At 46.4% G+C, this 521,886-nt stretch overlaps 3 protein-coding genes and 1 pseudogene across 15 annotated transcripts; 2 read left to right on the plus strand and 2 right to left on the minus strand.

Moving 5' to 3' along the window:
• The first annotated feature begins 15,742 nt into the window (after positions 1–15,742).
• On the plus strand, positions 15,743–81,792 carry esd (esterase D/formylglutathione hydrolase). 3 transcript variants are annotated; one of them, XM_038802647.1, is made up of 9 exons: positions 15,743–15,889; positions 29,487–29,562; positions 44,825–44,913; positions 69,425–69,523; positions 70,836–70,960; positions 73,195–73,314; positions 78,991–79,089; positions 81,120–81,287; positions 81,370–81,792. In XM_038802647.1, the coding sequence occupies exons 1-9, from the start codon at positions 15,826–15,828 to the stop codon at positions 81,397–81,399; spliced, it is 870 nt and encodes a 289-aa protein (XP_038658575.1). In that variant the 5' UTR covers positions 15,743–15,825; the 3' UTR covers positions 81,400–81,792. The 3 variants fall into 3 exon arrangements, with proteins under 3 accessions (XP_038658575.1, XP_038658574.1, XP_038658576.1); XM_038802646.1 differs by having other exon boundaries at positions 15,744–15,889; positions 81,392–81,792; XM_038802648.1 differs by lacking the exon at positions 15,743–15,889 and adding an exon at positions 18,304–18,361 and having other exon boundaries at positions 81,392–81,792.
• A 3,569-nt stretch (positions 81,793–85,361) lies between these two features.
• On the minus strand, positions 85,362–320,243 carry lrch1 (leucine-rich repeats and calponin homology (CH) domain containing 1). Of its 6 annotated transcripts, XR_005461324.1 has the most exons (23): positions 319,916–320,242; positions 219,314–219,458; positions 196,635–196,761; positions 191,783–191,888; positions 191,547–191,683; positions 184,566–184,696; positions 181,290–181,377; positions 175,435–175,540; positions 165,666–165,775; positions 163,090–163,157; positions 149,372–149,458; positions 143,811–143,909; positions 141,723–141,771; positions 140,464–140,505; positions 133,072–133,188; positions 131,386–131,427; positions 125,756–125,840; positions 116,600–116,716; positions 111,358–111,467; positions 110,149–110,286; positions 107,733–107,810; positions 91,105–91,358; positions 85,362–89,606 (listed from the first exon to the last, which is right to left on the minus strand). XR_005461324.1 is itself a non-coding variant. In XM_038802649.1 (22 exons), exons 1-22 carry the CDS (start codon positions 320,112–320,114, stop codon positions 91,155–91,157), a joined length of 2,385 nt encoding a protein of 794 aa, XP_038658577.1. In that variant the 5' UTR covers positions 320,115–320,242; the 3' UTR covers positions 85,362–91,154. The 6 variants fall into 6 exon arrangements, 5 of the variants coding, with proteins under 5 accessions (XP_038658577.1, XP_038658579.1, XP_038658578.1 ...); XM_038802649.1 differs by having other exon boundaries at positions 85,362–91,358; XM_038802651.1 differs by lacking the exon at positions 91,105–91,358 and having other exon boundaries at positions 319,916–320,241.
• Positions 286,057–292,056, minus strand: LOC119968617 (annotated as a pseudogene).
• Positions 320,244–345,701: 25,458 nt separating the features above from the next.
• Positions 345,702–489,143, plus strand: rubcnl (rubicon like autophagy enhancer). 6 transcript variants are annotated; one of them, XM_038802656.1, is made up of 17 exons: positions 345,708–345,838; positions 345,944–346,024; positions 369,419–369,502; positions 420,845–420,959; positions 435,548–436,024; positions 443,419–443,516; positions 448,180–448,375; positions 454,173–454,295; positions 455,220–455,271; positions 459,040–459,157; positions 460,904–461,049; positions 467,593–467,657; positions 474,088–474,326; positions 474,946–475,007; positions 477,363–477,516; positions 479,599–479,689; positions 485,073–489,143. In XM_038802656.1, the coding sequence occupies exons 3-17, from the start codon at positions 369,476–369,478 to the stop codon at positions 485,183–485,185; spliced, it is 2,076 nt and encodes a 691-aa protein (XP_038658584.1). In that variant the 5' UTR covers positions 345,708–345,838; positions 345,944–346,024; positions 369,419–369,475; the 3' UTR covers positions 485,186–489,143. The 6 variants fall into 6 exon arrangements, with proteins under 6 accessions (XP_038658583.1, XP_038658587.1, XP_038658584.1 ...); XM_038802657.1 differs by lacking the exon at positions 345,944–346,024 and adding an exon at positions 381,000–381,044; XM_038802658.1 differs by lacking the exon at positions 345,708–345,838 and adding an exon at positions 381,000–381,044 and having other exon boundaries at positions 345,942–346,024.
• The last annotated feature ends 32,743 nt before the right edge of the window (positions 489,144–521,886 follow it).

Consider the following 521,886-nt stretch of genomic DNA (forward strand, 5'->3'; position numbering starts at 1 on the left):
TTCTTACCTTATGATCTACTCCAGGCAGCTATTACCAGTGGCCCAGAAATTCTGGAGCAGGATATCTCATCAGGTGTTCTCTTATCATAGAATTTACAGTGCAGCAGGAGGCCATTAGCCCATTGAGTCTGCACCGGCCTTTGGAAAGAGCACCATACTTTCGCTCAAATTTCCACCCTACCTCTTAGTTAGCCTTTATCCCACACCTTTCAGCATGAATTATTTTTGCAACACAAATTATTGGAAGTGAGAGCTGATAGTGAGGGTAATAGGATAATAGTGAGGGCAGGGTTTAAACTAATATGCCAGGGGGATGGGAACCAATGCAAGGAGTCAGAAAGAGGAAGCAAGGACAAAAGCAAAAGGTAGAAAAGTGAAGAAGAAAAGTGATAGGTGGAGAAACCAAGGGCAACATTCTAACAGGACAATTGGGAAAAATATTGGGAGCAAGACAAACATTGTGAAAAAGGCAAACTTAAAGGCTCTGTACCTAAATGCACGGAGCATTTGCAATAAAGTGGAGGAACTAATCTCACAGATAGATATAAATGGGTATGATATAATTGGGATTACGGAGACATAGCTGCAGGGTGAACAGGGATGGGAACTGAATGTCCCAGGGTTTTCAGTATTTCGGAAGGACAGGCATGAAAGAAAAGGTGGTGGTGTGGCACTGCTGGTTAAAGAGGAAATTAACACAGTAGTGAGAAACGATATTAGCTCTGACAATGTGGAATCTGTATGGGTAGAGTTGAGAAATACCAAGGGACAAAAAACATTAGTGGGTGTCATATATAGACCCCCAAACTGCAGTGGTGAGATTGGGAATGGCATTAAATAAGAAATTAGAGATGCATATGATAAGGGAATATTGGTGATCATGGGTGATTTTAATCTTCACATAAATTGAGCAAATTAAATTAGCCACAATGCTGTAGAGGAGGAATTCCTGGAATGTATACAGGATGGTTTTCATGACCAATATGTGGAGGAATCAATTAGAGAGCAGGCCATCTTAGACTGGGTACTGTGCAATGAGAAGGGAGTCATTGCCAATCTGGCTGTACAAGACCCCTTGGAGATAGGCGACCATAACATGATCGAATTTTTTTATCAAGATGGAGAATTAAGTAGTTGATTCGGAGACTAGTGTGCTGAATCTCAATAAAGGGAACTGTGAAGTAATGAGGTGTGAGTTGGCTTGATGGATTGGGGAGAGTTACTTAAAGGAATGACAGGGGATAGACAATGGCAAACATTGAAAGAACACATGGGAAACTACAGCAACTGTTCATTTGTTTCTGGCACAAAGGCAAAGGGGGTAAGAGGGCCAATCCATGGCTTACTAAGGAAATTAGAAATAGTATCCAATACAAGGAAGAAGCATAGAAATTGGCCAAGAAAAATAATAGGTCTGAGGATTGGGAGCAGTTTAGAATTCAGCAAAGTAGGACGAAGGGATTGATTAAGAAGGAGAAAGTATAGTTCGAAAGGAAGCTTGCAGGGAACATAAATGTAGAAATGTAGACCCCCTACAGACGGAAACAGGGGAATGCATAATAAGGGACAAAGAAATGGCTGAGCATTTGAATATATACTTTGGTTCTGTCTTCACAAAAGAGGAACCAAATCAGATACCAGAAATGTTGGAGATGAAAGGTTTAGTGAGAGGGAAGAAATGAGGGTGATCAAAATTAGTAGAGAAATGGTGCTGGGAAAATTGATGGGATTGAAGGCGGCTAATCCCCAGGGCCTGAGATTCTGCATCCCAGAGTGCTTAAGGAGGTGGTTCTGGAAATAGTGGATGCATTGGTGGTCATCTTTCTGGATTCTATAGACTCTGGTACTGTCCCTGCAGATTGGAGGGTAGCTCATTCCGATATTCAAAAAGGGAGGTAGAGAGAAAGCAAGGAATTATAGATCAGTAAGCCCAACATCGGTAGTGGGGAAAATGCTTGAATCCATTATCAAGGACTTTATAGCGGAACATTTAGAAAGCAGTGGCAGGGTCAGTCAGAGTCAGTATGGATTTAGGAAGGGAAAATCATGCTTGACAAATCTTTTGGAATTCTTTGAAGATGTAACCAGTACAGACAAGGGGAAGCCAGTCGATGTGGTATATTTGGACTTTCAGAAGGCGTTTGACAAAGTTCCGCAGAAGAGATTCTTATGCAAAATTAATGCTCATGGGATTGGTGAAAGATATTGAGGTGGATAGAAAATTGGTTGGCAGAGAAGAAACAAAGAGTAGGAATTAATGGGTCCTTTTCAAATTGGCAGGCAGTAACTAGTGGGTACCACAGGGATCGTGCTGGGACCCCAGCTATTTACAATACATGTTAATGATTTGGATGAGGGGACTTCCGGTTGCGGCAATGAGTGAGTGAGCCGCACATTCGGGGGCTCTCACTCCGGCGGGACTTAAGGACCTGGTTCCCCGGTATTGCGGGACTGTGGAGCGGTGAAAGGACGGCCACAGAGGTGTGGGGGAGCGGGCAGCGCTGCATGGAACTGCGGGAGAGCAGGAAGCAGCAAAAACGGGAGAGGAAGGGACAAAGACAAGGTGCAGGGGAAGGTGACCCGGGACCCAAGGCGGACCTGCGGACCTCGGATCCAGCAAACCAGCAAGCGCTGGAAAACATGCTGCAGGTTATTAAAAGCAGCTTTGAGTCATTGAAGCAGGATAACTTGGACCCACTTCAGAGGCAGTGGATCAGCTGAACAAGAGGCTGGATGCCCAGGATGAAAAAGTTAAGGAGCTGGGAGAGGCTGTGGAGGAGCAAGCGGATGCGCAGACGAGTGCGGCACCAGAAATCGACGGGTTGAAGGAGAGGCAGAGAGGACTGCTGGACAGAGTAGAGGAGCTGGAAAATAGAGCCCGCAGACAAAATCTGAAGATCATCGGCCTCCCAGAGGGGGCGGAGGGAGCTGATGCCACAGCTGTGGTGATTGTGTATCAGTGTAGATGCAATACAACTGAGCAAGCGTTAGAGGGAGCACGGGAGAGCTATAAATACAGAGGGACAGGAAGTGAGGACACACTTCACAGAAGGGGGACTTGGCAGCAGGACAGACAGACAGACAGACAGGCAGGCAGCATTTGAGGTAGCTGTAAGTTAAGCTCTGAAGACAGAACAAATTCACAATAAAACATCTTCTCCAACTTTGAGACTACGAGCTTTATTAAGACACAAGGAACAACACATGGTTACCAGGAGTGACTTCAGACAAGACAACTCAGCTGCAGACACAGAAAGGCCAAAATGGCAAGAAAAACTCCTACCGGGCATTGGACTTGGGAAGACCTCGCTTATTCGATGAAGTGGGCTGGAACCCCACCTCAGCTGGACCTAACCGGTAATGAAAGTAATGTCTGGAAAAGATTTAAACAAGTGTTCGATATATATATCGTAGCTAATGATTTAGCAGCAGCCTCAGGCGAAATGAAAATAGCACTGCTCATCGCAGGACATGAAGCTAGAAAAGTATATAATGGATTTAAATACTCAAAAGCTGAAGACTGCAACAACTTACAAATAATACTAAAAAAATTTGAAGAGTACTGTATGAAATTTGAACAGCACTGTATGCTCAGAGGCCAAACTGCACAGAGACTGAGTGATGCAAAACTCAGATAATCACTATCAGAGCAGAAAGGGTTCAGTCTAGAAATCGCGAGTGAAAAGTACAGATCAAAAGGAAACAGTAACTTGAATTTTTCAAAGAGACAAAACGCTGAGGTCCAGTTCAGATCAAAAGGAAACAGTAACTTGAACTTCTCACATAGACAAAACGCTGAAATCCAGTTGAGATCAAAAGGAAGAAGTAACTTGAATTTTTCACAAAGACAAAATGCTGAAATCCAGTCCAGATCGAAAGGAGAAGGTAACTTACACTTTTCAAAAAGAAACGCTGAAATCCGCTGTAAAATGGCGTTGGAGCACATTTTACAGTCTCGGGGCGACAAAGAACGAAAATCTGCATCTGCGCATGCGCAGGAAACAGAAGCCGCGCAGGCGCAGTTACAATCACCCGTTTTGCATTCTGCGCATGCGCAGTTTAAAAAAGTTCTTGTTGCTGATCGTTATGCGCATGTGCACGCTGTGGATGCGCAGTCTAAAAAGGTTTTGGTCGCGGATCGTTATGCTTGCGCATGCGCAGTGGACACAAAACCGCACAGTAAAGGAAGGCCAATTTGCGCATGCGCAATCGATTCCTACGCATGACGTCTGAGGATCCGGACCACGCCCACTTAAAAGGGAAATGCCCGAAAATTGAAAACAAGATACTTAAAGCTGTAAAACCAAATTTTCTTGCCTCAGAACACAGAAAAACGCCTGAACTTAAACCAGCAGTTGAAAATAACTCTCACAACACCCTGGAAAAAGCAGTCTGCACCACCCAAAGTGAAGAGAACAAAAAAAAAATCCGAAACTGAAAAAGATGATTTGTTTTTCGAACAATACTACTCAGACATGGCTGAGTTATTCGGATATACAAGAAATGATGAAGACAACGATACCAAATCCGAAGTAAAAAAAAGATGATTTGTTTTTCGAACAATACTACTCAGACATGGCTGAGTTATTCGGATATGCTGATCACAGCATCAGCGACATGATCGCAAAGCTCAACACGAATCTACTCGTGGTTGCTGAATCCAACACCATGGTGCCATGGCAGATCGTCGATACATTGGATGACAGCAATACCCAAGACGAAGACGACGCCACACATAGAACACAGAAAGACTCCACAGAGAGAGCGATGACAGGCTCCACAGTGAGAGTGATGAAAGTCTCCACAAAGAGAGTGACGCGAGCCTCCACAGACAGTTCTTTGCAAGACTCCAAATGGAAGCAAGCAAACACTCCCTAGCGAACACCATGCATGAACAAGACCATGAAGGTCAACCCACCGTATCTGAGCAACCGCAAACAGACAATGAAAGTCTACCAAGCTCACATAATCAAGAAGAAGACAATGTAAATCTACCCACTGCATGCGAAAACGGTGACAAGGTGATCACACTCGACATACAGGAGGTGCAGGATCACAGCGAGACTGACAGTTCTCAGCTCGTCTGTACAGAAGCACAGAGTAGGGCCACCCAAGAGTCCAGAGGGACCACGCCAATAGAAACCATGCAGATTTTGACTCCAGAAGAGGAGCACCAAGAGTCCAGAGAGACCACGTCAATAGAAACCATGACGATTTTGACTCCAGAAGAGAAGCACCAAGACCAACAAGAAAATGAAATTGTGAAGAACTTGACTCCAGAAGATGAGCACCAAGAAAGCAAAGGAGATGAATTAAATCCACCACAAATTACTCCAGAAGAGGAGCACCAAGGAAGCAAGGAAGAGGAAGCAATCCACCACAAATGACTCATGTCACCAGCATCAATGCAACATCAGATCATTCTCACCATTCTCTAGACGAAACGTTCCATGTAACAGACACCACAAAGGACACTCGCACCAATAACTGTGACAATGACTCAAGTTATCCACACGGGACACTCATTGAGCATAACAAGAAAAACAAAAGCCACAAGAAGCACAGCAGAAACGAGAACAACAACAGCAAGAACGAAAGCGACATGAAGCGCGATAAGAACAAAAAAAATCGCAAGAACCACTGCAGAAACAAGAACAACAACAGCAACAACAAAAACTACAAGCACAATGACAAAAACTACAAGAAGAACAACAAAACCACCAAGAAGCATAACAAAGATAGCGACAACAACAAAGACAGAAACGACAAAAACAGCAACAAGAACGACAATGAAAACAACAAAGACAGGAATGACAGAAAAAACAGCAATGAAACAACGACTTGTACAAAATGGTACAACTCTGCACATGAAGGACAATGCCACAGCATACTGCAAAACAATGATAAGACTACAAACATGCCATGGGATGACAACGAATCGCACAAACTCACATCTGCTCCAGAACAAGCAAGCACACCAGCTTTCAAGGCAGATGACATACTAAATCGATACCACAAGCACAGAAAAAAGTCCATGTCAGTCAGCATCAGTGGTTCGACTATGCAAACACCTCGGGATGACGTATTGGTTACTTAAAATAACAAGAACACCGACAACATTCACAACGGAGCTGCAATATCAATATCACCACATCAACAACGAAAAATAAAAAAACTCAATGAACAAATTCATTGAATTTGGACTCATAAATGTTTTTATTACGATTGGACTCATAAATATAAATTGGCTTTGTAAAATATGCAATAGCACCATCACTTGTATAGATACACATTTCGTAAGTAATCTAACTGTTTTGTACAATTTTCTTTAACGATGTAAGAAAATATGTAAAGAAAAAAGGGGGGATGTGGTGATTGTGTATCAGTGTAGATGCAATACAACTGAGCAAGCACTAGAGGGAGCATGGGAGAGCTATAAATACAGAGGGACAGGAAGTGAGGACACACTTCACGGAAAGGGGACTTGGCAGCAGGACAGACAGACAGGCAGGCAGCATTTGAGGTAGCTGTAAGTTAAGCTCTGAAGACAGAACAAATTCACAATAAAGCATCTTCTCCAACTTTGAGACTATGAGCTTTATTAAGACAAAATCTGAGGATCATCGGCCTCCCGGAGGGGGCGGAGGGAGCTGATGCCACAGCATTTGTGGCGGACCTGTTGATGCAGCTGCTGGGGGCTGAAGCCTTTCCGCGACCGCCAGAGCTGGAGGGGGCACACAGAGTGCAGGCGAGACAGGTGCATCCGGAGCCCCCCCCCCAGCCCCCCCGTCCGATGGTGATTAGGTTCCACAGGTTTGTGGAAAAGGAGCGGGTGCTGTGGTGGGCAAAGAGCACCAAGAGCAGCACGTGGAATAACAGTGTTCTTCGCATCTACCAGGACCTAAGCCAGGAGGTGGCTAGGCGGCGAGCAGCCTTTAAACAAGTTAAGGAGGTGTTGTTCAAGAAGCATGTGAAGTTTGGTCTGCTCTTCCCGGCCTGTCTTTGGGTTACACATCAGGATCAACACCATTACTTCTCCGAGCCCGAAGAAGCGGTGGACTTTGCGAGGGATCATCTGGTCCCACGGACGCAAGCTAGGGCCCGAGAACTACCGTTTGAAGGGACGCCGACTGTGCCTGGACTGTTGGTTGACTGTTTACTGTTTTAAAGGTGCCATGTGGGGTATTTTTTTTTGTGGGCAGTTTTTGCCTGGGGGTGGGGGGGGGGGGGGATTTCCCCCCCCCTCTCGTATGGTCTTTTTCCTGTTTTTGTTGCTTTTATTTTCTTTTTCTTGGTCTTTCTGCTGTGGTGGGTGCTTTTGGTGGGCTGTTGAGTGCACTGGAGCCGGTATTGCAACAAAGTGGGGGCTGGTCAGCAATGGGGGTTAAAGACGTGGGTTGGGGGCTTTCGTTTTATTTATGTTTATGGTTTGTTTTGTTTGTTTCGGGTGGGTGTTGTTTAGGTACTGGGGTATTGCAAGGTTATTTTAGTAATGCTCGGAAAGGGACGTGGGTTAACGCTTTTCTGTGTACGCGGCCGGAACTGTATTGTATCCGGAGCAGCCTCGCGGGGCTGTTTGAGGTTTACATTTTGTTTGACCTTCCTGTGTTAGTGAGATTGCTCCAGTGGGTTGGAGGGGGGGATGGTGTGCTGGGGAGTGGGGATGAGGTCGGGGAAACAATGGGAATGGGACAAGTGGGCGCCGGAGGGATGAGTCACCGGGCTAGCAGATTGACTAGTCAAGGGAGTCAGGTGGAGGAGGGAGAATACAGCCAATGGATGGCAGGGGTGGGGTTACCAGGGGATGTTGCTGGGGGGGGGGAGGGGGGTGTTATTCTGCTGACGTGGGGGGGATCTGAAGTAGGTAATGGAAAGGAGGTCGGGGGTGGAGGCGGCCAAGAGGCGAGCCAAGAATGGCGGGCCCGTGAAAGGTTATGGCTGACCGGCGTGGGGGGTGGTGGTGGGGGGGGGGGGGGGGGGTTGTGCCCTCCAACCAGGCTGATCACCTGGAATGTCAGGGGACTAAATGGGCCAGTTAAAAGGGCACGTGTGTTCGCGCATTTGCGGGCACTGAAGGCAGACGTAATTATGTTGCAGGAGACACATCTGAAAGTGTCTGACCAGACTAGGCTAAGGAAGGGCTGGATTCGCCAGGTCTTCCACTCGGACTTGGATTCTAAGTCCAGGGGGGTAGCAATTATGATCAATAAGTGGGTTCAATTTGAGGCGGAAGGCGTAGTCGCAGACAAGGGGGGACAGATTCATGATGGTAAGGGGCAAACTGGAGGGGAGAAGAGTGATGCTGGTGAACATATATGCTCCGAACTGGGACGACGTGGACTTTATCAAAAGCGTGCTGGGGAAGATCCCGGACCTAGACTTACGTAGGTTGATAATGAGGGGGGGACTTTAATACGGTCATTGACCCGGGGCTGGACCGGTCGTGTCCCGGAACGGGCAGACTCTCAGCAATGGCAAGGGAGCTGAAAGGGTTCATGGAGCAAATGGGGGCAGTGGGCCCATGGAGAGCCAGACAGCCAACGGGAAGGGGCTACTCGTTTTACTCACATGTTCATAAAGTATACTCTAGGATTAATTTCTTTATCTTGAGCAGGGACTGTGTAGGGGAGGTAAAGAATACGGAATACTATCTCGGACCATGCCCCACACTGGGTGGACCTGCAGGTCAGGGGGTCGAATTACCAACGCCCGCAATGTAGGTTAGACGTAGGATTGTTGTCGGAGGAGGGGATATGTGAGAGACTTCGGAAGTGTATGCAAAACTACTTGCAGGTGAACGATACGGGGGAGGTCTCAGCAGCGACCCTGTGGGAGGCGCTGAAGGCAGTAGTGAGGGGGGAGCTGATCTCAATTCGGGCTCACAGGGTCAGGGCGGACAGAGCAGAAATGGACAGATTGGTTAGGGAAATTTATCGGATAGACGAGGAGCATGCGGGGTCGCCGGGGGAGGACCTACTCAGGGAGAGACGGAGATTACAGGCGGAACTGGGGGTGCTATCCACGAGTAGGGCCGTGGAACAACTTAGGAAGGCGAGGGGAGTGGTGTATGAGCATGGGGAGAAGGCCAGCAGATTGCTAGCGCAGCAACTCAGGAAGAGGGAGGCGGCCAAGGAAATAAGTAGAGTGATTGATGGGGAGGGGAGCAGAGTGGAGGACCCGGCAGGACTGAATAAGGTATTCTGGGACTTCTATAGTAGGCTGTATACTTCAGAACCCCCGGAAGAGCCGGAGGAGATGAAAAGGTTCCTGGACGGGCTAACATTCCCAAAAGTAGGCGGGGGACTAGTGGATGGGCTGGGGGCCCCGATTAGAGTGGAGGAGGTATTGGGGGGCCTAAAGGCCATACAGTCGGGGAATGCCCCATGGCCGGATGGATACCCAGTAAAGTTTTACAAGAAGTTCTCGGAGTTAGTGGGACCGGTCTTGACTAGGGTTTTTAATGAGGCAAGAGACAGAGGGACCCTGCCGCCGCCGATGTCACAAGCCACCACCTCGCTGATACTGAAGCGGGACAAGGACCCGGAATCCTGCGGGTCATACAGGCCAATCTCCCTGATCAATGGGGATGCCAAGCTCCTGGCAAAGGTCCTGGCGATTAGAATTGAGGACTGCGTACCGGAGGTGATTGGGGACAATCAGACAGGGTTTGTGAAAGGCAGACAGCTGACAGCTAACTTGAGAAGATTGCTTAATGTGATCATGATGCCCCCGACGGGCAAGGAGGTGGAGGTAGTGGTGGCAATGGACGCTGAGAAGGCCTTCGACAGGGTGGAGTGGGGCTATCTGTGGGAGGTGCTCGGATGGTTTGGGTTTGGGGAGGGACTGGTGAATTGGGTCAGACTACTGTACCAGGCCCCAAAAGCTAGCGTTAGGATGGACAGGGTAGTGTCAGATTATTTCAGACTACATCCCAGGACCAGACAGGGCTGCCCACTCTCCCCGTTGCTGTTTGCACTAGCCATAGAGCCGTTGGCGATTGCGTTGAGAGCTGCGAAGGGATGGAAGGGAATGACCAGGAGGGGGATGGAACATAGGGTCTCTCTCTATGCAGATGACCTGCTCCTGTACGTGTCGGACCCACTGGCCGGGATGGAAAATATACTGGAAACATTGAGGGAATTCGGCCAGTTTTCAGGGTACAAATTAAATATGGCCAAGAGTGAGATGTTTGTGGTGCAGGCAAGGGGCCAGGAGAATAGACTGAAGGAGCTGCCATTTAGGCTGGTTGAGGAAAGTTTCCGGTACTTGGGGATACAGGTGGCACGAGACTGGGGCAGGTTGCACAAGTTAAATTTGACCAGGGTAGTGGAACAAATGAAGAGGGAGTTTCGGAGATGGGATGCACTCCCGCTGTCACTGGTGGGGAGGGTGCAGACTGTAAAGATGACAATCCTCCCTAGATTCCTGTTCATCTTCCAGTGCCTCCCGATCTTTATCCCACAGTCCTTCTTCAAAAGGACTGGCAAAATCATCATGAGCTTTGTCTGGGAGGGAAAATCCCTGCAGGTGAAGAAGGCGATGCTTGAAAGGAGCTGCAGCGAGGGAGGGCTGGCATTGCCGATTTTGATCAACTACTACTGGGCGGCTAACATAGCCATGATAAGGAAGTGGATGGTGGGTACGGGGTCTATCTGGGAGCGGGTGGAGGCAGCTTCGTGCAGGGGCACCAGTTTGGCAGCCCTGGTCACGGCTCCCCTACTGCTGTCGCCGGCCAGGTACTCCACCAGCCGGGTAGTGGGGGCAGCCCTGCGGCTATGGGGCCAGTGGAGGAGGCATGTAGGGGAGGTGGGTGCGTCTGTCTGGGCTCCAATATGTGATAACCATCGATTTGCCCCCGGGAACATGGATGGAGGGTTTCGAACATGGCGGCGGGCGGGGGTGAGGAAGGTGGGCGATATGTTCCTGGAGGGGAGCTTTGCGAGTTTGAGGGGCTTGGAGGAGAAATTTGGGCTGGTAAGGGGAAATGACTTTAGGTACTTCCAGATGCGGGACTTTGTCCCCAGACAGGTCCCATCCTTCCCACGCCTCCCGCCAACAGGGATCCAGGACAGAATAGTCTCTAGAGGAGAAGGAGGAGAGGGTAGAGTCTCAGATATTTATAAGGTGCTCATGAAGGGGGAAGAGTCCCAGACGGAGGAACTGAAACTCAAATAGGAGGAGGAGCTTGGCGGGGAGATAGAGGACGGGCTGTGGGAAGAAGCCCTGAGTAGGGTAAACTCAACCGCAATATGTGCCAGGCTCGGCCTGCTTCAATTTAAGGTCGTTCACCGGGCCCACATGACGGTATCTCGGATGAGAAAATTCTTTGGGGTAGAGGATAAGTGCGCTTGATGCGCGGGAGGACCAGCAAACCATGTTCACAAGTTTTGGGCATGTCCTAAGCTTAGGGGGTACTGGGAGGGATTAGCGGGGATCATGTCCCGGTTGCTAAAAACAAGGGTGGTGATGAGTCCAGGGGTGGCAATTTTTGGAGTTTCGGAAGACCCAGGAGTCCAGGGCAAGAAAGAGGCCGATATTTTGGCCTTTGCTTCCCTAATAGCCCGGCGGCGAATACTGCTGGCATGGGTGGACTCAAAACCCCCGAACACCGAGCTATGGCTTTCGGACATGTCAAGTTTTCTGGGTATGGAAAAAATTAAGTTCACCTTGAGGGGATCTGTACTGGGCTTCGCCCGCAGGTGGCAACCATTCATCGACTTCTTCGCGGGAGCGTGAACGTCAACAGGGGGGGGGTGGGGGGAGAGGGGGGAGATTAGAGTAGAGTAGGATAAATAAATAGGCGGGTAGTGTCTATGGGACAGGAGCGGGCTTGTGCAGTATGGTTTGATTGAAGTATTGATTTTAAGTTGATGTTTGCACATTTTTGCCTTTTTTTTTGTTATCTGTAACTGTTTACAATGCCGAAAAATACCTCAATAAAATTGTTTGATTAAAAAAAAATGATTTGGATGAGGGAACAAAATCTAACATCTCGAAGTTTGCAGATGATACCAAGTTAGGTGTGAGGGTGAATTGTGATGAGGATGCAGGGATCCTACAGCATGATCCGGACAGGTCGGGCGAGGGGGTAAATCAGTGGCAGGTGCAGTATAATTTTGATACGTGTGAGGCTATTTACTTTGGAAGCAAAAACAGGAAGGCAGATTTCTACCTGAATGGTTGTAAATTGGGAGAGGGGAGCGTGCAACAGGACCTGGGTGTCCTTGTGCATCAGTCGCTGAAGATAAGCATGCAGGTGCAGCAGGCGGTAAAGAAGGCGAATGGTATGTTAGCCTTCATTGCGAGAGGTTTCGAGTATAGAAGCAGGGATGTGTTGCTGCAATTGTACAGGGCATTGGTGACGCCACACCTGGAGTATTGTGTGCAGTTTTGGTCTCCTTTTCTGAGGAAGGATGTTCTTGATCTCGAGGGAGTGTAGCGAAGGTTTACCAGACTGATTCCAGCGATGGCGGAACTGTCATATGAGGAGAGATTGACTAGGTTAGGATTGTTCTCGCTGGAGTTCAGAAGAATGAGGGGGGATCTCATAGAGACTTATAAAATTCTAACATGACTAAATAGGGTAGATGCAGGGAAGATGTTATCGATGATGGGTGTGTCCAGAACAAGGGGTCAAAGTCTGAAGGTTCAGGGTAAACCATTTCGGACAGAGATAAGGAGACATTTCTCCACACAAAGAGTGGTGAGCCTGTGGAATTCATTGCCACAGGAAGTGGACAGCACGACAGCATAGTGGTTAGCACAGTTGCTTCACGTCTTCAGGGTCTCAGGTTCGATTTCCGGCTTGGGTCACTGTCCGTGTGGAGTCTGCACGTTCTCCCTTTGTGTGGCTGGGTTTCCTCCGGGTGCTCCGGTTTCCTCCCACAGTCCAAAGGTGTGCAGGTTAGGTGGACTGGCCATTCTAAATTGCCCTTAGTGTCAAAAAGGTTTAGGTGGGGTTACGAAGATAAAGGGGATAGGGTGGGGGATAGAGCGGAGCTTAAGTCGGGTGCTCTATCCAAGGGCCGGTGCAGACTAGATGGGCTGAATGGCCTCCTTCTGCACTGTAAATTCTATGAAATCTATAAAAACTTTGAATATATTCAAGAGGCAGCTGGATATAGCACTTGGGGAGAATGGGATCAAAGGCTATGGGGAGAAAGCAGGAAAGCAGGACAAAAAATAAAAAGATAAAATAAATTTGCAAATATCTCTATTTACCAGCTGTGAGATGGAAATTACAAGTTAAAGTGTTCCCTTTCTGAACCAAAGAGGTTTAATGCCATTGCAGGAACATAAATGAAAGGTACTTATGCTGTTAACTACCAGCCCTAACTTTATGTGATTAGCTGAATGGATGATAAATCTGTAAATGCTACAATCTCTTGAAACTTACTGGGCAGCCAACGGCGAGTCGCTGATTTCAGAAGGCTAATGGTGGGATGACATATATGGTCCAGCAACTTGTGGTGGTTCACAATTCTTCATGGGTTATCTCTTCCATGCTGAAAATTACTACACACTATACACATCAATACCCATGTGTGCATCAAACGGTGCTATTTTGGCAGCAAAGCTGCTTCTAAAAATTACCAGGGCTCATAATCATAGAACCTTAAGAGGCCATTCAACCAGTTGTGCTTGTGTCAGTTCTTTGAACTTTTCAATTTTGTCCCAAAGCCAGCCTTTTCTCCATAACTCTGTAAATTAGATCTCTTCAAATATAGCCCAAATGCCTTTTGAAAGTTCTTGTGGAATCTGACTCTGCCAGACTTTCAATTTTTAACTATCGGTGTGAAGCCATTTCTCGTTTTCCTCTAGTTCGCCACCACTTATTTTAAATTTAGGTACTAACCCAACTGCCAGTTAAACAATCTTTTCCTTTCTTGCTCTATCCAAACTCATCATTTTGATACCTCCGTTAGATTTCCCATGAAACCACTGGATTTTTATAAGAACTCAGTTGATTCACCAAGGTCCTTTAGGGGAGGAGATTTTGCTGTTCTTACCTGGTCTGGTTTATATATGACCCCTGGCCCACAGAAATGTATTTGAACTTCGAGTGCCTCTGAAATGGCCTAGCAAGTCACTCAGTTATACTAAATCACTATGACAAAGCATAATATGCTACTCACAATGCGGTCTCCTCTACATTGGGGAGACTAAACACAGACTTGGTCAGTCAGCAAGCATGACCCCAACCTTCTTGTTGCTTGCCATTTCAATTCACCATCTTGCTCTCATGCCCACATTTTCGTCCTTGGCTTGCTATAATATTCCAATGAAGCCCAGCGCAAACTGAAGGAACATTACCTCATTTCCCAATTAGGCCCTTTTCGATCTTCTGGACTTAATATTAAGTTCAACAACTCCAGACCATAAAATTTTTCCTCCATTTCAATCTGTTTTTAATCTTATTTTTTTCTCTAACCCCCCTCCCATCATAGGGCCATTTGAAACTTGTTCTTATGTTTTGCATTCACAGAGCACTGACTCTTGTTCTGCTATCCTACATTGACGCCACTATTAGCACCTTCTTAGTCTTTAATACCACCTTTAACATTTTTTGCTTTGTCTTGTGTCCATGGCATCTTTGCCAAATCTCTCCTAGGGTCCCACCTATCCTTGACCTATTTCGCACCACCTGCTCTCTGTCCTCCTCCAACAGTATAAAAGCCATCATATTTCTACCTCTCTTCAGCTCTGAAGCAGAGTCATATAGACTCAAAACCTTAACTGTGTTTATATCTCAACAGATGCTGCAAGACTTGCTGAGTTTTTCCAGCATTTTCTATTTTTATTTAAAATTTGAAGCATCTGCAGTATTTTGCTTTTGTCATAAGCACCAGATGGACTGCAACAGTTCAAGAAGATGGTTCACCAGCACGTTAAGGACAATTAGTATGGACAATAAATGTTGGTCCTGTTATTGATGTTCACATCCCCTGACTAAATTAAAACATTCAACTAAATTGCCCCCAAGCCCAAGTCATTTATATATAACAAGAATGAGCCCCACTACATACTTATCTCCACAGAAAACATCCAATTCACTACTGCACTCTGTTTCCTCTACCACAGCTGATGTGGACTTCATTTAAATTTTGTGAATGTAAAGTTTTATGTAGAAAGTTGTCTTTTTCTCCCTTTTCTTAGATTCTGGCCAGTTGTAACACTTTAGCAACCTGCCCTATAGAGATTTTTAGCCATGGATGCGTAGACTTCTTTAATTACATTGCACTTTTTAGGAAAACGTAGACCTGAAATGGACATGTAGCCTTAACAAGGACCTTTCCAAAAATACACAGGTTGTCAAGGGTTAAATGATCCTGAGTTCCTGAAAGATTTGGTTTAATGCAGTAGAACAATATTTACACCAATGTTTTTAATGTGCTGAAATAATTGATATTGGGTTTCTGAAAGGGCTTGAAGCTAGACGACGGAGTCGTGATCGTTCCCATGGTTGGTGTATTTTCAATGAGCTCGGTCAATACTGTTGCGTTTGGGACATGTGAAAATTTCATATCGGTTTATTGATCCTCCTGAGCATTGATCCTTGGTCCCATTCAATTGTCTTGCTGCAGTTTAAATTAATTGTGCCTGTAAAACGCATCACAGCAGATGTTCATTCTAAAAGCTTTCACCAGGGTAGTGAACAATGCTACTTTTGAAATTATGATTTTAAAGCGTTTTACGTTAACATCGGTGTACGCATTGAAAACACGAATATACAATAGTTTAAAGCCCTGCCCAGTGGGAGTTTCTGCCCTTCCCCGGACACGGTCCGCCTTCCCTCGCTTCCCCCGGCGCTTACGCACACATTTTATGTTCTGTTTTCTGGGGACAAAGGCCGCAGCTGCTCGAGCCCGAGCCGTCAGCCTGATAACCGGTAGGCGCCATCAGGAGAACACGGGGTACTCGGCCCAGCTTCCAGCCGCTGAGGACTAAAGCAGGGACAGCTTTCGGCTTCGGGGGCCGAGCAGGGGAAGGGAAGAGATATATCCCGGGGGCGAAATAGGGAGGAGAGAGAGAGAGAGAGAGAGAGAGAGACATGTCCCCGTGGGGAGGGGGGCCATGAATGATGTCCCCGCTCTGAACCTGGATAAGTTACTTGGTGCCTCTAATACCGAGGAAAGGTTTCTGAGGGCCTCACGCTTAGCCACCGATCCAGGGATTTGGATTAGACAGCGTGACTTGCATTTGTGCTGAATATCAGAAAGTGCTGTAATTTATAGTTTGTATTTTTGCAGTAATGTTATTAAATCCTGGGTTAAAATGCTTACAGACAGAATATCTGCTAGAGCCACGATTAAGTGAGGGAATGAGTAATTTTTGCAGGGGAAGTATTTTGCTAATAGATATTAAAAGCTATTTTACCTGTTTGTCCAGAGTCAGCTAATGTATAGTAACAGTTTGAGCCTGACTCAACAATTCAACACACATCTTGTAAAAGAGGCGAAAGAATGCTGTGTGGTTTGAGTGCAGTGAGTAGCTAATCAGAGGGGCCAGCTCTGGTCAAAGGAGTTGCTTCCAGGGCTCTAAGATGAGCAGAAGGTTTTCAGCTTAGTCCTAACAAAAGGTTTCTCTCTTCAATATGTGTAGGTTAGTTGGATTGCTAAATTGCCCTTGGGTTAGGTGGGGTTACTGGGCTACGGGGATGTGTGGCCTTAAGTGGGGTGCTCTTTCCAAGAGCCAGTGCAGACTCAGTGGGCCGAATGGCCTCCTGCACTGTAAATTCTATGAAAACATTTTTATGATTCAAGGACTCTGGTTGTTAATCTGGTTGTTAACTTTATACATAAGTGATACTTGGAAATATGTGGATTGCTTGATTGGAATTTAGAGGCAGGTTTTAGAAAAAAAAATAGGATGTTGTACTTTTTAACTGTAAAGCTATTTCTTTGTTGCTAATGTGGTTAATGTGGTGTTCCAGTTAAAGTTTGTTTTAATATAATATAAAGCTGTCTACTGATCAGTGTTATCACTCCTATGGTGCAGTAACATTTCCTCACAGTTTTAACAAATGCAAATACTAGGGTTCTAATTTGAGATCTTGAGCAAAATTGGGGTTCTGGTTTGGTTTCATAAACCTTTATGGCGTGCCCTTCACAGCCACAGGACAGTACTTTCTGGAGTGTAGTCACTGTTGTAAAATAGAAAACACTGCTGGCAATTTGTACATCGCAAATTGCTACGAACAGCAATGTGATAATGATCATCTGTTTCTGTGTTGCCAATTGAGGAAGTAGGGAATCTGCTTTAGATCTTTGGTGTCCAACTGAGAGACAAGACGCCCTTGGTTTAATATCATGTCCAAAGAGTGCGCTTCCTCAGTACTGTGCTGAAGAGTCTAAAGTTTTTTGAGCGGGACCTAAACCCATAACTTCCTGACCCAGATAGTGTTAACAATCCTTGTGGAATTAAACAATAATCTTCTGCAAACAGCCCAGGAGAACTTATTAAAAATGTACTCTTTCAGAGGATGTGGGTGTTGTTCACTCAGCCACTATTTATTTCCTATCCCTAATTGCCGAGAAGGTGATGGTGTGCTGCCCTCTTGAATCACTGGAATTGAGATGATGCAGGAACACAAGTGCTGTTAGGAAGGGAGATCCAGGATTTTCACCTAGTGAAGATGAAGTAACAGCGATATAGTTCCATGTTAAGATGGTGTGTTGTTTGGAGAGAAACTTGTGGTTGGTGCTGTTGCCATGCATCTGCTACCCTTGTGCATTCTTGATGGTAGAGGTTGCAGGTTTGGAAGGTTCTGTCAAAGAAGCCTTGACAGGTTGCTGCATTGCGTCTTATAGGTTGTACACATTACTGCCACTGTAAGTCTGAAATCATCATCATAGAATTTACAGTACAGAAGGAGGCCATTCGGCCCATTGAGTCTGCACCAGCCCTTGGAAAGAGCACCCTACTTAAGCCCACACCTCCACCCTATCCCCGTAACCCCACCTAACCTTTTTTCTTTTGGACACTGTAAGGGCAATTTATCATGGCCAATCCACCTAACCTGCATATCTTTGGACTGTGGGAGGAAACTGGAGCACCCGGATGAAACCCACGCAGACACTGGGAGAACGTGCAGACTCTGCACAGACAGTGACCCAAGCCAGGAATCGAACCTGGGATCCTGGAGCTACGAAGCAACTGTGCTAACCACTGTGCTACCATGCTGCCCTTAAATGAGGAGGGAGTAAATATTTAAAGTGGTTGATGGGATGTCAGTCAAGGGGCTGCTTTGTTCTGGATGGCGTCGAGTGTTCTGGGAGCTGCAGCTGAGGGACTCCTGCCCGATGTCCTGGGAATCGTATGATTGACCTCCAACAACCACAATCATCTTCCTTTGTGCGAGGTATGACTAACCAGCGGAGAGCTTTCCCCCTGATTCCTATTGGTTCCAGTTTTGCTAGGTACCCATGATGCCATACTCTGTGTTATGCAGCCTTGATGTCAAGGGCAGTCACTCTCTCCTCATCTTTGGAGTTCAGCTCTTTTGTCTGTGTTTGGACCAAAGCTGTAATGAAGTCAGGAACTGAGTGGCCTTGGCAGAACCCAAACTGAGTGTCAATGTGCAGGTTATTGCTGAGTAAGCTCCAATTACTGGTAGCACTGCCGGCATCACCTTCCATCACTTTACTAATGATTGAGAGTAGAGTGATGTGACAATAATTGGCCTGGTTGGATTTGTCCTGCTTTTCGTGGACAGCCCATAACCTGGGCAATTTTCCAACTTGCCGGGTAGATGCAGTATTGTAGCTGTACTGGAAACGTTTGACTAGGGGGTTATGGCTAGTTCTGAAGCACAAATCTTGAGTACTTTTGCTGGAATATTGTCAGGGCCCATGGCAGTATCCAGCATTTGAGCCCTTTTTAATATCACATGGAATGAATCAAATTGGCTGAAGACTGGCATCTATGATGCTGGAGATTTAAGAAGAAGGCTGAAATGGACCATCTGCTCAATAGTTATGGCTGACGATTGTTGCAAATGCTTCAACCTTGACTTGTTCATGGCTAGCTGGTCTCCATCATCATTCAGGATGGAATATTTGAGGAGCCTCCTCTCTCCAGGAAATTATTTCATTGTTTACCACCATTCATGACTGGATGGAGCAGAACTCCAGAACATCGATCTTTAAAAAAAAGTAATTCACATGATGCGAGCTTGCTGACTAGACCAGCATTTCTTGCCCATCCCCAGTTGCCTTCTTGAACTGCTGCAGTCCCTGAGGTGTAGGTATGCTCACAGTGCTGTTAGAGGGGAGTTCCAGGATTGTGACCCAATGACAGTGAAGGAACGGCGATATATTTCCAAGTCAGGATGGTGCGCAGCTTGGAAGGCAACTTCCAGGTTGTGGGGTCCTCACCTATCTGTTACTCTTGTCCTTCTAGATGGTAGTGGCCGTGGGTTTGGAAAGTGTTGTCTAAGGAACCTTGGTGAGTTCCTGCAGTGCATCTTGTAGATGTTACATATGGCTGCCATTGTTCATCGGTGGTGAGGGTTTGAATGTTTGTGGAAGCCGGGCTGCTTTGTCTGGATGGTGTTGAGTTTCTGGGGTGTTGTTGGAGCTGCACTTATCCGGGCTAGTGGAGAGTATTCCATCACACTCTGATCTGTGCCTTGTGGATGGTGGACGAGCTTTGGAGAGTCTGGAGGTGAGTTATTTGTTGCAGCATTCCCAGCCTTTGACCTGCTCTTGTAGCCACATATATATATATGGCGAGACCAATTTGGTTCTGTTCAATCTAAGCCCCAGAATGTTAATAGGGGATTAATCGATGGAAATGCCATTGAATGTAATGGGGTGATTGTTAGATCCTCTCTTGTTGACCTAGCACTTCCGTGGCACGATTGTTACTTGCCACTTGTCAGCCCAAGGATGGATAATGTCCATTTGGACATAGAATGCTTCAGTATCTGAGAGAGTCGCAAATCGTACTGAACCGTGTGTAGTCATCTGTGAACATCCCCACTTCTAACCTCCTAATGGAAGGAAGGTCGGTGATGAAGCAGCTGAAGAAGGTTGGGCCTGGGACACTACCCTGAGAAATTCCTGCAGTGATGACCTGGAACTAAGATGATTGACCTACAACCACCGCAACCATCTTCCTTTGTGCCAGGCATGACTAACCAGTAGAGGGCTTTCCCCCTAATTCCCATTAATTCCTGTTTTGCTACGGCTCCTTGATGTTATATTCAGTCAAATGCAACCTGGTGTTCAGGGCAGTCACCCTCCACTCAATTCTGGCATTCAGCTCTTTTGTCCATGTTTGAAGCAAGGTTGTATTGAGGTCAGGAACTGAATGGTCCTGGCAGAACCCAAAGTACACGTTTGTGAGTAGGTTATTGATGAGTAGGTGCTGCTTTATAGCGCTGTTGATGAGTCCTTCCATCACTTGATGATCAAGAGTAGACTGCTGGGAGGGAGGGGGGTGGGGGTGTAATTGGCTTGGTTGGATTTGTCCTGTTTCCTCTGTGTAGGCCATATCTGGGCAATTATCCACATTTCTGGGTAGATTCCAGTGTTGTAGCTGTACTGGAATGGCTTGGCTAGGGACTCAGCAAGTTCTGAAGCACAAGTCTTCAGTACTATTGCTGGAATATTGTCGAGGCCCATAGTATTTGCAGTATCCAATGCCTTCTGCCATTTCTTGCTACCATATGAAGTGAAGTCATGATGTCACGTGGTGTGAATGGAATTGGCTGAAGAATGACCTCTGTGATACTGGGGGCCTCTGGAGGAGACCCGAGTTGGATCATTAACTAAGCATTTCTAGCTGAAGATTGTTGCGAATGCTTCAGCCTTAACTGGTGTGCTGGGCTCCTCCGTCATTGAGTATGGGGATATTTGTGGAACCATTCATGGCTAGATGTGGCAGAATTGCAGAGCTTAAATCTGATCCGTTGGTAGTGGGATCCCTTAGCTCTGCCAATTACTTGCTGCTTATGCGGTTTTGCTCCTGGCATGCCCTCCTGTACTCTCCATTGAACCAGGGTTGATCCCCTGGCTTTGTGGTAGAGTGGGAGAAATACCAGACCATGAGGTTACAGATTGTGGTCGAGTACAATTCTGCTGCTGCCGATGGCTCACAGTGCCTCATAGATGCCAGTCTTGAGCGCCTAGATCTTTTTGAAGTCTATCCCATTTAGCACGGTGGTAGTGCCACACAACACGATGGAGGGTATCCTCAATAGGATGACGGGACTTTGTCTCCCCAAGGACTGTACGTTGGTCACTCCTGCCAATACTGTCATGAAGCGATGCCTCTGCAGCACACGGGCTGGGGATAAAGTTAAGTATGTTTTTCCCTCTTGCTTCCGACACCACCTGCCGCTGTCCAGCCTAGCCACGATGTCCTTTAGGACTTGGCCAGCTTGGTCTGTAATGGTGCTCCCCAGCCAATCTTGGTGATGGACATTGAAGAATGCATTATGCGCCCTTGCCACCCTCATTGCTTCCTCCAAGTGGTGTTTAACATGGAGGAGTACTGATTCACCAGCTAAGGGGGGTGCAGTAGGTGGTAATCAGCAGGAGGTTTCCTTGCCCATGTTTGAATTGATGCCATGGGGTCCTGAGTTAACGTTGAGAACTCCCAGGCTACTCCCTCGCTGCTGTATACCACTGTGCCGCCACCTCTGCTGGGGCTGTCCTGTCAGTGGGACAGATATATCCAGAGGTGGTGTTGGTGATGTCTGCGCAATTGTCTGCAAGATATGATTAATAGAATTTACAGTGCAGAAGGAGGCCATTCGGTCCATCGAGTCTGCACCGGCTCTTTTGAAAGAGCACCCTACCCAAGCCCACACCTCCACCCTACCCCCATAACCCAGTAACCCCATCCAACACTAAGGGCAATTTTGGACACTAAGGACAATTTAGCATGGCCAATCCACCTAACCTGCACATCTTTGGACTGTGGGAGGAAACCGGAGCACCCGGAGGAAACCCACGCGCACACGAGGAGAATGTGCAGACTCCGCACAGTGACCCAAGCCGGGAATCGAACCTGGGACCCTGGAGCTGTGAAGCAATTGTGCTAACCACTATGCTACCGTGCTGCCCTTAGATTCTGAGAGTATGACTATGTCAGGCTGTTGCCTAACTAATCTCAGGCCAGCTCTCCCCCCCCCCCCCCCCCCCCCCCCCCCCCCCCCAAATATCTTTGGAGATTTAGCGTGGCCAATCCATCTAACCTGCACATCTTTGGATTGGAGGAAACCCACACAGACACTAGGAGTGTCTGAAAACTCCCCACAGACCGTCACCTAAGGCCGGAATTAAACTTGGGTCTCTGGTGCGGTGAGGCTGCAGTGCTAACCACTGTGCCGCCATGCCGATGTCGTTGTTATTTCAATGGCCTGACGGCCATCTAGTCTCATTTCATTTTTACCTTTCTGTAGCGATTTGTTAGGCCATCCGTTTCAGTGGGAATTTCAGAGTCAACCACATGCTGTGGGCCTAGAATGCATGGAGGCCAGACTGGGTAAGGAAAGCAGATTTCCTTCGCTAAAGACATTAGTGAACAAGATAGGGCAGCACGGTGGCCTAGTGGTTAGCACAACCGCCTCACAGCGCTGAGGTCCCAGGTTTGATCCCGGCTCTGGGTCACTGTCTGTGTGGAGTTTGCACATTCTCCCGTGTCTGCGTGGGTTTCGCCCCCACAACCCAAAAATGTGCAGAGTAGGTGGATTGGCCACGCTAAATTGCCCCTAAAATTGGAAAAAATAATTGGGTAATCTAATTTTTAAAAAAATTAGTGAACAAGATGTGTTTTTACAACAATCAATAATGTTTTCATGCTCGCCCTTATGAGACACTATTGGGGTATTATCATAACTTGCTACATTTTCATTTTCTTAACACTTTAATTTATGAGTTATAAAAATACTGATGGTGGCAGGCAATAAAGTGTGATTTGGATGATCCTTCGCTCCCACTCGGGTAATAGAGTATTTGCTTTCCAGTTGACCTGGCATGGTCGTTTCATGTACGTGTCAGGTGACCAGTAGAGGTGGGATGGTTGGTGTTAGATCATGTGACAGTTCCAGAAATATGTTCAACCAAAGTTGGTAAACTCGCCCTCCTTGTTCTGTTTGAAAAATCACCCAAGTAGCAATGCGACAAGATCGATATGTGTAGATTTAAGGTGCAGCAATTTATTCTTAAATGGGCGAGATGGTGGTAATAGTTTCTACTGTACATCAGTGGCACAAATCATTCTGTAAGTTTTGATCAACCCACCTAACCAAAATCGACTGTGAACTTTCCCCTCCATCCTGAACCATCCCCTTTTGTCTTTTGCTTCCCTTGGCTTGTCCCCAATATCTCTCCCTATTCCGTTCCAAGGTTCCCACCTGCTTCAAGAAGACCACCATTATGCCGGTGTTAAAAAAAGAACCAGACAACATGTCTCAACAACTTCCGTCTGGTGTCCTTGACATCAATTGTGAAGTGTCATGAGACACATCAACTCCATGCTCCCAGAATGTCTTGATCCGCTGCAATTCGCATACCGTCACAACCGGTCAACAGCAGATGGCATCTCCCTTGTCCTACACTCATCCCTGGAGCATCTCGACAACCAGGGCTCCTAAGTCGGACTCCTATTCATTGGCTACAGTTCCGCCTTCAACACCATAATCCCAGCCAAGCTCATATCAAAACTCCTAAACCTACGACTTGGCTCCTCCCTCTGCAACTGGATCCTCGACTTTCTGACCCATAAGACCACAATCAGTAAGAATAAAAAGCAACACCTCCACCACGATAGTCCTCAATACTGGGGCCCCGCGAAGCTACGTACTTAGCCCTCTACTATACTCCCTATACACATATGACTGTGTGGCAAACTTTGGCTCCAATTCCATTTACATATTTGCTGATGACACGACAGTAGTGTGTCGGATCTCGAACAAGGTGTGCACATCACCAACAATCTGTCCTGGTCCACCCAAGTCGATGCTGCGACCAAGAAAGCGCAACAGCGCCTATACTTCCTCAGGAAACTAAGGAAATTTGGTATGTCCACACTGACTCTTACCAATTTTTCCCGATGCACCATAGGATGCTTTCTATCTGGCTGCATCACAGTCTGTTATGGCAACTGCTCAGCTGAAGACCGTAAGAAACTAGAGAGTCGTGAACACAGCCCGGTCCATCACGTGAACCGCCTTCCATCCATTAACTGTCTACACCTCCCGCTGCCTTGGGAAAGCGTGCAGCATAATCCAAGACCCCCTCCCACCTTTTCCATCGAGCAGGAGATACAAAAGTCTGAGAACATGCACTAAAAGATTCAGAAATAGCTTCTTCCCCGCTGTTACCAGACTCCAGAATGACCTACTTTTGGACTGAACTGATCTTTCCACACATCTTCTCAACCTAGTAGTTACGTATGCATCACCCAATGTCTATGTATTTACATTGTGTATTTATTGTATGTCGTCTATTTTCCATGTATGGAATGATCTGTCTGGACTGTACGCAGAACAATACTTTTCACTGTACTTTGGTACACGTGACAAATCCAAATCCATTCTTGCCTCCTCTAAACATACCCTTTGTTCCTTTACTTGTTCTGTTACCACTCCTGTGGCCTTACACCACCAAACTCTGATGAAAGGTAATTGTTGGACACAAAAAAGTAGACAAAGATGAAATGTTGAGGGGTTTATTAAAGTTAGTAAAACAGCCGGGAGACCGAGCCTGTCTTAACCTTCAGGTAAGGAGTGAGACCAAACCTCTCTCGGCTTACAGATGCCAGGACACAAGTTATATACATTTTTAGTCCATCTTATTACTCCTATTTACTCTTCCTACTATTCTGTAGCCGAGCCTTTCCCTAACAAATAATGTTTATTCAAGATCCTGAAGATCTCCATGGTGGTGTTATTATCCTTAATATCTGAGGAGCCTCCCATGACCTTTAGAATTGGTAATAGATCACGCTTCTCGACATTTGCTAGCCAGTGACTCCTTCATCCTGTAGGGGAGGAATTTATAGCTTCCAATTCCTCTTCTCTGATAACGGCTAATGCCAGCAGCTTGGATTCCTATCTGGCCATGAGGCCCCAACTAACTTCTTACTGTGAACATAAAAGCTGCCCTGACCCATTTTATTTTTAATACAAAGGATAATATGGTCACCACTCCTAATTCACAGAATATTTTATAATGCTTAGTCTAGTTCAGGGGTGGGCAAACTACGGCCCGCGGGCCGCATGCGGCCCGCCAAAGGTCTTTATGCGGCCCACCAAGTCATTAAAAAAAAATTTTTTTTTAAATGTTTTTTTTTAATTTTAAATTATTTTTTAAGGTTAATGGGGGGGGGGGGGGCTGTTGGGTTACTTACTGGTATAGGGTGGATACGTTGACTTGAGTAGGGTGATCATTGCTCGGCACAACGTCGAGGGCCGAAGGGCCTGTTCTGTGCTGTACTGTTCTATGTTCTATATGAGGCGCCCAGAATCATAACCGGGTGAAGCACTTATTTTACTTAATATACTATGCGGCCCTTTAATATTGTGAATTTCTGAATGTGGCCCTTGCACGGAAAAGTTTGCCCACCCCTGGTCTAGTTTATTAGATTATAATACAAATTATACTTAAGGTTATACAAGATGTGTCTTTAATATGTGAGTATTCATGATCACCATTTTAATCACAGTTTATAATGTGACCTTCTACACCATTCCCTACATATGTTTTGATTTGATTTATTGTCATGTGCACTGAAGTATAGTGAAAAGTATTTTTCTGCGGCCGAGGGAACGTACACAGTGCGTACATGGTAGACAAAAGAATGCTTCCTCGTTGTGTGCGTTTTAGTTCAATACAGAGTCCAAAGTAATTACTTCTTTGTAACACTTATAAGATAGGCCAGCATACAATGGGCATCTGTGATTCTGTTTCAGGCCTCTGATATCAGTCCTCTACAATTGCTGTTTCTGCTGTTAGTAAAAGCAGAACAATCCAGTTGCCTTGACGCATTAATACTCCTATGATAATTATCTTTTCTTTGTTAGCCTGGTACTGGGCCTTGAATCAATGGGTATCATAAACCGCGTTTTGGTTTAATGAAAGCCTAGTTTAGCTAGGCCGTTCGGGTAACACTTATCCTGTAAATGCTACAGGTTCTGTTGCATCAAGTGGAGGATCCTATCTGTCGCCCTCAAACTAGACCCCCTACACGATGCCTCCTCCACCCGTCCCCAGATTGACCCCCATCTCCACCGCCCATTTCCTAACCATTGTGATGTTTGCTGCCCAGTAGTAATTCAATAGGATCGGCAACGTCAGCACCCTCCCCTCGCCAATTCCTTTCGAGAAATACCCTCCTCACCTTCCCCACCCACACGAACCTCAAAATCATCCCATCTACCGTTCTAAAAAAAGGACTTGGGAACAAAAACTGGGGGGATTCTGAAATACTAACAGAGACTTGGGCAGCACTGTCATTTTCATGGTCTGTGTATGCCCTGCAACAACGAGCACAACACATCCCACCTCTTGAGGTCCGCCTTCGTGCCCTCCACCAATCGCGGCAAGTTCAACTTGTGAAGCTTGGCCCAACTCTGCGCCTCCTGTATCCCAAGATAGCGGAAACTCACCCCTATCACCCAGAACGGGGGCTTCCAGCCTCTTGCCCCCTGGCGTTTATCGGGAAAAACTTTTTCCCATGTTCAATTTATATCCTGAAAAATGGCCAAACTGTCCAAGAATCCCCATGATCCGATCAAAACTCCCCACCGGTCGGAAATGTACAACAGGAGGTTGTCTGCTTACAAAGAGACCCGGTGTTCGACCCCTCTCCACTCAATCTCTCTCCACCTCCTCGACGCCCTGAGCATTATTGCCACGGCTCTATTGCCAAAGCAGAGCAGCGCGGGGGGGGGGGGGGGGGGGGGGCAGAGAGAGAGAGAGAGGAGAGGTTGGGGGGGGGGGCAGAGAGAGAGAGAGAGAGAGGAGAGGTGGGGGGGGCAGAGAGAGAGAGGAGAGGTTGTGTGGGGGGGGGGGGGGGTGGAGGTGAGTGGGGAGTACCCTCCCTTGCTATCGCCTCATTATAGATCCCACCGAGCAGAGGTCCCAGCTCTGACCCAACTGGTTATAAAACTTGGCTGAAACCGATTTGGACCTGGTGCCTTCCATGCCTACATCGAACCCACACTGTATGTTACCTTCCTGATCCAATGGGGCCCCCAATCCCTGCACCTTCTCTTCCTCCACTCTTGGAACTCCAGCCAGTCCAAGAACTGCTCCTACCCTACTCCCCAGTCGGAGGCTCCGATTCGTACAGCCTTCAAGAGAAGCCCTCAAATCCCCTTTCACCTCCCTGGCTCTGGACACCACCATGCCCCTCTCAAACCTCACCCTTCCAATCTCTCTTGCCGCCACCTGCTTCCTCAACTGATGCGATGACATCCTGCTTGCTTTTTCCCCACACTCATATACCGCCCCTCTGGCCCTCTGCAGCTGTCCAACGCCTTTCCTGTAGACACCAGCCCAAACTCCATCTGGAGCCTCTGGGCATGATCCAATGGCCACGCTGCTCTGGAAAAGCAGATCGCCGATAAAAGCTGGGAGACCCCGCGAGATCCAACCTGATGTCGCGAGATGTTGCGACGTAAATTCCGCCTATTGTGGGCTGGATCGCTTTTTGGTAAATCTGCATATTAGAGCGAGAATGTAGCCTCACTCTATTGTGCAGATTCAGGAGGTGCCTGAGGCTTTGGGATTCATCACCTTCGCTTCAGAGACCACGGGCGAGCGCCGTTCAGCACTGGGCCCCACAAACAAGGACCAGACGGAAAGGCATTGTGGGGATCTCCCAAGGGATCGGAGGCTCCAAGGTGCATGGCCTTTCGCCTGGTGTTTGCTGTTGCCAGTTTGGCACCCTGACAGTGCCATTGCCAGCTGGCATGGGCACTGCCAGGATGCCATGTTGGCACTGCCAAGGTTCGGGGAGTGCGGGGGCAGTGAGTATTGTGTATTCGGGTCTCGGCGGCTGGGGCGGAGGTGGGAAGAGGAGGTCTGGGATCGCTTCGGGGCCTCGAAGATCGGAATGCTACACTGGAAATTTCCGGCGAGCGGGATCCCCAGTGTACAAAACGCGCTATGTGTGGCCTGGGCTGCGCGTTCCCCGTTGAGGCCGGCATACGTAGCGGCCTGCACTCCTTCGAACCCCCTCGGGCAACCCCACAATCAGGGGATTTTGCCTCCTGGAGCGATTCTCTGAGGGTCCGCCACCATCTCGCTGTCCGCCACCAATACCATTTCTGCCTCAGCGAAGCAAGCTGGTCCTCATGCTCTCCCATCTTTTGGAGTGCCAGGCCCTGCGCCACCAGCCTCTGTTCCACTCTCTTGATAGCCGCCCTAAGTGGCTCCACCACCATTGCAGGTCCTCTTGAGGCCTCCTTCCTCTGCTGCCTGAACTTGTTGTTCAAAACATTCACGATCTGCTCTATGTATCACTGGGTGGGCAACGATGCCCCAGCGCCTTCCGCCATCTTTTACTGTGTCGCACCTGGACTATTCTGCTGCCTCTTTGCTCCACTCCTCGTCTAAGAAGCCATAAAGCGGCCCCACTAGAAGAGTATTGCATTCCTTCAGTGCTTGTGCACCATTCGCCAGCAAAACACCCCTCAAATCGGGTGGGGGAGGACCAGAAAATTCCACCTTGAGTGGGAGCCACCATATGTGCAACAGCTCATTTCATGGCAGCCACCAGAAGTCGAAGTTCACTTGAACTAACAGACAATCTGTTCTGTTCTGACCAGCACCATAATGGAGGAAAACCCACATTCTGAATCCTTCGTCACTCATTGGCTTGAGGCATTAACTCCATTTTTCTTTTGCCACAGATGCTGCTTGTCTTGCTGAGCATTTCCAGCATTTTCGGTTCGCATTTCAGATTTCCCACATCTGCAGTATTTGCCTTGTTTTTCTGAAGTCTTTTGCAACATTTTCTTTGTTTGCCAAACTCCCTGTTTCTGTGTCATCAGTATATACATGTTTGCGAATCTATTCCCGGTGTCCAAGTCCAAATCATATATTTGTTTTTAAAAATGTGGATCCAGCACAGTGGAACACTACATGCAACCCCCTCTCCAGTCTGAGCACTGTTTCAAGTGAAAGTTACATACGAACGATGAGGACTAACCAGTAACTCTGACTACTGATGGTGTTTGTTAGTGGTCTTGCATTTTACTGGCTATGAAGCGTTTGGCTTCTTGAGGTTGTGAAAAGCTTTTGTCCGTTATGGTTGAATATTACCATTAGCTATTGCTCTTATCACGTCAGATCAACACCTCCTCAATACTGCTCCCAAGTGTTACCCTAGATTATAAACTCAAAGCCCACCTGATCCAGAGCTGAAAATGCTACAGTTGAGTCTCAGCATATTGCCACTCGTAAGCTGCATTTATATTTGTGAAAAAGTTTGGCTGACTTCCTTTCAAAAAAATTTTGTTTTATTAGTGACAAAAATGGCCCTGACTCAAGTTTCAAGTGCCAAGTGCTTTGAAGGATATCAGAAGGTGTATGAACATGAAAGGTGAGTGAATATAATCAGCTACAGCAACAAGCTTTCTTTTTAGTTTTTTATTTCTGGGATTCCGTTCTGTTATATAAGGTAGCAAATATTTCAATGCTGGTTAATGTAAAGAGTGGTAATATTATAAACTGAAAAATAGAATTACATAGTCCGCCATTCTCTGGCCTCGTTTCACTTGTGTGAGAGCACAACGAGGCTGGTGAATAGTGGGAGAGGCCACAAACCGTTTGCGATGCAACCGGCCTGCTCCCGTGGGTGAAATCAGGATTACGCCGTAGGGTGGGTGAGAAACCAATTATCACCACTTTTTAAAAAAAAATAGATTTAAAGTATCCAATGATTTGTTTTCCAATCGGGGCAATTTAGCGTGGCCAATCCACCTAACCTGCACATCTTTGGGTTGTGGGGGTGAAACCCACGCAGACATGGGGAGAATGTGCAAACTGCACACGGACAGTGACCCAGGACCAGCATTCGAACCCCCAGCCCTCAGCGCCATACGCAGCAGTGCTAACCACTGGGCTGCCATGCCGCCCCCAACTATCACCACTTAAGTCCTATTTCATTACGATTAACGGGAGTAGCCCCATATCCAATGGCCTCCTGCAATCCCATGGCCTCCCCAGTAAGTGGTCACGCTGGCACCAATTTGTACTGCTTTTGGAAAACGTGAACCTGGCAGATGGGCACCTGCCATGGCACCCGAGGAGGTGAACAGCCATCTTCCCCCACAGGCGTGAGCCCGGAGGCACTGAGAATGCTGCCCCTGTGCCCGGTGTTGGGGGTAGGCAACTGGGGGGTTGCAGCCCCAGTTGGGAGGGGGGCGCAGATGGGGCGGGAGGTCGACCGTGCGCAGGTCCTCCATGCCAACCCTACGCTTGTTCCCATTCTGGAGCATCCTTCGTTCCTGCCCGTTTGCCCAACGGTCACCCATAACTCCTACTGATTGTCCCGGCCTCCAGCCTTGCAGCTGAAGGCTACTGCTAATCGGGTATTGCCAATCATTGTTAAGTGCGCACTTCACACTTCTCAAGAGGTTCCGCGTGGGTGGGGCGGCCATGTAGCCATGTGGGGTCATTGCCTAGCATCCCAATCATACCTTGATGCATGGACATTGCTTGAACACTGGCGGGATGCACCACCACAGACGCAGCGGCCAACCTTCAATCACCCAGGGGATGGCCCCCAGGCACATGTCCATGGCCGAGTGTGTGGGGGCATGGCATGTCGGGGTGGGGGGGGCTTGTGCATGGGATTGGTGGTCGGCCCACATTGGGAAACAAAGCCAGAGGCATCATACTGGTTGTGGTGAGAGTATTTTAAAATTCCTTGTACAAGTGTACACCACTACCCCACTCGCCCAATGGTGCTGCCCCAATATCTCTCCCCCCTCTCCCTCCTTACCATCTACCCCTCCCCCATGTCCTCAGTGATCCTCAAACGTGCTTGACCTTCCTTGCTCTACTGCTATATGTCCAGGTGTATCCCCAGGCTGCACATCAGAGGTGGTGGCAGCCAGCTGCTTACCCCGTCCCGTGGCCTTTGATGTCCCGGGCGGGTGTCCTCTGGGGCCGGAGGGTGCTAACGTACTTGACGACGGCACATACACAGCCGTGCCACCCTGCTCCGGGTGTTGCCTGGAGATGCGACCTCATCACAGAGGTGGAACTGGGGAGAGCTGGTGGCCACCGTCGCCTGTCCATAGGATGGGTCCGAGTTGCCACCCTGCGCCCCCTCCTCCCACTCGGTGCCCCATAGGGCCCTGGGGTTCACCTCTGGGTGGAGAGGTAGATGGATTGAGCCTGACTGCCCCTGCGTCATCTGGCTCTGCCAGACCTGGTGGCTCCCAATGTCGGCACCAAGGAGTCAACGCCATCGACGATGCTCCTCCATGATTGGGACATGCTCTGAAGTACCTTGGCAATGCCCTGCTGCGACTGTGACCAGCTCTGCAGCGCCTCGGCCATTCCCATCTGAGACCGGGACATGTCCCTCAGCTGCTCATCAATTTCAGCCTGGTACTGTTTCACGTCCCTCAGCAGGTCCTCAGCCATGGCCGTCACCAACTGCGCCACACTTTGGGACACATCTACTAATGCTGCTGGTGTTGTGCCCCAGGCTCTTAACTGCGGCCGCACCCTAGCAGTGTTGGCCTCGGTGCCATACATTGCTGGCGACATCGCCTCCACCCAAGTCTCTGGGTCTCCCCCAATCATCAACTGGAGTGTCGCTGTCATCTACCTCTGAATGTCCCGGCCGCTCTCTAACGTCTCCATCAGCTCCGAGATAGCCTGCTCCAGAGGCTCAGCATGTGGCTGGGATCCAGCTGGGTCCTTAGATCCAGCAGCTCTCCGACTGCTGTCTCGCCTGGGCGTTCCTGCCTCCACCTGATGCGTATCAGATGCTGTTTGGTGCTGACCAGATTGTGCCCCAGAAGCCTGTCCACTAACGTTGCCCACCAAGGTGTGTGTCTCTGCGCTGGTGGAGACTGAGGATGACAGCTGTGACGCATCGATTGTGGCATCCTCCGAGCTCTCCGAGGTGGTCTCATGGGAAGCAGGGGAGGGGCCCACCCAGATGGGCAGGTGATGTCGGCAGAAGCACCTGTGGGAGAATGAACACGTGGTCAGTGGGAGGGAGGGGTCAGTCAGTATGGCAATGACAGCTTACATTTGACAGGTCCTCTGGGTGGGGCCCAGTAAATCCTCACCTCTGTGGAGTGTGGCGACCTCTGTATTGATGGCCTCTCTGACACCTCCAGGTCCGTTCCTCGAAGGTCGTGAGGATGCTTATATCCAGCAACCCTCCGCCAATCTGGGCCCTCTCATGACGATTGTGGGATAGCTTTTCCTGCGGAGACAGAGAGGGCACCATTAGCTGCATGTACTGTTCACCTTGGTTGGGGCGGGGGGGGGGGGGAAGGTTTATGGGGGTTGAAGTCAACTCAACCGTGCTGCCCATTTGACATTCTTGCAGCACAGGGTGCTAGTCCTCCTGGTCACGTTTCCCGAACTGTCGGCCAATGCCACTTCATCCCAGACGGCACTGGATACCCTGTGGCTCACCCTCCGGGACACTCTGGGGGGGACAGGACATCCCTCCTGGCCTGAACGGTATCTAGCAGCCTCCCCATGTCTGCGTCACCAAACCTTGGGGCCAGTCGTCTCGGCGCCATGGCTGTGAGCTGAGTGGACCTGGTTGTGCAAGTGCTGTTTTAGTGCTTCTCAGCATTGTTAATGGGGGCCTGTCGAGCGCGGTCCCAGCAAATCAGCTGGCGAGCCTTCATTTGCAGCCTGAAGCACGTGGGGACTCGCTAAGTGGACCAATTAACATTTATTGCGATGCTGGCCTCACCGGGGTGAGCGATAGGAAGCTTGCGGCAGTTCCCACTCGCTACCACACAGAAATGTTTCCGGAGAAGCACGCCCACAGATTTTACTGCTCAGAAACAGGCTTGTTAGCTGATTTGGCTAGCTGAGTCTCCTCTTTCCTTACTTCATCTAACCCTATCATCAAATCTTATTCATTTCTCCATCTTACACTTCCATTTAAATACACCTATGATATTTGCTTTAACTACTCCCATGTGCTTGAGTGTTCCGCATTTTACTGAGATTTTTTATTGAACTTATTAGTGACTGTCTTAGTTTTGGATTCCCTACATACACACACACCAAACAGTTTTCTCTACACCTGCACTGTCAAACCCCTTCATACTTTAAAGATCCATGTTAGCTCATCACTCAGCCTTCCCTTTCTTAGGAAAGAGCCTCAGCCTATTCAGTCTTTCCTGTTAGTTTATCAGTGCCTCTATATCCTTCTTGAAATGCGGATACCAGAACTGTGCATAGTACACAAAGTGTGATCCACCAACAGTGCTATTCTCTGGCCGTGTTGCGCTCGAGCAAGAGCACAACACGGCTGGAGAATCCCGGGAGAGGCCCCCCACGGTCTCTTGGCAGGCTTCACACCTTGCGGGATTCACCCAAGTCCTGTGAAGCGTCTGAATCGAACTCCGCCCAAAAGTGGCAAGACAGAAGGATGCTTGATAAAATAGGTCTTAAACCTACTTGAGGCCGACCTACTCTGGATACACCAGCCTCCCTCGATTCACCGGCCTCCCCAGCGAGGCTGCAGCAAGGCGCCAATCAGTACTGGTCCACAAGAATTTGAACTAAGTGAACGGCACTCCGGGGGGTCTCCTGGGCCACTTGAGGCCCCTGGGTGGTCAGGGACCGTGCAGGGTGGCCCTGGCCCTCCCCCTGGAATGCTGGCACCTTGGCACTGCCAAGGGTCAGGGCCCTGAGGGGGCCATGCCGATGAAAGGAGGATTGAATTGGGTTATAAAGGTTTGGAGGTGCAGGACAGATAAATAGGGCACTCTGGGAGGTGGGGGGTAGGGTTGTAGGGTGTGCTGTAGCGGGGTTGTACTCACTTGGGACGTGGGAGAGGGGGTAGTGTTATGTGTGAAGCGGGTGACATTGCCTATGGGTATGGGGTGTCCCACATGCTCACTTAGAGATCGGGGTACCTTTTCAAAATGGCTGCTGATCTGAGTTCAGCTCCCCAGTGTGGAAAAGAAAACCGAACAGTGGAATTCTCCGTCAGCGGGTTCCATTGCCAGCAGCGGACCCACGCCCGAGGTTTTCCCGACGGTGTGGGGTGGCTACAATGGGAAATTCCATTGGCTGGCTGCCGGAATGGAGGATGCCGCAGCCAGCGGGGGCGAGCCGCGCAGGTAAACGCGGCTGACTGATAGGAGAATCCTGCCCTAAGTGTGGGCGAAACCGGTGAGAAGTGACCAAGTGTCATTGGATAGCGGCGGCGAACTTGCCAGCACAGCCAGCGGGAAACTCCCTGGGGAAAACCGCCACAAATGAACTTAGAAATGTTTCCATTGAATCGTGCCCAATACAAGTTGAACGTAACTTCTATGCTTGTCAATTTTATTCTCTGGAAATGGGCCCCAGTTTTTTATTTGCATTTTTTATTACCTGGGTAACTTGTGTTGCTACTTTGTGATTTGTTACCTCCTGTGCCTTCCTTTTCAAGACTAATTCCTCTGTATTCTTCCTACTCAAATGCACCGCCTCACATTTATCTGTATTAAAATTCATTCATCATTTACAAATTCATTTGTCATTTACACTCCCATTTATTAATATCGTCTGTCTTATGTTTTGTTCCAGTATTAACTATACTTCCTAATTTGGTGTCATTTTGGAATTTTGAAACTATACTTCCAATTTCACAAGTCCTAATCATTTATGTATTTGGCAGATACTAAATTGAAGTATGGGAAGTTGCTTAATTTTTGCTTCATATCTCAGAATGCTGAAATAGATTTTAAAACATTCTCAATGATTAGCTTAATGCCTCTATTAGAAAGGAAGGAGGCAAAAAGCAGGAAACTACAGGCCAGTTAGCTTAACACTTGTGGTCGGGAAATTGTTGGAATCTGTATTAATGAGGTTAATCAGGGCACTTGGAAAATCGCAAATCGAGCAGAGGCAACATGTTTTGTGAAAGGGAAGTCAGTCTAACTAATGTATTGGAGTTCTTTGAGAAGTATAAGTAATGTGGATAAAGGAGAACCTGTGGATGTGCTGGACTTAGATTTACAGCAGGCATTTGACAAGGTGCAACCATCAAAGGTTACTATGCAAAATAAGAGCTCCTGGTGTAGAGGGTAAAATATTAAGTCATTGGGAGGATTGGTTAGCTAATTAGAAAGCAGAGAGGGAGATATAAATGGGTGTTTTACATGTTGGCAAGATATGACGAGTGGATTGTCACAGGAATCAGTTGCCGGGGCCTTAACTATTTACAATTTATATCAATGACTTGGATGAAGTTACTAATGTGTGGTTGTTAAATTTGCAGATGATACAAATGTTAGGTAGGAAATAGTAAGTTGCGAAGAGGACGTACGGAGTCTGTAAAGTGACGCTAGATAGGTAATGAATGGGTATAAATTGGCAGATGGAATATGATATGTGGAAATTTGAACGTGTCCACTTGAGAGGAAGAATAGAAAAGCAGCATATTATTAAATGGGAGAGATATTGCAGAACTCTACCAGTTGTCCACAGGGAAAACGGGGACACCAGTTGAGAACGGTGAGGAGGATGGCTATGAGCACGGGGAGAAGGCAGGGCCTATGTTGGCCGGCCAGCTCCGGAAGGAGGCGGCGGTAATGGCGCGAGGAGATAATTCAGGTGCGGGATAAGATGGGGAATTTGGTGGTGGCCCCATGAGCAGATCAATAAGTATTTGAAAAGTTTTATAAGGAGCTATAGATCGGAGCCACCAGGGGAGGAGCAAGGGATGAGGGTGTTCCTGGATGGATTGGAGTATTCCGAGGTTGTATGAAGAGGATAGAGCAGTCTTGGAGGGGCTGGTGGGGGAGCGGAGGTGAAGGAGGCGATCAGCGAATGTAGGCAGGGAAGGTGGCAGGACCTGATCCCAGTTGATTCTATAAGAAATTTAAGGATAAGTTGGCGCCATTGATGGTGGGAATGTTCGAGGAGCGATAGCAGGGGTGTCTTGCCACAGCAATGAAGTATGGCTGCGATGTCGCTGCTGTAAGAAGGATAGAACCCAGTGGAGTGGTAGATGCCAAAATATTGGCAAAGGTTCTGGCGGTAAGGCTGGAGGGATATCGCCTGATGGCGATTGGGGGGAGACCAGACGGGGTTCGTGAAGGGGAAGAGGCAGCTGTTCTCGAATCATGAGGTGCTGAATGTGATCCTGTCTCCGATGGAGGTAAGGAGACGGAGGTGGTGTTGGCCACTGGATACAGAGAAGGCGTTTTGATTGGGTAAAGTGGGGTTACTGGGATGGTGGTATTCGAGAAATTTGGAATTGGGCCGAGGTTCGTGGTGTGGGTACACTGTTGGTACAAGGAGCCCATAGTGAGCGTTCGCACTAACCGTATGAATTTGGAGTACTTTGCACAGGAGTATGAGGCAGAGGTGCCCCTGTGCCCCCCCACCCCCCCACCCCCCCCCCCCCTGTTTGTTTTGTATTGGTATAGGGCCCTTGGCCATCGCGCACAGGAAACTCTGGCTGTGGAAGGGCTTGAGTGAGGGGAGGAGGGTGGAGTATATACGCCGATGATCTGTTGCTGTACATCTTGGAACCGAGCGTGTTGGTGGGGAGTATAACGGAGCTGCTTCAAAGATTCTGGATGTTCTCTGGTATAAATGGAACTTGGGCAACAGTGAGTATCTCATGCTTTCCCAGCTGGATTTGGGGCAGGGGTGGAGGGGCTACCATCTCTTTGGCGGCAACCCACTTTAGGTACTTAGGGGTTGCAGGGGGCTCGGGATTGGAGTGGGCTCCAAGATATAATTTACTAGTGTGATGGGAAAGGTGAAAGCCGATTTGTCAAGGTAGGACAAACCTCCCGCTGTCGTTGATGGGCCGGGGTTGCAGGCAGTTAAAATGCTTGGGGCTGGGTCAGGGGAAATGCCAATTGTAGGAATCATGGGTTCGAGCTGGGGAGGATGGGCATGCGAGGCTTCGGAGATGGGATGAGAGGGAAAATCAAGGAAATGAAGACTTGTTTCTGGGGGACGATTCACGAGTCTGGAAGGAGTGGAGAGAGAAGTATGGATTGGCGCAGTGGGGGGGAAGATTTTCGGTACCTGCAGGCTCGGGATTTCACCAAGGAAGGTGTTCCCGACCTTCCTGATGGTGCCAGCCTTCTCGTTGCTGGTAGATGGTTCTGTCAGCGGGAAGGCTGGAGAGTGGGTGTTTTGGCGATCTATGGGAGGAACCTGGAGATGGTCATGGTGCCTATGGAGGGGATTAAGCCGAAGTGGGAGGAGGAGCTGGGGATGGGCGATGGAAAAGGGATTGTAGTGTGAAGTTCTGCAAGGGTAAATGCCTCAATCTCGTGTGCGAGGCTGGGGCTGATGCAGTTGAAATTCGTGCATAGGCGCACCTCACAAACCCGAGGATGAGCCAGCTGTTTGAGGTCACAGAGGATGCCTGTGAGCGATGTGGGAGGGGCGCCGGAAACCACATTTGTATGTTTTGGTCCTGCCTGAAACTGGAAAGGTTTTGGAGGGTGGTATTTAGCACAATCCTGGGGGTCTTGCTCATGGATGTGAAGCCCGGTCCCCTACAAGCCAATTCTGGGGTGTCAGACCGGCCCAAATTGCACACGGGTGCCAGGGCATATGTCTTAGCCTTCATCTTGCTGATCACTCGTGGGCAGGTCCTCTTGGAGTGGAGGTCTGTCTCTCCACCCTGTGCCTCGGCATGGGGATGGACATACTGGAGTTTTGACCCTGGAGAAGAAGTTTGAGCTGAGGGGGGGGGGCAAAGGAGGGATTCTACAATTCTTGGGTTTGTTTATTATGTACTTTCGGGAGTTGGTTGACTGTTGAGGGAAGATGTGGTTTGGGGGGGGGACTGTTTTACATAGATAGAATTTAGAGTGCAGAAGGAGGCTATTCGGCCCATCGGGTCTGCACCAGCTCTTGGACAGAGCATCCTACCCAAGGTCAACACCTCCACCCTATCCCCATAACCCAGTAACCCCACCCAACACTAAGGGCAATTGTGGACACTAAGGGCAATTTAGCATGGCCAATCCACCTAACCCTGCACATCTTTGGACTGTGGGAGGAAAACCGGAACACCCGGAGGAAACCCACGCACACACGGGGAGGATGTGCAGACTCGCAGAGACAGTGACCCAAGCCGGGAATCAAACCTGGGACCCTGGAGCTGTGAAGCGATTGTGCTATCCACAACGCTACCGTGCTGCCCACGGCAATCTTGTTTATATGTTGGGGTGGGTTTGTTTCTGTTTCTTTAGTATGGTAAAATTCTGAAAATGTGGCGAATAAAAATATTATTAAAAAAAAGATTGCAGAACTCTTGAGGTATGGAGGGATCTAGTACATGAATCTCACACTGTTATTCTGCAGTTACAGCAAGTGAATAGGAAGGTAAATCAAATGTTGGTGTTTATTGCAAGGGCGATAGAATGTAAAAGTAGGGATGTTTTGCTACAGTTGTACAGGGTGTTGGTGAGACCATATCTTAGAGTACTGTATACATTTCTGGCCTTATTTCAGAAAGGATATAAAAATGTTAGAAGCAATTCCGAGAAGGTTGACTCAACTGATGCCTAGGATGTGGGGGTTTTCTTACAAGGAAAGGTTGGACAGGTTGGGCCTGTATCCATTAGACTTTAGAAGATAAGAGGCGATTGTATTGAAACCCCCAACAACAATCCATTTAGGAAAAGAGAAGAGTACAGAAAAATAGTACTCATTACTATTAAAACTAATTTCTTCTTGCAGGATCCAGTGGCTGTCTCGCATGTCTCTCCCAGGTAGACATTGCAAGATTATTTTCCCTCATTTGATTTTTCTATCCCTATTTCTATTCTCAGAGGATGGGTAACTTGCGCCGGTAACTTCTTGTTGTCGCCTCTCAATTGCTTATTCAGAATTGCCCATTTAAAAGGAGTAATTCTATCACACTTCAATTCCCCTAGGAGATAGTGTGTCCTGACCAGTGGGAGCCAGATTAGATAATCAGATCAGTTCAAGGTCTCTGTGTCCCGGTTAATATGCGTCCAACTCCACATATGCTAGGTTTGATTCTTTGTATACTTTAAATCTGGTATGGCGACCCCTGAGACACTGCAAAGAAATTCCTCTTCTCCTTGTCACTTTTTAAATGGCAGAATGCTGCAGCTCTTGGATGTGACCCTCTTGATCACCTCATCATGATTATAGCTTGGTATAATGGCTGGAGCCCAATTTCTTAATTCTTTCAGCCCAGTTTGACATTTCAGCATATAGTTGATCTCCGTTGGTGTTACCAACAAGCAAAATTTAGAAAACCAGGGCCGGGATTCTCCAAAATCCCGCCCAAGTGTTGATGCCAGCGTCAAAACCATCGCGAGCGACGGCGGCATCAATGGGCCATAAGGTCCAGTCATTCTCCCCTTCCTCGGGTGCTGGGATGGCGCCGGAGTGCTGTGCGCTGCTCTGGCGCCAAACCCCGGCCCGCCACGGCCAGCGCGTGTCCGCACATGCGCGCCATGGCTGGCGCGGGTCCACACATATGCGCCACGGCCGTCTCCGTGCCGGCCCGCAGGCAACATGGCGGAGCCCTCGGGCCCAGCGTGGAGGAATGTAGGCCCTCCCGGAGTTAGCGCGCCCGCCGATCGGTTGCCTGGCCACCATGGAGGCCCCCTCCCGAATCGGCTCCCACCGCCCCCCAACCAGGACGGTGTCTGCAGCCAGAACGCCCAGGTCCTGCCGGGTAGGACCATACGCAAACAACGCCAGCGGAACTCCGCTCAGCCCGTCGAGTGCGCAGAATCGCCACGGGGGCTACTTCAATGGCGGCACCGCGGCAAACCGCGCCGGCGCCAAATCTCCGGTCGCCGGAGAATCGGCCAGCCTGGCATCGGAGCGGCATGGTGGGATTCGTGTCCTCCCCCGGCGATTCTCCGACCTGGCGGGGGCTTGGAGAATTCCCGGCCCCTATATCTCGCCATCTTCTGGTCAGACCAGCAGGGCATGGCCTGCGACTGGATCGGATGAGAAGTAATACAGGGCCTGAGATTGAATTGAGGAGTGAGTATGGGAATGGAAAGTGCAGTATTTGCATCTAATGGTCCCTGGTAATCTTGTTAAAGGTATGTGATCACTGTGGGCCAATAAAATGCCTAGAAATGGGCTCATCGATGACCAAATTCCACAAGATCAGTGATTGGTACATCACTGATATCAGATAAAGTCCATGACCAAAATGTGGCTGTGGCACTGTATATGGAGAAAGAAAGAACGTGCATTTCTGTAGAACCTGTCACAGCCACAGGATGTCCCAAAATTTTTGCAGGCAATTAAATAATTTTTTGAAGTGTAATCACTGTTGTGATTAAGGGGTACCTCGCCTGACACTACCCAGAATACTGGGTATAATCGAGGATCATGTTTCCTTTGATAAATGTAGTAACACTGAGACATTTTCAGAATGGATGCTTCAGGTCTCCAGTGCATGGAGGACAAATATTTCTAAGTCTAATTGGGTGATTGAAAATCGGGTTAAACCATTTTGATTATTAAGTGGGGGCTTTTGTTTTACATATGCGATTCGACAACATTGAGGATATCTAGACAGTATATGCCTTTTCGTTCCATTTTCAGACCAAATGTTTAGGCAACCCTTGCCTGTAGAAATTTGACATACTAAATTAGTTCAATGCAGTGGAACAAATTGAATCATAGCCTTAGTTCTAATCAACCATCCAGCCTGGAGGGGCAAATGCTGGAACTTGTTCTTCTGCTGCTCTGAACTTAAAATATTTTAGAACCAGCAAAACCATATCTTGGCTTCAGATATTAGAATATTTCCTCCTTTTTCCACTTCCCTATTCCTTCCTACAAGCAAGTTATAAATCTTGCATTGTTCCTGTCCTGAGCTCCCAATCATATGAATGGACCCCGATTTAAACATTGGACTTTGACAGTACACCCTCTGAATTAGTTATTTTTCTTGGACCTGATGTTTTCCACAAAATTAAAATTGTATTTCTCTTGTGTGGCTCTGTTTCTCAGTCCACAGACTACAACATACTTAGCACCAAATATGGTTGATATATTACATGTTATTTTAATAATTGTTTAAAAAAACACTTTCAATTTTAATCTTTCATAGTCAGCTACAGGACAATGTCTTCATCATTTGTTTACAAGTTAAGTAATCGATGGACATGACACAAATGCAGTGGAGAGATCATTTTAATTTGACTACAAATCTGATGTGCTGTCTTCTCTCTGACCACTATCGCAATCTGCAGCACACTCCTAATGGTGCATGATATTGCAGTATAAATAACCTTCAGAATGACTCCTGGGCTCAAAATGAACTTGGCAGTTACAGTGGAGCAATTTCAGCATACTATGTAAGGAATATTTAACAGAATTTCAGTAAACTTTGACTGGTCTGTAAATCATTAGATTTTGCTGTAGCTAGACTGTTTTGCGGCTAAAATCTCAGCCCTCCATGTGGCATATTGGACACAAGAAAACAAGGATCAGGTGTAGACCGTACAGCCTGTCGAACCTGCTCCACCATTCAGTATGATCGTGGTTGATGTTGGATTTCAACTCCACTTTCACACCCACTCCGCATATCTCTTTATTTCCTGAAAGACCAAATATCCGTCTATCTCAACATTACATTTATTCAATAATGGCGCTTCCACAACACTCTGCAGTAGAGAATTCCAAAGGTTCACAACCCTTTGAATGAAAAATTTGTCCTCGTCTCAGTCCTAAATGATCATTCGCTTAGCCTGAGACTTTGTTCTTGTTTTAAGTTTCCCCAGCCAGCAGAAACAACCCCTGCGTCCAGCCTGTCGAGTCTCTTCACAATCTCATAGGTTTCAAGGAAGTCTCGTTCTTCTAAAATCCAGAGAATGTAGGTCCAATTTACTCAGCCTCCTATCACAGGACTACCCTCTCATCCCAGCGACCAATCTAATGAACCTTCGATGTACTGCCTCCAATACAAGTATATCCTTCTTTAAAAATGGAAACCAAAATTGCACACTATTCCAGGTGTGGTCTCATCAAGGTCCTGCACAATTATTTATATCTGTATTCCAATCCCTTTGCATTAGAGGCCAACCTGTATTTGCTGTTGTAATTTCTTGGTGTAACTACATGCGAACTTTGAGTTCCATGGACGAGCATACCCATGTCTGAACATCAACATTTACAAGTTTTACATTTTGTAGGAGTCCATGCACAGAAATCAGTGTAACTAGTGGGCATGTACAAAAATAATTTCAAGGGTGAATGGAATCTTTGCTTTATCTCACAGGAGGGCTAAAATACAAAAGGCTGGAGGTTTTGCTACTGTTATATAAAGCTTTGGTTAAGCATTTAGGGTATTATGTTCACACGTGGGCCCCACACCTCAGGAAAGTATTAGCCTTGGAGGGTGTTCAGCACAGGTTCAGCAAAATGACACCAGGGTCAAAAGAGTTCATTTGTGAGGTATTATTTGGATAGACATGGCTTGTATTCCCTTGAGTACAGTAGATTAAGGGCTGATCTAATTGAGGTGATTAGAAAGATTAAGCAATTTTATAGGGTAGATAAGAGAAAAATTATTTCCTCTAGAGGGTAGTCTAGATTTTCGAGCAAGCGGCTCAACCTTGAAAACGTGACTCGGGCCCTTCAAGGAGATGTCAGGAGGCACTTCTTCACACAAGGGTAAATGGAATCTGCAACTCCCTCTCCTCCAAATGCTGGTGAGGCTGGGGACCCATTGAAAATTGCAAATTAGAGATGGGAGAAGGCAGGAGAATGGGGATGAGCAAAATATCAGCCATGATTGAATGGCGGAGCAGACTTGAGGGACCGAGTGGCCTCATTCTGCTCCCATGTATTATGGTCTTAGTTTTTTTAAGGCAAGGGTATTAAAGTTTGTGGAACAAAGCCAAGTAAATTGAGTTAAGATACAGATGTGAAAAAAGCTAAGCTGAGGGGCTGAATGACTCACACCCGTTAGTCTTTACTTAAAGTTTAAAACAGATGCTGATTTCAACACTGAAACTTCCTGCAGCATTACGCTGACTGCTGGGCCAGAATCAACAACACTGAGCTTGTAGCTCTCGGCTGAATGAGAGTGACCATCTTCGTAACAAGCTTCCCACTGAAATACAATCCCAAATGCAGTGCCGTTCTACTGAAACAAAAAAAGTAACATAGCTCTGCATTTCTTGTAATCCTACTCGATCATCAGCCATTCCCAATCTATCAGTTACTTGGGATGCTTCCTCCACTCACAAATTATTTTCACTTCCAGGACAATGCAAAGACACATAGCAACCTGTCATTCTGAGCCAATCCAAATGAACAACACCGAAACAACAAGGTGTAACAAAATGCTTCAACGGAGAAATGGGGTCGGAATTCGTCTGGGCTGGACCATGGGGCGGGGGGGGGGGGGGGGGGGGGGGGGGGGGGATGGATGGGGTTGGTAGCACAAAACAGGCAGCAGCAAATCTGCAGCCCATTTTAAACCTCATCCCATCTTTCTCAATAAAGTCAATAGAAAATAAATTTTGGTGGAATCTTAAGCGAGCTGCTATCACCTGTTTTGTAACACAGCTTAATCATAGTCAGCCAACTTGAAAATGCCCTATTTACCTACTCCTGCTTCCTGTCCATCAGCCAGTCTTCTATCCATGCTAATATATTACCACCAAACCCCTGAGCCCTTATTTTGTCTATTAACCTTATCGAATGCATTTTGGAAATCCAGGTATACTACATCTACTAATTCCCTTTTTATCTAAACTCCTAGTGACAACCTCAAAAAAAACCTAATATATTTGTCAAACAGGATTTCCCTTGACTTTAACTGCTCGCTCTATCGTTGAGACTTCCTGAATAATAGGTCCTAGTACTTTCCTGACGGTTGATGTCAGGCTAATTGGCCTTTTTCTCTCCCTCCTTTCTTGAATAGCGGATTAACATTTGCTAATTTTCAATTGACTGGAACTGTTCCGGAATCTAGGGAATTTTAGAAAATCGCAACCAGTAAACCCCTATCTCTGTGGCCGTCTCTTTTTTACAATCTTAGGATTTAGGCATTCACATGCTGGGAATTTGTCCAATTTTAGTCCCTTAAGTTTCTCCAATACCTTTGGGAATCCTGCAGATATCACCCCTTTTTGTTTTAGACTCTGAGCAGCATAAGAATTGCAGCATTGCAGATAGAACTCAGTGGAGCCTTCTGTGTAATGAGCTGTTTTTAAATGGATTGTGGTGCACCTGAATTTACTACTCTGAACTGAGAGATCAGGTATAAGTGTGTGTATAATATACATAGAATTATTGCTGATTTTGAAACATTAAAAAAAATCTTCTTAAATGCCTCTTCACACCATACATACATCAATTCTTGGCCCACTGGATCTCTACAGCATTCTGGACTTCACCCAGTCATTCCTGTTTTTTGTGGAGCATATCCTTGAGTGGCTGATTGGAAATTTGTTGCTCATCTCTGACCACTACTCATTCAAGGTAGGTGAGAACAGTCTAGGTATTTGCTTTATTTTCCCTTTGTGGTCGAACACTTTCTTAAGTTCAGTGCTTACCGAAACAGAAACCTTGCCCAGGAGTGGTAGATTCACCATTTGTATATTGTTCACATTGATAGGTTGTGTCACTAAATTTAACAAGTATTTAATTTTTGTTTTGAATGACAGCTCAGAGTTAAAATGCAAGATGCGGTTTGGAATATATCTGCCACCAAAAGCAGAGCGTGTGAAGTGCCCTGTGTTATACTGGCTTTCAGGTAATTTGCCTTCTGTCTCAGCCTTCCTACAGTCCACAGTAACTGTAAAAAGATGCTTTTTCTTTATGGATTAGTTTGCTTTTAACAATTTGTAACTGAACCAGTAAATTGATCTCTAAAAATAAACTTCCATATCCCTTCAGTATTTCACTGGTATCTTACTCATATATTTGGAGATTCACCAGAAGAACAAGGAAATAGTTTTGAAATGAGGCTGCTGGTATGGGTTGCTGCTAGAAAGATAAGGCGAGCTTTTGAACCTTAATGCCTGGCGTTTGGTGTTTTTTGCTTGCCTTGAATATGAAACTCTATTGAATTGATATAATTTTCTGAAGCACAACACATCACATGTCACCTCTTGAGGTAGCTAGGATTCTGCAGAGTACTACAGTATCAGTGTGAGTACTGTGAGATTGACAGGGCTGAACGTATTGCTAAAAAGGGCTGAAGTGCGAAAGGTGGATATGGGGGCCCTGTTAGAGCAGGGCCATGTGATGGGATGTAGACAGGGTCTCGAGATAGGCAGTGGAGTGCCAGGGCCACCTCATTCCTCCATTTCCAAACATTCTTCAGCCTCTTCATTCCTCAGCCGTGTACATTTACAGTTTTAGAATTGTCATTTGGATTGGATGTGTTTATTGTCATGTGTACTGAGGTACAGTGAAAAGTATTGTTCTGCGTGCAGTTCAGACAGATTATTCCATACGTGAAAAGAAAATACATAATAGGGCAAACATAAAATACATAATGTAAATATATAGACACATGTGTTGTGTGAAGCATACATGAATGGAGTACTACTCGGTAGAGAAGATGTGTGAAGAGCTCAGATCAGTCCATAAGAGGGTCATTTAGGAGCCTGATAACAGTGGGGAAGAAGCTGATTTGTAATGTTTGCAGTTGTCACATTTGGTTATGCAAAGCCTATGTTACAATTTTCATTGAGTGATGAACAATTCATACGTCCTTTTATCTAAAATGGTGTGTAGTTGGGCAAAGTAGTTTAAGTCTGATCACTGATTTGCCTGGCATAGGATAACATGATCCATGAGCATATTGGTATGAAACTTGGACAGAAACCATCTGTGTTGGTGGAGGTGAACATCCATTGAACTTCAATCATTGTCTAGCCTTGTGAATAAATATTTGCCTTTCAAAAATTTCAAATGCAGTGGATGGAGAAGAGTTATTTATGGATGCAATGTGAGGCAGTTTACTGGTTTGAACAACAATAATGACTCTTGGGTGGAATTAAATGATTATGGCAGTGGGCCAATCCCTTACTGAAGAGCTGGTAGCCACGCCGCAGCCATTCTGATTGTCCTGATCCAATTTGATGGCAATCGGGCATTTATCTGGTTGGTGACGGAGCCCTCGGCGTCTTCAGGGCAGATATTCCCCCCTCCAAGAATTGCCAGCCAATCAGGCTGACCGTTCTCCAGTAGTAGAAGTGCCACTGGAAGCATGTCCACTCCTGGCACTGCAGTAGGGCTCAGGAGCAGGATCATCATTGCAGCCCTGGAGGAAGGTAGGCGAGGTGGAATTGCAGGGGACAGTCGGGGAGCCCCCAGCATGGTGGGGAGAGGACGGGGGCATCAATTTAAAGGGCAGAAGGGTGTCATCCCATGTGTGTGTCCCTTGCTGCCTGCAGGTCATGTCAGTCTCCTTATTGGGCGCAGACTGGCCAAGCAGAGAGGGAAGCCCCTGTTCACTGCACTGAAGAACCTCAATTGGCCTCCAGGTAGGAAGGCTGTCCTCAGTCCTTCCTGTCCTGGACTTAACTGGGAGATGTCAGGAAGGTGACAGGATCTCCAACCTGCATCTTCCTGCCCTGTATATGACACCCCGCCTCCAGTCTGCATCCAGGCAAATACAGAAAGACCGTGACAATATCCAGGCTTGGGCTGACAAGTGGCAAGTAAGATTCGCGCCACACAAGTGCTAGGCAAAGATCATTTCCAACAAGAGCGAATCTAGACATTCTGGCATCACCATCACTGAATCCCTCATTATTAACATCCTGGGAGTTACCATTGACCAGAAACTGAACGAAAGTGGCCATATAAATATCATGGCTATCGAACAGGTCGGAGATTACGGGCGCGATCTTCCCAAAAGGGAACAAAGTCCCCGAGCGAGAGCGTTTAGCCGCGAGTTTCCCGGCACTACACATGACTATTCGACGCGACTCACTTTGAATAAGGGGCCTGAATGGGAAACGCTCAGCTGAGGCCACACCCAGCCCTGTGTTTTTACATTGGGGAGCTCTGCTTGCCGGAACTCCCCGTTGTAGCGAGAGATCGGAGTGCCATTTTTAAAATGGCGCCCCGATCTCCAAGGCCCCGAATTGGATCCCCGACCTTCTTGTCCCCTCCCTCAGCCTGAACGCAACATGGGAAGGCTTCCCCCCCAAAACCTTCCACACCCACACCGGGTAACCCCGCACCGATCGCATGTGTTTAAAATATCACAGCTTGGCACCTTGTCAGTGCTAGGCCGGCACCCAGGTGGCACTGCCAGGTGCCAGGCTGGTACTGCCGGGGTGCCCAGGTACACTAACAGTGCCACAACAACACCCTGTCCAAAGAGCATGCAGCTGGGGGCCTCCGACCGCCTTGGAGACCCCACGAGTGCCGTTGCGTCTGGTCCCCGTTTGTGGAGACCAGCGCTGAACGGCGTCGCCCGAGGTCCCCAAGGCGAAGGGATTGTATCCCAAAGCCTCAGATACCTCGGAAATCTGCACGTTGGAGTAAAGCTTATGCCTCGCTCTAATATGCAGATTTGCGAAGATGTGATCCTGCCCATTGTGGGCAGGATTCTCCTTGCAGCGTCTCTTGAGATTGAATCTCGTGAGGCATTGCGAATCGGGTAGATCCCAGGAGCAGTGCCTTTCGGCTTTCACTGTGGCCAGAGGATTGTAGCATAGGAATTCTGTGGTGAGTAACTCACCTGCTTACTCCCTAAAGCCTGTCCACCATCTACAAGGCACAGGATCATGAGCTATTCTCCCTTTGCCTGGATAGTGCAGCTCCAACAACATTCAAGAATCTTGACACCAGCCAGGCAAAGCAGCCCTATTGATTGCACCCATCCACAAACATTCAGTGCCTTCATCACTGTTGCACATCAGCAGTGGTGTGCACCATTTACACGATGTGCTGCAGGAACTCGCCAAGTGTCCTTCGACAACATCTTCCAAACTCACAACCACTACCATGTGAACACCACCACCTGGAAATTCCCCTCCAAGCCACCCACCATCCTGACTTGGAAATATATCACTATTCATTCACTGTCACTAGGGCAAAATCCTGGAACTCCCTGCCTAACAGCACTATGAGTGGACCTGCACCACATAGACTGTAGTAGTTGAGGAAGGAAGCTCATCACCATCTTCTTAAGAGCAATTAGGAGTGGTAAATGAATGCTAGCCTAGCCGGCAAAGACCGCATCCATTGAGTGAATTTAAAAAAAAACAAAGCCTGACCGCATTGTCTAAAATACTATTTGTTTTGCCTCTAAATATTCACTATTCATCAATTTAAAAAATAATAAAAGGAGTCTATTGTACAGAGCAATCATGATCTCCATGAGATTATTTTCCTGTTTCTCTACGAAACTATAAGAAAGTCTGGATAGGAGAAAATCTCGTGACAAGGACATAACTGTTTTTTAAATTTGAACTTTTACTGACATATGACAAGGTTTCAAGACTTTTACTGTAATACACAAATAACTAAAAACAACATTGATAAAATACTATTTGAGTAGGTCACTTTTATTCATACTGAAACAATCCCCATTTAACTTGTACAATGACTGAAAATCCCTTTGCTCGTTATACTTTGTCCCAAGTGGATGCTTCATCCTCCCTGAACGTGTCAGAAGCTATTCTTAGCTCCTGAGGATTTGCTTCCTTTCCTTTCTCCCAGCGAGGTATCTCTTAATTCCAAAACTGTCTTTCAAGGTGAGGGACGAATTGGAGATTCTCCCTTTTAGCCAAATCTTCCAGATTCGCTTAAACCCTCACAAACATGGTCACTTAAATTTGAGCAGGAGCTCCCACTGCATCCTGCGTGGTGAACGGTAAAAAGTTGCCTCCTCTACCGCTCTGCTTTCCCCCTCTGTCTTTCTCGTTCTGGGATTCTTGCAGACTGACCATGTCAGTAGGAAAGCCCTGCAACCTGACCCTGAGGTTTCTTATGGTCTGATTTCTTCCCAAAGATCTTGTTGTAGTAAGTAAGGTGAGTCTTGTTTATTGTGACCCAGTGTAGTGTGTATGGGTCCTCCAAAGTATCACAATCAGTGGCTGACTAGATATAAGCTCTTCAACGAGGCAGAAGACCAGAAATACCAGCTGTGACTTTATGCAAAGCAACTTGTGGGAATCAGAGATTTATAACGTTAGGTTGGCTTGATTCGACATGGAAATCAAATTGACATCCAATTTGGTTTCTGTGATTCTCAAGGACAATTAGGAATGGCAATAAATGCTTGCCTAGCAGGCAATGCTCACATCCCTTGACTGAATAAAACAAATTGTGATATTTTGTTCACTGCCTTCATTTACTTTGTTTTCCATGTTTTGTATGTGATAATACTCTTGTGTGGTTAGTTCACCGTACAACCTTGATGTAGTCATAAAAAATGCATTTGACATGGAATAGAATGATAACCCTTTATGACAGTAATAAGTGCATCCATGTAGTTCAATAGCTACAAACTTCTCATTCCACTACCTTGCTCCCAATTTCCAGTTATAATAATCTTTATTGTCGCAAGTAGGCTTGCATTAACACTGCAATTAAGTTTCTGTGAGAAGCCCCTAGTCACCACATTCCGGCGCCTGTTCGGGTACACAGAGGGAGAATTTAGAATGTCCAAATTACCTAACCGCATGTTTTTCGGGACTTGTGGGAGGCGCATTCATGTCAAGAGCGCTAGAATACAAGACAAGGGAGGCTGTATAAGGATCAGGTCAGACCCCATTTGGAGAATTGTGAGCAGTTTTGGGCCCCGTATCTAAGGAAGGGTGTGCTGGCCTTGGAAAGGGTCCAGAGGAGGTTCACAAGAATGATCCCTGGAATGAAGAACTTGTCGTATGAGGAACGGTTGAGGACTGTGGGTCTGTACTCGTTGGAGTTTAGAAGGATGAGTTTGGATCTTATTGAAACTTACAGGATACTGTGAGGCCTGGATGGAGTGGACGTGGAGAGGATGTTTCCACTTTTTGGAAAAACTAGAACCAGAGGACACCATCTCAGACTAAAGAGATGATCTTTTAAAACCAAGATGAGGAGGAATTTCTTCAGCCAGAGGGTGGTGAATCTGTGGAACTCTTTGCTGCAGAAGGTTGTAGAGGCCAAATCACTGAGTGTCTTTAAGACCGAGATCGACAGGTTCTTGATTAATAAGGGGATCAGGGGTTTTGGGGAGAAGGCAGGAGAATGGGGATGAGAAAATATCAGCCATGATTGAATGGCAGAGCAGACTCGATGAGCCAAATGGCATAATTCTGCTCCTATGTCTTAAGGTTTAAACCGGACCACCCGGAGGAAATCCACGCAGACACAGGAAGAATGTGCGCACTCCGTACAGTGACCCAAGCCTGGATTCGAACCCGGGACCCTCCTGTTGTGAAGCAACAGTGCTAACCACTGTGCTATTGTGTTACTAAATGAGAAAATGTACTTGGCCCAGATTTTGCAGGGATAATGGTGACAAAGCTGTCAGCATTTGCTGTCAGTACCCCACTGAAACTACCAACTTCTGGAGTTGGGGCATGCACAGGATAACTTGGAGATCCAGCAGTTGCTCTCAGTGATTCCACGCTGCCCCAGAGGATGTGCTGTGGAGGCAACCAGAGTACAATCAATGGGAAATTAATTGAATTGATGGAAACTTTCAGTCTTACTATTATAAATTTCAATAAAGTTACACTCTGTTGAATGAGGTGTACCCGAGTTTTAAAAGTGTACTAACTTGTGTTATGGGCCAGAGTTTATAGAACCCCAAAGTGTATCATGGAGTTCACCTGACCCACAACTTTTAATAAATTGTGGTTATGGGGAGCACATGGCCCATTCTATAGGTGTGGTACAACAGAAATGGAAAAGTATTTTTTTAAAGTAAAACAATGTTTATTCTAGGGACTCAAGTTAACCTTTTTAAAACATACAGTGAACATCTTACCAACCATCAATTCAAAAACAACACCCAAAGAATACAACACTAAGTTATCCTTAAGCTATCCTTTTAACATCCATATGACTTAAAAACATAACCTTTAACAGAAGCACATCAGGTTAAAGTCACTATTGAGAGCAGTTATTAGTTTTAAATCACCAAAGGATCGATTTACATTTTTTAGCTTCCAGAGAGAGACTCTGACACGTTCTGGCTGTGACTGCAGCTATCCAGCTCTGAAAATGAAACTACAACACACCCTGCAGCAAACAGCCTAAAACAAAAATAAAAAGCTGAAACAGCCCAGCTCCACCCACACTCTGACATCACTGATAAACACCCATTTCTTAAAGGCACATTTCTTAAATACCCATTTATTAAAGGTACTCCCAGATGACACTTGTTAATTACTGCTGAACACCCTCACCGACTCTGAAATGCTAATTTTATATCGATTGAATGTCAAATTTCCTCATAATGATAATATTCTTTATGTTAAATTTTTTATTTATCTTTAATTTAGTTTCCATCTTAATCAAGTCATAATTATTTGTTTTGCTATCTGAGAATTTAAATTAAAAGTTAAGAGTATGAAATGTATTCACCCGTGCTAACGCCGCTGTGCGAGAATCATGGGTTTGTGCCGGGGGGATGGATAGTGTATACAGGAGGTGGAGGGAAGTGGGGCTGGTCAAGGTGAGGGATTTATATTTGGAGGAAGGGTTTGCCAGTCTGGAGGAGCTAAGGCAGAGGGTACAGCTGCTGAGGGGTAGTGAGTTCAGGTATCTACAGGTTAGGGACTTTGCACAAAAGGTCTGGAAGGGGTTCCCTGGATTGCTGGGATACACCCTTCTGGAGCGACTGCTGCTTCTGGAAGTGGAAGGGGAGGGAAGAATTGGGGATATGTATAAGTGGCTGGAGGAGCAGGGAGGCGAGCGGGTGGTGAAGATCAAAAAGAAATGGGAAGCGAAGTTGGGAATGGAGATCAATTGGGGAGTATGTAGTGAGTTACTGCAAAGGGTAAACGGGACCTCCTTGTGTGCAAGGGTAAGCCTGATACAGTTTAAGGTGGTGCACAGGGTGCATATGACTCGGGCGAGAATGAGTGTGTACTTTTAGGGGGTAGCAGATGAGTGTGAGAGGTGTGGGCGGGGGCCAGCGAATCATGCGCACATGTTTTGGGGTTGTGAAAAATTGGGAAGATTCTGGGTGGGAGTGTTTGCGGTCTTAGCCAGGATAGTGGAGGAGGGAGTGGACCCGGACCCTTTGGTGGCGATATTTGGGGTTTCAGAGAAGCCGGAATCATGGAGAGGAGGAAGGCCGATGTTTTGGCCTTCGCCTCTCTGATTGCACCGCGATGAATTTTGCTGGAGTGGCGGTCGGCATCGGCACCGGGGGTAGCAGCTTGGTTGGGTGACCTGTACGACTTCCTGTGGTTGGGGGAAGATAAAGTCTGAGTTAAGGGGCTCAGCAGGAGAGTTTGAGAAAAGGTGGGCGATGTTTGTGACCGTGTTTGAGGAGCTGTTCGTCGCAGGGGGGGGTGGGGAGGGGGTGTAAAAAAGGAGAAAAATCTGTACAAACTTTATAGTTGATTGTTGGGAAGAATGTTTCCCGGGGTGTTTATTTAGAACATAGAACATAGAACAGTACAGCACAGAACAGGCCCTTCGGCCCTCGATTTGCTGTGACCTACTTTGATACAAGTTTGAATAAAATGCGTTTAAAAAAAAATGAAATGTATTCGCCCACAACAAACATTAATCTAGCTGCTTACGGTTCAGCACGGCTACTGCACACCAAAATGTCCCCTTGACTTGACGTCCGATTTAAACTGCTGTTGAGAAATGGGTAAACTACGTCATAGGGTTTGCTGGATTTTTCTGGAATCTTCCTTTGAGGTCAGTGGTGAGATCCATTGCTTTGACACTGCCACAAAATGCAGACCACCATAGTTGCCATTCATGCATAGTAATTCAATAATACTGGGAATTAACTGAGTTCAGTACAGATACACCTGTTATTGGAATGGTGCCATGTCAGTGTGTCTGAGTCCAAACTGATGCATATTTCAGAAAATAGCATTTATTTTAGAGTTTGTAATTGACTGACTTTGAGACTAGAAAATTACTTCTTGGTTATATCCATCTCTCTGACCAAGGAAAAGTGACCTTTTGCAGCGATATGGCTGCCACATTCAGGACATTCAGAAAATGTTGAGTTCTGCTTTTCTAAACAATAATGAATTCGTTGTGGGTAGCTGCAAATCTTCATTTGAACTACGTCCACGCTGACAGCTGATGTCGCTGCAGTTTGAGATGCTACCTTTTAAAACACTTGCACGTCACCCTTTAAGGCCAGCTAACCAGCTAATAATTAATATAATAACTGCGCTATATATATGAGGAAATGAAATATCTATGTTTGTTTGCAATTGTGTGGCATTGATTTTCTTTATTGTTCTTTAGGATTTTATGTGTTGTTAGTAAGAATACAATTCGCATTTATGTGGTACCTTTAATGTACTTGTGTACCTATGGCTCATTACATTTGAGGAACAAGAGGAAGAAAACATCCGGAAGCGAAATTAAGGGGGTTATTGAATGCTTGGGAGAAAATATGAGTTTTGAGAATCAGTTTAAAAGAGGAGACCGAAGTCGCGAGGAGAGAATCCTAGACTAGCCCAGCACTGAAGGAAGCCATTCAGCCTTTCCAGCTTCTGTTTGCTCTTTTTGAAGAGTAATCCAGTTAGTACTTTTCCGCTACTGCTTTCCCAAATCCCTGAAATTCCATTGATTATTTATCCAATTTCCTTTTGAAGGCTACTATTTAATATATATCCACACCCTCACTGACAGTGCATTCTAAATCCCAACCATTTGTGGTGATTAAAAGAAAAAGCTTTTCCTCATGTCACCTCTGGTTCTTTTGCCAATCACCTTAAAGCTATACCCCATGGTTATCAATCCTTCAACTCTTTTAAATGGTTTCCTATCTAAATCCTTCATGATTTGAAACATTAAGTTGCCTGTTTGCCTTCCCGGTTCTATCAGAACAACCCTAACTTCTTCAGAATATCTACATAACTGTGTCAAGGGTTGATTTACATTCTAGTAAATCTTTTCTGTACCACCTCAAACCTTCACATCCATCCAAAATTTTATGCCTCTATTTGTAAGGGCCAGGAACCCAAACATTTTATTAGCTGCTTTGTTAACCTGTCCTGGCGTCCCAAAAGAATTGTGCGCAAACACCCCAGATCTCTCTATTCTTGCACTCCCACTAAATTGTACCAGTTAGCCTGTATTGTGTCTCATTATTTTACAAAAACTTGTCCGTGTTGACGTTTGACTGCCATGTCCACTCATTCCACCAGACTGTCTGTATCCTCCTGAAGTTTAGTGTTAACTTTCTTGCCTTCTACTACACTTCAAGTTTCACACCATCTGCAGATTTTGAAAATTGTCTATAACCCACAAGTCCAAATTCTTGATGTATATTCGAAACAGCAGTTGTCCTAGTACTAAACCTTGGGGAGCTCACTCTCTCCAGTGCGAAAACCAGAGAGCAGACTATAGTTGAAAGCTAGAGCACTACCTTTGGAAGAGTTGCTCAGGAAGCCTGTCCGAAGAGAGTGCAACTATGGAGAAGGTTTTAGAGGTAGAATGGAGCAAGACCATGCAGAGATTTGAAGATGAGGAATTTAATTTTAAATTTAATGTTTGGGGCCTGGAGATTAGTGATGGTATATAAGGACAGAACTAGTGGATAAACAGGGCTTAATGTCAGGCAGGACATGAGTAACTGCATTTTGGAAAAGTTGCAGTTTTATGGAACCATTCAGTTGGAATCAGTGCTTTTAAAAAGTAAATGAATTTTATCCTCTGGTGCTCTAATCCCTATGTAATCCCGTCGAACCGCGTTATGAATGCTCCTTCCGTGGCCAACAAGCTTGACATTGGACTTAAACCCAGTGCTTCTGGTTCAGAGGCAGGATGCTATCACTGTGCCACAAGACCTTCTACATCACGTGGTAAACTTCTGGCAATCATTATCACTATGCAGTTACTGGAGGAATTTGTCTGCCCCACTCCGTTCACAGTCACTGTTCAACAATCATTTTTTTGACAAATCATCCAGTTGTTATTTCGTTTGGCTTGGCATCCAATTCTTGGATCTCGGTGGAGTACTTGAGACATTTTACTACGTGATTATGTGGAAACCTGTTTAGCTGGACAAACTCATGTCATCCACTGGCACGGTACACCTTACTTCAGCATAGACTCTGCTACACGCTTAGTTTTTCTACTGTTGTTATTTCTAAAGCTAATTTCCATCTGACAAAATGTTCATTAATAATCACAATCTCTGGTTGCATTCAGCACTTAATCAAAGCAATGGGTGGGTGAAAAAGTGTGCCACTCTTGAAAAAACAAGGGGAACTCCAGGAAAACAACTTTGGGCAGGATGTTTTTAATACCCGCAGCCATGCTATGGTTAATAGTACCAAAGTAATCTTCATTTTGAACCAATCAGTAAATAAATCCCCTCTGCAAACTACAAAGATGCCCCACACAAATTCTTGTTGCTTGTTAATGGCCATACAAAATTAATTGATATGAAGGATAACTATACTCAAGTTTCAGATCCAGTGTCCAAGTTAGAATGAAGCCTAAGCATAAGAAACAGTTGAAGAACATCAAAAAGACTATGAAAATCTATCCACTGCATTTGCCAGTTAGGACAAAAGTGAAGAAACAGATAGTGAGCAACAAAAAGAAGACTATGACGGTCTATCCACTTTATCTGCGACTAGTGATGAGAACTAGGAGCAGGAGTAGGCCATCTGGCCCCTTGAGCCTGCTCCGCCATTCAATGAGATCATGGCTGATCTTTTGCGGACTCAGCTCCACTTTCCGGCCCGAACACCATAACCCTTAATCCCTTTATTCTTCAAAAAACTATCTATCTTTACCTTAAAAACATTTAATGAAGGAGCCTCAACTGCTTCACTGGGCAAGGAATTCCATAGATTCACAACCCTTTGGGTGAAGAAGTTCCTCCTAAACTCAGTCCTAAATCTACTTCCCCTTATTTTGAGGCTATGCCCCCTAGTTCTGCTTTCACCCACCAGTGGAAACAACCTGCCCGCATCTATCCTATCTATTCCCTTCATAATTTTATATGTTTCTATAAGATCCCCCCCCCCCCCCCCCGCATCCTTCTAAATTCCAACGACAATGATGAAGTTGTATGCTACCTGTGATCACTTCCAATGATGAAGTGATCACAGGTAGTATACAAGCTGTGCATGGCAAAAGCGAGACTGACATATCTCAGCTGGACTGTACAAAGGCTGATATTGAAAGTGCAACAATGAACAGATCAAGTGAGAGCACATCAATCGTGAACTGCTTACAAGAAAATGACATCTTGGAGAAGTTGACTCCAGATGAAAAGCACCAAGGGATCACAGATACATCAGATCATCCAACAGGAACTGATATCACAAAGCCTGAAGTGACATCAGATAATCCTAAGGACACAGATAGTAAACAAGTTAAAATTGAATCAACCAAGTGAGAAGGAACTGATCTTGAGCACACCAAGAATAGTTTTTTTTTAACAGACATTTTTATTGAGGTATTTTTGGCATTGTAAACAGTAACAATATACATTAGTGTGCAGATACCAATTACAAAAAATATAGTGCAAATAACAGTACCACTCTCGCAAATAGACCCGCCTATTCTTCCCCCCTACTCTACACTATTCTACCCCCCCCTGCTGACGATTAGTTCCCCGCGAAGAAGTCGATGAATGGTTGCCACCTCTGGGCGAACCCCGATAGTGCTCCTCGTAAGGTGAACTTGATTTTTTTCCAAGCCGAGAAAACTTGCCATGTCCGACAGCCATACTTCAGTCCTTGGGGGCTTTGAGTCCCTCCAGGCCAACAGTATTCGTCGCCGGGCTATCCGGGAAGAAAAGGCCACGACGTCGGCCTCTATCCCCTCCTAGACTCCCGGGTCTTCCGACACCCCAAAAATCGCCACCTCTGGACTCATCGCGACCCTTGTTTTCAGTACCTGGGATATGACGTCCGCAAATCCCTGCCAGTATCCCCTGAGTTTTGGACACGCCCAGAACATGTGGACATGGTTCGCTGGTCCTCCCCTACATCTAGCACACTTGTCCTCCAGCCCAAAGAATTTGCTTATCCGGGCCACCGTCATGTGGGCCCGGTGAACCACCTTGAACTGAATCAGACCGAGCCTGGCACATGTTGCGGTTGCATTTACCCTCCTCAGAGCGTCTGCCCATACGCCTCCCTCCAACTCCCCACCAAGCTCCTCCTCCCACTTGAGTTTCAGTTCCTCGGTCCCTGTGTCCTCTGCTCCCATAAGCTCCTTATAAATATCAAAGACTCTCCCCACTCCGACCTCACCCCTGGAAACTACCCTGTCCTGGATCCCCCTTGGTGGAAGGCGTGGAAAGGACGGGACCTGTCTACGTTCAAAATCCCGCACCTGCAAGTACCGAAAGTGATTCCCCCTCGCCAGTCCGAACTTCTCCTCCAGCGCCCTCATGTTCGCGAAGCTCCCTTACAGGAACAAGTCGCCCATCCTTCCCACCTCCGCCACGCTCGACACCCGCCATCCATTTTCCCCTGGGCAAATCGGTGGTTGTCACATATTGGGGACCTGTCCGACGCTCCCACTTCCCCCGCATGCTTCCTCCATTGGCCCCAAATCCGCAAAGCCGCCACCACTATAGGGCTGGTGGAGTACCTGGCCGGCGGGAGCGGCAGGGGAGCCGTGACCAGGGCTGCCAAGCTGGTGCCCCTGCATAAAGCAGCCTCCACCCGCTCCCAAACCGACCCCGTACCCACCATCCATTTCCTTATCATGGCTATGCTAGCCGCCCAGTAGTAGTTGCTGAGGTTCGGCAACGCCAGTGCCCCCTCGCTACGGTTCCGTTCCAGCATCCCCCTCTTTACCCGCGGGGACTTCCCCGCCCAAACAAATCCCAGGATTATTTTATTGATTCTTTTAAAGAAGGACCGCGGAATGAAAATAGGGAGACACTGAAAAATAAACAGTAATGTCGAGAGGATCGTCATCTTCACCGTCTGTACTCTCCCCGCTAGTGACAATGGGAGTGCCTCCCACCTCCGAAACTCGCTCCTCATTTGCTCCATCAGCCTGGACAAGTTCAACTTATGCATCTTGCCCCAGTCGCACGCCACTTGTATCCCTAGATACCTAAAACTTTCCCCAACAAGCCTAAATGGTAGCTCCCTCAGCCTATTCTCCTGACCCCTCGCCTGCACCACAAACATCTCGCTTTTTGCCATGTTCAACTTGTAGCCCGAAAACTGGCCAAATTCCCCTAGGAGTTCCATAATCCCATCCATCCCTGCCACTGGATCTGACGCATACAGAAGCAGGTCATCCGCGTAGAGCGAGACCTTGTGTTCTATCCCCCCCCCCCCCCGACCATTCCCTTCCATCCCCTTGCCGCTCTCCGAGCAATTGCCAGCGGTTCTATGGCCAACGCAAACAGCAGTGGAGAGAGGGGGCATCCCTGTCTTGTCCCGCGGTGTAGTCTAAAATATTCAGATGTCGTCCTATTCGTCCTTTCACTAGCCTCCGGGGCCTGATATAGCAGTTTAACCCAGTCCACAAAGCCCTCTCCAAACCCAAACCGTCCCAGCACCTCCCATAAATAGTCCCACTCCACCCGGTCAAAAGCCTTATCGGCATCCATTGCCACCACTACCTCCACCTCTCTGCCCTCCGGGGGCATCATAATCACATTGAGTAACCTTCTTAGATTGGCTACCAACTACCTGCCCTTAACAAACCCCGTTTGGTCCTCCACAATCACGTCCGGTACGCAGTCCTCGATTCTGGGCGCCAGGATCTTGGCCAGCAGTTTAGTGTCTACATTAATCAGGGAGGTTGGCCTATAGGACCTACAAACCTCCGGATCCTTATCCCGTTTTAATATCAGCGAGATGGTGGCTTGCGACATTGTCGGGGGTAGCACCCCCTTGTCCCTCACCTCGTTAAACACCCTAACCAGCACCGGCCCCAGTATACCCTCAAACTTTTTGTAGAACTCCACTGGATACCCGTCCGGCCCCGGGGCTTTACCCGACTGCATGGCCTTCAGGCCCCCCATTACTTCAGCTCTAATCGGGGCCCCCAGCCCATCTACCATCCCCCTGCCCACCTTTGGGAAGGTCAGCCCATCTAAGAAGCGCCTCATCCCCACCGGCCCCGTGGGGGGTTCCAAGGTATACAGCTTACTGTAAAAGTCCCTGAATACCCTGTTCAATCCTGCCGGGTCTCCCACCCGGTTCCCTGCCCCGTCCACTACCGTCCCTATCTCCCTGGCCGCCTCCCTCTTCATAAGTTGCTGTGCAAGCATTCTGCTGGCTTTCTCCCCATACTCGTACACCACGCCCCTGGCCTTTCTGAGCTGCTCTACAGCCTTCCCAGTGGAAAATGCTCCCAGCTCCGCCTGCAGTCTCCGTCATTCCCTAAGTAGCTCTGCTCGGGTGTCCGCATATTCCCTGTCCGTCCGTGTCATCTCCTGCACCGGTCTGTCCATCTCTGCCCTATCCGTTCTGTCCCTATGGGCTCGGATTGAGATCAGTTCCCCTCTCACCACCGCCTTCAGCGCCTCCCAAAGCACCCCTGCTGAGACTTCCCCTGTATCATTGACCTGCAGGTAGTGCTGCATGTATTTCCCCACTCTCTCACACACCCTCTCCTCTGCCAACAATCCCACCTCTCACCTCCATTGTGGGCGCTGGTAACTTTCTTTGCAGACCAGCAAGTCGACCCAATGGTCCGAAATCGTGATCGCCGCGTATTCTGTATCCCTCACCCCCTCCAAAAAGTCCCTACTCATAATAAAGAAGTCAATACGAGAGTAAACCTTGTGAACATGTGAATAGAACGAGAACTCCTTCCCCGTCGGCCGGCTGATTCTCCAGGGGTCTACCCCCCCCCCATTTGTTCCATGAACCCTTTCAGTTCTCTTGCCATTGCCGGGTCCCTGCCAGTTCTGGAGCACGACCGGCTCAGGTCGGGGTTGAGGACTGTATTAAAGTCCCCACCCATAATCAACTTGTGCGAATCCAAGTCGGGGATTTTCCCCAGCAGCCTTTTGATGAAATCTACATCATCCCAGTTTGGAACGTAAACATTCACAAGTACCACCTTCACCCCCTCAAGCTTGCCCCGGACCATGAGAAATCTACCACCCCCATCCTCAACTGTGCTGTCCGCCTCAAATTTAACCCGTTTGTTAATCCTGATCGAGACCCCTCTGGTCTTAGCGTCAAGCCCCGAATGGAAGACCTGGCTAACCCAACCCTTCCGTAATCTAATCTGGTCCGCCACTTTCAAATGCGTCTCCTGCAACAACATTACATCTGCCTTCAGAGCCCGTAAGTGCGCGAACACACGTGTCCTCTTGACAGGCCCGTTTAATCCTCTAACATCCAGGTGATCAGCCTGGTTTGGGGGGGGGGGGGGGGGGGGGGGCGGCACCCCCCTCCCCCAAACGCCGATCAGCCATCCCCTTTCTTGGGCCCTGCCCATGTGCCGTGCCTCCCCTGGTCCGCCTCTTGGCAGCTCCTACCCCCGACCCCTTCCCTGTTACCTGGTTCAGTTCCCTCCCTCGTCAGCAGATCATCTTTCTCCCCACCCCCTCCCCCCGCCCATCATCACCCCCTCCCCAGAACAGCCCTGTCCGAGCAATCGCTCTGGGACCGAAACAGAGAGAAAACAAACAAAGAACAAAGCTCGCCCCCACCATAGTGCAATTCAAACTGTGTAATGAGGTGGGCGCTACCACCCACCCCCCTCCCAACATTCCCAGAAGAAGAAAAAAAAAGCAAAGAGAACCCGAACAGCCCCCCAGCACCCAACAACTTTAACTATAACTTTGCAATTAACTTTAAAACTTTCAAACAGACAAACACAAGAACACCCCCCATTTTAAGTAAAAGAGCATGCCAAACGACATCGCTAACACGAAGGGCAATCTGTGAAAAAATGCAAACATCCCTTAATACACTCTAACTTGAGGCCATGGGTCCTCAGTTCGGCACCAGTCCATGCCCCTTAGCGAAGTCCATCGCTTCCTCCGGGTCGTCAAAATAATGTTGCTGTTCCCGGTATGTGACCCAAAGCCGCGCCGGGAGAAGTAGCCCGAACTTGACCTTTTTTAAACAGAATCTCTTTAATTTGTCTATAGGCTGCCCTCCTTCTGGCCACCTCCTGGCTCACATCCTGGTAGATGCGCAGGACACTGTTCCATGAGCAGCTCTTCGTGCTCTTGGCCCGCTGTAGAACCCACTCCTTGTCCACGAACCTATGGAACCTGACCACCATCTCCCCCCCCCCCCCCCCCCCCCCTCCCCCTTGACTGCCTCACCTGCACTCTATGTGCCCTGTCCAGCTCCAACGGATGCGGGAAGAAATCATCCCCCACCAGCTTCTGCAGCATGTCTGCCACATATGCCGTGGCATCCACTCCCTCGGCCTCCTCCGGGGGCCCAATGATTCTCAGATTCGGCCAGCGAGACCTGTTTTCCAGGTCCTCGAGCTTGTCTATCAGCCTTGCTTGCTGCTCCTTCAACTTACTAATTTCCACGTCTGCTACCATTTGGAAATCCGCCTGCTCTTCCACTGTCTTCTCCAGTGCCTGGATCTTCTTATCCTGAGCATCCAGCCTCTGGTCAAGTTGCTCCACCACTTTCTGGAGCGGTTCCAAATTATCCCACTTCAGTGCTGCGAAGCTCTTTTTCATGACCTGCAGCATGTTGTCCAGTGCTGTCTGGACCGTCCTTTCCGTGGTCCGTTCATCGGCCATCTTTCCTCCCACTTGAGCTTCCACACCACCTTTGTTCAGCCCCTTGTTCGCCTGTTTTCGCTCCCTTCTGCTCCTTAAGCCCTTACAACTCTGTATGGATTCAGATCTAGAGTGCTATTGTTTTTCACTCCAGCGCTCAAAAGTTCAAAAAAGTCGGGGAAAAACGTATTGAAGTCTGACCGGAGCGAGAGCCACCAAATGTGCGACTTACTCCCTCATAGCCGCCACCGGAAGTCCACACCAAGAATAGTTATGGTACTACAGTATGCACTCAAAGGTACGAATGTGATACCATAGGACAATTCAATGACACATGGCACTTGAATGACAACAAAAGTGTTGAAACTTGCAGTCATGCTTCGCAAACCATACAAGATGGGAAGCAATCTAGATGACAACCGGATAAGGGACTGCAGCACAGTGTGTGCAACACAACTACCATTCAAGGTAGAACAAACCAATGCGTGTATTGACAATGCCAAGTTCACGCATAATGGCACCAATGTCCGGAAGAACAGGTCATTGTTTGGAAAGAAACGACATTCCAATGGTCTGGAAGTGGTTGTTCTTGCTGAAAAAACAGATACCAAACAGGTTTTGAAGGCAAAGAAAACACAAAAGTAACATCACAAGCACAGAAAGACACCCGTCAGATAACGAACATGGTTCAACCATTCGAACATTTGATGGCTTATGTTGCTTGTTGTGTTCTCTCTTTAATTGGCTCTGTTTATGGCGGTTAATATGGTCACCTTCCTTAATTCTAATTACGTTTGCTCAAGAGTCGCCAGGTATCTTTCGATATCGCCACAAGGTTCAAAACCGAATACTGATCAAAGACTCGATACACCAGTTAGTAAGTTCGAAATCAATGCTCATTTATTTACACACACAATCAATTGTACTCATGCACAAACTTTACCAACTAAACTATCACTACTACTAAAGCCTATACTTAGCTTCGGATGCCCACTCAGTCAGAGGAACAATGGCCGTTCTCCGGTTCTGAGGCTGTTGGGGTCGAACTGGTACGGAATAGTAGCTAGGAGCGTCTTATCTCGTAGCGTGCATTGACTTTGGACTTACTTGTTCTGGTGCAGCTGCTAGGCAGGCCTCTCGTCGCTGAGAGCCAAGGCCAAGAAGAACAATTCTCTCTTGGGGGCTTCTTCATATATCCAAAGGGAGCTTTGCGCGCTTTTGGGTTGTCCTTGAACTTGGTCCCAATTAATTGGACCGTATCCTGATCATTGGTATCGATTTGCTCCAATAAAGGGGTGGCTGCCCTGATCGCTGGGTGGGCCCTAGATGACCGTTGGCCTGCTTTGTTCTGGTCTCCTCTGGCGCCGGGGTGTCTGCTTTGGTATCGTTTACCTAAATGTTACTCTTTTGTCCCTGGAGATGGCTCATTAGTATAGTAATGGCTTGGCAGTATCGGTCTTGTCTGGGAGCTGCAAACTCCTATCAACAGACAAACCTTGCACCTGCTTGCTTTCTCAGCATTGTCCATTTTTTCCTTCATTCTCTGCAAGTGTCCATTTTGTAATCGGGACATAGCCACCCCAGGTGGCTACACTTGGACTGATGACTTGTTGGTACTGTAACACACTGCCACAGTGAAGACCTGAGTACATACTCACATTTGTGGACTGTAATATGTTTCAAAAAAAGTTTAAAGAAAAGTTGCTAACTAGTACTCAATTGCTTGAAATTAACAGACAATAATGTTGATATATGTTTGTAGAAATCTCCAAACATCCTTAAAAAAAGAGGGATGCAATATGTATATTGACTGGGATGTAAAGAATTAACAAGTTAATGATAATGCTTGTTGCCACTAGAGGGAACCACAGAACAGTCATATTTATATCATCACACAGATATCTGCAAAGATGGCCCATTGTCACATAGAGAAAACAAGGTCAGTCCCTTGAAACCAGAAAAACATAAACTCTCTCTAGGATAGAAGGAGATAATATTGGGAAGCAGTATCCTCTCCAAAACCTGCTCTCACTTGTAAACTATTTGCATGTGTCCATTGTGAGAGAGCCTCTGAAGCTATCCCTTCATTCACGGTGACCCAGTTCAATTGTTGCTGTGAATTACTTTTTCATCTATGCTTTAACACTAATGCTATTCTTTTCTCTATCAAGATGTCTGCAACAATCAAGTGCATTGCCCACATTTTATTTTATTTATTATTATTTTTTAAATTTCAGAGTACCCAATTATTTTTTTCTCCAATTAAGGGTCAATTTACCGTGGCCAATCCACCTACCCTGCACATCTTTGGGTTGTGGGGGTGAAACCCACGCAGACATGGGAAGAATGTGCAAACTCGACACGGACAGTGACCCAGGGGCGGGATTCGAACCCAGGTCTCAGCGCCGCAGTCCCAGTGCTAACCATTGTGCCACAGTCCCAGTGCTAATCACTGCGTCACATGTCGCCTATTGCCCACACTTTTAAACATTTATATTTAAGTTAGGCAGTCCTTTAAATAGGCCAAAAGTGAAAACCTTTATCCATTCAAATTACACCATGTTAAGTTGTGTTATGCATACACCATGTTAAGTTGTATTTTACAACGTGGCTTTACCTAATTTGAGTCTGAAATACCACAGAATCTAATGCAGTCCCTGGAAAATGCTTGTCCACCAGCATTGTAGGAACTGTGATTTTTTTTTCACAATCTCAATTTTTCCACAGCTGGTTTAGTTTTCTATCAGTTTGATTAGACCTATTGCTGAATCCCAAATTATACTCCATTTGCTCATTGTTACTGAATCCCAAGCATTATGGCTGTCTTTGGTCAAGTAATGTATTTTTGTGTGGACAACGCAGATTCCTCTTTTGCCCAGGCAGTAAGTAGAACCTCTTTTGATAAATATTTCCCATTCAAGATAGGTTGCAGAAATATTAACGTATAGTAAGAAAGAAGGTTTTTCTGTTCCAAAAAAAAATTCCCATCAGAAAATATTGTTGCACCTTTAAGATATCAAGTCGTGACTGCATTATGAAACCACAGGAGGCACTTGGCCCTATACACCCATCCTGTTGTCACCTGTGTACCCGCAATCCATTTTCTGCTGCTTATCCGTTTACATTTCTTTTTATATACTTTACAAGTTCCCTTTTAAATGCTCCTGTGGTTTCTGCTTCAGCAAGCTATGATAAAGCATTCTATGTAAAATCATATCTTCCTCCTCTACTCTTCCACTGACTATTTTCAGTCTGTGGCCCCTTATTACCAATTTACGAACCCAGTAGAAATAATCACCGACCCACCCAACCCCCGCAAGTTCTACCTTGCCTTCCAGATTGGGGGGGGTCTCTTTCCCCCCCCCTCCTCATCCGCTGTAACCACCACGTGGGGAATATGTGTCCCTTGCTCCCACCAAATTCTTAGGCTCATCATCCTCCCAAAATGGCTCCCGTCCCATGAATGAGACTAAGCCTTGCCCCAGTCACCATCAACCGACTACCCTCCCCCATCCCAGAACCCCTCACCCCCTCATAACCACTTCCTCTCAAAACAGCTCCTCTCTGCATATTCCCCATTCACACCTCCTAGCCCATTGCAACCTATCCCCGCAGGCTCGGCCGGCCGGAGCCCTTCCCGCCCCCACCCCGCTCCCGTTCATTAAGTTGGCTAGCAAGGTAGCCCCAATCAGAGCCCCCTCCACTCACATACCAAACACACAAACCAACATAAAAACCCCGCCATACCCAACCCTTCTCAACAACCAAACATGTTAAAACACCAAACAAAGGGAGAAAACCCTGACCCATTATCCCACTGTCCCCAAACCATCCCCTCCCAACCATAACATAAGAAATCAAAGTCCAGGGGCAGCACACTGGCACAGTGGTTAGTACTGCTGCTTCATGATGCAAGGACCGGGTTCGATTCCATGTCCGTGTGGAGTTTGCACATTCTCCCTGTGTTTATGTGGGTGTCACCCCCACAACCCAAAGATGGATTAAATTGTCCCTGTTGCTCTGTTTACTTGCTATAAATATGGCGGTTAATAAGGTCGCCTTTCTTAATCCTAATTATGAATATGCTTTCAGAGTCGCCAGGTATCTCTCGATACCACCACAAGGTTCAACCTGAATACCGATCAAAGAGCCAATACACCAGTTAGTTAGTTCAAAGTCAATACTACTTTATTTACACACAGTAAGATCTACTCATGCACAATAATACGACAAGCTAAACTATCTCTATCACTAACACCCATACTTAACTTCGGGTGCCCACTTAGGTCAGAGGAACAATGGCCGTTGTTCGGATCTGAGGCTGTTGGGTTCGAAGAGATAACAGGAGTACAGCTAAGGTCGTCCGTCTGGTAGCAAGTGTTGACCTTGAACGTACTTGCTTCTGGTGATGCTGGTGGATGGGTGTCTCCGCTTGAGAGCCGAATCCAAGAGGCTGAATCTTTGTCGGAGCTTCCTCCTTGTACTTCATAGAATTTCATAGAATTTACAGTGCAGAAGGAGGCCATTCAGCCCATCGGGTCTGCACCGGCTCTTCGAAAGAGCACCCTACCCAAGCCCACACCTCCACCCTATCCCCATAACCCAGTAACCCCACCCAACACTAAGGACAATTTTGGACACCAAGGACAATTTATCACAGCCAATCCACCTAACCTGCGCAGCTTTGGACTGTGGGAGGAAACCGGAGCACCCGGAGGAAACCCACGCACACACTGGGAGAACGTGCAGACTCCACACAGTGACCCAGGCCGGGAATGGGACCTGGGACCCTGGAGCTGTGAAGCAATTGTGCTAACCACTATGCTACCGTGCTGCCCTAGCAGGGGCTTTGCGTGCTTTTAGGTGGGCCTTAAACTTGGTCCCAATTAATTGGGCAGCTTATTGATCTTTGCCATTGATCTAAACCAATAAAGGGGCGGGTGCCCTGATGGCTGGGTGTGTCCTAGGTGGCCGTTGGCCTTGCTTTGTTTGTGTCTTCTGTTTGGGGTAGTGGCGCCGGAATGCCTGAGACAGTATCTGCTACCTGAGCATTGGTCCTTTGTTCCTCGGAGATGGGCCATCAATATGTAAATCGACCCAGATGTTCGATTCCGTCTGCAAACTGCCTTCCAAATATACATTCAGGCTCTGTGCCTGCTTGTTGCTTTGCATTGTCCATTTTTCCCTATAGGCTCTGCGAGTGTCCATTTTATATACTGAAAGTGGCCATCCCAGATGGCTGCATCCCATAATTGGAGGAACACAAGAATTGGATACTCTTTAAAAAAAAATTTTTTTTTAAAGAAATCAAAGTCCAAACTCCGTTCAATCCCAGTCCATCGACCCTCACGAATGCCTCTGCCATCTCAAAGAAATGGTTCTTTAAAATAATCTTTATTGTCACAAGTAGGCTTACATTAACACTGCAATGAAGTTACTGTGAAAAGCCCCTAGTTGCTACACTCCGGCGCCTGTTTGGGTACATAGAATTCAGAATGTCCAATTCACCGAACAGCACGTCTTTTGGGACTTGTGGGAGTTATACGTAAGTCTCCGCTTTGCCGGGTAGACCACCACGAGCCGTGCATCACTCTTATAAAGCGCTGTCTTCGCCCTGTTAAAGGCCACCTGCCTTCTTGCCAGCTCTACCGTGATGTCCTGTATATACAAATACCCTACCTTCCCACCTAGCCTACCGAATCTGCTTGGCCCATCAAGACCTTCTCCTTCATCTGATGGCAGCGAAAACAGTCTATCACAGTTCTTGCTGGATCATTTACCTTTTGGGTTTGGCCGGAGTGACCGATCAGCCCTATCCAGCTCAAAGAGAGAGGTGTCATCGCCGAAAAATACGCCGTCGGCCTCATGGCCCTTTAGCCCCTCGGGCAGTCCCGCTGTCCGATGATTCTACAGCTGTGATCTGTTCTCCAGATTCTCCACTTTGGCTGTCAGCCCTTTATTATTTTCCTCCACAAACCGCAGCTCCTCTCCCATCGAGACAAGCCTCCTCCACCCCTTTCAACACCTCATCATGCTCCCGCACTGTCTCCAACACCTTTCCAAGAATCTCCATTTATCGGGGCCAGCGTATCCTCCACCAGCTGCTTGAGCATTCCCATCATCTCCTTTCCATGTCGCTCAAAATGCAAACTGCCATTTGAACTCCATCGCCATCACCTCGGCCAGCGTGTCCACCGTAATGGGCTCAGCCTCACCCAGAGAGCTTGGTCCCGCCATCTTTCCTCCCACAGAAAAGGACGGGCAGCACAAGTGAATAGCACTGTGGCTTCACAGCGCCAGGGTCCCAGGTTTGATTCCCTGCTGGGCGGAGCCAGTGCGGAGTCTGCACGTTCTCCCCGTGTCTGCCTGGGTTTCCTCCGGGTGCTCCGGTTTCCTCCCACAGTCCAAAGACGTGCAGGTTAGGTGGATTGGCCATGATAAATTGCATTTAGTGACCAAAAAAGGTTAGATGGGGTTATTGGGTTATGGGGATAGTGTTTAAGTGGTTCGGTGCAGACTCGATGGGCTGAAGGGCCTCCGTCTGTACTGCATGTTCTATGTTCTAGAATTCCGCACGGAACTCTGGGCCCGCAGGAGGACTAGCACTTGTTTCTCTTCGTGCCGTATTCTTTAGTTGGGATTTCGACATCTTCTAATTCCCACAATTTTACTGAAGACAGCTCATATAAAACTGGGTGAAAAACGAGAACTCTAGCGGGAACCACCCAAGGTGAGACCTTCACCACCAGAAGTCCCCAAGTTCCTGGAGAGTTAATGTGCTTTGTAGCCTGCAGAAATAAGTTGTTTTTTAGGTTGGGGAGATGAGGTTATCACTGGGTGGAGCCAAGGGCGGCAGAGAAACATTTTGAAAGCATTAGAGAGGCAGTTGGTGGAGAAACATCGATTTGCTTTCTGATCTGCCTGATGCTGAGACCACAATTCTCCCACAGCAAGATAGTTTGGGATCTGTATGTTTCTTTTGTTGTTTAATGGGAAATTAAGTAGCCGTGTTTAAAGTGTAAATAGTAAACTGGCTCTTACTGGGCGTGAAGTTAAAATGTTTAATAATGTAGTTAGAATAAAGTTTTGCTTTAAAAATAACCAAGTCACATTTCTTCATGCAATCACTCCTGGAGCGAATCATTCTTTCTGCACAGTCTTTCAAATGAACTAAAATATTGGGGTTTCAGTCCAGTATGTTGGGGTCTGGTCTGGGATTGTAATAACATGAATTTATCCTTACCCTCACATCAGAAATCCAAAATTGTATTTGCCTTTTTATGGCCTTTTCTAACCATTCTCCTGCCTTTGAAGTCCTTTGTATCTGTAGCCCAAGATCTCTGCATTCCTCCAACCGAGAATCTTGTTTTATAGGGATACTTTCTTTAACTGTATTAAGCTATTTATTTCATGTGAGAATTCGGTATTCTAAACTGAATCCTTTCTGGGTTTTTTGCAGGCTTAACTTGCACGGAACAAAACTTCATAACCAAAGCAGCAAGTCAGCAAGCAGGAGCTGAACATGGCATTGTCATTGTGGCCCCAGACACCAGTCCTCGTGAGTATTTATCTTCTAATCATTCCATTCAATTCCACTAGTTCACCCAAAATTAGAATATGCTTCAAGGTTGTAGTAAATTAAGCTGTTTTATGTAAATGACTTTCAAGTACAAAAATAAGTGACTGTGAATTTAAAAAGTGCCAGGGCAGATTACGCGTTTCTGTCAGTTATGGTAAATTGAATCAAAAACAGAAAATACTGGTTAAACTCAGCAGGTCTGACCGTATCTGTGGGGAGAGAACAGAGCTAACATTTTGAGTCTGGAATACTTTGTCAAGGCTAGAGATAACTTGAAATAGAATGTGATTCATGTTGTAGTGGTGGGGGGGGGGGGGGGGGGGGGGCAGGTGTTGTGTGAGAGCAGTGGCCTGGATAGAGGGCCAACGATAGGTGAAGGCTAGGGAGTGATTGACAAAGATGTTGTGGACAAAATGGCAAAGGGAATGCAAATGGTGTTGATCTATGCTAAGGGGAGATACTAAACAGACTTGGTGACTGCTTTGCAGAACACCTTTTGCCCATTTGCAAGCAAGACCCAGACCTTCTTGTCACTTGCCATTTCAGCACACCATCCTGCTCTCTAGCCCACATGCCTGTCCTTAGCCTGCTGCAATGTTCCAGTGAAGCCCAATGCAAACTGGAGGAATGTGCACCTCCTCTTCCAATTAGGCACTTTGCAGCCTTCCAGACGTAACAATTTATTTTCATATCTTCCATCGATTTGTTTTACCCTCCCCATCTCACTAGAATCATCTGTTCCTTGTTTCAAGTTGTCCTTTAACACACTGCTTATCTTTGTTTTGCCATGGATACATTCTGATCCCTTAATGTGCCATCCATTTTGGCCTTGATCACCACCCATTACATTCACTCCACAACACCTTTGTTAACCTCTCCCTAGCCTCCACCTATTGCTGGCCCTCTATTCTGCCCACTGCTCCACACGCTCCCCCCCCCCCCCCCCCCCCCCATTACATTAAACAGTATAAATGTCATCCTACTTCCAGTTCTCTCTAGCTTTGAAGTCATTCAGACTCAATGCGTTAGCTCTATTCTCTCTCCACAGATGCTGTCAGAACTGCTGAGATTTTCAGATGTTTTTTGTTTCGGGTTCCAACATCTGCAGTAAGTTATCATGGTAAATTGAATATCGGGAATCTCCTTTGCCAATGCAGTAGATTGGAAAAATACATAATTCTCCTGGGAATACATTGGCAGAGGTGAAGGTCTTTTATACATTTATAATGAATTTAATCCACTTTAAGCTCTGAGTGGCTTTGTGAGTCACTGATATGTATTGTCACTCCAGGTGGCTGCAATATTCCAGGTGAGGACGATAACTGGGACTTTGGTACAGGGGCTGGGTTTTACATAAATGCCACAAAGGACCCTTGGAAGACGAACTACAGGATGCACGCATACATTACAGAGGAGGTACTCTGTTCATAGTTTTTCAAAAGTGAAAATGTAATGTTTAATTTTGAAATGGGGCAAATATTTCTCAAGTTCTTTTAATTATCAAGAGCACTGTGCTGCTAACCACAGACAAGCTCCCAACCATGGTCACATACTCAGACCATATTGGATAGCTTTTCAGGGTTCTCGGATGTGCTGATGGCTGATGACCAGGCATCAAAGTGCTCACATTCTGGGAAGGAAAGGCTTTTCAAGCTGAAGCACACCTTCCTATGGTAAGTCAGAGTGGTGCTGAATCTTGAATGTTAAATATGAGGATCATAAGGACAAGCCCCATTTAGCCCCTTTCAGATTTCTTCTGCTGTTCTGTTGCACCATAGCTGATTTGTACCTGTGTTCTGTTTACCTGACTTTGCTCCATATTCCTTGATAACTGTAATAGCGGCCCCTTGAAGGGTAAGATATCGAAGAATCATGTGACCTGATTGGCTATTTGGGCCGTAGCGCATGGATATAGGGGGCTGAGTACAGGCTTTCCCGTAAAATCGATACTGGAGCTATAGAAGTCGGTAGCACATCCTAGCACTGTGTATATAATTATTCTAATAAATAGTTTGGTGGTGTTCAAACCTGGTGGTCGCCAATCACCCAGACATTACATTGGCGATGAGGAACATTCGGAAGTGCCTTTGATTTGCAGCACAGAAGAGGAAACACACCTCGTGTTCAAATAATTCAAGTCAAGCCAGTCTACAACCAGTGAGTCACCAAAATGTCTCTTTATATGGATGGTAAATTAGAGCCACAATATCCTAACTCCGAAGATTGGGTTCAATATGTTGAAGACTGCAGAACATTTTCCAGGCAAATTAAATGGGGGGAGCTGAGAAAAGAAAGATCATACTACTTACAACCGAAATTTATAATTTAATCAGGATTTTGACATCTTTGTTAAATTTGTTCTTGGGATGTGGGCATCGCTGGCTGGGAAAGCATTTGCTGCCCTTGAACTGAGTGGCTTGATAGGCCATTTCAGTGGGGTACAGTTAAGAGTTAATGGCACCTCTGTGTGGGTCTGGAGTCACATGCAGGCCAGATCGGGTTAGGATGGCAGATTTCTTTCCTTGAAGGACGTTAGTGGACCAGATGGGTTTTTACGATAATCGACAATAGTTTCATGGTCTTCATTTAGACTTTTAATTCCAAATTTTTATTGAATTCAATTTCACCATTTACCATGATTCGAACCTGGGACCCCAGAGCATTACTCTGGGTCTGGGGATTACTAGTCCAGTGACAATACCACTATGCCACCGTCTCCCCGATACAAAGACTTTCACAGAGTTGGTATATCTTGTGAAAGAGCATTACCATCCGAAGCTGGCGATAATTAAGCAAAGGTATGAATTCAATTTGACGACAAGAGCCCCTGGAGATGTGATAGCAACTTTGGTGGCCAGATTAAGGCAAATAACTCCTTCTGTTTAACATATCTCTATTCCTCACAATTTTGTATACCTCAATCATGTCACCCCTCGGCCTTCTCAGTTCCAAGGAAAACAACCCCAATCTTTCCTCGTAGCTACAATTCTCCAACCCTTTAACATTCTAGCAATTCTTCTCTGCGCTCTGTGTGTCTCTTCCTCTCTCTCTCTCTCTCTCTCTCTCACCTAGAGAGAGAGAAAGAGCAATTACATCCTTCCTGGAATGTGGTGAACAGAACGGCACACAATACTCCAGATGTGGCCTCACCAGTGTCTGAGACAGTTCCATCATTATATCCTTTAAATACTTTTGTATTCTATAACTCTGAGAATGAAAGAGAGTATTCCATATGCCTTCTTTATAACCTTATCAACCTGTATTGCTACCTTTAGGATGCTGCCAGATCACCTGAGCATTTCCAGTATTTTCTGTTTTATTTTAATTTCAATAATGTGCAACATCTTTGAAATGTATCGTTTCTTGCTGCCAATTAATGTTTTTCTCAAGATTTTATCACTGTGCCTTTATTAAAACATATAAAATGAACCTGGGATTGGGAACTGAAAGCATCTTTCCATATCCTGCATACCCTGCCTGAAACAATTTTTATATAAACAGGAGTGAAATATTAAAATATCCTAAAATAGTGGTTATGTTGTTGGTTTTCCTCCGTGATATATTTTTGTTTTTGCATATATGACCCATATTTTGATTAAGGCTAATTAATGCAATTACATTTGCTAATTACGGTTTTATTCCCTCCTCAGTTGCCTCGCCTAATAAATGCCAATTTCTCTGTTAATCCTGAGAAGATGTCCATCTTTGGCCACTCAATGGGTGGCCATGGGGCTCTAATTTGTGCTTTGGGAAACCCTGGAAAATATAAGGTACATACACTGCATGTGCGCAAGTAGCTGGGTTACAATACAATTGTCATGTAATATGTACAGCATCATAATGTCTGAAGTTTGATACAGTGGGATGTCTGCTTACTGTAGGCCTATGGCAGGGCTGCAGCTATATTATATTGTATGGGAGTAAATTTAAATATTTTCAGTCATGCTTCTGACTTCATTGCCTGTTGTATGGAAAACACAGTAAGAGTTATACTAAACTAAATGGTCCAAAATTTAAAAGATTGCTGACTTCTCTGAGTGTACCTCTCGAACCAAAGGCTGCAGCACAAAGGATGCTATTCAATCCATGATTTGTTAGTACAATCCAATACCACTGTCCTGCTTGCTTGCTACAGCTCAAACCTTTCTTTATTAGCTCTAATTTCTCTCCTCGAAGCTGCAATCATCTTTGTTCAATCATTCTCTGAAGCAAAGTATTCTGCCCTCGCATTTTTAAAAAAACTTCTCACTTAAGACCATAAGACATAGGAGCAGAATTAGGCCACTCGGCCCATCGAGTCTGCTCCGCCATTCAATCATGGCTGATATTTTTCTCCTGCCTTTCCCCATAGCCCCTGATCCCCTTATTAATCAAAAACCTATCTATCTCTGTCTGAAAGAAACTCAATGATTTGGCCTCCACAGCCTTCTGCGGCACAGAGCTCCACAGATTCACCACCCTCTGGCTGAAGAAATTCCTCCTCATCTCTGTTTTAAAGGATTGTCTCTTTAGTCTGAGATTATGCCCTCTGGTTCTAGTTTTTCCTACAAGTGGAAACATCCTCGCCATGTCCACTCTATCCAGGCTGTATCTCTCCTGTATCCCTGTCTCTCCCCTCCCTCTGTGATTACGTCAGACTTCTTTGGACTCCCCAACCAGTGGCAATGGTTCATAAATAAAAGACATTTAAATCATATCTGGCTGAGGGTGTCTGGCTGCTGGGCTCCTGCGAATGATGAATATGACCACCAAGCTGAAAAGCAGCACCTTGGACAAGAAGGTTTTTACACAATAGTTATAATTCAAATCCTTATGATTTAAGATTTTGCCTTCATTAGTGTTCCAAAAGGTCCATTCTATGTATTCATCACTCTTATGAAGAACCTCCTCCTTTCACTAGTGCCAGTTCATCCTAATGACATTTTAATTTTATGTAATATTGTGGATTTACATTTTTCAGATCAATTACTGCTTTGAGTATATATTTATCTCCAAATAGGCTGGGGCAAAAATACAAATTTTGGAACATCATTCAGGAAAATTAGAAAAGACAGAGTAACAAAAATAAATATTTAATTAAGTTGCACTTTTCCCATCTCAGGAAATGGCCTTTTTTCTTAAAGAAAAAAGCAACAGACTTGTGTAATGTTATCTTTAAAGCCTTCAGTTAGGATGTCAAGGCCTCGAGAGGGTTCAGAAGAGATTAAACAGAATGATATCAAGGATGAGGGACGTAGTTGCATTACGAGGCTGGAGAAGCATGCTTTCAGCATGCTATTTTGAGTCATCGGGAAGATTTTGCTATTTATTCATGTATAATATACTTGTGTCCATATGTCACTGTCTATTTTTCTCTCAATCTACCTGTAGATGGCTGTATAGATATATTGTGTATTGTAACTATGTATTTTACTAATCAATGTCTTGTTATTGCACATGGGATGGCAATAAGGCCCAGCTAAACAATGCCAAGGTGTCAGAGGGATATACAACGCTTTCAAAAAGATACTGATGGGTTAAATAAGTGGGCAATCAGTTGGCAAAAGGAGTATAACGTGGAAAAATATGAAGTTCATTTTGGAAGGGAGAACAAAAGAACAGAGTATTATTTAAATGGAGAAAAACTGCAGAAAGCTGCAACGCAGAGGGACTTGAATATTTAAAACACCGAAAGCTAGCACACAGGTTCAGCAAGTAATCAGGAACTGTACATGGTACTGGTGAGACCACACCTGGAATACTGTGAGCAGTTTGGTCCCCTTATTTAAGGAAAGATATTGGGCGCGATCTTCCGGCCTCGTTACACTCGCGCTCAAGCGTAACAAGGCCGGTGAATAGCGGGAAAGGCCAAAAACAGGGACCACGCCAGGCGCCAAACAGTTTCCCATAGGCGAATTCGGAATCTCACCGTACTGTGGCGAGAACGCAATTATCACCATTTGAACCCTATTTCCATATAATTTACAAGAGCCACCTGTCATCCAACGGCCTCCTGTCATTTGCTGGCCTGCCCAGCAAGCGTTCACACTGGCGCCAATTAGTACTCCTTTTTAAAAACGTGAACCTGATGGAAGGGCTTCTGTGGGGAGCCGAGGAGGTGAGTAGCCATCTCTGCTCACAGGCAAAGACACGGGGGCGCTGGCCTTGCCACTCCAGTGCTCGGCGAGGGGTGGGGGACCCTTCGCAGGGGTGGGCTGCCATGGAAGGGTGAGAGGGGGGAGGTGCTAGGGGGACGATTGCTCGTGACACCACCATGCCAACCCTTGGATCCAACCCCATGCCGGGTGCAACCCCTGTCCCTGCCCGTCTGCCCCACCGATCACTCATAACTCCCACCGACTGCTGACACCTCTGGCTGCGTGGCTGAAGGCTGTCACTAATAGGGAATTGGCAATCATGGTTAAATGAGCAGCTGACACATGCCAAGTGGGTTCCTCTGGGTAGGCGGGCCATATAGCATGTGAGTATCATTGCCCAGCATTCCGTTCACACCTTGATGCCTGGACACTGTGTGGGAGTCAGCACCACACACGCAGCAGCCAACATCCGAACACTCAGCCGGTGGGACCCAGTCCCGGGACACGACCACGACCAGAGGGTGAGTGGGTGCCACAGGTCAGGGGGGGATTGCCTGGAGAGACGAGCAAAGGGTCCCGGGGTCAGCCCGCACTGCGGAAGAAAGTGACAGAGGCATCATAATGGTTGTGTAAAAAGGTGTTTAACGTGCTGTACAGTACCCCATTCCCGATAGTGCCATCCCTCAAGGCCCCCCAATCCCAGTTCCTTCGGTGTTGCTCAATGTGCCTGGCCCTCCTAGATCTATCACTACGTCTTGGTGTTTCCCCAGTATGCACATCTGAGGCGCTGCCAGCTGCTTGCCTCGTCCCATGGCCTTTGATGCCCCTGATAGGGTCCTCTGGGAGCCCTGGGGCTGGAGGGCCCCGGTTCACTTGTCAACAGGACATGCACAGCCAAGCCGCCCTGTCCCGTGCGCTGACCCCAAGATGCGGCCTCATCAGAGGGGTGGAACTGGGGAGTGCTGGTGGCCACCGCCGCTGCCCTATGGGACGGGTCCGGGTTGGCACTCGGCGTCCCCTCCCGGTCAATACCCATGGGGCTCACCTTTGGATAGACAGCAGCTAGTTTGGGCCCTGACTGCCCCTGCATCATCTGGCTCTGCCAGCCCTGGTGGTTCCCCATGGTCCGCACCATGGTGTCGATGCCCTCGGCGATGCTCCTCAGTGACTGGGATACATCCCCCAGTGACCGGGCCATGATTGGCAGTGCCTCAGCCATGCTCACCTGCGAGTGGGAGAGGCTCCGCAGGGTCTCGGCAATTCACATCTGAGAGCAGGACGTATCCCGCAGAACCCCATTACGTCGGCCTGGTACTGGGTGACATCCCCCAGTGTGGCAGTCATACTGCCAAGACCCTCAGCCATGGCCATCACCGACTGCGCAACACCTTGGAAACCTTCATTCCTGCTGCTGCATTGTGCACCAAGCCCTCTACTCCGGTCGCCACCCTAGCAGTGTTGGTCTTGGTGCCACTCATTGCCGGCGCCATCTCCTGCGCCTGTAGCCTCCCGGGACCCCTCCAATTGGCTATGGATCTGCTGGAGTGACGCTGACATCTCCCTCTGCGCGTGCCCATTATTTCATTGGACGCAGTTCAGTGAAGGTTTATTAGGATGATCCACAGTATTGAGAGATTGTCTTATAAGCAAAGGTTAAACAAGTTGTGACTCTACTCATTGGAATTTTGAGGAATGAGAAGTGAACTCATTGAAACATACAGGATTCATATGGGACTTGACAGGGTAAATACTAAGAGGATGGTTCCCCTCGTGGGAGAGTGTAGGACAAGAGGGCATAGTCTCAGAATAAAAGGGTACCATTTTAAGACAGATGAGGAAGAATTTTGTCTCTGAGGGTTGTGAGTCTTTGGAACTCCTTGCCACAGAGAGCTGTGGGAGCAGGGTCCTTGTGTATATTTACTGCTGAGATAGATCAGTAAGGCTACGGGGAAAGGGCAGGAAAATGGACTTGAGGAATCTCAGAGCAGGCTTGAGAGACCCAACAGCCTAATTCTATTTCTTGTGGTCTTATGGCCCACTCCCCTAAATGAATACAAAAACAATGGGGAGTCAAGATCAAATGGAGTCTTGAGATGAAACAGGGAAAAGGGGTCAAGAATAATTACAGGTTAAAGTCCAACAGGTTTGTTTCGAATCTCTAGCTTTCGGAGTGCAGCTCCTTCCTCAGGCACAAACCTGTTGGACTTTAACCTGGTGTGGTAAGACTTATTACTATGCCCACCACAGTCCAATCCGACATCTCCACATCAAGAATAATTGGACCAGATGCATACATAATTTAGTATCCATTTTTAAAGTCAAACATTGTTTTTATTTGTCTGTATTTCCATTATAAATTTCAATGTCCAAATTTAGAATGGAAATTGCCTATGTAAATTAGTCGCACTGTAATTGCACCCTTTCCCGGCAGTGGCGGTACAGTTGTTGAAAGTGGACAATTTGGTGCCATTGATGATTGGGCTTTCTTTTGTTGGAGATTGGCATTACCCTGCCAGCATTTAAGTGGTATGAATATTACCAATCATTGTCGGTCCAGGCCTGGGTGTGGTCCAATCCTGCTGCAGGCAGAATGATTGGAGTGTGTTTAGGAAATTTCATTCCACAGCAGCTTTTGTTTATTTAAGAAAACATTTATTTTTGATTGCATGTAGACAATGCAAAATAAACTAAAAGCGCATTATGTAATTTTCTAATGAATTGCAATATTACCTGTTTTAAAGTATTCTTATTCCCTATTCATGCCAGCCTTGTTTAACCACTACACAGATTTAGAAATGTTTCCATGCACCTTTATTTTTGTGAAATGCTGATTTGTGTGCGAAAATGTCCAATATATGTTAATTTAGAAAGGAATAAAAAGTTGGGTCATCCAACAAGGGGCAGCACGGTAACATTGTGGATAGCACAATTGCTTCACAGCTCCAGGATCTCGGGTTCGATTCCGGCTTGGGTCACTGTCTGTGCGGAGTCTGCACATCCTCCCCGTGTGTGCGTCGGTTTCCTCCGGGTACTCCGGTTTCCTCCCACAGTCCAAAGATGTGAAGGTTAGGTGGATTGGCCATGATAAATTGCCCTTAGTGTCTAAAATTGCCCTTAGTATTGGGTGGGGTTACTGGGTTATGGGAGTAGGGTGGAGGTGTTGACCTTGGGTAGGGTGCTCTTTCCAAGAGCCGGTGCAGACTCGATGGGCCGAATGGCCTCCTTCTGCACTGTAAATTCTATGATTGACATTTGTAGATTGAATCGCAACCTGAGATGTATTCTAAGATGTACTTGCAACAATATTGAAAAGTGAGATGAAATATTAATTTGCATTTCTGCTTTCAAACCCTGATAACGTCTGGACAGTCTGCGTCAGCACTAGCTCCTATCTGCAACCCCGTACAGTGCCCTTGGGGCCAGAAAGCATTTACTGGATACCTTGGCTCTGATACAAGCAAATGGGAGGTAAGGTTATATTATTAGTAGGAAATTTATATCAATTGCAATTTTTTGTCCTGAGCAAGGTGAAGATATTTCTATACTGAGACAGTGGAACACTTTTATACCCTTTTGGCACCCCCAGTGTACGCCTTACTCTTTTTACTGCACAATTTATAATGCTAACTTTAAATCAATTCATGCGACGGCAATTTTTTTCATTTTTTGTAGCTTGTGTGAGGGAGATGCAGAGTTTGTACTGAACTGTTTCCTTCTATAGACAATAAGGGTTGGGTGATGCTATCCAAACTCAACATGTTGGACTCATTCAGCCAGTAGAGTGAGGAGCAATATAACCTACCTGGAGATGATTCAAACCCAGGACCTCTAGTGTGAAACACCTCACCCTATTCTGAACTTGTATTGATAATCTGTAGCAACTTTTCTCTTCAAAGTGCTTGAGAGTTTATGTACATTTTTAGATTCTTTGTTGAAGTTTTTGATTGGAAAGATTTTATGCTGAGACAGATCCTAAGCTGCCGAAACAGTTCTCATTGGAAGAAATCCTAATTCTGTCTTCGGGCTGACCTGACGCAAGACTGTTCCATAGCAATGTACTTTGTGGGTTCTACCAGTAATACGAGATGAGCCCTCTCCGTTCGTGATTGACTCGACTGCACCATGATATTCAGGTCTCCTGATTGTCAGAGACTGGACATACACTCCAAAATACGCATTGGGACCCTTCCGAAACCCTGATGCGTTGACTGTGGGAATTGTCCCGAAAGTTTGAACTTCCAGTGGGCAATTCCCCTGCTCTCCAGGACCCTCTGGAAAAAGTCACCAACTCTTGAATTCCCAAGTTGCAGGCTTCAAACAGTTCCAACTTAGCTGGATAGTTACCCAGGAAAAATAGATAGAAAAAAACCCAGTCTACTCCTGGATAAACACCCTTGCCCCTCCTGACCGGGCCTCGCCACCCAAACCGCTCCCCATGATCCGACCTGACCCAAACTTGCACCCGACTCCCCCTGATTGCCCCCCCCCCCTCCAAGACTGCCTGACTACGCCCCAAGCTGACCTCGCCTGACCTCATCTCCCAATATTTTCGCCCCCCCCCCCCGATTTCCTCTAATTCCTCTGCGACTAGACTTCACCACCCTGCTTGCCTGCTGCCCAGCCCCAGACTCCCTGCCACCGCACCCACTTATGTCACTTACGTATCTCACCCTCTTTTACCCGCCTACACATTCACTAATATACTCAAACTTTAACACACTGAAAAGCTTTTTAAATGTCCGAGCTTTTCAGTATGTTAGCAAACATCTCCTAGAATACAGTAGCCAATGCTGTTTTTTAAAACTGGCTTCCCTCAACAATCCAGTTCTTCGGAAAAGCAGGGATCGGAAGTCCCAGCCAGAAATGTGGAGCTCCTGAATGGTACGGGAAAGTAAGAGCAGAGTGACAATCCGACAGTGATTACCACTCCTTGAAAGATTTGGGCCTTTACTTATTTAACATGTAGAAACTACATTGCTTCTTACAGCGTTGCCTCACAGCTCCAGGGACCTGGATTCAATTCCGGCCTTGGGTCACTGGCTGTGTGGAGTTTTCACTTTCTCCCGTGTCTGCGTGAGTTTCTTCCGGGTGCTTCGGTTTCCTCCCACAGTCCAAAGATGTACAGGTTAGGTGGATTGGCCATGATAAATTGCCCCTTAGTGTCCAAAGGTTAGGTCGGATTACGGGGATAGAGAGGAGGCTTGGGCTTGAGTAGGGTGCTTTTTCCAAGCCCTGGTGCAGACTTGATGGACCGTATGGCATCCTTTTGCACTATTTCCATTATTTTAAGGTGCTGTTAGGATTTTAAGATAATCTAGAAGATAGTTTTTAGAAGTAGTTTTGCAATATGTTTGAATTCCCTCTGATTAGCAAAGTGTACCGATAAATATGTTTTCTATATTTAAAACTGTGAGCAAGTTTCAAAGATGTTTGTTAACAAATAGATGAACTACTTGCGCTTGACTGTGTAAATTGTGGAACTTCTTTATTCCCTACAGGCCTATGACGCGACTTGCCTGGCAAGAACATATTCAGGACCTCTCCTGGATATACTTATTGACCAAGGGAAGGATGATCAGTTCCTAGCCGCAGGACAATTACTCCCCGATAACTTCATCGCAGCATGTACTGACAAGAAGATACCTGTTGTTTTTCGGCTTCAGGAGGCAAGTGTGTCCAGGGTTTGGATTAATCAAAAAATATGTGGGATTTTAGTCCCATATCAATATTTCTCTATGATTTTAATAGTTTCACATTTTGCTTTCTGCAGGGGTATGATCACAGTTACTACTTCATCGCCACGTTTGTTGGAGACCATATCAAGCACCATGCAAAGTACCTGAATGCTTAAGTCACCAACAGTAATGAGCGTCTCAACTGTGCCTTTTAATCATATAGCAGTCAAAGAAAATAGTCTCCTTGTGATGAGCTCGCTATTCATGTGATGTTCCAGAATCATGAACTGTCTCTTGCACCCATGTGGTGGCTGGCAGGACTTTGAGAGTATGTTGACCTGCATTTCATCTTGGGAACTGACCTCTGCCCATCTGAAATCATTATATATACTCAAATTGTTTTTGAAATTGAAGTTATCATGATGCCCATCTGAACCCAAGGAAACCAATCTGTGAACATAACCTTAGAATAAAGTCAATTAAGCAGCAAGTTAAATAGATGTATCTTTGTTTGTAACAGCACATGAGCAGTATTCCTCCTCTCGCACCTATGGCAGCACACTATCAGGGATGGCTGAGGTTCAGAAGAGTTGACATAATAATAATCGCTTATTGTCACGAGTAGGCTTCAATGAAGTTACTGTGAAAAGCCCCCATCTTAAAGTACTTTCACTTTCTGCTGAGGAATTAACGGTTTTCCATCAAGAAATTGAACTGGAGAGGGCAGCACAGTGGCGAGGTCCCAGGTTCGATCCCGGCTCTGGGTCACTGTCTGTATGGAGTTTGCACGGGTTTCACCCCCACAACCCAAAGATGTGCAGGGTAGGTGGATTGTCCATGCTAAATTGCCCCTTAATTGGAAAAAAATAATTGGGTACTCAAAATTTATTTTTAAAAAAGAATTTGAATACTCAGAGCTGCCAAGGTGGATTCACGAGTTAGCCACGCACTTGAAATGTTGACACACCACTTGATTAGAATTGGTGAGCTGGGTCAATCGTACAGACGCAGGGTACTCTGCAAAACAATCATTTTGTTGCTACTGATACAACAGCTCTTAAGGAACTGATTATATCCTCTGGTAGAAGAGCCAATCAGTGATCAGATAATAATGGGGCGAAATGATTTCATTCTGAGAAACAAAGGCATTGTCTGTAGTTAAAAAGGAAAACTACATTCCAATTTCAGTGATAGAAAAGAACTACCTTGGCAGTTACATTTAACAAGTGAATCGTATGCTGGAGCTGGGAGGCTTGTGAGAAACGACCTTTGAACCCCAAGCATGGAACCTGACATCACAACTTTTTTTCATTCATTTACGGGATGTAGGCGTCACTGGTTTGGCCAGCAATTATTGCCCATCCCTAGTTGCCCTTCAGAAGGTGGCAGTGACCTGCCTTCTTCAACCGCTGGAGTCCCTGAGGGGTAGGTACACTCCCTGTGCTGTTGGGGAGGGAGTTCCAGAATTTTGACCGAGTGACAGTGAAGAAACGGTGATATATTTGAAAGTCAAGATGGTGAGTGACTTGGAGGGAAACCTCAAGGTGATGGCTTTCCCATGTATCTGCTGCTCTTGTCCTTCTATATGTTAGCGTTTGTGGGTTTGGAGGGTGATGCCTTCAAAACCTTGAGTTCCTGCAATGCATCTTGTACACACGGCTGCCACTGTTCTGTGGTAGTGGAGGGAGTGAATGTTTGAGGAACGGGTGCCAATCAAAGGGGCTGCTTTGTCCTGGATGATGTTGAGCTTCTTGTGTGCTGTTGGAGCTGCACTCATCCATGCAAATGGGGAGTATTCCATTACACTCCTGGCTTGTGCCTTGTAGATGGTGGACAAGCTTTGGGAAGTCAGGAGTTGAGTTACTCGCTGCAGGACTAGCCTTTTACCTGCTCTTGTAGCTACAGTATTTATATGGCTAGTCCAGTTCAGTTTCTGGTCAATGGTAACTCCCCCTTAATGTGATAGTGGGGGATTCAGTGATGTTAATGACATTGAATGTCATGGGGCAATGGTTAGATCCTCCCTTATTTGAGATGGTCATCGCTGGGCACTTGTGTGGCGCAAATGTAACTTGCTACTGTTCAGCCCAAGGATGGATATTGTCCAGGTCTTGCTGCATTTGGACATTGATTGTTTCAGTATTTGAGGATCGTGAACATTGTGCAGTCATCTGTGAACATCCCCACTTCTGACGGAAGGAATATCATTGATGAAGCAGCTGTAGATGGTTGAGCCATGGACACTCCCATGAGGAACTCCTGAAGTGATGTCCTGAAGCTGAGATGGTTGACCTCCAACCACCACAGCTATCATTCTTTGTACCAGGTATGACTCTAGTTTTAATTTCTTTAAACATTTGTTCATAGGGCAGCATGGTGGCGCAGTGGTAGCACTGCAGTCTCACGGCGCTGAGGTCCCAGGTTCGATCCCGGCTCTGGGTCACTGTCCATGTGGAGTTTGCACATTCTCCCCACAACCCAAAGATGTGCAGGTTAGGTGGACTGAACATGCTAAATTGCCCCTTAATTGGAAAAATGAATTGGGTACTCTAAATTTATATATTTAAAAAAATTTGTTCATGGGATCTGGGCATCGCAGGCTGTGCCAGCATTTACTACCCACCCCTAATTGCCTTTGAGGGAGCAGTTAAGAGTCAACCACATGTAGGCCAGAGGAGGTAAGGATGGCAGATTTCCTTCCCTAAAAGACATTCGTGAATCAGATGTTTTTTTTAAATGAGAATCGACAATGGTTTCATGATCATTAGACTTTTAATTTCACCATCTGCAGTGGTGGGATTTGAACCTGGGTCCCCAGAGCATTACTCTGGGTCTCTGATTTACAAGTCCAGTGACAATACCACTACCTGTGGAGGTGGCGGCGTAGCCTTGATGTCAAGGGCAGTCACTCACCTCACCTCAGGAGTTGAGCTTGTCTGTGTTTGAACCAAGCCTGTAATGAAGCCTGATAGTAAGTAAATGTCGCTTCATCGTTTTGTTGATGAATTGCCCCTTAATTGGAAAAAAAATTGAGTACTCCAAATTATTTTTTGAAATTTGAAATTGAAAAATTGAAAATCGCTTATTGTCACAAGTAGGCTTCAATGAAGTTACTGTGAAAAGCCCCTAGTCGCCACATTCCGGGAATCAAACCATGCTGCTGGCCTGCTTTCAAAGCCAGCGATTTATCCCAGTGTGCTAAACAGCCCCTGGACCATGTGATGCAAATAGGGCTGGTATGGCGATCCAGAAGTAGCACTTGACAGTCTGGCACCTGTTCAGGTTCACAAATTACCTAACAACACATCTTTCGGAACTTGTGAGATGAAACCCATGCAGATTCCGGACAGAGTGACCAAAACGGGAATCGAACCTGGGACCCTGTGAAGCAAGAGTGCTAGTGCCACCCAATATTTGGTTCATGTTTAACAAAGTTGGCAGCAGCCAGGGTTTAGAAACTCAAGTATATGATGAATTTGGCTAGGATGAGCACAAGAGCCTTCCCAGATACTTTAATCAAACAAGCTTTATTCTAAAAACTTAGTTAACATTTATATATAAACAAACAGCAAGAAGTTTTATCAATTACAAACAAAGACATCCCACAGCTACAGTAATCTATGCATTACCTGTAATGATTTCCCCCTCAACTGTTCCAATTCGAAAAGACTGGCTTTCCCTGAGATTCTGACCCCATTTCAGCAGGTTTTAAACTCCTACCCAAAACCAAACTATATTTTATGTAACAACTCTTTAAATTGAAAAGTGAGAGAAACAGGCCAAAACACTTCTCTGTAGTCCACAGCAGTCAAAACTGAAAGTGAAAGTAAAACAAACCTCAGCTCAGCATCACCCACAAAATGACATCACTGAAGCCATGTGATAAGATAAAACCTTTCTCAAGGGGACACTCCCTTAACACCGCTAAAGAAGTATTCGTTACTTCATGTACTTAGATTTCCTTGCACTGCAGTGTGTGGGGTACCACAGTCCAGCTACTATATCAGTCCTGTTGAGCCATTTTTGCATCTTGACAATCAAAAAAATATATACTAGAAGGCCAAGCATTGTAAATAACATGGCTTTATTATTGATGTTACAATAAAAGTGATTTCTACATAATATACATTATATACAATGGCTTTTATCCGGCCATACATGCAAAATATATTGCGCAAATTATATACAGACACCAGAAGATCTTTTGGCCATACATGTAGAACTGGATGCTCCAGAATTTGATGACTTGATAGAAACAGCAATTTTACAAAATATTAAAAGATAGAACAATACTCTTTTTTTAATATAATACATGCTGAAAGCCAGCTGTGAACAATGAAAACCTGATTGGTTACACAATATGCCATTCCAACAGCAAATACTCAAACTCTGTAAATAAAAAAGCACGGTGGTCATCTATATACATTTAAATACATCACTTTCTGTAAATTGCATTTTCACAGGAATTGTCCTCATCTACCAATTGTGCTTCGATTAGGCTTTGCATTTCTGTAGTATAAAATAGCCATACATTTTAAACAAGTTTCTCTTTCCATCCTCTATTCTATCAGGTAATAAATATCCAATTAAGTGCATAGTCCCACTGCAGTGCTGCATTTTAGTTTTAAACACACCAAAATCAATAGTAAACAATTCTTGCTCATGGCTGGCCTTGGAATCGGGAATTTTATTCCATGAATACAAAAATCGTCTCATTAGCGCATACTTGAAATAAATGCTGGAACACCATTCCCATTCTGGCTGTGCACTGTTCTTTTTATAAATACATGACTTTCTGCATATTTTAAAATACTTGTGATAATAATGAACACATAAATCTTAAGCTTGATAACATCTCAGATTTAAATGACGTGGCTAACTCACAAATGTTTGTACTTGCTTGATCTGGGATCATAAGGTTGTTTTCTGATTTCATACTTTGGGATAATTCATAGAATGTTGTTGGATATCCTTCTATTTGCAACATGCCAATCTCATTTATATCCAGTTAACCACCCCAATGTCCCATTACAATATCTAGCTAATTTATTATCTGCAAATAAAATGCTTGATCTGGACCACACCTCCCCTATGCAAAACAGGGATTCATATCCCACTGGGAAGAGATTTTCATCATGTCACAAGATCCACAATCCAACTGAGCTCAAAGACCTCACATAAGGTGAAGTTGTAGTTTCTGTTACAATACTATACAACTGAGTTTACTGAAAAATAATCCATAGTCATAATGTGACTGATTCATTTTATTCGATACCTACACACCAACATGGTTTTGGTCCTCTTACACTATTTAATTCAACAATAGATTTTAAAAAATTATTAAATATCTGAGAAGAATGAAGATAATCCAAAATCCACAGTGGTTGGCTACTTTTGCGTAAAGTTGGCAGACATAATTGGAATTAATCAAGTTAATTTCTATTACTAGATTCATATCTTACAGCACTTTTGTGACCCAGCCCCACTCTCAAAAGCTCCCTGCTTACTCTCCATTGCTCCCTCTAGCCTTGTCCTCCCTCCAGTTCCTACCAGCCCACCCCACTCTTACAGCACCTTACAAACCTGCCACACTTACCACAGCTCCAACCTGCTCTTCACTACCCCACCCTTCTCCCTGCAGCCCAGGACTGCATCTCTCCAACAAAAAGTTAAATCTTCCACAATCCATCATTATTACCAGAACCAATCTCCAAGACAAATAAAGTAACTACCGTGTTATTCTTGCTTTCAGGTTGTCTCATTCCATTGTTTGTCTGACAACAGAAGTTCAATAATTTTCTTTTCCTGACTAAACTTGATGTTTGAAAATCAATAATGTTCTTCCTATGTAATGATGCTCAGGACACTGAACTTCTCGCAGCCTGTTCCCTCCTGTGACACATTGCCCTGACAGCACCATCCCACAGCCTTCTGCACCGATATGTCTCAAAAGATGATAGAAATAACAAAACTGACAGTAAAACAATCGTATGAACTACACGTATCTGATATGAATATAATTTATCTTTCAAAATCCTATATATATATATATAAAATATATTCTGGTTGTATGTGCTTCTCTAGTGTCTTTATCGGAACAAAAATGTTAGACTTTTATCTCCTTTCTAAACTCTTTTCAGAAATGTCCAGATGAAAAAACAAAACAAAAAGTATTTTGAAAGAATCGAGTTTTGGTTCTGACACCATGTGTTCACTCTCTTGACATAGAATGGTTACTACACAGGAGGCCATTTAGCCCGTCATCTCCATGTTGACTCCCTGTAAGAGCTACTCAGCAAGTCCCACACCCCTGTCTTTTCTCCAGAGCCCTGCAATTTGCTTCTCTTCATGATCAGGCAGAGATTCTACAAGGGCAAGTTCCGTGGCTCCTGTAGCTTGACATGTACCTATACAGTTCTCTGACACCCTCTGCTCCTTCCCTTTTATTTAACAATCAAATCAGTCACTATTTCTGGCAGCTGGTACTTTACAGAAAAAATAGTTTAGTTTTGAAATGGTGCTTATTTAACTTACTCATTTATCATAAGCACCTGCCAATCCACTTCCAATTATTAAACCTAATCAATGTGGCAGCCATGGACAACACATTACCTTTAAGCAGTGTGTGAGTTTAACAAATGTTATTTGTAGCGTATTCGCCTTTGCTGCATCTTTGAGTATAAAACAATTTTAAGTCACTTTCAAAACACTGACAAAGTCCCTGTGACTTGACATCTTTTGGCGGCAATATGGCTAGGTCATGATTTCCTGGGCACTATTATGGTTTATAGTGGTCTCCATTCCAGGCAACAGGATATTATTTTGATTATAACTATTAGGTTTGGCTAATAAGTCACTAGTTGGCACTTGCTGGCCTGTCAGCGCAAACTGAGGTCCAAGCAGCACGTAATGCAGTTATATACTGCACCCACCATCAGATACACTGGGAATGCGAGACTGGTCAGTTGAATAAATTACACTGACTTGTGCATTGCAGCACAATGTTAAGGAACTAAATGTAAAGTCTAGAGACTCATCTCATACCTAGAACAAACTATAGGTTTTTTGATAATACAGAAGCTGAATTTTTGGTATCATTAGAATATTAAGTATGCTAATATTTATCTTACAATGGTGTAAAATGGCTTATTTATGTAAACATTTCAAGTGAGTAAATTAATAAATCAAACCAAGTCAATCACAAATATGAGAGCAATAAAATACACTGATTGATTATAAAACCCCTCTATTCATTCCATGCACATAGAAATCCTGTCATTGTTTCAGCATTTGCTATTTGAGGACATCAGTTTGACCAAAACCACCAATCTGATCTGTGTGTCATAGAAATTACTCTCTTAATTTTCCATATACCTTTCGAGAATCTAAATCAAGCTGGTTTCAACTCAAAACAACTAATGAGTCTAAAAGAACCAGGGATACATAATCTGGAATGTATTAACAAAATGAAGCACATGGAAGATGCCAATCATCAATTGAGAGAGACTCTTTGTAAACTGTACTGAATTCTTCACTGGTAATTTTATGGTGTTGCAGTGACCACCCTGAGACACAATCCAGATACGCTGCTTCAGATTAGTGACTTGCTCATCACTGTCAGTAAATCATTTCACATAAATAAAAATCACCAGCACATTTCAGGAAGCCTAAGGATCACTTAACAGGTGAAACTAAGCATAAACTAAAATGCACAAATTGTTACAGTACAATAAAATTGCTCCTATCATCTTTAAAAAGCAGATTCAGCTGTAAGTCTGTTAAATTTACAACTTCATCCAAATGGATGAGTAAAACATCTCCTGAATAAATAATATAAATAACTTAAGAAAATGTTCTAAACTTTCTCACATTGAGTCTTAAAAGCCATTGGGATATAGCAACTAAACAAATCGCACACCAAAAGGGAGGTTTCTTTATAAAAACATAATTAAAACCCTTGCTTTGCCTCACTGCCACAAAGCTGTAAATATCTGCAAAGTTAACATACTGATTAAATACTCTTAACATATGTAGCTTTCCATTATATTTTGAAAACAAATAATGCTAGTGTCTTAATGGACAGAAATTGTTCCACCTGTCAGCTGATGAAAAGTGTCCTTTTTCTTGGATGTCTTGTCCTTCAGGTGGTGGCACTGGTTGGGAGCTCTGGCGGCCGGCAGCAGTGAAACTCTGGATTCACGAAAATAACGGGGATTTGGTTATGGCCCAGTCTAGCAGTGCTTGAATGGTCATACTTACTTTTATCAACCCTTTTCCTTCTAGTATGTGATGGGGCAGACATAACTTTTCCTATGGAAAGGTAGCATAAAAAGGTAGAGTGTTACTAATGACTGCTATAGAAATGGTACAAGCCACAAACGTCATGTAATGAAAACATACACGCTGCTGTGGCACCCTCAGAAACCTGACCTGAATGAAACAGAAAGCTGGGTTGGCTCTGATTATCAAGTGCAGTTGCGGAGACTAAACCACTTAGCAGGTCATTCGTTCCCCCAACCTCCAAGCACACCAATACTTTGAAATGAAACGTGTTACTACTGTGGGTAGGTCACCCTGTGGAAACTACTCGAGAATAAGTAATATCATATCCGCAGTACCAGAGGTAAACTGAAACTTGAAGCTACCAGAATCCAATCAATAAATGCTCCCTAACCAGGTCATATAATTTTTTTATTTGTTCATGTGATGTGGAATCGCTGGCAAGGACAGCACTATTGGTCATCCCTAAATGAGCAGCTCAAATAACAAACAAAAAGCCTTGTGTTACTAAGAAATACAAAGATCCTGAGCTACATTTGCACAAGATCAGATTCACTTTGCATCAGGGTGATTCAACACAACTTACCTACGATCAGATTCGGATTGTGTGTTGCATAATATCAATCTACCAGCTCAAAACAAATGTCCAGCTATTTGCTGCACAAGATCATATGGTGGGATATCTGACCAGCTTGGGACAAGTTGGCAGATTGTTGCTCTGCGTTTTTTATTCAGAATAAACTGTACTTAACATCACCTGCACACTTTGTGCTTCAGTTTACTTGTGGAAAATAAGTAAGATTTTACTCAGTCTTTTACACAATAAATCTCCTCAGTGTATTTTAACCAAAACACTTTCTTCCTGGCATAAGATTCTCTTTGCATTTAATCCATTTCCAACTGGAAGGTAGGTACAAACCTACAAGCCAGTAGGGAGAATATATGAGCAGTATCGCAACCTGCCATCCGAGATCTCTTGGAGTGGTTTTTTAAGAGATGAAGAAATAAGTCATAGGATCAGACTGCATCTTACCACCAGGTGGCACTGCAAGTCAATAATTCAACGTCATAAGGAGAAATGTTCTTTCTGGAAGGGCAAAACAGAACTGGTACACTATTTCTTAAATGCTATTTGCAATGTAGACATATCCAAATGCTGTTGGGAGTGACAGAATTGTTAAGGGAAAACTGACCATTTAGTTTTTATGCTGCCGATATGTGTAGAGTTATTCACTGCAAGAAGTACATATATCTCTCAGATATATTTAAGGTATTACATGCTATGCTTCTTTAGACTTCACAGCAGCCCTCAAAATGGGTGTTAGCAACAGGCCACATGAGTAAAGTAGATGTGTAAACCCTGGCACTACTTAACTGTTCTTAGGAGAACCTAGCAGCAAACTGGATTAATCAATGAGGGATCCAGGAAACTGCACAGGTCGCTTTTCAGGGACACTGTGCTATGTGGTAAACAAGTTAGTGTAACAATAGCAAAGAAAAGAGTGGGCATGAATAAGAATACAAATACCTGGAATCATATTATACACACAGTGCAAGGATATCTGCACATGCAATGTTCTATATCAATGAACTCCAGTTGTATGTAATAAATAGCAACACTAAAAAGCAAGCGTGGAAAAGGCAAAAGCCAAATAGATCCCAAGTAAGAAAGGCTGGTGTTGGCTGTTGGACTTTCTCCCTGCGTGCCAGCAGTGCGCCAACTGTCTTTTGAATGTTCTGGACGTCCGACTGCAGGATGTCGTACGGAGAGCAGATGTCAGCCTATCCAAGGGGCAGCGACCAGGACAGAAGAACAGTGCATGATATTACAAATACAAAATTTAGCAAGAATCTGTATAAACAAGAACTAAACAGGCTGGATTAGTAGCATGCATGGGAAAACTGCTGCCTTGCATTGCCTTCTTTCTACAAAAGCAGCCAGAGGAAATTGACGTTTTATTACTATGGGAAGACGGATGCAATTGCTAAGCGGGTGTCTGAGGACAAAACAGTAAGATGGATGCTTTTCTCAATGTGTTAGTGCATGTGGGGAGAAGCGGACTTTGGAGCATTTCAAAAGCTGTTCTGCCAGGTTAAAGCCAATTCGCAAATGGCAGCTGAGAGAGAGAGAAGCAGGGAAGAAGCAATCATCCACAAACTCATTACCTACTTACTACAGGATTGCAGCTACTCAAAAGAACTGAAACTGCAGAATTATGCCAGTCTTGGTGCTGATCAGTCAAACCTCTTGATTCTCACAGAAACAGTGCAAAGAAAAGTAGTTGCCCATACCCTCACCCACCAAGCTAAAATGAGATTTGGTTTAACAGGCTGAAGCTAGGAAATGGCAAGGAAAATTATGTTCGAAACTAAGAATGAACATGGTTTAGAATTGATTTAGAGATCAAAACATCTATATTCTCTCACTTCCTTGGAGGGTGTTTGGTTTAGATTTTAAACAGAAAAGACATGCTAAATGAGCTTATAACGTCATTGTGGACCACAACATGCTAATCTGTCAATTATTTTTGGACTATCCATGAAATGGAACCATTAGCAGGTTTGGATTGCACAGCACTGGACCCACAGCAGCATCATGGGTTCAGGCCTGCATCTCCCCAGGTTCTCAGGTCCCAATCACCACTGTCTTTGAGCGAAGCAGTAGGGGATGGGACAACACTGAGTGGACATCAGGTGCTGTTTCACAGAAACATTCCAGGCAGTTCTTGTCCATCACCTGGTAGAGTGGCACTGGCTGAGGTCTGGAATAAAATAGTAATGAAATCAAAAAACCATTACATTTTACAGCAGTAGGGTCTAATATAACTTCAGTTCAGTCAATGTGTCCGAGTCCACAGATAACACAAGAACACAGATACTGAAACTGCAGAATCCTGGTTTATTTGATCTGCTGTGCTTTACACTTGAATCCAAAGATTCTGCAAAAGAATTGTAATTGAAAATGGACATTGAACATGACACATGGAAGGAAAACCAAGAGGTCTGTGGAGAAAAAATGCTTTTGTTCCAACTAGACATGAAGCTGCTGCATAGTTCTTAGAAAGATGTGAAGCCAGAGACATTGAAATATGTATAGTACATCTGGCTGCCAACATCTTAAATCATCTGCTGCTTCAGCCTTATGATGCTAAAAGGCATGTCCAAGTTACGCTGATGTAGGTGCCCCAGTATAAGCAACTATGGATGAAAGTCACTATTGTAGAAAACTACTCATCTAATGGAGTCTCGGCCAAAGGCGATTTTGAGATACTCCTTATTTCATGCATATGAAGTTTCATTCAACTTGTTGGCTGTGCAAACATGGACCCAAACTGAAACTTTGTGTTTTAAATTGATCTTCGTAGAATAATGGGTGATTGGCAGAGAATTTTAAGACTACAATTTACTCACATCTAGGGATATAAAGTATTGTCTGCCCTAACCGTACCTATGCTGACACTGCACTGTTGGTACTATGGATAAGACAATTTGTCCAATGATAATGTGTTCCTATTTAACAACAAAAGTCTGCCTAACGGAGTAATTTTTTTCTTTTAAAAAGAAAATTGATCCAGGCTACTTTACATGAAATGAAAATTATTCTGCCAGGTTTCATGTGGACTACTGCCTGGAACAGGCAAGAACTTTACAATAATGTTCAAACAACATAGAACTAGGAGGCAGTCGTTCATTCCCCTAGAGCCGGTTAAACCATTCAGTGAGATTGTGACCGGTCTGTGCCTGAACTTCACTTACTCACCTTAGCAAATTGCGTGTTTGATTTCTATACCGAACAAAACCTTTAGATCTCAGGCCAGAAAAATTCAATTCACTCAACACCCACAATTCCAGATTCCCACTACCCTGTGTGTGAAAAGATGCTTCCACAATTCATTCATAAAAGATTTAGCTCCAGTTTTAATTTGTGTTGAGCACTCCCAGCAGAGAAAGTATTTTTCCTGTATCTACCAAATTGAATCCCTTTAACAGTTTTAAGTACCTCAAATTAGTTTACCCCTCAAACGTGAAGGAAATACAAGCCAGGTTTATGCAACCTGTTAAGGTCATCCTTTATATCATAGTATAATTTTTGTGAATAGGTGAGGTACCCCCTTCCAAGGGCAATATATACTTTCTGAGGTTCAATAGTGAAAAATCAGATCTGACTACGACTATCCAACAGGGCACTTCCTCACCAAAGTGGGCATCACGGTAGCACAGTGGTTAGCACTGTGGCTTCACAGTGTTAGGGCCCCGGATTCAATTCCCGGCTTGGGTCACTGTCTGCACAGAGTCTGCACATCCTCCCAGTGTCTGCGTGGGTTTCCTCCGGGTGCTCCGGTTTCCTCCCTCAAGTCCTAAAAGATGTGTTTGTTAGATGAATTGGACATTCTGAATTCTCCCTCCGTGTACCCAAGAATGCGCCGGAGTGTGGCGACTAAGGGCTTTTCACAGTAACTTCATTGGAGTGTTAATGTAAGCCTACTTGTGACAATGAAGATTATTCTTATTATTATTAAGTATTCCAATGGCCATGAGATCATGATGCAGATGTGACCATGTAACTTCTCCCGTGTCTTTTCCCTTATGGAGGCAAGGTTGTAAAAGGAGGCCCACTGGCACAAATGTGTGTGGAGGACTGAACAACTCAATTATTCAGAAGAACCCAACAGACGCTATATGCTTTCTGCATTGCTGCATGGGATCTCTGCCTTGGATCGGAACTGGGTCACCACGTAGCCAGGTGCCAGGCTGTGTCATCTACCTACATGCGAACATACAAAATAGGAGAAGTGAGCCATTCAGCCCCTCAAGTCTGCTTCACCATTCAATAAGATCATGGCTGATCAGTTTATGTTTCGAATTCCACATTGCCATCTGCCTCCGAATAGGAATCTGTAATAAACTTACTGCTATCAGGCAAAGCCAATGACAGAACCATTCAACCTCAATTAAATCTCTCTGACCCCTTTCTGACCTGAAAATGATGATCACATGCAGACTGACAAACACAGCCACCCTCAAAACCATTCAACGTCAGCTCCACTTCAACAATAATCAAACAAGGGACCTGGGTCCAGGGGCTGCTCAGTCCTTCACTGGCATATCTGCATCTGTTCACTGGGTTTCCTTTCCCTTCATATTTGCCTGATATATCTTAATCTTTGCATCCTTTAGCCTTACCCTTTCAGCCTTTCCAGCAACTAGAAATTCCTGCTTTGGCTCTGCTCGGGTCTATGGATGATTTGAACAATCAATCAGTAAATTGGACAGACTATTCCCTATAAACTAAACAGATGAAGGATTAGAATTATTAATTTGTTTGGATAAACTGCAATTAAATTGCCTTTTGTAGTCACACTTTCAAATCAGGTAGACCAGAGCTGCCAAATTAAAATTATTGTTGGACACATTGGGTCTACATGGCAGAGTGTGCTGTAACGGAATCAGAGCTGCTATTATCTTAGATCCACAATGCCCAGAGCTGAGATTGCTGATAGATTTGATTCCTAGCCATTTTATTATAGGACATTGTAAAATATACAGCAAAGAATGGAATAGAACCCTTGCTGCCATTACTTTAATTTTTGTTTTGGAAGAGAAAATAACAGACTTAAAGTTCTATTTGAGATTTCCTCAAAACATGCCCTATGACCAATCAATTCAATTCATGTCTTAAAATACAATAAAACATGGCTTTAAAAGAATGTTACAGGGCAGCCATGTAACCTAAAACATTCTAAACTGTAACAATTAGCTCATCCAAAAACAAGGTATAGATGGTAATTCATTCACGTTTTATTTCTGTAATAGACAAGACCACAAAGACTGGAATCACTAACTGTCTCACTGGTTTAAAGCAGCTTTTAAAAAAATTAAATGGTAGAGTTCCTTTCAACAAACAGATGGAGATCAAAAGCTTTATGTGAACTCAAAACCTGAAATGAGCTGAGGATGTTACAGGGATCAGAACTAGCTTTGGTCTGAATCTTCAAAAAGTAAACCTCATAAGTTTAAATGTATGTTCTTGTGTGTTGAGTATTTACGTTGTGTGTGGAGTATTACACAAAAAGTTTTGATAAGCACAGACAAAAGACACACTGACCAATGAAACCCGGTGATACACTTGACTCATTGCAGAGCCAAAAGCTTCCCCTCACTCAGTCAGATGTAGCAAGAACAAAATAATCCTTCAACAGACATGGCGTCCATTTGGGTAAACAAAAAGGTCAGTGATAGCTACAATTTTTTGATCTTAAGTTTGGTGAATTAAAGCTTTTCATGGAATTAGGAGCAGAAGTAGGCAATTCAGCCCTTCGAGCGTTCTCTGCCATTTAATCAGATCATGGCTGATTTCTTCCTGGTCTCAGGTCCACCTCTCTGCCTGTTCCTCATATCCCTTTAACCCGTTTTTAATCAGAAATATATCTACCTCCTTCTTGAAACCATTTAATGATTCAGACACCATCGCACTATGGGGCAGCGAGTTCTACAAAATCACCACCCTCTGCGAGTAGTTCCTTCTCATCTCAGTTTTAAATCTACCGTCTCTCAACCTATATCTGTGGCCTCTCGTTCTAGATTGCCCCATAAGTGGGAACATTTGGTCTACATTTACATCATCAAAAGTATTTTATATACCTCGATCAGATTCCCTCTCATTCTTCTAAACTCCAGTGAGAAGTCCAATCTCTCCTCATACGCCAGCCCTTTCATTCCCGGAATCAATCTGGTGAACCTCCTCTGAACTGCCTCCAATGCCACCACATCCTTCCTCAAATAAGAACACAATACTCCAAATGTGGTCTCATCAACACCCGATACAATTGCAACAATATTTCTCGACTTTTATACTCCAATTGTCGTGCAATAAATGCCAAAATTCCATTTGCTTTTTTTATAAAAATATTTTATTGAAGCATTTGTAATTTTCACAATTTAACATTTCTAAAACAACCGCGCAGGTCGACACACAAAATGCCCCCTAAAATAACACACAATAAACCACGTACCCCACTTTTCCCGCCCTATCCCCAATTACCTGTATACTAAATTCCCTGTCCTTATTTAACATTACCATGCCTCCTATTTTCCTTCCCATCCCCCTTTTTCTCTCCCCCCTCCCGTACTGCTGACGTTCAGTTTTTGTTAAAGATGAACAGCTGCCAACTCCGGGTGAATCCCTGTATCGATTCTCTTAAAGCAAACTTAATTTTCTCCAGACTGAGAAACTCAACCATATCGCTGACCCACACTACTGATTTCAGGGGCTCCGAGTCCCTCCATCTCAGCAAGATCCGTCTCTGGGCCACCAGGGAAGAGAAGGCCAGGATATCTGCCTCCCTCCCTCGCCCCTTTGCCCCCGGGTCTTCCAACACCCCAAATATTGCTAATTCTGGACTCGGAGTTACCCTCCCTTCCAGGATTTCTGACATAACATCTGCCAGATCCCTGCCAGAATTCCCTCAGTTTCAGACATGCCCAAAACATATGAACCTGGTTGGCCTGGCTACCCCCACACCACCCACATCTGCCCTCCACCTCCTCGAAGAACCTACTCATCCAGGCTACCGTTATGTGGGCCCTGTGGACTATCTTGAACTGAATCAAGCAGAGTCTAGCACAGAACGAGAATGCATTTACCCTTTTCAAGGCTTTTTCCCACAGTTCAGTTTCCAGCTCCTCTTCATCTCTCTGATAGGGGCCCCTTCCCACTCTAACAATTCCATGTATATGTCTGAAACCTTCCCACCTCCAACCTCTGTTTTTGACAGCATTTTATCCTGTAGTCCCCTCAGGGGGAGGCGAGGAAAGCTTGGGACCTGTCTCTGTACAAAGACACGCACTTGAAGATACTGAAACCCGTTCCCTCCCGGCAAGTCAAACTCCTCCTCTAATGTCTCCAAGAAGTCTTACAACACCAGGTTAAAGTCCAACATGTTTGTTTCAAACAGTAGCTTTCGGAGCACTGCTCCTTCCTCAGGTGAATTCACCTGAGGAAGGAGCAGTGCTCTGAAAGCTACTGTTTGAAACAAACATGTTGGACTTTAACCTGGAGTTGTAAGACTTCTTACTGTACTCACCCCAGTCCAACGACGGCATCTCCACATAATGTCTCAAAGGTCAGGAAGCCCTCCTGGATGAATAGATCCCCAAACCTCTCAATCCCTGCCCGCTGCCATACCTTAAAGATCCCATCCAGCCCCCCCCCCCCCCCCCACCCCCCCTCCCCCAGGACAAACCTGTGATTATCACAGATCGGTGACCACACTGATGTCCCCTGCAGTCTCATATGCTGCCTCCACTGGCCCCACACCCTCAGGGCTGCCACCACCACAGTACTTGTGGAGTACCCAGCCGGCGAGAATTGTTTCTCAGATACAGTATAGAAGAGTCTTTGAAAGTGTACCATCGGAAATATGCAACTATAAGGCAATTATTATAAGCACAATCTCTCAAACTTTTCACTTTTTGGTGAAAATAGGGTATCATGTCTTGGTTCAGGAACCAATTCCCAATTTATAACATTGTTACGATGGGAAAACTGGCTCCGACTTGCAACACGGCTTTTAAGAACCGTTGTAAGTCCAAGGACTGTGTGTACTCTCCTGGTGGAGATGGGTTAGGTGGGGATCATTGGATCAGAACTGAATCTGGAATTCAATCCCCATTTTAAGTTATATATCTTGTCTTTATTTTTATATTTGCAAGATAACTTTCTATGCTCACATTTCTAATGGCATCTACCTATATAAACCTGTCGTATCATGTGGCTGCATTGTCCCACAGGCAATTGTAGTATGACAGTTTAACAGTTGCTGTTAGAAATAGAAAACCCCAGCAGGAAGTTCTTGCAAAAGACAAGATCTTAAACATATATTGGACCAATTAATTAATACTGTTTCTACATCGGACAAATATATTGCATCTGCAACATCATAGAATTTACAGTGCAGGAGGCCATTCGGCCCATCGAGTCTACACCGGCTCCTGGAAAGAGCACCCTACCCAAGGTCAACACCTCCACCCTATCCCCACAACCCAGTAAACCCACCCAACACTAAGGGCAATTTTGAACACTAAGGGCAATTTAGCACGGCCAATCCACCTAACCTGCGCATCTTTGGACTGTGGGAGGAAACCGGAGCACCCGGAGGAAACCCACGCACACACGGGGAGGATGTGCAGACTCCGCACAGACAGTGACCCAAGCCGGAATCGAACCTGGGACCCTGGAGCTGTGAAGCAATTGTGCTATCCACAATGCTACCGTGCTGCCCCAAAAAATAAAAAGGAACAATAGAAATAAGGCTATTCAGCCCTCAAGCCTGTTCCACCATTCAGTTAAATCAGGCCTAATTTGTACCTCAAATCCATCTACCTGCAACAGTTGATTCTCTAACATAGCCTTCCTTACCTAACAAAACTGCATCAAACTCTGTCTTGAATGCTCCAATTAAACAAACATCCATCTCTTTTGGGGCAGAGAATTTGAGATTTCTCCTACTTGTCTGAAACAAACTTCCTGATTTCTCTTCTAATTGGCCTTGCTCCAATTTTAAGACTATCGCCTCTTGTTTGTGATCCCAAAGTATGAAATAATGTCTGTGTCTCAATGGATCATTTTAATATTTTAAATCACCTCAATTAGATTATCCCATTTGGAGCAAAGTGAAAATACTCGACTGTCCTCAGGATGTGTATAGGATGAGGTGACCACAAAATCTCACTCACCGTGAGGCAGCACGGTTACACAGTGGTTAGCAGAGCTGCCTCACGGCGCCGTGGTCCCAGGTACAATCCCAGCTCTGGGACACTGTGTGGAGTTTGCACATTCTCCCCGTCTTTGTATGGGTTTCGCCCCCACAACCCAAAGATGTGTAGGTTAGGTGGATTGGCCACACAAAATTGCCCTTTAATTGGAAACAATGAATTGGGTAGTACTCTAAATTTATAAAAGAAAATCTAACTCACCACAAAAGTAACTTTCTAAGATGTGTTCGGGCTTACGAATACTCCTTAAATCTTAACCTACAGTAGTAAAGTCCTATAGGCATCATGGTTTACAACCTATCCTTTCATGAATTATATCACAAACAGCAGTTTGTCTCCTGTATAGTTTTGACCTCGCTTGCAGACAGAAACACCAGCTGACAAACCAAGTATATCTAGCTGAGCTACAAACTTGTCTCATTGTAAGAAATAAAATTACACAAAAAGCAAAATAAATTAGCATTAAAATTGCAATATGGCATTTAACTTGGCCTGATACTTCAAACTATTTTTGAAGGCAAAGATAGCAAATCCTTTCAGAGTTTTACTTTCTTACAAATCTATAACATGGATGAAATGAAAATGAAATGAAAATCGCTTATTGTCACAAGTAGGCTTTAAATGAAGTTACTGTGAAAAGCCCCTAGTTGCCACATTCCGGCACCTGTTCGGGGAGGCTGGCAGGGGTATTGAAGCGTGCTGCTGGCCTGCCTTGGTCTGCTTTAAAAGCCAGCTCTTTAGCCCCATGCTAAACCAGCCCCTTCCATTTCCCTCCCATTGCTTGTTTAACTAAATGCAATGGGGACTGAAGAAAATATTAAGCATATTTATCTGAAGAAACAAAGCACTTTCTCAAAAGTGCGCCGATCCCACTATATTTTTATGAAACACATATAATATATATACTAATTATATATGATCTTGGCTACTTCCTAAAATTTTAAAACTGGACAATGACTTTTTAAAAATGACTGAAGCAATGTCTCTCTGTGACCCTGACCAAAAGGAACTTTCTGGCAGAATCAGAGAAGCCAACACCTCATTATCTCTGAAGAGGCATAAACATCTCTGGGCTCCAGAGGCCACATTCAAAGGTAATCATAAAAGGGCCATCTACAATTCAGAAGCCTGGCCTGGCCACAGGAGTCTATTAGTCTGCTAGGACAAAGGGCCCTGTGACCTCCTTTGAAATTCCTAATTGTTGGAATATTAACAACCTCAGGAACCCAGACAAAGGAACACCTTTTGTCAAAGTGGAGAAGTGGGATGCATGTGACATGACCCCCCCAAGCTCGGAGAACCAGTTATACTGTCTTGCGGAACTACAAGGCATTCTGATATCTTCCATCCAGCAAGCATCAGTTCAGAAAAGGGCCCTGTTTACGTTTGATGCCTGGCTGCCATCTACACTGCCATCTACAGAGCAGTACAGGCCCTTCGGCCCTCGATGTTGCACCGACATGGGAAGTCCAAAAACTAAAGGCCATCTAACCTACACTATGCCATTATCATCCATATGCTTATCCAATAAACTTTTAAATGCCCACAATATTGGCGAGTTCACTACTGTTGCAGATAGGGCATTCCACGGCCTCACCACTCTTTGCGCAAAAAACCCACCTCTGACCTCTGTCCTATATCTATTACCCCTCAATTTAAGGCTATGTCCCCTCGTGCTAGCCACCTCCATCCGCGGGAGAAGGCTCTCACTGTCCACCCTATCTAACCCTCTGATCATTTTGTATGCCTCTATTAAGTCACCTCTTAACCTTCTTCTCTCCAACGAAAACAACCTCAAGTCCATCAGCCTTTCCTCATAAGATTTTCCCTCCATACCAGGCAACATCCTGGTAAATCTCCTCTGCACCCGCTCCAAAGCTTCCACGTCCTTCCTATAATGAGGCGACCAGAACTGTACGCAATACTCCAAATGCGGCCGTACTAGAGTTTTGTACAGCTGCAACATGACCTCATGGCTCCGGAACTCAATCCCTCTACCAATAAAGGCCATCACACCATAGGCCTTCTTCACAACCCTATCAACCTGGGTGGCAACTTTCAGGGATCTATGTACTATGTACTTCTATACCATCGCATACAAGATTAATTCATCTCTGCATGCCTATCTCATCATGGAAGTCAACTCTACTGAAAAAGTTAATTATTCAGCTTCCCTTCAGCCTGGCAACCTCTGTGAAGGAACACACCATTGGATTTTGATTCTAGACTCTGGATTCACGTGAAACAATAATCTTTTTGCACTGTGGTCTTTGCCATGTAAATCTTTCTCTATCCCTCTTTTTTGTATGAATGTATCAGGGGCTAATTAGTAGCAACCCTTCCCTCCTGTGTTTTGATTGTTTGCGAATAACTAACGCCCTGAGTTTATCCTCTTTCTCGAGTTTGCTGTGGAGTTTTTAATAAAAGTGAGGGGTTGGGAAACACAGCACGGTGTATAAAGGAGGGAAATCAAAATCAAAAATACCTTTCTGTTTATGAGTAGAGAGAGGAGAAATCAGGGCCATTTAAAATTAAATCCCCTCCTGTCCATAACACAAGCGTCCAATAATAATTATTTATTTCATCCGAGTAAATTGGAAATAGAAGCATCTCCCCTGGCTGCCCAATGGCAAGAAAGGATATTTACTTTTGTGTATTCCAATCTCTTTGTGAAACAATATCCATGAACAAACAATCACATGCAAATATTCCACAGGCTGCAGAAAATGTACAATATTCCTTCCAGCCTAGGGAATATTTACAGACGATTGAGCGGTTCACAGATGAAAGAACAGTAACTTTCACTTCTACAGTGCCTTTAACACAAAATAATTCCAAGGCACTTTACGGAGAAATAAAATAAATAGGCACAGCAATGGATTTTAAAAGTGGTGTAAGTCGAGGCAGAGTCCCAGTGAGTAAGGACAAGTCAGCTGGAGGTTCTGTCACCAACAACTGAAGGGGGGGGGGGGGGGGGGGGGGGGGGGGAGCAGGATGCACAGTAGGCCAGAATTGAGGGACCAAAATGAGGTGACAGTGATAGAGTAGATATTGGCCATGGAGGATTTCACATTGAATACATTGAGGGCTTGAAGCCAATGCAAATCAGTGAGGGTGGAGGTTGGGGCAAAATACAGGGCAGAATATGGGTGCCTGCAATTTCAGTGGTTTGGAACTTCTGGAGGGTGAAGAATGATGTGTAATCATTTCAGTGGCATAGAGAAGAGGTGAGCAATGTCTCCTCTTGGCCTCAGCTTTCCTAGGTTAGGGGGCATTTTAGCTATTTGGATCGGCAGTAGATACTTCCTCAGGTTCAGTGGCATCCGACACATGTAGCCCAGTGGTTAGGACTGTTGCTTCACAGCACGAGGGTCCCAGATTCGATTCCCGGCTTGGGTCACTGTCTGTGCGGTGTCTGCATATTCTCCTTGTGTCTGCCTGGGTTTCCCCCAGGTGTTCCGGTTTCCTCCCACAAGTCCCGAAAGACGTGCTGTTAGGTGAATTGGATATTCTGAATTCTCACTCTGTGTACCTGAACACAGGCGGAATGCGGAAAGGACCACAGTACAGGGACTGAGGAGTGTGTGAAAGGGGAGGTGGCCAATGCAGGATTGAGGGTGTTGTACCTAAATGCACGCAGTATACGGAACAAGGTAAATGAGCCGGTACGATGTTGTGAGCATCACAGAGGCATGGCTTCAAGGGAATCAGGGTTGGGATCTAAATATCCAAGGATATATATCCTATCGAAAAAGGACAGGCAGATGGGTAAAGGGGGCGGGGTTGCATTATTAGTAAGGAATTAAGTTAAATCGATAGCAAGGAACAATCAGAAGGCATAGAGTAGAGCATAGGGTAGAGTTGAGGAATCGCAAAGGTAAAAGACCCTGATGGGAGTTATGTACAGGCCCCCTAGCAGTAATCAGGATCTGGGGCAGAAAATATATCAGGAGATAGAAGAGGCATGTGAAAAAGGCAATATTACAATAATCATGGGGGACTTCAATATGCAGGTGGACTGGGAAAATCAGGTTGGTAGTGGATCCCAAGAAAGGAATTTGTGGAATGTCTAAGAGATGTTTTTTTGGAGCAGCTTGTGACAGAGCCTACCAGGAACAGGCAATTCTGGATTTGGTGATGTGTAATGAGGCAGACTTGAGTAGAGAACGTAAGGCGAAGGAACCCTTAGGGAGCAGTGATCACAATATGATAGAATTTACCCTGCAGTTTGAGAGGGAGAAGCTATAATCAGAGGTAACGGTATTACAATTAAATAAGGGTAACTACAAAGACATGAGGGAGGAACTGGCCAGAGTTGATTGGAAAAGGAGCCTAGCAGGGAAGACAGTGGAACAGCAATGGCAGGAGTTTTGGGGGGTTATTCGGGAGGCACAACAGAAATCCATCCCAAAGAGGAGGAAACATGCGAAGTGGAGGACAAGGCATCCATGGTTGACGAGGGATGTCAAGGACAGCATAAAAGCTAAAGAAAAAGCATACAAAGCGGCGAGGATTAGTGGGAAGCCAGAGGATTGGGAAGCCTTTAAAAGTGAGCAGAGGACAACTAAAAATGCAATAAGGGGGAAGAAGATGAAGTGTGAGTGCAAGTTAGCTAGCCATATAAAGGAAGATAGGAAAATACTTTTTCAATATATAAAAGGTAATTGAGGGGCAAAAATAGACATTGGACCACTGGAAAATGTGGCTGGAGAAGTAATAATAGGAAACAAAGAAATGGCAGACGAACTGAATAGTTACTTTGCAACAATCTTCACGGTGGAAGACACCAACGGGATGCCAGAGCTCCAGAAGAACCAGGGGGCAGAGGTGAGTGCAGCGACCATTACTAAGGAGAAGGTTCTGGGGAAACTGAAAGGTCTGTAGGTGGATAAGTCACCTGGACCGGATGGACTACACCCCAGGGTCCTAAAAGAGATAGCTGAGGAAATTGTGGAGGCATTGGTGATGATGTTTCAGGAATCACTGGATGCAGGAAGGATCCCAGAGGACTGGAAGGTGGCTAATGTAACACTACTTGTTTAAGAAGGAAGGGAGGCAGAAGTCGGGAAATTATACGCCGGTTAGCCTGATTTTGGTTATTGTTAAGATTTTAGAGTCTGTTATCAAAGATGAGATCGCAAAGTACTTGGAAGTGCATGGTAAAATAGGACTGAGTCAGCACGGCTTTGTCAATGGGAGGTCGTGTCTGACAAATCTGTTAAGAGTTCTTTGAGGAGGTAACAATGAAGTTAGACATAGGAGAACCAGTGGACGTGATTTATTTAGATTTCCAGAAAGCCTTTGTCAAGGTGCCACATAGGAGACTGTTAAATAAGTTAAAAGCCCATGGGGTAAGATTCTGGCAAGGATAGAGGATTGGCTGACTGGCAGAAGGCAGAGAGTGGGGATAAAGGGGTCTTTTTCAGGATGGCAGCCGGCGACTAGTGTTCCTCAGGGGCCGGTGGTGGGACCACAGCTATTCACGATATACATTAATGATCTGGAAGAAGGAACTGAAGGCACTGTTGCTAAGTTTGCAGATGATACAAAGATCGGTAGAGGGGCAAGTTATATTGAGGAAGTAAGGGGGCTGCAAAAGGATTTGGACAAGCTAGGAGAGTGGGCAATGAAGTGGCAAATGAAATACAATGTGGAAAAGTGTGAGGTTATGTACTTTGGAAGGAGGAATTTAGGCACAGACTATTTTCTAAATGGGGAAATGCTTAGGAAATCAGAAGCACAAAGGGACTTGGGAGTCCTTGTTCACGATTCTCTTAAGGTTAACGTGCAAGTTCAGTCGGCAGTTAAGAAGGCAAATGCAATGTTAGCATTCATGTCAAGAGGGCTAGAATATAAGACCAGGGATGTACTTCTGAGGCTATATAAGGCTCTGGTCAGACCCCATTTGGAGTATTGTGAGCAGTTTTGGGCCCAGTATCTAAGGAAGGCTATGCTGGCCTTGGAAAGGGTCCAGAGGAGATTCAGAAGAATGATCCCTGGAATGAAGAACTTGTAGTATGAAGAACGGTTGAGGACCCTGGGTCTGTACTCGTTGGGAGTTTAGAAGGATGAGGGGGGATCTTATTGAAACTTACAGGATACTGCGAGGCCTGCATAGAGTGGACGTGGAGAGGATGTTTCCACTTGTAGGAAAAACTAGAACCAGAGGACACCATCTCAGACTAAAGGGACGATCCTTTAAAACAGAGATGAGGAGGAATTTCTTTAAGACAGAGATAGATAGGTTTTTGATTAATAAGGGGATCAGGAATTATGGGGAGAAGGTAGGAGAATGGGGATGAGAAAATATCAGCCATGACTGAATGGCGGAGCAGACTCGATGGGCCGAGTGGCCTAATTCTGCTCCTATGCCTTATGGTCTTATGGACATGGGGCTTTTCACAGTAACTTCATTGCAGTGTTAATATTAGCCTACATGTGACAATAAAGATTATTATAAAAGTGGTCGGCGCATCTTTTTTTAACAGAAATTTGCTGGCCGATATCTCTACCTGAAGAATAACAGGAGCTGAGGATTGAACAATATCATCCCCTTGTGATAGATACTGCATATCTATTTCTCCAATTTATCCAAATGTGGGCAAACATTCACTCCATCCACAAGTCATGACTGCAGTGTGTACCATCTGTAGGATGCACAGCAGAGGATCAGCCATGATCACATTAAATGGCAGAGTAGGTTAAATGGGCTGAATGGCCTACCTCGGCTCCAATTTTTATGTTTATTTGGTATTACCTTCCAAGTCCATGGCCGCTACCATCTAGATGGCTCTGGTGCATGGGAACATCATTACATTCAAGCGTACTCCAAGTACACTTGGATATCTATCACTGTTCCTTCGTTATCATCAAAACCCAATCCTGGAACTCGCTGCCTAAGAGCAGTGTGGGAATATCTTTACCAGTGGTTCAAAATGGCAGCTCACCACCATATTCTCAAGGGTAGCTCCGGATGGCCAATAAATGCTGGCCTGGCTAAAGGTACTTGCATGCCAAGATAGAGGAGACACAGCAGAAGTGAAGTTGCAACTTCTTGTTGAAATTACTTGTAGACCTAAGTGGGAACCAAACTGAGCTTAGCTCTGTTGCCAAGTAAGTTATGGACATCTGCTGTGAAGGCTCACATCTGAATAATGATCACTTTGACAAAAGGAATAAGGGTGGCCAAAACTCATAGAGCCTTCAGGAAAGGAAAGCAAAAAACTGGTAAGAAAGATAGAGAAATAAGGAGTTATTAATTCTTCAAAATCTTTGTGCTGTGACCCAGTACTCCCATTTTGATTTTAAGTCATTTAGTAGTAGTCAAGGGTTATAGGGAACAGGCAGGAAAATGTAGCTAAGGCCACAATCAGATCAATTATGATCTTATTGAATGATGGAGCAGGCGCGATAGCCCGACTGGCCCACTCCTGTTCCTACTTCTTTTATTTTATTTTGATAATTTGAAACCAATGAATGGTTGCTACAACACCCATGATCCACTCCTCTGCTAATGAAACAGCAGCTTAACCTATTAAGGGTGGCCCATAGTTTCTTCACTCTCAGGTTCAGAAGTCCAACCTGACGGTTTCTTAGCTGTGAGGATCACCTCAGCCACAACCATTACTTTTAAATGAAAAGGGTAACAAATACAGGAAATAGTTAACATGGCAACCAGACTCAGGAATACAACTTCTCTTAGCAACACCATTTTCAACTTCATTTTATTAATGTCCAGTTGAGAGGCCGTAAGATGGTGAAAAAGGAGCAGGAAGAGGACATTTAGCTCCTCAAACCCACTATAAGATCAACACTCATCTTCGGCCTCTACCCTGTCATCTACACTCCCTGATCCTCTTCACAAAAGAACAAAATGAAAATTTAAAGAAGACACAATTGCAAATCCGATATCACAGTTCAACATATTAACAGTTTAATCCAATACTGTTTTCATTGTGGAACATGTTTGCACAGCGCTTTTATTCAACAAATCTGTGAGCTCCATATCTCACAGGTTAGCAGTTGACATGTGCCAGTGACAGCAATGTCATGACTTGTGAAATGAAACTACTGAAGAACTACGGCTCTCTCTTCAGAGTATGCGCAAAAATAAGTCAGCTTGGGCTGGAATGAAACAAGAGAGCATTTGTTCTGATTGATTCAAGAGTTTTCTATTTGGTAATACAAATAATTGCAAAGTTAATTTTCCCATTTGACTTGGTGACAATGTGAAGAGTCCCAGAGCTCCCGTGTTTCCATTGCTTTTTGTTAAAATTGGCACTGTTCAAGTTTAGTTTTCAAGACTGTTCAACACTTGCCTGCTTTCATTCCAAACCCAAATTCAAGGAAACATTTTGAATTAAAAGTAATTCATAAAATTACCTCAGCGACTCCCATTTTCCTGCAGGCGTCTAGAAAGTTTTCCACATTTCTCCTGCATTTTGCCATGCTCAGTTTAGGCTGCAAGACAAGTACGCAAACTTTTTAAAGTATACATTTTTAAAAGTATTTACTCAGATTGGACAATATACTGATTACTTCAGAAAAATAGGGTCTGGGTCCATTAATACATACAAGACGAGGGCCATGTTTTAATAAGATGGATCTTATGACCTTGCTTTATGTCCAATGCTATTGGCAGCCAAGTATCTCCCAAGGACTCTGGAAAGTTCTCTCCCTCTCGCTCTGGGCACAACGAATTGAGTCCGAGTGTCCAGAGAAACATGCTTTCTCTGATATTCCTTTTTGTAGGAGTGTACCTGATTGTGGTCATTCCCCGCACTCTGGTATTGTGAGAATACCAGAAAGAAAACATTTGGGGATAAAGTGTAGGAGGGATTGAGTCAGAGTACAGGAGGGAGATAGAGAACCTAGTGATATGGTGCATGGCATCAGATCTCTCCCACAATGTCAGCAAAACTACAGCAGGTCATTGACTTCAGGAAGCAAAGTATCATACACACCTCTGTCTGCATCAATGGTGTCGAGGTGGAGATGGTTGACAACTTCAAATGCCTACAATACCAACAATCTGTCCTGGTCCACTCACATTGCCGCTATGACCAAGAAAGCACAACAGCTCCCATACTTCCTCAGGAAACGAAGGAAATTCAGCACGTCCACATTGACTCTCAACAATTTTTACTGATGCATCATAGAAAGCATCCTATCTGGCTGCATCACAGCCTGGTATGGCAACTGCTCATCCCAAGACGGTAAAAAACTAGAGAGTCGTGAACACAGCCCAGTCCATCACACGGACCCGCCTCCCATCCATTGACTGTCTACACGTCCTGCTGCCTTGTGAAAGCGGGCAGTGTAATCAAAGACCCTTCCCAACTGTGTTATTCTCTCTTCCATTGGATAGGAATACAAAAGTCTGAGAACACGCTCTAAAAGATTCAAAAACAGCTTTTTCCCGACTGTTACCAGACTCCTGAATTACTCTCTTATGGACTGAACTAATCTCTTCACACATTTTCTCGACTGAGTAGTACTACACTCTGTATGCTCACCCGATGCCTGTGCCGATGTATTTCATTGTGTATTTATGCATGTCCTATGTTTTTCCATGTATGGAACGATCTGTCTGGACTGTATTTAGAACAATACTTTTCACTGTACCTCAGTACACGTGACAATAAATCAAATTCAAATAGATGTGACATACGGTGAGTGGAACATGCTTGACAGGAACAGGCAACTTTGGACCTATGTTTCCCAAATCTCTCCCCAACTGTCGTTTTCTTTGAATCATGTCTGAATTTCTGAGAGACGAACTGATAAGAGATTGACTCCTACGATTTGTCAACAATTCCATTATCATTGCAAACAAGATGGACTTTGATGTTTCTGGTCGAACAATTCTATGTTACCGAAAGGCCATGGGGCGAGATTCTCTGCGAATGCGGAGAATCGTAAAGGCTGCCGTGGGACAGGCCGTGACCCATGGCAGCCTTCACGCCCACTTCCGGGGCCGATTCTCCCCCCCGGGCGGGGCTAGGAGCGCGGCCCCGTGCGTCACGGCCTTGACGATGGTCGTCAAGGCCGCACGTCAAGCGTCACGCCGGCCGATGCCGTCAGCCACACATGAGCAGGTTGGACAACGCCAACCCGCGCATGCGCAGTTGCCGTCTTTTCCCTCAGCCGCCCCGCAAGACGTGGCGGCTTGATCTTGTGGGGCGGCGGAGGGAAAAGAGTGCGTCCGTCAAGGACGCACGCCCCGCGATCGGTGCCCATCGATCGCGGGCCTATGCCCCCCCCTTGGCACGACCGTGGTACTGCCCTGCCAATTGGGCCCCCAGATGCCCCAAACGGGCATCTGGCGCCCGTTTCATGACGGCAGCGAGCAGGTGTGTTTGCTGCCGTGTTGAAACGGGCATGAAGGCCCGGCCGCTCGGCCTCGGAGAATCGCCGCTCGCCGTAGAAAACGGCGAGCGGTGATTCGTGGCGTGGGTCGGGTGGGGGGGAATAGCGGGAGGGCGTGAAAAATGTCGGGTGGCCCTCCCGCTATTCTCCCACCCGGCGTGGGGGGCGGAGAATCGCGCCCCATATTATTTTGGACAATAATGCTACATTGCACAGGAAACACTGTAAAGGTGAAAAAAATGGAAATCAGTCTCTGGATCCCATTATTCCACATTACTCGATCTATGACGAAGCAGGTAGAAGCCATTAATAAGAACCAGTTTACCTGCTAGGTAGCTTTGCAGACCATGATCTAACCGATTTACATGCAACATGAAGACTTCAATCCAAAAACAGGTAGCTGTTCCCTTATTCAAAGCGAAAGACTTACCACTGCCGGTGATGGTACATGTATACTGAGTACTGATCGTGGACGGACGTGATTGACTAAATGACACAGAACCACTCCATCCATTAAAGCTGCTCCAATCTCTTCCGGCAGAGTCACCTTCAGTCTTGTTTCAATACTCTGTTGAACAATATACAGTTAGATCTGTGGGTAATCTCTGGCTTCAATTAAATGTAAGTATAAATGTGCGTCCTCTAGGGCAGCACGGTGGTGCAATAGTTAGCACTGTTGCCTCATGGCGCCGAGGTCCCAGGTTCAATCCCGGCTCTGGATCACTGTCCGTGTGGAGTTTGCACATTCTCCCAATGTTTGCGTGGGTTTTGCCCCCACAACCCAAAGATGTGCAGGGTAGATAGTTTGGCCTCACTACATTGCCTCTTAATTGGAAAAATGAATAGGGTACTCAGAATTTATAGAAAAAAATAAATGGGCATCCCATAGATTTCGCCTCCAATATCCAAACAGCCCATTCTGAAGGTACCACACTTTCACTTCATTTTGCCTGTAAGGAATTATGTTGTTGGCAGCTTCCTCATGGGTCAGTCAGCTGAGCCATAATAACTAGAGGGCCCATCTGCTCAGGGCTAAATCCCTAGTAAAGATAAAGACAAACTGTCCCAGTCTGACTGGATTACGGAAGTCGGTCAGGGTCCATTTTTCTGAATGCCACCCCTGTTGTCTGCTCACGTGGGTTAAAGCGAGATCTGGCTTAACTCCAATGCCCCACTATCAAATAACTAACACCTATTCATGAGCTCTCTGATTTCAGGCAGGAGGGAAGAAAACTTGCAGAAAAAGAACCTTTGCCCGTGCCTCGGATAATAAGAATAGATACTAAACTAATATTTTTAGTTTGCTGGACTTAATGCTTTCAATGTATCAGGTCTGACCCAAGATATGATTGTGGGTCCTCTAACTAGACATCTTGGCACATAATACATTAATGATTTATTTCCCATCAAAGTGATGCCATGGATGTATCATCCAGATAAAGTGACTAGTAAATTTATGTTGAAAGGTTTTAATCATTTTCATGTGATGATAATAGTCTACAAAGCCATTTTTATATTTCAAAGCTGGCACCTAACACAGATATGAAATAAATCAGGGTTAAGATATCAGTATCGATGTAAACCATGCCTGCATATCTTGAACCAACTCCTATTATATGCAGCCATGTCAATACCTCACCTCCCGGAGTTGTTCTACATGTTCTTTCTCCTCCCTCATTTGTTCCATTTTTCTCCGGATTGTAAACTGAGGATCCATGGACTCGAAATGCCGCACTGACCGAAAGAAAACTGTTGAAACCAGAGCAGGTAAAACTTTACAAGTTATAAAGTATCTGCCAAAATCTTCTATTCCTAACAATTCCTCTACTTCACCTTAGCTGTTCTCAGTCGAGGACAATTTACCATCAAGCATTCCTCAAAAGTGAGCTCCATATTCAACTGGGAGGAGGTTTCCTTCACGGTAGGACAACTGGCACACAATGAGGTATTTTTATTATATCCCTTCTACTTTAAAAGACTGAAAAAAATTGTCTCATCAATCAAGAAAATTGTGTCTCTGTGGGAGCACTCCCATGTTTGAAAGAAGATTTTGGGTTTAACGCCCCCTCTAGGAACGTGAGGACAAGCCAAGGCTGACCCTCCAGTGCAGGGCTGACGGAGTGTGGTGTTTCAGATGAGATGTCAAACCAAGGCTCTGTCTGCACCCAAACTGGATGTCTGCACGATTAAAAATGTGGGGATGGGGAAGGGGTTTCTGGCAAATATTTATCCCTCAACAAACACCATTAAAACAAATCCTCTGGTTACTGTCACATTCCTGTTTGTGGGACTTCGCTCAGCACAAATTGGCTGCATTTCCTACTTGTGACTATACTTTAAACATAGGGCTCTGGGATGCCCTGAGGCCATTACGGATGTTATATAACGCTGTAATTTTACTCTTTAATTCCTCAGCTGAAGCAATCATTAATAAATGTTATTTCTACGTATCAACTGTTCCACATTTTGCATGGTTCACATTTGGATCTAATGTCTTTCAAATTTGGCAGGGACCCAGATCTCAGCATTCCCGTCAGACTATCAACTTTCTGCACCCTATGGAAGATTGTGTAGCTCATCTTTGAACATCCACATAGAACATAGAACATTACAGCGCAGTACAGGCCCTTTGGCACAGGTCATGAGGCATCAGGGTCAGTGGATTAGAATTAGGCATGGTTCAATGTGGAGATGGAAAAAGGAGAAGCTCCAAACTAAAGGCCTTAATTGATTTTAGAACAAGATTAAGGTGAATAATATAATTTCTCCCTTTTAAGCCGCAAATTTGATTTTAACAGTGAGTTGTGAATTAGCATATGCATGTGCGTTGTTCTCACAAAACAGCATAAGCTGGAGTCCAACAAATCACAGAATTAGATAGAGAAAGAGGAAGAGGCTTTTCAAACTATTCTATGCCAACTTTGAGACAGCAGTCCATTTATTCCCATTCCCTGTACTTTGTTAAAGTTTTGTTTTTCAAATATTCATCCACTCATCCTTTAAAAGATGAACCAGCAATAGATATAAATACAGAGCTGTTAGTTTCCTTGAGGCTGCCGAGCCATTGCTACATTTCTTGGTTGCATGTAATCCTCGGCCCAGTTCAGACTGTCCGTTCCCAGTTCCTGACGCTGCACTTTCTGATCCCACATCCCTGCATCGGCTCCTGATTAGTCACTCTCCACAATCGTGTTTCTCTGTTTAAAGTTTTTAATCATTTCAAACTGCAGGAATTACTGAAATGGATAGTGACACACCAGAATGCAAATTTGTACAAAGGAGTGAGACACAAGATGGGGATATGACACCCATCTTCAGACTCAAAAACAAAACACTGTGCCGCACAAAGAGAACAGACTGGGCCATTCGGATAAGCCTGCATATTAGTTGTACCTCCTTTGTGGTCTTCTGACAATCTGGCTCAACTGGAAGTCAGGAAGGGTGGGGCGTGCAACAATTGAGTCAAGTGGAAGGGTACCAAAGGAAAATATTCCCAATGCTACATTCTACCTAAACACTGGATTAAAAAGGTCTATTGTGAAGAATTACTTTACACCTCTCTTTATTTAACATGTTTGAAAAAAAACAGGCTGCGCCCTACAAATTTGATAGTGTTCTTTAAGGATTGGTGGGATGATGGAAATCCAGTAGACATCATCTACCTGAGCTTTCAGAAAGCCGATGTGAAAGAACCTCGTACTCGGTTATTTCACGAGATGGAATCTGGTGGTATGAGCAGGAATTTGAAAAGCTGGATTTGAAACTGGCTTCAAATCCGGAATCAGAAAATGAAATCAAGTGGATATGGTTTAGTCTGGAGGAACAACACCCGCAGTGATCCCCAGGGATCAAACCTAGGTCTTCTACTCTTCACAGTCTTAATTAATGACCTGAAGTTGGGAGTGTGGTAAGTTAATTTGAAGATAATTCTAAAATCTGTGCAAACTTTAAGACAGTAGAGGAGTGCTATCGCATTGAAAAAGATGCATGTGTACTGGAGGAGTGGTTCAAACATTTACAAATGATCTTTGAATAAATATAGTGTCATGCCCGTTTGTAGGGTCAATACAGAATACACAGCATTGGCAGAGAACAATACTGAAAGAGGTTTAGAGAGAAAAAGAGCTGGGATCTCTGAAGCTTCAACACCAATGTCAGAGAGGAATTTTTCCAGAGAACTTGGCCCTCATTGACACTTTTTTTCTCTCACAGAGGATTGTGTGGGTGTAAGGCGAGTCAGAGAGGAAGAAATATGAAATCATGATGTTTTGGCCATCATGGTGTGAGGCAAGTTTGATAGACCAGCCGGTCTTTTCCTAACTGTCAATTTCACATGTTTGTACGCACTTATATTTTAAATAGGATACTCAAGTCATCGTAAGAAATACAACTGACAGGAAAATTCCAACTCTGGAATTCTGAAAGTAGCCTTGCCATCCTCAAGTATAAAAAGCCTACTGTTATCTGCCTCTCACCTGCTCTATTTCAGAGAGGGGAATGTGGAGGAAAATGGAAACTTAACATTACACATGATGAACTGGAATAGACGGACAGAAAGAACAACTGGTTTCCTCTAAAAGCGACTTATAACCAGTAAAACTTTAAAGGCTAGTCAAAGTGATGCAATGTGGTGAAATACTAACTTCAAGTCAGTTAAATATTCGCAAACATGAATGCTTAGGGTTGGAAAATCAATGAAGATCAGAATTTAAGGTGAAGATCATTCTTGGTCATTCTGAAACCCTATAAGCCTTAAGTGTCATAACTAGGCTTTAATAGCTGCCCTCCAAAGCATCCTATTAAATACTCAAGGTAACAGAACATATAGCTATATTTGAAACTACAAAATGGAAAGGTAATATCTATTGACTGGAGATTGGCTAGGTAATGCTGGGAACTTAGTGAAAGGGCAAAGATCTATGAAGAAGTACTCTGATTCATGCTATACACTAAAAGTGTTCAAATTTTACAATCTCAACAAACTGAAGGGCAAAAAGGCAGGAATATCAGCAACACAAGAGTACTATACAGGAGGACAAATTGACAGAAAATCTGAAGGAAAAGCTCCATCTAGAGCTAAAGAAAGAAAAATCTCTTGTAGTTTCTGACTGGAAAGAAGGTGGTGGAAGAGAATTGGACAAAGAGAAAGCAGAATCAGCAGCGACAGTGTCAAGGTTGAATTCCATTGCCACATTCCTAACTGCTCAATAGCTTCGCACTCCATTTCCCTTTCTTTTTTCCAACAAATGATTCTATTTGTAGTCTATTTTGTTCTAATTTCCTGCACTTCTTTTCTGGACTGAGTGACTGACAGTGAATGCCATTAAACGAAAACCAGCATTTCACCAAAGTAGGGCCTGTTTCATGTGAAGCTAAATAGGAATAGCTGGGCTGTAGGACCATTAGAATGTGCTATAAAATTCCTAAACTAATTCCTTTGGCCTATTCTTCTCCTGTAACCACCTATGCTTCAAATATTAACCTGCTTTTCTTTTTAAAGATGAATAGAAAAACAGAACATTTTCAATCACATTATTCACCTAGCACAAAGGCCTTTATCACATACACAAATCACACATCTTCTACGTATACATGTTATCCATTATTTTTTGACATACTGGTAATCATTTTTGAGTCATGTCAGCAAACTAATAGAAGTACAGAGTGCAAGGAAAGGTCAGTGGGATATTATGTATTCATACTGTGGATCACAGTGGAAAAGAACTAACTGGCTGAGCTCCAAATACATTCATAAACTTCAGAAACAGCCAAGCTTTTAATCACATATTCCCATCCCGTAAAAATAGCAAGTTAAAATCTCTTGCACAATATATTAAACCATGTATGAGGAACACCATCACTAACCTAAAAGAAAAAGAAAACTGAAAATGTTGGACAAACTCAAAAAGTTAGGCAGCAAGAAAACCAAAGTTAACATTTCAGGTCGATGACTTCTCTTTAGAACTGGGAAAAGTTAGAAATGTAATAACAATGTTTCCTTTCACTTAAACTTAATGTTTCCCAGTTCTAGTGAAAGGTCATCCCAATGTGAAACGGTAATAATTCTGTTTCCTCCATTGATGCTGTCTAACCTGAGTGTTTCCTGCATTGTTTTTATTTCAGATTTTCATCTTCTGCAAAATCTTGCTTTTCCAAAGGAAAATACTCTATCCGACATTTCTAAATGCTCTAAAGACACCCTATCGCAGATTTTTCTATGATCCACAATCAAGGAGACTAAAAGCTTCTCTGGATTGGAATGACAGACCACTCCCTCCCCACCCACACCCAAGGCAGAGTTCCTTGGTCGTAAAGTAAATCCACTCAATAATAATCCTATCCCAATGTAAACCTATACTTTTCTCTGGTACAACAGCAAAATAAAATGTTGCCTCCGAATGTAATCCCAAATAACGGAACTAAATGTGGCCAGAAAGTTGAAGTTACCTGGCACGTAATCAATGTTAGGAAGAGTTTCACTGTGCTCAGCTTCACAGCTATTCTTTAACACATGTTCCAATTAATGCCCAGTCCGTAAACATGCCGCGAGTCTAAAAAAAAGATTCTAAACAACTTCCCTGAAACACTGACAATGTTACTGTTGGGTGAATTTTGAAGTGAAGCTGGGTCAGTAGCTTTACTCTTCCGACTTCAATCCATCAACCAAAGGACAGATCACATCATTTAAACTCATTTTGCAACACTCATTACGCACAAACTCCAATAAATAGGAGTGAATTTAAGCCTAAATTACTTTGGAACCATTCTCAAATTGTCTAAGATTACGTTTGTGCTCAAATGTGATCAAATATATTAAAATGGAGTTAATTCATTAAGTGCGCCAATACATAAACTTAGGCATTAACTACCAACACACATACCATGACTTCTGTCTTCTTCCTTTGGGGTAGTGACGGTGTTGCGTTCCTCTATATGTATCTGTGTCAACTCTCTGAAGGAGAGAGGAGGGGAGTCCAAAGGAGGAGAGTTGGCTTGGACTGAAAGTGGCACGGACATAAAGTAGGCACAAAGCAGGTTCAAGAGGCATTAGGTAAATGCCAAGTGGACCAGGAAAGTCAAAGATCAGGATTTATGAACCAGTAGCAGCCAATGCAAGTTTAATGTGAATCGATACAAGATTGAACCGGGAAATCAAGATTAAAAAGGACAAAAAAGGTGCGAAGAAACACACAACACAAAACAGATGAAAAAAAACTGTTAGCTATTGAATACAAATCAAACCATGCAGTTAACTTTCCACCACTACTAATCTCTACATTCTCATAAAATGAAAACAGGGAACAGGTACACAAAAGCTGCTGTAAAAACTCATCAATTCTTACAATTTCTTATAGATTAACTATCAGACGCTGATCAAATAACGAGAATAAAAGTTCTAAAGTTACGGTGTAGGTTATGGTTTAGCTCACTGGGCTAAATCGGTGGCTTTTAAAGCAGGCCAGCAGCACGGTTCGATTCCCGTACCAGCCTCCCCGGACAGACGCCGGAATGTGGCGACTAGGGGCTTTTCACAGTAACTTAATTGAAGCCTAGTCATGATAATAAGCGATTTTCATTTCATTTATACTGGACAAGTACAGCCTGTCAATACACAAACGTAATTCAGCCCTGGTTGGAGGTCAGAATATGCTGAAACCCAGCATATCTGGGTTTCTGCCACAATTGTGTGTATAATGATCCTTAACCATCAATGAATTTTTGGAAGGTTTTACCAAAGGTGAGGGACTGTACTGATCTTTAAATCATTGATAATGGGAGCCATTTGCCCATCGTCTCTTGGCCACTAACCCCATCCTCTAACTTCCTCTTCAATTTCGAATATCAAGCCATTTTTCCTTTCAATCACTCCAAAAGTCTCACCACAGCAGTAAACATTTAATTGCAATTATTTTAATGAAATTGGTTAGGATTTCATAACACACTAGTTGTTCACACTACTAGCTCACAGGTACCTCCAGCAACCTGCTTACAAAATATATAATTTGCCATTTTTTTCGAAATCATCCTTTCACCTTTGGGAAAGTACCTGAACAGCTTAGGCTGCTAGGATGAGAGTTCGACATTTCACTCACTACATTTGTCCCATTTACAGCGACTACAAGAATGACTGAGTTTTTTCACTGATGCAGAAGAAGGTATTTTTCTGAGACTGGGTTTGAACACATCTTGGGGGTAGATTACTGTTGCTAGACACAATGCATAGGGAGAAAGCATATCAGGGTGGTAAGTATTCCACAGCTCCTGAACTCCCACCTTGAAGACAACAAAAGCAAAACAAACCATTTAAATTGCACCGGCAAGCAGATATGCAGTATATTGTCAGCTCGTTTCTAGTTTCTTCCTCTCTATGTTCAATACTCATCTACAGGCACCTTTCATTTGTGCAAGTGGCAGCTTTGTTGGAATGTGAATTCTGTGTATGCATGGAATCCCTACAGTACAGAAGGAGGCCATTCAACCCATCGGGTCTGCATTGACCCTCTGAAAGAGCACTTTACCTAGACCCAATCCCCGTAATTCCACCTAGGGGCAATTAAGCACAGCCAATCCACCTAACCCTTTAGTTGAATTGACTGAAACGGGTAAAAGTGCCGGAAATTTTTAATCTAACATTTCTTAAATGTTTCCTGGAAATTATGGCCAATCATTAGTAAGAAATTTCATAAAGCCAAATAATTTAACTGGTAGAAAGGTTCTGGACCGTACCTGGCTGCAATGACCATCTAATTTCTGTAATGAAGCATTGCATTTCGATAACAATATACATCATTGCGTCAATAAGGATTCTATAGCTCAGTGCACCATCTGTGAGCACTGCTAAAAATGTAAATCCGTAATTAAAGATGATTCAACAGTAGAAATAATCTCAGATATTTCACACTTCAAAATTAAACCTCCAACTCATTGGACGACAATCTCTTTGACATAGGGGACAAGCATCCTTCCCTTTCCTCACTGCCTTAAAAAGGACAATAATGAAAAATACATTTTAAATTAAATTGTGTAACCAGTGAGCAACCAAAATAAGTTATGTTATATTTCTACACAAGGAAACTTCTGCCTCAGATGTTTCCAATTAAATCATTATTTACTGGATTGGTATTTAGAAAACAACAGGCAGAGAGAGCAACCACAAACTGAAACATATTGCCAGCCTCAATTTTCTATGGATGAGATAAGATTGATCCGTGTGAACTTCCGGTGGTGCTCGCGAGCAGAGTGGCTGCGTCAAGAAGAGGCTTCCGCCTAGTTCGCGATATTTCAGACATTTTCGGGGGTTTCCCCGTTGTTCTTTCTTCCCGAGTTTCTGCGGCCTTTGGGGCCTGAGGGACGGGCGTCGAGTCGGTCCAGTTTGGAGCTGGTGAGGAGCCCCGCAGGAGGCACCCGGAGCGGGGGGCATCGACCCAGAGGTCAGATGTGTGGGCGGAGCTTGACATGAAGCAAGGCAATCGAGGTGGCAGGCCCGAGTCCAGAACGCAATGTACAGGGGGACTAGAGCACACTGGCTGGCTCCCACTGAAAATTGATTTTTGAGGAGTTTGAAGACCGGACCCCGGGGGAAGAGATTCTCAGATTTTGGAACTTTGGAAAACATTTTTGAAAATAATTATTTATTTATTTTTGGACTGAAGAAAGAAAGAAAAAATAATAAGTCGTTAGAGGATGCGAAAAGCAGCTAGGAAGAAGGAATAAAACCTGGGTTCGCCGTTGAATGAGAAGGCCAGCAAAAGCGCTGACAAGATGGCGGATGCCGGACCGCATGGTGGGGCTGCACTACCTATGGTGGAAAAGATGACCGAGGTGATGGCAGTGGAACTGGAAAAGCAGTTTGCGAGGCACATGGAGGCTTTGAGGAAGGAGACGGCGGTCGCATTGAAATCATTGGTGGAGGAGGCAATTGCCCCGGTGAGGGTAGCTGTGGCAAAGACATCAACCGAGGTGAGAGAGCAGGGCGAGAAGATGAAGGAAGTGGAGGAGGCCATGTCACGGCACAGCGACCAGCTCACCTCGATAGGGGACGAGCTGGTGGAGGTCAACAGAGGACTCCGAGCAAAGCTCGAGGACTTGGAGAACCGCCCGAGACGGCACAATCTGAGAATTGTGGGCTTGCCCGAAGGGACAGAGGGCCCAAGGCCAACAGAGAACTTCGCTAAGAAGTTGGCAGAGCTGATGGGGGAGGGTGAGAACTCCTCCCGGTACGAGGTGGACCGAGCTCATCGGTCATTAAGGCCGAAGCCCAATGTGAATGAGCCGCCAAGAGCAGTAATTATCTGCTTCCATAAGTACTGCATGAAGGAAAAGGTGTTAAACTGGGCGAAGCAGAAGCGCGAGGTGCAGTGGGATGGTGCTAGAGTTCAGATTTACCAGGACTTGACAGTGGAGTTGACAAAAAGATGATCGCCATTCGGGAGAGTGAAGGCGGCACTGTACAAAAAGGGGGTGTGATTTGGTATGGTATACCCAGCAAAGCTGAGGGTGACGTATGATGCCAAAAAAAATTTATTTCGAGAGAGTGGAGGCGGCTGAGGCGTTCGTGAGGGTGGAAGGCTTGGGACAGATGTGAAGAGCGGAGCTGGAAGAGAGACTGTGGACTGTGATTGGGGAGCTGGAAAGTGTATAAATGCTATAACTTTCTTTTTACTGACGTGTATTGTAATTTACTTCTCTTCACATTGTTAGAGTTCAAGTTATTGGTTGGGTTGATTGGCGTTCTGTGTTGCGACGGTTATATCATAGTTTAGCAAATTGTATGGGTTGGATTGTTGTTTTTTTTTCTTTCTCTGGGACTGGGTGGGAGGGGACGGTATATCTTGGCGGGGGGAGCCACCCGCGCTAGCTAACTAAAGTTGGCTGGTGAACGGAGGTGAGGTGAGATAAATGCTGCGGACATTGGAGCCTAGTTAGCAGGTTTCGATGGGCCTACGAAGTGAGTGGCGGGGGGATTGATGCTGGGAGATGTTTATTCGGGGGGAAATGTGCGGGGGGGGGGGGGGGGTTGGGAGGAGGGGAAGGGGTTCGATGTTAATAATGGATAGGGGTGGGTCAGGCTCATGTGCAGGGCCCGTTGATATGATGATGGTGGAGAAGAAGGGTGGGGGAGTTGAGAGACCCCCAGTTAGGATAGTCACGTGAAACGTGAGGGGGTTAGGAGGTCCGGTCAAGAGGTCAAGGGTGCTTGCGCATCTTAAAAGCTTGAAAGCTGATGTAGCAATGTTGCAGGAGACTCACTTGAGGGTGAAAGACCAGGTGAGATTTAAAAAGGGCTGGGTTAGTCAGGTATTTCACTCTGGACTTGACAAAAGCACTGGAGGAGTAGCAACAATGGTCAGCAAAAAAGTACGCTTCCAGGTGGAGAAGGTGGTGGCAGATCAGGGGGGTAGATATGTGATTGTGACAGAGGCGGTGGAGGGGAGGTTAGTGGCGCTGTTAAGTGTATACGGCCCCAAATGGGATGACGTGGGATTCGCAAAGAAGGTGTTTGGGGCCATCCCCGACTTGGATGCATCCCGACCTGCACCCGATCTGATAGTGGGGGGGGGGGGGGGGGGACTAGAACTTTGTGCAGGAGCCAAGGTTGGACAGGTCACGGCCGCGCTCGCTGGTTCCATCGGAGGGACGAAGGCATAAGCTGGGCTGATGGTGGAAATGGGAGGGGTGGACCCTTGGAGGTTCCTGCACCCAAGGGAACAGGAGTACTCGTTTTTCTCAGCAGTCCATAAGGTATATTCGCGGATCGACGTTTTTGTGGTGGGGAAGGCTTTGTTGGCTGGGGTTAAGGGGTCGGAATACTCGGCAATTGCAGTGTCAAATCATGCTCCACATTGGGTGGATATGGTACCGGAGAAGGGGGTAGCGCGGAGATCGGGGTGGAAATTAGATGTGGGACTTTTGGGGGACTAAGTATTCTGTAACAAAATTGAAAAGGTAATTAAGGAATATGTAGCTTTCAACTGTACGGGCGAGGTGTCGAAGGCGGTCGTCTCGGAGGCTCTAAAGGCGGTGGTGAGGGGGAGGTGATCTCGTTTAAGGCCAGTGTGGACAAAGTGGAGGTTGGAGCGGCAGAGAGTATAGACGAGATGTTGGAGTTGGATAGGAGTTATCCAGAGGATGGGGACCCAGCAAAGATGGAAAAGAGGAAGGAACTACAGGTGAGCTTTGACCGACTATCTAACAGAAGGCAGTGCGCCAACTGAGGCGAGCAAGGGGTGCAGTTTACGAACATGTATGTTAGCAGGTCAGCTCCGGAGGGAACCAGCGGCAAAGGAAATTGTACAGGTGAGGGATAGGGCAGGGAAGTTGGTGGTGGCTCCGGATCTGATTGACAAGGTTTTCGAGGAATTTTATGAGAGGTTGTACAGGTCAGAGCCACCTGGGGGAGACCGTGAGATTAAGGAATTTCTAGATGGGTTGGAGTACCCGAGGTTAGGGGAGGGGGACAGGGCGACATTAGAAGGAGCGATAGTGGAGATAAAGGATGCGATGGGAGGATGCAGTCGGGGAAGGTGGCAGGGCCCGGTTTCCGGAGTAATATTATAAAAAAATTCAAGGATAAGCTGGCACCCCTGATGGTGGGGATGTTTGAAGAGGCGATAGGGAAGGGAGTGTTGCCACAAACCTTGTGGCAGGCATCGATTTCCCTGTTGCTAAAAAAAGATAAGGATCCGACGGAGTGTGGGTCGTATAGGCCCATATCACTTCTGAATGTGGACGCAAAAGTATTGGCGAAGGTACTAGTGGTAGGCTGGAGGAGTGCCTCCCGAAGGTGATAGGTGAAGGTCAGATGGGGTTTGTGAAAGGGAGGCAGCTCTTTTCAAACATTAGAAGGGTATTGAACGTCGTTATGGCACCGGCAGAGGGGAAGGAAACAGAGGTGGTTGTAGCATTGGACGCTGAGGAGGCGTTCGACCGGGTAGAATGGGGGTACTTGATGGCAGTTCTGGAGCGGTTTGGGATTGGACCGAGATTTGTGAACTGGGTAAAGCTACTATATAAGGGGCCGAGGGCGAGTGTCCGCACAAACAACATCAGCTCGAGATACTTTTCTCTCCAACATGGGACTCAGCAGGGATGTCCTATGTCCCCCCCCTGCTGTTTGCACTCGCGATTGAGCCGTTGGCCATCGCATTAAGAAGTTCGGGGGTATGGAAAGGAATAGTGCGGGGGGTGGGGATAGAGCATAGGGTGTCCTTGTATGCAGATGACTTGCTGTTATACGTGTCGGAACCGAGTGTGTCGATAGGGGGAATATTGGAGCTGCTTCGAGTGTTTGGGTCTGTCTCAGGATACAAACTAAATCTAGACAAGAGTGAGTATTTTGTGGTGTCTCAGTCAGGGGTGGGGGCAGGGGTAGGGGGGCTGCTATTCTGTAGGGCAGGGGCTCACTTTAGGTACCATGGGGTGCAGGTTGCCCAGGAGTGGCAAGCTCCGCAGGTACAACATTTCTAGTTTGGTGGGGAGAGTGAAAGCTGATCTGGCAAGGTGGGATGGTCTCCTTCTGTCACTGGCGGGTCGGGTACAGGCTGTTAAAATGAATGTGTTGCTGCGATTTCTGTTTACTTTTCAATGCCTGCTGATTTTCCTGCCAAAGGCTTTTTTCAGAGAGACTGAGGGAAGGATTACATCATTCATACGGGGAGGGAAGGTGGCCAGAGTTAGAAAGGTGCTACTGCAGAGGGGAAGGCAGGCAGGGGTTTGGGTCTTCCGAACCTGATGTATTACTACTGGGCGGCGAATGTGGAGAAGGTGCGGAGCTGGGTCAGAGGGGTTGATTCCCAGTGGGTCAGAATGGAGGAGAGTTTGTGCAGGGGGTCAGGATTGAAAGCACAGAATCAGTGCCGCTCCCAATAGCCCCGGGGAAGTACTCAGGGAGTCCGGTAATAATAGCTTCATTAAGAATTTGGAGGCAGTTCCGCCAACACTTTGGGTTGGGTCAGGGGCAAGGGAAATGTCGATTCGGGGGAACCACAGATTTGAGCAGGGAGGTGGGATGGAAATTCTCGGAAATGGGAGGAGAAGGGGATTAAGACGCTAAAAGATTTGTTTCTTAGGGGTTGGATTGCAGGATTGAAGGAGCTAGAAGCGAAGTATGGGCTGGAGCAGGGGGAAATGTTTAGATACATGCAGGTTTGAGATTTTTCCAGAAAGAAGGTACAGAACTTCCCGGAGGTGCCGGCCTCCACATTGCTGGAGGAGGTGCTGACGACAGGGGGACTGGAGAAGGGGGTAGTGTCTGCGGTTTACGGAGCTATTTTGGACGAGGAGACGGCATCACTGGAAGGGATCAAAGCAAAGTGGGAGGAAGAGTTGGGAGAGGATATGGAGGAGGGGTTCTGGTGTGAGGTGCTCCGGAGAGTGAATGCCTCCGCCTCATGCACGAGGTTGGGGCTGATACAGCTGAAGGTGGTATACAGAGCATACCTCATGAGGGCGAAGATGAGCCGATTCTTTGAAGGAGTAGAAGATGGGTGTGAACGTTGTGGGGAGGGCCCCTCTAATCATGTTCATATGTTTTGGTCCCATCCAAAGCTAGAGGATTACTGGAAGGAGGATTTTAGGGTAATTTCTAAAGTGGGGCACGCAAAACTGGACCAGGGCTCCCGGGTGGCCATATTCGGGGTGTCGGACCAGCCGGGGTTGGAAACGGGTGCAGAGGCAGATGTTGTAGCCTTCGCTTCATTGATCACCCGAAGGCGGATCCTGATGGGATGGAGAGCAGCCGCTCCACCCTGTGCCCTGACGTGGCGGGGGGCTTGTTGGAATTCTTGACTCTTGAGAAGGTTAAGTTTGAAATGAGGGGAAGGATGGAGGGGTTCTACAATTCATGGGCATTATTCATCATGCACTTTCAAGAACTGGATATCATCAAACATTAGTTGGGAGGGGTGGGTGGGAGGGATGGGGAGAGGGGGGCGGAGCGTGTTGATGGTGACTATGGGTGATTCCTGGTTCCTTTTTGTCATTTGTTTATGTGAACATGCGGGCTAATGTTTGGGGTTTGGTGGGAGGATGGGATTGTTGTTATTGATTTGGGAATGACGTATTTGTTACTGATTATCGTTTATTGTTGGTGGGTGTAAATTTGGGAGAAAATGTGAAAAAGGAGAATAAAGAAATATTTTTTTTTAAAAGATTGATCCGTGTAAGTGGGATGGGCACACCATCATCACTTTTAGAACACAAAGCAAATCTAAAAGAAAATAATACTGATCAATGGCATTTCAGGGTGCAACCCCAGTCTAGCTGCTTTATTGTGATATGTAGCGGAGTCCCACAGGCTACTGAAGAACTTAGACAGCTGTCATAACAACTTAACCATACATCACACACCTGTTCTTCATTTACATTTTCAGGAACAGCAATTCTTGCCCGCGACAAACTTTGACCTTGATGTCAAAACAATTGCAAACAAAGATACAAATTAGGTTACTCAAGAATCTCACTATTTTGGTGCCTACAGTGGCCTGTTTCTGAGGTCACTCAATCTATTGACGAAAATCACAGCCAAAGTGACAGGGGAGCTGAACTGTCTGTGCAGGTTTACAATGACTATGTGGTGCCATTTGGTCAAAAGATGACCAAGGTTTTTGGATGCTGGGGCCCACAATGGCAATCTAACCAAAATTCGAACGTACAACTCTGAAAAATCCCTGCATAAACCCGAGCGCCCCTAGGAAATCTTTTCCAAATAATTCCAAAGCACTTTGTGCTTAATTCTGTAGCACTGCAAACAGATACCAAGCTAATAACTGAGTTAATATATTGTACAAATGGATTCCACACGAATATGTCACTGCCTGCATTCCGAAGCGCTGCAATTGTTTTGCCTCATTCTACTGAAAGAATTCCTTAAGGCTTGCACCTTTTACATTAAAAAGAGACGCTCCATAATTCCCAGCAACACCTCAAATGTTCATTTTTGAGAGTCATGATTAAAGTTGGCCATTCTTTGAGAAACCCTTTCAATCTGCATGCAGTAGGATGATCTTATTATGAGCCAACTTAAAAGGTTTACTTACCAGATCGTGGCTTCAGTCCAAATGGAGTTGTGGGGGATGCTACAGGAGACATTGTGGGAGTCACTGTGGGAGTCTTGTCTTCATCCTGTAGGATTTTAATTAAAATTTGTTTTCAAAAATTACTCAGCTCAGTTACCACCATGCCAGCTGGTACCTTAAATTCCCTCAATAGCATATGTTTGATGTGCGATTTGTTCAGTGATTCATCGATATTACTGTGTTAATGAACAGATTACTGCACTTTTCAAACACTTTGGTGAAGAAACAGCCCTGCCGAGAATACTTTCTTTGAAAATCAATTTTCTTACGGTTTTGGTACTGATTTTTATATGTGCTAATATTAATTTTGAACTTTTATCTTCATCTTAATAATGCACCCAGCTGTTCAATTAAATAATCAACAATGTTATGTGTCAACGTCCGGTGGCGATCATGGAGTGAGTGGTCGCACACAGGGCAGCTCCGGCTTGAAGGCATTGGTTTGGGCACTTTATACCCATTAGTGGGGTAATTCCAGCAGGAAAATGGTGCAGACGGTGTAGAAGGAGAGGTTCTCCTCAAGACCCGGCAAAAAACAGTTAAAGACCTGGCTAAGAAATTGCAGGGGACCTGTGGTGCAGCAAGAATTGCTAGAATGGCAGCGGGGGAAGGGTTGTTGCCAGTGGAAAAGCCCGAGATGGAACAGGTGGTGGCCTTCAAAGCCGAATTTCGCTGCTTCCTCACGGCACTGAGGACCCAGGTTTGATCCTGGCCCCGGGTCACTATCCATGTGGAATTTGCACATTCTTCCCATGTCTCGTGGGTCTCACCCTCACAACCCAAAGACGTGCAGGGTAGGTGGATTGACCACACTAAATTGCCCCCCAAAAAAAGAAGAATTTCGCCAGCAAAGGAAGGAGATGCATGGTGACTGGCCGAAGGCATTTGAGGGAGCAGTAGCACCTCTGCGCGGATCGATGGACTGTATGGAGAAAAGCCTTGAGGCACAAGTGGCGACGATATGAGAGGTGGAGAAGGTGGTGTCCGACCAGAGCAATCAGATCGTGTCCTTGGAGGCGGAGGTCCTGGGGAATATATGCAAGTCGTTGAGGATGAAGGTGAAGGAGCAGGAGAATAGATCCAGGGGGCAGAACCTGCAAATTGTGGATCTGCTAGAGGGCGCAGAAGGAACGAGCACCACGAAATATGTGTCAAGAATGCTGACCGGGTTGACACTGGAGGGGGTGTTGGATACGGCCCAGAGGTGGTAAGAGCCCACAGGTCTTTAATGCAGAGGCCCAGTGTGGGGGAGTCGCCATGGGCGGTCGCACAAATTTGTTGAGGAAAAGATTCCACACATGTGCCAGGGAGAAGCAACACTGTGAATGGGAGGGGGGGGGGGGGGGGGGGGGGGGTGTCGTGTCTGTCCGAATTCATCAACATATTGGTGCGGAGCTGGCAAAGAGGTGTTTCTGCAACTGGGCCAAGGCAGTGTTGTACCGAAAGAAGATTCGGATTGGGGTGTTGCACCCGGCGAAACTGGGGGTGGGCTTTCTTTGGGGAGTTATAAGTCTGTAACGGGGTTTTCCCCCACCCCAACCGATTGTGATGTTTTTCTTTTGGAGAGGGCGATTTGCGATTTCTAGTGTTTTTCTTTACAGGTAAGTGGTGTGTATGGTGGGGCCAATGGCTGAGGGGTATTCAAGTGGGTAGGGGGTCCGTTTGGACAAGCTAAGGAGGAACTGGTGGGGGGGGGGCAGAGGAGTGTGAAGGGAGGGCCTTCGAGCAGGAGCAGCCATGCTGGCAGGTAATGCTGGTGAGGCAAGGTGAGGTGGGGGGAAATTGCAACGTGGCAGAGTCAGAGACTGAGCCTGTTCATGGACGGAAAGGGGGGCCATCTTGGATGAGCCCGATTAAGGGTGGTATTAGAGGAGGCAGAGTTGGAGAGGGATGATGGCGGAAAGTAGAGGGGAGTGGAGTCGTAAGCCTCTGTTAAGAATTGTAATGTGGAACATCCGTGAATTGAACGGGCTGATGAAGAAATCTTGGGTTTCTGCGCACCTAAGGAGTTTGATGGCGGAGGTCTTTTTACAGGAAACGCATCTCCAGGTGAAGGATCAGATTAAGTTGAGGAAGAGATGGGTGGGTTTGATTCAAAGTTGTGGAGGTGACATTTTGTTAGGGTCAAAGAAGTGTGGGACCCGGGTGAAGGTATGTGATAGTGAGTGGGGTGGTGGAGGGGACGTCAGTGGTGCCAGTCGATGGTTAGGGTGTGGAATTAGTTGCGGAGACACTATGTTGGAGGGGATGTTGGTGCTTACACCACTGTGTGGGAACTACAGGTTTAAGGCGGGAGATATGGATGGGATGTATGGGAAGTTGAGGGAGGCGGAGCTAGTGATGGTGAAGGACTTGTATTTGGAAGGAAAGTTTCGGGTCTGGATAAGGTGCGAGAAAGGTTTGAGTTCCCAAGGAGGAATGAATTTAGATACATGTGGGCGAAGGACTTTGCACAAAAGGAGTGGAAGACGTTTCCCAGGTTTCCAGAGTATCCCTATTGGAGCAACTGCTGCTCCCGTATGAGTTGGGAGAGGGTAGGATTGGGGACATATATGGGTGGCTGAGGGAGGTGAGGGGAGTGGGGGGGCGCAAGTGGTGAGGATCAAGAACAAATGGGAAGAGGAGTAGTTGAGGGGGAAAATAGGCTGGGGATTTTGGTGTAAGTCGCGCATAGGGTGAATTCAACCTCCTCCTGCATGAGTTGAGCTTGATTCCGTTCAAGGTGGTGCACAGGGTACATATGACCCGGGAGAGGATGAGTGGGTTCTTTCAAGGGGTGGCCGAAGAGTGCGAGAACTGTGGGTGGGGCCGGCGAATCATGTACACATTTTCTGGGGTTGCGAGAAGCTAGAGTGTTACTGGGAAGCGGCATTTTGGACGGTCTTTAGATTGTGAGGGTGGAGGTCAGGCGGACCCAATGGTGCCGATCTTTGCGATATCGGAAATGCCTGAGCTGATGGAGAGAAAATGGGGGTCGATGTTGTGGACTTCGCCTCTCTAATTGCCCGGCAAAGGATCTTGCTAAATTGGAGGTCGGATACGCCGCCAAGGGTGGCAGCCTGGCTGAGAAACCTGTATGACTTTCTTTGGTTGGAAAAGAGTAAATTTGAATTGAGGGGGTCGGCAGAGGCCTTCGAGACACAGTGGGGGATGTTCATGACAATGTTGGAGGAACTGTTCATCGCTACGGGTGGGAGGAGGGGGAGGGTATGGGGTAAAAGGGAAAAAAATTGTACAAACTGTGAGGCTGTGGAATATGTTGTAAATGTTACTGTTTTTTTACACATGTTTGGAGTAAAATACATTAAAAAAACAATGTTACATTGTTGATGGTAATTTATGTCTTTAAATCACTTACTTTAAAATAAATACAGTAAAGGTAATTTCAGCACTTTAATCTCAAGAGATCACACTCCTAATTCTGATCACATTGGAGACGGTTATTTGCACCAATTCTCAGCCGTCATTCCTATGGGAGCTGAGATTTTATCCATCTTATCAGAACGAAACTAGTCCATTTCTCATTACAGACAGGGTTGGAGTCTAGGAGGATAATTGAACCAGGACTTGGAGGTGTATTCTAGATCCAATTTTAAAGTCATCGATTGTCATTTTGATATTTTTAGTATAAATTTGTACATCATAGTTTATTGTGGGAGCTGGCGATGTCACGTCACTGAAATCACAGTCTCCATTGGCAGCAGTTGGAAATACACAAGTTTATGAAAGCTGTTTTTCAGTAAATGTAACATAGGAACTTATAAGGGACAGGGTTGACAGGAAGCGCAATTAGATGTTAAGATTTTTAATAATTTAGTTACTGAAAATAACCGGAAGCAAAATGTCCAAAAACCTTTATTAAACAATTCAATGCATTTAGCATTACATGCAATAAAGTCCATTGGTTGTGTTGTTTGGGCTCCACTACAATACTGTTGTATGTGAACAGCTCTTAGTTATCTCATAATATAATCTCTTCCATTAGATGTTGAAAACCATCACTAGAAAGCTGTGAATGTTGAAGGCTGATACTCATATAAAGAACGATTCATCTATGGCCTTCTGTGCGTGTCTGTTGAAGGTCAAAATTATCTGTGCTTTCCGAAGGAAAATATGTTTTTTGATGGCAGTGTGATTTTCGTTCCCAGTTTTGTTCTCCATCTATGCCTGACGTAGCTTTGGATGCCTACCGCACACTCCTCCCCCACCCCCATCCTACACACTTTCATTCAGCGTCTCTCATTCAACAGATAATTTAAAAGTGCGACAGTGATTTATGGCTTTTCTATTTTGAAACAGTTTACATATTGTACAAGTCTAGTTACTGCACTTTAGAGCCTCTTTGTATCATACAAACATACAAAATAGGAGCACAAGGCGGCCATTCTGCCCCTGGAGCACCTGCTCCTTTTGTTTCTTTTAAACGCTCCAGACCCAAGTAGTCTTGGGTTGCCACATATTGAGCTTGTGACTGATCCTCCATTAGTGTAAAAAGGTAGCAAGAAACCCACATTGTGTAAGAAGCCACATCAGAGCAGTAATAACCAAACCTAGACATACTGGCAGCACGGTAGCACAGTGGTTAGCACTGTTGCTTCACAGCACCAGGGTCCCAGGTTCGATTCCCGGCTTGGGTCATTGCCTGGGTGGAGTTTCCTCCCACAAGTCCTGAAAGACGAGCTTGTTAGGTGAATTCGACATTCAGAATTCTCCCTTAGTGTACTCAACCAGATGCCGGAGTATGGCGACTAGGGGATTTTCACAGTAACTTCAGTGATATTATAAGCCTAATTGTGACACTAATAAAGATTATTATTATTACTAAACGGTACAAGGTATGAATCTGGTATAGATCTTGATTCTTAGGAGATTTGGACTGCTTATAAAACGACTACTGCTTAGGTCAGGGGTGGGCAAACTTTTCCGTGCAAGGGCCGCATTCAGAAATTCACAATTCACAAAGGGCCGCATAGTATATTAAGTAAAATAATTACGTCACCCGGTTATGATTCTGGGCGCCTCATATAGAACATAGAACAGTACAGCACAGAACAGGCCCTTCGGCCCTCGACGTTGTGCCAAGAAATGATCACCCTACTCAAGTCAACGTATCCACCCTATACCAGTAAGTAACCCAACAGCCCCCCCACCCATTAACCTTTAAAAAAAAAAAATTAAAAAAAAAAAAAAAAATTTTTTTTTAAAAAAAAAAAAATTTTTTTTTTTTTTTAATGACTTGGTGGGCCGCAGAAATACCTTTGGCGGGCCGCATGCGGCCCGCGGGCCGTAGTTTGCCCACCCCTGGCTTAGGTGTACGATAAAACAATATTCCCGGGAAATGACCAAACTGTAACAGCTACCTCAATCAAACAAACTCAGACTAGAATCACAATGCACCTGCTGATATACAGAATGCCATTTTCTCAGAAGGATGTGATGAGCATGGTTGCTTAAACACATTAAAAAAAATATTTCACCCAAGTCATTTTATACTGTTGCTCTATTGCTCCAGATTTGGTTCTGAGCTTCCCCAGAACGTATGCATACTTTAAACAGGAGGGAATTAACCTTTGACACGGACATTCACTTACCTCAGTTTGAGAATCATTCCTCTCCAGGCTCGCATTCGTATTCTGGGGGATTTCAATGCATGTTTAAAAAAGCACAACATTTAGAATATTCAATCGCAAAAATAACAAATCACCAAATTATCTTGCATTAAGGGCACATAAAAGACAAAATCACATTTAAAGAAATACAGACAGCTAAAAAGTGAACAATGAAAAAAGAAACATTTGCCTTCAGTACTTTTCTCTCAAGGCAAACAGGATTCCTCAGCAATGGAGACACAGTCTCAGAATGAAGGGACAGATCATTTTGGACTGAGATGAGAAATTTCTTCACTCAAAGGGCTGTGAATCTTTGGAATACTCCATTCCAGAGGGTTGCAGTTGCTCCATTGTTGAATATATTTGAGGCCGAGATTGACATATTTTTGGTGTTTTATTTTCGCCGAGTCAGGATGATTTGGGATACTTTTAAAGATGGAGGACGGGTCCTGATTCCAGACCCAAATCCAAGGGTTTCTGATTTTCAGGAGTGTTGTCTTAGGGCGGGAATGGTTCTGGACACCCCCCTTCACTCCAGACTTGGACTGCTCCATTGAGGGAATAAGCATGTCCTCGTCTTCCACAATTTTCACAGAGTCAGGCCAGCTTTTGAAAGAGCCGTGATTCATGGCACCTCAGATGTCGTGCATCATAGACTACATGAGGGAACCTTTTGAAAAGCAATGTTTTCTTTGGGGCTCAGCTGTTTCAACAAGCTAATGAACCTCTGTCCTCTCAGCCAAGTTCCATTATATTCTTGGCTGAGAGCCCAGACATTTGTTAGTACAAAATCAATAACCATTTCAGATACAACAGCAGTAAGCAGGTCATTTGACCTGGGCAATAAATATAGGACTGGAGAACAGAAGTGTTACTTTAACAAGTTTCAAGCAAAGTTAGAGAGGATAGTCCCTTTGTGGATCAGCCTCTTGGCAAAGGTTTAGAATCATAGAATCCCTAACAATTTAGAAGGAGGTCATTTAGCCCAAAATGTCTGCACCAAACCCTCGAAAGAGCATGCTACCTCTGCCCAATCCCCCACCCTACCCCCGTAACCCCACCCAACCTTTGGACACTTAGTGGTAATTTAGTATGGCAAATCTGTCTAACCTGCACAGCCTTGGGCTGTAGGAGGAAATCCACGAAGACACAGGGAGCATGTGCAAACTCAGCAATGGCTCTCGAGGTCGGAATCAAACCTGGGTCCCTGGCACCGTGAGACAGCAGTGCTAACAACTGTGCTACCGTGTCATCTTTTAGTGTCAGCTAACAAACTGAATTTGATTTAAGTTGAGGAAATGATTAACATACATGGGCAATAACAATGGTGGTAGTGGTAGAAGGACAGTGTGGTGGGCATCCGAAGCTGCGTCAGGCATAGATGGAGAACAAAACCGGGAACAAAAAACACGGTGGTTTTAAAAACATATTTTCCTTAGGAAAGCACAGATCATTTTGACCTGCAGTAGACAAGCACACAAGGCCATAGCTTGAGTACTCTGGAATTGAGATATGGGGAATAGGACTTCAACACATGGGTTTGATGTGTTGAGATGGGATTATCCATACATGGACACGAGATGAATGGGCCTGATTGGTTCAATGACCTTGTCTCAAGTTTTTATTTGAAACTTTCAATCACATATAGACATCAAATGACTATAGCACCTGCTTAGACTTCTGCCATTCCAAGCAGTGAGATGCCACCCCAGTTTCATGCTTTGCTCTCTCCAGCATGGTTTCACGTTTCCTCTGAAACTCTAGCTCCAAGGTGGAGCTTTCCGTCTGTAATAAAAGAGAATACTCACCATTAAAACAGATTTTAACCTTATGAATATATTGTTCAACTTCAAAGGGTCAAATGGTATGGAGGGTCTTCTCGCCCACTAGCCCAGAACAATAAAACATGAGCCTCCTCTCCTAGCTGGCTGCTTTCTCCTTAGGTATTTTCAGTTCATTCCTTGGGAGTGACTTGGCTAGTACACCAAACTGCAATTATTTGACAACCTCACTTGGCAATTGGATTGCATGAGAAGAACTTAAATTACACTGGGGCAATAAAGAGTGTTGGTTTGAGACTTATATCAGACCGATGAGCTTGTGATCCATTAAATGGAAAACTGTTCTTTAGAACTGCCACCTCTATCTATAATGGATACAGAATTTCACAAATAAATCTCAATTTAAGTAATTTGCACATTAATACCTGCATGGACAGTTGTGCTGAGAAAATCATTTCCCTGCACACAACCAGGGAGACTTCAAAGAGACAACAGCAAACTGAAAATCTGATCAAATGCAGAACCTAATCACCAGCATAATCTACCGCCTGATGTACAAATCTGGAAAAATTCTATACGCAACATTTTACAATACAACCTCTCAGATGTTAAGTAATGGGTTAAGAGACATTCCAATTAATTGTCTCATTTATGGTAAGCATCCAATAATTAACACTGATATGTAAAGGGGCTTCAGGTTGCCCTTGTGTCAGGTGATGTGATGTTAAAAGTTTTGTGCAATGTCTGTTGAATGGAATTAAAGGTGTTTTGTGGAAAAGTAGCAGAACCTTTGATTCTTTATACTACAGCAGCTAAACGTCTAACAAATGGTAGCAGAGGAGGGTTGCTGTGCAAGTGTGAAGGGTTGAAAGATATAACTTTTCCAGACCAAACCAAGGAGTGAGTGAGAAAAAAAAAAATATGGCTGAACCGAGGTTAAAGATGGCTGGATATGACTACCCCCCTTATTTTCTGAAAGGATCGTACGATCAATGGACAAGTGCAGTAGTTATGTGGACTAAGGTAACTGCCTTGGGAAAGAGAAAACAAGGTATGGCATTGGCTCTTTCTTTACCTTATAACAGTAAAATCCGATGCAAATTGTTTTCTGAGCTGGAATTGGAAGAGTTAGACTCAGAGGAAGGTCTGGAGACTCTATTACGTTACATGGATAAGATTTATAAAAAGGATGAAGCATTGTCGGATTTTGATAGGTTCCGGAAAATAAGGAATTCTCCATGGAAGGCTATATAATGGAATTTGGCAGACTATATAATAGGCTGCAGAAACACAACCTGGAATTTCCACAGTCTGTGTTGACCTTTAAATTACTTGACTGTGCTAGAGTGAGCAACATGGATAGGCTCCTGGTTTTGACAGGAGTTCAGTTTGCGGATAAGGATACCTTATTCGATCAGATGACAGAAGCTTTAAAAAGGTTTCTGGGGAATCATTCGATTCCGATGGCTCCGGTGACCCAAATAGGTCAGCCTGCAATAAAGCAGAATATGGAAGACACACTACTAACAGGATAGCGAAATCGCACAGCTAAAAAAACAGGTTCCAAGACTATAGATGGAGATCGGGACCCGGAAGGTATGAAGACAGAAACCCAGTTAGAACCTACAATAGGGAGATGAACCCCAGAAATGCCCGGGGTATGATAAATCGATGTTTTCGATGAGACTCTCAATACCATTATGCTTTCAACTGCCCAACATGTTATAATAGTGTTTGAAGTGACACGTGACACGGAAGAGTCAGAAGAGGAAAAAGATTATAATAGTGTTTGAAGCGACACATGACACGGAAGAGTCAGAAGAGGAAAAAGATAGTGAACAGAAAGAAGCCATTGTCCTATTAACAAGCTGTTTTACACCGGTAATGAGGGTGTTGGTTGCAGAATCGTTCAATTGTGCTGGATTGGACAGTGGCTGCACATCTACTGTGTGGCATTGACTGGTTAAAATGTTACCTGGACTCTTTGAATGCTGAAAATCGTAACAAGGTTAAGGAATTTGAAAGTTCCACAAGCTTCAGGTTTGGGGATGATAACACTCTAAAGTCGCTGAAAAGAGTGGTGACCCCTTGCAATATTGCCGGAGTGAATCATTTCATTAGCACGGATGTTGTATCAAGTGAGATACCTTTGCTTCTGAGCAGACCGTCGATGAAGAAAGTACACATGAAACTGGATATGGAACAGGATAAGGCAACAGTGTTTGGAAAGACGGTGGAATTACAATTTACACAGTCAGGACACTATTGTATTCCATTACTGACAAATAATATTTCAAGTACAGTTGTTAAGGATGTGTTAATGGCAGTTGAAAATGGGACTTTAGCTGATAAAAAGCTTGTTGTAGTAAAACTGCATAGGCAATTTGCACATCCGTCTCCTCGGAGGTTGAAAACTTTATTAAAGGATGCAGGAGTAAGGGATGACGACTATACTAAACTGATAGAACAGGTTAGTGATCGCTGTGAAGTTTGTAGGAAGTACAGAAGGACACCAGCACGACCGATAGTAACCCTACCTTTGGCCAGGGATTTTAACAACATTGTGGCCATGGACCTTAAGATCTGGGATAAAGGAAATAATATATTTATTTTGCCTTTTGTAGATTTAGCAACCAGATTTAGTCAATCAACGATTGTACGAAGTAAAGAAAAGAGTAATTCTGGATCAAATCCTGGAAAAATGGATAGGGACAGGAATGGGCCCACCGGCAAAATTCCTTACGGACAATGGGGGAGAATTTGCTAATGATGAGTTTAGGGATGTGTGTGAAAATGTGAATATCACAGTTATGAATACGGCTGTGGAAAGCCCATTTAGTAATGGTGTGTCTGAAAGAAACCATGCAGTAATAGATGACATGCCTTGGAAAATTTTGGCGGATAGACCAAACTGCAAGTTTAATTCAGCTTTAGCATGGGCGGTACATGCAAATAATTCATTGCAGATGGTTGGGGGCTATAGTCCCTATTAATTAGTGTTTGGCAGACACCCTAAAATTCCATCCATCTTAGATGACCAGACTCCAGCTTGGGAAGGGACTACAATTAGCTCTCCCTTTGCTGAGCATTTAAATGCATTACATAGCAGTAGAAAAGCCTATTCTGAAGCAGAAGTCTCTGAAAGAATTCGCAGAGCATTAAGACATAATGTACGGCTATCAGATGCCGTTTTTCAGCAAGGAGACATGGTATACTATAAGAGAGACAATTCTATTGAATAGAAAGGCCCAGGGAAGATCATAGGTATAGATAGCAAAACAATTATTTTGCAACATGGTAATCAAACTGTTAGGGTACATTCATCAAATACAAATTTTCAAATTTAGACAGAGCAGACAGACATGACGAGGAACCAGAGTCATCTGCTATGCACGTGTTACAGAACTATGAGGATCAGTTAACTGATATAGACAGGGTTTCTGTAGAGGAACATGACACTTGTGATAAATTAGAACAGGCCATTTTTCCAAAAGGGCGAATGCCAAAAGTTGGTACAAAAGTGACATACTTGCCTGAAGGGTCTAGTCAATGGAAGGATGCAACTGTTATTAGTAGAGCAGGGAAGGCCACTGGAAAGTATAAACATTGGTTGAATGTACAGCATTCAGGGGAGGGAGTCAAGACAATGGATTGGGAAAACAAAGTTCAAAAATGGAGGGCACAGAAACGCAGTGCCAGTTCTGATAGTACATCGGATAGTGAACAGGTCAGCAAGAAAAGGTCAAGAACTATTGAAAGGACATCCCACAGCAGAAGGGAAAGATCAAGCAGTAGCAGTACAGAACAAGGTACCAGGCAGGAGAGGAGACGTAGTTTATCAAAATCTTGGAACATGAGTAAGACTACGAAGACTAATAGGAATAGAAGCCCACATCCACGTGAGATTTTGGTGGCTTCCAATAAATTAGATGAAAAAGTCATCAAAGATGCCAAACAGCAAGAACTGCATTGCTGGAATAAATTTGGGGTATACACAGAAGTACCGGATAGGGGACAAGGAGCTCTATCCCACAGATGGATTTGCATGAAAAAGTTCTTCCGGATGGAATTTATAAGGCAAATGCCAGGCTTGTGGCAAGGGGATTTGAAGAAAACTTAGAAGATCAGGATTTAAAGGTAGATTCACCTATGGCAGGAAAGGTTATTTTAAAGATCTTCTTGGCTCTATTAGCCACAAAGGCATGGGAATGCAACTCTGTAGATATAAAAGCTGCCTTTTTACAGGGGCATCAGCTCCAAATAGACATTTTTCTCCGTCCTCCGAAAGAGGCCGCTGACACAGAAGGGGTACTCCGGAAGTTGAACAAATGTGTATATGGATTGAATGATGCATCTAGAGTCTGGTACTTTTCGGTAAGGTCAGTTTTGTTAAAGTTAGGCTGTTGCCAGTTGAAAGCAGATCCGGCAATGTTTTACTGGCACTCTAAAGGAAATCTTTCTGGCATCTTTATTATGTATGTCGATGCATTTTTTTGTGGTGTGGGGCTAGTGATTTTGAAGCTATTTTAATCTCTGGGTTGAGGAAAGAATTCAGGGTTGGAAGTCAGGCTTCCGGTGCATTTAAATATATTGGACTAGAAATTGGACAGACTAAGTTAGGGGCAACTTTATGTCAGCAATCTTAATTGGAAAGCATCAGCCCAATCACAATTAGTCGTGGCCGGGTTTCACAAAAAGACGCAATGGTTTCAAAGATGGAAAAAGAGCAACTACGAAGTTTAATTGGGCAACTGAATTGGTTAGGTAGACAGACTAGACCGGACGTGAGCTTTGATGTCTTAGAGTTGAGTACATAAATGAATGATCCCAAAGTGGAGGACATAATAAGAGTAAATAAAGCGTTGCTCAAACTAAAAATGCAGGAGTGTTTTGAGGTTCCAGGTTTTAGGTGACCGTAGGCACTTGAAACTCATAGTTTATAGTGATGGGTCCTATGCAAATTTATGGGATGGGGTTTCAAGCGCAGGAGGTTTTATAATTTTCCTTTTGGGAAACAATGGTAAACGTTGCCCTCTTGTGTGGGAAACAAAGAAAATAAGGAGAGTGGTCAAAAGCACTTTGGCTGCTGAGACGTTAAGCCTTGTAGAGGCGGTGGATATGGCCTTTTATATATCTCAGATATTGACAGAAATTTTGGGATTAGGGGATTTGGGAAATATACCTATTGAATGTCACATTGACAATAAATCCCTATGGGAAAATGTGCAGTCTACAAAAAGTGTCAATGAAAAAAGGTTAAGGATAGACATCGCAAGTTTGAAGCAGATGTTGGACAGAGGGGAGATAGCAAAAATTAAATGGGTTGACAGTAGCTATTAATTGTCAGACTGTTTTACAAAAAGAGGGGCTAGTTCACAGAAACTTTTGGATATTGTTAAAGAAGGACGCCTGTTTCTGTGACAGTTTTTTTTTTCTTCTTCCAAAAATGAAAAAAGAGAAAGGGGGGGAATTGCATGTGTGTTTTTGAGTTTCTTGTAACTTTGTTTCACCTAATTATTGTTTTTCCTCCAAGGAAGGGGAGACTTAAGTAATGAGTTAAGAGACATTCCAATTAGTTGTCTCATTTATGTTAAGCATCCAATAATTGACACTGATATGTAAAGGGGCTTCAGGTGGCCCTCGTGTCAGGTGATGTGATGTTAAAAGTTCTGTGCAAAGTCTGTTGAATGGAATTAAAGGCGTTTTGTGGAAAAGTAGCAGAACCTTTGACTCTTTATACTACAGCAGCTAAACGTCTAACGTCAAATAGTCAAGATCAAGTGCAGTTTTGAGGTAAGGGGGAGGTATAACTGGACCAGGATGTGATGATGCATCTCATTACAATTTTAATGCTATACATTCAGTCTTTATTTTTAAACCAACATTATATGGAAATCGCAGAGGTAAATTCATCACCCTATAGTCAAAACCTGTCCCAATTTGAGCAGAAAGTTGACAGATGTAACATGTTAGCGCAGACAGTAGCAGAGTGGCAATGTCACTGGACTAGTCATCTGGAGGACCAGCCTAGTGCTCTTGGGACATGGGTTCAAGCCCTACCATGGCAGCTGGTGGAATTTCAATCCAATTAATAAAACTGGAATTGAAAGTTAGTTGCAGTAATGGTGACCATGAAAACCCATCTGGTTCACTCATGTTCTTTCGGGAAAGAAATCTGCCATCCTTACCTCGTCTGGCCTACATGTGACTCCAGATCAACAGAAACGTGGTTGACTCTTTACTGCCCTCTGAAATGGCCTCTCAGGTCATTCAGTCCAAGGGCAATTAGGGATAGGCAATAAATGTTGGCTTTACCAGTGACACCAAATTCCATGAAAGAATTAAAAACTACAGGCATATGATTTTAAAAATAAGATGGGTAGGTGGTACTAATAATTCTTTATCCACCAGTACCTTGTGACTCAATAGCTGACCATTTCAAAGTCATACAGTATCCAGAGCAATGGTGTGTACATCACCTGCTACATAACATACATCACCTGCTACATAACATACCACAAGTGTTTTCAACGAAACACACAAACGTAACATGACACTGGTCATGGCTGAGTTACATTTCCCCACAAACATGTCTATGTTAATTGCTTTATCAAAAGGAGATCTCATCCCTTTCTGCTGTCCACTCCACATTGTATTTAACACTCCTCTTTATCAAGCAATAAATTTTCTTTTAAAACTATTTATAGACTTGGCTTTAGCAGTGAGTTGTGGCAGAAAACTCCACATATAATCAAAGTAACCTCCCTGTTAATTCTTTGTCATAAATTTCTGCCCAATGGATATTGTAAAGAGAATAGCCTTCAACTATAAAAAGATAGAAATAATTTTAATGTCAGCACTGTACCATTGCCTACCTTACTTGCATCCCCTCTCCCTGTTAATAAATGTATTGAATACACAGTGCCATTAAATAGCAGAGAAGTGTTAAACGATCATATGTTATTGAACATAGAACTTGGAACAGTACAGCACAGAACAGGCCCTTCGGCCCTCGATATTGTACCGAGCATTGTCCGAAACCAAGATCAAGCTATCCCACTCCCTGTCATTCTGGTGTGCTCCATGTGCCTATCCAATAACTGCTTGAAATAATTTACTATTTCTATCCTTCTGAAGCTCACAAGGGATGCAATTGGAGAGAAAGGTTTTTACCATTCTATTTTGCATCTACTTCCCTTTAGAAAAGGTTAGTAATATGGAGAAACAGATGAATCAAAGTTAACGAGGTTAGAAATTGTTACTGAATAGAATGAATGACCTCAGATGAAGAATCCTCATCTACACAAAATGGAGCAAGAGCCTAAAAATGAGAACAGAAGAAAGCTGCTTTAGCATGAAAATTAAAATCCACATTGCACTGTACTCATTCACAGTGAAGATAAATCCATAATTACAGTACATAACTGACAGCAATTTGATTTATAATTATTGCAATATGTAGCTGAACAAAAACATAATGCACTGTTTGAATGCACATTCTCACTTTCATCTCTGTACCCAGTACCTGTACTGAAGTGGATGACATTTTAATTATTAACTCTACAAAACATCCCTTATTAATTTTCCTCCTTTTCTGGAGGCATTAACCCCGTCTCAATTATGGTTCCATGTACTCATATTGAAAAGAGTAGAACATTCAACCCTTCGAGCCTGTCCTGCTATTCATGACCAATCTTTATCCTTTGATCGAAATCTGCCTTGGTTATATAGCCCTTAATAGTTATCTCACAAAAATCTATCAATCAGTTTTTACATTTTCAACTGATCCCCAGCCTCAAAAGCATTTTTGGCAGAGAGAGAGTTGCAGACTCCCCTTACCATGTGTGTGGGAAGAGCTTATTGACATCACCCAGGAGCAGCCTGGCTCCTATTTTAATTTTATGGCTTCCTTGTTCTTGACAACCCCACCAGAGGAAATAGCTATTTTCCAGCTACACCAACAAATCCTGTATTCTCTTTAAACACCTCACTACGATCAATCTCTAATCTTCTGTACGCAAGGGAATAAATGCAAATCTATTCTATGCAAGCTGTCCTCTTCATATATCCCTTATAGTTCCTTTAACACCAATCACCCAAGTGGTCAACAATGATTTTAACTGCAACTTCGTAACAGACTATTCTACTGCACTTGGAATCACAGCTGTACCCAGTTCTGCCCACAATTCTAGAACACAAGGCTCGACAACATGTTCGAGCTGGTGCACTATATGATTTTACCTTCCTAAGCGAGGTAAACTAATGTCAACAGTCTGGAGCCCTACAGCCATCTATACCGAGATTCACAAACTCAGCCGAGACCGGGAATCTTCCCAGTAATTACAGCTAAGCTTCTCACTGGGGAAGCTGGCTGAGCCAGCACAGCAGGAGAAAGGCTTTGACTGGTATATGTACTGTTAAATTATTCCAGTCCTGCTTGTACATTTTCACTGTTATTGCTCCCTGTTCTTTCTGAATGTTACAAACGTATGAATGCCTTTTATCCATCAACAGATATCTCGTATTCTTTTTCCTCACCTGGTAACTGGAAAACTTCACCGTGGAATTAATTTTTGATGTCTGCCCACTGGAATGAATGGAAGAAGAACATTTAGCTATAGTGTCAGCCATGGCTTGTGCGTTACTCTCCAAATAAATAATACGCAGAAGTAAATTGGTAGATAGATATTACCTTTTAAGAACTGGGTTTTTTTACATTTTAGAGTACCCAATTAATCTTTTCGAATTAAAGGACAATTTTGCATGTCCAATCCACCTACCCTGCACATCTTTGGGTAGTGGGGGCGAAACCCACGCAAACAGGGGGAGAATGTGCAATCTCCACTCGGACAGTGACCCAGAGCCAGGATCAAACCTAGGACCTCGGTGCCGTGAGGCAGCTGTGCTAACCCACTGTGTCACCGTGCTGCCCAACCTTTTAAGAACTTAAGAGTGAAAAGCAATCAAATTCCAGAGTTAATAAACATTCGTTACATAATCATTTATATTTCAAGAAATCGAATCCAGTTCTCACCATATCAGTCAAATATAAATCGAAAATGATTTCCAGCAGATACAATTTAAAATAAACCCTAGGTCTTTGATGGTCTCATATTGGACCCAATCCTGTTGAACGTAAGTGAAGAGTTATACTGAGACATCACCGGTGCACACAGCACCATAGGCTCATTCAGCTCAGCCTCAGTAGCCAGATGGTCATATCCGGAACAAAAAGCAGAAATTCAAGGGAATAGCGCTACAGTTTAAACTGGAGATTTCATGATCAACATCGGACACTTGTACAAACACCAGCAAACAAAGCAGGGTCTGAACGGAAATGGCCATGGCAAAAAATTAGCACTCAAACTTTAAAGATTTCAAATAGCAAATTAAAAGATTAAAGCCATGCACATCCCCAATTGAAAAGGGGAGAATATGATTGGAAGACACTTACTTGGCTGACTGTCATGCTCAAAAGGAGAGAGATCACCTTGCACAGGAATCCTGTAATATGAATCAGGGCCAACAAGGTCTCTTGGACTAGTTTTAAACAGCTAATAGGGGTCAGAAATTTTCCAGTTTTGTTTTCTAATTGGCCTTTGTTTTTAATCTGTTTATGTATTGGCCTCTCTCAGGGGATTGCACAGCCCCAGGCAGGCTGGATAATTTTTTAAATAATAATCTTTATTGTCACAAGTAGGCTTACATTAACACTGCAATGAAATTACTGTGAAAAGCCCCTAGTCGCCACACTCCAGCGCCCATTCGGGTACACAGAGGGAGAATTCAGAATGTCCAATTCACCTAACAGCACGTCTTTCGGGACTTGTGGGAGAAAACTGGAGCACCCGGAGGAAACCTACGCAGATATAAGGAGAACGTGCAGACTCCACATAGACAGTGACCCAAGCCGGGAATTGAACCTGGGACCCTGGAGCTGTGAAGCGACAGAGCTACCACTGTGCTACCATGCTGCCCAATGTCTGTATTCGTAATGTCTCTATTGTGATGAATAAGACATCACAGATGTGAGAGACAGACTGGATAGACCAGATTTCTTTTGTTTATCATTTTTATGAGAGACATAAGAGATTTTGACTGTTCTTTTCACTTGGTGAGTTTATTTTTTCCCTTTCCATCTTTAAAGTATTCGATGTGATTTATTTTACTTTGCAATGGAACATTTTGTTTGGAGATCCCAAACTGTCCTGGGTTATTTAGTGATTGCCCGAGGCACGCAGACAAGGAAGGCCCCAGCTTCCATTCCCGAGGCCATGTTGGTTTCAGCCATGATCGACATAGTTGGCCTCAATACCCCTAGGTTGGGCACAAGAAAATCGGTATTGCTGTTTACAATTGTCACCAGCAGAGGTCAGAATTAGGTTCAGCTGCAGTGTCCCTGTCAGGATACCAGTGCCATGGAAAAAGAGATTCGGTAAGATTATTCGGATATGAAGAATGGGAAATAGAGTGAAATACTGATTAGCACGTGTAAAATTGTCACTGCAAGGAAATAACACACACCTCCAGGAGAGGCAGAGGTAGATTAAAATACAACAAATAAAAAAAATCTTAGCTGCTTCTGTCATAACAAAATTTGGTATGCATGAAAATAAAACAACTTACTTCACTGCAGATGATTTAAGTTCTAAAGGGGCTGCTGTGTCCAATTGCAAAGGATACAGATGCACTTCACTACTACTGTTCAAACAATTCAGGTTCAATCTGAGTGCAAAAAAAGCAAAATATTTAAATAAATTAAAAGTTGTGTTAGTTCACCACAACACTTTTCACGTTGCTTTAGCACTGCTGCCTCACAGCACTGATGACCCAGGTTCGATCCTGGCCCTGGGTCATGTCCGTACGGAGTTTGCACATTCTCACCCCCACAACCAAAAACGATGTGCAGAGTAGGTGAATTGGCCCTTAATTGAAAAAAAACAATTGGGTACTCTAAATTATTTTTTTTTAATTTTGTCACGTTGCTTCAGGCAACTTGGGAATCATTTTTTTAAATCAATTGGATGATTTTTAAAAATTCAACAATGTCACTGAAAATATTTTGCCAAGCTTCTTCAATATATCACAAGGTCAGATGCTCCTCAGCGTACAGAAGCTGCTCAATCAAGAAACCAGCTTCACCTCTGAAGAACATAGTTCACACTCCAAACAGAGGCCTTTCTCACCCAACTCAATCCAAATGCAGGACATTCTCACCCGGCTCAATTCAAACGCAGGACATTCTCACCCGGCTCAATTCAAATGGAGGACATTTTCACCCAGCTCAATCCAAACGGAGGACATTCTCACACAGCTCAATCCAAATGGAGGACATTCTCACCCAGCTCAATCCAAACAGAGGATATTCTCACCCAGCTCAATCCAAACAAAGGACATTCTCACCCAGCTCAATCCAAACGGAGTACATTCTCACCCGGCTCAGTCCAAATGGAGGACATTCTCACCCAGCTCAATCCAAACGGAGGATATTCTCACCCAGCTCAATCCAAACAAAAGACATTCTCACTCAGCTCAATCCAAATGGAGGACATTCTCACCCAGCTCAATCCAAACAAAGGACATTCTCACTCAGCTCAATCCAAACACAGGACATTCTCACCCGGCTCAATCCAAACAGAGGACATTCTCACCCAGCTCAATCCAAACGGAGGACATTCTCACCCGGCTTAATCCAAACGCAGGACATTCTCACCCAGCTCAATCCAAACGGAGGACATTCTCACCCGGCTGAATCCAAATGGAGGACATTCTCACCCGGCTCAATCCAAACGCAGGACATTCTCACCCAGCTCAATCCAAACGCAGGACTTTCTCACCCAGCTCAGTCCAAATGGAGGACATTCTCACCCGGCTTAATCCAAACGGAGGATATTCTCGTACAGCTCAATCCAAACGAAGGACATTCTCACCCAGCTCAGTCCAAATGGAGGACATTCTCACCCGGCTTAATCCAAACGGAGGATATTCTCGTACAGCTCAATCCAAACGAAGGGCATTCTCACCCAGCTCAATTCAAATGGAGGACATTCTCACCCGGCTCAGTCCAAATGGAGGACATTCTCAACCGGCTCAGTCCAAATGGAGGACATTCTCACCCGGCTATTCCAAAGGCAGGACATTCTCACCCAGCTCAATCCAAACAGAGGACATTCTCACCCGGCTCAATCCAAACGCAGGACATTCTCACCCGGCTCAGTCCAAATGGAGGACATTCTCACCCGGCTCAATCCAAACGGAGGATATTCTCACCCAGCTCAATCCAAACGCAGGACATTCTCAGCCGGCTCAATCCAAACGCAGGACATTCTCACCCAGCTCAATCCAAACAGAGGATATTCTCACCCAGCTCAATCCAAACGGAGGACATTCTCACCCGGCTCAGTCCAAATGGAGGACATTCTCACCCGGCTCAATCCAAACAGAGGATATTCTCACCCAGCTCAATCCAAACGGAGGATATTCTCACTCAGCTCAATCCAAATGGAGGATATTCTCACCCAGCTCAATCCAAACGGAGGATATTCTCACCCAGCTCAATCCAAACAAAAGACATTCTCACTCAGCTCAATCCAAATGGAGGACATTCTCACCCGGCTCAGTCCAAATGGAGGACATTCTCACCCGGCTCAGTCCAAATGGAGGACATTCTCACCCGGCTATTCCAAAGGCAGGACATTCTCACCCAGCTCAATCCAAACAGAGGACATTCTCACCCGGCTCAGTCCAAATGGAGGACATTCTCACCCAGCTCAATCCAAACGCAGGACATTCTCAGCCGGCTCAATCCAAACGCAGGACATTCTCACCCAGCTCAATCCAAACGGAGGATATTCTCACTCAGCTCAATCCAAACGGAGGATATTCTCACCCAGCTCAATCCAAACGGAGGACATTCTCACCCGGCTCAGTCCAAATGGAGGACATTCTCACCCAGCTCAATCCAAACAGAGGATATTCTCACCCAGCTCAATCCAAACGGAGGACATTCTCACCCGGCTCAGTCCAAATGGAGGACATTCTCACCCGGCTCAATCCAAACAGAGGATATTCTCACCCAGCTCAATCCAAACGGAGGATATTCTCACCCAGCTCAATCCAAACAAAAGACATTCTCACTCAGCTCAATCCAAATGGAGGACATTCTCACCCAGCTCAATCCAAACAAAGGACATTCTCACTCAGCTCAATCCAAACGGAGGACATTCTCACCCAGCTCAATCCAAACGGAGGACATTCTCACCCGGCTGAATCCAAATGGAGGACATTCTCACCCGGCTCAATCCAAACGCAGGACATTCTCACCCAGCTCAATCCAAACGCAGGACTTTCTCACCCAGCTCAGTCCAAATGGAGGACATTCTCACCCGGCTTAATCCAAACGGAGGATATTCTCGTACAGCTCAATCCAAACGAAGGACATTCTCACCCAGCTCAGTCCAAACGGAGGATATTCTCGTACAGCTCAATCCAAACGAAGGACATTCTCACCCAGCTCAATTCAAATGGAGGACATTCTCACCCGGCTCAGTCCAAATGGAGGACATTCTCACCCGGCTCAGTCCAAATGGAGGACATTCTCACCCGGCTATTCCAAAGGCAGGACATTCTCACCCAGCTCAATCCAAACAGAGGACATTCTCACCCGGCTCAATCCAAACGCAGGACATTCTCACCCAGCTCAGTCCAAATGGAGGACATTCTCACCCGGCTCAGTCCAAATGGAGGACATTCTCACCCGGCTCAGTCCAAATGGAGGACATTCTCACCCGGCTCAATCCAAACGGAGGATATTCTCACCCAGCTCAATCCAAACGCAGGACATTCTCAGCCGGCTCAATCCAAACGCAGGACATTCTCACCCAGCTCAATCCAAACAGAGGATATTCTCACCCAGCTCAATCCAAACGGAGGACATTCTCACCCGGCTCAGTCCAAATGGAGGACATTCTCACCCGGCTCAATCCAAACAGAGGATATTCTCACCCAGCTCAATCCAAACGGAGGATATTCTCACTCAGCTCAATCCAAATGGAGGACATTCTCACCCAGCTCAATCCAAACGGAGGATATTCTCACCCAGCTCAATCCAAACAAAAGACATTCTCACTCAGCTCAATCCAAATGGAGGACATTCTCACCCAGCTCAATCCAAACAAAGGACATTCTCACTCAGCTCAATCCAAACACAGGACATTCTCACCCGGCTCAATCCAAACAGAGGATATTCTCACCCAGCTCAATCCAAACGGTGGACATTCTCACCCGGCTCAGTCCAAATGGAGGACATTCTCACCCAGCTCAATCCAAACAGAGGATATTCTCACCCAGCTCAATCCAAACGGAGGACATTCTCACCCGGCTCATCCAAATGGAGGACATTCTCACCCGGCTCAATCCAAACAGAGGATATTCTCACCCAGCTCAATCCAAACGGAGGACATTCTCACCCGGCTCAGTCCAAACAGAGGATATTCTCACCCAGCTCAGTCCAAACGGAGGACATTCTCACCCGGCTCAGTCCAAATGGAGGACATTCTCACCTGGCTCAATCCAAACAGAGGATATTCTCACCCAGCTCAATCCAAACGGAGGACATTCTCACCCGGCTCAGTCCAAACAGAGGATATTCTCACCCAGCTCAGTCCAAATGGAGGACATTCTCACCCAGCTCAGTCCAAATGGAGGACATTCTCACCCGGCTCAGTCCAAATGGAGGACATTCTCACCCAGCTCAATCCAAACGCAGGACATTCTCACCCAGCTCAATCCAAACAGAGGACATTCTCACCCAGCTCAATCCAAACAGAGGACATTCTCAACCAGCTCAATCCAAAAGGAGGACATTCTCACCCGGCTCAATCCAAATGGAGGATATTCCCAGCTCAATCCGAATGGTGGACATTCTCACACAGCTCTGTCGAAACGGAGGACATTCCTCTCACATCTCACAATCAAAATGGAGCATATTTGTACACACCCCAGTCCAAATATCATGAAGCTGACAATCAAAATAATGGACATTCTTGTACAAATCTACAGAGTTGATGCATGGCTATTATGGAACATAATAGTGGGGACGAGGGAGATTAGGCATTACAAATTGGGGAAACAAGCAGAGGAAAGCACAGAAAATAACTGTCAAATTGCATTATTCAGGATTTAAAACTCAAGCCTCTTATTGCATGGAAGTGAAAATAGATGAAATCTCAGAGCTTTGTGCAGGCACAAGACATTCAGTGAGGAGGAAAAGAAAGGCTAGAAGTAATAAATTCAAAGATAAATACTTCTGGATACATTCGTGATACAGGTAAATTTAAAATGAAGTGGTTCATCTACTGTGGGTTAAGATTAGATTTACAGGGCAGCACGGTGGCCTAGTGGTTAGCACAGCTGCCTCACGGCGCTGAGGTCCCAGGTTCGATCCCGGCTCTGGGTCACTGTCCGTGCGGAGTTTGCACATTCTCCCCGTGTCTGCGTGGGTTTCGCCCCCACAACCCAAAAATGTGCAGGTTAGGTGGATTGGATACGCTAAATTGCCCCCTTAATTGGAAAAAATAATTGGGTAATCTAAATTTATAAAAAAAAAGATTAGATTTACAGATGGACAAAAATTAGTTTACTGCAAGTTAAGGTGACAGCTATAGACGGGTAATGATTAATCGCTGGAGGGGGGGTCACAGTTAGATTTATAGAAAGGCGATGATTAGTTTCTTAGAGGAATTAAGATTACAGATCCAAAGGATTGTGAGAATGAATGAGAAATGGGCAGGTGGCACTTGTTATTGGGCGAATGAATAAAATAATGAAGAAGCACTGGAGATTAAAGATAAGGGTTATAAATGCTAGGTTTTCTGCATTAAGGCCAATCTTGACGTACATGTAAATTTCACGATCAGAATAATGAGTGAATCGGGGATAGTTAAACTGAGTGGTCTTTCTAAGTTACTGAAGATGTCTGGGTAGGCTCAGTCATTAGAAGAGAAAAGGGCTACATTCAAACTGGGCAGGATTAGAAAAGATGAGCAACTGGATTAGCAACTGAAGCAGGTGAGGTTCTTTGAACAAAATGAATGGAAGAGGAAGGGGTCAGGAGAATTTGGAAGGTGGGAAAGGAAGGAATATCACAAAGCACAAAATAAAATTCTATGAGGTATATAAAGCAGTACCTCTGCTGTTCCTGCACTGTGCTTCCTGGCAAATTCATGTTTACTGTCACCTCTGGTCCTGTGTCCAGATGTTGATCTGCGTTTTGTCTGCAACAGAATAGCGATATTAGAAATGGAAAATCTGGACTTCCGGTGGCAGTCATGGAGTGAATGGTCGCACATTTGGTGGCTCCTATTCAAGGTGGATTTTTTCAGTCCTTTCCCACCCGAAGGGTGCAATATTTGAGGACAATAAGGTGCACGAGTCCCCGGAGAAGTTAATGCTCCTCTGGTGAGGCTGGTGCACGTATCAGTGGATAAAGGAGCGCCACAAGAAAGAAAGAATAGTTAGAGCGGGTGAGGTTTTGTGGTGCGCCACAGGAAAAGATGGTGGAGGGGAAGGGGTTGGCGGCGATGCATGAAAGCCAGAAGAGGCTGAGGGAGAAGGTTGAGGATCTGGAGAATTGCTCCAGCAGGCAAAATAAGAAGATTGTTGGAATGCCTGAAGGCGTTAAGGTGCGGAGGCCGCTGTGTATGTGGCGAGGATGCTGGAGAAGTTTACAGGGAAGGGGGCCTTTGATCGGCCTCTCGAGGTGGACCGAGCACACAGGACGCTGAGGAGGAGACCACAGGTAGGAGAAGTGCCGAGGGCGATGGTGGTGCAGCTGGATCGAATTTTGGAAAAAGAAAAGATCCTATGATGGGCGAGGCAGGCCAAGAGGTATACTTGGGAAGGGAGGGAGCTGTGGGTCTACCAGGACCTGGGTGTGGAGTGCGAAGGGGAGGGCCTGGATCAACTGGATAAAGGCTGCTCTCTTTGAGAAGGGGGTGAAGTTTAGAGTATTACACCTGGCCCACCTGTGGGTGACTTTCCAGAAACGGGGCGGGATGCTCCGAACCCTCGCCGGGCCGGAGAATCGGCGGGGGTGGGGGGGGGGGGGGGGGCGTGAATCCCAATCCGGCAGCGGTTTTTTGGTGGCGGCGGGAATCGCGCCGGTCAGGGGCCATTAGCAGCGCCCGCCCACCCCCGGCGATTCTCCGGCCCGCGGTGGGCCGAGTGGCCACCCGTTTTAGGCAGATCCCGCCGGCGTAAAATACACCAGGTCCGTACTGGCAGGACCTGGCTCTGCGAGCGGCCTGCAGGGTCCTTGGGGGAGGGGGTCCCCACAGATGCATGGCGGTAAGGGTAAAGTAGTAGCATGGATAGAGGATTGGTTAATTAATAGAAAACAAAGAGTGGGGATTAATGAATGTCTCTCTGGTTAGCAATCAGTAGCTAGTGGTGTCCCTCAGGCATCAGTGTTGGGCCCACAATTGCTCACAATTTACTTAGTTGATTTGGAGTTGGGGACCAAGTGCAATGTGTCCAAGTTTGTAGACGACACTAAGACGAGTGGTGAAGCAAAAAGTGCAGAGGATACTGGAAGTCTGCAGAGGGATTGTAATAGTCTAAGTGAATGGGCTAGGGTCTGGCAGATGGAATACAATGTTGACTAATGTGAGGTTATCCAATTTGGTTGGAATATCAGCAAAAGGGATTATTTAAATAATAAAATATTAAAACATGCGGGTGAAAGCAGAACTAGGGGGCACAGACTCAAAATAAGGGGAAGTAGATTTAGGACTGAGCTTAGCAGGAACTTAGTCACCCAAAGGGTTGTGAATCTATGGAAATCCCTGCCTAGTGAAGCAGTTGAGGTTCCTTCATTAAATGTTTTCAAGATAAAAATAGATAGGTTTTTGAAGAATAAAGGAATAGAAGGTTATGGTGTTCGGGCGGGAAAGTGGAGCTGAGTCCACAAAAGATCAGCCAACATCTCATTGAATGGCAGAGCAGGCTTGAAGGGCCAGATGGCCTATTCATGCTCCTAGTTCTTATGTTCTTATGTAATGTGCATGGTAGCAGTGGTTCGCACTGTTGCTTCACAGTGCCAGGGTCCAAGGTTTGAGTCTAGGCTTGGATCACTGTCTGTGCGGAGTCTGCACGTTCTCCCCGTGTCTGCGTGGGTTTGCTCCGGTATTCTCCCACAAGTCCCAAGTCCCAAAAGACATGTTGTTAGTTAATTTGGACATTCTGATTTCTCCCTTTGCGTACCTGAACAGACGCCAGAATGCAGCGATTAGGGGTTTTTCACAGTAACTTCATTGCAGCGTTAATGTAAGCCTACTTGTGACAATGAAGATTATTATTATAAACTGGAGGATCAGATGAGGCTGAGAAAGGGATGGGTGGGACAGGTGTCTCATTTAGGGCTGGAGATGGCGATCAGGGGAGTGGTGGTATTGGTCAATAAGAGGGTTGCGTTCAATGAGGGGGGACATTGTGGCCTAACTGAGGGGATGGGGTATGTGATGGTCGGAGGAATTTGGAGGGGTGCCGGTGGTTTTTGTAAACGTATATGCCCTGAATTGGGATGCCGTGGATTTTATGAGGCGGGTGTTGGGGAAGATTTTAGACTTAGAACATAGAACAGTACAGCACAGAACAGGCCCTTCGGCCCTCGATGTTGTGCCGAGCAATGATCACCCTACTCAAACCCACGTATCCACCCTATACCCGTAACCCAACAACCCCACCCCCCCCCCCTTAACCTTACTTTTTAGGACACTACGGGCAATTTATCATGGCCAATCCACCTAACCCGCACATCTTTGGACTGTGGGAGGAAACCGGAGCACCCGGAGGAAACCCACGCACACACGGGGAGGACGTGCAGACTCCGCACAGACAGTGACCCAGCCGGGAACCGAACCTGGGACCCTGGAGCTGTGAAGCATTTATGCTAACCACCATGCTGCCCCTAACTCACATTGGTTCAATATGGGGGGGGGGGGGTGGTGGTGTGTGTGCGTGTGTGGGGGGGGTGTGGGGGGGGGGCTCCAACCGCCCCCCCCCCCCCCCACATCAGGCATTCGATGACCGAAGGGCCATTGCTAAGGGCTCTATGACCAGGACAAACAGCAATGGGGAGAATGGGCATCACTGCCTTGTCCCTCTACAGAGACTAAAGTATTCTGACCGGACTCGGTTGGTTCTTACATATGCCACCGGAGCCTGATATAACAGCCGGACCCAATCCACAAATCCCTGCCCGGATCCAAATTGCCTAAAATATCCCATAGGTACTTCCACTCCACCCGGTCGAAAGCCTTCTCCGCGTCCATGGCTACTGCCACCTCAACATTGCGCCCCTCCGCTGGTATCATTAGAACATTAAGAAGCCGTCTAATATTGGACATCGGGTCCTTCACAAGTCCCGTATGATCCTCCCCGCTTACCTCGGGACACAATCCTCTATTCAGGTGGCCAAGATCTTTGCCAGCAATTTAGCATCTACATTCAAAAGGGAAATTGGCCTGTACGATCCACAGCTCTCCGGGTCCTTGTCTCGCTTCAGGATGAGAGAGATTGATGCCTGTGATAGCGTTGGGGGAAGCATTCACAGCTTCTTGGGCTGGTTAAAAGCCTTGACCAGAAGCGGCCTCAGTAGCCCATGAGAATAGAATGAATATTCTTTGCTCCGTAGCCTCTTGAATCTCCACGGATCAACCCCTCCCATGCGCTCCATGAACCCCTGCAGTTCTTTCGCCATTGCTGATACCTTCCCTGGCCTAGAATTCGACTGGTCCATTCTCGGATCTAGGACCGTGTTGAAGTCACCCCCCATAACCAACCGGTGCAAGTCAAGGTCCGGGATCTTTCCCAGCACCTTCCTGACAAACACGACATCATCCCAGTTTGGAGCAAATATATTTACCAACACCATTGCCATTCCCTCCAGTTTTCCGCTAACCATAATAAATCTGCTTCCCGGGTCTGCCTCTGTGTTCCCTACCTCAAATGCCACCCTTTTGTTAAACAGGATGGCCACCCCCTTGTTTTAAAGTCCAGTCCTGAATGGAATACCTGTTCGATCCATCCCTTCTTCAGTCTAACTTGGTCTCCCAGCTTCAAGTGTCTCCTGTAGCATGGCCACGTCTGCTTTTAGCTGTCTCAAGTGTGCGAACACACGAGCCCTTCTGACCGGCGAACATTCCATGTAACCAGCCTGGGGGGGGGGGGAGAACTCTTGACCCCCTCCCCTGTCGATCAGCCATGACCTTTCCTAGGCCCGCCCATGTCCCGCAATCCCCTGGCCCGCCCCTCGGCAGCTACCGCCATCTGGTCTCCATCTCCAACCTCCTAAAAGTCCCCTAGTCGTCAGCAGTCCCCTCCCACCCCTACTCCCTCTCTCTTCAGCTCTCCCCCCACTTTGCTCCCGTGAATCAGCTCTCCCAGCTCGCCTAGCAACTCCCGCCCCTGGCGCCTAGCATCCTACCACCTGCTGGATTCTCATCCCCACACCCCCCACACTTTTCACGCAAGTTCTCAAAACAATAGCAACAAACACAAAGCAAACAAACAATCCCCCAAGGTCCGTGCGTAGAGGCCCACTCCTCCTCCCTTTACAACATCTTATCAGTCCCATCACCTTCAAACAGAGCCGAAAACAATAGAAGAAAAATCAAACAGGATAAGAAAAACACTTTTGCAGGCAAAAACTCAAACATCTTTTCTTTTTTCTTTCCCCCCCTGGAACATCGCAACTTAAAAACATTTTTATTGTACCTCAGTACATGCAGCAATGGATAAAATCAAACCTATCCGAGAGATCCTTCTTTTCCCGATCACCGCAGCCTAAGTTACAGTGAAAGGCTGAGATTTTTAAAATATAAAACAGCACAAAACTTTTAACTCAGACCACTACTGTCTAGATTTTAAAGTCATTATGCCTCTACCAGATTGTTGTCCTTCATGAAGACCGCCACTTCTTCCAGTGAGCCAAAATATAGTTCCCGGTTCTCGTAGGTCACCCCCAAAGACGGGCCGGGTAGAGCAGTCCAAATTTTATTCCCTTCGCATACTGGGCTGCCTTAACCTTATTAAAACGTGCCCTCCTCTTTGCGAGTTCTGATCCCAAGTCTTGATACACCCGGATCTCAGAATCTTCCCACATGAACCGTTTTGTCTGTGTGGCCCACTTCATAATGTGTTTCTTGTCCAGAAACTGCTGCAGCCTCACCACCATTGCCCTCGGGGGCTCACGCCCCTGGGGCTTACGCATGAGCACCCTGTGAGCCGGGTCCACCTCTAACAGCCTGTCGGCATCTTCTCCAGCATCTTCCCCACATACGCACCGGCATCTGATCCCTCCTTTCCATCTGGCAGACCGATGATGCGGATATTCTGCCTGCGAGAACAATTCTCCAGGTCCTCCACCTTCTCCAGCAGCCGTTTCTGCCGATCCTGTAGGATATTAATTTCCATTGCCATCGCAATGGACTGCTCCTCTCGTTCCACCGCCAGCTCCTGCAACTTTTCGATCGCCTATCCCTGGGTCGTCACTTTCTCCTCCACCTGGTCGACCACCTCCTTAATCAATGCCATTGCCCGGGTCAGGTCCTCCGGACACTCTTTACGATGCCGGGTGGACTTCTCATCCAAGTATTTGACCCACTGATCAATCGTCCATTGAGCTGCCGTGGTCGATCTTTGCTTCTCTGCCATTGAATCCGCCCAACTCTGCACTTCACTCCCAGCCAACTTTTGATTTCTTCTTTTCCGATTGTTTCTTGGGCAAAGCTCCATAAACTAGGGGTCGTCTTCTCTCGCTTTTATCCACTTATCTTGAAACAGTCCCACGGAAATCCAGCTTAAAAGCCGTGAAAAGACCACTAAGAGTGGAAGCTGCTAAATGTGCGACCGTTCACTCCATGGTCGCCAGCAGAAGTGGGCGGGGGGGATTTTAATATGGTTATAGATCCGAGCTTGGACCGGTCGAGTCCCAAGTCGTCGAAGGTGTCGGCTGTGGCGGGAAAGCTGAGGGGGTTCATAGGGCGCATTAGAAGGAGGGGGGGGGACCTGTGGAGGTTTGGGATCCGAGTGCAAAGGAGTTTTCATACTTCTCCAATGTGCACTGGGTATACTCCCGGATTGACTTTTATGTGATGGACAAGTCGCTGCAGGTGGGAGTGGCCGACTCGGGGTATTCGGCGATTGTGGTTTCCAACCACGCGCCGCATTGGGTAGATGTGCGGGTGGCTCAGGGGGCCCCCAACGGCAGCAGTGGAGGCTAGGGGCGGGATTCTCCGACCCCACGCAGGGTCGGAGAATTGGCGGGAAGCGGCGTGATTTCCGCTCCCGCAGGTCTCCTAATTCTCCCGCCGGTAAAAAACCGGCGTTGTGCAAATCCCGCCGGCAGCCTGTGAAAACAGCTGGCGCCGGCGGGATTTCTTTTTTTAACAACTAACCTTAAATCTCCGGCCCGGATGGGCCGAAGTCCCGCCGCTGGGAGGCCTTCTCCCGCCGCCGAGGTGTACACCACCTCGGAAACGGCGGACTCAGCGGCGCGAGCGGGCCCCCGGGGTCCTGGGGGGGGCGGGGGGCGATCGGACCCGGGGGGGTGCCCCCACGGAGGCCTGGCCCGCGATCGGGGCCCCCCGCTCACTCCGCGGGGCAGTGCCGTGGGGGCACTCTTTCTCCTTCCGCGCCGCCACGGCCTCCGCCATGGCGGACGCGGAGGAGAACCCCGCATCGCGCATGCGCCGGCAGTGAGGTCAGCGGCCAGCTGCCGCTGACGTCACTGCCGGCGCATGCGCCGACCGCCGAAAGCCTTTCGGCCAGCCCCGCTTCCGACTGCGCCGGGTGTTTGCGCCAGTCTACCGGTGCAAACTGCTCCGGCGTGGGGCTGGCCCCCAAAGGTGGGGAGAATTCCCCACCTTTGGAGGAGGCGCGACCCCTGAGTGGTTGGCGCCACTCCCCTACGCCGGCACCCTCCGTCACGCCGGGTAGGGGAGAATCCCGCCCTAGATGTGGGGTTGCTGGCAGATGAGGTGTGTGAGCAGGTGAGGGCTGCCATTTGGAGCTACGTGGGGCTGAACAGGAGAGGTCACAGCCACCACATTGTGGGAGGCACGCAAGGCTTTAGTCAGGGGAGAGTTTAAATCAATTCAGGTGCATAGGGAGAAGGCGGAGCGGGAGGAGAGGACAAGGCTGGTGGAGGAGATTTTGAGGGTGGGCTGAGGATATTTAGAGGCATCTGAGGCGGGGTTGTTGAAAGAAAGGCAGAGGTTCCAGATGGAGTTTGCGCTAATTTCTATGGGGAAGGCAGTGGAACAGTTGCAGAGGGCCAGAGGGGCTGTGTATGGACACGGGATAAAGATGACTGGATGTTGGCCCATCAGTTGAGGAAGCAGGAGGCGGCGAGGGTGATTGGTGGAGTGAGGGATGATGAGTGTAAAGTAGTGATGGACCCGGAGGGGGTGAATGGGGTGTTTGAGGCCTTTATAGGAGTCTCCATGAGTTGGAGCCCCTGATTGGGGAGATGGGGATGCTATGCTTCCTGGGTGGTTTAGAGTTTCCCAAAGTGGAGGAGGGATAGGTTCAGGGCCTCGGGGCCCAGATTGGCTGAGAGAGCTGATGGATGGCAAGGGGGCGATGCAGGCAGGTATTTGCTTGAAGTGCTGGGGCGGTTTGGGTTTGGGCATGGGTCTGTGGATTGGGTCTAGTTGCTGTACAAGGCGCTGGTTGCGAGCGTGCAGACAAACCATGTGAGTTCAGGGTACTTTGGGCTACACTGGGGGAAGAGGCAGGGGTGCCCGCTCTCCCGTTCCTTTTCACCTTGGCAAAAGAGCTGTTGGCAATGGCGCGTAGGGTGTTGAGGGGTTGGCGAGGGATTGAGTGGATGGTGGGTACCAAGCATAGGGTCACGCTAGACGCGGTCGACCTGTTATTGAAAATTGCGAACCCCGTGGGCAGCATTGGAGGCATTATGGAGATTTGGGGGGAATTCGGCTGGTTTTTGGGATATAAATTGAACATGGGAAAGAGTGAGGTGTTCCCAAATATTGCCAGAGGGCAGGAAAGGAGACTGGGGAAATTGCCGTATCCAGGTGGTTCAGAACTGGGCACAGCTGCATAAACTGAACTTGGCTCGACTGTTGGAGCAGATAAAGTCGGATTTCAAGAGTTGGGATGTGCTGCTGCTGTGGCTGGCTGGACGGGTGCAGACAGTGAAGGTGACGGTGCTGCTAGGTTTCTGTTTGTGTATCAGAACCTCACGATCTTTGTCCCCAAGTTGTTCTTTAGGAAGGCCAATGGGCTGATCTCCATGTTTGTGTGGGCAGGGAAAACCCCGTGGGTGCGGTGGGCCTTTTTGGAACGGGGGGCGGGGGGGTTGGTGTATGACAGACTATTACAAGGCGGTGAACATTGCAATGCTGAGGAAATAGGCCATGGTGGAGGGTTTGGTGGGAGGGCGGATGGAGGCCAAATCGTGTCGGGGAACAAGTTTGAGGGCTTTGTTGTTGGTGCCTTTACCCTTCTCATTGGCCAGGTAATCCGCGAGCCCAGTGGTGGTGTTGGTCCTGAGGATGCGAGGGCAACATTTGGGGCTGCAGGGTGCCAGTGTGGACACTGATCTGCAATAACCATAGTTTGTGCCGGTGGAGCTGCCTGCAAGGTTTAGAGGACGGCAGCAGGCAGGGATTGAGCATTTGTTTATGAAGGGCAAATTTGCAGGGCTGGAGGACTTGTAGGAAGTGAATGAATTGCTCAGGGGGAATGGCTTCAGGTACCTGCAGGTTAGGGACTGCATGAGGAAAGAGGTGTCGTCCTTTCCTCGGCTGCCGCCCCTGGGGTTGCAGGATACGGTGCTGTCAAAGGCTGAAATAGGGGAGGGGAAGGTGTCGGATATCTATAAGGAATTAATGATGTGGGAAGAACCCTGGTGGGGGACATTAAGCGTAAATGGGAGGAGGAGCTGGGAGGGTAAGTGGGAGCAGAGATGTGGGTGGAGGCCTCGTGGAGGGTGAACGCGTCCTCGTCATGTGAGAGGTTAAGCCTCATCAAGTTTAAGGTGGTGCATAGGGCTCATATGACGGTGGCGAGAACTAGCACAATCTTTGATGTGGTAGAGGTTAGGTGGGTGATGCCGGGGGCGGTAATCACGTCCACATGTTCTGGGCGTATCCAAGACCGAGGGGGTTCTGGCAGGAGCTTTTGGACGTGATGTCTGAGATGTTGGGTGTGGGGGTGGTTTCGAGTGCGGAGGTGGTGATATTTGGGGTGTCAAATGACCCGGGAGTCCAGGGTGTGAGGGGGCCAATTTTTGGCCTTTACCTCCCTGATAGCCCAGAGATTGATTTTGCAAATGTCGTGAGATTTGGAGCTGCCAAAAGCGGGAGTGAGGGTGAGCGACCTGGCAGAATTCCTGAGCCTGTAGACGGTCAAGTTCGCTCTGGAAGGGTTGGCAGAGGGGCTCACCCAGAGGGGGAAACTGTTCAGCGATTTCTTTATGGAGGATTGAGGGGTCAGCAAGGCGGGTGGTGGGGAGAGTTAAAATGGGAAGGCGCGGCGCGGTGTTGCTGACCGGGGGGGGGGGGGGGGACGGGTTGTGGTTGCTTTGCTGTTCTTCTGATATTTTGTGCATATATGTGAAAATACCTTGAATAAAATATTTTTAAAAAGAAATGGAAAGTCCATTTTCTGATTAGAGACATTATACAGAAACCTGTCGCTCTTCTCAAAAATATTATGTCTAATTCTATTGGAAACAATGCACAGTTTCTCCAAATGGATCTCTTTGATCCACTCCAGGGATTGACGTTCCAGAGATAGTTTTTGTTCTCCCATTAGCAGTTAGCAGCCTGCACTGTACAACAGTTGTGGAATGTACAAGTCTAGCTTCCTTTCCACCAGCACCTTTGGTGACTAGCTTCAAATGCTTTGCTTATATGTATATGAAATATAATGTTTCTGTGCGGGGAAGGGTAAAATCTGTAGTTACATTCATGCTGGACAAAGGTGTTTGTATGTGTGCGGGTTGGTTAAGTTCCAACTGTGATTCTATTGTGTTTGTAGAGGATTGCAACGTGAAAAGTAAATAAAAGCCTAAAGAAGGATAAGTCATTGCTTAGCAACTGGGGCCTTGTAAGGTAGAGAAACTTTTAAGTTTAAATTAGCTAATTTTATTGCTGTTGGAAGGTAGGTAGTGAGAGACGGTGGCTCTCATAGCTCTGCTAGAAATAATTGGTTTGGAAGGCAAGAGAGAGAACATCTCTCATCTTTGCCAGAAGAAAAGTTATAGCATGGAGAAATGGTTAAGAATACAAGTGCAGAGGTCTGAAGAACAGCTAGTTAAGTAGTTAAGGAAACGAGAGCAATGAAAGGCGACACGGTGGGACAGTGGTTAGCACTGCTGCCTCACGGCGCCAGGACCCAGGTTCAATTCCAGCCTTGGGTGAATGTCTGTGTGGAGTTTGCACGTTCTCCCCGTGTCTGAATGGGTTTTCTCTGGGTGCTTTGGTTTCTTCCTACAGTCCAAGGATGTGCAGGTTAGGATAATCGGCCATGCTAAATTGCCCCTAATGTGTCCAAAGCATATGTGGGGTGATGGAGATAGGGTGGGGTAGTGGATTTCGGTAGGATGCTCTTTCAGAGGGTTGGTGCAGACTTGATGGGCCGATTGGCCTCCTTCTGCACTGTAGGGATTCCAAAATCTATCATTTCGAAGAAGTCTGATGTAAAATGTACAAGAACTGTTCAGTAAATACAGACAAAACTGAGTTTGAGACGTCAGAAAGATATCAGAAATGATTTTAAGGTTTGTGAGATTTTACTAAAGTCTGTTGAACTTGAGTTGAAATTACTATGGAAAGCAGCAGCTATATCTCAGAGTTTGAGTAGAAGCTGTTAACACAAAGGATTCTCAGAACTGCATCAGCCCCAACTATGGTTGAACCAAGGTCTTGTACAAATTCAAAATCACTCTCTTTTATATTCAATTCCCTGTATGTAGAACCCACAATTCCATTGTCCATTTTATGTCGCCCGCTGTTTAAAAATCTATATATCTGTTACCCATGCAGTTGAAAATATTAACATGGTGATGATGCTGCGTGTTTTTTTCTCAGAACTCTCTGCCTCACATTTCACAGCATTAAACTGAATCTGCCACCTATAGATCCACACCAGTGAAACTGTTCAGGTTTTCTGCCATTTTTCCTACATTGCTATCTTTTGCTTTTGCAACTTTTTAGTAACAAATTTGATTTAGGATTTGGGATGAGAGATGGCGAAAGACTGTTTCCATTGCTTTAATTATTCATGAATAATTATTCAGGTTATTCATGAAGGCCCGCCTTCTCAATCTTGCCCCTCACCGGAGGTTTGGTGATCCTCAGGTTAAATCACCACCAGTCAGCTCTCCCCCTCAAAGGGGAGAGCAGCCGATGGTCATTTGGAACTATGATGACTTTACCTTACCATTGCTTGATGAAAAAATACAGTACCCAGAGGGCATAAACTCAGGATAATTATGTGAAGAACAAAATGGCAAATTAAGATGAATTTTCTTGCTGGGGGCGGGATTGTGGTATGAGGTGCTGCAGAGGGTAAACGCCTCGACTTTATGTGCGAGACTGGGGCTGATACAGCTGAAGGTACTGTATAGGGCACACAGTACAAAGTCCAGGATGAGCCTGCGGTTTGAGGGCATGGAGGATGTCTGTGAACAATGTGGGAGGGGCCCTGCAAACCATGTGCATATGTTTTGGTCCTGCCCGAAGCTGGAAGAGTTTTGGAGGACGGTGTTGAGCATCATTTTAGGGGTTTTACATGAGCCCGGTCCCCTAGAAGCCATATTCGGACCGGCCAGAGCTGCAGGCGGGTGTGGGGGCAGATGTCTTCGCCTCGCTGATTGCGCGCATGCGGACCTTGTTGGGGTGGAGGTCAGCTTCTCCACCCTGTGCATTGGCATGGTGGGAGGACCTTTTGGCATTTTTGGCCCTGGAGAAAACAAAATTTGCTCAAAGGAAGTGGGGGGTGGCGAGTGATGGGTTCTATAATATTTGGGGTTTGTTCATTTTGGGGAGTTGGTTACCGTTGACTGCTGAGGGAGGGCGGAGGGGAGGGAGGTGGTGGGTGGGGGGCTCAATGTGTTGGGAATTTTTTGTGTTTGTTGTAAAATTGTAAAAATGTTGAAAATTTGCAATAAATACTTTTTTTTTTAAAGTTGAATTTTTTTCTTCATAGAGATTATTTGAACGCAGAATACTCTCTTCTTAGAGGCTGATCAGACAGAGGCTATTTTAAAGGGAATTGGGTAAGTATTCAAAATGGAAGAATATGAAAGAATATAGGGAAAGAGCGAGGAAATTGGATTCAATGTTATCAGAGGTGCAGTGGACTGCTCGGTGGCACAGTAATTAGCAAGGACCCAGGTTTGTTTCTGACCTTGGGTGACTGTGTGGTTTCCTGTGGGTGTTCGAGTTTCCTCCTGCAGTTCAAAATGTGCAGGTTAGGTGGATTGGCCATGCTAAAAATTGCCCCTTAGGGGGCCAAAGCATAGGAGGGAGTTACGGGTTTGAGGGGGAGTGGGCTTAGGTAGGGTGCTCTTTCAGGTGGTCAGTGCAGGCTTGATAGGCCGAATATGGGGCCTCACGGTAGCATGGTGGTTAGCATCAATGCTTCACAGCTCCAGGGTCCCAGGTTCGATTCCCGGCTGGGTCACTGTCTGTGTGGAGTCTGCACGTGTGTGCGTGGGTTTCCTCCGGGTGCTCCGGTTTCCTCCCACAGTCCAAAGATGTGCGGGTTAGGTGGATTGGCCATGATAAATTGCCCGTAGTGTAAGGTTAATGGGGGGATTGTTGGGTTACGTGGGTTTAAGTAGGGTGATCATTGCTCGGCACAACATCGAGGGCCGAAGGGCCTGTTCTGTGCTGTACTGTTCTATGTTCTATATCCTCCTTCTGCACTGTAGGAATTCTATGACTATGAGTAATGGGCCAAATGGCCTCCCCACGAGGAAAGGATGTAAGTCAACTGGCCATACTGGCCTGAAATGTTCTTAACATAACATGAGGCAATGGGAAAAGGAATCACATTTGTTAGCTATCTATCCTGGTCTGAGAGAAGTAATTAAATAATATACTTCAACTGATCAATCTAGACTTAATTATTCATCCATCCACACTAAATCAAACTTGCAGTTTGCTAACCAGCTTCTGTAGACGTCAGGGAAAGGAAAGAGTCTTTAAAACATGGTAAGAATGTTTTGTTCTAGCCAGATGCCAGCAATGCATACTGCATGTTTAAAGGTATGATGGATCTGATGCCAGGGCCCATGCAGCTTGGTGGATCTGATGCCAGGGACCATGCAACTTTCTCCTTGAGAGAGAAGAACGATCACAAGCGTATCAGTGCCAGCACCAAGTAACATCTAAAAATGTAACCAACCCTTTGGGTCTAATTAAAGGCAGAAAGATAAGCTCAGCAGGAAAATTATTCCAATAGAGGAAGGAATTTGCCCTTCTGATCAGGTGCTGGTCAAGGGATAATTTAGTAGCGTCAGCCTGACTCTGAATGGCTGGAAAAATGGAAACGTTCCATTAAGATGGAGCAGCGAGAAGACTGGTCCTGTTTGTCATTCTAGGAAACTGCCCAGAAGACAGAAAAGCAGCAAAATAAATATTGCCGTGCACAGCCGAGCCAGGTCACTAGTACATTCCTTTGTCAAATCCCTTATCTGTATTGAGCGAGCTGAACTCGGCTGGAGTGCTTTGACCCCTAAGGTGAACAGAGGATGAAGGTTATGTACTGGATGTAGGTGCACATGGCATTGAACTGTAGCTCAGCTCTTGCCATGGAGGAAGGACAGAAACACCAAATTAACAAGAATCAATATGTAAAAATGACTAACATTTGTTCTACTGTCCAACTTGCATCTTCCTCGATCCGCAGTGGCTCCTCAGGCTCCGTCACCCTGCCCTGTGTTAAAAAAAGAATAGGTTGCATATTCAAGAGCTACAGCTATAATGGTTGATAATTTTATACAGTTTTAAACACCAACTTGAATTGCATATAAAAACCCTTTAATCTTGGACCTCTGATAGGAATGCTAGCAAATTAAAGCATCTGAATAGTGGGAGTTAGATTTCCTCCACTTTAATTACAATCAGAAATATTTGGGATAGATCTAGGTAGAACAAATAAGTATTATCAAAGTAATTTATGTGTAAAGTATAAATGAGCCAGTGTCCCTCTCATTACAATAAAGCAGTGCTCTTTATATCTGGAGAGCCAACTTTAGCAGATACGATGGGGAAACAGTTTTTAACTGGATTATTCATGTATTGGACAGAGGCAGTTATTTATAGTGTGTGTGTGAGACATAACTGGAAGATGATATTTTGGCTGTTTTCACCTATGCTGAACGGTGAATAAAAAATAATGTATGCAGGCCAAGAGCAAGAGAAGAAAATTCAAGAGACACGAAAGAATGGGCTAATGTGACAACGCTGCATATTATGGGAGGCTGTGGGACTTCTGGTCCACCCAGCATCGAGGAGATAAACAAGATAAGGGCAGCACCAACACATTTAAGACTCAGTCTACAATTTTGGGTTTGACAGCACGCCACTTAATACTTTGACCGATATTTAAAGGCTTCTACGCAATTAATCAAGGCCAATCATATGAAAATAACACCTTCTAGTAGAAAGTAGGATTCCGAGGATGGAGAAACTATTCATCTTGTTTTAAGCCATTTCTCAGTTTTACTTTTGTAATCAGTGAATTCTCATGAAGTTGCATTTAGGACCTCTTTCCTGAAGCTTCCCTTTAAGTCCAAAACTTTTTGAAAACAAAGCTGATGAAAGCTATGAGGAGAGGTTGGATAAACTCAGTTTGTTTTCACTGGAACGATGGAGAGGCAACCTGATAGAAGTCTACAAAACTATGAGGGGCATGGACAGAGTGGATAGTCAGAAGCTATTGCCCAGGGTGGAAGAGTCAATTACTAGATGATATAGGTTTAAGGTGCGAGGGGCCAAGATTAAAGGAGAATGAGGTTGTTTTTTGCACAAGGGGTAGTGGGTGCCTGGAACTCGCTGTCAGAGGTGGTGATGGAAGCTGGCATGATAGTGACTTTTAAGGAGCATCTTAACAAATACATGAATAAGATGGGAATAGAGGGATACCTACTCCAGAAATGTAAAAGGTTTTAGGCTAGTCAGGCAGCATGATTAGTGCAGGTTTGGAGAGCCAAAGTGCCTGTTCCTGTGCTGTACTTTTCTTTGTTCTTTGATAATGCAAAGGATGTTCTTTATTTTCACATTTGAGATAGGTAGCCATGTGTGGACTGATTGATGGAAGCAATATTAAGCTAGTTTGTGAAAAGCAAAGTGACAAACAAGTATTGTATCCCAAGAGGCTGATTAATTTAGAATTAGCTTCAACAGCTGGCATTTAAGAGATTAGTGGAAATACAATAGGAACCAACGTATTATTTGTGACAATGGACCCAGCTGCTATTTCAAGGTTTGTTTTGGTGGTCTTTGTTCCCTGCTCATCAAGATGTGGAACTGCAGATTTTAAACTATCCCATTTAACAACATTACAGGTAATTTGCATAAAAAACACTGCAGCAATTAGATTCAAAATTAAGTGAATACGATGCTGATTTCAATTAGTTGGTAACACTAGATACAAATGAGGAAATAGACATTTTTTCCAAAAACTGAGAATATCTAATACCCACTCAAGTTTCTGAACTCTATTCGCTTCCTGAAATCTTGGTGCCCTTCGAAACGGACTACTGACATTTCAGGTCTTTATATATGTCTGGACCACACCTTATAGAATCATCATAGAATTTACAGTGCTGAAGGAGGCCATTCGGCCCATCGAATCTGCACCGGCCCTTGGAAAGAGCCCCCCCTACCCAAGCTCACACCTCCACCCTATCCGCATAACCCCACAAAACCCAACTTTTTTGGACACGAAGGACAATTCAGCATGGCCAATCCACCTAACCTGCACGTCTTTGGACTGTGGGAGGAAACCGTAGCACCCGGAGGAAACCCACACAGACATGGGGAGAACATGCAGACTCCGCACAGACAGTGACCCAAGCCTGGAACCGAACCTGGGACCCTGGAGTATTGAAATGACTGTGCTAACCACTGTGCTACCATGCCCCCCTTAAAGTGATCTAACCCATTATTCAATCAGACTTGATTGTGGAAAGAATTTTTAATTCAAAAGTTTAAATTTTAAAGACACTAAGTTCTTAGGTGGTTGATGGAAGGTAATCACAATTGGCCAAAGGTGACAATCTCAAATAGTTGATTGATGCAACATGTACCTCCTTGACCAAGAAGGTGCGCAATGGATTGTGAAGAATCAGAGCCACTAATCAACAAATGTAGTGGGCATATCGAATGCCATATATTACATAAGCAATACGCATGTACAGATTTTGAGTTTGACACCTACCTTCATGTAAGTCCTAAACTCGGAACTCAAGCCAACATCCTGGCCAGACAACCTCTCTTCCACTTCTACATTATTTTGCAGCAGCTCCTTTGTCTCCTGATCAGGTTCCACTGAAGAAAAATAATTCAAGAAATTGAAATATAAAAATAAAGTTACTCCACTTCATAAAAATGTTACAGCGTGTTGAAAGAAAATCTACCATCATCGGCCAGTTACCTACGAGGTTGTTTGATAAACTAAGTAACTCTTGCATCCTAATATAATATCTGATGCCGAAGCAGGGAATCTTTAATTATTTAATCACTTGACAAGAAGAAAGTGTGTACAAGCTGTACACAATCATAGAATCCTGATAATGCAGAAGGAAGCCATTCAGTCCATCAAGTCTGCACCGACATTCTCAAAGAGCATCCTACCTCGGCCCACTCCACGCCCATCCCAACCCGACCTAACCTGCACATCCCTGGACGCTAAGGGACAATTTTATCATGGCCAATCTACCTAACCTGCACATATTTGGACTGCGAGAGGAAACGCACACAGACATAGAGAGAAAATGCAAACTCCACAGTTACCCAAGGCCAGAATTGAACATGGGTCTCTGGCGCTGTGAGGCAGCAGTGCTAAACACTGTGCCAACGTGCCGCCCCATGTTAACCTATGTTATCATGTAAATCTATTGCGGATTTACTGAACGCAAGTTCTTGGCTGGGGTGAGGAACAGCGAGGGCTGTCTTTAGCTTCTTAAGTTTTTATCTCATTGTAAGACTTGATCTTTAAATCTCCATTGGCTCCGTGGTGCTAAAAATGTTCTTATTTCCAATGAATTGCTGCCACAATGTGAAAATACGCTGACTATAGGTGGTTCTATAATGTGGCCCACATGAAGCACCTTGCCTTCAAAAAAGTATAATCTACAACTCTGCTATGAACAACCAGGCTTCCTTCACTATCGCTGGGTCAAAATACTGGAACTGCCTTCCTAACAGCACTGTGGATGTATCTCCACAAAATGAACTGCAGCAGTTTAAGAAGGTGACTCATCACCACCTTCTCAAGGGCAATTAGGGAAGGGCAACAAATGTTTGCCTCGTCAGTGACACTAACATTCCATGAAAAAAAGATCTGTATCATTTAAAAGAGGCCACTATGTGGACTGAACCATTGAGTATATACTGAGGCTCATGGTCAAAATTTCTAAAATATTCAGAACGCAAACAGAATCCAGGTAAAACTACTGTAATGGAGTTCATCGTGAGTGGGAGGTTGCCCTTCCCCTCACAAAGCAACAAGATTCTCCATCTAGGGAAGCAACATCAATTACAATTGCAGAGATCAAGAGACATCCACACCAGCATGCACTGGAAGTGCACCCTTTATATCACAGCCTCTTCCAACCAGTCCCACACACTACAAACTCTGTGCTTCTTTTGTGGGGCAAGATGGGGGAGTCGAGAACAATGATGGTTAATCAGGAACAAGATACTAAAGTCAACCTTCATCCCACTCCAGACTTCACCAATATTAACAGTCCATCCTTACTGCTACAATAGCCTTGTGGTTTTGCTGCTGGACCAATAGCCCAGAGGTAATGAGTGGATTGTAGCAAGAAACACAAGCTCACTATTGAAGCTAACATGAGATAGGGAATCGTGTAATAACTTTGCTAACACTGCATACATTCCAAGAACATCTTTTTTAAAAATCCTTGCCAGGGAAAAATGTGCCGAATGCCATCACCCTGGCCTTTTCTCTCATCCTCCATGGAATCATAGCTCCTGTAATCTGCCATGTTAATTGTTGCTTGAAAACTTGGAGTTTAACAACTGCAGAAGAGGAAAATCCCAGTACAGATGCTGTGACGTATGACTTGACCATAACCATGCTCTGTATATGCAAACTTTCCATCAATCGGTAAACTTAGGACCAAACACTTTGGTACAAAACACAAATGCATCATGAATGCTAATCTTCAGACAGGTAGGTTTTAAAATGCCACTTTATTTAAAGTAAAAGAGATATTTCGGAAAAGGGGAGAGATGAATTCCTGGTAAACATGCCGGTTCTAAAAAGTGCCCATATGATCCTAGATTGCACAGGGGCCCACGGAACAGAAGAAAAGCTGCAGAGGTACAGCTGCTGCTGTGGAGAAGTTGAGAAAACTGCTTGTGTGAAAGACCAAACAGGATGCTTTTAAAGGTTCAGTTTCTATTTTAAAAAAAGGAACAAAACAAACTGGGCTCTTAAGATTTAGAAACAGGAACTTGTTGAGGTGTGCCATGTTGGTGATAATCAGATCCAGATAACACAGGCAGAGTGGAATGATTGCTGAAGGGCACTGGATGTTTCGACTGAACCTTTGCAGGAGAGCTGGGAGTCAGTTTGTGACTATTCCTTTAATGCTGCATATCTGTTGCATGTGGCATAGAGTGAATAGTTTCATAGGCATATTTATGTGGCGTTAGTTAGTTAATGTGAAATGCACCTTTTTCTTTAGTTTGATGCATCAGTTGCCTGGTAATTAATGTCTAAACTATATTGATTTTGGTTACAGTAAAATAATTTAAAAGTCTAATCTTGTCAACGGGTTTCTTTCTTTTAGGAATCATGGGACTCATTTATTTTTCAAGGCTATCCGTCTCAACGGAGATTGAATCAATTCCTGGAGTGGTTACTTAGACTTATTAAATGCCGGTTTTAGAATAAGTACCAAATTTATAGTGAGGCCTGTCATAATATCCACTCATGTACATAATGAAGTGCAGACAGGCAGTGATTGACACACAGGATGACCAGAAAGCACACAGCACAGTGCAGCCAATCACCAGACAGGACACTACCACTATAAAGCCAGAGGGCACTAGGTTTCTCTGGACCCAGCCACTAAGACAGTCACAGTCCACAAGCTAGCCAGTGCAAACACCATGCGGTAGTTAGTAAGTCGGGTCAGGCTAGTACAAGGTCTCCAGTCAGTTCAGTACAGTGTCGACCCACAGCTGAATATGTATATTAGTTCTATCGTTGAATAAAACCGTGTTGGATTTTCTCCAGTGTTAGAGGTCTATTTCTCGCTTCACTGCATCAAGTGCAGTCCACATCGAATCAACCTGCCTAACACATCATGGTAGCACAGTACTAATGATCTTGACGGACCTACCTCGAGTGAATCAGCATTGACCAGCAAGCAGCCATCCGGTGACATGGAAAACATCCAGCCTCCTCCGCAGCTCTCCAGCAACCTCGGCGCCAATTGGAAGATCTTCAAGCAAAAGTTCCTCTTGTACATCGAGGCCTCCGACCTTGAAGCCGCATCGGATGCCAGGGAGATTGCGCTATTTCTCTCCACAGCAGGGGACCATGGCAACTACAACTCCCTTACGTTCGCTGAAGGTGGAGACAAAACGAAATTCAAAACAGTCCTGCTGCAGTTCGACAGCCACTGCGATATTGAGGTGAATGAGAGCTTTGAACGGTCCATTTGCCAGCAGAGGCTTCAGGGTAAGGGTGAACCTTTTCAGTCCTTCTTGAACCATCTCCGCATCCTAGCGCAGTCATGTAACTATGACTCGACGGCTGATTCTATGATCCGGGATCAGATCGTTTTCGGGGTACACTCCGACTCCCTTTGCAGCAGCTCCTTAAAGTCAAACAGTTGACCCTCCCTGTTGCTATGGAGACGTGCGTTGCCCATGAGCATGTTAAGAATCGTTACTCCCACATCAGGGCGGCACAGACTGCAAAGCTGGCCTCCCACGAGGCGGAACGGGTGCAGGCCATCGCTCAGATGCAGGGCCTGAGCATCAAGGAGAGTGGCCGTTTCGCTCGCTTTTCCCGGTCCCTGCGCATGCGCGCCACGACCGAGTGGACGACGAGACCGACAACCCGACTGCGCAGGTGCGTACGTCGATCGATCGCACTGCACATGCGCGATGGCGCATGGAACGCGCTGACGTCAGCGTCATGACGTGTCCGAATTGTGGCTCCGCCCACTTAATGCGGCAATGTCCGGCAAAAGGACGCCAGTGTCTACAGTGTGGCAAGCTTGGCCACTACGCAGCTCTTTGCAGATCTGCTCCACCACTCAGCAGCCAGCGATCCCAGCTGCGGCGCAGAAGTGTCCGCTCAATACAACAAAGCATGCCAGATTCCGATCCCAACAGCCCAACAGACCCTGATGCTGAGTGCCTCAAGTCCCCATACCGGATGGGGATCATAACGACGCATGCACTGCCTTCCACCACGATGGAGAAGCGCCTCTCGATCCTCAGTGTGGATCCCGACGACGAGTGGTCTACTGTCCTCACAGTTAACAAGGCCCGCATCAGGTTTAAACTGGACACCGGCGCATCGGCGAACCCTATCTCAAAATCCGACCTCAACACCATCCGCGCCAGACCAAGCATTCTTCCACCGGCCTGCCAGCCCCTTGGCTACAGTGGCACTGCCATAGTTGCCAGTGGCTCCCGTCAACTAGGGGTATCCAATAAGGCGATCAAGGCAACGCTGCGGTTTGAAATCGTCGGACCTGACAGAGCATCCCTGCTTGATGCTCGAGCCTGCAAGCTCCTGAACCTGGTTCAGCACGTCCACACCATGTCATCATCACCGGCGACTGCCTCACCTGATGGAAACTTGCAAGCCGACATAGATAACATCATCACGCAGTACCACAGCATATTCAATGGAATGGGCACACTCCCATATCGATATAAAATCCTGTGAACGCCACCCCTATAATTCATGCACCACTCTGGGTGCCAGCACCCCTCAAGGTTCGTCTGAAGAAGCAAATACAGGACCTCCAAGACCAGGGCATCATATCGAAGGTCACAGAGGTCAAGAAGCTGTCAAAGGAGCTTCGCATTTGCATTGACCCGAAGGAGCTAAACCGCAACATCATGCGGGAGCATTACCCGATACCAAAACGTGAAGAGTTGACCAGTGAGATGGCTCATGCCAAATTCTTTACTAAGCTGGATGCCTCCAAGGGTTTTTGGCAAATACAGCTGGACGCGTCCAGTTGCACGCTGTGCACGTTCAACACCCTGTTCGGTCGCTACTGCTACAACCGGATGCCTTTTGGCATCATATCTGCCTCTGACGTATTTCACCGTATCCTGGAACAAATGATGGAGGGCATCGAGGGGGTGCGAGTGTAGGTTGACAATGTCATTATCTGGTCCACAACGTCCCAGGAACACATCGCTCGCCTCAAGAAGGTATTCCAGAAAATCCATGACCATGGTCTCCAGCTCAACAGGGCCAAGTGCTCATTTGGTCAATCGGATATCAAATTCCAAGGTGACCACATCTCGCAACAGGGCGTGCTGCCAGATGCCGACATGGTCTCGGCGATCAACGCCATGAAGACAACGGAGGACAAGAAGGCGGTCCTCTGCTTCCTTGGGATGGTCAACTTCCTCGGGAAATTCATTCCCAATATGGCATCCCACACCACGGCCCTCCGCCATCTCGTCAAGAAGTCGATGGAATTCCAGTGGCTGCCCACGCATGAAGAGGAATGGCGTGAGCTGAAAGCAAAGCTCACCACAGCCCCAGTTCTAGTGTTCTTCGACCCAACCAAGGAAACCAAGATATCAACTGATGCAAGCCAGGATGGCATTGGGCGGTGCTCCTTCAGCGGGATGACTCCTCATCCTGGGCTCTAGTGGTGTATGCCTCCAGGGCCATGACGCCCACAGAGCAACGGTATGCTCAGATTGAGAAGGAATGTCTGGGCCTCCTGACAGGGATAGTCAAGTTTCACGCCTATGTTTACGGCCTGCCAAAATTCACGGTAGAAACGGACCACAGGCCTCTCGTCCACATAATCCAGAGGATTTAAATGACATAACACCTCAGTTACAACAAATTCTTCTTAAACTACGCCGCTACAACATCGAACTTGTCTACATGCCAGGCAAAGAGCTGATCATTGCACATGCCCTATCCAGGTCCATTACCACACCGTGTGAACAAAGTGACTCCATCTGGCACATAGAAGTGCAAGTGCAGTTGTGTCACCAACCTTCCGGCCTCTGACGAACGGGTGGTCCAAATTCGTGAGGAAACGGCCAAGGATCCTCTGCTGCAGCATGTGATGCAGCACCTTAGCAATGGCCGGCAGAAGGGACATTGTCCCCAGTTCTATAACGTAAAAGATAACCTGATCGTGGTGGACGGCATCCTTCTGAAACTCGACAGGATCATAATTCCTCACAGCATACGGACTATACTGCTGGGCCAACTCCATGAGGGTCACCTTGGGGTTGAGAAATGCCGACGCAGAGCTCGTGAGGCGGTCTATTGGCCGAGCATCAGCCAGGACATTGCCGACACAGTCCTCAACTGCCCTACCTGTCAGAAGTTTCAGCCAACTCAACCCAAAGAAAAGTTGCAGCAGCACGAGATCGTGACCTCTCCGTGGTCCATAGTCGGTGTGGACCTTTTCCACGCCAAGGGGCGTGACTACGTCCTCCTGGTCGACTACTTGAAATGAAAATGAAAATCGCTTATTGTCAGAAGTAGGCTTCAAATTAAGTTACTGTGAAAAGCCCCTAGTCGCCACATTCAGGCGCCTGTTCGGGAAGGCTGGTACGGGAATTGAACCATGCTGCTGGCCTGCCTTGGTCTGCTTTAAAAGCCAGCGATTTAGCCCAGTGTGCTAAACCAGCCCCAGGACTACTTCTCCAGTTACCCAGAAGTGGTGAAACTGTCCGACCTCATGTCGAAGGCGGTCATCAAAGCCTGCAAAGAAACGTTCGCCAGGCATGGGATACCGCTCACGGTAATGAGTGACAAAGGTCCTTGCTTTTACAGCCAGGAATGGTCTGATTTTGCACAGTCCTCCAGCTTCCGTCACGTAACCTCCAGTCCCCACTACCCGCAGTCAAACGGGAAGGCTGAGAAAGGGGTCCATATTATAAAGCGGTTACTGTGCAAAGCTGCAGACTCAGGCTCCGACTTCAACCTGGCGATGCTGGCATACAGGGCATCCCCACTGCCCACTGGGTTGTCTCCAGCGCAGATGCTCATGAATCGCACTCTGAGGACCACAGTTCCAGCCACCCATGTTCCAGACATTGACCACCTCACGGTCTTACAGAAAATGCAGCAGTCACGGGCCCAACAGAAAGCCACATACGATGCTCATGCCACGGATCTACCCGAGCTGGCCCCTACTGATCATGTTCGTGTCCAGTTGCCTGAGGGTGGCTGGTCAGCCACAGCTGTTGTGATCAAACAAGTGGCCCCAAGATCGTTCCTTGTCCGCATGGCTGATGGCTCCCTGCTATGGCGCAACAGACAGGCACTGCGAAGAGTTCCACGCCCGCTACCTGACCGAAGTGCCCCGCCGCCTACGATGCTTCCTCCGGACGTACCCTACCACGAGGCCACCGATCTACCAGCAATCCTGCCGACCCACGCGACCACCACGATGGCAGCGATCCCGCCTATCCATGTGCAGGCGGCTCCTGATCCATCTCTGCGGTGATCAACAAGAATTTGTCGCCCACCACAAAGACTAAATCTACAGACTGAACTTTTGTACGTTTTGTGACTTCATCGATTTGACCTCTATAAATATTGTTTTGTTTGCCATGTATCTGCACTATCGACACCTTCCTATGTATATACGTTCATTTCGACACCTTTTGTATATAGTCAGACATATATATATATATATATATGCACACACACCTTAGTATTTATTTATCTAAAAAAAAGGGGGGGGGGAGATGTCATAATATCCACTCATGTCCATAATGAAGTGCAGACAGGCAGTGATTGACACACATAGAACATAGAACATTACAGCGCAGTACAGGCCCTTCGGCCCACGATGTTGCGCCGTCCTGTGAAACCCCTCTAAAGTCCCTCTACACTATTCCCATAGAACATAGAACACAGGATGACCAGCAAGCACACAGCACAGTGCAGCCAATCACCAGACAGGACACTACCACTATAAAGCCAGAGGGCACTAGGCTTCCCGCTCTCTCTGGACCCAGCCACTGAGACAGTCAGAGTCCACAAGCTAGCCAGTGCAAACACCATGTGGTAGCTAGTAAGTCTGGTCAGGCTAGTACAAGGTGTCCAGTCAGTTCAGTATAGTGTCGACCCACTGCTGAATATGTATATTAGTTCTATCGTTGAATAAAACCGTGTTGGATCTTCTCCAGTGTTAGACGTCTGTTTCTCGCTTCCCTGCATCAAGTGCAGTCCACATCGAACCAACCTGCCTAACACATCAGGCCTGTACCTTCCTCGGAATGACAATCACCGGTAGATTGGAAGGACTTACCCTCATTGTAATTCCAACGCCCGGCCTTCCTCATTCAGGCTGGGTGAGATAGGAACAGTGAAGTGCACCCCTAGCTGCAGCAGCGTGGACTAAGTGGTGCACAGAGAGGAATGACACCCCCCTCCCTTCTTACAGCACGAGATGCCGAAAAGTAGATGTTCAAAGGGACAATTTTTAAAATAATAATAATAATCTTTATTATTGTCACAAGTGGGCTTACATTAACAATGCAATTAAGTTACTGTGAAGATTCCCGTGTCGCCACACTCCGGCGCCTGTACGGGTACACAAAGGGAGAATTCAGAATGTCCAATTCACCTAACAGCACGTCTTTCAGGACTTGCGGGAGGAAACCGAAGCACCCGGTGGAAACCTATCCAGACACGGGGAGAATGTGCAGACTCACAGACCGTGACCCAAGCTGGGAATCAAACCTGGGATCCTGGAGCTGTGAAGCAACAGTGCTAACCATTGTGCTACCGTGCTACCCCTAAAGGGAGACGTTACGTTTGAATGATAAGTGGTGGTTCAGACATTGGATGGGAGTGGGGGGAGGGGAGCACGGAGTCAGATGAGGGAGATGGAGTCAGATCAAGGGTTGAGTCAGAACGGCGTTGGGGTAGAGAGTGTCAAATTGGGGAGAGCGCTTCTGGGAGGAGGGGTGGAGTCAGAACGGGGATGGGAGGGTGCTTTGTTGGTAGGGGGGGGGGGGGCCTGGCAGGATCAGGGGTGATGTGAGAGATTCCCCACCACATTTGCAACACCCTTTTCATGGCTATACTGCACACCCTCGCATTATCTGAGTGTAGCTGATGTTGACCCTTTCCCATGTTTCAATATCTTTTCTATAATATTTTATACACAGATTCACCATCACTTCCTTTATAAACGCCACCCTGTGTATAAAAAACAGAACAACCCATGCTTTATATTAAGATCCAAGAATCTACACTCCAATGTTTCTCCACTCTGTTCAGAATGTCACCATTTAGAGTACATTTTCTTTCTTTTCCCATTTCATATTTACTTTTGCTCAGAATTAGTCAGATTGCCTGATTTTAAGCTTAGGTAATCTAACAGGCATGTTGTTATAGAAATGTCATAGAATTTACAGTGCAGAAGGAGGCCACCCGGCCCATCGAGTCCGCACCGGCTCCCGGAAAGAGCACCCCACCCAAGGTCAACACCTCCACCCCATCCCCATAACCCAGTAACCCCACCCAACACCAAGGGCAATCCTGGACACCAAGGGCAATTTATCATGGCCAATCCATCTGACCTGCACATCTTTGGACTGTGGGAGGAAACCGGAGCACCCGGAGGAAACCCACGCACACACGGGGAGGATGTGCAGACTCCGCACAGACAGTGACCCAAGCCGGAATCGAACCTGGGACCCTGGAGCTGTGAAGTGATTGTGCTATCCACAATGCTACCGTGCTGCCCTAATCATAAACTGCTTACCTTTCATTGATCGAACATTCAAATATTCCTCCTGTTTATTCAGCTGATTTTCTTCGGAGATGTGCGCCATCTGAAGAGTCAGACTGCCTGTATCTTCATCTGAGGGCTAAAGGTGGAAATCTCACATTAAATACAACAAACTAAAGTAAAAGTACCAGCGCAGAGCAGAAGGCTTTGCAAACACAAAGCCCCCTTTTCCCCTACTCCAAGGGATGCACAATAACTTCTGGAAAATAACATTAACTTTAAAATAAAAATTTGAATCCTTTTCCTAAAACTGCTGATTATTTTGTTGCTGTTGTATCATCCAAGTTGTAATCTTCAAGAATAAATGAAACTAAATAAAAATCAATGAAAATAAAACATCCTAGAAATGCAAAGGTCGTAACATCATTGGCCCTGTGTTGTCGATTCTATTCTTACAAACAGACTGCCTCTTGTGATTTAACACATTTTATCGATGCAATGGTTATCTGGCATAAGGCGGATTAAAACATTCTGGACTGATTAAGCAAAGGGACATTGATTTTATAGATAATATAGATAGATGAATTCATTTATAATTGTAATTAACCTGCATTCAAAGGTGAAAAAATAAATTGATTCAACAATTCCGGACTGTTCACCAAGCTAAGCAAACAATGAAACCCATAGGACTATACAGAATATGCAGAATGGCCTGACAGGACTAACAGTGTTTATTGTCCACATGAGACTCTTCCAATCTCATTTCATCTCAGCCTGTCTGCACATCCTTCTATTCTTTTCTCCCTTTCGTTTATCCAGCTTTCCCTTAATCATATGGACTTGATTGTAGATATCAAAACAAATTATTGGAACAGTGCAAAGATCATTGCTGAGGACAGACTTGGAATGCTTTTCTTATTTACTAGTTCATGGGATGCGAGTGCCCCTGGCAAAGCCTGACTTTATTACCTATCCTAAATTGCTCTGGAGAAAGTGGAGGTGAACTGCCTTCTGACCTGCTGCCCTCTATGTGATGAAGGTTCACTCTTAAGAGAGTTGGCTGATGACAGGTTTTTGTGACAGTGGAGACCTCAGGAGGAGACCAAGGTGGATCATCCAGTCAGCACTTGGCTGAAGAAGATTTTAAATGCTTCAAACTTGTCTTTGGCACTCGTGCTAGCATCCAACATCATTCGAGGATGATGTTATTTGTGGAGCCTCCTCCTCCAATTAGTTGTATAATTGTTCACCAACATTCACAACTGGGTTTATCAGGGCTGCAGAGCTTTTATCTGATGCCCTGGTTGTAAGATCACTTAGCTCTACCTATAGAATACTGTTTCTGCTGTTTGGCATGCATGTAGTCTGTATTGCCCCTTCATCTGGTTAGCATCTCATTTTTAGGTATTCCTGGTCATTCGCCAGCATGCTCTTCTGCACTCCTCATTGAGCCTGGGCGGGTCAACTGGATGGTAATAGGGATATACAATCTTGCTGCTGCTTGTGGCCCACAGTGCCTCACGGGATGACATAGTGGCTAGCACAGCTCCATCACAGCACCAGGGACCCGGATTCTATTCTGGCCTTGGGTAACTGTGTGGGTTTTCTCCGGGTGCTCCAGTTTCCTCACACTGTCCAAAGATGTGGTTAGGTGAATTGACCATACTAAATTGCACCTTAGAGTTCAGCAATTGGGATGGGTTACAGGGATAGGGTGGCAGCGTGGCCCTAGGTAAGGTGCTCTTTCAGAGGGTCAGCGCAGACTCAATGGGCCAACTGGCCTCCTTTTGCACAGTAGGGGTTCTCTGATTAGCACAGTGGTAGTGTCACACAACACAATGGAGGGTGCCTTTAATGTGAAGATGGGATCTTGTCTCCACAAGGACAGCGTGGGGATCACATGTACCAATACTGGCAGGGACAGAGGGAACTGCAACAGGTAGTCTGGTGAGGATAAAGTCAGGTAGAATTTTCACTCATGTTAGTTCTTTCATCACCTGCCACAGATCCAACTCTCAAGTGCAAGGTCAGTAGCGGTGCAACCAACTCTCCCTTAACGATGGACACTGAAGTCTCCCATTCACAGAGCATATTGTGCTCTTGCTTTCCTCAGTGCTTCTTCCAAGTGGTGTTCAACAAAGAGCAGTGCTGAATCATAAGGTGAAGGAAGTGGGTGGTAATCAGCAGGTTTCTTTGCCCGTATTTGACCTGAAGCTGAGATATTGCAGGGTCCAAAGTCAACTTTGCGAACTTCCATGGCCACTCCCTCCTATCTGTATACAACAGTGCCACTACCGTTGGTGGGTCTGTCCAATCAGTGGAACAGGAGATAATCAGGGGTGGTGAGTGAATAGTCAGGGAGATTGGCTGAACTGTATGATTCACATTATGACTATGTACGGTTGTTGCTTCATTATTATGTGGGACAACTCTCCCAATTTTTTGCACCAAGTTCCCAGATGTTGGTGGGAAGTGGTGGGCGGCACTGTTGTTTCATATCTCCATTGTCCCAAGTTAGATTCCCGGCTTGTGTCACTGTTTGTGCGGAGTCTGCAAGTTCTCCCTGTGTCCTGGTGCTCCGGTTTCCTCCCACAAGTCCCAAAAGATGTGCTTGTTAGATGAATTGGACATTCTGAATTCTCCCTCTGTGTACTCGAACAGGCGTCGGAATGTGGCGACTAGGGGATTTTCACAGTCACTTCATTGCAGTGTTAATATAAGCCTACTTGTGACAATAAAGATTATTATTATTAAAAAGAACTCTGCAGGGTTGACTGGCGTTCGTGCATTGTCATGCTGATGGTGCCTCGGTTCTTGTGGGCTGGTCCATCTGGTTTTATTCTTTTTATATTTCTTTCTAGGGTTTGATACTGAGGAAATGAACAGAAAGGCATAATGGGTAGTTAGGCCAAGTTAGGAGTAAAATTTTACTGCAGCAGAATAAGGAGTTAGGTTAGTGGACTTTTAAACATCAACTGGAATTCAAGGAAGGAAGAGGGGGATGGGCAGCCACGAGGACCATTTCTTTGTTGAAAGGGATACTGGGAAAAGGGGCCTCAGGCCAGGTTAAGGAATGTGGGGAAAGCCTATGGGAGCTTTGCATTTGCACCGTTGCCTTATTTGGTCGTATGTATGTGAAACTTGATGCAACTTGAATGTATATAAAATGAGATGTTTTGTCCCTTTGTCTGCACTCTGGCTGTTGAAGATTCAGGAGACATGGTTGTGTCCTGCTCTCCCGAGTGCGTCACCCAGCTAGCTGGTTAAAATAAACAATCATTGATACCTGCAAATCCACCTCAACTTTTATTGAGACCAGACTGAAAGCAAAAGAATCAGGATTGTCAATACAACTGAATGGCTTGCTAAGTCATTTCAGAGGGCTATGGGTCTGGGCTCACACTGACCCAGGCTGGATGAGGAGGACAGATCTCCTTCCTTAAAGGACATAAGTGAACCAGGTGAATTTATACAACAATCCAGTAGTTTCACAGAAACCACTACTGAGACTTGCCTTTATATCCAAATGTATTAATCTCATAGCTGTTGTTTTGGGATTTGTACTCATATCTCTGCTTTTCCTTTAATATTTGTAGCAGCCTAAAAAATGAAGTAACAGACTAGTAATCAAATACTACCATGGCAAATCTGCAAATTTGTGGGAAGGTGCCAGGAAATTAAGAAAACTTGTCATTAAAAACCCAATTTCTGTCAGGCCTGGCTCAGTTGACAGCACTTCATGTAGCCTCTTAGTCACAAGGTTTCAGGTTCAAGTCCCACTCCAGTGCTTGAACACAAAAATTAAGACTCACACTCCAGTGCAATACTGAGGGAGCATTGTATTATTAGAGGTGCTGTCTTTCAGATGAGACATTAATCCGAGGCCCGATCTGATTGCTGGGACGGATGTAAAATATCCCATGGCACTATTTTGAAGAGGAGTAGGGGAGTTATCCCTGGTGTCCTGGCCACTATTTAACCCACAACAATGTTACTAAAAAAAAAACAGATGATTTGTTTTATCATTATCATATGATGCTGATTGTGGGCCTTTGCTGTGTGCAAATTGGTTGTCAGGTTTCCTACATTGAATAGTGACTACACTTCAAAAGTACTTAAATGGTTGCAAAGTGGGGTGGCACGGAGCACAGTGGATAGCACTGTGGCTTCACAGCGCCAGGGACCCGGGTTCGATTCCCAGCTTAGGTCACTGTCTGTGCGGAATCTGCACGTTTTCCCTGTGTCTGCGTGGGTTTCCTCCGGGTGCTCCGGTTTCCTCCCGCAGTCCAAAGATGTGCAGGTTAGGTGGATTGGTCATGCTAAATTGCCCTTAGTGTCCAAAAAGGTTAGGTGGAATTACTGGGTTACGGGGATAGGGTGGGGGTGTGGGCTGAAGTAGGGTGTTCTTTCCAAGGGCCCATGCAGACTCGATGGGCCGAATGGCCTCCTTCTGCACTGTAAATTCTATGAAAGTGCTTTGAGACATCCGGCGGTTATGAAAAGAATATAAATGCAAATCTTTATTTTCCTTTTCAATTGGCTCTGTAATGTCCGTCAGGAACCGGCCACCGCTTCTTGGTCTGGCCTGGATGAGGCTCCAGTCTTACACGATGTGTTCGCCGTTTAATGCCCTCAGACCAGAATGTTAAGTTTTTCCAATCGTTTCTCAGGATTTGGCAGGAAAGTTTCTCTACCTTCACATTAACATTTCTCTTTTCTGGCCTCCAAATAATAAGAGGTTTTACAACCCTATGAAATCTAAACTAAAACAGTAGTTTGGAATGGAATATTTTAGGCAAGCCCTTTCTGCTTCCTGACCACAAGAGGCTTTTATTTAATTGATGAATAAATAAAGGATGATCCAAGTAAATAAATAGATAAAAGTCAGTAGCAGTTTTATGCTCAATTAGATTTGTATTACTACTCCCTGTGTATCTTAGTTGCTGTATTTATGGTCCAAATTCAAGTAGAGAGTAGTGGAATGTATAAAACCAAATAGCACCACAGAAGATCCATGTGATCTTAACAATAATCATTGGTTTGGACATTGCACTACAAGACCGAAAAAGAGAAAATAAACTCTGGGACTTGGGTCGCATATGTTTCTAAATTGGTTTTATTCTTGACAAACAGCAGTTTTCCTTTTTATAAAATTCTTTATCCTGCATCTAAGATGATGCACTGTAGTCTAATTCACCGTGTCTAATCACTGGCAGCTTTCAGTCATCTAAAAAGTGCCAATGATCAGATTTCTGTTGTGTTAGCTCCTGAATCCTGGTATAAATTTACAATATGCTTTTACAACAACAAGCTTAAAGTTACTGGCATCAACTTGCGCAGGTTGAACTCTGAATCGATTGACACAGACCTTCTATAGCAAGACAAAGCATGACATTCAGCCAGTTATACAGCTTTCAATTTGTACCTTTTGAAGAGCGGTTGGATCTCAATACACAGCCCAAAAAGTACAATACCGCTGAATAATTCAGAACATTCACACAGGAGGGAGCAGCACTCGCATCAAACTGCGTTTTTGTCCTTTTAAAAAGATGACACAGTCTGATGTACCGACTACTGAAAATGTAGGGGCCTTTAGAATCAAAATCAGCATTATCTATTATTGTTCAGATGGTACAAGTGACTAGATATTCTGCTATAAAAATAAACTGTACATTCATGTCAAATGCCTGCTTTTTACAGTGAAACAGATCTGTAAAACTGATAACACAGGAATAAAGATGTGAGCTACACTAGATAGCCTGTGCCTTTACTGAATTGCCTTCACGCTTTTCATGCTCAGTTAAGCCATCAATGAGATTGTTAGAGATCCCGTTACTTTGGCAGTTTTGCCTGTCAAACGGATCTATCAAGGTGTCAGAAATACTCACTTCAGTCGCAGACAGGCGCTTATCACCATTGTCACTCCCAATTCCAGAGTCAAAATCTTGCTTCTTGTCAGGATAAATGTCTTCAATGCTTAAAAAAAATTCAAAATGAAATGACTGAAGCCATCACCACATCACACTGTCTAAACCATTGTTCCTGTAAAAAAAAAGGATCCAAATCTCGAATCTCTCAAGACCATTAGTATAATGAGTGCACAGTTAGCAATTCCCAAAGAACACACTGCATTATCCAAACCTGTATCCAATTTGGCACAGATTCTGTAAAAACCCAACATTAATTTCACTAATGTATAGCACTTATAACTCTGGGAATAGTTGGTAATACATTTGACATTTATAGACGAACAATTCAGTTTCTTTTTGATTTCCTAGCAATTACGAACATTTCTGCCTCTTTCACCCAATTATTTTTCATTAATTGTATAGAATGTGGGTCAAGGTAAAAAAGGATGATACCAGAGAGCGGACAATCCCATTTTTGACCCCACACATCACAAGCTTGTAGATGGTCCTTGGTAAGCTAACTTTTACTTTTATGCATAACAACATGGCTCAAATTTGCCCTGAAAAGACCACTCAGCCGCTACAGCACCAGTAACAATCTCCTCCTCACATTACTTGCACTGTAAACAAGTAAATCTGCCAGATCATTGCAGGAGAGATCTAGGTTACAGCTTTGTACGTCAGCCCCCAATTCTCAGTGAAGACAAACTCTTGGAGCCTTCACAGAGTTGAGAATCTTATCAAACATCTTGGAGCAAAGCTGAAACTTATGCAGCCAAAAATATGATTAAAAATTAAACAAGGTGCTCTCATCTTACACCAGCTGTGTTAGCAAAGGGGAACCTGTTCCAGAAATGGTACCTTACCCAATCCAAACTGTGTACTGATGCATTAGGCCACCAAGTATTTGCCTTGTAATATCCAGCATCTCTGAACAGCATTACAGTAGGAGGTAGAATTTCCTAATCTCCCAATCGTAAACTTTGAGGAAACCCTCGAGAAACCTATCACTCCACAAAATGACAAAAAGTGGACTCCATCATCTACACCACGTAGTTCTGACAATTTTCGGAAAACTATTTTGTTTAGAAAAAAGTATAAGTAGTGTTTTCCATTTACTCCCCCATATGTGCATCTTAATAAATATCCAGCCAGAATCTTTTAAATCTCTGATCTCATCAGAGGGCTTTGCCTAGATCCACTCAACATTACCACTTTGAAAGTTTCAATACCGTTCCTCTGTGCTCAACAGACATAACCAATTACAGGAAACCATGGTTGTTCCGAACAGGCCCATCTACAAACTCCTAGAAGCATAGAGACAAGGGTGACTAACAAAACTAATCTATAAGATATATGTGCCATTTTTAACCTATTTTTAAGGTTTTTTGCAGTCCCAATATCTGATCTGACATCTCAAAATGAGGTGATATTATCATAAAAGCAAATTACTGCAGATGCTGGACTCTGAAACCAAAAAGAAAATGCTGGAAACGGGTCACTTAGACTCGAAATGTTAGCTCTTTTCTCTCCTTACAGATGCTGTCAGACCTGCTGAGATTTTACAGCATTTTCTTTTTGGTTGGAGGTGATATTATCATATCATTAAGAAAATTTTGAGACAATTTTGAAAACTACAATCAGTGAAGAAGGAAGCTAAGATTTTGGTAATAAATGTCACTCTTTGGACTCCTTGATCCCCACTGAAGGCGGGGAGGGTATTTTGACAGAAGGTTACAGAATTGGTTCTGTATCGGTTTTGTTTTTTCCAAAAGGTAAAAAGGGAAAGGAAGCATATATATGGGAGTGAGGGCCGAGGAAATGGGGCAAGTGGAGGAGGGTCTGATGGCCTTTCCTCATTTATAAACTAAAAGCAGTCTATAAGTCAGAAAATGGGTGCTGGGGCAATGGGACAAAGAGAAGTAGCCCGTTTTCAAGTCTACTTGTTGTGCAAGAAAATTCTGTACATCAGGTTATTTCACAGAATATAACTCAATACAAGAAAATTACCAGCAACATTTACCACTAGGAGGCACCAAAGCTCCACACCGCAAGCTTTGAATCTACTGGACAAACAAAGAACCCTGATTTGATGCGCTGTTACATGGGAAGCAGTAGCCTCATCATCTGGCACTGGGCCAGCAACTAGAGGGATTCAGTACTTCAATCCCATGTTGCGGCAAATTTGCAATGCTGAAATCTATAAGTTTTGTCCATAAAGGTTGCTAGCTTGTTGTAAAAACCTGATTGGTTTAGTCATGTCTTTTGAGGAAAGGAGTTTGCTCCCCTAACCAGTGTGGGAGAAATGACTAGTCCCTTAGTCCCCTCTGAATTGATTTAGCAAGCCATTCAGCTGTCAAAACCACATATCATAGAAGGCCCACCTATTTAGATGATCATACTTGCCATTTTGGATTATAGGGGTGCAGGCAAATTAAACCAACTTCACTATAAAAATTATTATAGATTGATTACCATAAAGTTTTCCATTATATATGCTCTTATTTAATGTGAATGTAACATATGCTGTCATTTTATGGATATTTTATGAGACGGTTGGGTGTCGGAAAATGTATAAACTTGTCAATATATATAACATTATGATTGTTTACATAAGTATGTGCTGCGCATTTCACAAGGATGGGCTACATGGAAAGTGTTCAGTGCTGCTTTGTAGAAAGCAGTTGGGGTAGGTGAGCACAATATAATAAACTCAGTGGCAGCTTCAGTCAGAACCTTGCAGAGCTACGTTCTGTAACCAAGTTGCTGATCAGCAGAGAGTCAGTGTGTCTGATCCTGCCCGGTAACTCTTGTCAAGCAGCAATCAAAAGGAAAAAGGCAGGAATGTGAAAGATAGTCATTTACAGTTTCATTTCCACTCTAACTCAACGTAAAGGTACAGAGATTGAGCTGGAGTAAGCCACACATATCAAGGATTTAGTAATTGGTAACAGCTTTAATGTCTCCAAATTTTCAATTTAAAGTGCTGCCGTCAGGAGTTAAGTCAAGCATTTCTAAGAAGTCTCCTACCTGAAAGCAATTATTTATATTTGCAGCAGGAGAAAACACTTTTCCTCAGGAAATTGAGAGACTTGGGAATTGTCCCACAAACTCATGAGGGGCTTAATTTTACCAATAACTCATGTCTCTTGTAATAAAATCATGAGTTGGCAGGTTGAGACTCTGCAAAGGAGTGACTTGTTATCAATTTTAAAACACAGATCTCAAGGTGACAAAGATGCTTTTGAAACTTACCTCCCTCCAACAGGCTGTGACACACGGACCTTCTCTGTTGGCTGTTGGTAAAGGGATTCTGCATTCTTGTCAATTCTACAAGCCTCTATGTTCAAGTACTTGAATATGTGCACTCTGCCCTTCATGCAGATCTAAACATAAATAGGAAATATTACTTATCATCTGCAGAATGTTGTGCCAAAGAAAAATCACATCAGATGCTTCTAACTGCAACATGAGATCCACATTTTGAAGTGTGGTGTAATCCACAAAGTGGTAGATAAATTACTCTTCTCTACTTCAAATAAAATAGTGTGAAAAAGACAATTTTATGGTGACCTAGAGCTCAGTACAATGAAGGTGCTGCAATTTTATTGAATGACACAGTGCTGCATTACACGGAATCTGATTTTAACAGCTCACTGCGCTGCCCCGCATTGTATCACCCTATCCATTATCAAGAGGACAAAAACAGTTGTATTTTACTATCCTTGCACACTCTCTTCCATATTTCCTACATTGTGTCAGACAGGCCATTCAGCTAAAATACAGTAAAACCAAAAAAGCTATTATAAAAAAGATCAGAGGCTTCAAGATGGCCTCTTCACTTGCCTTCCAGAATATTACAGCAGCAATACTTGACCACATCAAAATAAAAGCCACACTTCAGATTTTTGCAACTACTGAGAATTGGCTCTTTGCCAGCAATTTGTTTTTAAGATCATCTTCACATCGGCGGTTACAAATTACTCCAGAAAAGCCAAGTTGAATGAGTTTCAACATTCCAGCAAAAAAGATCACCATAAAGAGCTAAATTCAACAAAGGCTGCTCTACAAAGCTCTTCGAGTCAACTTTGTAGGCTGTCAAAGTATTCCTGTACTGGTGTATGGCCAATACACTAAAGAGAAATATACAAGAGAATATTAAATTTAGTCTTTCGCTTGATTCACAGAAATTCAGCATTAAAAATCAATGCAGCAACACAGCCAGGTAAAGTACCACAAGTATCAGCATTGGTTGTCAATGAAGAAAAAGAAACATTGGGAAAACCAAATACAAAGAGGTCAACTATAGTTCAACAGGAATCTAACTTATCAAGAGAAATCTCTCCCTATTCGTTGGTACAATTCTGCTAACCACGCTGCATTCTTTGTTTATAACAGATGTGTCTGGTATATTTTCAATATTGGCCCAATCTTTGCTGGGCAGAAGATTCTCTATTTGTTGATACAGAACTGGATTTTGCAAAAGTTTGTTTTGGTAAAAGAGCCCTGTGTCTGTCCACATAACAGATGCTATGCTCCATTGTGTGAAACAATTTTTCATGAAGCAGCAGGAAGACGGGGAAGGGAAACTACTAAAACGTTGTCCCTCTAACAGCTTGTCACACTTGGTGTCTTAGGAAGCTGTCTGACATCCTTCGTCCTGCCACCTGGCCTTGTGCCTCAGCTCCATGAAAAAAGACTGACATCAGAAAGACTGAGTTGACATTATGACGTTGAATATTATTAAAATAACTCACAAAGAAAACAAAGGCATAAGTAAAGGCAGACTTTAAATATGAAGACTGAATCACACTGTACAGGAGACCCATCTACAAAGTTATCCAACACTCTTCCTCATAAGTTTAACCTCGACACACAAATGATCACTGACGCTGTGAAGAGCAATAGGTCAAAACGCTTTCCATTCAACCGTCAGATTATAATAGTGATGCATTAGAAATTACACTAATTACCTTTTAAGTAGTGCCAAGATAATTTTTCCTGAACTGGTTCATGAGTAAGTTCGCGCAGAAACAGCTCTCATTTTTACCATGATCCGTGTCGAGCTAACAACAACATCTAATTAAACGAATTCTGAAAATCATTTAGTCAGATGCCATTTTGTAATTGGTTTGCCCAATGTTTACTTTGCATACAGAAGAAAATACTTCAACTTGCAGACCTTCTTGGTTCTACGGCAGTAGTTCTCAATTTGTTTGGTCCATGTTTCAGAGCAAACAACTCTGGAACGCTCACCATTCACATCAACTTGGATCCAGGCATCACCAGTAAGGTGTCTCATCAAAAGCAACTTCCATTCTTCCATTAATTCTGATAGGTTTCATTGCGATGGCAAGTGAAAGCTGGTGGGGTAGGAATGAAAATTGAAAATCGCTTATTGTCACAAGTAGGCTTCAATGAAGTTATTGTGAAAAGCCCCTAGTCGCCACATTCCGGCGCCTGTCCAGGGAGGCTGGTACGGGGGGCAGCAGCACGGTTCGATTCCCGTACCAGCCTCCCCGGACAGGCGCCGGAATGTGGCGACTAGGGGCTTTTCACAGTAACTTAATTGAAGCCTACTCGTGACAATCAGCGATTTTCAATTTTCATTCCTACCCCACCAGCTTTCACTTGCCATCGTAACGAAACCCATCAGAATTAATGGAAGAATGGAAGTTCCTTTTGATGAGACACCAGTGAGGTGATGCCTGGATCCAAGTTGTTCTCATGTCAGGTTCCAGGTTCAGCTGGCTCCTCGTCTTTCATTTCAGCCCCATCTGATCTTGCAGTTGAATGTTGCAACAGTAATATCAATCTTGTTTGTAAAACTAACTTGTTATTGCTTGCACTTATGATGACTCGTGAGTTCAGTGCTGGGCACGTCAATAGCTCTCTTTGTTTGGGAAATAGCAAAGTTCCATGAATAGAAAATGAAGCTATCTTTGGTAAAGGAACATTTATTTGGAGGAGACAGTGGCTTAATGGTAATGTTACTGAACTCATGATCCAGAGGCCCAGGCTAATGTTCTCGGTGCACGGGTTCAAATCATACCACGGCAGCTGGTAGAATTTAAATTCAATGAATAAATCTGGAATTTAAAAAACTAATCTCAGTAACAGTGACCATGGGGATGCGGTGGCATAGTCACTCGTCTAGTCATCCAGAGACCCAGGGTAACACGCTGGGGACCCGGGTTTGAATACCACCACAATAGATGATGAAATCTGAATTCAATAAAAATCCAGAATTGACCGGTGACCATGAAACTGTTGTTAATTTTTGTTAAAACCCATCTGGTACACTTATGTTTTTTTAGGGAAGGAAATCTGGCCTCTTGGCTTCTATGTGATTCCAGATCCATAGCAATGTGGTTGACTCTTAAATGTCCTCAGGGATGGGCAATAAATGCTGGCCCAGCCAGCAACGTCTACATCCCATAAACTAATAAAAAAAACTATCAGTTGTCATAAAACCCATCTCCTTTAGGGAAGGAAATCTGCCAATCTTACCTGATCTGGCCTCCATGTGACTCCAGATCTACAGCAATGTGGTTGACTCTTAACTACCCTCTGAAATGGGCAATTAAAGACGTCACATGAAAGAATAAAGAATATTCTGACCCAAACTTCAGCACTCCTGGAGCAAGAAAGTGCTCCAGGAAAACAAGCCCTCTGAATTTTGGGACTACCCCATGAAATAAAAATAGATCATGTGAGACTGTGCAGGAAAGGACTTCTTCAGGGCTTCAAATCTCTAAGCAAGCTCTCTCCATACGTTCCAAAAAGATACTTCCCTGAGAAGGGAATTTCATATCATTTAATTACAGCTTAAAGGTTTAATTACACTCTTATCAAGGCATGTGTGAGAAGGGGTGACACAGTGGTTAGCACTGCTGACTCACAGTGCCAGGGACCCGGGTTCAATTCCGACCACTGGTTACTGCGCAGAGTCTGCACATTCTCCCCATGTCTGTGTGGGTTTTCTCCAGGTGCTTCCGTTTCCTCTCAGTCTAAAGATGTGCACGTTAGGTGGATTGGCCATGCTAAGTTGCCCCTTAGTGTCCAAAAGTTAGGTGAGGTTACGGAGTTATGGGGGATAGGGAAGGGGATTGGAGCTAGGTAGGGTGCTCTTTCAGAGGGTCGGTGCAGACACAATGAACCAAATGGCTTCTTTCTGCACTGCAGAGATTCTAAGTGGAATTAGCCAATACACCAAGTCTAAGGCACGGGGCCAAGGTTGTTTATTTTGCAAACACTTTGGGGTAAAGAGGGCAGACGTATAACTCATAGGGATCAATATGGACAAGTTCATTTATTCTATGTTCTGAATTTCTGGTTTTTTTTCTATATTTGTCCTTGGGATGTTGGCATGATTGGAGTAATTGCCAATCTGTAGTTGACCTCAGGTGGTGGTGATGGAACAAATTACTGAACTGCTGCAGTCCTCGTGATGATGGGCTCCCACAATGGGGTTGACAGAAAATTCCAGAATACTGACCCAGAAGAGATGCCTGTCCAAATCAAGCCAGTTTGTGACTTGGGGATTACTTGGAGGTGAGAATGCTACCACAATATTAGCCTTCTTGCACTTCGCAGTGGAAGAGATGACAAAGGGAAAATGCTGTTGAAGAGACTTTGGTAAATTGCTGCAATCTATTCTAAAGATAACATATAACCCAGTCGGTACAAGAGGGAAGGATACTGAGACTAGTGGCAGGGGTACTAATCAAGTGAGTTGCTCTGTCCCAGATGGTATCAAACATCTAGAGCAGTGGTTCTCAACCGGGGTCCACATGGACCCTGGGGGTCCATGTAACATTACTGGGGGTCCACACAAAAAAAATACCGAATTGGGGGTCCACGGTGATATTTTAGTGGTCCATAGAGCAATTCTACTTCAGAACAATTGTTATTACTGAGAATTAAATTTTTACAGTAATCTATGCCATATTAAAATACTAAAAGTAGAAATATTCATGTAGCTATGAATTGTTTATGGCAATCAAGTAGAAGAAAAAAACTTTACATTTGACAGTGTCGTAAATTTAAAGTTACCTAGAACAAACGAAGGTGAAAATCACCCATCGTTTCTCCTTGACAAGTTTAATGAATGATTTAACACAGTAATCACTAGAAACTGTGTATATTTGATATGAATTGGTTATTTTTAGAGTAATTTAATTCAATTTAGTCAGTAAAAAGTTTTTTTCATTACTTTTCATATTAGAATAAGTTTGGCAACGTACGAAAATATCGCTAATACGTTTCCAACCCTCATGGTAAGGTAGATGGACTTTAGTCATCGGACAAAATATAAGGATTAGGAATGGCTAGGGGGGTCCACAAAAAAAAATTAAGAGGAAAAGGGGTCCATGGGTTAAAAAAGGTTGAGAACTCCTGATCTAGAGTGTTATTGCATCAGCATCTGCCCAGGTAAGCAGCAAATAGTCCACCACATTCGTCTCTTGAACTGTGCAGATGATGGGAGAGATTATGAGAATTAGGAGGTGAGCTGTTCATTGCAGAGTACCCAGCCTCTTCCATGAGTTTATGTTGCTAAAATTAGTCCAGTTAGTATCTGGTAACTCCGAGCGTTGATGGCAGGGTGTTGCTGATGGTGGTGCCCATGGAGGGATGGTTGGGCTTTCTCTTAATGACATTTGAAACAAAGTTTAGCCCTTCGAGTCTGTTCTGCTGTGCAGTGAGATGATGGCTGATCTGCGACTTAACTCCACACGCCCACCTTCTCTTGTTTGAGATGGTCGCTACTTATATAGCATGAATGTTACTGGTCAGCCCAAGTCTGGATATTATTCTAGGTTCGACAGTAGACTGGTGCAGGAAGTATCTTTACTGGAGGAGTTGTGTCTGGAGCTGAACATTTAAGATTTGTCACTGAGAAAGCAGCTAAAAGTGGTTGGATCAAGGATGTCATGTGGTTACAATAATTCACTTCCGATGACAACAACTTCCTTTGTGCCAGGTATAACTTCAGCCACAGGAGGGTTTCATTTTATCCTTATTTATCTCAGTTCTGCCTTGGTATCAAGGGCAGTTTCTTCAACTCTCCTCTCAAAATTATCACGCCATGTCTGGATCAACCAGGAATAGGAAAACTACGAATTTAGTTGAACTGTGAACGTTGACCAAATCCAAGACAACATTCTGGCTAGATGCAGGATACAGATGGGAATCATTCTACTTCATTGTCGTCCATTTCTTTCATACTTTCCCCGACTGAACAAGAGTTGATTTCTACTATGGTATGAGCAGAGGTTGGTATGTGCTCCAATCTTGATACCTCAGACAACTTGACTGTTCTTCAAGTTTCCAACATGCGCTCAAGAGATCATGAAATTCCTGACTGAGTAGTTACATGGTTCACGCTGTAGGAGGTGATTTATTTTTTGAGTGGAATGCATTCAGTTGGTTCTACAGTCTCACAGAAGTAGAAACCAAGAACAATTCCAAATTTCACCGGCAGTTGAAGTTCTACTCTTTGATGAGCTAGGACACCAGGTTTGTCTCTAGGCATGATTGTGGAAGTCTACATAAAACTGGAACAGTTCTTTGCTCCTGATTTTCTGATAGACCCTTGGGGTTAGCTGAACACTACCTGGAAACAATGATAATGCAAGCTATGTCGGTGGGCGTCTGTCATTGGAAGACACCCAGACAAATAGCACACACTTTCAAACTGAACACTTGCACAGGCAAAGAATGATTCAGTTTAAGTTAGAGTTCCAGATTTCTCTTCATTTTCCAAAGTAAATAACACTTTAATAAGCTTGATTAACATAGAGACATGGTCACGTATGCGTGTTGGCGCATAGTGTGGGATGACACTGAATATTTGATAAAACATAAACTACTCTAAAGCAACCTTGTGTTCAATACACAGGGTTTGTGACCCTTAGTTCAACAGATTTTGTACATGCATGTCATAGATTCTTAGATACTCTACATGTATTACTGCACAAATGCACAGGTTACTGCAACACTAAAGTAGGTAGGTGCCATCAAGGATCAGGGCATCCAATTTCTAGTACCATTGAGACTACAGAAGTTGAAATCAAATTTTTCTCTGAGAAAAAGGCCCATCAGTCCCACCGTCAGGTCCACTCAAGCACTGAATGGCCTCAACAACATGTTACACTGTCCAAATCTAAAATCATTTCAAAAGAAAGTTAAAAGTTAGAAGTTATTCTTTAATTGTTTTTGTTAAAAAGAACTGACCTGTGCTGGTGGAGACTGCAGTGGATTATTATCCATTTCTATTATCTGTAGATGCCTCATATTCCTATAGCAGATTGGTATTGACACAACCTTATTACAGGAAAAGTTTAATTTCACAAGCGGCAGGTCTGCTAGCTCTGCAAGAACAGAATCAAATGGGGTTAGTATCTTCAAATTATTTCACTGCTTGTTGTAGAATGAGATAGAAAGATAGTGAAATTCAAAGAAGGCTTCACCTTCTGGCAAAATCTGCAGATAATTTCGTCGTATGTTCAACTCTCGGAGTGACTGAAGATGCCCTATCTGCTGTGGCAAAGCTGTAATTTCATTGCAGCTCACATCCTGAATATTAAAAGGGAGCAAAAATAAAGTAATCATTAGATTTATTTCTGAAAATTACAATCCAGGGCCATAAGAGAGCTATTTGTGACGGAATTGTTCAGAAACGACAATCAAATGCACTGAAGAGAACACAGCTCTAAACTTTCCATTACAGTGAGAGTGAATGCAAAAGGGAACAAAGAGAGAGAATGCTCAAGAGAGGTGGAGAGTGTATGAGGGACAGCAGAAGAGAGAGCACACAAGAGAAAGAACAGAAAGAACATGACAATATGCAGTAAAATTGCATACAAGTCAGGCAGGGAGGAAGTTGTCGAGCAAGGGAACCGTGGTTTATTAAGGAAGTTGAAGCACTTGTCAAGAGGAAGAAGAAGGCTTATGTTAGGATGAGACATGAAGGCTCAGTTAGGGCACTTGAGAGTTACAAGTTAGCCAGGAAGGACCTAAAGGGAGAGTTAAGAAGAGCGAAGAGAGGACACGAAAAGTCGGCGGATAGGATCAAGGAAAACCCTAAGGCTTTCTATAGGTATATCAGGAACAAAAGAATGACTAGAGTAAGATTAGGGCCAATCAAGGATAGTAGTGGAAAGTTGTGTGTGGAATCAGAGGAGATAGGGGAAGCGTTAAATGGATATTTTTCGTCAGTGTTTACACTAGAGAAAGACAATGTTGTCGAGGAGAACACTCAGGTTCAGTCGACCAGGCTAGATGGAATTGAGGTTCACAAGGAGGAGGTGTTAGCAATTTTGGAAAGTGTAAAAATAGATAAGTCCCCTGGGCCAGATGGGATTTATCCTAGGATTCTCTGGGAAGCCAGGGAGGAGATTGCAGAGCCTTTGTCCTTGATCTTTATGTCGTCTTTGTCGACAGGAATAGTGCCGGAAGACTGGAGGATAGTAAATGTTGTCCCCTTGTTCAAGAAGGGGAGTAGAGACAACCCTGGTAATTATAGACCTGTGAGCCTTACTTCGGTTGTGGGTAAAATGTTGGAAAAGGTTATAAGAGATAGGGTTTATAATCATCTTGAAAAGAACAAGTTGATTAGTGATAGTCAACACGGTTTTGTGAAGGGTAGGTCATGCCTCACAAACCTTATTGAGTTTTTTGAGAAGGTGACCAAACAGGTGGATGAGGGTAAAGCGGTTGATGTGGTGTATATGGATTTCAGTAAGGCGTTTGATAAGGTTCCACACGGTAGGCTATTGCAGAAAATAAGGAAGTATGGGATTGAAGGTGATTTAGCGGTTTGGATCAGTAATTGGCTAGCTGAAAGAAGACAGAGGGTGGTGGTTGATGGCAAATGTTCATCCTGGAGTTCAGTTACTAGTGGTGTACCGCAAGGATCTGTTTTGGGGCCAGTGCTGTTTGTCATTTTTATAAATGACCCGGAAGAGGGTGTAGAAGGATGGGTTAGTAAATTTGCAGATGACACGAAGGTCGGTGGAGTTATGGATAGTGCTGAAGGATGTTATAGGATACAGAGGGACATAGATAAGCTGCAGAGCTGGGCTGAGAGGTGGCAGATGGAGTTTAATGCGGAAAAGTGTGAGGTGGTTCACTTTGGAAGGAGTAACAGGAATGCAGAGTACTGGGCTAATGGCAAGATTCTTGGTAGTGTAGATGAACAGAGAGATCTCGGTATCCAGGTACATAAATCCCTGAAAGTTGCCACCCAGGTTAATAGGGCTGTTAAGAAGGCATATGATGTGCTAGCCTTTATCAGTAGGGGGATTGAGTTTCGGAGCCACAAGGTCATGCTGCAATTGTACATAACTCTGGTGCGGCCACTCCTGGAGTACTGCGTGCAGTTCTAGAATAGAATAGAACAGTACAGCACAGAACAGGCCCTTCAGCCCTCGATGTTGTGCCGAGCAATGATCACCCTACTTAAACCCACATCCCAACAATCCCCCATTAACCTTACACTACGGGCAATTTAGCATGGCCAATCCACCTAACCTGCACATCTTTGGACTGTGGGAGGAAACCGGAGCACCCGGAGGAAACCCACGCACACACGGGGAGGACGTGCAGACTCCACACAGACAGTGACCCAGCCGGGAATCGAACCTGGGACCCTGGAGCTGTGAAGCATTGATGCTAACCACCATGCTACCGTGAGGCCCTACATTATAGGAAGGATGTGGAAGCTTTGGAAAGGGTTCAGAGGAGATTTACTAGGATGTTGCCTGGTATGGAGGGAAGGTCTTACGAGGAAAGGCTCAGGAGCTTGAGGTTGTTTTCGTTAGAGAGAAGGCTGAGAGGTGACTTAATAGAGATATATAAGATAGTCAGAGGGTTAGGGTGGACAGTGAGAGTCTCTTTCCTCGGATGGTGATGACCAACAGAGGGGACATAGCTTTAAATTGAGGGGTAGTAGATATAGGACAGATGTCAGAGGCAGTTTCTTTACTCAGAGAGTAGTAGGGGTGTGGAACGCCCTGCCTGCAACAGTAGTAGACTCGCCAACTTTAAGGGCATTTAAGTGGTCACTGGATAGACATATGGATGAAAATGGAATAGTGTAGGTCAGATAGGCTTCAGATGGTTTCACAGGTCGGCGCAACATCGAGGGCCGAAGGGCCCGTACTGCGCTGTAATGTTCTATGTTCTAAGTACAACTTGTTTTAAACTAAAGCCTTTCATGGTCTACAACCTCAGGACTTTATAGAGAACTTTTTGAAATGCAGTAACTAATAATGCAGGAAATGCAGCAGCCAATTTGCACACAGCAAGATTCCACAAACAGCGGTGTAATAATGAAATGGTCCGTATTAGTGGTGTGAGATTAGGGATAAATATTGGCCAGGACACTTTTGCTCTTCTTTGAAATAGTTCCATAGGATCCTCAAAACTCTTGATGCCATGGACCTGAGAGAGCAGACCACCTTCAGAGGCATGAGTGTTCCCAACAGAAACACAGGTGACACCATCTGAGCGAGAGCATCCACAGAAAGGGGAGTACAAGAAATGAAAAGATGGAGGAGACGGTGGGCAGACTAAGCAAGAGAGCAGAACTGGGGAGAGAAAATATGCAATGGAGTTTGAGAGAAGTCATCAAAAGACAAAGCAGATGTTTGGACATAGAGCCAGAAGAGTATAAATTCAGAGGTTATGCTGTTAGGCATTAGTAAGACCTCACTTGGAACAGCCGGCATTTCTAGTCACCAAATTTCAGAGATGTCGTCCTAGCTTTGGAAAAGATGCAGAGAAAAGCAACAAGAATGATCCCAGGAAGAAAGATTAGATGCATTATCGCATTATCAGGAAACATTAGTGAACCTTAACTTCTCCACTACAGAGAGGGTGGTTTTCAGTGAGGCATGTGAAGAATGTAATGGCAAAAGGTAAAATTAATACAGAACATTGTGTCACAATCAGTAGGCCAGGAGAACATAAATTTAAAACATAGCTCAGAGGACATTTCTGTACTAAATCAGGTTCAGAATAGTCTACCACGAAAAGTAATCCCTATCCCCCACAAATCAGTGCATGGAGTGCCCATATGTCACTCCTGACCTATTATGAGAATGCTCTTGTACTGAATCATGTGTTAATATTCTTTCCTTGAATGACACAGCTTATAGCATTCTATTCCATCAAACCACTTAAAATTAAAATCATTGCAATTAATTTGCGGAATGTAACGAAAATGATGTGAAATGTAAACCTTCTTGGACCACATAAATTCAATCCATCTATACAATGGCCATCATACTGCAAGAGCATTGCAGATAGTAACTAATGATAATGACTAATGAAGGGTGTGATTTTGTCATACCATCTCACCACAGATACTGCCTTAGTCCGCCTCCACTCATGCATATTTCTGGTTTCACAATTTCCTCTAATTAAATTCAAATACCAAAGGGCAGCACGGTGGCGCACAGGTTAGCACTGCTGCCTCACGGCACCGAGGACCAGGGTTTGATTCCGGCCCTGGGTTACTGTCCGTTTGCACATTCTCCCCGTGTCTGTGTGGGTCTCACCCCCATAACCAAAAAGATGTGTAGAGTAGGTGAACTGGCCATGCTAAATTGCCCCTTAATTAAGAAAATAAAAGAATTGGGTACTCAAAATTTATTTTAAAAACTAAAAATATTTTTAAAATGTAAATATTAGTTTTGTTTCAGTGGGTAACACTCTAATCTCTATGTCAGTAGATCGTAAATTCAAACCTTAGCCCAGAGACTTCAGTACAGCATTGCAACATTGGTCAACATTTCTCGGTGTGTACTAAGGGAGTTCTGCTTTTTGGATGGTACATATAAATGAGGTCCTGTCTAGAGCCTCATGAACATGGAAGATCCTACGGCACTTCCTTAAAGTAGACAAGGAGGTCTGACCAGTGAACCATCATCACTGAAACAGCTGATTTGGTCATCAATATAATTTTTGTGAGATTTTGCTGTACATACCACAGTTTGCCTTGACTCCCTAAATGCAGATTTTATATTTCACTCAATTACATTAATTGAGAATCCAAAGTGAAGGATGGCAGATCATACTGTGTGGCATCAACATGATGAGGAAGACAAAACAAGTAGGTAACTAGTGATGAGTGACTCCAGTGTTGTACTTAAAAGCATTCACATAATAGGAAAAATTGAGTTGGTGTGGAAAACTGGAATAGGTAATTTCAACACTCAAGGTGTAAGAAGAATTGGAGAGGAAACTTTACATGTCCCTAATTATGTACATTTAAAAGTAGTCAGACTTATTAAATGTAGTTCATAAAAAAATACTTACCAGTTCCATTAAGTACTTCAGCTGTCCAATGTCTTCTGGAAGCGACACTAACTTATTATTACTGGCTATCAAGACTTTAAGAGGAAGGGTACAGAGGCACAATGGTAATGTAGAGAGTTGATTTCGACTGGAACAAAAGAATTAAGCAACAAACTTAGACTGTTGTACAAAGACTGCATTTTAAAATTACCATCACTTCCACCGCATTCATTGTTTTCCCCAATACTTGGCTTATATTTTGTTAAAAATCCAATCACCTCCCTGCAGTTTATTAGGTAGTTTGAATGGAACTGTTTCCTTCAGAGGACAGGGATAAGCTGAAAAACTAGTTCCAAAACTAAACCCACAGATCTGCAATAAAAGTCTTGACAATTTCTTGGATTGAGTAGTGAGCCATTTTCTCTTGTCTGTGTCGACAATGTTTACATAGCACAGACATAAACATGTTGAAAAATATAGAATTACTTCCACTTTAGACTGAACAGTTTTATGTTGTATCTTTTCATTGCCACGGATGGCATTTTTCCAAATCCTGAATGAAAAGGATCCACTGCAATTTGAAACCATAGCAAATCCAAAAGATCGGATTTACCCTCCTCCAGTCCTAACCCACAATTAATTCTCAAGGAAAAAGTTAACCAGGAGAAACACAGAACAGCCATTCTGTGTAACTAAACCACACACACATGAAAACAGAAATATCAATTTAGAATCACAAATGTCCCAAGTGGGAACCTTTGTTTGCACAAGTAATGCTTTCATTATTTTGCTGAATTCCATAGGAAACTGCTCCTTTAATAAACCTTCTCGTTAAGATGATAGATGTAGCGACTTCCGGTGACGCCATGTGAAAGCAGGTCGCACAAAAGGTGGCTCCTTCCAAGGTACCGGTATTCTGATCCTTTTTCCTGTTCCTTTTCAGGAGATTTTGGATTCTAACCCAGTAGATTGGTGTGGAGTTCGAATAAGTTTATTGAGGAATGTCAAAAGCCTCGTCGAAAAAGACTGCGGGAAAGAAACTCCCAGCTGGGAGCCCAACAAAGGAATCTGGGGGAGAAAAGATGGCGGAGGCGGCTGCACCCATCACTAGAAACACTGGCTGGGGTGATGGCACAGGAGTTGGAGAACTTTGGCGTGCAGATAGATGGCCAATTCAAGCGACAAGGGAAGGAGATTAAAGGCTCATTAAAAGTCACCATCGAGGAGGCATTGGGCCCGATATGGGAGCAGTTGGGCAAGACTGCCAAATCTGTGAAAGAGCAAGGGCAGGCAGGAAGGGCGTGGAGGAGGTCTTGTCGAGGCACGAGAATCAACTTGCCTTGTTCAAGATGCTTCCCATGACAGACAGGAATAAGGGCCTGAAGGCCAAAGTGAACGATCTGGAGAACAGGTTGAGGCGCATGAACCTCAGAGTGATGGGCTTGCCGGAAGGTGTGGAGGGCCAACAGAGTATTTTTTTTCAGAAATACTCTCTCAATTGTTGGGCAGGAATGAAGTGTTCGCCGCTCCAGAATTGAACAAGGTGCATCGGGCCTTGCGGCAGGAGCCGCAGCCAAATGAGCCACCACAGGTGGTGATCATCAGATTTCAGAGTTACAGGAAGGAGAGTGTCCTGGAGTGAGCCAAAAAGAGTGAGACGGGCACTCGGTGCGCATCTACCAGGACATTGCTATCGAACTGGTGATGCGGCGGTCAGAATTTAATAAGGCAACATTGGTGCTGTACAATAAGGGTGTGTGTTCTGGATGGTGAATCCAGTGAGGCCAAGAGTCACGTTGGACTCAAGAGATCATAATTTTGGCACTCAGGCTGAGGCCTTCATCAAGGCAAAGGGCTGGGACTGGTTTGAGGAGGGTTGGTGGGATGTTTTTCCTGTATGTGTAAGTTGGGTTGGGGTGACTATAAATACTGTAATATAGTGTGCTATGTTTTTGCTCTTCTTTTTTCTTGGAAGATGGTGGGAGTGTTTTTCACTGGGGACGTGGGACATGGCGGATGGTAGAGCATGAGGATTGATATGGTCATTGGAGGGAACAGGCGGCACGGTGGCGCAGTGGTTAGCACTGCTGCCTCACGGTGCCAAGGACTCGGGTTCAGTCCCGGCCCCAGGTCACTGTCCATGTGGAATTTGCACATTCTCCCCGTGTTTGCATGGGTTTCACCCCCACAACACAAAACAATGTGCAGGGTAGGTGATTTGGCCTAAATTGTCCCTTAATTGGAAAAAAAAAGAATTGGGTACTCTTAAGTTTGAAGAAAAAGTAATTGGAGGGAAGGCGAAGGATAATGGGCATGCTAGAATTGGGGCACAGGAGTAGGGAGTATGGGCCTAGGGGATGGGGTTGTAGATCTTGGGGGTGGAGGGGGGAACTTACCTTGCCAGCATTAAGAGGTAGGCTAGCTAATGGGAGTGGTGTGGGAGGGCTGCGACTTGTTAGGCCAGTTTGGCCAGGCTCAATGATTCTGGAGGGTTTCTTTGGGAGGAGGCGGGGGTTAGCTGGGGCCGCAGACAGTCTGCAGCTGGAGGGAGTTGCATGGAGCTAGCAGTGACCAGGGTGTTTCTTAGTCTCAGGCGGCTATCTTAGGTAGGCCTGGGCCGAGGAACTGGTGGTGAAAGTGCGATATATCACGGTGGTAATGGCTGACCTGAGAGTGAGAGGGGGGAGGAGGAGTGAGAGGCCCCCGACAAGGTTAGTCATTTGGAACATGTGTGGCCTGGAGGGAAGAGTAAAGAGGTGAGAGCTTTTGCTCATTTAAAGAGACTGGGAGCCGACATGGTGTTTTTACAAGCGACTCATATGCGGGAACAGGATCAGACTAGGCTCCGGAAAGCCTGGGTGAGCCAGGAGTTTCACTCAGGCTTTGATAGTAGGGTCCAAGAGGTGGCGATCCTAATTAATAAGAGGGATTGCTTCCGGGCAGAGAGGGCTCCAGTGGATCCGGGTGGGCGATATGTGATGGTAGTTGGGGTATTACAGGGGAAGCAGGTGTTTCTAGTGAATGTGTATGCCCTGAATTGGGACAATGTATCGTTTATGAAACGGTTGCTGGCTACTGTGCCGGATTTCAACACCCACCAATTGATTTTGAGGGGTGATATGAAGTGTGTGTTGGACCCGAAGGTGGTTTGCTCTCAGCCAAAATTGATGGTCCCGGCTGGAATGGCAAAGGTATTTTGAGGGCCATACGGGAGTATGTGGAAAATGATGATAATGGGGATGTTTGAGACTCGATTTTGTGGGAGGCGTTGAAGTTGGTCATCAGGGGAGAGATCAGAGCGAAGGCGAGGGAGGAGCAACAGAAATTGGTCGATGAAATTCTAAGGGTGGACGGTAGGTCTGCGATTTGGTGTGGTCTTTGCACCTTGAGAAGGTCAAATACACCATCAGGGGGTCAATTGAAGGGTTCTATCAGAGATGATGGCCGTTTATATCGTATTTCAGAGAATTGGTCACTGTTCATTTTTCCGGGGGGGGGGGGGGGGGAGAGGAGGAGTGTTTCTTACCTTTTCCTGTTTTATTTGTTGGTTATTTTTGGTAGGTTGTGGGGGAATTTGTTTGGGGTGGTCATTTGTTAAATGTATTTGTTTGTATGTTTTGTAATTTTGCATAAAATATTAAAAACTTAATAAAAACATTTTTTGTAAATGATAGATGCACAGCAGGAGGTTCTCACTCAATGTAGGCTCTCATATCTTGCACCCATCCTCAAATGTTATTGCAGCCATGATCTACCGCCATTCACAATAGGCTTTTTCTAGTTTGAAGCAGCTGCAATTGATCCTGCAATGTCCCTCATTGTTTGAACAAAAGTGTGAGGCTATGCACTTTGGTATGAAGAATGGAGGCATAGACTATTTTCTAAATGGGAAAAGGCATGGGAAATCAGAAGCACAAAAGGACTTAGGAGTCCTCATTCAAGATTCTCTTCAGGTTGACGTGCAAGTTCAGTCGGCAGTTAGGAAGGAAAATGCAATGTTAGCATTCACGTCGAGAGGGGTAGAGTACAAGAGCAGGGATATACTTCTGAAGCTGTATAAGGCTCTGGTCAGATCCCATTTGGAGTATTGTGACCAATTTTGAGTCCCGTATCTAAGGGAGTATCTTTGGAAAGAGGAGGTTCACAAGAATGATCCCTGGAATGAAGAGCTTGTCATATGAGGAGTGGGTGAAGACTCTGGGTTTGTACTCGTTGGAGTTTAGAAGGATGAGGGGGGATCTTATTGAAACTTACAGGATAATGAGAGGCCTAGATTGAGTGAATGTGAAGAGGATGTTTCCACTAGCAGGAAAAACTAAAACCCGAGGCCACGGTCTCAGACTGAAGGGCTGATCCTTTAAAACTGAGATGAGGAGGAATTTCTTCAGCCAGAGGGTTGTGAATCTGTGGAACTCTTTGCCGCAGAAGGCTGTGGAGGCTAAATCACTGAGTGTCTTTAAGACAGAGATAGATAGGTTCTTGATTAATAAGGGAATCAGGGGGTTATGGGGAGAAGGCAGGAGAATGGGGATGAGAAACATATCAGCCATGATTGAATGGGTGGACAAACTCAATGGGCCAAATGGCCTAATTCTGCTCCTATGTCTTATGGTCTCATCCCTGCCACAAAGCCATCATAAAAATATTACAGTACGACAGGTCAGGATCAGAAAAGCATTCAGTTGCAGAGTACAAGGTGTTTCCTAATTCAAAACTGTTCAAAAGTAACAAAGTTAAAGAACATATCCTGAAACAATGTGCTGTGGTTGGAGGCCAAACCTATCGCAAAAAACACGTTTGTGTCAACTTTGGTCGGAGTGCATTCTGAAGGACTGAGCAGGCAGTAATGGGAGCAGAATCAGTGAAAAGTGGACCATCTCACATTGACTGATGAGATAGATTGAAGGCAAGAAGTGTGTAAATGACAATGACAGAGAGATGAAACCATTGAGGTTCTGGTATTACGTCATTACCACAAATTATCTAAGTTATCCTGTTATTTAATTTCATGTTTCCGATCATTAATCTGATCACTAGATATTGCCCAACAGGTGCAGAACAAGGTCAGAAACTCTGAAGTCCTGAATTGTGTTAATTCCATCAGAGGACACTCACTGCCAAATCAACATTGTTTGAACAAGCTGGGCCATGTATATTGACTGGATGGTGACCATATAGCCAAAGGTTTCTGTACAGTGAATTGGCCACTGGGTCACGACCTCCTGGGGTCCAACCTCCATTACAGGCATATCTGCAAGTGAGATACGAAAGTAGTGGACAATGACTATTGGGAGATAGCCACTGACCCCCGTGACCTCTGGAGGTTGATTGTTGTGGACACCGGAAGAGGTGAGTCGGAACGAAAGGTTCAGCTGCCCATGAAGAGGGCCCAGGGAAAACAGACCAGTGAATTGTGCATCTTCTCAGCCCACTGTCTTCCTTTGCAGCAGGAACTGCCATGCCAGAGTGGGGATCCTGAGCTACAGGTGATGCTTAACACAGAATTCACCAGCATAATGAAAACCATTATCTTTAGAGACATAAGGCTACCACCACCATAGACAATGTTCATTTGAATAGTACTGTCTGGTTTTGCTTCAGAATTGATTTTCCCCTATCTAACCAAAAATTGCTGGAAATACTCTAGAGAGCCTGTCGGTGCCTGAAAGGTAAAAGACAGACAAAGACATGTTCTTTAGAAGGCTAGAAGGCAGGTTAGGTCGCCAGGTCTCACGCCGGCCTACTCACCAATAAGCGAGTCGATGGGCCTCCTGACTCTGGAGCTACTATAACACAGGGACGCCATCAAGCTCAAAATGGTGGTAACAGTGAAAACGGCGGTCAAGGTGGCGCTAGAAAAGGCAGATAAACAGTTGGTGGCACATGTTTGTGTGGGTTTTGCCCCCACAACCCAAAGATGTGGAGGGTAGGTGGATTGGCACACTAAATTGGAAAAAATGAATTGGGTACTCTAAATTTAAAAAAAAGTTGGTGGCACAAGAAATGATAATCAGAGACCTGAAAAAAGCGGCGACAGACCAGAGTGAGCGAAATGCCTCCTTGGAGACAGAAATAGCAAGATTGGTGGTGACACTAAAGGGGAATGTCGAGGACCAGGAGAACCGGTCGCCCCGCCAAAATCTCTGCATCGTAGGTCTGCCAGAGGGTATCAAGGGCAGGAATCCCACGGAATATGTGGCCCAGAAGCTGGGTAAGCTGGTCGGGAGGGAAAGCATTCCCAAACTCCCAGAGTGCAGGTGCACATCCACATGGGGCAAATGGCATTAGTGGCCATCTTGGATGCCCCCTGGACAAAGAGAAACTCCGGGGTGCAGCCACACGGTGACCATAGCTATCTTTGATGCCCCCTAAAAGTACCAATCATGTAATGGCACGAGGGTGAGGGGGGTAGCCATAATTTTAAACAAGAGGACAGCCTTCACGGCGACAACGACGGTTATAGACCCAGGGGGACGGTACATCATGGTTAGTAGTGTCCTGGAAGGGGCTCAAGTGTACGCTCGCAACTGGGACGACGTAGAATTCATGAAAAACAATATGGCAGAAATCCCTGACAAAGACACACATGACTCATCATTTGGGGGGGTGGGTCTTAACTGCGTAAATAACCCATGAGCAGACAGATCCAGCCCCAATTCGGGGAAACTAACCAATACGGCAAGAGAGCTGAATGCCTTCATGGACCAGCTGCTGGGGGCAGCGGACTCCTGGAGGTTCACGCACCCAAGGGAGAAGAATTTCTCCTTCTTCTCCTGGGTCTACAGGGATCAGCTTTTTGTAGTGGGGAAATTGGTGCCTCCAGGGGTAGTAGGAGCGGAATGCTCCGCAATCGTAATCTCTGACACACTCCACACTATGTGGATGTGAGGTTGGAGACGGTCCAGGCACAACACCCGGCATGGAGGGTGGACACAGCCCTCCTGGCCAAGAAGGCATTTTGCGATCAGATATTGCAGGCCATAGACGGGTACGTTACCAACCACCCAAACGAGGAGGTCTCACCCTCCATATTCTGGGAGGCGCTGAAGGCCGTGATGAGGGGGAAATTATCGCATTCAATGCATGCAAAGACAGGATGGAAAGGACAGCCAGGTAACAACTTGTCAACTCTATACTGGAGGTGGACCACCGGTACTCCACGGCCCCAACCATGGAACTACTGATGGAGAGGAAAAAATTACAAATGGAGTTTGACCTGATCGCCACTGGGAAAGAGGTGCACCAGCTCCACCCAGACACAGCGGACCTCTTATGAGCATGGAGACAATGTCTGAGGAAGCAGGCAGCCACAAGGGAAATAGCTCAGCTCAAAGACAGATGCTGCAATCTTGTTGAAGCGCTGGAACAGATCAACGAGGCCTTTGCAACCTTCTACCGAGGGCTGTGTACCTCTGAGCCCCCGGAAGGGTACTCAGATGAAGATGAAGCAATTTCCCGACGGATTGGACATGCTGGTCAAGAGGGAAGATAGGTGACAGGGCCTATCCATCTAATGGAGCTGAGAGAAGTCATGGAGAGCATCAACTCCATGCTGATGGGGAAGGCACCGGGGCCAGGTGGATTTCGGTGGAATTCTACAAAACTTTTGCGCCAGCACTTGACCCGTACTTGTGTGGGATGCTCGCAGACTCACTTGTAAGGGGCACCCTGCCACCAGCACTGGCCCAAGCCTCAATATCGCTGATACCCTAAAAAAGACAAAGACCCGACGGAATGCGGGTCCTACAGACCCATCTCACTCCTAAATGCCCACGCAAGGATCCTAGCCCTGGCGAGGCAGTTGTGTGTCAGAGGTAGTCGCGGAAGATCATAAGGGCTTTGTCAAGGGTAGGCTGCGCACAGCGAACATTAGGCACCATGACCCCTAATAATGACCCCATCCGGGGAAAGAACACCAAAAGTGATCATCTCTCTGGATGCAGAAACGGCCTTCGACAGTCGAAGGGAAGTACCTCCTCGAGGTACGGGACGGTCTGGGTTTGGGTCAGGGTTCACCTCCTGGGTGAAATTACTGTAGTACTCCCATGGCGAGCGGCGGACAAACACCACAGCTCTAGATACTTCCAGCTGCACAGAGACAGAAGGCAGGCATGCCCCTCATCCCCACTAGTGTTTGCCTTGGCAATCGCCCTCAGAGCGGCGAAGGGGTGGAGAGATACCCACAGGGGAGAAAGAGGGCATAGAATTTCACTCTCTGCAGATTACCTGCTCCCCGCCGTCTTGAATGCCCGAGCCAGCATGGAAGGGATAAGGAAACTCCAAAAGACGTTTGGAGCCTTCTCAGGTTACAAGCTTAATCTGAGCAAGAACAAGATATTCCCTGTGTACCGGCAGCGGGGAGGAACAGGGCTGGGGGGGGGGACTACCGTTCAAACGGGCCCAGACTAAATTCTACCACTGGGCTGCCACAACAGAAAGATTACAAGAATGGCCACGTTAGCGGGAGCGGAGAGAGGATGGAGAAGAGTTCCTGTGCAAGGACGTCCCTTCGAGCCCTGGCCACAGCCACACTCCCTCGGTCAGATAAACAAATAGCCCAGCGGTAGTAGCCACGCTCCGAACGGAGCACCAAATGAGGCAGCACTTCGGTCTAAACGAAATGTCCAATACAGGTAGAAGGGTCATTTGGACTCAAAACATTAACTATGTTTTGTTTTGTTATGCTCTTGACGTAGCATAAACTGCTTCCTTGATGTGCACTCTGACAAAGGAAGGTTCAGACTTGGAAATAGCTTTAACACATTTATTAAACTGTTAACGATTCTCCTACTTGGATTCGACTCTCCTGTTAATCCTGCTATAGCTACTCAGACTAACTAACCAGTCTACTACAATCCACGTGGTGGGTGTGATGTGTTTCAATCAACCCTGTCTGTACTCACTAAGTGTCTCCACTGGAAAAAGCAAGATCATGTGTGCTGTGTCCTTATATATGGGTAGCCCACTTGTGGTAGTGTCACCTGTGTGTGTGTCTTGACTGCCCATTGGTCGTGTCCTATCTTACTGACCTATTGGTTGAATGCCTGTGTGTCATGATGTCTCTGGTGCTCCCTCTAGTGTCTAGCTAGGTGTAGTGTATGTACATTAACCCCATGTGTATTTCCAGTGATGCATATCAGCACAGGGATAATTTGTGTTCCCACAAAGGAGGGCAAACAAACAGGCCGAATCCAAAAGGTTTACAAGAAAATAAATAAGAGAAGCAAATGTAAAGTATGAGACGAGACTGGCATTTAACATGAAAAGAAATCCAAAGTCTTCCACGACAGATCAATGTTAATGGTAATGTTGCCATAATCCCAGACTGACCTATTGGTTGAATGTCTGTGTGTCATGATGTCTCTGGTGCTCCCTCTAGTGTCTAGCTAGTCTACATGTATTTACATTCACCCCTTGTGTATTTACAGTGATGCATATCACCACATCCCCCCTTTTTTCGTGTTACATATTTTCTGTACAGTGTTAAAGAAAATTGAACAAACTAGGTAGATAAATGATGCCATGTACAAGTTATGATAACAGTGATCATTAAACAATACGTCCAAATCAAATGCACAAGTCCAAAATTCATCAATTATTATGGTTGAGTGTCTTTCTTGTTTGGTTGGTGAGTTGGTGTTGTTGATGGTGGCATGTCCTTGTGAATGCCATCAGCGTCCCTGTGCGTAAGGAGCCAAGAAGTGGTCACATCACTTCATTGTCTGATTTGGGGTCTTTTTTTCTTCCGATGCTTGTGGTAGCGATGTATGCAACCTGTCCTAAAAGCCATGTTGCTTGTCGGTAGTGCAGCAAACGTGAATTGGTAAGATGCATCGTCCTGCCATGGTATGTCATTGCACTGAGCTGAGCAGTAACAGTGTCCCGCATTTGCAGAGTCATACCATGTTGTACCAGTCGTAATTCCAGTGTTGTTGTTTTTGTCGTGCTTGTTGTCGGCGTTGTTGCCTTTGGTACGCTTCTTGTTATTGTCTTTGATGTCGTTGTTGTGTTGGTTGATTTAGTTGTCGTGTTTGATGCGCTCAAGGGCCACACTCTGTGGATAATACGAGTCCTTCACACAATTACCCGTGTTAGCGTGCTTTGTGGCATCTGCTGTTTTCTTGAGTGTGCCATCACTGAGTTCGCCTGGAGTCATGTCCGGCTTACTTGAATCAGCTTTGGTTTGTGGATGCTCCCCACCTGGAGTCTGGTCTGTTCACCTGAGTCAGTTTTGGCTTGCCGATGCTCCCCGTCTGGAGTCATTTCAGGTTCTTCTGAGGTTTCCTGATGCTCCACGTCCAGAGTCAAAATGTTCAGGAATGCATTTGCTTGTGGAGAGGCTGAAGCGAATGAGGTATGAAGTAACGTGGTGTCACCGGAGTCACCAATAGTCTCACTGTGATTGTCGAGTGCCTCTGTACACACTAGTTGAGGTCTGTCACGTTGCACATCTTGTATGGGAAGTGGGATGCTGTCGTCACTTGTCGCACAGACAGTGGGTATAGCCTCAGTGTCTTCTTGTTGTTCACTTAAGCTGGGTAGACTGTCATAGTCTGCTTGCTGTTCACTGGAGCATGGCAGACTGTCATAGTCTTTCTGTTGTTCACTTGAGCATAGCAGACCTGCATTGTCTGCTGCTGGTTGCTCCGAAGAGGTTGCTAGACCCTCATGGTCTTGTTCATGCAAGGACTGCGCTCTGGAGTCTTGCATTGCTTCTATCGTGGAGTCTGTCCACGAGCTCGCAGTGGAGGCTTGTGTCACTCGCGTCACTTTCTGTGTGGAGACGTGCAGTTGTCTCGCTGTGGAGTCTTTCATCGCTTTCTGTGTGGAGTCGGCGACTCTTCGCGGTGAGTGCACCACTCTCTGTGTGGCAGCAGGCCGCTCTCTGTGGGCTTGTACCGTTCTCTGTCTCTTGGCGTCAGGTCACAGCATAATCCTGCACTCACGACTCGGGATGTCATATATGCTGGGCTGAAGATTCCCCAAACCGAAGAACTCGTCGTTGGGGCCGTCAATGTACAACACGTCTAGTTGCAGTTCGGATTTGGTACTGGGGTAGCCACCTACCAAGGTGAAATCTTCGTCTGAGTCTTTGTCTTCCAAGACCATATCATCACGTTTTGTGTCGGAGCTGGCATTGGGCTCGCGATGTCCAAAGAAGAATTCAAGGTCTGAGTCATAGTCTTAAAGGACTGTATCATCTCTTTGGGCGGTGCTAACTGCTTGTTACAGGGTTCTGCAGAGATTACTTACAGCTACTGGTCGAATTTCAGGCATTGTGCTGTTGTTCCAGTTAAAAGAATCAGGTTTTATGGCTTCAAATTTTTTTCCCCCGTGTTTTGGGACATTTCCCCTTTAAGTGGGCATGGTCCAGGGCCTCTGACGTCACGAAGCGTGTGACGTAGGTTGTAGGAAGCAATTGGGCATGCACAGATCGCTGTTCCTTTACTTGGGGTCTTTTTCTCAACTGCTAATGTGCTCCTTTTCCAAGATGGCCGCCAATCAAAACTGCAGATTTCTCCAATGGAAAGCCTACCTTTGCCTCGTGGTGAGTTTTGGTGCCTCTTTTACTGTTTTTTCTTCTATGTTCCTCACAGAATTCTTGGAGTTTGTCCAGGATTGCCTGGAAGTCGCTCTTGTTTTGCTCCTTTGAGTATTTGAAGGTCTGGAAGATTTCAGCTGCTTCTGGATCCGCGATGGTAAGTAGATGGTAAGTGCATCCGCCACGCCATCTAGGTCTGACGCTACCAGGTAGATCTCGAATCTCTGCCTGAACCAACGGCAGTTTTCACTGAGATTGCCTTGGTACCTGAGCTGCTGTGGAACCGAAATCTTGAACATCATCTTGCCTGGCTGCTGTTGCTGGTTGTCACTGTTTGCTGAGTTGAAACTGAATTGTATGGATTTAAACAGGTCACTGCTGCGTACCATGGTTTATTATGCTCTTGACGTAGCATAAGCTGCTTCCTTGATGTGCACTCTGACAAAGGAAGGTTCAGACTTGGAGATAGCTTTAACACATTTATTAAACTGTTAACAATTCTCCTACTTGGATTCGACTCTCCTCTTAATCCTGCTATAGCTACGCAGACTGACGAACCAATCTGCTACAATCCACATGGTGGGTGTGATGTGTTTCAAATCAACTGTGTACTCACTGAGAGTCTCCACTGGAAAGAGGAAGATCATGTGTGCTGTGTCCTTTTATATGGGTTGGTGTAATGCCCTCCTGCGGTAGTGTCACCTCTGTGTATATTGTGAATGCCCATTGGTCATGTCCTATCTTACTGACCTATTGGTTGAATGTCTGTGTGTCATGTCTCTGGTGCTCCCTCTAGTGTCAAGCTAGTCTACGTTTATTTACATGAATCCCTTGTGTATTTACAGTGATGCATATCACCACGTTTCTCTCTCCACAGATGCTGCCAGGCCAGCTGAGTTTATTCAGCATTTTCTACTTTTATTTCAGATTTCCAGCATGTGCAGCATTGTGCTTTTATTAAAGAAGTGTTCTTATTGGTCTCAAACTAAAACACAGAATGCTCCTCTTTTCTCTTTTGGCGGTTGATGGGCCTGTTGTGTAATTCCAGCACTTTTTAAAATTTCAGATTTCCTGCATAGTGTCGTTATGCTGTTTTAGCAGCGCTGTACATTTGTCAGGGCATTGATCAGCAATTGTGCAACTTGGGCTCTGAATTGTAAGTATATTGTAATTAGAGAACATGCGTCAGTGTTTAGATCAGCTAAACTGAACAGGATGCCTAATCAGCACTGTTCTCAAATGTGTACAGGATGACTCAATATAACATCGTTTACACTTCATGATATTAGTTCAAATGAATACATTTGGCATGTAAACATTACTGAACATATTTACTGCCTTGAAGTAGCTTCATAAATTTGAAGAAGCAATCAATTTAATTTTATAATTGTGATGATTATATATTTTGCAAATGACTAAATATTTGGTACAAGGGGCAGATGAAATAAAAAAATAACATTTGATAAGATGAGGGCACTTTTAAAGCTGGGAGGATTAAACAAATCATTACGTGGACCACAAAAAGCTAAACTGTGATCCTCGCCTCAAGTAAAAACCAAAGAAGTTTACAGCATAGACGCAGGTTCATTGTGTCTGTCCCATCTTTACTAAAGAAATCCGAAACTAATCCCCTTGCTCTCCTCCCATAACTCTGTATCGTCCTCTGCCAAATGCCTTTACACAATGCAATAGTCTTTGCCTCTTTCACATAGCATTCCACACTCTGGGAGCTTGCTCCAGGAAGAAGTTTCGGCCAAAGTAAAAACATAAAATTAAACTTCCCTGCATGCGTTAGATATTTTCTTGCCCCTACATTGCCTAATGCACTGGGATGTAGTTAGTTATTAAAATCTTCCTGTAGTCGTTTTGGCAGCATTCCAGTTTGAAAATATTTCTAAATTATTGGACACCACTTTAACACTTGGCCAGCTAGCTGAAATAAGTCAAGCTTCAAGAATACGCCAGCGTGCAAGTGGGAATATCAATACCAAGCATTACATAACTTTCTAAATATGTGATTCATAATATAGTCAAAGTAGTTAATTCACAGAAAAAACTTTTACAACAAATTCACTTGCAATTGACTCACTCCGAGGTGAAATTGGGGTTGCAGAGATTAAGTGACCCATCTTTCACCCACTCCTCTCTAAAGACGGAAGACATCCAAGGACAAGACGATAATTAGTGGAACCACTGGAATTTTAAATCTTTCTGCCGCAAACATGATCATTTATTAATTCCAGTTTTTCAACAAGGGACTTTGCAGTTACAGACGACATTTAGCAATGTACTTTTTGTGTAAAATCTTGCCTGGAGTGCTCCTTTCAGTTACTAAAACAATTAAGTTCTGTTTTACTGCAAACAAACTAAGCGCTATAGTGATCCACCAAGGCAACAGTGTATTCCGAAATCAGGATTTTGAATTTTTCAGAAATTGCCCATTTTAAGTATTTGTGTGCTGTCTACTGGCAATTCAGCTTGATAGAGGTTGTCAAAACAGTATTAACAGTGACTCGGCGCTCAGGATAGGCTATTGTAAATGCCATCATTAGACTGAACAGTTAATGCCAGCTTGCATCAATGCCTAAAGTGCAATATATATTGGAAATCAGAAATATGCAATGCACCAGTGAATAGAGCTAATTGATTAGGAGTGCAGAAACTTTGAGGCAAGATGAGTGTACTCACTAATCCTTCCCTGCCTATTAAATTTTGATCCCAGATTTAACAAAGTCTTGCCACAAAAAATTGAATAATTAAAAGGGTTAGACGGAGGTCTGAAATGCAGCAACAGAGACTAGGAGAAACAGCACACAGAATAGAAGGTGTAGATCATTTGGCCCATCACGCCTGCTCCACTATTGAATACGAACACGGTTGACCTCCTGCCTCAACTCCTGCACTACCGCTATATCCATTATGATCCAAATATCTGTCAAGCTCTTGTCTTGAATAAACTCAGCAATTGAGTATACTCAATTCTCTGGGTTTGAGAATTCTAAAGCATCAGGAAGCGGTGAAGCAACAGTAAAATCATAATTTAAATATAAATGTCTTTGCCCAATAGCTTAGATAATGACTAGCACTGAGACAGGAATATAACTGGTTGAGTTCCTGCTCTGTGCTGAGTTAGCTGATCTCAGTCAGGCATATATAGTGATACTGGGTCAGTTCCAATTTTCAGCACTCAGATTGATGAGATTTTTGAGAGTGAGAGCATGGAGTGATATGATGGCAGCTCAGTGGAGTTAAGATGAAGATCAGCCATGAGCTAAGTGAAGAGTGAAGCAACAAGCTTGAGGAGCTGAATCCCTTAATCCTCCTCTTGTGCAACATATGTCACAAGGAAACTGTCCTTGAAAAGTGCTGAGATATCAGTACTGTAGGTCGGGAGGACTTTGGAGGGATTGGAAAGGATGAGACCACAAAGGGGTTTGAAAACAAGAAGGAGAATTTTCAGATCAGGGCGTTGCTGGATCAGATGCTAATAAGTGGCGGGTAAACAGAACTTGAAGTCAGGATATTGGCAGTGGAGTTTTGTACAAACTCAAGCTCATAGAGAAGCCAAGAGAGCAGTAATAGCTCTGCTTGGAGGCCGATCAAAGGTTTGCTTTTATTTCAATGAAGATGTGACAGTGTGACATTCAGGACTATTCATTACTACATCCTTCCCAATATAGCTCCTTTATAGTTCATTTCCAATGCCTTGCTCCCTCATAGTCCCGATCACAATGGAGGTGATGGCAGAGACAGGGTATTGTCGCTGGACTAGTAATCCAGAGACCAATGGTTATGCTTTGGGGATCCTAAGGTGGAATTTAAACCAAATAAAATAGCTGGAATTAAAAGTAGAATGACCTAACTGGTTCATTAATTTCCTTTAGCAAAGGAAACCAGTCATCCTTATCTGATCTGGTCTACCCTACATGTGACTCCAGGCCCACAGAAATGTGGTTGACTCTTACTTGCCCTCTGAAATGGCCTAGCAAGCCATTCAATCGCTGTGTACGTATACCTCAGGGACTGCATCAGTTCAATAAGGCAGCTCAACCCGAGGGATGGACAATAACAGCATTGCCCACATCCCGTAAATTAATTTTTAAAAGAATATGACACTGGTATGTTGTATCCAATGATATTGCCTCTGCTACTCTCAACCACTTCAGTATACCCCAGGATCTATTCTCACTAGCTGCCTCTTCAAGATCTGTGCGTTAACCTTTTGAGAAATCTTGACTTCCCTGCCTCAGATTTCCACAAACTTCAATATATCCAAAGTGGGGAGACCAGTGTCCTCATCTGGATTAAAACCTCAGATCTGTCAACCCTACACCCTCCTCTAACATGGGCTCTGCTGATTTTCACACCCCCAGAAATCCTCCATGGCCTCATCTGACATTACCTTCGTGACGTCTTGTCTGGCATTCTTGTGCACACTACTCAGTAGTGTGCACAAGAATGCGCACACTCAGCCCTCTTGCATTCACTCGCTACATCCCAGTGCAACACTGAAACTTGAGAAGAGGGAGGTGAGGACAGAAAGCAAAGATCAAGCTCTGGTAATGGAGTGCAGGAACAAAGCCATTCTACAGGCAGCCATTACACTCGTGCCTTATTTTCTTCGGTCCAAAACTTCCATGGCGGATGACAGGGTACTTTTGGGGGGGGGGGGGGGCGCAGGGCAGTCGGTGGAGCGGCAGGGCAGTCGGGGGGGGGGGGGGGGGGGGGGGGGGGGGGGAGCGGCAGGGTAATCGGGAGAGCGGCAGGGTAGTCGAGAGAGTGGCAGGGTGATCGGGGGAGTGGCTGGGTAATCGGGGCGAGTGGCTGGGTAATCGGGGCGAGTGGCTGGGTAATCGGGGCGAGTGGCTGGGTAATCGGGGCGAGTGGCTGGGTAATCGGGGAGAGTGGCTGGGTAATCGGGGAGAGTGGCTGGGTAGCCGGAGAGAGTGGCTGGGCAGTCGGGGGGAGTGGCTGAGCAGTCGGGGGGAGTGGCTGGGTAATCGGAAGGAGTGGCTGGGAAATCGGGGGAGTGGTTGGGGAGTCGGGGACAGTGGCTGGGGAGTCGGAGACAGTGGCTGGGGAGTCGGGGACAGTGGCTGGGGAGTCGGGGACAGTGGCTGGGTAATCGGGGACAGTGGCTGGGTAATCGGGGAGAGTGGCTGGGTAATCAGGAGGAGTGGCTGGGTAATCAGGAGGAGTGGCTGGGTAATCGGGGGGAGTGGCTGGGTAATAGGAAGAGTGGCTGGGTAGTCGGGGAGAGTGGCTGGGTAGTCGGGGAGAGTGGCTGGGGAGTCGGGGACAGTGGCTGGGGTGTCGGGGACAGTGGCTGGGTAATCGGGGAGAGTGGCTGGGTAGTCGGGGGGAGTAGCTGGGTAATCGGGGGGAGCGGCTGGGTAATCGGGGGGAGTGGCTGGGTAATCGGGGGGAGTGGCTGGGTAATCGGGGGAGTGGCTGGGGGGTCGGGGACAGTGGCTGGGGAGTCGGAGATAGTGGCTGGGGAGTCGGGGACAGTGGCTGGGGAGTCGGGGACAGTGGCTGGGTAATCGGGGGGAGTGGCTGGGTAATCAGGAGGAGTGGCTGGGTAATCAGGAGGAGTGGCTGGGTAATCGGGGGGAGTGGCTGGGTAATAGGAAGAGTGGCTGGGTAATAGGAAGAGTGGTTGGGAAGTCGGGGAGAGTGGCTGGGTAGTCGGGGAGAGTGGCTGGGGAGTCGGGGACAGTGGCTGGGGTGTCGGGGACAGTGGCTGGGTAATCGGGGAGAGTGGCTGGGTAGTCGGGGGGAGTGGCTGGGTAGTCGGGGGGAGTGGCTGGGTAATCGGGGGGAGTGGTTGGGTAATCGGGGGGAGTGGCTGGGTAATCGGTGGGAGTGGCTGGGTAATCGGGGAGTGGCTGGGTAGTCGGGGAGAGTGGCTGGGTAAACGGGGAGAGTGGCTGGGTAATCGGGGAGAGTGGCTGGGTAATCGGGGGTGTGGCTGGGTAATCGGGGGTGTGGCTGGGTAATCGGGGGGAGTGGCTGGGTAATCGGGGGAGTGGTTGGGTAGTCGGGGAGAGTGGCTGGGTAATCGGGGGGAGTGGCTGGGTAATCGGGGCGAGTGGCTGGGTAATCGGGGCGAGTGGCTGGGTAGTCGAAGGAGTGGCTGGGTAATCGGGAGGAGTGGCTGGGTAATCGGGAGGAGTGGCTGGGTAATCGGGGGTAGTGGCTGGGTAATCGGGGGAGTGGCTGGGTAATCGGGGGGAGTGGCTGGGTAATCGGGGAGAGTGGCTGGGTAATCGGGGAGAGTGGCTGGGTAATCGGGGGACTGGCTGGGTAATCGGGGGGAGTGGCTGGGTAATAAGGAGGAGTGGCTGGGTAATCGGGGGGAGTGGCTGGGTAATAGGAAGAGTGGCTGGGTAGTCGGGGAGAGTGGCTGGGTAATCGGGAGGAGTGGCTGGGTAATCGGGGGGAGTGGCTGGGTAATCGGGGGGAGTGGCTGGGTAATCGGGGGAGTGGCTGGGTAATCGGGGGAGTGGCTGGGTAGTCGGGGGGAGCGGCTGGGTAGTCGGGGAGAGCGGCTGGGTAGTCGGGGAGAGCGGCTGGGTAATCGGGAGGAGTGGCTGGGTAATCGGGGGGAGTGGCTGGGTAATCGGGGGGAGTGGCTGGGTAATCGGGGGGAGTGGCTGGGTAATCGGGGGGAGTGGCTGGGTAGTCGGGAGAGTGGCTGGGTAGTCGGGAAGAGTGGCTGGGTAATCGGGGAGAGTGGCTGGGTAATCGGGGGGGTGGCTTGGTAATGGGGGGGGGGGGGAGTGGCTGGGTAATCGGGGGGAGTGACTGGGTAATGGGGGGGGGGGGGAGTGGCTGGGTAATCGGGGGAGTGGCTGGGTAATGGGGGGGGGGGAGTGGCTGGGTAATCGGGGGGAGTGACTGGGTAATCGGGGGGAGTAGCTCGGTAGTCGGGGGAGTGGCTGGGTAATCGGGAGGAGTGGCTGGGTAATAGGGGGGAGTGGCTGGGTAATCGGGGGAGTGGCTGGGTAATCGGGGGGAGTGGCTGGGTAATCAGGGGGAGTGGCTCGGTAGTCGGGGGAGTGGCTGGGTAATCGGGGGGAGTGGCTGGGTAATCGGGAGGAGTGGCTGGGGTAATCGTGGGGAGTGGCTCGGTAGTCGGGGGAGTGGCTGGGTAATCGGGGGGAGTGGCTGGGTAATCGGGGGGAGTGGCTGGGCAGTCGGGGAGAGTGGCTGGGCAGTCGGGGAGAGTGGCTGGGCAGTCGGGGAGAGTGGCTGGGCAGTCGGGGAGAGTGGCTGGGTAATCAGGGGGAGTGGCTGGGTAATCAGGGGGAGTGGCTGGGTAATCAGGGGGAGTGGCTGGGTAATCGGGGGAGTGGCTGGGTAATCGGGGACAGTGGCTGGGGAGTCGGGGACAGTGGCTGGGGAGTCGGGGACAGTGGCTGGGTAGTCGGGGAGAGTGGCTGGGTAGTCGGGGAGAGTGGCTGGGTAGTCGGGGAGAGTGGCTGGGTAATCGGGGGGAGTGGCTGGGTAATCGGGGGGAGTGGCTGTGTAGTCGGGGAGAGTGGCTGGGGTAAACGGGGAGAGTGGCTGAGTAATCGGGGGGAGTGGCTGGGTAATCGGGGGAGTGGCTGGGTAATCGGGGGGAGTGGCTGGGTAATCGGGGGGAGTGGCTGGGTAGTCGGGAAGAGTGGCTGGGTAGTCGGAGAGAGTGGCTGGGTAGTCGGAGAGAGTGGCTGGGTAGTCGGAGAGAGTGGCTGGGTAGTCGGAGAGAGTGGCTGGGTAGTCGGGGAGAGTGGCTGGGTAGTCGGGGAGAGTGGCTGGGTAGTCGGGGAGAGTGGCTGGGTAGTCGGGGAGAGTGGCTGGGTAGTCGGGGAGAGTGGCTGGGTAGTCGGGGAGAGTGGCTGGGTAATCGGGGGGAGTGGCTGGGTAATCGGGGACAGTGGCTGGGTAGTTGGGGAGAGCGGCTGGGTAATCTGGGGGAGTGGCTGGGTATTCGGGGCGAGTGGCTGGGTAATCGGGGGGGAGTGGCTGGGTAATCGGGGGGGAGTGGCTGGGTAATCGGGGGGAGTGGCTGGGTAGTTGGGGGGAGTGGCTGGGTAGTTGGGGGGAGTGGCTGGGTAATCAGGTGGAATGGTTGGGTAATCGGGGGAGTGGCTGGGTAATCGGGGGAGTGGCTGGGTAATCGGGGGGAGTGGCTGGGTGATCGGGGAGAGTGGCTGGGTAATCGGGGGGAGTGGCTGGGTAATCGGGGGGAGTGGCTGGGTAGTCGGGGAGAGTGGCTGGGTAGTCGGGGAGAGTGGCTGGGTGGTCAGGGAGTGTGGCTGGGTAATCGGGGGGAGTGGCAGGGTAAACGGGGAGTGGCTGGGTAGTCGGGGGAGTGGCTGGGTAGTCGGGGGAGTGGCAGAATAATCGGGGAGATTGACTGGGTAATCGGGGGAGAGTGGCTGGGTAATCGGGGAGAGTGGTTGGGTAATCGGGGGGGTAGTGGCTGGGTGCAGTGGTATGCAGTCAGGGAGTGGGGTGCATTTTAGGGCAGAGGGATAGTAGTCGGGGAGTACTTTGGGGGTATTTGGGGTTATATGGTTCAGGTGTGTGGGTGGGGGAGCAGCGGTGTAGTTCAATACTATAGTTACCCAGGAGTTTGAAGTGGTTTTAATCTTTATAACTTTTCCTGGGTAGCTATTCTACTCAGGCCATCAAAAACATCCACAGTCTTTGATCTTAATGGGAATATTAGATGGTTCCAAGTGCAGGGTAATTCCCTATTCAAATTTTAGTCATCTTGGGCAATTCCTGTCTGATCCTTGCCTGGGGTCTTCCGGGAGGTTTCCCAGTGCATCTTCTGGGGTACAACATCCAGTGAACAGGCCTTCATCTCTGAACAGCTTAAACTTCCAACTATTTTTTTGTTTCTTTTTCCCTTTCTTTGTTGTCTCTGACTTTCTTACCAGCTTGTTTTTACCTTTGGTTTTCTCCTGGTTACAGAAATCCTGAGGTAGATCTACAGGATGCCCACTGCTGAAAGAAGCTGATTTCTTTTTAACCAACAAGTCTTTGTTGTCTTGTGAGAGGTGGTTTTATGCTCTTCTGGTGATACCATTGATCCCTCGGGGATGACAGGTGCAGAAGCAGGCCCCCTTTCATTTTGTGTTGTCCTTTTGCTTTTACCTTGACCCACTTTACCAGCTTGTCTTTTTTTAATTACTTCTCCTTCCTTGATGACATTGTGTAGGACATGCAGATATAGGATACAGAGGGACATAGATAAGCTGCAGAGCTGGGCTGAGAGGTGGCAGATGGAGTTTAATGCGGAAAAGTGTGAGGTGGTTCACTTTGGAAGGAGTAACAGGAATGCAGAGTACTGGGCTAATGGCAAGATTCTTGGTAGTGTAGATGAACAGAGAGATCTCGGCATCCAGGTACATAAATCCTTGAAAGTTGCCACCCAGGTTAATAGGGCTGTTAAGAAGGCATATGGTGTGCTAGCCTTTATAAGCAGGGGGATTGAGTTTCGGAACCACAGGGTCATGCTGCAGCTGTACATAACTCTGGTGCGGCCACACCTGGAGTACTGCGTGCAGTTCTGGTCACCACATTATAGGAAGGATGTGGAAGCTTTGGAAAGGGTTCAGAGGAGATTACTAGGATGTTGCCTGGTATGGAGGGAAGGTCTTACGAGGAAAGGCTCAGGGAATTGAGGTTGTTTTCGTTAGAGAGGAGAAGGCTGAGAGGTGACTTAATAGAGACATATAAGATAGTCAGAGGGTTAGATAGGGTGGACAGTGAGAGTCTTTTTCCTCGGATGGTGATGACCAACACGAGGGGACATAGCTTTAAATTGAGGGGTGAGAGATATAGGACAGATGTCAGAGGCAGTTTCTTTACTCAGAGAGTAGTAGGGGTGTGGAACGCCCTGCCTGCAACAGTAGTAGACTCACCAACTTTAAGGGCATTTAAGTGGTCACTGGATAGACATATGGATGAAAATGGAATAGTGTAGGTCAGATAGGCTTCAGATGGTTTCACAGGTCGGCGCAACATCGAGGGCCGAAGGGCCCGTACTGCGCTGTAGTGTTCTATGTTCTATGTTCTATGTAGCCGAACACTGAAGTTTATGAAGCTCTAACTCTCAATAACTTGCATTTCTAGAATACTTTCAACATGGTGAAATGGCTAAAGACATTGCACAGGAGCATTATCAAAGGAAATTGGACACCAAGTCACATAAGGAGATAATACAACAGATGACCAAAAGGCTGGTCAAAGAGAGCACTGGTTTATTTTCTTTAAAAAGGAATAAACGACAGACACTGGAAATCTGAAACACAGCCAGAAAATACTGGGAAATACTTGTCAGTTCAAGTCAGCATGAAGGGGTGAACAGATATGTCAACATTTCAGATGTCGGCCCGTCATTAGGGATGGAAGATATAGAATTTAAAATGGAACAGAGCTAAAGAAAGGAAGAGGAAAACACAAACAGGAGCAGTAATGATCAACTGGCTGAAGTTATATTAGTACAAGACAGTAATGGCACTGTGAAAATATAAATTAATGCATTGCAATCACTTAGACACATAAAACATGCAAGGGCCTGGCACAGTGGAAAGTAAAGCAGGTGGAAAGGTAACAAAAACTGGCTTCAACAGCTTTGGAAATGAATGACACTTTGCTTGTGTATAGTTCCAGTGCCAGAGATAGGAAGGGGTTGGGGGGGGGGGGGGGGAGAGAGAGAGAGAGAGAGAGAGAGAGGAGTGAGGATGGCGCTTGTTTGAAGTAGGAGTTGAACTGATGAGGAGTCGGAGTGTCGGTCGGCAGCTTGGGGAGCAGTCCTGCAATGGCTCAATGAATGATAAAACATGGCCAAACTCCAGTTGGATCAAAATAAACCCAACTGGGGAAGTCCAGAAAAAGAACATAAAAGTATCAATGGCAAAGATGGCTAGAGGACAAACATTCAAAGTAAAGTCAAGTCTCAGAAACCCTAGAAGAACATTGTCCAGATTAAGTTTTAAAACAATAAAACTATTCCGGAAAATAAATAAACCGCTGTTTGCCCCACGCTACAGGAGTTGCGAAAATTACAAAATGAATTGTTCACAATGTAGATATAAATTCTTAATTCTCTAAGAGACACAAAACATACTGACCCTTTCAATTTTATCACTGAACTCACCTCAAGTTTAAATTGGTCAGCGTCTGCAGATTGATGATCGAGTCTGGAATGACTTTGATACAATTGTGATACAGATTTAACATTTCCAAGGAGACAAAGTGGCACAGTTCCAGTGGAATTTCACTCAGTCTGTTCTTTGACAGATCTGCCAAGAAAATAAAATGCGCATTTTAAAAGCAAGTTTTAAATGACATGGCAAAATAAATGGGCATGACACATGCTCCAGTACCCAGACTGTAGAACACATTACTCAATGTGATTTGTTACAAGGATGAATATAATTTCTCCAACATTTGGATGAAGCACTCTCAGCAACTGAAGAATACTTTTCCGTAAATTTAAAATACCAAGTCTGGTAGCCCAAAATCACTATTCCAAACATTCTTGTGTTCCTGAAAATTTAAAATAAATCCATGACACAATGGTCCACATTGAAATATGGTTTCAACTAATTTTCACTGTCCCTCCTTTCTTCAGGCAAGAGTACAGAGTACTCAACTATGAGTAATATCACCCTCACGGAAAGAGAAGACCAAACTCCAGAGTCCAAAGTAATTAAAGAGAACATTCAAGTATATAAAATATGAGCAAGTGGCACAGATAAAGCAACTGCAGAGTACCTGAAAGTACAGCATGAAACAGAACCAGAGATCAGCAAACAGTAGTGATTGAAAAGGAAAACAATTCTATTCAAGGGGTGTGAATGCCTGTGATGTGCTACCAAGGAAGTCAACTATTTACAACATTTCATTATACAAAGTACAATTTAATGCCAAGACCTGAGAAAGTTTCAATAGATCCTCGCTACAACTTTAACTCACTTCAAGGTTCATTCACAATCAGCTTCCAAAACTGTGATACATGAGGGAAAACGTATTTATCGATCAAAACTAATTAAGAGACACAGCAAATCTCTCTCAAAAATCGGAAACCTTACAGAAGAGATTAGTTTTCTGCTGATAATATTTAGGGCCAATAATCTTCCTGTGAGCTACATTTAGTCTATAATATTTGGAACCTGATTGTTATCTTTTGCAAAGGGAGATAATGATCCTTTCATTATGTTTCCTGCCACCTTTCTAGAAGTCCAAATCCAAACGGCAGATTTATGTTGTGCTGTGCTAGTAGGCTCAATGGCACACTGGAGAATATCAATACAGTTGGGTCCATAGGTATGGCTTTTTTTTTCAAATTTAAAAGACCCAATGCCTTTTCTTTCCAATTAAGGGGAAATTTAGTGTGGCCAATCTACCTACACTGCACATCTTTGAGTTGTGGGGGTGAGACCCATGCAGACACGGGGAGAATGTGCAAACCCCACACAGACAGTAACCTGGGGCCAGGATCGAACTGGGTCCTGGACGCGGTGAGGCAGCAGTTCTAACCACTGTGCCATCGTACCGCCAGGAATGGTTTGTTGTAACTACTTGATAGCCTCTTCTATTCTTAGTATATCGCAAAACTCTCGGGGTCAGGTATTGTCTTTGCTGTTGAATTTGGATCTTCGCAGAGTAATACTTCAGGCTGGTTGAGTCCATGCTCAATGTTCTTTCCACCTTGGCAGGTTTCCCTCCAGCTGAACACGTTCTGCCATCAATCCTTCTCATCGACACCTGTACAGTTTCTGACTTTGAATTTAAATAATTGAGCAGCTTTATATGCAAGTCAAGTTTTACCAGGTTGTTGAAGTCATTTTGCACAACCAAAAGGAGCCGTTAGCATTTAATGTCATTGTGGACAGTGCATCTCAAACTATCTGATGTGGCGGACCGGCAGTTTTTTTTTTCAATGTGCCAGGGACCGGTGAGCGAAACAAGCCAATCCAGGATTACTGTCTCTTTCTTTTCTGGAAACACTCCAAGTACCGGCAGACGATGGCTCGCGTACCGGCACCGGTACGCGTACCACACTTGAGAAGCACTGATTGTGGAGATATCTGCGATTCAGTCACTCTGAATGAAAGGCCATCGGCCTGAATAATTAGATTTCAGTGATGGCCAATGTATGATAAACGTGCTCGCCCCCTATTGTTTGGGATCCAGGGGAAAAATTGATGCTGCCTTCAATTAACCTGACTAAATAAGATGAACAATTCATCAGTGACTATCTCTGACACTTGGAAAACAGGTATACTGTGCCGATGTGGACGGTCGATGCTAAGGGCTTTTGCTAGTGCAGTTGCTTTAAAGCTTGATCAATTATGGTCATGTTATTTAACAGCATCCTTATATTGGTTTATGGAAATTATATGTTTACAGCAGGAGAAATGACCTAAACCATTGTGTGCAAGAACCAGGACATTCAAAGTAAAATAAGAGTTATTTGAATTGAGCGGGATGATTGAAAATCATATCTCATGCATTAACACATGAAACATGGCTGCAGTGTCTTATCCCATTTAATATTTTTTCACCCCTAATTGCACCTAAAGCACAATTCAGAATATCCTTGTATAACAAGTCACGCATACCAACCACAGTTCACTCAGAATCACTGGAAGATGTCTTCATAAGTCAAAAGAATTATAATCAGCAATAACCCACTCTCACAATTATGATTCTTCCCTATGTCAATTCTTCTTGCAAAGCACTCAATACAACTGCCCTGAACAGATTAAGATGTCAGATTTGGGTATCAGCCATGGGTCAGTTTATAGCAGTGCTTTTCAAACTTTTTTCCCCCAGGACCCACTTTTGTCAACTTGGCGACCTTTGGGACCTTCATTCGAGTCTAGATCGTCTCTAGCAATTGTCCTTATTTCATCTCTTATTAACACCGCTACCCCAGTACCTCGCCCTTCCGAAAGGTCAAATATCCCTGAACATTATGTTTCCAGTTTTGATCTTGCTGTAACTATGTCTCTGTAATGACTATGAGATCATATCCATTTATCTCGATTTGCACCGTCAATTCGTCCACCTTATTCCGAATGCTTTGTGCATTAAGATACAAAAACTTTAGGCTTGTCTTTTTGGCATTTTTAATCATCCTAACTTTTCTTTGTACAGTGTCCATATTTGCCTCTCATCCTTGATTACCCCGTCTACCATTTTTGCATTTTACTGTTCTTTATTACTGTCCTTACTTCTCTTTCCCTTGTCAGCATGCTTAGGTTCACAACTCCCCGCCATTCCTGTTTAAAGGATGGTGGAAATATTGAACTCTTTCCCATAAACAACTGTTAGAGCTGGGGGTTAACAGGAAACTTCCAAACTGAAACTGCTGACTTTGAATAATAAGTATTTTAAGGATTATAACACGAAGATGAGTAAATGGAATTGAAAGGCAGACCAGTCATGATCTCATTAAATGGCATAACAGACATGAGGAAGAATAGTTTATTTCTGTTCCTACATTCCAATTTTACTGGACTGACTCCCCCACTCTTCCCTCATAAAGAAATAATAAATCTGGGGGTGGAATAGAACCGAGGCGTCATGCTTTTGTTGTTATAATTACATAAGTTATAGCTATTAGGGGCTGGTTTAGTACAGTAGGATGAACAGCTGGCAAGGACAGCATTTACTGCTCATCCCTAATTGCTCGAGAAGATACTGGCGGACCACCACCTTGAACTGCTGCAGTCCATGTGGTGTATGAATGCCCACAGTGCTGTTAGGAAGGGAGTGCCAGGTATTTGACTCATCGGCAGTAAAAAAACAGCAGTAAAGTTCCAAGTCAGGATGACGTGTGGCTTGGAGGAGAACTTGCAGGTGGTGCTGTTCCCTCGCATCTGCTGCCCTTGTCCTTCTGGAGGTTGCAGGTTTGGAAGCTATCAAAAGAGACTTGTCAAGTTGCTGCAGTGCATCTTGTATATAATACACACTGCTGCCACCCTGTATTGGTGGCTGAGAGGGTCAATGTGTAAGATGCTGATAAAGCTTTGTGCTGAATGTTGCTGAAATTCTTGAATATTACTGGAGCTGCATTCATCCAGGCAAAGGAAAGTATTCCATTACACTCCTAACTTGTGCCTTGTATATGGTGGACAGGCAATCAGGTGGAGAGTTTCTCTCTGCTGAATTCCCAGCCTTTGACCTGCTCTTGTAGCCACATTGTTTACATTGTGGGACCAGTTCAGTTTCTGGTCGATGACATGCCCAAGGTTGCTGATAGTGGGCGATTCAATGACGCTAATGTTGCTGAGCATGAAGGGGAGATGATTAGTTTGTATCTTGTTGAAGATGGTCATTGCCTCGCACTTGTATGGCACGAATGTTACTGGCCACTTATCAGCCAAAATCTGGATGCTGTCCACACCTCACTGGCATGGACTGCTTCAGTACATCTGTGGAGCTATAAAATTGGACTGAACAATGTGCAATCATTGGCAAATATCCCCACTTCTGACCTTATGATGGAAGGAAGGTCATTGATGAAACAGCTGAAGATATTGGGCTTGGAACACTACTCTGCGAAACTCCTGTAGCGATATCCTGAGACAGAGATGACTGACCTCCAACAACCACAATTATTTTCCTTCTTTGTGCCAGGTTTGATTCCAACCAATGTAGACTTTCTACGATTCCCATTGACTTCAGTTTTGCTTGGACTCCTTGCTACCACACTCAGTCAAATACTGCCTTGATGCCAAAGGCAGCAGTCACTCTCTCCTCACCTCTTGATTTCAGCTCTTTAGTATGTCTGGAGCTGGCATCATTAAGTGCCATTGCAGTGAAGCTGAAATCAAGAGCTGGAAAGAAGGGCTACATGGACTTTTAGTAACCCCATCTGCACCAAACATAAAAAGTTCAGCTTGAGAAACAATGCAATCGACTCTGCATGACCTACATTCTTGTCAGCTCCTGGCACTTTTTTCAATAATTAACTCCACTTGTGTGCAGCCAAAGATCATTATTTTTTAATTTAATTTCAGTCAAAATCTTTGCTTCAAGCAAAAACAAATTTTATGAGATAATTTAATTGCTTAATTCCGATAGTACTGAATGCCCTCAGGATCCTGCATACCCCGCAACCAGTGTTTTTCAAACTTTTTTGTCTGGGACCCATTTTTACCAGCCGACCATCCTTCGGGACCCACGCCGGCCGACCTCCGTGACCCATGGGGCCAATCCTCAGGACCCACTCCGGCCGACCTCCGTGACCCACTCCAGCCGACCTTCGCGACCCACGCCAGCTGACCTTCGCGACCCACGCCAGCCGACCTTCGCGACCCACGCCGGCCGACCTTCGCGACCCACGCCGGCCGACCTTCGCGACCCACCATTTTGACTTACCTTTAATGAGAAAGGTGAGCCTTCTTGGTCCTCATGATCTCAATTGCTTTGTTATTCAATGTTATATTTCTGCTACTGACTGTTTAGCACAGTGCTAAATCGCTGGCTTTGAAAGCAGACGAAGGCAGGCCAGCAGCACGGTTCAATCCCCGTACCAGCCTCCCCGAACAGGCGCCAGAATGTGGCGACTAGGGGCTTTTCACAGTAACTTCATTTGAAGCCTACTTGTGACAATAAGCAATATTCATTTCATTCATTCATTCATTTAAGATCTCACTGCATTAGTCTTCAAATGTCTTTGAAATTTTGAGGGTTTTAAACTTTCATTTGCTGGTGCTTCCTTGCATATAACATATGTGAACTTTGAATCCTGATTTGCAATGGCACAATTGATAGACCCACACCTAAAGTAATCATCTTTCTGCTGCTTTGTTTCTGGTTTCAGTTTCTTCTTCATGAGTCGTTCATACTAGCACTGCTGGCAGCTGCAAAAAGGAGAAATCGCCCTCACGTGCCCAGAACATGTGACATCAGTCTACGGAGCGTATGACCTACTCTCTGCCGCCACTCAAGGCAGGAAGACTCCAGCGATTTTAAAAAAAATGCTCCTGAGTCAGTGCTCTGACGTCAGGAGGAGGTGTTCTGCCATGCTGTGCTCTGGGCTTGCACGCTGCTGAGGGGACATGCATTCGTGGAACATCGGTATTCTGAAAGCCAGCATTTTTAAAAAGCCGGTTGCGCCATTGAGCACTTCTTCCTGCGATCAGGAACGTTGTGACACATAGCCCCGCAACCCTCCCGACATCTGCCCGGGTCGCGACCCTCGGTTTGATAATGACTGCCATAACCAACGTTGTCGTCTCCTGGAAAAGAGTGAGGTATTTCATTTCTATCAACTTGTGGGGGCAGCACGGTGGCACTGCTGCCTCATGGCGCCGAGGACCCTGGTTCTATCCTGGCCCCGGGTCACTGTCCATGTGGAGTTTGCACATTCTCCCCGTGTCTGCTAGGGTCTCACCCCTACAACCCAAAGATGTGCAAGGTCCATGGATTGGCCACGCTAAATTGTCCCTTAATTGGGAAAAGAAATAATTGGCTACTCTAAAAATTTTTAAAAACAGGAGGAAATTGCAGCTCATCCAAGATGGGATATCGGATGAGTAGTCTGACAAAATACCAGAAAGGGTGGAATCAGGAGGTAGAGCTGGAGGTAGAGCTGGGTGTCATCAATTTATGTGCGGAAGTTAATTCCATGGCTTTGGACAATTTCTCCAAGGAGTACCATGTAGATGTGAAAAAGGGCAGATCCCTGAATGACTGTGGACATAATAGGGTGTCATGGGAGGGAGGGCAGGTATTTAGCTTTGGTTAAATTGGTTCGGTAAAGTGTAAGCTGGTAGCCCACTGAACTGGATAAGAACAGGGTGCTGAGGAAGGAAGATGGTGAAGTCAGCTGTGACAAAGGTTGCAAAATAAATCGAGGAGGAAGAGGACTGATCACGTAACACTCACACAAAGGGTGTCATTTGTGACATTTCAGTTCTCATAGCAGAGCAGAAACCTGATTTATCTATTCTTCCTCATCCTTTCATCCGTCACTTTTATGATATTGCCCTGTTACGTCTATTATATTGATCGGTGTTATTCTAGTGAAAAATCCAATTTCATACTAGTTACTTCCTCATACCAGAATCTAGTTTGCATCCACAGTAAAGTCTCAATCTCGTTCCACATGGTGTGGTGCCCAACAGTGCACACAGTATTATAACCAAAGTCTTGTTCTATATACATTTGTTCTTCTCTCCTGCCTCATATTTTTGAGATTGAGCCTGGCTTTTAATTTTTTTTTTACAACCTTATCACCCTAAGGCGCTGCATGTTCATAACCCCATATGCCTCTGCTTATCCACAGCACTGATTCTCACCCAAATCCTTCCCCATTGTTTTATTTCATAATCTGGTGTGGTGCCTTGTCAAAGATTTGCTAAAGTTCACTAATGCATCCATCCATTGAATTTTCCATCTACCACTTCTGTTACCTCCCCAAACAAGTCGTAAGTCTGTTATTTGTTTTTAATTTGTACTATCGTGGGATGTGGACATTGCTGGCAAGGCCAGCATTTGTTGCCTAGTCCTAATCAGATTTGAACCAAGCAGCTTGCTCGGCCATTTTGGAGGGCAGTAAGAGTCAACCACATTACTGTGGGCCTGGAGTAACCTGTAGGCCAAACCAGGTAAGGACAGCAGATTTCCTTCCCTAACAACATGAGATGAGCTTTTATGACAATAGTTTCATGGTCACCATTACTGAGACTCACTTTCAATTCCAGCTTTGAATTAGATTTAAATCCTATCAGTTGCCGTGGTGGGATTTGAATTTATGTCCCCAGAGCATTAGCGCAGGCCTCTGGATTATTGTTGAGTGACGTTACCACTTAACCACCACTCTGAATTGTGCACAATAATCCCTTTTGAAATGTGTGCAGGTTGCTTCAAACTATTTTTGGACTGAGTTCAACCAAGAAAATAGAAATTAGCTTCTCATGCAAACTGAGCCAAGATCTGTAAATCCACCAAAATCTCTCTTTCTACTCCTTCAGGTGTTTCCAGTTCTCTCTTCCTCCTTCACTGCTTACTATACATCTCTGTCTGCTTCATTGTCCTCATCTGCTTGTTTGTCTTTCCATCACTTCCATCCCTCTTCTCCACACCTGCCTCACTCTCTCTGCTACATCGCTTCTGTCCACTTCTGTCTCTCCATCTCCGTCCACTGCCCCATGGGGTTGGTATTTGGCATTACTGCTCAACTTGAGATTGCTAGCTCTAAAGAAAATTGAACAACTGAACTTATTCTTAATTAAAAACAAAATGCGACAGATGCTGGAAATCTGAAATAAAAACGAACAAGTGCTGGGAAAGCTCAGCATGTCTGGTGGCATCTAGGGGGAGAACATCCTGAAGAATCATATTGGACTTGAAAAGTTAACTCTCTCTCCCCGCAAATATAGCCAGAACTGCTGATCTTTTCCAGAATTTTCTGTTTTTATTACTTATTCTTAATAGGTGGCTGCCAGCAGACATATTTCATCAACTGGTTAGTCACTGGAGTTTTCAGGCAAGTCTTCATTTCAGTAAATCAGTCATTTTAGTCTTGTGTGGAAAATTTCAAGGAGTGACACAACAAATGCAAGACTTTGAAATAAATGGATATATTTTAAGTGAAAGGTTTGAATTATTTCCTTTATGATGCTAGCATCGTCCTCATAATCATTCTTATATCATTAAAGCTTTTATTCCACTAACCTGGAAATCTAGCTAAACCTTCCTATCCAGAACCAATCAAATCAGGTCAGGTTCTCACTCCAAAGACCAGCCAGATGAAGTATTCTATCCCATTTCCCCAAAAAACCTTTCATAACTCCATGATCTTATCAGCAGCAACAAACTCAGACCCATTCTTAATCTATTACAGTAGATTTGGTGGGTTCCAGAAAATGGGAAGACAAGATCTCTGATGGTGAACGGGCAAAAATGAATAGTCACTCCTGTACATTGCAGGAAATTCCACCATTTTCCAAAGAAAACTGTCTGGATGTTTCTGGCTCTGCCCACTCGAAGAATTACAAGATAGTTTTGCTATTCACGCTTCCACTGTTCAAAGGGTTGATTGTGCCTTGAATAGACTGCTCACAGTATGTTATTCCTAGGCTCTTGTTGCATCCACAAACTCAGGACTGATCTTACAAACATGCTTACATAACTTGGAAGTTCAGAATTCTTTTTGAATTGAGTATTCTATTTGACTGTGTTAGAGAAAAGCAAGGACAATGCTTCCATATAGTATGCATTATTCAAACATCAATGCAGCTCAAATCCACACAGCCACATAGGATCATAGAATTCGTACAGTGTAGGAAGCTGCCATTCAGCCTATTGCGACCCTCTGAAAGAGCCCCCTTGCTAGGCCCACTCTAGGCCCCACCTTATCCCCATAACCCCACCTAACTTGCACATCCCTGGACACTAAGGGGCAATTTAGCACGGCCAAACCACCTAACCTGCACATCTTTGGACTGTGGGAGGAAACCAACAGGCACAGGGAGAATGTTCAAACTCCACACAGACTGTCACCCAGGGCTGGAATCAAACCCAGGATCCTGGTGCTGTGAGGCAGCAATGCTAACCACTGTGCCACCCCAACAAGTTGGGGTTAGTTCCTTTAGCAGCTTACAGTGGAATAGGTAGGAGTGTGCTGAACAACAATAGCTGATTTACAAGCATCATGTGAACCTAAAAACAGTTTCTGTAGATTTGAAAATGAAAATCGCTTGTCACGAGTAGGCTTCAATGAAGTTACTGTGAAAAGATTTGCTACCATAGACATAGAACAGTACAGCACAGAACAGGCCCTTCGGCCCTCGATGTTGTGCCGAGCAATGATCATCCTACTCAAACCCACGTATCCACCCTATACCAGTAACCCCACCCAAGGTCGCAATCAAACATGGGTCCCTGATGCTGTGAGGCAGTGGTACTAACCACTGTGCTGCACTGTCAGTTAACAGTTCCATTCTGGCTTTCATTTTCCGGCCAGGGCGTCTTTCTCCATATTTGGGAAAGGTCCAATGAACGAGCTCTGCAAATTCTGCAGGCTTTGCGTTTGTGACCAAGCTGAACATTAGGCGGGAAAAACAACTGGCAGCCAGGAGAGCTCACAATGGATAATTACATTTGTTGGGAATGGCACACTGTCTTACCAACTTGTTTGGAACCCTTGAAGCAACTCTAAAGTTGATGGGTACTGTGCATCATAATTTGCAAAAGGCTTTTTGATAACAGAAGGCTGTTAAACTAGGTGGAGTTCTGTGAGATTAGCTTAAACAAATTGCTTCCACTGGCGAATGTGGAAGGTAGTTTATGAATGAAAGCAGCTCTGGATATAGTCTGGTCACTAGAGGAGTCTTGCAGAGGTTGGTGTGTTAGGTCCACTCCTCTTCATCGTATCAATCAATAATTTTCCTGAAGGCATTGGATGAACAATTCTTAGGTTTGTTGGTGTGTGCAGGGGTTAAGGCCTCAGATGAAATAAGGAGAGTTCAAGGCTGATCTGGACACAGTTGCCAGGTGGGGGAAGGAGAGGTGTGTATTCAATGTGAATAAATGCAACCTCATGTATTTCAGACACGTTGACACCACTCAGGATTAAAGCTGTGGTAAGGGCGAAGGATTCAGTTTGCCAAATACTCAAGTTCCATGAGAGATGTTAGTGGCAGGGTAAGTGAACAGCATGTGCTGTCAGCATAGTTCAACATGAAACTACAACTCAAGTATTTGCCTCATAAAAGACCTTTGCACAGCTATATATAGATTACTGTGCCAGGTTTTATTTGTCCCACAGGATGGGAAATATCGAGACATGGTGAAGCTGCAGAGCAATGTCACCAGAATGATGGTAAGTCACTGGATTCATTGCTACAATTGAACTGGGGATTTTTTCATTGGAGAAGTGCAGATATGACTAAACCTTTAACATGATGAAAGGAATAGATTAAATTCTAGTAGGTTGGCTATTTGAGCTGGGTAGGGAGGGAAGGACAAGTGGACATCAGGAGAAAATACTGAAGTCTTAAAATTAGACTGGCCGTGGGAGCACTTTCCAGAATGGGTTGTCTGTATAGATTTATCATAAATCTTCAAAAATGGGCTGGATGAACCAACATGGTGGAATGGACCAGGGCTAGTTATGATTACAGTAAAAGTCTTACAACACCAGGTTAAAGTTCAACAGGTTTGTTTCAAACCTGAGGAAGGAGCTGCGCTCCGAAAGCTCGTGTTTGAAACAAACCTGTTGGACTTTAACCTGGTGTTGTAAGACTTCTACTGTGCTCACCCCAGTCCAACGCCGGCATCTCCACATCATAGTTATGATTAGTGATATCAGTCACCCTAGTTTTGCATTGCCCAGGGGATTATGAGTTTGGGGAATGATGATAGTGTATGAAACCGTGGTCTCTGCTGCATACTTCATTTCCTTCACCCCACCATCCACAACTTGCTTTCAGCTGTCTCGGCCCTAGGTTCTGGAATTCCTTCCCCAAAAGTCTTTGCCTCTCTCCGTTTAAGATGTGTTTAGTCACCTATCTGAATATTTCCCCTTTGGCTCTTTGTTTTATTCTGCTCCTGAAAGGCACCTTGGAATATTTTCTTACAACAACTTTGATTTATACGGCACCTTTATCAGAATAAAACATACAAGGTGCTTCACAGAAAGAAAGAAAGAAAATTACAGCACAGGAACAGGCCCTTCGGCCCTCCCAGCCTGCTCAATCCAGATCCTTTATCTAAACCTGTCTCCTATTTTCCAAGGTCTACTTCCCTCTGTTCCCGCCCATTCATATACCTGTCTAGATGCTTCTTAAATGATGCTATCGTGCCCGCCTCTACCACCTCCGCTGGTAAAGCGTTCCAGGCACCCACCACCCTCTGCGTAAAAAACTTTCCACGCACATCTCCCTTAAACTTTCCCCCTCTCACTTTGAAATCGTGACCCCTTGTAACTGACCTCCCCACTCTTGGGAAAAGCTTATTGCTATCCACCCTGTCCATACCTCTCATAATTTTGTAGACCTCAATCAGGTCCCCCCCTCAACCTCCGTCTTTCCAACGAAAACAATCCTAATCTACTCAACCTTTCTTCATAGCTAGCACCCTCCATACCAGGCAACATCCTGGTGAACCTCCTCTGCACCCTCTCCAAGGCATCCACATCCTTCTGGTAATGTGGCGACCAGAACTGCACGCAGTATTCCAAATGTGGCCGAACCAAAGTCCTATACAACTGTAACATGACCTGCCCACTCTTGTACTCAATACCCCGTCCGATGAAGGCAAGCATGCTGTATGCCTTTTAGACTACTCTATCAACCTGCGTTGCCACCTTCAGGGTATAATGGACCTGAACTCCCAGATCTCTCTGCACATCAATTTTCCCCAGGACACTTCCATTGACCATATAGTCCGCTCTTGAATTTGATCTTCCAAAATGCATCACCTCGCATTTGCCTGGATTGAACTCCATCTGCCATTTCTCTGCCCAACTCTCCAATCTATCTATATTTTGTTGTATTCTCTGACAGTCCTCCTCACTATCTGCAACTCCACCAATCTTAGTATCATCTGCAGGAACCTGATCAAGCAAAATCGGACACCGACAAGCAGATATTAGGACAACTGGTCAAAATAATTGTCGAAGAGGTAGGTTGTAAGAAGTGACTTAGAAGAAGACAGAGGGGTAGAGGGAAGAAATTTCCTTCAGGTGCTTAGGGTCTAAGCAGCTGAAGGACACAGTCACTAATTAAACTCAGCACCCTTCCGGTGGTGGCCATGAGCTGAGCAGTCGCACAAAAGGTGGCTCCCGCTGGTAAACATTTTGGACTCTTTCAACCCAGTAAACGGGCACCGCAATTGGAAAACATTGGAGGAAACAGATCCTCATCAATAGCTCTGCCAGTGTGGAATGTTAATGGGTTACCAAACAAGACTTAAAGAGCACAAACTGAGCAAAACCCCTGCTTTGGACTGGGTGGGCCCGTGGTGCAGGGTGAAGTTGATCATGATGGATCCTGCAGTCATTAACGCCATCCCAGTCCTCGGCGGAGAAATTGATGAAGTTCATCATGGCAGAACTACAGAAACACAAAGGCATTGGAGGAGGACCTGTAGTCGGCAATTGAAACGGTGGTGGCTCCCCTCCATGGATCATTGGAACAGGTGGAATGGCAGCTGGGGTTGCAGGGCTCGACGATCCTGGAATTGGAGAGGACGATCATGGTGCAGGACAGACGAATTGCCCCGTTAGAGGCCGAAATCACGATGTTGGCAGCGATCCAAAAAATCTTGAAGCTCAGAGTTGACGACCAACAGAATCGATCCAGGCGTCCGAACCTCCAGATCGTTGGGTTACCAGAGGGCACATAAGGTCAGAGCCCAACTACTTATGTCTCAAAGATGCTTGGGAGGTTTATGAGGGAGGGGGACTTCACTTAACCCCTGAAATGGACCAGGCCCACCAGTCACTGTGCCAAAAGCTGCGACCTGCGGAATCACCGCAGACAATAATCATTCGACTCCACAAGTTCAAGGACAAGGAGCGTATCCTAAAATGGGCAAAGACCATGCGGACTTGTAACTGGGCTGGGAGGGACACTCCATCTATATATAGCAAGACATTGGGGCTGACCTGGCAAGACGTCGGGCGGAGTTTAATAAGGCCAAGACAGCACTATTAGTAAAATTCAATTTGGCATGTTGAACCCGGAGAAACTTTGGGTCACTAATTAAAATCAGAGATGCTCAAGAGGCCAGAATTAAATTAGTTTTAGCAGCGCTATATAAATGTACGTTTTTGTTGTGAATGTTATACCATGCCTGGATGAATGAGTCAATCTTTTCTTTTTCCGTTTCTACCTGTACATCATTCTATATCTGCCCATTCAGCCGTATTAACATCACTTTCTACTGCATGCCTGTTGAATTCTACAATCTAATTATGCAAATTAGGGAGCCAGTGTGTAATTCCATTTCCAAATGTGGAAGAGAAACCAGGACTTTCAAACTTTTCTTAAGTATCAATGCACATAATTTCTCTAAATAGCAAGTGCAAACTTGAAAAACTAACCATTTGATGCCATAACAAGGTTAACTATACCTAATCTATTCTGTAGCATTACAGGATTCTTCCGTGGGAAGAAGAGACATTGTTGGGCTTTCTGGACTGCTGCATCAATGTGAGTGGACCAGGACAGAGTGCTGGTGATGGTGACCCCCAGGAACGTAAAGCTATCTATACCATAAGAAGGTTCACTGGATCTAATCTATTCTGTGCCATTACAGGGTTCACTATATCTAATCTAATCTGTACCATAACAAGGTCAACTGGATCTAATCTATTCTGTGCCATTACAGGATTAACTACATCTAATCTACTCTGCACCTTTACAGGGTTCACTATATTTAATCTATTCTCACCTTTTAACTCTACTTAAAACCCTGATAATCTTTTTTGTTTATAAATTTAGAGTACCCAATTCATTTTTTTTCCAATAAAGGGCAATTTTAGCGTGGCCAATCCACCTACCTTGCACATCTTTGGGTTGTGGGGGCGAAACCCATGCAAACACGGGGAGAATGTGCAAACTCCACATGGAGAGTGGTCCAGAGCTGGGATCGAACCTGGGACCCCAGTGTCGTGAGGCAGCAATGCTAACCACTGCGCCACCGTGCTGCCCAGCACCCTGATAATCTTACAACTGCTAAATTAAATCTCCCTCTCAGCCTGTGCTGTAAGGAAAACTCAGAATATCCGACCTTGCCACTTGGTGAAATTTTCCATACCTGACAACAACCTCGTACATCTCATCCACAACCTCTCAGTGTGATAGTGTGATCACATTCTTCCTGTAATGTGGTGAACGTTTTTTCTTCTTTTTGTTTAATAAATTAAGGGGCAATTAGTCTGGCCAATCCACATCTTTGGGCTGCATTTGTGTGCGTGTGTGTGTGTGTGTGTGTGTGTGTGTGTGGGGAGGGAGGGGGGAAAGGGGGGGACACACGACAACCATGCAGACACGGGGAAAATGTGCAAACTCCACGCGGACAGTCACCGGGGCTGGGATCGAACCCGGGTCCTCAGCGCCGTGAGGCAGCAGTGCTAACCACTGTGCCGCGCCTAGGTGGTGAACTGGATGTTCAAATGATATCTTTCTATTATCGACAGCTTTTCTCCCTTATCAGCCACACAGATAATTTATATATCAGCCACAATCGTCTTTATCTTGCCCACATTTAAGTCTATACTATAGATATGTCACACAAAAAAGATGAACTATTTTTGAAGTGCAGTCACGATTGTAAAGTGGGTAAATTAAAAAACCTATGCTGCAATTTCTTTGAGTAAACTTTAAATTGGGTGATACATAGTTTGTGGATTGGATAATTGATCAGCTTGTGACTCTTAGTGTTTCGATGTCAGCAAACTTGACCAATATATCTTTGGATTCAGGAAGAGGGTGGAGGAGGAAACGTGGCATTGTTTTCCTGTTTGCAGTATCTGATAATATTATTCTGTAGTGCGTCTGCTGTGGGGAGGGAGCAGGCAGTAGCCTATACCCCTCAATGAAGGGTATGGGCAGTCAAGCTTTCACCTCCTTACTGTCTTTCTCTGATTTCTCTATGTAAGGGGCCCTTGTCAGTAACATTGTACCAAAAAAACAGGATAATGGAAATTAATAGATGTTGTTTTGTTCCAATCCTCAGTATTGGCATAATATGAAGAGATCATAGCATCTCCAAGCTGAAATGACCAAGTGTCATGCAAAGCATACCCCTCAGGAGTGGGAATGCTTAAATTGAGGCAGCAGAGCAAGACAGGTACTTACGTTGTAAAGCTGAGAACTCAAGCTTCTAATTATACAAACACAATATAAATGATTACTGGCTGACATGGAAGATAAGTAGCAGTTAGACGACTCACTCACAGTGGGAGGAAGTGGTGAGCAGCATACTACCGAACAACGTGGATCCTGCAAGTCATGAATCTGCCTAGCAACAGCAATAAATTTAACAAAATATAACAAGATGTGAGATGTCCAGCAACAGGTAGAAATCTGTCTGGAGACAGCAGTAGACAATATTCAAAATGACTCAATGATGGGCATCGTTCCCCATAACAAGATTAGAAGGCCAGTTAAATAATAATCAGGTGTGAATAGCTTATGAGGAGAAACAGCTTATAGACAATTGGAAAGATCCATGAGGTATACATATGTTAATGTACAGTCAAGGAATTTGAGAGGGACAGACAGCTAAATACACAGAGGAAATAATCAAAAAAAGAACAACGGTATAATTGACCAGATCCTGAGAAGTAAGAAAGGTAGTTAACATCTAGCAGTCTCAGAAAGTGGACAAGCCAGTTTCCACTCACCAAGCCTGAGGGCCAAAGTTTTCCAGCTAGCAGCCTAGAGGTGACGTTTACATGAAACAAGTCTTCAAGTCTTATCGCCAGGGTTGTGCAGAAAATCTTAATAACAGCAGTTTAAAATATCTTGGCTGGACCAGGAAAAGATGTTTCCCAGACTCGAGTATGATCCCTTTATTGTGTGGTAACTATAAGCTGGTTGCTTAATTTGTATATTGTGTGGGGAATCAATATTATGCAGTTCAGGTATCACAGATATACTTTGGAATAAGGGGTACATTTGATATAAACTGTGTTTGTGTTTAGTAATTCATACATCTTAATTGAGAGTAGAGTAGTCCTGTTTGTGTGTATTTGTCTTTTCTTTACTTTAATAGTCTTTAATAATTGGTACCTGACAACTGGGCAATTTATTCTCACTGGGGTTTCACTTGTCTCCTCATACCACACAAAATAAAACTATGATGTGGAGATGCCGGCATTGGACTGGGGTGAGCACAGTAATGGGTCTTACAACACCAGGTTAAAGTCCAACAGGTTTGTTTCAAACACGAGCTTTCGGAGCGCTGAGGAAGGAGCTGCGCTCCAAAAGCTCGTGTTTGAAACAAACCTGTTGGACTTTAACCTGGTGTTGTAAGACTTATTAGTAAAATAAAACTATGCACCCCATAAACCGCTATCCCAAGTTGCGATGCTCTTGCAGATAAAATCAGCGTGCTTCGTGACAACTCAAAGTCACTTGGATTTTCCCTGCTCACTCCAATCACAAGAGTACACAAAAGGATAACCCTGAGCCTTACCCAAGCCCAATTTACAGGTTATTATCCCTGAACTCCAATCACTTTGTGCTGTATTTAGGAAAAGCGCTGAAACAGATATATGTTTATTCTCAAGTAAGGCTTGTTAAAGTGGTAACATTTCTGATGGTACCAAACTAGGAGGGGTGGTGGAATTAGACAAAGAAATTCAGAAATTAAAGAGTAGGACAGAATAGATGTGTGGACAAAATACATTGAATAAGGTCACTTAGGGGATGGTAGTATAATAGTAATATTACTGGCCTAGTAATCCAGAGGACCAGAAATTCAAATTGCAAATCCAATACAAACTGGAAGCTCAGCACCTCATCTTCCATTTGGCATGTTACAGCCTTCTGGACTTAACATCGAGTTCAGCAACTTCAGACGGTGAACTCTCTCCTCCGCCTTCACCCTCTTTTTATTGCTATCAATTTATTTTCATTTGTTCCATCGATCCGTTTTTCTCTCACCATTGTCTCCCTTCCCCTCACTCGGGCCATCTATTCCCAGTTCCAAGTTGTCCTTTGACACACTGCTTACCTCTGTTCTGCCATTAACACATTCTGATCGCTTAATGTGCCACTATCAGCACCCTTCTTAGTCATTATCATCAACATTTACATTCCCTGTCTTTTTGTCCTGCACATCTTTCTCAATCTCCACCTGGTGCTGGCACTCTATCTCAGTAATATTCAAACCCAGGGTCACGACCCGTGGGTGTATCACGTGTGGGTGTCGGGAGGGTTGCGGGGCCATTCGTCGTGACGTTCCCGATCATAGGAAGTAGTGGCCAACGGCACGACCGGCTTTTAAAAATGCCGGCCGCGACGGCTTTCAGAATGCGAGCCGGACCGCGCATGCGTGCCCCCTCAGCAAACCGCCCTCCTCCTGACGTCAGCGCGCAAATCCAGGAGCAGATTTCTTTGATTGCTGGTGTCTTCCTGCCCGTGCGGTGGCAGAGAGGTCACGTGGCCCGCAGACTGACGTCACATGTTCTGGGCACGAGACAGATTCCTCCATTTTTCAGCTGCCAGCAATGCCAGTGTGAACTCCAGGGCCTCTGGTGAACAATCTATGAAGCAGCTGAAAACAGGAACAAAGCAGCATGAAGACAATCGCTTGAGATATAGGTTTATTAATTGTGTCACTGCAAATCAGGATGCAAAGTTCATGTATGTTATATGTAAGGAAGCACTGGCAAATGTAAGTGTAAAACCCTCATAACTTCAAAGGCATTTGAAGGCTAAACATGGCGAGCTTGAGGACAAATCTCTTGATTTTTTCAATGAATGAAGTGAGATCTTAAATCATCAGCTGAAGTCATTATCAGAAATGTAAGATTGTTTGACAAAGCAAGTGAGATTGTGAGCACCAAGCAGGCTCATCTGTCACATTAAAGCTAAGTGAAAATGGTGGATCACGAAGTTCAGTCTGCGAAGGTCGCAAAGGTCGGCTGGTGTGGGTCCCGAAGGATGGCCAGTTGGTAAAAATGGGTCCAGGGCACAAAAGTTTTAAAAACAACTGCTCTATCCAATCCCACTGCTCCACGTACCACCCCCTCCCCCCACCCCATCACCAACCAACCCCCCCCCCCCCACCACAATATAAGTCTCATCCTATTTCCAGTTCTCTCCAGCTTTGACAAAGAGTAATCTAGACTCGAAACGTTAGCTTTCTTCTCTCTCCACAGATGATGTCAGACCTGAGATTGTCCAGCATTTTCTGTTTTTGTTTCAGATTCCAGCATCCGCAGTAACTTGCTTTTTATTGGAATATCTTTTTAGATTACTTCAGAAGGTAGTTAAGAGTCAAGCACAATGAAGTCACGTACAGGTCAGGCCGAGTCAGGGTGGCAGGTTTTCTTCTCCAACATTCATGAACCAGATGGGTTTTTAACGCAATCGGAAAGCTTCCTGGTCACTTTCAACAATAGCAGTGTTTCATTTCCAGACTTTAATTACATTTAATTCAAATTCACACAAATTAACAAAGTGGAATTGAATGCAAGTTCACAGAATTGTTAGTCCAACAACATAAACACAAAAACATTATAAAGGGCCCATATTACTGCAATAAAATGGGAGTGGGGATGGGTGAGAACATCACAACAAATATGTTCCTGATCTACACAAGCCAAGTAGGCAGCTTGAAACAACATCTAACCTAACACTGTAGCAAACCTCATAAACATGTTAGCCAAAGCTATCAGCTTGATATTAAAGCTTTGAACATTTCACTCAGAGTGTAAACAAACTTTTCCACTGTGCAAGAGCATTATAAACAAAATTAAATGAACAAAACAACAGGTGGGGTGCAGGGGGAAATAAGTTCTCTTGTTGGTGCCATCTTATCTTCAGGAGACATCGTGACAATTTGGCTTTGTTGTACCACAGCTCAGTAACTGAGAGCATGATGAAGCAGTGTCTTGTGGCTCACATCAACATGATATAAGACCAATGAGAGAACATTTTTTGACTTTTAGGAACACATTGTTCTGATGAAGCCATCCAGCTTTTAACAAGGGTTTTTGTGGTTTGGAACACGCTTCCTGAAAGCAGGGTGGAATCAGATTCTGTAGGAACTTCCAAAAGACAACTGGACATAAACGTGAAGGGTTTAATTTGCAGGGTCATTGGGGGGGGGGGTATGTTGGAGAAATTGCACAACTCTTTCAAAGGGGCAGCAAAGGCACAATGGTACATATAGCCTCCTTCTGTCCATACTAAGATTGTATGCTACTATTATGGAGTTATTTAGCTAGTGCTTTACCAAGGAAAATTTACCTACTACAATCGCAGGCCAGTTGCAGGAAAATACTGAGGAAAAAGCATTCCGAATGCAAGAATAGTTGATTCAGAAATTATGGCTGTGATTATGTCTTATAATGGTAGGAACCTAAACGTAAGGATCAGGGCTGGCTAAGATTGATGTTGCATAAGCCACAGTCTGAAGCCACACAATAACTACAGGCAATAAATTAGCAGATGCCAGCACACTAGTTGAGGTTTCCTACCTTATAACAGTGACTACACTTCAAAAGTACTGAATTGGCTTTGAAGGGTTTTGGTTGCTCAGTAAAATAGAACCTCAGTTGCAATCTTGAAAGGGGACCCCAAGATGTGGGGATTTCTGACAGCCGTTTCTGACTTGGCAAGGTGGCTTTGCCCCAAATGAATCATGTGACCACAAGGCCTCCTTTCCCTTCCATGGTGGAAGCGAAGCCTCCAGCAGGAACACATAGCCTCGCATCTCATTCACCTGTCTCTAAAAACATAATGCTGCAACACAGTGTGGGGCAGCCTGAAGTGGGCAAAATTCAAAGAGTTAACTCCCCCAAAGCGAAAACAACAGCAATAATCAGAGAACTGTTACAGACTATTTTCTGCATTGCCTCGGGTTCTTATCTTGCTAGATTTGTGGGATTTCTTCAACAACCTCTTTAGTTTTACATCTAATAAATTCAAGGGTTTTGCACACATTCAGGGCATGTCCAAATGTTTTATCCACTGAAGTATTTTGAGTTACAGTTTTAATGCCCGAAAGACAGCAGCCAATTTGCACACAGCAAAGTACAACAAACAGCAGTGAAAGAAAAGGTAAGATCATCTGGTTTAGGCATTGGTTGAAGCAGTCATTTTCAAAGTCTGTGTCGCAACCCGCGGGTGCGTCGTGGGCGGGTCACGGAGCCATCTATCGCGGCGTTCCCGATCGCGGGAATTAATGCACAATGGCTGCAGCAGCCGGCTTTTAAAAATGCTGGCTGCAACCAGCTTTAAAAATGCGCTGCGCATGCATGCCCGCTCATCAGTACACATACCCAGAGCCCAGCGAGAAACACCGCCTCCTCCTGACGTCAGCACACTGACCCTGGAGAAGATTTTTTTAAACTTCAATGCTGTCTTCCTGCCTGAAGCGACGGCAGGGAGCAGGTCACACGCCCTGAACACTGACATCACGTGCTCTGGGCGCGATTGTGATTCCTCCATTTTCTGAGTGGCAAACAAGCAACAGGACTGTAAGATTAAAAATGGACCATTTTGTAACAAGGAAGAGCAGACCAGAAACGCAAACAGGTGAGGATCTCAGAACTAAACCTCCTGGGGAGAGTGGCTCAGGAGGATAAAGCAGTGCTGGTGTGAGCTCCAGGGCCTCTGATGAATAACCCATACAGAAATGTATCATTAAATGACAAAGCAAGTGAGATCATGAGGAACAAGCAGGCTCACCTATCGCATTAAAGGTAATCAAAAATGGTGGGTCACGAAGTTCAGGCGATGTTGGTTGCGAAGGTCGGCCGGCGTGGGTGGCGAAGGTCGGCCGGCGTGGGTGGCGAAGGTCAGCCGGCGTGGGTGGCGAAGGTCGGCCGGCGTGGGTGGCGAAGGTCGGCCGGCGTGGGTGGCGACGGTCGGCCGGCGTGGGTGGCGAAGGTCGGCCGGCGTGGGTGGCGAAGGTCGGCCGGCGTGGGTGGCGAAGGTCGGCCGGCGTGGGTGGCGAAGGTCGGCCGGCGTGGGTGGCGAAGGTCGGCCGGCGTGGGTGGCGAAGGTCGGCCGGCGTGGGTGGCGAAGTTCGGCCGGCGTGGGTGGCGACGGTCGGCCGGCGTGGGTGGCGACGGTCGGCCGGCGTGGGTGGCGAAGGTCGGCCGGCGTGGGTGGCGAAGGTCGGCCGGCGTGGGTGGCGACGGTCGGCCGGCGTGGGTGGCGAAGGTCGGCCGGCATGGGTGGCGAAGGTCGGCCGGCGTGGGTGGCGAAGGTCGGCCGGCGTGGGTGGCGAAGGTCTGCCGCCGTGGGTGGCGACGGTCGGCCGGCCTGGGTGGCGACGGTCGGCCGGCGTGGGTGGCGAAGGGTGGCCAGCGTGGGTGGCGAAGGTCGGCCGGCGTGGGTGGCGATGGTCGGCCGGCGTGGGTGGCGAAGGTCTGCCGGCGTGGGTGGCGAAGGTCAGCCAGCGTGGGTGGCGAAGGTCGGCCGGCGTGGGTGGCGAAGGTCGGCCGGCGTGGGTGGCGAAGGTCGGCCGGCGTGGGTGGCAAAGGTCGGCCGGCGTGGGTGGCAAAGGTCGGCCGGCGTGGGTAATAGTCATGAGGTAAATGATGGCTCAGCAGGCCTCACTGTCTGAGGACAGAACGAATCATAGGCTCAATCTTTACTTTCCCTTTTCTGTGCTTGCCTCAGTCTGTAGTGAGTTACACTGTTTCGCAGTATTTTCACTGCCTCTCTTTAAATACAAACTTATGCTGTCCACATGTACAAATCATTTAAATTTCAAACAGCAAGTGTTCTGATGGTGAGTAATGCATTGATCGTCGATTATGAAGCCAGATGGAAGGTTTAGAAACTTTAATAGATAATAGGAGGAGGAGGAGGCAATTCAGACATCAAGCCTGCTCCACCATTCATTATGATCATGGCTGATCAAGTTCAATATCCTGATCCCACCTTCCCTCCATATCCCTTGATTCCTTTAGTCCCAAAAACTCCTAAAAAGCAGAAGTGATCTCAGCTCAGCTCCCCCCCCCTCTGACATCACTTCAGTACTATGAGCTGCTCCATTTCTTAAAGGTACTCTCACATGACATCACCTCAGTCCTAAAAGGTTTACCCCTTATCCTCAAACTATGACCCCCTAGTTCTGGACACTCCCCACTATTGGGAACATTCTTTTTTATAAGTTTCTATGGGATCCCCTCTCTCTCTTCTAAACTCCAATGAATATAATCCTAACCGATTTAGTCTCCCCCAAAATGACAGTCCCGCCATCCCAGGAATCAGCCTGGTAAACCTTCGCTGCACTCCCTCCACAGCAAGAACATCCTTCCTCAGATAGGGACACCAAAACTGCACACAATACGCCAGTTGTGGCCTCAAATGCCCTGCACAATTGCAGTAAAACATCCCTATCCCTATACTCAAATTCTCTCGCTATGTAGGCTAACATACTATTTGCCTTTTGTACTGAATGCTGTACCAGTGCGTTTACTTTCAGCGACTGATGCATGAGGAGATCAAGGTCTCGCTGAGTATTCACCTCTCTCAATTTACAACCATTCAAATAATAATCTGCCTTCCTAATTTTGCTACCAAAGTGAATACCCTCATATTTATCCACATTATACTGCATCTGCCATGCACATGCCCACTCACACAGCCTGTCCAAATCCCACTGAAGCATCTCTGCATCCTCCCCACAGCTCACCCTCCCATCCAACTTTGCATAATCTGCAAATTTGGAGATAATACATTTAGTTCCCTCATACAAATCATTAATACATAACGTGAACAGTTGGGGCCCCAGCACAGATCCCTGCATTACCCCACTGGTCACTGTCTGTCAATTGGAAAATGACCCTATTATTCCAAATTTTTGCACCCTGTCTGCTAACCAGCTTTCTAGCCATCTCAAGACACGACCCACAATCTCATGCGTTTTAGCATTACATAGTAATCTGCTATGTGAGACCTTGTCGAAAGCCTTCTGAAAATTTAAATAAACCACTTCCACCACTTCTCCCTGGTCAACTCTGCTAGTTATATCTAGTTACATCTTCAAAGAATTCTAGTAGATTTGTCAAGCATGATTTCCCTTTTGTAAATCCATGCTGACTTTGTCTGATTATACCACTGCTTTCTAAATGCTGTGCTAATCCTTGATAATGGATTCCAGCAACTTCTCTCCTACCGATGTTATGCTCACTGGTCTATAGTTTCCTGTTTTCTCTCTATCTCCCTTTTTGAATAGTGGGCTAACATTAGCTACCTTCCAATCTGTATGAACAATTCCCAAATCCAAAGAATTTTGGAAAATGACCACCAATGGATCTACTATTTCTAAGGCCACTTCCTTAAGTATTCTGGGATGAAGGTTATCAGGCCCTGGAGATTTATCTGGTTCAATTCCATCAATTTCCTCCAAACCATTTCTTATATTAATATTCAGATCCTCACTGGAACTTGTGTTTCTCAGAACTTGCAGTACGTTATTCACGTCTTCCTTTGTGAAGACAGAAGCAAAATGCACATTCAGTTCCTCAGCCATTTCTTTGTTCCCCGTTATGAATTCCCCAGTTTGACTGCAAGGGGCCAACATCAGTTTTTATCAATCTTTTTCTCTTTACATACCTTTTTCTCTTTATAAATTTCTTGGACCCAATAATTTTTTTTCCAATTAAGGGGCAATTTATCACAGCCAATCCACCTACCCTACATATGAAATGAAAATCGCTTATTGTCACGCGTAGACTTCAATGCAGTTACTGTGAAAAACCCCTAGTCGCCACATTCCGGCGCCTGTTCAGGGAGGCTGTTACGGGAATCGAACTGTACTGCTGGCCTGCTTGGTCTGGTTTCAAAGCCAGTGATTTAGCCCAGTGTGCTAAACAGCCCCTTGTGTTGTGGGGATGAGATCCACGCAAACACGGGGAGAATGTGTAAACTCCACACAGACAGTGACCTGGGGCCAGGATCAAATCCGGGTCATAGAAACTTTAACAGTCAGTTTTTATGTTCCCCACTACCTTACTTTCATATTGTATTTTCACCATCTTAATCTATCCCTTGCTGAATTTTAAACTGTTTCCGATCCTCAGAATTATTGCTTCGGTTTACTAATTTGTATTCCTCTTCTTGGAATCTAATCCTATCTCTATTTGCCCTCGTAAGCCATGCTTTGGCCAGTTCCCTTTCTACTCTTGCGCCAAATAGGAATAAACAACTTTTGGAGTTCACCACTTCATTCCTTGAATGTATGCCATTGCCTGTCCATTGTCTTTATTTTCAGTAATGTTTCCCAGTCCATCATAGCCAGCTCATGTCTCATGAAGATTCAAATAAAGAAGGACTTTGGCGAAATAAGAGGGAAATTGGATCATTAGAGCTTTCAAAAGAGCTCAAAGCAGGATGATGTGCCAAGTCTTTTTGATTCTAGTTAATAATTCTGTCCACTGAGGCTATAAACTCTGCAGAAATTCAGCAAGTTTTTTTTTAACACATGGCCGCACCTTCCTGAATCCGTACTCATTGGACTGCACTCACTGCATCGCATTTCTCAAGATTGTTTCAAAGACTTTTCCCCAGTCAAAATTAAACTTGCCCACCTACATTTTCTAGATAGATCTCAATCTTTTATACATAACATGGGGCTGTTTAGCACAGGGCTAATTCGCTGACTTTGAAAGCAGGCCAGCAGCACGGTTCGATTCCCGTAACAGCCTCACCGAACAGGCGCCGGAATGTGGCGACTAGGGGCTTTTCACAGTAACTTAATTGAAGCCTACTCGTGACAATAAGCGATTTTCATTTCATTTCATTTTTCATAACTGGGTCACATTAATTACTTCCGGATCTTCAGCAATCCCTCTTGGCAATGTTAGCAGCTTCGACATTTGCTATATTAAGGAACGTAAAGTATACCGTTTTAACTGCTATGCCCTTAGTAAAGAGGTGCAATTCCAAAGGCTCTTAAATTGATATTCACTTAGTTTTACATTACCAACCAGCACAAAATATTCATGATCCATAACAAATGCTATTATTATGATCAAGTTAGCAGTCTAGCAACAATCACAAACCATTAATCATTCTCAGATCACAAACCATTATTCATTCTCATACTTAAACGCAACTGAAATACGGTAAGTGTCAAACGAGACATTGTACTTTCAGGCCCTGAAAATAGATATATTGGTTAAGGATAGGCAGTAGGATGTAGTCATTGGAGAGAGAGAGAGAGAGAGAGAGAGAGAGAGAGAGAAAGTTTAATGGCTTAGAAGTTTTAGACGGTATAGAAGTTTAATGTCAAATAGTCAAATTCACATGCAACAGAAAATCAGGAGGGCCAGGTGAGTCTGAGAAGGGAGTTTAGAATCACAAAAATGAGCTTTCAGCAGGTTTTGAAATGGAAGTTAATACATCAAAGGGTTGTGCATGGGAAAAATGGACAATCGAAGACTTCATTCCGTGAATGGTGTCAAAATAGTTACAGATGATGTTGAAAGCAATCCACAGTCTAGGAAAGCTACATACAATCAACACATAAAATCATCGTCGCAAACGGAATGCTGAGGGAGTTAAAACAGTCAAGTACAAGTCAAATTGGTGCAAATATGTTATCAGATTGTATCTGGAGTTCAGTGATATTGAATTGCTGGAGGCAGGTCAGAGAGCCAGACTGACTTAGTAGCAGGGCACTGAGTTAAGAAAATCAATCTCAATAGGAGATGACACAAGTCAGAGATGAGACACAGGAGACAGGAAACAGCATAGACAAGTTAAATTCAAATCACTATCTAAATTAAATTACAAAAATAGGGCAAGGGGACTATCGGGTAGGTTCAAACTGGTGAAAGATATAATTTGGAATACAATGTGGACGCTCTTTCTAATACAGTGATCCTCACTTGGAAGAAGATAGGAGGCGGAATTCTCCGTTGGCCAACACTGAAATCGGGAAACGCGATTGGGCAGAGGATCGGTTTCGACCCCGAAAACATGTTGGGCACCGGTTTCACGGCAAATCACAATTCTCCGGTGCCCTGACAGCTGCATTCCACTCTGCACGTTCAGTAAACACCCTTGGCATATCATTAACGGGTCTGACCTGGTATTCTCCAGGGCCTCCGCGATTCCCGCCTCCATTGGGGGTAATTCCCGGCAGCGAGGTTCACTTGTGCTTTTCAAAATCGGGCACCGTGGCTGATGAGGGAGTGAGAGGGGGTACGGAAAATGACCAACATCGCCACAGTTTGCTGATAGTTGTGCTACTGGCCGGGGAGGGGTGGGGGGGGGGGGGGGGGGGTGATTTCTGCCAGGGAGTAGTGGGGGAGTGACCAGGAGATGGGCTGTGGGGTGGGGTAGACTGGCACAGTCTACCCCACCTATGTTTGTGCTGGTTGCCAATGCCTGCAAGGCAGCCATGCATGCCGCTGATTGTCCACTGTGAACTTAGGGCCACGAGTCATATGGGTGCCCCCCCAGGCCACCCCCCAGATGCCCTTTGGGCACCATCAAGCTTGGGCATGCTCTAGCACAACCAGTGCCATCTTGTTCGCTGGGGTGTGTGTGTGGAGAGTGAAGTGCTAATGCAGCTGCAGCTTGTCAGCCTCTCGAGTGTCAATCCTGACCCCGGAGACTCCTCACTTTTTTCCATTGGAATCGGCTGGGTTCCACATTGCGCCAGTGCTAGCCCCTCAACAGTGACTGAATCGGTCCCAGTGTGGTGCCAGTTTTGTTCTCATAGAACTCCATGAATCCTGTCCTTGCGCCAATCCATCTACCCTGCACATCTTTGGGTTGTTTGGGGGTGGGGTGGGGGCAAACACCCATGAAGACATGGGAGAATGTGCAAACTTCACATGGACAGCCACCTGGGGATGGGATTGAAACCGGGTCCACGGTGCCGTGAGGCAGCCGTGCTAACCACTGCGCCACCATGTCGCCCGCCAAAGCACTTGCACCCTGTGATGGAGGTTTGCTGTGTTCTCTGAATGGTTGAGTTAGGATGGGTCAAATGGCCTTGCCAAGCTGAACCTATCTTGTAATTACATCATGTGCAGCTCTTTAAGGCGCCATTTCTCACCCGGCAGTTAATGCACTATTCTAAATACTCAACTTTGCAGAATATAATCCGCAGATCAAGCATTACATTTAACATCAAGCTGGCCATATAATGGAACTAGAACACAAAGAAACGCGAGCTGAAGTGGAAGTTCATTTAAATATTATACATTAGTCAGCACGCAACTGCACTTTCATGGTACATTTTGAAAGATTCAGCCCACTTCTAAAAGGAGTTGCAACCTTTGACTGTTAACTGTTGTTTACAGTTATTTCTCTGAACATCTCCCCCATCAGAAGACTCATTCAAAATGCTGCAGGACACATCCTGTTCATACCCACATCGCCGCTGTATAACTCCACAAGCTCACTCACTCCATTTAAAGAATTAATTTCCTTACTTTCAAAGCTCCCATTGTATTCCTTTCTCACAATAGTGATCTCCTATCCTTGTTTTCATATAGCCTCATTTTCACCAATACCAGGCTCTTGTCTCTTGCCCCACCTAATGATCATTCTTTCAGATACTGTTCATCTGTCATTTTGGCCTATTCCTGGTTTCGTCTCCCTCCAATGATGGTCTCTCTATGACCCACAAAGCTCCTGTTTCTGTGGAGCACCTTGCTTATTTCATTTTGCCTTGCCATTGCTCTCATTATTTTCACAAACTTCCTCCTTCTCTTTGATTGCATTCTCTCCGCTTTCCCCTTTCTCTCTCCTAACTGATAGCCACCATTTTCTCTGTGTTAACGTGAAATGCTTTCAGTGTCTTCCTGAAGGTGAGGAGCACTACAGAAACAATGTTATTGCAGTTACACTTTCTATCCTTTGACTGGACCTCTAACCCTCAATACAATACAATGAACTGTTTTACACAATGTTGTAAATACCCCATTAAGAAGCTACCTAGCTGGTTATGTCTTACAATGGAAATGAAGGGACCAGATTAAAACTTTCAGCAATCTATGCCATATGAAAGGATTAATAATGTGGAGAGGAGATTCACTAGGTTAATCCTAGAGTTGAGGGGGTTGGATTACGAGGAGAGGTTGAGTAGACTGGGACTGTACTCGTTGGAATTTAGAAGGATGCAGGGGGATCTTATAGAAACTTATAAAATTATGAAGGGAATAGATAGGATAGATGCAGGGAGGTTGTTTCCACTGGCGGGTGAAAGCAGAACTAGGGGGCATAGCCTCAAAATAAGGGGAAATAGATTTAGGACCGAGTTTAGGAGGAACATCTCCACCCAAAGGGTTGTGAATCTATGGAATTCCCTGCCCAGTGAAGTAGTTGAAGCTCCTTCATTAAATGTTTTCAAGATAAGACAGATAGTTTTTTGAAGAATAAACAAATAAAAGATTGTGGTTTTCGGGTGGTAAAGTGGAGCTGAGTCCACAAAAGATCAGCCATAATCTCATTGAATGGCAAAGCAGGCTTGAAGGGCCAGATGGCCTACTCCTGCTCCTAGTTCTTATGTTATGTAGGAATGACTGACAATTTGCAAATATGCCACTTTAGGCAGGACTCCCCCAGGTACAGATCTGGAATCTTTAAATGGGAGCTTTTGAATCATCGGGGAGGTGAAAGTATTAGTGAACTAATTTATCATTAATATTTAACGTGATGACCTAATTCAATTTGGTACAGTAATTTCCATAACCTTCATGAGCAACTGGCTCACAATTTGCCTGGTTTGGGGGACAAATTTGAAGGGAGAGAAAAGAGCATAATATCACCCACTAAATGCGAGATGGGTAAAACTGGAGTGATTCGGTAACTTAAAGAGAAGGGTAAGTGAAGACAATAGGTTTGTGGCTTTAACAAAGAATAATAGGCACAATAAATGGGAAAGGACGGGCAGCACGGTGGCGCAGTGGGTTAGCCCTGCTGCCTCACGGCACCGAGGTCCCAGGTTCGATCCCGACTCTGGGTCACTGTCCGTGTGGAGTTTGCACATTCTCCTCGTGTTTGCGTGGGTTTTGCCCCCACAATCCAAAAATGTGCAGGTTAGGTGGATTGGCCCACTACATTGCCCCTTAATTGGAAAAAATAAATTGGGTCCTCTAAATTAAAAGAAAATAATAAAATTTAAAAAAAATAAATGGGAAAGGACAAAACCAAATATTTGGTAAAGAGATGGACTGGTGGCAGATTCCAGCCCTCCATTTAATAGTAGACGAGCTGGAGGTAGTGCTACTTGAGCCAACAGTGAGGAGTACAGCACTATATGCCACCCTAACGGCACTCTCACCCTGGAAGTATGAGTTGGAGGCAGAGAAGCTCAGGATATAGCTGACCATTAGCTGGTATCCTAGCAACAGATCCAGGGAGTGTGCTTCTGCCATGTGACGGTATGTGGAGGGGTATAGAAAGCCTCTTGTGCAACTAAATCAAATGCCTGCTCCAAGATACATTAGGCGGATTTCCCATGGAATGACGCACTGTGCCAATATTATGCACTGCACCAAAAAAAAAGGAGTGCCTAAACACTTTGCACAAAATCCACTGGACAACTATGGGGATAAATAAAGCAAAGAAGTTTTATGCAGCAGTAGGTCTCCTTACAGGCCTCTTTCAAAGAACGATCACAGACAATACAAAGGTCCACCAATTATTTTACACGGGAGAATTTATAACTCAGTACTACGACACTGCAATCTTGGGAAATTGCGTGGGTATTTAAATGACATGGTTGGCATCTCATTTATATATTGCAACTGTGAAACTGCCAGGTGTCTTTTGACGCTTCTTGAAAATCCAATGGAAAATTAAATGGCCAGAGATCGGGAAGACGCAATCTCCTCCCACGCATCAGGTTTAACCATTTAGTAAATGTTCCCTCAAGTGCCTGGAGCATATACATTACATGTCAATGTAGGGAATGTAGCCTTTCAGCAATGCAAACAGTCAGGTTAAAATGCAGCAGGTTAACAGCCTCTCTTTTAAGCCAGAGATGTTTTAGTGCATTTAGGATTAAAACTTTATGGAAGCAAAAATACCTTTCCCAGCTGACAGTTATCAGGAAATGGTCCATCATGTGGACAATAATGAAGTACCTATAATTAGATTAACTCTGGCCTTTAAACAAACTCTCATCACTAATTAGAAAACTGATTGGTTCTGCAAGTAGGTGGAATCGTTTTCTGAACATATTCTGCAAACAGATAGAAATGACTAAAACAGTATATCAGTCTACACTGATGAACATAGGCTGCTTTACTCAAAGTGTAATCACTGTTGCAGTGTGGGAAATGCAGCAGTCAATTTTGTGTATAGCAAGCTCCCACATACAAAGGTGAAACGGCAAGATAATCTGTTTTAGACTTTGGTTAAGGGGTAAATCCCACCTGGGAGAACTAAAAATAAGATTAAAATATCATCCCAAACGATGACACCTCCAACAGCGCGGCACATCCTCAGCGTCACACTGGAGTGGCACCCTCAATTATAGCCTTGCCTTTCAGCTCAAGACTCTAAAGTGGAACTTGATCCTGCAATTTTCTGGCTCAGGGACAAATGTGGCACCAGCTGAGTCATAGCTGACATCCTGAAAAGCTTGGGGCTTTTCCCGATGATGGCTGATTTATTTGAGAAGATTAGGATAGCAAATAGTGCCTTAGCTAAAACAGAAAAAGACAAAAATGTTCCAGGAAAATAAGAGTCAGGGTGGTGACATCACCCACACATAACACAACAGAAAGGGCTGCTTTATCACATAGGTTTTCATAGAAATGCAAGTTAAATTTTGTAAAAGACTCAGAATACATATTATTTTTAATGTATACACATTTGGATAGGAAGATATCGAATGAAACCACCAATTGAATGCATTAAGCATTCTGGATCTGCGAAAGCACTCTGGGTGCCTGGGGCCCACACCAACCATTATCAAAAATACCTGGCCATTTAAGGTGCTAGAAATGTGCAGACATCATTCCATACTTATCAAACTGAGCTATCATATCCGTAGTTAAATTATCTGGAAAATGTCCCAATGCACATTATGACCCAGAGTATTAAAAAAGAAAGCCAATTATTTTCAACCTTTTTAAAAAATTATCTTGAGACTCGCGCTTCCCGAGTGGAGAGGCCAAAGATCTAAACAGCATACAACTGGTAGAAAACTCCCCTCAACAACTAACTGACCTCAGGGTGTGCCCATTTAACATCAGCAATAGCATTAATATGGCAGGCTAGTTTATACACAACTCTGTGCTAGCTGCTAAATTCAAAGCTCCCCCTTCATCAGCCACTACATTAGAAGTCAATGTTGAAAACATACAACATAAATTACAAAGCGTCTCCAGTTTAAAAACTAAATTATCAAATTTAAAACAACACCTTTATATAAAAAGCCGCAAGATTCAGAATGATCAAAAGTTCACAAGAAAGACTATAGTTCCAAAGTCAAGTCTGACACATTTAACACACCACCGCATGCTATAAACCCATCTGTTGGACCATCAGCATTAATTGTAATCCTAAATCTTCATTATTTCTCACTCTTCAGAGTATCATGTTAAATAGGAAGCCAAAAAAAATTGGTGCTATCCAGAAATCCTGACCAGAAGCAAATCACACTGAAACTCTAATACAGAGCCATGATAGGCACATTTCTAAAGATTATTCCTGAACTACAGTGCAAGGCCCTCAATTAACCGATATTATCAGTTCTTACTATTACTTGAAATTTTTGTCACTCATCTCATACAGCTTACAATTTGAGTCTCAGATCAGCAACATAGTGCTCTCTTCCTCGCCACCATCCTGTCGGATTCAAAACCTGGAAATATCTCACGGTGGGCTGCAAAATTTCTTATCCACAATGATTTCCTTTGAAGGAGTCCGAGTTTTAACTTCCCAAATTTGACCAAAATAGCACTCCTGATAGTCTATGCCAGTCATGTGTTTTGGTTTGTGATGAATGTAATACATTGTGATATTTCATATTTTTGCAGTAATGTTATTAAAATTTAGGTTAAAAATGCTTATAGACGGTATGCCTGCTACAGCTATGATTAAAAGTGAGGTAATCAGCAATTTTTACAGTGGAAGTGTTTTGCTAATAGATATTAAAAGCCAGTTTACCTGTTTGCAGATAGAGAGCTAATGTAATGTTATAACAGTTTGAGCCTGACTAAACAAATCAAGGCACATCTTGGAACAAGAGACAAAATAATGCTATGTGCTTTGAGTGCAGCTGGTGTAGCTAATGGGAGGGGCCAGCTCTGTCTGGAAAAGGCAGTTGCTTCCAAAACTCTAATCTGAACGGAAGGATTTCAGTTTGGTCCGAAAAAAGGATCTCTCTCCAAAGACTCTGCACTAAGATAAGCAAGTAAAAACCCTTTATTCAGGAAAGGATTCTATATTTGCTTAATTGGAATATATAGAGGCAGGTTTAGGAAGCAAGATAAAAAGTTGTAATTGTTAACTGTAAAGTAATTTCTTTGTTACTAATGTGATTAATTGTGTGCTTAAATTAAAGTTTGTTTCAACGTAAAAGATACCTCCTGGTCAATGTTATCACTCCTGAGGTGCAGTAGCTTTTCCTCAGTTTTACAAAGTAAAAATAGTTCGATTTTCGTCAGGGACCTTAACAAAGGTGGGTTCTTGTCCGGGATCTTAACAGATTTTAAAAACAGATCATGAAGATCAGTTTCTTTAGACACGTTCATATAACCCAGTCAGAGGGGCAGATGAAACTCATCGGAATGGGGTTTGTACCTTTGACGTCAACTGGACAAGCCAGCTGGATTTAAGAGCTTAAAATTGAATGATTTAAAATGAGACAATTTAATGCACATCAAAACATTTATGCTGATGACATCCAGCTGTAATTTATCCATCACATCTTTTAAACTAACAATCATCTCCATGCTATTAGACTAACTGTCCGACACCAAGTCATAGATGGCCTGACATTGGGCTCATTGGTTGTATTCTCATCTCTAAGTCAGAAGTCTCTCATCTCAAGTCACACTCCACAGACTGCGCAGCACGGTAGCACAGTGGTTAGCACTGTGTCTTCATTGCAGCAGGGTCCCAGGTTCGATTCCCCGCTGGGTCACTGTCTGTGCGGAGTCTGCACGTTCTCCCCGTGTCTACGTGGGCTTCCGCCAGGTGCTCCGGTTTCCTCCCATAGTCCAAAGATGTGCAGGCTAGGTGTATTGGACATGCTAAATTGCCCTTAGTATTCAAAAAATGTTAGGAGGGGTTATTGGGTTATGGTGGAAGTGAGGGCTTAAAGTGAGTCAGTGCAGACTCGATGTGCCGAATGGCTTCCTTCTGCACTGTATGTATATTCTATAATCCAGTAGAGTACTGAAGGAGTGCTGCACTGCCAGAGGTTGCCTATTTTTGGATGAGATCCGATCTGCCCTCTCAGGTGGGCATAAAGGATTCCATGACACGAGATTGAAGGAGGACGACTCCTGGTGTCCTGGCCAATATTTATCTCTCAATCAGCATCACCAACAGACCAATGATTATCAAATTCCTGTTTATGGCAGCCAACAGTGCACAAATTGGCTGCTGCACTTCCTGCTGAAACTATGGGTTGGATTCTCCGATTTTGCGGCTATTTCCGGAGGAAGCATCTGGTTTTACGACCAAAAGGTCAGTGCCAACCCCACACCGATGCTCCGCCCGGTGATGGGTTAGCAGCCGAACTGCTGCAGCTGCGCCGTACAACATGGCGCCAGCCGCGCACGGACCCCGCCTGCCAGATTGTGCCCTCCTGTAACCGCCCCTCCAGCCCCTCCCTGCCAGCGGAACGGCTCCCCCCCTCCCCAACTGTGGTAGCGCTGGACATAGTCCGCAGCCGCCATGCGAGGTCCCCGAAAACTGAGGGGACATGCGACCGACATGTTGGGAAGTCAGCCCATCGGGGGCGGGCCTCAGGTGATGCCCTGAGGCCGTCCCGACGGCGTGCGCCGTACTCAGCGATTACGCCGTTTGAGGGGGCGGAGCATCCAAGAAATGTCGCCGCCCCTGATTTTGGCGTAAAAACTGATTCTCCGGCCAATCGCCGTACGCAATTTCGGCGTTGACAATCAGGGAAATCCAGCCCTATATTTTAAAAGTTCTTCACTGGCTGTGGTGAGCTTTGGAACATCATGAGATCATGAAAGGCACTATATAAATACAAGTCTTTGTTTTTTTCTATTCCAGAAATGTTTGAATAGTTGCATGCATTCCTCTCACAGCCAAGCACAAGAGAACCTCTGCTCTGAACGACAGTATAAAGCAAACTATCTTCATTAGCAGGACAGCAGGTCCATCCCTCACAATGAATTTCTTTCTGGCTTGCCAATTCTTTCCAGAGGGTATTCAAAGTGTGCCACCTTATTAAAGAAACTGTTCACATTTTGCCAAGAAGAAAATAGCAACATCGCAACACAGGAATACAAAGAATCTGAAGAATCCTTTCATCGGAACATGTTGGAGTTAAAGTCATATTGAGAACTGTAGAGTTCTGAGGAAGCCCTTTCTGATTTCTTGTCTTTCAAATGAAACAAGATAATGATGTCATCCCATTCGAGGGCTCTAGTGAGATTTATCTCCTTAATGTTTTGAAGCTAAGGTCCCCTTTGAAGTGGACATATCCTTATAAATGGCAAATCTGCAACTTCCAAAATCTCTGTGAAAAGGGAAGACTGTTAGAGCAGATCAATCCACTTGTCAATATAAAGTTAAAGGCAGTAGCAGACAGAACAAAAATCGTAACAAATAAATCAAATAGTCTGGTGACTTCTGAATTGATAATATCAGATGCGGTAAACATTATTAATAAATCTCTGCAGAGAATCTCATAGAATGTGCAGCACAGAAAGGGACCATTCTGCCCATCCCTTTGCAAATCCTGCTTCTTTTTTCTCCCTCATGGTTATCAAGCTTTTCCTTAACTGCACCATGTTGTTTCTTTCATGTATATGTCAAGACTTTGCTGGACTGGGTTATGGAAACAATGAGTTACTAGGCTGAGGGGTACATAATGAGCACAAGTGGATTCAGTAGAACATTTCTTTTAAATTATGATGTTTAATAGATCACATGAAACAAGGGATTTATTCTATTACTGCATCAAAACATGGCAATTTGAGCTGTAGGCTTTCCTGTTAACAGTGAAAATATTATTCAATCCTGTCTATAATTGTATCTTAGAATAAGTCCTGAAAAGGGTAGGCTAAAATCGGGGTGCCAATTGGTAAACATCAAATTTGAAAACTTTAGGCCTTGCTTTGCAGACCACAGATATTGTCAAATCAGCTGGGAGTAGCCTGGAGTATCAGAGAACAATAACGAGAACAATATGAGAACAATATGAGAACAATATCACCAACCAGGTTGGCACCAAGCAATAAATTGACACGGGCCTTCCTGACATTTGGGGAGTGAATTTACTGATCAGGTCACATTACTTGCTTGCAAAATGAGGAATGTTTAGCTGGTTATTTTTGAAAATGCTGTCTCTCTAAGTACTAATAGCCAGATTCCAGAATTCCCTTGGTCTGTCAGGTTCAGTAAAATCCAAAATAATTTTTTTGAGTTACTGCAATAGCAGTCCATAATGAGACAAGTCTGAGCGGCAGGCGATGTATGCGGTTTATTTTATTTTTGAGAGACACTTGATCTATCGGGGTGAAAGCTTGCCTTTTAAACAATTGCCGGAAGATTTCCTCCTGACATGAAGCTGGAAGTGAGGACGCGTGCCTTGGACTCAAACTGTCTGACACTGGTGGTAATATAAATCACTCATGGTCACAGAGACAGATGAACGGTGCTTTCATCTAAATGCTTCTTCTTCTCCCAGATTATCACGAGATGAGGAGATTCTAAAAGTGACTGACCAGAGATGATGGAGGAAGTCATTGCCATCACTCAAAGTGTTGACTGAACATTTTACTGCATGTGTGTACACAGTGGTTAACACTGCTGCCTCACAGCACCGAGGGCCCGGGTTCGATCCTGGCTCCGGGTCACTGTCCGTGAGGAGTTTGCACATTCTGACTGTGTCTGCGTGGGTCTCACCCCCACAACCCAAAAAAATGTGCAAGGTAGGTGGATTGGCCACGCTAAATTGCCCCTTAATTGGAAAAAAATAATTGGGCATTCTAAATTTCTTTTAAAAATTACACAAACCAGCACATCTGTTCATTCACTGTGAGCACTCCATGGAAAATCAGCAAGATAATATATAAACGTCTTGAGTATAGCATAGCATTTACACTGCAGAAGAAGGCCATTCGACTCGAGTCTGCACCACCCTTGGAAAGAGCACCCTACTTAAGCCCACACCTCCACCCTATCTACATAACCCAGTAACCCCACCTAACCTTTTGGACACTAAGGATCAATTTAGCATGACCAATCCACCTAACCTGCCCATCTTTGGACTGTGGGAGGAAACCAGAGCACCCAAAGGAAACCCAAGCAGACATGGGGAGAAAGTGCAAACTCCACACAGACAGTCACCCGAGGCTGAAACTGAACCCGGGTCCCTGGTGCTGTGAAGCAGCAGTGCTAACCACCGTGTCTCCCATATTATAATGAATATAATGAGTACTATCACACAATTTCTCCATTACACGTGTCACTTTAAATCATAACAATTTATCATACTTCCAACCAAATGTATTCTCATTGCAGTAAATTTCCTTTACATCACTTGACCAGTTCAATGATTCTGTATGAAAATGGTCCTCCCAACTCTACCTACTTCCGATTCATCATTGTACCCCTCTTTAACAACAATTAGAGTTTATATTGCACCTTTAATATAATGAAAAATCCCAAGGTGCTTCACATCAACCCTATAAATCAAACAATTGACAGCGAGCCAGTTAAGGAGCTATTCCGACAGGAAACTAAAAGCTTGGTCAAAAAGAAGGCTTGGAGAAAATTTCTGCTCATCCAGTATTTAATGTCAGACAATTTCAATGCAATGGAGGGATTGAGGGTGATGGTGGTGAGGGAATGGCGAGGTAGTGTTATTAGCACACATGTGGAAACTGAAGCCATGTTGACGAATAGTGCTTCCAAGAGCAGCATACAGATGTGAAATAGGAGAGGGGGAGGACAAGTATAGATCCATGGGGGACATCAGATGTAATGGTGCAGGATCAGAAAGAGAAGTCAATGAAAGTGATACTCCGGCTATAATCAGATATAGAAGAATGAAACAGTGTGTGTACAGTCCCACCCAGCTGGACAACAGTGGTGAGGTGTTGGAGGAGGACTGATGATCAGCCATACCAACGGCTGCAGACAAGTCAAGAAGAATGAGGTTACCTTTGTCACAGTCATATAAAAAAAATTTGTGACTTTGGTAAGAGTTGTTCAAGTACTGAGGCAGAAATGGAAATTTGATTGGAGAGATTGAAACATGGACCACTAGGAAAGATGGGTATGGGTCTGGGGGGTTGCCAACATATTCAAGAACTTTGAAGAGGGTTGGGAGGTTCAAAATGGGATGGAGGTTAGCAACGCAGAGGGCTACGGCTGTTTTTTTTTTAAGGAGAGAGTTGGTAGATTTGAAGGAAAGAAGTACTGTACCTAATCAGAAAGGTTAACATCAGGTTAAAATGAAAGTCAGAAAGGAGGGTTGAGTGGTCAGCAGCTTAGTGGTAATAGAGTTGAGGGAACAGAAGGTGGGTCTCATTGACAAGATGAGCTCAGAGGACATAAAGGGAGATGAGAGAAAGTGGAGAAGGATATTAGAGTCTTTCTATCAACAGTCTTGCCCGATTTCCCTACCTACCAGTAACCACCAAACAGGGCAAGTAAACACTGACAGTGTTGGAGAGATGTCACAGATATAATCCTAATAGATTAGGAAAATAAATCTAAGGATGACTAGAATGTGGAGTTCTCTGTAACAAACTGCTGTCAATGTAGAATCTATAAACTTTAAGCAGAATTAGATAATCCTTTGATACTGACCAATGCTGAAGTGTATTGAAAACTTACAGAAGAGTGCAATTAGATTTGTGGGAGTTTGTGTGTAGACAAACATCTTAAACAGGCAGCTGACAGCCTGTTTCAGTGATGAAATGTTCAATTTTTCTGTGTGTTTTGACATTGTTTAATAAGAACAATATCACAGACCAACCTAAACCTATCTGCCAATGTTGACATTCCGGCAGGATGATTGAGTAATGACCTGGAGCAAGAAGCTTGCCTTACTTTCACTTCATGATTTCAGAGATGCTGAGAGCAAGCGTAGCCTTTACAATGCCAGTGAGATTAAGGTCCGTACGTTGTCTCACACCATGATGTGTGCTGCACCTCCTTGCCAGGCCATCAGGGGGAGCTCCACCTTCACTACACAAAACTGATCTGTTCATGCGGCATCACAGATCAGAGTAGAACAATGAGAACTCACATAGCAAACTGAGTGCTAAACTTTCAACAATATGGTTAGGAATTGGAGGGGAAAGTATGTAAATTTAAAAAAAGGACTTAAAACCATAATAAAAGGACCAAAAAAATCTGAATCAAGATGGGGGGGGGGGGGGGCACAAGAAGACTGAAGTGACTTGAGATTTGATGGTTTGGGGAACAGGCAGGTGTTTCTGCAGCCACAGACACAAATCTGGGATGGTATGCTGCCTTCCTGGTGCATGGATCAAGGGTGTCACTGAGTGGCTGCAGAGCACCCTTGGCAATGGGGAAGAGGAGGAGGGGCCGGAGGAAAATGAACAGTAGTGGTCATGGCCCACATCGATACCAACAAAGCAGAAAGAATGAGGGCATGGTTCGGCAATTTCGGGAGCTAGGTAGGAAATTGTAATGCAGGAAATCAAAAGGAGTAATCACCGGATTATTCCCGCTACCACGTGCAACCAAGTATAGAAATAGGAGGATAAAGCAGATAAATGCATAGCTGGAGAGAAGGTGCTGAGGGGGGCTTGGGATTCCTGGGACAGTTCTAGAGATGGAAGCTGCACAGGCTAGACAATTGGCAACTAAACAGAGCTGGGACAATTTTCTTGCAGGGAGATTTGCTGGAACGACTGGGGAGAGTTGAAACGAACTTGTCAGGGGTGTGGCCACCGGGAGGTCATAGTAAAGAGGATACCCCGTCCCCCTGCAACGGTGCACAGGATAGTGGGGGGGACAAATAGCACTAAAGTAGGAACTAGGAAGTTATTAATGAGTTCAGAGTAAAGGGAAAAATAATAAAGTATAAGTTAAGGTTACAGTGCATGCATGTGAATACACGGAGTGTGGCAAATAAGATTGGTGAATTGCAGGCTGAGATTGCCATGTAGGAATATGATGCTGTGACTATAAAATAATAACAAAAATCTTTATTGTCACAAGTAGGCTACATTAACACTGCATTGAAGTTACTGTGAAAAACCCCTAGTCGTCACACTGTCGGCGCCTGTTCAGGTACATGGAGGGAGAATTCAGAATGTCCAATTCACCCAACAGCATGTCTTTTGGGGCTTGTGGGAGGAAACCAGAGCACCCGGAGGAAACCCACACAGACACAGGGAGAATGTGCAGATTCCGCACAGACACTGACCCAAGCTGGGAATCGAACCCAGGTCCCTGGCGCTAGGAAGCAACAATGCTAAAAGAAACGTGGTTCAAGGAAGGGCAGGACTGGGAGTTAAATATTCCTGGGAACAAGGTGTTGAGGAAAGATAGGAAATTAAGAAAAGGAGATGGGGTGGCGGCATTGATTGAAGAGAATACTGCAGTCCTGGAGGGAGACGATTTCCCGGAAGGGTCAAGGACAGAATCCATTTGGCTAGAACTAAAGAACAATAAAGGTGCAATTACATTGTTCGGTGTAGCCAATAAGTCACCAACTAATGAAAAAGATGCAGAGGAACAAATTCACAAAGACATTACAGAGAGGTGCAAGAATTATAGTGTAGTTATAACGGGGGACTTTAATTATCCAAATATAGACTGGGATATTGGTGTAAAGGGAGAGAGGGACAAGAGTTCCTGGGATGTATTCAGAAGCAATTCGACAGCAGTATGTTTCCAGTCTAAAGAGAAAGGAGGCTCTTTGCTAGACCTGCTTCTTGGAAATGAGGTGGGCCAAGTATGTCAAGGGTTAGTAGGAAAACATTTAGAGGACAGTGATCATTGTATCTCAAGGTTTAGGGAGGCTATGGAAAAGACAAGTCATGGTCCAGAGTGAGATAATACACTGGGGAATGACAGTTAATTCTTCAATGGGGCAAGAATACATCTGGTCCAGATAAATTGGAATCAAAGCTTGGCAGGTAAGGGGCCCGCACAGTGTTGCAGTGATTAGCACTGCTGCTTCACAGCGCCGAGGACCCAGATTCGATCCTAGCCCCGGATCACTGTCTCTATGGAGTTTGCTCATTCTTCCCGTGTTTGTGTGGGTCTCACTCCCACAACCCAAAGATGTACAGGCTAGGTGGATTGGCCTTGCTAAATTGCCCCTTAATTGGAAAAAATGAATTGGGTACTCTAAATTTATAAAAACAAAGGTTGGCAGGTAAGGCTGTAACCGAACAATTCTTTAAATAAGGGATTGTTTTATTATGCTCTTGACGTAGCATAAGCTGCTTCCTTGATGTGCACTCTGACAAAGGAAGGATCAGACTTGGAGATAGCTTTAACACATTTATTAAACTGTTAACGATTCTCCTACTTGGATTCGACTCTCCTGTTAATCCTGCTATAGCTACTCAGACTAACTAACCAGTCTACTACAATCCACGTGGTGGGTGTGATGTGTTTCAATCAACCCTGTCTGTACTCACTAAGTGTCTCCACTGGAAAAAGCAAGATCATGTGTGCTGTGTCCTCATATATGGGTAGCCCCCTTGTAGTAGTGTCACCTGTGTGTGTGTCTTGACTGCCCATTGGCCGTGTCCTATCTTACTGACCTATTGGTTGAATGTCTGTGTATCATGATGTCACTGGTGCTCCCTCTAGTGTCTAGCTAGGTGTAGTGTATGTACATTAACCCCTTGTGTATTTCCAGTGATGCATATCACCACAGGGATAATTTGTGTTCCCACAAAGGAGGGCAAACAAACAGGCCAAACCCAAAAGGTTTACAAGAAAATAAATAAGAGAAGCAAATGTAAAGTATGAGAAGAGACTGGCACTTAACATGAAAAGAAATCCAAAGTCTTCTCTCGACAGATCAATGTTAATGGTAATGTTGCCATCGTCCCAGATGACAATGGGCTACTTTCCCCTTTGAGGGGCTAGAGCTGACTGGGGATGATTTAACCTGAGGATCACCACACCTCAGGCAAAAGGCGAGACTGAGAAGGCAGAGCCTTCATAGCTGGTGCAGAGACTGAATCTAAGCTGCTGGCCTCGCTCTGCTTCATGAACCAGCTGTCTAGGCAATTTAGCTAAACTGGCATGGTAAATGGTAAACAAGTGGTAAGAGGAGTGAGGCTAATTAGTGGCCAAAAAAGGGGATTTACAAATGAAGACAGGGGTCCTGACTGAGTTATTAAATGAATACTTTCAGCTGTCTTTAACCTGGAAGATGATGCTATGCAGGTCATGGTGAAAGAAGTGGTAGTTCAAACTTTTGTTTAATTATTTTTTTTAAATAAATTTTGAGTACCCAATTATTTTTTCCAATTAAGGGCAATTTAGCATGGCCAATCCACCCAACCTGCACATCCCTGGGCCGTGGGGGCGAAACCCATGCAGACACAGGGAGAACGCATAAACCCCACATGGACAGCGAGCCAGGACTGGAACTCGAAACCGGGTCCTCAGCGCCGCAGGCAGCAATGCTAACCACTGTGCCACCGCGCCACCCCGTTACTTTTGTTTAATAAATTTAAGAGTACCCAATTATTGCTGCCTCACGGCGCCGAGGTCCCAGGTTCGATCCTGGCTCTGGGTCACTGTCCGTGTGGGGTTTGCACATTCTCCCCGTGTTTGTGTGGGTTTCACCCCCACTACCCAAAGATGTGCAAGCTAGGTGGATTGGCCACGCTAAATTGCCCCTTAATTGGAAAAATGAATTGGGTACACTAAATTTATTTTTAAAAAGTACCCAATTATTATTTTCCAATTAAGGAGAAATTTAGCATGGCCAATCCACCGAGCCTGCACATCTCATTTTGCGTTGCGAGGAGTGAGGTACACGCAGACATAAGGAGAATGTGCAAACTCCTCACGGCCAGTGACCCAGGGCCGGGATCTAACACGGGTCCTCAGCACCGTGAGGCAGCAGTGCTAACCACTGTTCCACCGTGCCACCCTAGTAGTTCAGACACTTGAAAGGCTTAAGATTTATCAGGAGTATGTATTGGATAGTATGTCTGTTCTTAGAAATTAGTAAGGCACCAGGGCCAGTCCGTTAAAATGACGGTGCTCCCGAGGTTTTTGTTTTAGTGCCTCCCCATTTTCATTCCGAAGGCCTTTTTTAGGAGGGTTAATAGCAGCATCATGGGATTTGTTTGGGCGCACGGGACTCCGAGGGTGAGGAGGGTCTTTTTGGAGCAGGGCAGGGATAGAGGGGGGCTGGCGCTGCTCAATCTCTCTGGGTACTATTGGGCGGCTAATGTCTCGATGATACGCAAGTGGGTAATGGATGGGGAGGGGGCAGCATGGAAATGGATGGAGATGGGGTCCTGTGGAGGCACGAGCCTGAAGGCACTGGTAATGGCGCCATTGCCGCTCCCTCCAACGAGGTACACTACGAGCCCGGTGGTGGCGGCTACCCGCAAGATTTGGGGCAGTGGAGGCGACACAGGGGGGAAGTGGGGGGCTCGGTGGAGGCCCCGCTGCGGGGGACCCACCGGTTTGTCCCAGGGAACATTGATGGCGGGTTCCTGGGGTGGCACAGGGAGGGCATAAGGAAGTTGGGAGACCTGTTCATTGACGGGAGTTTTGCGAGCCTGGGTGAGCTGGAGGAGAAGTTTGAGCTCTCCCCGGGGAATATGTTCAGGTACCTACAGGTCAAGGCGTTTGCTAGGCAGCAGGTGGAGGGGTTCGCTTCGCTGCCCCTGCGGGGGTTAAGGGATAGGGTGCTTTCGGGGGTGTGGGTCGGGGATGGGAAGGTGTCTGACATCTACCAGGTGATGCAGGAGGTGGAGGAGGCGTCGGTAGAGGAGCTGAAGGCTAAGTGGGAAGTGGAGCTGGAGGAGCAGATTGAGGAGGGGACATGGGCGGACGCCCTGGAGAGGGTGAACTCGTCCTCTTCATATGAGAGGCTTAGCCTATCCAGTTCAAGGTATTGCATAGGGCTCATATGTCCGGGACGAGGATGAGCAGGTTTTTTGGGGGTGAGGACAGGTGCATTACATGTTCGGGGAGCCCAGCGAACCATGCCCATATGTTTTGGGCATGCCCGGCACTGGGGGAGTTCTGGCAGGGGGTGGCGAGGACAGTGTCGAGGGTGGTAGGGTCCAGGGTCAAGCCAGGCTGGGGACTCATGATATTTGGGGTTGGGGTGGAGCCGGGAGTGCAGGAGGCGAAAGAGGCTGGTGTTTTGGCCTTTGCGTCCCTAGTAGTCCGGCGGAGGATCTTGTTGCAATGGAAAAATGCGAGACCCCCAAGCGTGGAGACCTGGATCAATGACATGGCGGGATTTATTAAGCTGGAGAAGGTCAAATTCGCCCTGAGGGGGTCGGTACAAGGGTTCTTTAGGCGGTGGCAGCCTTTCCTCAACTTTCTGGCTCAAAGATAGGGAACTAGGTCAGCGGCAGCAGCAACCCAGGGGGAGAGGGGGAAAAGGGGGGGGGGGGGTTTCAGGGGGGCATTGTTTATGTTAATTTAATTTATTGTTAATTTATTTTGTTGTTTACTGGGTTTGGGTTCGTTATATGTGTTGTTATGGTTGCCAGGGGTGTTAATTATTGTTATTGTTATTATTATTATTGTTTCGTTATATATTTTTCAAAAATCTCAATAAAAATTTTTTTTTTTTTAAAAAGGCACCAGGACTTGATGAGATGTATCCATGGGCACTGAGGAGTGGAAATTGCAGAAGCATTGGTCATAATTTTACAATTCTCCTCAAACTTAGGGGTGAGGCCAGATGACTGGAGAACTGTGAATGTTGCACCCTTGTTCAAAAAATGGTATAAGTATAAGCCCAGCAACTACAGGCCAGTCAGTTTAACCTCGGTGGTGGAAAGCTTTCTAGAAATTATAATTCAGGACATAATTAACAGTCACTTGGGCAGATGTAGGGCTGGTTGAAAAAAGCCTGCATGGATTTGTGAACTGAAGATCATGTTCAACAAACCTGGAATTCTTTGATGAGGAAATAGAGAGGGTTGATGTAGGCAATATTCTTTATGTGGTATACATGAACTTTCAAAAAGGTGCTTGATAAAGTATCATCACACAAGCCAAAGACAGTGCTGTACTGGTGAAAGATTCAATTCAGGTGCTGTGCCTCGCCAGACTTTGGGTAACCTATGATGGCCGGGAATATTATTTTGGGACGCCGGAGGAGGCAAATTACTTTATCAAGGTACATAAGTTGGGGGGAGAGTTGAAATGAAAATGAAATGAAAATCGCTTATTGTCACGAGTAGGCTTCAATGAAGTTACTGTGAAAAGCCCCTAGTCGCCACATTCCGGCGCCTGTCCGGGGAGGCTGGTACGGGAAAGGGGACTGTGGTGGAGGAGTATTGTCCACGAAAGTTAGGTTTTGTAATTGTTTGGGGGGGGGGAAAAATAAAGATTTGAAAAGTTGTAAGAGGGGCCGATTGCTTCCCCCCTCCCACTTTGCTCAGGGGGTTTCATGTTTTTTTTGTATTTTGGGGATTTTTTCTGGACTTTTTGGTACTCTTTACTGTAGTCCGGTGCTTGTTGGTATTTTTGGTACTCTTATAATAATAATACTAATCGCTTATTTGCACAAGTAGGCTTCAATGAAATTACTGTGAAAAGCTGCTAGTCGCCACATTCCGGCGCCTGTTCAGAGAGGCTGGTACGGGAATTGAACCCGCGCTGCTGCCATTGTTCTGCATTACAAGCCAGCTGTTTTGCCCACTGTGCTAAACCAGCCCCTGCTCTTTACTGCAGTCTGGTGCTTGCTGGTGTTTTTGATACTCTTCACTGTAGTCTGGTGCTTAATAATAATGACCGTTTATTGTCACAAGTATGAAGTTACTGTGAAAAGCCCCGAGTCGCCACATTCCGGCGCCTGTTCGGGTAAGCTGGTACGGGAATTGAACCCGCGCTGCTGGCCTTGTTCTGCATCACAAACCAGCTGTCTAGCTCACTGAGCTAAACCAGCACTGACTTGTTGGTATTTTTGGTACTCTTTACTGTAGTCTGGTGTTTGTTGCACAAGGGCTCATTTGTACAAGATTGTTTTTTTATAAATTTAAAGTGCCCAATTCTTTATTCCCAATTAAGGAGTAATTTAGCGTGGCCAATCCACCTACCCTGCACATCTTTGGGTTGTGGGAGTGAGACCCACACAGACAACAAGGGGCCGGGATCTCACCAGGGTCCTCGCGCCGTGAAGCAACAGTGCTAATCACTGTGCCACATGCGCAGCACGGTAGCACAAGCGGCTTCACAGCGCCAGGGTCCCAGGTTCGATTCCCCGCTGGGTCACTGTCTGTGTGGAGTCTGCACATTCACCCCGTGCCTGCGTGGGTTTTCTCCGGGTGCTACGGTTTCCTCCCACAGTCCAAAGACATGCAGGATAGGTAGATCGGCCCATGATAAATTGCCCCTTAGTGTCCAAAAAAGGTTAGGAGGGGTTATTGGGTTACGGGGATAGGGTGGAAGTGAGGGCTTAAGTGAGTCAGTGCAGACTCGATGGGCTGAATGGTCTCCTTCTGCACTGTATGTTCTATGTTCTTATGCCACTGTAGAGAATTCAATGCAGGTTGAATGGGAGAGGGGTTTGGAGAGGGCCTTTGGGCGGGTGTCATTACACTAGCAAGCAATGCTAGTGAACAGAGGTGTCGTGGGTGTTGGGGAGGAGGCAATATGGCAGGTATGGAAGATGAGTTCGGTCATGGGCTGGGTGGGGGCCATCTTAGGTGGGTCAGAGTGGGGGATGGGGGGGGGGGGGGGGGGGGGGAGAGCAGACACTAGAGGGGTGGAGGCTTAAGCCTCCAGTGAGAATTGTGACATGGAATAGCCGCAGACTAAATGGGCCAGTTAAGAGGTTCTGAGTGTTTCCAGACCTGGACTTTCACCAGCTGATCATGGGGGGTGGGGTGAGGTTGGATAGGTCGAGCCCCAAGGTTTGGGACCCTATTGAGGATAGTGGGGGCAGAGGTGAAGCCAAACCCTATGGTGACGATCTTTGGGGTTTCGGAGGTGCTTGGGGGGAGGCGATGTTGCCACTCTGATTGCACAGCAGCGTATTCTTTTGAATTGGAGGTCACATATGTCACCGGGGGCTGCTGTTTGGCTGGGAAACCTGTATGAGTTTCTCCGGTTGGAGTCACAAGAGGGCTTCAAGGTATGGTGGAGGTAATTCATGATAATATTTGAGGAGCCGTTCATCGGGGGGGGGGGGGGGGGGGGGCAAAATGGGGAAAATGTACAAACTGTTAACTTTACTTTACTTTGTTGGGATGTTGTTTTAGAACATAGAACAGTACAGCACAGAACAGGCCCTTCGACCCTCGATGTTGTGCCGAGCAATGATCATCCTACTCAAACCCACGTATCCACCCTATACCCGTAACCCAACAACCCCCCTTAACCTTACTTTTAAGGACACTACGGAAAATTTAGCATGGCCAATCCACCTAACCCGCACATCTTTGGACTGTGGGAGGAAACCAGAGCGCCCGGAGGAAACCCACGCACACACGGGGAGGACGTGCAGACTCCGTACAGACAGTGACCCAGCCGGGAACCGAACCTGGGACCCTGGAGCTGTGAAGCATTTATGCTAACCACCATGCTACCGTACTGTTTTTGTTTGCATTTGGAATATATAATGTATTTTCCAAACAAAAAGAAACATCCAAGGGGAGTTAGCTTACTATCTGAAAAGGAAGAATGTGCAGGACTGTGGGAAGAGAAGGCAGGGAGTGAAAGTATAAGTGAATTGCTCCTTCAGACAACCAGCACAGACATGAGAGGGTGAATGGCCTCCTTCTGTGCTATAACCTTTCTATGATTCTCCATTGCAAATCCTCTACACCTTTCTCACTAGTTCTATGTTGATTGGTGTTTTATTTGCACTGGGATACTGAATTCATAGTCCAGACACAGCCTCAAGTTGGTACACAACATTCCATTTCATATTTCAGGCCTGGTCTCAACTTGCACATGACTGTCAAGTCCAGACAGGTGTTGCAGTTGTTCCTGGTGCACATGAACATAATACAGAACTCTCTAAGTAATCGGGAGTGGTCTCTTTTATACCGCAAGCCACAACAGGAAATTTACCTTTCTTTGAGCCCAAACTCGGAGGGTAAATGGCGGAGGCCTCCCCATTAGCTCACATTCTAAGTCATTGCACTTCATTTTGGAGTGCTTCTCAACTTTGCTAAACCACTGGGCTCATATATAATGTGAAGTATTACAATGCAAGCTTTACCTCGTCATAAACTGGCAAATGTTAGCACTAAAACAGAAGATGTGAAATGGCTAATTCATTCCCCTACTTGCAGTACTGCTGCTCATTCACATGAAGCCCTTTTGAAGAAATAGCAGCAAAATATATTTTGGTCAATTGAACCGAGGAAAATATTCTGTGATTGTCCAATATTTTCAGTTTTTGTTTCAGATTCCGGCATCCACAATAATTTGCTTCTATTATCCGAGGAAAATATTCTGATGAAATCAAATGTGACAACAAAACTAAAACTAACATTCGAGATAAAGATGAAAAATAACAATCAAATGATTTTCAGGGTTTAAAAACTAGTCAGTGCATGCTCAACGTTTAGACGGGATGTATTTTAGTTAAAAATGACAATTTGAAGCAAGTTCCTGATTGCTTGGGGAAACACAATTTTCTTTTAACTGAAGTTTCCTTTTCCCGGCATAAACATTTTTTTCATATAAATTTAGAGTACCCAATCAATTTTTTCCAATTAAGGGGCAATTTAGCGTGGCCAACCCACCTAGCCTGCATATCTTTGAGTTGTGGGGACGAAACCCACGCAAACACGGGGAGAATGTGCAAACTCCGCACGGACAGTGACCCACAGCCGGGATCGGACCTTGGACCTCGCCACCCTGAGGCAGCAGGGCTAACCCACTGCGCCACCGTGCTGCCCACCTCCCAGTTTAAACATAACAAAAATTATAAGATCAAAACTTCAGTAACCAAAACTCAAGATGCAGAGACAACATCCTGGTTAATCTCCTCTCCACCCTATCCAGTACAATCACATCCTTTCTATAGTGTTCCTGAGCCAGCATTCTGCTCGCTTTCCTCCTTTAAGAAGGTTCTATACGACCACAATTACTTCAGCCCCTTCACTCTGAAGTACTGGTTGCAATGCTGCAGGTCCATGGCACAGGGAGTAACTTCAACTTCTCAGCTAAGATGTTTGAATGTCAGCACTGGGGATAGAGGAGAAAGTGGTCAACATTTACTGATTTTTCCCACTGAGCTCACCCAGAACGAGATCCTGCCTCAACAACACCTCCACTAATCCTGCACCACACACTGAGGAGAGAATGAGAGGTGGCTGCCAACAGCAACAATCCATAATAGTGGGCCCAAGCTATGATAGAACTCAGTTCTGGAGCTCAGTTATAGTTTAGGAAGATATCTAATATGTTTAATCCTCTTCAGAGGACTAAGTGTTAAGAATGGATGAACAGACTAACTCATGTATTAAGGATCATTAGTTTTCTGTGGAATGAAGAGAAGGGCCAATGCCATAATTAGAGTCGCTCACTTTCATTAAACATTAACTAAAAATACTGTATTTACAACGTACAACAGTCACACTATCACAGATCAAACATCCCATGAGGAGCAGGTAACACCTCACAAGAAGGGAAGCAGCACTTTTCCCTCAGGTAATGGAAGCCCAGCGAGCTGCCCAAGTTTTTCTTTACTCCATTGTTTGCCATGGAGTGGGCGCCACGGTAGCACGGAGGTTAGCATTATTGCTTCACAGCTCCAGGGTCCCAGGTTTGATTCCTGGCTTGGGTCAGTGTCTGTCTGGAGTCTGCACGTTCGCCCGTTTCTGCATGGGTTTTCTCCGGGTGCTCCGGTTTCCTCCCACAGCCCAAAGATGTGCAGGTTAGGTGAATTGGCCATGCTAAATTTCCCTTAATGTCCAAAAATGTTCGGTGGGGTTACTGGGATAGGATGGAGATGTGAGCTTAAGTAGAGCTCTTTCCAAGGCCGGTGCAGACTCGATGGGCTGAATGGCCTCATTCTGCACTGTAAATTCTATGATTCTATGTGGCACGAACAGCTGGGAGCCATCTGACAGCTGATACACTGCAACATCTAATAAGCAGACATTAAAAACTCATTGATTTAAGTAACAGGCAGAATTTGCATTGGAATTTTATATTTACAGTCCTGTCACAGATATTTCCTTTCAAAAGCAAACAGTTGAGGGGAAGAATAGGTTTCTTTGAGCATTCACATTACTTTTTGTGTCTCCTTCACAAACAAGATCCAGCTATAGGTTTTCTTAGGATTCTCTGACTGGTAGAGTTTGTGGAACTGTTGGATGGAGGAAAGGGTGAAGTCCATTCAGACCAAAGAGATATTTTGTAAAATCAAACAGGGAATTGCTATCATTGACTTTCTGACCTACTGCAGCTGCTCTTTAGTGTTCTACCCTTGTGTTATTTCTTTGAGGGAAACAACTCCTCAAACACAGTTCCTTTGCAAGATCAGCAGCTGCCAAAGTACAACGCCACTCTTTTTTTCCTTCCAGACAGATCAAACTGGAAGCCATTAACCGAGCAGTTTTATTTGCAATTAAAGATTCAGTCTAGTCCGAGCTTGAACAAACAGCTTTCGGCAGGAAGTGGGTCCCGGGAACAATACTGATTATAGCAGGGCTAAAAATACTGATGCCCGAGGAAACAACTGCAGGAATTGTTGAGGCACTGCCTCTCTGTAGAGCATTTTAAAACAGAACTATCAATGCTGATCTGTGAAGGAAACCTCATACAAACACTTGGACTGCCTTCTAGAGAATGGAACATTTTTCACAAACACAAATGGAGTTGCTGATTGCTGGTCTTCATTTCCAATCTGGTACAGAATTAAACGAGTGAAAATAGATCCTTACACCCTTACAGTAAAGCCTTTCATAGATAGAGACATTTTGTGATGAATTAATTACATTTAAGGAAAGCCACAGAAAATACGAAGAAGCATTTCCTTTGTTAAACCTGGAAAGTACTGGTCAAGCTGGGGGCTGGCCGAGCACAGTGCAGGAGAGAAATTTTCAATGATATAGTGAGGTCTCAAATCAGTTCTGAATGAAACAGAATGTGAACGCAGCCCCACTCTGGCAAACACCCACAAGACAGGAGACTTCTTAAGCTACCTCAAGGAAGCTTTTTCAGCGTCGATAGGGAGAATGCTACAGCTGCACTTTATCCTTGCAAATGGATTGGGGGCTGTGCTTCTGTATTTCTGAATGCTAATAACCTCATAAAATGTTAATGCGCCAACTTCAAGTGAGAGATGTCAGTACAAGGGAACGATTAATTTTACACTGACCCTTTATGATCAGTACGAGACTCGGTTCCATCAGTACTTCCTGCATTCAGAATTGGATCGCAGGGCAAGAGATTGATGTTCTAGCACACACGCTGTCAACCAGTTCCCCATTACTGTACCACCAGTTTTCACCATATAAGGATGTGAGGAGAAAGCTGGGGGAGAATAATCAGTATAAAACTGCCCTAACTGCAGCTCTTTTATAGAGACGACGGGATTTACACAGCAAAAGAAACAGAAATAAGAGTTTCTGCCCTCAACCTGGCTCACCGCTGGTAGGTCAGGGTCACAGCACCAAAACCAGTAAAACCGGATTAGCAAAATAAAATTAGGTAAAAGAAAAATCTGTCCCACTTTCACAGAGACAAAATGCTTCTTCTCTTTTTAGCACATTCACAGGAGCACTGTCTCACTCAGCAAACAAACCATGTCAGCTGCTATTGTTATATTCCCAGTTTACCAATGGTTGAAAGCCTAGCAAGGTGCTTTTCTTTGGTGTTCATGTTTCCGAAATGTTAACTCTGCTTCTCTCTCCACAGATGCTGCCAGACATGCTGAGCTTTTCCAGCACTTTGTTTTCATTTCAGATTTGATAATCTGCACTATTTTGCTTTTATATGCCTTCAATATAAACAACACGCAATATTTCACCGGTAGAGAGGAGGTGGAGCTTAGATGGTCAGCCAAAGACCATGGGATGGGTCGAGGGAAAGTTTTTAAAGAGGGAGATAGGGAGATTTTTAGGGAGGAATTCCAGAGAACCTACACAGCAGGAAGCTCTACCAGAAATGCTGAGTGGGTGGATGCACTATAGGTCAAATTCAGAGAACAACCTAATCAGTTTGCATTAAGTAAGAAGTCTTACAATACCAGGTTAAAGTCCAACAGGTTTGTTTCCAATCACTAGCTTCCGGAACACAGCTCCTTTCTCAGGTGAATGAAGAGGTGGGTTCCAGAAACAAACATATATATATATATATATACACACACACAGACAAAGTCAAAGATGCAGGAGGACACTTTGAATGCGAGTCTTTGCAGGTAATTCAGTCTTTACAGGTCCAGAGAGGGCGATAATCACAGGTTAAAGTGGTGTGAATTGTTTCAAGCCAGGAGAGTTGGTAGGATTTCGCAAGCCCAGGCCAGATGGTGGGGGTGAATGTAATGTGACATAAATCCAAGATCCCGGTTGAGGCCGTACTCATATGTGCGGAACTTGGTTATAAGTTTCTGCTCAGCGATTCATCGTTGTCGCGCATCCTGAAGGCCACCTTGGAGAGCGGTTACCCAAAGATCAGAGGCTGAATGCCCTTGACTGCTGAAGTGTTCCTGACTGGAAGGGAACATTCCTGCCTGGCGATTGTCGCGCGATGTCCGTTCATCCATTGTCGCAGCGTCTGCATGGTCTCGCCAATATACCATGCTTCGGGACATCCTTTCCTGCAGCATATGAGGTAGACAACGTTGGCGAAGTCGCACAAGTATGTACCACGTGTAATGGTGGTACCTGGCACGTATTGAGAGATTGCCAAGGCAGGGTTGTGTAGTGTCATGTTCGCTGTTCTGAAGGCTGGGTAGTTTGCTGCAAACAATGGGTCTGTTTCAGGTTGCGCGGTTGTTTGAAGGCAAGTGGTGGACAGTGTGGGGATGACCTTCGCAAGATGTTCGTCTTCATCGATGACGTGTTGAAGGCTGCAAAGAAGATGTCGTAGTTTCTCCACTCCTCGACGATGAAGGGTACTCTGTCGGTTGTGTCCCGTGTTTGTCTTCTGAGGAGGTCAGTGAGGTTTTTTACTGTGGCGCGTTGGAACTGTCAATCGATGAGTCGAGCGACATATCCCGTTCGTATAAGGGCATCTTTCAGCGTCTGCAGATGTCTGTTACGCTCCTCCTTGTCTGAGTAGATCCTGTGTACACGGAGGACTTGTTCAAAGGGGATGGCTTCTTTAATGTGTTTAGGGTGGAAGCTGGAGAAATGGAGCATCGTGAGGTTATCCGTGGGCTTGCAGTAAAGCGAAGTGCTGAGGTGACCGTCCTTGATGGAGAGGAGTGTGTTATTGGGATAAATGATTGGGGTAATTTGTTAGTTTGGCTAACCAACAGAAGGCAGAAAATCGGGATAAAGGGAACTTTTCTGGGTGGCAAGATGTAATAAGTGGGGTGCCATAGGGTTCATTCCTCAGGCCCTAACTGTTTACAATCAATATTAATGACTTGGCTGGATGATCGAATGTGCAGCAGCCATATTTGCAAATAACACTAAAATAAGTGGGATAGTAAGTTGCAATAAAGAAATGAGAAATTTACAAAGGGCTATAGATAGGTTTGGTAAGTGAGCCAAAATTTAGCAGATGAGCTTAACGTGGTTAAGTGTGAGGTCATCCATTTTGGTCTGAAAAATGGAAAAGCAACTTATTATCTAAATGAAAAGAAACTTTGGTGCAGAGGGATCTGGGTGTCCTTGTGCACGAATTACAGAAATTTAGTATGCAGGTAATAAGGAAAGCAAATGGAATTTTGGTAATCATGGATAAAGAAATAATGTGTAAAAGTAGAGAAAGAAGTCTTACAATACCAAGTTAAAGACCAACAGGTTTGTTTCGAATCTTCCTCAGGTGAATCGGGTTTGCATTAATAGAGATAAAAGCAAATTACTGCAGATGCTGGAATCTGAAACGAAAACAGAAAATACTGGACAATCTCAGCAGGTCTGACAGCATCTGTGTGGAGAAAAGGGAGCTAGCTTTTCGAGTCTGGATGATCCTTTGTCAAAGCATTTGCATTAATACAAATTCTTTCACATTACAGGACATGCAAAGAATTTTACAGACTCGCTTTCTCTCACTCTCCAGCAGTCCCTCAAAGTGAGGCCACTTGCCGTGGAGTCTTTGTTCAAGATTCTATTAAGGTTAACGTGCAGGTTCAGTCGGCAGTTAAGAAGGCAAATGCTATGTTAGCATTCCTTTCAAGAGGGCTAGAATACAAGACCAGGGATGTATTTCTGAGGCTGTATAACAGTGATTGTCAAACTCAGGGGCCCCGACCCGCAGGTGGGCTGCGGGCGGGTATCGGGAGGGTCGCGGGGCCATCCTTCGTGGCGTTCCCGATAGCGCAAATCCACGCGCAGCAGCCGGCTTTTAATAACGCTGGCTGCAAGCGGCCTTCAAAATGGCCACGAACATGTAAAGAAAATTTGGCTGCATTGCGGATGCACACCGGTGATCGGACACGCATGCGCAGTGCGGCCGAATTTTTTTTAAACAGTTCCAGCTTTTTGTTTTACAAGTTCGGGGGGGGATTTTATTCATTTTATTCATTTATATTATTCATTTAATTTTAATTTTTTTTTTCATTTATTTTATTCATTTTATTTTTATTTGTTTTACAAAAGTTCGGAGGGGTTTTATTTGATAAAATGTTATAAGAAAAAAATGCAGAACTTCAGACAGATGGAGACTCCATACTTTCCGACACCGGAAGGCTTCACCTTCATCCTACAGGTTCCATTGGAGGAGCGTGTAAGAGGGCCAAAGAGACCCAAAACCATTTCCTCCATTTTTGTCAGCAGCAATCAAGGTAAGAGAAAATGGTGGGTCGCGCAGGTCGGCCGGCATGGGTTGTGAAGGTTGGCCGGGTTGGGTCCCGAAGGTTGGCCGGTTGGTAAAAATGGGCCCCGGAAAAAAAGTTTGAAGAACACTGCTGTATAAAGCGCTGGTCAAACCCCATTTGGAGTATTGTGAGCAGTTTTGGGCCCATAATCTTAGGAAGGATGTGCTGGCCTTGGAAAGGGTGCAGTGGAATAAAGAGCTTTTCCTAAGAGAAACGGTTGAGGACTCTGGGTCTGTACTCATTGGAGTTTAGAAGGATGAGGAGGGGGATCTTATTGAAACTTTCAGGATACTGCGAGGCCTGGTGAAGAGGATGTTTCCACATGTAGGAAAAACGGACAATCCTTTAAAACAAAGATGAGCAGGAATGTCTTCAGCCAGAGGGTGATGAATCTGTGGAACTATTTGCCGCAGAACACTGTGGAGGCCAAATCACTGAGTGTCTTTAAGACAGAGATAGATAGGTTCATGATTAATAAAGGGATCAGGGGTTATGGGGAGAAGGCAGGAGAATGGGGACGAGAAAAATATCAGCCATGATTGAATGGTGGAGCAGACTCGATGGGCCAAATGACCTAATTCTGCTCCTATGTCTTATGGAGTCTGGGCCAAGAGCTTGTGTCTGGAATCTTTTAACATGGGGATGCAATTGTGCTGCAGCTATCACATGGTTTTTGCTCATCAAGAACCTCTGCTCTTATTGGCTGCAATAGGCTTATTGGAAGGATTACTAGGTTGTCAATCAACTTGGTCAGCCACACCATGAATGTACCTTCCGTGGCCATTGAGTCCAGAGATGAGGGGCACGATTCTCCCAGCCCCGCGCCGGGCCAGAGAATCACTGCAACCGCGCCATGCCGTCCCGACGCCAGCGCGCAATTCTCCGAGGCGCTGAGAATTGGCGCCATTTGCATCGGCGCGCTTGGCGCGGCGCCGGTCACGGGCCGCTGTATGAGGCCAGGCTGCCGATTCTCCGCCCCGAATGGGCCGAGCGGAAAAAGCAGAGCCCCGCCGGCGTCGTCCACACCTGGTCATTGCCAGCTGGAACTCTGCATGAAGGGTCGGGGGGGGGGGTGCTCCGATGGGCTCTGGCCCCCGCTCGGGGGCAGATCGGCGTGCCGGCCTCTTTGCCCCCCCCCCCCCCCCCCGGCCTACTTTGTTGCACGTCCGGCCCCAGAACCCCCGCGCCATGTTCCGTCAGGGCCGGCGCGTTCTGTAAAGCCACCGCGGGTTGGCGTGTCGCCACTGCACATGCGCGGGTCGGCGCCGCCCGCAGTGCGCGCCAGGAAGTGAGACTGGAGCGGCGTGAACCGCTCCAGCGCCGTGCTGACCCCCTATTGGGGCCAGAATCGCTAGTGCCCGCGCCCGTTCCGCGCTGTCGTGAAACGCGACACGTTCATGATGGCATGGACACTGTCCCATGATCGGAGATTCGCACCCGGGATTTAAACTCAAAGTTTCTGGCTCAGAGGTTGGGACACCACCCAATGTGGCACGCTACCAACGATGCCACAGATCTCTCATCTCACAGTCTGTTTAGTAATTTAAATACTCCTGACTAACTCCACACAATGCACAAAAAAATACACAAAGCTCCAAGCGCAATAAATTATCACAAGGTTGCAAAGCATGGATATTCCAAAAACTCATCAGATTCTATCGTTTAACTGAAGTTCAGAAACACTACCATTGCTCTGACACTCAAACATCCCCAATTTGCCTAATCTGTGCAATTTTGAATAAAACAGCAGAATGAGTCATTTGCTGAATGCCTCAGAACCCTCGGACCAAACTCCATCTGGTGCCTCTGAAACTCTACACCAGAAATGCATCACCCAAATAAACCTCCAAGTGCACCTGTTCGAACATGTTCTTCAAAGCAGCTGTTCATTTCGGCTCTCAGTGAACATGATGAAAGGTTTGGGTAGCTGGTGGATAAGGCTCTGCAAGAGACAGGTGCAGTTGTGAAGTGAGATTCATCGAAGGGTCCTGAGTGTATGAAAGCAGGCCAATGAGATGCTAAGAGGAGACGGTGACTCTTGGCTACTTGTCGCAGGGTGCAATTTCACACTCGAGACCACACTGATGTTATAGTGTGTAAATATTTTAGGAATCCAAAGAGGAACAAAGAGAACAAAGAAATATTACAGCACAGGAGCAGGCCCTTTGGCCCTCCAAGCCTGCGCCGATCCAGGTCCTCTATCTAAAACTGTCGCCTATTTTCTAAAGAACAAAGAATTCAATGCGTGACCTGACTCGATCACAATGAAAGTGAGCCTCCAATTCCCAGCCACTACCATTCCAAAATCTTGCAATTTATCCCGAACTTCCTTGTAACTCCAGTATATCAGGATGTCAAAGAGAAAGAGGTCATAAGATAGGGTTTCAAACATCCAATAAAAGTTAATTCTTCAAACCCAGTGAGCTGTAATGTGAATTTTTCTCAGTTAGCTTTGCACAATGCAAGCAGAGTAAGGCCCACTCAGAACTCTTTTGTTCCTCATTTTAATTTTGTTTGAATCAATAAAAAAAACAGCTCATATGTGTTCAAACCATTCAGTCATCATGAACTTTGCCCCTTTGACCCTGCTTCTTGCTCACTAACATGTTCCATCAAAAGGGATACATGCCGACTGTGCAGTGTCTGTTGAAGTAGTACTTGTATTTATATAACACCTCAACACATTTTGTCAATACACCTCACAGTGCTTCAGTGAATTATTTTTGGAGTGTTAGTGTGACATTATTGGGAGCAGATGTGACATTATTGGGAGCAGAATTGAGAAAACTTCACCCCTCGTCTGGTTATCATAGTCCTGGACACAGTTACTGTTAGAACTGAAAAACAAATTCCATTCAGCAAAACTCACATTCCTCAACTTCATGAGCTACTTCAAATTTAAAAAAAGTATTTTATCAAAAGTATCTATTTATATCCATTCACATCTCCTGCTCACAATGGGTCAAGAGAGACTCTGTTGCCACAAAAGTGGGAAATTACCATTGCAAGTTAAAGAACTAGAAAATGTGTTGTCTCCAGAAATGGTGAAACAATTTCTTCTTCATTGGCTCCTGAGGAGTAATAATTTCAGGGACTGATAAATTCCACTGAATTCTTTTAATAACAAAATGTACAGTACTTTTAGTAATCATTTAACACATCAGAAAATATATAAAATTCACTATAGGATCACCGACCCGCTCTCAAGAAAGAACAGCCATTTGAAATTAGTGTTCTTATCAAACTTATTTCAAATTAAATTTGAGAGATTATGTTCTGGCTTGTCTTAAAGCAATTTGAAAAAAAAATGCATAGTTACAGTTACTGCTTGAAGCAAGACATATTTTGAGTGTTGTGCATGTTAGAACAAAGAACATTACAGCACAGGAACCGGCACTCCGGCCCACCAAGCCTGCGCCGATCCAGATTCCTTATTTAGACCTACTACTTATTGCCCAAACGATCTGTATCCCTCCATTCCCCGCCCATTCATGTGTCTATCAAGATACATCTTAAACGTTGCTATCATGCCTGCCTCCCCTGGCAACACATTCCAGACACCCACCACCCTCTGCGTGAAAAACTTTCGCCGCACATCTCCCCTAAACTTTCCCCCACTCACCTTGAACCTGTGCCCCCTGGTAATCATAGAATTTACAGTGCAGAAGGAGGCTCCTTTAGTAATTGAGTCTTCCACCCTGGGGAAAAGTTTCTGACTATTCACCCTGTCTATAACTCTAGTAATTTTGTAGACCTCAATCAGGTCGCCCCTCAGCCTTCGTCTTTCCAACGAAAACAATCCGAGTTTATTCAACCTCTCCTCATAATAGTTAACACCCCCCAGACCAGGCAACATCCTGGTAAACCTCCTCTGCACCCTCTCCAAAGCATCCACATCCTTCTGGTAGTGTGGCAACCAGAACTGACGCAATATTTCAAATGTGGCCTAATGAAGGCAAGCATACAGTATGCCTTCTTGTTACTTGAGAGAATCCTTCCAGTGCAGGTGCTCAGACTCCCAACAAGCTGAAAAAAGCAGACATGGAACTATTAACTTTCTTACTGTCAGAGTAACAGTTTGTGGCAGAATATCTTGAGGGCAGCACGGTAGCATTGTGGATAGCATAATTGCTTCACAGCTCCAGGGTCCCAGGTTCGATTCCGGCTTGGGTCACTGTCTGTGCGGAGTCTGCACATCCTCCCCGTGTGTGCGTGGGTTTCCTCCGGGTGCTCCGGTTTCCTCCCACAGTCCAAAGATGTGCAGGTTAGGTGGATTGGCCATGATAAATTGCCCTTAGTGTCCAAAATTGCCCTTAGTGTTGGGTGGGGTTACTGGGTTATGGGGATAGGGTGGAGGAGTTGACCTTGGGTAGAGTGCTCTTTCCAAGAGCTGGTGCAGACTCGATGGGCCGAATGGCCTCCTTTTGCACTGTATATTCTATGATATCAACTCAAAACAAGCTTTCTAGAGAGGCTGCATGCTGTCAAGGAGCCAAAGCATTAAAGAAGGTTTCCCAAACTTCTAGCAAGTTTAATAATGTTAAAGTGAACGTCTATTATTAAGAAACATTATTGTGGTATCCTCTGCAGTCGCTGCCTTAACACCAAGCTAGCAACTAAAATATAAAAGTTGCAAAAATATTTTGAGTGATATTATTCGAATGGTTTCTGATCATGGTTGAGTTGCTTCTTTCAAATTGCCCACAAGTTAAGTTCTGGTTTCATTACTGTAAAGGAAAACATTTGAGAATTTCTTGTCACACTTCACTGTTACAAAAATTGGGAAGAGGTGAAAATGCTGAGTGATAAGCAAAAACTATTTCAGTCAGGCTGCGAACAGCCATTAGAAAGCCAGTTTGCAGATCACCTTCTTCATGTGTGAAGTGAAAACATTTAACACTGTGGATGCAAATCACTCAAAGATTAAAGAGAATAACCTTGAAATCAAAAGGAAAAGCAGTAAGAGCACATATGTAAGGCAGGTCAATCAGTAAATTGTTATTCAGAGTAAATAAACTCCATCGTGATTGACAAAGGAAGGAATCCAAATGAAAAGTGAAGAAAAAACAGCTAATGGTGATGTGTACACAAAGGGCACTCATTCACAAAGCAGAGCATGGAATTAGCAGAGTATTGAACATTTTATACTTAAAAATGAAAGTTGAAAACGTTGGACAAACAGCATTTCAGGTTGCCTGTGAAAAAACATTTGATAAAACTATGGTGAATTCTGCTTACTATACAACAATTAAGAAACAATTAGCTTATGGTGGGGAAGGGGGTAAACGGTCAGTAGCTACCCTGTTCTCAGTGCTCACTAACCAAAAACAGGATTCGACCAGTCCCTGAAGTACAGTACAGCAACTCATTTCACTAAATAAACAGACTTTGCAAATCAAAGTTCTTGGGGTGCCTACGTCTAAGCCAGATTCCCATCAGGTAAAGCAACATAAGATGAAGTGGCTGCACACATTTCTGGGTAATGTAAGAAGTAATTCAACACGGTTCACAGACAATCAAGCCAAAGGTGGATGGCACAGACCAGACAGAGCTGACCATAAGATGTAAGGGCAAAAGTAGGCCACTCGGCCCACCAAGTCTGCTCCGCCATTCAATGAGATCATGGCTGATCTGAAAGTACATCGTACTGACGGGAAACACTCAGAAGCAGCACAGTTGGTGCAGGCTGTATAGGGCACCTTCCGATTGCTGAGGCCTTTGGCAAACATTCAGTGTAAACAGTGCAATGAGGAAATCTGGAAAAATTCAATTGGACAAATCAGACGCAGAAGTTCCAGGCAGAGTTTGAGTTTGGGAGGGATGTGGGGACAATTGGTTCCAACCCAAACAATTAACGGGAAGAGTTATATTTATCAAACATTATAGTATGTCTCTCACAAAAACTCACAAGGACTTGACACAACTGTACAAAAATGCAAGTGAATGTCCAGTTATTCTTGGAGATGGTGATGGTTGAGGGTGGAATATTGGACAGCACACCATATTCTTCAAAGTGTCATGGGATCTTAATCTTTATCACAGAAGAGGGAAACAAAGATTCAACTTAATATAATAACCCAAGAAGGGCGGCATGGTGGTGCAGTGGTCACTGTCCGTGTGGGGATTGCACATTCTTCCCGTGTCTGCGTGGGTCTCACTCCCACAACCCAAAGATGTACAAAATAGGTGAATTGGCCACACTAAATTCCCCTTAATTGGAAAAAAAAGAATTGGGTACTCTAAATATATATTTAAAATGTAATAACCCAAGAGTAGTCCACCCAGCTGCAGCATACTCTCATAGGAATTACGAATTGAGAAAAAGAACTAAGATGCCTGTTTGGGTACATAGAGAGAATTCAGAATGTCCAATTCACCTAACAAACACGTCTTTCGGGACTTGTGGAAGGAAACCGGAGCACCCGAAGGAAACCCACGTAGACACGGGGAAAACGTGCAGATTCCACACAGACAGTGACCCAAGCCGGGAATCAAACCTGGGACCCTGGTGCTGTGAAGCAACAGTGCTAACCACTGTGCTACCGTGCCGCCCAGTGAGAGGAGAAGCAGCAGAATGGTGAGAAGTGGGTGGGAAGATTAGCCTCTGCTCTCCACATCGTGTTCTGTATACTGCTTTCACAGCACAGGTATAGTTCTATCATAGAACCTTCCAGAAAGTTTCAACAAGATCATTCTCCTCAAACTGTTCGTAGACCAATGGAATAGAGCCATTCAGAGCAGAAAACTTCCAGCTTTGAAACCTTAAGCTTGTACTTGGAGGGCAGCACGGTGGCGCAGTGGTAGCACTGCAGTCTCATGGCGCAGAGGTCCCAGGTTCTATCCCGGCTCTGGGTCAATGTCCGTGTGGAGTTTGCACATTCTCCCAGTGTTTGTGTGGGTTTCGCCTCCACAACCCAAAGATGTGCAGGAAAGGTGGACTGAACACGTTAAATTGCCCCTTAATTGGAAAAAATGAATTGGGTACACTAAATTTGAAAAAAAAAGTTTGTACTTGGTAAGTTCACTGGGACAGACTAAATATGGATGAAAGTTTGAACCTAAGTCCATGCTCATCACTCTGGTCCTTCGCTCTCTCCCATCCCATTACTCAGGAATAATCAATGTTATTATGTCAGCTGTTATTATGTAAAACACTGTCTCAATCAGGCTGCTTGTTCCCTCATTCCTCAACGCTTTTCTCCCCCCCCCAGTATATTTTCATATCATGCAAATAGTGCCTGGAACAAAACAAAAGGCTGGAACCGACATGTTGCTGAGAACTCCAGAGGTTCAAAGCACATTACAATGACTGGGATTTGGAGGAAGTTAGAAAAAACGATTTCTGAGCAATGCCTAACTAACTACCTACAGGAAACAGAGTGGAAGCCACAGCAGCGCCCAGATTGGGAAGGATCCCACAGAGAAAGAAGTTATTCAGGATAATCAGAGCCTTGGCCAACATCAACATGTCCCCAGAATGGCAATGGGAGTGGATATCAACCTCCCATTGTTCGACAACTGAACTGCAAGTGGTTTACATCGCACAGATTCAAAAGCCTGAAATTCTCTTCCGGAAGATTCTTCCCCCAAAGTGCATTAAAATAGCCTGCTGGCACAACTCAGTTGCATTCTACTGATGCACGCGCCAGGGTATGTGGATACAGTCCATCCAGGTACAAAGGGCCAGGATAAACCTACAAATAATAACATAAAAGACTCTCAGTTTGCAAGCTCCAGACTGGGCTGCATAATTAGATGTTAATTGGGCATCACTATTAGATGTGACGTGAATACATAACACTGTTAATTACTGCATAATTTCCAACAGTGACACACAGTTTTGGGCAATCACACTGTTGAGGTCACTTTAATCTACGCAAATGGATGTCTTGCAACATCTGAAGCCCTGCAGTCAAGCACTGATTTTAATTCCCTATTTAGGCTCTGTGCTGGAAATCACCTAATTTGCACAAGGACAAATTCCTCACATAAACGAAGTTAGTTCCAAAAACGCTTGAAACTAACCCTGGTGCTTTCCTGAAGCAAACAAACCCACAGAGATAGGAACAAGTACAAGGTTATCCCATAGGTCTTCTATATGAGTACAATACAACAGCCATCGTACACACGTATAGGCTGCTCAGATTTTCCAACCAATTGTTAATTTATTATTTGGGTGTCACTGCCAGGGCCAGCATTTGTTGCCCATCCCTGTTTGCCCTTGAAACGAGTGACTTGCTAGGCCAGTTCAGTGGGTCTGGAGTCACATGTGGGGACCAGACCATGTAAGGATGGCAGATTTCCTTCCTTAAAGGACATCAATAAACCAGATAGATTTTTGAGACAATCAATGAGTTTCATAGGCACCAGTACAGAGACTAGCTTTTAATTCCATATTTATTAATTTAATTTAAATTACACTGATTGCCATGGTAGGATTTGAAGCAGCGTCTCCAGAGCAGTGGTTCCTAACCAGAGTGCTGTGGCACACGTGTGTGTGTGTGGGGGGGGGGGGGGGGGGGGGGGGGGGGGGGTCTTCACGACACACAAGGGAGCCACTGTCCTCGAGCATTAACCTGTGTCTTTGGACAATACCACAATGCCACCATCTCCCCTTATGATTGGAAATCTAAATCATAATTTAATCCGTACAAAATTTAGGTGGACAGGAGACTGTCTGCTAACCTCGATAAACTGGGGCTGAGGAGGACCATGTCAAAAGTTTAATTCCACATTTCCGTTGATTTGCAGCTATCTCAAGTTACTGAGGCTAGATGGTCTGATTTTGGACTTAAGCACCGTAGAGAACAGTTCTTTCCAAGTCTCCCAACCTACAGAATTCAAATGAGGAAAACAAGCAATAAGAAATGTAAGCAGAGATGGGGTGCCATGCCTGGGTATTTGAGGGCTGCACTTGGGCAGCCCTACAATTGACATGGCTCAAAACGTTGAGTGACAATATCTTTTATATACAACACTTTATCTTTGGGGTACTTGAACCTGAATCTAGCCTGGGTACAGGACTTCTCCAACACCATAGTATACTAACTTATTGCGATTATTAGAACTAGGATTTGGCCGAAGTCTTTTCAGTTTTACCGTAACTGTTTAACAAAGCACTGTAAAAGAATAGGTTTCCGGCGCATGTGTGCATGCAAGCATTCCCATAGGTGACATTATAAAACAGATATAGCACGGCCGACAGGGGAATCAGAGCAGTCGTGCTACATGGTGTTGAAGATTCTGGTAGTTGACTGGAAGCTGCACATTGTGAAATGCCATTAACCCGACTGTCCATGTGGTTTACTCACATCCTGGAGAACTGCAGTGGGATAGGTGGAATTTTAATGAATCAGTGACAAATTGAGCAATCTCTAACCAAGTAGCAGCTGCACCTCACACCCGAGAGATAAATGATCAGCTGTATCCCTGGGCAGCATGCTTAATCTCCTTTTGGCTTACTCGGATGAGCTTTTACATTGTTCTACTGCAATTTTCTGCCAACTCTACACTCCATCTAAGAGAGCCCATGTACTATGGCATGGTGGCACAGTGGTTAGCACTGCGGCCTCACAGCTCCAGGGACCCGGGTTCAATTCCGGCCTCAGGTGATTGTCTGCGTGGAGTTTACACGTTCCCCCCGTGTCCACGTAGGTTTCCTCCAGGTGCTCTGGTTTCCTCCCACAGTCCAAAGATGTTCAGGTTAGTGGATTGGTCATGCTAAATTGCCCTTAGTGTCCGAAAAAGGATAGGTGGGGTTCCTGGATTACGGGGATAGGGTGGAAGTGTGGGTTTAAGTAGGATGCTCTTTCCAAGGGGCGGTACAGACTTGATGGGCTGAATGGCCTCCTTCTGCACTGCAAATTCTCTGATTTTATAATTCTACCTGCTCCTCGGCTTCCTATAACCTGATGGATCTAGATGCCAGGTATAGTTGAGAAATTTCAATTGCCTCATTCACAAATACTGCTGCCTCATCAGGAGATAAGATCCTTGACAGTATTAGTAATTCAGTCAAGGTGGATGCTACAAGTATTTGCTACTGCCGCTGTCATTGTTTTACATTTCTATTTAGGTTTCCAAATAAAACCACCAGGGAAATCAGCTCAACAATCCATTGGGCAGAGGTTAGAGCATTCCCTCCCTTTCTGTGGCATGCTACATCAGTTCTACGTCTTGATCGATTGATTGATTTTTATTGTCACACGTACTGAAGTACCATGAAAAGTATTTTTCTGTGACAGTAGACAAAAGAATAATTGGCAGAGTACATTGGCAAATGGTACATCAACAAATAGTGATTGGTTACAGTGCGGAACAAGGGCCAAACAAGAGCAGCATAGGACGTCATGAAGTGCTCTTACATGGAACAGATCGGCGCAACATCGAGGGCCGAAGGGCCCGTACTGCGCTGTAATGTTCTATGTTCTAGATCAGTCCAAGGGAGAGTCATTGAGGAGTCTAGTAGCTGTGGGGTACTGGCTGTTCCTATGTCTGGATGTGCAGGTCTTCAGATTTCTGTATCTTCTGCCCGGTGGAAGGTACTGGAAGAGGACAAAGCCTGGGTGTGAGGGGTCTCTGACAATGCTGTCTGCCTTCCTGAGGCAGCGGGAAGTGCAGACAGAATCAATGGGAGGATGGCAAGCTTGTGTGATGCGTTGGGCTGAGTTCACCACTCTACAGTTTGTTGCGATCTTGGGCAGAGCAGTTGCCATACCAAGCTGTAGTGCAGCCGGATAGGATGCCCTCTATCGCACATCTGTAGAAGTTTGTGAGAGTCGATGCAGACATGCCAAATTTTTTAGCTTCCGAAGGAAGTAGAGACGTGTTGGGCTTTCTTGGCTGTTGCATCAACGTGAGTGGATCAGGACAGATTGTTGATGATGGTGACCCCCCAGGAACTTAAAGCTATCTGTGCTGTCTCCACTTCGGAGCCACATCTCTCAGTGGATGAGGAGTTAACAACATGGCTGGCTTATGTTAAGAACTTGGTGAAACTGAACATATTCTTTTTTGTAATTTTCCAATTAAGGGGCAATTTAGTGTGGCCAATCCACCTACCCGGCACAAATTTGTGGCCCAAATAAAATAACCCACGCAGACACGGGGTTATTGGTGCTCACATTCATGATCTGCAAAATATCCTAAAGAGATGAAGCGGAGAAGAAAATCCTGTCAGTCGAGAGAGCAGTCTCCTCAGCGGGGACTCGCCTTCAGTCTCTAGAAATCTTGCTGCATAGTATATTGATCATCCTGGTCGATTTGGGGAGATGTGGCCAGACAATGAGTGTCTGAGGGGAGCTGGAAATGATTTCCCGGCCGAATTTGTGAACTGGCTGCCATGCTTTCACAATCTCGATTTGAAGGTTGGGCGGTTTGAGTTCAACAGAGCACATTGTATCGATCTTCGAGGCCTGGGGTCAGTCGAGGATTCCGACCACTGGTGTCTTGTCCTCAATGTTCATTGAGAAGGGGTGGAGGTGGCCGGGCACGACGGGTATTCCCCACCTTCCAGGGCATTGGGATGATGACATAGCAGAGGTGCAGGGGCTTGGGTGAAACTCCAGATTGATCCTGGATGTTCCTTGACAATCCTATTGTGGCTTTGTCATTTCCAAGCTCCCTGGATGGTTATATTATTCTGCAGTTCATCATTAATCCTGAACTATGTCCCTTTGTGATGTTACTCCTGATTTCTTGTAGCTTTGGCCTTTCCAAGCTCTATGGATGGTGATATTATTCTGCAGTTATCAATAATCCTGAACTTTTTCCCCTTGTGATTTTATCGCTGATTTCATGTTATTGCATTTCATCCTGACAAAAGTGTACCATATAAGAGCACAAAGGCATTTGTTGCCCATTATCCTGTTCTGGCGAAAATGGCCTTATAAATCCTCATTGTGGGTGAGGAAAAGCCCCAGTTAGAACTATTGGTGTTGTCTTTTTCTTTCACAGTTTTGTTATTTTGGGATTATGGAGTTTGTCTCCAAGAAGGTCCAGTCAGACTATGAATACTGGAGTGGACAGGGCCTGAGTGCGAGTCTGATTGCTGTGGTTCAACGTTGTTAGTGTCTTTCTTCAGTTGGAGGTTAGGCTGAGTGGAGGAGTAGGGCACCCTTCTCCAAGTGGTCTTATATAGGGACTTCCAGACCATCCTCATTTTTTATTTTGCACCAATAGTTTCGGATTTTATTTTACAGCACACAGCTGCAAAAGTATAAATGACATGCATTTGAAAATTTAAAAAAGGACAGTAACATCTGATAATGACTGTAGTGCAAGACTCGCACCCCATAAAGGGAGCAGGTCCAATCCACATTGATCTGATCAGACTGGTCAGACAATCATTACTTTACACACTGCACAACAGATCCTTTCAAAAGTCCAAATTAAATACAGCAGTCCAATGGAATACAGCAAGAAAGAATACAGAAAGGAAAAGAGCAGCTTTAGTCAACTTCCTCTATGCGGGATGCATCCCCATCTTCCACCAGGGGTGGGATCTCTTCAACAGGTTGTGGAGTAGTCCCTTCCACAGGCACCTCATCATCATCAATGCCCAGACCCAGCTTGATCATTCTGTAGATACGGTTAGAGTGTGTCTGTGGATCATCCAATGAAAACCCAGAGGACAACAGCACAGTCACGAAGAGCAGGATCACAAGGTCCTTAACAGCTTTGTCGTTCTTGTCTATTTCAGCTTTCTGCCTCAGAGTGTCCACGATTGGGTGGTCAGGGGTGATCTCCAGGTGTTTCTTGGCCATCATATAACCCATGGTTGAATTGTCCCTCAGGGCTTGAGCCTTCATGACCCTCTCCATGTTAGCAGTCCAGCCATAGGTGCTGGACACAATGCAGCATGGGGAGGAGACCAGCCGGTTCGAAACAGTGACCTTCTCCACTTTCTTGTCCAGAATCTCTTTCATGAGCTTGCACAGTTTATCATACTTGGCTCGGTCGTCTTTGTGTTTTTTCTTCTCCTCATCGACCTCAGGCAGCTCAAGGCCCTCCTTTGTGATAGAGACAAGCTGCTTACCATCAAATTCCTTAGCTGCTGCACACAGTATTCATCGATGGGCTCAGTCATGTATACCACCTCAAAGCCCCGCTTCCTGACACGCTCCACAAAGGCAGAGTTAGCTACTTGATCTTTGCTTTATATAGTAGATATATATATGTGTTATATAGTAGATGCACTTCTGGTTTTCTTTAATTCGGGAGACATAGTCTGACAATGGGGTGAGCTCGTCTCCACACTGCAAGGTGTGGCAACGTAGCATTTCAGACAGCTTTTTGCGATTCTGGGAGTCCTCATGGATGCCCAGCTTCAGGTTCTTTGAGAACTGCTCATAGAATTTCTTGTAGTTTTCCTTGTCCTCTGCCAGCTCAGAGAACAGCTCCATGCACTTCTAGTCAATGTTCTTGTGAATGACTTCAGGATTTTGCTCTGATGCAGCATTTCTCGGGAAATATTCATGGGCAGGTCCTCAGAGACCACCACACCACGAACAAAGTTCAGATACTCTGGGATCAACTCCTCACAACTGTCCATGATGAAGACTCGGCGCACAAACAGCTTGATGTTGTTCTTCTTCTTGTTCTCAGAGGTCAAAGGAAGCCCTCCTGGGAATGAACTGGAGGACACGGAATTCCAGCTGGCCCTCAACAGAGAAATGCTTCACAGCAAAATGGTCCTCCCAATCATTAGTGAGGCTCTTGTAGAACTCACCATACTCCTCCTGCGTGATGTCATCAGGATTGCGGATCCAAATGGGTTTGGTTTGTTCAGCTCCTCTTGGTCACTATATTTCTCTTTGATCTTCTTGTCCTTCTTTTCACCATCTTCTTCCTCATCAGATCCTACATCTTCAATCTTGGGTTTCTCTCCTTCATCCATATCCGTACCATCCTCTTTCTCAGGATTTTCTTCGGTTTCAGCCTCATCATCACTGATCTCCTTTTCCCGTTCCTTTTCAACAAAGAGTGCAACAATAATAATAATAATTGCTTATTGTCACAAGTCGGCTTCAATGAAGTTACTGTGAAAAGCCCCTAGGCTAATCGGATAACCAATGAACTGAGTGTTTCTTCACAACCTCTTTGATCCTCTTCTCCTCTAGATACTCAGCCTGATCTTCTTTCAGATGCATCAGCAGAGTCTTCCCCATCACCCTTTCCAGTATAAGTTTTGATAGTGAAGGAGCCACCAGCTGATGATTCCCTGGCATATGCCTCATCGTCATTGTGCTTGGTGAGCACTGTAACCTTCTCAGCCACCAAGTAGGCAGAATAGAAACCAACATCAAACTGGCCAATCATTGAAATATCAGCACCAGCCTGCAGAGCTTCCATAAAGGCCTTGGTGCCAGACTTGGCAATGGTGCCCAAGTTGTTGATCAGATTAGACTTGGTCATCTCGATCCCAGTGTCGATGATGGTGAGGATACGTTCACGCATGTTGGGGATGATGTCAATCTTCAAATCCTTGCCACTTTCCAATTTTGAAGGATCGGTTAAGCTTTCATATCGGATCTTATCGAGAGCATCAGAGGCACTGGAGATATGTTCCCGGAGGAAGATTTTTTTGTTAGAATAGAAGGTGTTGATGATCAATGACATAAGCTGAGCAATCTCAGCCTGAAAGGCAATGGTCTCCACCTCATCATCAACGGTGCAATTTCTTTTTAGGCATCTTGCTGTCTGTCCTGGTGCTGTGTGCTCTGCTCTGCCTCCTCTCTGCTCCCTCCGCCAAAAAAGCTAGACCATCCTTCTTCTTGAGGTTTGGGCTCCCCTGCGGAAGCAGTGTCCTGTTTCTTATGAGGCTATGCTATTCTGTCCCTGGCATCCTTTTTATGAAGGTGTATGTTGCTGGACCCTGTTTGACTTTTTTTGTCTAATCCTGGCATTCCTCTCATTCTGGGGTTTCCTTTCGTTATCCAGATAGAAGAAGCACTGATACAGGCTCCGATGTGCTATATTTGGTTTTAGAGGGTTTCTCTTATCGTGTCGGGGTGGGGGAGTATCCCTTCTCGAGACACTCCTTTGATGGGTGTCTTGACAATTCTTCTTTTCCTTGTCGGTGGGGTTTCCTCGATCAAGGATGGCTCAAACCTTTCATTGTCAGTGGGGCCTGAAAGGTGCCTATGATTGATTGAGGTTTCTTGTGTCGTCAGTCTTGGCACGGTGTAAGTATCTTCGTTTTACCGGCTCCTGTATACAAGAGTGTACACCGCCAAGCCATGCTTCTGCTGAGGCCGATATCCTGTTGGTCTCCTTCGTTTGGGATATTCTTTCATTGCCTGAAGGTCTTTGCCTGGAGGTTGAGTTAGGTTTCAAATGTGTTGCTTTTTCTTATGAAGGGTGTGCAGGCACCATAGGGCCATGTGCTCATGGCTTTATGCTGCTATCCTCAGATTCCCTGCTCATTGTGCATCTTTTTATCCTGCCATTGTTTGTGTGAAGGGAGACGCGACCACAATGATTACAATCTAAATCAATGGATTTAGTCTTCTCTTATGAATATATGGACTAATAATCACTCTGTACTAGATTTTGGGGATTTGTTGCATCTTCTGGTTATATGTAAAATATCCTGACCCAGGGATCAGTGTTACTGTAACACAAGATTGTTTCCATAGAATCCCTACAGTGCAGAAGGAGGCCATTCAGCCCATCCGGTCTGCAACAGCCCTCCAAAAGATTGCCACGGAATATTGTGGAACTGTGTTTATGTCAGATATTTGAATGCTCTTCCCTTTCGATTGGGTTTCTCTTTGCTATGTTCAGACTACCTCCATATCTCAATTCTGGTATTTATATCCCGCAATTGATGTGAAAATTCAAAGGACAGGTCAGAGATGCAGCATCTTAAACCAGGGTGGGGTGGAAAAGAGAGAGAGAGAGAGAGAGAGAGAGAGAGAGAGAGAAATGTCTTGAATCTTTCCAGTACTCCAAGTGCTCAATAATTTCTCTCACATTTAAAGAATGTTAAAATTTACAAATATGGTTCTACAGCCAGTTTTGGAGCTTGATTCTTTTAAATTATGAATTTCAGCCCCCATTACAGTAGGGTAGGTCAGCCCAAAGGTAAAAGGCAAACTACACAAACATTGTGGATTATTTCAATGATGTGAACGTTAAGAAATAAGAAGACCAAACCACTAATAATTCTTTGAACCAAGAACCTGCTGCGTTATCAGTCAAAGCAGCTCAGTCTAATGCTTAGGGGAGCTATATCCTGACTTGCCTGTTGTCAGGAACAGCTTTAATCTCTCCAAGTCAGATGGTTCCCTCCCTGTACTAGGCAAGCAGACAAAGGGGCAAAATTTAAGTACTGCTTAGAACATTAAACATTCCGCCACACTTGGAAAATACATTTTTGTTTTAATTGAAAAGATGGAGAGTTAAATGATGCTTCCCCCCCCCCCCCCCCCCCCCCCTCCCCAGATTAAGCAGTTGGGGGGTGAGATGAGCACAGGAAGTCCGGAGATCTATTGACTGGCATAGGATTTCCAAGTTTGATTAAATTTCAGATCTAGTTCCACAGCCACACAAAGATTGTGCAGTGGCGTACTCTTAGTTATTTCTGTCCGACTGTCTGCAATATACAAAGCAAAAGAAACCTGAAAGTGCTGTCAAAGTAACTGTGAGATCAATACTTTCTATGACCTCTGTTACTTCATCACATATAGAGTGCCCCATTATATACATTTGAAGTACGTGTCTGTGTAATGAGACACAGCTCACACTGCAGATAATAGCGCACCACCATTTTGCTGCCTTAGGCTCTTTGTATTGGACCACACGTCCTCATTTCCTGTGATTGTGGCCTGCTCAGTTTTTTTTAATCAGGGAGGGGGAAAGGAGCAGTTTTGATGTTATGAGGTTAACTGACTTCTCCCTAATAATTATTCAGTTATTGATCAGCACACGGATATTTCTCTCGGATCGCAAATTGGAATTTGGCCCAAACTCTCATTTCATATAAGGCGCATCAGAGAAAGTGGGGCACAGAAGCGATCAGTGACAGCCACGAGGCAAGTGGAACCTAATCTTCTCCAGGCTATAATGTGAAAATGGCGGCATGATGGCTGGAGTTTGCAGTCAATGGTGAAGGAACTGCAGCGGCCATATATTCCACTGACCCAGACTTTCTGTGGGTTTTTGCGCTGAAATTTGACATGAAAGAGCTGAAATAGCGCAACACCCTCAACAGGTTCTGGGACCTGTGTAAACAGGGCAACTAATTGGATACCTCCTTCACCAATCAGATTGAATTTTTTTAAGAAGCAACCAAGAGCCCAAACCAGGAAATATGAGTGAGAATGTTTAATGCAGAAAGTGAAATAAATAGAGTGAAAGAAAGACATGATTCAGAAAGAGAAGGAAAATGTTTTTTAAAAGTCTTGATAGTTAAAAAAAATCTTCAACAATAATTAGAACCTGAAGAATCTTCACTGTTGAAAATACTTGAAAATCAAGATTTGAAAGGGAGAGAGGAACAAACAATCACCATAACCAGGGAAAAGGTGCTGGGAAAACACCTAAAGGTTGACAGGTCCCCAGGACCAAATGACCTATTGTTTTGGGTCTTAAAAGGGGTTGCATAGATAGTAGAGGCACTGATTACAGTCTTCCAAAATTCCTTAGCTTCTAGAAAGGTCCCAATAGCTTGGAAAATTCAAGAAAGGAGGGTGACTGAATGCAAGAAACTATAGGCCAGTTAGACAAACATCTGCCATGGGGAAATTGCTAACATACATTTTTAAGGATGTTATAACAGAATACATTGAAAATAATAATGGGATCAACCAGAGTCAACAACAGTCCAGGTGTAAAAAGGGAACCTGTAAATGCAGTATAAATGGGATTTCCAAAAGCATTTGATAAGGCAATCACAGCAACGGTTATGGCACACAATAAGAGCTCATGGTGTGGGGGATAACATGTCGGCATGGATAAATGATTATTTGGCCAACAGGAGGCAGAGAATAGAGATAAATGGGTCTTTTTTAGGTTGGCAAGGCACTAACTTAGTGCTATTGTCCCAGGTCCCAGAACTTTGTTGAGGGTGCTGCGCTATTTCAGCTCTTTCATGTCAAAGAGATTTCAGCTCTTTCATGTCATTTCCAGTGCAAAAACCCACAGAAAGTCTGGATTAGTAAACCAGAAACCCAGGGTAATGCTCTGGGGTTCAAATCCTGCCACTGCAGATGGTGAAAATTGAATTCAATAAAAATCTGGAATTAAAAGTCGACTGATGACCATGAAACCATTGCCGATTGTCGTAAAAAGCCATCTGGTTCACTAATGTCCTTTAGGGAAGGAAAACTGCCATCCTTACCTGGTTTGGCCTACATGTGACTCCAGACCCACAGCAATGTGGTTGATTCTTAACTGCCCCCTCAAGGGCAGTTAGGGATGGGCAACAAATGCTGGCCCAGCCTGCATTGCCCACATCCCATGAATGATTAAAAAAACTAGAAAAGTGCCGATGGGATCAGATTAGATTTACTATCTACACCAAATACATAGTGGCTAAATTAGCTGATGATAGCAAGATAGGTAAGATGAAAGCGATATGGGGCAGCATGGTGGTTAGCACAATTGCTTCACAGCTCCAGGGTCTCAGGTTCGATTCCCGGCTTGGATCACTGTCTGTGCGGAGTCTGCACATTCTCCCCGTGTGTGCGTGGGTTTCCTCCGGGTGCTCCGGTTTCCTCCCACAGTCCAAAGATGTGCAAGTTAGGTGGATTGGCCATGATAAATTGCTCTTAGTGTCCAAAATGTCCCTTAGTGTTGGGTGGGGTGACTGGGTTATGGGGATAGGGTGGAGGTGTGGCCCTTGGGTAGGGTGCTCTTTCCAAGAGCTGGTGCAGACTTGATGGGCTGAATGGCCTCCTTCTGCACTGTAAATTCTATGAAATTCTACAGATAGATGGAGTAAGTGGGCAAAAGTTTGGTAGCTCAGCGTAATGTGGAAAACTGTGAACCTGTCCACTTTGGCCAGAAAAGCAGTAAACTTTTAAATGGAGACTGTAAAACTCAGTGTCAAGGATGGACCACGCAACGTGCCTCAACGACTACCGATTGGTGGCCTTGACATATTATGAAGTGCTTCGAGAGGTTGGTTATGAGACACATCAACACCATACTTCCAGAATGCCTTGATCCACTGCAATTCACATACCGCCACAACCAGTCCACAGCAGACATCTCACTGGCACTACACTCATCCCTGGATCATCTCGACAACAAGGACTCCAAGGATTCATTGACTCTAGCTCCGCCTTCAACATCATAATCCCAGCCCAGCTCATATCCAAACTCCAAAACCAAGGACTTCACTCTTTCCTCTGCAACTGAATCCGCGACTTCCTGACCCATATCCCACAATCAGTAAGGATAAACAATGACACCTCCTCCACGATAGTCCTCAACACCGGGGCCCTGCAAGGCTGCGTACTTAGCCCCCTACTATACTCCTTGTACACATGAACGTGTAGCAAAATTTGGTTCCATCTACAAGTTCGTTGACGACACGACAGTAGTGGGTTGGATCTCAAACAACGATAAGTCAGAACACAGGAGGGAGGTAGAGAACCTAGTGACATGGTGTAACGACAACAATCTCTCCCTCAACACAGCAAAACTAAGGAGCTGGTCATCGGCTTCTGGAAGCAAAGTGTCAAACACACCCCTGTCTGCATCAATGGTGCTGAGGTGGAGATGGTTGACAGCTTCAAATTCCTCGGGGTGCGCATCACCAACAATCTGTCCTGGTCCACCCACGTCCACACTGTGACCAAGAAAGCACAACAGCGACTATACTTCCTCAGAAAACTAAGGAAATTCGGCATGTTGACATTAACTCTTATCAATTTTTACAGATGCACCATAGACAGCATCCTATCTGGCTGCATCACAGACTGGTATGGCAACTGCTTAGCCCAAGACTGCAAGAAACTACAGAGAGTTGTGAACACAGCTCAGTCCATCACGCGAACCCGCCTCCCATTCACTGACTCTGTCTACACCTCCCGCTGCCTTGGGAAAGCAGGCAGCATAATCAAAGACCTCTCCCACCCGCGTTATTCTCTCTTTAAGCCTAATCCATTGGGCAGAAGTATAAAAGGCTGAGAACATGCACTAACAGATTCAAAAACAGCTTCTTCCCCACTGTTACCAGACTCCTGAATGACTCGCCTATGGACTGAACTGATCTCTCTATGCATCTTCTTTACTGTGGTAGCACTAAACACTGTACACTGCACCCGATAGATACACAATGTAAATACATAGACATAGCTATCATATGTTTTTCATGTATGGAACCATCTGCCTGAACTGTACGCATAACAATACTTTTCACTGTACCTTGGTACACATGACAATAAATCTAAATCTAAATCAGAATAAAAGGGCACAGCGCTGCAGAGGTAATGGCTGAAGTGTTGTACTACATCAGTGAGACGGTATTTGGATACAATGTTTGTTACCGACCTACCAAAAGGTCACAGATGTGGAAGATGGAATGGGTGACAGCAACAAGAACAAGCTCCAATGTGATATGACTGAGCCACAATGAAAGGTTTGAGAGACCAAAGCTCTGGTGATTAAAGTGAGACTTTGTCAAGGTATACAAAACACAAAGTAGTGAAGGTAAGGGAAATCCAGATTATTGTTTCAGAGTAGGTCTGTGTGAATGACCAGAGAACACATTTTGCACACAAAAACTATATCTCAGCGATTGTAGAATTTGTTTTACTCAGATGGAAATGTTTAAAATAATTTTGCTCCTAAAGCAGTGCATTAAAGGAAATTGAGAGCTTTGAGAAACACATTTGGATGTTGGTGTCACTAGTCTACTGACCTTTTCTTTTACTTGACAGAATGTTTTGAGGAGTCACTTATGCAGAGCACACGCAATCCGTTTCATGGTTGCCTGCAGTTGATAAACTCCATATTGGCTCTCCAGCTACTTTCATAGAATTGCTCTAGATCTCACCCAGTTGGAGGCTCTGTAGAGTAGTCTAGCAATGAGAAGATCCAACATAGCAGCTAAAGATTTCACTCTTGTATTAAATGGAAATAACTTTTCAGAAGGCTGAATTTGAAATTGGGAATGGCGTTGAGTAACAAGCCCCCTTCCGTAACATTCTTTCCTCTAAACTAAATGGGAGTAAAATCTGGCCAATGGTTTTCTGCCTTTTTAGACTGCTTGACACTGAAATATACCAGATGCCCAACCTGAGCATTAAGTCTGCATTTGGCAATGAATGCATTTGTCATCAATTTACCATCTAATTAACAGACTGATTCAGGGATATCAAATCCTGTCATTAAGCAGCACTGAACTTCGGTACACTGTGTACAAATAAACCAATTCTGACAAGGGAAACACCAAACAGACAACTGGCAACTTTGAAGGCATTAACAGTGCAATGGTTTTACTTGATGGAAATAGCGGAGGGTGTTTTAGCCGAGAAAAGAACACCAGCAACGTTACACTTTGAAAACATGAAAGATTTCATAGAGAGAGAGAAAAGGGAGGAAAAAGACAGAAAGGGAAGGAAGAGGAAAAGAAAAAGAGTCTTTCACAATTACAGGAAATCCCAAAGCATTTGATATTTCACAAGCAATCAGTAAAGCAAATACCTTCACCACAATGTGTTAACACATCATCAGTACAATTATAAACCTCGTCCTTGAGGCTTTTATCTGTCTGGTTGGATGCTGTGTAACTACCAGGGTGAAAAAAGAAATATTTTTATTAAAATCTTCCATCTCACTGAAGATGTTTCTGACAAATCCACATCCAACAATCTGTTCTGAAAACTCTATTCACAGGTATTGACAGTCTGCTTCTATAGTACAGTCTTACAGGAGCTGACAATGTGCTCCTATAGGACAGTCTCACAGGAGTTGACATGGCAATGACGGCACAGTGGTTAGCACTGCTGCGTTACAGCGCCAGGAACCCGGGTTCAATTCCAACCTTGGGTGGAGTTTGCATGTTCTCCCCGTGTCTGCGTGGGCTTCCTCCAGGTGCTTTGGTTTCCTCCAACGGTTCAAATATGTGCAGGTTAGGTGGGTTATGGGGATCAGGTTGGGGAGTGGGCCTAGGTACGATGTTCTTTCAGAGGGTCGGTTGATGGCCCGAATGGTCTCCTTTTTCATTGTTGGAATCCTGTGTGTGTTCCTACAGTGCTACATCACAGGAGTTGTGGTGTGTTCTTACAAAAATATCTTACAGGTGCTGAGAAAATGCACATGCAGGACAGTTTTACGGATGCTGACTGTGCTCCTGTAGTAGAATCATGCAGGAGCTGACAGTTTTCCTGCAGTTTTCCTTAAAGGAGTTGATAGCTTGCTTCTATAGTACATTCTTAAGGGAGGTGACAGTGTTCCTTTAGTCCAGTCATAAAGGAGCTGATAGTGTTCCTTTAGTCCAGTCATAAAGGAGCTGATAGTGTTCCTTTAGTCCAGTCATAAAGGAGCTGATAGTATGCTTCTACAGTACAGTCTTACAGGAGCTGTCTTCAGGCAGTGTGTACCCCAACCAAACTTCTCACTGACCTCTCCCTGACTTGTACGGTATTGTGTCTGAAGTCAGTTGGAAAAAGAGAAATGGCTGACATTTGTCAGTACAAAGTGCTCACAACACAGACAACTAGTCAACCTAATCACATCAACGAACTGTCAAAATATTTTCCTAATGTATCTTATCACATACTGATCAGGTTATCACATCACTTCAGAAGGAGTCACAGCAGTGCACTGCTTCTCAAACAGCCACTTTCCAATCAAACATTGCTTAGCGGATATATATGTGGCATATCGGTGGTGACATTTGTTTTGAGTGTACTCAGCAGTGGTGGACAACAGTGATGTTGGCACAGGGTCAATTCAATGCTTCATAAAACTCTGGCAATGCCTTATGTTGGGGAGCACTTGAAGCTGAATAATTTTTTTTCTTTAAAGGCATTTATTTCATTTATTTACAAACCAATGTGATGCATCAAATTTGCCAGTATTTCACTGAAAGCCAAACAACTTCTGCAGACTTCAAACAGTCTTTCATATGACTGGGTCAACACGATGGATAATTAGAATGCCTGCCAATATTGCAAAGCTGCTCAAACAGTAATTATTCACTAAGGGTTAGATTTTAGCAACACTCTGTCAGCTCATCTTACCACATTCCACATCCACAACCCAATTTCTCCAAAAGAATTATTTGTTGATGTTCTTCACAGCACAGGAGCTGTGCCATAAAAGCTGAATTGTTAGGCAGCACTCAAACTGCAATCTACCAGCCAAAACTCAACTGTTGTGAATTCTCACTATTCAACTGTACAAAAATGGAATATTGCAACAAATCAAATTTGTATTGAAGGTGATTACGGATATTTCACACTCAGGTTAGAACTCTGTCAAATACTGTCATCACATCAGAGTCCAAGGACATAATCCAATCATCCGCATTTCCTGCATGTGATTCTCATTCACTTTTCTTTTTTAATTTTTCAAGTACCCACTTCTTTTTGTCCAATTAAAGAGCAATTTAGCGTGGTCAATCCACTACCCTGCACATCTTTGGGTTGTGGGGGCGAAACCCACGCAGACACGGGGAGAACGTGCAAACTCCACACGGACGGTGACCAGGGGCCGGGATCGAACCCGGGTCGCGACACCTTGAGGCAGCAGTGCTAACCGCTGCACCGCATCTCACACTTTTATCACAGTCCGAGTTTTCAAACTGAAACAGGAATCCCAAGACCAACTGCTCAAATCCAGCTCAAAAAGATGTGGTGAACTGCTTCTCTCTGGAGTGCAGGGTTCTCACTAAAAAGGAGACCAGACATTTACTGAAACTAGTAATGGAAACAAAGACCAGCGAAGGTGTTGGAGTGGGCTATTTTGGGATACGATGAACTTCCACAGAAACCAATCAATAGTATGTGAGATTCTACACCAGGGCCATTGGGAGAAAAGGAAACAGAAGAACCCTGGGGGATAAGAGGTGTTCAGCTCACCAACACTGGCATTTCACAGCGTAACCAGCACAAATAAACCAACATGGAAAAAAAACAAACTCCACATTTTATTGTAGCCTTACACCAGAATGTAATGCCCCTGTATTTCTTCTAGAACAGACTTCAACTTCAGTTTCTGCTGTTTCGTCTTCTGGAGTGCAAGGATTCACTGGAGTGCAAGGATTCTCCTCCCTCTGAGCCTTTGCTCCATTCTGTTAGATTGCTGGCAGTCACTGTATCTGTTCAAACTGCAGGAATTGGACCAGTTATAAAGACTAAAACACCTGGACTTTCAGTCTTGCCGCAACTGGCCTTGATGTTAGCTCAGAGGCACAGAAACCTCCTCTGTGATTAGTATAGCTGGCCTGATTCTTACTTTGTTACCCTAATCATTGGTGATTTCGTTGATATAGACAGCATGCAAAGAATTATCAAGATCAGGTAACCACAGGCTTTCAGCAAGCAAGCTAAAGCTCTTGTGTGCGAGAGGTGAAAGAGACTTTTGTCTCTTAACCAGATAGGGAAATGGTTAAAATTCGAAACACACTCCCCAATGATTTGATTCAAATCTGTGATTTCCCTCAGCGTAAGTTCTTGTTTTGAACATATTTTCTGTTCAGAATCCTGAGCAAAGGTATCATTCTGCTTCGACACAGCAACTTTATTAATATAACAACTTCCAGTGTGGAAACGTGCGTTCACATGCTTCACAGAGATAAAGTCTGAGACAATAAGATATTTGGACAGGTGACTAAAAGCTTGGTCAGTTGCGGGTTTTAAGGAATACCTTTGAGGAGGAGACAAAGCGAAAGGGGCTTCAAGAATTCCAGAGTATGGGCCCCAGCTGAATGCATGGCTGCCAGTGCTGCAACTGAGGGGGAGGGATGCACACATGACAGAACACAGAGTTCTGGGACTGGAGTATTCCAGAGTATGGGCCCCAGCTGAATGCATGGCTGCCAGTGCTGCAACTGAGGGGGAGGGATGCACACATGACAGAACACAGAGTTCTGGGACTGGAGTATTGCAGAGCTAAAAGAAATAGAAAGGGACAGAGCCTGAAGGGATTTACATTCCAGGATGTAAATTTTAAACTTAAGACATTGGGACACCAGTATTTAACGGAAACATTTCATTATAAGGTTCCAGTGAACAGCATTAGATAGGCTACAAGCACAAAATAATTTTGGACTGTTATTTGTAGAGTCCTTAGATAATAAAGTCAGAACTGAACTTTGTACACTTACAGCTGTATGTGTGTGAGAGAGAGAACTAGACGTTGAATACTTCCAGCTGTATGTGAGTGAACATTGGACATTGCACACTTTCAGCTGTCATATGAACTGAATATAGTACACTTCATGCCGTGAGAACTGGATATTGTATATTTACAGCTGTGAGAAATGGATATTGTACACTTACAGCTGTGAGAAATGGCATGTGTACACTTACAGCTGTGAGAACTGGATATTGTACACTTACAGCTGTGAGAACTGGATATTGTACACTTATAACTGTGTGAACTGGATATTGTACACTTACAGCTGTGAGAAATGGCTTGTGTACACTTACAGCTGTGTGAACTAGATATTGTACACTGACAGCTGTGTGAACTGGATATTGTACACTTACAGCTGTGTGAACTGGATATTGTATACTTACAGCTGTGTGAACTGGATATTGTACACTTACAGCTGTGTGAACTGGATATTGTACACTTACAGCTGTGAGAAATGGATATTGTACACTTACAGCTGTGTGAACTGGATATTGTACACTGACAGCTGTGTGAACTGGATATTGTACACTTACAGCTGTGTGAACTGGATATTGTACACTTACAGCTGTGTGAACTGGATATTGTATACTTACAGCTGTGTGAACTGGATATTGTACACTTACAGCTGTGTGAACTGGATATTGTACACTTACAGCTCTGTGAACTGGATATTGTACACTTACAGCTGTGAGAAATGGCTATTGTACACTTACAGCTGTGTGAACTGGATATTGTACACTTACAGCTGTGTGAACTGGATATTGTACACTTACAGCTGTGAGAAATGGATATTGTATACTTACAGCTGTGTGAACTGGATATTGTACACTTACAGCTGTGAGAAATGGACATTGCACACTTTCAGCTGTCATATGAACTGAATATAGTACACTTCCAGCTGTGAGAACTGGATATTGTATATTTACAGCTGTGAGAAATGGATATTGTACACTTACAGCTGTGAGAAATGGATATTGTACACTTACAGCTGTGAGAAATGGATATTGTACACTTACAGCTGTGAGAAATGGATATTGTACACTTACAGCTGTGTGAACTGGATATTGTACACTTACAGCTGTGTGAACTGGATATTGTACACTTACATCTATGAGAAATGGATATTGTACACTTACAGCTGTGAGAAATGGATATTGTACACTTACAGCTGTGAGAAATGGATATTGTACACTTACAGCTGTAAGAACTGGATATTGTATACTTACAGCTGTGTGAACTGGATATTGTACACTTACAGCTGTGAGAAATGGATATTGTACACTTACAGCTGTGAGAACTGGATATTGTACACTTACAGCTGTGAGAAATGGATATTGTACACTTACAGCTGTGTGAACTGGATATTGTACACATACAGCTGTGAAAACTGGATATTGTACACTTACAGCTGTGTGAACTGGATATTGTACACTTACAGCTGTAAGAACTGGATATTGTATACTTACAGCTGTGAGAACTGGATATTGTACACTTACAGCTGTGAGAAATGGATATTGTACACTTACAGCTGTGTGAACTGGATATTGTACACTTACATCTGTGAGAAATGGATATTGTACACTTACAGCTGTGAGAAATTGATATTGTACACTTACAGCTGTGTGAACTGGATATTGTACACTTACATCTGTGAGAAATGGATATTGTACACTTACAGCTGTGAGAAATGGATATTGTACACTTACAGCTGTGTGAAATGGATATTGTACACTTACAGCTGTGTGAACTGGATATTGTACACTTACATCTGTGAGAAATGGATATTGTACACTTACAGCTGTGAGAAATGGATATTGTACACTTACAGCTGTGTGAACTGGATATTGTACACATACAGCTGTGAAAACTGGATATTGTACACTTACAGCTGTGTGAACTGGATATTGTACACTTACAGCTGTAAGAACTGGATATTGTATACTTACAGCTGTGAGAACTGGATATTGTACACTTACAGCTGTGAGAAATGGATATTGTACACTTACAGCTGTGTGAACTGGATATTGTACACTTACATCTGTGAGAAATGGATATTGTACACTTACAGCTGTGAGAAATGGATATTGTACACTTACAGCTGTGTGAACTGGATATTGTACACTTACATCTGTGAGAAATGGATATTGTACACTTACAGCTGTGAGAAATGGATATTGTACACTTACAGCTGTGTGAACTGGATATTGTACACTTACAGCTGTGTGAACTGGATATTGTACACTTACATCTATGAGAAATGGATATTGTACACTTACAGCTGTGAGAAATGGATATTGTACACTTACAGCTGTGAGAAATGGATATTGTACACTTACAGCTGTAAGAACTGGATATTGTATACTTACAGCTGTGTGAACTGGATATTGTACACTTACAGCTGTGAGAAATGGATATTGTACACTTACAGCTGTGAGAACTGGATATTGTACACTTACAGCTGTGAGAAATGGATATTGTACACTTACAGCTGTGTGAACTGGATATTGTACACATACAGCTGTGAAAACTGGATATTGTACACTTACAGCTGTGTGAACTGGATATTGTACACTTACAGCTGTAAGAACTGGATATTGTATACTTACAGCTGTGAGAACTGGATATTGTACACTTACAGCTGTGAGAAATGGATATTGTACACTTACAGCTGTGTGAACTGGATATTGTACACTTACATCTGTGAGAAATGGATATTGTACACTTACAGCTGTGAGAAATTGATATTGTACACTTACAGCTGTGTGAACTGGATATTGTACACTTACATCTGTGAGAAATGGATATTGTACACTTACAGCTGTGAGAAATGGATATTGTACACTTACAGCTGTGTGAAATGGATATTGTACACTTACAGCTGTGTGAACTGGATATTGTACACTTACATCTGTGAGAAATGGATATTGTACACTTACAGCTGTGAGAAATGGATATTGTACACTTACAGCTGTGTGAACTGGATATTGTACACATACAGCTGTGAAAACTGGATATTGTACACTTACAGCTGTGTGAACTGGATATTGTACACTTACAGCTGTAAGAACTGGATATTGTATACTTACAGCTGTGAGAACTGGATATTGTACACTTACAGCTGTGAGAAATGGATATTGTACACTTACAGCTGTGTGAACTGGATATTGTACACTTACATCTGTGAGAAATGGATATTGTACACTTACAGCTGTGAGAAATGGATATTGTACACTTACAGCTGTGTGAACTGGATATTGTACACTTACATCTGTGAGAAATGGATATTGTACACTTACAGCTGTGAGAAATGGATATTGTACACTTACAGCTGTGTGAACTGGATATTGTACACTTACATCTGTGAGAAATGGATATTGTACACTTACAGCTGTGAGAAATGGATATTGTACACTTACAGCTGTGAGAAATGGATATTGTACACTTACAGCTGTGCATATGAGCTGGATATTGTACACTTACAGCTGTGAGAACTGAATATTGTACACTTACAGCTGTGTGAACTGGATATTGGACACTTATAGCTGTGAGAACTGGATATTGTACTCTGACAGCTGTGCATATGAGCTGGATATTGTACACTTACAGCTGTTCATGAATAGGCACAATTACCACTTTTTTTTAATAACAGTGGTTCAGTAAAGGCCTGAACCTATCACTGTGTTTAATTCTTGATATTCCAAACAAATTAACTTGTGTGGAGCTGTCAATAAACAGGCAAAGATGTCCATGCCACAGAGACAGTCAAACAGCTACGGAAGGTTTAAAATGAAAAAGATTTCTATGCGCTGAGAGACCAGGCTGTGAGAGCTGCAATTTCTGTTCGGTTCATCCTACCACTGTCTCCAAACAAAACCGATTTCTGTAAACATTTAAACAAGTTCTCATCAGGAGCCAACAGCAGGGTAGTGTGTACTGAACCAAATATCTGACTGACCACCAGTGAATCCGAATTCAAACTGGTTTTAATTTGGATTTTAAAAAATCTGCCTTATAAAGATCAAATCATTTTTCAGTTGCATTTCAAAAATCTAATGGCTCCCACTTTGGATCCCACTGTAAATAATCCTGGTACTTTGATGATACACTTGCAATTGGATCTCTCCAATGTTTGGGCGAACCAGTTACTCACTATGTTGGACACAGACGCATTGCCCACATTCATCCACAACTGGATCAGGCTCCTGTGCAACAAAGTAGCAAAAACATTTCAACAGATCCCCTGGGATCTGAACCAATTTAATCTACAGACTCAACACAAAACAGATTCAAGACCTTGGCAGCTGACTAATTCATAAATCCAGCAGCCAGTCAACACTGGACACTGTGCAATGATTGACATTCTGAGACTGTACACAGCAGAGAACATGGCAACATAACCACAAAATAACTGGTTTGACCTAAAGATCCAGTTATTTCGATGCAAAACTGACCATTGACGCAGTAGGCCTTTGGAGAGAGTCTTGTTAAACAGTGATGTGGAGATGCCGGCGTTGGACTGGGGTGAGCACAGTAAGAAGTCTTACAACCAGGTTAAAGTCCAACAGGTTTGTTTCAAACACGAGCTTTTGGAGCACAGCTCCTTCCACAATGCTTAGAATGCAAGCATTTGCAGGTAATTAAGTCTACAGATCCAGAGAAAGGGGTAACCCCAGGTTAAAGAGGTGTGAATTGTCTCCAGCCAGGGCAGTTGGTAGGATTTCGCAAGCCCAGGCCAGATGGTGGGGGATACTGCGTTACACCACCATAACGCAGTATCGCCATACACCGTCATAATGCACTGTTGCCGCACACCACTGTAATACAATATCGCCGTACACCACCGTAACGCAGTGTTGACGTACACTGTCATAACGCACAGTGCCACCGTACACCGCCATAACGCACAGGCCACCATACACCACTGTGAAGCAGTGTCGACGTATACCACTATAATGCAGTTTTGCCGTACACTGTCATAACGCACAGTGCCGCCGCACACCACTATAACGTAGTGTTGTCATACACCACCGTAACGCAGTGTCAGCGTACACCACCGTAACGCAGTGTCAGCGTACACCACCGTAATGCAGTGTCAGCGTACACCACCGTAACGCAGTGTCAGCGTACACCACCGTAACGCAGTGTCAGCGTACACCACCGTAATGCAGTGTCGCCGTACACCACCGTAACGCAGTGTCAGTGTACACCACCGTAACGCAGTGTCAGTGTACACCACCGTAATGCAGTGTCAGCGTACACCACCGTAATGCAGTGTCAGCGTACACCACCGTAACGCAGTGTCAGCGTACACCACCGTAACGCAGTGTCAGCGTACACCACCGTAACGCAGTGTCAGCGTACACCACCGTAACGCAGTGTCAGCGTACACCACCGTAATACAGTGTCAGCGTACACCACCGTAACGCAGTGTCAGCGTACACCACCGTAATACAGTGTCAGCGTACACCACCGTAATGCAGTGTCAGCGTACACCACCGTAACGCAGTGTCAGTGTACACCACCGTAATACAGTGTCAGCGTACACCACCGTAACGCAGTGTCAGCGTACACCACCGTAACGCAGTGTCAGCGTACACCACCGTAACGCAGTGTCAGCGTACACCACCGTAACGCAGTGTCAGCGTACACCACCGTAACGCAGTGTCAGCGTACACCACCGTAACGCAGTGTCAGCGTACACCACCGTAATACAGTGTCAGCGTACACCACCGTAACGCAGTGTCAGCGTACACCACCGTAATGCAGTGTCAGCGTACACCACCGTAATGCAGTGTCAGCGTACACCACCGTAATGCAGTGTCAGCGTACACCACCGTAATGCAGTGTCAGCGTACACCACCGTAATGCAGTGTCAGCGTACACCACCGTAACGCAGTGTCAGCGTACACCACCGTAATACAGTGTCGCCGTATACCACTGTAATACAATGTTGCCGTACACCACTGTAATACAATGTTGCCGTACACCACTGTAATACAATGTCGCCGTATACCACTGTAATACAATGTCGCCGTACACCACTGTAATACAATGTCGCCGTACACCACTGTAATACAATGTCGCCGTATACCACTGTAATACAATGTCGCCGTACACCACTGTAATACAATGTCGCCGTACACCACTGTAATACAATGTCGCCGTACACCACTGTAATACAATGTCGCCGTACACCACTGTAATACAATGTCGCCGTATACCACTGTAATACAATGTCGCCGTATACCACTGTAATACAATGTCGCCGTATACCACTGTAATACAATGTCGCCGTATACCACTGTAATACAGTGTCGCCGTATACCACTGTAATACAATGTCGCCGTATACCACTGTAATACAATGTCGCCGTATACCACTGTAATACAGTGTCGCCGTATACCACTGTAATACAATGTCGCCGTACACCACTGTAATACAATGTCGCCGTACACCACTGTAATACGATGTCGCCGTACACCATCGTAACGCAGTGCCACCGTACACCACCATGACACACAGTGCCACCGTACACCACCATGACACAGTGCCACCGTACACCACCATGACACACAGTGCCACCGTACACCACCATGACACACAGTGCCACCGTACACCACTTTCACACACAGTGCCACCGTACACCACCATGACACAGTGCCACCGTACACCACCATGACACAGTGCCACCGTACACCACCATGACACACAGTGCCACCGTACACCACCATGACACACAGTGCCACCGTACACCACTTTCACACACAGTGCCACCGTACACCACCATGACACACAGTGCCACTGTACACCACTTTGACACACAGTGCCACCGTACACCACCATGACACACAGTGCCACCGTACACCACCATGACACACAGTGCCACCGGACACCACCATGACACACACTGCCACCGTACACCACCATGACACACAGTGCCACCGTACACCACCATGACACAGTGCCACCGTACACCACCATGACACAGTGCCACCGGACACCACGATGACACACAGTGCCACCGTACACCACCATGACACAGTGCCACCATACACCACTGTGAAGCAGTGTCGACGTATACCACTATAATGCAGTTTTGCCGTACACTGTCATAACGCACAGTGCCGCCGCACACCACTATAACGCAGTGTTGTCATACACCACCGTAACGCAGTGTCAGCGTACACCACCGTAACGCAGTGTCAGCGTACACCACCATGACACACAGTGCCACTGTACACCACTTTGACACACAGTGCCACTGTACACCACTTTGACACACAGTGCCACTGTACACCACCATGACACACAGTGCCACTGTACACCACTTTGACACACAGTGCCACCGTACACCACCATGACACACAGTGCCACCGTACACCACCATGACACACAGTGCCACCGTACACCACCATGACACACAGTGCCACCGTACACCACCATGACACACAGTGCCACCGTACACCACCATGACACACAGTGCCACTGTACACCACTATGACACAGTGCCACCGGACACCACCATGACACACAGTGCCACCGTACACCACCATGACACAGTGCCACCGGACACCACCATGACACACAGTGCCACTGTACACCACTATGACACAGTGCCACCGTACACCACCATGACACACAGTGCCACCGTACACCACCATGACACAGTGCCACCGTACACCACCATGACACACAGTGCCACCGTACACCACCATGACACAGTGCCACCGTACACCACCATGACACAGTGCCACCGTACACCACCATGGCACAGTGCCACCTTACACCACCGTAACACACAGTGCCACCGTACACCACCATGACACACAGTGCCACCGTACACCACCATGACACAGTGCCACCGTACACCACCATGACACAGTGCCACCGTACACCACCATGACACAGTGCCACCGTACACCACCATGACACAGTGCCACCGTACACCACCATGACACACAGTGCCACCGTACACCACCATGACACACAGTGCCACCGTACACCACCATGACACACAGTGCCACCTTACACCACCATGACACAGTGCCACCGTACACCACCATGACACAGTGCCGCCATACACCACCATGACACAGTGCCACCGTACACCACCATGACACAGTGCCGCCATACACCACCATGACACAGTGCCACCGTACACCACCATGACACAGTGCCGCCATACATCACCATGACAGTGCCACCGTACACCACCATAACACAGTGCCACCGTACACCACCATGACACACAGTGCCACCGTACACCACCATGACACAGTGCCACCGGACACCACCATGACACACAGTGCCACCGTACACCACCATGACACAGTGCCGCCATACACCACCATGACACACACTGCCACCGTACACCACCATGACACAGTGCCACCGTACACCACCATGACACAGTGCCACCGGACACCACCATGACACAGTGCCACCGTACACCACCGTAACACACAGTGCCACCGGACACCACCATGACACAGTGCCACCGTACACCACCGTAACACACAGTGCCACCGGACACCACCATGACACACAGTGCCACCGTACACCACCATAACACACAGTGCCACCGGACACCACCATGACACAGTGCCACCGGACACCACCGTAACACACAGTGCCACCGGACACCACCATGACACACAGTGCCACCGTACACCACCATGACACAGTGCCACCGTACACCACCGTAACACAGTGCCACCGTACACCACCATGACACAGTGCCACCGTACACCACCATGACACAGTGCCACCGTACACCACCGTAACACAGTGCCACCGTACACCACCATAACACACAGTGCCACCGTACACCACCATGACACACAGTGCCACCGGACACCACCATGACACAGTGCCACCGTACACCACCATGACACACAGTGCCACCGTACACCACCATGACACAGTGCCACCGTACACCACCATGACACAGTGCCACCGTACACCACCATGACACAGTGCCACCGTACACCACTATGACACAGTGCCGCCATACACCACCATGACACACAGTGCCACCGTACACCACCATGACACAGTGCCGCCATACACCACCATGACACAGTGCCACCATACACCACCATGACACAGTGCCACCGTACACCACCATGACACACAGTGCCACCGTACACCACCGTAACACAGTGCCACCGTACACCACCATGACACAGTGCCACCGTACACCACCATGACACAGTGCCACCGTACACCACCATGACACAGTGCCACCGTACACCACCATGACACAGTGCCACCGTACACCACCATGACACAGTGCCACCGTACACCACCATGACACAGTGCCACCGTACACCACCATGACACAGTGCCGCCATACACCACCATGACACACAGTGCCACCGTACACCACCATGACACAGTGCCACCGTACACCACCATGACACACAGTGCCACCGTACACCACCATGACACACAGTGCCACTGTACACCACCATGACAGTGCCACCGTACACCACCATGACACACAGTGCCACCGTACACCACCATGACACACAGTGCCACCGTACACCACCATGACACACAGTGCCACCGTACACCACCATGACACACAGTGCCACCGTACACCACAATGACACAGTGCCACCGGACACCACAATGACACAGTGCCACTGTACACCACCATGACACAGTGCCACCGTACACCACCATGACACACAGTGCCACCGGACACCACAATGACACACAGTGCCACCGTACACCACCATGACACACAGTGCCACCGTACACCACCATGACACACAGTGCCACCGTACACCACCATGACACACAGTGCCACCGTACACCACCATGACACACAGTGCCACCGTACACCACCATGACACACAGTGCCACTGTACACCACTTTGACACACAGTGCCACCGTACACCACCATGACACACAGTGCCACCGTACACCACCATGACACACAGTGCCACCGTACACCACTATGACACAGTGCCACCGGACACCACCATGACACACAGTGCCACCGTACACCACCATGACACACAGTGCCACCGTACACCACTATGACACAGTGCCACCGGACACCACCATGACACAGTGCCACCTTACACCACCGTAACACCCAGTGCCACCGTACACCACCATGACACAGTGCCACCTTACACCACCGTAACACAGTGCCGCCATACACCACCATGACACACAGTGCCACCGTACACCACCATGACACAGTGCCACCGTACACCACCATGACACAGTGCCACCGTACACCACCATGACACACAGTGCCACCGTACACCACCATGACACAGTGCCACCGTACACCACCATGACACAGTGCCACCGTACACCACCATGACACAGTGCCACCTTACACCACCATGACACAGTGCCACCGTACACCACCATGACACAGTGCCGCCATACACCACCATGACACAGTGCCGCCATACACCACCATGACACACAGTGCCACCGTACACCACCATGACACAGTGCCACCGTACACCACCATGACACAGTGCCACCGTACACCACCATGACACAGTGCCACCGTACACCACCATGACACAGTGCCGCCATACATCACCATGACAGTGCCACCGTACACCACCATGACACAGTGCCGCCATACATCACCATGACAGTGCCACCGTACACCACCATGACACACAGTGCCACCGGACACCACAATGACACACAGTGCCACCGTACACCACTATGACACAGTGCCACCGTACACCACTATGACACAGTGCCACCGGACACCACCATGACACACAGTGCCACCGTACACCACCATGACACAGTGCCACCGTACACCACCATGACACAGTGCCACCGTACACCACCATGACACAGTGCCACCGTACACCACCATGACACAGTGCCACCGTACACTACCATGACACAGTGCCACCGTACACCACCATGACACAGTGCCACCGTACACCACCATGACACAGTGCCACCGTACACCACCATGACACAGTGCCACCGTACACCACCATGACACACAGTGCCACCGTACACCACCATGACACAGTGCCACCGTACACCACCATGACACAGTGCCACCGTACACCACCATGACACAGTGCCACCGTACACCACCATGACACAGTGCCACCGTACACCACTATGACACAGTGCCATCATACACCACCATGACACACAGTGCCACCGTACACCACTATGACACAGTGCCACCGTACACCACTATGACACACAGTGCCACCGTACACCACCATGACACAGTGCCACCGTACACCACCATGACACAGTGCCACCGTACACCACCATGACACAGTGCCACCGTACACCACCATGACACAGTGCCACCGTACACTACCATGACACAGTGCCACCGTACACCACCATGACACAGTGCCACCGTACACCACCATGACACAGTGCCACCGTACACCACCATGACACAGTGCCACCGTACACCACCATGACACAGTGCCACCGTACACCACCATGACACAGTGCCACCGTACACCACCATGACACAGTGCCACCGTACACCACCATGACACAGTGCCACCGTACACCACTATGACACAGTGCCATCATACACCACCATGACACAGTGCCACCGTACACCACCATGACACAGTGCCGCCATACACCACCATGACACACAGTGCCACCGTACACCACCATGACACAGTGCCACCGTACACCACCATGACACACAGTGCCACCGTACACCACTGTGACACAGTGCCATCATACACCACCATGACACAGTGCCACCGTACACCACTATGACACAGTGCCATCATACACCACCATGACACAGTGCCACCGTACACCACCATGACACAGTGCCGCCATACACCACCATGACACACAGTGCCACCGTACACCACCATGACACAGTGCCACCGTACACCACCATGACACACAGTGCCACCGTACACCACCATGACACACAGTGCCACCGTACACCACCATGACACAGTGCCACCGTACACCACCATGACACAGTGCCGCCATACATCACCATGACAGTGCCACCGTACACCACCATAACACAGTTCTGCTGTACACCACCATGACACAGTGCCACCGTACACCACCATGACACACAGTGCCACCGTACACCACCATGACACAGTGCCACCGTACACCACCATGACACAGTGCCACCGTACACCACCATGACACACAGTGCCACCGTACACCACCATGACACACAGTGCCACCGTACACCACCGTAACACACAGTGCCACCGGACACCACCATGACACACAGTGCCACCGTACACCACCATGACACAGTGCCACCGTACACCACCGTAACACAGTGCCACCGTACACCACCATGACACAGTGCTACCGTACACCACCATGACACAGTGCCACCGTACACCACCATGACACAGTGCCACCGTACACCACCATGACACAGTGCCACCGTACACCACCATGACACAGTGCCACCGTACACCACCGTAACACAGTGCCACCGTACACCACCATGACACAGTGCTACCGTACACCACCATGACACAGTGCCACCGTATACCACCATGACACAGTGCCACCGTACACCACCATGACACAGTGCCACCGTATACCACCATGACACAGTGCCACCGTACACCACCATGACACAGTGCCACCGTATACCACCATGACACAGTGCCACCGTACACCACCATGACACAGTGCCATCATACACCACCATGACACAGTGCCGCCATACACCACCATAACAGTGCTACCGTACACCACCATGACACAGTGCCGCCATACACCACCATAACAGTGCTACCGTACACCACCATGACACAGTGCCACCTTACACCACCGTAACACACAGTGCTACCATACACCACCATGACACAGTGCCACCGTACACCACCATGACACAGTGCCACCTTACACCACCGTAACACACAGTGCTACCATACACCACCATGACACAGTGCCACCGTACACCACCATAACGTACAGTGCCGCCGTACACAGCCAAAACGCTGTGCCGCCGTACACCAGAATAACGCACAATGCCGCCGTACACCACCATGACGCTGTGTCACCATACAAGCAGCTCAATGACGTCACTGTACACGTTCTTGCAGGGTATTGGGTGCTAAAATGGGCTGACCCAGTGTCCAATGTATCTTTCAGCATTGGCTCTTTACCAGAGTCAAAATGTTCTAACTGCGTGGTATGTGTGACTGTGTTGCCGCCTACTGTGAATGAGGCTGTCGAACATCCCTGGAGTATTGCTTCTTCATTTCATAGTCATTAGTTGCAATGTTAAAGCTGTTTCTTTTAGTCTCACGCTCCCTTTATCCAGCGTCTGGGCTCATGACTATAATTTGTGGGATGTCTGTGGGGTGGGGGAGGGGAGAGGGGCAAGCTAACTATTTGCGACATTTTAAATGCCAGGTAATGGCACATCTTACAACAAAGCCTCTAATATAGATCAATGATTAAACATCCGAAGTAAATCACCAGCTGGTGAATTTCTACCCTTGAAGATCTTAACTATACCCTTAACTATATCTTAACTATACCCTTTTGAATGCCAGGCAGATTACAGGGTGCTTCCAGCTGGCAAAGTCAACACTGACAACCAACCACACAACACATTTCCAAACATGCGAGGGGAGGGGAGCACACCAAGGGGTTAGGGGGCAGTGGGGGAGGATAAACAGCCAAATCCACTGCCTGCAGGTCGTACTTGTCTCTGGATGGAGCTGATACAGATTTACATTGCAATTAATCATTCTGTTTCCTTTCTAAAATGAAGTGAATGATTAAATTCCCTGCGTATGAAACTGGCAGAGGATGCGGGGAGTATGGGGGCAAGATTCCCGGTGTGCGTTTGGTTTAATCCCACGGATGGTTAGCCAATTTCACCCAGGGAGAGGCCTGGCCGGCACAATGGGAAGATGCCGTGAGCATCACATGCCAGGTGGAAGCTGGTACTCCCTCAGGTGGCCACAGCTTCTTGTTCAGGTGGCACAGGCTAAATGAGAGATTTGATTCAATATTCAAATCAAAGCCACTAAATTGGTCAGTTTTTAATTAGATATTTCAAAGCACATTTGTCAGGAGTTGTTTTGAAGAACACAGGCTCCATCTGTACCCGTCTCCTTTGTCAGCCAGAAAATTACAGGTTCAAACCCCCCCCCCAAACACTCAGGCACCCTGTCCACTGTGGCTGAGATGGTATCACCCTTTCCTGAGACAGAGGGTTCCGAGTTCATTCCAGAATATGAACAGAATTGAGGGCAGTCCCTCAGTGTAGTAATGAGGGAGTACTTCACTCCCTTCTGGATGACATTACACAGAGAGCCGCTCTGCTTGTTGTTAGAACCCTTCCTGTTGATTCTCTTATTTGCCAAGTCTTTCATTTTATCATTTTTTATGGAAATATACTTTAAGTCAAGCAGAGGAAGTAAGGAACTCAAAAGTTGTAAAATAGTACACTGTGGTATTGGAGATTTAGATTTTGAACAGAAGAACTCAGACTTTCTGGCACCCGAGAGCTCTGTTCAATTGGTTGGCTGGTGGCCAATGGATTGTCCAAAGACTGTAATCTGCCCGGTGTCATGTGAGAGTGCCTTTAAGAATTGGATGTTTAAGAAATGTACCTTTAAGAAATAAAACTGATCATATTATTGAAGTTATGTGACCCGGGGGGGGGGGGGGGGGGGGGGGGGGGGGAGAGCTGAGCTCACGTATGCTTTTTGTGAGTTTTAGTTTCAGTTTGAGACAGCAGCTTGGGTGTGAATATGTTTTTGTGGCTGTGAGCTGCATTGCTGGTGATCTCTGCCATGTCTTAATCCTTTAGTGAAATTGGAATTGTAAAAAGGTCTCAGTATTGAACATAAATCTAATGTGCTTCTGTTTGAAGGATTTGTTAAGTCGTTTGGATGTGTAAAGGAACAGTTTGCAGGATTGGGTAGTGTTGTATTATTTTCGGGGTTACCTTTGAAGTAAGGGGTGTTAAGAGATCCAATGTTTATTTAAAAGGTTAATTTGAGTTCATGGAATAAACATTGTTTTGTTTTAAAAACCACTTGTCCATAATTGTAATACTGCACCTGGGGAACAAGCCATGTGCTTCAAAAGTAACAATCCATTAAAGGTGGGGGTTGGTTGAACTCCATGATACATTTTGGGGTTCTGAAAACACCTCTCCCATAACACCGGTGACAGACAGTGATTGGGTCCTGCCAGGAGGAATGTTTTAGCAGACCCAGGAAACAGAAAGTGGCTGCATTCTGAGAGAAGTTGTTGTGAGTTGCTCTCTCTCTCTCTATTTCTCAAAAAAAAAAATCCTGCCTGCTGCTTTCTGAATTTGCAGAGAAGTCTTGAGGTCCTAATGAATCTGCAGTGAAAACCATTACAGACTGAAAGCAAGGAGGCTCAACTGAAGGCGGAGACTAACAAGAATGATGTAGTGGAAGACATTCATCTGAAACAGTGACTTTCATCCTTTTATTTTTTCACCCCTCTTACCCCTCGGTGTTTGTCTGTCTTGTGTGTGTGTGTGTGTGTGTGTGTATATACAGAGGGTGGGGGTGAATTAAAGAGGGGGTTAGAAATTAGATAATAGTTAAGCAGTTAGATTTGCTGCACACTGGGGCAGCATGGTGGCGTAGTAGTTAGCTCTGATGCCTCTCGGCACCGAGGAACCCGGTTTGATCCCGGCCCTGGGTCACTGTCCCTGTGGAGTTTGCACATTCCCCTCAATGTCTACATGGGTCTCATCCAACAACCCAAAGATGTGCAGGGTAGGTGGATCGGCCATGCTAAATTACCCCTTAATTGGAAAAAAAAAATTTGCTGCGTAGTTATTGGGGCTGGAATTGACCACACACAGCCCAGAGAGCAGTAACATTGTATTCTCACAAATATGAGCCAAGACCACCAGCATCCAGGCCATGATCATCCGAAACCAGCTCCGCTGGGCCAGCCGTGTGCTTAGGATGTCAGAGTCCCGGCTGCCAAAGTAAACTTTTGTTGCCCTGCTCAAGGAAGGTTCCTGAACAAGAGGAGGCCAAAAGGAGCGAAGACACCCTGGAGGGCTTGCCTCGAGAAATCCAACATAGGTGTCAACACCTGGCAGACCCTTGCGCAGGAGAGACCTACTTGGAGGAACACCCTGATTAAAAGGACACACTTCTTTGAGGTCACCCGATGTCAAGAGGAGGCCTGGAAAAGGAGCCTGAGAAAGGAATACCAGCGATCGAGAGTCCAAGGATCAATCCCACCTCCCAGAAACACCTGCCAAGTGTGCAGTCAAAGATACGGCTCCAGGATCGGGCTCATCCGCCACACAGGGACCACAGAATTCGATCAGTAACAGGGAGTTTCTTAGGTAGACAAGCATACTCATTAGTGAGTGATTGCTGAAGAAGACGGCAGTGACTCTGACAGTACTGTAATTGCAGGGAGTTTCCCAGCTTGAAACTCCCAACCTGCTTGATATTCCTTACAGTCACTTCTCTTCCTTGTGGAATTTTGCTTAATGCAAAATGGATGTTGTATTTGCCTCAGTGGTGACTGTGCTACAAGGTCATTCTCTTCACTAAAACACTCATCCCGGGGCCTGGTTAGGAGCAGCGATGTCGGTCTCTTTGTGAAGACAAGCTGCCGTGGGAACATTTCAAAGTGCTGCTACATTTTCCTTCTGCCGGAGGGAGGATCTGAACTCGCTGGTACTGCCCAAACAGGACCAGGAAACTCTAATCACACAGCCCAGGTCTTTTCAATCTGCATTCTGAGACTAAAATCACTTTTGACAGATGGTCCCTAAAAGTAAATATCAATCACAGTTTAATTGCAGAGCTATGAGTTACTGCTTTGCGCAGATGCAACCAAAAGATTACTGACAGCTTCCACCAATAGAGATGAATACGCTCCAGTTCGTGCAGCTGTCAGACCAGCTCCCTGCACCTTCTGAACAGTACTCCTGCTGTTTAACATCATTACCTAACTTCCCCATGTTAGTCAGCTGATTCACTCAAGGTCATGGTGTGGTTGTGAACCCTCTTCACTTTGCTGTATTATTAGATATACCAGGATCCGAGTTTGACCAGCACTGAATGAGACTGACTGTGGTGCAGTGCCAATACGAATGTGACAAATTCCATCCTCAACTCCGTGGCAAGCAGCAGTCCCACAAGCAGCAGGCAGTCAGGGCAATCAGAACCTTTTCACAAGGGGGAAGAACTTACACAAACAGAACTGTCTGTTAACATAGCACATTTTAATGCTGATCAATGCCCCCCAGGGACACTGTGGAACAAAGCAAAACACTGACTATATAAGCAGATATTAGACCATAAGCTTGGCCAGAGGTAGAGGCTTCAAGGAGGAGAGGCCGATGGAGAGGTGAAGGGAGAGTTCCAGAGCATGGGGCTGACACCACTGAAGACACAGCCACCAATCGAGCAGCAATTACAACACAGATGTGTAGGAGGCCCGATTTGGCCGGGTTTTATGGTTAAAGAGTTTGGGAGGGGCAAGATTGTGCAGATATTTGAGGTTGGGGAGCAGCTGTGATGAGGGAACTGATTTGGTACATTTGGGACAAAGGCAGCGAAGTCTGGAATGAGTTCATGTTTAAATGGTTGGATACCTGTAAAAAAAGCAAAATTGTTTTCACGCATGTGACTGCCGTCTCCTCACTCCAGACAGTTTGTACGATAGCCGTGTCCTCACTCCAGACAGTTTGTACGATAGCCGTCTCTTCACTGCAGACAGTTTGTACGATAGCCGTCTCTTCACTGCAGACACTGCGTATAACAACAGTCTTCACACTCCAGACATTGTGTGCAACAGCTGCAACATTGTACACAGGACAGCAGCTCCTCACACACACTGTACACAAGACAGCAGCTCCTCACACGCACAGTACACAGGACAGCAGCTCCTCACACACACTGCACACAGGACAGCAGCTCCTCACACGCACAGTACACAGGACAGCAGCTCCTCACACACACTGCACACAGGACAGCAGCTCCTCACACGCACAGTACACAGGACAACAGTTCCTCACACGCACAGTACACAGGACAGCAGCATCTCACACGCACTGCACACAGGACAGCAGCATCTCACACGCACAGTACCCAGGACAGCGGCATCTCACACGCACAGTACACAGGACAGCAGCTCCTCACACACTTTGTACACAGAACAGCAGCTCCTCACACACATTGTACACAGGACAGCAGCTCCTCACACTGTACACAGGATAGTATACAGCTCCTCACACACATTGTACACAGGACAGTGGTGCCTCACACACACTGTGCACAGGGCAGCAGCTCCTCACACATACTGTACACAGGACAGCAGCTCCTCACCCACACTGTACACAGGACAGCAGCTCCTCACACGCACTGTACACAGGACAGCAGCTCCTCACACACACTATACACAGGACAGCAGCTCCTCACACACACTGTACACAGGACAGCAGCTCCTCACACGCACTGTACATAGGACAGCAGCTCCTCACACACACTATACACAGGACAGCAGCTCCTCACACACACTGTACACAGGACAACAGTTCCTCACACACTGTACACAGGACAGCAGCTCCTCACACACACTGTACACAGGACAACAGTTCCTCACACACTGTACACAGGACAGCAGCTCCTCACACACACTGTACACAGGACAGCAGCTCCTCACACACACTGTACACAGGACAGCAGCTCCTCACACACACTGTACACAGGACAGCAGCTCCTCACACATACTGTACACAGGACAGCAACTCCTCACACACACTGTACACAGGACAGCAGCTCCTCACACACACTGTACACCGGACAACAGTTCCTCACACACACTGTACACAGGACAGCAGCTCCTCACACTGTACACAGGATAGCAACTCCTCACACATACTGTACACAGGACAGCAACTCCTCACACACACTGTACACAGGACAGCAGCTCCTCACACACATTGTACACAGGACAGCAGCTCCTCACACTGTACACAGGACAGCAGCTCCTCATCCACACTGTACACAGGACAACAGTTCCTCACACACACTGTACACAGGACAGCAGCTCCTCACACACACTGTACACAGGACAGCAGCTCCTCATACACTGTACACAGGACAACAGTTCCTCACACACACTGTACACAGGACAGCAGCTCCTCACACACTGTACACAGGACAGCAGCTCCTCACACACACTGTACACAGCACAACAGTTCCTCACACACATTGTACACAGACAACGGCGCCTCACACACACTGTACACCGGACAGCAGCTCCTCACACACTGTACACAGGACAGCAGCTCCTCACACACATTGTACACAGGACAGCAGCTCCTCACACACACTGTACACAGGACAGCAGCTCCTCACACACTTGTACACAGGACAGCGGTGCCTCACACACACTGTACACAGGACAGCAGCTCCTCACACACTGTACACAGGACAGCAGCTCCTGATCCACACTGTACACAGGATAGCAGCTCCTGATCCACACTGTACACAGGATAGCAGCTCCTGATCCACACTGTACACAGTACCGCAGCTCCTCGCCCACGCTGTACACAGGACAGCAGCTCCTCATACACTCTGTACACAGGACAGCAGCTCCTCATACACCCTGTACACAAGGCAGCAGCTCCTGATCCACTCTGTACACAGAACAGCAGCTCCTCACCCACACTGTATACAGAACAGCAGCTCCTCACACACTGTACACAGGACAGCAGCTCCTCACCCACACTGTATATGCAGCCGATTAACATTATTCTTCTCAATTTGAGACAAACAGGGTCTCAGCAGGTCAAACTTCCAAGGTGCTTTCCATAATGAGTAACTTTGTGAAGTTGCTCAATGTTAGTACTTGGCTGCAGAGTGAGACACTATTCACAGCAACAATTTATTCAGGGCCTTACACATCTCCAGGCATTAATCAAAGATGTTTGTGCTAAAGAGCCAGCCAGTGTGTGACTGGTCTGTTCCCAGTTTGAATGGTTTGTTCCTCGTTTATCATCTACTCTCCATCAGTTCTGGAAGTTACTGGGTGATCTGAGGGGCACCAGACATCACCGCCCTCTTACATTGAACCAGAATGAATTGATACAAAAGAACCAGTTACATTCAGATTACATCCATTAGTTATTTTAGTTACTCTGATTTTGTTGTCATAAATCACTCACAGAAAACAGATTGTACTTATTAAAGTTGCCAGAATCAGAGTCTGTGATTTTTCATCCATTTACTGAAATCCAACAGGTTTATTACACTAGTCATTTTAACTAAAGCAGTAGTTATACTAGTTAGCTTCTGACACCTGTCACCATTATCCTGTTTTGATGTACACCAATAGTTATACTAGTTACACAGGTAAAGTCAGTTATGTTAATAGTCCAAGTATTTCAGTCACTTGTTTGGATAGTTGCTGAGAGCTGGCCACTGCCAGTTATAGTAGTTATGTCAGTTATAGTAGTTGACGGTTAGTTAAGGGGTAGTTACCCACCTGCCTCCACCGTGTCGCTCAGGTCCAGACCGGCCGCGCTCCTCGGCAATTCCTTCAATTTGCGGCCGCTCAGGTTGAGGAGCCCGGAGCCCGCGGCCTCCACCAGGGCCCGTTCCAGGGAGCGGGCAAGCGGCGCAATTCCCGGCCCGGAGCCCGGCCCCATCCCCGGGCCGCACGCAGCTCCGGGACCCTCCGCCATTCACACCCGCTTCACTGCCGCCTCCCTCACTCCGGCCCCGCCGAGCCGCCGCCGCTTCTCATTCCCCGCTGCGAACCGCCTGGGAGACACAAGGGAACTGAGGCGGAAACCAGGAGCCGGTGGAGCGGCGGCGGAGCCTGCAGGAGACCAGAGGTACTGCAGATGGGGGAGTGGAGAGAGACTGACACCCACTGGGGGGAGTGTGCAACTGCAGGTGAGTGTGGAGAGCGACTGACACTCACTGGGGGGAGAGTGTAACTGCAGGTGAGTGTGGATAGCGACTGACACCCACTGGGGGGAGAGTGTAACTGCAGGTGAGTGTGGAGAGCGACTGACACTCACTGGGGGGAGAGTGTAACTGCAGGTGAGTGTGGATAGCGACTGACACCCACTGGGGGGAGAGTGTAACTGCAGGTGAGTGTGGAGAGCGACTGACAGTCACGGGGGGAGAGTGTAACTGCAGGTGAGTGTGGAGAGCGACTGACACCCACTGGGGGGAGAGTGTAACTGCAGCTGGAAGAGTGGATAGGCACTGACACCCAGTGGGAGGAGAGTGTAACTGCAGGTGGGAGAAAAAATAGAGACTGACACCCACAGGGGGCAGAATGTAACTGCAGGGAGGAGAATTGATACAGACTGACACCCACTGGGAGCACAGTGTAACTGCAGGTGGGGAAGTGGGCAGAGACTGACACTCACTGGGGGAAGAGTGTAACTGCAGGCGGGAGAGAGAGGATAGAGACAGGTATCCACTGGGGGAGAGCGCTACTACAGGTGGAAGGGTGGACAGAGGCTGACATCCATGGGGGGGGGGGGGGGGGGCGAATGTGATAGAGCAGGGAGGGACTGACATCACTGGGGGAGAATGTAACTGCAGGTGAGAGATTGGGAACATACTGACACCTAATGGGAGGAGACTGTAACTGCAGATTCACTCCCATTGGAGGGGTAGATGGCTCATATGGGAAGGTATTGAACTCATTGTGTGTTCATTGGGAACACACAAGGGCAAAGTTGAGGCATCAGAGGGAGCCGACATACACCCCATCTATCCAACCCTTCAAGCAACCCCTGTCCCGTGTGCAATAGGATCTGCAGATTGCATATTGGGCGTGTTGGTCATTTTGAGGCTTGACTCTCCCTGACTGGGTGTGAGAAAAGGAATGTATTTAGGAGTGACAACGCGGAATTTTTAGGTATAATAACACATTGTTAGGTGATAAAAACAAGGGGCTGGTTTAGCACAAGGCTAAATCGCTGGCTTAGAAAGCAGACCAAGGCAGGCCAGCAGCACGGTTCAATTCCCATACCAGCCTCCCCGAACAGGTGCTGGAATGCGGCAACTATGAGCTTTTCACAATAACTTTATTTGAAGCCTAAGCAATTTTCATTTCATAATAACCTTGGTTGCGCAAAGATAATCAAAATTATTCTAATCTGGAAAATTGAAAGGACTACAAAACTTCTCCCATCAAAATAAAATTGATTTACAACATAATCTCATTCCCTGTTTTATAATAATAATCTTACATTAATAATAACATTAACATTGCAATGAAATTACTGTGAAAATCCCTAGTCACCACATTCCGGTGTCTGTTCAGGTACACAGAGGGAGAATTCAGAATATCCAAATTACCTAACAGCATGTCTTTCGGGACTTGTGGGAGCAAACTGGAGCACCCGGAGGAAATCCATACAGACATGGGGAGAAAGTAAACACTCCACACTGACAGTGACCCAAGGCAGGAATTGAACCTGGGACCCTGGAGCAAAAATGTTCCTCCCGACTACTTGCTGGTTGAATGTCAACAGAAAGAATGTGATGGGAGAAAGATTTGAACGCAGTAGCAAGACTGAGGGAAATAAATATCCAACAATTTATTTCAAAGAAACGTAATCGCCTACGGTCACATTTCCAAAGTCAGATCGGCCTTCTTGAAAGTGAACCCTCGGAAAGCAACGGGTGCCATCCTGCATGGACCAACTGCCGGGTGTGTTCGCAGGCATCTTCAACCTCACCCTACTCGGTTCCAAGGTTCCCACCTGCTTCAGGAAGACCACAATTATACCGGTGCCAAAGATGAACTACGCAACGTGCCTCAACGACTCCTGACCGGTGGCCTTGATATCAAACATTTTGAGGTGCTTTGAGAGATTGGTCAGGAGACACATCAACTCCATACTCCCAGAATGCCTTGATCCACTGCAATTCACATACCGGTCCACAGTAGTCGCCATCTCCCTGCCCCTACACTCATCCCTGGAGCATCTCGACAACACGGACTTCTACATCAGAAACATGTCAGACTACAGCTTCACCATCAACACTATAATCTCTGCCAAGCTCATATCAAAACTCCAAAACATGGCTCCTTCCTCTGCAACTGGATCCTGGTCTTTCTGACTCATAGATCATAATCAGTAAGGATAAACAACAACACCTCCTCCACAATAGTCCGCAATACCGGGGCCTCATAAGGCTGCGTTCTTGGCCCCCTACTATGCCCCTATACATACATGGCTGTGGCAACATTTGGCTCCAACTCTATCTACATATTTGCTGATGACACAAACCGTAGCGGGTCAGATCTTCAACAACATTGAGTCAGAGTACAGGCGGGTGATAGAGAACTTAGTGACATGGTGTAATGACAACAATCTCTCCCTCAATGTCAGCAAAACTAAGGATCTGGTCATTTACTTCAGGAAGCGAAGTCACTCCTGTCTGTGTCAATGGTGCCGAGGTGGAAATGGTTAACAACTTCAAATTCCTTGGGGTGCACATCACCAGCAATCTGTCCTGGTCCACCCATGTCACACTACGACCAAGAGAGCACAACAGTACCTATACTTCCTCAGGAAACAAAGGAAATTTCGCAAGTCCACATTGACTCTTATCGATTTTTACAGATGCACCATAGAAAGCATCTTATCTGGCTGCATCACAGCCTGGTATGGCAACTGCTTAGCCCAAGACCGTAAGAAACTACAGAGAGTCATGAACACAGCCTAGTCCATCACACAAACCCGCCATCTATCCATTGACTCTGTCTACACCTCCCGCTGCTTTGGGAAAGCGGCAGCTTAATCAAAGACCCCTCCCACCCGGCTTACTCGCTCTTCCAACTTCTTCCATCGGGCAGGAGATACAAAAGTCTGAGAACACGCACAAACAGCTTCAAAAACAGCTGCTTCCCTCCTGTTACTAGACTCATAAACGACCCTCTTAAAGACTGATTTAATCACTTCACACACCTCCTCTACTGAGTAGTACTACACTCCTGTATGCTTCACCCAATGCCTGTGTCTATGTATTTACATTGTGTATTTATGTATGCCCTATGTTTTTTTGATGTATGGAACTATCTGTCTGAACTGTATGGAGAACAATACTTTTCACTGTACCTCGGTACAGGTGACAATAAATCAAATCCAATCCAATTCTGACAACAGAGAAACTAAGCAAAGGAAAGTAGTGTGTGCACTTGTGTCTTAGAAAGGAAGTGGGAGAGAGATGTTACAGCCACATGAGGAAGGCTGAAATGGCTCCCCTATTTCATATCTGACCGTAACGGGGTTTTTGTGAATTTTTGAGAATGAAGGTATAAATTCATTGTCTGTGCTTAACCATTTACATGCAGATTTCAAAGAAACATAAAGGGGTTTGTTTTTTATTGAGCTAAAAAGCCACCCAGGTAAAGATATTAAGATACTTTAGAAGTAGAAACCCATGACCGGATCTTTGCACCTAACACGCAACACACACATGTGGATTTAACACGCAACACACACATGTGCAATTATACAGCAGGACGTTACTTTTTGGTCAAATTCAAATTCAAATGAATAATTGCAAAAAGAAATAGAGTTCACTGTTCAAGAGTCCTTTGTTGTCGCCAAGGCTACAGAATCTTTCCACAATAATCTTGAAATTTACAACTGATGTAAATTGCGAGGAGTTTTCTGGAACCAGTCTCTTTAAACCAAATCCATCTTTTCCTAAAGCCAAGGATTTTTGCACCTGATGTTTCTATCATTTGAAAATTCTCTATCTCTGTGCCGGATTTCAAACTGTAATAGAGATAGGGTCTTTAACTTGAGAGAGAGAGAAGGGAGAGAGCAATGGTGTTACTGCCGCACTTGTCAATTTCTTCCAAACCCATGTTTAGTGGCTTGGGTGTTGTCATAACAAATATGACTTTCCTCACCATAATGTTCCAGAAGGTAACTGATTAGTTCATGTCTGGACAGACTATGGTTATTGTTTTGTTATCTCAGTGATTAGATTCTGTAATGTTCCAATGATTGACTCCTGAATGATCTATCCTACAATTGATGAGATAGGAAGAACACCCATATCGCCATTGTCCCAGTAGGCTTTCCGTCTCTGCTTGAAAGGTAGCATTATAAAAATGCAAAGGTGATGTCTAATACAGTTTCAGTTCATCCTTTGAAGCAGTCCTTGACAGCAACCAGTGTGAACTCCCACATAATGTTTCCTTGCCACATTTTAATTGTAATTTACATTGGAAACTTTCAGACACTGGTCAACTGTAGTGAGCACAGTGGTTAGCACTGCCGCCACACAGCTCCAGAGACCAGGGTTCAATTCCAGACTTGGGTGACTGTCTGTGCGGAGTTTGCACTTTCTCTCCGTGTCTGTGTGGGTTTCCTTCGGGTGCTCCAGTTTCCTCCCACAGTCTAAAGATGTGCAGGTTAGGTGGATTGGCCATGCTAAATTGCCCCTTATTTTCCAAAGGGTTAGGTGGGGTTACTGGGTCACGGGGATAGGGTGGTGGTGTGGGCTTAATTAGGGTGCTCTTTCCAAGGGCTGATGCAGACTCGATGGGCCAAATGGCCTCCTTCTGCAATGTAGAGATTCTATGAACTCATCGGTGTCTGACTTTGCTTTTTAAAAGTATTTTTAAAACAGTTCAATATAAATTTGATCAAATGATGAAATTAATGATTAATATCATACATATACATAACGTCATTGTGATAGAGAAATAGAGAAATTGAGAGAGATAGGGACAGAGAGAGAGGAGAGAAAGAAAGGAAACATATGTTATGGGTTGGCTGAACTGATTAGAAGATAATATTTTCTTGGTTAAGCAGTGGTGATGGGGAACGGAAGGAGCCAAATCTAACGGAAATATGGCCATAAGACAGAAGTGTGATTTCTGCAAATTAGCCACATGAAAATGAGAGAACATCCCTTCTCTGTCTTCCCCTAAATGATCCACCATTTCAGAATCATTGTGAAGATCAAAGATAACCCCAGTCTCTTTCCTCTAACTATGAGGGATGTCCAGTATCCATTGGATCCAGGAGCTGTCAGAGGCAGTAAGAACAGAAAGCATTACTGACCAATGCCATTGGATCCAGGAGCCGTCAGAGGCAGTAAGAACAGAAAGCATTACTGACCAATGAGAGCAGTACAGACCTGGGACCTAGATTCAGTGGCGCAGGAAATTCAAGAACCTTACATAAATGGTCAAGGTCAGTGAACACATCTTCAAATGTCAATTCGGACCAATTACACCGCTTGCTTCTGGCATTGCTCATATCATCAAACTCTCATCACTCATCTATCAATAACCACTGATAATCAGGACGCATACATGACATTCATATGGTTCACATCACCCTCACACTGCTGTAGGGCTCACCCCAACATCTCACAGCCTACACATGCTACCGGGGGGACAGGAGGGCAGGTGGAGTAGGCCCAGTCTGAGGTTGGGGTATTCAAAGGTCAAAGGGTCTAACAGAGATGGATGCATGGAGGATCCTTGATCAGAGGAGGACAGGGATCGGAGTAGCCTCAGGGCAGGGAGAGATAATGGCCACAGTGTCCAGCTTAATGGAGGTTGAATAGTTACAGACGAAAGGCTCACAGTGATGCTGAGAGGGTCAAGGGTGATGGGTACGAAGTGAAAGGTGACAGCAGAGGGTCAAGGGTTGCAAAGCAAGCATGAGTCACACACAGACTGTAGCTGACTATTTTCAACAACTCACTTGTGGCTCCCAGGAGAGCAGATCCAAGTGGGGGGAGTTCAGTGTGGGATGGGTGGGAAGGAGTGGGAAATCTCACTGCAGGCAGCTAACTGGAGGAAACGCAGGGGTGCACAGGTTCTTATCTCACTGTCTGCTTTTTTCACACAGTTCACTTGGTAGAATACCGATGGGTCTCGTACACCATTTTCCTACAACCTCGGGAGCCGGAGGAGAGGATGTGACAAAGGAGGCCTCTCGCCAATCACCAACTGAGGCAGAAAGGCCAAGAGTTGGCGGAAGGGTGGCCAGGGGGCAGCCATGCAGGGAAAGAATCAGAGAAGATGGTCACTGGCCTGGTGGTGGACAAATGACCTCCAGATAACTGAGAGACGACACCAGAGATGGTTCAGGGAAGCAGTCACCAAAATCTGCTGGATTGTGCAGCAAGAACTGCAGAATTGGCAGCGATCCCCATGCCAATGGCCCTCACTGCGGTGTCCAACGTTCTTGCCACCAGCTGCCTCCAGAGCTCCATAGATGACATGTGTGGCATTTCACAGGTTGCCATTGCTGTTGAAAAATATTCTCAAAACCCACCTCCTCAACCAAGTCTTCAATTACCTGCCCTAAACTCCCCATGATGGCGTGACATCCAGTCCTCAAATTTCTGTTATTTATTTGTTCTTTATTTCCCTCTGTCACCGATTAGGTTTAGACAATAATAACGTCAGATATGACAAGAATATGGATAAGCATGACAGACACAATATGATTTTCTGTTTTTGAAATGTATGAAGCAAAATTTTCAATTAAGATGCCCATCAATAAGTGTTCACTCAGTCAGCCCAACATTGCAGAAATGTTTGGTGAAGAAGGAGGCATACAATTAAGAAAGGAAAAGACTTGCATTTAAAATAGCACTTTCCACAACCACGGTTCATCACAAAGCGCTTTACAACCAACGAAGTACTCCTGAAATGTAGGAAACACAGCTCATTTTCAACACAGTAATCTCCCCAAAATAACAGTAGGGCGGTGACCAGATGAATTGTTATTGTGAACTTGATTAAGGGATAAATATTGGTCAGGTTATTTGGGGTAACTTTCCTGCCCTTCTTCAACAGAGAGCCGTGGGATCTTTTGTATCTACTTGAAGGAACTAACAGGATCTCAGACATTGCAGCACTCCCTCAGTACTGCACTGGAGTATCAGCCTTGGTTCTTGTGCTCAGGCCCAGGAGTCGGTCTTGAACCCACAAAGGTTTGACTTAGGTAAAGGTGCTACCAACTGCCTAAGACCAGCTTGACTTTCCAGTACTAGCATTCAAGATTTGCTGCACTTTGAAAACTATGACTTCTTGAACTGGTCTGTTCAGACTTTAGTCTTTGTGATGTGAAAGGGAGAATTGAAAGAGAAGGACAGGATTACCTCATTCAGTTCCTCAAATCTATTCGGAGTGAATGTGGCTGATCTGTCGTACAATTCTGTCCACCCACCTTGGGTCTCTAACGCCTACCCAAAATTCTATCAATCAATCTCTTCAGATTTTAAATTGACCGAGTCTTAACAGCCTTTAAAGATGGGGTGGGGCATGGGGTCAAGGAGAGAAAAAGAGATGGACAGACGGGAGGGAACAATAAAATGGAGAAGAGAAAAGGAGGAGGGAATAGAGAGTGGGTTGCTGGAGGAGGATGGGAGGCACCTGTATAACTATACTCGGTAAGGTGTTGATCGCTTCAAAAGGAAAGGGAAAAAGAGACAAACAATTGAATGAAAAAAAAGAATTAGTTTAACCTCCTGGAGTAGCCGGAATGAATTGCAAAGATTCAGAACCAAATGGCTCAAAACTCCTGAATTTGAAACATAATTGAGATCGCTGCCATGGGGGGAACACTGATGGCTGCACCATGTGCAGAGTCAGTAAAGGACTGCGACACGGATTCCTGCTGGGGAAAACAGTAAGTGACACATAAACTGAAAGAAAATCCTATCTTGCGCAATAGATTGGATTGCCCACCCAAAGAACCAAGATGTTACTTAGAACATAGAACAGTACAGCACAGAACAGGCCCTTCAGCCCTCAATGTTGTGCCGAGCCATGATCACCCTACTCAAACCCACATATCCACCCTATACCCGTAACCCAACAACCCCCCCTTAACCTTACTTTTATTAGGACACTACGGGCAATTTAGCATGGCCAATCCACCTAACCTGCACATCTTTGGACTGTGGGAGGAAACCGGAGCACCCGGAGGAAACCCACGCACACAGGGGGAGGACGTGCAGACGCCACACAGACAGTGACCCAGCCGGGAATCGAACCTGGGACCCTGGAGCTGTGAAGCATTTATGCTAACCACCATGCTACCCTGCTGCCCCTAACTTATTATGATATTTGTTTCTGCGGGATTAGGTATTTGATAATCATTGTTCAGTAAATTACATTGAGGTTTGCTGGATAATGTGAAAACAATTGCTGAGTTTGCGGTACATAGCAGTACATAGCAGGAATGAAATAACCGCTCTCTATGCCCAGGTGCAGAGCCCAATGTGCTTCTTTTTTAAAAGTCACTTCCTGCAGATTACCATTTCCACAGCGTAACCCAACCTAACCACTGATTTCAAAGAGTGGCAAGGGAATAGAGAGAGAGATGCATTGATATGAGTGCCTGGCAAAACATCCAAATGTCCCAGAGCACTTTCTAACCAATCAAGTACTTCTTAAAATGTCCTCACTGTGGAATGTATGAAATACAGGCACCAATTTCTACACAGCAAGCTCCCAGAAATGCCCAGACAACCTGTTTTTTTGTGATATTGATTGAGAGATAAGTCTTGGCCAAGATACTACGGATAACTCCCCTGCACTTCTTCAAAACAGTTCCCAGGCTCTGTGGTAGCCATGGCAGCGATGAGGTTGAGGTTCTTCGTGTGAACAGAGTTTAATGAAACAACGGGACAGAGTCCGCTGGCCTCGCTACCCTGGAGCAGCACGGAACTGTGCTCCAGAACCTTCCATCTTTACTACATGGCTCCCCGATGAATTGTGCCCAGGAAGGATTCCACCCTCCAGGGTGATCCCCATTGGTCCTCGGAGCCAGGTGACCCTCCTCTGCTGTGCTGCCTGAAAGAGACATGCACCTTAATCCACTACAACATCTATACATTGAATTTTAAACTCACCACTATTCTTAGAATTCCCCCTATACCAAAAAAAGGTCGATATTCTAAATGGTGAACAGGGATTCTCACTCCCTGACTCCGATGCAGGCTTCGGTGGGTGCTATTTAGGTCAAGCTATATTTTCAAGTTATCCCCCAGTATAACCCATACCTTGACCGAAGAATTTTACCTACTTACCCCTTAGTAGCATCGATGTCCTGGGTCCTGCGTTGTTAAGGAAGTAAAGTAGGCTAATAACCACTTTTTCAGGTTAAGTTAAGTTATTTTATTATTATATTTTTTCTTTTAAAAGCTGCAAACACTTTCTTTACAGAAAGGAAAAAAGATCTTGCTTCGGGATCCTTCCTGTTGGTTGAAGGGACCTTCAGACCCTGGCCTTGACAATCGATCTTCTTAAAATCTGGTCTTCTTGAGTTGTATTCGCTGGTGAACTCGGTTGCTGTGTCCTATCCTTCCCATGTACTGAGCTGTGAGAGCTGGCTCTGCTGGCTGTCCCCTTTCTTCAGGTTTATATTCTCTTTTGAAGAGTCACCAAGTTTTAACGACTTTATTGTAAATGAGCTTGTTTCATTTTGATTGTCAAAAAGTATCCTTGATGCAAACAGCCAAATACAACTAACTATTCACTTTGCGCATAACGTCACCTCTCAGATCTGATTAAAAAACGCCCCGGTTTCAATAGGTGTTACCTCCACTTCCTGCTTTTGAATCGCTTAATTTTCCAATTGTCCCCAGCTCATAACTTTGCCTTTGATTTTGACTTCAAATTGTGTCTCCCGTAGACAGGTCGTCTCCAATTTTCTTTTAATTGACATGATGTCCATAGAATTTTACACTTTAGAATTTACATCAAATTCGACTGAGCACCTTCCATCCTTTCCAGCTGTTTACTAAGAGTTTATTTCAATTAAGGTGTGAGACTTTGCTTTTAGCTGTATGCTAAAATTTAACTGAAAGACCTGCCTGTTTTAAACATTCGTCAATTGAAACTCTCATCCATGCCTTTCCAGATACTTCCTGAATTAGTTACATTCCATGAAGGTGTGAGCCATTGTTTTAGCTTACCACATGAAACCTGTGTGTTTGATAATCTGCATTTTACAATCCTGCTCTTTGCAGCTGCTATTAACCTTTTGTGGGATCTTTCCCTGTACCCTCTCAGACCAGATATTGCCAGACTTCCATGTTTCAAATGACACATTTTTCTGTATTTTCAAGAACAACATCCATTCCGTATTCAGAGGCAGGGAGCTGGGAGGTAACAGATGACAGGGATCACAACGCCACTTCACATAGTCACACTGGCTGAGAACTGATCCTCTTTCCAAGGATGGGATGAGAAAGGGGTGAAAGAGATAAAGGAGCAGTTTCTCCAGTGAAGTTTCACAAGTCTGCAGGAGTTGGGGTGAAGTATGGGCTGCAGAATGAGGAGGGCTTCAGGTAAACGCAGGTGCGGAATTTCACAAAAATGGCTTTTCCAAGTTTCCCGGTGGAACCGCCCTGCTCGTTGTTGGAGGAGGTACTATCGGTGGGGTGGTTGGAGAGTGGGGTTGTCTCAGCGATTTGTGTAAAACTGTTAAACTGTTAAAAATGTTGAATAAAAATATTTTATTAAAAATAACCCAGAACCTCTAAACTCTGGGGGGAGGGGGGGGGGGGGTTGTACCCTACAGGGGCACAGATCCTCTGGGCAGGAGTCAGTGGTGAGCTCATATACCAGGGTACCCAGAAAATGCACTGGGAAATCCCCTCCCCCACACTTCAGAAGTCCACACACAAGGACTACATGGCCATTGCTTGGCAAGTTCAAACTTCCAATGGACAATTACCTTGTACCTGGATTATCTAATATTCCAAGATAAACTGGAGACTTTGGATGGATCAAACTCTCTTCAGCAGAATAGATACCCAGGAAAAGTTAGAAGGATTAAAAGGTGACTATGGCACTCAACACTGCCACCAAAACCTCCTCCCACTAGACCCCCCCAACTACAACATCCATCTCCCCACTGCACCCCCAACTGTGCCCCACTCCTAAACTATCCTCCTTACCCTTAGGCATCCTCATATCCCTGGCCAGACACCCACCTCCCCAATATGACCCCCCACCCCCGCCCCGCTCCTCGAGAACCACAGGGAAGATAATCATTTCCACCCCGTAAGTCCTGTGTGGGATATTACAGACAATCCTCGGACGTTCTGGCTCTCTATGTCTCTTAATGGAGAGGTAGTATTGAGAATGTGAAGCAAGGGTTAATAGCCAGAAAGAGCCAGAATGACCGGGATACATTAGTGGAAAATCACAAATTAGAAGAATGTGTTATTGAAGCCATTGAAGGAGAATGGATTTGCTCAGAGTAGAGGAATGTGTTATTGAAGCCATTGAAGGATGCTCAGAGAAGGGAGTTGATATTTGAAGTCGTGAGCCGACTCATGACTATAAGCCAAACAGCCTTGAGAAACAAGGCGCATGGCCGGATGACAGGATATGAAATGTGGGAGTCGCTTGCAACTATAGCTAACATTTATTAATTAAGCTAAAACTGCTACATTATCCTGTGCCAATAGATAACCTCAAAGTCTGTAAAAGCATGTACTGGAACTATTGTAATAACCAAACTATGCTTTGAAGTGTGGGCAAGCTCAAGTGACTGTAAGAGACAACCCCTTAAAAAACATATAAAAGAGGGGTGCTTTGAGCAAGACTTTAGCACTCTCAGAGGTGTTTCTTTGGGATACCTAGAGAGCGGCCCCGATCGCAATAAAGAATATTCTGAAGTACGGACGTGTTCGAGATCGTTTCTTCCGGACTGAGAGATAAGTGAATTAGACACGCATTCACATTTTGGTGGCAGCGGTGGGATTTCAAAGAGTCTCCGCTGGGACTGGCAGCATAAGTGACTGATCGAGTTCGGGAGCGAAGGAGGAATTGGGTCACCATTGTGAGTAAACTTGTGCCACTTTGGTATTCCGCTCCGTTGTACCGTCCGCGATTCGGCCCCGCTGCCAGTGCTCAGGGACAGTCCTACGAAATCCAGGTCAGTCCGGCAAACCCATTTAAGGGAGGGAGTGTGGCCCCTACAGTTATAGCCACAGGCACAGTCAGGGACTCGTGTTTTAAGGGAGAGTGTGTAGCCCCTACAGTTATAGCTACAGAAGAGGTTTCGGCATCATCATGATCCTTGCCTTTGTCTAAAAATGCCCCGCGATAAGAGGCTTTAGAAGGGTGCGCGATCAACCCCAAGGTAACAATATAGCAAGGACGTTATAACCTTGTAGTTAGATAGGCTTGCAGGCACGGATGAGCCTGCCTGAATTGGGCAACGGAGCAGGATAACTCCGTTTAAATTCATGATTGAATAAAGTGGTCCAGGACCATTTCACCAAATAAACAATAATCACAAGGATCATTAACTGCTAATAGTGTTAGAGATGGGTACTACGTTAGATACAACCTCTAATAGTGGAAGCGCGCTTCAAACCTTGTGTGAACAATATCCGGAATATTCCAAGCAACTGAGACAATTGTCAGGAGAATTGTATAAAAATTTAGGAGAAGAAAAATGGCCACTGGTGGAAAACTAATGCATTAAAATTGGGTATAAAATTGACAGAGAAAGGAATAGTTAAAACAGCCAAGGTCTTAAAAAAAAGGAATGCGCATATGGGAAAAGAACCATGTCATTAGGCTATCCGCCTTGAATCTGTATATTAATCCATGTGAGTTTAAGCTTAAGTGGTATAAGGTGCTGTCAGGGACTGCGGAGTCCACAGATCTTATCTCCCAGAATTCTGACATAATAAACTGCTTTGTTACTGATACTCAGGCCTTTGTGTGAATATTTTCACCCGTAGCATTTAATGTAAGTCTGGAAGGATTTGCTGAGCTGGACGCCGCTCGAGCCGGTGGACAAGGCGAGTAGTCAAACCTTTGACCGCCAAAAATTTGAATCACTCGGCAAGGCGGACAGACGGTGAAGTAACATCCAATAAATCTGGTATCAAGGCCAAATGAGTGAAAAAGTCAGTTAAAAAATTTTTTTGGGGTTTTTGAAAAGCAAAATACTCTGGTAAAAAAAAACAATGATCAAAGATGGGAGTGATTTCTGTGGAACAGAGAAAAATGGTGAGACACACAGAAGTATAGATGACATAAATTAAACCTTCACACCATTTGGAAGACAGGCTGGTTTAAAGGAATTGAGCTCTAACTCCTTTAAGCATAGCAATAAAGTGGGTAAAGATAGCGTAAAGACCTCACAAAACTGCCAACAATTACGGCTAATGACTGTCCCGGAATGTCTCAAGGAGAGAAAAAATAATCAAATTAAGTGAAGTCCAAAAGATCAGAAAGGGGCTAAAACACTCAATTAGTTTTGTTCAGGAATATCTGAGGATGACTAACCCCCCCTCCAAAACGAAAAATGGGGAGGAAAATCAATACAAGATTAAGGTTACAAACTTAACAATGGATACATGTCGAGAATAACTTCAGATCGTTTCAAGCCGTCCAGATAAATTCGGCAGTAATTCAACTAATTTGAAATAAAAGAAAAATAAACATCCAGTAATGTCTCTTTCCAAAAACCGGTTAAATAACGAACATTGAAAATTGAAAGAAAGGATGGAAAATGTCCAAGGTCGCATAGCGATCGGAGATGGCATCATGCCAAGTTCTCCACCACTTTCGATTCAGTACAAAAATTTAACCATTTCAGCAAGCAGGTCATCTGCACAAAGAAATATACATCTCTAAGAATAGCTAATGCCTCTATAATTAATCAGTGGAAATTGACTTAAATGGAATGACACAGATAATGTTTTCGAAGGACAATGAAAAATTTTGTTCAGTATTTTAATTGAGCTCCATTTTAGAGAAAGAGTGAGAAGGTTAGAGAGAGAGAGAGCCAGTGACAGAGAGAGAGACTGATAGAGACAGCGAAAGTTGAGAGAGCGAAAGAGAGCGAGTCAGGGAGAGACAGAGACGGGGAGGGGTAGTTAGATAAAGAGAAGGAGCGACAAGAGTTCCATAGACAGACAGAGTTACGTAGAGAGATAGACAGAGCGAGAGAGAGAGAGAGAGAGAGAGTTTTAGGCATCTAAACTTTGTTCTGAACTATTCACTGTCTCTGTATTCATGTTTCATTTTCAGACTTTGACTTCAGATTTTGATTTTTAAAAGTTTTGTTATGAGCTGTGATTACTTGAAAGCTTCAAATTGTCTAGGCATTGCCTTTAAAGATTATAGTTTGAGTACAGTTAACAATTTTTTCTTTTCAAAGGCTATCATATTGGCATTTCCAGGGTAATTTTGATACACAGGGAATTTTAATCAGGGTGCAAAATCACGTATGTAAGAATAAGAAAATATTAGCTTTATGGTGTTCAGTGGAGGTTAGGATAGTTGAAATAAATATGACAAATATGATCAAGCCGGTGTTTCATTAGTTCAGGGTTAAAACTTCCCTGACACAAATAATCATCAGTAGGGTGAAACTAACCTGTCTCACAACGCAGATGTTTTAATTATGAGATTGCAGAATTACTTATAAACAACAGATGGATAAATGAAATATGTCCATGATCAACGCAAACTTGGTTCACTCAAGAGTTTCAATAACATATTGTGTTTGCTGAAAGACTTGATAACGGGAATTTGGCAGCACTCCAACTTTTACTCCCAGTCCATTTGAGTGAAAAATATAAAAAAAGTTTAGAGATGCGAATGGCATCATTCCAATTTATCCACCCACTATACGCCCCTTTTTGTCTCTGCAAGACAATTAACCCTTTCAACAAGCTTTTGTGTGTAATCCAGAAGATGTCTTGACACTCCCATGCTGGGTTTGCCTGTGAGCTTTTAATTCCCTTTTAATTCTGATGAAGTAATGAACAGTCCACACAACTGAAGATGCATTTTAATTGGAACTTACAAATCTTAAGTTTTGAATTTTCACCCTCTTAACGACCCAGACCTGACCATGTTCACAGATGGAAGTGCTTCCATCGGTGAAAGGGGGGAGCGGTTATCAGGATATGCTATAGTCAAGCAGGGTGGGGAGACAGTAGAATCAGCAGCATTTGAAACTCCATTCTCGGCCCAACAAGCAGAATTGTTCGCATTGACACGCGCATGCGCACTAGGAGAAGGCAAAAAAGTAAATATTTATACAGACTCCAGATATGCCTTTGGAGTCGTACATGATTTTGGACAATTATGGAAGAACAGAGGATTCTTAACATCCGCTGGCACCCCAATTTCCCATCAGCAGCTAGTAACCCAGTTACTCCAAGCTCTTATGCTCCCAGAAAAGGTAGCAGTGATAAAGTGTACTGCCCATACGAAAGGAAAAACTCCAGTAGATGAAGGAAATAGGCAGGCCGACCACCAAGCAAAAGAAGTCTCAAAGTCAAAAGCCATGGTAGTGCCTAAAATGATGAGCCAGACTAAAAGCTCAAAAGACAAGTCTCCCTCTGAAAAACCTATGCCGACTATTACTGACGTAATCCAGCTACAGGAGGACGCTCCCGCTAGCGATAAAAAGTCATGGGAAGAATTGGGATGTACATATGATAAAGAAAGTAAGCTGTGGGTCACCCCAGCAGGGCAGACATGTATGCCCGATGCTTTGGCAGCCTGGGTGGCCGAATGTGTACACTTTGCAACTCACTGTGGTGCTCGCGCTACAGGTGATATCTTGTTTAAAAACCTGGTGGCATCCCAGACTGCAGGAGATCGCCCAACGATTCAGCAATCGCTGCTTGATATGTCAGCAGCATAACCCTGGGAAGGCTGTCCCCTGCGAGCCGGGGAAAACACCATTGCCCGAGGGTCCCTTTGAGACCCTGCAACTGGACTACATTGAGTTGGAAAGATGCCAGTGTTATAAGCATGTATTAGTGATTGTTGATGTGTTTAGTAAATGGATAGAGGCCTATCCTACTATAGATAATAAGGCTTCAACTGTAGTAAAAGTTCTTATGCGTGAAATTGTACCAAGATTTGGAATTCCCTATCGTTTAAGCTCTGATAATGGACCTCACTTTGTGGGACAGATCAATAAAGAATTCTGCACTCAACTGGGAATTAAACAGCAGTTACACTGCGCCTACAGACCCCAGGCAGCTGGGATAGTGGAAAGAGCTAACCAGACTCTGAAAACCAAACTTGCTAAGCTACAAGCAGAGACCGGAGCCACCTGGCTCAAACTTTTACCTATTGCACTTTTTCAGACTCGATTGAGCCCCGCTGAAATCTTGTACGGAAGACGCCTTCGCACCCCCGGGACTGTCATACATCCAGAGACATTCAGTTCCACCACATGACTACAGAAATGGCTAATTATATAATAGCCTTGACTAAAGTCTTAAAGAGTCTCCACTTGCGAGTACGTGCCACGCAAGAGGAAGTGCCACCCTTAGCTAGCTCCGATATTGTACAACCGGGAGATCATGTGATGATCCGCAATTGGACACGGAAGGGGTTGGAACCACATTGGGAAGGACCATTTCAAGTTCTCCTAACCACACCCACAGCAGTCAAAGTTGAAGGACGCAATGCGTGGATTCACACCCACCACTGTAAGCTAGTGAGGTTTTCGTGATCACTAACTCTCGTTTAAAGTTCTAGGTACATGTGGCTGATTGTTCAACTACAGGATGAGGCTGCCTTTTGTCCTCGCGATCCTCGCCAGCACACTACTGTGTGCGACCGCTCGAGACCAGCGACGTAGACCCGGCGGACGAATTCTGCACCTTTGTCGTGAGGACACCTTTAGCTGTGCCAACAGCACCACAGATGAGACCTTGTGGATGGTGACCCCGGTAGATACCTGCACCAACATCATTCATCAAGACGAGCAGAAGCCTCGGTTCCTGACTACCTGCGGATCCCTGACCTGTGATCGCTACGCTTGCCGGTAGGACTACCGGTGTACGAGGAAAGGCAAGCCACGAGTTCCTGAATGTAAGACTATCCATACTCACCCGCCTACCAGGAGGAAGCGGGCAACGCATCATGTGACTGCAAATTCATTCCTGTTTATGTCTTATACTTATGCAAAGAAATTGAATGTCTCCTCTTGTTGGGTATGTACGCATGTTCCCAGCCATGCCCATAGGGGTATTCCTTTGGTCCCTCTTTCCTATTTGATCGAGGAGGTCACAGAATGGGCTTTGCAACGTAATCACACTGATTCTAATAATGATACACAAGATATGATCGATTGGCAAGCGGCCAGGTTCAATATGAACAGGTTTCAAGGATGGTGGTGGCCGAAGTTTAATGTGACCCATCAGTCCTCCCCAAGTATGCTAAATTTCCAAAAGGCAGTATATGTTTTTAAAAGGATCATGCCAATGGGACCCACCCGGTAGGTACCAGCCAATGTAACCAGACCTTGATTTGGCAACGACCCACAACTAATCTTACACAAAAAGGCTTGTTCACCTTTAATTGGTCAGCAATAAAAACCATACTAGTGGCGGCCCCTGGAGGGGGGAGCCGACTAGAATCATGATGACGGATGCCAAGGGGAACTTGAGCTCGTACAATGATACCTATTTTATCTGCGGACATAAAGCATATCCCTGGTTGCCGGAAAATTGGTCGGGTTCTTGCTATATGGGCTTTGTAGTCCTTGGCATCACCCATTATACAGACCTATCCAACCATCCCCATGCCCGATCCACTAGGTCCCTTGGGCCTTGGGAGGTGATAGCTACTGTCCTTTGGCCGCAGTTCGACAGTATTAGATCTCTCCAAAAAGTCACCCAGCTCCGGGATATATTGGAGCAGGTGGCCAATGATACCGCGGAAGGACTCAGTGAGCTCAACGCAGAGTTAGTGGCTGTTCGGACGGTTGCCTTACAGAACCGCATGGCTCTAGACTACCTCCTCGCCAGCAAGGGAGGTACGTGTGCAGTAGTGGGTTCTGAGTGCTGTACCTATATCCCTGATAGCTCGGAGAACATTACTCACCTAGTGGACCACATTAGGGATGGGGTAAAGAGACTCCGCCAGTCCTCCTCGGATGACTGGTGGGGAGGGCTGTGGTCTAGTTCCTGGACCACCTATCTGTTTCATGGATTTATTATCTTTATCGCTATTTGCATTTTGTTGTGTATTATTGTAACCTGTGTTAAATGCTTTTGTAATCATTTAGGTGCCTCTGTGATGCCACAGATGCTGCAGCGGCTTTCCCAGTTAGACAAGCAGGTCTTAGTAGATGCCGGAAATGTGTATGAGGACGTAGGACCAAAGGATGATTTCCCGGAGGAATTCCTCAGACTCTCAAGGATAAGTCCCCGAGGGCTGTGTGATCATGGAATGATCAAAGGGGGGAATGAGAATGTGAAAAAAGGGTTAATAGCCAGAAAGAGCCAGAATGATACATTAGTGGAAAATCACAAATTAGAAGAATGTGTTATTGAAGCCATTGAAGGAGAATGGATTTGCTCAGAGTAGAGGAATGTGTTATTGAAGCCATTGAAGGATGCTCAGAGAAGGGAGTTGATATTTGAAGTCGTGAGCCGACTCATGACTATAAGCCAAACAGCCTTGAGAAACAAGGCGCATGGCCGGATGACAGGATATGAAATGTGGGAGTCGCTTGCAACTATAGCTAACATTTATTAATTAAGCTAAAACTGCTACATTATCATGTGCCAATAGACAACCTCAAAGTCTGTAAAATCATGTACTGGAACTATTGTAATAACCAAACTATGCTTTTAAGTGTGGGCAAGCTCAAGTGACTGTAAGAGACAACCCCTTAAAAAACATATAAAAGAGGGGTGCTTTGAGCAAGACTTTGGCACTCTCAGAGGTTTTTCTTTGGGATACCTAGAGAGCGGCCCCGATCGCAATAAAGAATATTCTGAAGTACGGACGTGTTCGAGATCGTTTCTTCCGGACTGAGAGACAAGTGAATTAGACACGCATTCACAGTATAAGGGTGTTTGGGCAGAGCAAGGGTTAATGTGGGACTTGAGAACAGCATGATATAGAGAGTTACATGATGGTAGACTATGTGTAGGAGAGTCTGGAAGGCACCATCATGGAGATAGCCCCCACACAAGGCTGTAACTTGGGTGTCTGCATAGTCATGAGTTGTTAATAACCAGCTTATGTTGAACCATACAAGCCTCCAAGCCCCTCCACGAGACACCAAACAACCGTACAATATGGTACAAGTTCACATTGAAAAGAGCGCGAGAGGAGAGACAGCAGGGACATTGAAAAGAGCGAGAGAGGTAAGACAGCTGGGACATTGAAAAGTGCGCGAGAGGAGAGACAGCAGGGACATTGAAAAGAGCGCGAGAGGTAAGACAGCTGGGACATTGAAAAGAGCGCGAGAGGAGAGACAGCAGGGACATTGAAAAGAGCGAGAGAGGTAAGACAGCTGGGACATTGAAAAGAGCGCGAGAGGAGAGACAGCAGGGACATTGAAAAGAGCGAGAGAGGTAAGACAGCTGGGACATTGAAAAGAGCGCGAGAGGTAAGACAGCTGGGACATTGAAAAGTGCGCGAGAGGAGAGACAGCAGGGACATTGAAAAGAGCGAGAGAGGTAAGACAGCTGGGACATTGAAAAGAGCGCGAGAGGAGAGACAGCAGGGACATTGAAAAGAGCGAGAGAGGTAAGACAGCTGGGACATTGAAAAGAGCGCGAGAGGTAAGACAGCTGGGACATTGAAAAGTGCGCGAGAGGAGAGACAGCAGGGACATTGAAAAGAGCGAGAGAGGTAAGACAGCTGGGACATTGAAAAGAGCGCGAGAGGAGAGACAGCAGGGACATTGAAAAGAGCGAGAGAGGTAAGACAGCTGGGACATTGAAAAGAGCGCGAGAGGAGAGACAGCAGGGACATTGAAAAGAGCGCGAGAGGTAAGACAGCTGGGACATTGAAAAGATAAGAGCGGCGGGGTGCCAGTGGGAGCAAAGATAATATAAGGCGGGAACCGGAAGTACGACCCGCGGACTTCTGGGAAGGATTTTCTCCTAGCCAATAAATTCTGGTGGAGAGGATACCCGAGACACTACACGTGTAGTGTCTCCCACCCGCCCTCCTCCTCTAACCTAATAATAAGACCCATTGGTGTGAGCAGGTAAGTGCTATATTATATTATTATTTTTTAATTTTTTATTTGTTTTATATTTGTTTACCAGAACTTGGTTGAAATTAAGTGGTATGGCAGGGAAGGTAGTGCAATGTTCCTCCTGCAGGATGTTTGAGGTGAGGGATGCCGTTAGTGTCCCTGCTGATTTTACCTGCAGGAAGTGCAGCCAGCTCCAGCTCCTACAAGACCGAGTTATGGTACTGGAGCTGGAGTTGGATGAACTTCGGATCATTCGGGAGGCAGAGGTGGTCATAGATAGGAGCTTCAGGGAAGTAGTTACACCAAAGACTGGAGATAGATGGGTAACTGTAAGAGGGACTGGGAAGAAGCAGTCAGTGCAGGGACCCCCTGCGGTCGTTCCCCTGAGTAACAAGTATACCGTTTTGGATACTTGTGGGGGGGACGACTTACCAGGGGTAAGCCATGGGGTGCAGGTCTCTAGCACGGAGTCTGTCCCTGTTGCTCAGAAGGGAAGGGGGGAGAGGAGCAGAGCATTAGTAATTGGGGACTCAATAGTCAGGGGCACAGATAGGAGATTTTGTGGGAGCGAGAGAGACTCACGTTTGGTATGTTGCCTCCCAGGTGCAAGGGTAAGTGATGTCTCGGATCGTGTTTTTCGGGTCCTTAAGGGGGAGGGGGAGCAGCCCCAAGTCGTAGTCCACATTGGCACTAACGACATAGGTAGGAAAGGGGACAAGGATGTCAGGCAGGCCTTTAGGGAGCTAGGATGGAAGCTCAGAGCGAGAACAAACAGAGTTGTTATCTCTGGGTTGTTGCCCGTGCCACGTGATAGTGAGACAAGGAATAGGGAGAGAGAGCAATTAAACACGTGGCTACAGGGATGGTGCAGGCGGGAGGGATTCAGATTTCTGGATAACTGGGGCTCTTTCTGGGGAAGGTGGGACCTCTATAGACAGGATGGTCTACATCTGAACCTAAGGGGCACCAATATCCTGGGGGGGAGATTTGTTAGTACTCTTTGGGGGGGTTTAAACTAATTCAGCAGGGGCATGGGAACCTGGATTGTAGTTTTGGGGTGCGAGAGATTGAGAGTAGAGAGGTCAGGAGCACAGATTTGACTTCGCAGGAGGGTGCCAGTGTTCAGGTCAGTGGTTTGAAGTGTGTCTATTTCAATGCCAGGAGTATACGAAATAAGGTAGGGGAATTGGCAGCATGGGTTGGTACCTGGGACTTCGATGTTGTGGCCATTTCAGAGACATGGATAGAGGAGGGACAGGAATGGTTGTTGCAGGTTCCGGGGTTTAGGTGTTTTAGTAAAGTCAAAGAAGGGGGCAAAAGAGGGGGAGGTGTGGCGCTGCTAGTCAAGGACAGTATTACGGTGGCAGAAAGGATGCAAGATGGGGACTCTTCTTCCGAGGTAGTATGGGCTGAGGTTAGAAACAGGAAAGGAGAGGTCACCCTGCTGGGAGTTTTCTATAGGCCACCTAATAGTTCTAGAGATGTAGAGGAAAGGATGGCGAAGATGATTCTGGAAAAGAGCGAAAGTAACAGGGTAGTTGTTATGGGAGACTTTAACTTTCCTAATATTGACTGGAAAAGATATAGTTCGAGTACATTGGATGGGTCGTTCTTTGTACAATGTGTGCAGGAGGGTTTTCTGACACAATATGTTGACAGGCCAACAAGAGGTGAGGCCACTTTGGATTTGGTTTTGGGTAATGAACCAGGCCAGGTGTTAGATCTGGAGGTAGGTGAACACTTTGGAGACAGTGACCACAATTCGGTGACCTTTACATTAGTGATGGAAAGGGATAAGTATACCCCGCAGGGCAAGAGTTATAGCTGGGGGAAGGGCAATTATGATGCCATTAGACATGAATTAGGATGTGTAGGTTGGAGAAGTAGGATGCAAGGGTTGGGCACACTGGATATGTGGAGCTTGTTCAAGGAACAGCTATTGCGTGTTCTTGATCAGTACGTACCAGTCAGACAGGGAGGAAAGGGTAGAGCGAGGGAACCGTGGTTTACCAAAGAAATGGAATCTCTTGTTAAGAGGAAAAAGGAGGCCTATGTGAAGATGAGGCGTGAAGTTTCAGTTGGGGCGCTTAATAGTTACAGGGAAGCGAGGAAGGATCTAAAGAGAGAGCTAAGACGAGCAAGGAGGGGACACGAGAAGTCTTTGGCAGGTAGGATCAAGGAAAACCCAAAAGCTTTCTATAGGTATGTCAGGAATAAAAGAATGACTAGGGTAAGAGTAGGGCCAGTCAAGGACAGTGGTGGGAAGTTGTGTGTGGAGGCTGAGGAGATAAGCAAGATACTAAATGAATACTTTTTGTCAGTATTCACTCAGGAAAAAGATAATATTGTGGAGGAGAATGCTGAGACCCAGGCTATTAGAATAGATGGCATTGAGGTGCGTAGGGAAGAAGTGTTGGCAATTCTGGACAAGGTGAAAATAGATAAGTCCCCGGGGCCTGATGGGATTTATCCTAGGATTCTCTGGGAAGCCAGGGAAGAGATTGCTGAGCCTTTGGCTTTGATTTTTAGGTCATCATTGGCTACAGGAATAGTGCCAGAGGACTGGAGGATAGCAAATGTGGTCCCTTTGTTCAAGAAGGGGAGTAGAGATAACCCTGGTAACTATAGGCCGGTGAGCCTAACGTCTGTGGTGGGTAAAGTCTTGGAGAGGATTATAAAAGATACGATTTATAATCATCTAGATAGGAATAATATGATTAGGGATAGTCAGCATGGTTTTGTGAAGGGTAGGTCATGCCTCACAAACCTTATCGAGTTCTTTGAGAAGGTGACTGAACAGGTGGACGAGGGTAAAGCAGTTGATGTGGTGTATATGGATTTCAGTAAAGCGTTTGATAAGGTTCCCCACGGTCGGCTATTGCAGAAAATACGGAGGCTGGGGATTGAGGGTGATTTAGAGATGTGGATCAGAAATTGGCTAGTTGAAAGAAGACAGAGAGTGGTGGTTGATGGGAAATGTTCAGAATGGAGTTCAGTTACGAGTGGCGTACCACAAGGATCTGTTCTGGGGCCGTTGCTGTTTGTCATTTTTATAAATGACCTAGAGGAGGGCGCAGAAGGATGGGTAAGTAAATTTGCAGACGACACTAAAGTCGGTGGAGTTGTAGACAGTGCGGAAGGATGTTGCAGGTTACAGAGGGACATAGATAAGCTGCAAAGCTGGGCTGAGAGGTGGCAAATGGAGTTTAATGTGGAGAAGTGTGAGGTGATTCACTTTGGAAAGAATAACAGGAATGCGGAATATTTGGCTAATGGTAAAATTCTTGGTAGTGTGGATGAGCAGAGGGATCTCGGTGTCCATGTACATAGATCCCTGAAAGTTGCCACCCAGGTTGATAGGGTTGTGAAGAAGGCCTATGGTGTCATGGCCTTTATTGGTAGAGGGATTGAGTTCCGGAGCCATGAGGTCATGTTGCAGTTGTACAAAACTCTAGTACGGCCGCATTTGGAGTATTGCGTACAGTTCTGGTCGCCTCATTATAGGAAGGACGTGGATGCTTTGGAACGGGTACAGAGGAGATTTACCAGGATGTTGCCTGGTATGGAGGGAAAATCTTATGAGGAAAGGCTGATGGACTTGAGGTTGTTTTCGTTAGAGAGAAGAAGGTTAAGAGGTGACCTAATAGAGGCATACAAAATGATCAGAGGGTTAGATAGGGTGGACAGCGAGAGCCTTCTCCCGCGGATGGAGATGGCTAGCACGAGGGGACATAGCCTTAAACTGAGGGGTAATAGATATAGGACAGAGGTCAGAGGTGGGTTTTTTACGCAAAGAGTGGTGAGGCCGTGGAATGCCCTACCTGCAACAGTAGTGAACTCGCCAACATTGAGGGCATTTAAAAGTTTATTGGATAAGCATATGGATGATAAGGGCATAGTGTAGGTTAGATGGCCTTTCGTTTTTTTTCCATGTCGGTGCAACATTGAGGGCCGAAGGGCCTGTACTGCGCTGTATCGTTCTATGTTCTATGTTCTAAGTAACAGACAGGGGTCACACAGGTTTAATAGCTCCTGTAAAAGACAAGGGGTGGGATTCTCCAACCCCCCGCCGGGTCGGAGAATCGCCAGGGCCTGGCGTCAATCCCGCCCCCGCCGTGTCCCGAATTCTCCACCACCAGAGATTCGGCAGGGGCGGGAATCACGCCGGTCGGCGGGCCCCCCCTCCCCGGCGATTCTCCGGCCCGCGATGGGCCGAAGTCCCGTCGCTGTCAACCCTCTCCCGCCAGCGTGGATCAAACCACCTACCTTGCCGGCGGGAGCAGGCAGCGCCGGCGGACTCCGGGGTCCTGGGAGGGACGCGGTTAATCTGGCCCCAGGGGGTGCCCCCACGGTGGCCTGGCCCGCGATCGGGGCCCACCGATCAGCGGGCGGGCCTGTGCCGTGGGGGCACTCTTTTCCTTCCGCCTTCGCCATGGTCTTCACCATGGTGGACGCAGTAGTGACCCCCTCCCCTGCGCATGCGCCGGGATGACATCAGCAGCCGCTGATGGATTGGTTCACGCCACTCCATCACGCCAGGACCCCCCGCCCCGCCGGGTAGGGGAGAATCCTGGCCGTGGCCACTGACAGTCCCTTCAGTACTGCACTGAAGTGCCAGTTGAGACTACCTTTTTATTTATTATGCCTGCAGTCGGTGTAAGGAAGGCAATTTGTTTATCTTCCAAAACCAATCAAAACACTTTCTAAGCTGCCACTGGCAAGATCACTTCCAAATTTCATTCCAAGTTTACTTTCACTACCTCCCACCAATAATCCCCCCCTCAACTTAGTGAGCTCTGACTCACCATTAGAGCTCTGGAGTATTTTCTATGTTTCTATGTGTATGGTAAGAAATCTTACAACACCAGGTTAAAGTCCAACATGTTTGTTTCAAACACCTCCTCAGACCTGGGGAAGGAGCTGTGCTCCGAAAGCTAGAGTTCGAAACAAACCTGTTGGACTTTAACCTGGTGTTGTAAGACTTCTTACCGTACTCACCCCAGTCCAACGCCGACATCTCCACATTATGTGTATCGTGTCAGCGGAAAATATATGTTCCGTGCAAAAAGAGGGAGTCAAGTGATTTTTCTTCAAAAACTTAGACTTTGCGTCACAGGTTATGTGTTTTAGGGTTGAGAATGCAGAGGTCAAACTGTGGAGCTGCTGCTGCATCACAGGGTGATCATGAATCATGCAAATTACCCACTTGCATTTGACGAGAAATCTACATTCAGGAAGTACAGGTTTAACCGAAAACTCCAGTAGGCTGGTTAGCCCTGAGTGATGCAATGGTCTCAGGTTTCTGTACTGACTGATAGTACTGCAGCTGAAGAGTCAAAACGTAAACCTGGTCATTTGTTATTTAGTTTACTCCCCCACCCACCTCTTCATATTAATTTTTTGGGATTATAGGAGATTGTTTTGACTGCTACTCAGAGGTAAGGGTTCTGAACTTCCTTAAACATTGAATTAATCAAGTGTGTGTTAACTGTGTTCTGACCGTTTGCAAATATTAAGTAATGGCAGTTGCTCTTGACTTGCAGCTCGACAAGTGAGTGGGTCCTGGCAACACCAATGGTAAATTCTATTGGCTAGATGGTACGCAAACTAAAATTTGTTTCATGGTGAGTCTCTGCAGGCATTTTGCACGATAAATATCATTTGGTGGTTTCTGTCAGACAATAGTTTTATAGTGCCTAGGATTCACGCAATATCAGAAAGAATCTCCAACATGCAAGCACTTTCACAGAATGCTAGGGGAGGCACGGTGCCACAGTGTTTAGCACAACTGCCTCACAGCGCCAGGGACTCAGGTTCGATTCCCGGATGGGTCACCATCTGTGCAGAGTCTGCACGTTCTCCCCGTGTTTGCGTGGGTTTCCTCCGGGTGCTCCGGTTTCTTCCCACAGTCCAAAGATGTGCAGGTTAGATAGGGTTACGAGGTTCACAGAACCATACAGTACAGAAGAATCCCTTTGGCCCATCAAACCTGCACAGACAAATAAAAACTACTCTAATCTGCACTAATCCCACTTCCCAGCACTTGGCCCATAGCCTTGAAAGTTTTGACATTTCAAATGTTCATCCAAGCACTTTCCTCCCAGACAGCACATTCCAGATTCCCTCTCGTGAAAAAATGTTTCCTCAAATCTCCTTTCAACATCTGCCTTTCACCTTAAAATTATGCCCCCTTGTTTTTGACCCTTCAACTAGAATGATGTGTTGGGGAAGCTGGGTCTGCGAGGACTGTGTTTACTGCAGCAGTGAGAGAGAGACAGGCTTCCAACACTTGAAGAAATGCAACTCGATTTTATTGAACTCTTAACTATCATACATGCTTTAACTGTGGGTTGACACTATGCTGACTTGACTGTAGACCTGAGGCTAACCTGACCAGACTATTTTACTACCACATGGTGTATGTTCTAGTTGCTGCTCACAAGCTCTGACTGTCTCAGAGGCTGGATCCCGAGAGAGCAGGAAAACTAGTGCCCTCTGGCTTTATAGTGGTCGTGTCCTGTCTGGTGATTGGCTGCTGTGTTCTGTGTGTTCACTGGTCATCCTGTGTGTCAATCACAGCCTGTCTGTGCACCATCATATACCTGGATGTATATTATGACATCTCCCCTTTTTAAAAAATAAATGTGTCCTGGGCAATAAATAGTGAGTGTGTGTGTACAGGAGCCTGACTATATACAATATATGCTAACGTCTTTACATGGGAAGGTGTCTAGTGCAGATAGAGGGCAGATAACACACTAGAAAAAAACGATATGTACAGATGTGTAAACGATGAGATAACAAGGTAATGCTACATTCAGTCTATAAATTCAGTCTCTGTGGCGGGTGACGAATTCTGGTTGACCGCCTCAAGGATAGGTCAGGGGCCGCCTGCACTTGAACGGACGGAACTGCCTGCAATGTAGAGGTCGGTAGAATAACTGGCAGATCGGTGGCCTCGTGGAAGGGCGCCTCCTGAGGAACCAGCATGCGAGGCGGGACATCACGGTTAGGTGGCGGGCGTGGAAGTCGCCACAGTGCCCGCCTATTACACCGAAGAAAGGAGCCATCAGACATGCGAACGAGGAACGATCTCGGGGCCACTTGCTTAACCACCACAGCCATGGCGGACCAGCCACCGTCAGGTAGCTGAACAAGAACTCGGTCAGCAGGGACCAGAGCAGGGAGATCTGTGGCGTGGGCGTCATACACCGACTTGCATTGGGCCCGAGACTGCTGCATCCTCTGTAGGACCGGGAAGTTGTCAATGTCTGGAATGTGGACAGCCGGCACCGTGGCTTGCAGTGTGCGGTTCATGAGGAGTTGCGCTGGGGACAGGCCAGCGGACAGAGGAGTCGCCCTGTAGGCTAACAGCGCCAGGTTGAAATCAGAACCTGAGTCAGCAGCTTTGCACAACAGTCTTTTAACGATGTGGACCCCCTTTTCAGCCTTCCCATTCGACTGGGGATAGTGGGGACTTGATGTGACGTGCCTAAAATTGTACAGCCGGGCAAAATCTGTCCACTTGTGGCTGAAGAAGCAGGGGCCGTTGTCACTCATCACCGTGAGTGGGATCCCATGCCGGGCAAAAGTCTCCTTGCATGCCTTGATTACCGTTGCTGAGGTGAGGTCAGTCAGTTTGACCACCTCGGGATAGTTGGAAAAGTAGTCCACTAGGAGGACATAGTCTCAGCCCTTGGCATGAAAGAGGTCAACACCAAGTTTGTACCATGGGGAGGTCACCATTTCATGCGGCTGTAGAGTCTCTTTAGGCTGAGCCGGCTGGAACCTTTGACACGTTGGGCAATTGAGGACCGTGTTGGCGATATCTTGGTTGATGCCTGGCCAATATACTGCCTCTCGGGCTCGACGGCGACACTTTTCGACCCCCAGGTGACCCTCGTGGATTTGACCAAGGACCAGCTCTCGCATGCTCTGTGGGATCACAAGTCTGTCCAGATTCATTAGTATGCCGTTCACTACCACTAGATCTTCCTTTACATTATAAAACTGGGGGCACTGCCCCTTTTGCCAACCATCCGTGAGATGTCGCATGACCCGCTGGAGTAGAGGATCCCTGGCCATCTCCTGACGAATTTGCATGACCCTTTCATCAGTGGCCGGAAAGTTGGAGGTGCAAAATTTCACCTGCACGTCTATTTGACAGACAAAGTCAGTCTGCTCACACGGTGTGGTGATAGATCTGGAGAGTGCATCGGCCACAATGAGCTCTCTGCCCGGGGTGTAGACCAGGTCGAAATCATAGCGGCGGAGTTTGAGGAGAATACGTTGTAGCCGTGGCGTCATGACATTGAGGTCTTTTTGGATGATATGAACCAATGGCCTGTGGTCCGTCTCAACCGTGAATTTGGGGAGGCCATACACATAATCATGGAATTTGTCAATCCCTGTGAGGAGACCCAGGCATTCTTTTTCAATCTGAGCGTATCGTTGCTCATTGGGTGTCATGGCTCTAGAGGCATATGCGACTGAGGCCCAGGAGGAGGATTCGTCCCGCTGGAGGAGTATTGCCCCAATGCCAGCCTGGCTCGCGTCGGTGGATATCTTCATCTCCTTGGCGGGGACGAAAAACGCCAGCACCTGGGCCTTGGTGAGTTGCGCCCTGAGCTCACGCCACTCTTGCTCATAAGCGGGGAGCCACTGGAAGTCCGTAGTTTTTTTTTACGAGATTGCGGAGAGCTGTGGTGTTAGATGCAAGGTTGGGGATAAACTTCCCAAGGAAGTTGACCATCCCTAGGAAGCGGAGGACTGTCTTCTTGTCCTCTGGGGTCTTCATGGCGTTGATCGCCGACACCTTGTCTGCATCTGGCTGCACACTGAACTGCGAAATGTGGTCGCCAAGGAACTTGATTTCTTTTTTCTTTTTTTTTTCTTTTTTTTTTTTTTTTCTTTTTTTTTTCTTTTAGAGTATCCAATTCATTTTTTTCCAATTAAGCGTGGCCAATCCACCTAGCCTGCACATCTTTGGGTTGTGGGGGCGAAACCCACGCAAACACGGGGAGAATGTGCAAACTCCACACAGACAGTGACCCAGAGCCGGGATCGAACCTGGGACCTCGGCGCCGTGAGGCTGCAGGGCTGACCCACTGCGCCACCGTGCTGCCCAGGAACTTGATTTCTGATTGGCCGAACGAGCATTTGGCTCTGTTGAGTATGAGGCCATGCTCGTGGATCCTGTGAAACACCCGCTTGAGGCGATCGATGTGCTCCTGAGGAGTTGTGGACCAGATAATGATACCATCGACATACACTCGCACCCCCTCGATGCCCTCCATCATTTGTTCCATTATGCGGTGGAACACCTCTGAGGCGGAGATGATGCCAAAGGGCATTCGGTTGTAACAGTAACGACCGAATGGGGTGTTAAATGTGCACAGCTTTCGACTGGACGCATGCAGCTGTATTTGCCAAAACCCCTTGGAGGCATCCAGCTTCGTGAAGAACTTGGCATGAGCCATTTCGCTGGTTAGCTCTTCTCGTTTAGGTATTAAGTAGTGTTCCCTCATGATGTTGCGGTTCAAATCTTTGGGGTCGATACAGATTCGAAGTTCCCCTGACGGCTTTTTGACACAAACCATGGAGCTAACCCAGTCCGTGGGTTCCGTGACCTTAGAAATGACGCCCTGGTCCTGGAGGTCTTGCAACTGCTGCTTGAGGCGGTCCTGAAGGGGTGCCGGCACCTGACGCAGTACATGGACCACAGGGGTGGCATTTGGCTTCAACAGTATTTTGTATCGGTAAGGGAGTGTGCCCTTACCTTCGAACACGCTATGGTATTGTGCTATGGTGTCATCGAGTTGGGCTTGGAAGTTGACATCTGGCGAGGCCGTTGCCTCTGCGGACGACATGGTGTGAACCCGCTGCACAAGGTTCAGGAGTTTGCAGGCCCGAGCACTGAGCAGGGAAGCTCTGTTAGTTCCTACAATTTCAAAACGCAGGGTTGCTTTTGAAGAACGATGGAACACCGCAAGCTGGAATGAGCCATTGGCAGCAATAGCATTGCCACTGTAGTCGAGGAGCTGGCAGGCCAGTGGAAGAATGCTTGGCTTGACGCGGAAGGTGTCAAGGTCAGACTTTGAAATGAGGTTTGCTGAAGCGCCGGTGTCCAGCTTGAAGCGTATGCGAGCCTTGTTGACCGTAAGGGTGACACACCACTCGTCGTCCGGATCAATGCTCATTATTGGGAGTTGTTTCACCATCGTTAATGAAGGCAACTTGGTGGTGATGCCCACCCGGAATTGGGATGTGAGGCCCTCGGTGTCGGGATCTGGAAGAATGTCAGAGTCTGCAACGGGTTGCTGTACTGACCGGACGCTCCTGCGCTGTGGCTGGGATCGCTGTGTGGTGGGAAGTTGGGCAGATCTGCAAAGAGCTGCGTAGTGGACAAGCTTGCCACACTGGAGACAGCGTCGAGATTTTGCGGGACATTGCCGCTTTAAATGGGCGGAGTCACAGTTGGAGCACGTTATGGCGCCGCCGTCAGGCCGTTCCGTGCGCCACCGTGCACGCGCAGTGCGGTCGAACGATATGCGCACTTGTGCGGTTCGGTCGTCGGCCTCACCCTCCCCTTGGTCGTGGCGCACATGCGCAGGAACCCAGGAAAAGTTCGCGAAATGGCCGCCCTCATCCAGACTCAGGCCCTGGAGCTGTTTGATGGCCTGCACCCTTTCTGTATTGTGGGGGTTTTGCCTTGCTGTTTCTGCCGCCTTGATATGGGAGTACCGGTTGTTAGTGTGCTCGTGGATGATGCAGGACTCGATGGCAATGGTGAGGGTGAGCTGTTTAACTTTTAGGAGCTGCTGGACCCCGAAAACGATTTGATCCCGGATCATGGAATCGGAAGTGGAGCCATAGTTGCAGGACTGCGCGAGAATGCGGAGATGGGTTAAAAAGGACTGAAAAGGTTCATCCTTTTCCTTAAACCTCTGCTGGAACACATAGCGTTCAAAGCTCTCATTGACTTCGATGTCACAGTGGCTGTCGAACTTCAGCAGGACTGTTTTAAACTTTGTCTTGTCCTCGCCTTCAGCAAAGGTGAGGGGGTTGAAGATGTGGATAGCGTGGTCCCCGGCTGTAGAAAGGAAGAGAGTGATCTTCCTGGCATCCGATGCGTCTTCGAGGTCGGTAGCTTCAAGATGGAGCTGAAACTTCTGCTTAAACATCTTCCAGTTTGCACCGAGGTTGCCGGCAATGTGGAGCAGCGGGGGAGGGCGGACGCTGACAATGTTACCGGATGGCTGATCGCTGGTCAAAGGTAGATTATCTCAAGGTAGGTCCGTCAAACTCGAGCATGACTCACTGGTACCATGATGTATTGGGTGAGCTGGGTCTGCGAGGACTGTGTTTACTGCAGCAGTGAGAGAGACAGGCTTCCAACACTTGAAGAAATGCAACTCGATTTTATTGAACTCTTAACTATAATACATACTTTAACTGTGGGTTGACACTATGCTGACTTGACTGGAGACCTGAGGCTAACCTGACCAGACTAACTGACTACCACATGGTGTTTGTTCTAGTTGCAGCTCACAAGCTCTGACTGTCTCAGAGGCTGGATCCCGAGAGAGCAGGAAAACTAGTGCCCTCTGGCTTTATAGTGGTCGTGTCCTGTCTGGTGATTGGCTGCTGTGTTCTGTGTGTTCACTGGTCATCCTGTGTGTCAATCACTGCCTGTCTGTGCACCATCATATACCTGGATGTATATTATGACAGGGAACAGCTGTTTTCTATCCACCCGGTCCATGCCCCTCATAATCTTATACACCTCAGTCAGGTCCCCACTCAGCCTTCTCAGCTCCGAGTTTACAACCCGAGTTTATCCAGCCTCTTTTCATAGCTAAAATACTCCATCCCAGGCAACATCCTGGTGAATCTCCTCTGCACCCTCTCTGGTGCAGTCACATCCTTCCAAAAGTGGATTGGGCGGGGGAGTGGGCCTAGGTAGGGTACTCTTTCAGAGGGTCAGTGCAGACTCGATAGCCTCCTTCTGCACTATTGGGATTCTATGGATTCCATATGTCACTCAAATGTTGGACCCTAACGACTTCCGGTGGCGGCCATGGAGTGAGAGGTCGCTTATTTGGTAGCTCCCGGTCGATTCCCCCGACTTATGGGGGATTTGATCGGTAAAATTGGAGACTGGTGAGGTAGAGGAGAAGAATCCCCCACCAGTTTATGGAGTCGTGGACCAGACGTGGTCTGCAAAGGAGAGATTGTTGGGCAAAGAAGGGAGTAGAGTCTGCAGCACAGGAAAACATGGCGGAGGCTCAGGGACTGGGACTGCCGGCCCACTGGTCAATGGAGCAGCTGGTGGACTTCTTTCAGGAGAGCTTCACCAAACAAAGACAGGAGTACCTGGACCCGATTAAGACGGGGATTGACCGGGTGGAGCAAAGATTGGAAGCCCAGGGACCGGCGATCCAGAAGGTGGAAGAGGCGGTGGCTGAGCACGAGGACCAGCTAACCGTGATGGCAATGGAGATGGATCTGAAGAGAGACCACCAGAAAAGGCTGCAGGAGAAGGTGGAGGATTAGGCAGAATCTGAGGATCGTTGGCCTCCCGGAGGGCATCGAGGGATCAGAGGGATATGCTGGGGCATATGTGACGTGTATGTTTGAAAAGCTGCTGGAGTAAGGTGCATTTACCCGACCCCTGGAAGTGGACAGGACACACAGAGCACTTGCAAGGAAGCCACGGGTGAATGAGCCGCCGAGGGCGATGGTGGTACGAAGGCACCGCTTCCTGAACAAGGAACAGATCTTGAGGTGGGCCAAGCAGATGAGGAGCTGTAAGTGGGAAAATAACAAGCTGCACATTTACCAGGACTTGGGTGTGTAACTGGCCAAAAGAAGGGCGGGTTTTAACAAATTTAAAACGACCCTCTTGAAGAAGGGGTGAAGTTAGGCATGCTGTAACCAGGGCATTTACGGGTCACTTACGAGGGTATGTAGTGCTGTTGTACCAATCTTTGGGCCGTTGCTCAGTTTTGTATGTGGGTTAACTTTGTTCTTGTGGGGGGGAGGGAGGGGGGGATGGTATTTTCTTCTTTGTGTTTGTTGGGGATTGTGATGTTTTGCATATGTATGTCTGAGCGGGGGGAGGGAGAACAATAGGGAGTAGGATGCTTGGCGCCATGGGTGGGGCTACCAGGCTAGCTGGGTGGGCTAGCTCACGGAAGCGCAGTGGGGGGCGAACGGGTGACCAGTTTGATATGGGGGGTTGGGATTATTGTTTTGTTGGTGGGGGAGGGGGAGGTGTCGGAGGGGGGGAAATTGTTCTGCTGACAGGGGATGCACTGGCACCGGGAGACAAATTGGAAGTCGAGGACAGTGGGCGCCCGAGGACGGGCCTGAGGAGGCACGGGGCGCGAGCTGGAGGCTGGCCTTAGAAAGGTGATGGTTGATCGGCAGGGGTGGGGGTTGGGGGGGTGGGGGGGGTGGGGTGGGGGTGAAAGAGCGGGGTGCCCCCCGATCAGGCTGATCACATGGAACATGAGAGGGCTGAATGGGCCAATCAAGAGGACTCACGTGTTCATGCACTTAAAGAGGTTGAAGGTGGATGTGGCAATGCTACAGGAGATACATAGAACAGTACAGCACAGAACAGGCCCTTCGGCCCTCGATGTTGTGCTGAGCAATGATCACCCTACTCAAACCCACGTATCCACCCTATACCCGTAACCCAACAACTCACCCCCTTAACCTTACTATTAGGACACTACGGGCAATTTAGCATGGCCAATCCACCTAACCCGCACATCTTTGGACTGTGGGAGGAAACCGGAGCACCCGGAGGAAACCCACGCACACACGGGGAGGACGTGCAGACTCCACACAGACAGTGACCCAGCCGGGAATCGAACCTGGGACCCTGGAGCTGTGAAACATTTATGCTAACCACCATGCTACCATGCTGCCCCTAAAAGTAGCGTCAGCTTATGGTATCCCTAGCACAGTAAGAAGTCTTCCAACACCTTCTGACTGTCCATTCTGTCCATGCCCGTCATGATTTTGCAACTTCAATCAGGTCGCCTCTCAACCTCCATTGCTTCCGTGAAAACAAACTGAGTTAATCCAACCTCTCCTCATAGCTTTTTTTTTTAAATTTAGAGTACCCAATTATTTTTTCCAATTAAGGGGCAATTTAGCGTGGCCAATCCACCTACCCTGCACATCTTTTGGGTTGTGGGGGTGAAACACACGCAGTCACGGGGAGAATGTGCAAACTCCTCACAGACAGTGACCCAGGGCCGGAATTCGAACCCAGGTCCTCAGCGCCGTGAGGCAGCAGTGCTAACCACTGTGCCACCGTGCTGCCCTGAGGGTAGTGGATCAGACTAGGCTGAGGAAGGGGTGGGTTGGGCAGGTATTTCATTCGGGGCTAGATTCTAAAACTAGGGGAGTTACGATCTTAATCAATAAGCGGGTGTCATTTGAGATAGGGAATATAGTGGCGGACTCAGGGGGTAGGTATGTTATGGTGAGTGCGAAGCTGGAGGGGATGCCGGTGGTATTAGTGAATATTTACGCACTAAACTGGAATAACGCGGAGTTTATGAGGCGGGTGTTGAGGAAGATTCCTGACCTGGACTCGCAGAAGTTTATCATTGAAGGGGGGACTTTAATACGGTCATTGATCAGAGGTTGGATCGGTCGAGTTCAAGGACAGGGAGGGTGCCAGCTGCGGCAAAGGAGCTAAAGGAGCTTATGGAACAGATGGGGGGGGGGGGGGGTGGGGTAGATCCGTGAAGGTTTGGACAGCCAAGAACGAAGAAGTTTTCTACACAAAGTGTACTCCCGGATTGATTTTTTCATTTTAAACAGGGCTTTAATGGGGGGGATGGTGGATACTGAGTATTCGGCGATTGTTGTGTCGGACGATGCCCCACACTGGGTGGATCTATGGGTGAGCAAGGAGGGGTGTCAGCGCCCACAATGGAGACTGGATGTAGGACTGTTAGTGGATGAGGGCGTGTGCGGGCGGGTGAGGGAGGCCATCCAGAATTATTTGGAGATGAATGATACGGGGGAAGATTCTGCAGCAACGGTACGGGAAGTGCTGAAGGCAGTGATTAGAGGGGAGCTGATTTTGATACGGGCTCATAGGGAGAAGGGAGTGGGTAGCGATGGATAGGCTGGTGAACGAAATACTCCAGGTGGACAGAAGGTATTCTGAAGCCCCGGAAGCGGGATTGTTGAAGGAGCGGCAGAAGCTGGAGATGGAGTTTGGTCTGATATCCACAGGGAAGGCTGGGGGGGGCAGTTGAGGAAGGCGAGAGGGGTGATATATGAGTATGGGGAGAAGGACAGGAGGATGCTAGCACACCAGCTAAGGAAAAGGGAGGCGGCCAGAGAGATAGGAAGAGCGAAGGACAGAGGGGGGAACACGGTTGTGGACCCAGAGGGCGTGAATGGGGTGTTCAAGGAGTTTTACAGCTGGCTGTATGAATCGGAGCCCCCAGCTGGGGTGGAGGGGATGAGACAGTTTTTACAAGGGTTGGAGTTTCCGAAGGTGGATTGTAGGAGTAGTGGAGGGATTGGAGGCCATGCAGTCGGGCAAGGCCCTGGGACCGGACGGCTACCCTGTGGAATTCTACAAGAAGTTCTCTGGGATGCTGGGCACACTGCTGGTGAGGGCATTTAATGAGGCTAAGGAGTGAGGTCCTTCCCCCAACAATGTCACAGGTGTCGATATCATTGATCCTGAAGTGGGAGAAGGATCCAGAGCAATGTGGGTCATACAGACCAATCTCCCTACTGAATGTTGATGCCAAATTGCTGGCCAAAATTCAAGGATAGAGGACTGTGTTCTGGAGGTGATAGGGGAAGACCAGACGGGGTTTGTGAAAAGCAGGCAGCTAACGGGCAACGTTAAAAGACTCCTAAATGTGATCATGATGCCCTCCGAGGGGAGGGAGGTGGAGGTAGTGGTCACTATGGACGCGGATAAGGCCTTCGACCGGGTGGAGTGGAATTATCTGTGGGAAGTCCTGGGACGGTTTGGGTTTGGGCAGGGCTTTATTGACTGGGTGCGGTTGCTGTACCAGGCACCGGTGTAGAGTGTGCAGACGAACTGGGTGAGTTCGGAGCTACTTTAAATTGCACCGAGGGACAAGGCAAGGATGTCCTCTCTTCCCACTGTTGTTTGCCTTGGCCACAGAGCCATTGGCGATGGTGCTGAGAGCATCAAAGCACTGGAGGGGGAGGGGGGGGGGGGGGGGGGGGGGGGAACACAGGGTCTTGTTATATGCAGACGACCTGCTCCTGTATATTTCTGACCTGTTATGAGGATGGGGGAGATTATGCGGATCTTCGGGGAATTTGGCCGGTTCTCGGGGTACAAATTGAATATGGGTAAGAGTGAGGTTTTTGTGATCCAGGCGAGGGGGAAGGAGAGGAGGCTGGAGGAGCTGCCGTTTAAAGTGGTGGGAGGGAGCTTCCGTTATTTGGGAATTCAGGGGGCACAGGGATGGGAGCAGTTACATAAATTAAATCTGGTCCGGTTAGTTGAACAAATGACGGACGACTTTCGGAGGTGGGACATGCTCCTGTTGTCACTGGCAGGGAGGGTACAAACCGTAAAAATGACGGTCCTCCCGAGGTTTCTGTTTGCTTTCCAGTGCCTCCCTATTTTCATCCCAAAGGCCTTTTTTATGCGGGTGAATAAGGTGATCTCTGAGTTTGTGTTGGCGGGTAAAACCCCGCCAGTAAATAAAGTGTTGCTGGAGCGGAGCCGAGTGGGGGGAGGGCTAGCACTGCCAAACTTTAGGAACTACTACTGGGCGGCAAATATAGCCATGATGAGGAAGTGGGTAGTGGGGGAGGGGTCGGTGTGGGAGCGAGTAGAGGCAGCATCATGTAAGGGCACAGGTTTGGGGGCATTGGCAATGGTCCCTCTGCCGTTCTCACCGGCCCAGTACTCCACACACTCAGTGGTAGTGGCGGCCCTGAAGGTCTGGGGCAGTGTTGGAGCATATGGGAGTGGAGGGAGTGTCGGTGTTGGCTCCAATTTGTGGCAATCACCGGTTTGTCCCGGGGAGGTTGGATGGGGGGGGTTCCGGAGGTGACAGAGAGCAGCGATTGAGAGGCTGGGGGATCTGTTTATTGATGGGAGCTTCCCTATTTGGAGGATCTGGAAGAGGAGTTTGAATTGCCGGGAGGGAAAGGGTTTTGTTGTCTGCAGGTGAGGGATTTTGTGCGAAGGCAGGTTTCGACCTTTCCGCTTCTACCGCCACAGGGGATACAGGACAAGGTAGTCTCTGAAACGGGGGTGGGAGAGGAGAAGGTATCAGAAATCTCGAAAGAACTTATGGAGTGGGAGGAAATCAAGATAGGTGAGATAAAACATAAACGGGAAGATTGAGTTGCGAAAGGAATTAGAGACGGGTCTGTGGGAGGATGCTCTGAGCAGAGTCAACGCGACCTCATCATGTGCCAGGCTCAGCCTGATAGAATTCAAGCTGGTTCACTGGGTACACATGACGGTGGCCCGGATGAGCAGATTTTTGGGATGGAGGACAGGTGTGTGAGGTGTGCAGGAGGGCCAGCAAACCATGTCCACATATTTTGGGCATGCCCGAATCTTAGGGAATTCTGGCAGGAATTCGCGGATGTCATGTCCATGGCACTAAAAATGAAGATGGCGCCGAGTTCAGAGGTGGTGATTTTTGGAGTGTCGGAAGACCCGGGAGACCAGGAGGCGAGAGAGGCTGATGTTTTGGCCTCTGCCTCCTTGGTAGCCCGGAGATGGATATTACTAGCCTGGAGAGACTCAAAGTCCCCAAAATCAGAGGTATGGATTAGCGACATGGCTGGGTTTCTCAGGCTTGAGAAAATTAAGTTTGCCCTGAGAGGGTCAATGTTAGGGTTCGTCGGAGAAAATTAAACTGTCAGCAGGTTCAATAAGCGGGCGGAGAGGGGGGTGAGTTAGGGGGTAAGGGGGGCTAGCGGGGGAGTTAGGCAGGAACAGTGGGAGATGGAGGGATGTGTTATGCACTGAACTTTTGTTTGTTTTCTTTTATTGTTATAAAACCACAAATGCCTTAATAAAGTGTTTGTTAAAAAAGAAATGTTGGACCCTAACTCTAGCTCGGTGGGCGGCATGTGGCGCAGTGAATAGCACTGGGACTGCGGCTCTGAGGACCCGGGTTCAAATCCCGGCCCTGGGTCACTGTCCATGTGGAGTTTGCACATTCTCCACATGTTTACGTGGGTTTCACCCCCACAACCCAAAGATGTGCAGGTTAGGTGGATCGGCCACACTAAGTTGCCCCTTAGTTGGAAAAATAAATAAATAATAATAATAATAATTGGGTACTCTAAATTAAAAAAAAACTCTAGCTCAGTGCAATAACTTTGAGTCGGAAAGATTGTGGCCAGGATCTTCTGCCCCAACAGAGGTGAGGAAGGAGACGGGTGGGCCAGAGAATTTGGCAGGTTGGCATTGGGGTCAATGCCCGGTGAGAAGGCCCCATTGTTGACCTTCCCATCTATCTCTTCTTCAGCCCCTTAAGTGACCAATTAATGACCACTTAATGACTGTTCCAGCAGCAACCTCAACCGTGGTGCTGCTGAATGCGAGAGCCGCCAGCCTCTGATTGGCCGTTGGCTCTTGGCAGGTGGCAGGCGGGAAGTCACCTTCTGGGGTCCTCAGTCTGGTGGAAGGTCCACAGTTGTCCACTTAACTGTCTGAGGGGCAGAAGATATGGTGGGCCTTCCTCCTCAGAGTCAATGTGGGTGTCTCGCCACTTTTTCAGGCAGTGACTAAGGTGCCTGCTGAGAATGGAAGATTCTACCCTGCAGGTTCAACTCCCACTCGAGAGTTGAGGACAAAATCTAGGCTTTCATTCCAGTGTAGTATGGAGGAGGTATCCAAATTGTCGAAGGGGCATTCTTTCGGATGAGACACTAAACTGAGTTACTCTCTCAGGTTGCAGTAAACGATCCCGTGGCACCACTCAGAAGATCAGGGAAATTCTTCCTGGTGCCCTACTCACGAGTACCAGACGCATTACCACAGCTACCACATAACTCATGACCTAACCAAACCATGGTGTCAGTTACTGTGCTGATACTCAATGCCGCACGTGATATAGTCCTGAGATTCCAAGATGTCTTCTTCAGAGTCTTGCTGCTGAGGAGGATCGAGAGATAAGGGACAAGTATTGGATTGGATTGGGTTTGTTTATTGTCAGGTGTATCAAGGTGCAGTGAAAAGTATTGTTCAGTGTAAAGTGCAGACAGATCATTCCATACATGAAAAGAAAATGCATAGGGAAAATATAAAATCCATAATATATATACATAGATACAGGCATCAGGTGAAGCATACAGGAGTGTAAGACTACTCAGTAGTGAAAATGTGTGAAGAGATCAGATCAGTCCATACGAGGATCGTTTAGGAGTCTGGTAACAGCAGGGAAGAAGCTGTTTTTGAATCTGTTAGTGCGTGTCCTCAGACCTCTGTATCTCCTGCCGCATGGAAGAAGTTGGAATAGTGAATAAGCTGGGTGGGAGGGGTCTTTGATTATGAAGTTTTACAAAGGTTCTGAGGGACTGGGCACTAATAGATGACCAGCATTATAAAGCCACTTCACATAGTAAAACTATGTGACTCTGCACGTTTCAGAGGTTTGTGAAATAGTGCAAATATCAGAGACCCTGGGCGAGATACTCTGGTATCCGGCGGGTGGGGGCTGTACCATCGCCAAAGAGTGGCGTGAACCAGCCCACTGTCAGGCCGCCCGGAAGGTGCGGAATCCTCCGCACCTTTGAGGACTAGGACGGCGCTGGAGTGGTTGGCGGCGCACAAACCGGCGGCGAAGGGCTTCCGCCGGCCAGCACGAGTTGGCGCATGCGCAGGAGCGCGAGTGTGTTCCCAGAACCGCTGGCCAGATTCCTGCGCATGCGCAGGGGGTTTCTTCTCTGCGCCGGCCATGGCGGAGCTTGACAGCGGCTGGCGCGGACAGAAAGAGTGCCCCCACGGCACAGGCCCACTCGCAGATCGATGGGCCCCAATCGTGGGCCAGGCAACCATGCCCCCCCCCCCCCCCCCCCCCCCCCCGAGGCGACTCCGCAGGCCGTCTGCAGAGCCAGGTTCCACCGGTAAGAACCTTGTGTAATTTACATCGGTAGGACCAGCCGAAAACGGCCAGCCGCTCGGCCCATCGCGGAGCAGAAAATCGCCGGGGGGGGGGGGGGCACTGCCAATGGCCCAAGAGTGGCATGGCGTGATTCCCTCCCGCCAAAAAACCGATGCCGGAGAATGTGGCAGCCGGCGTCAGGGCAGCAGGGCGGGTTTCATGCCCCCCCCCCACCCTGCCAATTCTCTGGACAGGCGGGGGGGGTCGGAGAATCCCGCTCCCTGTTGGAGACGCCAATGGCATCAAATTCTCCACTTGCTGCTCCAGCTCAAAGAGATTCCTCTCCTGGTTTTACCCCTTTCCCTTGTATTGCGCATTGTCTTGTCCTGCAGGGAGAGATTTTGTGAGTGTCTCCTGCAAAGGAGAGATGTGTGCAGCATCTGTTCATTTGTAGATAGATGCTGAGGGAGGAGAGCCACAATGAAATTCAGGAGACGGATATTTTGAACAAGCAGCTTGGGCTCAATTTGAACTGAATGAGGTAAAATCTGGTCTAGCGAATGAAGAGTGATGAAATGAAGAAGGAGCTATCAGAGAAAGTGGTAGTTCTGCAGATGTTACACAGTACAAGTGCCCTTCATTATTGTATGTGACTTCTGCAGTTAGTTCTCTGGACATGCCACCGGTTTAAAAGACGGCATGGGACTTCTGGTGGCGGCCATGGAGTGAGCGGTCGCATATTTGATGGCTTCCACTCAAGGTGGATTTTTTTCAGTCTTTTCCTTTCCTAATGTATTTGAGAGCAAGGGGTGCAGGAGTGCCTGAGGATGGTTTTACTCCTCCCCCCCCCCCCCCCCCCCCCCCGTGTGGCTGGTGGATGGATCCACGGACTAGGAGCAGGGCAAGAAGGAAAGAGCTGCTGGAGCAGGAGAGTCTTCATGATGCTCTGCAGGGTAAGATGGTGGGCAAGGGGACTACTCTGCCTGCCCAATGGTCAAAGGAGCAGTTAATAGAGTTCCTCAATGAAAAGTTTTGCCAGCAGAGGAAAGAGGCCCTGGAAGGCCTAGCCAAGGTGGTGGGACCAATTAAGTCAGAATCGAGCGAGTGGAGCAGAGACTGGAGTCCCAAGGCCGGGCGATCCAGAAAGTGGAGCAGGCGGTGGGGAAGCACAAAAAGCAGTTGGCCTAATGAGGATTCCTGACTTGGAATCGCACTGGTTCATTCTAGTTTTTTAAAAATACGGTTATAGAACCGAGTATGGACAGGTCGAATCCCAAGTAGCTGATGGTGTCAGCAGGTAGGAAGGAGCTGAAAGGGTTTATGGAGAACATTGCGGGGGGGGTGGGGGGGGGGGGGGGGGTACACCTGTGGATGTTTGGGAGGCTGAGGGTGAAGGAATTTTCGGGTGTACTCCTGGATTGATTTCTTTGTTCCAGGTAAGACATTGTTGGCTGACCTGAGGTATTCGATAATTGTGGTTGCTGACCACAGGCTGCACTCGGTGGGGGGGGGGGCAGCGCCCTCAGTGGAGACTGGACGTGGGGTTGTTGGTGGATGAGGTGCTGTGTGAGCGGGTGAGGGCAGCCGTTTGAGGCTACGTGGAGCTAAAGGGGGAGGTCACAGCCGCCATGCTGTGGGAGGTGCTCAAGGTGTTTTATAGAAGGTTATACGAGTCTGAACCCCCAGCTGTGGTTGGGGGGGGAGATGCAGTGGTTTTTGGACGGGCCCAAGTTCCCCACAATAGAGGAGGAGCCTGGTTCATGGACCGGGGGCCCGAATTGCGTTGAGGAAGGTGATGGACAGGACAGGGGTGATGCAGGCAGGAAAGGCCTCGGAGCTGGATGGGTTCCCAGTGGAGTTTTACAAAATGTTTCAGGCAGACCTGGGGCCACTGCTGATGAGGGCATATAATGAAGCGAGGGAGGGGGCGAAACTGTTGCAGGCTTCCATCTCTCTGATTTTAAAGAAGGATAAGGATCTGGAGCAGAGTGGGTGGTACCAACCGATATTGTTACTGGCTGTAGACGCCAAGCTGTTGACAAAGGTGTGGCATCGTGAGTCAAGGATTATGTCCCATAGCCAATAGGTGAAGAACAAATGGGTTCTGTGAAGGGGAGACAATTGTCGGTGATGACGAGGAAGCTGCTTAATGTAATCGTGATGCTTTCAGAGAGGCAGGATATGGAGGTAATGGTAGTGATGGACACGGAGACGGTGTATGATCGGGTGGAGTGGGAGTACATGCTGGAGGTGTTGGAGCAGTTCGGGTTCGGGCAGGAGTTGTGAACTTGGTCCGGTTGCTATATAAGGCGCCGATCACGAGTGTGCGGACGAACCGAGTGAGTTCGGAGTATTTTGGGCAGCATCGGAGTTGAGGCAAGGGTGGCCACTTTCCCCGTTGCTTTTTTGCCTTGGCGCTGGCAATGGCATTTAGGGCTTCGAGGGACTGGAGAGGGATTGAATGGGGGGCGTCGAGCACAGAGTACCATTGTTTGTGGACGACCTGTTGCTGTATATTTTAGACCAGTTGAGTAGTATCAGAGGCATCTTGGGGATTTTAGAGGAATTTGGCTGGTTTTCAGGGTACAAGTTGAAAATGGGGAAGAGTGAAGAGTTCCCGATTGAGACTAGAGCACAGGAGAAGAGGTTTGGGGAATTGCTGGTTAGGGTGGTGGGGGCGAGCTTTAGATATTTGGGTGTCCAGGTGACTCGGGGCTGGGCACAGCTGCACAAGGTGAACTTGGCTCGGCTGGGGGAGCAGATGAAAGTAGATTTCAAGAGATGGGATCTGTTGTCGTTGGCAGGGCGGGTGCAGACGGTAAAAATGGCGGTGCTGCCAAGGTCCCTGTTTGTGTTTCAGAACCTTGCAATCTTTATCCCCAAGTCAATTTTTAAGAAGGTTAATGCACTAATCTCAGGGATTGTGTGGGTGGGGAAGAGCCTGTGGGTTAGGAAAGTTTTCTGAAGCAAAGTGGGAGCAGTGGGGGTGGGGGGGAGGGGGGGGCGCTGGCGCTGCCAAACATGATCTCTATGGTTAGGAAATTGGTCATGGGTGAGGAGTTGGCATGGGGTCAGATGGAGGCAGCATCGTGTAGGGGAACATCTTTAAGGGCTTTGTTGTTGGCGTCTCTGCCATTCTTGCCAGCCAGGTACACAGTGAGCCCAGTGGTGGTGTTGGCTCTTAGGGTGCGGGGGCATTGGAGGCAGCATCTGGGACTGGAGGGTGCCTTGCTGTAGGCACTGATCTGCAACAACCATAAGTTTTCACTGGGAGGTGGGGGGTAGGGGGGAGTTGGATGTGAGGTTTCAGGAGTGGCTGCATGCAGGGTTGAGCAATTTGGCAATCTGTTCATAGGGGGAAAATTTGCGAAGTTGGAGGAACCTGGAGGTACGAGCTGTGCAGAGAGAATGATTTTAGGTACCTGCAGGTCCGGTAATTTGTAAGGAGCGAGGTGCCGTCCTTTCCTGGGCTGCCGCCCGCCCCTGGGGTTGCAAGACAAGGTGCTGTCGAGGGATGAGATAGGGAAGGGGAAGGTGTCCGATGTCTCTAAGGAGATGATGGATTAGGAGAGGGCCAGATGGGGATGTAAAGTGCAAGTGGAAGGAAGAGCTGGGAGGGCAGGTGGGGCCAAGACTTGGGCAGAGGCCCTGCAGAGGGTGAATGCGTCCTCGTCGTGTGTGAGGTTAAGCCTCATCCAGTTTAAAGTAATACATAGGGTGCATAATATGGCGGCGAGGATGAGTCGGTTCTTGAGGGGTTAGGGGATAGGTCTTGTCGGTGTGCAGGAGGGTAGTGGGGGGGGGGGTAGCAAATCACATTCTGGGCACGTCCACGATTGAAGTCTCTGGCAGGGGTTTGCAGACGAAGGCCGGAATTCTCCGATGCTGCAGCCAAGTTCTGACGCCGGCATTAAAAGCGGCGCGAGTGACTCTGGCAAAGGCCAGGCATTCACCCTTTCATAGGGGGCTAGTGCGGCACCGGAGTGGTGTCCGCTGCTCCGGCACTCGAAGGCCGGCGTGCCATGGCTGGTGCGGGTCTGCGCATGCGCGTGAGTTGCTATCTCCGCGCCAGTCCCCGGGCAATATGGCGGAGACCTACTGGGGCACAGCACAGAGGAACATAGGCCCCCCATGGATTTAGCCCACCCACCAATCAGTAGGCCCCGATCATGGGCCTGACCACCATGGAAGCCCCCCCGGAGTCAGATCCCTCTGCCCCCCCACCAGGACGGCCCCCACAGTCAGAACTCCGAGGTCCCACCGGGTTGGACCATATGTACTCCACGCCGGCGGGACTCGGCCGAACTCGGCGGGCACTCGACCCTTCGAAGCGTGGAAAATCTCCGGGGGGGGGGGGGCGCTTTCAACGGCCCCCGACCGGCGGGGTGGCGACCCTGCAGGCGCGATCAGCGCCGATTCTCTGCCGGCGATTCTCTGACACGGCGCGAGTTCGGAGAATCCCGGCCATAATGTTTGGGGATAGAGGTAGTCCTGAGTCCAGAGGTACCGATATTCGGAGTATGGGATGTCCCGGGAGTCCAGGGGGTGAGAGGGTGATCTTGTGTGCACATAATACTCTAGCTGTGGTCTTACCAACTGATGCTCGATCAATGACTCCAGAAGCGAGATTGGATGACAATTGAAGGCTTTATTGGACTAGATGTTTCCCCCAGCAGCGCAGGTACAGAATGCAGCAGCTGAGGAGACACAGGCTCTTATACTCCGCCTTACTGGGCAGAACCAGCAGGTAGGCTTCACCAATGATATTGCTGTCTCAGGTACCTCCCACATGGTCTTACAGCATCAACCTGGGTACCGTAATACCCCTAATGCCGACTATCACACCAACTTTTTAATACACTTTCAGCATAACCTCCCTGCTCTTAAACTCTATGCCTCAGCTAATAAAGACAAGTATACCATATGCCTTCTTAACCACTGTATCCACCTGCTCTGCTACCTTAAGGGATCGGTGTACATTCACACCAAAGTTCTTCTGATCCTTGGTGTTTCCAAGAGTCCTGCTGTTTATCACGTATTCCCTTGCCTTGTTTGTTCTGCCCAAATGCAACACCTCACACTTATCCAGATTGAATTCCATTTGCCACTGATCAGCCCATCTAACCAGCCTGTCTATATCCTTCTGTAACCGAAGGCTGTCCTCCTCACTATTTGCCACCTCACCAATTTTCTTATCATCTGCAAACTTACTGATCAACCCACCTACATGCATATCTAAAGCATTTATATAAAGCACAAACAGCAAGGCCCCCGACACTGATCCCTGCGTGACCCCACTGGACATAGGCTTCCAGTCAGAAAAACACCCTCGACTATCACCCTCTGCTTCCTGTCACTCAGCCAATTTTAGATCTAATCTGTCAAATTTTGTTGGATCACATGGGCTCTTATCTTCGCCAACAGTTTCCCACGTGGAACCTTATCAAAAACCTTGCTGAAGTCCAAGTAGACTACGTCAAATATATTTCCCTCATCTGATCACCTCTTCAAAGAAACTCAATCAGATTGGTCAGACATGTCCTCCCCTTAATGTTCTAGATTAATCCCTGCCTCTCCAAATGCAGATTAATTCTGTCTCTCAGAATTGCTTCCAATAGTTTCCCCACAATGAGGTTAGACTGACTGGCCTGTAGTTTCCTGGTTTATCCCTTCCTCCCTGATTGAATAATGGTACTACATTGGCTATCCTTCAGTCCTCCGGCACCTTTCCTGTGGCCAGAGAGGAATTGAAAATTATTGCCAGCACTCCTGCTATTTCCTCCCTTGCCTCACTCAGCATCCTGGGATACATTTCATCTGGTCCTGGAGATTTGTCTACCTTCAAGCCTGCCAGACCACTCAGAACCTCCTCTCTGTCTCTGTTAATCTCTTTAATTTTATTATAGTCCTTCTGCCTGATTTCTATACCCACACCGTCCCTCTCACTGGCACAAAGTATTCATTTAGAACCCTTTGACAATCACCTGAAAATAATTTTTAGCCCTGATTGGTCCTAACGGGATCAATGATTCATGCCGAAACATGTTCAACCCTTAGTACCAGGGTTCTGGAGCAGAACACCCTTTATTCCACACACCCATGCTTCAATTTAATGACATTAACCCCCTTATCTCTCCTAAACAACAATATTGTCCCTGTAACACAGTCAGATGTTTCAAGGAAATACACAAGAGAAAAATTATAATAAGCAAAATTTGACACACGCCATTTAAAAGGATAGTGAAGGTGACCAAAAGTTGCTCAAGGAGGTGGGCTTTCAGGAGAGTCTTAAAAAAGGGAAGAGAGAGGCATGGGAAAGGAATTACAGAGCTTACTGCCTTGGCAGCTGAAGGCACAGCCACCAATGATGGAGCAATTCAAATCAAGGATGATGAACAGTCCAGAATTTAAGGAATGCAGACGTCTTGGAGGGCTGCGGGTGATTATAAAGATAGAGAGGGGCAAGGCCACAGAAGGATCTAAAAACAAGGACAGGAATTTAAAATCGAGGCATTGCCAGACTGGGAACCGATCAGCGAGCACAGGAAAGGCGGACAGACTGTCCCAGATATCACTGGCCCACAACAATCTCATTGCATTTGGTGCTCTGATCCAGGCACAAGGCAGCCACTCCTGATGCCTGGGTTATTTGCAGTTGTGGCGGCTGATTGGCAAGTGTACCAGGATTCACCAAGGCTGGTGGCTTCTGCTCTGCCTGCCTAAGTGAATCCCAACAAGTTGCGAAACATCGAGGTTAGGAAGAACCCTTTAGCGGCACGGTGACGCAGTGGTTAGCACTGCTCCCTCACGGTGCCGAGGACCTGGGTTCAATCCTGGCCCCGGGTCACTGTCCGTGTGGAGTTTGCATATTATCCACGTGTTTGCGTGGGTCTGACCCCCACAACACAAAGATGTGCAGGCTAGGTGGATTAGCCACACTAAATTGCCCCTTAATTGGAAAAAAAAGAATGGGTAATTCTAAATTTAAAAAAAAAAGAAGAACCATTGCAGGCCTCACTATCATGAGAAAAGAAGCCTTAGTTCATCCTCAAACTGTTACCACTTGAAAGTTTCTTTCATTTCCTTTTTCACTCTAAATACCATACTTACATTTGGGTTGGTGGAAGGAAATAAAACAGGACTGAGGGGAAATGTTCCTCACTTACAATGCCGATTCCTCTCACCATTTTCTCTTGATTCTCTTTATGGAAAGAGGGGCTGCCTGTATCCTTCCGATTAATTTTGTGCGACCTTTAATGCCGACTCATGAGGAGAGATGGGGCCTTGGTTTAAAGTCTCACTTCCAACACTGCAGTTCTCCCTGCCTTTACTCTGCGGGTCAGGTTTTCATTTTAATATTATCAGCAGCCGGAGAGAAATCAGCATTCTCTCGATGTTTGTCCTGTGCCTCATTTATCACATATGTTGTGTACCAGTTCATCCCCAAACTAGAGCAAAGTCCAAAACATATGTACATGATTCGCCAGACTTTCCTCGCACCGCCCACATCTGTCCTCCACCTCCTCAAAAAACCTACTCATCCGGCGGTTATTAGGAGGGATCTCATCTCAATTTGGGCCCATAAGGAGAAGGCTGAGCGGGTGGAGTTAGACAGTTTGGTAGGCGAAATCTTACAGGGGGCAGCGAGTTCCCATAAGCACAACAAGTATCATTCAGTAGACCCTGCTGGCCTCTGCAAAGCGGTATAGAAATGGTACCGTCAGACCATAATTTGGGGTTGTGGATTAAGGTGATGTCCCACCAGGTCGATGAGCATGGCGAACGGCAGTGCATCCAATCTGCCTGGGTAAGCCAAGTTCTCTTTTGGTGCATAGGTTGGTCTGGCAACAACGCTCAGTAAGGTGACGGTCTGTCGCTCATCTTTTGTGATGGCGTTTGTGTGAAAAAAAATCGAAGTCTCTTGACGTACTGGGTCCAAAGACTCAAAAGGCTCGAGCGCCATCGCTTTGGCTGGTGCGAAGGCCTCTCCAGGCGTAACGGAGGATGGCTGGTGGTGGAAAGTCTTGTGGCTGTGGCAGCTCCATCCCATCCTCATCGCCAGTGTTGTGGACGGAGGCAAAAACACCACAAGAGGCTAGGCTGACAGGATACAACTCTCTTCACTCCCCGCAGGGTCACCTTCCACGACCTGCTCCCAGGTCAGGATTTACATCTTGTGGGGAGTTCCTCCAGTTTGGAAGAAGCTCCACTCCACTTGGGTAGCTTATACTCTGAGGTGGATGAAGGGAATCGGATGTAGTATAAGTTCTGTCCCCCAGGGGTTCGTAACAAATACCTTGACTCAAGTCACCGGATCGTCCCGGAACTGTACATGGTGTCAACTGGGGTGTGGGTTCGATATAATGTGCTGCCCCAGGTTTTGAAGATGTATGAGATCTTTCCCGTGCGCATATGCTTGTCTGTAATTAAATGACTTTCATTGAAGCCAAACTGCCCTCTTTTACTTACTTAGATTTCAGTAGCATTATCCTCAAGCCTTTAATATTACCCATGCCCATTGCCCTTGAGCCACCTTCTTGAACCCCAAAGTCCAGGACGTGAAGGGCAATAATTACCAATGGCGCCCACATCCCGAGAATGAATTAAAAAGTAAAGTTGTTCTATTAAAAGCTTGAGGAGAATGGACTGGAAACATTACTCACAGGAATTTGCCTGCCTGGGCATGGTGCACAAAGTGTCGGTCCAGCCTGTTTTCCAAACATTACCGCCCTTTCATCTTGTGCAATGAAAGATAAAATATTTCAGCTAAGAGACGGTGGTAGCAAAGCGTCTCAGGACCGATACCCACTGTGTTGTGGACTTGTTACAATTTTGAACACGCCTTATTTGAATTTAGTTGACATTACCCAATCTGTGTTGCTGAATCATGACAGCTGCTCTATCACTTCCTTCCAGGCATCGTTTCATAATGAGGCACCGTGATCTCTCCATATTTGGCAGCAGTAGATCAGAATGGTGAAGACATGCAGGATCCTATGGGTAAGAGTTGGAGTCAGCGGCGTGCAGAGGTCTGGTGATGCCCGGGGCAAATCTTGATTATATGCCCCCAAAGACTCAAGTATAAGGCCTAATATACTGAGAAATATTATGAGAAAGGAAAACATTTTGAATATATAAACACAGATGAAACATGAAATAAACGCTTTAAACATAGAACAGTACAGCACAGAACAGGCCCTTCGGCCCTCAATGTTGTGCTGAGCCATGATCACCCTACTCAAACCCACGTATCCACCCTATACCCGTAACCCAACAACCCCCCCCCCCTTAACCTTACTTTTATTAGGACACTACGGGCAATTTAGCATGGCCAATCCACCTAACCCGCACATCTTTGGACTGTGGGGGGAAACCGGAGCACCCGGAGGAAACCCACGCACACAGGGGGAGGACGTGCAGACTCCACACAGACAGTGACCCAGCCGGGAATCGAACCTGGGACCCTGGAGCTGTGAAGCATTTATGCTAACCACCATGCTACCCTGATTTATTCGATTTAATATTAATCAATCAAATTTATTAAGTTCTTTTCCCCAAATGATACCTCCTGTCACAAAACACCTGAACTACTTCATTTTTTACATCAGCTGTGAGAAATTCTTTTTCAATGCTTATTAAAGCCAGGTTGGTCAGTCGCTCCTGTGACATAGAAGACCTCAGATATGTTTTTATTAATTTCAGTTTTGAAAATGACCTTTCACAGCTTGCGACTGAAAATGCAATTGTAAGCAGTAATCTGTATGAAACACACAGCGTCGGAAAGACATCCCTCCCATACTGCAGTAAAGACTCCAGAGCATCTTTAGGATCAGGGGGAACTCTAGTCCCTCCAGCTCGAAGGAGCATCACAAAATCAATAATTTCGTCATATAACTGAATTGCAACCACATCATTGTCATAATAATTTGCAAAGTCTGAACATTCCTTTTTTAATTTCTCTCTTTCTTGTTCATCTCCACTGATAATTTTGTGCAATTTATATCATAGACTTGCAAATTAGTGGTATCTGTATTCAAATATTAGCATGTTAAGGAATAAATGTCTCCTATTCCGAGATTAAATGCCATAGCAGTCCTCTGATCATCCGGGCTTCACTCTTACTACATCCCACGTAAATATTTCATTAAATATCACCAAAAAACCTATAAAAAACGTAGTTGCACCCGTTCTAGAGCTATTCACTGACCTCTTTATCTTTGCCATCTCTAAGGTATAGGACGGCTGCCTGAGGTTAAATTGCGCTGTAAGTTAGTCAATTTCCCCTTAGCGCTGGAATTCTAGGGATATTGTTCTCTTCTTCAGTCATTTTGCTTTGCAACACGGTAGCATAGTGGTTAGCATCAATGCTTCACAGCTCCAGGGTCCCAGGTTTGGTTCCCAGCTGGGTCACTGTCTGTGCGGAGTCTGCACGTCCTCCTCGTGTGTGCGTGGGTTTCCTCCGGGTGCTCCGGTTTCCTCCCACAGTCCAAAGATGTGCGGGTTAGGTGGATTGGCCATACTAAATTGCCCGTAGTGTCCTAAAAAGTAAGGTTAAGGGGGAGTTGTTGGGTTACGGGTATAGGGTGGATACGTGAGTTTGAGTAGGGTGATCATTGCTCGGCACAACATCGAGGGCCGAAGGGCCTGCTCTGTGCTGTACTGTTCTAAATCTAAATCAATGGGTGAGATGTTATGTCTCAAAAGTTGCGCCTCCCTCCTCTGCAACCCCCATGGAGAAGGATATGAGCAGAACGTCATGGAAATACTGTTATGACCCTTGTGGAAACAACTACAAACAACCCAACTAAGACCAATATACAAGACTTCACTTTTATATTAGCAATCACACCAAAATCAACGTAAATTAAACATGAATTAACAGGAAAATTGCAATAATATGACCGATAAATTACACATAGCAGATACAAAGACATATCTCACACATTTCGGTCAGCTCATTCAGCACGTATCGCTTTCATTTCAGCCACAATATCCTTCAAAACGTTGAACTTCTTCAAATCAAATTCCATCTTCATTTCTCTAAAGCTTTAGCACCAAGTCTCATCAAACTACTTCACCCAATTTCCACAAATATAATTTTCACAGTCAACACATTTCCAGATCCCTTCTTCTTCACAAAACCCTGGTCATGTGGGGCCTGTTTGTGCACTATGCCAGTGCATAAAGGGTCCCAAATCCAGATATAAAAGCTCTGTTCAAGATCCGAGCTCCAGCAGCTTGCAGTCAAGTCTCTGAGAATCTCCCCTGCATCCTGCTGACGCTGGGCTTTAAGTATAAAGGGTAAGAGGGCAAAAGTTAAGAGGCCATGATGAATTTTTATAAAATACTGGTTCTGTCCCAAATGGGTGCCCCTGGCCCAAATGTCAAATTCTGGGGACGACAGTTTAAATGTTGACAGCTACAGAGAGGGTGCAGAGAAGAGTTTTAAAATAGATCAAATAAATAAAATAAATAAATGAATAAATAAAACTCACCCATGGTGGCAATGCCGTCCATTCTGGAAAATTCGCGCCCTTTCTGCTCCCTCTCCAGCCCCTGCAGTGCGCAGGCGCGCTCGGGCCGACCGCGGTGCGCAGGCGCGCTCGGGCCGACCGTGGACCGCGGTGCGCAGGCGCGCTCGGGCCGACCGCGGTGCGCAGGCGCGCTCGGGCCGACCGCGGCGACCGCGGTGCGCAGGCGCGCTCGGGCCGACCGCGGTGCGCAGGCGCGCTCGGGCCGACCGCGGTGCGCAGGCGCGCTCGGGCCGACCGCGGTGCTGCCCCCATCCAGTCGCTGCCCGGGGCCAGCGCCCCGTCGGCCCCCCCCTCTGCACGCCGCTGGTTGGAGTGGCCTTTTGTCTTCCGTCAGTAATAGTAAAATGACTCCCTCAGCACATGATAAGAAAGTCCAAGTAACTTGATGGGGTGATGTACCTAGATGTGACCATCAGCCCAACTTGTGATGCTTCCATTAACTAATGGGCAAATTGAAAGCGGCATTTCTCTATTTAAGATTGTTGTCTTTTGCCTGAAAGCTTGGTGTTGGCTCATGGTTTAGGAGGGAGAAGTGTCCAATTGAATGCCAGTGCCTACGATGAGGCTATTTACACCATTATCACATATGTGACTTCAAATGCCACCCTGTGGCGGCACGGTGGCATAGTGGTTAGCACTGCTGCCTCACAGCTCCAGGGTCCTGGTTTAGCATAGACCCGAACAGGCGCCGGAATGTGGCAACTAGGGGCTTTTCACAGTAACTGCATTTGAAGCCTACTTGTGACAATAAGCGATTTTCATTTCATTTCATTTCATTTCATTTCCTGGATTCAATTCTGGCCTCAGGTGACTCTGTGTGTGGAGTTTGCACATTTGCACATTCTCCCCATGTCTGCGTGGGTTTCCTCCGGGTGCTCCGATCTCCTCCCACAGTCCAAAAATGTGCAGGTTAGGTGGATTAGCCACGCTAAATTGCCCCTTAGTGTCCAAAATGTTAGGTGGGGTTACTGGGTTACGGGGATGGGGTGGAGGCGTGGGCTTCAGTAGGGTCCTCTTTCCAAGGGAGGGTGCAGACTTGATGGGCCGAATGGACATGTTCGGCACTGTAAATTCTATGATTCTATAAAATCTAAAGCTTAACAAACTCTCCTCAAACTGTTGCCAGAAATACTTAGCATGTCAGGCAGCATCTGTGGAGGGAAACAGAGGCCAGAAATTTCCGGCCCTTCCCATCAGTGGGATCTTCCAGACCCACTGAAGTGGATGGGTGTTTGAATGGCTCATCACATCCGCCGCGGAAGAACCCTCTACACCAGGGCCGGATAATCCCAGCTCGACTTAACATTTTAGGTCGATGATCTTTCAAAGGAACTGATCTTTCTGACATCAGGACTGGATTCTCCGACACCAGTGAGGGAAAGTTCTGTGGTAAATGGCCACTGATCCTCCGTTTGGCTGGGGGGTAGCAGCAAGGCAGCGTAGAGCACCTGGCTGTAGCTGCCGATATGGCCAGAGAATTGCCGGGTCCGTGGCCGGGCGTGCGCATGGCGGCGACCTGCAGCTACTGCGCCGTGCAACATGGCACTTGCCACGCACGGACCCGGCCGGCAAAATAGAGTCCCCCTTTTGGCTGGCTCGCGACCCCTGGACCACCCCCCAACAGTGCCCCCCAACCCCTGCCAAACCCCTGCCCATGGATGGGCCCTCAGCAGGAGACCATATCCACCCAGGGTGCTTGTGGTATAATTCTCCTGCCTGGGCCTCAAAGAAACAATGGGCTGGATGCTCCGATTTGAAGGCTAAGTGCTGATGCCGCGCGTGGGAACAGTGGCGTTTTACACCCGAAAAACAGTGCAAAAACTGCACCGATCCTCTGTCCGGTGTGGGGCTAGCGGCACACAGCGTAGGCTTTACCTATGGATACAGGTGGAGAATTGCCAGGTCCGTGGCTGCGTACGCGCACGGCGGCGTCTGCAGCGGCTGCGCCGTACAACATGGCGCCAGCCGCGGGCCGCCCCGGCCTGACAAAAACTGCCCTCCTGTAATGAGCCTCGCCACCCCCGGAACACCCCCCCTTCCCAGTGCCCCCCCGCCTCCACCAAAGCCTCCCCTGCTTGCGGAATGGCTCCCCCCCCAGAATGTGGCGGCGCTGGACTCAGTCTGCAGCCCCCTCGCCGGGTTCATGGAAAAAAAAAGACAAGTGTTCCATGCCATCGGAAACCTGGCCCATCGGTGGCGGAGCATCGGGGGAGGGCCTCAGGTGATGTCCTGAGGCCGTCCCACCGGTTTGCGGCGAACTCAAAGAATACGCCGTTTTTGAGGGGGGCAGAGCATTCCAAAATCGGCGCCGCCCGCAATTTCGGCGTAAACGGGGATTCTCCAGCCGATTGCCGAACGAGATTTTGGCGTCGACAACCAGAGAATCCCACCCAGTGTGTGCAACATCTCTGCTTCATTATGAAGGTCTTAACTGGAATCTGTCATCTGCAGCAGCCACAATGGCAGCCATAAAGCAGGGCAGAAATGGCACTGCCAGTGGCTGTAAAGTCACTGTGACCGTGAACATTTGTGCCTCTAGCTCCTTCCAGGCCACAGCTGGAGAAATTAGAAATATCTCTCAGTCGATCATCCAACGGTGGGTAAGCTGACACTGTTTTTATTCAGAAGTAAGAACATTTAATTCTTTCTAGCCAGGGAGAGTCATGCAGATTGAGCGTGTGGCTTCGCTCATATGGCAGGCTTCCCCATGGTTCAGCGTACCATCATTAACACACGTTGCTCTGGAAGCGCCACATGTCAACTCCAGCCCATACTACTGGCAAAAGTGTTCCCACACCCTCTATGCAGTGGGTATACGACCATAGCCAGAATGAAAGACATGCTGTCACATTGACAGGCTGAAACCATACATCTGTTGTCTGAACCATTCTGGAAGAGCCCCGCAGTACTTGACACAGCGGGTGTTAAGATTGGCGCTGCACAACCTTGCACTCATGAGGGGACAGCCATTGCCACCATTCTCGGCAGCGAGCATGTGGAGGAGGAGGTAGAACAAAAAAGAGGTAGTAACCTCGACAGCCCCTTTCTGCTCTGCCTGTCCATGAAGAACCCATCCGTGTGCAGTTCCTGTAACCTCCCAACCCATTTCCCCATTCACTTTTTTTTTAATTTAAAGGACCCAATTCTTTTTTTTAAAATTAAGGAGCAATTTAGCGTGGCCAATCCACCTACCCTGCACATCTTTGGGTTGTGGAGATGAGACCCACGCAGGCACGGGGAGAATGTGCAAACTCCACACAGACAGTGACCCATGGGTCGGGATTGTACCCGGGTCCTCAGCGCTGTGAGGTAGCAGAGCTAACCACTGCGCCTCCGTGCCTCCCATTTCCCCATTCGCCATCAATCCCACAACTTTACCTTCCTTCTGTTACTGACCACAGTGCAAAAATAAAAGCCAGCACAAAAGATGCATTCCAAAACAAATTTATGAATAAAATAATATTGTCAACTGTCAACCATTTCTCTTGTGCATTCCCGTAGTATTTGTCTTTGGCAATCCTTCACCTGTGTACAGTTTTGATCCCCTTATCTAAGGGGGGGGCTATACTTGCCATGGAAGGAGTGCAATGGAGGTTTATCAGATTAACCCCGGGAATGGTGGTATAGTCTTATGAGGAGAGATTGAGGAGGAGTCTGGGTTTTTATTCACTCGAGTTTCGAAGAGTGAGGGGTGACCTGATTGAAGTTTACAAAATTCTTCCCGGGCGTGGCAGGGTGTATGTAGATAAGGGGCTGGATTCTCCGCACCCCGATCCCAAAATTGCAGCTGGCTCCGGGGTGGAGAATCCATTTCCCCCCACGGAATCGGGACCGGCGCCGGTTCCCCGATTCTCCGGACCCCGAAAAGCGGCGTACCATCTACCTGCAGCCATTGCTTGAGGCCCGCTTCGCCATTCTCCGCCACCGACCGGCTGAAGTCCTGATGGCATGTATCTAAAATGGTCCTGCCGGTCGGGATACTAGCGTGGTGGGTGTGGACTCAGTCCGCGGTCGCCCTGGTCGGGGGCGGTCCGATTGGAGGGCAGGTGGAGCCTTATACGCGGCCGGGCAATGTTTGGGCGGGCAGTCAGGGTCAGGCGCACGGCCGATTGGGGGCACTATGTTTAGGGTCCAGCTCTGCGGTCTGAGTCCGCCATGCAGCACGGCGTGGCCGCTGGAGACCGCCACTGTGCACATGCACGGCCTCCGACCCGGAAGTGAGGCGGTCCGTATCTGCAGCAAAAGCTGCTAGTTTTATGCCGGGTCCCTGCTAGCCCCCTGCAGAGCTCGGAATATGTGGCCCTTTCACACCAGTTTTTCTGGCGTGAAAGTCCACAGTTCTTACGATGGCGTGTGGACATAGTCCCAAAAACAGAGAATACAGCACAAAATATTTCCCCTAGCTAGTGAGTCTAAAACCAGCAGACACAGGCTCAGAATAAAGAAATGACAAGCATGGGCAGTATGGTAGCGCAAGTGGCTAGCACTGTAGCTTCACAGCGTCAGGGTCCCAGGTTCAATTCCCCTGTCTGTGCAGACTCTGCACGTTCGCCCCGTGTCTGCGTAGGTTTCCTCCGGGTGCTACGGTTTCCTTCCACAGTCCAAAGACGTGCAGGTTAGGTGGATTGGCCATTCTAAATTGCCCTTAGTGTCCAAAAAAGGTAAGGAGGGGTTATGGGGATAGGGTGGAAGTGAGGGCTTAAGTGGGTCGGTGCAGACTCAATGGGCCGAATGGCCTCCTTCTGCACTGTATGTTCTATGTTCAAAAATCCATTTAACACTGAGATGAGGAGGAATTTCTTTACTCGAGGGTGGTGAATCTTTGGAATTTTCTACCAAGGGCTGTAAGAACTCAATTATTGAGCAAGTTCAAGATATAAACAGATAGATTCTGCAAACTAATAACATCAAGGGATATGGGGTATTGTGGAAAAATAGCATTGAGGTAGACGACCAGCTATGATCTAACTGAAAGGTTGAGCAGGCTCTTTGGGCTGAATTGCCTACTCCCCGTTCCTTTATTCCTATGTTCCAGTGCTCCTACACAGTATTAGCACAGTCAGTGCAGCATGTCTGCTAGAAGGCTGCAGTGAGGGAAGACTGCACATGGCCGTTAAGGATGACCTCAAACAGCCCTGGGCCTTGAAGACCCATCTGCAGACTGCACGTGGCTGACATGGCTGGCAGCAGTCTGGGCTACTCAGCTGGTAGGCACCAACAAGGGACTGGCCAGACTGCCTCTGGTGTTAATTGTGCATGAATTGTGCTTTATTGCCATCAATTGTATTGCTTCTCCTGCACCCCTGTGTAAAGGAGTAGATTGAAAATTGTGATGGTGGGTCTTTGCAGATTTATATTTGGAAAGTGTATCTTTGTAAATAAAAGTTTATAAAAGTAAAGATTGGAAGCCAGTTCTATCCTTCATCACCTGGTTATTTGGATTATAACAGTGGTGGGGAGGGTAAATGCTGTCTTCCTGAGGTTTGTGCTCCATGGAGAGCCACTGCCATTGTCCTGGGACAGTATTTTAGCTATCATGGCAATGCATTGGAGGACAGATTGTTGGACTGCAGTGAGAACCAGTAAGCCCATTTTCACACTCCAATCTACAGCCACGATGACAGCAGTTTGACGATATATGAATGCACAGCGTTTAGTTCTACTGGCAAATCCTCAGGTAGTGAAGCAGTGTCTGCATGCAGCAATCCTGGACAATATTCAGCCTTGAATTATTTCAAAGGCCTGTATTTATATTGTTATATGTGCAGTCACTTGTTCGTAGGTTTTGCATTTAGAGAGCACTAACCCTTGTTCTGCTATAAACACATTCTGTTACCTTACCTTTATGCCACTATTGGCATCTTCTTTAGTCTTTAACACTACCATTAATACTTGCTTTGTCTTGTGCCCTGACATCTTTGCCAAATCTGTCCTAGCTCCACTCCCTCTTTAACAGTCAAAAATCCATCACATTTCTCCCTCTCTGAAGAAAAGTCATACAGATTCAAAATGTCAACTCTGTTTCTCTCAGATGCTGCCTTACCTGATGGGTTTTTCCAGCATTTTATGTTTTTATTTCAGATTTCCAGCATCCCCAGTATTTTGCTTTTGTTTCTATGGTGCCTTTCACAATTACAGGGCATCTCAAAGTACTTCATGGTTAATGAAATATTTTTGAAGTAGAGTCATTGTTGTAACAGGAATAGGATAACATTAGTTTTTGTGTTGTTAATAAGAGAGATAAACATTGGTCATGATGTCAGGGAGAACTCCCTTGCTCTTCTTCAAAATAGTGCCATGAGGCCATTTACATTGACCCAAGGCTCAAGATCGGGCCTTGGTTTAAAAAATCATCCAAAAGGCCTCTGACAGTGCAGCACCCCTTGACTATTACACTGGAGTATCAGCATACTCAATCTTTGGAGTGAGGCTTGAATGGTTCTGACTCACCAAACCTGAACTGCCAATAGAGATATTCTAATTGTTTCTCCAGCAGTTCCTTTCACACCTTTGCAGCCAATTTTGGAGAAATTGGGAGTTTTTTTTTGCTGAAAAATAAGGGACATGCTGTCAAAGCTTTTCCATCAGGACAGATGAAAGAAAGCCAAATTTCAAAGGGAGTGACAATTTATACTGAATGAGAAAGGGGTGCTGATTCATTGAAAGTCTACTTTGAATGGTTGAAGTCTTGCCATCGAGACCTCTGGTCCCCCATGCTTTATTCAAAGAAGGCACAATACCTGGTCATGTTCCTTTTGCCTGCAGAGAGCAAGGTTCTGCACATGAATATATGGAACATCACACCGGCACTGAAATCCATATACCAGATAACTAATTTATGTGGTAGACAGAACATTCTTTTGGCTTAATGGCAGCATCCTGTTAGTGGAAAGTACCACTCATGTTGCCACTGCATAGGAGAGATGTGAGACGGTTGGTTTACCTGTTGTTCAAATGTTTAAGACACCACACCCTTCCAGGGGTAAGATAGACTAACACTTTTCAGATCTGAAAGTGGTGATTTTAGGCCCATTAATGCAGTGATTTTCAAAGTGGGGGTGGTGACCAGCAGATGGGTCACGGGATTGTGTAGAATGGTTCTCCAAAAGGTCACCACAATGATCCCCAAATATCGCCTGGCCATGTTTACCGTTTTCTCTCTGGGTAAATTCTCACTGCAGTACAGTGTATGACTACACGAGGCTGATGCAGAAGCCAGTGCCATGGACTTCCATGTCTCTCTGAGCCAGAGTGTAGTTGGGCAGTTTGCAGTCAGAGACCCGTAAAATTCTCTTTGGGTGGCATATTCTGCTACTATGTTCAGCGTCAGGATCTGTATTATTTCTTGAGTTCAGTGTGGTATTAGTTCTTGGGGTAAGTGTGCCACGAACAAACCCTGTGCTTCTTTTATCATTCTGTCAGTTAACCTGAACACATCGCGTCCTCCAGCCCTACAAGTCCCTATGTCCACTCCTTCCACTTCCGAATTGTCTCTCCACACTGCGGCTCTTGTTCAAGGACGCTTCCATTTTTCATCTCCTCCCCCACCGCTATCCCCACCTCCCCTCCTGCCAGGTACTCGACCCCAAGCATTCGTCTTTGCCATGTGGCTTTATGGACTCCATCAGCTGAATTGGTTCCTCTACAGAAAGGACTTTTGCATCTACCTTTATCGGGCTTGAACTAATAATAATAATCATCATTGTCACAAGTAGGCATACGTTAACACTGCAATGAAGTTCCTGTGAAAAGCCCCTAGTTGCCACACTCCGACGCCTGTTCAGGTACACGGAGGGAGAATTCAGAATGTCCAATTCACCGAACAAGCACATCTTTCAGGACTTGTGGGAGGAAACCGGAGCATACGGAGGAAATCCACACAGACGCAGGGAGAACGTGCACACTCTGCATAGACAGTGACCCAAGCCGGGAATCGAACCTGGGACACTGGCACTGTGAAGCCACAGTGCTAACCACTGTGCTACCGTGTTTACCAAAGATGGAATTAGCTGGCGAGTAAAATGTTGCAGGTGTATGGAGTGGGATGCACGTTTTGCATATTGGTCACCTGAGCTGTGTCCAGCATTGGTAATTTTTAAGCATGTTTTCAGTCTGTTACCTAATTACCTGGGAACCAGTACTGACAGGCGTCCAGTAGCATTCTGCATGACGTGTTTTGAGTTCAACAGTTAGTGCCCCTGTTACTGAAGTTGAAGCTTTGAGTTTAAATTCCTATCCGAGGTCGTGACAGGTTTTGAACACGTTGACATGACGTTGTTAAAACAAAGCAATATTGAACCTGTTAATCTTTCCAGTGCTAGCACGCAATTTCCCAAATGCGAACAATGGGTATTAAGAAATAAAAGAATCAAATAATCCTAAATTACACCCTTTAGCAAGGTGTCAGCATGGAGCTGTCATTTAAGGTGAAACAGCAACTCAACTTACAATTTTTACATTCAATAATACAGAAGTGACAACAATGAGTGTGATGCTTTTAGAAGTAATTATGGAGAGTATTTTGTGAATGTGGTGTGGGTCGCAATAGTCGTCCATTCTGTTAATGTGGGTGGCTCGAAAAAAAGTGAAAAACACTGCATGAATGAGTATATGCGATACACAGCGAGCAGTCATCAGATTGGGTCACCATTATCCAACAGACTGGCTTTTTCAAATCCCTCTCACCTGCAGGCTGACCAGAAGAACCGCCAATCAAACTGGCTATCTTTCTCTGTAATCAACTTCATGTGAAGCTCGACAGGAAGGAACATTCATCCCATTCCACCTCGGCAAGAATGTTTTGTTAGAAGCCCTTGGTTAGGAAAGTAACTTCCTACTGTTTTGAACTGTCCTGGTTAATTTAGACAATCTGATTTTGATACACATTTAGGACCATTTCAACTTCTTCAATCATTCAGTTGCACAACCAAATGTCTAAAAGTGGATTATTCCTATTTCCACAGAACAGTGTGCATGAAGCTGAGGAGACACCCTGAGTATTAATGAAGGTAATGATTTAAAACCACTGCTACATTAAGCATAACAACGTGGAGTAATGAGACTGATCTCATTCAGGCCAACTTGGTTTGTTTTACAATATTGGGTTTAGTCAAATGTTCATACGCGTTGAATGATTCTTGTGTGCTGAACTCTGAAAACCAAACCAAATTGACGCACTCATAAAATAATTATATTGGGTAAGTGGAAGCTATTGCCCCCGTCATCGAGCTTTGCCAATTGTGTCAGGGCTTTGCAAAAGTACCACTCGTATTCCGCATTTCTATGCCATTTCTGGATTCATGATAAGAACAGAGGAGGTTGGTTTGCTCAATTGGCTTAATGGCTGACTCGTGATGCGGAGCCTTCCCAACAGCACAGGTTCAATTCAAAAGAACGTGCAAACTCCACACAGACAGTCACCCAAGGATGGAATTGAACCCGGGACACTGGTGCTATGAGACTGCAGTGATAACCACTGTGCTGCAGTGTTGCTCTTATTTAAATCTGCTGCCTGTTTTGCACTGGGCTTCCGTTCAAACATCCTTTTCACTTTCTATTTCTTTCATGGGGGATGTTGGCATCACTGGCAAAATCAACAATTGTTGCCCATCCCTAATTGCCTTTGAAAGGAGTGATTTACCAGGCCATTTCAGAGGGCAGTTAATGGTCAACCATATTACTGTATATCTAGAGTCACACTGAGGCCAGAGCGGGTAAGGACAGCAGATTTCCTTTCCTGGGACATCAGTGACATAGATGGTATTTAACAATAATTGATGATAGTTTCCTGGTTACCACGACTGGGACTAGATTTCAATTCCAGATTTATGAATCAACTTAATTTATGAATTAATTTATTCACGTTCCATCAGCTGCCGTGGCGTTAGTTTTTAACCCCAGGCTGGGCCTCCCACACACACACACACCCTCCCCAACTACCTTGTTCCACCCTCACAGGACCTGTGGAGCATCACACCAGGGTGATAGGCCTGTGTCTGGACTGTCAGAGGGGCAGTATATAAGGCAGGAGAGTAATGATAACCCACTGCCAAGTAAGCTCTGGTGCTCCTCAGTTTATGCCAAAGTCTGACACCTGTCTTTTTGCTGACAGCGCGCTCACATCCGCCATCTTCACAGGGTTTTCATTGGGAGTTTGCTGAAGGACCACTGTACCTAGGGGACAGGAGGTGTGGGGAGCAGAAACCAGGCTGGATGTGGGGGTACAGGCAGCCCGCTGTGAAGATTAACGTGACAGAGGTTTTACATGTATCAGGTGTAATATGTTTTCATAGTGAACATTCAAAACCCCCATTCTCCCTAACTACAGATGGTGCCCTCCCAGTGCCCCCTAATTCCCACTCCATGATCCTCAATCTTTTTTAACTTCCATGATCTACTGCTATATCTAGGTGTATCCCCAGGGTGGACATCAGAGGAGGAGGCAGCCTCCTGCTTCTTGTGCCCTGTGACCATTGATGCCCTTGGCAGGCATCATCTTGGGGGCCTGGAGCCAGAGGTCTAGCCGACGTAGCGGTGCCACTGGCATCACTGTGCCACCCTGTTCTTCCCACTGACTTTGAGATGCACCGGTATCAGGAGGGGGCGGTTTGGTTGAGATGGAGGCCACTATCATCTCTCTGGTGCAGGCCCCAAGTCGGTCTCCAGCGCTCCCTCCTCCCGGACGTGCCATAGGGCCCTGGGTGGTCTTCATGAGTGGAGAGGCAGCTGGAGTGAGCTCCAGAGGCCTCTGCGTCATCCGGCTCTGCCAGTCCCAGCACCTCCCTGTTGTCTGCACCAGGTATTGATGCCCTCGCCGATGCTCCTCAGTGACTGGGTCATGCCATGTTATGTCTCGGCAATGACCACCTGCATCTGGGACATGTCTGTCAGTGACTGGGATATGATACCGAAGCCCTCAGCCATGGCCGTCAGTGACTGAGCCACGCCTTGGACATCACCACTCATGACGCTGACTTTGTGTCATGTGCTCCAGGCTTTCCACTGCAGTCACCACCCTAGCAGTGTTGGCCTCGATGCCACGCATTGCCGGTGCAAAACCCCTACGCCCATAACCTTTGGGGCTGTGCACTCGCTGGAATGTCACTGATATCTCATTCAGAATCTCATGATCGTGCTCTAGCATCTGCATCAGCTCTGGGATAACCTTGTCTAGAGACTCAGCATCTCACTGGGACCCAGCGGAGTCCTGGGATGTTCTTGCCTCCACCTGATGTACATCAGCAACTATGTGGTGCTCAACAGATTGTGCCCAGAAGCCTGTCCACTAATGTTGGCACAGAAGTGAGTGTCTGTGCGCTGGTGGAAGCTGGGGTGATAGCTGTGATGCTCAATGGTGGTCTCCTCAGAGCTGTCCTGTTCTGTTGGGTGGTGGAGGGGCGGGGGGGGGGGGGGGGGGGGGGGGGGGGGGGGGGGGGGGCTTCCTTTCCTGGATGGCCATGCCCATCAGGTGGAAATCCTGTGAGAGAATTGAAATGTAGTCAGTTAGAGAGAAGGATCATTTTGGCCAACGTGAACAACTCACTTAAGAAAAGACATCTGGGTGAAGGGGCAGCTGATCCTCACCTCTGCGGTGCAGTCAACCTCGCTGTCAGTGACTGCGCTATCCTCAACCAGCCCTGCGATATCCAGGGCCCGTTCTTCATAGGGGGTGGGGACTCTGATGTCCGGAACCCTGCTGCCATCTGTGCCAACGTCTCCTGTGGGGACAGAGAGGGGACATTGTGAGCCGCATGCTTGATCCATAGGGGGAGGTTGATGGCAGGTGGTATGTGTGGGCATTGCTCCTGGGCCTGGGCTTGGAGGGGTCATGCTGGTGGGTGCAGAAGGGCATAAGCATAGTGATATGCTGGAGGGGTGGGGGGGCGAGTTGCCAGCCCCCTGGCTTGTTTTTTAAAAATTCATTTCTGGGATGCGGGCGTCGCTGGTTAGGCCAGCATTTATTGCAAGGGGAGGGGGGAAGGGTGCTACCAGAGGTCAGAGGGTGGCAGGCAGGACAAATGCCTGGGGGCCGGTTTTGACTTACACTTGCAGCCCGGTGAAGGGCGTTAGTCATCTTCCGACATTGGGCAGCGGTCTTCCTGGTCATGCTGCCCGAATTGACAGCTGCCGCCACTGTCTCTCAGGCGGCATTGGCAGCCCTGTTGCTGGTCCTCTGACACCCTCAGGGAAGCAAAGTGTCCCGTCTCACCTCCACGCCATCCAGCAGCCTGACCAGGTTGACGTCCCCAAAGCATAGAGCAGGTATACGTGGTGCCATGGTTGTGCGCTGCCTGGGAGTGAGTTCAGAGAGAGTGTTTATGAGCAGTTCTCCCTTGTTAGCAGGGAGCTGGCGACGCTGTCCTAGCAAATCAGCTAGCGGGACATCCAGTTCCACTGTGAAGCACGCTGGGGATCATTTTCGGCACTACGTGCCATTAAATACGGGCTACAGTTTTGCCGGCTCAGCGGTCAGTAAGCACCCGGGAGTTTCACCCAATATGGCACTTTGAACTTTTTCCGTTAAATCGAGCCCAATGTTTCAGGAGAATTACCTTTTGTTGTGACGTGGTTTCAAGCAATCACTGGGATTTAGTGTTCCACAGGCACTAGTATGGTGACTGCTTCTGTTCATCATTTACATGTACAATTTGTACATTTAAACACTTAATTAAAAGTAGCAAGACAAGTTAACAAACCCATAAAGATGCAAAGAAAGCACAAGGGTTTATTTCTAGAGCAATAGAATTGAAAAGCAGGGAATTTATGTTAAACTTGTACAGGGGATGGTTAGACTACAGCTCGAATCCTGTTCTGCTCTCCATATTACAAAAGATATATGCAGAGAAATTGGAGATAGTGCAAAGCAGATTTAGGTGGACAATACCAGAACAGGGAAGGTACAACGATCAGGAGAGGTTTAACAGGGTGGGGCTTTTTCTTCTTGAAACGAGAAGGCTGAGGTTTGACATGATGGAGGTCTTTAAAAATATGAAAGGATCAGTGCTTAGATGTAGACAGTGGCGCTTTGGCACTACCACTGGAGTAGTCATCCAGAGACCTAGGGTAGTGCTCCAGGAACCTGGGTTCAAATCCACCGTCAGATGGTGACATTTTAATTCAATAAGGACAAAACAATCTGGAATTAAAAGTCAAATGATGACTCTGAAATCATTGTTGATTGTCACAAAGACCTGTCCTGTTCACTAATGTCCATTTAGGGAAGGAAATCTTCCATCCTTACCCAGTCTGGCCTACATGCAACTCCAGACCCACCGCAATGTTGTTGACTTGTAAAATGCCCCCTGAAATGGCCAAGCAAGCCACTCAGTTCAGGGGCAATTAGAGATAGGTGATAAATGATGCCCCACTAAACGATGCCCACATTCAATGAATGAATTTTTGAAAATGCTTCCACGTGTGAGGAAGAGCAAAAACAGAAATATATGATAAAAAAATTCAAGAGAAAGCTCTTTGCCCAGAGTGGTGAGAATGAGGAACACACAACTATTTTCGGTAACTAACCTTTAAAGTGAAGCCAGATAAACACAGAGGTAGAATGGAACAGAAGGATATGTTGTTAGATTGCGATGAAGTAAGGTGGGAGGAGCTGGTATGGAGTATAAACACTGGCTCAAACCAGTTGAACCTGTTTCTGTGCTGTAAAGTCATGAATATTCATACCATAATAGGACAGTAGATGTTAATATTCTTGCTGCTGATTAGGCAACTGTACAGAATTGATGATAACATGTTTCGTGAGTAAGGGCAGGCAGATGTCACTGATGAAAAAACTTGGTGGGTGGGGGGTGATGTGTGGGTTTCATAAATCCCTATGGCCTCCCTGACATGTCCTGCATGTGACAGATTAGTTAAATCTAGAATTGGACCATTATTGAGATGGTTATTAAGATGGGCATGTTGTTGACAGTTGACTTGTCCCATTCATTATGATTGAAGCAGGTTTGATATTTCTTGAGTCTAGTGTATAGGCCACAGACTGTCGAGGCCTTCCAGTTCAAATATACAACTTTAAATCTTCAAACAACCTTTAGATAATACACATTTAATTACACCATAAATTATAATCTATATATTTCATGTCGTGCATTTTACTTTTTTATGTCATTTGTTTCTCTCAAGGACAAGGGATTTATTTACGGGAGTTGGGTAAGGAATTCAGGACATGTCTATGGAAAGATGAAAAAGAATCTGCTGTGAGCTTAGAGTTAGGAAGCAAGTAAGTACATGCAGGAGATTTGGGACATGGATCATAGAATCATAGAATCCCTACTGTGCCATTCAACCCATCGAGTCTACACCAACTTCTGAAAGAGCACTCCCCCCCCCCCCCCCCCCCCCCCCCCCCCCCGCCCAATCCGTAACCTAACCTACACATCTTTGGACACTAAGGGGCAATTTAGCATGGCCAACCCACCTAACGTACACATCTTTGGATACCAATAGGCAACGTACATAGAAAATAAATGCAGGAGGAGGCCATTCAGCCCTTTGAGCTTGCTCAGCCATTCATTATCATCATGGCTGATCATCAGGTTCAATACCTTGATCCAGCCTTCCCCTCATATCCCTTGATCCCTTTAGCCCCAAGAGTTTTATCTGGGATTTTTACAGTAACTTCATTATAGTGTAATGTGACACTAATAAAGATTATTATTATTAACTCTTTCTTGAAATTACACAATGTTTTGGCCTCAACTACATTTTGTGGTAGTGAATTCCACAGATTCACCACTCTCTGGGTGAAGAAATTTCTCCTCACCTCAGTCCTAAAAGGTTTACCCCTTATCCTCAAACTATGACCCCTAGTTCTGGACTCCCCCACCATAAAGAACATTCTTTCTGAATCTACATCCTTTCTGAATCTACCCGGTCTAATCCTGTTAGAATTTTATAAGTTTCTATGAGATCCCCTCTCACTCTTCTGAACTCCAATGAATATAAACCTGACTGACTTGGTCTCTCCTCATATGACAGTCCCACCATCCAGGAAGCAGCCTGGTAAACCTTCGCTGCACTCCCTCCATAGCAAGAACATCCTTCCTCAGACAAGGTCACCAAAACTGCACACAATACTCCATGTATGGCCTCACTAATGCCCTACGCAATTGCAGTAAAACATCCCTATCCCTATACTCAAATCCTCTCACTATGTAGGCCAACATACTATTTACGTTTTGTAACGCCTGCTGTACCAGTGCACTTATTTTCAGAGACTGATGCACGAGGAGATCAAGGTCTCGCTGTGTATCCTCCTCTCTCAGTTCACACCCATTCAAATAATAATCTGCCTTCCTATTTTTACTACCGAAGCAGGTAATCTCAGATTTATCCACATTATACTGCACCTGCCATACATATGCCCACTCACTCACCCTGTCCAAATCATGCTGAAGCATGTCTGCATCCTCCTCACAGCTCACTCTCCCACCCAACTTTGTATCATCTGCAAATTTGGAGATAATACATTTAGTTCCCTGATCCAAATCATTCATATATAATGTGAACAGTTGGGTTCCTGGCACAGATCCCTGCAAAAAAGACCCATTTATTACAACTTTTTGCTTTCTGCCTGCTTATTTTTCTATCCATCTCAAAACACTATCCGCAGTCCCGCTTTAACTTTAGATAGTAATCTCCAAGTGAGACGTTGTCGACAGTCTTCTGAGAGTCTAAAAAAACCACGGGCGGGATTCTCTGACCCCTCCGCCGGGTCGGAGAATTTCTGAGGGGGGGGGGGGGTGGCTGCTGAATTCTCCGGCGCCAGTTTTCAGGCAGGGGCGGGGATCGCGCTGCGCCGGTTGGGGGCTGTTGGCAGCAGCCCCCCCCGGCAATTCTCCGGCCCGGATGGGCCAAGCGGTCATCTGTTTTCGGCCAGTCCCGCCGGCGTGGAATAAGCATGGTCCATACCGGCGGGGCCTGGCTTGGAGGACAGTTAGCGGGTTCCTCAGGGGGGCGTGGGGGGTACCGGCCCTGGTGGGGCCCCCACGGTGGCCTAACCCATGATCGGGGCCCACCGATCTGCGGGCGGGCCTGTGCCGTGGGGGTACTGTGTCAGGCTCCACGATGGCCGGTGCGGAGAAGAAACCCCCTGCACATGCGCAGGAAACACGCCAGCGGTTCTGCGCATGCGCCAGAACATGCTGGCGGTCCTCTCATGCGCCATCTGACGTCAGCCAGCGGAGGCCCTTCGGGGCCGGTTGGCACAGCGCCACGCCTCCAGCGCCGGCCTAGCCCCTGGACCTGCAGAGGATTCTGCAACTTCTGGGTGGCCCGACACCGGAGTGGTTCACACCGCTCTTTGGCACCAGTACGGGCCGCCCCACCGGTTCCAGGAGAATCTCGGCCCACATCCACCACTTCTCCCTGGTCAACTCTATTAGTTGCATTTTCAAAGAATTCTAGTATATTTTTCAAGCATGATTTCCCTTTCGTAAATCCATGCTGACCTTTTGTCTGATTATACCACTGTTTTCCAAATGTTGTGCTACGAAATCCTTGATAATGGACTCTAGCACCTTCCCTACTACCGGCGTTAGGCTCACTGGTCTATAGTTCCCCGTTTTCTCTCTACCTCCCTTTTTGAATAGCGGGGTTATATTAGCTACCCTCCAAAGAATTTTGGAAAATGACCACCAGTGGATCTACTATTTCTAGGGTCAATTCCTTAAGTACGCTGGGATGAAGATTATCAAGCTCTGGAGATTTATCTACCTTCAATCCCATTAATTTCCCCAAACCATTTCTCTAATAATACAAATTCCCTTCAGCACAAAAACTTGTGTTTCTCAGAACTTCCGGTACATTATTCATGCCTTCCTTTGTTAAGACAGAAGCAAAGTACGAATTTAGTTCCTCAGCCATTTCTTTGTTTCACGTTATGAATTTCCCCATTTCTGACTGTAAGTGGCGTACATTTTAAAAAATCAATCTTTTTCTCTTTACATACATATAAAAACTTTAACATTCAGTTTTTATGTTGCCCGCTAGTTTACTTTCATATTGTATTTTCCACTTCTTAATCAATCCCTTAGTCCGCCTTTGCTGAAATTTGAACTGTTACCAATCCTCAGGTCTATTTCTTTTTCATACTAATTTGTATGCCTCTTCTTTGAACCTAATATTATCTCTAATTTCCCTTGTAAGCCATGGTTTGCCCACGAATCCCTTTCTACTCTTGTGCCAAATAGGAGTGAACAACTTTTGGAGTTCACCTATTTGTTCCGTGAATGCCTGCTATTGCCTGGCCACTGTTCTTCCTTTCCATAATGTTTCCCAGTCCATCATAGCCAGTTCATGCCTCATACCATCATAGTTACCTTTATTGAGGTTCAGGACCCTGGTTTCAGAATCAACATCCTCACTATCCACCTTAATAAAGAATTTTATAATATTATGGTCACTCATCCCCAAGGGTTCTCTCAGAACTAGATTGCCAACTAATCCTTTCTCATTGCACAACACCCAGTCTAAGATGGCCTGTTCCTTGTTGGTTCCTCAACGTATTGGTCCAGAAAACCATACCGTATACACTCCAGAAATTCCTTCTCTATTGTATTGTGACTAATTTGACTCACGCAATCTACGTGCAAATTAAAGTCACCCGAAATCACAGATGTTCCTTTATCACAGCATCTCTTATTTCATGTCTAATGCTATTCCCAACATTACAACTTCAGTTTGGTGGTCTGTATACCTTCCCTATAAATGTTTTTTTGCCCCTTGGTGTTTCTTAACTCGACTCAGAGATTCCACATTGTCTGTGCTAACATATTTCCCCAATATTGTATCAATATTTTCTTTAATCAACAATGCAACCCACCACCTTATCCTTTCTGTCTGTCTGTCCTAAAAACTGAATTTCCCTCAATGTTTAGTTCCCATCCTTGGTCATGTTGGAGCCATGACTTTGTAATCCCCAATCTATCACACCCTTTTACATTTTTCTGCACAACTAATTCCTCCATTTTGTTTCGAATGTTCTGAGATACAAAACCTTAATGTTAGTCCTTTTAATGTTCCTTGTTCAATCCCTACTATTTTATAGTGTCCTTATCTGATTGTGGCCCTTGATTTCTCTACCTATCACTTTTCTTATTTTCTTTGCCGTCTTTTTCTCTTGTTCGTGATTCCCTCCTGCTCTGAATCCTTACATAGGTTCCCATCCCAAACCTTCCTCAACTGGTCTAGCAAGTACCCCCATTCCGAGGACATCAATTCCGGTATAACCAGTCCAGTTTATACAGGTTCCACCTCCCCAAGAACTGGTCCGAATGCCCCAGGTATCCGAAACCTTCCCCCCTCACACCATTTCTTCAGTCACCTATTTTTAAAAATAGATTTACAGTACCCAGTTCTGTTTTTCCAATTAAGGGTCAATTTAGTGTGGCCAATTCACCTACCCTGCACATCTTTTTCGGTTGTGGAGTTGAGACCCACCCAGACATGGGGTTCAGTTCACGTAATCATCTGATATATCCTGCTATTTCTACTCTGACTAGCATGTGGCATTGGTGGTGATTCTGAGATTACTAACTTTGAGGTCCTACTTTTCAACTTACTTCCCAACTCCCTATATTTTGCTTTTAGGACTTCATCTATGCTGCTAGTACCAATGTGTACACTGGCCACTGGCTGTTTCTCATCCTCCTCCAGAATGTACTACGACCACTCCGAGCCACCCTAAAACCTAGCACAAGGGAGGCAACATACCATCCTGGAGTCTCACTTATGTCCACAGAAATGCCCTCACAATTGAATCCCTTATAACTATTGTATTCCCACACTTTTTACTCCTCCCCACTGCAGCAGAACCAACCATGGTGCAACAAATTTGGCTGTTACTGCTTCCCCCCCCCCCCCCCCCCCCCCCCGAGAGGTCATTCCCCTCAACAGTATCCAAAGTGGTATATCAGTTTTGCAGGGCAATGGCCACAGGAGATTCCAGCACTGCCTGCCTAGCTCTCTTGCTTTGCCTGGTGGTCACCCGTTTCCTTTCTGCCTGTGGAGTCTGAGCCTGCGGTGTGACCACGTCTCTATGCATGCTATCATAGAATCATAGAATCTACAGTGTAGAAGAAGGACATTCAGCCCATCGAGTCTGCACTGGCCCTGGAAAGAGCACCCCACTTAAGCCCACGCCGCCACCCTATCCCCGCAACCCAGTAACCCCAACTAACCTTTTTTTTGGACACGAAGGGCAATTTAACATGGACAATCCGCCTAACCTGCACATCTTTCGACTGTGGGAGGAAATCGGAGCACCCGGAGGAAACCCATCCAGACACGGGGAGAGCGTTCAGACTCCACACAGACATGACCCAAGCAGGGAATCGAACTTGGAATCCTGGAACTGTGAAGCAACTGTGCTAACCACTGAGCTACCGTGCTGCCCATTATCCATGACCTCGTAAATGGAGCATGGTGCCCCAAAACTTGGGCTTCCAGGAGCTGCAGCTGGAGACACTTCCTGCACACATGCTGGTCCTGGGAACTGGAAGCGTTCCTGATCTTCCACATGGAGCAATAAGAGCAGATCACAGCTTGGAGTCCACAGCCATAACTTACCCTTTAAAATAAAATAATATTAACTCGTATTAATTAATATTAACCAGGGGGCCCTTCTTCTCTCCTCTGTGATATTATAGAATATATAAATGTACTCACCCAATCAGCTCTTTCAATTTCCTGGTTCTGCTTTCAGATTCACTTCTCCTTTAGAAACCACAGTAGCACAGTGGTTAGCACTGTTGCTTCACAGCACAAGGGTCCCAGATTCTGTCTGTGCGAGTCTGCACGTTCTCCCCGTGTCTGCGTGGGTTCCTCCCACAAGTCCTGAAAGACGTGCTGTTAGGTAATTTGGACATTCTGAATTCTCCCTCTGTGTACCCAAACAGGCGCCGGAATGTGGTGACTAGTAACTTCATTGCGGTGTTAATGTAAACCTACTTGTGGCAATAACGATAAATATTATTATACTCCCGGCTTCATTCCCTAACTGTTGTCATTTTCAGTTATTTAAGTTTCAGCTGTTTAGACACAGTTCCTAATATCAGTTACTCTCCAACCAATCAGCTTACGTCTTTCCTCTGATGCCGCTGTAGAATTGTTTCTCAAGCAGCTCTTCCCAGACTGCTTCACTTTGATGCGTACTGCAGGATACACTTCCCAGACTGCTTCACTGTGATGCTGACTGCAGGACACACTTCCCAGACTGCTTCACTGTGATGCTGACTGCAGAACACACTTCGCAGGCTGCTTCACTTTGATGCGGATTGTAGGACAGACTTCCCAGGTTTCTTCACTTTGATACTGACTGTAGGACACACTTCCCAGGTTTCTTCACTTTGATACTGACTGCAGGACACACTTCCCAGACTGCTTCACTTCGATGCTGACTGCAGAACACACTTCCCAGACTGCTTCACTTCGATGCTGACTGCAGGACACACTTCCCAGGCTGTTTCACTTTGATCCTGACCACAGGATACTCTTCCCAGACTGCTTCACTGTGATGTGACTGCAGAACACACTTCCCAGGCTGCTTCACTGTGATGCTGACTGCAGGACACACTTCCCAGGCTGCTTCACTGTGATACTGACTGCAGACAACTCTTCCCAGACTGCTTCACTGTGATGATGACTGCAGGGCACATTTCCAGACTGCTTCACTGTGATGCGGACTGTAGGGCACACTTCCCAGGCTGCTTCACTTTGATGCGGACTGTAGGACAGACTTCCCAGGTTTCTTCACTTTAATACCGACTGCAGGACACACTTCCCAGGCTGTTTCACTTTGATACTGACCACAGGATAATCTTCCCAGACTGCTTCACTGTGATGCTGACCGCAGGGCACACTTCCCAGACTCTTTCACTGTGACACTGACTGTAGGACACACTTCCCAGGCTGCTTCACTGTGATGCTGACTGCAGAACACACTTCCCAGGCTGCTTCACTGTGATGCTGACTGCAGGATATTCTTCCCAGACTTGATTCACTGTTATGCTGACTGCAGGATATTCTTCCCAGGCTGCATCACTGTGATGCTGACTGCAGAACACACGTCCCAGGCTGCTTCACTGTGATGCTGACTGCAGAACACACTTCCCAGACTGCTTCACTGTGATGATGACTGCAGGATATTCTTCCCAGACTTGCTTCACTGTTATGCTGACTGTAGGACAGACTTCCCAGACTGATTCTCTGTGATGCTGACTGCAGGGCACACTTCCAGGCTGCTTCACTATGATGCTGACTGCAGGACACACTTCCCAGGCTGCTTCACTGTGATGCTGACTGCAGGATATTCTTCCCAGACTGCTTCACTGTGATGCTGACTGCAGGACACACTTCCCAGACTGCTTCACTGTGATGCTGACTGCAGAACACACTTCGCAGGCTGCTTCACTTTGATGCGGATTGTAGGACAGACTTCCCAGGTTTCTTCACTTTGATACTGACTGTAGGACACACTTCCCAGGTTTCTTCACTTTGATACTGACTGCAGGACACACTTCCCAGACTGCTTCACTTCGATGCTGACTGTAGGACACACTTCCCAGGTTTCTTCGCTTTGATACTGACTGCAGGACACACTTCCCAGACTGCTTCACTTCGATGCTGACTGCAGAACACACTTCCCAGACTGCTTCACTTCGATGCTGACTGCAGGACACACTTCCCAGACTGTTTCACTTTTATCCTGACCACAGGATACTCTTCCCAGGCTGCTTCACTGTGATGTGACTGCTGAACACACTTCCCAGGCTGCTTCACTGTGATGCTGACTGCAGGGCACATTTCCAGACTGCTTCACTGTGATGCGGACTGGAGGACACACTTCCCAGGCTGCTTCACTTTGATGCGGACTGTAGGACAGACTTCCCAGGTTTCTTCACTTTAATACTGACTGCAGGACACACTTCCCAGGCTGTTTCACTTTGATACTGACCACAGGATACTCTTCCCAGACTGCTTCACTGTGATGCTGACTGCAGGGCACACTTCCCAGGCTGTTTCACTTTGATACTTACCACAGGATACTCTTCCCAGACTGCTTCACTGTGATGCTGACTGCAGAGCACACTTCCCAGACTCCTTCACTGTGACGCTGACTGTAGGACAGACTTCCCAGACTGCTTCACTGTGATGCTGACTGCAGGACACACTTCCCAGACTGCTTCACTATGATGCTGACTGCAGGACACACTTCCCAGGCTGATTCACTGTGATGCTGACTGCAGAACACACTTCCCAAACTGCTTCACTGTGATAATGACTGCAGGATATTCTTCCCAGACTTGCTTCACTGTTATCCTGACTGTAGGACAGACTTCCCTGACTGATTCACTGTGACGCTGACTGCAGGGCACACTTCCCAGGCTGCTTCACTGTGATGCTGACTGCAGGACACACTTCCCAGGCTGCTTCACTGTGATGCTGACTGCAGGACACACTTCCCAGGCTGCATCACTATGATGCTGACTGCAGAACACACTTCCCAGGCTGTTTCACTGTGATGCTGACTGCAGGATATTCTTCCCAGACTTGCTTCACTGTTATGCTGACTGCAGGATATTCTTCCCAGGCTGCTTCACTGTAATGCTGACTGCAGAACACACGTCCCAGGCTGCTTCACTGTGATGCTGACTGCAGAACACACTTCCCAGTCTGCTTCACTGTGATGCTGACTGCAGGATATTCTTCCCAGGCTGCTTCACTGTGATGCTGACTGCAGAACACACGTCCCAGGCTGCTTCACTCTGATGCTGACTGCAGAACACACTTCCCAGACTGCTTCACTCTGATGCTGACTGCAGGATATTCTTCCCAGACTGCTTCACTGCGATGCTGACTGCAGAACACACGTCCCAGGCTGCTTCACTGTTATGCTGACTGCAGGATATTCTTCCCAGGCTGCTTCACTGTGATGCTGACTGCAGGACACACTTCCCAGGCTGCTTCACTGTGATGCTGACTGCAGAACACACTTCCCAGGCTGCTTCACTGTGATGCTGACTGCAGGATATTCTTCCCAGGCTGCTTCACTGTGATGCTGACTGCAGAACTCACTTCCCAGGCTGCTTCACTGTGATGCTGACTGCAGGATATTCTTCCCAGACTTGCTTCACTGTTATGCTGACTGCACGACACACTTCCCAGACTGCTTCACTGTGATGCTGACAGCAGGACACACTTCTCAGGCTGCTTTACTGTGATGCTGACTGCAGGATACTCTTCCCAGGCTGCTTCACTGTGATGCTGACTGCAGGACACACTTCCCAGACTGCTTCACTGTGATACTGACTTCAGGACGCACTTCCCAGGCTGCTTCACTGTGATGCTGACTGCAGAACGCACTTCCCAGACTGCTTCACTTTGATGCGGACTGCAGGACACACTTCCCAGACTGCTTCATTTTGATGCGGAATGTAGGACAGACTTCCCAGGCTGCTTCACTTTGATGCGGACTGCAGGATATTCTTCCCAGACTGCTTGACTGTGACGCTGACTGTAGGACTCACTTCCCAAACTGCTTCACTGTGACACTGACTGCAGGACGCACTTCCCAGACTGCTTGACTGTGTTGTTGACTATAAGATACTCGTCCCAGACTGCTTCACTGTGATGCTGACTGCAGGATACTCTTCCCTGGCTGCTTCACTGTGATGCTGACTGCAGGATACTCTTCCCTGGCTGCTTCACTGTGATGCTGACTGCATAACACTTCCACACTGCTTCACTGTGATGCTGACTGCAGGACACACTTCCCCGGCTCTTTCACTGAGATGCTGACTGCAGGATACTCTTCCCAGACTGCTTCACTGTGATGCTGACTGAAATGAATGAAAATCGCTTATTGTCACAAGTAGGCTTCAAATGAAGTTAATATGAAAATCCCCTAGTCGCCACATTCCGGCACCTGCTTGGCGAGGCTGGTACAAGAATTGAACCCGCATTGCTGGCCTTCTTCTGATTTACAAGCCAGCTGTTTAGCCCACTGTGCTACTGCAAGGCCTTCTTCCCAGGCTTCACTGTGATGCTGACTGCAGGATACTCTTCCCAGACTTGCTTTACTGTGATGCTGACTGCAGGACACACTTCCCAGACTGCTTCACTGTGCTTCCGAGTGCAGTATACTCTTCCCAGACTGCTTCACTGTGCTTCCGAGTGCAGGATACTCTTCCCAGACTGCTTCAGTGTGGCTTTACCATAAGAATTGCAAATCAGGGGCAGCATAGTCACGTAGTGATTAGCATTGCTGCCACATGGCGCCGAGAACTTGGTTTAGGTCCCGGCCCCGGGTCACTATCGGTGTGGAGTTTGTATATTCTCCCAGTGTCTGCCTGGGTCTCATCCCCACAACCCAAAAAAGATGTGCAGGGTAGGTGAATTGGCCACATTAAATTGCCCCTTAATTGGGAAAAAAAAAGGATACTAAAATGTACTTTATTAAAAAAATGTTTTTAATTGCACATCAGTTGCCTTGTACTCTAGTTCCTGATGTGAACCAAGTGCCCAAAATATCGCTTGGTTAAAGTGCCAAACAGGCTAATTTGGAAGCACTTTGGGTCTGAAGTTCACAGGCTCAAGTCCCACGCTGAGACATTCAGGATGTGATCGATGCTGACACTTCAGAGCTGCGTTGTCAGCGGTGCTGTCATTTGGATGTCTTATTAAACCAAGTTTGTTCAAGTGCATATCATAGATCAGATTATACTTGACAAAAAGCTTGGTGGCACAGAACATGAATTGTTGGAAAAAGAGACATGCTGTTGAATCTTTTCATCTTGTACTCATCAGGACAGATTTTCACGAATACCAAACTTCAAAAGGAACAACATTTTATATTGCATGAGACAAGGGTTGGCAAGTCAATTCTGTTTGCTGGAGGCATTGCCATGAAACGATATCAGAGAACTATTACCCACCATGCTTTCGTTTGATTTAACAAAGTTGCTTGGTGGGTCATGTTTCTTTTTCTTGCAGACAATAGGTTCCTAAATATGAATATATTTAGTTTCTAGCATTTAAAAAAAAAATGTTTTTACAATTATTTACAGTGACATTTGTTATGGATAACACATAGAACTAAAAATAAAGAAAAATGGGAATCTACAAAATGGGCATACAAATGGAAATATTGAGGGACAGACAAACTTTTATGAAATTGTGCAAATGGACTATGTACACGAATGGAGGGCCCCTGTTTTGAGCCCCTTAGAACTGGTTGTCACAACCGCACTTTCTTATTTACGCCCCTGCAGCCCCTGGGATGCAAATGTACATGGGGGGGGGGGGGGGGGGTGTGTGCGCTTCAGGTTTGCTGCTGTGGTCGCCCCCATGTGTACCTTCGCCCATTATCCCTTCAGACTCCCCTGTCCTGCTGCCCCGTGTATTCCTTGGCGTCTTCCACCCCCTCCCTCCTCCTTTGTTTATTGGTTGCTGGTCACGAACACGTTTTGGAACAGGCTGATGAATAGCCTCCATGTGCTGTGGAAGCCTTCCTCCGATCCCTGTATGGTGTATTTTATTTATCTAATTTTCTTTTTAAATTTAGAGTACCCAGTTAGTTTTTTCCAATTAAGAGGCAATTTAGCGTGGCCAATCCACCTACCCTGCACATCTTTGGGTTGTGGGGGCCAAACCCACGCAAACACGGGGAGAATGTGCAAACTCCACACGGTCAGTGACCCAGAGCCAAGATTGAACCTGGGACCTCGGCGCCGTGAGACAGTGATGCTAACCACTGCGCCACCGTGCTGCCCATTTATTTTTTTAATTTGAGAAAATTTGCCAGGTTGGACAGCAGTCTAGGGTGACACTGCTGATCACCATCTGAGCAGGAGTCTTCGGTGGGTGACAAGCGAGGCAAAGGCTATGGCGTCTACCCCTCTCCTCATAAACAGCTGTGGCTGCTCTGAAACACTGAAGGCCGCCACTTGTGGACATGGCTCCATCCTCACCCACACAACCTTGACATCACCTCGGAAAAAGTGTCCAGTACTCAACGAGCATGGGCCAAGACCAGAACATTGGGTGTTGTTTCCGGGCCTCCCTGGCACCGTTCGTACTTGTCCTCCACCTCCGGGAAAAACCCGCTCATTGGTGTTCTGGTTAGGTGTGCCCTGTGCACCACCGTTAGCTGTGTTTGGCATGACAAAATCATGATCGAAAAATGTATTTCGCATTCATGAACAAAGCAGAAATCAATATTTGGAATTTTATCACCAGGAAAAGGGCACAGAAGTCCTCCATGAGGCTGAGAATGTTAAAATGGCTTTGCAGGCAGCAAAGATGCACGTTCAGGACGGCAGCTATCGTGTGCGCGCCCACTCCAGCTCAAGACTTGTGCAGTTCGTTCAGAAATGCGAGGCTGAACAGGAGAAGTCTGTGCATGAGCGAATGTGTATCATGCATCAGAGATACGACGTCATGACGTGCTGCCAATGTGGTAACGCCCACTTAAAGGGGAAATGCCCTGCACAAGGCAAAAGATGTTTAAAGTGCTCCAAACTCAACCATTTTGCTTCTCAATGCAAGTCAACGGCGATATATCAGAATGCATCACAGAAACAACAACATATCAATATTCACAGCATTGATAACATGGAGAACCACAATTCCAACAAGAATTTTTCAGTTGAAGAGGACTATTATTCCCTGGTGAATACGTTCTTTGGTGGAATCATAGGTACAGTGCAGGAACTTCAATCAACAACAAAGGCTCCTCAGCAAATAAATTACATTGACTCCAACAGTGAATGGACCACGACAGTGCAAGTGAATAATTGTGCAATACTATTCAAACTTGACACGGGTGCTTCAGAAAACTTGATGACTAGCAAAGATTTTGCATCAATCCAAGGAGATTATGAGATGGTACTTACTGTATGCAAGTTAAGACTACAATTGTAACCAGATTGCTTCAGAAGGATCATGCCATTTGAAAGTAGTCAATAAGAAAGTACTTAATTTCAGAATCATGGATTTGTTTTTGATTTTTTAAAAATAAATTTAGCGTACCCAATTCATTTTTGCCAATTAAGGGGCAATTTAGCGTGGCCAATCCACCTACCTTGCACATCTTTGGGTTGTGGGGGCGAAACCCACGCAAACACGGGGGAATGTGCAAACTCAACACAGACGTGACCCGGAGCCGGGATCGAACCTGGGACCTCAGCGCCATGAGGCACAAATGCTAACCACTATGCCACCGTGCTGCCCTCAAAATCACAAATCTTTGCTGCTAGGCGCTCAAGCCTGCTGGGACCTGCTGCTTGTCCAAACAATCTTCATAAATATCAAAGACACATCACGACTGGACGATGACATCCAGCAGCTCGAAGTATGGGTTCATTGCCATATCAATGCAAACCTTTGCTCAAGAAGGATGCAGAACCCGTCATACATCTGCCAAGAAGAGTACCAGCTCCTCTGCATAAAAGACTAAAAGTAGAATTACAATGATTACAGTCTCAAGGAATCATCTCCAGAGTCACGCAACCGACTGGCTGGGTCAGTTTATTGGTCTGTGTCAAGAAACCTTCAGGTGATTTCAGAATCTATATTGATCCCAAAGGTCTAAACAAGAACATCCGTAGGGAACACTACCCTATCCCCAAGCGAGAGGAGATAACTTGTGAGATGGCAAACACTCGCATTGTTACCAAACTCGACGCTTCACGAGGTTTCTGGCAGATGGAGCTAGACGATTCCAGCAAACTACTCTGTACGTTCAACACGCCATTTGGACGCTATTAATTGTTTTAATCAAATGCCTTTCGGGATCATCTCAGCCCAAGAGATTTTTCACCGAATCATGGAGCAGGTGACAGAAAATTTTGAAGGTGTCAGAGTATGTGTAGATGACACTATCATTTGGTCAACTACAGAAGAAGAACATATTGCCAGAATTAAGAAAAGGTTTTCATAGAATACACCAATATGGACTGAAACTCAACCAGTCCAAGTGCACGTTCATCTTTGAATTTCTTGGGTGCTACAATTTCAGTTCAAGGTATCAGGCCAGGTGATGAAAAAATATCTGCAATACAGAATATGCAACAGCCAAAAGATAAAAAAGCTGTGCTTCAATTTCTTGGATTCATTCATTTCCGAGGGAAATTCATTTCAAACTCATCAACAAGGTCGTCAGCTCTACGAAACTTGATCATGAAATACTGATTTTGAGTGGACTCCACAGCACCAGGAAGAATAGGTGGACTTCAAGCAGCAATTGATGACAGCTCCAAGTTTACATTTTTTTGACCCAACCAACCCACAAAGATCTCGATCAACACCAATCAAGATGGAATTGGTGCAGTTTTACTTCAACAAGACAATCAAACAAACTGGGTTCCTGTAGCGTCCAGAATGATGACCGCCACAGAGTGCAGGCATGCACAAATTGTAAAAGAGTATCTTGGACTGATCACAGGCATCACAAAGTTTCATGACTATGTGTATGGGTTATCTACATTCATCATGGAGACAGATCATAGACCACTAGTCAATATCATAGAGACAAAGCTCAATGATATGATATGACACCTCGCCTGCAAAGAATGATGATGAAGTTGAGGAGGTATGATTTTACATTAATCTACACTCTTGGAAATGACCTCATCATAGCAGACACACTACTTTGATCCATCAATACTGAAAACTTACCTCCTGAGTCCATTTACGATATAAAAGCTCAACTGCAGTTGTACAAAGAAAATCTACCTGCATCTGACAAAAAGTTGAAGCAAATACATGATGAAATCCTTGAAGCGAATACAAAAAGATGCAACCTTGCTCAGAGTAATACATCATCACCAGCATGGTTGGCCAGAAGGACACTGTCCTCAGTTCTAAAACATACAAGCAGAACTAACTGTAGTGGATGGATTGCTACTAAGAAATTACTAAATCACATTCCACTAACTCTCAGGTCAGAAATGCTCAGCAAGATTCAAGAGGGACAACTCGGAATTAAGTACAAAAGAAGAGCACAACAAGCTGTATATTGGCCTATAATAAATAAAGAGATAACCGACATGATAGTAATGTGTTCAACGTGTCAATGACATCAACCGGCACAATGTAAGGAAACACTCCAGCAGCAACTCATAGCTACGTCACCGTGGACAAAAGTAGGCATTGACTTGTTCCATGCTAAAGGAAAAGACTATGTTCTCATCATAGACTACAACTTTCCTCAAGTGATGAGACTTCCAGATCCCACTTCCATGTCAGTGATCAAAGCTTGAATTGACATTTTTGCCAGACATGACATTCTGCAAACCATTATGTCAGATAATGGTCCCTGCTTCGCAAGCTGGAACTGGACAGAATTATTAAAAAGATATGATTTCAACCACATCACCTTGAGTCCGCACTTTCCTCAGTCAAATGGGAAAGTAGAGAAAGGTGTGCACATTGTAAAGCAATTAATAAGCAAGGCAAGTGATTCACAATCAGATATTCACTTGGCTTTACTTTCATATCGACCCTCACCATTAAACTCAGGGCTATCTCCGGCTCAAATGCTTTTCAATCGTGAAGAACAAGGCAACCAAAGATACAAATTAACAATCCAGATCAATTGTGTGTACTCAATAAGATGGAACAACAACGCAACAAGATTATTATGATCTGCATCCAAAACCACTGAAACCACTAACAACAGATGATATTGTTAAAATTCGACATCCAGAAGGTGGATGGTCTCAAACTGCCACATTAATCAGACAAACAGCACCATGCTCATAATCAAAACTGCAGAGGGTGTATTAATTCAACAAAATAGGCGAGACCTTTTAAAAATACAAATTCATCAACCTGTATTTCCAACGTTGAATTTACATCAATCTCTGAATCACCAGCATATGACTATCAGAAAAACAGATTATGTTGATTTTGTGAGGGCCACGAAGAATCCAGCACGAGTTGAAGGATAAAAAGAAATAACATTTATTTACAATAACGCCGCCACAGCAGCCGCCACAGCAGCCACGGCAACGGCAACGGCAACGGCAGCGGCAACGGCAGCGGCAGCGGCAGCGGCAGCGGCGGCAGCAGCAGCTCCCTTGCTGCTCACTCTCCTGTGGCCGGTTCCAAACTGGCCAGCTTTATTTATGCAGGGAATCTGCCAATGATTTCTCCGCCCCCTTCATTGGGGAAGCTCATACTCCCAAAGGATTGTGGGATTGCCATTATTCCCCAGCCAGTGGTAAGCAGGCAGGTTATAACATCCCTCCCCCCCCCCAAAGTCCAAGGAATCCACCAAAGACCCCGGCGAAGGAGGGCATCGGACTCGTTGTGCCGCAGGCCGGACACGAGGCGCTGGATCGGGCGGCGTGTAACGAGAGGGAGAACGGCGCTTCCATGATGAACAGTGTAACGGTTGTACATTCACGGCCCGTGGGCCCGAGGATTGCTACCCTGAAGCGTCCTGTGTCTCCATCTCGGAGTCAGAGTCCGCTGCCTCCGTTATCGCGGCTTCTCTATCTCCACGGGCGTCTTTATCTCCACGTGGTTCTGCAATGACCTGCGCAGGCTTTGAGTGAGGCACCAGAGGAAGATTGTGAGGAATACTTTCCACTGTCCCTGGTCTCTGTGGCTGTAGAAATTAGCTCTGGGGCGGGAAATTTTTGGAAGGGATGGTCTTCCAGACCGAACGTGGTCTACATGCTTGCGCTGGAGACGACCCTCGGCTTGCACCTGGTAAGAGATAGGGCCCATTTGGCGAAAGATTACGCCGGGGACCCACTGGGCACCACCAGCAAAATTCCGAACGGACACTGGGTCACCGGGCACAAACTGCTGAATCGGCCGATGCCGAGAAAAACCATGTCCCTGCCGTTCTTGTGTGCGGTGTACTTTTGCGCCAATGTCCGGGAAAACCATGCTAAGGCAGGTGCGAAGTCTCCAGCCCATTAGGAGTTCCGCGGGAGCTACCCCAGTCACTGCATGTGGGGTGGTCCTATATGAAAACAAAAACCGAGCCAGTCTCGTGTCCATCGACCCGGAAGACTGCTTCTTTAGGCCTCGGTTTGAATGTCTGCACTACGCGCTCCGCCAACCCATTTGAAGCCGGGTGGTAAGGGGCAGTGCGGATATGGCGTATGACATTCATCTTCATGAACCTCGCAAAAGGGCAGCACGGTGGCACAGTGGTTAGCATTGCTGCCTACGGCGCTGAGGACCCGGGTTCGAATCCCAGACCTGGGTCACTGTCTGTGTGGAGTTTGCACATTCTCCCGTGTTTGCGTGGGTTTCACCCCCACAACCCAAAAGATGTGCAGGATAGGTGGATTGGCCATGCTAAATTGCCCCTTAATTGGAAAAAATTGGGCACTCTAAATTTATTTTTAGAAAAAAAAATGAACCTCGCAAACTCCTCACTTGTGAATGGAGTGCCGTTGTCCGTGACCAGCACCTCAGGAAGGCCATGCGTACTGAAAGACAAACGCATCTTCTCAATTGTTGTGCAGGACGTTGTGCCTACCATCTTATGCACCTCTAACCATTTAGACTGGGCATCGATTAATAGAAGGAACATGGATCCTTGAAAAGGGCCGGCGAAATCCGCATGCAAGCGCACCCAAGGCCGCCCTGGCCATTCCCAGTGATGTAGGGGCGCAGCCGGCGGAAATGTCTGATGCTCCTGGCAAATGGAGCAGCTTTGGGCCACCTTCTCAATGTCAGTGTCGAGGCCTGGCCACCAGACATAACTCCGGGCCAACATTTTCATTTTGGTCACACCCAGATACCCATTGAGCAAGTCCTTTAGTATCAGCTCCTGTACTTTTTCCGGGACAATCACATACGTCCCCCACAAAAGGATGCCGTCTTCCACGCTAAATTCTGACAGCTTGGAGGAAAATGCCCGCAACTCGCCTGGGAGCTGTCTATGCTGCCCACCATACAGGACTATGTGCCGAACCTTTGACAGGACTGGCTCTGTCTGGGTCCACTCACAGATCTGTGATGCCGTGACAGGCAAGGAGTCCATAAAATTTAGGGTTGCAACCACCTCACCGGTCATAGAACATAGAACAGTACAGCGCAGAACAGGCCCTTCGGCCCTCGATGTTGTGCCGAGCAATGATCACCCTACTCAAACCCACGTATCCACCCTATACCTGTAACCCAACAACCCCCCCCCCCCCCCTTAACCTTACTTTTTAGGACACTACGGGCAATTTAGCATGGCCAATCCACCTAACCCGCACATCTTTGGACTGTGGGAGGAAACCGGAGCACCCGGAGGAAACCAACGCACACACGGGGAGGACGTGCAGACTCCGCACAGACAGTGACCCAGCCGGGAATCGAACCTGGGACCCTGGAGCTGTGAAGCATTTATGCTAACCACCATGCTACCGTGCTGCCCACAAATGGGTGTCATGGGTGTCGACATGGGGCCGGTCAATAAAGGCAATTGGCTCAGTGCATCGGCATTCGCTATCTGTGTTCCTGGTTTGTGCTCCAGAGAATACACGTAGGCAGCGAGCAACAAAGCCCAGTGCTAGATCCGTGCGTTATGATCAGTCACAATAGTGAAGTGGCGGCCATACACGTACTGGTGAAAGCGTTTCACCGCAAAGACCATTGCCAGGCCCTCCTTCTTGATCTGCGCATACTTCTTTTCGCTGCAGTCAATGTGTGGGAGGCGAAAGCTATCGGCCGCTCGGCCCCGTTCTCCATCTTGTGGGACAGGACGGCCCCAATACCATACGGGGATGCATCACATGTGACAAGCAAAGGCTTTCCAAGATCATAGTGGGTTAGTAACCCAGACGATGACAATTGTTGTTTTACCCACCGGAATGTAGTTTCTTGCGGCTGACCCCAAACCCAGGTGTGATTCTTCTTTAACAGAAGGTGCAACAGGGCCAGAGTAGTTGCCAGATTGGGGAGGAACTTCCCGTAATAGTTTACAAGGCCGAGAAAAAAACGAGGATGCGAAGTGTCAGTCGGGGCGAGGCCTGTTGAATTACGCGCACCTTCTCTGCGACAGGGCGCAAACCTTCGCGGTCCACCCAGGTAGACGACGTCCTTCGCCTGAAAGACGCACTTTTTTTTAAAAAAATTTTTTTATTGAGATTTTCAAAAACATATCAAAAACAGAAAATAACAACAAGAAAACAGTATTAACAACAACAAAAAGAAAAACACACTAACCCCCAAAACCAACCCCCCCCCCCCCCCCACCCCACATAACTACAAAAAGAAGAAATAGATAAACACCCGGCATATTCAATAAACACATAAACACATTTCTCCCTTCCCCCGAAACAAACTCCCCCCCCCTCCCCTCTCCCCTCCTCTCCCCTCCTCTCTCTCCCTCCCTCACCCCCCCCCCCACCCCATCCCCCGGGTGCTGCTGCTGCCGGCCTATTTTCCTACCGTTGTGCCAGGAAGTCCAGGAAAGGCTGCCACCGCCTAAAGAACCCCTGTACTGATCCCCTCAGGGCAAATTTCACCTTCTCCAATTTGATGAACCCCGCCATATCCGAGATCCAGGCCTCCACGCTTGGGGGCCTCGCATCCTTCCATTGAAGCAAGATCCTCCGCCGGGCTACTAGGGATGCAAAGGCCAGAACACCGGCCTCTTTCGCCCCCTGCACTCCCGGCTCCACTGCAACCCCAAAAATTGCGAGTCCCCGGCCTGGCTTGACCCTGGATCCCACCACCCTCGCCACCATCCTTGCTACCCCCTTCCAAAACTCCCCCAGCGCTGAGCATGCCCAGAACATATGGGCGTGGTTCGCTGGGCTCCCCGAGCACCTAGCACACCTGTCTTCGCCCCCGAAAAACCTACACATCCTCGTCCCGGTCATGTGGGCCCTGTGCAGCACCTTGAACTGTATGAGGCTAAGCCTCACACAGGAAGAGGAGGAATTCACTCTCCAGGGCATCCGCCCACGTCCCCTCCTCAATCTCCTCACCCAGCTCCTCCTCCCATTTACCCTTCAGCTCCTCCACTTAAGCCTCATCCATCTCCTGCATGACGTGGTACACGTCCAAAATCCTCCCTCCTCCAACCCACATCGCCGAGAGCACCCTGTCCCGTACCCCACGTGGGGGCAGCAGAGGGAACCCCTCCACCTGCCGCCTGGCAAACGCCCTAACCTGCATGTACCTAAACATGTCGGGGGGAGCCCAAACTTCCCCTCTAACTCACCCAGGCTCGCAAACCTCCCATCCACAAACAGGTCCCTCAACCTCCTAATAGCTACCCTGTGCCAGCCCAGAAACCCGCCATCGATGCTCCCTGGAACAAACCGGTGGTTCCCCCGTATCGGGGACTCCATCGAGCCCCCCACCTCCACCAATGCCATCTCCATTGCCCCCAAATTTTGAGGGTAGCCGCCACCACCGGGTTCGTGGTATACCTCGTTGGAGGGAGTGGCAACGGCACCGTTACCAGCGCCTCCAGGCTCGTGTCCACGCAGGACGCCATCCTCTTCCATGCTGCCCCTGCCCCATCCATTACCCACTTACGCACCATCGCTGCATTGGCAGCCCAGTAGTACCCACAGAGGTTGGGCAGCGCCAGCCCCCCCCCCCCCCCCCCCCCCCCCCCCCCACCACATCCCTGCCCCGCTCCAAAAACACCCTTCTCACCTCGGAGTCCCATGCGCCCATACAAACCCCGTAATACTCCTGTTGACCCTCCTAAAAAAGGCCTTCGGGATAAGGATGGGGAGACACTGGAACAGGAACAAAAACCTTGGGAGCACCGTCATCTTGACGGACTGCACCCTGTCCGCCAGCGACAGCGGCAACCTGTCCCATCTTTTAAACTCCTCCTCCATTTGCTCCACCAGCCTAGTGAGGTTAAGCTTGTGAAGGGCCACCCAGCTCCTAGCCACCTGGACTCCCAGGTACCGAAAGCTCCTCCCTGCCCTTGTCAGCGGGAGCCTACCAATCCCCTCCTCTTGATTCCCCAGGTGCACAACGAACAGCTCACTCTTACCCAGGTTGAGCTTGTACCCTGAAAAGCTCCCAAATTCCCTAAGAATCTTCATCACCTCCGGCATTCCCCCCCACTGGGTCCGCCACATATAGCAACAAGTCATCTGCGTAAAGTGACACTCGGTGCTCCTCCCCACCCCGCACCAGAACCCTCCAATTCCTCGACTCCCTCAACGCCATGGTCAGGGGCTCAATTGCCAACGCAAAGAGCAAGGGGGACAGGGGACACCCCTGTCTCGTCCCCCGGTACAATCGAAAGTACTTCCGATCTCCTCCTATTTGTGGCTACGCTCGCCATCGGGGCCTCATATAACAGCCTCACCCAACTGACAAACCTCTTCCCGAACCCAAACCTTTCCAGCACCTCCCACAAGTACCCCCACTCAGCCCTATCAAAGGCCTTCTCTGCGTCTAATGCTACCACTATCTCCGCCTCTCCTTCTACCGCCAGCATCATTATAACATTCAGAAGCCTACGTATATTGGTGTTCAGCTGCCTTCCCTTCACAAACCCCGTCTGGTCCTCATGAATGACCCCCGGCACACAGTCCTCTATCCTTGTGGCCAAGATCTTCGCCAACAGCTTGGCATCCACATTTAACAACGAGATCGGCCTATATGATCCACACTGCAGGGGGTCCTTGTCCCGTTTAAGGATCAAGGAAATCAGCGCCCGTGACATAGCCGGGGGGGCAAAGCCCCCCCCCCCCTCCCTTGCCTCATTAAAGGTCCTAACCAACAGGGGGCCCAACAGGTCTGCATACATTTTGTAAAATTCGACCGGAAACCCATCCGGCCCCGGCGCCTTCCCCGACTGCATGCTGCCTATCCCTTTGACCAGCTCCATCGGCGCCCCCAGCCCCTCCACCTGTCCCTCCTCCACCTTCGGAAATCTCAGACTATCCAAAAAGCGCCCCATTCCTCTCCCCACCCCCCCCCCCCCCCCCACCCAACCACCCTCCACCGGGGGCTTGGACCGGTACAATTCCCCATAAAAGTCCCTGAAGACCCCATTAATGTCCACCCCCTTCGCACCACATTGCCTCCCCTATCCGTCACTCCACCAATCTCCCTGGCCGCTTCTCGCTTACGTAACTGATGCGCCAACATCCTACTCGCCTTCTCCCCATATTCGCACACCACTCCCTGTGCCTTCCTCCACTGAGCTTCCGCCTTTCCGGTGGCCAGCAAGACCAGCTTGGCCTGAAGGTTACGTCACTCCCTCAACAGTCCCTCCTCCGGAGCCTCCGCGTATCTCCTGTCCACCCTCACCATCTCCCCCACCAACCTCTCCCTCTCTCTTTGCTCTCCCCTCTCCCTATGGGCTCGGATGGAAATCAACTCCCCTCTAATCACCGCCTTCAATGCCTCCCAAACCATCCCCACCCGGACCTCCTCATTATCATTGGCCTCTAAGTACCTCTTGATACACCCCCGAACCCGCCCGCCAGCAGTCCAACCTCCAAGCACTAGAGCGGGCGCTGGTCCCTCTCCTCCCCCATTCAAGGTCTACCCAGTGCGCGGCATGGTCCGAAATGACTATGGCCGAATACTCGGCATCCTCCACCCTCGAAATCAGCCCCCTGCTCAGGACAAAAATAGATCCGGGAAAAAAATGAATACTCCCTGGCCCTCGGCCGCGCGAACCTCCAAGGATCCACCCCTCCCATCTGGTCCATAAACCCCCTCAACACCTTAGCCGCCGTGGGCCTCCTGCCCGTCCTGGACATGGATCTATCCAATGGGGGATCCAGCACTGGTTAAAGTCCCCCCCCCCCCCCCCCCCCCCCCCCCAGTATCAGGCCCCCGTCTCTAGATCCAGAATGCGGCCCAACATGCGCCACATAAAACCCGCATCGTCCCAATTTGGGGCATAGACATTCACCAGCACCACACGCTCCCCTTGCAACTTGCCGCTCACCATCACATACCTCCCTCCACTGTCAGCCACCACCGTTGACGCCTCAAACGACACCCTTTTTCCCACCAGAATGGCCACCCCCCGATTTTTTGCATCCAGCCCCGAATGAAACACCTGGCCTACCCATCCCTTCCTCAGTCTAACCTGGTCCGCCACCTTCAGGTGTGTCTCCTGGAGCATAGCCACGTCCACCTTCAGCCCCTTCAGGTGCGTAAACACCCGGGCCCATTTGACCAGCCCATTCAGCCCCCTCACATTCCAAGTTATCAGCCGGATCAGAGGGCTCCCTGCCCCCCTCCCCTGCCGACTAGCCTTAACCCGTCCCCTGCCCGCCCCAGGCCAGCGCCCCCCGCTCGGCCCGTTCCCCACGGCGGCAAACCCCACCCCGGCCCCCCTGCATACTCCAGCTCCTTCCTGGCCATTTCAGCAGCCCCCCCCCCCCCCCCCCCCCCCAGGCCAGGACCCCTCCCAGCCGCGCTACTCCCTCCGTAGCACTCCCGTGAGCCAGCTAACTTCTGCTGACCCCGGCAGCTTCCATCACACCTCCGATGAAAGACGCACTTTGTGCGACGTAAACGGACTCCAGTCTCCGAAAAGCGTCTAAGGACAGACTCCAAATGTTCCTGCTCCGACGTCTCTGTAATCAAAACGTCGTCTAAGTAGACAGCGACACGTGGTAAACCTATCAAAATGCACTCCATGACGTGTTGAAAAATAACACAGGCAGAGGATACCCCAAAGGGCACCCGTGTATATTTATACAGGCCTCAGTGTGTATTAATCGTTACATATGGCCGGGAGGCAGAGTCCAGCTCCAATTGTAGGAAGGCATGACTCATATCTAATTTTGTGAACGAGAGTCCGCCTGCAAGCTTTGCGTAGAGGTCCTCTATGCGAGGCATTGGATATCGGTCGAGCTGGGAAGCCGTATTCACTGTAAGTTTATAGTCGCCGCACAAGCGAACTGTGGCATCTGGCTTCATTACAGGTACAATTAGTGCTGCCCAGTCAGCGAAACGGATGGGCCTGATAATACCCAATGTCTCCAAACGAGTGAGCTCCCCTTCTACCTTCTCGAGCAAGGCGTAAGGCACCGAGCGCGCCCGGAAATAGCGCGGCGTGGCTCCTGGTTCGACTGGGATATGGGCTACGGCCCCTTTTATTTTCCCCAAACCGGGCTGGAATACATCTGGATACCGTCCTAGCACCTCAGTCAACCCTCCAGAAACTGTTTGGAGGATGTGCTGTCACTGCAACCACAAATGGCGCAACCAGTCCCGACCCAACAGGCTGGGCCCATGGCCGCGCACCACGATAAGTGGGAAACGCCCCTCCTGGCATCCATAAACAACAGGGGTCATCGTAGTTCCTGCAATGTCCAATGGTTCCCCTGTATAGGTGGCCAACCTGGCCTGTGTGTCGGTTAATGAAAGGGTCTGTATACCCTGCTTGATGCGGTCGAATGTCCTCTGGGCGATCACGGAGACCGCTGCGCCAGTGTGCAACTCCATCTCAAGCGGGTGACCATTGACCCGTACTGTCACCTTAATGGGGGCCACACAGGGAACTGCCACACAATGCAGCTGCAGGCAATCGTCCTCCATCTCCACGCCTTCGGGAGTAGTCGCCGCAGGTTCATCCAAATGGAAGGTACAGCCCCTGGGCTGGCCCCAGTTTCTGTCGGAACGACGGTGCCTCTGGCGCCCCCAGTACTGGCGTCCGTGATGGGGTCGGCACCTACAAGTCTGACACGGGCATGGCTCCATGGTTCTGGAGAAGGCTCCCTTCGGGGAGGAATGTCCGACGGCCACTGGCATCGATCCAGACGTTGCCTCGCCCAACGCAGGTAGCGGGGGACATTTTCGGACGGAAGGGGTTGCGCCCCAAGGCATGCACCTCCATTCCCTGTAGTTCCTGCACTCCCCGTTCTGCGCTCTCTCGGGACAATACTATTTGAATGGCCTGTTGAAAAGTCAATGTTGGCTCAGCTAACAACTTTCTCTGGGTGGCCGCATTGTTAATACTGCAAACCAAATAGTCGCGTAACATTTCTGACAAGGTCTCACCATAGTCACAGTACTCCACATTCCTGCGTAGCCTGGATAGAAAGTCAGCAAGGGATTCTCCAGGGGTCCTCTCAGCGGTATTAAACCGGTAACGCTGGACTATCGTGGACGGGGTTGGGTTAAAATGTTGCCCCACTAAGTTAATAAGTTCATCAAACGTTTTGGTGTCCGGCACAATTGGGTACTTAAGGCTCCTAATCACCCCAAACATATGCGGGCCACAGGCGGTGAGCAATATGACCACCTGGCACTCGTTTTCGGTGATGTTGTTTGCCCGGAAATAGTAACGCATCCTTTGTGCGTACTGGTTCCAGCTTTCCAGCGCAGCATCAAAAACATCCAAACGTCCATACAGAGGCATGGTGTAATAGAAAACAACTTCCAACCTGTATCCAACAAAAATCCGGGGAGGTGGCTTCAGCAGCGTAGAAAGCTATTCACTTTAACCCTTGTCGCCAGTTTTGTGAGGGCCACAAAGAATCCAGCACGAGTTGAAGGATAGAAAGAAATAACATTTATTTACAATAACATATATATACAATAACACATATATATATATATACAACAGCAGCAGCAGCAGCAACTCCCTTGCCGCTCACTCTCCTCTGGCCGGTTCCAAACTGGCCAGCTTTATTTATGCAGGGAGTCTACTAATGATTTCTCTGCCCCCCTCATTGGGGAAGCTCATACTCCCAAAGGATTGTGGGATTGTCATTAATCCCCAGCCAGTGGTAAGCAGGCAGGTTATAACAGTTGATCAGAAGGACATTAAAATATCAACCACTCCGAGTCAACTGAGAAGATGAAGCAGACAATGACGTAAACCAAATTGTTTAAACTTATGAACATTGAACTGATTGATTCATGACCTCTGTATAAAGCATGACAAACTGCATTGTTTCATTGTGTACAATTCTCTTTACAGCATATAGAAAATACGTAATACCAAAAAAGGGGATTTAGTGATATTTGTATATGTGAATACATGAATGGTTAATGTGCAGTCAGTACAGTCAGATGATCACTAGAGGGCAACTCTAACAGGGAGTATATAACAAGCTCAAGCTGTTTTCCCGCTCTCTTCGTGTGTGTTGTAGCTAGAGAACAGAAGTGTAGTAAGCTCAGAGTGTAGAGTATTATATTCATTGTTACTCTAATTCAATCTTGTTTCATTTGTCTACTATTAAAAGTATTGAAGAAAAGAACTCACAAGTTTAACTCAGCATAAATATATGAGTAACATATATTACTTCCAAGTAATATAACACCCACCAGGGAGAGTGGGAGCAAGTTCCACCTCTGCTGGTCTCTCTTTACCACTTCCACTAGACTCGACAGGTTCCACTTGTGGATCCTGATGTGTTAAGTGGGTTAGTTCAATGTTGACTGCAACTGTATGCAGTGAAACTAGAAACAGGCTTCCGACACAGGAGATGGTCCAATGCTGTTTTATTGAACTTGCTGATTGCTGTACATAATCTGCTGTGGGTTGACACTCTATTAATCTAACTGATAACCTCCTACTGGCTTGACCAGACTAGCTCTCTACCACATGGAGATGATGCTCACTGGCTTGTGTACTCTATCTCAGTAGCCGTGTCCTGTGAGAGAGGGAGAGTCTTAATGCCCTGTGGGCTTTCTAGTGGTGGTGTCCTGTCTGGTGATTGGTTGTTCTGTGTCGTGCATGTTCATGGGTTATCCTGTGTGTCAATCACTGCTTGTCTGCATCTCATTATACACATAAGTGGATATTATGACAGATCTGTGTTCAGCTGAGGGCTATTTGGTTCCCAAGGTATCGGAATTTGGCTTGGGCCAATTTGATCGGCAGCTTCCTCAGTTCTGGTCCCCCCACCCCCCCCCCCCCCCCCCCCCCCAGTGGCTCAATTGCCAGGGTAAATAGCAGCGGAGATAAGAGGCATTCTTGCCTCATGCCTCTGTGCAGCCAGAAGTATTCAGAACTGGTGGCATTTGTCTGTTTGATCACCAGGGAAGCACTGTACAGTAGTTTCACCCGCGAGGTGAACCTTAGCCCAAACCCAAACCGTTCCAGTACCTCCATGAGGTACCTTTATTCGACTGTCGAAGGCATTCTCTGCATCCAAGGAGATGATCACTTCTGGTGTTTCCTCCCCGGGAGGGGTCATGATCACGTTCTGCAGGTCTTCTGTCTGATTTTCCGTGACTACCTCTGGCACACAACTCTCCAGTCGCCTTGCCAGGGTGTTTAGGAGTGAGATGGGTCTGTCAGGTCTTTGTCCTTTTTAGGAATCAGTGATATCGAGGCCTGAGCCAGCATGGGTGGCAGGGTTCCTCTCAATATTGAGTCATTGAACATTGCCCGCAGGTTCGGGTCCAGTGCTGTCACAAATGTTTCACAGAGGTCTACCAGGAATCTGTTCAGCCCTGGTGTCTTCCCAGACTGCAGGGAGTGGATACACTCTATGACTTTCCCCAGTTCTCGTGCTGCTTCCAGTGCCTGCTTCTTTCCCTCCCCCATGACTGGCACGTCCAGCCCGTTGAGGAACCGTTGAATGTTCGAGTCCCCCTCAGGGGGCTCGGTGGTGTACAGATCTTGACAGTAAGTCACAAAGGCCCCATTGATCTTGTGTGGCGCTGCGACCAGCTTGCCTCTCCCGTCCTTTACCTGTGCTATTTCCCTCATGGCTGCCTGCTTTCTCAGCTGATGTGCCAGTAGGCAACTGGCATTGTCCGCATGCTCAGAAAAGGTCCCCTGTGTCTGGTGGAGCTGGTTCACTACTTTCCAAGTGAAGGAGGGCAGGTCAAACTCCATTTGTAATTTCTTCCTCTCTGCCAGTATTTCCACTCTCAGGACCGTGGAGTACCGCCGGCCCACCTCCAATATTGACCAGCTGCCGCCTAGCCATCCTCTCCTTCCTGTGCGTGAGTGCCCTGTACATTATTATTTCCCCCTTTATCACTGCCTTCAGTGCCTTCCAGAAAGCGGACTGTGAGACCTCCCCATCCTGGTTGAAGCATAGGCATGTCACATTTCCTCACGGAATGCCTTGGTGACGAGAAGGGCTGTGTCCAGCCTCCATGGAGGGTATTGGGTCTGGCCCATCTCCAATCTCACATCCGCATGGTGTGGACCATGGTCGGAGATGACTATTGCAGAGTATTCCGCCCCTATCACCCCTGGAAACACCGATTTTCCCACTATGAACAAATCAGTTCGGGTGTAGACTTTGTGGACCTGGGGAAAAAAGGAAAACTCCCTCTCCCTCGGGTGTGTGAACCTCCCTGGGCCCAACCACCCCCCCCCCCCCCCCCCCCCCCCCCCCCACCCCCCGCTCCATCTGCTCCATAAAGGCGCTCAGTTCTCTCGCCATGGCCGATTGTAAACCCGCTTTAGGGCTGGATTTGTCCGTCCGTGGATCCTTTGCACAGTTGAACACTCCCCCCATGATGATTTGGTGGGAGTCTAGGTCGGGGATTTCTGTCATGGTCTTTTTGATAAAGTCTATGCCGTCCCAGGTCAGGGCATATATATTCACAAGTACCACCGGTGCCTCAACCAGGATGCTGCTGACGCTTACATACCAACCCCCAGGTCCGTCCCGTACAGTATGGCCAACCTACCCAGCCCTCGTCCCGTAACACACTTGGTAGGTTTTCCTGCCCAGCTCTTTCTTACACTCAGTCGGCCCTTCTCCCTCTTGGGGGAGCCTATATCGTCCCTCATGCTTTTCAAGTGGGCGAAGACTCTGGATCTTTTCATTGGGCCGTTGAGTCCCCTGACATTCCAGGTGACTATCCTGATGGGGTTTCTGTCCCCCCCCCCTCACCCTCCTGCAGGGTCAGCCATATTCACCATGTGGATGTGGCCCTTGGACTCCTGGGTTTCCCTTTGTTTGGGTGCCATCCAGGATGGCTGGCATTGACTTCTTTGTTCCTGTTGCCTTCATGTGCGATCTGTTGTAACCAGCATTCTATCCTCCCCCTTCCCCTCCCCCCACCTAGACCCCGATCCCCCCTTGAGCCTCGCCACCCCCACTGGCCCCCCTTCCCATGCCCCTGCGGGTTTCTCCCTCCTATCGTTCCTCCTTTCCTCCCTCCCTCCTGTCCTTCCCCCCTTCCCCTTGACCTAGTGTTGCGTACCTCCCCCCCCCCCCCCTCTGCCAGGTACTCCCTCCCTCTCAGGAGTTGCGCCTAGGCCCCCCCCCCCCCCCCCCCCCCCTTCTACTTACTTCCCTGTACCAGCATGTTCACCAGCATGGTGTTTCCCCCCCGGGAGCGACTCCCCCACCAGTTCTGTTCTCTACCCTCCCCTTCCTCCTTGTATGGTGCCCTTTTGTTTCCCCCCCACCCCCACCCCCCATCACAGAGGGGGTCTGGACCTACTGTTGTTGGTAAATGAAGGAACATTATCTTCGTCAAAAGTCCATGTGTGTCCAGTCCTGTTGCTGTTTTCCCAGCCCATTCTTGCAGGCAAACACCTCTGCCTCTCCCGGTGTGGTGAAATAGTGTTCTCTATTTTTATAGGTCACCGAAGGTCTTGCTGCATACAGCATCCTGAATTGTACCTTGCTCCTAAATAGAGCATCTTTGGCTCCATTGAACTCGGCTCGGCGCTCAGCCAGATTATCCCCAATGTCTTGATAAATACGGATTGTTTGCCCTTCCCGTTTGCAGGATTGCGTGTCCCTTGCCCAGTTCAAGGTTCATTCCTTGTCCTGGAATCAGTGGAGCTTGACAACAATCGCTTGTGGTGGTTCCCCTGCCTTGGACCTCTGCTGGAGTTTCCTGTGGGCCCTGTCCACCCCCGGGAGCTAGGGGAAATGTTCTACCCCTGACCAGCAGCCCAACAATCCTAAGGGTCTGACGGCAAGACCTGTTTTCCTGGTCTTCCACCTTGCCTTTGAGCTGCCTCTGCTTCGAATGAGGTGGCCTGATCACTCTGATCTGTGGGTCGCCTTCTCTAGTTCCCGCACTGTTGCCTCTTGTGTCGCTAGCTGCTGTTCCGTCCGCTCCAGCACCTCCTTGAAGGGGGGGCCAAGGTGTCTGCTACTGCTGTCTTCACCGTTGCCATGAGGTCCTCCTTAATGGAGTCCCTAAGTTTTAGGATTTCTCATATCAGGTGCTCTGGGAGGGCCGGCAGTTGGGTCAGTGACTCTGCTTGATCTGCATGTCCTGCTCTCACTCACTCCTCATGTCTATGGTCTCAGCCTTCCTCTCCTGGCTCTCACTGTTTTTGGTGTCCTTTCGGCTTCTTTGCTGGTTTGAGGACATTTCTTCAGGTGCTTTATGTTTCAGGGTGAGGGGGGAGATGGGGGAGGGGGTTTGTTTGCTTAGTGACCGATTTCCGGGTCAAAAGTACCTAGATTGGAGTCTCATGGGGAGAGCCACCTTTCATGCGACTGCTCAGCATATCCCTGCCACCAGGAGTCCCAGTTTGAGCATTCTTGACGTTCTTGCCCTGATGAATACAAAAAGCTTTGACAGCAAGTCTCCTTTTTCAGCAATACAGAAGCAGGACACCTCTTTAGGACAGATTAGGGTTCAGATTTGTTCAATAGTCCATCTCATAAAGCTTTAATTGTCCTTTACACAACTCAGCCCTCCCACCAAGAAGGTTACAATGCTCCTGTTTATTTTTCCAGGCACTGTTACTGCCAGTCATCTTTGCCAATGCTCTCTGCCCAACTTAAATGAGTATGCCACCACCGCCACAGACTTCATCAGCAAATGTGTGGACGACTGCGTGCCAAAGAAAGCAGTACGTATGTTCCCCAACCTGAAACCATGGCTCAATCACGAGATTGACTCCCTACTGAAGGACAGATCTGAGGCGTTCAGGTCAGACGACCCTGACCTATACAAGAAATCCAGGTACGACCTCTGCAAAGCCATCCGAGATGCCAAGAGAGAATATCAAATCAAGCTAGAGTCACAGACTCTCGGCAGTTGTGGCAAGGACTAAACAACGGGCTACAAAGCGAAGCCGAGCAGTATCTCTGGCAGCTGCGCACCCCTCCCCGATGAACTCAATGCATTCTATGCTCGGTTTGAGCAGGTAACCAACAATTCGCTGTTGAGTGCCCCAGCAGCCCATAACTCACCCATACCCACCATCACAGCTTCCGAAGTCAGATCGGCCTTCCTGAAAGTGAACCCTCGGAAGGCGACGGGCCCAGATGGGATCCCTGGTCGTGCACTCAGAGCCTGCGCAGACCAGCTGGCAGAAGTGTTTGTGGACATCTTTAACCTGTCCCTACTACACTCCGAGGTCACCACCTGCTTCAAGAAGACCACCATCATACCAGTGCCAAAGAAGAACCAGGCAACATGCCTCAATGACTGCCATCCGGTTTCCCTGACTTCAGTCGTAATGAAGTGCTTCGAGAGGTTGATCATGAAGCGCATCACCTCCATACTCCCAGAACGCCTTGATCCACTGCAATTCGCATACCATAGCAACCGGTCCACAGCAGACGTCATTTCCTGGCCCTACACTCATCCCTAGAGCATCTCGACAACAAGGACTTCTACATAAGACTCCTATTTATTGACTACAGCTCCGCCTTCAACACCATAATCCCAGCCAAGCTCATATCAAAGCTCCAAAACCTGGGACTTGGCTCCCCACTCTGCAACTGGATCCTCCATTTTCTGGCCAACAGACCACAATCAGTAAGAATGAACAACAACACCTCCTCCACAATAGTCCTCAATATCGGTGCCCCGCAAGGCTGCGTACTTAGCCCCCTATGCTACTCCCTGTACACACACGACTGCGTGGCAAAATTTGGTTCCAACTCCATCTACAAGTTTTCTGACGATATGATCATAGTGGGCCAGATCTCGAATAACGATGAGTCAGAATACAGGAGGGAGATAGAGGGAGAAATTCTCCACAACGGCCGACGCCGGAGTGAAATCCGGAGTGTTTCACTCCGGCGTCGGAGGCCGCTCCTCGCCCCCTACTCTCCCCCCATCGTTGCGGGAATCTCGGCCACCGGGCCTTGACGCTTGCGTCAAAGTGGCGCGCCGAGAATGACACGGCCGGCGGCGCCTAAGTGACGTCAGCCGCACATGCGCAGGTTGGCCGGCTCCAACCCGCGCATGCGCAGTTGCCGTCTTCCCCTCCGCTGCCCCACAAGACCTGGCAGCTTGATCTTGCAGGGCGGCGGAGGGGAAAGTGTGCTTCGTTTACAGACGCTGGCCCGACGATCGGTGGGCACCGATCGCGGCCCAGTCACCTCCTGAGCACGCCCGTGGTGCTCGATCCCCTCTCCGCCCCCCACAGGCCCCACACTTACCTGTCGCGCGCTGTTCACGCCGGCAGCGACCAGGTGTGGTTGCCGCCGGCGTGAACCCATCGGGGTCGTCAGGCCGCTCGGCCCATCCGGGTCGGAGACTCGCCGGTCGCCTGGAAAAATGGTGAGCGGCGATTCTCCGAGCGGCGTGTCGCAAAACGTGACACGCCATTTTGAGGGGGGTGGGAAAATCGCGGGGGTGCCAGAGCGGCCCTCCCGCGATTCTCCCACCCGGTGTGGGGAGCCCAGAGAACCTAGTGGAGTGGTGCAGCGACAACAATCTCTCCCTCAATGCCAGCAAAACTAAAGAGCTGGTCATTGACTTCAGGAAGCAAAGTACTGTACACACCCCTGTCAGCATCAACGGGGCTGAGGTGGAGATGGTTAGCAGTTTCAAATTCCCATCTCCAAAAATCTGTCCTGATCCACCCTGTTGATGCTACCACCAAGAAAGCACAACAGCGCCTATACTTCCTCAGGAAACTAAGGAAATTCGGCATGTCCACATCAATCCTTACCAACTTTTACAGATGCACCATAGAAAGCATCCTATCTGGCTGCACCACAGCCTGGTATAGCAACTGTTCGGCCCAGGACCACAAGGAACTTCAGAGAGTCGTGAACAACGTCCAGTCCATCACACGAACCCGCCTCCCATCCATTGACTCCATCTATACCTTCCGCTGCCTGGGGAAAGCGGGCAGCATAATCAAAGACCCCTCCCACCCGGCTTACTCACTCTTCCAACTTCTTCCATCGAGCAGGAGATACAGAAGTCTAAAAATACGCACGAACAGACTCAAAAACAGCTTCTTCCCCGCTGTTACCAGACTCCTAAATGACCCTCTTATGGACTGACCTCATTAACACTACACCCCTGTATGCTTCATCCGATGCCGGTGTTATCTAGTTACATTGTATACCTTGTGTTGCCCTATTATGTATTTTCTTTTATTCCCTTTTCTTCCCATGTACTTAATGATCTGTTTGGGCTTCACGCAGAAAAATACTTTTCACTGTACCTCGGTACACGTGACAATAAACAAATCCAATCCAATCTGTCCACCCTTGGAGTCAACAAACGTTGTCAGCCCGAGCACGTACATCTCACATTTGGATGACTTTTTAGTTAAATACTGTTCCCCTTTAAAATGCTGATGCCTTGTTTATATTACAGAACCACTGTGGCAAACCAATTCTAAAATACCCCAGAGGGTTGGTGGTATTGTACATCCACCGCAGCAGCAAAATGAAAGGTTACAATGTGCAATCACATATAGGTCCATTGAATTGACCTTGAGGGTTAAAGATCATACAATCCAGTGATCAGGAAATGTGCCATCGTCCAGGAAAGTCAACAAACGTTTGATTCTGCTGATACCATTTCTGTTTCTTGCCCACACATGGCTAGTGCCATAATCCGAAGACTGGAAGAACGATGGCATGGATGTGTCCATATCCAATGCCAGTCACATATGATTGTCTGATGAACATGCAAGCCAAGGTCAAAAAAGGGACCAATTCTATGAAAGCTCACCCTGTCAGCCTGCTGAATGCCAATAATTAGCCTTAAGTGCATGTACTTTGCTCTGTGATCAAAATAGACTCAATGGGCTAGAATGGGGCAAACACCCCAATGCAGATAGTTTGACTTCCCCTGAATCTATCAACTGGGGATAAGACATTGGTGAAAAGAGTAAGAAATTTGAGACTGAAATGGAGAAAGGGAAGATAATTTGTTCCATGGCCTTGCTTTAAAAACAAAATAGTTCAACCTTTGAGAAGTTAGGGTGAGTTATAAAGGGTTTTTGGCCTTGTTTTTGGGAACAGCTTGGAATAATTTTGTTATGATGACATTGCAAGCAAGAAAACAAGCAAATGTCATTTTTATTTGTCCTCTATTGCTAAACTTAGGTAGCATAATGCATTTGACAACTGATACTACTCTTGGATTGCATCCACAATGAGACTGAAGTTCAACTTTGTACATGGGCCAGTGAGCACTTTATAAAAAGACAATACTGGACATATAATGATATAAAGCCATTTTGTGAAATAGGAGAATTTTCTGTAAAGGTTCCTTGTTAAAATAATCAATTGGGGAGAGGAGAAAACAGTTTCTACCCCAGACTATCTTAAAGGGGCACTGTTTTCATTGAAAAGGTTTTTTGGCAAATCTCTCGCTGAGGATGCAAGGAAGCAAAAGGTTCAGTAAGATGTTGCACCTAAGTGATTGGAAGAAATACATCTCAATCACCTGTTGTGTGTTGGCAAATAAATAATGGGCATTTAGTAAACATATTTTTTTCCAGATGGACACTGCTCCTTTAAAAATCCAAGCCTGTTTCAGGAGTATTAGCCCAGGTTATATGGTTGATTGGCTGGCTGTCTCCAGCTCGTTTTTAGCCAATCAGATTGTTTCATTTCCACACACTAAATGTCAGTTAGACTGAGAATCTGTTTCCCGTTGTGCTCCTTCACTGATATAACTCCCATTGGATGATTGACACTGTGCCAGTCTGAACCTGTTTTCTGTATTCCTGACACAGCAGGCAAAGGAGAGTAACTTGCCATCAGTGGCGAAGGCAAAGAATGTATCTTCAGGACACCATCTGAATATCTTGTGCCCTCTACCCCAGTTGCCGCGTACTTCAGTATTGTCAGGTATTTGGGGTTTTTTTTCCTCATATGGTTGCTTCCTGGACTCTGCAATGTTGAATGTAAACATCTTGAGTTGCTTTCCATGCATCCTCTTACCTTCCTTCTATGTTTGTAAGTTAATCAATTGGGGCAACATTAGGTTTTTATTATATCAGTAAACCAGCATAGCTATTCGTCTCTCCTTTTCTGCTCTTAGTCAGGTGTTGGTTGGGTTGGGGATCTGTTTCCCACTGCAGAGATTTTAATTGATTAATGGAGTGTAAAAGCTTGGACTGACTCCCTGCATTCAAATGGGCTCACTTTACCCAGTAGCCCATTGATGGGGCCCAACTGTTCATGGCAGCGCAGTAAGATTGGAGTTACCTCTCGAGGGCCCCCTATGTTTTCTGGCTGCACCTGAGATGCGCAAGATTAGCACCCATAAGGGTAAGAAAATCACAGCTGAGTAAGGCAGCATCTTCTAAGGGTAAGAGTTTGGAGGCTTTATTGATGGCCGTTGCCATTCTCGCCAGCTTGGTACTCCACAAGCCCAGTGGTCGTGGAAGCCCTAAGGGTGTGGGGACAATGGAGACAGCACATGAGATTGGAGGGGTTGTCAGTGTTGTTGTGTTATGCTGCTTCAGATAACACAGGCTGCTACTTGATGCAGTCTTAACTAAAGGATGCTCCAGACTCTGAAATGAGTTCACCATGTTTATTGAACTATTAACACAGTTCTCAAATGAGTTCGACTCTCCTAATCTAACTGTAGTAACTCAGTCTAACTGTACCAGCTTGCTCTAAGCCACGTGCTGGGGTGTGATGCTGCTGATCAACCCTGTCTAACTCTCTAAGTGTCTCATCCCTTTTATAGTGTTTATGTCATGCCCCCTTGTGGTGATGCCACCTGAGTGTCCTGACTGCCCATTGGTTGTGTCCTATTCGGAGTGTTCATTGGTTGCAAGTTTGCATATCATGACAAGTGTGCTCACCGGTCTGTGCCAATCACTGGTTCGCTCCAGCGGGGGTGGGGGCAGCAGGATGGGGACTTTAGGAGGTGGAAGCTGGCAGGGATTGAGAGATTTGGGGATCTCTTCATTCAGGAGGGTTTCCCGAGTCTGGAGGCATTAGAGGAGGAGTTGCCGGGTGGGAAAGGGTTTCGGTACCTACAGGTACAGGACTTTGTCCGGAGGCAGGTTCCAAGCTTTCCTCACCTCCCCCTGAGGGGACTGCAGGATAAGGGAATGCCAAAAAAGGAGTTGATGGAGTGGGAAGGGGCCCTATCTGGGTGAAGAAGAAATGGGAAGAGGAGCTGGGAGGAGAGTTGGAAATCGAATTATGGGAAAAGGCTTTGAAGAGAGTTAATAAATCCTTGTCGTGTGCCAGACTTAGCCTGACCCAGTTCAAGGTGGTTCAAAGGGCCCACATGATGGTAGCCTGGATGAGCAGGTTTTTTGAGAAAGTGGAGGCTATGTATGGACGCTGTGGGGGAAGCCTGGTGAATCATGTCCATTAGTCTGGGCGTGTCTGAAGTTGAGGGGATTCTGACAGGGATTTGTGGATGTCATGTCAGAGGTCCTGGATGGGAGGATGAGAGGGGGTGGGGAAGTCCAATGTTCTGGTCTTCTCCTCCCTGGTGGCCCAGAGACAGATTTTGCTGGGATGGAGAGGCTTGGAACCCCTCAAAGTCAGGGTCAGCAGCATAGCAGGGTTTCTCAGGTGGGAAAAGATTGAGTTCGCCTTGAGAAGGTCAATTCAGAAGTTCATTGACTTCTTCACGGGCAGCACAGTAGCACAAGGGGATAGCACTGTGGCTTCACAGCACCAGGGTCCCAGGTTCTGCGGTGTCTGCACGTTCTCCCCGTCTCTGCGTGGGTTTGCTCCGGTTTCCTCCCACCGTCCAAAGACGTGCAGGTTAGGTGGGTTGGTCATGACAAATTGCCCTTGGTGAACAAAAAGGTTAGGAGGGGTTATTGGGTTACGGGGATAGGGTGGAAGTGAGGGCTTAAGTGGGCTGGTGCAGATTCCATCTGCACTGTATTTTTCTATGTTCTGTGTCCTATGTTCAAGGAAGATTGAACATCGGCAGTAACGGGGGCGGGGGAGGAGGAAAATGAGAGGCACGGTTGTGTAAGACAAGGACCGGGAACTTAGTACAGGGGTAATTAGGAAATGGGGCGGGGGTAATAGGAAACATTGTTTTCCGTTTTTCACGTGCCTCAGCACCGCGGCTGTTTAAGGAATGTTAAACTGTTAAACTGTAAAATGTGAAAATTACAAACGCTTCAATAAAATATTTTCTAAACCAAAACAAGAAAATCCTGGAAAATAGTCCTGGAAACGAGGCTTATTCCTTGAGTGGTGATGAAGCTTGACATTTTGTGAACAATGAAGGTTTAAGTTTTGCAACTCGAGGAAGAGTTTTATTCTTTCCATTTTCCTCTGTCTTTGAAAACACGTGATTTATAGGATCCGGTTCTGTAACTTTGCTCAAGGTCAGTCACACCAGGTTATTCCAGCCTGGTGAGGGGAGAGTCACCCTAAGCCTGACTCTGACATCTCAACTGCCTTTTATAAACTTCCAGTGATGGGTTGTGGGTAATGTTCCCTCTGTAGCCCAGAAAAGCTAAATTGTGGTGCTCACCATGCACTGCCAATTTGGTACAGAACCAGTGTGTACGTTCTTTCCGTTCAACCCCCACACACTGCCATTGGAGGGGGAATAGCAGTGGTGCTCCATGGAAAACACCAGTATGCTTTCAGTTATCTTAAAAGATAAATGAGACGGCTACAGTTTACATGTTATATCTCTTCCCCCCCCCCTTCTGCTGTTTTCGGGTCTTATCAAAGGTCCTTTACTTAACCATGGGCAGTTGTTTGTTGTTTGTCTGTGGGCAGTGCCCTCCTCTCCCTACCCTCTCAGAGTTACTTGGCCTCTCCTCCCTTTTCTGCTCTGCTGATCCTGTTGTTGGCTTGCTTTTTGAGGGTTCTTTTTCATGTGGCCTCCCCTTGGTGTTTCTTCTGGTCACTTTCCCTCCCCCTGGCTCTATCAGTTGCTGGATTCGAACAGGTTGGTGAATGGCCCCCATGCTATGTGGAAGCCATCTTCAGACCCTTGGATGGTGTACTTGATTTTCTCCAGGTGGAGAAATTCTGATAGGTTTGACAGTCAGTCTGCAGCTATGGGTTGTGTGCTGATTGCCAGCCAAGCAGGATTATCTGGCGTGCGATTAGGGAAGCAAAGGTAAGGGCATCAGCCCTTTTCCCCATATGAAGTTCATGTTGGTCCGATACTCTGAAGACTGCTGTTCTTGTGCACGGCTCCACCCTCACCTCCACAACCTTGGATATTTCCTCCTAACCCAATATATCTGGGGCATGCCCAGAACATGTGGTGGAGTTGGCCTGCTCAGTGCTTTGCTCCATCCCCATCCTGTTTCCATACCGTTTCCCCTTGTTTCATCCCACAGGGAGCGCGTCCTTTCTCCGCAGTTCCCCTTTCCCAGACTGTCTGTGTCCAGTAAATCCTCCAACATTGTGTCTCTCGGTGCCCTTGGAGACTTTGTCATCTCCTTTCGGAAAAAGTTTTGGATTGCAGATGTCGGAGTTCCTGTCTGTTCGGTAATTCCACTCCGTCAGCTCCTCGAGGGTTGCTCATCTGTCCCCCGAGTAAAATTCCCTAAACGTCCGTGTCTTCCCCACCCAACTCCCAGTCCTGTCTCCACATCTTAAAGGTGGCGTCTAGCATGGCTGGTGGAAACCTGTGGTTGCAGTAAATGGGGGCCATTGTGGACACTTCGGTCAGACCGAAATGCTGCCTCATCTGTATCCACGTTTTCAGTGTTGCTACTCCCACTGGGCTGGTTGAGTGTTTTGCTGGTGGGGATGGGAATGCTATCCTGGCGAAGGCCCGACGAGTCGTTCCTGTGCAGGAGGACTCCTCTGCCCTACCCATTCCATGTTTGGTTCCTTCACCCATCCCTTCGCGCACTCGGCCGTGGTTGTCCAGTGATGGTATTGACCATCCCTTCGCGCACTCGGCCGTGGTTATCCAGTGATGGTATTGACCATCCCTTCGCGCACTCTGCCGTGGTTGTCCAGTGATGGTATTGACCATCCCTTCGCGCACTCGGCCGTGGTTATCCAGTGATGGTATTGACCATCCCTTCGCGCACTTGGCAGTGGTTATCCAGTGATGGTATTGACCATCCCTTCGCGCACTCTGCCGTGGTTGTCCAGTGGTGGCATTGCAAGTTTGGAAAGGGTAGATCTCCCATGCTGCTTCTCCTTTGATGATGTTGTTTTGGGAATTCTTGGGTTCTTTCTTCTCCACCCTGCCCCCCCCCCCCCCCCCCCCCCCCGCAACGCCATAATCATTTTGTCTATTGCTTGGAGAAAGATCTTGGGGATGTAGATCGGTATAGATCTGAACAGGAACCTGTGTAGCACATTCATCTTGATTGACTGCACCCTCCCTGCCAGGGAGAGCTGGAGTGCATCCCATCTCTAGGTCCTTCTAACTTCCTCCACTTGTGGATCCATGTCCAGTCATAGGCTCAGCATAGGCTATCTGGATCCCCCGGTGGGATTTGTTTTGGGCTATTTTAGTAGACTCTCCAGCTCTGCCCCTCCCCTTCTCTGGTTCACCAGGAAAACTTTGCTTATGTCACCCGTGACGGCTCCAAATTCTCCTCGGGGTTTTGTGATTTCTTTCGTGCCATTTTGCAGGTCTGAGATGTAGAGGAGCAGGTAATCCGTATAGAGTGAGACTCTGTCCTCTTTGCCTCCTCTTCAGATTCCCCTCCAGCCTCTCGCAGCACAATCGCCAATGACTCATTTGCCAAGGCGAAGAAGAGTGGGGACAGTGGGCATTCCTGCCTTGTGCCTCTGTGCAACTGGAAGTATTCGGAGCTGGTGGTGTTGGTCCAAACGCTCACCTTGGGCAATAAGTTGAACCCTGTCCCTAGCCCAAACTGCTGTAGTACCTCAATGAGGTTACTTCCATTCGACTCTGTCGAAGGCCTTTTCTGCATCCAGGGAAACCTCTCTCCCAGGATAGGGTCAGTATCACATTCAGCAGCCACCTGATGCTTGCAGTTAGCTGTCTATCCTTAACAAAGCCCGTCTAGTCCACTGCAACCACCTCTGGGACGCAGTTTTCCAGTCTCTTGGCCAGGACTTTTGCGAGTATCTTCGCGTCCACATTGAGCAGCAAAATGGGTCTGTATGATCCACATTCCATTGGGTCTTTGCCTTTTTTGGATATCAACAATATCGTGGCCTGTGTTCCTGTAGGAGGCAGAGTGCCCCTTGCTCGGGAGTCTGCAAACATCTCCCGCAGGTGTGGCGTGAGAGCTGGCACGAATTTGTTGTAAAAGTCTGGCCCAAACCTACTGTTTGGGTCCTGGCGCCTTCCCCGCCTGCTTGGGGCTGATGCTCTTCATGACCTCTCCCAGTCCTATTGGTGCTTTCAGCTCCCTCCGTCTATCATCCCTCCTGACTGGCATGGCCAGTCCCTCGAGGAACCAGGGGCTGGTTTAGCTCACCAGGCTAAATCGCTGGCTTTTAAAGCAGACCAAGCAGGCCAGCAGCATGGTTCGATTCCCGTACCAGCCTCCCCGGACAGGTGCCGGAATGTGGCGACTCGGGGCTTTTCACAGTAACTTCATTGAAGCCTACTCGTGACAATAAGCGATTTTCTTTCTTTCTTTTCTTTCACCCCGAATGTCCGTCGCGGGGTTCGGAGGTGTACAGCCCCTGTTAGAAGGCCTTGAAAGCTTTGTTGATCTTATTGGTTTGGCTACCATCTGCCTCTGCTATCTTTTACCCGGGATATTTCCCTCGTGGTTGCCTTCTTTCTCAGCTGGTGAGCCATGTTCATAAAAGGTACCCCATGTCTGGTGGAGTTGGTACACTGCCTTCCTGGTGGATAGCAGGTTAAAGTCCATTTGCAGCCTTTTACTTTCCGCCAGAAGCTCTATGGTCGGGGTCTCGGTATATTTTCTGTCGACCTCCAGGATAGAGTCGATCAGTTGTTGCCTAGCTGCCCTCTGAAGGATTTAACCATTCGATTACCAGCAGCACTTTGCGATTACTGGAACTCAGTAGAAATTTGAGTTAAAACTTGTCAGGTGCAAACAAGAATTGTTTTATTTGTATTACAATTGAGTCATTTTAAAGTTCAGCCATCATATGGCTCACAAAGAGGCAATTTGTAGACAATTGAACTTTCCCAGATAAAATTTTACTTGCTGAGGCAAACAGCTCGAAATAACTTCTTGGAGTTGGAAAGTGAAATATGAAGGACAGGTTGATAGATAACGAATAGTAAGTCCAAAAGAATGTAGAATGATCTGAAGAGCCAGAGAGAGCGAAAAAAGAGAAAACGGCAAAAAATCCATCACGGTTATACCGAGTCATATCTGGTTTCAGGCATCTAATTACACCCTAATTTAATCCTAATTGGTTTGGGTTGAAGTCAAATATATTTAATTCGATGTTCTAACTGTCCATCTTTAAAATCCATCAATAGTCTAAAATGTTTCAGTCTGTATATCACAAGTGGCCTGAACAATAGCGCCTTTTAAGTTACTGGGCTCTCGTCACCTCGTTGCCATGGATTCAGCCCTTGTCCTGTGGTGATATGCATCACTGTAGATACACAAAGGGTTAATGTAAGTACACAGATACTAGATAGACACTAGAGGGAGCACCAGAGACGTGACACACAGATAGGACACGACCAATGGGCATTCATGATACACACACAGATGACACTACCACAAGGGGGCATTATACAAACACATATATAAAGGACACAGCACACATGATCTTCCTCTTTCCAGTGGGGACACTCAGTGAGTACAGACACAGGGTTGATTCAATATCACACCCACCATGTGGATTGTAGCAAACTGGTTTGTCAGTCTGAGTAGCTATAGAAGGATTAACAGTAGTGGAGAACCTGAGTAGGAGAATTGTAAATAGTACAATAAATGTGTTGAAGTTATCTCCTTTGTCAGAGTGCACATCAAGGAAGCCGCTTATGCTGCGCCAAGAGCATAACAAGACATGTCCTTGGAGAAATGTAGTGAAAAGTGCTTGTTTTATCAGACTTCTGTGTTTCTAGGCCTAATCCAGGGAGGATTCCGAGGTCAACCTACTGAGTTTGGACAACAAGTGCTTTTAACATTGCTGATTTCCAAGGACTCTACCCTGCCTTAGAGAGTCTGAGATGAAACCTGGTCATTTATATGGATAGTGTAGCTGATGTGTAAATAAGCAATTATTTGCAATACTCATTTCTACCTTTGCAGCAATGTGCATTTTTTTATAACAATTGGGTGCAATTGCCTGAGATCTAATGTAGGGCACAATCTAAGAGGGGCAGGAGTAGGCCTTGTGGTTCATTGAGTCTGCTGCACCATTCAAGAAGCTCACGCTTAATCTTCTATAAATAACTCTACCTGCCTGCCTAGGATTCCAGTAGTACCCAAAAATCTATTGACCTGTGTGCATCCACGACCCTCTGACAAACCCTTTTGTGAAGTGTGCCAAAATTATTTTCATCACGGTCTTGAACGGTGGACCTCTTTTTATCGCCTAGTTCGCCCCTCTACTTGGGGCAAATGGACTCTTGGCATCTACTTTGCCCACTCAGGATCTTGTTTGTTTCAGTAAGACCATCATTCATTCATTCATTCATTCTTCACTCCAGAAAGAAATAGACCATTTATAAACAATTCTACTGTGCCTCATCTCATGAACTTTCACCAAACCCTCCTATTTGGGTAAGGAGACCAAAGCTCTACACTATGTAGTCTCATCAAAGCCAAACAATTACAGCAAGACCTTTTTTACTTTATACAGCAGCCCATTTGATCTAAAGGTGAACATTTGATCTAAAGGTAAACATAGAAATTTTCTTCCTATCTATTTATCCTGAAAAAATGTTTTCTGTCCATTAACCAATCCTCAATTTGTACTATATATTTCCCCCGATCTTCCGCAGTATCTTTTTTGGAAATGCATTCACTGGTTTTCCCCCTTACTACCCTGCCAGTTACATCCTCAAAACCAATGATTTCCCCTTTCATAAATGAGTTGATTTTGCATAATGCAATTTTCCAAGTTCCCTGTTACCACTTCCTTAATAGATTCTGACATTTCTCCTACTTGATGTAAGGCTAACTGGCCTATGGTTCCCTGTTTTCTCTCACTTCTTCTTTCCTTCAACATTGGAGTTGTTTTCTACCTTAAATCTTGGGAGTTGTAGAAAATCAAAAATCGTGAATCCACCGTCTCTGCAGTCATCTCCTCAAAACCAAGGAATTTGTTGGCTTTTTTGTCCCAATTATCGTTCTTGTTACTTTGAAATCCTCACTCATTAGACCCTTGGTTCCCCAATTTCTTGCATGCGTTATGTATCTTCTACTGAGGATTTTCTCCCTAATTTCCCATCATATCCCCAGGTTAACTTCTCCCTCCTTTTGTCTGAGGTGCCCATGTTTACTTTTCACTAATCTTTTTTTTAAACTTTTGCTCTTGCAATTCTCATACTATTTTCGTTTTGGGCATATGAACATAATGTGAATTGGGAGCAGCAATCTCCCCTGTATCATACAGCTTGTTTCCCTCAGCTGGTTCCTTCAAATCATAGTAAAGTTGTGGTGTAGAAAGAGGCCATTCAGCCCATCACGTCTAAGCTAGCTCAAAATTTTAATCCCACGTTCCAGCACCTGGTCTGTTGCCTTCGAGGTTACAACTCTTTAGATGCAGATCCAGGTACCTTTTTTTAAATGGGTTGTGTTTCAGCTTCCACCACCAACTTGGGCAGTAAATTCCAGAACCTGCCCCTGGGGTGAAAATCTCATGTACCCTGTAATCCTCCTACCAATCACCTTTATATCTATGCCCCTCGGTAATTGACCCCTCAGCTGGGGGAAACTAGTCTTTCCTGTCTACCCCAATTAGGTCACCCCCTTACCTCCTCTATTCTAAGGAAACAACTGTGGCCTATCCAATCTTTCCTCATATACCTGCAAATTTCAGGCCCTGGTAACATTCTCTTAACATTCTTCTAAATCTCCCCTGCATTCTCTCTCGAGCAGTGATGGGAAACCTGGGCTAGTGAGTGGGCTGCATGAGTGACCCTACTTCATCCCAGTGGCCCACAATATTGAAATCTGGCTTGTTTTACTATTTTATTTTTGAAACATATTTTATTGGAATATTTGCACTTTTCAGGACAATATAAAAACAATAATAACCAGAACAATAACAATACCCATGCATATATCACCAGTTGCCACCACGTCTGACAGGCCCAATACTATCATTTTAAAAATTTAAAAAAAAATTTAGAGTACCCAATTCATTTTTCCAATTAAGGGGCAATTTAGCGTGGTCAATCCACCTACCCTGCACATCTTTGGGTTGTGGGGGTGAAACCCACGCAAACACGGGGAGAATGTCCAAACTCCACACGGACAGTGACCCAGAGCCGGGATCGAACCTGGGACCTCGGCGCCGTGAGGCAGCAGGGCTAACCCACTGCGCCACCGTGCTGCCCAATACTATCATTTCCTTACATTAGTTACATTGGTGTGTATCATTTTTTTAAAGTATCTGTATTGGGCTTTTTAATGTTTAAACTTTGCGTATTTGTAATTACTGCCAGGACACCAACCCTCGCCCACCAAACAGAGGTTTGTGAACTTCCACATGTCGGGGAATCTCCCCTCATGCCCCCTTTATCGAGAACGTTATTTTCTCTAGTTTCAGGAACTCTGCCAGGTCTCAGAGCCACTCCGAGGCCTTGGGTGGTGCATGCTGATTTCCCACCTAGCATAAGTCTTCACCCTGATGATCAGTGAGGCAAAGGCCAGGGCATCTGCCCCCCTCCCCTGTCCAGAGCTCTGGGTGCTCTTGACAGCCCAAAGACTGCCACAGATGGGCACTGCTCCATCTTGACCCCCCCCCCTCCCCACAACCCTGGAAATGGACTTGGCAAACACCATCCAAAACTCTGTCTGGGGCAGGACCAGAACACGTGGGTGTGGTTGGCAGGGCTGCCCTGACACAGCTTGCACTTACCCACCTTCAGGGAAGAACCTGCTCATGTGTGTCTTAGTGAGGTGTGCTCTGTGAACCACCTTGAGTTGCATCAGGCTTATCCCGGCACAGGAGGAAGTGGAGTTGATCCTGTGCAGCGCCACATCTCCACGCCCCCCCCCCCCCCCCCCCCCATTCTCATGCCCAGCTCCTCCTTCCATTTCCATTTGGTGTCATCCAGTGGTGTCCTGACCTTTTCTGAGTCATCCATAGATGTCACCACATTTCTTGTCCCCTAACCAGTCCAGCTCTACCTTGTGTCTGGGTCTCTGGGGAACGTTTTTGCCTCCTTGCTTGTTCTCTTCGGGAGTTGGAGGCCCTCGGAGTTCCCTCAGGGTCACCAGTCTATTGTCCACATACATACCCTCTACACTTAGTTTCCCTCTGTCCTCCCTTCACATCCAAATGTGGTGTCTATCTGTGAAGGTGTGAACCTATGGTTGTAGCAGATGGGGGCCTCTATGGCATTTGAACAGGTTCCATGTTTTTAGTGTTTGTGTCCGTCCGCCCATTGGGACCTAGTCTGCCTCCGGTTCTCTCAGCCAACCCCTCACCCTCCATGTTTGCAGCCAAGTGGTAGAATAGGAGGTTCGGCAGGGGTATGGCTCCCCAGAAGAAGGCCATGATTAACTTGTCGACCATGGTGAAGAAGGATTTGGGGATGAAGGTCAGGAACAATCTGAATACAAACAGTAATCTAGGCAGTATGTTCATTTTTACCATCCTGTTCCATTCCAACTAACGATGAGGGAGTGAGTCCCATCTTTGCAGGTCCCTCTTTATCTCCTATAACAGACAGAAAATGGAGCCTCGCCCAGGTGTGGCGCACTTGCATCCTCAGGTAGCTGAACATGGTTTGGATCACTTTCAATGGTAGTTCTTCCAGCTTCTCTCCTCTCCCCTTGGGGGTTCACCGGGAAGATTTTGCTCTTTCCCAGGTCTTGTTTGAAACCTGAAGGCACCGAACTCCCTAAGGAGTCCTGTTATCTTTCCCATGCTGGCTAGGTAGTTCGACACGTAGACTCTTAGGCCATCCATATGCCCGTCCACCACTCTGCCGATCTAAGGGCGACGGCCAGTGGTTCGATTGCTAGTGCGAACAGGAGTAGGGATAATAGGCACCCATGTCTCATTCCGCTGTGCAGCTAAACTTATTCGGAGCTGGTGGCGTTCGTCCATACGCTCGTCGTAGAGGCACTGTACAGGAGCTATACCTACATGGTGACTCCTGCTCCAAACCCAAACCATTCAAGCACCTCCCATGAGGTACTTCCATTCTACTCAATTGATTGCAGGCTTTCTCAGCATCCAGGGAGACAATCACCTCTTGCTGTCCTCTCGTGGGAGGGTCAGAACTCCCCGTTCTGGTTTCAGGTTGCATAACCATCAATGGCTTGGGATATCATTGTACAGAATTTCCCCGTCCTCCTCCCAGTTCTGGACACATATTTACCAGGACTACCCTTTCCGCTGACCATAATGTATTGCCCCCCCCCACCGGTTCCGTCGCTGTGCTCGTAACTCTGTATGGAACTGTACTGTTGATTAGTGTGCCCCCCACTCTTGTCCTGGTGTCAAAACATGAATTAAATGCTTGTCTTACCCAGCCCTTCTTACCTGCAGTTGGTCCCTCTCAAGTGTGTCTCCTATAGGAAGGTTATGTCCACCCTCCGACTCTTGATGGGCCAGGACTCTGGATCTCTTCACCAGCCCACTGAGACCCTCATTTTCTATGTTACTATCTGGATGTGCTAGTGGGGCGGAGGGGGCTGTTCCCTGCGCTACTCCTGTGGGGTCAACCATGTTATCACCCTGTGGGCCTGACCCTGTCCATCCAGACCTGCTGTTGCTCATGGGCCATTCAAGATGGCCACAGAGTACTTCCTCACTTCTTCCATCTCCCATGTTTTGTCTGCTGCCCTTTGTTGCCCCCTCTGCCAGATGCTCCCCCCTCCCGGGAGGTGTGCTGCGGCCTCCTTCAATGTAATTGTAGCAGTTCCCCCTGGGTGGCACAGTGGAGCCATGGTTAGCACTACTGCCTCATGGCACTGTGGACCCAGGGTCGATTCCGACCCCGGGTCACTGTCTGTTTGGAGTTTGCACATTCTCCTAGTGTCTGTGTGGGTACCCAAAGATGTGCAGGTTAGGTGCATTGGCCACGTTAAATTGCTCCTTACTTGGAAAAAAAAATGAATTGGGTACTTTAAATTTTAAAAGTGCAGATGGATGAGTGGGGGGGATCGCGTTGAAACTTGCACAATACTGAGAAGCTGAGTGAACGTGGAGAGGATGTTTTTACTAGTGGGAGAAACTAGAACCCGAGGGCACAGCCTCTGACTGAAAGGATGATCTTTTAAAATAAAGATGAGGATGGCGGGCCTGTGCTACACATTACCATAGAAGGCTGTGGAGACAAAGATAGATGACCGAGATAGATGGATTCTTGATTGATTATGGGGAGAAGGCCGGAGAATGGGGATGAGAAACCTATCAGCCATGATTGAATGGTGGAGCAGACACGGTGGGCTGAATAGTCTAATTCTGCTCCTATGTCTTTTGGTCTTTTGTAAGGATCGGGAGAGGTATCCTCGTGCAGAGGTGGTGGTTCAGCTATCTGAGTGAGGGACAGCAAATGCTGGCAGTTCTAACTCTGAATAACTGTGGGACCAAGTCCAGGAGCTGCACTGCACATAAGGTGTCATGATATGCAGACATGTAGATAATGATATACAGACAGGCACAGACTGGCAGCAAATGAACACCGACAACAGGGCATGACCAATGAGCAGGCAGGACACTCGGGGGTGGTATCGCATTATAAAAGACACGAGGCACTCCCACTTGGCCTCTTTCCACTGATGAACATCTACAGAGTGAGTCAGGGTGTATGTACAGTATCACACCTCCAGCACGTGGCTAAGAGCTAGTCTGGTTCAGTCAGACAGAGTAACCACACTTGGGTTAGCAGAGAGTCGAACTCCTAGAGAACTGTGCTACTGGTTCAATAAATCAGATTGAACTAACTTCAAGGTCTGGAGTATCTTTTGGTTAAAGCTGCATCCAGTTGCAGCTTGTTATCCCAGAGTACATAACATTGCACCTTTTTTACAAGGCTAGGATGGGGGTTATGAAATTTAGCAGGTGAAGGATGCCAAGACTTGAGGTGATGATTGATGGGGTAGGATGTGGACAGTGAACACTTCATAGCTTTCGGGAAAGGTTTGGAAAAATTGAGCATTTCGGTAATAATAATAATAATTGCTTATTGTCACAAGTAGGCTTCAATGAAGTTACTGTGAAAAGCTCCTAGTCGCCACATTCCGGTGCCTGTTCGGGGAGGCTGGTACGAGAATTGAACCTGCGCTGCTGATCTTGTTCTGCATTACAAGCCAGCTGTTTAGCCCACTGTGTTAAACCAGCCCCGAATGGGCATGAGTGAGAGGTAGGGAGCAAAGTCAGCCAGAAGAGATCAGGAAAAATATGTCCTTTGTCATGGACAGTCGGATTGAAGATGTGCAGCAGAGAAGTGAAATTGTGCAGTTCACCTGGTAGTGGTGAAAAGGAGGGGTTTAGGGTTTCGTATTACTCCAGGGTTCACACAGTGATGCAGGGTTCACACAGTGATGCACTATCAATTACGACGAGACGAGAGTAGAGTGTAAACGAGGCTTTATTACACAGAGATGTGTAGCCTCCCGCAGCTGCTGCTGAAATGGCTGCAGCTCAGAGAGCACACACATTTATACTCCGCCTACTGGGTGGAGTCAGCAGGCAGGGATCTACCCCCGTACCTGTAGTACAGGGGCCTTACTGTAATACACCTTGTATACAATATATGCAACAGTGGTGACTACCACACAAAGGTAATCCGAAGATTGGCTGAACGTGAGGAATATTGCTTGAACTGGTGAACCAGATGTGTCAGGATGGTCAGGCCCAATAAAACCTGTGACCCTTGCATTTGAGGCAAGGAAACTGGGCATAGGTATTAAATGGGTGGGAGAGGGAAAAAGGGAGTGTGGATTGGTAAAACAACAAGGACAGAAGGTGTCCAAAACAAAGTAACTTTTCAGCTGGTTGTTTTGAGCAGTAGTGGGGAGGTAAATTTAGGGAATGACAGCTGGACTGGAGGTGGCAGATGTCAATGCTGGTCCTGCTTAATGCAACCATATGGAAACAGATTTATAATCAAATTCCGAATTTTTTTTAAAATCCTCCTATTCCTTGCACATCACAAATGGGGAGGGGGTGTGCATGATTTAAGTTGAGCAGTATCCCACCCTGTCAGCAATAGATTCCTACTCCGAGTGCCTACATCTTTGCTGCAAGATTAGTAATCCCCCATTGCTGGAGCTAACCTCTGCCCATTAACAAACTGGAGACCAGATGCCTTCCATTGATCAAAAGCTTGTTGCCATTGTCCTGTTGCAAATTATATCTTCATTGAAATCACTGGCAGTAGAATTCAGCTGACCCTTGTTTGTGTTTTATTGTGCCAGATGAATACTCCACACCAGCAGTGATGGGCCAGACAGCAGTGAGTTCAGGACGGCACTCCAACAATCCAGAAGCCATCAAAGAGATCCTGATTTCTGTGTTGCAAACCTACGATGGCTTCAAACCACCACCTACGGAGAACTGTACAGCTAATGCAAGGCTTTCTTCATTCACTGTGTTCCAAGATGAAGATCCAAAGAGGTTTTGGAACAGCCGTGGTGAAGATAATGATGAACACCAGCAAGGTTTTGGGATTCCAATGATTACCTCCAAAGAAGGCTCATGCAGCAGCAGTTTGTCACTATCCCTCTCGCCTGAAAAGTCCTCTGGTCTAGTATTCAATCCCTTCAGTAAACTCTTCCCCTCTGTACTGTCTTCAGCTTCCAGGTGCATGAGTGTCACTGGGGTTCCACCTGTGGTGTCAAAGACCGATGCGTCATATTATCAACGCTCGCAATCTGATTCCAACATCCATTCAGGTAAAAGATATTTGTCTGAATAATAGTAAATTGTAGGTTGTCCTTAATAATGAGAATTGCAATTGGTGCAGAGTGAAGTATGAATAGCAGCAAATCCCAGTTAGGCAGAATGGCTTGTTTGATTAATCATCTTGTATCCTGTTGCTTTTTCTTTCTGTAGGGCAGGATTGCGCTGAGATTTGTTATGTCATGTTGTTCCTTTCGTGTCTTGCTTTACGCAGTATAACATATTTTCTGAACTGCATTGAATGTTTTCCTAAGCTATGATATGCCTATGCAGAGGCATTTCAAATGTTGTCCAGTGATGGAATTTAATGCTCGAGTGACAATTGAATTTCTTGTAAAGTTGCTGTTGAAGATTGAGGTGTTAATTCACTTTGAAACAGCGTTTCCAAATATTGAACAGGTTAATGCATTAATAAAGTATCACTTTTTGAATAGTTAAACCAAAGCTATTGGGGTCAGGCTCCCTACTTTGGATCAGTTTTGTCACTATACTGGGACAGTAATATCCAGAGCTGAGATGTTAATTTCCAGTCACCTGGCATTGCTGTTTCCCACAGGTGGATCATTCATTTACATTTGTAAAAAATAAAAAATGTTTTTTTTATTCTCTTCCTTTTTCACATTTTCTCCCAAATTTACACCCAACAATAAAGAACAATCCATAACGAATGTAATGTCAATCCCCATATCAATGACAATGATCCCATCCTCCCACCAAACCCCCAAACATTAGCCCGCATGTTAACATAAACAAATTTACGATGGAATCCAATTCTCGAAAGTGCATAATGAATAACTCCCATGAATTGTAGAACCTCTCCATCCTTCCCCTCAGTTCAAATTTGACCTTCTCAAAGAATTCCAGCCGGTTTCTCCCCCCCCCCCCCCCCCCCCCCCCCCCACGCCAGGGCAGAGTGGAGAGTTGATCTCCAGCCGAACAGGATCTGCCTTCGGGCGATCAACGAGGCGAAAGTTATAACATCTGCCTCCGTCCCCGTTTCCGACCCCGGCTGATCCGACAACCCGAATATGGCCTCCCGAGGGCCCGTTCCAGTTTCATGTTTACCCTAAAAATCTCCTTCCAGTAATCCTCCAGCTTTGGACAGGATCAAAACATATGAACGTGGTTGCACCCCCTTCCCCCTCAACGTTCACCCACATCTTCTACCCCTTCAGAGCCGGCGCATCCTCGCCCTTGTAAGGTGTGCTCTATATACCACCTTCACACGAGGTGGAGGTGTTCACCCTCCGGAGTACCTCACACCAGAACCCCTCCTCCATACCCCCTCCCAACTCTTCCTCCCACTTTGCCTTGGATCCCTTCCAGCGGTGCCTTATTTTCCAAATTAGCCCTGTAAACCACCGATACTGTCCCCTTCTTCAGTCCCCCTGTCATCAGACCTCCTCCAGCAATGTGGAAGCCAGCTCTACTGGGAAGCTCTGTATTTCCTTTCTGACAAAGTCTTGAACCTGCATGTATCTAAATATTTCCCCGTGCTCCAGCCCATACTTTGCTCCCAGCTCCTTCAATCCTGTAAACCGACCCCCAAGAAACAAATCTTTTATGTCCTAATTCCTTTCTCCTCCCATCTCTGAAAATTTCCATCCCACTTCCCTGGCTCAAATCTATGGTTCCCCCGAATTGGCATTTCACTTGACCCTGCCCCCAACCCAAAGTGCTGGCGAAACTGCCTCCAAATTCTCAATGAAGCTATCACTACCGGACTCTCTGAATATCTCACCGGGGCAGTTGGAAGTGGCGCTGTTTCTAGCGCCTTCAATCCTGATCCCCTACCCAAACTCTCCTCCATTCTCACCCATTGGGAGTCAACCCCACTGACCCAGCTCCGTACCTTCTCCACATTCACCGCCCAGTAATACATCAGGTTTGGAAGACCCAAACCCCCTGCCTGCCTTCCTCTCTGTAGTAGCACTTTTCTCTCTGGCCATCTTCCCTCCCCATCTGAACGAGGTAATCATCCCTTCTCTAAAAAATGCCTTTGGCAGGAAAATCGGCAGGCATTGGAAAATAAATGCGGCAACACTTTCATTTTAACTGCCTATATCCGACCCGCCAGTGACGGAGGGAGACCATGCCTCCGTGCCAGATCAGCTTTCACCCTTCCCACCAAACTAGAAATGTTGTACCTACGGAGCCCCACTCACTTACTTTTAAAAAAAATATATATATATATCTTTCTTCAAGACTTTTTACATGTCAGAAGACCAAAACATGAACAGAAACCACAAGCCCCAACGACCCCCGATACCAACACCCTGCCTTCCTAATATCTCCCCTGAATCCACCTAGAAGAAATCACTGAATAGTTTCCACCTCCAGGTGAACCCCTCCTCCGACCCCCACAAAGCGAGCATGACCACCTCCAACTCCAGGAATTCTGGCAGGTCACTTGCCCATACCCCAGCCTTTGGAGGCTCGAGTCCTGCCAACACAACAAAGTCCGTCTCCGGGCTATCCGGGAGGTGAAGGCTAATACATGGCCTCTCTCTCCACCTGGACTCCCAAGATATTCCAACATCCTGAATATCGTCACCTACAGATTCGGGGCCAGCCCCAGAATCTTGGACATAACGTCCAATAACCCCTCCCAGAACACCCTCCGCTTTGGACACTCCCAAAACATCTGGACTTGATCCGTGGGGCCCCCCTGCACTCTGCCCACACCTATCTTCCACCCCTACAGAGAACCAGCCCATCCTCGCCACCATCATGTGGGCCCTCTGCGCCGCCTTAAACTGGATGCTTCTTAACCTCACATGTGACGTGGACGCATTCCCCCCTCCGCAGGGCCTCTTTCCACATCCCGTACCTCCCCTCGCAACTCTCCTCCAACGGTGCGCCCTTTCTCTCCATCAACTCACTGTAGATATCCAACACCCGCCCCTCCCCAATATCATCCTCTGTCAACAACTTGTTCTGCAACACCGGAGGCAGCAGCCCCAGGAAGGACGGCACCTCTGTTCTCACAAACTCCCTCACCTGCAGGTTCCTAAAAACAATCCCTTTTGGCAACTCATAATTTTCCTCTAGTCCTGAAAGCTATCTCTATAAATGAGTCCCTAAAGTACTCTATCCTCTCCTCACCTACCATTCCTGAAACCTCGCATCCAGCCTCGCCAGCACAAGTCTTATGATTTCCACACATCAGCGTCCACAACAACATGGCCTCCAACCCAAAATGCTGCCTAAACTGGCTCCATGGCCATGACGCTGAAACCACCACTGGGCTCGGAGCTCAGGTTACCTGACTGTCCGAACGGAGGGGACGCCAACAACTGTGCCCTTAAACACATCACCTGACACGATGCCACCTCCATCTGCCGCCACGCGATCCCTCCTCCATCACCATTGCGATATTCGTTATCCAATAATAATAAATCAAATTTGGCAATACATCCTACCTCTTAAATCTGCCTTCATTCCCTCCAGCTGTGCCAAGTTCAATTTGTGTAGCTGGGCCAGCTCCGCGCTACCTATTCCTAGCTACCAAAAACTCGCCCCCACCACCTGGAATGGCACCTCCCCTCTCTCTCTCTAGCATTGATTGATTGGGTTCACCTTGCTCTTTCCCATGTTCAATTTGTACCCTGAAAACCGTCCAAATTACAAGTTCTCCATGATCCTTTCAAAGCTATCCACTGGGTCCAAAATGTATAGCAACAGATCGTCCGCATACTCTGAAACTCTACCCAGAACCACCTCCCATCCTGCTCAATCCCTTTCCAACCCCTTGACACCCTAAGTGCCACAATTGCCAAGGCAAAAAGCCACGGGGAGAGCGGGCAGCACTGTCTCGTGCCCCGATGTAGCACGAAGTACCGCAAACTTGTCCTAGTCGGAATGATCACTATAACACCCTATACAGCAGCTGAACCCAAGCCACAAACCTCTGGCTCAACCCAACACCTCCAACAAATATGTCCACTCCACCCAATCAAATCCATTCCCCGCATCAATTGCCACTACTACTACCCCCCTGTGCCTCCAAGAGCAACATAATAACATTAAGCAGCCTGCGCACATTCACCGACAACTGCCTCCCCTTCACAAATCCGGTCTGGTCCTCCCATATCATGCCCGGCACACAGTCCTCAATCTGTGATGCCACACCTTCGCCAACGACCCGCATCGATATTAAGCAGCGATATCGGGTAGTATGACCCACACTGCTCCGGATCCTTATTCTTCAAAATTAGGGAGATAAATGCCTGCAACAACGTGGGGGGAGCTTCCCCCCCCCCCCCCCCCCCCCTCCCCTCACTACCCCTCGCCTCATTGTGTGTCCTCACTAGCAGCCTCCCCGGCTCTGCACCAAACGTCTTATAAAACTCTACTGGGAACCCATCTAGCCCTGGGCCTTCCCCCTGCCTGGATCGCACCAATGCCATCCACCACATCCCTCAGCCCGATCAGGGCCCCCAGTCCCTGCACCCTCTCCTCCTCTACCCTGGGGAACACCAGTCTCCTCCCCTCCTCCCCAGGCAGGGGCTCCGACTCGTACAGCCTCCTGTAGAAGGTATCAAATACCCCATTCACCACCTCCTCCTTCACCCTACCAATCTCCCTCGCCACTAACTGTTTCCTGAATTGGTAGGCCAGCATCCTACTTGGCATTTTCCATTACTCCAACACTGCCCCTCTGGCCCACCGTAGCTGCCTTACAGCCCTCCCCGTGGGCATTAACCCGCTCCATCTGGAGCGCTTGCCTTTCCTTTCACAACCCCACCGAGGACCTCCACTCCACCCTCAGAATCTCCTCTACCACCCTCCACCTCGCCTCTCTTTCCACCCTCTCCCTCTGAGCCCGGATGAAAATTAATTCACTCCTAACTACTGCCTTGAGTGCCTCCCACAGCTTGGCAGCCGTGACCTTTGCCCCATGTCATTCAACTCTACATTCCCCAAATGGCAGCCCTCACCCTCTCTCAGCCCCACCTCCTAACCTCCACTGCAGCCGTTGGGCCTCCTCCTGAACCACCTGCAAACTCACCCAGTGCGGTGCGTGGTCGGAAACCATAATCACGGAGTTCTGAGTTGTCTACCCCTTCCAGCAGTGCCTTATTCGTGACAAAGAAACCGATCTGGGAGTGCACGTGATAAGTAAGAGAACCCCATTCACATTTGACCTCCCAAACTGTTACATGTCCACCTAATACGATCCATGAAACCCTCCACTCCCTAGCCACCACTGACACCCTTGCCGACTTGCGCTCAACTGGTCCAACCTCTGATGTAGGACCGTACTGAAATTGTGCTGCCACCCGCCCCCTCTATGATCAGCCTATTCGTGTCCATGTTCGGAATCCTCCCCAACATCAGCCTCATAAAGTCCATGTTTTAATTCGGGGCATAAACATTCACAAGGACTACCAGCATCTCTTCCAATTTCCCACGGACCATCACAATCTTACCACCCCATTTCCAGGCACCCAGATTCAGGCGACCCTCTAGGCCTGCTCCCAGATGTCTGCCGCTATCTCGCCCTTCCTTCCTTCCTTCCTAAATGTGCCATAAACGCCAGCAACCATCCCCATTTCTCCCCCCTTCCCTACACCTTCCTGACAAACCCCCACCCCCATTTCACTCCCGTTAACTAGCCTGCCCAGCTAGCATTGTGGTCCCTGCCTGAGGCCTCTGACTTCCCCTCATCCTCGCAGTCACCCCTCTTTTTGCTTTCTCCTCCCTTTCTCCCCCCCCCCCCCCAATTACCACAAACAAATAAAAAGCTACACTCCACATCACTGCTCCCCCATTCCACCCACCCACCCAATATGCCGCACAATTTACGCACCACTCCTCTCCAACAATGTTCTCACACTCCTCCCAGTCCATGATGTCTCCTAAAACCATCGCTTCCTCCAAGTGAAAATAAAATTTCCGCTTTTGATGCATCACCCACAAGCGGGCAGGGCACAACGCCACGAACATCACCCCATTCTTGTTGAGGGTGGCCTTTATCCAATTATACCCGGCACTCTGCTTGGCCAGCTCCACACCCAGTTAAATCTGCGTCTCACTCCCCTCCCAGGTGCACTTCTTGGTATTCCTCACCCACCTCTTGCCACCATCGCCCTTGACAGCTCCCCCTCCTGCGGTCGTCTCTTCAGCATCTTGTCCGTCTGATCCATCTCGAGATGACCGGTATAAGGCCCCTCCCCCTACCCCTAGGGCTTCATGCTCAGCACAAATGTGGCGACCTTTGCACCTTCGATGCCTTTGGACATCGCCAAGATCCTCAGATTCTGCATCTCTGCAGAAGTTCTCTTCCTCCAACTTCTTCTTTCTCAGCCTTCTTGTGGCTGCCCATCACCATCCCATCTCCTCCTCCCCCTCCAGTGAGGTCAGCCGATCCTCGTGCTCCACCACCAACCGCTCCATCTTCTGGATCGGCAGGGCCTGAACCTCCTTCCTCTGCTCGACCGTTGCCCTAAGCGGCTTCACCACCTTGGCCAAATCCTCTAAGGCCTCTTTCCTCTGCTGCTGGAATTTGCTGTTAATTCACCAGCTGCTCCATTGACCACTGGAAGGACAGCGCTGTCCTCTGCTATCTTCACCACAAACTTTTTTGCTCCAACTGTTCTTTCGTCCTTGTGGCACTCATTGTCCGCTAAGCCAGAAACCAGCCCCAGCAGAGAAGTATTACATTCCCTGGACACTCGTGCACCTTTTGCCCTTAAAACGCCACACCATTCGGGTAGGGAAGGACCGAACAAATTGAGCGGGAGCCATCAAATGTGCAACCACTCACTCCATGGCTGCCACTGGAGGTCCAATTACTCATTTATACCAGGGATGCAGCAAGTGGGTGGCCTTGGTTATTTTTAAAGCCATCACTCATAATAAAATCAGGAAATGTTGGGAAAAACAGGTCTGGCAGCATCTGTGGAGAAAGAAACACTGACATTTTCAAGTCCTTATGACTTATTCAGAGCTGAAGTGTAGTTAGAGCCATCACCCAAGTCGACAGATAGCTGAAGACGAGCTCCCTTTTTGGGAGGGAGCTGTAGTCCGGATTGGAAAGATAGTGCTGACACCGACCACTGCACCAGGTTTCAAATTTCCACTATTGTTTGTGATGCAGGGAGGTAAATAGTGGTCCTTCTCTCTTTCTCATCAGCATTTGGACATAACTGGCAGTTTATGCATGGCAGGGGAGCTGGTTAATTTACTAACTGCAAGCACCACGCCCCATAAACTGAATTATTTTGGGATTTTGTCTAAAATTGTGAATTTGCAGAAATAGTAGTTGTAGTTGTATGATGCATTTTTTTGTGTAATTCGGGCGAACTATTTGATTAATTTGCCTTCAATTTCTCCCATTTTCCCATTTTGCAGTTTAACGTAAGGTGTCATTGTCTTTCCACAGATAAAGCACAATATTGCCCGAGAAACGGGCCAAAAACTATTGTGTATACAAGTTACCTCTCCAATCCTAGTTTCACTGCAAGCCGGGCTCAGGAAAGGGTAAGATATATTACACACAACCTTGCTTCAAACTTAGTTCCAATTCCACATAGTTCCACTTTCACATGGTTCATCCTACCTTTTTTTTGTTTTTAACCAGCCCCTTCTGTCTTTCAACCTTTTTTGGTGCAAATAAGTTGGTTTAATTAATTTGGGATTTCTATGTCAATGATTGCCACTTAAGGATTGTTGATGAAAGGAATACAAGTGATGTACTGATATAAATGTTACGAGTTCATAAGTGATTGGTTTGTTAAAATCGTAGATGTTGTATTTCATTGTGATCTGTACTGGGGCTTCCTCATTTTTTTAAAAACTGCATGCGTGCTGTTGAGGAATGTGTGATCTACTATTTCAAGAGGACACAGCATCTTAGTGGGTGAAGGGAGTTCATTAGCGAAGTATAGGTTGGTGGGGGGGCAAATAGCAGCAGGAGTGTACACCAGCGGGGAGTAACTGGGCAACCTGGGATAGTAATTACATTTTTTTGAGGGGGGAGGGGGTGCAAGGTGGTGGAAAATGGCTCTTTTTGGTTTCGCAAAAAATTCAATATAAATACAAACCAGTGAGTTTAAATTTGCTAAGGCACCAATTGGACTAGTGTTGGAATATTGCATACAGTTTTAATGGCACACCATTGTTGAAAGATTATTATGAAAACAAGACCGTGAATCAATGACAGACTAGTTGGGAAAGGCCCAAAATAATGAGGGGTAAACAGTTCCTGCAGATTGCAGGGTAGAACATAGAACATAGAACAGTACAGCACAGAACAGGCCCTTCGGCCCTCGATGTTGTGCTGAGCAATGATCACCCTACTCAAACTCACGTATCCACCCTATACCCGTAACCCAAGAACCCCCCCTTAACCTTACTTTTATTAGGACACTACGGGCAATTTAGCATGGCCAATCCACCTAACCCGCACATCTTTGGACTGTGGGAGGAAACCGGAGCACCCGGAGGAAACCCACGCAGACACGGGGAGGACGTGCAGACTCCGCACAGACAGTGACCCAGCCGGGAACTGAACCTGGGACCCTGGAGCTGTGAAGCATTGATGCTAACCACTATGCTACCGTGCTACCCACAAAGTAGCTAATGTAACTCCACTATTTAAAAAAAAAAGGGAATTAATGACCAGTAAACCTACTGTCGGGAGTGGGGAAAATGCTAGAGTCCATTATAAAAGATTAAGAACTGAGCACTCGGGAAACAGTGGCAGGATCAGGCAGATTCAGCATGGAATTATGAAAGGAAAATTATGTTTGACAAATCTACTGGAATTCTTTAGGGGATTGTAGTAACCTGCACAGGACTCATCCAGCTGGGGATGATTGTTCCCCATGCTCAATTGGATTGAGTTAACCCAGCACTAGCATAAAAGGCAGGCAGCTGTAGAGCCAGTTAAAAAGGAATGAGGACCTATTAAAAGGGAACTGGGCCCTGTGAATGTATGATGCTGTCGCTGAAATAAAGGACTTTTAAGAAGCTCGTTGGACTCCCCTGGCTGTATCACAAGGATATAACTAGTTGTTGATGAGGGAGAGTCAGTAGATGTGGTTTATTTGGACAGACAAAGGGGATGTAGACATGCTTCAGTGTGATTTGGACAAGCTGAGTATGAATGGCGAAATGCGGATAAATGTGAAGTTATCCATTTGGTAGAAAAAACAGGAAGGCAGATTATTATCTGAAAGGCTATAGATTGAGAGTGGGAATTGTGCAATAAGACCTGGGTGTCCTTATGGTTTCCTCTGTCCTTGGATGAATTCTGAATTCTCGCTTAGTGTACCCGAACAGGTGCCAGAGTGTGATGACTCGGGGTTTTTCACAGTAACTTCATTGCAGTGTGAATGTAAGCCTAATTGTGACACTAAAGATTATTATACTGAAGGTAAGCATGCAGGTCCAGCAAGTTGTAAAGAAGGCAAATGGTATGTTGCCTTCATAGTGAGAGGATTTGGTACAGGAGCAAGGATGTCTTGCTGCAATTATATAGGGCCTTACTGAAACACCTAGAATATTTTGTGCTGTTTTGGTCTCATCTGCGGAAGGATGTCCTTGCTATGGATGGAGTGCAATGAAGGTTTACCAGACTGATTCTTGGGATGGCAAGACTGATGTATGAGGAGAGATTGAGGCGGTTAGGATTGTATTCTCTGGAGTTCAGAAGAATGAGGGGGTGATCTCCGAGAAACCTAATAAAATTCTAGTAGGGCTCGACAGAATATTCCAAATGACAGACAAGTCCAGGACCAGAGGTCACAGTCTGAGTATATGGGATGAACCATTTGGGACTGAGATGAAGCGAAATTTCTTCACCCAGAGAATGGTGAGCCTGCCTACAAAGTATTTGGCCAAAACATTGTATGCTTTCAAGGAGTTGGGGGAATGCAAAAGTGAGATCAGGCTGAGTTGCATGATAGTCATGATCATGAATAGTGGAGCAGGCTTGAAGGGCCAAATGACCCACATGCTCCTATTTTCCATGTTATGGAACAACTACCTAAAGCTACAGGCAGGATAGTGGTTGGCACTGCTGCCTCACAGCGCAAGGGACCCTGGTTTGCTTCCGGCCTTGGATGACTGTGTGGAGTTCTCCCCATGTCTGTGTGGGTTTCCTCTGGGTGTTCTGGTTTCCTTCCACAGTCCATGTGCAGGTTAGGTGGACTGCCATGATCAATGTGCAGGGACATGGTGGGGGCCTGGGCCTAGGTAGCTGGCTCTCTGAAGGGTTGGTTCACACTCTGGAATCGAGTTGGGGATAAGGTGGGAAAGTGGAGTTGAGGACTACATTAGGTCAGCCATGATCTCATTGAATAGCGGAACTGACTTGATGTGCCGAAGGTGTCTTGTGGTAAGACCATAAGACACTAGCAGAATTAGGCCACTCGGCCCATCGAGTCTGCTCCATCATTCAATCATGGCTGATATTAGTCTTGTCCCCATTCTCCTGCCTTCTCCCCATAATCCCTGATTCCCTTGGTAATCTGAAAATAAAATGAGGAATTGTCTTAAGTTTACAATGATCGGCAAGGACTGAATGGGCTGGAGATTTCTTCCCATAAGAAAGGCGAAGTGACCTGATTTTAAAATTATGGAGTTTGTGGTGGATGTAGTGAGGTAATGTTTCTACTTGTGATAAAAGCCAAGGAGGACATGAACATGAGTTCAAGAGAAATTTAATTTAACTAGCGCAAATGTGGGACTCCATTCCACGTGGAATAGTTATGGCAACTAGTAGAGCTATATTTAAGGGGAAACATGAAGAAAGAATATTGATTGGGTGGGATGCAGGAAGAGGCTTGTGTAGAGCATTAACACCTAGAATGGGTCTGTTTAACCATGTGGCCTGTTTCCGTATGAATAAATATTTTGAAAAGGAAATATCACCGGGCACGAGGAAAGTGAAATGGCAGGAGAGAAGGTGGCTTCAGTTGAAAGGAACAGGGAAGAAAAGTTTCAAATTCGCAGATGATAGATTTCCCCAGTTCCATTATATACCTGTCACTTGCTCCGATATCATTTTGTGGTTGGGTTGCATCACATCCGAGATGCTGTAAATGGCAATCGTGCAGTCCTTTTTTGGGGGAGACCATGACAATCCAGTCTGAGATTCATGGCCTTGGTAGTCCCCCAGGATTCCTGTCCAAACAGGCAACAGTGGGAATGTCTGAGATATCTGACAGTTTGACCAGGGTTCTGTCAGGACTGGGCAGAAGTCAGAGTGGTCCTACATGTGCTCAGGACCAGACTTCGAGCTTGCTATTTTGAAATGATGTTGATTGAAGTTCTGGGTACGATAGTGAAACACGACTTAAAGATTAAATATTTGTTTAATGGAAAAAGCACCAGCCACTATATTTCTTCTGAACACATTAATCAGATTGATTCTAGAAGTGTTGCCACACTTCTGAATTTAATTTGGACACTTTCTATAATTTAGCATCTTGTACGTGACGGGTGTTAGGATCTCGAACAAGAACCCAACTATTAATTTGTAAAACTGTTCTGCACCACTACACTGACCCATAGGTGTATATTTACGTGAAAACAAACTTTAAATCACAGAATTAACAAAAGCAACAAAGAAATAGCTTTACAGTTACAACAATTATTAAATAAAAGAAGAAACCTGCCACTGTATTCCAATTTGAACAAACCAATATATATTAAATACCACTCGTTCTGTAAACAAATAAATAGTTCTTCTATTACCAGAATGCTTCACCTGCAAATTAACGATTACCTCACTTTTTTATGATTCCATAATCCCCTTTCTAGCAGTCATACTGTATGCATCTTATCTCCCTCCCAAAATTCATCATCATGAACTTTCCACTTGACTGACTTAAAATGTTACAATAGAGTTTTGTTTTTGCAGAGTGAAATGAAATGAAAATTGCTTATTGTCACGAGTAGGCTTCAAATGAAGTTACTGTGAAAAGCCCCAAGCCCCTAGTCGCCACATTCCGGCGCCTGTTCGGGGAGGCTGTTACGGGAATCGAACCATGCTGCTGGCCTGCTTGGTCTGCTTTCAAAGCCAGCGATTTAGCCCTGTGCTAAACAGCCCCGTGGGGATCAGAGTTTAGGATGAGGGGGATTCTTGTTTCAGACTCTGCCTCGAATTTAGTAAAGTAGTCATTGCTTCTATTTACAGGAGAACACACACCTTATTGTTGCCGATATGGTAATCGCTGCACTAGAAAATGTGAAATGCAATATGTATGAACAAGCAGAGCTGCTGGAAGATAGTAGTCTGACAACTATCCAGACCCCAGCAGATGACATGAGCACTTTTATTAAGAAGGAGGCACATTCTGACTCCGTGAACTCTGTGGACAGTGGTTATGAATGTAAGTGTCGGGCTGCCTATACACTGCTTTGCTGCTTGAATTTGAAACATTGGCTCTTTGGCTCAATTGTACCTTTAATGCAACCTGTAGAAACAATGACAGTTTAATTTAATGCACACCGTGAATAAACTGAATTCCACTTGGTTTTGCAGCACATTGACAGCAAAATTAATTTACTTTGGAAACTCCTAGGGTTTACAAATTACCAACTTCTCCAAATAGATTGGAGACCTCCTGTGTAGAGCGACATTAATATTTGAGGATCAGTTATCAGGCAGCTTTTTTTAAATGGAAGGTAATAACTACTACATTTATTCAATCAGTTTTTACTGGACAATCTAGGCACTAAAATGCTTCCAGTTCTTAAGTTAGAACATCATAGGATCTAATCTAGTGACCATGTGCTTTGCAACAAAAGTCTGTGTCTCAACCAGCTTATTATTGACTCAACGGGTTTGTTCTGAGCCCCCAAAACTTTAAATTTAGTAGCTTTTTATGGAAAACTCCTGTCAGAAGCCTGAAGTTTTCCATGGCATGGGGATTGCCTCAGTCCATTTGAGTTGTCACTCTGAATGCTTTCCACTTTTTAAGGTTTATGGGCATGATTTAACCAAAATGATTTGTAAGTGAGGTCGAGAGTGGGAACTGCTGGAAGCTCCCGACCTCAACCCAGCGAGGTCTTTACTGCAATAAATTTGAATTAGCCCACTCGAGGCCCCACGGGCGTCATGCTGCAAATGATGGTGCCGCTGGCTAGTTCACTGGGACAGCCATGCCCACTCGGCTCGCTGCCCGCTCATGCCGCTGAGAAGAACAGCTGCACTATTTGGTGATGCTAACTTGGGCAGATTACTGGACTCCGTAGAGGCCAGGCAGCCACAGGGTTGCCAGTGTCCATCAGCTCGGAATGTTGCCAGGAGCACTGGCACCCAGTGCTGCAAGAAATCAATGATCACCACCAGGGGACATGGGTGAGTTGACATCAGACCCCCTAATCCTGGCTGACAATTCCTCCCCTCTGTCCCTGTAGGAGAAGTTGGTCCACAACAAGCAGGGAAGTCCAGATGGGCGGCAGGGTCCTTGCCCCATGTAAGGAACAGGCCCTCAAGGTCATGGGGGTGGCCATGGGCGAGGACAGATCAGTAACCACCCCCCCCCCCCACCCAATGAGAACACCTCTAGAGGTGAGCTCCAAGGAGACCATCTCAAAGCGACACAGCTAACGTCCCCACACTCCACCAGCACAGAGACCTGCACCTCGGTGGACAATGGTAATGGTCAGGCTTCTGGGGCACGTTTGGGTGAGCACTATTTAGTTGCTGATGCACATCAGGTGGAGGGAGAACTCCCACAGGAGACAGCAGTTAGAGGTCTGCTGGGTCCCAGCCACATGCTGAGCCTCTGGAGCTGATGCAAATGCTTGGGTGCGCCGTGAGATTCCGAGGGGATGTCGGCGACGCTCCAGCAGGTGCATTGCCGATTGGTGGAGTCCAAGAGGCTACTGGTGCAGGAGATGGCACCAGGGTCAAGTGGCTGCTGGTGCACGACATCTGCAGCATGAGTGGAGGTGTCCAAGGTGTGGCTCAGTCAGTGACTTCTATGGCTGAGCGCCTCAACAGTTTATCCAGGTCGCTAAGGGGGTGTCTCCCATTCTCGGATGGACGTAGCCAAGGTGCTGCAGAGCATGTACCAGTCACTGAGGAGCGTCGTCACTGTACTGTTGACATTTGGGGGCTGCCAGGGCTAGCAGAGCCATGTGATACACGGCAGCGGGGGCTCAATCCAGCTCCCCCTCCATCCCGAGGTGAACCCGAGGGCCCTATGGTGCTGACCAGGAGGAGGGGCACCGTACGGTGACGATGGCCATCTGCTTCCCTGCGACGTAGTCCACTGACAGTGATATGTCTTGGAGCCAGCACCTAGACCAGGGTGGCATGGTGAGACATGTGACACCGTCAAGTGTGCTGGGGCTCTCTGGCTGCAGGCTGCCTCCACCTCTGATGTACTTCCTGGGAGGTGGGGGGGGGGGGCACAGTGGTAGAGCATGGAAGGCTAAGTAGATCGGAGGGGTTGGGAAAGGGATAAGGGGGTAGAGTGTGTGGGATGGGTTGGTGGTGGGGAGGAGGGCAGCATCATCAGGTGATTGGGGCAGTTGGGGATGCATTCGTTCATCTCCACCAATATTATGCCTCTGGAACTTCAGCAATTTAGGCCGAGCACCAATCCCATGCCCATATTCCTGGACACTGAGGCCCTGGATGCCTCTTCTCTCTTTTGCCCACGCACCTGGCTCATCGGACCCCAGACACCCGCATGTAATATTACCTGGGCCAGATGCTGGTCCCCCTCCCCGGTGTGCACACCCACCGTCTGGTTGTGGGAATGTCCCCAGAGCTGGAGACCAACCCCTGGGTGCCTGCATGTTGGTTGCTGCAGCTGTGGTGTTGTCTCCTGCAGTGTCCAGGCACCACTATCTGATTGGGATGCTGGGCAATAATCCCCACATGGTACATTGCATGTCTACCCATGGGGTTCCACTTGGATGTGAGGTGTTCACTTAACTAGCCGATTCTCTATCAGCAATATCATTCAGCTGCGTGGCCAGAGGCCTCCGTGGTCAGTGAGAGTTATGGGTGGTCGTGGGGCAGGGACTGAGTTTGGCATAGCAGGCCCATGGGCTCTCATGGGTGGCTGGCCCTCCTAGGGGCACCCTCACTGCTCCGAGCACCAGGGCAGCAACCCTAGTGCTCCTGAGCTCATTGCCAGGTTATGAAAATGGTTACTTGCCACCTCTGGTCCCTACAAAAGCCCTTCCGCCAGCTTCACGTTTTCAAAAAGGAGTATTATTCGGCACCTGCATGACCGCTTACTGGGGAGGCTGTTAGATCATTGAGGTCACTCCCATTAATTGTATACAGATTGGGGTTAAGTGGCGATTCTTGGCCTGATTTCGTGAACTGGAGCAGGCCGGTTGGATTGCAAACAGATCGGCACCCGGAGCAGTTCACTATTTTTGTCCTCTCCCATGATTTAATGGCCTCATTGTATTCTTGCTCAAGTGCAATGTGCCACAATATGTGGATGTTGTTAAGTACATAAAGGGTTAATGTAATGTTACTACTCTAGACACTGGATGGTACTATAGAGCAACCATATAAATATCACATGCCTCCTTGACTTGTGGGAGAGTGCAAGACAGTAGTTGAGATAGTTGAACTAATAGTGTAGATGTGTGGAGTAATCTTTACTTTACTTAACTAATTCCTTAGTAATATGTTCGAATCTAATTCAGTGTAGTGCAATAAATTTTCTTTATTTATTAAAAACAGCTTGCAATTCTTTGTTCACACTCCAACCTTCACTTCTAAAAGAACTAAATCAAAGAACACGCCATAATGCAGCCATTAATTTGGACCTGATTTGGGTTTCACCTAGTGTTAAAACAGTTCTCTCATCTATTTCATTTTTCTTCCTTTTATTAAAGGGGCAGCATGGTAGCACAAGTGGTTAGCACTGTGGCTTTACAGCACCAGGGTCCCAGGTTCGATTCCCCGCTGGGTCTCTGTCTGTGCAGAGTCTGCACATTCTCCCCGTGTCTGGGTGGGTTTCCTCCAGGTGCTCCGGTTTCCTCCCATAGTCCAACGACGTGCAAGTTAGGTGGATTGGCCATACTAAATTGCCCTTGGTGTCCAAAAAAAAGTTAGGAAGAGTTATTGGGTTATGGGAATAGGGTGGAAGTGAGCACGTAAGTGGGTCGGTGCAGACTCGATGGGCCAAATGGCCTCCTTCTGCATTGTGTGTTCTATGTAACTTTACTGCTTAGAATTAAGTAACCTGATCTTGGATATTTGATTCTAGAGTCCTGTTCTACTTTATCATTTCCCTCTAGGGGATGCAACTTTCCTGGGTCATTTAATGAAGGACAAGATGAATGTCACTTATCATGATTTCACTTGACTCTCCTTGATCAAGAAGCAGTCGTGTATTACCTCTGCCAACTCGAAGCAATCAAATTCAGAATTCCCAGTTTATAATTGGGTTACTGTGCAGTACACCATTAAAGTCATTTTCCTGTTATCTCAACCTTCCAAACACTTTGTGGAAAAAGTACTGTGTAGTCTCAGACACATCCGAACCACACAGTCAACTGACTTGATATGTGCCTACTCCAAAAGCATTTTTGTAGCTCTCTACCTCCCATGGAACCAATTATTTTTCCTCCACTGTTGTCCACACGTTATTTAAACACTCTAATATTGTATTCAGTTCCCACGCTCTCAGCAGTTCTCTCACTTCAGGATGACATCACATTGTCTGTGCCTCTAGCACTTGATCTTGGGTTGGTATGTCGGCATTCTCCCTTACCACCTGTCTTGTCACTGATTCTGTTTCTTCCTCTTCCTTGGTCACTGCGTAGTTGACATGGAAATTTAGAAAAATAGAAGCAGGATGCCTGCTCCACCATTCATTGTGATCATGGCTGACCATCAAACCCAGCCTGAACTGCCCCCACCCAAATACTTTTAATTCCTTTGCCCCAAGTGCTATATGTAACTGCTTCTTGAAAGAAAGTGTGTATTGGCCTCAACTGCTTTCTGAGGTTGCAAATTACATAAGCTGACCACTGTGGGTCATGAAACTTCTCTCCATCTTTGTCCTAAACGGTCTACCATGTAGTGATCCCTGGTTCTGGACACTCCCACCATCGGGAACATCCTTTTTGCATCTACCCTGTCTAGCCCCATTATAATTTTATAGGCTTCTACGAGAACACCCCACCCCCTAAAACTCCAGCGAATACAATCCTAACCTAGTCAATCTCTCCTCGATGGTCATTCCTGCCATCTCAGGAATCAGTCTAATAAACCTTTGCTGCACTCCCGCCTCGAGCAAGAACATCCTTCCTCGGAGACCAAAATGGAATACAATATTCCAGCTTCACCAAGGTCCTGTATAATTTCAGCAAGACATCCCTGCTCCAGTACTCTAATCCTCTTTCAATGAAGGCCAATATACCATTTGTCGCCTTTACAGCCTGCATGCTTGCCTTCAGTGACTGGTGTACGAGGACAATCGGGTCACTATGAACATTCCCCTCATGGCATTCAGATAATCTGTCTTCCCGTTTTTGCTATCAAGTGAATAGCCTCACACTTATCCAAATTATACTGCATCTGCCATTCATTTGCCCACTCAACTTGTCCAATTCACACCTGCGTACCACTCTCAGCTCGCCCTCCCACCCAGCTTTGTTATCTGCAAACTTGGAGATATTACATTTTGCCCCTCATCTAAATTATTAATATATATTGAGTAGCTGGGATCTCCGCACTGATCGCTGTAGTACCCCACTTCATGGACTGCAGTTCATTGCTTAGTCCAGTCTCCTGTGCCAGCCCTCTTTATTACGAGAGATTTCTCCATTATTTATGAAGGCAGCATTGTTTTGTTAACTAGTTTACCTCTCTTTTTGGGAGTTTCTAAATTAGTAAATTAAGGTGGAGGGAAGGGAGTCAGAATATTAATTTTAATTGAGTAGGTCAAAGGACATCAAACTAGTAAAAGGGAACTTCAGGCCCGTTGAAGGTGAAAACTCGGTGGGTGTGTTCAGAAATAAATACTGAAATGAGAGTGGAAGGTGTTTCTGAATGGAGTTAAATTAGCCAAATGGTTTTCCTCCTCTACAATTTCCAACATTCCTGACAGCTGAATATTTTGGTGAGCTATTGTTCCTGGGTGTAAATTACCTTTTAGAGACTCAAGGTATCGTTTGTTGATTGTCATTTCTATTTTATAGGTGGCTCTGCAACCCAGTTGGATGATTCTTCCGATTCTGGCTCCAAGTGCCTGTATGAAGACAAACAAAATGGTGATGCTGCTGTTGGTGCTGATGGCGATTATGATGATTTTGTGATAATAGGTACAGGTGTCAGAATAGACCCGAGGTTATAAGTCTTTTACCTAAATTATCAAAGTGGGGGGGGATAATTTCCAAATTATTTGGAAGGGGGGCATTGGGGAAGAAGGCTTTCTCATCATCTGTTTCCTGTGACTTGTGCGCACTGCACTTTCAATTTCTGCACTTAATGACTATAGAGTTAGTCTCTGGACACCTATTGTATGTAAACACACAGTACACACACAGTACTCTTACATGAGATCAGCTTTGTATATCTTACAATGTAAAAGCATTTGCACTAAATGTGTAGTCCACTATAAACCTATGCATCTCCCATCACTGCATTTGACAATTTAAACAAAGCCAGTATTCTGAAATTAGCCAGTATTCTGAAATTAACAGTACTGGATCTATAATATTCTAGTTCTGGAGTTATTCCATGGAGAGCCAGCACACTGAGGCTGCATTAGCTGACCATTTTTAGTGTAAAATCATCCTAAAAATGACCTTGTCAGCCAGTTCCCTTCATGTGCCTCTAAGTATTAGCAATTCGCCACTGACTTCTAAAGGTCTTTTATTTTTGGGCTGATGATGATTACTAGGTTTAATTTAGCAAACTCTTGACGTTTTTGTGCAAGTAGTGTTTTGTTGAACATCGATGGGACAGGATGTCAAGCTGGAGCTACTGATTGTGTTAGTGTGAGTTTATTGGGGTAGATCGTTGACTTTCAGAAATCAATAGTGTAAAATCAATAGAGAAGAGTCCGGAGTTCTGAGCAAAATACAATTTGTATTTTTGCATTGCAAGCTGACATGAGTTCATTTATTGTACTGACCATCCATGCCTAAGTTGTGAGTTTTGGACGACATTTTCTCATGTGAAGAAACAAGGTGATGCTGCCTTGTTTGATGCTTTTTTTCTTAAACTTTTTGTTTCAACTACAGAATTTGATGACCTTGTTTTTGGTTCTGATGGCCCCTTAAAGGCGATAGAAAAGTAAGTTCAGTTTGTGTTTAAAACTTTGGTATTGAAACAATGTAATAAATAGTTCCAAAGGTGCAATTTCTTCTCAATCCTTTTATGGAAGAATAACTTGGGGAGTTTAATATGTATTCGGCAAAATACAGAGGAATAAATGCCCTGTGAATAGCAAAATGCCATTGGTTGCTCGGCATTGACTTGCCAAATGGCTACTAATCTCTACAGTGCAGAAGGAGGCCCATTCGACACATCGAGTATGCACTGACCCTCCTGAAAAAGCATCCATCTTAACTCAGCCCACTCTTTCCCCCCCCCCCCCACCTAACCTCAACATTAGCGGACTCTGGAAGGAAACTGGAGTCAGTGGCGTGCAGAGGTCTGGTGATGCCCGGGGCAAATCTCGATTGTATGCCCCAAAGACTCAAGTATAAGGCCTAATATACTGAGAAATATTATGAGAAAGGAAAACATTTTGAATATAACTTCCCGTACCAGCCTCCTGAACAGGTGCCGGAATGTGGCGACTAGGGGCTTTTCACAGTAACTTCAGTGAAGCCTACTTGTGACAATAAGTGATTTTCATTTCAGTTTAGATGATGTTCTAAACCGCTGTGTGCAGAGAGCAGTGAATGGTCTCTCCCCAGTGTGAACTCGCTGGTGTCTCAGCAGTTGGGATGAATGACTGAATCCCTTACCACACAGAGGGCAGGTCAATGGCTTCTCACCTGTATGAACTCACTGATGTCTCTGCAGGATGGATGGCTGAGTGAATCCCCTCCCACACACACGGCCTCTTCCCGGAGTGAACTCTCTGGTGTGTCAGCAGGTTGGTTAATTGAGAGAATCTCGTCTCACACACACAGCAGGTGAACAGCCTCTCCCCAGAGTGAACTCGCTGGTATGTCAGTAGTTGGGGTGAATGACTGAATCCCTAATCACACTCAGAACTGAGGGAGTGCTGCACTGTCAGAACAGCCTTCTTTCAAATAAGTTGTTAAACTGAGGCTCTGTCTGTCCCTATTAGGTGGATGTTGAAGATCCCACAGCCACTATTTTGAAGAAGAGCAGGGGAGTTACCCCCGTGTCCTGGTCAATACTAGGGGCTTTTCACAGTAACTTCATTTGAAGCCTACTTATGAAATGAAAATCGCTTATTGTCACATTCCGCATGCGCCACATTCCAGCGCCTGTTTGGGGAGGCTGTTACAGGAATCGAATCGTGCTGCTGGCTTGCCTTGGTCTGCTTTCAAAGCCAGCAATGTAGCCCTGTGCTAAATAGCCCCTGACCATAAGCGATTTTCATTTCATTTCATGTGTCAAACTGAGGGAGCAAAGGATGTCAATATTTTTAAGAGAGAGACCTGGGCCAAGCTTTCCAGAGTCTGAACCCTCCCTGGATTCACTTCCTTTCCCTTCAGTTGCTGCAAGTGACCAATTGATGGTCAGAATGAAAAAAGAAATGGAAAGGGGGAGAAAAGAAAGTGTTTTACTCACAGATGTTGGAGACAGGAGGAAGATTCCGTCGGTGTGAAAGCTCAATTATCACTCGCACAAAGCCCGCGCTCTGATTGGCTGGAGAACCACAGTCCCTCCGGTCCTCAATCTTTTTTCATTGGTCAACATCTCAGCACGCAGATCAGGGGGCGGGGCCTTTCCCTGCATATGAGGAGCTCCCCCTCCCTTGGACATGCGCAGTCCCAGGCCGCCCGCCCGCGCGGCGGATAGAGCGGTTTCCCCACCGCGGGGGAGTCTGGGAGCGCAGTCACCTCACCCTGACACAAGGTACATGTCGGTAGTCACTGGATTTGATTGTGACGCCCCCCCCCCCCCCCCCCCCCCTTAGCAAAACAATTTGTTAAATTCAGGTGGAAAAATTTAGGCACCTGGGTGACATTGGGGAGAGCAATAGCCTCTGATTGATGCCCCCATCCAATGGATGCTCGGGGCCAACGCACCGTCGCCCCCCCCCCCCCCCCCTCTGCACGCCACTGACTGGAGTACCTGGAGGAAACCCATGCTTGCACGTGGAGGGATTTGCTTGTTGGCTGGTGGCCAATGGATTGGTCAGGGACCGTTCTGCCTGACAACAGCCAGCAATTGGGGTTGTGCCAGATGAGGCTTTCAGAGAACCCAACAGAAAACTCTGAGGAGAAACTGCAAATTGCTCTCACTCCCAAATGTTTCCTGACTACTGCTGTTCGAATCTGCAGTCTCAAGACCTGATGAGTTTACAGTGAAAACCATTACAAACTAGCAAAGACATCTAACTGGAAGGTGACCATCTGAAACAGATATTTATCCTTTTTACTATTCGTATTTTTACATCCCACTTTCCTGTGTGTGCGTGTGTACGATGTCGCAACTCTGGATGTTTCCATGAGTAGGAGTAACTGGAACCTGAGGGCACAGCCGTGGACTGAAGAGACCATCCTGTGGAGGCTAAGTCATTTGAGTGTCTTTAACACAAATAGGTGTTGACCGAAAATATGTAACTTTCTTCTCTCCTCCACAGATGCTACCTAACCTGCTGAGCATTTCCAACTCTTCCTGTCCATCTATAATAATAGATGAAATCAGTGTGAATTAGGTCTAAATGCATATTTCTGAAAAATATATATGAAACTTGCATTTTTTTTTTGATGGGGTAAGGGGAAAAAATGCTTCCCGATCTCATTGGGGAAGATCAATCATACAAAATATTTTGAAGTGGCCTATCTGAAAGTTTCAGAACCTCCGTTCTATTGCAAATCTTCCAAAAGATTTCCAGTTCATTTGTGGCGGGTTTTTCAGGGAGTTTCCTGCAAGCAGTTCCCCCACCGTTATTGAAAGACGCTTGTCACTTTTTTGGACCCTGGGGAGTTCTCACTGGTTTAGCCCAAGATTGGGCTGCCATTTTGAAAGGGTGCTTGACAACCCCCACCCACTGGCAATGTCATGCACACCCCCCCCCCCCCCCACCTCCTTGGAGACCCCTATGTACCTTCCCTGGGCATCCCCACCTGTCAAATCCCCTCTCCTTCCATGGGCATGGCACCCCCCTTGGGCTCTGACCCTTGGCAGTGCACCAGCTAGCTTGGCAGTACCACCTGGGCATCTTGGGCAGTGCCAAGTTTCCCGTATTCCGCAGGGAGGGCCGGGGGCCACCATGCACTGACCTGGACTACCCGTATTCCGCAGGGAGGGCCAGGGGGCTGCCATGCACTGACCCTGACCACGCAAGGACCTCCCATGGCTTGGGAGACCCACAGGTGCCATTCTGCGTGGTCCATGTTCTTGTGGACCAGCACTGATCAGTGACCAGCTGGAGCCTCTCTGGGAAGGCTGGGGAATAGAGGAAAGCCAGTGTATCCCGGGTAGGGAGATCTTTGGTTTACGACCTACATCTGCGTGTTTCATTTGGTCCTGCCCCTTTTGGGCGGAGTTCTGAACTGACCCCTCGCGGGACAATCCCAAGCGGCGCGGAGACTCCCAGGAAGCCTGCAGGAAGGCTTTCCCGGGATTCTCTGGCCACGTTGTGCTGTCGCTCGAGTGCAATGCACTCAAAGAATCACCCCCTCACAACGTGTGTGGATTGAGTTTACCTGCTATTTGCTCCTTTCCTGCACAGAATTTATAAAGCAGCTCATTATGTTGAAATGCCCCCTATTCAAATAAAAAGGATAATTTACACAGCAATCCCTGATGTTTTACTTTTTGGCACTGTAAAAACCTTTGTTCTTAATTCGCTTGTTTGCAGTGCCTGACTATTTGTTTTTACGGGTACCCTTTTTTTCTCTGTTTCAGGCACTGTTTATCTGCTGAATATTTGGCTCGCCGACTATTTAAATCATTCAGGACAACATGGTTGCCCCCGGAGACTGAAGTACATCACCTTGACATGGTGGAGAAGGTGCTGGATGAGGTACGTAGTTAATGTGTTGAAATGTCTTTTGCTTGGAACATCACATTTGTGTTCCAATCCATGCACTTTGTGGAGATTTTCTTTCTTTTTGAACTTCCATTTATATAGAACCTGTCATGATCCATGCCAACATGCTTTACAGATGCAGCTGTAAATTCATGCACCGTTCTAAGGTTCCACAGAGAGCAATGTGATGAAACCGGATAACCTGTTTGGTTGCAGGATATTTACTGACCAGGAAACTGGGAAAGCTCAATGGCAATGTGGATCTTCTGCATAAACTGAAGGGGTAGACACGGCTTCGGTTTAGTGCTTCACAATTGGATGGCACCTCTGTGCAGGACTCAAGAGTGTCAATTCAAATTAAGCTCAAGGTCTGGAGCAGAGCTTGAACCCAGGACCTTCTGAATTCAGTGCGCGACTATTGCGCCTATTTCCAACATACGACTTTCATGGTGAAAAATGTATTAAAAAAATCTTCCCCTCCGTCTCCAAACAGCCATGCTCCATTCTACCTATGCAACCTGCTGTTGGCACACACCTTGATAGAATTGGAAGGTGCTGATGACACTCGGGCCAGTCAACGTCTGTGACTGTCGCATGGTAGCACTGATGCTGCACAGCACCAGAGACCCCAGTTCGATTCCCAGCTTGGGTCACTGTCTGCGGAGTTCTCCCTAGTGTCTGCATGGGTTTCCTCCCACAAGTCCCGACAGACGTGCTTGTTAAGTGAATTGGACATTCTGAATTCTCCCTCGGTGCACCCGAACAGGCGCCAGAGTGTGGCAGCTAGGGAATTTTCACAGTCACTTCATTGCAGTGTTAATGACTTGTGACATTAAGAAAGACTATTATTATTATTTATTATTATTATCAGAGGTGTGGACCTTGGTCCTGATTCTTTCTGAATTACTGTTCTGATTTCAAAAGTGCTTCAGGAGTCGTTGAAGTATATTTGAAAACCTAGTCCCCAGGCAGTACCAATAGACCAATTTTCAAACCAGTTCCATTTGCATTTTAAACTTGCAGGTTGTCTACCTAGCCATCTTCGCATTGTTGTTTTTATGGTCCTATGCTCTTATGAAGTGAAGAAGAATCTATTGTATGGAGTAGGTTGCTACTGACTTGCATCAAAGCAAACTCCAAACCAGTGCTATGTGCAGTTTTACCAATTCCCAGCTAGTTTCCTATGATTCGGATGGTGGAGTGACTTTGATGTTGGTGCTGTGTTTTTGTAAAAATTTTTAATTTAATGGGTAAAATCACAGAATTTGACATTTGCTTAGTCCATTCTTGCTGGTGCTCTTAAGAGTAAAAGTGAAGTTGCCAGAGTTTCAGATAGCCTGCTTTCCTCTTTTGAGAGCCAGAGCTGACTAGTGATTTAACCTGAGGATCACTGCACCTCCAGCGAGGGGCAAGGCTGAGCAGGCAGGCCTTCATGCATAACCTCCATCAGTATGGGGATTGAACCCATGTTGTTGGCCTTGCCCTGCATCACGAACCAGCTGTCCAGCCAACTGAGCTAAACTGGCTCTTCATAAGTGGCTTTAGAATAAATGAAATGAATGTCCCAACGTGGATGTACATAAATAAGTTGAAACCAACTGGTGATATCAAACATGAAATCCATGTGATGTCAGCAAACACCTGACCCCAAGATATCCCTTCCTACCCCGGTGTTGAAAATAGGCAGCACATGTATTTGATTTTTACATTAATGTGGGACTTTCTCTCCCCGCCCTCTAGTTTCTCCCTCTGAAGGATACTTTGCCTGGTGCTGAAGAATCAGTAGATCTGACAACAGACTTCAAGTTGAACTCCCGATTGAGGGGAACTACGGACTGGGCCCCACCTCGCTTCCAAATTCTCTTCTTCATCCATGCACCACAGAGGTATGTATGGCCAGATATATCTTCCAACACAAGTAATGCAAATAACAATGGCACAGTCTGGAATGAAACATCAATTGAGAGACAGTTTGGTCAAGTAGTTTGTTGTGGAAAGAAATTTAATATTTTGATGCTGAATGCTGATTTTTAAATATAGCCAATTCTGTTTCAGCAACTTAACTTAAAGCTACATTTATTCTGAAAACAAGTTATTGTTCCTCCCTATTAACTGCAGGACAGTTAAGTGGGCTAAATATCTTTCTGAAACACCACTTGTTAAAGAGAAATGTTGGTAAATGATGGTATTCAGTATTATTCTGCAACACTTGGGAATGAGAATTCTTGAGGGAATTGAAATATACTTTTAAAGAAAATCGACTCTGAAATATGTAATACTCATGGTTCTGCCTCAAGGAAGCATTGTGTGGCAATTTGTATTATAGGATTTTTGTGTATTCTGATTCTGGAAGATGTTGGCAAGGCTACGTTTGTTGTGCAGTCCTGGTCCCCCACTGCCAGAGATTTTTGGTGGTGCTTGCTACTTCAGAGGGTATTGAATCAGCTGCTCATCATGGATCTGAAATAGTGTGCAGGCCACACACAGAACGGACTTGAGATTTCTTCCCTGAACTAGTAAAAACTTTTAGCTTTCATGATGACTCTTCTGGTGCCCACCCACTAATTATTGAATTCAAGTTTTCATCTTTTTAAAAATAAAATTAAGGGTACCCAATTATTTTTTCCAATTGTCATGTGAGTACCTTTAAGAAATGGGTGTTCACTACTGCAGTGATGTCAGAGTGGGTGGAGCTTGGCTGAGTCAGCTTTTTATTTCTGCTTTAGGCTTTTTGCTGCAGGGTGGGTTTGGTTTCATTTTAGTTTTGGAGAAGCTGCAATCACAGCAGCATGTTGTGTGAATCTCTGCAAGCATATGAGTGTTGATTTGCTGATTTCAACGTGCTAACTGTTCTCAGTAGTGAAGTTAAGCCTGATGTCTTTCTGTTAAAAGGTGTTTTTAAGTCTTATGGATGTTAAAAGGAAAGTAAGAATTACTTGGTGTATTCTTTGGGGGTTGTATTTGAATTGATGGTTGCTAAGATGTTCACTATGTTTTAAAAAGGTTAACTTGAGTTCATAGAATAAACATTGTTTTGCTTTAAAAAATACTTTTCTATTTCTGCTGTACCACATTTGTAGTGGGTCGTGTGCTCCCCATACCACAATCTATTAAAAGTTGTGGGTCAGGTGAACTCCATGATACACTTTGGGGTTCTCTAAACCCTGGCCCATAACACAATTGAGGGGCAATTTAGTGTGGCCAATCCACCTAACCTGCACATCTTTGGGTTGTGGGGGTGAAACCCACACAGACACTGGGAGAATGTGCAAACTCACTCCGCATAGAGAGTGATCCCGGGCCAAGATCGAACCTGGGTCCTCGGTGCCATGCGGCAGCAATGCTTTAACTTGCTGTTAACTAATAGGCATGATATTAAAGGTGTAAGTGAACAAAGACCCCTTGGTACCCATAAGTTGGTACACGTTCTTGAAGGTAGTAGGACAACCTGATTTAAAGCCTAGAATGTGTTCAATCACTGGTTAGGCCTCAGCTGGAATTTTCTGGACAGCGCTCTTAAGAAAGACTTGAGACCCTTTTAGTGGCGACTTACTGGGGTGGAGGGAGGACGAGGTGGTAACTTTGAGGAAAAATATTTCCCAAGTGATGGGCAGGAGAAGCAAAAGTGGTTATATTTTGAGGTGGACTTGAAGTGGCCTTTCTGTGGTAGGTGGTTTGATGCGGCCAGTGATTTGTAAGCTTAGGGTTGAGCTGGATGCGGGGTCATGCACTCTCCTGGTTTAAGAAGGGCAGGCAGTGTTTTGTGGAGTGCACTGTGCAACTGCCAGGATTTTAATTGATGTATGTTGTATGTCCATCCCTGTATAACTGCGCTTAAGGAGAGGGATGAGTGTCCTCAATACAAAGTTCTTCATATGCTGTCTTTTATTTTGTGTTTTTAAGAAAATGGAGTAAAGCTAATCCATTCATTACCACACTCCGGGTGATTATAAACACACAGGGCGGCTCCAACATGGAAGAAACTACTTCGGTGCTTTAAACCCGCGATAACGGGACATCTCTGAAGGAAAAATGTTGAATAGGACTGTAATGCCATCAGACCCGGCAGAAATTGCTGGAAAAACCTGGCCAAAAAGGTGGAGGGAACTCGCAGCATGGCAACATTCGATCAAAGTGGCAGCGGAAGGCGAAGGGTCGGTGTCTACAGGAACTGCGAGAATGGAGCGATTATCAGCCTTTATGAAGGCTGAACTCCTGCAACAGAGAAGAGAAATGTAAGGGAGCTATCAAGGTGCAGTAGCACCTCCTGAGTAACAATGGACCACGTGGAAAAGTACCTGTCGGCACAAGGAGCGAAGCTGCAAGAGGTGGAGGCAGTGGTCTCCGATCAAACTAATCGGATCCCTAGGGGACCTCTGTAAATTGTTCAAAGCTAAGGTTGAGGAGCACAAAGATTGGTGCAGACGGCGGAATCTTTGAATTTTGGTACTGCCAGAAGGCGTGGAGGGGATGAACCCCACAAAATAAGTGACGACGTTACTGGCCAGGCTGGTGAAGCAGGGAGTGCTGGACAAGGCCCCAGAAGTGGATAGGGCATAGAGGTCCTAAAGGCAAAGGCTTTACCACTGCGGGCGGTGATTGTGCGGATGCACAAATTTCTTGAAAAGAAACCTTTTGCCATGGGCCAGATGAGAAGCGAAATTGCGAATGGGAAGGGAACCGGGTTTGCATTTACCAGCATATCAGGACAGAACTGGTGAAGAGGCGTACAGGCTTCAACAAGGCCAGGGCGATACCATACCAGAAGAGAATTAATTTTTGGGTTTTATACCCTGCAAAACTGTGGGTCACTTTTTTTGAAGATCGAGAATACTACCTTAACGTTAGAAAAGGCGAACAAATTTAGAAGACACCATAAGCTGGGGGAGATTTGAGAGTTGGTGCAAAAGGAGTTGATTGTTACTTCCAAGTTGTATTTTTTTTCCAAGTTATCGCCCCCTCCCCCCGGTCTGTCATGTGTTTTTTCTTTGAAGGGGATGGATTGTAACTTTGTTTCTCTTTTTTTCCCTAGCTGTGGGTAGGGAAATAGGAGGAGGGGGGCTTTTGAACATGAGCTTCCCATGTTGACAGTCAACGCAAGTGAGATAGGGGAGGAGATTGCGAGAGGTGGTCAGGGGTGGGAAAGGTGCGTGGGGGGGACAATGGAGGGGAAATTGCGACGTGGCAAAGGCAGAGATCCATCGTGGTCTTGGATTGGATTTGTTTATTGTCACGTGTACCGAGGGACAGTGAAAAGTATTTTTCTGCAAGCAGCTCAACAGATCACTCCGTACATGGGAAGAAAAGGGAATTAAACAAAATTCAAGAAAATACATAATAGGGCAACACAAGATATACAATGTAACTACATAAGCATTGGCATCGGATGAAGCATACATGGGTGTAGTGTTAACGAGGTCAGTCCATAAGAGAGTCTCGTGACGATGGGGAAGAAACTGTTTTTGAGTCTGTTCGTGCTTGTTCTCGGACTTCTGTATCTCCTGCCCATTGGAAAAGTGAGTAAGCCGGGTGGGAGGGATCCTTGATTATGCTGCCTGCTTTCCCCAGGCAGTGGGAGGTGTAGATGGAGTCCATGGATGGGAGGCAGGTTTGTGTGATGGACTGGGCAGTATTCACGACTCTCTGAAGTTCCTTGCAGTCCTGGGCCGAGCAGTTGCCATACCAGCTGTGATGCAGCCCAATAGGATGCTTTCTATGGTGCATCTGTAAAAGTTGGTAAGGGTTAATGTGGACATGCCGAATTTCCTTAGTTTCCTGAGGAAATATAGGCGCTGTTGTGCTTTCTTGGTGATAGCGTCGATGTGAGTGGACCAGGACAGATTTTTGGTGATGTGCACCCCTAGGAATTTGAAACTGCTAACCATCTCCACCTCGGCCCCATTGATGCTGACAGGGGTGTGTACAGTATTTTACTTCCTGAAGTCAATGACCAGCTCTTTAGTTTTGCTGGCATTGAGGGAGAGATTGTTGTCGTTACACCACTCCACCAGGTTCTCTATCTCCCTCCTGTATTCTGACTCGTCGTTATTCGAGATCTGGCCCACTATGGTCGTATCATCAGCAAACTTGTAGATGGAGTTGGAACCAAGTGTTGCCATGCAGTCGTGTGTGTACAGGGTGTAGAGTAGGGGGCTAAGTACGCAGCCTTGCGGGCCACCGGTATTGAGGACTATTGTGGAGGAGGTGTTGGTGTTCATTCTTACTGATTGTGGTCTGTTGGTCAGAAAATCAAGGATCCAGTTGCAGAGTGGAGAGCTAAGTCCATGGATGAATAGTTCTGAAATATGAGCTCTAGAACTTGCCGTACCCCTAGCCAAGCTGTTCCAGTACATCGAAAACACTGGCATCTACCCGATATCTTGGATGGGCCCAATATAGGGCGATATTAGGAGAAGCTGAGCCAAGAGGATGATGGCGAATGAGAGAGGAGAATGGATTTGTCCTGCTTTTTGTGTACAGGATATAACCTGGGCAATTTTACATTTGTCGGGTAGATGCCAGTGTTTTAGGTGAACTGAAACAGCTTGGCTAGGGGTGCAGCAAGTTTTGGAGCACATACCTTCAGAACTATTGCTAGAATATTGTCAGGGTCCATATCCAGTCTTTCAGCCATTTCTTATCATGTGCAGTGAATTTAATTGGCTGAAGATGCGTAATCTGTGATGCTGGGGACCTCAGAGTAGGGTCAAGATGGATCATCCTCTCTGCACGTCTGGCTGGAGATGTTGCAAATGTTTCAGCCTAGTCTTTTCCACAGATATGTTGGGCTCCCCATCATTGAGGGTGGAGATATTTGTGGCATTGCTGCCTCCACGGAGTTGTTTAATTGTCCTTGAGAAAATAGTGGTGAGCTGCCTGCTTGAACTGCTGCAGTCCACGTGGTGTGGGTACACTCTCAAGTAGTGTTAAGAAGGCCATTGCAGGATTTTGACCCAGCAGCACAGAAGAAATAGTGATACAATTCCAAGTCTGGATGGTGTGAGGATTTGGAGGGGCATGTGCAGGTGGTGGTGTTCCCATGCATCTGTTGCTCTGATCCTTCTGGATGGTATAGATCACCAGTTTGGAAGATGCTATTGAAGGAGCATTGGTGCGCTGCTGCAGTGCATCTTGTAGATTTGTATAGTGTTTCGGTGGTGGAGGGAGTGAATGTTTTAAGGTGCTGGATAGGAAACCGATCAAGTGGGCTACTTCTTGTACTGGATGGAATTGAATTTGTGGGGCTTTTTTTTGAGCTGCCTTTATCCCACCCAAGTGTAGAGTATTCCATCGCACTCCTGATTTCTGCCCTACAAGTGGTGGACAGACGCGAGGGAAACTGGAGGTGAGTTACTCGGCCTCTGATCTTTTCATGTAGCTACAATATTTATGTGGCTGGTTTAGTTCAGTTTCTGGTCATTGGTGATCAGGTTGATGTTGCTGGAGAATTTTGTGATGGTGATGCCAGTGGGGGTTGTGATTAGAATCTCCCATTGGAGCTGATCACTTGGCAAATTATATTCATGGCACACATTGGCCAAGGTTGAATGTTGTCCAGGTCTTGCTGCATCCAGGCACATGGGAACGTAGGAATTGGGAGCAAAAGTAGGCAATTCGGCTCTTCGAGCCTGCTGTGCCATGGCTGATCTAGCACAGGTTGCTTTCGTGCGGAGGAGTTGCAAATGTGCAATCATCAGCGAACTTCCTCAGGCAAGGTCATTGTTGAAGGACTGAAAATAGTTTGTCCAAAGACACTGCCGTAAGGAACTCCTGCAGCAATATTTTGGGATGGAAATGATTAACCTCCAATGGCAGCAAACATGTTCCTTTGTGTTGGGTGTGACTCCAGCCAGTGGCGAGTTTTTCCCATATTCCCATTTGACTTGTCATGGCTCCTTGATGCAGAGGGCCAGTTACTTTTGCCTTGCCTTTTTGAAGGAAGTTTTACTTTGTCGTATGTTTGGTCGTGAGATCTGGAGGTGAATTGTCCTGGCAGAACCCAAACTGATTATTGGTGAGTGCATCTGGCTGGCACTGACTCTGCACTTCACTGATGGAGTAGGCTGAATTTGGATGGGTGCGGTGGTGTGGGGGGGGGGGGGGGGGGGGGGGGTTGGTGTGACTGTAGATTGGATTTGTCCTGCTTTTTGTGGATAGGACATCACTGCTAGAGTTCTGAAGATGTACTGGAACAGTTTGACTAGGGTCCTCGTGCAATTGCATCCTACCCCTGACGATGCTCGTGGCCTCCCATCTATAAAAATAAAGGTTGTTAAACTGGCTGTCTTTGAACAGGCCTGGATCCTGTGTCTTACCTAAAAATAGCTTCCTTTCTCTCTCATGTAATTTTTTTTGTGTAAAATTCTTTAATCAAGTGACTTTTAAAAACATGAAGTGATTTGTGCGTTAACTTTTAATTGTAATTGCAGGCGAGAAACTGTTATAGCTGCTCAGAATTCGATGTGTGCTGGTTGTGGAACTCCAATTGAACAGAGTAAGTAGCAGAAAGTGCATCTGATCATGTGTCTGGCTTCTGACTTTAGGAATCCTCCTGAGTATTCAGTCACAGAAACTTGATGCTGAACAATTTGTTTAACTGTTTGTGATTTTAATGTTAATTTGGTTGAACTTAGTCCTTTCACTGTGTAAAGTTGCAATGACCTGGAGTGTGGCCTGCAAGGCTAAAGTGGGGGTGGTCTGTGGCCTCCTTATTTCCTCCTAACAGCAGTGGTCGCACTCTTGCCTGAGTCAAAAAAATTCCATTCCAGGAGATGAGCACAAAATCAAGACGCTCAAGCACAGAACTGAGGGAATGCTACACACGTGCTGTATTTCATCAGATGAGATGTTATACAGAGGTGCAGTCTCCCCTCTCCAGTGGACATAACGATCCCGTGGCATTACTTTAAAGAAGAGCAGGGTAGTTCTCCCTGGTGTCCTGATCAGTATCTATCCCTTTATCAAGTTCACAAAGCACATTATCTGGTGATCATCATGTTGCTGTTTATGAGACTTAGCCAGGTTGGCTGCCAGGAATTTTATAATGTAACTGTGACTCAAAATTGGCCGGCAAATGCTTTGAAATGTCTGGTGGCTGTGCAAAAATACTATAACTAGTACTTTTCTATTAATTGCACTTACTGAAATGCATTTGCCGTCTAAAAGTTGCCATAGTCCCACATGACCATGGGCTGCTTTTCCCTGAGAGGGAGAGCTGACTGGTGGTTTAACCTGAGGATCATCACGCCTCAGCCAAGAGGGCACGGTTGAGAAGGCTCGGCCTTCATGTATTTCCATTTACATATCCAGTCAGTCCTCTTTCATATTAACTACGATTTCAACACCTCCCCACCACCCCATCCACCACCAATTTGGCAGCAATCTCAAATTATTGATTTCAGCTTCCAAATCACTTGAGTAATTGTTGAATAACACTGGTTCCAGCACTGAATTGTGTGATGCGAAAATATTTCAAATGGTTTCAGTCTAATTTTTACACTCTTCTTGGTGGGTGTGGCCCGGTGGTGTAGTGGTTAGCACTGCTGCCTCACAGCCGCAGGAACCTGGGTTCAATTCTGACCTCCGGTGACTGTGTGTGGAGTCTGCACCTCCTCCCCGTGTGTGCGTGGGTTTCCTCTGGGTGCTCCGGTTTTCTCCCAGAGTCCAAAGATGTGCAGATTAGGTGGATTGGCCATGCTAAATTGCCCCTTAAGGTTGGGTCAGATTACTGGGTTTATGGGGATAAGGTGGAGACGTGGGCTTAAGTAGAGTGCTCGTTCCAAGGTTTGTTGCAGACTCGATGGGCTGAATGGCCTCATGCACTGTAAATTCTATGATTCTCACACGCAGAGGAAGAATTTTCTCTGTATCTACCTTAATCTCTTTCGATCTAATCAAGTGGTTTAAAATATTGAAAGGTACTTTTCCAGATAAATTAATAATGACTGACTGCCCTGCTATTGTACAAAGAGCTATTTAGTCATCTAGATTTTACTTGCAGATGACAGTGAGAAGGGTGTGTCAGCTTATTATTGAAGAGCCTGTCAAGCAGTAGCCTATAGTGAGCAAAACAAGCCTCTGGCTACAGCTCTTGATCGCAGCACGATGAGAATATGCCCAGTTGAGGGTTGGGTCCAACTTCAGAACCTTCCTTGAATAGATCACCCTTTGACCTTCTAAATTCTAAGAACATGAAGCAAGTTGATACTTGTCGTCAGAATTTAACTTATTGAGCCCGGTATCATTCTGGAAAATCTGTGCGGAACTTAAGATGCAAGGGTAATGGCTGAGGTAATATTCCATTGATGCTTCAAGCAACTCTGCAAGTAAATTCATGATGTGGAACTGAGCCATTTAAGCCAGAGTGAAAGGAGCAAGGCTAATCCAGGGAACGACAGGCCGGTGTGACTTACGTCAGTGGTAGGGAAATTACTGGAGAGAATTCTTCGAGACAGGATCTACTCCCATTTGGAAGCAAATGGACGTATAGTGAGAGGCAGCATGGTTTTGTGAAGGGGAGGTCGTGTCTCACTAAATTGATAGAGTTTTTCGAAGAGGTCACAAAGATGATTGATGCAGGTAGGGCAGTGGATGCTGTCTATATGGACTTCAGTAAGGCCTTTGACAAGGTTCCTCATGGCAGACTGTTACAAAAGGTGAAGTCACACGTGATCAGAGGTGAGCTGGCAAGATGGATACAGAACTGGCTAGGTCATAGAGAGTAGCAATGGAAGGGTGCTTTTCTGATTGGAGGACTGTGACTATTGGTGTTTCGCAGGGATCAGTGCTGGGACCTTTGCTGTTCGTAGTATATATAAATGATTTGGAGGAAAATGTAACTGGTCCGATTAGTAAGTTTGCAGACGACAGGTTGGTGGAATTGCGGATAGCGATGAAGACTGTCTGAGGATACAGCAGGATTTAGATCGTTTGTAGACTTGGGTGGAAAGATGGCAGATGGGGTTTAATCCGGACAAATGTGAGGTAATGCATTTTGGAAGGTCTAATGCAGGTAGGGAATATATAGTGAATGGTAGAACCCTCAAGAGTATTGACAGTCCGAGAGATCTAGGTGTACAGGTCCACAGGTCACTGAAAGGGGCAACACAGGTGGAGAAGGTAGTCAAGAAAGCATATGGCATGCTTGCCTTCATTGGTGGGGTATTGAGTGTAAGAATTGGCACGTCATGTTGCAGTTGCATAGAACCTTAGTTAGGCCGCACGGAGTATAGTGTTCAATTCTGGTCAGAAGGATGTGGAGGCTTTAGAGAGATTTACCAGGGTGTTGCCTGGTACGGAGGGCATTGGCTATGAGGAGCTGTTGAATAAACTCGGTTTATTCTCACTGGAACGACGGAGGTTGAGGGGTGACCTGATAGAGGTCTACAAAATTATGAGGGGCATAGACAGATTGCAGAGGCTTTTTCCCAGGGTAGAGGGGTCAATTACTAGGGGGCAAAGGTTTAAGGTTCGAGGGGCAAGGTTTAGAGGAGATGTACGAAGTAAGTTTTTATTTTTTTTACACCGAGGGTAGTGGGTGTCTGGAACTCGCTGCCGGAGGAGGTGGTGGAAGCAGGGATGATAGTGACGTTTAAGGGGCATCTTGGCAAATACATGAATAGGATGGGAATAGAGGGATACGGGCCCAGGAAGTGTAGAAGATTTTAGTTTAGACGGGCAGCATGGTCGGCAGAGGCTTGGAGGGTCGGCAGAGGCTTGGAGGGTCGAAGGGTCTGTTCTTGTGCTGTACTTTTCTTTGTTCTTTGAGGGAGTTTATCTCTTGATCTGTGTTAGAAATATGCATGTGTGGATCTGGGGATGCTCAACTGATGTCCTCCATCAACAAATATCTTGTTGCCATTCATTATCCAAACTTGCAATGAGGAAGCCATTGGAATATGTAGAAGTGACTATGCAGTAGCAACATGAGCGGTATTCTCAACTAACAGGGTGCTACACTACCATCAAGCCCAAACAATGTTCTGCCTATTATGCATGAGTAATGAGATCTACAAATTTTGTGCTGGTGATGCCAGGCATGTTGGTCATACATCCCAACATTTGGTGGATCTCCTCAAACAGCACATTCCTTGTCTGCAACAGGCAAAATACTGAATGTACACAACCAGCCCATGTTTGCAAAACATATCTAACATTTAGATGTGATTCCACAACACTTCGCTAAACAACCCTGGTTGTGCTAAGAATTACACTGACAACCAATTGAACATTATTCGTCTGGATCTGTGTTGGCTCATTGTCCATGTGCTCTAAGCTATATGTATTCACCCTGTCCTTTCCAAAGAGCACATCTACACATAGCTTTTGTTAAGTTGAATAAGGCAAAGGAGACAGTCATTCCCTGGTTCATTGGTCAATGCCTTGACCAATCAACCTGACTGGTTTGAACACGAGCATGATGGTTAACTGTTTCCTGCTGCATACTCCATGGCAACACCTCTACCAATCAGCACTTGGTTTCTTGTGGAGAGTGAATTGTTTCTTTTTACAATTAATTTTGAGAATCTGTCCTAATTAATGCAAGACGAAGAGACGACAGCCTATCTGTTTTTAGTAATACTTGCATAATTCCATAGAATCCCTATAGTGCAGAAGGAGGCCATTTGGCCCATCGAGCCTGCACCAACACTATGAAAAAACACCCCACCCTATCCCTGTAACCCCACATAATCTACACATTTTTGGACTGTGGCAGGAAGTCGGAGCACCCGGAGGAAACCCATGCAGACACGGAATGTGCAAACACCACAGTCGCCCAAGGCTAGAATGGAACCTGGGTCCCTGGTGCTGTGAGGCAGCAGTGCTAACCATTGAGCAACTCCATCTACAAGTTTGCTGATGACACGTCCGTAGTGGGTCGAATCTTGAATAACGATGAGTCCGAATACAGGAGGGAGATGGAGAACCGAGTGGAGTGTTGTAACAACAACAATCTCTCACTCAATGTCAGCAAAACTAAGGAGCTGGCCATTGACTATTGTACACATCCCTGTTTGCATCAACGGGGCCGATGTGGAGATGGTTGACAGCTTCAAATTCCTGGGTGTGCACATTACCAACAATCTGTCCTGGTATAACCACATCGATGACCAAAAAAGCACAGTGCCCATACTTCCTCAGGAAACTAAGGAAATTTGGCATGTCCGCAATGACTCTTAACAATTTTTAAAGATGCACCATAGAAAGATCCTATCTGGCTGCAACACAGCCTTGTATGCAACTGCTCGCCCAAGATTGTGAAAAACTGCAGAGCCGTGAACACCAGCCAGTCCATCACACAAACCCACCTCCCATCCATTGACTCTGTCTACATCTCCCGCTGCCTTGGGAAAGCGGGCAGCCTAATCATAGACCCCTCGCACTCAGCTTATTCAACTTCCCAGTTCTTCCATCGGGCAGGAGGTATAAAAGTCTGAACACTCACTAACCGATTCAAAAACTGCTTCCCCGCTGTTACCAAACTCCTAAATGATCCTCTTGTGGACTGATCTGATCTCTTCACACACACTTTCTCTACTGAGTAGTACTACACTCCTGTATGCTTTGCCTGATGCCTGTGTGTCTATGTATTTACATTGTGTATTTTCTTTTCATATACGGAATGATCTGTCTGAACTGTATGCAGAACAATTATTTTCACTTTCCCTCCGTACACATGAAAACTCTGGATCACTAGAAATGGGTCACTGTTCACTGACAACATTTAGTATCCATCGGCCTATTTTGTCTGTTTTAATATTTCACTTGTAACTGATGTCCTGATGTGTTTCCTATTGTGAAACACTAAGCTTTTCCATGACTCTATCTGAGATCTGCAGTCTAACTGAAGAATGTTTGGAGCTCTATATGGGAGAAATGGGCTGCAATGATAATTCCTCCAAAGCCCTTCCCCAATTAGTGTCAGCTAGCATTACCTAGCTTCGCTGATTGTATTACAACTGTTATCAAACATGTGTGACTTGTCACAATATACTTGAAGCTTTAGTTGTACAGTAAAGGAACATTTAATGGGTGTGATCTTCCCAAAAGGGAACAAAGTCCCCTCGCGAGCGCGTTTAGCCATGTGTTTGCCGGCATTCACGGTGCCAAGAAACACATGGCTATTCAACACCGGTCACTTTGAATAAGGGGCCTAATGGTGAATGCATGGCCTCGCCCCCGTTTTTTAAAATGGGAAACGTCGCTTGCAGGAACTCTCCATTATAGCGAGAGATCGGGACACTACCGAGGCCCCAAAAGGAATCCCCGAATGCAACATGGGAGGGTCCCCCGGTTGGACTGCACGTATGCAAAAATGTCAGTTTAGCACCTTGTCAGTGTCGATGTACCCAGATGGCACCAGATTTGCCAGGGTGCCACTTGCCCAAAGGGCATGCAGCTGGTGGCCTCCAATCCCCTTGGAGGTGCCCCACGAGTGCCATTCCATCTGATCCTTGTTTGTGGGGACCAGTACCAAAGGGCGTTTGCCCGATGTCCCCGAGGCGAAGGGATTTAATCCCAAAGCCTCTGGTACCTCTGGAACCTGCACATAAAGGCGTACTGACTTGCTCTATTATGTAGATTTGCTAAAAAGGTGGCCTAGCCCATTGTGGGCAGGATTCCTCTTGCAGTGTCTCATGAAGCGTTGTGAGCGGGGCAGATTCCGGGACCAGGGTCTCCTGGCTTTCAATGACCATGCTGCGCCGCGACGAGATGCTTTTTCAGCGCAGTGGGATTCCTCTTGCAATATCTTCCGAGCCAGGTAGATCCTGAGACCGGGTCTCCCAGCTTTCATCGGCCCCGCTGCGCCATGGCGAGATGCTTTTCCGGCGCAGCGTAGTCTGAGGATCGTGCCCAATGTATTAGAATGCAACTGATATTTTGGAATGAAGCACTTTTTAATGTATTTATTTTACCCTTCACAGAGTATATCAAAAAGCTCCGCTACTGTGAGTACTTGGGGAAGTACTTCTGTGAATGCTGTCACCACAATGAGGAATCCCCAATTCCTGGCCGAATCCTAATGAAGTGGGATTTCAGCAAGCATCCTGTCTGCCATTTCTCGAAACAGCTGTTAGAAAGTATATGGCATGATCCACTGTTCAATATATTCTACATCAACAAGTCCCTCTATAACACAGTAAAGGAACTGCGAAAGGCCAAGGTATTCATACTGGAGATAGGATGACTAGACACTATTTAATTTAGTTACTGATGCAAAGTTCTAAATGGCTATGCTAAAAGAAAGGGATCTCTGGTCAGTTTATTTCTCATTCCTGGGATATGGGTGTCGTATGGCAAGGCTGGAATTTTTGCCCATCCTGAGATGCCCCTAAAGTGTGTGGTGGCCTTGAACTATTGCTGTCTGTGAATAAAAGGTAGTTCAATTCCTGTACCAGCTTACCCGAACAGGTGCCGGAATGTGGCAACTAGGGGCTTTTCACAGTAACTTCATACTTGGGACAATAAAAAGTTATTATTATTATGTAGGGTGTTCCAAAGTTATGACCCAGTTGTGAAGGAATGATGCAAGTCTGGGTATTTGGAGACTGATGTACCCGCTGCCCTTGCCCAAGTGATGGAGGTACTGCTGATGTTGCAGTGCCATGTTCACCCTGGCCATGTTCACCATAAACTGCTCACCATTTTAACTGTGCACTTAAAAGACCAGAGGAACTAGCTTTTGAATGTTTACTGCTGTATTGGAATGTTTTTGGTTGTAGGTAGATATTCATATCAATAGGTGGCAATGTAATAATGCATAACTTTTTTTTTCCAATCAGGAAATTCAAGAACAGTTGATTCACATCAAAAAGCTGCTAAAGACATGTAGATTGGCTGAAAGGTATCTTACCTGTTCTTGAGAGCTAGATAATTGTGTAGAATGATTTTCATCATTATTCGTGTGTCAACAATGTCTCAGTTTGGTAGCAATCTTGCCCCAAGCCAGAGGTTTGTGGGTTCAGGTATCACTCCAGGATTTGACGCTCCAGTATAGTACTGTCATGCAGAAATGCTACTGTTGCTGGTGCTGTCTTTTGGATGAGAAATAACGTTTCATCTCTCCCAGGTGATATAAGGGATCCCATGACATATTTTGAAGAGGAGCAAAGGAGTGTCCTGGCGATGATTTGTCTCCAACATTACAAAATCTGATTTATTTGGTCATTTACCAAATTGCTCACTTTCTGGTAATTTGCTGTGTACAATTGGCTGCTACGTTTCCTACTTTACAGCAGTGATAACATTTCAAAAAGAACTCTATTTTCTGCAAATTGCTTTGGGGCATTTTGGTGGTTCTGACAGCCTATAGTTACTATCCATGTCCTGTCACTGTTTTCCACCCTTGCCCTCTCAAATTAATGGTTAGATTGAGTCAAGTTGCGGAAGTAGTAACCTGTAGGAAGTGATCTTAAAAGGATAAAAAAACACATTGGGCTCTGCGCCTGGGCATAGACAACAGCCATTTCATGCCTGCAATGCAGCGCAAGCTCGGTGATTATTGACACAAAATCCAGCATACCTGAATGTAATTTGCTGAACAATGATTTGTCAAATAACCTAATCCTGCAAGAACAAACATTGATCAAAATGGTTTTTGTGTCAATCTAAACTATTCCACAGATAGGATTTTCACTGACTTCAATGTTTTACATCATTTATAAAGGATCCGTGCAACAGACCTTTCATGACCGTGCATGATTCAAGTTTGGGATCTGAGGTGGGGTGGGGCTCTGTGCCCCTCCCCCCTCCCAGCAGTAATCTTAATCCTGTTCCAGGTTGGATGAGCCATTTGATTCTAAATCTTCCCAATTCATTCTAGCTGCTACAGGTAGTTGAATTTTTTTTGCACCAAATTGTGTGTGGCACTCTCTCTCTCTCTCTCTTCTCCTCCCTCCCCCTCTTTTTTAAAGTTATCAACTCCTTGTTGAGTATAGTTATACAGGTGCTTGCCACCCTCCTCCAGCAGCCTAAAGCAATTTCCACTTCCTCCTACCTTTTTCTCTTCTTTTCATTTCGTTGTTCTCCTGTCTGACCATCTCTCTTTCTCTCCTTTCTCCCATGCCCTATATTTTTTTTTAAAAGGCTAAGGTTCAGTCAATTAAAAAATTGAAGAGATTAATGGAATAGATTTTTGGGTTGGGGCTACAAACCCAAGGGGTTGGATGGAATTGTACGACAGATCAGCCACAATCGCACAGAATAGATTTGAGGAACTGAATGATGTGATCCTGTCCTTCTCTTTCAATTCTCCTTTTCACATCTCAAAGACTAAAATCGGAACAGACCAGTTCAAAGTGCAGTAAATATTGAATGCTATTACTGGAAGTCCTTGGAATTGCGATATAGTTGGTTCCTGAAAACCACGCAAGTTGAAATGTCGTAAGTCTGAACCGATTTTCCCACAAACGATGGCACCAATAGGGGATTGGTTCCTGAACCGAGGCTGAAATCACCTTTGGAGCGCAGGGGTGTTAAATGCACTCAACTCTTGCCCTATCCAGTCACTGAGGCAACTGCTGTCTGCCGCCTTAGCACAAGTTCTTCAGTTAGTCTGCTCTGGAGGCTGGTTTAGCACAGTGGGCTAAATAGCTGGTTTGTAATGCAGAACAATGCCAGCAGCGCGGGTTCAATTCCCGTACCGGCCTCCCCGAACAGGCGCCAAAATGTGGCGACTAGAGGCTTTTCACCGCTCAATTGCCTGTTTAATGTTTAACTTCTGCGAGTATGAGTGCATAGTAAATACAACATAAGCGTATAAATGCATTAAAATCACAATGGTGGTGCCAAATGAAAAAGAATAAAATATTAATTTCCAACCTACCAAAGACAGTTTACCCTGTCCAGTCATACAGACTGGCAGTCCAGAATGTCAATGCGCACTTGTGACTGTATTAGCACGGTGTCATAAAGGCAAAACCAACATTGTAAAGTCAAAATGCAGTGTCAATTTATAAGTGTTGCAGGTGCAGTTTGTCACAATTCAGATGTTGTTGTAAAGTTGAGGATTGCCTGTATGCAAAGTTGAGGCATCAAAAATCTCCAAATTTGTGATCTTGAGCAGGTAGTACTGCGTGGTGGTTTCTTCTCCAGATGCACTAGGCCTCCACCATTGTCAGAATGATTAACCGATGCTTTTTAAGATGCTACATTCTATTATGTCCACTTCTAATATTGGTCTGTGTTTTCAATTTGACAGAGCAATGGTCGAGTTCTGGCAGATATGTCCTCACCTGACTGAGGAGCTGCACCTTTACTCACTGAATGATCTGATGATGGTGAAACGAGGCCTGCTGGTTACAGGCCTGAAATATACCCTGAAAAATGTCCTTGCTCACGTGGAACGTTGTGAGGTAAACCAGATTAAATCATTTTCTGAGAGGCTGATATTTTTACTCTGAGCCCCTTGGTTTGGTGGTACCATCAAGTGAGATGATCATCATGGTACCATATTCTGCAACTTGAGTGAGATAAGAGTTCAAATCCTGGTCTAGATACCTAAACACCATTTTAGGTTGTTGCATTTCCAGTGCACTATGCAAACTATACAGCACAATGGGGGAGAGGGGGGGTCCTGCCTTCCCGATTATGGGTCTTAAATGATCAGCCTTTGACAGTATCTGAGCAGTGGGAATTTTTTTTTCAATATTCCTCTTGCCATAATTAAAACAGATTATATCAATCATATTTATCGCTGAACTTGCAGTGCAGAAATTGATTGCTCCTGGTTGCATTTAAAATGGTGACTTCACTTAAAAGGTAATTCATTATCCTGCAATTGTGGAAGGTGTTGTGTAAATGCAAATTTGTTTTCTGTTCGAAAGGGAACAAATGTTTTGGCAAGGAAAATGGGTGCCTCAAATCAGACTTGCACCAGGTTCCCCATGTAGAAGCTCATTGAATATGCATTACTGGATGTGGTGTCTAAAATGGTGACTTGAGGTTCCCATCGGCAATCTCAATCGGGTTCCCATCAGCAATCTCAATCTTAAATAAATTTAAAGTTTGTGTTCATGTATGATGGCGAATACAGCTTAGCCCATTGTTACGTTGTATTTAATTGAAAATAGCGACTTTTCATTCTGTGGAATTTGTGGAGTAGAATACAGATAAGGAAGACCTGGCTGATTTTCTCCATATTTAGAATAGCTACATCACACAGGGAGGCCATTTGCCCTGCTTTCTGTGATGGCTCTCCAAGAGAAGCTTGCTTTGTCGTTGTCTCTTTCTCACTGCCTCCCACCCACTACCACCACCATTTCCCATAGTCCTGCAAATATTTCCTCCTCCTTAATCCAATTCCTTTCTGAAGGCCTTAATTGAATCTGCCTCCACTGCACTCTCTTGAACAGTGAATTCCCAATCCTAAACACTTGGATGTTTTTTTTTTAAATTTTCCATCGTGTCACCTTTTTGGCCCTTTTGCCCATCACCTTAAACTGGTACTCGATCCTTCTGCCAATGGGAAGTTTCTCTATCTATCTGTCCAAACACTTTCCATCTCTCTCTCTCCCTTTTTTTGAATACTTCTATTATTTTTTTTTCACCAAGGAGAACAGGTTCCAGGTTCTCCGATCTATCCACATGTCCCTCAACCCTGGAATCATTCTTGTAATAATGCATCTTTCATCTTTCGTAATAATGCATCTTTCATAAGTGGTGGTACCCAGAATGTTCCAGTTCAGGCCAGTACTTATACAGTTTTAACATTACTTTCTTGCTTTTGTGCTCTCGTCCCTATTCACCCCACATTCTTCAACTGCTTTCTCAACCTGCACTGCCACCTTCAATGATTTTATGCAAATATACACCGGCTCCTGCATCCCCTTCAGAGCTTGTATTTCATGTATATCAGCAAATTTTATATGCAGGCTGGTATTGGATTTTTATTTGAGGTCCTAACGTTGCTGATAACCCTGTTATTTGGCATTTTATCAAATGCTTTTTATGGAAGCCCACAACAACTGTGTTAACCCTCTGCCTCATCAAGGAAAAACTCAAGCAAGTGATTTGCCTTTAACAAATTTGTGCTGGTTTCCTTTAATGAATCTACATTTGTCTCAGTGACTGCCCAAACCTGTCATTCTAAAAGCTTTCCCAAGATAAACTGACTGGCTTGTAGCTGTTGAGCTTAACCTTGTTTTAGTTGCAATTCTCCAGTCCATGCTTATAACAAAGGAGAATTTTGATGATTGTCAGTGCATTAGTGCTCTGTTCTTGAACAATACAATTTTTCATATATCTATTCCCATAATCTTCCTCCTCCCACATCACCCACAAAATGTCATCCTAATCTTCACAGTGGGACAAAAATTCAGTCTTTGGTCAACACTTTCTCACCTTTTATTATTCACTCCATGAGTTTTCAGAGATTAGTACCAGTACTTAATAACTTGTGAGTTTGTTTGAAATGTTTCCCTTTTTTTCTCCTACAGTTGTGTATGGCAAAGGGCTTCATCTGTGAGTTTTGCAAGAGTCGAGATATTATCTTCCCCTTTCAGATAGACCAATGTAAACGATGCTGTGGTGAGTGCTGTTTTCAAATGGTTGTTTTTTTTTCTTTTCTGGGCGCCTTGCTTTTTAAAAAAAAACCCACCTTTTTTTGTACACCGTGCCCACACCGAAGGTTCATCCACCTTCCCCAGTCATGCACGTTAATCCCAACTGCTCGAGCCTCCAGTTCTATTCATCCTCCATTGTAGCTCGTAGTTCCATTCTTTTTACCAATCAATTCTATTCTAATTTATCTTGTGTTGAATTGACAATGCCCAACCCAGAACCATTTTTGAGGGGAGGAAATAAATTCTGTAAACCAGATTAGTTGCACCCATGAAGCAAAAAGACGATACGATACTGCATACAAAATTCATTTTCATCAAGGAAAGTCGGAAACATTAACCAATTTCCCTTTTTTTGTACTTATTTTCTGACCTGTATATTTCCATTGTTTCGATGCTTCGGCTTTGCAGCACTTTTTTTTTTACTGCTTTTATGTTTTTTTTAAAAACACTTCCTCCAATGCCTAGAGATGAAGGAAACTATATGCTATCTAAACCGTAACTTTGAAGAGGAATGATCAACATTACATTGTTTCAGGATTGTTTTTTTAAAATCCTGACATAGCCTGCAAAGGCCTGCAATACTCCCAAGATAGCCAAGTTTTTGTTTCCTCCATTTTAAGCTCTTAACTATGGTGCATTGATTTTTTTAAAATCAAAAATGAATAAATGCAAGCACCGTACAGGATTCAAAAAGTCACCAGTGCAACATCCTAAAATGTGCGCAAACGAAATGCTTTGTAATAGCAAAGGTGCCATCTTACTACACTCAACTTGGCAAAAATATTTTCAAATCAAAAATGTCATGCACGATGGCCTTAATCAGTTTGCTGTTTTCATACCATGCGTAAATATACTTACAGTAAAATGGAGCACTTATAATGCACATGCTAATTGTTTATTCCTTTGTTTTTCTACCTGTCAGTCCATTCGGTACTGATGGTCCTATTTGTGCAGAACCATCATCCTGATATTCCAGACAATTTCCACAAATGATTGTGTTATTGTATGGACCAGACTTCAATTTATATTAGGAAACTGGACGAGAAACTCTAAATAATTCATACTAAGATACTTTGCTGCAGGAGTGATTCCACTGACAAATGGGGATCTTTTATATTAAAACAAAATATTATTCACTACATTGACATCACACAAAAAATATCTCCACAACTAATTCTTACAATGCAAGGAAACACTTTAAAAGCAAAGCCCATTACATGTCACAAACCACTTGTAAATAAAGTTAGCAAGTACAGGAATACTTGCTGAAGTATTCGGCAGAGACTTCCTTTCAGAAAAGTAGAGAGAGACCCTTTTGAGCACCAGCTGGAAACCCAGCTTTCCTTGTTAGAGTAAAAAATGCTACAACTAAACTGCTTGCTACAGACCTTGCTCCCACATTAATTACATCGCAGTCTCACGATGTGTCTCATGACCTTCTTAACTAAGTCTACATACTTTCTCAAATTATCTACTCTCCTGGGACTCTGTATTGATCTTTTCTATATGATTTAGCCTTGTACAAGATATCTCTTTTCCTATCTTTTCAAATAACCCACTGATGCCAAGCGTCATGGCTCCTTTCACAATATCACCAGTGCTTGGAAGTCTCGATCGGATACAGTGGTCTAGTATTCAAGGTGTGGTCCAACCAGAGCATTGCACCACTTCATTATGACTTCTCTGTATTTAAGTAGTGATTTACCAATTGTTTCCACATTGATCTAAGACGCAAATTACACAAAGATCAGTTTATCCTAACTTGTGTATCTTTTTAATGGTGCTGTAATTCTTGATCCTCTAACCTTTCAGATAGTTAATGAATTTTACCCACTCTGATCATTCTCTGACGAGTATGATTGTACATTTAAGAAGCCCCCTGCTACTGGTCATGGGTTCTGTGGGTCTTTTTGAAAATGAAATGAAAAATGAAATGAAAATCGCTTATTGTCACAAGTAGGCTTCAAATGAAGTTATTGTGAAAAGCCCCTAGTCGCCACATTCCGGCACCTGTTCGGGGAGGCTGGTACGGGAATTGAACCGTGCTGCTGGCCTGCCTTGGTCTGCTTTAAAAGCCAGCTCTTTAGCCCTGTGCTAAACCAGCCCCTAAAGGGTGGGCTTTTTTGTGGCTGATGAGCCCGATCCTAGAGCTGCATCTGCAACTGCACGCTGGCAGGTGTTTCCAAGAGGTGGGATCGGCTCTTGGACTCTAGATCAATAGTATTTCTTTCTTGGACTCCTCTTCCAGGCCTCCTCTTGCCATTGGGTGTCGTCAAAGAATTGCGTGTGTCCCATCAATTGGGAAGTTCTTCCATGTAGGTTTCTTCTGAGCAAGGATCTCCCAGGTGTTGACATCGATTGTTGCATTTCTTGAGGCAAGCCTTCAGGATGTCTTTGAAGCGCTTCCTTTGTCCTCCACTTGTTCAGGAGCTGGGCAAAGAAGATTTACTTTGGCAGTCGGGATCCAACATCCTAAACACTTGGCCGGCCTAGCGGAATTGGTTTTGAATGATCATGGCCTAGATGCTGATATTCTTGACTCCTTCAAGGACATTGATATTGGTATGCCTGTCCTCTCTCTGATGTTGATGGCTACAGATTGATTGTCTCATAGAGAATTGATGGCTTTGATGAGGTGTCTGAATGTAGATTCTGAGCCATGTAGAAGAGTTGGGAGGCCGAGGATCTTGGTGTCAGCAAGAATGTAGCCATCATCAAAGACTCTCATTCTTAGACCTCCCAATGAGACGCTCGTGGATTGGATACGACGTGGTATCTTCGCATCGACTGTCAGCCTTGGATGAGCGGTGGCTCCCCAAACAAGAGAACCCAGTTGGTAGGGTTTCTCCATTGATCTTGATGGAGGAAGAGACTGGATCTTTCCCTGGGGTGGGTTGGTAAAGGGCAGTCTTCTTGAGGTTGAGGCTGAGACTATTTCTTCAGTGTATTTTGCAAAGGTGGTGATGATGGCATCACTGAGGTTGGCAGGAATTTTTTTCCATGTCCCAGATATTCAGGAACAGCTGATGATCTATTCTCCAGGTTTGATGATCTCTGTCAGAATCCTGTCTGCCCCTGTGGCTTCTCCATTCTTAACATGTTTAATGGGAGCTTTGATTTCCTCCATGGTTGGTGGGAATCCAAGATCATCATCATTGACGATTGTATCCTAGTTTAGGAGTTCTTTTTGAAGTGTGCTCTCCATCAAAGGCTGATGCTCATCTGTCTCTCAAGGATCTGTCCTTACTCTGCACGGGTTTGAGGCCTAGAGTGTTGAGTTTGTATATTGCCTTGGTGGTACTGAAGAAGCCCTGGCTGTTGTTTGTTGGCGAGGTATTGCCGCTCCTTGGCTTTCTCAGTCCACCATTGGTTCTTGATTTCCCAGTTGTTTGTACCTCTGCCATTGCTGTTCGAGTTCTCCTCTTTTCCTTGCTGGTTATATCATTTTTACAGGTGTGGAGAGCTTTCCTCCTCTTGTTCAGTGAGGTCTTGGATGGTGTGGTCATTCTCATCGAACCAGTCTTGGTGTTTCCTAGTCTTGTAGCTAATGGTTTCTTAGCAGCTTGAGATGATGGCTGTCTTCAGCTCTTTCCAGTTTTCTTCCACTCCATTAGAATGGACATTTTGGAGAAGACATTGTTTGGATGTCTACGAGCATGTATACTTTTTGATGCGAACAGGGTTAGTTGACGAGTGCCTGGCCCTCCATCTACAGCCTGCCAAGAACCAGGAAGTGGTGGTTGGGTGTGCCTATGCCCAACCCTTGATGCCAATGGTGTATCCAAAAAAGGCTTCTACTCTACCCTGGGCATCATACTCTCTGACAAGGAAAATGTGACCATCCTCCTTATGGACTTCAAAGCCAGAGTTGGAAAGGACTCCCAAAAGGGTTCTCCTGCTCCAACAATCACCGGCAGCATGGTAGCATAGTGGTTAGCACTGTGGCTTCGCAGCGCCAGGGTCCCAGGTTCAATTCCCTGCTGGGTCACTGTGCGGAGTCTGCACGTTCTCCCTGTGTCTGTGTGGCTTTCCTTTGGGTGCTCTGGTTTCCTCCCACAGTCCAAAGACTTGCAGGTTAGGTGGATTGGCCATACTAAATTGCCCTTAGTGTCCAAAATGGTTATTGGGTTACGGGGATAGGGTGGAAGTGAGGGCTTAAGTGGTGCAGATTTGATGGGCTGAATGGCCTCCTTCTGCACAGTATGTTCAATGTTCAAATGTACAAAACACCAGCTTGTCATTGCTAACACACTGTTCTGCCAAAAAGACAATTTGAGACTTCCTGGAAAAATCCATGATCAAAGCATTGGCACATGATTGACTTTGTCATCATCTGATCCCAAGCCCAAAAGGATGCTCATCACTAAAGCGATGAGCAGTGCAGATGACTGCTGGACAGACCACCGGCTCATCCACTCTACTGTGCATTAAACTCTACCAGAAACAGCATAGAATCCGTACAGTGCAGAAGGTGGCTATTTCGGCCCATCGAGTCTGCACTGACCCTTTTAAAGACCATATTATACAGACCACATTATACAGGCCCAGTAACAGCATCCAATCTTTGGACACTAATAGGCAATATTACATGGCCAATCCACCTAACCCACCATGCAGCAGAAGATGAAGAAACAGCTGAGAAAAGATCAACATTAGAGTTAGCGGGTTAAAATTTTTGCCACTACTACATTGTCCATTATTCTTATTAACCCTTTAAACTGATAAATAACAGCTTTCAATTTAACTGCCGATGGCATTTCTCCCAAAACATTCCGACTCACTCTCAAGCCTATTCTTAACTAATCCTTTTACGTTTTTTGGTCACCTATTGGGGAGATGGTTCAGTGGTAATGTCACTGGGCTAGTAACACGCCCCCAGGCTAGTATTTCTTTTCTTTCTTTTTTTTTGGAGAGGGGGGGGGCAAGGACTTGCATCTCTCCTTTTGCAGCACACTGAACTTAAATTTGATTAAATTTAGAATGTAAAGTTGGCCTCTGTAGTAGTTACCATGAAACATCAGTTTGTTGTTTTTTAAAAAACCCTGATTGATGGCGACCCTGATTGATGGAGAGCAAGCCACTCATTGTAATTAGGCATGGGCAACACATGCTGGTCTTGCCCGTGATGCCCACATTTCATGAAAGAACACATCTTTTTCTTTTTGAAAGGCTCCTGCAAATCCAGCTTTGCACATTCCAGGAAGAACATCTTTCTTGATTGGAGTCCATCTTCTCTTCCCCAGTCCCCCCCCCCCCCCCCATTTTAATTATTAACATATTCCTGGGAAATATTTATACTTTTTATTTGACAGATGAACTAACCTTCTTTTTTCCATTCCGAACACTAGTATGCAAAGCGTGCTTTCATAAAGAGTGCTTCAAAACTGAACAGTGTCCAAAGTGTGCGCGAATTCAAGCACGGAAGGAACTACTCCTGGCTTTCCAGCAGCCGACAGACTAACCAACTTGCCGGGTATCTGGGTGAAAATTATCTCGGAATGAGTAGATTAAGTTTTATAAAGCACGAATATGATGCCAGCTTCTGCTTTTAAAAAAAGATGTAGAACAAAGTCATGACGTCTGGAACGTCAATAGTTTGTTTTGAAATGTCTAGCAATAAATGCAAAAGCTTCTCGGATACTGTAGCTTCAGTGTTACCATGGCATAACCATTCCCTACATTACAATTATTTAGTTTTTGATACTAGAGGAAGGTTATCTTTCCAACTGAAAAAGAAAATTAGATTAAATTAGCATGAACCATGACGATCTCCAGAAGTCTAAGGAATTTCCCCTTCTGACTTTGTTTTTGTACGTTAGGGTTTAAGGTAAGGTTTTATTTTTTTACTTTATGTAGAAGCTTTAGAACCTTCATTTATAAAAAATTTAAAAAAATGATTTTGGATATTGTAATGTTAGGAAAGTATTTTATGCAGTGGTGTGAAGCAAATGTATTTATTCAAATTCCAGTTTAGGTATTTGGCCTTCCTTTTTGGAAGAAGTAATTTTTTGGGGAGGAACAGGTGAAAATTACAAAACAAAAAAAAATTGCTAAGTTGTAAAGCCATCATTGTCCTACTTCCCAACAAAAAATATTTATATAATTTAAATAGAAGTAAAATATCTGAGCCAATTATTACTGCTCCAGATGACCTTAAATTTATTGGATGCTAAAATGTTGCCATGGTGCTAACATGGTCGGACCTTCTCCCTGCTGCCTTCGTTTTCTCTTCTCCCCGGTATGGAGGCCCATGTCGGAGTTGGGAGCTGAGCGTGATCCTCTGACACCAGTTAACATTAACATCATTGGCATTATTAGAGCACTTGGATTACTCTGTACTGAGATTAAAAGAGATTAATATTATTTACATAAAATCTCTCCATTGCTCAGTTGTTGCTCCAGTTTCTGTAATTGAGATGTAAAGTATTTTCTCCAAGCATAATTTATTTTCTTTAATTTTTATGAAAGTTGAAATGTAGTCTTTCACCCCTTCCCTGCCCCTGAAACTGATCTATGGTGCTTCAAATGAAACACTAGCGAACTGAGTTTTGTTTGTCCTGTTTACATTCAACTTGATAAAATTGCCATTGTTCATTTCTTGTCTAGGCTATAGAAATATTGTGTGTGAAAGAACCGTAGTTTCAAATCCTGCACTTGTAAATGTGTAAAGGATTCTTTCACTCTTGTTTATGTGGGAAAACTATAAATCAAACTTTTTAAGACATTTAAATGTATTTTAAGGAAACCCAGTATGTAAATGTTATAAAATGCAACAAATTGCATTTTGTAAGGCCAGGTGTTCTCATTGTCCATTTTAAAATTTTTTTTGCAGATGTGCAAATCCAAGCTATTGAATTTAACAACTGCACGGGCCTGACTGAAGCATTTTAGGCCTGTATTTCTTGCAGTTAAAGGGCAACAGTTTTACCAAAATAAAGTTCACCAACCAACTTCCATTGGAAGGTGGGGGTTCTTTTTAAAGAGAATGTTACTCTGGGAAAATTTCAATGCAAAAACCTTGTCACTCCCAAGCAGGACAGTGTGTTTTTAATCAAAGTATCCTTGAAATTTTGTTTTGCAAATTGTAACTACAAATATTTATGAAATTGCTTTATCCACCATTTTAAGGAGGATGGTGATCAGTCTAAAATGGATTGGTTCCTCATTTAAAAAGGCAGAATAGAGGAATTTTATTTGATAATATTAATTGAATGTTTGTAAACTAATATTTCCACAGCATGATTTCAAGGGATTTTATTGACTGACTGGTTTGGTATAGCAGTACCTCGTGCAAAAATGTTTTGCCATTTTGGCTCGCCCCCATACTTCCATCTGTTACTGGCTCAATTACCCTTATTTAATCTTTACCAAAGTCCATTAGGATGGCCTCTCTGCCACACACTGTTCAGTTTGGGAAAATAAACTGATGTTGCCTTTACTTTACTTTATCTCTGCTCTACATAGATTTATCCCCTGCCATTCATAACTTGGTTTTACCCAATAATATCAATGCAATGATTGGACTGAGCTTCATTACATTTCTCAAATGATATACATTTTCCTTAAAGACTTGGGTCGCATTACGTGCATGACTTCAAAGTATGACCTGATTTTGCAACAATTCCTTTTAAAATGTAAAAATAACCATTTTTTTGGAAACCGATCTTCCCATGATTCAATCCAGAAGCATGGACATGCTGGCACATCTGGTATCTGAGGGAAGGGCAAAAGTAGATGCACGAGGTAAATACCACCAATAAGCAGAGTTTCCTATTTTGTCTGCTTTCTATTTTTGGTGTAAAATACCGCCAGGTTGCCTCCATAACAGATTCTGAATCCAACCATCATTTCAGCCAAGTCAGTGTGTTATATTATCAGAAAATTCAACTTTCATAAAAACTATTACCTTGCACACAGCAGCCCTTAATGTCTTGATAGGAAGTATTTTGGCTCAATGTGCAACAACTTCCACATTGGGTATCCTTGCCATAAAAGATAGTCTTGGATGTGATCTGGTCTGTTCCTAGCTGGCTGCTATTCTAGTGAGTAAGGATTGCAATTCCTGGATGCTGTTTGCAGTGTAAAGTGGAAGCCCATAATAAACTTTTTTTTTTTTGCTTCATGGCTTTCCTGCACTGGGATCCGCATTCAAGAATTGGGGAAAATCACTAACTGCAGTTGTCTGTGTATTGATGAACAAATATAGAATCTTAAGTAATTGAGCTAGGAGACCTAATGTGGCAGCAATATGAAATACTTTGGCTGATGAAGTGTCATTATTTTTTAAATTTTCATTGCACAATATTTTGTCTGTATTATGTTGCTTTCGCCGTGTTGTCATGTGCATCTACAGTGCCATAAAGATAATGTATTTTATTCTTTGTTTTTATGCACTTTTTGGGGAGGGGAACTGGAGAACTAGTGATAAAATGGCACTTGGAATTAAGACCTCAATCCATACACTTGCAATCAAAAACTGAAGAGCAAACTGTGAGAGCTCTTTGGTCTTGGTGAGAAAAATATTCAGAACAATATTTTGGTGGGGCTAAATAATATAGTTCCCATGATACTGGGATAAATGTGCCATACAGTAGTGCTGAGCCAGGCAGACACCAGGTCGCATCAAGGGGTTATTGCTCCATTGCAACTGTCTTTGGGGGGGGGAGTGGGGAGAAGAAATGGAAGAGGGGATATTCTACTGAAAATTTGGAATAATACATAGAACCTAGAACCAGGGGTTAGGACAGAGAGGTAAATGCACTTGGTACAATCCTCAGCCAAACAAATCAGTTAAATTCCAGGTACAAATCCATGTTTCCGAATGAGCTTTCTGCTGCTCTTAGAATGAAGAACGGATCACTAAAAATTGGGCCTGGACATAGCATTCTTTTTAGAAATGCCTGGATTTATAGAATGGGAAGGAGCCCTTCCTAATGTGGTTAGATAGCTGCCCAGAGTTGCACATTGTACGTGGCCGATTTTATAATCCTTGGAGGCCAGTGGGACATATTCTTGTGTGCCACTTTGAATCATCAGGAAGAGGAAATCTTGATGGGGATTTGCTTCTTGCTGCTTGCATCTCGTACTGAGATGTATTGATTTTTCTTTTTTTTTAGTTCTAGTTGGTAGGGAGTTATGGGGGAAGGGAAATTTTACATTGAATATTCTCCTACCCCAAGATTAATGTTGCTCTTTAAGCTGAAAATAAAATGCAATTTTAAAAATTGCAGTTTATTGTCCTTTGTGAACATCTCTGATACATTGAGACCCTGGTATTTCTGTCTGTGCTTGAAGTGACTTGATTTTGGGCACGACTATTTTGTGTGTATAATCCTCAGATGAGCACTTGTATTTACAAAAATCAATTTCTGTGTGTTCTTCCTGTATATGAGTGGTACAATAAAATAAGACTATTTTGACATGTTTGTATCAGACATTTGTTCACGATGGTGACAATTCCTACAAACCTGACCTGAGGGAGGGATATCAATGGATATGACACTAACCTCACTAACCCATTAGTAGAAATAAATCTCGTTCACTCTGTGATAATAGATGCTATCACTGAGATGTTCAAATGCTCCCAAACTAATCCTCCGGCAATTGGTCTGAAATCTTTGCATGCTACTGCTAGGATTGAGTTCATGGCAGAAACACTCTTCTGGTAGAAAGCATCAAATATTGCAAAAGATTTATTTGGAATAATTTTTAGTTAAGCATGATTGGGATGCTAATCTGTCCGGCTAAATTTAACCCCACTTAATTTCATGAACAATGTAATCTGCGCAAATCTGCCTCCACAATTGTCATAGTTCATAGATCATAGAATTTACAGTGCAGAAGGAGGCCATTCGGCCCTCGAGTCTGCACCGGCCTTTGGAAAGAGCACCCCACTTAAACCCAAACCTCCACCCCTATCCGTGTAACCTCACCAAACCTTTTTTTGTTTTTTGGACACCAAGGGCAATTTATCTGGGCCAATCCACCTAACCTGCACATCTTTGGACTGTGGGACGAAACTGGAGCACCCTGAGGAAACCCACGTGGACCCTGGGAGAACGTGCAGACTCTGCAGTGACCCAAGCCAGGAATTAAACCTGGGTCCCTGGGGCTGTGAAGCAACTGTGCTAACCACTGTGCTACCGTAATGCCCATGGTTGAAGATTTCCACCTGAGTAAAACATGAAATTGAAGCATTTAGTGGGAAGGATTGCTGTATAAAGTCTAGAACTGTTATTGTCTTGCTTTCTGCTCCAGTCAGCTATCTAGTGCTGGAAGATCAGTTTGAACAAACAATTTTGTGCAAGGCATTTGACAAGTGTAATCATACTTGAATCTTGAATGTGGTGCCGAGGACCCGGGTTCGATCCTGGCTCGCTGTCCATGTGGAGTTTGCACATTCTCCACTGTCTGCACAAAATCCCCAAACCACTTTAGTTGTGCACCAGTGTAGAGCAAATCCAATCCAACCTTTGTGGTATTTTGCTTGTGTAAATCTGAAATGAACAATTTTGGAAACATTCATATCCGACATTTGTGGAGAGAAATGGGTTTAATGTTTCCTGTTAATAACATTAAACCCCGACATTGTTATATTTGTACCTTTTTTTTTAACTTGGAGTACCCAATTTTGTTTTCCAATAGGGGCAATTTAGCGTGGCCAATCCACCTACCCTGTTCATCTTTGGGGTTGTGGTGGTGAGACCCACGCAGACACTGGAGAATGAGCAAACTCCTTATGGACAGTGAATGGGGCTAGGATCGAACCCGGGTATTCGGTGCTGTGAGGCAGCAGTGCTAACCACTATGCCATCATAACCCCTTATATTTGTAGGATCAAACTCGGGTATTTGGTGCTGTGAGGCAGCAGTGCTAACCACTATGCCTTCATAACCCCCCATATTTGAAGGATCGAACCTGGGTATTTGGTGCCGTGAGGCAGCAGTGCTAACCACTATGCCGTCATAACCCCCCATATTTGAAGGATCAAACTCGGGTATTCGGTGCTGTGAGGCAGCAGTGCTAACCACTATGCCATCATAACATTAGGGTTATGTATTGTGCAGTAGCTACATGCTGCAAAACAACAATCTCAACACAATTAAGTGCCTCAGTCTGTGTGAACATGGTACTGTGTCTACTTAAGGACTGATTGGTACTCAATAATGTCATGGTCAGATGCATCTGCAATCAGTACATTTGAGGACAAGATCCAAGTAGGTTATTTTCCTTTTATGTTGGCACCTTCCATAGCTTAGTCTGGCAGAAATGGCCCTGGGACTCTGCCAGTGTAAGTACTGGTGTGACTGAGCCACTTTTAGTAATGAACATTGAAGTCCTCCACCCAGACTTCATTTTGTGCCATGCTTACCTCTATGCTTGCTCTGCTTCATCAGTCATAGGAGGTGGGTGGGGGAGCAGTAAATGGTAATCAGTGGGATGTTTCCTTGTCTGTGGCTTGAACCACTTCATGGGGTTCTGAATCAATGTCAAAGACTCTCTGAAGCTCTAATCTCCTGACTCTGACACTGAACTACACCTTGAAGGCTCTGTACTATTGGTGAGAGACAGCCTCAGTTGTCTTATTCTCAATCTATTGATGCAAATCTGATTTCTACCTGTGATGTAAGCAGGTCTGGCAACTATTCACTAAACACCTCCACCTGTTTAGTTACATAGCACAATTGTCATCACAACCTTCTTGCATGGGTCAGATTAATGGACTCTGCTCAGAAAACAACTGGGCCTGCTGGAAGACACACTTACTGGAAGACACGTACCTATACTCTTTCCATTATGAAGTCCTCAACAGTTAATCTGTCCAGCATTGAATGCATTCTCTTTGTGTGCCGCAGGTGGAGGATTGAATGCCAACATTTATTATGAACTAGGCTTGGGTAAGCAAGAGGGGTGTACTGTGTAAACGCTTCATCTAAAATTAGTTCTCTGGCTGGCACTGTTTGGGGGGAGGAGGTGGCTGCTGACGGACTTGCTGACAGCACACGCAAGCAACGTATTGGTCAAAACAATTTGAGGCTGCTGAAGAAAGGTGTGGATAACTGAAGAAGTCTACTTGCTAGGAGTTTAAGGGACACCCATGTCCAGATGGCTCAAGCTGCCAATGAAGCATTTGTCTCCACAATTATGCTAACCACAAATTCAAACCTTTTCCTGATCTTTGCCTGCAAAGAGTTTGCCTATTTCTGAAAAATATTTTTATTGAAATTTTCAACATTTTAACATTTTTACATCAATATACCACACCCCCCTCCTCCAACAAAGCACACCCTATGCCTTGACACCAGGTCCCCAAAATGTAAAATGAACAAACCCCATCTCTAGTGGAACCCCTCCTCTGCCCCTCTCAGAGCAAATTTCACCTTCTCCAAAGACAGGAACTCCATTAGATCCCCCAGCCACGTCGAGGCACTGGAGGGCGAAGTTGACCTCAACCCGAACACTCCTACGAGCAATCAACAAGGCAAAGGCTAAAACGTCTTTCCCCCATACCTGGCTGCAGCTCTGGCAGGCCTGACACCCCGCATATGGCTTCCAGGGAACCCTGCTCCAAGTCCACATGCAGAACCTCTTACATTGTGGTGTAAAATGATTCCCCAAGCAGGACCAGAACATATGGACATGATTGGCTGGGTCTTCCCACACCACTCTCAACTATCTTCCACCCCCTCAAACAGCTCACCCTTGTCTTTTAAGTGTGCTACTTTTAACTGAATCAACCCTAGCCTCGCACACTTAAGTCAAGGCATTGACCCTTCGCAGCACTTTGCACCATAATCCTTCTTCCAGCCCGACCTCAACTCTTCCTCCCACTTGGCTGTAATCCCTTCCATGGACTCCTTGTCCTCCTGCTGTAGATTGCTGAAATGATCTCACTCTCTAGCCCCCACCCACCAACAGCACCTCCTCCAACAATGAGGAGGACAGTGCCACCGGAACATTCGGGAAGACTTTTCTTGCAAAATTCCGGACCTGCATTTACCTGAAGCCCTTCTCCCGCTGGGGCCCATATTTCACCCCCAACTCCTCCACGCTTGCGGACTGCCCCTCCAGAAACTAATCCTTAACCTCTTTTACCCCTTTTTCCTCCCATCCCCGGAAACTCCCATCCATCCTCCCTGGCTCAAACCCATGATTTAACGGCATCACCCTCGAACCTGCCCTCAACTTGAACTGCTGTCGGAATTGACCCAAAACCTTCAGCATTGTTACCACTATAGGATTAACTGAATACTTCCTCGAGGCTAACAGTAGAAGTGCCATTGCCAGCGACCTCTTTCAAGAGCCCCCCTCCACAAAGCCTCCGTCTCCTTACTCCAGCCCCATTCCTTTTCCTCATTCGCTGCCCAGTTATAGTGTAACTGGTTCAGAAGGGCCAAGCCCTCTGACTGCTGTCCCCTTTAGAGCACCGCCTTCCTTATCAATTTACCTTCCCTGCCCACGCAAACAATAAGACCAGCCGATCCAGCCCTCGAAAGAATGACTTTGCCAGAAAGACCAGAAGACACTGGAACAGAAACAGAAACCATGGCAAAATGTTTATTTTTTTACTGCCTGCACCCAACCTGCCAATGACCAGTTGTCCCAACTGGCCAAGTCCTCCTTCACTTTCCAACCAGCTTGTGAAATTTAGCTTACAAAGTTGTGCCCAGTCCTGTGCCACCTGCACCTCAAATACCTAAAATGAGTTGTCACTACCTGGAATAGCAACCCTCCCGCTCCCACCCCTGCACCTGGAGAAGACATCACAAAATACTCATTCTTCCCTAAATTTAATTTGTACCCCAAAAATGTCACAAATTTCCTTAGCATCCCATTATCCCCTCACTGAGCCCGTGTCCGAAATGTACAACAGCAGATCGTCTGTGTACTGAGACAGACCACCTCCACCTCCACCTCTCTTCCATCGACTGGAGAAAGCATTCAGCAGCCGCTGCATGTTCATTAGCCACTGCCTGCCCTTGACGAACCTTGTCTGATCCTCCCCCACTGCCTTCGGAAGGGAGTCCTCCAGCGTTACTGTCAACACCTTCATCAGTATCTTAGCATCCATGTTCAGTAGAGAAATGGATCTGTATGACCTACATGCCACCAAATCTTTCTTCTTTTTGAGTAATACTGAAATGGATGTCTGCCTCATCGTCTCCAGCAATCCTCCCTTGAGCACCGTGTCCCTTAAATATATATTTTTTTCTTTATTTTAAAATTTAAGTACCCTAATTTTTCCAATTCAGGGGCAATTTAGTGTGGCCAATCCACCGATCCTGCACATCTTCGGGTTGTGAGGGTGAAACCCACACAGACATGGGGAGAATGTGCAAACCCCATACAGACGGTGACCCAGGGCCGGGGTCAAACTCGGGTCCTCAGCGCTGTAGGCAGCCGTGCTAACTACTGCACCATCGTGCCGTCCCCATCCTCAAATATTTCTACCATCAGTGACGCCAACCCAACCGGCCCAGGTGCCTTACCCGACTGCATCTTCCCTATCGGTGCCTGCACTTCCTCAACACCCAATGTTCCTCCAAACCTCTCCTTCTCTCTTACCTCCAAACTCTCCAGTCGCTCCAGAAATTCCCTTATCTCTGAATCATCCTCCAGCACCTCTGACTTACACAAGCTCCTAAAAAAGTCTTCAAACACCTTGTTCACCTGCTCCGGCGCCACCACCAACTCACCCGCTCCATCTCTTATCTGCACAATCTCTCTCGCTGCTGCCTGCCAATGGAGCTGGCCCACCAGCAACTTATTGGCCTTCTCACCATACTCATAAACAACTCCTTGCTCGTCGTGGATAGAGATCAAACTTTGCCTGAAACTCCTTCCTCCTCACCAAAAGCTGTGGCTTCACGTCCTCCCCATATCTTCCATCAGTCTCCAAACTTTCCTATATCAGACGTTGCTGCTCCTCCCACACTTCCCTATCCACATTTGCCTTGAATTAAATGACCTCACCTCTCATTACTGTCTTCCACGCCTCCCAAACCACCGACAGCTAAACCTCCCTCTTTCGGTTAAACTCCACATACTCCTCAATCACCTTCCTCATCCTAATGCCGAAATTCTGGTCCGCCAACAAACCTACATCTAGCCTCCAAGTTGGCCTCTGGCCCGGATCCTTCTTGAAGACCACATCCACCAAGTGCGGAGCTTGGTCCAATATCACGATCACCGAATACCCTGCCTTCTTTACACCCGCTAGCAGCACTTTCCCTACCGCAAAAGAATCAATCCTTGAATACACCTTGAAAAGAATGAATATTCCCTATCCCGTGGATGCCAAAAACCTTCATGGAACCACCCTTCAAATCTCCTTCATGAACCCAGCCAACACCTTGGCCCCCCCCCCCCCCCCCCCCCGCCCCCGCATGGGACTGGAGAGTGCGGCCGGGACCTTCGGGTGGCACACCATATTCCAATTTCCCCGCTCCAATATTAACTGGTGAGTATCCAAGTCCAGTATGGCCACGAGCATTTTCTCACAAACCCAGCATCATCCCAATTTGGGGCACATACGCTAACCAACACCACTCCCTTCCAACACCATAGTCACTATCACATATCTGTCCCCCTGGTCCGCCACCACCTTCTCCATTTGGAACCTCACCCATTTACCCACAGTATCGCCACACCCCAGCCCTGCTGTCGAAGCCTGAATGGAACAGCTACCTCACTAGTCTTTCCTTAGCCTCATCTGATCCTTTATCCCGGGATAGGTCTTTTGTAACAGCACCATGTTCGTTTTCTGACCCTTTTAAGTGCGTGACCATCCCAACCCTTGCAAGTTCCACATCACAACTCTAACTAGGGGTCTCTAACCACTCCCACCTTTCCTGCTCGCCATCGGCATCCTCCAAGGCCCCACCTTGCTGACGAGACCCAGCCCCAGACCTAGTCACCTCCCACCCCTTCCCCCCCCCCACACTTCCTAGAAACCCCTCTACAACTTCCTCTTGAATACACTTCACCCAGTATCGTCCCCATCCCCCCAAAGTTCAGACCTTCCAGGCCCATCAAAATCTGCCCATAGTTTCCAACGACCGCCCCGCCTCCCACCTCGCTCATGTTCACTAGCCAGCATTATATTTGGCGGCCCCTGGCAGAGCATCCTCCCCCACATCAAAAAAAACACATCAACTCCAAAGCCCCCCACTCTCCAAACTCCGAACAACCTATGTCCTAACAGACCCCAAAACCCAAAGAACCATAAATCCAAAACCACTCTGGCCCAAAACCCTATTACACAAAACAGTTAACAATAACACCAATAAAAGGAAAGAACATGAGGAAAAACCCAGTCAAGAACCGTCAAAGTCCAAATTCAGTCCAGTCCCAGGCCTCTGCTTTCACAAATGCCTCCGCTGCTGTCTTAAAGTAATAGTCCCTGCCATTGTGCATCACCAGGTAGACCACACCAAACCGTATGTTGCGTTTGGCTCGACTGCCTTGGCTCAACCAAAGGACACCTGTCTCCTTGCCAGCTCCGTTGTCAAGTCCTGGTATATACTTATACCATTGCTGCCCCACTCCACCTCCCGCTTCTGTTTCGCCCACCTCAGTACCTTCTTCTTCACTTGAAAATTGTGAAAGTAGACTGTCACATTTTAGAAATGTACAGCATGTGAAGAGTTAATGTCACGTTACAATTAAACACTAGATGGAGCAAGGGACAGTACTATAAAAGGCACTGATTCTTGGGCCTTGAGGGAGAGAGTGGAATAGAGGAGAGGAGACTGGAGTGAACAGCATTGTAGAGCTAGACGTCATAATATACACCAGTATATCATGGTGCAGACACACACTGATGGACACACACAGGGACCAATCAACATGTACAAACACCGCAGCCAATCACCAGTTAGAATACACACGCTGTAAAGGCAGAGGGCACCACGATTCCCGCTCATTCTGGGTGCTGCCTCTGAGTGTAACAAGAACTCATCCAGCCCAGCACAGACTCGCAACACGTGCTGAGAGAATCAACTGGTTCGGACAAGGCTTAGGTCTCTAGTTTAAGTTAGCATAATTTAGACCCACAGTCATCGTGTTAGTTAGAAGTAGTTAATAAAATTGAGTTGAACCTTCATCAGTGTTGGAAGTGTCTGTTCATCTCTCAAGTCCACACTAGCCAACACTTCATAATACCAGGAGTTGAGGGATGCTCGCACTTCTGAGACCTACCTTTCAGTGATCTGCCTTCCACCAGTCTCGCGCCATCCTACAGAATGGACTCCGTTCGCCCACCGCCGCCTCTCCGTATTGCAGGGAATCTGGGCTCGAACTGGAAAAAGTGCTTCCAGCTGTACCTTGAAGCCAGGGACCTGGAAGCTGCCTCGGACGCACGGAAGATTGCTCTCTTCCTCTTCACAGCCGGTGACCACGCTCTGCACATTTACAACTCGCTCACCTTCGATGAGGGGGAGGACAAATCGAAGTTCAAGACCATAATTCTGAAGTTTGACAGCCACTGCGCGGTCGAGGTCAACGAGAGCTTCAAGAGATACATGTTTCAGCAGCGAATTCAGGGTAAGGACGAGTCTTTCCAGTCCTTCATTACCCACCTCCGCGTCCTTGCGCAGTCCTGCAACTCTGGTCCACCTCTGACTCCATGCTCTGTGACCAGATTGTTTTTGGTGTTCAATCTGATCCCCTGCGCCAGCAGCTACTAAAAGTAAAGCAGCTCACTCTCTCCATGGCCATTGAGACCTGTGTACTTCATGAACATGCCTCCATGCGCTACTCCTGCATCCAGGCTGCTGAAACGGCGCGGCAAGCCCCTTATGAGGCAGAACGGGTCCAAATGATTAAATCTTTTCAGGCTCTGGATCTGAACGATGGTGGCCATTTTGTGCACTTTTCACGGAGTCCCGCGCTTGCACGCAGCGAGCGTGCTGACGCCATGGAACACTTCGCGCAGGTGCATGCTATGCTGGATCGCCCCGCGCATGCACGGTGGCGCGTCAAACGTCCCGACACTCCAGCGTGCGGCAACTGCGGCTCCGCCCACTTAAAGCAACAATGTCCCGCGAAGTCCTGACGCTGCCTGCAGTGTGGCAAACGAGGCCACTACGCTGCAATGTGCAGATCTTCCATGCCTGCTGTTTTTCGAAGGTCCACCCAGCCCCACAGAGACGTCAGGGCTATCCAGCCTGCCATCAATTAACCTACTCTAGACCTTGATTCTGACTGTGCCTGCAATGACCCACAGGTCCCGTTCCAAATCGGCGTTATTACTACGAACAGGATGTCCCCAAGCATGGCACTGAACCCGTCCACGTCTACAGCATCAGCCAGGATGATGAGTGGTGTGCCACCCTTACGGTCAACCGGTCCCCTGTCAGGTTCCGCCTGGACACTGGCGCTTCTGCTAATCTCATTGCGTCGTCTGATTTTTACAAGCTCTGCGTACAGCTAGCTGTCCTGCCATCTGAGTGTAAATTGCTGGACTACAATGGCAATGCCATCGCCGCCAGCGGCTCCTGCCGCCTTGAGGCGACACATCGTGCTCACACAGTCGTTCTCCCGTTCGAGATTGTTGCTGCCTCAAAAGCCTCCTTGCTTGGTGCACAGGCATGCAAGCTGCTCCACTTAGTGCAGAGAGTACACTCTCTCTTCAAGCGATGTGTCTGCATCCTCTGACACAGACTTCAGGGCGCAACTCGACTCCATCATCCAGCAATACCATGATGTTTTCGAAGGCATGGGCACGCTCCCCTACACGTACAAAATCTTACTCAAGCCCAACGCCGCGCCTGTCGTTCACGCACCTCGCAGAGTCCCAGCGCCCCTCAAGGACCGCCTCAAGCAACAGCTCCAGGACCTCCAGGACCAAGGAGTCATTTCTAGGATCACGGAACCCACAGACTGGGTAAGCTCCATGGTCTGCATCAAGAAGCCGTCCGACGATCTGCGGATCTGTATTGATCCTAAACATCTGAATCAGAATATCATGCGGGAGCACTACCCGATTCCGAAACGTAAGGAGCTCACGTCTGAGATGGCCCACGCAAACTATTCTCAAAACTGGATGCCTCGAAGGGTTTCTGGCAGATCCAACTAGATGAGTCAAGCAGGAAGCTGTGAACATTCAACATACCCTTTGGCAGGTTCTGCTACAACCGGATGCCATTCGGCATCATCTCTGTGTCCGAAGTTTTCCACCGGATCATGGAGCAGATGATGGAGGGGATTGACGGCATCCGGGTATATGTCGATGACATTATTATCTGGTCAACCACTCCGCAGGAACACATTGCCCGCCTTCAGCGTGTTTTCAGGCGCATCCACGAATACGGCCTCCGCCTCAATAGGGCCAAATGCTCCTTCGGCCAGTCGAGTATCAAGTTTCTGGGGATCACATCTCCCACCAGGGGGTGCGTCCGGACGAGGACAAGATTGCAGCAATCACGTCCATGAAGACGCCCGAGGATAAGAAAGCGGTCCTTCGGTTCCTGGGTATGGTGAATTTCCTTGGGAAGTTCATCCCGAATCTCACCTCACACACCACGGCCCTCAGAGACCTGATTCGCAAAACCACAGATTTCCGATGGCTCCCTGCTCACGAGCGTGAATGGCAGGAGCTGAAGGCCAAGCTTTCCACGGCCCCAGTGTTGGCTTTTTTCGACCTGACCAAAGAGACCAAAATCTCTACTGATGCCAGTCAGTCGGGGATTGGTGCCGTGCTCCTGCAACGAGATGAGGCCTCGTCATGGGCCCCCCTTGCGTATGTGTCGCGGGCGATGACTCCCACAGAGCAGCGTTATGCGCAAATCGAGAAAGAGTGTCTCAGCCTTCTCACTGGAGTCGTGAAGTTCCACGACTACGTCTATGGACTTCCGCAGTTCACGGTTGAAACTGACCACTGCCCCCTTGTAAATATTATCAAAAAGGACTTGAATGACATGACGAATCGCCTCAAGCGTATCCTACTCAAGCTGCACAGGTACGGCTTTCAACTGATCTACACTCCTGGCAAAGACCTTGCCGTTGCCGATGCCCTCTCAAGGTCGATCACAACTCCGTGTGATCATGACGGCTTCATTTGCCAAATAGCTGCTCACGTTCGGTTTGCAGCATCCCATTTGCCAGCTACGGATGCACGACTGATGCAAATTCGCCACAAGACAGCGGCTGATCCACTTCTGCAGCGAATGATGCGCCTGATGTCTGACGGGTGGCTCAAGGGCCAATGCCCGTAATTTTACAACGTCCGCGATGACCAGGCGGTTGTCGACGGGGTGCTCCTGAAATTGGATCGAATTGTCGTCCCACAAAGCATGCGCCAGCTGGTGTTGGAGCAACTCCAGGAAGGCCATTTAGGAATCGAGAAGTGTTGCCACAGGGCCAGAGAAGCTGTCTACTGGCCGGGCATCAATGATGACGTCACCAATGTGGTGCTCAACTGCTCTACCTGCCAGCGTTTTCAGCCCGCCCAACCATGGAAGACACTGATGCCCCATGAGCTCGTTACATCGCCTTGGACCAAAGTGGGCATCGACTTGTTCCATGCATTGGGCAGGGACTACGTCATCATCATCAACTACTTCTCCAGTTACCCCGAGGTCATCAGGCTGCACGATCTCACATCCTCGGCTGTGACCAGGGCTTGTAAGGAGACATTTGCCCGACATGGCATTCCGCTGACGGTCATGTCAGACAATGGCCCCTGTTTCGCGAGCCAGGAATGGGCCGGCTTCGCCCGACACTATAACTTCGAGCACGTTACGTCCAGTCCTCTGTACCCCCAATCCAATGGGAAGGCGGAAAATGGGGTCCACATCGTTAAGCGGCTCCTCAGCAAGGCCACCAACGCCGGCTCAGATTTCCATCTTGCTCTGCTGGCCCATCGCTCCGCCCCTCTCTACACCGGCCTGTCGCCTGCTCAGCTGTTAATGAACCGCACCCTCAGAACGACGGTGCCATCAATTCTCGCTCCCAACCTCGATTATGTCCCCGTGCTCCACCGCATGCACATGTCTCAACTGCAGCAGAAAACTTCCTACGACTCACTGGCTGCTGACCTTCCCGATATCCATCCACGCGACAAGGTTCGCATCCACCTCCCGGATGGTGGCTGGTCTGCGCCTGCTGTCGTTCTAAGGCAGGTGGCCCCCCGCTCCTTCCTGGTCCGCTTACCGGATGGATCCATTCGACGCCGCAACAGGCGTGCTCTTCGCCTGGTTCCAGGATCGTCACGGGAACCTCTGACCAGCTCTTCTACTGATCCCGCCATGGACTGTGTGGCGCTTCCAGTCACTCTGCCTGCTCCTGACCGTGCTGTAGCCCTCCCGGCTCCTGAGGCACCAGCCATTGCCCCACCCTTGAGGCAGTCAACCAGAGTGCGTCGCCCATCTCAGAAACTGAACTTATGAACTCTGTACACATGTGGACTCTCTGAAATGGTTTTTTTTCCTATATCCTTTATTGTTGCATTCGTTATCCAGTGATTTGTAAATAGATTCGTTGGTTGTTCCAGTTCATGGTAGTCATGTGCACCAGGCACCTTCCTCTGTAAATAGTCTTGTTCCCTGTATATAGCTTTGTACATATGTCTTCGCACCTCACACGTAGCTAGGTACATTCTCCACACCCCCACACTATTTATTATCACATGCCTATATCAACATTTTTTTTATAAAAGGGGGGATGTCATAATATACACCAGTATATCATGGTGCAGTCACACTCTGATGGACACACACAGGGACCAATCAACATGTACAAACACCGCAGCCAATCACCAGTTAGAATACACACGCTATAAAGGCAGAGGGCACCACGGTTCCCGCTCATTCTGGGTGCTGCCTCTGAGTGTAACAAGAACTCATCCAGTCCAGCACAGACTTACAACACGTGCTGAGAGAATCAACTGGTTTGGACAAGACTTAGGTCTCTAGTTTAAGTTAGCATCATTTATACCCACAGTCATTGTGTGTTAGTTAGTTAGTTAGAAGTAGTTAATAAAATTGAATTGAACCTTCATCAGTGTTGGAAGTGTCTGTTCATCTCTCAAGTCTACACTAGCCAACACTTCACTAGAGACGATAGAATTTAATTATAGTTAGAGTATAGAGATAGTGTTAGTGAGTGTAGATTAATATAATCTATTTGTTTACTATAGAAATAAGTGTTGAACTTTAGTTGAAGTAGTGTAAATAAATTAACTTTATTGATGAACATAGCTTCAAGTGTCTTTGTGAACACTACACCTCCCATCCCGAAGTCAAGCTCTCAAAGATCACCACACAGACGAACCCAACTCTTGGTGGTTCAGTTGTTCTCAGTTTCGGCCTGGGCGACCGATGAGCCCTGTCCAATTCATACTGAGAGTGAATCTCCCACATTAACTTTGCCAGCATGTTTACCAAGAACTCTGTAGGCCTACAGCCCTCCACCCCCTCAGGCACACCCACGATCCTCAGGTTTTGTCTTCGCGACCTATTCTCCAGGTCTTCTACCTTGGATCTCAACCCTCTGTTGACCTCTGCCACCTTCCACAGCTCCTTACCCATTCAAGATGAAGTTTGCCATTATCATCATCATTCACCAGCAGAACTTCAATTTCCCCAATGGTGTGCTAAATGCACAAATTTAATACAAAAATTATGCAAAATATCCAAAAACATCATCACTTTTATCCTATTTCTGCATGTACTGTGCTAATTAGAAACAATGTCACAAATGGCTTTTTTCCAAAGACCGCAGGGTTAAATCAAATATTAAAAGGTTTTAAATATCTGCTGAGTTTCTAAAATGATGGAATTAGTTCTGTATACAGTTCGTATCTATTTGTGTTGGTCTCCTGATTAACTCCTAATTCAAACAGGAAACATATACATAATCTCTCACCATCTGTCCACTTCCTGGTTCATTCTAGATATCCTATTTTTAAAAAAAAGCTGTGATTGCATTTAAGCTTGGTCAGATGACAATTCTGTGACTCATTAATCTTTTTCATTAAATTTTGCAACCAATTCGGTTTAAAAGTTAACTTTAATTATTAAATCTATTCTATATATGTGTGCAGTTATATTGAGTAATGTTTCATCACATGATTAAAAAATGTAACATTTTATCCCTTCCCCCGAAATGTGTAGGTCTGTGAATGTTATTTGCAGATATTATTGAGGCCTTTGTTGCAAACTGGCAAAAGGTTTGCTATTGTGATGAGTATGAGGAGCACACCAAACTTGCATTTGATTCAAGATCAACTGTTATATTTCCTCCTGGTTTGACTTCCAGGAGAAATGTATTAATGTTAAATCTAGCAACTGATTGCTTTTATGTGACCCATCTGGTGAGAGTCAATTGACTGGGGCCAAGCGAAAGGACAAGGCAGTGAGGTGTTGAAACAAAGCTCATGAGGGGAAAATCGGGAATGTTAGACAAAACTGGACAATGTGAAACACGGCGGATGTGAGGGCGAAGGAACTGGAACAGTGAAAGATAGTTTGGGAAAAGACTTTCTTTGATTTACAAATTACATTGTAATATCTCTGTACTCAGTAAAGCAAAAGGACTGAAATATTTTATTCAGCCCATAATTGAGACACTCAACTTAAGGTGCATACAATAATATGTAGATTATGTATTTGCTATATTTGAAACTGCAGCAGTATGTATGAATTTCCTTTAGATGCCTCAATGGGTCCATTCCCTGCTCTCAAATTTGAAATGAAGGTGTTGAACGAGTTCCCGTTAATCAATGTGCTAGTTGAGAAATCTGCAATGGGTCCTCTACTACTGTCTACCACAAACCTACCTTTATTAGTGTAGCCACCTGGGGTGACCACTGCCCAAACACAAAATGGAAGATTGCAAGGAATGCAGCGACAATGGACATGTTGTAAAAAGCAAGCAGCTTGCAAAGCGCTTGTATATTTGGACTGCTGCAGAAACCAGACAGCACTATGAAAAGAAAACAGTTAACATATTAATGAGGCGATACCGGGAGATCCCCAGGCACAAAAGAAACAAGTTAACACTAATCGATACATTCAATGGAAGGCCAGACTTTTCAGCGCCAAAGAAGCCCAAAACAATAAGTCCCAAGAACCGCCCCAGTGATCGAGATACTGCCCTGTTATTGGGGAATTCAAATCAATCGATTGGGAAGAGACCCAATCGATTGCGAGAGTATAGAGGGTCCGCCCAGGTGGGCGCAAGACCCTGAGAGGAGTATAAGACAGAGACCGCGACCCCAGCTCTCTCTCTCCGCCAGCCTCTCCTTGACCAGCCAGCCCTCCCAGCAGAACTCCGTTGCAGCAGAAGAACCTTGAGGAGGAGAGGTCTGTACAGAAGCCGCCAGCAATAAGTCACAACGCACGCTACAAAATAGACACTCCTGACCCCCTGTAGTCCCTAACTACTGGAAGCCTGTGGACCCAGGACAAGCTAGAGGCCGTTGTTCCCTGATCCGGCAGTCCCCTTATCCAGATAAGTATTCAGTCTACTAGTGGTAGGATTAGCCTAGTCTTATAGTTTATATGCATGATTAGTAGATTATTGTAATATAATAAACATGCCTTGTTTGAACTTACTAATTGGTGTATGGTTTTATTGCTTTAAACTTGACCTTGAAACTTGTGGCGGTATCTTAACGATACCTGGCAACTCCAAAGCTAAGTAACGAAACAGAGCCAAATTGAGTGTTAAGCACACTCACCCAGAACGAGCAACATTAGTCCATATGTGTTGGCATACCTACAGCTGCATGCTCTAGAACAGTGATTTTCAAATTGGGGGTTGCTATCCGTGGATGGGTCGCCAGAGGGTGTAGCATGGGTCGCCAAAAGGTCACCAAAATGGTCCCCAACTATCGCCTGACCATGTTTACCGTTTTCTCTCTTGGTAAATTCTCACTGTGTTAAGTTTATGACCGTGCGAGGCTGATGAAGAAGCCAGTGCCGTGAACTTGCTTGCCTCTCTGGGCCAGAGTATAGTTGGGCAGTTTGCAGTCAGAGACCTGTAAAATTTTCATTGGGTGGCATATCCTGCTACTGTGTACAACATCAGGATCGGTAATATTAATTGAGTTCAGTGTGACACTAACAAACCTCGTGCGTCTTTAATCAGTCTCTCAGTTAAGCTGGACATACAGCCTCCACCAGCCCGACAAGCCCCTATGTCCACTCCTTCCACTTCCGAATTGTCTCTCCACTCTGAGGCTCTTGTCCTACGAGGACGCTTCTATTTTTCATCACGTCCCCCGCCGCTATCCACCCCCCCTCTTCCCAGGTACTTCTCCCCAAGCATCTGTCTCTGCCATGTGGTTACATGGACTCCATCAGCAAGGACTTTTACATCTACCTTTATCAGGGCTTGAATTGTTTGCCAAAGATGGCATTAGCTGGTAACTAAACTACGCTCATGAATACAGCAGCCGGTAAATGTTGCAGGTGTATGGAATGGAATGAACGTTTTGCATATTGGTCACATGAGATGTTTTATTTTAGCATCTTTTCAGTCTGTTACATAATTACCTGGGAACCGGTACTGACAGGCGCCACGCCAGTGACATTCTGAATGACCGTGTTTTTCGTTCAACAGTTAATGCTCCTGTTACTGAAGTTGAAGTTTTGATTTTAATTTCCAATCCAAGCTCGTGTAGGTTTTGAACGCGTGTACATGACATTGTTAAAACTATGCAATACTCAGCCTGTTAATCTTTCCAACGATGCACTCAATTTTTCAAATGCTAACAATGGGTATGAAGAAATAAAATAATCAAAAAATCCTTAGTTACACCCTTTAGCAATGTGTCAGGATGGAACTGTCGTTTAAGGTGAAACAGCAACTCAATTTACAATTTTGAAGTGACAACAATAAGTGTGACTTTTTAACAGTAATTATGGACACACTTTTGTGAATGTGGTGTGGGTTGCGATAGGCGTCCATTCTGTTAACGTGGGTCGCTCGGAAAAAAAGTTTGAAAAATGCTGCTGTAGAAGATTGGCCTTATTGGCAAACTATTAAATAGCACCTGAGCCATTTTCTAACTATGAGCTTCACACAGAATTAGGGTGCATTAAAGCTATTCTGCAGGATACACGCTGTATATTGCACAAACTCATGAACAGGCCATAAGCTGCCACTTTTGACCTGAAAAGTACTCTGCGGTTGTTACTAGTAGCGACCCCTACTGGGAGCTATGCTGCAATGGTATGTCATGCTCGTCTGTCTTGTGTCGTCCTCAGATATTCAGTGTAGCTTGTGTGCAACTGCTCGATGACGTCCATCATCCAACTAGACCAACGGTGAGCCCCCTTTCTGCTGCCCCCAACTTTGTCATCCAGAAGAGATCTTTGTAACTTTTTTGGCTCTGATCAAATGGCAGAAATATAGAAATATTTTCTTTTCTGATCACTTTTTTAAGAGTTCCTCTTCTAGCAATTTTACGCAACTCTTCATTCATCTTATGGAATTTTTGATTTTGTATCCACATTTCAAAGGCTCCTAAAATTATTTATTGTCCAGTTTTCTGAGGCATCTGGTAAAAATGACCAGTCTACCACACATTACCCTGGCAGGTTAAGGTATCTCAAAGGTTTGCGCAACCAGTGAAGTTAGAAGTGTCATTTTGCTACTATGAGCATGCTCAACAAAAGACGTTCTGCCTTCCACATAAATGAGTAATGTGGTATAAGAATTTCTGTGCCAGTGTGAGGCCAGGTATGTACGTTGTGAGTCACAGTGACTACTGGATCATATCAAACAACATGGCCCTGTGGCTGGTTTGTAACAGGCAGAATATTGACCATAATCAATGGTGCTTTCAAAACTCAGAACATAGTATCCAATATTATATGTGATTCTGCAACTGGACAGCACTTACTGAACATTCCTGAATAGTGCTAAGAATTACACAAAAAAGTAGTTTAAGATGATCAGTTTGGCTCATAATGTGGCTCACTCACACTTGCTAGAAGCTACCGATACTCATATGCATGGCCCTATCCTCTACAAGCAGAGGAACATATCCAGACATTGTGCCTTTTTCAGTTAAATAAAAGCATGGGGGAAACTGTTCCCTGGCACATAGCCCATAGAAAGCCTCGACCAATCACAGTTGATTTGATAACCATTTCCTGGTGCATTCTTCATGGCAATGTCACAACCAATCAAAGTCCACTTGACAACCAATCAGCACACTTTTCTCATCCAGTACAAACTCACTGTTCCCTTTGAAATTTGGTATTCTTGTGTCTGACCTGACAAGTGCAATACGACAGCATGCCTATTTTTCTTCAGCAATACTCAAGTTCTGTAAGCAACAATATTTGCAAACTGTAATTACAATATTGTATGATCAAGATGTCACATGATCAAACCACCACAAATACATCCACCCAGTGTTACTGCAATGCTCAATATATTATTGCACTAAACTGTAACTGTCTCTCTTTAAAGCCACAACATCCAATTGTTGATAAGTTAAACAAAGCTCAGACCAATCAGCACTTATTTTTTTAACCATGATGTGGAGATGCCGGCGTTGGACTGGGGTGAGCACAGTAAGAAGTCTTACAACACCAGGTTAAAGTCCAACAGGTTTGTTTCAAACACGAGCTTTCGGAGCACGGCTCCTTCTTCAGGTGAATGATTCACCTGAAGAAGGAGCCGTGCTCCGAAAGCTCGTGTTTGAAACAAACCTGTTGGACTTTAACCTGGTGTTGTAAGACTTCTTACTGTTATTTTTTTAAGGCCAGGGAATTTTACATTTTGGAATACATTCACCAGCTGGATCACAATTGTGCATCTAAATTATTTCACATCTATTAATAAACTGTGATGCCTAGAGTGTGCTGTCCGTACTCATTATACATAATATATATACCATTTCAATATATATAACCAGCAGATATCTCGTAGCACTGGTTGACCTTAAATCAGGCTGCGGCCTTATAAGGAGCTATGGACATAGCACAAGGAGCAGTTGGCTTTGTTGGCGGCCAAGGTAGGAGTAATGTTGGAGAGCCAGAAGCGGCTACAGGAGAAGGTAGAGGACATTGAGAACCGCTCCCAGAGGCAGAAAATGAGAATTGTAGGGAAGCCTGAAGGCACCGAGGGAGCGGACGCTGCCACATATGTGGCCAGAATGCTGGAAAAGCTGATGGGAGAGGGGGCCTCTGACCGGCCCCTGGAGGTTGACTGAGCACACAGGATGCTGATGGACAGGAGGTCGCAGGCGTATGAGCTGCCGAGGGCATGGTGGTACGACTTCACCAGTTCCGGGACCAGGAAAAGATTCTGAGATGGGTGAGGCAAATGAGGAGATGCATCTGAGAGGGGAGTGAGCTGCGAGAGTATGAGGACCTGTGCCCGGATCTGGCAAAGAGGCAATTTGGGTTTAACTGGGTGAAGGCTGCCCTCTTTAAAAAGGGGTGCAGTTTGGGATGTTGTACCCGGCTCGCCTCTGGGTGAATTTAACAGAGAGCACTACTTTTGAATGCCAGAGGAGGCGATGGAATTTTTGAGAGACAATGGACTGGCAGGTGATGGAGGACTTTGAACTGTGGACGAGAGGCGTGGAAATGAATGTTGCCCCCCCCCCCCCCCCCCCCCCCCCCCCGTTTTTTGGTAATCCCTGTATCTGTATCTTTTGTTCTCTTGGTGGTGGAGAAATTTTCTTGTCCGAGATGTTTCGAAGCGATGGGGGGTGTGAGCACACATTTTGTGCATTTGTGTTTTCTTTCTCTTTTGTTTTTTCTTGTTGCACTGTTGGTTGCGAAGTGTGTGAGCCGAGGGGGAAGGGGAATCAATGGGGGGGGGGGGTAGGAGGTTTAGGCGCCTTGGGTGGGGGCCGCCAGGCTAGCTGGGCAGGCTAATTAACGGGAGCGCAGGGGGTTAGTGATGCAGAGGGGGATGGGATTGTTGCTTTGTTTAGGGGAAGGGGAGGCTGCTGACAAAGATGTTGTTGCTGTGGGGGGGGGGGGGGGGGGGGGGAGTGGTGGTGGTGGACACCCGGGGGTGGGGCTGAACGGTCGCCTGGCAGGGGCGGGAGGCTGCCCTAAGAAGAAGGAGTGTGGTTGATCGACAGTGGGGGGGGGGGGGGGGGGATCCCTCGGGGTTACATTTGGAGTTGTGTGGAGTGGCGGTGCTGGTCAATGAGCGTGTGGCGCTTGAGGTGGGGAATATAATAGCGGATTTGGGAGGGGAGGTTTGTGATGGTAAGTGGGAACTTGAAGGAGATGCCAGTGGTCCTGGTAAATGTTTATGCCCCAAACTGGGATGATGTGCCTTTCATTAGGTGGATATTGGGGAAGATCCCGGAGCTGGACTTGTACCGGCTGATTATAGGTGGGGACGTTAACGTGGTTATTGATCCGGGGTTGGACAGGTCAAACCATAGGTCAAGGAGGTGGCAAAAGAGCTGAAGGAGTTTATGGCGGGAGTGGACCCCTGGAGGTTTGGGAGGACAACGGCGAAGGAGTTTTCATACTTCTCCCACGTGCAGTGTTTACTCGCGGATTGATTTTTTTTGTTGGGTAAGTCGTTACTGGCGGGTGGTGGACTTGGGACACTCGGCGATCGTGGTCTCAGACCACACGCCACATTGGGTGGACATGTGAGTAAATTGGGGGGGCCCAGTGCCCGTAGTGGAGGCTGCATGTAGGATTACTAGCTGAGAAGGAAGTGTGTAAATGGGTGAGGGCCGCCATTCGGGGGATGTGGAACTAAACAAAACAGGTGAGGTCTCGGCCACTACACTGTGGGAGGCACTCAAAGCAGTGATTAGGGGGGAGTTTATATTGATTTGGGCACACAGGGAGAAGGAGGAACGAGCAGAGATGGCAAGGCAGGGTGGCATGCGGTGCAGTTGTTAGCACTGCTGCCTACTGCGCTGAGGACCCGGGTTTGAATCCCGGCACTGGGTCACTCTCCGTGTGCAGTTTGCCCATTCTCCTCGTGTCTGCATGAGTTTCACCCCTACAACCCAAAGATGTGCAGGTTAGGTGGATTGGCCACACTAAGTTGCCCCTTAATTGGAAAAAAAACCAGTGGAGGAAGGCACAGGGTGCGGTGTATGAATATGGGGAGAAGGCGAGCAGGATGCTGGCACACCAGCTCCGTAAGCGGGATGCGGCTAGGGAGATTGGTGGAATTAAGGATCGGGGAGGAAATATGGTGCGAAGGGGGGTAGACATTAATGGGGTCTTCAGGGACTTTTATGAGAAACTCTATCGGTCCGAACCCCCGGCGGAGGAGGGGGGGATGAGGCGCTTTTTGGACAGGCTGAGATTCCCGAGGGTGGAGGAGGGACAGGTGGAGGGACTGGGGGCGCCAGTTGAGCTGGAGGAGCTGGTCAAAGGGATAGGGAGCATGCAGTTGGGGAAGGCGCCGGGGCCAGATGGGTTCCCGGCTGAATTCTACAAGAAGTATGCAGACCTGGTGGGTCCCCTGTTGGTTAGGACCTTTAACGAGGCAAGGGAAGGGGGGGGGGGGGGGGCTTTGCCCCCAACGATGTCTCGGGCAATGTCTCGGGCGCTGATCTCCCTGATTCTTAAGCGGGACCCTGCAGTGTGGGTCATACAGGCCGATCTCACTTTTGAATGTGGACACCAAGCTGTTGGCAAAGATCTTGGCCGTGAGGATAGAGGACTGTGTGCCACAGGTTATCCACGAGGATCAAACGGGGTTTGTGAAGGGGAGGCAGCTGAACACCAACATAAGGAGGCTCTTGAACGTTATAATGATGCCGGCGGTAGAAGGGGAGGCGGAGATTGTGGTGGCACTGGACGCGGAGAAGGCCTTTGATAGGGTTGAGTGGAGGTACTTGTGGGAGGTGTTGGAAAGGTTCGGGTTTGGGGAGGGGTTTGTTAGTTGGGTGAGGCTGTTGTATGAGGCCCCGATGGCGAGCGTGGCCACGAATAGGAGGAGGTCGGAGTATTTTCGGCTATTCCGAGGGACGAGGCAGGGGTGCCCCTTGTCCCCACTGCTCTTTACGCTGGCAATTGAACCCCTGGCTATGGCGCTGAGGGAGTCGGGGAGTTGGAGGGGGCTGGTCCGGGGTGGGGAGGAGCACCGAGTGTCGCTCTATGCGGATGACCTATTGTTGTATGTGGCGGACCCGGTGGGGGGAATGCTGGAGGTGATGGGGATTCTACGGGAATTTGGGCATTTCTCAGGATACAAGCTCAACTTGGGGAAGAGCGAGCTGTTTGTGGTACACCCAGGGGATCAGGAGGGGGGGATTGGCAGGCTTCCACTGAAAAGGGCGGAGAGGAGCTTCAGGTATCTGGGGGTTCAGGTGGCCAGGAGTTGGGGGGCCTTGAACATAGAACATAAAACATAGATCGATACAGCGCAGTACAGGCCCTTCGGCCCACGATGTTGCACCGGCATGGGAAGTCAAAAACTAAAGGCCATCTAACCTACACTATGCCATTATCATCCATATGCTTATCCAATAAACTTTTAAATGCCCTCAATGTTGGCGAGTTCACTACTGTTGCAGGTAGGGCATTCCACGGCCTCACCACTCTTTGCGTAAAAAACCTACCTCTGACGTCTGTCCTATATCTATTACCCCTCAATTTAAGGCTATGTCCCCTCGTGCTAGCCACCTCCATCCGCGGGAGAAGGCTCTCACTGTCCACCCTATCTAACCCTCTGATCATTTTGTATGCCTCTATTAAGTCACCTCTTAACCTTCTTCTCTCTAACGAAAACAACCTCAAGTCCATCAGCCTTTCCTCATAAGATTTTCCCTCCATACCAGGCAACATCCTGGTAAATCTCCTCTGCACCCGTTCCAAAGCTTCCACGTCCTTCCTATAATGAGGCGACCAGAACTGTACGCAATACTCCAAATGCAGCCGTACCAGAGTTTTGTACAGCTGCAACATGACCTCATGGCTCCGGAACTCAATCCCTCTACCAATAAAGGCCAACACACCATAGGCCTTCTTCACAACCCTATCAACCTGGATGGCAACTTTCAGGGATCTATGTACATGGACACCGAGATCCCTCTGCTCATCCACACTGCCAAGAATTTTACCATTAGCCAAATATTCTGCATTCCTGTTATTCTTTCCAAAGTGAATCACCTCACACTTCTCTACATTAAACTCCATTTGCCACCTCTCAGCCCAGCTCTGCAGCTTATCTATGTCCCTCTGTAACCTGCAACATCCTTCCACACTGTCTACAACTCCACCGACTTTAGTGTCGTCTGCAAATTTACTCACCCAACCTTCTGTGCCCTCCTCTAGGTCATTTATAAAAATGACAAACAGCAACGGCCCCAGAACAGATCCTTGTGGTACGCCACTCGTAACTGAACTCCATTCTGAACATTTGCCATCAACCACCACCCTCTGTCTTCTTTCAACTAGCCAATTTCTGATCCACATCTCTAAATCACCCTCAATCCCCAGCCTCCATATTTTCTGCAATAGCCGACCGTGGGGAACCTTATCAAATGCTTTACTGAAATCCATATACACTACATCAACTGCTCTACCCTCGTCTACCTGTTCAGTCACCTTCTCAAAGAACTCGATAAGGTTTGTGAGGCATGACCTACCCTTCACAAAACCATGCTGACTATCCCTAATCATATTATTCCTATCTAGATGATTATAAATCGTATCTCTTATAATCCTCTCCAAGACTTGACCCACAACAGACGTGAGGCTCACCGGCCTATAGTTACCGGGGTTATCTCTACTCCCCTTCTTGAACAAAGGGACCACATTTGCTACCCTCCAGTCCTCTGGCACTATTCCTGTAGCCTATGATGACATAAAAATCAAAGCCAAAGGCTCAGCAATCTCTTCCCTGGCTTCCCAGAGAATCCTAGGATAAATCCCATCAGCCCCCGGGGACTTATCTATTTTCACCTTGTCCAGAATTGCCAACACTTCTTCCCTACGCACCTCAATGCCATCTATTCTAATAGCCTTGGTCTCAGCATTCTCCTCCACAACATTATCTTTTTCCTGAGTGAATACTGACGAAAAGTATTCATTTAGTATCTCGCTTATCTCCTCAACCTCCACACACAACTTCCCACCACTGTCCTTGACTGGCCCTACTCTTACCCTAGTCATTCTTTTATTCCTGACATACCTATAGAAAGCTTTTGGGTTTTCCTTGATCCTACCTGCCAAAGACTTCTCATGTCCCCTCCTTGCTCGTCTTAGTTCTCTCTTTAGATCCTTCCTCGCTTCCCTGTAACTATCAAGCGCCCCAACTGAAACTTCACGCCTCATCTTCACATAGGCCTCCTTCTTCCTCTTAACAAGAGATTCCACTTCTTTGATAAACCACGGTTCCCTTGCTCTACCCCTTCCTCCCTGCCTGACTGGTACGTACTTATCAAGAACACGCAATAGCTGTTCCTTGAACAAGCTCCACATATCCAGTGTGCCCAACCCTTGCAGCTTACTTCTCCAACCTACACATCCTAAGTCATGTCTAATGGCATCATAATTGCCCTTCCCCCAGCTATAACTCTTGCCCTGCGGGGTATACTTATCCCTTTCCATCACTAATGTAAAGGTCACCGAATTGTGGTCACTGTTTCCAAAGTGCTCACCTACCTCCAGATCTAACACCTGGCCTGGTTCATTACCCAAAACCAAATCCAATGTGGCCTCGCCTCTTGTTGGCCTGTCAACATATTGTGTCAGGAAACCTTCCTGCACACATTGTACAAAGAACGACCCATCTAATGTACTCAAACTATATCTTTTCCAGTCAATATTTGGAAAGTTAAAGTCTCCCATAACAACTACCCTGTTACTTTCGCTCTTTTCCAGAATCATCTTCGCCATCCTTTCCTCTACATCCCTAGAACTATTAGGTGGCCTATAGAAAACTCCCAACAGGGTGACCTCTCCTTTCCTGTTTCTAACCTCAGCCCATACTACCTCAGAAGAAGAGTCCCCATCTAGCATCCTTTCCGCCACCGTAATACTGTCCTTGACTAGCAGCGCCACACCTCCCCCTCTTTTGCCCCCTTCTCTGAGCTTACTAAAACACCTAAACCCCGGAACCTGCAACAACCATTCCTGTCCCTGCTCTATCCATGTCTCTGAAATGGCCACAACATCGAAGTCCCAGGTACCAACCCATGCTGCCAGTTCCCCTACCTTATTTCGTATACTCCTGGCATTGAAGTAGACACACTTCAAACCACCTACCTGAACACTGGCACCCTCCTGCGAAGTCAAATCTATGCTCCTGACCTCTGTACTCTCAATCTCCCATACCCCAAAATTACAATCCAGGTTCCCATGCCCCTGCTGAATTAGTTTAAACCCCCCCAAAGAGCACTAACAAATCTCCCCCCCAGGATATTGGTGCCCCTCAGGTTCAGATGTAGACCATCCTGTCTATAGAGGTCCCACCTTCCCCAGAAAGAGCCCCAGTTATCCATAAGCATAAGCTTAACCTCACAAGGTTGGTGGAGCAAATGGAGGAGGAGTTTAAGAGGTGGGACATGCTGCCGCTGTCTCTGGCAGGTAGGGTGCAATCAGTCAAGATGACGGTGCTCCCGAGGTTTCTGTTCCTGTTCCAGTTCCTCCCCATCCTTATCCCAAAGGCCTTTTTCAGGCAGGTTAACAAGAGCATTACGGGGTTTGTGTGGGCGCACGGGACCCCGAGGGTGAGAAGGGTGTTTTTGGAGCGGGGCAGGGATGGGGGGGGGGGGGGGGGGGGGGGGCTGGCGCTGCCCAACCTCTGTGGGTACTACTGGGCTGCCAATGCAGCGATGGTGCGTAAATGGGTGATGGAGGGGGAGGGGACAGCATGGAAGAGGATGGAGATGGCATCCTGTGTGGGCACGAGCCTAGAGGTGCTGGTAATGGCGCCGCTGCCGCTCCCTCCAACGAGGTATACCACGAGCCCAGTGGTGGCGGCTACCCTCCAAATTTGGGGGCAATGGAGACGGCACAGGGGGAGGTGGGGGCCTCGATGGGGGCCCCGATACGGGGCAACCACAGGTTTGTCCCGGGGAGAATTGATGGCGGGTTCCTGAGTTGGCACAGGGCAGGTATCAGGAGGTTGAGGGACCTGTTTGTAGACGGGACGTTTGCGAGCCTGGGTGCGCTGGAGGGGAAGTTCGGGCTCCCCCCGGGGAGCGCCTTTAGGTACATGCAGGTAAGGGCATTTGTCAGGCGGCAGGTGGCGGAGTTTCCTCTGCTGCCGCCGCGTGGGATCCAGGATAGGGTGCTCTCGGGGGTGTGGGTTGGTGAGGGGAGGATTTCAGCAGCGTACCAGGTGATGCAGGAGATGGATGAGGCTTCGGTCGAGGAGCTGAAGGGTAAATGGGAGGAGGAGCTGGGTGAGGAGATAGAGGAGGGGACGTGGGTGGACGCCCTAGGGAGGGTGAACTCCTCCTCTTCTTGTGCGAGGCTTGGCCTCATACAGTTTAAGGTGCTGCATAGGGCTCACATGACTGGGACAAGGATGAGACGGTTCTTCGGAAGTGAGGACAGGTGTATCAGGTGCTCAGGGAGCCCAGCAAATCATGCCCATATGTTCTGGGCATGCCCAGTGCTGGGGAAATTTTGGAAGGGCGTAGCAAGGACGGTGTCGAGGGTGGTAGGATCCAGGGTCAATCCGGGCTGGGGGCTCGCAATTTTTGGGGTTGCAGTGGAGCCGGCAGCGCAAGAGGCGAAAGAGGCCGGTGTTCTGGCCTTTGCATCCCTAATAGCCCGGCGGAGGATTCTTCTTCAGTGGAAGGATACGAGGCCCCCAAGCGTAGATGCCTGGGTCAATAATATGGCGGGATTTCTTAAATTAGAGAAGGTGAAATTTGCCCTAAGGGGATCAGTGCAGGGGTTTTTTAGGAGGTGGCAGCCATTTCTGGATTTCCTGGCAGAATGATAGAAAAGGCCAGCAGCAGCAGCAGCCCGGAGGGGGGGTTGTTTCGTTGTTTTGGACCGAAGGGACGGGCATAGTTGTTCTATGCTAATGGCGGGCGTTGATTTACTTCTTTCTCTATGTATACACGGGTGGGGGGGGGGGTTTGTCGAAGGGGTGGGCGCGTGTTTTGTGCGAATGGTGGGTGTTAATTTACCTCTTCCATTGTGCATGCGCGGGGGGGGGGGGGGGGGGGGGGGGGGTTATTGCTTTTTTCTTTTTTCTGTTCTTTGTAAAAATTTATTTTACTTTTTGTTGTTGATATTTTATGAAAATTTTGAATAAAAATTATTTTAAAAAAAAATAATTGGGTACTCTCAATTTATATTAAAAAAAGATGGTAAAGTTGGTGGACAAGATTTTGCGGGTGGATAGGAGGTACTCGGTAAGGGTGGAGTGGTATTGGACCCTGTGGGGGTGAAGAGGGTATTTGAGGAGTTCCACAGGATGCTTTATGAATTGGAGCCCCCATCCAAGGGGAGGGTATGCGGTATTTTGTGGACGGGCTGGAATTCCCCAGGGTAGAGCAAGGCCTGGTAGAGGGGTTGGGAGCATCAATGGGACTGGTGGAGGTGACGGAGGTCATGGGGGCAATGCAGGCAGGGAAGGCCCTGGGTCCAGATGACTTTCCAGTAGAATTTTATTAAAAGGTTTCAGGAGACCTGCTGGTAAGGGCATTTAATGAGGTAAGGGAGAAGGGGGATGATGGTCCATCAATTCAGCGAACACGTGTAGTTGGATCTGAACAGAGGCTTTAATACACTTACAATAGAGCCAGCCTATTCGTCGTTGAACTTCAGGTGAACTGGCAGGCTGGCTCTAAGGCACTGATCTTTATACATCGGTCCCAGGAGGAGGAGCCAAGGGAGGGGCCCAGTACAAACTCTCGCGTACTCCCAGAGCGACTCCCCCTGGTGGTCGGATAGTGCAACTCCACTTACAATGGATAGATAACGAACATATATACATGGAGTGATATTGGCAACTATATATAGTATGAATCACATTCACCACATTCACCCCCTGTTAAAAAAAGTCCGGCGGGGGTGATGGCTCAAAGAGTAAGTCTGTCCGGTCGACAAATTGTCCGTTTTGATCTGCAGAGCACCGGGGTTGCAGCCTCTTGCGGTGGCTCTACGGGCGTCGAGGTCTGGAGTACGGTTGCCGGCTCCGGGGCGAGTCTTGTCCGAGCCTCATACACCTCCTGGTCGAATGGAGACTGGGGGTGCGGGGGGCGGGCTGGTGCTGGCACTCGGGACTGGTGGGGTGAGCTCGCAGAATCGGGGGCGCAAGGGGGCGGCCGCATAGGGAACGGGGAAAGGAGTTCCTCGGTGGGGGTAGATGGGAGGCTGGATCCAGCGGGTGCCAGGTCCAGGAGGGATACTGTGTCCTGGTGACCGTCTGGGAACTCAACAAATGCGTACTGTGGGTTGGAATGAAGCAGGCGCACCTTTTCAACAATGAGGTCGGTCTTGTGCGCCCTGACGTGCTTCCTTAGGAGAACTGGGCCTGGCGTCCTCAGCCACGCCGGAAGTGAGACTCCTGTGGTAGCGCCTCTGGAAAAAATGAAGAGCCGCTCGTGGGGGGTTTGGTTGGTAGCTGTACACAGGAGGGATCTAATTGCGTGGAGTGCGTCAGGGAGGACTTCCTGCCATTGGGAAACCTGGAGCTTCCTGGACCTGAGGGTCAGTAGGACGGTCTTCCAGACCATCGCGTTCTCCCTCTCCACCTGTCCGTTCCCCCTGGGGTTGTAACTGGTAGTCCTGCTCGAGGTGATGCCCTTGTCGAGCAGGTACTGACGCAGCTCGTCACTCATAAAGGACGCACTCCGGCCGCTGTGCACGTAGCTGGGGAAACCGAACAGGGTGAAGACACTATGCAGGGCCTTAATGACTTTGTGTGAGGTCATATCGGGGCATGGGATGGCGAAGGGGAATCGGGAGAACTCGTCAATAATGTTAAGAAAGTAAATGTTTTTGTTAGTGGAGGGGAGTGGCCCTTTGAAATCGATCGCAAGGCGTTCAAAGGGCCTAGAAGCCTTGACCAGGTGGGCCCTGTCTGGTCTATAGAAGTGCGGTTTGCACTCCGCACAGATCGGGCAGTCCCTGGTGACCGCTTTTACCACCTCGTTGGAGAAAGGCAGGTTTCGGGCTCTGATGTAGTGGGCAAGCCGGGTGACCCCTGGGTGGCGGAGGTCATCATGGATGACTTTTAGGCGGCTGATTTGCGCGCTGGTGCATGTCCCGTGGGATAGGGCATCCGAGGGCTCGTTGAGCTTCTCCAGTCGATATTTGATATCGTAATTGTAGGTGGAGAGTTCAATCCTCCACCGAAGAATTTTGTCATTTTTAATTTTGCCCCTTTGCGAGTTGTCGAACATGAAGGCGACCGACCGTTGGTCGGTAATGAAGGTGAACCGCCTACCTGCGAGGTAGTGCCTCCAGTGTCGGACAGCCTCCACGATGGCTTGTGCTTCCTTCTCGACAGAGGAGTGTCGGAGTTCTGAAGCGGATAGGGTATGGGAGAAAAATGCAACGGGCCGCCCTGCTTGGTTTAAAGTGGCTGCTAGCGCTACCTCTGAGGCGTCGCTCTCAACCTAAAAGGGAGTGGATTCATCCACCGCCCGCATGGCTGCTTTGACGATGTCGGCCCTGATACAGCTGAAGGCCTTGCGCGCCTCAGCAGACAGGGGAAATAGTGTGGCCTTGAAGAGTGGGCGGGCTTTGTCCGCATATTGTGGGACCCACTGGGCGTAGTACGAAAAGAGCCCCAACCACCGTTTGAGGGCCTTGGGGCCATGGGGGAGGGGGAGTTCTAAGAGGGGGCCCATGCGGTCCGGGCCTGGGCCCAGGACTCCGTTCTCCACGACGTAGCCGAGAATGGCTAGTCTGTTTGTGCGGAACACACATTTCTCCTTGTTATATGTAAGGTTTAATTTTTGGGCTGTCTGTAGAAAACGGTGGAGGTTGGCGTCGTGGTCCTGCTGGTCATGGCCGCAGATGGTAACATTATCCAGATACGGAAATGTGGCCCGCAGCCCGTACTGGTCTACCATTCGGTCCATTGCTCGTTGGAACACCGAAACCCCGTTAGTGACGCCAAAGGGAACCCGGAGGAAATGGAAGAGGCGGCCATCTGCCTCGAACGCCGTGTAGTGGCGGTCCTCCGGGCGGATTGGGAGCTGGTGGTATGCAGACTTCAGATCCACCGTAGAAAATACCCGATATTGGGCGATCTGGTTTACCATGTCTGCGATTCTGGGGAGGGGATACGCGTCTAGGAGCGGAAAGCGATTGATGGTCTGGCTATAATCGACGACCATGCAGAATTTTTCCCCGGTCTTGACGACCAACACCTGAGCTCTCCAGGGACTGTTACTGGCCTCCATGATCCCCTCACTGAGCAGCCTTCAGACCTCCGTTCTGATAAATACCCTATCCTGCAGGCTGTACCGCCTGCTGCGGGTGGCTACCAGTTTGCAATCTGGGGTGAGGTTGGCGAAGAGAGGAGGGGGGGCGATGCGCAGCGTGGCGAGGCTGCAGATAGTGAGTTGGGGCAGGGGCCCGGTGAAGCTGAGGGTGAGACTCTTGAGATTACATTGGAAATCCAAGCCTAAGAGGAGTGGCGCGCAGAGGTCGGGCAAGACATACAGTTTAAATTTGGAATAGCTAGCGCCTCAAATCGTTAGCGTTGCTGTAGTGCGGCCTTGGTCCTACCGCCCAATATCACTTGGATGGAATGGGAGCCCGAAGCGAGGGCAATAGTTTGGTTGACGGGATAAATAGGGAGGGAACAGCGTCTTACCAACTCTGGGTGTATGAAGCTCTCTGTGCTCCCGGAGTCGAAGAGGCACGACGTGTTGTACCCGTTGATCTGGAACTCCGTCATCGAATTTCTCAGATGCTTGGGGCGAGATTGGTCGAGGGTGACCGTGTTGAGTTCCGGGCTGTGTGGTGGGTGCCCGGGGGAGTCGAATTCTTCCAATCGGGCGTCCTGTCGAGTAGATGCCGCTGCGTTCTGGCGAGCTTGATGCAGGAACACTGCGCTGAGTTGCAGGCCATGTGGTGACTGCCCGGGGAGGTCGTACTCCTCCGATGAGCTGTTTGAGTCTGGGGATGCAGCTAGGGCCCGTGGATCGCACATGGAGGGTGGTGATGAAGATGGCGTCCAAGATGGCGGCCCCCATGAATCGCACGTGGCCGGCCGCATGGTGGAGGTTTGCCAAGATGGCGGCCCCCATGGATCGCACGTGGCGGGAGGGGGTGGAGCCTGAGTGTAGGCCGCAGCGTTTCAGGCCCCGCGGGCCTGCTGGTGCTGGGGGCGATGTTTTTGGACTGTTGGGGTGTTGAGGGCTGGGGCCCTTCTGCCGAGGCACACTTTAGCATAGTGGCCTTTCTTCCCGCAGCTGCTGCAGGTCGCGGATCGGGCTGAGCAGTGCTGCCGCGGGTGCTGGCTTTGTCCACAGAAGTGGCAGGCTGGAGCAGTTGAATAACTGGTTTGGGGAGCTGAATAGTGGCAGGCTGGAGCAGTTGAATAACTGGTTTGGCGAGCTGAGTAGCTGGCTGGGGGAGCTGAGTAATTAGCTGGAGCAGCTGGCTAGTTTGAGTAGTTGACTGGGACAGTAGGACCGGCTGTGGCAGCGCGATAGCTGGGGGGCCTTGCGGCACAGGCTTGGGGGGGTCCTCAGGTCGGGGGCCCATGCGGGGTTAGCGGGGTCTGCGGGAAACGAGTTGAGGCTGCGGAAGGAAACTTCCATCGTGATAGCAGCCTCTACGGTAGTCTCTAAGCCCTGGGCCCCATTTTCTAATTGTCTCTGGCGTACATAGCTAGATCGAAGGCCCGCTACAAAAACATCCCGCACAGCAAGCTCCCTATGTTCGGCCGCGGTTACGGCCTGGTAATTGCAGTCATTTGAGAGATTGTTCAACTCGCGTGCAAATTCAGTTAAAGTTTCAGTAGCCTGTTGTCGACGAGTCGTGAACACATGGCGGGCAAAGACCTCGTTCATAGGCTAATATACATTTTGTCCAAAATCGCCAGCGCAGCGGTGTAGGAACCGGCCGGATTTAATTGTGTAGAAATTCTGTGGCTTATCCTCGCGTGCAGTATGTTGAGCTTTTGTTCCTCCGTAGTTTCAGCGGTGCTGATTTCGACCAGGTAGGCCTTAAAACATTTCAGCCAGTGGCAGAAGGTTTCTTTCGCCTCTGCATCCTGCGGATTGAGTTCTAGACGTCCTGGTTTTAGAGCGGATTCCATGCTTTACTTCGGCAGCTTCTTAAGTGTATTAAATTGATGGAACCATCATTTCAGCGAACACGTGTAGTTGGATCTGAACAGAGGCTTTAATACACTTACAATAGAGCCAGCCTATTCGTTGTTGAACTTCAGGTGAACTGGCAGGCTGGCTCTAAGGCACTGATCTTTATACATCGGTCCCAGGGGGAGGAGTCCTGGGCGGAGCGAAGGGAGGAGTTCAGTACAAACTCTCGCGTACTCCCAGAGCGACTCCCCCTGGTGGTCGGATAGTGCAACTCCACTTACAATGGGTAGATAATGAACATATATACATGGAGTGATATTGGCGACTATATATAGTGTGAATCACATTCACCACAGGGGAGTTCCCCCCCCCCCCAATGTTATTTTTGGCCTCAATATCTCTGATCCTGAAGAAAGATAAGGACCCAGAGCAGCATGGGTCCTTACGCCCAATATCACTACTGAATGTAGAGGCTAAGTTGCTGGCTAGGTGATAGGAGAAGACCAGGCGGGGTTTGTAAAATGGAGACATATGTCAGCTAAAATCAGGCATCTCTTAAACATTGTAATGATGCCCTCGGATGGACAGAATGTGGAGGCGGTGATCGCGATGGATGCGGAGAAGGCTTCTGATTGTATCGAGTTGGAGTATTTGTGGGAGCTATTGGGGCGGTTCGGGTTTGGGCAGGGTTTTGTGGATTGGGTTTGATTGGTGTACCAGGTGCCGGTGGTGAATGTAAGAATGAATCGGGTCCCACGTACATAGGGTCTACTCTCGGATAGATTTCTTCGTGGTGAGTAGGGGACTGATTCCGAGAGTGGAGGAGAACATAGAACATAGAACAGTACAGCACAGAACAGGCCCTTCGGCCCTCAATGTTGTGCCGAGCCATGATCACCCTACTCAAACCCACGTATCCACGTAAGCCAACAACCCCCCCTCCCCTAACCTTACTTTTATTAGGACACTACGGGCAATTTAGCATGGCCAATCCACCTAACCCGCACATC

The sequence above is a fragment of the Scyliorhinus canicula genome, chromosome 7 (genome assembly GCF_902713615.1).
Source record: "Scyliorhinus canicula chromosome 7, sScyCan1.1, whole genome shotgun sequence".
NCBI classification, from domain to species: domain Eukaryota; kingdom Metazoa; phylum Chordata; class Chondrichthyes; order Carcharhiniformes; family Scyliorhinidae; genus Scyliorhinus; species Scyliorhinus canicula.

Excerpts from the sequence above, each read along its gene's own strand:
- esd (XM_038802646.1), top strand. The coding sequence starts at position 15,826 with ATGTTCTGTTTTCTGGGGACAAAGGCCGCAGCTGCTCGAGCCCGAGCC. Across the intron at positions 15,890-29,486 it reads AGCCGTCAGCCTGATAACCG|TGACAAAAATGGCCCTGACT; the intron begins GTAGGCGCCATC and ends TTGTTTTATTAG. Across the intron at positions 29,563-44,824 it reads AAGGTGTATGAACATGAAAG|CTCAGAGTTAAAATGCAAGA; the intron begins GTGAGTGAATAT and ends TTTGAATGACAG.
- lrch1 (XM_038802649.1), bottom strand. The coding sequence starts at position 320,114 with ATGGCGGAGGGTCCCGGAGCTGCGTGCGGCCCGGGGATGGGGCCGGGC. Across the intron at positions 140,506-141,722 it reads TGAAGTTTTCCAGTTACCAG|GCTCTTGCTCCATTTTGTGT; the intron begins GTGAGGAAAAAG and ends TCTCATTTTTAG. Across the intron at positions 91,359-107,732 it reads GGAAAATGGGAGTCGCTGAG|GCTGACATCTGCTCTCCGTA; the intron begins GTAATTTTATGA and ends CCCCTTGGATAG.
- rubcnl (XM_038802655.1), top strand. The coding sequence starts at position 369,476 with ATGGTGAAGACATGCAGGATCCTATGG. Across the intron at positions 436,025-443,418 it reads TGATTCCAACATCCATTCAG|ATAAAGCACAATATTGCCCG; the intron begins GTAAAAGATATT and ends GTCTTTCCACAG. Across the intron at positions 477,517-479,598 it reads CTCACGTGGAACGTTGTGAG|TTGTGTATGGCAAAGGGCTT; the intron begins GTAAACCAGATT and ends TTTCTCCTACAG.